Source organism: Spermophilus citellus (assembly GCF_964194105.1).
Source record: "Spermophilus citellus genome assembly, chromosome: 6".
Classification (NCBI taxonomy): Eukaryota; Metazoa; Chordata; class Mammalia; order Rodentia; family Sciuridae; genus Spermophilus; species Spermophilus citellus.
This window is the reverse complement of record NC_138187.1, coordinates 132,140,110-132,714,707: the sequence shown is the minus strand read 5'-3', so window position 1 is coordinate 132,714,707 and position 574,598 is coordinate 132,140,110. Positions and strand designations below refer to the sequence as shown.

General features: G+C 47.1%; 9 protein-coding genes across 51 annotated transcripts; 2 read left to right on the top strand and 7 right to left on the bottom strand.

The window, feature by feature from the left end:
* The first annotated feature begins 159,151 nt into the window (after positions 1–159,151).
* SOX13 (SRY-box transcription factor 13) lies at positions 159,152–204,159 on the top strand. 8 transcript variants are annotated; one of them, XM_081298873.1, is made up of 14 exons: positions 159,152–159,732; positions 193,141–193,339; positions 194,624–194,735; positions 194,814–194,900; positions 195,750–195,925; positions 196,124–196,192; positions 196,527–196,638; positions 198,694–198,779; positions 198,955–199,117; positions 199,481–199,590; positions 199,741–199,837; positions 200,187–200,330; positions 201,496–201,712; positions 202,381–204,158. In XM_081298873.1, the coding sequence occupies exons 2-14, from the start codon at positions 193,142–193,144 to the stop codon at positions 202,655–202,657; spliced, it is 1,848 nt and encodes a 615-aa protein (XP_081154999.1). In that variant the 5' UTR covers positions 159,152–159,732; position 193,141; the 3' UTR covers positions 202,658–204,158. The 8 variants fall into 8 exon arrangements, with proteins under 8 accessions (XP_081154999.1, XP_081154996.1, XP_081155000.1 ...); XM_081298870.1 differs by having other exon boundaries at positions 196,524–196,638; XM_081298874.1 differs by having other exon boundaries at positions 195,753–195,925; positions 202,381–204,157.
* A 3,181-nt stretch (positions 204,160–207,340) lies between these two features.
* On the bottom strand, positions 207,341–225,845 carry ETNK2 (ethanolamine kinase 2). Its single transcript, XM_081300536.1, has 8 exons — positions 225,326–225,845; positions 223,063–223,322; positions 220,020–220,142; positions 215,107–215,249; positions 213,663–213,746; positions 211,733–211,878; positions 209,868–209,941; positions 207,341–208,435 (listed from the first exon to the last, which is right to left on the bottom strand). Exons 1-8 carry the CDS (start codon positions 225,581–225,583, stop codon positions 208,363–208,365), a joined length of 1,161 nt encoding a protein of 386 aa, XP_081156662.1. The 5' UTR covers positions 225,584–225,845; the 3' UTR covers positions 207,341–208,362.
* Positions 225,846–228,920: 3,075 nt separating this feature from the next.
* Positions 228,921–238,760, bottom strand: REN (renin; the record flags this gene model as incomplete). Its single annotated transcript, XM_081299150.1, has 9 exons — positions 228,921–229,082; positions 229,970–230,068; positions 230,337–230,481; positions 230,849–230,968; positions 233,094–233,290; positions 234,227–234,345; positions 235,050–235,173; positions 235,728–235,878; positions 238,663–238,760. 9 exons carry the CDS (start codon positions 238,758–238,760, stop codon positions 228,921–228,923), a joined length of 1,215 nt encoding a protein of 404 aa, XP_081155276.1.
* Positions 238,761–249,647: 10,887 nt separating this feature from the next.
* KISS1 (KiSS-1 metastasis suppressor) lies at positions 249,648–254,708 on the bottom strand (the record flags this gene model as incomplete). The annotated part of the gene is made up of 3 exons (XM_081298222.1): positions 254,666–254,708; positions 251,965–252,105; positions 249,648–249,979 (listed from the first exon to the last, which is right to left on the bottom strand). Exons 2-3 carry the CDS (start codon positions 252,065–252,067, stop codon positions 249,648–249,650), a joined length of 435 nt encoding a protein of 144 aa, XP_081154348.1. The 5' UTR covers positions 252,068–252,105; positions 254,666–254,708.
* A 1,731-nt stretch (positions 254,709–256,439) lies between these two features.
* GOLT1A (golgi transport 1A) lies at positions 256,440–266,976 on the bottom strand (the record flags this gene model as incomplete). Its single annotated transcript, XM_081299113.1, has 5 exons — positions 256,440–256,478; positions 257,025–257,088; positions 257,647–257,825; positions 258,790–258,881; positions 266,952–266,976. The coding sequence occupies 5 exons, from the start codon at positions 266,974–266,976 to the stop codon at positions 256,440–256,442; spliced, it is 399 nt and encodes a 132-aa protein (XP_081155239.1).
* A 5,244-nt stretch (positions 266,977–272,220) lies between these two features.
* Positions 272,221–417,081, bottom strand: PLEKHA6 (pleckstrin homology domain containing A6). Of its 16 annotated transcripts, none has more exons than XM_081298123.1 (28): positions 416,736–416,870; positions 411,086–411,162; positions 407,445–407,502; positions 318,669–318,749; positions 317,946–318,060; positions 312,280–312,384; positions 311,798–311,870; positions 309,015–309,115; positions 305,236–305,378; positions 303,289–303,771; positions 301,648–302,167; positions 301,161–301,247; positions 300,068–300,121; positions 296,579–296,659; positions 295,493–295,561; positions 294,212–294,292; positions 293,791–293,940; positions 292,906–293,001; positions 291,322–291,433; positions 290,624–290,763; positions 288,149–288,278; positions 287,860–287,966; positions 283,807–283,983; positions 282,991–283,158; positions 282,790–282,923; positions 282,168–282,313; positions 276,894–277,017; positions 272,223–275,925 (listed from the first exon to the last, which is right to left on the bottom strand). In XM_081298123.1, exons 1-27 carry the CDS (start codon positions 416,816–416,818, stop codon positions 276,902–276,904), a joined length of 3,687 nt encoding a protein of 1,228 aa, XP_081154249.1. In that variant the 5' UTR covers positions 416,819–416,870; the 3' UTR covers positions 272,223–275,925; positions 276,894–276,901. The 16 variants fall into 16 exon arrangements, 15 of the variants coding, with proteins under 15 accessions (XP_081154251.1, XP_081154249.1, XP_081154250.1 ...); XR_014022516.1 differs by lacking the exon at positions 300,068–300,121 and having other exon boundaries at positions 272,224–274,767; positions 275,286–275,925; positions 305,236–305,438; positions 416,736–416,869; XM_081298125.1 differs by lacking the exon at positions 300,068–300,121 and having other exon boundaries at positions 272,221–275,925; positions 301,648–302,158; positions 305,236–305,438; positions 416,736–417,081.
* Positions 417,082–443,023: 25,942 nt separating this feature from the next.
* On the bottom strand, positions 443,024–450,544 carry PPP1R15B (protein phosphatase 1 regulatory subunit 15B). Its single transcript, XM_081298451.1, is given in 3 exon segments — positions 443,024–443,413; positions 443,415–443,591; positions 447,340–450,544. Coding segments are annotated over 3 exon segments (2,151 nt in total). The 5' UTR covers positions 449,260–450,544; the 3' UTR covers positions 443,024–443,359.
* A 10,185-nt stretch (positions 450,545–460,729) lies between these two features.
* Positions 460,730–525,583, bottom strand: PIK3C2B (phosphatidylinositol-4-phosphate 3-kinase catalytic subunit type 2 beta). Of its 5 annotated transcripts, XM_081297008.1 has the most exons (34): positions 525,140–525,581; positions 502,844–503,863; positions 499,408–499,508; positions 498,668–498,822; positions 498,236–498,356; positions 495,122–495,233; positions 494,908–494,987; positions 494,675–494,738; positions 492,842–492,988; positions 492,150–492,183; positions 491,204–491,236; positions 490,816–491,011; positions 489,592–489,714; positions 485,116–485,283; positions 484,431–484,542; positions 483,216–483,358; positions 481,769–481,957; positions 480,641–480,734; positions 480,407–480,501; positions 479,828–480,008; positions 478,935–479,042; positions 478,243–478,335; positions 476,827–476,956; positions 475,905–476,041; positions 471,663–471,832; positions 471,025–471,181; positions 470,569–470,678; positions 469,652–469,853; positions 469,131–469,255; positions 467,807–467,924; positions 465,907–465,988; positions 465,403–465,509; positions 463,707–463,835; positions 460,730–463,170 (listed from the first exon to the last, which is right to left on the bottom strand). In XM_081297008.1, exons 2-34 carry the CDS (start codon positions 503,774–503,776, stop codon positions 462,982–462,984), a joined length of 4,938 nt encoding a protein of 1,645 aa, XP_081153134.1. In that variant the 5' UTR covers positions 503,777–503,863; positions 525,140–525,581; the 3' UTR covers positions 460,730–462,981. The 5 variants fall into 5 exon arrangements, 4 of the variants coding, with proteins under 4 accessions (XP_081153134.1, XP_081153135.1, XP_081153136.1 ...); XM_081297009.1 differs by lacking the exon at positions 491,204–491,236 and having other exon boundaries at positions 460,731–463,170; XM_081297010.1 differs by lacking the exons at positions 502,844–503,863; positions 525,140–525,581 and adding an exon at positions 501,033–501,481 and having other exon boundaries at positions 460,735–463,170.
* Positions 525,584–540,833: 15,250 nt separating this feature from the next.
* On the top strand, positions 540,834–571,928 carry MDM4 (MDM4 regulator of p53). Of its 17 annotated transcripts, none has more exons than XR_014022595.1 (11): positions 540,834–540,936; positions 549,867–549,977; positions 550,222–550,296; positions 552,608–552,741; positions 554,494–554,549; positions 559,269–559,336; positions 560,246–560,345; positions 562,050–562,207; positions 563,025–563,092; positions 563,965–564,014; positions 564,129–564,263. XR_014022595.1 is itself a non-coding variant. In XM_081298859.1 (11 exons), exons 2-11 carry the CDS (start codon positions 549,900–549,902, stop codon positions 567,539–567,541), a joined length of 1,473 nt encoding a protein of 490 aa, XP_081154985.1. In that variant the 5' UTR covers positions 540,834–540,936; positions 549,867–549,899; the 3' UTR covers positions 567,542–571,928. The 17 variants fall into 17 exon arrangements, 11 of the variants coding, with proteins under 11 accessions (XP_081154985.1, XP_081154992.1, XP_081154986.1 ...); XM_081298859.1 differs by lacking the exons at positions 563,025–563,092; positions 563,965–564,014 and adding exons at positions 566,209–566,289; positions 566,969–571,928 and having other exon boundaries at positions 564,129–564,278; XM_081298863.1 differs by lacking the exons at positions 563,025–563,092; positions 563,965–564,014 and adding exons at positions 566,209–566,289; positions 566,969–571,928 and having other exon boundaries at positions 540,855–540,938; positions 549,829–549,977; positions 564,129–564,278.
* Positions 571,929–574,598: the final 2,670 nt, after the last annotated feature.

Genomic DNA, 574,598 nt, shown 5'->3' with positions numbered 1-574,598 from the left:
TGGTTTTGTGTGTCTTTTCATATGTTTGACATCTATATCTCTTCTTTGGTGAAGTATCCCTTCGAATATTTTTCCTTTTTTTTTTTTTTTTTTTTGAGGTGTTAGAAATCAAACCCAAGACTCAAATATGCTAGGCAAAGTGCTCTGTCACTTAGCTACACCCCTAGCCCTGCCTAATTTTTAATTGGGTTTGTTTTCCTCTTTCTGTAATAGGAGAGCTCTTTATATATTCTGAACGAAAAGTTCCTTATCAGATATGTGTTTTATAAGTATTTTCTTCTAATTTGTGTCTTGTCTTCATTTCCCTACCATGTCTTTAAAGAACACTAATTTTCATTTATTTCAACCTCAAGATTTTATTAGTTTTTAAAAATTTGCCTATGATGTTTGTGTTCTTAGAATTCTGTTCCAAGATCACAAAGATTTTCTCTGATGCTTTCAGTTTTTATATTTTACATTTATCTATGATACATTTTTGAGTTAATGTTTTAATATGGTGTGAATTCTGAATTGAGGTTCATTTTGTTTGCATGTGGATGAACAATTACTAGAGGACCATTTGTTTAAGACTAACATTTTTTTTCCATTAAATTGCCTTACAAGCTTTTTTGAAAATCAGTTGACCACACCTGTGAGTCTTTTACAGAACTGTTTCTTTCTACTGACCCTTAGGTTTACTGTTTCACCTAATACATTATCTTCATTTGTGTCACTTTATAGTAAGCTTTGAACTCAGTGGGAACCCTGCAACTTCATTCTTCCTTTTCAGAGTAGTTTGGCTATTAATCCTAGGGCCTTTACTGTCCCGTTAATATATTAGAATCTGTTTATTAATTTCTGTAACAACAACAAAAACATACTAGGCTTTTGGTTGATATTACTTAACTATGATCATTTTGATAAGAAAAAACATCTCAATATTTCTCTTATCAGAGTTTTATAGTTTTTAGCCCATAATTCTTACACACATTTTATTAGATTTACCCCTTCCAAAGTATTTCATATGTATGTTTTTGTTTGTTTGTTTGTTTGTTTGTTTCCAGTACTGGGGATTGAACTAGTACTGGGGCATTTGCCACTGAGCTACACCCCCTGCCTTTTTTTTTTAAAGATAGGATCTCCCTAAATTTCCCAAGCTGGCCTCAAACTTGTCATCTTCCAAATTTAGTCTCCTGAGTTGCTGGGATTTCAGGTGTACACCACCATGTACCCAGCTAGTATTTAATACTTTTTTTTAGTTGTTAATGGACTTTTTTTTTTCTTAATATGCAGTGCTGAGAATCAAGCCCAGTGCCTCACATGTGCTAGGCAAGTGCTGTGCCACTGAGGCACAACCTCAGCCCAATATTTCATATTTTTGATGCTACTATAAATGGTGTTATTTTTCTAGTTTTGATTTCTATTTGTTTATGCCGCAGTCTGGCTGGGCACAAATCACCGAGCCACCACAAAGCACTTGTATGTTCAAACAGGAAACTTTATTGCCCGAACTCCACCAGCACTCCACGCACACTCCCAGAACTCTCCCTGCTCCCCCCCCCAACCCCACTAGGATGGGAGAACTCCAAAGTAGCAGGTGCCCAAGGCAGCAGGAACCGCCCTATTCCAGGAGCCACCCTATTGCCGGACAGCAGGGGTCTATATACAACTGAATACACAGCTTAACACAACCATCATCATCTCAATGGCTCGCTGGTGTCACCTCTCAAATCAAGTGAATAAAAAAAATATTTGGATCCATTTTTTCATGAGCGCTCCTCATATATGATATATGGACATACACACATACAGACATACCTCACAAAACAGAAGTGTGCACACATAATACAATACATACAACACATAATAGTAAAAGCCTTGTAGCTTTTCACAGGTGAAATCTCCATTGCAATGTTTAAAAACTCCACAGTCAAAAAATAGAACTGATCAGCAAAACATTAACCTAGGTCTGTATGAGCTCAAAAAATAAAATAGAACTTTATGATGTGGGAAAAGGCAATAATAAAATAGATATTGAAAAAAAAAAGCATCCTGGTTACCACCTGGGTTTGACTCTTCTTAGGATATCCCATCCTTTTTTCTGTAACTTGCATATGGGTCTGAAGGTATTCCCACAAGCAAGCCCCAAGGTTTTTTACATTTTAAATAGGCTCTAATGGTGTTCATTATTCATTAGTTTCCAGGTGTGGGAGAATCACTGTTGCAGATGTAAGAATAGCCAAACTGGAGTTCTGAATATCAGCTGTTATGGATTTGAGCCAAATCATCTTCTTTTTGGTCTGTAGAAATAGCTTTAGTTAATCTCTCTGGAATCCAAATCAGCTGCTATTCTCCCTGTGGAAACACACAAACAGACCCCCTGACTCCAGACAATCACTGGGTCAGACCTTTCCATTGTCCTGTTAGAATGTCCTTCCAAAGTACCTTAGGCTTATGTACATTTTTTGGACACATATGCCTTTCCGCAGCACTAAGCCCTGATGAATCCAAATTTAAAAAGTTTAGAGTAAAAAGGGTTATTTTAAGTTTATCTTTGGGGGATATATACCCCTTTCCAATTCCCTCTTTTTGCTTTAATAAGTACATTTTAATAGTTTGATGAGCTCTTTCAACTATGTAAGTAAAACATTAACTGATTATTCTTCAGGGATGATGTTCCAAAATATCCTATATGCATCCTTTTAATTTTTTTGATGTGGTTTTAAACCAATTTCCTTTTAGTTTAATTTATAAAAGTTTTGGAAGTATTCCCTCAGTCTGTTTTCTGAAACATTTTATATAGAGAGTTTATACCACTTTTTTCTTAATTATTTGACCTATTTCACCTGTGAAGCTCTTAGCCTCAAGTTTTCTTTGGTGAAACATTTCTACAGTTTTCCCCCTAAATTAGAAAAGTTTATTATTTGTAAGGAATTTACAAATTTGCTTATTGGGGTACTGTATTGCACAGTATTACATAGAGAATAATGCAAAGCAACATATAAATACTAAAGGATAAGTGACATAAAAAATATGTACTGTGTGGGCTGGGGATGTGGCTCAAGTGGTAGTGTGCTCGCCTGGCATGCGTGCGACCTGGGTTTGATCCTCAGCACCACATACATATAAAGATGTGTCCACCAAAAACGAAAAATAAATAAATAAATAAATATTTAAAAAAATGTACTGTGGGGTTGAGGATGTATCTCAGAGGTAGCATGCACAAGTACCTGGGTTTCATCCCTAGTACCACAAAAGAAAAAAATAAATAAGTTAAAGCAGACTTTAATCTGGAGCACAGTAAAAGAATAACCTCTACACAATAGAACCTTTTCTTATTATTTTTTAATTTAGATTAGTGAGACCCTGTCTCAAAGAATGACAAAAAATAAAAAAAGGTCTGGGGATATGTTTCTGGGTTCAATCTCCCAGTCCCACCAAAAAATAGTAAACAAAAAAGAATATGTGTCATGTTGTTGGGAGAACAATTCTACAAATATCAGTAGGCCAAATTCGTTGTTCAACTTTCCTATATCCTTACTAATTTTGTTTACTTACTCTTTCTTAACATTTTCTAAATTGGCTCTTGTCTATAAGTTTTAACACCCTCACCTGAGACTTCTAATTTCTGCCCCACCAGAAATTAAAGTTGATGGGCTTTTTGAAAAAATTACTAATAATCTCCTTGTTCTTCTATTTTATCCAATATTTGACTTTAAATTTCTCTCTTCTATCATTTTCTACCTTGAATGTCTGTATCTAATAGTTGTCTTAGCTTTTTGCATTTTTTTATCTGAAATATCTTTATTTGACATTTTTAACCATTTTTTATCTTGTTTCTATCTTCTAAGGTTTGTACATTCACCCTTAGTTGCTTTTTTTCCTCCTAGTTTTTTTTTTTTTTTTTGCTTCCTATTTTGTGGGTTTAAAATTCTTGTCTTCCTACGTCTTTTCTATCTTCCTACATCTTCTCTATCTTTTTTTTTTTTTACCTTTCTGTACTTCTGTCTTTAAAGTTTTCCACTTCAAATTTTTAATCTTCTTTATCCAAATGTCTTTTATCCTATCATCTTCCCATTTTCATGGGTTTTTTTTTTTTAAATAATGCTTTTAAGATTAACTAGGCTTCAAATGATGCAATCTTTCCTCCGCCATGAAGGCATCTTAACCACCTTTAATTTAACCTTTTAAAGCCTTTTGCAACTTACTTAGACATTTTACAACTTTTTACTTTATCACACAAAGATTATCTCATCTAGAAACATTTCTTTTTTCTTCAACCTTCCATATTAAAATATATTTCCACATCTTGAATCTTTTTATATCTCTTTTTTAGCTGTTAACCCTTTTTAATAATTCACATTCTGAAACAACCCTTATAAAATTTCTGAATTTAGACAAATTACTCCACTTTAATAAGATGAAATACTTTCATGTTTTTTATGGTACTATAGTACTATTATTGAAACCCAACTGAAACTTCTTATATTCTTTGTATATAAATTACACCTGATAGAATCTTAACTCTTAGTAACCTTGTTTCAGCAAAGACACAGACACAAAGCAATATTAAACTTTTTTTTCCATTTACTAATTTATGAAAACACACATAATATTTAAATATATTACCTTATGGAACTTAATAAGTAAAGAGTAGTTGATTTTATATTTAGTGATTGATGTTTCAACACTTTAGCTTTGTAAATTAATCAGATGTCTGTAAAAACCAAGATCTTAGACTAGTGTGGTAAACAGAACTAGCCATCTCTTTCTTTTTTTTTTTTTTTTGAAAGAGAGAGAGAGAGAGAGAGAGAGAGAGAGAGAGAGAGAGAGAGAATTTTTAATATTTATTTTTCAGTTCTCGGCGGACACAACATCTTTGTTGGTATGTGGTGCTGAGGATCGAACCCGGGCCGCTCACATGCCAGGCGAGCGCACTACCACTTGAGCCACATCCCCAGCCCCGCCATCTCTTTCTTGTTGAAGAAAAATCCTTCTACAGGATACCATGATGGACCCATTGTGATATATTCAACAACTCCTGTTTAAAAAGCCATGGGCTACATTTTTGTATTGTATCAACATATGCCCTAGCTGTTCTTGGTCTTACTGGGGTACCTCCTTCCTCTAACAATTTCTCTTCCTCGGGGGCGAACAACTTCAAACCTTGAGTCAACCTTTTTCCCCAGTTTGCCTGAGAAAGTTCTAGGGACAGGCAACTTGAAATAAAAACAAAATAAATCAAAACAAGAACACATTGTTTTTTGAAATGGTCACCCATTCTTTTGTTCTCCTTCAGGGGCGAGCAATTTTACTTACCTCCAAGCTTCAGGTGTTCCCGTATGGGCCACCAAATGCCACAGTTTGGCTGGGCACAAAATAACCGAGCCGCCACAAAGCCTTGTAGGTTCAAACAGCAACCTTTATTCCCAAACTCTCACCGGCACTCTACACACACTTCCCGGGAACACACTCCCTCCACCAGGCTCCGTGAGCCAATTCTCTCAGAACCCCGCGAGAACTCAAGGGGAACTCCAAAGTAGTGGGCGCCTGAGGCAGCAGGATCCGCCCTAATCCCAGCAGGATCCACCCTAATCCAGGAGCAGGGTCACCTTTCAACCATTCCCTCTGGCAAAAATGCCAGGCGTCATTCTGACTAAACTGTGGCTCTCAACAGTTTATCATGGATAGTGTATGATTTGTATCTAGACTGACAGTCTCTGCTGTTTCATGGTTGTTTTTGTTTTGGGGTTTTTTTTGACAAATTTTTATTTTTTTTTAAATTTTTATTTGTTCTTTTGAGATATGCATGGAGTATAACGTTTCATTTTTGTGGTTTTAGGTGATGTGGAATTATACTGGCCATGTATGGAAATGTAGGAAAGTTATGTCTGATTTATTCTACCTTTCCTATTCCCATCCCCCTTCCTATCCCTTTATTCCTCTTTGTCTAATCTACACTACTTCTATTCTTCCCCTGCCCAGTCTCTGCCCTTTAATTGAGGTGTTTAAATTGTTTACGTTTAGTATAATTATTGATATCAGTTTAAACCTGCCAGCTGGTGGACATAATTTTTCATAGGTTTTTTGCATTTCTGTTTGTCTTGCAAGCAAGGCACTAACTCCCCTTTGTTCCAGACTATCTTTTATTTGACAAGCAGCCTTTGAAGAAAGATAGTGACTGCAGAACAAGCTGCAGACAGACTTACAGCTCACAAAAAAATGTGGTTTCCCTTACTTTTATGACACAACTCATATGTGTCAGTGTCCTGTAGCCTTCATGACATTGCTCTGTGAAAACAGATTTGGGGAACTGGTTCAAAAATTCTGATGCTTGGATACTACACTTGATATAACAAACTATCCTTCTCTGATTCAAATGTCACAGCCCCTGTGAATCTGTGTGATAGGCCAACTTTTTTTGCTTGCAAGTAGAGAAACTTTACAATTCTTTTTTTATTTCACAGTTCTTGACCCCATTTTATTTGTTTCTTGCTTTGTTTTTTAGTTTGTCACATCTCTTATTTTTCTCATTTTTTTCTGCTTTCTTTTGATTATTTTTTTATTTCTACCGTTGGCTTATAAGTTACACTTCATTTATAAAATATGTTACACAATTCCCCCAGGGATTACAACATACATCTTATTATAGTTTACCTTCAATGGTATTTTACCATTTCATTTCTGATATAAGAACCTTACATCTCCAATTCCTCACTCCTATTCTTTGTGCCCCTTTTTGTTAGTCTTTTAGATATAAGTCCCACAATACATTATTATTACATTTGCTTCAGACATTTGAGATTCATATTGTGTACCTACATGTTAGGTTAGAAAGTTTTCTGTCTTCCTTAGAATTTTTTTTTTAATTTAACATAAACGTTTGGATTGGAAATAATTTCTAGGTCATTCTTTAAGAAGAGGTATGAGGTTATTATTTTTGCCAAATTAATCTTTCATTGGCTTCTATTTAACATTTTTCCACACATAGACTTCCCACCCCTTCTTAGAGGAGACCTGAGGGCTGATTCCATTTATGTATAGGCTGCTTCTAAAATGTTGGCTAGAGTTTAGTGTCAGGGAATTAACAGCAGGAAACGCTGGAGGGAAGGTCAGTGAGGGCATTTCCTTTTCTCTCTTATTGTTAATTTCCTTTAGACAGCAAAAGAAGAAAACAGTTCTGCTCTAATCTTTATACCCTGTTTCAACTCTAGGATGTTCCCTTTTCCCACTTTCCATTGTTGAAAGAATTTATTATGACATTCAGGATTTTTAAAATATCACCAATAATTATGAAGCCTATAGTATGCTGTTTTCCTGCTGTCCTCTAGGCTTTGTGCATAATATTCCATTGAGTTCAATAACTTAAGAAACATTGTGTAGTTTGGCTTTTTCAATATTATAAATTATGCTACAGTGAACATCTTTGTGCATATCTTTTTGTACCTCTTTTGTTCTATTATGGAGTTTCTATATTTAAGACTATCTCCATTTTGTAGTTCTTACTCGGTAGTATAAAAGTAAGTTAAAGAAGGAAATTTGGAACATACATACCTGGGGGATTAAGTTCTTAGAGGAAAAAAAAAGGTAAATTGTATTGTTTATAGATTTGTTGGAGAGAGGCTATTGCAAGGAAAATTTCCAAAATTATGGAACTCTGTGCTTTTCAAAAAAAAATGTGAGATTTAAAATACTGCTTGATTGATCTTTAAGAGCAATATGTTGAGTCCATTCTTATGTTGAACTTGTGTCATACTCTTTCCTATTGTGAAATCTGTTTTTAGCAAGGTTTGTCAATGTTTTAATTTGTGTGTGTGTCCATGCATCACCCGTAGGCAAAGAGAGAGTACATTAAATGTATATCTAAAAATGATTCTTGGAGATAGGGTTGTGGCTTAGTGGTAGAGTGCTCGCCTAGCATGCACAAGGCACTGGGTTTGATCCTCAGCACCACATAAATGTGAAATAAAGATATTGTATCCACCAAAACTGAAAAATAAATATTTTTTTAAAAGATTCTTATACCCAACTTGTTCCAAAAATAATTAATTAGAAGTTCTCTAAATTAAAAACTGGTTTAAGCAAAGAATAGGCATGGGCAAGAATTATTCTTAAAAACAACTAGTGTCCCCTTTAAAGTATAGACTGATTATGCAGTTGTTACCACAGGACCAGGCTTTTTTGCCTGCCTAATTGTATAACATTGAAAGTTTTTAAAGGATAAACACAATGATTAAGAAAGCAATAAAAAGAATAAGAGTAATAAAATGATTAAATATGAAAATGAAAAGAAACAAGGGTAGAATTAATTTCTTGAATTAACTCAAGAATATTCAAAAGAGGAGGAGACTGGAATCAATTCCGTGGGGAATTGGGGCTCCGTCGCCGCGGAGGACAGCCGTTCCGCGCGGGACTCTGGGCACCACGGGGTCATGTAAGCAGGATCACTAGGCAATGCAGAGCTGACATGGATCTTGGGCGAACAGTCCGGGCCTCTCAGAACACACACCGAGCCGGAATCAGCTGCATTCAAGCTCTCGTTCGCCTGCTTCTCGCAGCCAAACCGCTATGACTCAGCACTAACGATCCCGCCAAAACAACTGATCAGCCGTTCTGATCCTACAGAAGTAAATGCCAACCAAGCCTTCATAGGCAGTGGCTACAGGATTGAAACGGGGCTTGGGAGAGACAGTCAGGACCCACCGGTTGCATTGGTCACCCGGCAAAGGGAATGAACTGTCACCATTTGCATGGGATACCACCATGGCGGAGAACTGACGTCACCAAAATGCGGTGGAGGAGATAACTTCATTGAAACCAGTGGCCTTCCCTCTCCACACAGCGGGGAAACCTTAAGGGCCCCTCCCCCCTCCCAGCTGTCCCGTGAGCGCGATAGCCAGAACGAGGGAATCAGGAGTGGCGCGGGACTCGTGGCGCAGAACTCCCGGCTACCGCTCCCACCAGTGCTGACAACTGAGGTCCCTTGCACCAGCTACCAGGGGCATGGCTACCAGAGGGCAAGCAAATTCACTGGGGGTTCTCAGCCCCAAGCTCTACAAACTTAGGGTCCGAGGGAATGGCAAACAGGGAGAGTGTGCCCAGTCGTTCATGAAAACAGAGCTCCCAGGAGCAGCAGACCTGGCGTGTAGACAATATTGTGGTGAGCGTCACCAGTGAGCAGGGCCTGGCTTGAGGAAAAGAGGGGAAGTGTCTAGACACAAGAGAAGGCCCTAGGCACCCAGGATTGGAGACCCGCCCAGTCTGGGAGGAAGAGCTGCTGCACAGTGATTGGTTCCCGCCTATTGAGAGGAGAAATTTGGCCCAGTGGGCACAGCTCCACCTACTGGAAGAGAAGTTAATCAAACTCTAAGACTGCATTTATTAATTTTTTCTAATTTGGGTTTTTTTTCATTTTCATTTTTTTGTTGTTTTTTAAATTTTTTTAATTTTTTAAAATTTTTTATTATTTTATTTTTTTTTAATTTTAATTTTTATTTTTTATTATTATTTGTCTTTTCATTTCTTTTCAATTCTCTTATTCCCCCTTCCTCGAATTCTATCTGCTTACTCTCATTCTCTTTAATGACTTCTACCCTTCCCTTCTAATACCTTTTCTCCCAAGCATCAAATAAATTTATAGGAGTAAACAGTAACTCAGCAGTCAAACAGAAGAAGAAGTAACATGAGCAGCATGAAAAAGCAAGGAAGAAAAGGAGTACAAACAATGCAGGACAGCCTAAATATTCAGGAGGACCTAGAGCCATCAGAAAAATGGTTATATAAGGAACTCAAGGAATACCTTAGACAGATGGAATGGAACCTTAAAGAGGATATGAGACAGCAAATTCAAACAGTGAAAAAATACATTGAAAATGAATTACATAAACAGATAAAAGAAGAAGTTAAGCATCTTTATCAGGAGATAGAGATTATAAAAAATAATCAAACAATAATTCTAGAAATGAAAGAAACTATAAACCAAATTAAAAACTCAAATGAGAGTATCACTAACAGAGTGGAGCAAGTAGAAGCCAGAACGTCAGATAATGAAGACAAAATGTTTCATCTTGAAAAGAGTCTAGCCAACTCAGAAAGGCTGGTTAAAAATCACGAGAAAAACATCCAAGAGATATGGGATAACATAAAAAAAAAAACCAAATTTAAGAGTCATTGGGATAGAGGAAGGCACAGAGATTCAAACCAAGGGAATGAATGAAATAATTACAGAAAACTTTCCAGAAATAAAAAAGGAAATGAATATACAAATTGTAGATGCATACAGGACACCGAGCACACAAAATCACAGTAGACCAACACCAAGACACATTGTTATGAAGATACCCAATATACAAAACAAAGAGAAAATATTAAAAGCTACAAGAGAAAGGAGGCAGATTACATTCAGGGGTAAACCAATAAGGTTAACAACGGATATTTCATCACAGACTCTGAAAGCAAGAAGATCCTGGAACAACGTATTTCAAACACTGACAGACAATGGATGCCAACCAAGAATTCTGTATCCAGCAAAATTAAGCTTCAGGTATGACAACGAAATAAAAATCTTTCATGATAAACAAAAGCTAAAAGAATTTGCAGCCAGAAAACCAGCATTGGAAAGCATCTTGAGCAAAACACTACACCAGGAAGAAATGAAAAACAATAACTAAAACCATCAGTGGGAAGTGCCTCGGTAAAGACAGAGGACGGGGGGAAAGCTAATCATGGAGAAACAAACTAAATTAGAAAAAAAAAAGATAAATAATCAAACATGGCAGGAAGTACAAACCATATATCAATAGTAACTCTAAACGTTAATCGCTTAAACTCTCCAATAAAGCGACATAGGCTGGTAACATGGATTAAAAAAACAAATCCAACAATATGCTGCCTCCAGGAGACACATCTGATTGGAAAAGACACACACAGGCTGAAGGTGAAAGGTTGGGAAAAAATATACCACGCACACGGTCCTCGTAAGCAAGCAGGGGTGGCCATCCTCATATCGAATAAAATCGACTTTAAGACTAAGTTAATCAAAAGGGATAAGGAAGGACATTATATACTGTTAAAAGGAACCATTCACCAACAAGACATAACAATTATCAATATTTATACACCAAATAATGGTGCTGCGACGTTCATAAAACAAATTCTCAAGTTCAAGAATCAAATAGACCACAACACAATAATTATGGGTGACTTCAACACACCTCTCTCACCATTGGACAGATCCTCCAAACAAAAGTTGAATAAAGAAATTATAGAACTCAATATCACAATCAATAACCTAGACTTAACTGACATATATAGAATATATCAACCATCATCAAGTGGATATACTTTTTTCTCAGCAGCACATGGATCCTTCTCAAAAATAGACCATATATTATGCCATAGGGCAACCCTCAGTAAATATAAAGGGGTGGAGATAATACCATGCATTTTATCTGATCATAATGGAATGAAACTGGAAATCAATGATAAAAGAAGAAAGGAAAAATCCTACATCACATGGAAAAGGAACAATATGTTACTGAATGATCAATGGGTTACAGAAGACATAAAGGAGGAAATCAAAAAATTCTTAGAGATAAATGAAAATACAGACACAACATATTGGAATCTATGGGACACAATGAAAGCAGTTTTAAGAGGGAAATTCATCGCCTGGAGGTCATTCCTCAAAAAAAGGAAAAAACAACAAATAAATGAGCTCACACTTCATCTCAAAGCCCTAGAAAAGGAAGAGCAAAGCAACAGCAAAAGTAGCAGAAGGCAAGAAATAATTAAAATCAGAGTGGAAATCAACGAAATTGAAACAAAAGAAACTATTGAAAAAATTACAAAACTAAAAGTTGGTTCTTCGAAAAAATAAATAAGATTGACAGACCCTTAGCCATGCTAACGAAGAGAAGAGAGAGAACTCAAATTACTAACATACGGGATGAAAAAGGCAATATCACAACAGATGCTACAGAAATACAGAAGACAATTAGAAATTATTTTGAAAACCTATATTCCAAAAAAATAGAAGATAGTGAAGACATTGATAAATTTCTTAAGTCATATGATTTGCCCAGACTGAGTCAGGAGGATACACATAATTTGAACAGACCAATATCAATGGATGAAATTGAAGAAGCTATCAAAAGACTACCAACCAAGAAAAGCCCAGGACTGGATGGGTATACAGCAGAGTTTTACAAAACCTTTAAAGAAGAATTAATACCAATACTTTTCAAGTTATTTCAGGAAATAGAAAAAGAGGGTGCTCTTCCAAATTCATTCTATGAGGCCAACATCACCCTGATTCCGAAACCAGACAAAGACACCTCAAAGAAAGAAAACTACAGACCAATATCTTTGATAAACCTACATGCAAAAATCCTCAATAAAATTCTGGCGAATCGGATACAAAGCCACATCAAAAAAATTGTGCACCATGATCAAGTAGGATTCATCCCTGGGATGCAAGGCTGGTTCAATATACGGAAATCAATAAATGTTATTCACCACATCAATAGACTCAAAGATAAGAACCATATGATCATCTCGATAGACGCAGAAAAAGCATTCGACAAAGTACAGCATCCCTTTATGTTCAAGACATTAGGAAAACTAGGGATAACAGGAACTTACCTCGACATTGTAAAAGCTATCTATGCTAAGCCTCAGGCTAGCATCATTCTGAATGGAGAAAAATTGAAGGCATTCCCTCTAAAATCTGGAACAAGACAGGGATGCCCTCTGTCACCACTTCTATTTAATATAGTTCTCAAAACACTGGCCAGAGCAATTAGACGAAAGAAATTAAAGGCATAAAAATAGGAAAAGAAGAACTTAAATTATCACTATTTGCGGATGGCATGATTCTATATCTAGAAGACCCAAAAGGGTCAACAAAAAAACTACTAGAACTAATAAATGAATTCAGCAAAGTGGCAGGATATAAAATCAACAGGCATAAATCAAAGGCATTTCTGTATATCAGCGACAATACTTCTGAAACGGAAATGAGGAAAAACACTCCATTCACAATATCCTCAAAAAAAATAAAATACTTGGGAATCAACCTAACAAAATACGTGAAAGATTTATACAATGAAAACTACAGAACCCTAAAGAGAGAAGTAGAAGAAGATCTTAGAAGATGGAAAAATATACCCTGTTCATGGATAGGCAGAACTAACATCATCAAAATGGCGATATTACCAAAAGTTCTCTATAGGTTTAATGCAATGCCAATCAAAATCCCAACAGCATTTCTTATAGAAATAGATAAATCAATCATGAAATTCATATGGAAAAATAAAAGACCCAGAATAGCAAAAGCAATTCTAAGCAGGAAGTGTGAATCAGGCGGTATAGCGATACCAGATTTCAAACTATATTACAGAGCAATAGTAACAAAAACAGCATGGTATTGGTACCAAAACAGGCGGGTGGACCAATGGTACAGAATAGAGGACACAGAGACTAATCCACAAAGTTACAACTATCTTATATTTGATAAAGGGGCTAAAAGCATGCAATGGAGGAAGGATAGCATCTTCAACAAATGGTGTTGTGAAAACTGGAAATCCATATGCAACAAAATGAAACTGAATCCCCTCCTCTCGCCATGCACAAAAGTTAACTCAAAATGGATCAAGGAGCTAGATTTCAAATCAGAGACTCTGCGTCTGGTAGAAGAAAAAGTTGGCTCCGATCTACATATTGTGGGGTTGGGCTCCAAATTCCTTAATAGGACACCCATAGCTCAAGAGTTAATAACAAGAATCAACAAATGGGACTTACTTAAACTAAAAAGTTTTTTTCTCAGCAAGAGAAACAATAAGAGAGGTAAATAGGGAGCCTACATCATGGGAACAAATTTTTACTCCTCACATTTCAGATAGAGCCCTAATTTCCAGAGTATACAAAGAACTCAAAAAATTAAACAATAAGAAAACAAATAACCCAATAAACAAATGGGCCAAGGACCTGAACAGACACTTCTCAGAGGAGGACATACAATCAATCAACAAGTACATGGAAAAATGCTCACCATCTCTAGCAGTCAGAGAAATGAAAATCAAAACCACCCTAAGATACCATCTCACTCCAGTAAGATTGGCAGCCATTACGAAGTCAAACAACAACAAGTGCTGGCGAGGATGTGGGGAAAAGGGTACACTTGTACATTCCTGGTGGGACTGCAAATTGGTGCGGCCAATTTGGAAAGCAGTATGGAGATTCCTGGGAAAGCTGGGAATGGAACCACCATTTGACCCAGCTATTGCCCTTCTCGGACTATTCCCTGAAGACCTTAAAAGAGCATACTACAGGGATACTGCCACATCGATGTTCATAGCAGCACAATTCACAATAGCTAGACTGTGGAACCAACCCAGATGCCCTTCAATAGATGAATGGATAAAAAAAAAAAAAAAAAACGTGGCATTTATACACCATGGAGTATTACGCAGCACTAAAAAATGAAAAAATCATGGAATTTGCAGGGAAATGGATGGCACTAGAGCAGATTATGCTTAGTGATGCTAGCCAATCCCTAAAAAACAAATACCAAATGTCTTCTTTGATATAATGAGAGCAACTAAGAATAGAGCAGGGAGGAAGAGCAGGAAGAAAAGATTAACATTAAACAGAGACATGATAAAAAAAATGTGGCATCTATACACAATGGAGTACTATGCAGCAATAAAAAATGACAAAATCATAGAATTTGCAGGGAAATGGACGGCACTAGAGCAGATTATGCTTAGTGAAGCTAGCCAATCCCTAAAAAACAAATACCAAATGTCTTCTTTGATATAATGAGAGCAAATATGAACAGAGCAGGGAGGAAGAGTAGGAAGAAAAGAGTAACATTAATCAGTGACATGAGATGGGAGGGAAAGGGAGAGAAGAGGAAAATTGCATGGAAATGAAGGGAGACCCTCATAGCTATACAAAATTACATATAAGAGGTTGTGAGGGGAATGGGAAAATAAACAAGGAGAGAAATGAATTACAGTAGATGGGGTAGGGAGAGAAGAAGGGAGGGGAGGGGAGGGGGGATAGTAGGGGATAGGAAAGGTAGCAGAATACAACAATTACTAATAGGGCATTATGTAAAATTGTGGATGTGTAACCGACGTGATTCTGCAATCTGCATTTGGGGTAAAATTGGGGGTTCATAACCCACTTCAATCTAATGTATGAAGTATGATATGTCAAGAGCTTTGTAATGTTGTGAACAACCAATAAAAAAAAAAAACAGAGACATGAGTTGGGAGGGAAAGGGAGAGAAAAGGGAAATTGCATGGAAATGAAGGGAGACCCTCATTGCTATACAAAATTACATATAAGAGGTTGTGAGGGGAATGGGAAAATAAACAAGGAGAGAAATGAATTACAGTAGATGGGGTAGAGAGAGAAGATGGGAGGGGAGGGGAGGGGGGATAGTAGGGGATAGGAAAGGTAGCAGAATACAACAGTCACTAATATGGCATTATGTAAAAATGTGGATGTGTAACCAACGTGATTCTGCAATCTGCATTTGGGGTAAAAATTGGGAGTTCATAACCCACTTGAATCTAATGTATGAAATATGATATGTCAAGAGCTTTGTAATGTTGTGAACAACCAATAAAAAAATAAAATTAAATTTAAAAAAAAAGAATATTCAAAAGAAAAAATAAACCAAGAGTTCTATCTGTTCCATAGACCTTCCATACTGAATATAGGAGCTAATGAACCTACCTGAAATTATATTAAAGATTTGCGGGAACATTCCTTTTTAAGGAAAATATAGTAAATATCTTTCATTAGATTCATAGAGAAGTTTATCGCTCCATCCCCCAACAGGCTCATAATCATAATGGTTAAAAAAAAGTAAACTTCTAGTTGAGAATGAGTAAAAGGATCTAAATTTACCCTCCCAGCATAAATAATAAAAAATCTAGGGGAGATATATGATATAATCAATTGCAGGCTTTGGACAGGGAACATTTTGGGACAATGATGTCTCAAAGTTGGGAAGCATATAAGGCAAGCCATGCTATTGGTTCAACTTACTGTCTGGAGAGATTTTTTTCTCAGGTCTTAGTGTGGTGGGAGAGAGGCAACCAGATGGAACCCAGCAATGTCCCCAAGTTAAGATGGAGATGGAGCCCAGCAAAATGGTGCACGACTGTAATCCCAGCAGCTCAGGAGGATCATGAATTCAAAGGTAGCCTCAGCAATTTAGCAAGGCCCAAAGCAACTCAGTGAGACCTTATCTCTAAGTAAAATATAAAAAGGGCTGGGGATGTGGCTAAGCACCCCTGGGTTCAATCCCTAGTGCAAAAAAAAAAAAAAAAAGGAATCTGGAAATGCCAACGCACATAAATATTTCAAGGCAGAGTACCAGAGAGGAGACAGTGGAAGATACTCAATACTTTTTCCCCATTTTCTGCTGAGTATTGTTCAGCACATGTATGTGAAGTAACAACACAGGTAGGGGAAGTAAACACCAGAAAGGAATATATCCACATCTCATAAAGGGTGAGGAATAGTGTGTGTTCCTACCAGCCACATGGAAAGGCCTCATACTTTATATAGCATCAGACATAATACTTAAAAGCGGATTGTATTAGTAGTAGAACAAAATTAGCCCTCAGTTAAAAAGTTGGTTTGATCTCACCTAACAAAGCCTAAGTGCAACCTTTAAGAGGAAGAAAATCCCCATGGGTTGTGTGTGCCTATAATCCCAGCAACTCAGGAGACTAAGTCAGGAGGATTGCAAGTTTAAGGCCAGCCTCAGCAACTTAGCAAGACCCTGTCTCACAATTTGAAAAGCAGACAGAGTGGGGGTTGTAACTCTGGGGTAAAGCATTCCTGGGTTCTATAACCACTACCACAAAAAATAAAATAAAGGGAAGGGAACAAACTTAATAACTTACCTGGTTTTCAGGACCAAAGTTCAAGAATAAAAGACTACAAAAACATCTAGCATCTGACAAAGCGAAATTCAATGTCACATTCAATTGAAAATTGGCATACAAAGAAGCAGAAAAATGTAACCCAGAAAGAGAAAAATCAATAGAAACACACATGGAAATGACATGTGATACAATTAATTTGCAAGGATATTTATGGCATTTTGTAAGTATATTCTGTGTGTTCAAGGAAGTAGAGAAATACCTCAGCATTGAAAATTTAAAAACCAAGACAGACCTGGGGTTGTTGTAATAGAGCTGTTTCCTAGCAGGTGAGGGGCCTTGGGGTTGAACACTAGCACCAATTAAAAAGTGGGGGGGAACCTGTGTCAAACTTCTGTTAGTGCAAACTCCAGTGTGTGGGTGAAAAAACACACTGGATAGGATTAAAGGATTAATAACTGATTAGATGTTGTAGAAAAAAAGATTAATTAACTTGAAGACAAATCATAGAAACTATTTAAAAGTGAAGTGTGAAGAGGAAAAGACTGAAGAAAGTAACAGCATCAAACTGTTGGACAACTTCTAGTGGTCCAGTATGTACATAATTGGAGTTCTCAAATGAGAAGGAGAGTAGGGAAAAAGTTTAAAGAAATAATGACTGGAAATTTTCCAAATTTCATAGAAACTGTATCCCCCAGGCCCCATTGACCCAAGCACGAGGAACATGAAGAAAACTATCGCAAAACACACAGTACTCAAAAATTGCTCAAGCCAAGGATTAACAGAAAATATTAAGAGCAGGAGAAAATATATTTATTACATATAGAGAAACAAAAATAAGCGTGACAGCATGTTTCTCCGCAGATATAATGCAGGTATGAAAAAATGGAGTAACACCTTCGAAATATAGGAAAACAAAAACAAAAAACCTTGAGTTCTGTACTCAGCAAAAATACCTTTCAAAAGTGAAGGTGAAATAAGGACATTTTTACAAAAGCTGAAGGAATCATTCCCAAGAAGCGTTTACTACAAGAAGTGTTAAAGGAAGTCCTTCAGAGACAAAGAAGATATCAGACAGAAAACTGGTCTACAGAAAGAAATAAAAAGCAAATTCTTTTTTCTAAAAATAATTGCCTCTTAAAGGAAAAAGTACTTAAGTTCATCATAGGGTTTAGGATATGTTTAGAAATAAGATTTATAGATAAGTTTATAAATAAATGTATGGTAGAATTCAATAGTAAAGTAAATTCAATAGGAAAAAAAAACAAGAAAGGAGAAATGGAATCTTAACTGTTATAAGATTCTTACCCTTTACATGAAGAGATAAAGTACTTGAACTGGGGGATTTTTTCGGTGGAAGAGCACTTGTCTAGGATCCATAAGGCCCTGGATTCTATCCCTAGCATACACACACAAACAAACAAACAAACAAAAAAATCAAAAAAGAAAAGAAAAGAAAGAGAGGCCTGGGTTGTGGCTCAGTGGTAGAGTGCTTGCTTAGCATGCACAAGGCACTGGGTTTGATCCTCAGCACCACGTAAATGTAAAATAAAGATATTCTGTCCATCTAAAACTAAAAAATAAATATTTAAAAAAAAGAAAGAAGAAAAAGTTATTTGAATGTAGTATGTAATAAGATGTGGCACAGATGACTTAATCTATAATAAGTTAAAGATGTGATGTAGATGATAAACCCTAAAGAAATCACAAGAAGGAAAAAACTAATAAACCAGCAAAAAAGATTTAATTGAATCATGAAAAATTCTCAATTTAAAAGAAGACAGAAGAAATAATGGTACAAAGAAGAGCTAGAACAAACTGAAAACAAAAGAAAGGTGGTACATTTTAAAAGCAACCTTATCAGTAGTTACACTCAACAAAAATTATCCAGACACCCCCTAAAACATGAGAATGAGTTTTAAAACCAGACCCAACTCTATGCTCCTTACAAGAAAACTACTTGAAATATAGACACAAATATGTTGAGTATAAACATGAAAAAAGATAGACCATTGTAGTGCTCAGAAAACCAAAGGGCTGGGGCTTAGCTCAGTGGTAGAACACTTGCCTAGCAGGTGCAATGTCCTGGGTCTGATTCCCAGGACCACACACACACACAAAAAAAAAAAAAAAAAAAAAAACTGGAGAGGCTGTATGAACATCAAACAAAATAGATTTCAGAGCAAAATTTACTATCAGTGAAAAGTGGATCATTTCATAAAGCTCAGAGGGCCAGTTCAATAAGAGACCATAGCAACCCTGCATGTTTATATTCCAAACAACAGCTTTAAAATACATGAAGCAAGTCAGGTGGGGTGGGGCATGCCTGTAATCCCAGCTACTTGGGAGGCTGAAGCAAGAGGATCACAAGTTGGAGGCCAGCCTCTGCTATTTAGACTCTGTCTCAAAAAGGACTGGAGATGTAGTTCAGTGGTAGAGCACCCCTGGGTTCAATCCCCAGTACAGCCAAAACAAAGTGTCAATAGTCACATAACTTCAAGAATTTACAAACTCCACAGAACTCCACAGACAACACTAGTACTGAATGGCTTTACTATTGAATTCTACCATACATTTAAGAGAGAAAAATAAATACAAATTCCTCACAGTCTTCCAGAGAGTTGAAGAGAACAGAATACTCTCTAACTCACTCTAGGCCAATCAATGTAATTCTTTATATTAATAGACATAGGAGTCATAACTATATGTTATATATATTAAAAGATATTTGAAGCCCTGGGTTCAATTTTCAACACGAAAAAAAAAGACAATAAAGGAATATTATGAACAACTTTATGCCCATAAATTATACTGAGGACTGAATCCAGAGGTACTCTACCTCTGTGATCCATCCCCAGCCCCTCTTGTTTTAAATTTCAAGACAGAGTGTCACTAAGTTGCTGAGACTGGTTTTGAACTTGCAGTCCCCTTGCTACAACCTCCTGAGTCCCTGGAGTTACAGACATGCTGAATATGTTATCTTCTTAATGCCCCAAAACACCAACAAAATCTAATTTATTTTTTTTGGACTAAAGATTGAACCCAGGGCTACTTTACCACTGAGCTACATCCCCATTTCCTTTTTAGCTTTTATTTTGAGATAGGGTCTTGCTGATTTGCTGAAATTGGCCTCAAATTTGCAATCCTCCTGCCTCAGCTTCCCCAGTTGCTACAATTACAGGTGTGTACCACTGCACCTAACCCAACATCCATCCTTAATAAACTTTCAGCAAATTAAGAATAAGCATTTATAGAAAGCCTACATGTAACATCATGGTTAATACTGAAAGATCGAAAACCAGTACAATCAGGAAGAAAACAAAGATACCTACTTCTGCCACGCGACCAGCACGCTAGCTTCATACTAGAGGTTCCAAACATAGAAGTTAACTAGTGAGATCAAAATAAAGACACATAAAACTCAATTTACCTTTTTCTTGCTCAGCTAAGAGACGGCTTCTCCTGGCTCCTGCCTCCAGCCACCTGGCAGTAGCGAGGTTTACACAAGAGACCAGCAGGAGAGAGGAAGAAGCACGCCAGAGAGTGGGCTTTTATTGGGGAACAAAAAATTCAGGGGAAAATTCCATCCAATGAAGGTCGAGGGGGACAGTATTCCAAGGTCAGGGTTAGTGATTGGTTTCCAGGTCAATGGTCAGTCACACCCCCACACGGACAAGCCCACACGGACAAGCCCTCGCACCTGGAAAGGGTGAGGAAAGCTCTGACACAGCTGGTCTGAGAGTCTCACACCCAGTCAGGGAGGTGGCCCAATCACGTGCAAGAACAGCTTCCCACACCTACTCTCATCCTTTCTGTTCAATGTTGTACTGAAAGGTCTAACCAATGAAATGAGGCAAGAAAGAAAGAAAGCGAAATAAGAAGTAAAATGAGTAGTAGGAAATGGATTTAGTAGCTAAATCACTAAATAGGTGAAGCAATGGATCCCAATATATTAGACTTCAACCCACTGAATACAGTGAGCTCTGATTAATGAAAACAAACAGAGCCCTACAAGTGAATTGGCCCAGCGTGCTGCCTGAAAACAGTTACTAGGATGTAGGCAGGGGGACCCCAGTATAACCCCAACATCTCCCTGCATTAAAAGAGAGAGAATGGCAGGGTGTGGTGGCATATGATGATGTAGGAGTATCCCAAGTTTGAGGCCTGCCTGAGCAACTTTGTGAGAATCTGTCATAAAATAAAAAAATAAAATAAAAAGAGCTGGGGATGTAGCTCAGTATTAAAGCATCCCTGGGTTCAATTCCAAGTACCAGAAAGAGAAAGAGAGAGAAAGAAAGAAAAGTGGAACTAGGATACTGCAAAGACAAAGCAGCTGGAGTTCTCGGAGCAGAGTACCAAATAGAAGAGAGTTGTAGAGACAGGACTCGAATCTGCAGTGTTCGAGTTCTCAGATTGATCATATGTGTATCTAAAGACAAAGGAAAACAACCATGAAAATAAAATAAATTATAGTCTATCTTTTCAATGTCTTACTAAAGCATTATTTACCAAGAATTATTGACTTCTTTAAAAGAATGTACTTGTGTTTGACTTTCCTGTTTACCACCTGGAGAGCCAACTCTGATTTCTAGCCAATAGAAAAGATATTCTCCAGAAAAGATATTCTCCAGCATTCACAAGGTTCTGGATTTGATCCCCAACACCACAAAAAGAAGAAAAGATATACCTTAAAGTTACAGTTCTTTTACCCCAAAACTCATTTTACCAGTTTTATATCTAACCTAGCAATCTTTTTTTTTTTTTTTTTGTATTGGGGATTGAACCCAGAGGTGTTTAACCACTGAACCACATCCCCAGTTCATTTTGTTTGTTTGCTTGTTTTCTATTTTGAGACGAGTTCTCGCTAAATTGCTTAGAACCTCACTAAGTTTCTGAGGCTGGCTTTGAACTTGAGGTCCTCCTGCCTCCATCTCCTGAGTCGCTAGAATTACAGGCATGCACCACTGTGCCCGGCCTTAAGAAGTTGATACTTTTTGTCATGAGTTATTCTATTGTTTGTATAAAATCCATATTTTTGACTTTTTGAATATTATACGTTGATTATTATGGATGTTCCATTAAGATGCCCGAATGGACATTTCTACCAGAGCCAATTAGAGATCATTACCAGGGCTCAGGTGTGGCTCAGTGGTAGAGCACTTGCTTAGCATGCATAGGCCCTAGGTTCAATCCCTAGCACCACCAAAAAAGAAAAGAGGATGTTATAAAAAGCATTACCCTTAGTCAAGAAATGTAGCTTCCTGGTCAGTGGCAGAGTGCTTGCTTAGCATATGAAAAGCCTTCATTTAATCACCAATATATATTTTATATATATATATATATATATATATATATATATATATATATATATATATCCCTTGAGTGTACCTTATGAAATATTTCAGTTCAGAAAACTTTGTTTTAGTTTGACCCTGGTATGAATTCCATGTGGAAATATAAATTTACTTAGTTTTCATCTCCTTTATTCATATCTTGAATTTTTGTTTCCAGTTCTTGGCCAAATTCGGTTCTAATTCTGTCTGACACACAGTTGATAAGCTGTTTCCATTTGGTGATAACAATAATCAGGGACCTGATTTTATGGTTTGAACATTTGGTTATTGATATGAGCATGATGAGGGTTTAATCTTCTGACAGCTAAAAGATGGCAGATTATTTTTTTTAAAGAGCGAGAGAGATGGAGGGAGGGAGAGAGAGAGAGAGAGAGAGAGAGAGAGAGAGAGAGAGTTTTTTAATATTTATTTATTTATTTTTTAGTTTTCGGCGGACACAACATCTTTGTTGGTATGTGGTGCTGAGGATCGAACCCCGGGCCGCACGCATGCCAGGCAAGCACGCTACTGCTTGAGCCACATCCCCAGCCCCGATGGCAGATTATTATTTGCTATATTTTTTATTTATTTGAAAGTTTACCTACATGTGAGTTCAGATCAATTAAGAAAACATTTTTTGCTCATGGGAAAGGAAAATATCCCTATGAGATCAGAGGTAATAAGATTTTGTATTTTGTGTTTATTTTGACTCATAAATGAAGTAGAACTGAAGTACAGCTCTCTGTGTGTCTTTGAGTCTGAGAAATCTCTTGCTTCTCAGATGTCTGAATCTGTAATGTTTTCCTATCTGCGCGTGTATTAACTAATTACACTTTTCATTGACACAGCATAAAACCACCGTACCTAATAATTCCTTTGTATCTTGTCACCTCTTTGATGCATTCTAGATCTTACATGTGGATGTGTGTCTATATATTTATACATATTTCTATTGGTATGTGTCTGTCCAGAATTTTTAGTTGTTTTTTAGTGGCAAGGGTTAAGGTTGCCAGATAAAATACAAGACACCAGTTAAATGTGAATTTCAGATAAACAATGAATCATTTTTAGCATATCTGAAATTTAAAATTAATTCTACAACCTGTATTTTTTCCAATTTTTTTCATGGTAAAATACTTGAAACATCAAATTTACCAGCTTAACCTTTTTTTTTATGCAGTATTTGGGATCGAATCCAGGGCCTCATGTCCTCTAGGCAAGCATATATTCCCCAGCCCTTTTTATTTTATTTTGAGACAGGATCTTAAGTTTCCCAGGCTGTCCTTGAACTTGTGATCCTCCTGCTTCAGCCTCCCATAACTACAGGCATGTGCCTTCTTTTTTTTTTAATTAATTTGTTTATTTATTTTACAGTGGAATGCATTTTGACATATTGTACACAAATGGAGCCCAACTTCTCATCCCTCTGGCTGTACACGGTGCAGAGTCACTCCAGAAGTGTAATAGTGTCACACTGTCTCATTCTACAGTCCCTCCCATCACCACACCCCGTCCCTCCTCTCACTCCCTTCTACACAAACCAAAGTCCCTTCATTCTTCCCTTTCACCCTACCCCAATATGAATCAGCATCTGCTTCTCAGAGAAAACATTCGGCTTTTGTTTTTTTGGGGAATGGCTTATTTCACTTAGCATGATATTATTTTTTATTTTTTTTAAAGAGAGAGAGATTTTAATTTTTTAATATTTATTTTTCAGTTTTCAGCGGACACAACATCTTTGTTTGTATGTGGTGCTGAGGATCAAACCCCGGCTGCACGCATGCCAGGCGAGCGCGCTACCGCTTGAGCCACATCCCTAGCCCAGCATGATATTATTTAGTTCTCTACATTTACCTGCAAATGCCATAATTGGATTCTCTTTTAATGCTGAGTAATATTCTATTATGTATATGTACCACATTTTCTTTATCCATTCTTCTACTGAAGGGTATCTAGGTTGGCTCCACAATTTAGCTTTTATGAATTGAGATGCTGCAAACATTGATGTGATTGCATCACTGTAGTATGCTGATTTTAAGTCCTTTGGGTATAAACTGAGGAGTGGGATAGCTGGGTCAACTGGTGAATCCATCTCCAGTTTTCTGAGGAATCTCCATTCTGCTTCCCATAGTAGTTGCACCATTTGCAGCCTCACCAGCAATGTATGAGTGTACCTTTCCCCCCATATCCTCACCAATATTTATTGTCACTCATATTCTTGACACTTCCATTCTGACTGAAGTGAGATGAAATTTTAGAATAGTTTTGATTTGCATTTTTCTAATTTCTATGGATGATGAACATTTTTTCATAAATTCATTGATCAATTTTATTTCTTCTTCTGTGAAGCCTCTGTTCAGTTCCTTAGCCCACTTATTGATTGGGTTATTTGTGTTTTTGGTGTTAAGTATTTTGATTTCTTTATATATCCTGGAGATTAGTGCTCTGTCTGAGGTGTGGTAAAGATTTTTTCCCATTTTGTAGGCTCTCTCTTCACGTCATTGATTATTTCCTTTGCTGAGAAGAAGCTTTTTAGTTTGAATCCATCCCATTTATTGATTCTTGATTTTACTTCTTGCACTTTAGGAGTCTTGTTCAGGAAGTCAGCTCCTAAGCCATGATGAAGATTTGGGCCTATTTATTCTATTAGGCACAGAGTCTCTGTTCAAGTGTCTAAGTCTTTGATCCACTTTGAGTTGATTTTTGTGCAGGGTGAGAAATAGAAGTTCAATTTCATTCTGCTACATATTGATTTCCAGTTTTCTCAGCACCATTTGTTAAAGAGGCTGTCTTTTTTCCAATGTATGCTTTTGGTTCCTTTGTATCTCTGGTGTGAGATAAGTGTACTTATGTGGGTTTGTCTCTGTATCTTCTATTCTGTACCATTGGTCTACATGTCTATTTTGGTACCAATTTCATGCCATTTTTGTTACTATTGCTCCGTAGTTTATAGTTTAAGTTCTGGTGTTGTGATGTCTTTTGCTTCACTCTTCTTGCTGAGGATTGCTTTAGCTATTCTGGGTCTCTTATTTTTCCAAATGAATTTCATGATTGCTTTTCATATTTCTATGAAGAATGTCATTGGGATTTTAAAAGGAATGGCATTAAATCTGTATAGCAGTTTTGATAGTATGGACAGTTTTACTTTATTAATTCTACCTATCCAAGAGCATGGAAGATCTTTCCATTTTCTGGGGTCTTCTTCAATTTCTTTCTTTAGTGTCCTGTCGTTGTAGAGGTCTTTTACCTATTTTGTTACATTGATTCCGAGGTGGGTTTTTTTTTTTTCCATTTCTTTTTTTGAGGCTATTGTGAATGGGTAGTTTTCCTAATTTCTCTTGCAGCAGATTCATCACTTATGTATAGAACTGCATTTGATATATGGGTATTAATTTTATAAAATATTTTGCTGAATTCTTTGCTACTTTGCTGAATTCATTTATTAGTTCTAGAAGTTTTCTGGTGGAGTTTTTTGGATCTTCTAAATATAAAATCTTGTCATCAGCAAATAGTGATAGTTTGAGTTCTTCTTTTCCTATACATATCCCTTTAATTTCTTTCATCTCTCTGATTGCTCTGGCTAGAGTTTCAAGGACTTATCGAATAGAGATGGTGAAAGAGGACACCCCTGTCTTGTTCCAGTTTTTAGAGGGAATGCTTTCAATTATTCTCCATTTAGAATGATGTTGCCCTTAGGGGTTGGGGGTATAGTTCAGTTGGTAGAGTGCTTGCCTCTCGCTTGCATGCACAAGGCCATGAATTCAATCCCCAGCACCACAAAAAAAAAAAAAAAAAGAAAAATGATGTTGCCCTTGATGCCCAGCCTTCTTAGTCTTTTTTCAATCTGGGGATTGAACTCAGGGGCATTTTACCACTGAGCTATGTCTCCAGACCTTTTTATTTTTTGTTTTGAAACACAGTCTCTTTAAAAGGGTTTGGACTTCCCTAAATTGCTGAGGCTGGCCTTGAACTTGCAATCCTCCTGTCTCAAGCCTCCAAAGTCACTGGAATTACAAGTGTGCACTACCACACCCAGCTTCTTAACCATTTTTAAGTGTACTAAATGTTCAAAATGGTGTACATCCATCACCACATCTATCTCCATAATTATTTTTATCTTGTAAAACTAAACTTTGCACCCATTGAATAACTCCCCATTCTCCTCTCCACTGAACCCCATCTACTTTCTGTCTCTACGTGTAAGTACATATGTAATGTGTGGTGCAGCATTGTCTTTTTGTGACTGACTTATTTTATGTAGCACAATGTCCTCAAGTTTCATCCATGTTGTACTTTAGCTCAGAATTTCCTTTCTCTTTAAGACTGCATAATATTCCACTGTAAGTATATACCACATTTGGTTTATCCATTTATACAACAATGGACATCTGCGTTGCTTCCATCTTTTTTCCCTATTGTGAAAAATGCTGTCGTGAACATGGGGGTCCAAATATCTCTTTGAAACCCTGCTTTCAATTTTTTTGAATATATAAGAAGTACAGTTGCTTGATCATATGGTAATTTTGTTATTCATTTTTTGAGAAACCGACATACTGTTTTCTACTGTGGCTGTACCCTCCACGTTCTGTTCATTAGTGCACAAGGGTTACAATTTCTCCACAACACCTATTTCTTTTTTTTCCCTATTATTTGTTTAGTTATAGATGGACACAATACCTTTATTTTATTTTTTGTGGCGACAGGGATCGAACCCAGTGCCTCACGCATGCTAGACAAGCGCTCTACCACTGAGCCACAATCCTGGCCCCACAACACCTATTTCTCCTTATCGACACTTATTTTGTGTGTGTGTGTGTGTGTATACACACATATATATGCATATATATAAATATTAGTCATCCTAATGGGTACAAGGTGATACTCATTATAGTTTGATTTGCATTTCACTAATGATTAATAATGCTAAACATTTTGAGTATGCTTATTGGCCATTTGTATATCTTCTGTGGAGTAATGTCTACTGAAGCCCTTTGCCCATTTTTGAGTTGTTTTTTGTTGTTGTGTGGGTTTTAGGAGTTCTTTATATATTGTAGTTTTATCCCCCATTACGTATCTATTTGCAAAAGTTTTCTACCATTCTCTGGATTGCCTTTCTACTCTTTGTTTTCTTTTATGGCATAAAATGTTTTTATTTTCATGAAATTCAGTTTAGTTTTTCTTTGTTTGGGCATTCTGGTATTTTTGTTTACTAAATCTGGCAACCATACTGGTAGTGGGGGATCAATCCAGATAACCTCAACTACTATTACTAGAAACAGAAACCTTTCTTTTTCTTTCTTTCCTTTTTTTGTTCTCTCTTTTTCTTTTTCTTTATCTCTTTGGTGCTGGGGATTGAACTCAGGGCCTCACATAGGTAAAGCAAATGCTCTATCACTGAGAGACACCATATACACCCCCAGCCCTTATTTATTTTTTCACATTATCAATCTTTGGATAGAATTTTCAAATACATTTAAGTCAATAAGTTAAAGAACTATGGTGCACTTTATTTTTTACATATTTTTATTTGTTCTTTTTAGTTATACATGACAGTAGAGTGCATTTTGACATATCATTCATACATGGAGTATACCTTCCCATTCTTGTGGTTATACATGATATGGAGTTACACTGATCATGTATTCATATGTGAACTTAGGAAAGTTATGTCTGATTCATTTGACTGTTCTTCCCATTCCCATCCTCCCTCACTCCCCCCCCCCAACTTCCCCCTGTCCAATCTGGTGAATTTCTACTCCCCTTCCCCACCTGTTTTGAATCAGCATCCACTTGTCAGAGAGAACATTCAGCATTTATTTTGGGGGGGATTGGCTTATTTCACTTAGCACGATAATCTCCAGTTCCATCCATTTACTGGCAAATGCTATAAATTCATTCTTATTTATGGCCAAGTAATATAATATTCCATTGTGTGTGTGTGTGTGTGTGTGTGTGTGTGTGTGTATATCTCACATTTTCTTTATCCATTCATCTGTTGAAGAGCACTTGGGTTGGATCCATAGCTTAGCTATTGTAAATTGACCTGCTGTGAACACTGATGGGTTTGTGTCACTATAGTATGCTGATTTTATGTCCTTTGGGTATATGCCAAGGAATGGGATAACTGGGTCAAATGGTAGTTCCATTCCAAGTTTTCTGAGGAATCTCCATATTGCTTTCCAGCACCACCAATTTGCAGTCCCACCAGCAATGTGTGAGTGAACCTTTCCCCCCATATTCTCACCAGTATTTATTATCACTTGAATTCTTGATAATTGCCATTCTGACTGGAGTGAGATGAAATTTCAGTGTAATTTTAATTTGCATTCTTCTAATTGCTAATGATGTTGAACATTTTTTATATATTTGTTGACTGATCATATTTCTTCTGTGAAGTGTCTGTTCAGTTCCTTAATCCATTTACTGATTGGCTTATTTGTATTTAAGTTTTTTGAGTTCTTTATATATTCTGGAGATTAATGCTCTACCTGAGGTGAAGGTGGCAAAAATTTTCTCCCATTCTATAGGCTCTCTACTCATAGTGTTGATTGTTTCTCTTGCTGTGAAGAAGCTTTTTAGTTTGATCCTATCCCATGTATTGATTCTTGATTTTACTTCTTGCACTTTAGGAATCTTGTTGAGGAATTCGGTTCCTACGCTGACATGATAAGAGATTTGGGCTACTTTTTCTTCTAGTAGGTGCAGGGTCTCTGGTATAATGCCTAGGTCTTTGATCCACTTTGAGTTGAATTTTGCTATGGTGCACTTTAAATTATGTGTAGTGCATTATGAGTGTATTTCTGACAGGAAGGTCTTGTATTTGTGTGTGTGTGTGAAATACTGGGGATTGAATACAGGGGTACTCCACCACTGAGTCACATTCCCAACTCTTTTAAAATTTTTATTTTGAGACAGATTCTCATTAAGTCGCCCAGCTTGGCCTTGGACTCAGAATTTTCCTGCCTCAGCCTCCAAAGTAGCAGGGATTCAGGTGTGTGCCACCATGCCTAGCTTTGTTTTTAATTAGGTGCTTATTAGTTTGGAATCCTTCATTTATAACATGTGAGAGATTTGACTTGTGCCTTCCTGTGCCCCTGTCAAGTGCATTGACGCTACATGTGTTAGGAATGTTCCTGAAAACCACTCCTTCACTGGGAGGGCCAGTAATGATTTTTGCACAGAAATGATTGCAAAGTACATGTAAAATCTTACCCAACTAATACCAAGTATATTCCCAGTTGAACTTCCTCTTAGTCAAATCCCAAAAATGTCTTTGGCAACTCTAACGCCAGGTCACACGGGGAAGTGTGACAGAGAGGATTTAAAGTAGAAAGAGACAATAGTCTTAACTTATTGCAGTTAAAATATCTTATTTTGCACTTTAAAATATATAGATAAAATATATATATACATATCTCGGCAGGCACAGTTGCACACACCTGTAATCCCAGCTTGGGAGGCTGAGGCAGGAGAATCTCGAGTTCAAAGCCAGCCTCAGCAAAAGTGAGGAGCTAAACAACTCCGTGAGACCCTGTCTCTAAATAAAATTCAAAATAGGGCTGGGGATGTGGCTCAGTGGCCAAGTGCCCCGAGTTCAATCCCCAGTACCAAAAAAAATTGCTGGGGTCTCTCAAAGAGCCTTGAATGGGCCCATGTAAGTGAGAAGTCCTGAAGCTCAAGTCAAGTCTTCAGCCTCTCCTGTCAATGCATCATAAACTTTTTCACTGAGAAAGACGTATGAGTAGAGAATTCAGATATTCATCCTCAAAACTTTGATGACACAATTCTAAATTATAAACTTCAAAGGGAAAGGTTTTTTTGTTTGTTTGTTTTAAGTTTTAGGTTCTTTTAAAATTCATGTGAGCCAGGTGCAGTGGTGTACCCTTGTAATCCCAGTGGCGCAGGAGACTGAGGCAGGAGGAACCTGAGTTCAAAGCCAGCCTTAATAAAGCAAGGAGCTAAGCAATTCAGTGAGACCCTGTCTCTAAATAAAATACAAAATAGGGCTGGAGATTGAGAAAAATAGGGCTCAGTGATTGAGTGCCCGTGAGTTCAATCCCCAGTACCAAAAGAAAAAAAAATTTCATGTGACTTTTACTTATATTTGATTCCATTTATCACCTTTAGTATTTAACACACAACATATGTTTTTAAAAACTTAACTTCCATATTCCCTCTTTAAGGGGAGGCAGGACAGAGTTAAGCCTATGCTTCAATTTATATTAATGCTTCACATATTTTATAACTTCTTGTTTTTCCTTAATTTATTTGTGTTTATCATCTGGGAGAATATCATCTGGAAATTTGTAACTAACAGACTCCAACTACCCAAACCTTTACATGTACATTTTTTTTAGCTCACAGAACAAGAACGCCAAGACAGTTGGTCCAGCTATGTGCCATCTACTGATCTCTAGCACATTCCAGTGCTACCATCAGACACCCAGGCTGCTTCTATTCTTCCTTGCTGTTTTCTCTTATCACTAGGATGCTGGTCTTCTGCCTGTCCCTGTGATCCCAAGACAGATGATGCTTCTTTAGGACAATGGAGGGGGCTTGAAGGAGCATGCTATCTGAGCATGTCTGGTCTTTTCATAAAGGCTTTCTCACAGTTTCTACCCAAAGACTTCCATTGGCCATAACCACATCTTATTTATTGTTCACCAGCAGCTACAAGGAAGTCTGAGAAAGTAAGTGTATTGCTATGCTCAGCCTACCATAACAAAATACCACAGACTGAGAGTTTCAAACAATAGGAACATATTTTCTCATCGTTCTGGAAGCTACGAGTCTCAGATCAAGGTACTGGCAGACTTGATTTCTGGTGAGGCTCTCTTCCTGGTTTGCAGATGGCTGCCTTCTGCCTGTGTCCTCACATGACCTTTCATCTGTATTTGGAGAGAAAGATTTCTATTGTCTCTTCCTCTTCTTATGAGGACACCAGTTCTACTGGATTTGGGTCCCATCCTAAGGCCTTCATTTAACCTTGGTTGCCTCCTCCAAGGCCCTGTCTCCAAATATTATCACATTGGGGATCAGGACTTCAACATATAAACTTGAGGGGGACACAATTCAGTCCACACAGTAAGCACTTGCACACTAAACAAACCTCAGGGTTCTGTTTCTGTAGTCACCTCAGTTGGCGGCCTGCCCATACCCCCTTGGCACTCCCCAAGGGCACTTGCAGACCAGCTGCTGTACACAGTCGCCTCTTGTTTCTGTCTGAGGGCATTTGCTGTCAGGGAGGAGTGCTTGTCCTGCCTGGGCTTGCATGCTCTCCTGTAAGAAGGGACTGAAGGTGAGAAAAATCAGTGGCAGAATCCTAAAGCATATTCTATACAGTCCCTCACAGGGTCCCTGGCAGAAATGAGCCCCATGTGCCCTAGGTGGTTGAGTAGATTATCAAAGCCACCTTTATTAGCTTTTCTGCTTTCCGTATTTCCTCCCCCCATCTCTTATTCTGCCTTCTGAGATCATCTCCCAAATAAATTTCCTGCACCCAAGTCTTCAACCTCAGAGTCAGCTTTCAGAGGAGCACAAACTAGACAACAAATAGAAAGGGGGAGTGAATACTGAGGGACAACTAGGAGTGTTTGTGACACTGAGAAAAGGATCTTTTATTATAATATACTTATGTGTAATGAAAAATCTTTCTTTTTTTTCCCCTGTATTCTTGTGGGTTTTCTGTGTAGTGTTGGGATTGAATCTAGGGTCTTGTTCACACTCCTGGGCACAGGCTGTCCCACTGAGCCACATCCCTACCAAATTCTATTTTAAAACTAGTCTAATAGATGTGAACTAGCTTCTATAATCTGCCACTTCTTACTCTGGTAACATAAGTTTGCTTAAACTTAGATTTCAATTTCCTTATTATAAAATGGTAATAATAAGATTATTTCCTATAGGTTTGTGACAATGAAATTTTAATTCACATAAAGTACTGAGAACAGTGTTTAGCTATCATACTTTTAAAAACATAGTATTTAAATTGTTTCATTAGCTACTACTACTATTATCTTCCCTTTGAATGTGTGTTTGTTTTTTGTTGGTTTGGTACCAGAGATTGAACCCAGGGATGCTTAACCTCTGAGCCACATACCAGCTCTTTTTTATATTTTATTAGAGACAGGGTCTCGCTGAGTTGCTAAGGCTGGGTTTGAACTCACGATCCTCCTGCCTTAGCCTCCCAAGTTGCTGGGATGAGCCACCGCACCCAGGTGTTGTTTTTATCAGAAATATAGATGCCTAATAAATTAAATTTATACCTTTTCATCTTTTTTTAAAGATGAAATTATATAAAATGCAAATTTTAAATTTCTTGGAAGTTTTTGCTTTTGTACCAAAGATTGAACCCAGGGGTGTTTTTAATCACTGAGCCACATCCCCAATCATTTTTATTTTTTATTCTGAGACAGAGTCTCTTTAAGTTCTTAGGGACTTCCTAAATTGCTGAGTCTGGCTTTAAACTTGCAATCCTCCTACCTCAGCCTCCCGAGCTACTGGGATTATAAGTGTGTGCCTTGCTCTTGGAAATTTTAAATAATTCACCTGTGAATCCAATAAGCTTAAGTGATTGCTTTTCAATAAATTTTTAGATTTTGGAATCATTTTAGACTTGCAGAAAAAATTACAGTGATACAGAGAGTACCCATTTATGTTCAGCCAGCCTCTCCTAATGTCAAAACTTCATAATTATGGTAAACTTGCTAAAACTAAAAGATTAACTTTGGAACATTACTATTAACTGAAATCCAGGCTTAATTCATATTTCACTGTTTTTTCCACTGATATCTTTTTTCTGCTCTGGGATCCCACAGAGGAGACTACATCATATTTTATTGCCATCTCTTCTAATAAGATGTCTGTGACAGCTTTTTAATCTTTCCTTGCTTTGCCTGACCTTGACAATTTAAAGAATAGTGGTCAAATGCCGAAGTCTGGCTGGGCACAATTCAGGAGCCACTTGTCAAAAGAAACTAACTTTATTTTTAGAACCACACACGCCAAACAAAACAGCTCCTCAGGAAAAACCCTCAGAGCCCAACTGCCACCACCGGCTTCCCACAAGCTTCTCACCCCAACACAAGCCTCTCTCCACCTCCCACAATCCTCCTGCTCTTGAGGCCAATTGGCTGAGTCACGTGGGCAGAGCCAAAAAAGTCCCCCAATGAGCAGCTCCGTGGTCTGAAAGGGCAGGGAAACAGCCCAATGAGCATCACCACAGAGGAGCCAATCAGCTAGATGTTGCTGGGGCCGCTGTGAGCCAATCATCAGCCGGCAGCTGGAAGTTTGCTGGCAGCTGGAAGTTTGCTGGGGCCCCTTCGGCTGTGGCTCTCAACATCTCCCCCTCTCTGTTTAAACAACAAGCATGTGGCTTAGGGACCATGCCTGCCTTAGGTTGTCCAATACTACATATGGTCCTTACCCGTTATTGGATGTGCTGACCTCAAGGCGTCAGCCTCCTGTCTTAGGTTGGTACCATTGCAATTGGATCTTACCCATCACTGACTACCGGTCCAGTATACAGCCACACCTGTGGAGAGGTCTTTGTACCAGCGGGGGGGGGGGGGGGGGGTGTGAGGTTCTTTGCCTCCCTCTGTTGGCCCCCAAATTTTAGCTGAACGATCATGACAAGCTGCTAGGAGCCACAAGCAGATAAATGATGCATGGCACCTTTGGTTGTAAAGTGACGCCAGCTAGCCACTGAGATGATATGATTATGTTAAGATTTACATTCATATGCAAATTGGGCTCCTGCTGTTCACCTTGGCCTGCTACCGGACTCATGTTACGGGACTCATGGAGAGTTCCCATTGGTTGGGGAAGGATAGTAGAAGGAAATTCCGGGGGAGGTCCAGGCCCCCCGGTTCCGGGGGACTCGCGGTTCCGGCAGACGCCCGCGTGGGAGGACCGGGTTTGGCTTGCCGGCGCCTACGGAGTATTGGCGGCTTTTTCAAAAATAAAGTTTTGTTCCTTCTTGAGTGGCTCGTGATTCTGTGCCCAGCCAAGACTGCGGCAACAAGCAGAAGGGAGGAAGATACACCAAGCCAATTGACGGCTCCTTTTGGAAAAATTGTACCACCGATGACATCATCAGCAAAAATACCCTAACACTACCATAAGTCGCTGCACCAACAGATAGTTCACAATGCATACAGGTGATACATAGTCCAGGCAAGTTCTGCAAGCAGTTCAGTGATGGCTATTGCAGAAGCTGTAGATTGGTTTTATCTTTGTCTTCACCGGCACTGGGATGAAGATAGGAATCTGGCAATAATGGCTAAAGAAAAAATTATGTAGCATTCCAGAAGGCACTAAAAGAAAACAATTTTCTTAACAATTTACATTGTCTTCACTGGCACTGGAATGAAGATAGGAATTCTGGCAATAATGGCTAAAGAAAAAATTATGTAACATTCCAGAAGGCACTAAAAGAAAACAATTTTCTTAACAATTTACATTATCTTGAAGAAAATTATTAAATATAATGAAAAGGAAAGGTGAAAGTAAACAAACAGATCTGTTAACCTCCTTTTTTGTTCACATATTAAAACAATCCTCAACAGTTGTTTACCTAATTTAAATTAAACCATTTAAATCACGTGAATAAAAAAAATATTTGGATCCATTTTTTCATGAGCGCTCATCATATATGATATATGGACATACATACATTCAAACATATAACACAAAACACAAGTGTGCACACATAATATAATACATACAACACATAACATAATAGTAAAGGCCTTATAACTTTTTACAGGTGAAATCTCCATTGCAATGTTTAAAAACTCTATAGTCAAAAAATAGAACTGATCAGCAAAACATTAACCTAGGTCTGTATGAGCTCAAAAAACAAAATAGAACTTCATGATGTGGGAAAGGGCAATAATAAAATAGATATTGAAAAAAGCATCCTGGTTCTGTTGCAGATGTAAGGATAGCCAAACTGGAGTTTTGGATATCAGCTGTTATGGATTTGAGCCAAATCATCTTCTTTTTGGTCTGTAGAAATCGATTTAGTTAATCTCTCTGGAATCCAAATTGGCTGCTGTTCTCCCTGTGGAAACACACAAACAGACCCCCAACTCCAGACAATTACTGGGTCAGGACCTTTCCATTGTCCTGTTAGAATATCCTTCCAAAGTACCTTGGGCTTATGCACATTTTTTGGACACATATGCCTTTCCGCAGCACTAAGTCCTGATGAATCCAAATTTAAAAAGTTTAGAGTAAAAAGGGTTATTTTAAGTTTATCTTTGGGGAATATATACCCCTTCCCAATTCCTTCTTTTTGCTTTAATAAGTACATTTTAATAGTTTGATGAGCTCTTTCAACTATGCCTTGTCCCTGTGGATTGTATGGGATTCCTGTTATATGAGTAATGCCAAATGTTGAGCAAAATTGTTTAAAAGAGGTAGAAGTATAACCAGGGGCATTATCTGTTTTTAACTGTTTTGGAATGCCCACAGTGGCAAAATTTTGTAAGCAATGAGCTATAACATCTTTAGTTTTTTCTCCGGCATGAAGGGAGCCCATCAAAAATCCAGAAGAAGTATTAACTGTAACATGCAAATATTTTAATTTTCTAAATTCTGGCAAGTGTGTGATGCCCATCTGCCAAATATGGTTAGGTATCAATCCTCTAGGATTGACTCCAAGATTAACTTGTGGTAAAAAGGTCACACAATTTTGACATTGTTTTATTATTTGTCTAGCTTGATCCTTAGTTATTTAAAAACGCTTTTGTAAAGTATTAGCATTGACATGGAACCTTTTATGAAAATTTATAGCTTCTTCTAGTGTAGAGAAAATATGTATGTCATGTGTAGTTTTATCTGCTAAATCATTGCCCAAACTAAGGGCTCCAGGCAATCCTGTGTGTGCCCTGATATGTCCTATAAAGAATGGATCTTTTCTGTCCCAGATTAGACTTTGTATAGTGGAAAGCAAAGAGAAAACAGTAGAGGAAGGGGAAATCCTACCAGCATCTTCAAGGGATACTATAGCATTAACTATATACTGACTATCGGAAAATAAATTAAATACAGAATCTTTAAACATCACTAAAGCTTGTAATACTGCATTAAGCTCTACCTTTTGAGCTGATTGTTTGGGTACTAAAAATGTAAACGTTTGATCAGGTGTAACTATTGCTGCTGTACCATTATTTGACCCATCAAGTATTTTGTAGAAGGTTTCTCATGATCAGATTGAGGCTAGAGACTTTTGGAGAGAATACACAGAAGTGAAGCACCCTCCTCATTGCATCAGATCACAGGGTACATGAGGTCAACATGACTTACTGCTGGCCCATTAACCCTGATCACTTGATTAGAATAGCATCATTTAAGTCCCTCCATAGCAAAGTTACCATTTTCCCTTTTTATACTCCATTCTATGAAAACAACTCATTCAAATTGGGGGGGATTTGATTTTACTTCCTGGAAGGGGGAATATCTGTACATATTATTTGGTACATATTATTTGGAATTCTTCTGTAAGGAGAATTCCTTGGTCTTCTCCCTTTATTTTTTTATATCCATGTGGACTTATGAATACATTATGCTTTGGGTTATTATCCAATGTTGTGTTATTTATTTTATTGCTCAGATTGTTCCACCTTTGGTCAGTTGGTTTCTGTGTCCCTTTGACATGGTCTGATCATTTTGACACTTGAACATTCATTACTTCTTGACACTAAAAGATATTCCAGGCCCATTGTTATTTTCCTAACCCTAGAATTAGTATAATAAAAGGAAGCGCTGTTTCCTTATATAAGAGAATGGCATTTAAAAATCAAGATCTGGACACTGGTGTGCTCATTACTATTGTGATCTCACTGCTTCTGGACTCAGAATATAGAGCTAGGAAATTTAAGTGTATATATTAGACCATGTATGACCAGGTCTGAAAGAAGCCTCCACGCAAGACAATTCGCCGGGGAGAGTAACCACTTTATTGCAAAAGGCTGTGTGCTTCTATAGATCTAAGGAGAGATGGCAGGGCTTAGATAAATGGCAGGCCACCCGCTTATTGGCAAGTTCTTCCAGATATCAGTTCTGGAGCCCACGGAATTAGTTCTTATTGGGGCTAAGGTTCCCCGCCAGCAAGATTTGAAATATTGGCGCCGGCGGGAGAGTTCACATCTGCGGGAACTTTTCGTGCCAGTGGAAAAAAGGGGAAAGTAGGAAGAGAAGCTCCTTAGGCGCCATGTTGTTTTTTTTTTTTTCTGGGGTGGGGCTGCCGTTATACTTTTCCCGACAAGGTCCATATCTGCATATAAGATTAAACATGAGTTCACACTGATGTCTCTAATCTAGTTCAACAGAGTTTATTCTAGCCTCTCCCACCACCTCCCCTAGCTTTGTTTTTGAGTGATAGAGCTACTTGCTACTTTCTCAGTTTTCCCCTCTCATTTATAAATCTTTTTTTAAAAAAATAATGTGATTGGATCAACACAAGAAATGTATATTTTTGTGAATAATCATTTCTCTCATCATGGCAGATGATGAGCTTATTTTCTAACACCTATTTATAACCCCTTGAGGGATTAGTAAAGCTGTAGATTTGCTTTCTCAGATTCACTTTCCCCCTTGAAGGTGTAAGTAGATAAATAACTCAATTGCAGACACTAAAAAAAGAAGTGGGCTTTCTGGTGACATTTTGCAGGAAGATTTTTCTTTCTTAATAAAAAGGACAGATTCCACTTTCATTGCTCCCTCCTCTCTACTGCGGCCCTTCCTGTCTGAACTGTGATGAAACTGCTGAAGCAGCAGCAGCCATATTTTGACCTCCTAGGCCACACCAGGACAGGTGGGATAGGACAAAGAAAGCCTGCAGCCCTCACAGATTCAGCACAAACACCTAGATATACATTTCCAATGTCAATTGAAAAGTGCATTCTGTTTAACTTTATTGTTGAGTATTCTTTTATTGAAACACAAATACATTCTTTTTTCTTTATGGTAGCAGGGATTGAACCCAGGGGCGTTTAATCCCTGAACCACATCCCCAGCCCTTTTTATTTATTTTATTTTTAAATTAAAAAAATATTTTTAGTTATGGATGGACATAATACCTTTATTTTATTTTATATATGTGGTGCTGAGGATCAAACCCAGTTCTTCACATGAGCTAGGCAAGCACTCCACCACTGAGCTACAACCCCAGCCTTAAATTTTTTAAAAAATATTTATTTTTTAGTTATAGTTGGACACAATACCTTTTATTTTATTTATTTATTTTCATGTGGTGCTGAGGATCGAACCCAGGGCCTCACACATGCTAAGCAATCACTCATAACCCCAGCCCAATTTTTTTCTTATTTATTTGTTCTACTTAGTTATACATGACAGCAGAAAGCACTTTAATTCATAGTACACAAATGAATCACAATTTTTCACTTCTCTGGTTATACACAACGTAGAGTCACACCACTTGTGAAATCATACATGTACCTAGGGTAATGATGTCCGTCTCATTCTACCGTCTTTCCTTCCCCCAAGCCCCCTCCTTTCCCCTCCCTCTCCTTTTCCCTATACAAAGTTCCTCCATTCATCCCATGACCCACTTCCTTATAGATTAGCGTCCACTTATCAAAGAAAACACTTGGCCTTTGGTTTTTGGGGATTGGCTTACTTCACTTAGCATGATATTCTCCAACTCCATTCATTTACCTGCAAATACCATAATTTTATTCTGTTTTAATGCTGAATAATAGTCCATTGTGTATATGTATGTGTGTGTATGTATGTATATGTACATGTGTGTGTGTGTGTGTGTGTGTGTGTGTGTGTATATATATATCACAGTTTCTATACCCATTTATCTATTGAAGATTGTAAGGCATTTAGGTTGGTTCCACAGTTTGGCTGTTGTGAATTGTTCTGCTATGAACATTGATGTGGCTGCATTAGTATAGTATGCTGATTTTAAGTTCTTTGGGTATAAACCAAGGAGTGGGATAACTGGGTCAAATGGTGGTTCCATTCCAAGTTTTCTAGGGAATCTCCATACTGCTTTCCAACTGCTTTGCAGTCCCACCAGCAATGTGAGAGTGTGCCTTCTTATTTTTTGAGACAGGATCTCCCTAAGTTTCTTGGGACCTCACTAAGTAACTGAGGCTGGCTTTGAACTTGCCAGTGATCTTCCTGCCTTAGTTTCCAGAGTCACTGGGATTAGAGGTATGCACTATCATACCTGATATGAGAACATTCTTATACAAATGTATGATAGTATTCTCTTTATTTGAACAATTTTCACATTCTGATCAATAAAATTTGAACATCAAATATCATACTGGGAGATGTTGTTACAAAACTGAGTAAAATAGAAATCCTATCCTTACGATGTTCACAATGAAATTGTGGAGACAGACGTCTTTTACTATATATACACTGTGCTAATCACTTCATTAGATGTTTAAATCAGAATATCCTGGTAATATTAGAGAAGAAAATAATTATTTTTTCCTAAACAAATATGAAAAATCTTTTTTTAAAAGTGATGTTTTTGTCATTAAGAACACAGTTTAAGCTATAGTCCCAACACTCAGGGAACTGAGGCATGAAAATCACCTGACCCCAGGAGTTCAAGGCGACCCTGGGCAACCTAGCAAGACCCCACAGTCAAATCCTAGCTCTGTAACTGTGTAACTTGGGTGTGTTACTTAAGTGCCCTGTGCCCCAGTTTCCTCATAAGTATGAGTTAATAAAGGTAAAGCATTTAGAAGAGCATCTGACATGTAGTAAACACTGTAGCTAGTAGCTGTCACTGAAGGACAAGTACCGTTTCATCAGGCATATTTGAAACTATGGAAGGGTGTAAACATACTAATGAAAGCAGAGAATGAGGGAAAGAGAAGGCTAAGAATGGAGCACTATGATTGACAGGCAGAAAAACCGGAAATAGAAACAAAAAAAAAGGTGGAAGAGTGAGTAGAGGTTTTATACATACAAAAGAAGCAAAATTAGGGGTTTTGTTTGTTTGTTTTGGTGCCAGGGATTGAATCCAGGGATACTTAACCACTGAGCGACATCCCTAACCCTTTTTATATTTTATTTAAACAGGGTCCGCTGAATTGAGTTACTTAGGGCCTCACTAACTTGCTGTGGCTGGCTTTGAACTCACTATCCTCCTGCCTCAGCCTCCCAAGCAGCTGGGATTATAGGCGTGGGCCACCGTCTGTGACAGCAAAGATTAGTTTTGATGGTATAAATAATGTAGTGTGTTTATGTTACACTATTTATTATGCTTTGCAGTTTGCTGAGAATTGTCACTACATTATACCATTTTATATATTTATATTCTGTGAAATGCCAGTTCATGTTCTTTGATATTCTATGAAATTTATTTTTCTCTATGTTTCATAGAAGCTTTTTACAAATTGTGGTGTAAACTCTTTGGCATAAATTGTGGAAATTCCTGGTTAGATAGTCATCTTTTAATTTTATGTGTGCCACCCTTTACTATACAGTTTTTTTTTCTTATATAGTTAAATTTATCAGTCATTTCTAATAGCTTCTAGAACCTGTGTCATTCTTAAGAAAAAAATTCATGTTTTTTTCTTATAGCATTTTTAATGGCTTTATGTTTTATAATTAGAACTTGAATCCACCAGAAAGGTATTTTAGTGTAAGGTAAGCATGAACTGCTTTTCTTTGGGATATTTCATCTATGTTCGTGAGTGAGATTAATATATAACTTTCCTTTCTCGTACTTCTCCTTTTCTGTTTTGGAATCATAGTTAATGCCAGTTTCATAAGATGAATCATACAGCTTCCTCTTTTCTATATTTTTAAATAGTTTGTGTAAGTTTGGGACTGTTTATTCCTGGGATGATGAGAGCTTGCTCATAAAACTGTCTTAGTGAGTTTACTTTGTCAGAAGATTTCAAACTGCTTATGCTATTCTCCAAGGATTATTAAATAACCAAATTAGTTGGGTGCAGTGGTGTACACCTGTAATCCCGGTGATGTGGGAGACTGAGGCAGGAAGATTGCAAAGTTCCAGGCCAGCCTGAGCAACTTGGTGAGACTCTGTCTTGAAATAAAAATAAAAGTAGGCTAGAGTAGTAGCTCAGTGGTAGAGTGTCCCTGAATGAAATCCACAATAACCACCCACCCCACCAAAAAAACCTGACATTCTACTTCTTTGTGAGTCAGCTTTGGTAAGATATATTTCCTACTTCTTTGTCTATTTCATCCTTTTTGGAGGGAAGGGAGGGGGAGACAAGTTCTTGTCATGTTGTCCATGCTGGCCTTGATCTTGTTGTGATTCTCCTGCTTCAGTCTCCCAAATACAGGTATGTGCCAACATGCCCATCTGCATCTAACTATTTTAATGGGTTGGCATAAAATTCTTTATGTTATATTTTAATGTCTACAGCATTTGTAGTTGCATACCATTTCATTCATAATGTTAATTATTTGTGCCATTGTTCCTTTTTCTTGATCAGTTTCACTCGTAATTTATCAATTTTGTCAGCATTTTAGTTTTGTTGATTCTCTATTTCATGGACTTCCATTCTTTATTTTTTTTTCCTTCTATTCTCTTTGGGTTTATTTTGTTCTTCTTTTTCCAACATTCAAGGACGTATGTTTTTGTCTAAGTACTTCCTTAGCTGTATATCACAAGTTTTGATATGTAGCTTTACGCCATTGTGCTTTTAAATATCATTCTAGTGGGGCAGAGTGGCACATGTCTGTAATTCTAGCAACTAGGGAAGTTGAGTTGGGAGGATCACATGTTCAAGGCCAGACTCAGCAACTTAGTAAGATCCTGTCTTAAAGTAAAAAACAAAAAGGGCCAGGGATGTTGCCCAATGGTAGAGCACCCCTGGGCTTAATCCTCAGTACCACTAAATTAATATTTTAAAATATTGTCCTAATTATGATTCTTTAAACTCATGTGTTATATATTTGTTTGTTTGTGGAGTACAAGGGATTGAACTCAGGCACTCAACCACTGAGCCACATCCCCAGCCCTTTTTTGTATTTTATTTAGAGATAGGGTCTCACTGAGTTGCTTAGCGCCTTACTATTGCTGAGGCTGAATTTGAATTCACGATCTTCTGTCTCAGCCTCCCAAGACGCTGGGATTACATGTGTGTGCCAGCACACCCAGCAAACTCATGTGTTATAGAAAAGTATATTTTAAAAATTCCCATCCTTTTATCTCAAGTTCAAGGTCAGCTTCAGCTACTTAGTAAGGCCGTAAACAACTTAGGAAGATCTTATCTCTAAATAAAAAATAAAAAGGGCTACGAATGTTGCTCATTGGTAAAGCACCTCTGGATTCAATCCCTAATACCAAATATGTGTGTGTGTGTGTGTGTGTGTGTGTGTGTGTGTGTGTGTGTATAAGTGGGCTGCAGTAGTAGCTCAGTGGTAAAGTGCCCCTGGATAAAATCCACAATCCCCAATAGCTACCCACCCCACCAAATATATATATATTTTCATCCTTTTAATTGAAACTTTAGCATTTAGTTTTAGGTATGTCTCTAATAAATAAAATATGGTTAATTTTTTAGCCAGTTTTGAAATCTTTGATTTTTAGTGGTATCTTTTAGTCCACATACATTTTTATTTTTTATTTATTTATTTATTTTATTATTTTTTTATTGTTGGTTGTTCAAAACATTACATAGTTCTTGATATATCATATTTCACACTTTGATTCAAGTGGGTTATGAACTCCCATTTTTACCCCGTATACAGATTGCATAATCACATCAGTTACACTTCCATTGATTTACATATTGACATACTCATGTCTGTTGTATTCTGCTGCCTTTCCTATCCTCTACTATCCCCCTTCCCCTCCCCTCCCCTCCCCTCCCCTCCCCTCTTCTCTCTCTACCCCCTCTACTGTAATTCATTCCTCCCCCTTGTATTATTTTTCCCTTTCCCCTCACTTCCTCTTGCCACATACATTTTTAAAATTTATTTGCTCTAATTGGTTATACATGACAGCAGAATGCTCTTCAATTCATTGTACACAAAGGGAGCACAATTTTTCACATCTCTGGTTGTACACAAACTGGAGTCACACCATTTGTGCAATCATATCTGCATACATTTTTATAGTTTTTATAGTTACTATGGTTATAATTAGGATTTTTTTTTAAAGAGAGAGTGAGAGAGGAGAGAGAGAGAGAGAGAGAGAGAGAGAGAGAGAGAATTTTTTAATATTTTATTTTTTAGTTCTCGGCGGACACAACATCTTTGTTGGTATGTGGTGCTGAGGATCGAACCCGGGCCGCACGCATGCCAGGCGAGCGAGCTACCGCTTGAGCCACATCCCCAGCCCCATATAATTAGGATTTTATTTCTGCCTTTTTGCTTTCTTTTTTCTTGCTTTCTGTTTTTGTCCCCTACATTGTCTTCCTTTGTATTTTTATTTTCTCATTCTATGTTTTACCTCAAAAGGTTTAGATGATTAGCTTTTGCTATATAACAATTACCCTCTCTTCCACAAAAAAATAAACTAAATTTTAAAAAAACTCAATAGCTTAAAAAACAACCATCTTTTTAGTTTATTCTTTGTGTCAGCTCTTTGTGGAGCACCTCCGGGTCAGCTCAGTAGATCCCTAGACTCCTTTATGCATCTGTGGCCCTTTGGCAGACTAGCTAACAGCTGGGTGACTTCAGAATGTCCCACTCTTAAGTCTGGTGTTTGGCAGGCAGTTAGCCATAGAAACAGGAGTAATTAGAGTGACTATTGACTGGGCTGTGTGTGTTTGGATGTGTGTGTGTGTCTTAATTAATTAGTTAATTAATTTATTAATTTTTGGTACTGGGGATTTAACTCGTGCTTTATCACTGAGCTACATAACCAGTCCTTTTTATTTTTTTATTTTTTAAAATATTTTTTTAGTTGTTGATTGACCCTTATTTTATTCATTTATTTATATGTGGTGCTGAGAATTGAAACCTATATTAGAACTAGCTCATGGTTACAGATTCTTACAAGAGATAATATCCTCTCTTCACAACTCAAGGATAAGTTTTAAAATTAGCAATTTTTTGTAATCTGGTGGTGGTGGTTATGGTGGAGCAATGATTGGTTTCTAATTTGCCCTGCCCTGAAAACGTAACTCTTGGAGGAACGAGCTTTATGGGATGAGGATCTCCTAATAGATTTTCTGGGCTTTGATTTTCAACTTGCACTCTTCACAACATTATGAGAATTGAACTTCAGGCAGTCTGATAACTCATACCTAATCCCAGTGACCTGGAGGCTGAGGTACAAGGATCACATGTTCAAGGCCCCCTCCAGTAATTTAGCAAGTCTCTGTTTCAAAAAAAAAGGACTGAGGATGTAGCTCAATGGTAATGTGTCCCTCAGTTTGATTCCCTAGTATTAAAAAAAAAAAAAAAATGAACCTTAAGCTCTTCCAACATTGATAGTTCTCCATATTTCACTTCGTCCAGCTCAATCATATTTCATTATTTGAAACACTCTTTTTTCTCCCCAACATTTTTACATCTCTAGTATTGCTATGTATCTTAAACTGATGGTATCCTATAATCACTGTCAGTCAGGGTCAATTATAATAGATGTCATTTTTTATGCATGTATTAATATCAAAGTGCAGCATCAAAAATTATAGGATGAGTTTGGTACAGTGGCACACACCTGTAATCCCAACAGCTTGGAAGGCTGAAGCAGGAGGATCCCAAGTTGGAGACCACCCTGGGCAATTTAGCAAGACCCTGTCTCAAAAGGGAAAATGAAAATGACTGGGGTGTAGCTCAGTGGTGGAACACTAACCTGGCATGCATGAGGCCCTGGGTTCAATCCCCAGTACTACACACAGAGAAAGGAAGGGAGGGAGGGAGGGATGGAGGGAGGGAGGAAGAGAAATAAAGAAAAAATCTGCCAGCTATGGTTTAAAAGAAAATGATTTAAAAGAAAATCTTGAAGCCAGTAGTAGAATATTCTTTCAGTTCCCAGGAATCAAATGTCTGGGAAAAGCAGCTGTCCTCATGTAAATGAAACTCCTGAAGCAACGTTCCTGAAGCATGAGTCAAAAATAGGTTCGTGCTACAGAATTGGCCAAGTGAGGCTTCAGAGCCTCGCATCAATAGTTTTTCATTCTTTCAAGGATTTTTTTATGAAATAATACATCACTGATGCTTTTGTTACAGAGCATTCTGTAGAAGAGTTCCATTAAATGGGAGGAAGTATTATTAGTCAATATTTTTTTTGTTGTAGATGAACAACATATTTTTTTTAGTTGTAGATGAACACACAGTATCTTTATTTATTTTTAATGTGGTGCTGAGGATTGAACCTAGTGCCTTACACATGCGAAGCAAGCGCTTTCCCACTGAGCTACAGCCCCAGCCCCCTTCAGCATTTTTTTAAATTAATTTTTACTTTTTTATGTGTGCCTAAGTATTATTCGATGAAAACAGAACACTAGTCTGGAAGATCTTTTTCAGTAAACATAAAAGTTCTGGACTGAGGCCGTAGCTCAGGGGTAGAACACTTGCCTGTAGGCCCTAGGGCCCCGCCCCCCAACACAAACAAATTGCAAGGAAAACACTGGGTCAGAGTTTGATAGATTTTTTTCCTTTAGTAATAAGAAAAGTAATGATATTTTTTTCAACCAATAATCCCCTAGAATAGATATAATACATTAAAGAATGTTTACTTTTCCTGTCAGTTTCTGAATAAAGACTTTTTAAAAATCCAGTATTTGGTTCACTTTGACAGCTGGTTCACTTTACTAGTATCTGGTGTACTTCTGGTGTCTAGGAGCAATGTGAATTTTGTATTGCCTTTTTTTCTTTTTTCTTCTTGGTACAGGGGATTTAATCCAGGGGTGCTTTACACTGAGCTATATATCCTGCCCTTTTTTTCTGCTTTATTTGGAGATAGGGTCCAAATTGCCCAGGCTGGCCTGGAATTTGGGATCCTTCTGCCACAGCTTCCTGAGTCACTGGGATTACAGGCATGTGCCACCTTGCCTGGATGCTTTCAAGATTTTATTAACATTTTGCCAAACTAATATTTCTTTCATGGTCCATTTATTTACAAATGGAATATATAATTATAATAAATGCCATTTTTTTCTTAGATTGTTTTAGTTGTATATTAATGTCAAATAGAGAGCTGCTCTAATTTGCATAGAGTCTGCCTTTTTTCTAGTTGGAAGCTTTAGAATTATTTCATTTTTAGGAATATATTTATATATATTATATATTTTTTTTTCTTTCTTCTTCCTTTTTTTTTTTGTACTAGGGATTGAATTCAAGGGCACTTAACCACTGAGCCATATCCCCAGCCCTTTATATTTTAAGACATGGACTTGCTAAATTTCTGAGACTGCCCTTGAATTTGCAATCCTCCTGCCTCAGCCTCCCAAGTTACTGGGATTACAATAATCAATAATCAATAATTTAATATTTTATACAGGGTGTGGTGGTGCACAGAAGGCTTGGGAGGCTGAGGCAGGAGGATCCTGAGTTTAAAGTCAGCCACAACAAAGGCAAAGCACTAAGCAACTCAGTGAGACCCTGTCTCTAAATGAAATACAAAATAGGGCTGGAGATGTGGCTCAGTGGTTGAGTGCCTGAGTTCAATCCTCAGTACAAAAAAAAAAAAAAAAAAGATCTAGTCTGTTGGTGATGCTTTCCACTGAGTTTCTGTATTTGGTTTATTGTTTCCTTCATTTCAAGGATTTCTGTTTGAGTTTTGTTTTGTTTTTTCAAGATCTCTGTCTCTTTCTTGAAGTAATCTTTTGCTACCTGTATTTGCTCTTTTATCTCTTTGTTGCTGTCATCAATAGTTGTCTGAATTTGCTCTCTCAGGTCATTCTTTAATTCGCAGATCATTTTAATCATGTACATTCTGAACTCCTTCTCTGTCATTTCATCTACTGTGCTGTCAGTAGATTCTATTATCATAGTATCTGGGTTTGTTGGGACATTTTCCTCCCTTGTTTTTTCATGTTTTCTACGTGTCTTCCTTTCTTGCAGTGCAGCTCTGAGGTATTGCAGTTTCTACCCTATAATCTTGTAGTGTCCCTGAAGGTTAAGGGGGAGATCAATGATTACAGCACCCAATGCAACTAATATGCAGCCGTAAATCAATTAGCTTCTATTTAGACACTTACAGTTTTGCTGCTATAAGCAGAAATGACAATGATGGTTATCATCTACCATATAGGTTTGAATAAGGGTTTACAGTTTTTAGTGATGGACAGAGAGAGAAGCCGGGGGTAGGATGTGATGATGTTCATGAGGTAGGATGAGAGAATATAGAGGTATTGGATTATAGGTTGAGTCAAAGGGGAATCAAAAGAAGTTCGCTGTTAACAGGAGAAAAAGAGAGAGAAAGAGGCGACTCCATGCAAGGTTCCCTGTTGTCTCTGCAACAGGATGGTGACTGTTAGCACACCTAGTAGGGGGACCTCTGGTGCAATCGGGCAAAGACCTTGGTAATGGTCTTCCAGGTCTGGTTGTTGTCCCTAGATGGAAGCAGTCACATCCCTAGTTGGTTGTTGAGAGCCACAGCCGAAGGGGCCCCAGCAAACTTCCAGCTGCCAGCAAACTTCCAGCTGCCAGCTGATGATTGGCTCACAGCGGCCCCAGCAACATCTAGCTGATTGGCTCCTCTGTGGTGATGCTCATTGGAGATGCTCATTGAGCTGTTTCCCCGCCCTTTCAGACTGCCAGCTGATGATTGGCTCACAGCGGCCCCGGCAACATCTAGCTGATTGGCTCCTCTGCGGTGATGCTCATTGGGCTGTTTCCCTGCCCTTTCAGACTACGGAGCTGCTCATTGGGGGGCTTCTTTGGCTCCGCCCATGCGACCCAGCCAATCGGCCTCAAGAGCAGGAGGATTGTGGGAGTGGGGGAGGCTTGTGTGTTTGTGTGAGAGGCTTGTGGGAAGCCGGTGGTGGCAGTTGGGCTCTGAGGGTTTTTCCTGAGGAGCTGTTTTGTTTGGTGTGTGGTTCTAAAAATGAAGTTAGTTTCTTTTGACAAGTGGCTCCTGAATTGTGCCCAGCCAGACTGTGGCAGTTGGTGGCAGCAGTAGTGCCAAGCCTGTAGGCACCTTGCTGTTGGGCTTCCAGGCCTCAGTCACTGTCCCAAGATGGAATCTGCCTCAACTAAAGGTGGTGAAGGTGGCAGCAGAGATAGCCCAAGATGGAGGCAACCGCTTTCAGAGATGAGGCTGGAAGGATGGGCTGTGTGATGGCGCTGGCCTGTTCACAATGTTCACACTGTGGTATGGGGTGCTGCCACAGGCAGCTGCCTCCTGGCCCTGTCTGTTGTCCCATGGTGGAGATTACCATGTGGGAAGGGCTGTGGTGGTGGCTGCATTGTCCCAAGTTGGAGGTAGTTTGGATGCAGCCACACACTGGTGGATAGGGAACCGCAGCGCAGTGTGGGCGCCGTGTTCCTCTCCACGCAGACACACTTGGAGGACAAAACCTAAGACAATGAAGAGAAAATACACAATCTAGAAAATAGAGTTGACCACAGTGGAGATGTTAGGAAACCATGAACATCCAAGAATTATGGAATAACATCAAAAGACCAAATCTAAGATTTATCAGGATAGAAGAAGGCACAGAGCTTCAAACCAAAGGAATGCACAATCTCTTCAATGAGACAATATGAGAAAATTCCCCAAGCATGAAGAATGAATTGGAAAATCAATTCATTCAAGGGGCTTACAGGACACCAAATGTATAAAATTAAAACAGATCTACACCAAGGCGCATTATAATGAAAGTGACTAACCTATAGAATAAGGACAGAATTTTAAAGACTGATCTCAGCAGATTTTTCAACCCAGACCCTCAAAGCCAGGAGATCCTGGAACAACATATATAAGCTCTAAAAGATAATGGATGCCAACCAAGAATTTTATATCCACAAAATTAAGCTTCAGAATTGATGATGAAATAAAAACCTTCCATGATAAACAAAGGTTAAAAAAAAATGACAGGGACTGGGGTTGTGGCTCACCTTGCATGCATGAGGCACTGGGTTGGATCCTCAGCACCACATAAATGTAAAATAAAGATTGTGTCCACCTAAAACTTAAGAATAAATAAATTTAAAAAAATTAAAACAGCAATAAAGTCAGAACATTATTGGCAAAATATTTCATGAGGAGGAAATGAAAAACATCAATGAAAATCTGTAAAGGGAGGAACTACATAAAGGAAAGGCCAATCAAAGGAAAAACCAAGTCAAGTTAAAAAACAAAAATAAATCAAAATGTCCAGGAATACAAAACATATTTTAATAATAACCTTGAATGTGAATGGCCTAAACTCATCAATTAAAAGACATAGACTGGCAAATTGGATTTTAAAAAAAAAACTAACAATATGTTGCCTTCAAGATACTCATATCACAGGAAAAGACATCCACAGACTGAAGGTGAATGGATGGGAAAAAAGATACCACTCACATGGACCACAATCAATAATTTAGACTTAACAGATGTATATAGAATATTCCATCCATCAATGAGCAAATACACTTTTTTTCCTCAGCAGCACATGGATCCTTCTCCAAAATAGACCATATCTTATGCCACAAAGCAAAGCAAGACTTAGGAAATACAAATAGAGATACTTGGGCTGGGGATGTGGCTCAAGCGGTAGCACGCTCGCCTGGCATGCGTGCGGCCCGGGTTCGATCCTCAGCACCACATACCAACAAAGATGTTGTGTCCGCCGAAAACTAAAAATAAATAAATAAATATTAAAAAAATTCTCTCTCTCTCTCTCTCTCCTCTCTCAGTCTCTCTTTAGAAAAAAAAAGAATTAAAAAAAACAACAAATAGAGATACTACCCTGCATTCTATCTGATCATAAAGGAATGAAATTAGAAATCAATGATAAAGTAAAAAATAGAAGCTACTCCAACATCTGGAAACTAAATAATACTCTATTGGAATGACTCATAGATAGCAGAAGACATCAGGGAGGAGATAAAAAAAATTCCTTGGGGCTGGGGATGTGGCTCAAGTGGTAGTGTGCTCGCCTGGCATGCGCGGGGCCATGGGTTCGATCCTCAGCACCACAAAAAAATAAAGATGTTGTTTCCACTAAAAACTAAAAAATAAATATTTAAAAATTCTCTCTCTCTCTCTCTCTCTCTCTCTCTCTCTCTCTCTCTCTCACACACACACACACACACACACACACAAAAAAAAAAAAATTCCTAGAGGTAAATGAGAACTCCGATACAACATATCAAAATCTCTTGGATACTATGAAGGTAGTGCTAAGGAAAGTTCATTGCATTGAGCTCATTCATTAAAAGAAGGAAAAAGTCAACAAATAAACGACCTGACATTACAAGTCAAAGCCCTAGAAAAAGAACAAACCAACACCAAAAAAGGAGTAGAAGTCAGGAAATAATTAAAATTGGGGCTGCAATCAATGAAATTGAAACAAAAGAAACAATTCAAAAAATTGACAAAACAAAAAGCTGGTTCTTTGAAAAAATAAAGAAAATTGACAAACCCTTAGCCACCCTAACAAAAAGAAGGAGAGAGAAAACTCAAATTACTAAAATTCATAATGAAAAAGGAATATCACAACAGACACTATTGAAATGCAGAAGACTATTAGAAACTATTTTGAAAATTTATACTACAGAAAACCTTGAAGACACTGACCAATTTCTAGAGGCATATTATCTACTCAACTGAACCAGGAGGACATGCACAATTTAAACAGATCAATTTCAAGCAAGGAAGTAGAAGATGCCATTAAAAGCCTACTAACCAAGAAAAGCCCCGGAACCAGACAGATTTTCAGCCGAGTTCTACAAGACCTACAAAGAAGAATTAATACCAATACTCCTCAAATGATTCCATGAAGTAGAAAAAGAGAGAACCCTCCCAAAATCATTCTATGAGGCTAGTATCATTCTGATACCAAAACCAGACAGAGACACATCAAGGAAAGAAAATTTGACGAATGTTCCTGATGAACATAGATGCAAAAATTCTCAATAAAATTTTGGAAAGTCACATGCAAAAGCATATTTAAAAAATTGTGCACCAGGATCAAGTGGGGTTCATTCTAGGGATGCAAGGTTGGTACAACATATGGAAATCAATAAACATAATTCATCACATCAATAGACTTAAAGATAAGAATCATATGATTATGTCAATTGATGCAGAGAAAGCATTTGACAAAATACAGCACCCTTTCATGTTCAAAACACTAGAAAAACTAGGGATAGTAGGAACACATCTCAACATTGTAAAAGCTATCTATGCTAAACCCAAGGCCAACATCATTCTAAACAGAGAAAAAATGAAAGCATTCCTTCTAAAAACTGGAACAAGACAGGGATGCCCTCTTTTACCACTTCTATTCAACATAGTCCTTGAAACTCTAGCCAGAGCAATTAGACAGATGAAAGAAATTAAAGAGATACAAATAGAAAAAGAAGAACTCAAAGTATCATTATTTGTAGACAACATGATTCTATACTTAGAGGATCCAAAAAATTCCACTAGAAAACTTCTATAATTAATAAATTAATTCAGCAAATTAGTAGGACATATAGTCAATACCCATAAATCAAGTGCATTTCTATACATCAGTGATGAATCCTCTGAAAAAGAAATTAGGAAAACTACCCCATTCACAATAGCCTCAAATAAATAAATAAGTAAAATACTTTGGGAAGCATTTAACAAAAGAGGTGAAAGACCTCTACAATGAAAACTACAGAACACTAAAGAAAGAAATGGAAACCTTATTTTTATTTATTTATTTATTTATTTATTTATTTATTTATTTATTTTTATTGGTTGTTCACAACATTACAAAGCTCTTGACATATCATATTTCATACATTAGATTGAAGTGGGTTATGAACCCCCAATTTTACCCCAAATGCAGATTGCAGAATCACGTCGGTTACACATCCACAATTTTACATAATGCCCTATTAGTAATTGTTGTATTCTGCTACCTTTCCTATCCCCTACTATCCCCCCTCTCCTACCCTCCCATCTTCTCTCTCTACCCCATCTACTGTAATTCATTTCTCTCCTTGTTTATTTTCCCATTCCCCTCACAACCTCTTATATGTAATTTTGTATAGCAATGAGGGTCTCCCTTCATTTCCATGCAATTTCCCTTTTCTCTCCCTTTCCCTCCCATCTCATGTCTCTGTTTAATGTTAATCTTTTCTTCCTACTCTTCCTCCCTTCTCTGTTCATAGTTGCTCTCATTATATCAGAGAAGACATTTGGTATTTGTTTTTTAGGGATTGGCTAGCTTCACTAAGAAATGGAAACCTTAGAACGTGGAAAGATCTCCCATGCTCCTGGATAGGCAGAATTAATATTGTCAAAATGGCCATACTACCCAAAGTGCTATGAAATTCAATGTAATTCCAATTAAAATTCCAAAGTCATTCCTTATAGAAGAAGCAATCATGAAATTAATTTGGAAAAAATAAGAGACCCAAAATAGCCAAAGCAATCCTTAGCAAGGGGAGAGAAGCAGGAAGCATCACAATACCAGACCTTAATCTATACTACAAAGCTATTGTAAAAAAACAGCATGGTATTAGCACAAAAATAGACATGTCAATCACTGGTACAGAATAGAAGACACAGAGACAAACCCACATAAATACAGTTATCTCATATTAGACAAAGGTGCCAAAAACACCTTTGGAGAAAAGATAGCCTTTTCAACAAGTGGTGCTGGGAAAACTGGAAATCCAGCAAAATGAAACTAAACCCCTATCTCTCACCATGCACAAAACTTAACTCAAAGTGGGTCAAGAAACTAGGAATTAGACCAGAGACCCTACAGCTAATAGAAGAAAGTAAAATAGAAGAAAGTAAAAAAAGTAGGCCCAAATCTTTATCATGTTGGATTAGGCCCTGACTTCCTTAACAAGATCCTAAAGTGCAAGACATAAAATTAAGTATCAATAAATGAGATGGAGTCAAACTAAAAAGTTTCTTCTTAGCAAAAAAAAAAAAAAAAAAAAATCAATGAAGTAAACAGAGAACCTACATTTTGGGAGCAAATATTTGCCACATGCACATCGGATAGAGCACTAATCTCCAGGATATATAAAAAACTCGAAAAACTTAACACCAAAAAAACAAAACAAAACAAAACAAAAAACCAATCAATAAATGGGCTAAGGAGCTGAACAGACAATTCTCAGAAGAAGAGATACAATCAATCAACAAATATATGAAAAAATGTTCAATATTTCTAGTAATTAGAGAAATGCAAATCAATACTACTCTAAGATTTCATCTCACTCCAGTCAGAATGGCAGTTATGAAGAATACAAACAACAATAAGTGTGTCAAGGATGTGGGGGAAAAGGCACACTCATACATTGCAGGTGGGACTGCAAATTGGTGCAACCAATCTGGAAAGCAGTATGGAGATTCCTTAGAAAACTTGGAATGGAAGCATCATGTGACTCAGCTATCCCACTCCTCGGTCTATACCCAAAGGACTTAAAAACAGCATACTACAGGGACACAGCCACATCAATGTTCATAACAGCACAATTCACAATAGCCAAACTGTGGAACCAACCTAGAATCTCTTCAATAGATGAATGGATAAAGAAACTGTGAGATACACACACACACACACACACACAAAATGGAGTATTACTCAAGAAAAAAAGAGAATAAAATCATAGCATTTGCAGGTAAATGGATAGAGTTAGAAAATATCATGGTAAGCGAAGCAAGCCAATCCCAAAAAACCAAAGCCTGAATGATTTCTCTGATAGGTGGATGCTAATCCATAATGGGAGGGGGCATGGGATGAGTGGGGGAACTTTGGATGAGACAAAGGGGTAGTGGGGAGTGGGCATTCCGGTAGGAAAGATGGTGGAATTAAATATCCATCATTACACCAGGTACATATATGATTGCATGAATGGTGTGACCCTACTTGGGTACAACCAGAAAAATGAAAAATTGTGTTTCATTTGTGTACAATGAATGGAAGAGTATTCTGCTATCGTGTATAACTGATTAGAACAAATTAATTAGTTTTTTAAAATTAGACCTAAAAAAAAAGATAAAAAGAAATGAAGAGGACAGGGATGTCACTCAATGGTAGAGTGCTCACTTGGCTTGTGTGAGGCCCTGGATTCAATCCCTGACACAGTAAACAAACAAAATAAAACTACATGTTTTTTTTTTGTTTGTTTGTTTTCTAGATATATTTTTCTCATTGTTTTCTATTTGTCTTTTTTCCCTGTCGGGTCTATTTTGCTTTTGACTGTTCTACACAATTATCTTACCTGGCAATGTGACAATCTCAGGTGTCATTTGGTGAATACCTACAAGAACTCTCTAGACTAGATGTTCTCTTGCATCTTCAGGAATTAAAAATTTCATCTCCTAATATATTTTTGTGTTTCTTACTGCTCATCCATTTCAATGACTGGATTAATTGCGAACTAATACAGTGTTCTTTGTAAAGTCCCCAGGTTACTTTTATGTGTATTTAAACAGTCTTGAGTTTAATTTTTTGATATGGAAATTTCTTTTAGTCATTTGTAGAAATTTGGAGAGTGTGGAAAGTTAGGAGTCTGGGGCACAGTTACTATATTTTAGAAAGTCCGGAGATAAGTACTTTCAGTTGATTTTGATTTTGTTTGTTTGCTTGCTTTTATTTTTGTAGTCCTTCCTCTGACCCTCCCTACTCTTCCCTTCCTTTATTTCTTCCTTTTTTTTTTTTTTTTTTGTCATGCTGGGGATTGAACCCAGGGCTTTCTGCATGCAAGGCAAGCATTCTAGCAACTGAGCTCTCTGCCCAACCCACATCTTCCTTTTAATATCATGGCACCATGTTTGGAATTGCAGCAGGTCAAGAACTAGAGAATTCTATGTCATTCCTGGCGACTCTCCTAAATAACTTTGGATAGTCTTTATTTCTATGAGTTTTTATTTTCCTATGTGTAGAATTTGGTTGAAATGTCAGGGGAAATAAATGTGTTTATTAGAAATCCAAGAAAATTGATACCTTTCAGCAAATTATAGGCCAAGAGCAGAGGATTAGGAATGGGAATGGAGGGACGGGAAGTTGGAAATGAAGGAGGAAAATCGCTCAGCTGTTCTGCATTGGTTTGTCGGGTGTCTGTATGACAAGCACTGAGTACCCCCCTTTATATAAGCAGTCTCTGGTAAGTTTTACAATCACTCTGTGTGCTGGGTTTACTATTTTCCTATTTTGCAGTTAAGGAAACCAATACCATACCAATTCAAGTAATCCTACTCTGAATCTTTTAAGTTATGTGGTTTGAATAAGCTCACACAACTCAGAATTCAACCCTTTGAAAAACAGGACATTTTCTATCACATTCCTCTGCTGAGGAAAACAGCAGCAAAATCGTGGTATTGAAGAGGCAATAGGCTGCAGAGAGAGAAATTGCTTTCCTTCCCTTCTTTCTCCCTCCCTGTCTTCCTTCTTCCTTTCCTTCCCTCCACTTAAATTACAAATGATTTTAAGCAAATAAGAAAGTAGAGTGACTCATTGAAAAACAATGTGTCCACCTTGTAGTTTTTCAAATCCTAACATTTAGTTATCTGTACTTCAGATGTTTTGTGTGTATGTGTTGGTGTAAGATGCTGAACATTATAGATATAGTCAAATCTACTCTTACAATAAAATTCCTTTCTCTTTCTTCCCAGCAGTGTTTATTACCTTAATATATATTATTTTCTTGCATGTTTTTTTTTTTTTGGATGGGGAGAGGGAGTACTGGGGACTGAACTCAGGGGCACTTGATCGCTGAGCCACATCCCCAGCCCTATTTTGTATTTTTATTCAGACACAGGGTCTCACTGAGTTGCTTAGCACCTCACTTTTGGTCAGGCTGGCTTTGAACTCTCAATCCTCCTGCCTCAGCCTCCCAAGCCGCTGGCATTACAGACATGTGCCCACCACACCCAGCTTCTTGTTTGTTTTTAATGTAGTTAGTATATACTGTAATATAAACCCATCTTCTGCCTGTTTCTAAATGGTGTCATGTTATAAATATTATAAATATTATTCTGCATATTGCTTTTTCCATTCAATATTATTTTTTAAATTTATCTATGTTGGTTAACTAATATTTTTCATTGAATAGCCTCAATTTATGTTTATCTATTTACCTATTGATGGGCATTTAGATTGTTTCCAATTGTCACTGTTACATCAATATTACATTGAATATTCTGGTACATTTCTCATTGTACATATGTATATGAATTCTCTATAGTGTTTATATGTAATTTGCAAACTCACCTTTATTAGTGATTGCCAAATCACTCTCCAAAGTGGTTGTGCTAATCAATTTACCTTCCACAAAGCACTATGTAAGTTCTCAGTTCTTCATATCCTCACCAATATTTGATTTTGTAGACTTTAAAATGATTTTCAGCCTTATGAACGTAAGTGGAATCTAATTGTTGCTTTGATTCACATTTCTCTTACTAGTAATGAGGTTGTGTCTATTGGCCACCTGTGTTTTCTCTTTTGCAAACTGCTTGTTCCTTTTCTGCCCATTTTTCTATTAAGCTGGTTTTCATTTTCTTATTGATCTCTAAGGGCTCGCACACATTCTCACACTCTCTCTTCTCTCTTCCATTATTATTATTATTATTATTATTATTATTATTTTTATTATTTTTTTTTTTTTTTGCAGTACAAGAATCTGAATCCAGGATCTAACAAGCACGAATACTAGGCAAGAACTCTACCACTAAGGAATATTCCCAGCCCCTTTTTAATTTAATTTTTATTTTTTGGTAATTGGGATAAAACCCAGGGGTGCTTTACCACTGAGCTATAATCCAAGTCCTTTTTTTTTTTAAATTTATTTTCAGGCAGGGAGGGTCTCACACTAAGCTATCCTGGCTGGCCTTAAACTTTCAGCCTCCTGAGTAACTAGCATTACAGGCGTGTGCCACCATGCCTGACCTATTGGTGATTTAGCCCCTTACAATTATGTCTGACATAGTATGCATTCAATAAATGTTTGTGAAATGAATTGAAATTGCACTGTCTTGAGAATATTATGAACTTACTTCTGCTAAATGCCATTAGTTAGGCCAAAGAGAAATATTATTGCCCTGTCTTTGAAAAAGATAATGGATAGTAAAGAGATTGTACAATATTCCCCCTCCCTCCCACATGGGGAAATATGGACTGGATAATAGACTCAGGATTTTAGAATAGGAAGTAAGCTTAGTGAAGCCTTCCCACTTTCCAGATGAGTTCAAGAGAAGTGAGTTGATTTGTCCAAGATCAGTGGCAAAATGTCAGAATCATCCATTCATAGGAATGTGTCCTCAGTCCATTGTGCTAATTACTAGACCGTAATCTCTCCCCTGAAAAACAGTTGGCTGAATTTATTAGTGTTGATTGAAAAGTTAAACCTAAGTACTAATAAGGTAAATCTCAAGCCAGGTGTGATGGTGCACACCTGTAATCCCAGAGACTCAGGAGGGTGAGGCAGGAGGATCACAAATTCAAAGACAGTCTCAGCAACTTAGAGAGTTCCTAAGCAACTTAGTGAGACCCTGTCTCTAAACAAAAAATAAAAACGGCTGGGGGGGGATGTAGCTCATATTAAGTGCCCTGAGTTCAATTCCCAGTACTAAAAACAAAATAAAAGATAAATCTCAACTAGTGGAGAGATCTTTAAAGATCAGGCTTCACCTCATGCTATGTTTTCATCAACAATTCATATAAAGATCTATAATAAATTATGACATTTTCATGTGACATAATGTGTGATAATTACAATCTATTTACTTTTTACAATACTTTATAGTAATTTATAATAATGTGATTCTTTTGACAGGTTCATAAATGCGTGTAGCATCATTTGCTCCATTTCCATCCCCAGTACTTCCCCTTTCCCTCCCCTTCTCTCCTCAGTTTCTCTGATCCCCTTCCTCTACTCGACCGGTCTTCCTTCTATTTATTTATTGCTTTTTAAACTGGTGCATTGGTTTGAAGATCTTTGAACTGTTCCATCAAAGCTGAGAACTTGTGAGAATTTTAGATCTTTTAGAGGACATGAGGTGCTGAGCATGGTGGCACAGACCTAGAAACCCAGTGACTCAGGAGGCTGAGACAGGAGGATAAAATTAAAGGCTCGCCTTAGCAACTTCTTGAGATCCTGTCTCAAAATAAAAAGGACTGGGGATGTAGCTGAGTGGTTAAAGTGCCCCTGGATTCAATCCCTAGCACCACAAAAATTAATTATTCATTTAAAAAATTGGTATATTATAGTTTTACATTCAAGTGGAATCCACTGTGGTATATTCATACATACACATAACGGAATTCGGTCAGTTTCATTCTGAAGTTGCTGAACAAATGGAACCAGCTCATCTGGGACTTTGAGGCTCTAAAACTGTGGTAAATAAACTTTCCTTATTTACACATTTCCCAACCTTGGATGTTTTGTTATAACAATAGAAAATGGAGTCGGGCGCAGTGGTGCATGCCTGTAATCTCAGCTGCTCGGGAGGCTGAGGAAGGAGGATCACAAGTACAAAGGCAGCCTCAGCAAAAGTGAGGCTCTAAGCAATTCAGTGAAACTCTGTCTCTAAGTAAAATACAAAATAAGGCTGGGGATGTGGCTCAGTGGTGGAGTGCCCCTGAGTTCAATCCTGGTACAAAAACAAAACAAAAATATAGAAAATGGACTAATACGCTGGGCTAAAAAACAGCTAAAAAACAAAAGAAGTATGAGGGCTCGTACTTGATCCCCAGAACTGGGGGGAAAAATCATACCAAAGAAATCTGACAAAGCCTTTCTTGCTGCTAGTACCAGACAGTGGATAACAGCCTGGCACGGAAACTAGATATTGCTGCGTTAGGATCAACTCTGTGTTTCCCCGCGTCTTCCTTTGCATTGCTGTTTCCTGAATCAACATCCCAGACAGTCATGTCCAGGTGACCAAGCCAGGGTCCCTGTGCTTACTCCCTGGCTGTGCGAGCAGCTGAGACAGTAAGGATCCAGTCCTTCTACTTCTATATTGGGATGCTGGCTCTGACTTTTACTAAAGCTTGAATGGTGGAGAATTCCCCAAATATAGGAAGGAGGTTCAGATGACAGGGAGCCACAGAAACAAGACCACGCTGTGTCAGAGCAGTCACCACGGGAGTGTATTAGGCTGCTGGCGCAGGGAGGACCACGGCGGTTTTAAGAGCTAGAAGTCTCAAAGGAATTTCCAGAAACCAATCTGAAGGTTTGGGGATGGAGCTCAGTGGTAGAGTTAGCATGAGTGAGGCCCTGATCTGATCCCCAGGTCCGCACAAAACCCAAACCCAACCCCCAACCCCCCCCCAAAAAAAAAAACCCTAAAACCAATCTGAGAAAATTTCATTCCTAACTGAGAACATATCAAAATCTTCAACAGGAAGACGAACGGTTGTGTTATCATCCCACAGCGAGGAGCATCGGGGACAGACTTCCTTTTGCTCTGCCCACTTCTCTCACCACAGCCCTGCAAGGCTGGACTCGGAAAAGCGAGGCTTGCTGTCCGGGCAGCAGGGCCCTCTCACCCTGTGTCATTCATCCTTCTTAATCATTGCAGCTTCAGAGGAAAGTGAGCCCAACAACCCTGCAGCCTGCTGGAGAAATCAAATGTACTTGAAATAAAGATGTTGGGGTGGGGGGGTGCTCTAAGAACCTCCACAAAACCCCATGGATCCCTGTGGGATTACTGTTTTGTTCTGTTTTTGTCAATGTTGGGTTTTTTATTGTTGTTGTTGTTTTTATTTCCTCATCTTTTTAATTGGTGCGTGCTGGTTATACATAGTGATGGGATTTGTGGTTACATATTTGTACATGCACACAATATAACAATATAATTTGGCCAATATCACTCCCTGTGGGATTGTTAAAGGCCTTGATAAAGAAAGCTTGAAAACTGCTGGGCATTGGTGCCTGTAATCCCAGCAACTCTAGAGGCTGAGGCAGGAGTATCATGAGTTTGAGGCCAGCCTCAGCAATTTAGCGAGGCCCTGAGCAATTTAGCGAGATCTTGTCTCAAAATAAAAACTAAAAATGACTGGGGATGTGGCCCAGTGGTTGGACATCCCTGGGTTCAATCCCTAGTACCAAAAAAAAAAAAAAAAAAAAAAAAAGCTCAAAAACCATTGAGTAATGCAAAGGACACATGGCAGGATGTCCAAAGATCTGAGTTCTAAGGGTGCTGGTGCCACTGGGGACACATGACTGTATCTCTAACACTTTAATCTCCCTATACTTTAGTTTCTCCTTCTACAGAATGGGACAATGCTCCTATCTCACAGGGTTATTGTGAAGATCAAGTAGGAAAATGTATGTAAAATCTGGCTGAACTTAAAGTGTTCTGGAAGTTAGACATGAATAGCTTTTTTTCTCACATATATGTGAGACCAAAACTTTTAAATGTGGTGCACTTAGGTCCTACATCAGTATGGCCTGGGAGATTTCTGCTCTCATGAAAGATATGGCGACCAGAGTTTCATTGTGCCTTGCCTCAAGAATGTCACAACAACAATAAGAATGGAACACAGCCTTTCCTGTCCCCTCACTTTAAACACGTCATCTGAGCTCTGATTTGCTTTACTGCCTTGATTTGTTGGAGTCAACTGCCCCCAAAGTTCAAGTCCTACCTTCCACACCCCACTGTGGCAGGGAGCGCCCAGCTCAGCTCAGGGATGGCTTGTTTTCTTTCTCTGAATCGGGCTAACCCACTCTCCACATTTTCCCCTGCTTGGTCCCCATCCTCCTCCTCAGAGATTTTTCTCCAAAGCCCTAAGGAAAGCTGACTGGCTAGAAAATTCTCCCTTCTCTCCAGCCTTGTTCCCTCCGGCCTACGTGCTATTCCATGATTCGGGATGGATTCTACTGGGAGATGGCCCTCTGGGCGGCTGCCTTCATTTAAGATGCATGAACTTGAGGCCCATGAAATGCCTCTGTGTGCTGTTTTCTAACGTTGGTAAGTTGGTTCGTGAAATTTCCCCAGGCCTTCATGGTATTTCCTACCTTTGGGAAATAATCTCCTAGGTTTGGCCACGACTAACAGCTGAAACTGACAGGGCATCCGAGTCCTAGCAGGAGAACTGGACAAAGTAAGAGTTACTGGTCGGCAGGAGGCCTCAGAGATGCCCATTCACCAGGAGGAACTAGGAGGGGGGAGTCTGAACTATGAATGTGGGGGGTAAGGTGACGGGATGTGGTATGTGTGTTTTGCATTGAATGTGGGAAAAAATATATATACACATACACATATATTCAATAACTATATGAAATGACTTCTTATTTGTGAATTGTTTGTTCAGGACCCTTATAGTTCTGAGCATATGAACTGGGGAAAAGAGATAAAGATATGTCTTTTGCCATATTCCTTTCAAAAATGGCTATAGGGCCAGGCGGTGGTGCACATCTGTAATCCCAGCAACCGGGGAGACTGAGGCAGGAGGATTGCAAATTCTAGGCTACCCTCAGTAATTTATCAAGGCCCTAAGCAACTTAATGAGACCCTGTTTCAAAATAAAAAAATTAAAAAGGCTGGGGATGTAGCTCAGTGGTAAAATACCACTAGATGAAATCCCCAGAGTCAAGGAAAAAAATTTTTTCTAGGAATTTTTTTGTATGTGTGTGTGTGTGTATGTATGGTGCTGGGGATTAAACCCAGGGCCTTATGCATGCAAGGCAAGCACTCTACCAACTGAGCTAATACCCACAGCCCCCTTTTCTAGGGATTTTTGAAATATTACACTTATATAATTCTTGTTTTTCAATCAAAATGGAACTCTCCTAAGAGACTTATAATCTAATTTGATAGGACTATCTGGAGGCAGGAAAACACTACACATCCACACAAGGAAAGATAAAAGTCTTCCAGACAGTGACTCAGGGACTGAGGCAAGAGTATCACAAGTTCAAAGCCAGCCTCAGCAATTTAGTGAGGCCCTAAGCAACTTATTGAGACCCTGACTCAAGATAAAAAATAAAAAGGGTTGGGAATGTGGCTCAGTGGTTAAGTGGGTTCAATCCCTGGTACCAAAAAATAAATTAAAAATAAAATAAAATGGCTATAGTGCTAGGGATGTAGCCTAGTGGTATAGTATTTGCCTAGTGCGTATGAAGCCCTGGGTTCAATCCCAATACCCAACAAAACCAAATACCCCAAAACCAAACAAAACCCAATACCCATCTTAGAACTAAGATATTTTTGTGAAAAAAAATAAATAAAATTTAGAATTTTTAATGAAGGAAAGCTTGAAAAAAAGAGATGAGTATTTGGCTTCCAGAAGATTTCCTAGCAGAGGGAGCATTATAGGAATAAAATTAATTATTTAGCTAATCTATAGCTTGTTGGAAATGAGACCCTTTTGATGGAGAGAAGTCACAGGCTTTTAGGACCCTGGGAGAATGAAAAGATGGTTAATTAAACAGTTTTCTTCCACTCTAGCCAATCGCAGCATCACCGGATTTGTGGGGTACAGGTGGATAAGCAAGATGCTGACTACCGGAGGTGGTTGCTACTATGTGCCCCATACCTGGGATCAGGCACCCTTGAAGGTTAATTGTCGCACTACCGATCAGTAACTGAGAGGGCCCTTGCAGATCTGGGAGACAAGATACCATCAGTGCTGGTTTCTGCAGAACATAGCCCTGTAGTCAGGCAGGAGAGGAAGGCAAGTGGGGGATGCTGCAGGAAGCATGCCCCCCAAGGCAGGTGGGTGCTGATATACCTTCACCCATCAGAACCTACATCTTTTTATAGAACAGAGAGCAAAAGACTGATACCAGTTATTCAAACTGCAAACCATGCCACAGCTAAAAGCATAACCTAAGTCATGCTAAAGGGACATTAAAGGGTGGCCAATCCTAAACCCTGTCCATAACAAGGAGAAAGGTTCTTGGATCTGAGCCAGCTCTGGAGCTTATACATAACAGGAACTTCTTAGGGATACTTCCCTTAGACTTGAATGCCTTTCTACCCTTTGAACAATTTATTATATTAAGAATATTATAACAAAAATAAATTTTAAAAATTTACCAATACCAGCAACATATCCAATATTATGTGAGGCCTTGTTGGAATGCAAAGAAATTTCTGAAGCCTGTATTTTTTTTTTAAATTTTGAGGACCAGGGATTGAACCCAGGGGCACTTAACCACTGAGTCACATCCCCAGCCCATTTTATTTTTTTATTTTGAGACAGACAGGGTCTCCCTAAGTTGCTTAGGGTCTTGCTGAATTGCTGAGGCTGACTTTGATCTTGCCATCCTCTTGCCTCAGCCTCCCCAGTTGGAATTACAGGCATGCGCAACAGCATCTGGCTGAAGCCTGTACCTTTATAAATCATTATATTTGTCAAAGTACTTTCATAATTCTGTAAATTCTTATCCTTATGACCTCTGATCATCCCTCCAAGAAGGCTTTTCCCATTAATTTTACCTTGTTCTATATGTAATTGTTTTTGAAGTTGCATGCGTTTGTACTCTTATCTATCTCTCTTGTTTTTATTTTTGCAGTGCTGGGGATTGAACCCAGGGCCTCATACATGTTAGGCAAACACCCTACCACTGAGCTACATCCCAAGGCCTTTCTTTTTTATTTTGAGAAATGTAGGCTTGCTGTAAAAGAAAATTCAAGCAACACAGAAAAGTATAAAAGCAAAAGTAAAAAGTCATGCATAATCCCACTATCTACAGATGACCACTGTCATCAAGCTGTTATGTATCCTTCTAGACTTTTTTTTAATTGGCTACATCATCATCATCAATATTACTATTACTCTGCAGTGCTGGGGGTCAAACCCAGGCCTCTTGCATGTAAGGCAAGCCCCTACCACAGAGCTACACCTCAGCCCTCCCATCTTCAATATCTATTTTAATGTGTAAATCTTAGCTTGTTTCTTGGAGGAGAAAGCTTTATTTTACCACCTGGACTAAAAGCTAGCTGAGAACTGGGATTCGCTCATCCAATAGATTGAATCACCGTAAAGCAGAACGCTTTCTAAAAACTGTTTACTTTTAAAGATTTATGCACAGTAAGATTCGGTTTTGTGTATAGAGTTATATGAAGATGCAGCCATGCAAACACCACCACGATCAAGATGTGGAACAGTTCGTCCCCCCTTTTCCTTCTTCTGCCCCTTTGTTGTCAACTCCCATCTGTACCCCAGTCCCTGGCAAATACTGATATGTTCTGTCCCTGTGCTTTTGTATTTTCCAAATCGTCTTGTAAGTGGAATCATAGCTTGTGTGCCTTTTGCATAAGTTTTTACTTGTTTTGGGTAAAATATCTTTTTGAGTGTTTGGGGGGATGGTAGCAAACCTAAGCAAGCATGATGCCACTGGGCTACATTCCAAGCCTGTTTTGGATAAATTTCTTGGGGACATTGCTGGATCATATGGTAATGGCATATTTAACTTTAAAAGAAGCAGTCAGCTGGGCTTGATGGCTCACACCTGTAATCCCAGCGGCTCAGGAGGCTGAGGCAGGAGGATCACGAGTTCAAAGCAGCCTAAACAAAAGCAAGGTGCTAAGCAATTCAGTGAGACCCTGTCTCTAAATAAAATGCAAAATAGGGCTGGGGATGTGGCTCAGTGGTCCAGTGCCCATGAGTTCAATCCCTGGTACTCAAAAAAGAAGCAGTCAAACTGTTTTTCCAAAGTGACTGTTCCATTTAACACTCTACCAACCCTGTGAGTTCCAGTTGCTATACATGTTTGTCAGATTTTAAATTTTAGCTATTCTGATAGAAGTGTAGTAATATCTGATTTTGGTGTTCATTTGCTCTTAAAGACTAATGATGTTGATCATCTTTTCAGGGTGTTTTTGTATTTGGTAATGAAGTCTACTATGTTGCTGAAGCTGGCTTCCAACATGAGATCCTGTCTCAAAATAAGAAATAAAAAGGGCTGAGGATGTAGCTCAGTGGTAAAGTGCCCCTGGGTTCAATCCTCAACACCAAGAAGAAGAAGAAACAGTACTGCCTCAGCCTCCTGAGTAGCTGGGATTACAGGCGTGCACCACCCCATCCAGCATGATCATTTCCTTAGTTTGGGTGTTTGTTGTTTTATTTCTGAGTTTTGAGAGTTGTTTATATGTCCTGGATACATGTCCTTTGTCCGATATGTGCTTTTTAAGACAATCAAATAAACAACCTCAAACTGGCTGCAATGATAAAAGATTTAATGGCTCAGGGCAAGGAGTGTAACTTGATGATAGAGCACTTGCCTAGGATGTGCAAGGCCCTGGGTTCCATCCCCAGAAAGAAAAGAAAAGAAAAGAAAAGAAAAGAAAAGAAAAGAAAAGAAAAGAAAAGAAAAGAAAGAAAGAAAGAAAGAAAGAAAGGAAAGAGAGAGAGAGAGAGAAAGAAAGAAAGATCTATTGGATCACATAACTGGTAAGATCCAGAGGTAAAAAGGGCAGGCTTCAGGACTAGTGAAATTCACTTTCTCTGTCTTTCCTGATTTCTACTCTGTATCTACTGTGCTAACTTTATTTGGGGATGACTTTTCTCATGGTGACAAAATTGCTGCAGTAATGCCTGGTGTTACCCTAAACCATATTATTCAGAAACAGAGAACCAGCTAACTTTCATTAGATCTTAAGAATGGAAACTCTTCTTTTATGACAACCCTGGAGACCCTCCAACAGCTCCTTGTCCTGAATGGGAGTCAGACACCTTTAGTGATACAATCTCCAGGGGAATGCCACCTGCTGACTGGGCTGAGCCATGGGGAAGGGATACTTTTAGGTCACCCAACATCTTTTTGTCATTATGAATCCCCCCCTGCCCAAACCAGAAGCCAGACTCAAGGTCATCTCGTGCCACCGTGGCACAGGAATGGAAGCCAGCTCATAATCAGAGGCCTCTGCTTGAGTTTTTGTCTGGGAAGAGAGTAGGATGAGGAAGCAAGGTCCATTTTTCTTACCAGAATGGTAGCAGAAGTCCAGCTATTGATTTATTGAGATTGGCCCTTATTCAAGTTATCCCACCAGTCAATATTGTCCTTGACAGACATCACTACAGAACCTCTCTAGTTTTTTCTATTTCTACATTGTTTCAAACTCTGATATCTGAGGGTTGGGATGACTTTCTTTTTTTTTTTTCTGCAGTGCTGGGGATCAAACCCAGGACCTCAAGTATATTAAACAAACACTCTACCATTGAGCTACACCCCACAGCCAGGATGACCTTATTTCTGAGAGCCCCATATGGTATCAGAAGACTTAGGGTAGGTAGAGGGAGCCATTGGGTGCAGAGGCTTCCAAAGTCTTCATTCTAAGGAGTCTGCATAAGAATTATGGTTTTGTGGGCTGGGGTTGTAGCTCAGTGGTTGAGTGCTTGCCTCGCATATGTGAGGAACTGGGTTTGATCCTCAGCACCACACAAAATAAATAAATAAAAACAAAAATATTTTTTAAAAAAAGAAAAGTTATGGTTTTGCACAGGAAAGTTCTATGCAGAATGGGTCGTGGAAGAACGCAGAAGGAAGGAGAGATGTTACTTCATTCATTCATTAGTTAGTGTGTTTATTTATTTATTTAGGGGTACCAGGGGTTGAACTCAGGGTCGCTCAACCACTGAGCCACATCCCCAGCCCTATTTGTATTTTATTTGGAGACAGGGTCTCACTGTGTTGCTTAGCACCTCGCTAAATTGCTGAGGCTGGCTTTGAACTTGAGGTCCTCCTACCTCCGCCTCCCAAGCCACTGGGATTACAGGCGTGGGCCACCGCACCAGCTCATTAATTTTATATAAACCAGTGTGTCTGGAGTGTAGAGTGGAGGCAAGGGCGGTATATGGATGAACTAGAGGCACAGGCAGGACAGCCAGGTTTTGTGAGTGGAGCACCCGAGGATGAGCAGTGACACCATTTACTGTGACGGGCAGCCCTGGAGGCAGAGGCTCTGAGGAAGCGCTGTGTTTGAGCTGCCCCTGAGGCCGCCTGCCAGTTAGGCAGTTGGATGTACAGATGCAGGAGCTGGGGGCTCAGAGATGGTGGGTAAATCCTTAACAGGAAAAAGCACAGGTAGGATTCCTGGGGCCTTTTCCTGGCCTGGTTCCTGTGCCACATGAGAAGTCAGGGCGAGTTCTTCTGTGTGGTAGAGAGGCCTCTCGGAAGTGTCTGGAGGGACACTGGGGTACTTCTCCAGGAAGAATTGACAAACCAACCTACAAGGGCAGAAATGCAGGTGGGTTCAAGGAGCGACCTGGAAGACAGACTTTCAGAGCTCTTACTCTTTTTTTCCCTCCTACCGCTTCCACCATGTGGGTGTAAAGGGACGATTATAGAGAACAGCACCATGGTGTGGATGTTGAATGTCCCCCAAAGGTCCGTGTTTTAAAGGCTTTGTCCCTACGGTGGTGTTATTGGGAGGCATTGTGGAGCTTATGGGAGGTTTTATGGGATTGTAGGGCCCCTGCCCATCCAGTCTCTCTGCTTCCTGGCTCAGGACTAAACTGCGCTCTGCTTCCCACTCCTTGCTATGATGTGCACCTCAGCAGAGGCCCGAAGCAATGGGGCCACCCAGTCTTGAACTGGAATCTCCAGACACATGCGGCAAAATAAACCTCTCTTTACTTCATAAGTAGCCTGTGTCAAGTGGGTCATAGTGGTACACGCTTGTAATCCCAGCAATTTAGGGGGCTGAGGCAGGAGGATCGCAAGTTCTAAGACAGTCTCAGCAATTTAGCAAGGCCCTAAGCAACTTAGCAAGACCCTACCCCAAAATAAAAAATAAAAGGGCTGGGGATGTTGCTCAGTGGTTATACCCCTGGGTTCAATCTTCAATTTCCAGTATATAAAAAAAAAAAAAAAATAGCCTGCTTCAGCTTTTTTGTTATAGTGACAGAAAGCTAATACAATTGCCAGCTGATTCTATGCTACACAGTTTGTTTGTTTGTTTGTTTTTGTTGCTGTTGTTTTTTGGTACTGGAAATTGAATTGGGAGGTGCTTTATCACTGAGCTATATCCCCAGCCCTTTTTATTTTGGGACAGGGTCTCACTAAGTTCCTCCCAGCTTTGCTAAGTTGATGAGGCTGGCCTTGAACTTGAAATCCTCCTGCTTCAGTCTTCTAAGTGGCTGAAAATACTGACATGTGCCTCTGTACCTCATTTACGCTACGCACTTTAAAGAGTATGTAACCATCCAGGAGGTTGAGACAGGAGAATCTTAAGTTCAAAGTCAGCCTCAGCAATTTATCAAGGTCCTAAGCAACTTGGTGAGAACCTGTCTCAAAATGAAAAGTTAAAAAGGCTGGGGATGTGGCTCAATGGTTAAGCATCTCTGGGTTCAATCACCAGTACCAAAAAAAAAAAAAAAAAAAAAAATCACAGAGCATATCTCTTATCACCTAGTTTCTCCATTCTTACAGTCATAACTATTCATATCTTGATTGGCAGAAGCCAGCCCTCAAGTAATTTCTTTTAAGAAGGGCGAGGGAGGGGATATTCTATTTATAGAGTTCTTGCATAGCTAAGAATAATTTTCTGTTGTCTCTATGTGGAATATTCTTTTGGTTGGGTATAAAATATTTTTTTGTAAATATGTGTAACACCAGGCCTAACAGAACACAACTGAATTCTCATACGTTTCTGCATTCAACCTGTTGTAATCTGTTATATTGATTGGAATAGATGAAAAAATCTGGCTCGGACTGATGAAGAATTGAGAAAGAATTGTGATGGCACATGCCTGTAATTCCGTCTACTCAGGAGCCTGAGGCAGGAGAATCACAAGTCTGAGGCCAACCTGGGCAACTTAACAAGACCCTGCCTCAAAATATAATATAAAGGGGGTGTAGCTCAGTGCCCAGTGTGTATGAAACCCTGGGTTCCATCCCTAGCACCACAAAAAAAAAATATATATATATATATATACACACACACATACATACATACATACATATACACACACATATATAATAAATATTTTAATAATCTTTTCAGATAATTCTGGATGTTCTTCTTTGATACTACACCAAAATTCAATAATAGATAGTTTCCTAAAACTTAATTGCAATGTGAACTCTAAAACCATACCAATGAATCTTTCATGCTCTGTTAAATTAGAATCCATTGGTACATCTTTCAAATTGAAAGGATCTTTTGCTGAGCTCAGTGTCACACACCTGTAATCTCAGTACCCCAGGAGTCTAAGGCAGGAGGATTGCAAGTTAAAGGCCAGCCTCAGCTTAGCAAGGCCTTAAGCAACTTAGCAAGAACCTGTCTCAAAATTTAAAAAAAAAAAGAGAGAATAAAAAAAGAATTGGGGATTTGGCTCAGAGGCTAAATGCTTCTGGGTTCAATCCTTGATACAAAAAAGAAAAAGAAAATGTATCTTTTACGTGTATGTAATTTCCTAACATCAGACATTTGGTCATTTGGAAAATATTGGTGCACTGTGTTAAGCTTACCTGAAAAATGATAACACATTTTCATTTTACATCACATTCATCAGGAGGCTGAGGCAGGAGGATTGCGAGTTCAAAGCCAGCCTCAGCAAAAATGAGGTGCTAATCAACTCAGTGAGACCCTGTCTCTAAATAAAATACAAAATAGGGCTGGGGATGGAGCTCAGTGATTTGAGTGTCCCTGAGTTCAATTCCCAGTACAAAAACAAAAAGTCATATTCAGCTAGGCATGGTAATACAAGCCTATAATCCCTGCTACTTGGGAGACTAAGGCAAGATTATAAATTGAAGGTCACCCTGAGCAATTTATTGAAACCCCATTTCAAAATAAAAGTGTAAAAGGTCTGGAGAATGGAACTCAATGGAAGAGCACTTGCCCAGCATGTATCCTGGGTTCCATCACCAACACTGCAAAAAAAAAAAAAAAAAAAAAAAAAAAAAAAAAAAAAAAAGTTACATTCATTTTCATTATCACTAACCTCATTAGAAAAGCTTTTTAAGTCCTAGGATCTGAGCCCAGACTAACAGACACAACTTTCCCAAAATTTTAACTTTCACTTGAAATCTCAAACATTTTCATTGACAACCAAAACCTCAATTGTTTTCTTTTAAAAAACAGGATTGCTTTGTTCACCTTCAAGTAAAAATGATGCTACATGAAAAACAGTAGGTTGGGTTAGTTTTCAACTCAGTTTCATAAATACATTTGCTTGAGACCACTGCCTTACTCCAGGAGACAGAGGTATTATTTTATGTATAATTCTTATTTGTTTTTACAAGATATTCCAAAAATGTGTATTTACAATTTAATAAAGTGTTTGTTTTATGGTTTCATCAAGAACTCTTTTGATGACTGAGGGTCAGGTGATGAAGAATAGAATAATTACCCACCTAGTTGGTGCTGTAGCATTGATCTGTGCTAAACTGTCAAAGATATTTCCCATTATTGCTTCTGTATCAGCAGTACAAATATCAATACCATGAAAAACACCAGTGATGTCTCAGCAAATAACTTTGAACCTGCAGAACCCCCCAAAAGACTTTCAAGATCCTGAACAGTCTATAGATTATACTTTGAGAATATCTGCTTTAGTACCTGCCTTTTGCTGATTTATTACCAAACAAAACCACATTATTTTTCCTCAAAAAAAAAAATCTGTATCTACTGTTTCATTGCCTTCTTATATTTAGTATTATAGGAAAAATTAAAGTTAAACATATTTTTCTTTTATATTGACCTTCTTAGGTACTGTTTCCTTAGCATTTTTTTTTTTTTGTAATTAAAAAATTTAGCCAGAGTATGAGTGACTATGTGGGTCTATTTAACTTTTTTTTTTAATATAGGGATCCTCTTTGGTCTTAATACTTGTATTTTTCCCAGCCATCAAAAGTTTCAACTTTGATATCTTTTCCATTTCTCCCTCTACTTAGGCACTGAAGTTTTTTTTTTTTGTTTGTTTGTTTTTAACCAGAGATTGAACCCAGGGGTGCTTAACCACTGAGCCACATCCCCAGTCCTTTTAATTTTTTTATTTAGAGTCAGGGTCTCGCTGAGTTGTTAAGGCCTCACTAAGTTGCTGAGGCTGGCCTCCTGCCTCAGCCTCCCGAGCCCCTAGGATTACAGGTGTGCACCACCACAGCGAGCAGGAACAGCACTAATTCTCACATTGACTCTGTTTTCTATTCTGCACTGCTATCATCTTTTTCTCATTATTTCTTTCTTCCCCCTTTCCTCCATATTTTACACTTGCTGCTATTTGGTCTCTACGCCATTTATCATATTTTCTAATCGGTCAGTTCTGTGCTTTGCTGTTTGCATCTTGTTTGTTGCTGTTTTGATTTCCAGTGCTTTGACCAGTTGCTTGCGTATCTCTGGCCCTGTTCCTTGGGTCTGTTGCGCGTTCTTCTCCAGCAGTTGGCGCGGCACTGTGAGATCTCCAAGACAAGCTCTCTGAGGCTTTGGAGGATGGCAAGCTTGAGGCCAGCTGGGGCAACTTAGACCCTGCCCTCAAATTAAAAAAAAAAAAAAAAAAAAAAAAAAAGGCTGAGGATGTAGCTTAGTGGTAAAATGCCCCTGGGTTCACTCCCCAGTATCACACACACACACACACACACAGAGAATCTTCTAGCCAGACATGGTGCCATATGCCTGTAATTCCAGCAACTGGGGAGGCTGAGGCAAGAGAATCACAAATTTGAAGCCAGCCTCAGTAAATTAGAAAGGCCCTAAGCAACTCAGTGAGACCCTGTCTCTAAATAAAATATAAAAAAAGGGCTGGAGATGTGACTCAGGGGTATACTGTCCCTAGGTTCAATCCCTGGTTAAAAATAAAAAAAAATCTGATTGTTCTCTTACATATTGTAAGCTTTATGGGGACAGCCATTACCTCTATAGTCAGAGGCCTGCATTTCAGACATAGAACATCAAAGACCCCAACATCTGAAATGTTGGGCTGTGAATGTTGGTACATAAATAGGGAGTGAAATTTCAGATGGCAAAATATACACACAAAGAGGCTTTTGGTGAGGTGAAGTGTATGGCTTTGAGCTTTAAACCTTAGAGTGGACCTTTGCATTTTAGAGAAGTTATTTTAAGCCGGGTGAGTTTTTACAGCACACAGGTGGCTTTTAACTTCTGTGAGAGCCTTTCTTGAGAGCCAGCTCGTATTTTGACCTTGGCAGGTGACTATAGCTGATGTCAGACACTTGGTTCAGCAAGACCGTGCATCTCTCAGCAAGGCCACCTCCTGCGCCTCAGGTAGACTCAGGGACACACCACACTGCATCCTCAAACTTCAACCACGACACTCGTCTTACACCACACGTGGGATCTGTGGGAACTTCAGTGGACACTGGAGATCTAGAGGATTTAGCAGGCAGAGCAGAGGCAAGAGTTTAGACTAGAGGAGAAAACAGCTATTTCAACATGTAGTTTTTTTGTTTGTTTTGTCTTGTTTTGTTTGGGTACTGGGGATTGAACCCAAAGGCGCTTAACCGCTGAGCCACATCCCCAGCCCCTTTTATTTTTATTTATTTAGTTTTATTTTGAGACAGGGTCTCCCTACGTTGCTTAGGGCCTCACAAATTGCTCAGATTGGCCTCGAACTTGTGATCCTCCTGCCTCAGCTTCCGAAATCGCTGGGATTACGACATGCACCAGCGTACCCAGCACTCTGTGTGATTTCCGAGGCTAAGTCATATCAAGGTTTCTACTTGTCACTCTGTTGGAAACTGGGTGCCATGTCATGAAGACACTCAGGCTGCCTAGGAAGAGACAGGACCAGAAGCCTTCTCCTAGCAACCAACACTAACATCCCTGGCCTGTGAGTGATCCACCTTGGAAGAGTATCCTCCAACCCCAGTTAAGCCCATAGATGACTGCAGGGCCAGTTAACTTATTTTTTTATTTTTTATTTTTTATTTTTTGCAGTGCTAGGGATAGAACCCAGGGCCTCATTTGTGCTAAACAATTGCTTCACTACTGAGCCACACCCCTAGCCCTTTTTATTTTTTTTATTTTGAGACAGGGTCTTACTAAGTTGCCCAGATTAGCTTCTAACTTGTGATCCTCTTGCCCCAGCCTCTTAGCTGGGATTGTAGGTGTGTGAAACCAACTGACATTTTGAATGCAACCTCATGTGAAATCTGAGCTGGAAACACTCAAACACGCTAATCTCATATTCTACAAAGATTGTAGACTCTTATGAAAAATTGTGTTCTACATGTGTAATAAGAATTGTGATGCATTCTGCTGTCATGTATTTCAAAGTAAAATCGATTAAAAAATAAAAGACTCCATACACTGACTATATTAGTCATAGAATCTAAAATAAAACCTGGACTTGATGGCACACACCTGCAGCCCCAGTGACTTGGGAGGCTGAGGCAGGATTTCGAGTTTGAGACCAACCTGGGTAATTTAGTGAGATCCTGTCTCAAAATAAAAATTAAAAAGGGCTGGGGATGTAGCTCAGTGGTAAAGTGCCCCAGGGTTCAATCCGTACTACATAAGACAAACAAACAAACAAACAACAACAATAAAACCCCCACAAACACAAAATAAACATGTACACATGTAGCTCAGCAGCTCAGTGGTAAAGCACATATTTAGTATGTGTGAAGACCTAGGTTTGATCCTAAGCACCACAAAAAATAAAAATAAATAAAGTGTTTCAAGAAAGAAAATCAGAAAAAAAGAAACTATGAGTAGGAAATAAATTATAGAAAATAACTAAGCAGATGTTTTTAAAAAAAACACAAAGGACTTTTATTATAATTGAAAAATATATGACTTTAAATTAGTTGGTGAATTCACCAAATAACAGATAATACACAGCTGAAAAGAACCAGTGTTTTGAAAAATAGATCCAAAAATTTTTATCCAGAAAGCAGTCCATGGATCCAAAGACGGAAAGTATGATGAAAGCTTAACAGACATGGAAGACAGAATGAAGAGGTCTACCCTACCTCGTGGAGAGCCAGAAGGAGACAATACAAAGAGTGAAGGTGAAGCAATACTTGAAGATAAAATGGCTGAGAATGTCCCAGGTTAAGTGAGAAATACCAATCTTCAGATCAGAAAGCCCACCAAAACACAGGGAAAAGTCTGGGGCTATAGCTCAGTTGGTAGAGTGCTTACCTCCCATGCATAAGGCCCTGGGTTCAATCCCCAGTACCACAGGAAAAAAAAAAGAAAGAAAGAAACAGGGAAAATAGAAGAAATCCAAGGGACCTATGGCGACTTAATAGCATATCAGAAAAGAAAAATACAATATTAAGTAGCAAAGTAAATTCAAGTACAGTATAGTAAATGAATTAATAAAAATGAAAAATTAATGAAATAGATAAGAAATGATATCACAGAGGGATCCATGAAAACAAAGTAGGTTTTAAAATAGGCAAACTTATAGCTAGATTGATAATAAATAATGAATAAATTTATATGTATGTGGGATTGGGGATGTGGCTCAAGCGGTAGCATGCTCGTCTGGCATGCGTGCGGCCTGGGTTCGATCCTCAGCACCACATACCAACAAAGATGTTGTGTCCGCTGAAAAACTAAAAAATAAATATTAAAAAATTTTAAAAAATATATCTTTTTTTTTAAAAAAAATTTATATGTATGTAACATCAGGAAAGAAAAGGGGGTATAACTTCTCTTAAATTAAAGTTTTGAAATATTAATAGGGGACTGTTAAGGACTTTGTAGATCGGTGAAGCAAAAGAAGAAGGAGAAGGAAAGAAGGAGGAGGAGAGGGGAGAAAGGAGGGGGAGGAGAAGGACTTTGTAGCTGGGCACAGGGGCGCATACCTGTAAACTCAGCAGCTCGGAGGCTGAGACAGAAGGATCTCGAGTTCAAAACCACCTTCAGCAACTTAGTGAGACCTTGTTTCAAAATATAAAATAAAAAGGACTGGGGATGTCGCTTAGTGGTTAGGTGCCCCTGGGTTCAGTCCCTGGTGAAGAAGGGAGGGGGGAGGAGGAGAAGGAGGAGGGAAGAGGAGGAGAGGGAGGTGGAGGAAGTTGTTCAGACAACCTCAGAATGAATACTGGAAACTTTAACTTCTAGAACAGCTTGCAACTCATTGAGTGGGAATTTGTAGATTTCTTTTATGCCAACCTGCCATGGCTGGAATGTCCTCTCTAAAACTCATGCTGAAAATTAAATCTCAAATGCATATGCTAATGGTATTTGAAAGTAGACCCTTGGGAGGTATATAGGACCCATTAAGTCATGAGAGTGGGGACCTCATGATGGGAAGAGAGACCCCCTCTGACACACACCCCACTCTGTCTGACATGATGCTTTCTTCCGTACTGCAATGCAGCAGAAGCCCTCACCAGACGGTGCTCACAACGTTCCAGCCTCCAGAGCTGTGAGCCAAGGGAACCTCTATTTTTTAGAATTACCTACTCTGATGTATTCGGTTATAGTAACAGAAATGGACTAGGATACAACCCACTGAAACATTTAAAAATTTTGTTTTGTTTTGTTTTGTTTTAATTTACTCAGAGTTTTAAGAACATTCAGCAGATTTGGTCAAGTAAATTCCTTATCATCTAGACAGAAATAGCTGCTCTGGAGGCTGACGCGGGAGGATCACGAGTTCAAAGTCAGTCTCTGCAAAAAAAGCAAGGTGTTTGGCAACTCAGTGAGACCCTGTCTCTAAATAAAAAACAAAATAGGGCTGGCGGTGTGGCTCGGTGGTAAAGTGCCCCTGAGTTCAATCCCCAGTATAAAAAAAAAAAAAAAAAAAAAAAAAAAAAAAAGATTTCCTTGAATTCACACTATTATTAGATTTGTAACTTTTTGATGGGAATTCTTACCTCTTTACTCCAACCTATCTTCTGCTCTACTATAAACATTTAAGATTACTAATGTTCCTCTTGGCACTCTTTCAGCCCCTTACAAATTTTGAAGTGTAGAATTTTAGTATCATTCAGCTCTAAATATATTCTGATTTACCGTTGTTTTCTTCTTTGCCTCGTGGGCTATTAAAAAGTATGTGTTACAAATAATTTTGAGTTCTTAATTTTTAGTTAGTGAATCTATTCATAGTATTCAAAAATGAAAATTACAACAGGTGCAGTGACACATGCCTGTAATCCCAGCAGTTTAGGAGGCTGAGACAGGAAGATCACAAATTCAAACTCAGCCTTAGCAATTTATGGAGGCCCTAAGTAACTCAGGGAGACCTAGTCTCTAATTACCCAGTACCAAAAGAAAAGAAAGTTCAAGGTCAATTTGGTAATTTAGATCCTGTCTTAGGATAATTGTTTTTCTTTAAAAGATGAGAGGTAACTCAGTGGTGAAGCATTTGCCTAGCATGTACGAAGCCCTGGGTTCCATCCTCAGTAGCACAAAAAAAAAAAAAAAAAAGGGCTAAAAATTTGAGTAGACATTTATCCAAAGATGTGCAAATGACTGATAAGCACAACATTGGGGCTGGGGTTATGGCACAGTGGTAGAGTGCTTGACTCACATATGTGAGGCACTGGGTTTGGATCCTCAGTATCACATCAAAATAAATATATTTAAAAAAGGGTTTTTATTAAAAAAAAAAAAACCAAGATGCTCAACATCATTATAGTCAATTGGTAAATAGAAATCAAAACAATGAGATACCACTACACACTCACTGGGTACTTATAATTAAAAAGAAGGATCATAACAAGTATTGGTAAGGCTTTGGGGAAACTGGCATCTTCATACATTGCTATTAGGAATGTAAAATGGGGCCGTTGCTTTGGAAAACAAGTGTGCAGTTCCTCAAAAAACTAAACAGAGAGTTACCACGTGATACAGACGTTTCACTCCTAGGTAAAATCCCTAGGTATATACCAAGCAAACTGAAAACATGCATCACACAAACAATTGTACAGGAACATTCATAGCACCATTTTTCTGTTCTGTAGGGGAAAAGCACATGACTTTTATTAATACTTTAATGTGTTGGATTTTTCAGAAAACAGATTAGACTCAGGGGCTTTTTATGCTCTAAAGAAATATGAGGGCTTAGTAACCAGCTTAGGGGGGCCACCGGTGGCCTGACCAAAGCAGAATGGAGTTTCTGGATCCAGGTGCCATGTCAAACTTGTAAATGTGCCAGTTTTCCAAAAAATAGGGAGATTCACAGCACCCATTAGAGAAGGTGCCCCATTTGCCAGAGTCAGCATAGAAGAGTCCCATGTGTTAGTTCTTTGGGAAGAAGTTGAAATCATTCTAGAAAAAGCCAAATAGATCTTTAATTTATTGTTAATTAATTAACAGAATAAAAAGAAAAGTAATTTCAGAGTGTGTTTTTCACAAGGTAACCATTTTTCATAAAAGCCAAAAAGTGGGGGGAAAATCAACTTATAAATGGTATTTTCATACAACAAAATTTTTATGTCCTAAAAGGGAATTCTTTTTTTTTCCCCAGAATTGAAGATGGAACCCAGAGCCTTGTGCATGCTACACAAGTGCTCTATCAGTAAATTAGATCATATTCCCCAACCCTTATTAAGTTGAGACAGAATCGCACTAAGTTGCCTAGGCTGTCCCCAAACTCTTGATCCTTTTACCTCAGTTTCCCAGGTGCATTTGATTCACCGGCTGGGAATAAAATCCTGATATGTGTTATTTTCTAGGAGGACTTTGAATACATTACACACACCAGGAGTCACACACAGAAGATCACCTACTATATGATCCCATATATGCAATAGTCAGAAGAAGCCAATCTATAGAGACAGAAGGTAGGGGCTGGGGATGTGGCTTAGTGGTAGAGTGCTTGCTTAAGCATTCATGAGGACTTGGGTTCAGTCCACAGCACTGAAAAAAAAAAAAAAGTTTAGTGATTGCCAGGGATTGGCAGTGGTAATAACATTGGGAGTGACTGATGATATGGAAATTCTATTTTAAGTTAATGAAAATGTTCTGGACACTGGCTAAAGTAGTGGCACACACCTAATCCCAACTACTCAGGAGGCTGGGGAGGACAATCACAAGTTTAAGGCCAGCCTGGGCAATTTAGCCGGATCCTGTCAAAAAAAAAAAAAAAAAAGGAACTTGATAATAGTGATGGATGAACAACTCTGTGAACATACTAATATAATAAAAGCTACTGAATTGTTTACCTTAAAGAGTGGTATGTAAATTACATCTCAATGAAGCTATTATAACAAAAGAAAGGGGCTGGGAGAATGGATCAGCAGTAGAGAGCATGCTTAGCATGCCAGAGGCCCTGGGTTCTCTTCAGCACAAAAAAAGGTAAAAGGAAACCTGGAATTTCTATACTAGTATTAGACAAAGTATATTTCAAATAAAGGATACCACCAGAGGGTCATTTATAATGATAAAGATGTCAATTTATCAAGAGGACATTGATGCTGAGTGCAGTGGCACATGCCAGTAATCCCAGCAGCTCGGGAGGCTAAGGCAGGAGAATCAAAAGTTCAAAGCCAGCCTCAGCAATTAGCAAGGCCCTAAGAAACTTAGTGGTACAGTGCTTGCTTAAGTATTCGTGAGGACTTGGGTTCAGTCCACAGCACTGAAAAAAAAAAGTTTAGTGATTGCCTCTAAATAAAAAAAATAAATAAATAAAAAGGGCTGGGGATGTGTCTTAGTGGTTGAGCACCCCTGAGTTCAATTCCTAGTACCAAAAAAAAAAAAAAAACAAGGATAATATTAATAATTTTAAATGTTTACACCCATTCTGGGCCAAGAATACATAAAGAAAACACTAATAGAACTAAAAGTAGAAATGGACCAAAGCTCTATTTTAGTTGTAGATATTTAAACACCTCTCTGTAGCTCATGTACAATATAAACAGAATATAGGTAAGTATATAAAAGACTTGGTCCCTCTTGTCAAGCAATTTAACCAAATTGACATTTTCAGAACTCTCTACACAATAGCAGAATGGTATAGTAAAGAATTTGACCTTGCCCAAAGAGAGGTGTGTCCTTTGCACTCGGTCCTACCTGATAGGAGTGTCTTTGTTTAGGGCAGGAACTGGACACAGCAGATCTCAGGGTGGAGCTAGCCACACCTAAAGGTCTCAGGGTGGCGGCTCTAGTTACTCAGGATCAGTCAACCTGGAAACTGGATTCAACCATGCGGCCACCCATTAGTCACACTTGTGCAATGAAGTCCCAATAAGAACTCTGTCGCAGAAGCTCAGTTGAGCTTTTGGGATGTCGGTACTTGCTGTATTGTCACACTCCGACGTGGGGATCAGAGAGTGCTCACTCCATAAGGAGGGGCAATCGAGAGCTCTGCTGGGTTTTCTGTTGGATTCTGGCCAATCACTCTCCCGAGTCTGACTGTAATCTGTACTGTTTCCCTATAATAAGCCATAGCTATGAGAATAATATTTTCAGTGAGTTCTTCTAGTAAATATCAAAACTGAGAGTGGTTCTGGGAATACCATGAATTTGCGATTGGTATCAGATTAGTGTGATCTTATGGACTGTGACCACTAGCTTTAGTTGATCCAAACTCTAACAAGGATATTCTTTTTTTTTAAATTTTTTTCATACATACGGCACCATATACTGCAGACCATATTCTACAGAGTAGAAATACCTGAGCCCTTGCCCTGGAGAGACTCACTAGAGAATGCTTTCTATAATATAAAGGACTCTGTCCAAAACATTCCTGTCCTTGAACTGCCCACTACTAATGGATTATAAATTTTTCCGGTGTAAACCAGGTGTCGTGGCACATACTTGTAATCCCAGCAATTTGGAGCCGAAGCAGGAAGATGACAAATTTGAGACCAGTTTTGGCAATTCAGTGAGAGCTTGACACAAAACAACAAAGCCAGGTGTAATGTGCATGCTTTAAAACTAGCGACTCAGGAGGCTGAGGCAAGGGGACAGCAAGTTTGAGGCAAGTCCTAACGACTTAGGCAGACCCTGTTTCGAAATTTTAAAAATAAGGGCTGGGGCTGTAGGTCAGTGGCAGAGAGCTTGCCTAGCATAAGTGAGGCACTGGGTTCTGTCCTTAGCACTGTGTAAAATAAGCAAATAAAATAAAGTCATGCTGTCCATCTACAACTAAGGAAAAGAATTTTTTAATATATTTATTAATATATTTATTAATTAGTGGCTGAGGTTGTGGTTCAGCGGCAGGGCGCTTGCCTTACATGTGTGAGGCACTGGGTTTGATTCTTAGCACTGCATATAAATAAATGAATAAAATAAAAGTCCATCAACAACTAAAAAAGAGGATTTTTTTCAATAAAATAAATAAATAAAATTTAAAATTTTTAAAAATACAGGGGTATAGCTCAGTTGGTAAAGCCCACCTGGGTTCAACCCCCAGTACCCAATAAAATAAAATAAATATATAAATGAGAAGAGCTGAGGATGTACCTCAGGATGTAGGTAGAGCACCCCTAGATTCAACCCCCAATATCAAAGTTTTAAAAAGCATGTATATTTTAAAAAGCATAGAGAAAAGCATGTCGCCGGGTGCAGTAGCTCACACCTCTAATCCTAGTGGCTCAGGAGGCTGAGACAGGAGGATTGAGAGTTCAAAGCCAGCCTCAACAACAGATAGGCACTAAGCAACTCAGTGAGACCCTGTCTCTAAATAAAATACAAAATAGGGCTGAGGATGTGGCTCAGTGATGAGTGCCCCTAAGTTCAATCCCGGGTACCCCCCCAAAAAAGAAAAAAATTTAAAAGCATGTCCTTTTTTTAATATTTATTTTTTTTAGTTTTCGGCGGACACAACATCTTTATTTGTATGTGGTGCTGAGGATCAAACCCAGAGCAGTGCGCATGCCAGGCGAGCATGCTACCTCTTGAGCCACATCCCCAGCCAAAAGAATGTCCTTCTATCTCAATGAAATTAAATCAGATATTAGCTGGGTGTGACACATGCCTGTAATCCCAGCAGTTTGGGCTAAGGCAGGAGGATCTTGAGTTCAAAGCCAGCCTCAGCAACTTAGGGAGGCTGGAAGTAATCTAGTGAGACCCTGTCTCAAAATTTTAAAAAAAGAGCTGGAGATGTGGCTCGGTGGTTAAATGCCCTTCAGTTCATTCCACGGAACACACACAAAAAAAAAAAAAAAAAAAGAAAAAAGAAAGAAAGAAAGAAAAAGAAAAAAGAAATTAAATCAAATCAAGACCAAAGTGAGGCAAGGAATCCTCCCGAATTCATGTGTGACAGTCTTGAGATTCATACTCTCTGAGAGGGGAAGAAAGGTGGAGGTCTAGGGTACTGCAGCAATAGAAATATATGCATTTGAAAGAAGGATTCCACAGGAGGTCAGTCTAGAAGCAGAAAATTTGGGGTTATTTTTGGTCAAGTGTGAGGTGTAAACAGCATGAAGGACCGTGAGTTTAAGTGGAAATTCTAAAAGCATCAAAGGCTTCAGTTAACTTTGCAGCTTCTGCCACTATACACAATAAGGAGGGTGGCTCTTGCTACAGGGTCTAGTGAGAGCTCAAAGTAAGTTATTGGATGGTCTTGTCCATTGAGCTTTTGATTCAGAACGCCCCAAGACTTGTGTTGATCTTTCACATATACATAGAAAAGTTTCTAGAAACTGGGGAGTTCAAGGACAGGAGTGTTTTGAAGAGAGTCCTTTAAGTTACAGAAAACAGGCTCTAGTGAGACAAAAATCCAGGAATGGCTCAGGTATTTCTGCTCTTATCAAAACATAGAAAGGAGTAGCCAAGTTAGAAAACGAGGAATCCAATTCTGAAGCATCCTATCTATGACACTGAGAAATCCCTAACATTGTCTTTTGGCAACTGGAGACAAGCAAGTCCCAAAGAGCTTCCCATCTATGAGGACAAAGAGACTTGAGTAATGACATGGCCTAGATATTGGGCTTGGAGCGTAGGAAATCAGGATGTATTCGTAGAGATTGGGTTTCTCATACATCTTCACACTCTGCAAACGGAAGGAAAGGGTTTTGCAAGGCGCTCCATCTGGAGAGTAGACCAGAAGGTCATCACATTGTATGAGAACAGATTCGGGGAGGGTGGGGGTTGGAGGTCTCGAGGGTCATCATTGAGTATTTGAGAAAAATAAGAGGGTGCTTCTCTAAACCCTTCGGGTATAACTGTCCATATGTATTACTGGTTATCTCAAATGAATACAAATAAATATTTTGCAAGGGTGTTCCAAAGTATGTGAGAAATAGACCTAATACTATAAAGTAGGTACTTGTCTCAGGGATTGGAAATTACAGGGAACTGAGAAGGCACAATTGTATTGCACATGGCCATTGCTGAACCTAGAGGCATTTTGTTTGTTTGTTTGTTTCTGGTTTTTTTGTTTTGGGTTTTTTTTTTTTGTTTGTTTGTTTTTGTTTGTTGTTTGGGGAGGTTGGTTTTTTTTTGTAGGGGATTGAACTAAGGGGAACGTTATCACTGAGCTACATCCCAGCCTTTTTTATTTTTTGTTTTGAGACAGTCTCGCTAAACTGCTGAGAGTCTTGCTAAATTGCTGAGGCTGGCCTCAAACTTGCGATCCCCCTGCCTCAGCCACCCAAATCTCTGAAGGTGTGGGCCACTACGCTTGACAACCTACAGACCCCTTTGAAAGGGCAGGATGGCGCTAGTGCAAGGAATTCATGAGTCTTTTCTGGTAGTAAAGAGGTATAATGGGCTAAGACCTTTAGTTTCTCCTTTTTGTAGACTTTGGACCTGTTCTGGAAGATGATAGTGGGATCAATTGAGACCTTTAAGGGTCCCGCCTCCACGATCTGTCCCACATTTGAACTGTTTGAGGCTATTGGGTCTGGGTTCATGTTCTGAGTTGTTAGCAGCAAAGGCATCGACAGTGGGTAATCTCTGCCATTATCAAATTATTTGCCAAATTATGGCAAATCATTTACAACAAATTCACTCAGGTGAAGCAGGAAAGCCCGAGGCCCTGCTGAGAGGCCCAGGGACAGGAGCCTTGAGACATTCAGTACCAGGTGCACAAGATTTTCACCACTGAGAGGATGTTTTGTTACCCTAAGGAAGAGAACCAAAAAAAGTGGGAGGGTTTTGGGTGGGAATAAAGCATTCTGTTTTTGCAATTGTATGGAAGTATCCTTTTCTATGTCTTAACATGCAATTGTAGGCAGACCACAGCAGCTACTTCTACACAGGGGGGTCATTTTGGCAGCCACACTTTGTCCTTTGTCTCTTTAAATCCTTTTTTTTTTTTTTTGAGTGGGGGGGCGGGTACCAGGGATTGAATCACTGGCACTTAACCACTGAGCCACATCCCCAGCCTATTTTATTTCTTATTTTGAGACAAGGTCTTACTAAGTTGCTCAGGGCCTCACTAAGTTGCTGAGGCTGGCTTTGAATTTTCGATCCTCCTGCCTCAGCCTCCAGAGCCGTTAAGATTACAGGCATGTACCATTGTGCCCAGCCTAAATCCTATCTGTGTGTGTGTGTGTGTGTGTGTGTGTGTGTGTGTGTGTGTGTGTGGTGTTGGGGATTGAACCCAGGCCCTTGTGCACAAGAGACAAGCACTCTACCAACTGAGCTACATCCTCAGCCCCCTAAATCCTCTCTTTTGAACTAATACAGAGCGATTATTATTTCAATGTCACTTTTCTTTTTTTTTTTAATATTCTTTTTTTTTTTTTAAGAGAGAGTGAGGGGAGAGAGAGAGAATTTTAATATTTATTTTTTAGTTTTCGGCGGACACAACATCTTTGTTGGTATGTGGTGCTGAGGATCGAACCCGGGCCGCACGCATGCCAGACAAGCGCGCCACCGCTTGAGCCACATCCCCAGCCCTCAATGTCACTTTTCTTTATAACACTGACAAGTTCCTTTGCCTAGAGGAGACATGGAAGTGTCCTTGTTCCTGTTCTATCTAGTTCCTTCATCAAAAGAACTACTAATATGTTCTGTATATTTCTTTTCTATGTCAAAGTATCTTTCCAGTGTTCTGAAAGATCTTTGAAGATAATTTAGAGAAGAGACCATAGTATCTTCTATTTTTAAACTAAATCTGCTATTTTCGTGTAAAAGCATCAACAAAAAAAATAATTTAAGACTAATGTGATACCTTTGATCTTATGAAGACTAGAGTGCTCCTAAGAATGGTCCTTGAATAGTTTCTGAAATTAGGATGAATTTATTCTGTTTACAAATTTGATTTTTTTTTTTCAGTGCTGGGGATAGAACCCAGGGTCTTGCATAGTGCTCTAGCAGTTACAAAGTTGATTTTTTGACCAAAATCTTACAGGAAATAGTTCATTGAAAACTAAGAGATGTTAGGCTATTTTTATAAGATATTTAAATATTCATTGACACTCAAATGTTCATGCATATGTTTAATATATGGTAAAAAAAAAATCTATCCTGCCTTTTCTAACTAAGTTTTATATGTTTAGGCCCCAGGAAAATATGAATTCTTGGAACAATCCTAAATTCTTTGATGAATTTTTATCTTTCCTTGGGAATCTTAGGAAAGTCTTTAGCTGGATGACATAGCTTTGACTTTGGCCAAGTTTTTAAAGTGATAAATCCATTGATGTAGAAAATGATCTTCATTCCCACCTATTTTATAAGCCTTTGTGAGGGAACATCACCCAGTGAGAGAAGGGTGTTCAGGAAAGAGTGGGGAAGCGACCCAGCAGTGATACAGAAGGGGGAGGAAGAAGAAGTCAAGGTATGGGGAGGAGAACAAGGAGAGAGGCCCATTTTACCCAGGCACAGTCGTGCTCACCTGTAATCCCAGCTACCAGGTGGCCGAGGCAGGAGAGTCACAAGTTCAAGGCCCGCCTGGGCTATTCGTGAGATCTTGTCTTAAAATAAATAGGACTGGGGATGGTAACTCAGTGACACTCAGTGCGCTTAGCACACACAAGACCCTCGATTCAATCCCCAGTATTGGCATCAGATCAATATTGGTACCATTTTAGGTCGGGAGCCATTTTATCTAGAGGTTCCAAAATTTCAGGTCAATTCTGCTGAACTTCCCATAAAAACATGTGCCTGCTTAAAAAAGGACCAACCCCACCCCAGCTGAAACTCCTAAGCAGCTTATGAGATTCCTCTTGCTGGCTATGTAGCAGCTCTGGGAGTGTCACAGGCTGCTGCTGTCCTTGGAGGGACAGCCTGTGGGGATGCCTCCTGTTACCAACAATAAATCTCTTGCGAGATGAGACGTTCCTGTGTGAGGCGTGGTCCTTGGACTTCTCGTGGACTTGCTAGGATCCTTTCACCCAGTACCAAAGAAAACTAAAAAACTGGGGGAAGGGAGATGAAAGCTTAAATTTGGATTTTGGGATTCTCCAGATTTTTTTATTTGCCTTTTCAAAAGTCCTTAAGGGAAGCAATTTTATAATTCTTCTGACTTTTGGAAATCTCCTTATAACAATAAAAAATGTTGACCATCAAATCACGTGGAATCTTTGAATCCTTTGACTTAAGACACTAGGCATGTGAATAATTTTGTTTGTATATCAGTTCCTCAGAGTGGTCGCTGAAATTTTAAACACTCCTTGACAGAGCTTCCTTATTTGGTGCTGTTGGCGCTGTGACGTATGGACATGTAAGAGATTGGACAATGACCTGAGTTCACCAAAGCCCTGGTGATCGATAGTGTAGGACCCAAGACCCAGAGGGAGAGACAGCAGAGTTTCTAGTGTATTTCATTCAGATTGAGCAACAGGATTCAGGATTCAGGTCAGGGTTCCAGAAACTGTGGGAGAAAGGCAACCAGAGGCCCTGAAGGAAACTTTCATTCAGAGTGCTCTGCATGGAACCAGTCCAAAGGGATGCTTTGCCTGGAGGGGAAAAGTGAAGATTTTATAGAGCTTTAGCTCAAGAGATCAGCTTGAAGTTCAACTACTTCTGAAAGTATCTGTTCAAAAATGGTTTGGGGGCTTGGGGCTGTAGCTCAGTAGCAGAGCGCTTGCCTAGCATATGTGAGGCACTGGGTTCAATCCTTAGCACCACATAAAAAAATAAATGAATGAGTAAAATTAAAAAATGGTTTGGGGGCTGGGCATGGTAGCATACACCTGTAATCCCAGTGACTCTGGAGACTGAGGCAGGAGGATTGCAAGTTTAGGGCCAGCTTCAGCGACTTAACAAGGCCCAAGCAACTTAGTGGGACTTGTCTCAAAATAAAAAAAAATATTAAAAGGGTTGGAGATGTGGCTCAATGGTTAAGCACCTGAGTTCAATCCTCAGTAACCCCATTCCCACCCGACACATCAAAAACCAAAAATGGTTTCTGAAGGAACAAGGAATTGTTTTTGCAATTCTGCAGCCATTGATTGGGCATTAATAACCAAATAATAATAACATTCACAGGTATTGACCCTCATGTGCTTGGAAGGGAATGAGATAAGGTATAGCCTCTCTGAGGGCAGAATTTGTGGCAGCTGACCTTTGACCAGGAAACAAATTCATTTTCTGATCACAGAAATAAATATTTGACCTATGTGACACTGAAGTTGTCCAATGACACTGCATCTGTATTAAAGATATAGTAGACAGCCAGGTGCATGCCTATAATCCCAATGGTTCTGGAGGCAGAGGCAGGAGGATCCCAAGTTCAAAGCCAGCCAGTGGTAAAAGCGCCTCTGGGTTCAATCCCCAGTGCCAATAAATAAATAATAATATAAATATACAGCAGACCAATCTCAGCTGAGTTGAACACCCGGGAGAGATGGAATGTTGCATGCCCAGGGCCAAAGCTATCTTGGTCTATCTTCAGTCCTTCAGAAAAACAGCCATTTGCTTTTTTTTTTTTTTTTTTTTTTTTTAAGAGAGAGTGAGGAGAGAGAGAGGGAGGGAGAGAGAGAATTTTTTTAATATTTGTTCTTTATTTGCTTTTAACCTTTGTATCCAGCCTAACATTCTCTTGACTGTTAGGTAAACCTCTCAGAATGGAATGTATTGTTCAGCTTAGTTAAATGTTTGCTATACAGTTTGATGAAAAGCAGACCACTCTCTCCACCAACCCTAAAGCTAAGAATGCTACAAGATAACATCTGAAACCTATAGAAAAGATTTCCCTCTTTTGCCATAGCCCTCCTACTGCATGCATGCCCCAGGTATTTGTTGAATACGAGTTTATGACTTTCTTTGTTCTTTGGCTATAAAAGCTCATGTAACCTCTTCCACTGGGGAGCATAGTCATTCAGGGTAACCTGAATCTGTGGGCCTTGGTCACTAGTGTTTAGCTCAGAACAAGCTATTTCTTATTGCCTTTAAAGTGGAGTTGTTAATCTGTGTTAACACCTAATACCACTGAGATTTGATGGTGGTGTCAGTATCGTCTGGCAGAGCACGGCATGAGGCTGCCTTGGGATCCATGTGGGAGGCCTTATGGAAGTGTCCTCGATTCCCCTTTCCTAAGAGGAAACCTTTACAATAGCTTGATTGGTTTCCTCCATTATTGCGAAATATGGGCTCTTGGAAGTGGCTAACCTGACCACTCTGTCCACTCGGAGCCAGGTTGCCAGGGGTGGAACTCTCTGGCTCTGCCACTCTCCAGCTATGGAACCTGCCTCATTGTTATCCTCGAACCATGATTGAAATTTTAGAACGGAATCTCTAAACTTTCCCTCTCAGTATGTCTGTATGTCTATAATTCTGGAAAGGCCTTTATCTTTCCTTGTATGAATGTAGAGTGTTTTCCTACTTCCAGATAGTCTTACCAAATGAGATTATAAATCTCTTGGGAGCTGAGTTCGGTGGTACATATCTGTAATCCCAGTGGTTTAGGAGGCTGAGGGAGGAGGATTTCAAATTCAAATCTAGCCTCAGCAACTAGGGAGACTCTAAGCAATTTAGCAAGACCTTGTCTCAAAATTTAAAGAAAAAAAAAATCTCATAGGAGAGGTCTGTTTTGATTGGCTTAGAGATAAATAAGAATTTTATAAATGGAATATCCCTAAGATTCCTAGAAAAAAAAATTATTTATTTACTTATTTGGTGGTGCTTGTGAGGCACTCTACCAAATGAGCTATATCCCCAGACCCCTAATTTTTTGTTTTGAGGCAGTCTCTAACTGAGTTACTTAGGGCCTTTCTAAATTGCTGAGGCTGGCCTTGAACTTGCAGTCTTCCTTCCTTACCCTCCTAGGTCACTGGAATTATAGATGGTCACCACACAGGAACTAAAACTTTTAGAAATTAAGGAAATTGAACCTCTAATGCTTTTAATGTGAAAAACAGATATTCTTATAGAAACTAACTCAGAAGCATTTTAAGACGAGTTAACATAAATCTCTGGCAAACTAAATTAGTTTAATAATTTTGGTTCAATAAATAGCTCTTTGGGGCTAGGGAATGTAGCTTAGTGATAAAGTTATGTTTTTTCTTGAGTTATAGGCATTAAACATACTAAAATTAAATTAACAGACATGTAATTAAGTTAATGTACATTAAAGCATAATATACCTTTATTTTTTCCAGTATTGGGAATTGAACCCAAGGCCTTATACATGCTAGGAAAGTGCTTTACCATTAAGCTACATTCCCAGCCCTTCTTATTTTTTATTTCTAGAGAAGGTCTTGCAAAGTTCCCAGGCTGGCCTTGAATTTGTGATCCTCTTGCCTCAGTCTCTTTGAGTTGCTGAGATTACATACATCTGCCACGACCCCCAGCTAAAATGTACATTTTTATTCTATTTAGATATACTCTTTAATTTATACTGGTTGAATAAGTGAATATTACTTCTATTTAATGTTTAAGATTATAAAAATATAAATTCATTTTTAATCTTATATTACCTTATATATTCTGGTAAATTCCATTGATAATTACCTTGTATTTTCCAAGGTCTTTAGTAGTTTAGAACTTCAGATTAATTTAAATTCAGTTAATTAAACTGGGTGTCGTGGCAAACGGTAATCCTGGTTTAATCCTTGGGATTAAACTGAGGCAGGAGGATTGAAGCATTTTGGATATCTCTGATTAAATAAAATATACTTTAAATTAATTTCACTTGTTTCTTTCTACTTTTAAATATGTGGCTACTAGGACATTTAAAATTAATGTGCTTTGCTGGGCGTGGTGGTGCATGCCTGTAATCCCAGCAACTGGGGAGGTTGAGGCAGGAGGATCGAGAGTTCAAAGCCAGTCTCAGCAATTTAGTGAGGCCCTAAACAACTTAGCAAGATTATGTCTCAAAATAAAAAATAAAAAGGGCTGGGGATGTGGCTCAGTGGTAAAACACTGTTGAATTCAATCCCCAGTACTGAAGAATTAATTAATTAATTCAGTTAATTAATGGATATTCATTAGACATGACACCATTTTCAATTTACAATATTGAATCACTGATTACTAAGCATCATTTTATGTCTAAATGCTTATTTTTATATGCTACAGGGATTAACTGTACCTTTGGGCCATTAATAAATAAAGATGTTCATTACTGCCACTTTGAGAAATTTATAAACACTATTTTGTGACAGTGTATACCCACTGCAGGGGAAGAAAAAACACATTCCCTCTACCCTCCTAGGTTCTGGGTCTGTGAACATGGAAATTAAACTGAAGTAAGTCAGATTAACAAGAAAAATTGATCAGAGTTCACTAATGCACGCAACCTACACACAGGAGGAACTCGGTGATCAGTTGCTCAATGGGGTAGTTAGGACTTGAGGCTTATGTAGCCCCTTAGCAAAGAACAACTAATTTGTAGAGAAATAACAAGACATGAGAAAAGGGGTTTAGGCTTTTTGTTGTTGTGTTTTTTTGTTTTGATTTTGCAGTCCTGGAGTTGAACTCAGGATCTTGCATATGCTAGTCAAGTACTCTTCCACCTAGCTGATCCCCCAGCCTGCAGTTTAAGGGGTTTGGGGTTTGTTTGTTTGTTTTTCTATTTTCTTTTCCTTGGTACTGGAGATTGAACCCAGCAGTGCTTACCCAATGAGCCCCATCCCCAGCCCTTTTATATATTTTATAGAGACAGGGTCTCACTGAATTGCTTAGGGCCTCACTAAATTGCTGAGACTGGCTTTAAACTTGTGATCCTTCTGCCTCAGCCTCCCAAACTGCTGGGATTACAAGGGTACGTCATTGCACCCCACCGGGTTTAGGCTTTTAGGGCTGGAAAACTATATATGGCAAGGCAGGGGTGAGGCAGGGGGCCTAATGGTCAGTAAGGGGTATTTTTATTGAGGCTTGCTTTGAAGATTCCTCTACATCACTTGGGGCTTAAAATCTGAAGTTGTCTCTGGTGATTAAAAGTCTAATAAGCGTCCACCTCTTCCTTGGCACAGAGAGGGAGACACCTTTACACATGGAAATTTATGTCCTGCTTTTAGGCAAATGTAGGGGAGGGCAGAGTGCTTTTGGGTGCCTGCTGTTTCTCAGTTATCTTCCATTCATAATAATCCTAATGCCAACGTGGTAAATAAGACTAGCATATTCTTTTCCCTTCCCCATCTCTTGGTTTTCACTGTCAGAAAACATTTTCATTAGTTATCTGGTGCATTCTTTTACATTCTAAAATTTCCAAAATCTCTTGAAATGTTCATGTATTTTTATTTCCAATACAACGACTACCTACCTTGCTCAATCTGTGATTATCTTCCACCTGGACTTTTTTTGGTACTGGGATTGAACCCAAGGGTGCTTAACCACGCCCACTTTCCGGGCCCTTTTTATATTTATTTAGTTAGTTAGTTAGGGGTAGGTAGACACAACACCTTTATTTTCTTTTTATGTAGTGCTGAGGATCGAACCCAGTGCCCCACGCATGCCAGGTGAGCACTGTAACTCTGAGCCACAATCTCAGCCCCCCCTTTTTTTTTTAATATTTATTTTCTAGTTCTCGTCGGACACAACATCTTTGTTGGTATGTGGTGCTGAGGATCGAACCCAGGCTGCACGCATGCCAGGCGAGCGCGCTACCGCTTGAGCCACATCCCCAGCCCTCTCAGCCCCCTTTTTCTTTTTATTTTTTTTTTTTTTTTAATATTTATTTTTTAGTTCTCGGCGGACACAACATCTTTGTTTGTATGTGGTGCTGAGGATCGAACCCGGGCCGCACGCATGCCAGGCAAGCGCGCTACCGCTTGAGCCACATCCCCAGCCCCTTATTTTTCATTTAGGAACAGGGTCTCACTGGGTTGCTTACAGCCTTGTTAAATTGCTGAGGCCAGCTTCGAAGCTGTGATCCTCCTGCCTCCCAAGCCACTGGGATTACAGGCATGTGCCACCGCATCTGGCTTCTCCTGGACTATGGAATTAACTTTATAGTCACCCCAACAACTTAGAGTAATATTTATAAAATTAAAATCAGACTATGAGCTCACTTCTTTGTAAGTGCCATTTGTCTGCCCAGGGCCTGCTATGACTCCATCCCCACTCTCCAATTCTGTCCTCTGTCCCTTTTCTTCTCATTCACCTGCTCTCCTTTCTTGAGTCACATGGGCTTCCTCTGGGATCCATGAGCATCCTTTCCTGCCCGGAACTTTGATGCTTGCTGTTCTTTCTACCTGAATGTCCTTTCCATGGCTGGATATTTTTCATCATCTGATCTATGGGATGACATGAAATAGCCCAGGTTTCTGTCCCCCAGTTCCTGTTACAGAGCGCCTAAAAGTTTTGCAATTTCCCGAATCATAGGAGTGCCTTTGTTATTCGTGGACATGATCTTGCTTAGGTTTATCTAATGACGTAATTAGGGTGTGGCCCCCAGAGAGTTTGGGATAAAGCCAGTCACCAGAAAGACCATGTGACTAGAGAATGAGAGGGGAAGGGAAGGAGGTGAGGAAGGGTGGCTGGACATTATGTTCTTTAAAAACTTGAAGGAGCCGAGCACGGTGGCACATGCCTGTAATCCCAGGGTTTTGGGAGACTGAGGCAGGAGGATTGCAAGTGCAAAGCCAGCCTCAGCAATTTAGTGAGACCCTATCTCAAAATAGAACATAAAAAGGAGGCTGGGGATATCACTCAGTTGGTACAGTGCTTGCCTTGCATGCACAAGGCCCTGAGTTCAATCCCCAGCACCACAAAAAGGGGCTGGGGGGCTAGGAATGTGGCTCAGTGGTTAACCACCGCTACGTTCAATCTTCAGTACCAATTAATTAATTATAACTTGAGGAAGATTTGATAAGCTAGGTTGCTGCCCTCGTGGAGGTGCCAAGGGGTGCACAGAAGCTCTACAGCTCCTCCCCCATACCTTTCCCTGTGCATCTCCTCATCCGGCTTTTCTGTATCTTTTATAATAAATTGGAAAACATGAAGGATTCCCTTGGGTTCTGTGGGTTGTCTTAACACATGAACAAACATGAGGAGGGGGGATTGTGGGCACCTCTATTTAAAGAACACAACCTGGCACATGTGACTGATGTCTGAAGGAGGGGACAGTCTTGTGGGACTGCATCTTTAACCTGCTAAGATAGTTGACAGGATACCCAAATAGATAAAGACAGAATGGAATTGAATCATAGGACACCCGGATGATGTCTGTTAGAGAACTGCTGTTTGTGGGGAGAAATCCCCCACTTTTCACGTCCACAGGTGAAGTGTTGTTTCTGTATTGAGTGCAAGCATGAGCCGCTAGTCCAGGCTGGCACTCTTAGGGACAGGCTGCTATACTCTGGGGGTGAAGTATTGCCCTTTAGAAGAGTGTTCATGTACCTTCCAATTTTTTCCTTATGTTTCCGCCAATGCTTTTTGGAAAAACTTCCAAAGACTAAATTCTATGCTCAGGAATGTGCCCGCTGAACGCAAATAAAAGAGGAAGAAAAAGAAACAGAGACAGACCTCAAAGTATCAGCAATGCTTTATCAAGCAGCGGAGGAGCACATTTTCAAGAGGAAAATGGCAACTGGTGTCAATAAGGATCTGAGTTTTCTAGGGTTCAGTGAGGCTGAGTCATCTTTGTTGGGCAGTCAGGGGAACAGTTGTAGATATGGGAAATTGTGAAAGTCCAGAGCCCATTGTTCTCCTTTTCCCCCTTTTGACCATTTATTTATGACCTTGAAATGTGCATGCTCAGAAATGTCCCTACCTCTTCTTGTGATGATGAGTCTCCCCTACCTGAGCATGTACAAATTTCCAATCAAAGCACCTCTTTGCTGCAAGTCCTGAAACTCTCTCTGCTCATTTATCTCCTGGTTGTGTTTATCGGGTTTGCCCTCACCAAGAGGTCCAGGGCTAGGGTTGGGGCTCAGTGGTGGAATGCTTGCCCAGCATGCATGAGGCACTGGGTTTGATCCTCAGTACCATATAAAAATAAAATAAAGATATCATGTCCACTTAAAACTGAAAAATATTTTTTAAAAAAAGAGGTGAACTGTCGCATTTGATAAAACAGTTATATTTTGCTTGTTTGTTTTTCTATATCCAACAAAACTTCTCAGAGAGGCCTTCCCTGACCACCCCATCCAAAGCAGTCCTCCCCCATCATATTCTCATTTTAATTTTCTTCTTCATGCCTAGGAAGTCCCATGATCCAAAATGATCTTAGTCCATTTGTTTGTTTGTGGGCTGGAGACTGAACCCAGGGCCTCATGCATGCTAGGAGAGCATTCTGCCACTGAGCTAATCAGTCACATTTTACTCAGGTTGTTTTCTGTTCCCAGCCAGAACATAAGCTTCAGGAAAACAAGGTCCTTGTATTAATCATTATTGTTTCCCCAAGGCCAGAAATGCTGCTGACTGTAATAAAAACTTAAAAAATATTTGTTTAGGGATGAAAGAATGTCAGCAGGGTTGCTGGGCCTCCCAGTGCACCCCAGCCCCTACTGAGCAGAAAAGCCAGGTCTGGGCCAGGGTGGCAGGTCTCCCTTTTCTTAGCAACCTCAATTGTTTTCTGCTTTAATGGCCTTAGCCTCCAGGCATACACCTAGGACAAAGGGGTAGAAAGGGGGTCACTAAGAATCTATCTTCTCTAATCTCCCCGGGAATGTTGCCCCTTCCCCCAAACTGCATTCCAGTCTGAGCCTCCAATGGAAGATTCCCTCTTTCTGCAGAGTGAGCAGGACAGAGAGGCTGTTTAAAGGGTCCAAGGTCAGGTTTCTGCAATTCTTAGTGATTTCCCCATGTCCCCCGTGAGATTTTTCAGCATTCCAATCAACTGCATCAACCATTTTCACAAAAAAATAGAAGCAAATCAACATTTCACCCGTAGACTGTATTTGGACCTGGCCGGGTATTGATTTATTGATCTGGATTTCAGGATCCGATCTCTGGATCCGCTTTCCTTTTCTGCTTCCTGTTTGGCAACCTTGAATCGGAATTGTCTCATTGCTCCTTGTCAGAGTCACCAAACTACTTTGATTAGCCTCATGCTCCTCTGGGTGTCTTTCTCTGGTATCAGATGCTGTTGTAAGAGCTTGGAATGCAGCAGGAAGCAGCACAGACACCAGTGCTTTGCCCTGGAGGAGCCTCCATTCTAGAAGCTGGGGGAGGGGTGGAATAACCATACATACACCGTAAATAAGCGAATCCCATAAGATGTTGGTTGGGGGGCGAGTACACACTTTGGAGAAAAGACAAAGTAGATGGGGGTGAAGAGATGGGATGAGTCAGAAGTTGCAACCAAGTTTAGAGTGAAGGAGGCGAGAGTCACCATGGGGATATTTCAAAGCAGAGCATTCCAGGCCAAAAGAGCAAGAAGACTAAGGCCTTAAGGCAGGGGGTGACTGGTGCACAAGGAAAAGCAGTGGATGAGTGACAGCTGCAGGAGACCAGAGGAGAACCAGGGGCCTTGCAGCCCTTGTAAGTTCCCGGATGTTTTCTCTGAGTGGCATGGGACTTATGGTAGGATACAGAACAGAGGAGGGACAGAGCTCATCTAAAGGGATCACTAGGGTGTGTTGAGAACAGACTAGAGGCACAACAGCCAGAGAGGCCTGTTTCTATCCTGGCAATCTGGGCCGAAAGGGTGGTAGCAACAGGGAAAGCAGTGGAAATGGTGAGATGCTGGATGTACTCTGAAGAGAAGCCACAGGAAGAAACGGATATGGCATTTGATTGAAAGAAAGGACTCAGGCTGGGGATGTGGCTCAAGCGGTAGTGTGCTCGCCTGGCGTGCGTGCGGCCCGGGTTCGAGCCTCAGCACCACATACAAACAAAGATGTTGAGTCCGCCGAAAACTAAAAATTAAATAAAAAGTTTTAAAAAAAAAAAAAAGAAAGAAAGGACTCAAAGATGACTCCAAGGTCACTCTCTTCAGCAATGGGAAGGGAAAAGTTTCTATCCATCAAGATGGGGAAGGCAAGGGAAGAGCAGCCTGAGGTATCTACTGGACTTCCAGGTGGAGAAACCCACAGACAGTTGTATACAGAAGTTGCTCAGATATTGCTCAGGCCAGCAGTGCAGCCAGCCCGGTCTCCACTACTTCTGCCCCATGGATTGAACCCACGGTGAATGGAAAATATTCAGGGGAGAAAAAAAGTGTCTGAACAGAGTCTTGATATCGTATCAGGAATTATATAAGTAATCTAGAGAGGGCTGGGGCTGTAGCTCAGCGGTAGAGCACTTGCCTGGCATGTGTGAGGCACTGGGTTCCATCCTCGGCACCACATAAATAAATAAATAAATAAAATAAAGGTACTAAATCCATCTACAATTAAAAATAAAATATTTAGAAAAAAATAAGTAATCTAGAGAGATCTAAATGGAAGAATGTGTGTGGGTTACATGCACATACTATACCATTTTATATAAGGAACTCGAGCTCTGGGGCTTTGGTACCTGCAGATGTCCTGGAACAAATCCCCCATGGATACAGAAGAGGGACAGCTGAACAGATTTGGGAGTTGTTAGCATAAAAAAACTTAAAGCCATAAAAGTGAATGAGAGACTGAAAGGGACAGAGAATCGAGAACCCAAGACAGCCCTAGGGTGCTCTAACACTTAGAACAGTGCCAAATAACGAAAATATATTGCAAGGCATATTAATTTTATTTTGGGGGGGAGGAGAGTACCAGGGATTGAACTCAAGGGCACTTGACCATTGAGCCACATCCCAGCCCTACTTTGTATTTTATTTACAGACAGGGTCTCACTGAGTTGCTTAGCACCTCATTAAATTGCTGAGACTGGCTTTGAACTTACATTTAAATGTAAAAAGAAGCAGGTGAAATTAATTTAAAGTATATTTTATTTAATCAGAAATACCCAAAATGTTATCATTTAATCATACAAACTTTTCTTTGAACCCAGGGGTGCTTTGCCATGGAGCTACATCCCCAGCCCTTTTTATTTTTTATTTTGAGACAGGGTCTCATAAATTGCCCAGGCTGGCCTCGAACTTATGACCCTCCTGCCCTAGCTTCCCCACACTCTGAGATTATAGGCATGCACCACCCTACCTGGCTATCATAAAAATTATTAATGAAATAATTTGCCTTCTTTTTCTCCTAGGAAATCTTGGAAACCTGGTTTGTGTTGAATGCTTACAGCAGTGTGTCAGTTCAGCTGGCCACGTTTCTAGTAGTCTCTAGCCATATGAGGCCAGAGACCAGCCCATGTTGAAGATTACAGGTTTAGGAGAAGAGATCAGGGGAGCCGAGGAGGAGGGCTCAGGCAGAAAGAAAAGGGAGACGTCATGTCACAATGTTCCAAAAGCTGTGTGGTGGGGATGTGGGCGGAGGTGGGGGGGGGGAGGGACGGGAGAGAGGAGAGGCCTGAAATAGGAGAGCAGGGAGGGCAAGCCAGTAGACTAGGGAGGTGAGGACAATGGCTGGCAGCATGATGTCACTGAGATCCACAGTCATGAGCTCAGAGCAAGAACATGCCATTGCCCCAGCCACAGGATCTAGACTGGTTGGGGACTTGGATTTCAACAGGTGAATGGTTTTATGCCTTACATCTTGGCTCCTTTTTGTTTCGGTTAAAGTCATTATGGTTGCAAATAATAGAAAGCAGCTCACATTAGCTAAATCCAAAGAGAAAATTTCCTGGAAGAATTCTGGATGCCCTTGGGAAATAAAAGACTGCCCAGAGAGTCGGTCAGGCAGCCCTCAGGCCTGGGCCTCTTGCTCCCCGCGGCCTCCTCCCCTCTTGGCTCCTCTATCCTCTGCCCCCAACAAGGTGGTCCCACCACTGGCACCTAGCTATGACCTCACTGCCAGCCCCAGGATGCACAGGTGTCTTTACCTGATGCTGTGGCCTGAGTTCTGTCTCTGCCCCCAGATTCCTATGTTGAAACCCTTCACCCCTCCCTCATGGATGCTATGTGGAGATGGGGCCTTCGGAAGGAAGGTAGGGTTAATAAGGTCGTGAGGGTGAGGCCCTCCAGAGGGATTAGTAATGTTATAAAAAGACACACAGAACTCGCTCTCTCCACTGAGGACAGACTGTGTGAGGACACCCGGAGTAAGCGGCCATCTGCAAGCCAATGAGTCTTTCCAGGAAAGAAGTTGACCGGCGTCTCGAACTTGGATTTCGGGTCACTGGAACTGTGAGGAATAGATTTTTATAGTTTAAGCCACTGTTTTAGTCACTTTTTCACTGCTGTGACTAAAAGACCTGACCAGAACAATTGTAGAGGAGAAAGGTTTGTTTTAGGACTCATGGTTTCAGAGGTCTTAGTCCATAGAAGGCCAGCTCCATCCTCGGGGCTCAAAGTGAGGCAGGACATCATGAGGAAGAGTGTGGCAGAGGGAAGCAGCTCACATAGTGATCAAGAAGCAGAGAGAGACTCCACTCTCCAGATACAAAATATGTACCCAAAGCTGCGCCCCAATGCCCACCTCCTCCAGCTACATTGATCACTTTAGTTACCACACAGTTAATCTCTACCAAGGGATTAATTCACTTATTGGGGTCAGACTCTCACAATCCAATCACATCTTCTCTGAACCTTTTTGTATTGTCTCAGATGTGAGCTTTTGGGGGATACCTCATATCCAAACCATAATGGCACCCGTCTATGGCATTCTGTTAGGGCAATTCAAACTGATGAAGCAAATTACTAAGAGAGACCAATGAAACAAATGAAACCAATCAAGGAAAGTCATAAGGAAAAGGCACCTTTTAATAATTCAAAGCATTGTCACATATAGTTGCAAAGTTGTAGCTTCTGAGGCCACCTACTTATAAATGTTCAAATGAAGTCTCAGAGATATTCAGTTTAAAAGGACAAATTATTTTTATTTTTAAAAGTTTGAAAGGTAACACATATATAAAACCATAAACCAGGTGTGGTGGCACATGCCTGTAATCCCATCTGCTTGGGAGGCTAAGGCAGGAGGATCCCAAGTTCAAAGCCAGCTTCTGCAACTTCACAAGGCCCTAAGCAACTTAGTATGACCCTGTCTCTAAATAAAATATAAAAAGTGCTGGAGATGTGGCTCATAACATATTGGCTCAGGAACTGACTTCCTCAACAAGATTCCCCCGGCACAAGAAATAAAATTTAAAAATCAATAAATGGGATGACATCAAACTAAAAAGCTTCCTGATAACAAAGGAAACAATCAAGAACATGAAGAGAGAGCCTACAGAATGGGAGAAACTCTTGGTCACCCACACCTCAGATAGGGCATTAATTTCCAGGATATCCAAAGAATTCAAAAAGCTTAACACCAAAAAAAAAAAAAAAAAAAAAAAAAGCAAGGCACTGAACAGACCTTCCTCAAGAGAAGAAATACTAATGGGCAACAAATATACAAAAAAAATGTTCAACATCTCTAGCAATTAGAGAAATGCAAACTAGAACTACATTGAGATTTTATCCCATCAGAATGGCAACTATCAAGAATACGAGTAACAATAAATGTTGGCAAGGATGTGGGGAAAAGGGAACGCTCTTACATTGTTGTCGGTGGGAATACAAATTGATGCAACCACTCTGAAAAGCAATATGGAGAGTTCTCAAAAAACTAGGAAGGGAACCACCATTTGACCCAGTTATCCCACTCCTCATCATATAAAAGGTCTTAAAATCAGCACGTTGAGGGCCACAGCCGAGTTGGGATGACACATGGCATTTTTGCCAGAAGTAGTGATTGAGAGGTGACGCTAGCGAGCCATTAAGATGATGACTTTTGAGTTCTGGCGGAGTTCCCATTGAGTTCCGCTGGAGCTCTCGCGGGGATTCCCGGAGAGTTCCCATTGGTTGGGGAAGTGCCGGAGGAGGGATATTTTCGGTTGTTGGTTCCTGGAGGAGCCGCTAGGCGTTTGGGAGAATTCCCGGGGAGCGTGTGTGGAGTGTGCTGGTGGAGTTCAGAAATAAAGTTTGTTCCTGCTTCAGTGGCTCGTGATTTGTGCCCAGCCAGACTGCAGCATCAGCATTCTATAGTGACACAGCCACATCGGTTCACAATAGCTCAATTCACAATAGCCAGTTATAGCTAATTTATGGAATCAATCTAGGTAATGTTCAACAGACAAATGGATAAAGAAAATGTGGCATCTATACACAATGAATATTACTCAGCTATAAAGAAGAAAGACTTTATGATCTTTGCCATTAAACAGATGGATCTGGAGATTATCGTGCTAAATGAAATAAGCCAATCCCTAAAAACCAAAAGCAGATGTTTTTGCTGATATGTGGAAGCTAAATTATAATAAGGGGTAGGGTAGAGAAGAGAAGTTCAATAGATTATATAAAGGGGAACAAAGGGAAGGGGGAACAGGAATAGGAAAGACAGTAGAATAAATCTAACATAATTTATGTACACATATGAAAATACCTAAGTGAATCCCACCATCGTGCCCACCCACAAGAAGAGGGTCCTAATTAGAATATGTTTATGTTCCATGCTTCTTTAATTTTATCAAAATGGATTCTACTGTCATGTATAACTAACAAGAAGCAATAAAAAATATTTTTTTAAAGGGCTGGACTGGGTGCAGTGGCGCATGCCTGTAATCCCAGCAGTTTGGGAGGCTGAGGCAGGAGGATTGCGAGTTCAAAGCCAGCCTCAGCAATTTAGCGAGGCTCTAAGCAACTTAGCAAGTCCCTGTCTCTAAATAAAATATAAAAATAAAAGGGCTGGGGTTTTGGCTCAGTGACAGAGCACTTACCTAGCATGTATGAGGCACTGGGTTGGATTCTCAGCATTGCATATTAAAAAAAATAAAAATAAAAAAAGGTCCACTGATAAGTTAAAAGTTATTTTTAAAAATAAAAGGGCTGGGGATTGGCTCAGTAGTTAAGTGCTCCTAGGTTTAATCCCCAATACCCCCAAAATAAAAAATATAAAACCACAACTCTCATACAAATATAAGATGAACACATATCAAAGATTTTTATTTATTTAAGTTACTAAATTAGTGAAGGAATCAGTAAGATGTTGCAACAAATTCAAAAGAGAATTCAAGCCACGTGCAGGTGCACATACCTGCAATCCCAGCTACTCAGGAGTATCACAAATTTGAGGCCAACCTGGGCAACTTAGTGAGAGCCTCAAGTAATAAATAAAAAGGATTAGGGATGTGGCTCTGTGCTAAAGTAACAGACTTCAATCCCCAGTACGAGAATAAAAAAAAAAGGTAGTATGGCACTCAGGATCCTAATCACACAAAATAAGATATCAGACATTCAAATTCCTTGTTAAACACACTTAGTTTCAGCACCAAAATTATATCATCTCATTCATTTTGGCCTTTCTAAATCAAATTAGATCTCTGTCTGTTATAAAAAGGTAAATGGAGAAGATGTGGGCAAATGCTCACAAAACTAATGTTAAACTTCCAAAAATGTGTGTTTTTGTGAATCTAACATTTTTCCTCTCTCCTCTTTTTCTCTCTCCCTCTCTTCGTTTTGAGAACTCTGAAAATGCAGAACATAATTACATATATTTCTCCTCCCCAGAATCAACAGTTGCTAACAGTTGTATTTTTCTGGCCCTTTTGCCTGTCGCAGTAGATTCTTTACTGTTCTAGAATTATGGACGATGTGCGCCCCACCCCCATTGCCTCCTGAGAGCAACCTTACGCCAGCTGCAGCTGAACTGGAGAGAGCAAGACATGCACCTATGGGATTTACTGGCCTTTGGGATTTGGGGGTGCTGCCTGTTCTTGGTGCTGGGGAATCGAACCCATAGCCTCCTGGATGCAGGCAGGTGCTCTAGCCCTGAGCCACTCCCCCAGCCCTAGTACTTCCTTTTTAAAATGACACCTGTGGTATGTGTATGGAAGGATATGGAAAACAACAACCCCCAGGGAGAAAAGGAGGCCAGGGGTCCTAGGGAGAGAAGGAAAACAATGGGCTCTGGACTTTCACCATAACTGCTCCCCGACTCCCAGCTGACACATTCTGCTGAGCCAAGTCTAGTTGAAACCTACATAATTGACCCCTCTTGTAACCAGTTGCCATTCTCCTCCTGAAAATGTGCCCCTCTGGTGCTTGATGGCGGTCTGGTCCCTTTCTGTTTACTTTTGCTTTCATGTATGATCTTCTGTTCGGTTTTGCATCCCACATTTTCTGCTTCGGGATTCACTCTTCTTGTCCAAACAGTTTTGTTTTGTTTTGTTTTTTGGTACCAGGGATTGAACCCAGGGGTGCTTAACCACTGAGCCACATCCCCAGCCCTTTGAAATTTTTATTTAGAGACAGGGTCTCACTGAGTTGCAGAGGGACTCACTAAATTGCTGAGGCTGGCTTTGAACTCTCATCCTCCTGCCCCAGCCTCCCAAGCTACTGGGATCACAGGTGTGCACCACCACGCAGGGCTTCAAACAGTTCTTCCAAGGAGAATCTGTCATCAGTAAAACTTCTGGGCTCTCCTATACATAAGGTCATCTTTATTTACACTGACTCTGGAATAATAGTCTTCCGGGGCATAGAATTTTACATTTAACATTATTTTATTTCAGCATTTGAAAGATCTTATCTTAACATCTACTATTTCATATGACAGAATTTGGTGTTGACTTGATTCTTATGTCTTGGCAAATGATCTGTCTTTCCCTTTTTGATAGCTTTTAAGACTTCCTTTTCTTGGTTTCAAGTGCAGCTATGAGTTTTTTCTGTTTCATTTCACATGTTTGGAGAAGGAGGCAGAGGTTGCCGCATCTTGGTTTCCGCAGTGCCGAATGGGGGAGCCTCATTTTATGACACATACTCGTCATTTTGAATCATTTTTGTGTATTATTGCCAAAGCCTGATGCCCCTCCGGCCCTGATGAGGTTTATGGGACTTTGGGCAAAGTGTCATTAATATGGATAAACTTCTATTTTTTTAAAGTCCCCTCCGCTTCTTTCAGGCTGTCACTACCACTTCACCTATGGTAATCTACCTGTTGTGGCCTCTTCACTGCTCTCCGGCCACTCAGCCTGGCTCCTATTGCTTTATTATAACAAATGATTGTATCCTCTCCAGCTGCTCCTCCAAACTCAAATTGCAACTTTACTTTGAAAACACACAGGATAATTCCCATGCTCCAGTAAGTAATGGGATATCTCACTTCGTAGCTTGTCAATCATCAGGGCCGCATGCACTTTCTATTTTTTTTTGGGGGGGGTGGGCCTATTTAACACAACTTTCAAGTTGTTTTGTGGTCAGAAGATGGCTGCTGGAGCTCCAACCATCAGAGGCACATTCTACAGAGGATAAAGAGGAAGATGAGAAGAACAAAAGTTCTACTTCCTGCATGCAGTCCCCTTTGGGAGAAACTCCCAAACACTCCACCTCTTCTAATTATGTGGCATTGACCACCCTTAGCTATGAGGAAAATGTTTGTTCTCTCAAGTACATTGAATAAATTGTCATTATAGCACCACTTTTCATTGCTCTGGAGTCTACATTAGCTTACTTCCCAGTTCTCAACTTCATTCTAGTTAGATGGGATATGACTCCATATTTATTTATTTATTACTAGGGATTGAACCCAGGGGCACTTTCCAGCCCTTTTTAGTCTTCATATTTATTTATTTATTTATTTAAAAAAATTTTTAGTTGCAGATGAATACAATATCTTTATTTTGTTTATTTTTATGTGGTGTTGAGAATTGAACATGCCAGGCAAGCGTTCTACCACTGAGCCACAACCCCAGCCCTAGTTTTTTAGTTTGAAATAGGGTCTTGCTAAGTTGCTCAGGGCCTCGATAAGTTGCTGAGGTTGGCCTCAGACTTGCCATCCTCCTGCCTCAGCCTCCTGAGCTGCTGGGATTACAGGCATAACGTAAATGTTTTTTTAAGTTGCTGGTTTTTTTTTTAAAAGAGAGAGTGAAAGAGAGAGAATTTTTAATATTTACTTTTTTAGTTCTCGGCGGACACAACATCTTTGTTGGTATGTCGTGCTGAGGATCGAACCCGGGCCGCACGCATGCCAGGCAAGCGCGCTACCACTTGAGCCACATCCCCAGCCCAAATGTTTTGATTTTTATGGCCCTCGCCTATTTTCAGAGCTCAAATAAATTGGATAAAACATTAACCGTCCAAATCATTGACTATACCAAAACTTTAATGTCATTGGGGAAGCACTATAGAAATGGCTAGATGTCAGCTAAGGAGTTCCACATTCACCAAGAGCCTGCCCACTTCCCTGGCACTGTTTATCTGCAATGAGTCCTGGGACCAATCGATGTGGTCACATCTGTATCTCCGAAAGACAGCTCAGTCCATGCAAGGTGAATGGGAAGAGAAAAGAGGCCAGCGGCCATGTCATTCTGTATTGCTGTGACATGGCTGTCACCCACATTCCCATCTGCCCCAGCATCCTCACTAGCCCCAACTTCAGATTTTTTTCACCTCAAACCTTTGGCTCTATGCCCACCCTCCCAGAAGCTCAGGGGTAGTCAGGGTGGCCTTCCAAGCTTCATAATGCTTCTGCTGTCATTCATATACCTACTGAGTGCTCACTCTGGGCTGTGGGATGGGGTTACAAAGGTGGATGAGACTCAGTTCTTGCCATGAAGATGGGGACAACTTATTTTGTTTTTCTTTCTGCTTAGAGTATTATGAGTCTGGATGAACATGGTGGCTCACACCTATAGTCCAAACGGCTGGGGAGCCTGAGGAAGAAGGATTGTTAAGTTGAGGCCAGCCTCTGCAACTTAGCCAGGCCCTAAGCAACTTAGGGAAAGCCTGTCTTTGATATAAAAAACTAAAAAGGGCTGAGGATGTGGCTCAGTGGTAAAGCACCTCTGTGTTCAATCCCGGGTACCAAAATAGAAAAAGAAAGAAGAATCCAGAGCTGATCTTGGCTGGAGAAGGGAAAGCAAGAATCAGAGCACAAATGGGCAGCCTGGGACTGAGGGCAGGGAAGCCGCCTGGGCAAGTCTGTCTTGGGCCTGGGAGTCCCTTCCCCAGCCCAGACTGCCCCGCCCCTTCCCCTTCCCCTTCCCCTTCCTCCTGTCTCCTCACAGCCAAGCTTGGCCTCCATTCAGTCCTTCCGGAAATCCCCTACCCAATTTCCAGCTTTTGAAACAATGACTCTCTGGAGACTATTCCCATTGTCCTTGGAACCAGAACAATGAGAGTGGAGCCTTCTCTCTGGCCTCAGGCTATACCCCTGGCCCTGGCTGCCCCTCAGAGGAGAAGCTTCCAGAGTAGTGGTGGGTTCCCATCTTACCAGGTAGGAAGCTGGGGAGGCAGAAGGAAAAGCTCCAGGTCCCTCTAGGGCCCCCTTCTCCTAACTAGGACCAAGAGGGACTGTCTCCGCAAGACGGGGAGAGGCCACCTGCCCGGGCCCTGGATGGACAAGGCAGCTCAGGGTCCGATCGCTGTATTTTCTGAATCCCTTTCGAGGCCTCAGTTTCCCCATCACCGAGGCCAGGCTTCCCAGGGCCAGGCTAACGGCCCGGGCAGTCTTGTTTTTCTCACTGCCCACTCCTCTTCCACTCCCAGCTCTGACCCTAGGAGACCCCTGTCCCCTCCCTTCGGCGGGTTCAGCCAAAAGGGCTGTGCGCTGGGGGAGGGGGCGGGCGGGGCTCTCCTCGCCCCATCCTGGCGCCGGGCTGGATCGGGTTACTGGAGGCAGTCTGGATTTGAATGTGCAAATAAACAGAAGTAGCTTTGATCCGTGTGGCCGAGAGGGAGGAGGACGACAGCCGAGTGCCCTGGTCAGAGAAGTGCACGCTGGGCACTTGAAAGAGGGTCTGGGGGCTGTGGAGCAGGAGCCCGTCCTTAGTCCTTGGACGGGACCCCAAATGCATTTTGTTAAAAAAAAAAAAAAAGGTGTGGGGGTGGGGATCCACGTCCGAGGGGACCCACGCAGGCATTGGAGACCCTTCTGGAAGTCAGATCCTGGGCCTCCCTCCCCGCCCTCCCCCGAGGTCTCCGGCCTCAGGCCAGCCTGGGTGCCACCGGGAGAGGAGGGCGGGGGAGCGCAGTGCGGCTGGGGTGGGGCCGCAGGTTGGGAGGGGGCCGGGCCTATTGTGTCCCCGGCACCAATCCGCAGCCCCAGGCAGGCTGGAGAGGGAGAGACAAAGGAGGGACTGGGGAGCACAAAGGGAGCAGGAATGAAATGGTAAGTAAAGGCAAACAAAAGTGAACGGGGGGAGACAAAAGCCGGGAACAATATTCCCCAGGCAATAGGCTCGGGAACAATGGGGACACTGACAGCCCCACAAAGACACCAGTGTCTCCAAGTAGACGTTATCTCAGGCAGTGGTTGGCAGCCCCGCTCTGGCTGAAGCTATTTTCAGTGCCGCTTTTGTGCCACGCTGAACAATATTGCTTGCATGGCTGCTGATAGAAAGATGAGGTTTCTGTTTGATTCCCCGCTTCCCTTCCCTCCCCCTCCCGGGTTTCCAGCCCCCACCCGCTCCAGCCATGTGGAGCTCCAGTCACCAGTCTGGCGGTGGCGGCGGTGGTGGTGGTGGTGGTGGTATGGGGGGTGACAGCAGGGGACCCAGGGACCAGAGTAGGAGGGTCTCTTTCAGGGTTTCCAGTTGCCCTCAACCTTATCAGAGCCTCCAAGGAGGGAAGGCATGGAGGTCAGGGCCGGGCAAGTAGGGTCAGGAAAACTGGGGCGTGCCAGGGTTGGTTCAGGGAGTCACAAACCCAGCCTGAGCAGTTCACTGTTAAAAGGCCTTCCCAGTGAGGGATGGCCATTCGTGTTTGGTCCCACTCTGGAGTACTGCCCCCTTCCTCCTTTGTGCCACCAAGTGTCCCCTCCACATAAACACCCGTAGCCATTGCTTCCACCCATCCTTGTTTATGGTTTCACCATTCTTGACTAACTCCCAGCTTCCCCTGCCACCTCTGCCACTTGGAGCTGAACCCGAGGGATCAGAAAACTAGTCCTACCCTTGGAGAAGACCACTTGGTACAGGCTGGCCCTTCCATAGCTCGATGGCCACCCCCAGGGTGCACATGACCCTCAGCCACAGTGTTAGCATCTCCCCACTCTGTGTCTCCTGTCTCCTCTGCCTTCCTCCCTAGAGGAGCCTGGACCCTGGAGTAATGGGTCAGAGATGTCCTTTCCCAGGGCTTCCTTGGCCTTAGGCTGTGGGCTCATAGCTTCCCGGGATTATAGCCCTTCTGGCTGATGCCACGTGTTTAGATAATGCCTCTGTTTCTTTTTCACCTAAGCAAACTTCTTATTATTTTGTTTAGGTTATTTTTTTTAAGTGGTTAAACTATTTTTGGGTCTTTGGCTTCTTAAAAAAAAAATTGAGACCAGACTTCTTGGGGAGGAATTCATATAAGAATTTCAAGGAGAATGTCTTCCTAAGAGTCTAGACGCTCAAAGGTTGACCTGGAAAGTTGACAATAATGTGATTTATGGGACACATTGTGTCTATTTGTCCAGCTTGCTTGCTTTCTTTTTCTTCTTCTGTTTCTTTCTTTCTTTTTTTTTTTTTTTTTTTTTTTTTTGCAGTGTCAAGATAAAACCCAGGGCCTCTTGGTCTACCACTGAGCCACATTCCCCAGCCCTTGTCTGGCTTTATTATTATTATTGGGGTTTTTTGTTGTTTATTTTTTGGCCTTACTGGGGATCTAACCCAGAGGCACTATCACTGAGCCATGTCCCCAGCCCTTTTTTATTTTTATTTTGAGATAGCATCTTGCTAAGTTGCTTATGACCTCGCTAACTTGCTGAGGCTGGCTTTGAACTTGGCGATCCTCCTGCCTCAGCTTCCCAAGGAGCTGGGGTTACAGGTGTGCACCACTCTGCCCAGCTCTTGTCCAGCTTTCTAAATGTAAGTTAGCTCCCTGAAGGCAGGAAACACATTTTAGACCTCTGTTGATCACCCTACAGCATCAGGGTACACGATAAGTTCTCAGTGAACACTTGCTGAACTAGACTGGATTTATAGAGTCAGAAGGGACCTTGAAGCTCACCAAGTTCCTTGCTACTTAAAATGTGGTCTCTGGGCTGGGGATGCAGCTCAGTAGAGTGCTTGCCTTACATGCGTAAGGCCCTGGGTTCAATCCCAGCACCACAAACACACACACACACAAGATGTGGTCTCTGCATCAGCAGCATTAGTAGCATCACCTGGGAACTTGTTAGAAATGCAGAATCTCAGGCTCCTTCTCAGAATCCGCATCTTCGCTAGCTCCCCTAGTAATTCGTATACTCTTTGAGGAGCAGTGATCCAGAACAATGTCTCCCACCTGGCTCCTGCCTGCATCATGTGGCATTGCCATCACCTAGAATCACAGAAGACATGGGCCCACCCACGTCATCCAGCCGCATCTACAGGAAGACCTCCATCCTCTGTGGCAGCAGCCTGTTCCACCACGGCAACTCTTCAGCCATCAGACCAAGTGAATCATGAAGTCACATTCAGATAATCTACTTGGCCTGCACTCCGTCAAATCTTATTGGGGGACAGGTTTAAACGCCTACTGTGGTTTCTCTGCGTGAACCCCATGATGATCAATTTTATGTGTCAACCGGACCAGGAGGCGAAGTGCTCAAACATGTGGTCAACCATAGTCCTGGTTGGGTCTGGGTGGGCATTTCTAGATGAGGTTGACATTTGTATCAGAAGGCTGACCAGAGAGACTGGGCTCAGAGGTAGCTCACTGTAGAGGGTGAGTCCCTGGGTTCCATCCCAGGAGAAGGAGAAGAGGAGGGGGAGGGGGAGGGGAGAGGAACAGGAGACTGAATGAAGCAGGTTGTTCTTCCTAATGTTGAGTGGACCTCGTCCAGCCATTTGAAGACCTGAATAAAATGAAAAGGCTGAGTAAGAGGGAATATTTCCTGCCCAGATACTTCAGCTGGGACCTCTGCCTTCTACTTTTGGACTGACCCCCGCCCTGGTTCTCAGGCCCTTGGACTCAGACTAAAGCTCGTTCATTCTTTCCTGGGTCTACAGCTTGCTGACTACAGATTTTGAAAATTCTCTGTCTCTAAAATCACATGAGCTTTATCATAAATCCCATTCTTTCTGTTTCTCACTGCATGTGTCTCTGTCTACACACACACACACACACACACACACACACACACAAGCCTCTGTTGCCCCTATTTCTCTGGAGAACCCTGGCTAATACTATTCTTGGTACACCTACAAGTGGGGTTCTGTAGTAACAAAGACCTAAACATGTAGAAGCAGCTTTTGAAGTGGGTAACAGGTCAGAGGCTGGAAAAATTTCGAGATGCATGTTAGAAATATGAATGTTCAAGGTGATTCTGCTGAGATCTCGGTGGAAATGAGAAATACGTTACTGAGAAATGAGCAGAGCTATCCTTGTTATAAAGCGACAAAGATCTTGGTTGAATTTTGTGGGAAGTCGAACCTGTGAGCGGAGCGATAAAATCAGAATTTAGCTAAGGAGATTCCTAAGCAAAGTATTGAAGGAGCAGCTTGGTTTCTCCTGACTGCTTGTGGTCAAATGAAAAAGGAGAGACATGAATTGAAGAAGAAATTGTTCTTTGGGCTTTTGACTCAGAGGAGGCCAAGTTGCTATTTTCTTCAGTTGTCCCAAATCTGAATTCATCCGTCACCATGCCACCCAAGTTTGACCCTTGTGAGATCAAAGTCCTGTGGCTGAGGTGCACTAGTGGTAAGGTTGCTATCTCTTCCCTGGCCCCCAAGATTGGCCCCCTGGGTCTGTCTGCAGAAAGTTTGCTGATGATATTGCCAAAGCAACCAGTGACTTGAAGAGTCGGAGGATGACAGAAAGTGACCTTTCAGAACAGCAGGCACAGACTGAGGTGGTGACTTCTGCCTCTTCCCTGATCATCAAAGCCCCTAAGGAATAGCCAAGAGATAAAGAAACTGAAAAATGATAGACACAGTGGATAACACTTTTGACAAGATTGTCCACATTGCCTGACAGGTGTCGCACCAACTTTTGCCAGAGGAACCATTAAAGAGATCCTGGGGCCAGGCGTGGTGGTGCATGCTTGTAACTCCACCTACTTGAGAGGCTGAGGCAGGAGGGTCAAAAGTTGGAGGCCAGCCTCAGCCATTTAGCAAGACCCTCACTGACTCCAAATAAAAGATGAAAGGGCTAAGAATGTAGCTCAATGGTAAAGCACATGCCTCTCATACAAAAAGGCCCAGGGTTCAATCCCCAGCACTGCTGGTGTTGGAAATTGTGGGGAAAAAGAGAGAGAGAGAGATCCTGAGCACTGCCAGTCTCAATGGGCTACAGTGTCCATGGCCTCACGACATCATAGATGACACATCATCATAGATGACATGACAGCCGTGTAGTGGAACACCCAGCTAGTTAAGAAATTCAAAGAAAAACATTTCAACAAAGGATCATCTCACAATCAAAAAGAAGAAGAAAAAGGAGGAGGAGGAAGATAAATTGTTCAGCAAGAAGGAAGCAGAACTTGAAGGTTTGGAAAATGCTCAACCTGTCCGTTTGCCCTGAAGAGGACACTAGGACTGTGACGGAACGAGTATTGGAAAAAGAGACCAGGAGTGAGTCAGGGGCTCCATTGTCTTGGCAGAAGCCAGGAATGGAGATGAGATAATACCAGCATCGACATTGCCAGTTTGGCTTGAACAGAGGGGACAGAGAAACAGGACAAAGTGAAAGAAGGCTTCTAGGACCTCTAAGGTCTGACTGCACCATGGAGCTCTGAAGGCCACTCTGAGATCAGAGGGCTACTTTCCAGATTTTAAGGCATGAGGCTCAAGAGGTCTGATGGCCTCTGACTGAAGCTTTGGGGGTAGCATCATTCTGTGGAGCCTAGTGAATGGGACCCCCCATACACACCCAGCAGGGTCTCTGGAAGGCGGTGAGCCCTTCCTGGCATCACTGTGGTGGTCAGACTCTGTCCCAGGGATTTCTGAAAGTGGGACAGTCCTCCGCACTGAGTCTGAAAGACAGCATTAAGCCAAAGAGAATTCTAAAATAATTCTAATAATAATAATAATAATTATTATTATTCCTCCTCCTCCTCCTCTTCTTCTTCTCTCTTCTCTCTCTCTCTCTCTCTCTCTCTCTCTCTCTCTCTCTCTCTCTCTCTCTCTCTCCTGGCCCCCCTCCGGATAAGCGGTTCCTCTCACGTGTGCTTGGCCCTGCTGTGTGGCCTCAACACAGGCCTAAAGCAGCAGGCCAGCCGGACGTGGACTGAACCCTCCAAGGCTGTGAGCCAAAATAGACCATCCTCCTTAAGAGTTGATTTATTTCAGCGATGCAGAGCTGACTCGAAGACTGACTTGTGTCTGATCTTAGACAAGATCTTGGACTTTAGATTTGATGTTGTGCTGGGTTAAGAGTCTGGGGTCTCTTGCATGGAATAGTGTATTTTGCATGTAGTAAGGACATGAATTTTGGGGAAGTGCAGGGCACAATGCTGTGGACTGATTTGTGTCCCCCACTGCTCCAAATTCATATGATGAAGCCCCGACCCCGGAGTGACTATCCATGGAATAAGGAAGCACTTAAGATTAAATGGGTGGGGCCCTCATAGGATTAGTGTCCTGATTAGAAGAGATAAGAGTTTACTTTCTCTCCCTGCCTGTGAGGACACAGTGAGAAGAAGGTGGCTGTCTATAAGCCAGAAGGTGGCTGTCTAGAAGTCTTTGCCAGAAACTGTGGACATTGGTCTGGACCTTTTTTTTTTTTTTTTTTTGTACCAGAGATTGAACCCAGGGGCACTTAACCATTGAGCCCTGTCCCCAGCCCTTTATTTATTTATTTATTCATTTATTGTGGTGCTGCGGACTGAACCCAGGGCCTTGTGCATGCAAGGCAAGCACTTTACCAACTGAGCTAAATCCCTAGTCCCTTACTTTTTTATTTTGAGACAGAGTCTTGCTGAGTTGCTCAGGGCCTCCCTAAGTTGCTGAGGCTGGCTTTGAACTCATGATCCCGCTGCCTCAGCCTCCCAAACTGCTGGGATTACAGCATGTGCTGCCAAAATTTTAGTCTTAGATTTAAGGATTTTGCTGCTATTGTTTAGACAGTGATGCTACTTTCCCAACTTGTGGTGTTCTACAATTCAAAATAATTTATTCTATCATTGTTAGAAATGAACAAAACACCCTTTTTGGTGCTCACTTACAACACAATTCTTGTGTTTTTTCAACCCTCATGTGTTAAATCTTATCATGTTCTGTAAAGATCATCATGATTCCCATGTACTCAGCCAGTCTAAACAGATTTGTTATCCGCACCTCGGGGTTTACTTGGCTGTCGTCTTCTATCAAACAAGTCATTTCCCTCCAATGAACGCAGCGGTCACTTCGGATCTGTGGACAGGCTGTTGGGGAGAAGGCGGAGTGCTGGCTGGCAACCCATTGGCCAGCCAAACTGGAAAAGCAGCTTTTCACAAGTTTCCTCCTGTCTCCTTCCACCTCACTCCCCTTATCAAGGGAGGGCACAGAAAGGAAAAATTAAAGTTTAGAATGAACCTCCCCAGCCAGGTGCGGTGGCGCACGTCTATAATCCCAGCGGCTCAGGAGACTGAGGCAGGGGGATCGTGGGTTCAAAGCCAACCTCAGCAACTAAACAAGGCCCTCAGCAACTTAGTGAGACCCTGTCTCTAGATTAAAATTACAAAAAAATAGGGCTGGGGTGTGGTTCAGTGGTTAAGCGACCCTGAGTTCAATCTCTGGTTAAAAAAAAAAAAGAATGGATGTCCACAAATCATATTTATAATTCATCCCTCCCAAAGAGGGAACCACAGGGGACAGGGGCAGAGGCTTCCTCCCTCCTATTTTTCAACACTCAGTGAGCAGCAGCCGCAGAAGCGACTGTGTTCTCAGCACTCCTGGTCCATCCTGCCCAGGCACCGGGCAGAACCAGATCACAAAAGGCTGAGGGGCTCCACCAGGCCTTCAGCATGGTCCTGTTTTCCGACACCCCCAGAACACCCCAGACCCGCTGCCTGTGATGCAGGGGGCAGTCCCTTGGCCAGCACGCGCAGGGTGTGGGCTCAGAGGCTGGCAGCATCTTCCAGAGTCTGAGAACAGCCCTGGGATCAAGGCACTAGTGCTGTGCTCTGAGGTCCCCGGAAGTTCAACCAAGTGGAAATGAAGTCACAGCAGGTTTTGGTTTCTTGCGCTCATTCCGGGTCTGATTTTGTCCATTTGAGATCCTCCTCTCTGCTGAGGGAGCTGCATCACATCAACAGGTGATCTTCAATAACGGTGCACACGACAGTCCTAGGATGAGTATGTGAGATGATCGGGGAGGGACAAGGAACTGGCGTCTTCTCCCGCTCTCAAGTGTTTAGAGCTAGATGAAGAGATGGACGTAGTCGTGTGTAAAGTGAACGAACATTAGGAGACTTTTTTTTTTTTTTTTACCAGACATTGAACCCAGGGCTGCTTAACCACTGAGCCACATCCTCAGCCCTTTTTAAAAAATATTTTATTTAGAGACAGGGTCTCACTAAGTTGCTCAGGGCCTCGTTAAGTTGCTGAGGCTGGCTTTGAACTCGAGATCCTCCTGCTTCAGTCTCCTGAGCTGCTGAGATTACAGGTGTGCACCATGAGAATTCCACTTAATAAGAGGATAACAATATAAGTGAGAATAAGTGAAATATAAGTGAGAATATGACTATTGTCCTGTTAGAACAGTTAAAATCCAGAACACTGGCATCATCGATGCTGGTGAAGAGCTTGCGTTCATTACCGGTGGGAAGACCAAATGGCATGGCGACCTTGGGAGATGGTTTGGAGGTTTCTTATAAAACTAAATGTAGTCTTTCCATAGGATCCAGCAAACACACTTTTTGATATTTACTCAAAAGAGTTGATCCTAAAACTTATGTTCACCCAAAAACCTGCACATGGACGTTGATAGCAGCTTTACTTATAATTGTCAAAACTTGGAAGCAGGGCTGGGGCTGGGGCTCAGTGGAAGAATGCTTAAGGAGCACATGCGAGGCACTGGATTCGATCCTCTGCACCATATAAAAATAAATAAATAAAACAAAGGTTTTATTGTGTCCATCTTCTACTAAAAAAAAAAAAAATGGAAGCAGCCAAGATGTTCTCCATTGGATGCATGGATAGACTGTGGTATATCCAGACAACGGAATATTAGTCAGCCCTAAAAAGAAATGAGTTGTCAAGCCATGAAAAGATGTGAGGAAATTTGAATGCTAACTGAAAGAGGTCAGCCGAAAAAGGTTCCATGTTGTTTGATTTCAACTGTATGACCTTCTAGAAAAGGCAGAACCATGGAGATGATAAAAATATTAATGACTATCAGGGAGAGAGAGAGAGAATGAATAGATGGGGACAAAATATTTTTAGGGTAGTGAAATTACTCTGTCTGATTCTATAATGGTGGACACGTGTCATTAGACATTGTTCAAAACCACAAAATGTGCAGCACCAAAGTGAACCCTGATATGGACTATGGTCCTTGGCTGATAATGCAGGTTCATAATTGCAACAAACGGACTGCTCTGGTGGGGGATGTGGATTATGGTGGAGGCTGTGCCCAGGGGGGCAGGGACCTTATGGGAACACTTTGTACTTTCTACTCAATTCTGCTGTGAAAAATAAAATCTGTTTTTCAAAGACGAGAAGAAAGCGTAGAATGTTCAAAGAAGATAAAGTCTACAGAAGGTACTGATGAAGACAATGGAAAATGGACCTTGAGGTAAAGGTGGACTTTGCCAGGCCAAAAGAAAAAAAAAAAAAAAACAGACTATTATAGCCTTGGGCAGTGATATAAACAAAGACAGCCAGTCCTGCTGTTCCTCTTGTTTTGAAAACATGAATTTGTTCCAACTCAACTCATACATTAGGGAGCAATTTGAGCGTAATACAGATTTTGCATTGGCTTGATTTTGCCCTGGGAAACACAGGTGAACGGAGAACTCTGGACCAGCTACACAAAGCAGGGCATGGGGACACTCACAATGGGCACAAGCAGACCCCTCGAATGGTCGGCCACCACCTGTGTCTATGGGGTGACCCACCCAGTCACCATTTCATAGCAACTCCTAGGTGCACCCCTTCCAACACCCACAGCCACACACAAATTCCTTAACCATTTGACATGTGTACACGGGGCTACCATTTTATAAGAATCTTATCTTCCTTTTGTTGTTATTATTAATAACGAGTTTTGAGTACTGTACCTATAACTCCATTTTCCCTCTAAGCCCTGTAGTTTTTTATTGTGTGATTTGCATAGCAGTGATTTTTTCCCCCAATACTGGGGATTGAACTCACTGGCACTTTGTCACTGAGCTATATTCCCAGACCTTTTTATTTTATATTTTTAAGTTGCTGAGGGTCTTACTAAATTGCTGAGGCTGGTCTTAAACTCCTGCTCGAGCCTGCCAAACTGCTGGGATTACAGGTTGGAACTCTATTTAAACTGTTTTGTTTTGTTTTGTTTTGTTTTGTTTTGGTGCCAAAGATTGAACCTAGGGGTGTTAACCACTGAGCCACATCCCTAGCCCTTTTTATTTTATTTTTTTTCTCTTTTTTTTTTTTATTAGTTGTTCAAAAGCCCTTTTTATTTTTTATGTGGAGACAGGGTCTTCCTAAGTTGCTTAGAGCCTCCCTAAGGTGCCCATGCTGACCTTGAACTTGAGACTTTCCTACCTCAGTCTCCTAAAGCTGGGATTACAGGCTGGCACCACCTTACCCAGCTAATTCTGGAAATATTTTGAAGGTAAAACAGACAGGATTTGTTGATGGGTTGAATGTGGAGTGTGAGAAAAAGAGGAGTCAAAGTTAACATCAGGACTTTCTGTCCATGTAACTAGAAGAATCGGGCTACCATTCTCTATGTTGGGGAGACTGAAGAAAGAATGGTGTTAAGGGAATAGCAGGCCGCCTTGGACACTCTAGGCAAGCATGCTGCCACGGAGCTCTGCTCCCAGCCCTGAGAAAACAATTGGATAATTAAGCCTGGGGTACTGGAACGAGATTCAGGTTAGAGATACAAATTTGGGAATCCTAAGATGTAGGTGGTAGTTAAAACTATGAGATTGGTTGGGTATGGTGGTGCACACCCATAATCTCCGTGACTCAGGAGGCTGAGACTGGAGGATCTCAAGTTTGAGGCTAGCCTCTGCAACTTAGTGAGACCCTGTATCAAAAAGAAAAGAAAAGGGGGCCAGGTGGTAGTGGAGCTAGAGATGTATGTAACTCAGTGGTAAAGCGCCCCTAGGCTAGGTTAAATTCCCAGTGCCTCAAAAAATAAAATCACTTAAGGAGTGAGTGTAAAAGAAGTGAGAGATTTAAGGACTGAGCCCTGGGTGCTCCAGCATTTAGAAGTGGGAGATAAAAAAGGAATCAACAAAGCTGGGCATGGTGTTGGTGCGCGGCTATAATCCCAGAGACTTGGGAGGTGAGGCAGGAGGGTCACAAAATCAAGGCTAGCCTCAGTAATTTAGCAAGGCCCTAAGTAATTTAGAGAGATGCTGTTTGCTGTTTCTAAACAAAAATTAAAAAGGACCGGGTTGTAATTTTGTAGTAAAACCCCTCTGGGTTCAATCCCTAGTACCAAAAAAAAAAAAAAAGAAGAATCAACAAAGAAGAATTTTAGTTGCTAAGAGGTGAGGATAGTGTGCTGTAATCCAAGGGAAAATGTCTTTCAAGTAAGACTTAGAGATCACCCCTGCTGGAGAAAGAGAGCCACTGGGGCTGGTTGGTGGAGTTACTACTGACCACAGCAGGAATCATGGTGGTGGCGGGGTGGAGACAGAAACCTTGCTGAAATGGGCTGAAGATACAATAAAAAGAGAGAAACTGGAAAATGAATATTCTTTTAGGCCTGTTTGTGTCTTTGGGCTGGTGATGAAACCCTGGACCTCATATCTACCTACGGGGCAAGTGCTGTGCCACTAAGCCGTACCTCCAGCCCTACAAATTCTTTTAAATAATTTAGTGCAAAGGGAAGTGGGTTCATAACTGAAGAGAAAATGGAATGAAGAGAAGGTTTTTTCGCTGGGCGTGGTGGCGCATGCCTGTAATCCCAGCGGCTTGGGAGGCTGAGGCAGGAGGATTGCAAGTTCAAAGCCAGCCTCAGCAACAGCAAGGTCCTTTGCAAACTCAGTGAGACCCTGTCTCTAAATCAAATACAAAATAGGGCTGGGGATGTGGCTCAGTGGTTGAGTGCCCCTGAGTTCAATCCCTGGTATCAAAAAGAGAGAGAGTTGGGGGGGGGGAGTGTCTTTTATTGATAGGAGCTATAAACCAATCACATTTGTGTATTGAGGAAATGATGAGAGGGGAAAAAAATCAATGCGGCAAGAGATACATGAGAGAATTGCTGGGAGGAAACGTCAGTGGGTGAGAGCCGACAGGAGCTGGCCTCTGTGGACAGTGCCCTCTTCAAGAACACAAGTGCAGGGGAGGAGAGAGCGCCTGCACCCTGGGGCAGCCAGGGGAGATGGGTCAGACCTTCCCCTCCGAATGAGGAGGAAGGAGGAGGGTGGGGAGACCCAGCCAGGGGTGTAAAGCAGACCAGCAGCGGGCCTGGGTATGTTTCCCAGGGAGCAGCTGCAGGAGGAGGTAGGGTGGTGGGAGAGGTGCAGGTAGCACAGTCTGGTAAGAGGTCTGAGGTCTTTTTGCACATGTTTCTGTAACTGGGGGGTCCACTGGCGCTGGTGGGCCCAGGGAGTCCAGTCTATGTTTGTTTTCTCACAGTGATTAACCATGCCCCCTTGGACTCTCAAACTTGTCTTCATTTGGATGATAAATGAAATGACCATTTATTCATCCTACCTGGAGCCAACGGGGTGCTATTGAAATTTTCTGGGAAGAGAATTTATCAGTGTTTGACTTTTTCTTTTTTTTTTTTTCTATTTCTTTTTTCTTTTTCTTTTTCTTTAATGGTACTGGGGATTGAACATCAGGGATGCTCTACCACTGAGCTATATCCAAAATCTTTATTTTGTGTTTTGAGACAAGCCCTCACTAGGTTGCCTAGGCTGACCTTGAACTTGTGATCCTCCTGTCTCAGCCTTCTGAGTAGCTGGGATGATAGACAGGGGTGCACCACCACACCTGGCTGTTTTTGTTTTATTTATTTTATTTATTTATTTTTTTTGTACCAGAGATTGAACTCAGGGGCACTCGACCACTGAGCCATAACCCCAGCCCTATTTTGTATTTGATTTAGAGACAGGGTCTCAATGAGTTGCTAAGGACTTCGCTGTTGCTGAGGCTAGCTTTGAACTTGCGATCCTCCTGCCTCAGGCTCCTGAGCTGCTGGGATTACAGGTGTGCGCCACCGTGCCAGCTCACACCTGGCTTTTTTTTTTTTCATTAACTCTAAATAGATTGTAGTTCCTTGAGACGGTGGTCACGTTTTATACCACTCTGACCCCAGTATTTTACATATAGTCTTATCCCTCAGTTAACCCAGTCAAAGTACAGGTGACCCAGGACAGAAGAGCCATTGAGGATTATCCCAACCAAAGGGGACTGAGGCAGTTATACACTAAGGGGGCCTTTGTGCATGCAGTACTGGGGTTGAAGCCGGCTGTGTGGGTGCTATCCATGCACTCTACACTGAACTATACTCCAAGTCCCCTAAGAGGGCCTTTATACTCAGGAGGATTACAGGGTTGAAATATGAGTAGGTAAGAGTAGAAAGGGGGCCACCAAGAGCAAGGCTCTGGGGTTTCTTGTTTTGTTTCCCTTCCCCCCTGCCCCCCCAGTACTGGGGATTGAACCCAGAGCCTTGCATATGCTAGACGAGTGCTCTGTCACTTACCCACACCCAGCCCTTCCATTTTTTTATTTTGACGCAGGGTCTCACTAGGTAGACCTCAAACTTGAGATCCTCCTTCCTCAGCCTCCTGAGTAGCTGGCATTATAGGCCTATGCCTCCAAGCCCAGGAAGGCCCTGGGTTTGATCTCCAGAACTAAAAATAAAATAAATAAAAACAGTGGAGCCAGGGGATGACAGCTGACCTAAGACCAAGATCAAATGTCCTGGTCATCCGTTGGTTCATGACAAACCACTCTAAAATTTCATGACTTAAAACAACGGCTATTGTTTTACTCTTTCTCTGCTTCTGTGGGTCAGGGATGTGAGAGGGTTTGGCTGGGCGGTTCTGCTGGGAGTTCCCTGGTTCCCAGCAGCTGGCTGGCACCCAACAATGGCGGATCTGCAGAGTTTGGGACTGGCCAGGAGGTGCCCTCTCTTCACGCCATGGGGACCTCTGCTTGGGCTAATTTGGGGTTGCTCAGAGCATAATGGCCTCAGGGTCATCAAACTGCTGTCACAAGCTGCCTGGCTTCAAGGGAAGAGGACAAGGAACTCAGTTGGGGGAGGGTCCAAGCCACTGAATAAGAAGCTTACATGTGACAGGCAGGTTTGTTCTGCTGATTTTTGGAAAATGTAATTGTGACACCAAGTTTGGGTTCTTGTTCTTTACTTCCTTCTTGAGTCTTCTGGTCAAGAGCACAGGTGGTGTATTTATTAACTCTAACCATGTTCATGTCGAGATCCTTCCTCACATGCAACTTTTTAACATAGCTTCTCTTCCTGACGTGTGGGAATGTGGATAATGGGCTCAATCTGTGTTCAGGAGGATAGAGACTGTAGTCTGGGCTCCCTCAGAGAGAAACTCTACAGTGTCATGGAGCAAATAGCTCCATGTTTTATTTATTTATTTATTTTTTATTTTTTGGTACTGGGAATTGAACCTGGGATACTTCACTAGACAGTTACATTCCAAGCCTTTTTAATTTTTTTATTTTGAGACAGGGTCTTGCTAAGTTGCTGGGGCTGGCCTTGAACTTGTGATCCTCCTGCCTCAGCCTCCCAAGACGCTGGGATCGCAGGTGTGCACCACTGTGCCCAGCAAAACAGCTCCATTTTAGCAGTTTAGAAAAAGTTATCAGCATGATGGCCCATCATATATTCATTTTTTATTGCTGTGTAACAAAACGCCACATGAAGCTGCTCCCTCCGTGTCTGTGGTCTGTTTCAGCTGGGTCCTCCACTCAGGGTTCCACCAGGGTGGAGTCAAAGTGTCGTGGGGTTTGTCCCTCTCTGGAGGCTGAACTATGGAAAGGTTCACTCCGAGCTCTCCCGAGGTTTGGTAGAGTTGGCTTCCATGTAGTTGCACGGCGCAGGTCCCTGTGTCCTACCCGCTGTCAGCCAGGGACTGCTCTGGACAACTAGAGGATGGTCTCAGGTCCTTGCCCTGCAGCCTTCTCCTCAGACCTTTGAAACATGGTGGCTACCTCTTCAAGGCCAGTGCAGAATCCCTTTCACGCTTCAAACCTGACTATAAGATGGGCCTTGTCCCCACAGGGATCACCTAATTAGATCAGGTCTCCCTTTTGATTAGCTCAAATGAACTAATTTGGGACCTCAAATCCATCTGCAGAATCCTCTCACCATTGGGCCGGGGGTGTAGTACAATGACAGAGCATAAAGCACACAAAGCCCCAGGTTCAATCCCCAGCACAGACACTAAAAAGACTCTCTTCGTTTTTTTTCTTTTTTGTACTGGGGATTGAACCCAGGAGCGCTTAACCACAGAACCACATCCCCAGCCTGATTTTATCTTTTTATTTAAAGACAGGTTCTCATTAAGTTGCTTAGGGCCTCGCTAAGTTGCTGAGGCTGGCTTTGAACTTGCGATGCTCCTGCCTCAGCCTCCACAGTCACTGGGATTACAGGCATGCCCCACCTGAACCCCTGCTGCACGCCATCATCCTCAGGTCACACCCTCACGCAGGGGTGAGGACTATACAGGGCTTGCTCTCCAGGGCATGGGAAGATCAGGGGCCATTAGAATGCTGCCTATCAAACTTGATCCCAGGGGAACCTCTAGCCAGCGGGTCTCATAACAATCTCATTTAAATTTTGTGAATTCAGAGAGGGAATGTGGTACCCGTTAAAGGAAGCTGGAAGGGTAAAGTAGAGGGGAAGATACCTTCAGCCTTCTGCAAGGTACAGTTGCCTGTAGGAACCGTGCTTGCACTGCCATTTGATAATCGAAGAGAAAACAAGTTATTTTAAAGAAAGCATTTAGGTAGAGTGAGCCTTTCAGTGATCAGAGCACATGCCTAGCATGCATGAGGCCCTAGGTTCAATGCCCAGGACTACCACATATGCATGCACACACACACACACACACACACACACACACACACACAGCATTTAATAAAGTTAAAGCAAAGAAAAAATTTAAATAAGTGGAAAATAAAAACTTCAGTAAAAGACAAAAAGAAGGCAGGGCTGGGGAGGCAGCTCGGTGGTAGGGTCCTTGTTTGCCTAGTACCTGCAGGACACTGGGTTCAGGCCCCAGCACTGCCAAAGGGGGAGAGAGAGAGAGAGAGAGAGAGAGACATGCATAAAATTGAAAATGATAAGGAAAAATTTTAAAAAATGTGGTTGAGAACAAAAAGTTTAAGTGGAATAAAAGGAGGTATCAAATAGTAAGAAAAGACAAAGCACAACAAGAACAATTAAGCACTGCCAGGTCAGTTCAAGTTAGATGGAATAGTTAAAGGAAAAAAAAAAACTTTAAAAGCCAAAATAATAAAAGTAAATAAAAGGGCTGGGGTTGTGGCTCAGCGGTAGAGCGCTCGCCTAGCACGGGCAAGGCCCTGGGTTCAGTCCTCAGCACCACATAAAAATAAAGAAATTAATTAAAGATATTGTAACCAACTACAACTAAAAAATAAATAGAAAAAAAAATAAAAGTAAATAAAATGTAAGAAACTGAGAAGGACTCATGGTAAACGGGTTCAAACCTGGAGCAAGAACAAATTCAAAGGCTGAGCCATGTCTTGCTAAGGCAACTAGAGATACTCAAGATGAAGCAACCGTAAAATCTGACACACCTACCTGAGGTCTTCCTCAACCAGGGTTTCCCGTCTGAACCACAGAACACAGAAAATTATTTGAGTGATTATTTTTTTAATTTTCCCAAGGATGGTACATAACCAGTATCATTTAATTACAAAAGAGATGAGTTAATTCATTGCACAGCGGATGCCTAAATATTAGGGGTATTTGCTTCCCTCACCAGACTGTAAAAAAAAACATGCAACCGAGGAGTCAGGCGTGATGGCACATGGGCCTGTGGATCCTAGCAATTTGGGAGGCTGATGCAGGAGGATTGCAAGTTCAAAGCCAGCCTCAGCAACAATGAGGTGCTAAGCAACTCAGTGAGACCCTGTCTCTAAATAAAATACAAAATAGGGCTGGGAATGTGGCTCAGTGGTCAAGTGCTCCTGGGTTCAATCCCCGGTATCCAAACATAAATAAATAAATAAAAACCAAAACCAAATTAGCAAGGCCCTAAGCAACTCAGCGAGACCCATTTTTTAAAAGGGATGGGATGTGGCTCAGTGGTTAATCTCCTCTGGGTTTAATCCCCAGTACCAAAAAAAAAAAAAAAAAAAAAAAAACTAAGGAAAGATCCTTCTGTTGGGCGTAGAGCGTTCTATGACGCTTTTGAGAGACAAATTTTGGGTGAGGGGTGGAAACAGAAGTCAGATTTCTGGTACATTCTCACTCTCAAAGCTGCTTGACCACTACAGCACAAATCCCTCTGGGTCATTTATGGAAAATCATAAAGCCATGGACACAGGTCTTGACTTCACCAGAGGAATGAGAGAGAGCACAGAGGATGTGCTTGTATTTGGTCATGCTCCTGTAAGCCTCGGGCCAAGGCACTGGGATGACTTGCAGGTCAGTGCCCTTATGTGTATTTTTCCAAACCAGGATCTTCCAAATTCCCTTTGCAGTGGGCAGAGCTAGCTCGTAAGTGAGGACTGACATTCTACAACAGTCCCCAGATGCTCCTTATTTCTTCTCTCCAGAAAAGCAAATGACTGTTAGTTGCACACACTCCTGCTTATCCTGGCCAAGGCCTCCTGCAAAAGCTGCATTAATGTTCCTCAACTCTGGAACAATCCTACAGGACACAGGACCCACCAGAAGCTAACTAAGGGTTAAAAAAAATCAAGCTAAGTTCTAAGACATAGTAGATCCCTCTCCCCTTGAAAAACTTACTTCCTCGTATTTGTTATCGATCACCATGTAAAAAATTGCTCCACAACTTTAGGAGCTTAAAACAACAAATATTTATGATCTCACAGTTTCTGTGGGTCATGAATTCCCGATCAACTTAGCAGGGTGGTTCTGGTTTCAGAATCTCTCATGTGGTTGCAGCCAGGATCCTGGCAACAGCTGTGGTCAGACGGCTGAGCGCTTGACTGGGGCTGGGGACCTACCAAGCTGGCTCGTTCATGTGGCCTCCCATTCCTGCTTGATTGCTGGCCGGAGGCCTCGGTTCCTCATCATGTGGTCATCTCTGTCCATAGCTATTTGTGTGTCCTCATGATAGGATGGCAACTTCCCCAGAAAGACAGAGGAGGAATCTGTCATGCATTTGATGACCTAGTCTCCAAATTCACACACTGTCACTTCCACTTTATTCCGTTCCTTAGAAATGAGTCACCGAGTCCAGCCCCACTTCGGGGAAAGAACATTAGACAACACCTTATGTTTATTTTTTCAGGCCTGGGGATCGAATCCAGGGGCTTACACAAGCTACCAAGAGCTCTACCACTCAGCTATTGCCCCAGCCCAATAGCACCTTTCTTTTTAAAAATTTTATTATTATTATTATTATTATTATTATTATTTTAGTTGTTGGTGGACCTTTACTTTATTCATTTATTTTTATGTGGTGCTGAGAATCAAACCCAGTGCCTCATACATTCTAGGCAAACGCTCTACCACTGAGCCACAACCCCAGCCACTAATAGCACCTTTCAGAGGGCAATTTATCAAAGAATCTGTGGACATATTTTAATAAACGCTGCCTCACTCATCTCCTGCAGCAGAACAGCTCTACTGCCTCTTCCCATCTCTGGCTGCTCTCCCCAGATTCACTTATAATAATTATTATTTTTTATTTTATTATTTTTTTGGTACCAGGGATTGAACCAGGTAACCACTGCGCAACATCCGAAGCCTTTTTGTATTTTACTTAGAGACAGGATCGTGTTGAGTTGCTTAAGGCCTTGCTATGTTGCTGAGGCTGGCTTCAAATTTGAATCCTCCCGCCTCAGCCTCCCCAGCTGCTGGGATTACAGGTGTGTGCCACCCTGCCCGACTTCAGCACCCATTGTGGCTCCTTGTATTGGTCCTTTTCTTTGGATATTGGGTTTCTGGGGCTTCTCTTCTTCTCAGTCCACATATTTGCTGTGGGCTACCCTACAAGCTGATGGGACACCTTTGGACCTTGGGTGCAAACTTTTTCTGTTTTGTGCATGCGTGTGTTGCTGGAGATGGAACACGAGACCTTGAGCAGGCTAAGTATGTCCTCCACTGAGCTACATCCATACTGCAAAAGTGGCCCAAGAGACACAGAAGTCAGTGGCTGGGCTGTGCTCCTAGGATGCCTTATTCGCTATATAGGCTACCAGCCTGCTAGCCATAGTTTGCTGACCCCAAAAGTAGCTTATCCCAGCCTCTTAGATCCTTCTGGACTCTAGACACACACCTGCTGGCCCCTTGGGCATTTCTCCTTGGATGCTTCAGAGATACTTCAATTTCATCTCCTCTGATGTTCTACCCCTCCACTTCATTTTTTAAAATTTTTTATACCTTTATTGTACTTATTTTTAAGTGGTGCTGAGGATCGAACCTAGTACCTTGCACGTCCTAAGCGAGCACTCTGCTGCTGAGCCCCAGCCTCAGGCCTTCATTTTTCCTTACAAGAGGAAAAACCTCTGTCTTCAATGACATCTAATCAGTTGTGATCCCTGCTCCTCCCTCTTCCCCCACCTCCCACATCCAATCAGTCAACAATTAATCTAATTCCAAAAGTTATCTCAGGTCTCTCCCTGGCCTCCATCTCTGCTTCTGACACCAGTTTAAGCAACTGAGATCGCCTCTATTGATACTGGAATAGCACAATGCTCTCCTGGGGTGGCCTGCCAAAGATGTCCTAATCACCAAAACCTGTGTCATGTTGCCTGACATGACAAAGGGACTTTGTAGATGTGACCAAGTGAAGGATCTGGAGATGGGAAGGTTGTCCTGGATTATGGAGGTGAGCCCAATCTAATCGGAAAGGCCCTAGGAAGAGAGGGGCAGAAGGACCCACTATCAGGACAGGATGTGACAGTGGAAGCAGGGATGGCCTGGTGTCTTTTGAAGATGTAGGAAGAGGTCGTGACCCAAGGAAGCTGGAAAAGTAGGAAATGGATTTCCTACTTGAACTTTCCAGGTGAACCAGCCCTGCCTACTCCCTAATATTTAGCCCTGGTGGTGGTGGGGGGGTGACTTTGGACTTCCCATCTCCAGAACTCTAAGATAGTACATTTGTGCTCCACTCCAGCCTATGCCCACGCTACCCCAAATACCGATAGGATCTGTCACTCTCCATCCAGAGCATGTCAGTGACCTCCTCCATCCTGGGCTAAATCCCCAGCTCCTTATAAGAGCACATCCTCTGTGCCCTTCACAGTGACCTTCACACCATGCTCTCTGATTAAGATGTCCCCCCTCCCTCTCCTGCCTGCCTCCTCTAGGTCCCCTTCAGTTCTTAGCTTAGACATCACTTTCACAGGGAGCTGTTCCCTGGCCCCATTCAGACATCAGTTCCTCCGTTGAAGACGACACTATAAGTCCCCCTTCACACCCCTCACCCCACTTCTCTGACTCGTAACGTCGGAGACTGCATATCTGAGTGGTTGACCACTGTGCCCCCCGCGCCTGGCCTTCTGGCTGGCACACACCAGTGTGCAAAGAGTACATTACGTGGACGGGTGACAGGTCCCACGAAGGGATGGGGACGAGGCTTCAATACTGTCTTATCTCCCCTGAGGAAGAAAGACCCACGGGGAGAAGGATCTGGAGCAGCGGAGGGCAGTGGGAGCTGGCCTGCCCTGGTTTCCCTTCCTGCCCAGCCCTGGTGGGGTTGACCTGGGAAGGGGCGCGGGCACCACTGCCCCACTGCTACAATTAGCTGAGCCTTTCATTCTCCCTCTACAAAGAGGAGAGAGCGAATCAAAGGGAGATAAAAGTGAACGTCCCACAAAGGACGCAGAGATGAGGGAGAAGGGAGGGAGCGTGGTGGGAGAGGGAGGCCGAGCGGAGAGAAAGCCCCACGGCCCAAACAAAGGCCTAAAACCAGTGAAGCCGGGATCAGACGGTGGAGACACAGTACAGGAAGAGCCCAGGCCGCGTGGGGACCGTGGGGACCGGGCAGCCATCAGCCAAGGAGGAGCGGGAAGGAAGGAAGATAAAAAGCCCACGTGAATGGCCAGGGAAGAGGGTGGAGAGGGACCCCAAATGGAGTTGGGACAAAAGCATGAAAGGACAAGATTGCCTCCATCCCCTGAGCCACTCCACCAGGGCAAACAAAGAGGAGATGAGACAAAGGCAGAGAGAGGAAGGCAGGAAGGGAGCAAACGGGCCTTGGCCACAGGGCTGTCAGCCAGGGGGCTTGGCAGCCCCATCCAAGGGCAGGAAGAGGGGATCAGGGCGGGTGGTGGCCTATATTTGGTGAAAGAATCCTGCCTGATGAGGTCTCTTTTTTTTTTTTTTAACTTTATTTCAATGAAATTTGAAAAATAAACACACAAAAACAAGGTCTCAAGCCTTCCGACATGAATGTGGGCTTTTGTGTCTGGCTTCTTTCTCTCGATGTTGCTTATAGTGTAGCAGAGTCATTGGCATTGCTGTATAGTATTCCATTGTGTAACCAGGCCACAGTTTGTTTATCCATTCTTCTATCTGGTGAAGATCCACTATCTGTTATCTGAAGCTTTCTTTGGTGGGGGGGCGGTACTGGGGTAGTTAATTGCTGAGCCATATCCCCAGTCCCTTTTTATTTTTTATTTTGAGACAAGGTCTCACTAAGTTGCTTAGGATCTCACTAAGTTGCAGAGGCTGGTCTTGAACTTGCCATCCTCCTGCCGTAGCCTCCTGAGTTGCTGGGATTACAGGTATACATACACCACCTGACCTGGCTCTTCTCTGAATCTTTGAGTCCATGTGTGTTTTGGAGATTTTTTAGAAAGATCAGACCCACTTGATTCATACTACACAACTCTCCACTCGGGGTCTGCCACAGCGCCTGGTAATCATGCACCTTCATGCTTCTACAGGGAAATAAATGGATGCTGACTCTATAAATAGCTTCATCTTAGTTCAGGTCGGGGTTTGCTTACAAATAAGAGGTTGACAGAGTTTTTGATTCTCAGGGCTTTTTGCATTTCAGAATTGAGGATTAGGAACTGTGGACCTATACTTAACAATTTCCCGGTAACAATTGCTTTGGAAAACCCTGGCAGAGAGATGAATCGGACAGCGCCTTTTGGGATATCAGCCAGGAAAAAAAAAAAAAAAAACTGGAGTCAGAAGTAAAATGCAAAGGTTTTAAGCACCAAGATATCGTCTGGAAGGGCCCTGGAGTGGCAAAATAGGGGTGGGAGCCCAACTCTGTGGCAGACGCGGAAGATGACAGGCTGCCGGCTGCGTAGGTCACGCGGTGCCCGGGTCTATCGGAACATTTGTAAATCTTTGTTTTTATAATCTCTGTTCCTAATCTTATCCATGGTTGATGATATTTTTTGTATAATTTCAAAAGCTCATTTCTTTCTTTTATCCTTGTAGCTTTTTCGTCCTCTAGGTTTTTTTTTTTTTTTAATTTATCTTGGTCATTCCTTATCTCTATTTTGTCCTTTATAATTTTATATTACATTCCTTTATCTCATCTCATCTTCTCGGTTTTATTGTTATTGTTTTATTTTTGAGGCCGTGGAGAGCCCCCTGGGGTTCGGAGAGGCAGGCAGTGGGCAGTCTGCCCGGTGCCCCCTCAGAGTCAGACTGCTCTGGGGAGGGCTCTGTGTGACGGGGAGCCCAGGACATGTTAAACTCAAGCCTTGACCAATAATAGGTTTTTGAACTTTTGAAGACCTGGAAGACACTTGGTCTCAGAGCAGGAACTGTGGGGATTTAATTCTAGGCAAATATTTCTCTGTCCCAGGGGACTGGATCCCGACACCAGGAGGGACTAAGTAAGTGGAAAAAGTGGCCCCAGAGTGCCTGGGGCTCAGAGGACCCCCGTGGGAAAGCCAAGGCTCTCTCTCTGAGGGAGGAGGCAGGCCCAGGAAGCACACAGCACGCAGGGACTGGGCTGCCTGTGGCCACAGAAGGGACTCGGTCCTAGCTCATGCACAGTGTCTCCCTGTTCCAATTCCCCCAGAGGGTCCCCAGGCTTCATTCATTCTTTGGTTTGGACAGTCCCCCAGATTCCAGCTTAGCAGTGAGCCGGGAGGGGCAGCTGAGCCTCTGAGGACTGGGTAGGTGGGGAGCCTCCCAGGTGACAGCCGTGTCACAGGGCCCAGGTGTGGTACCTGGTCACCCTGGGAGCTGATTGGCCCCCAAGGCAGGTTATTTTTAGTTAATCTAATCATTCAACGGCACATTCCCTTTTATATTGTCTTACTAATCTTTTTTACTTCTTCTAAGTTACATCATTTTTTAAATTGACTGCTCTATTATCTTTTTTCTCTGCCTGTTTTCTATTTTTTCACCTTAAGAAACTGGAATCTAGGAGTCCAGGCTGCAGGGGAGACCAAGAGACAGCCCTTGCTCTAGACAGTGGAAGCCTGCAGTTCTGTCTTCTCCCACCTGTCCCCAGGCCCCTTTACCAGACACCTCATGCTCCAGGGACCCCTCCAAAGTCTTAAAATCTTCTACCTTTGGAATTCAGGAACCTCCAGGTCAGAGTTCTCTCCCAGGATGTGATAATACATTCACCTAAACTGAGAACCCACCTGAATTCCCAAAATGATTGTTACCTTTTTACTATTTTATCATCAGGATAATACACACTTGGGCTGGGGATGTGGCTCAAGAGGTAGCGCGCTCGCCTGGCATGCGTGCAGCCCGGGTTCGATACTCAGCACCACATACAAAGATGTTGTGTCCGCCGAAAACTAAAAAAATAAATAAATATTAAAAAAAAACTTAAAAAAAAAGGATAATACACACTCATCATCAAAACATGCACCACTCAGGGCGGGGGGGGTGCAGCTCAGTGGTGAAGCGCTTGCTTACCAAGAGCAAGGCCCTGGGTTCCATCCCCAGTGCAGCAAAAGGAAAAGGAAGAGAAATATATTTTTTAAATATATTTTTATTTAAATATATTTTATTTAAACATATTTTTTAGATGTTGATGAACCTTTATTTTATTCATTTATTGGAATGGACCCCAGTGCCTCACACATGCTAGGCAAGTGTGATTTGAGTCAACAAGTATCTCTCTAACTACAGACTGGTATCCCCAACACCCATTCTGAACCTTGCAGGAACTCTTGACAATGTCCTGGTCAAAGAGACATAGCCAGGGACTTGTTTAGTTTGGGGGAAATGCTTTTTCTGTTTTTTTGTTTTTTTTGCGGGGGTGGGGGTGAGGGTTAACCAGGGAATGAACTCAGGGACACTGAGCCACTGAGCCACATCCCAGCCCTGTTTTGTATTTTATTTAGAGACAGGGTCTCACTGAGTTGCTTAGCAGTTCGCTTTTGCCGAGGCTGGCTTTGAACTCACGATCCTCCTGCCTCAGCCTCTTGAGCCACTGGAATTCAGGTGTGTGCCACTGCTCCCAGATTATTATTATTATTATTAATAAATAGGGCAGAGGCTGGGGTTGTGGCTCAGTGGTAGAGTGCTTGCCTAGCATGTGTGAGGCACTGGGTTCCATTCTCAGCACCGCATATCAATAAATGAATAAAATAAAGGTTCATCAACATCTAAAAAAATATGTTTAAATAAAATATATTTAAGTAAAAATATATTTTAAAAATATGTTTAAATAAATAAATATATCCTGGGACAGATATATCTGGGACTTTTCCCCCACCTTCAACACCCCTTTGAGTGGAGATGTGATACCTGGAGCTATAGCATCCATATTGTGACTTGGAGAAAAAGAACAAGAAAAATATAGTATGTAGCTGGTTGTGGTGGCAAACACCTGTAATCCCAGCAGCTCAGGAGGCTGAGGCAGGAGGATCATGAATGCAAAGCCAGCCTCAGCAAAAGCGAGGTGCTAAGCAACTCAGTGAGACCCTGTCTTTAAACAAAATACAAAACAGGGCTGGGATGTGGCTCAGTAGTCAAGTGCCCCTGAGTCCAATCCCTGGTAACAACAACAACAACAACAACAAAACCAACACAGTGTGTTATTCTTAATACTATTATTCCCTATACCTAATGCTAGTGGTTGGCAAACTCTCCTTCTCTTTTTTTTTTTTTTTACTTTTTTTTTTTTTAAAGATAGAGTGAGAGGAGGGAGAGAGAGAGAGAGAGAGAGAGAGAGAGAGAGAGAGAATTTTTAATATTTATTTTTTAGTTCTCGGCGGACACAACATCTTTGTTGGTATGTGGTGCTGAGGATCGAACCCGGGCCGCACGCATGCCAGGCGAGCGCGCTACCGCTTGAGCCACATCCCCAGCCCACTCTCCTTCTCTTTATGTAAGAAAAATAAATTCCAATTTACTTAAGTTCCTGTTAGTTGACTCTCCTGTTTCTCTGTCATTGGAAAGCACTCCTGGACTGGGGGTGTGACTCAGTGGTAGAGCACTGGCCTGGCAGGCACAAGGCCCTGGGTTCCGTCCCTAGCACTCAAATACACTTCTAAATGATAAACTTGCTATGAATATTCCCACAGGGAAGGAGTCTTTATTTACATCGGAACAGGGAGGTGAGTCCCTAAGCCCCTCCACCCAGGCAAAGAAACCTTTGGTGAGGAAATCCTTCCTTCCCCATCAGGGCGGGGACCTCCCAGCTCAGCTCAGGCGCCCCTCCTGGGCCCTGAACCATCTCTCAGTGCAGGATAAGTCTAGGCCCTGGGCTGAGTGCCAAGGAAGTGAAAAAGACAGCTTTGCCCTACAGGTCCCTCTGCCCCTGGGTCCCCTGAGGGCGGGAGGGTGACCTGGGGCCGCAGGCAGGGAGCCCAGCTGGGCCTGCTCCCAGGGAGCTGCACAGGTATGTTTTTCTGCCTCCCCATCCCTCCCCCCTGGGATCCTGGGAACACGTACCCCGCCTCGGGAGGCTTTCCAGACAGACTCCAGGGATCCGGGCAGACTGGAAAATAAAGAGCAGACCCAGGCATCCCCAGGGTCCTCACTAAGCCATCACTCCAGCGCCTGCCTGCCCCGGGGAGGAGGTAGCTAAGTCCCTGTTCTTTCCCCTTCAAGGGCCTCTCTCCGCTCTCCATCTCCCCTCGCCCTCCTGCCACACTCATCTGTATGGTTTCCTTTTCTCCCCAAACCCTGATCCTCCCTGGGTCTCTTTCCCCAGCTAGACTTCCCTCCCGACCTCCACCCCCGAACACCTGCCGGTCTGTCTGACCCTGGGCACCACAACCCAACCAGTCCAAGCATAAGCCTGCCCTGCTGACCTCGATGGCTGGCAGACCTCAATGGCTCCAGGGCAGGAGCCCAGTGTTAGCCCCTGTGCTCATTTCCTAGAACAAACCACCACGAACTTAGTGGTTTATAACAGCACACATATATTGTCTCGCAGTCCGGTGGGTCTGGAATCTGACATGGGTCTCACTGGGCAGCAGGCAAGGGGAGGGCAGGGTGGTGCTCCCTGGAAACTCCAGGGGAAAATCCATTTCCTAGCCCATTCGGTTTCCAGATCTTCCATCTTCAAAGCCCTAGGCTCTGCCTCTGCGGTCACATGTCCTCTGACCCCTGTGCCTTCTCTTGCACTGTGTGTGTGGTACTGAAGACTGAGCCTACCGTGCTCTACCACTGAGCTACATCCTCAGCCTTTTTTCATTTTTTTTATTCTGAGACAGGGGCTAGCTATGTCACCCACGCTGGCCTTGAACTTGTGCTCTTTCTGCCTCAGCCTCCTTTATTTAGGCACCTCAGCAAAGTCCCTTTTGCCATGTAGGAAACATTCATAAATTCCAAGATTCGCATGTGAGCACCTTTGGAAGGGACCATTATTCTGCCTACCATATCCACCCGCCCCAGGCTTTTCCCCATGGTATTAATTGCTACCATTACTGAACACTTTCTGTGGTTTAGGCTACTGAGGCTGGTTTTCTAAAAGCTATTTTTTTTATTTTAAAATTATTTTTATTTTTTTAGCCGGGTCTGACGGTGCAGGCCTGTAATCTTAGCAGTTGGGGAGGCTGAAGCAGGAGGATCTTGAGTTCAAAGCCAGCCTCAGCAACTTAGCGCAAGGCCCTAGCAACTTAGCGAGACTCTGTCTCTAAATAAAATATTTTTTATAAGGGCTGGGGTGGTTAAGCAGGTTCAATTCTCAGTACCAATAAGAAAGAAAGAAAGATAGAGTGGAAGGGGGAGGGAGAAGGAGAGAAAGAAAGGAAGGGAGGGAGGGAGAGGGAGAGATTTTTATATTTTGGTGGTGTTGGGACCCTAACCCAGGGCCTTGGCTAGGCAAGCACTCTACCACTGAGCTACACCCCCAGCCCCTCCGTTTTTTCATATACTACGAAGACAATACCAAATGATGAGACCTTTGGCTGACAATACTTTCACCTCAGTGGCCAAACGAAAAGCCAAGGGCCCCAGAGCATGATTCCCTCTGCCTGGCTGGGTTTCAGAATCGCTGAATTGCTCCAGCTTTTGGAGCAAGAATGTCTGAAGCAGGTATCAGATACAGTGGGTGCAGCAGGGTCACAGAACTTGCCTCTTTATTTAACTGGTCAAGAGAAACAATTCTTTTTTTTTTTTTTTTTTTTTTTTTTTTAGTTGTCAGTGTATCTTTATTTTATTTAGTTAGTTATTTATATGCAATGCTGGGAATCTAAACCAGAGCCTCACACATGCCAGGCAATCGCTTACCTCTGAGCCCCAGCCCCAGCCCATGAGAAGCAGTTTTATTTTGTTTTGTTACTGGGGCTTGAACCCAGGTGTGCTCTACCACTGAGCTACATCCCCAGGGTATTGAGACAGAGTCTCACTAAATTGCTGAGGCTGGCCTTGAACTTGCTATCCTTTTGCCTCCTCTTCCTGAGTCGCTGGGGTTACAGTTGTGCCACTGGGCCTGGCAAGAATCGTTCTTGAGAGGAGCCGAAGAGCCTTGTCTGAACTTGGACGTGATTTAGATGAACCATACAGTTGATGCTATAATGGGGTGAGACTTAAAGGCCCTGAAGAGGGGGTGAGTGGATATTGGGTGCAGCAGGGATGTGAACATTAGGGTCCAGCAAGTGGAAGTCCTCAGCTTCTGAGGGTCCCTGTTTCCCCATGGGCACGCCCTTGTGTGCACCAGATTTTACCAACAGCCCTTAGCGAGAGTTGGCGTGCGTCTTCAGGCTCAGGTTGTCAGAGAGTTTGGGTCTATCATCCCCCTCCCACCACTTCTTTTCCCCTGGATCACCATTCTGGGGAATGCAGGCTGCCATATTAAGCACATCCCTCTGGAGAGGCCCAGAGGCCGAGGAAGAGACACTGGGCCAGAGCCATGCAACCAAGCTGCTCCCAGTCCTGATCTTCAGGATTGTAGGAGAGAACATAATCACTGTTTTACATCACTAAGTTTTGGGATAACTTATTACACAGCAATAACTCCTCAAGGGGGCTAGAGAGGTGTGAGGGCCTCATTGGAAGTAATTCCTATGCCGGGCATGGTGGTGCACACCTGTAATCCCAGCGATTTGGGAGGCTGAGATAGGAGGATCTTGAGTTCAAGGCCAGCCGCAGCAATTTAGCTGAGACCTTCAGCAACTTAGTGAGACCCTGACTCAAAATTGAAAAATAAAAAGGGTTGATGACGTACTCAGAGCTTAAGTGCCCTTAGGTTCAATCCTGGGTACCAAAAAAAAAAAAAAAAGTAATTCCTTACAAAAATTTCCTTAAACAAAATGACTGGTGCTTCTTTGATAGCTGTTTTCTTCTGTTTGGGGTGCCTGATTTGCTCATGACCAACTCATTCATTCTCCTTCCTCTCCTCCTCCTCCTCCTCCTCCTTCTCCTCCTTCTTCTTCATACTGGGGATGGAACCCAGGGGCTCTTTACCGCTGAGCCCCATCCCCAACCCTTTGTACTTTTTCTTTTGAGACAGGGTCTCACTAAATTGCAGAGGGTGTCTTCAAACTTGCAATCCTCCTGCCTCAGCCTCCTAAATTGCCGGGATTACCGGTGAGCAACATGGCATCCAGCTAATGACCAACCCTTCCTCATCATTCAGCTCTCCTAGAAAGATTCTTCTAGCTGCCAGACCCGAAGGAGTGCCCCTGCCCCTGGCTGGCAGCCCTTTCTGCTGTGATTCTCTGCACAGCACCTATTACTCCAACGGTTTGTGAGTTTGGCCTTCACCGTCTTCTGCCACTGGAATGAAGGCTCCAGGAGAGCAAGGAGCTTGTCACTTGCTCCCCATGATATTCTCAGCACCCGGAACAGTGCTTGGCCTAAGTAAACGAGCCTGTGCCTCCTGCCTACCGCAGGGCTTGACGTTCTTTTCAGTCATTCTATTTCACGGGCTGTTACTCCACCCGGGATAGTTTCCCGCCTCTTCCTCATCTGATGAAGACATACCCTTCCTCTGGGTGCAGTGGCACACGCCTGTAATCCCAGCAGCTCAAGAGGCTGAGGCAGGAGGATCATGAATTCAAAGACTCGGCAACAGCTGCACCCCCACCCCATGTCCTTGGCTCTCTGGGCCTTGATCCTTGCTGGCTGGGAAAGGGATCCACTCTACACCTTTGTCTACACCAGTGACTCAGTCTAAGTAAAACTTACTCCTGCTGGAAAATGATCCTTGAGTTGAACTTAGAGGCACCAGAAATACAACCATCCTCCGCATCCTCAGGGGATTGGTTCCAGAGCCCCTGATGGATGCCAAATTCACTAAGGTTGAAGTCCCTTATATAAAAGGTGTAGTATTTGAACATAACTGAGGCACATCTCTCACATATGTTATTTCTATCTATTTATTTATTGGTACCAGGGATGAACCCCAGGAGCGCTTAACCACTGAGCCACATCCCCAGCTCTTTTTATTTTTATATTTTATTTAGAGACAGGGTCTCACTGAGTTGCTCAGGGCCTCACTAAGTTGCTGAGGCTGGCTTTGAACTCACGATCCTCCAGCCTCAGCCTCCTTGGCCCCTGAGATTACAGGTACGTGCCACCATGTATATACTCATATACTTTGAACCCATTTCTAGCTTGCTGCTCATACCTAATATGGTAAAAATGCTATGGTAATAGCTATTACACTGTATTGTTTAAGGAATAATAACAAAGAAAAGAGTCTGTACATGTTCAGTACAGATGAAAAAAATTCTCAAAAAATATTTTTAATCCTTGGTTTGTCGACTCCATGGGTTATTACTTGCAAGTGTGGCATGCTGAAAGTAACCTGGTAGATAGAGGGGCCAGAGACTGACCTCAACCGCCAGGTGCTGGGACCCTAGAAAGCTTTCTATTCATCTTTTTTTCTTTCTTTCTTTCTTTTTTCCAGGAAAAGAATTTTATTTTACTTTTTTTTTTACAGACTGCTAAGATACATATGGGGAAAAAAACAAAAGCTATTATTTGATAATGTAGTCATATTTTCCTCCTTCCTTCCTTCCTTCCTTTCTTTTTTTCTTGTCAAATTGCCCAGGCTGGCCTCCACCTTTCGATCCTCCTGCCTCAGCCTCCTGAGTAGCTGGGATTGTGGGCATGTGCCCCTGCACCCAGCTTTCTATTTACCTTCTTGGGATGGATCAGTGGGTTCCACGGACCTCTGCGCTCCCTTGGTGAACAGACAAACCTGCATTACGGGGCTCTGGGAGGCTCGCCCACCATGGAATGGGGGAAGGTCAAGTGATGGTTGGTAGCATTGGTGACAGGAGCCAGTGTATGAATTAGGGGACAGAAACACAGTGGGGGAGAAGAAGGAGGGAGGAGAAGAAGATGAGAAGGGAGAGGACCACTACTGGCTTACATGACTCAAAACTCTCTGGCTTTGAAACTCCTCACACGGTCCCCTGGATACAGAGCATCTCCCCTCCCCAACATGAAAAGCCCTTTCTCAGAACAAAAGCCCTGTCACTGAAAGCACTTATTTAACAACAATAACAGCAAAACATACAGGGTACAAAAACATTTTTTTCTCAAAAAAAAATTTTCCAATTCAATTCAAAAAATATTTATTTTCCTGAAAAAGCAGAGATAGATATAAAGAAATAGAAACACGTGGATTTTTTTTTCTTGTTTTTTGATTGAAAAGCCCATCGGTACAACCGGGAGAACAGCATTGCCCAGTGAAACACGGCACAATGGAAAAGCATTTTTAAAATAGAAAAGAACACTAATATATAAATACACCAAGGTAATTTTAAAACAGAGCGGAGCTGCGGTGCTCGGGTGGAGGATGGTCTCCTGCTCACAGGCAACTCGTGTGCTTGACTTCCCTGTGGGATCCTTAGGGATGCAGTTTAATTCAGGGCGAGGGTCCATCATCACGTTTAAAAAATGCAATACGGGGACAAATGTAAAACTGCCATCAACAAAGACCTAGCTGACTAGCAAGCTATAATGTGAAAGAAATAATTTAGAAAGCAAATGGAAGGCTGGGCACGGTGGTGCATGCCTGTAATCCCAGCAGCTCAGGAGGTTGAGACAGGAGGATCGCAAGTTCAAAGCCAGCCTCAGCAAGAGTGAGGCACTAAGCAATTCAGCAAGACCCTGTCTCTAAATAAAATACAAAAAATGGGCTGGGGATATGGCTCAGTGATCAATCCAAGAAAAAGAGAGAGCGAGAGTGAGAGAGAGAGAGAGAGAGAGAGAGAGAGAGAGAGAGAAAGCAAATGGAAGTCCAGAGAGCCATCTCTGAGTAAAGAAAGAAACACTGAATAAGTCCATTTTCCTTGCTGGTGCCTCAGTTTCCTTATCTGTAAAATGGATCCATTGACCTCTGCTCTACCTTTAGGCTCTAGTAAGTTGTGATTCCATAGAGGTTGCTTAGGAATCCAGCATCAAGGATGGTGGACCCCGTGGTATTTCTATCAGAAAAGGAGGACCAGGGAAGACACCTATGGAAGTCCTGGGGACTCAGCCTAACCTCGCAGGAGTGCTTAACTTGAGCACCAGATCACTGTGTGAAAGCCACCTTTGATGCTACCATGGATAGTCACGTATTTCAGTGATGTCTGTCACGCCGAATGTGAATCTGGGCAAGTTGAATGACCTGGTACCGTAGGACAGGAGACAATCTGCTGCCAGGCAGAGGCCAGAGGCGAGTGCAGCAGGCGGGCCTTTACCAAGGAGGAGGTCAGACAGAAACAGCCTGCCGCCAGTTGGGACCCATTTGCTGCAGGAGGGACAATGGCCAGTGCTTGTATGGACTCTGGTGATGCAGACTGTGTCCTCACTAGTGGTGGGGACAACAGTCCTGTGACCGCCCAGTGTTGCCTTGAGTTCTTTCAGTCCCTTGAAGGATATGGCCAATGACTGTGATATTTGCAAATGTGCCTGGGGCGCCATAGAGAATTCTGGGTTCTCCCGTGGAGGATCCCCCAGATCGTGGAGTCAGGGTTCAGGAAACGAGTTCTCTCAGGCCTCACTTTGTTTTCTTCCTGGTGCTGAAGCATCTGTCTGCCTCAGCGGCCTCTGTTCTGGTTCTGGGTTCCCACCCCATGCCCAACCCACCCAGATGCACCAAGGGGGGGACCTGCCATATCCTGTACCCTCTGCCCCACGCCCACAGACACTTGTGTCCTGAAGGCCATTCCGTGGCTTAATTATTTGCAGATCTTCTTTCTCTTTTGGGTCTCCCAAAGTCCAAAGGCTCTTCAATAATTAAACCTGGAGGGAGCTGGAAGAGGAGGCCCAGCCCTGGGCCTTTGGAATTGGGCTGGGCGATTAGGTCATAATTGATCTCTATTGTTGCAGCTGAAGATTATTTATCCCTCAGGAGCAGCCGCCTGCCCCACCCCCAGCTTTCTGACTGAGCTGCCTGAGGCCTGGAGCCCCGAGCCTTAGCCTGCCCTGAGAGGGAACCAGGGACAGTGACCAGTCTGTTTATTCATCTTCTCTCTTTGGAAACTTCTGGAAGCTTCTCCTCACTGACAATCCACATGGGTTTTCTCACTCTTCTTGTCCCTGCCACTGGGCACCTCAGCCCCTGGGCCTCTGGGTCCTGCTCAGCCCTCCTGGGAAGCAGGCATGAGGACCCAAGCTTGGGGCAGAAGAGCTGTCCCCTGCAGGAGTCTCCATTCCCGAGTTCCCAAGCGCTTTCCCAAGCAGGCCCTGGAAAGGAAACGGGTGGGAGGAATGGGGTTCCCTAAAAATACATTTAGATTCCCCAGTGGATGGACGAGTGGGTGGTGGAAGTCAGGCCTGAGCTCCGCTGGACAGAAGCCTGCGGGTGCGGGGAGCTCCCTGGAAAAGAACGGGAAAGAGAAGGAATTCTCCGGCTCACAAATAAATCTCCGAGGGCTGCCCCGGGCCATGGAGATTAGTTACGTTATTATTTGTGATGATAATACATTTTATGTTTACAGAGCCCTTTAAAACATTTTCACTGATTTCGTTTTGCTCGTAAGCATGACCTCATTTGTGCTGGGCTACGGGGCAGGGCAGAGATGAATTCCACTTCACAAACAAGAGGAGCAGGAGAGAGTGGCCAAGTGACTTGCCTGAGTCAGAACTAGAAGCCCAGTCCCCTGACTCTCAGCCTCAGAGCAATTACGCAGTTTCATCGTGATGATATCGGGGTCCCCTCTGGGGCGTGGTGACTTTCACTTGCTGGGTTGAAATCCCCTGGTAAGACCACCTGGAGGTACAGAGCCTCCCCTGACAAGACCTCTTTAGCAGCAGGTCCTTCTTGGTTCTGCCATGTCATTTTGTTCTAGGAGCACAGCAGTGCCCCCCCTCGGAGTGGAGTGACCATAGCTACCATCACTGCACACCCCACTTGGTGCCAGGGTCTGTGTCAGGAGTGTACATGAATCAGCTTCCAAGAACCCTGATCACTCATTTATTTATTTATTTTACAGTACTGCCACTGAGCTACAGCCTCAGCTGTTTTTCCTTTTTTTTTTTTTTCGTTTTTAATAGACCTTTATTTTATTTATTTATATGTGATGCTGAGAATCTAACCCAGTGCCTCACACATGCCAGGCAAATGTGCTACTGTGGAGCCACAACCCCAACCCCCATTTTTACTTTTTATTCTAAGTTGCCCAGGCTGGACTCAAACTTGGGATCCTCCTGCCTCAGCCTCCCAAGTAGCTGGGATTACAGGTGTGCTCCACCACACCTAGCTGTTTCTCTTGTTTTTCAAATGAGGCAAGAGGATCAGAGAAGGTAACATGCCCTCCTCCATCACATAGCCAGCAAGAGGCAAGGGCCAACATTTGAGAGCAAGACTGCCTGAACTCTGGAGCAAAGGCCTTTAACTGCAAAAGATGAACACATGCGGCTGCTGGCTTGCTGCAGGCTGCCTCCCTGCCGTCTCTGGGTGCTGGAGGGGGGGGGCCTCTGGTCACTTCCTCTTCTTTTAGGAACACTAATCCCACCATAAGAGCTCCCCCTCATGACCACCTCAAACCTAATTAATTATTTCTCAAATGTGCCACCTCCTCCCTCACATTGGGGGTTAGGATCTAAACCTGTGAATTTTGAGGGGACACAGACATTCAGTTCATAACCTCAAGTTCTTCTGAGCTGTTGTAAGAATAGGGATATTGATGAAAGAAGCCAAAGAACAGATTAGGCGTCATTGACCATGAAGGCTATCGGGGCCTTTAGAGATCACCTAAGGAGACTGCAGAGTACAGCTGAGAAAGGAGGTTCTGCGAGGGACCAGTGTGCCCTGGACCCACGGCAGAGCCAGAGGTAGAACCTGGGGGCCTGGCTTGCAGGCCCAGAGCTCTCCCCTTGACCCATCCCAGGTCACTGACAGCTTTCTCCTTCGCCTCACCATTTCATCTCCCACTTCCTGTCATGTCAAAAACCTTCCGTAGACTCTGTGACAAGCACCCTTTTGCAGCCTGTAAAGAAACTTTTTGGGCCGGGTGCGGTGGTGCACATCTGTAATCCCAGTGGCTCCAGAGGCTGAGGCAGGAGGATTGCAAGTTCAAAGCCAGCCTCAGCAAAAGCAAGGTGCTAAGCGACTCAGTGAGACTCTGTCTCTGAATAAAATACAAAATAGGGCTGGGGATGGGGCTCAGTGATTAATTGCCCCTGAGTTCAATCCCTGGTACCCACTGCCAAAAAGAAACTTCTTGGACTGAAAATAAACCCCTAAAACACAAGCAACCAAACAATTCCTTCAATACTTAGCGAGATCCCTGAGTTATGCTCCTCTAAGAGTGTATTCAGAGATGTCTAATGTGCTCAACCCAGTGTCCCCCTTCCCTCTATCCTCCAGCCAATCCCTCCACTCGATATTGCAATCAAACCAAGGCAAAGAAACCCCCAGAACAGTCTCAGTCCCAACTGAGGCTTGGCTTTGCCTACCTGACCTCCAGAACAGTGTGACACAGAGGAAACAAATTTTCCTCCTCGTAGGACTGGATTCCAGCACCCTCCCCTCTCTAGATTAAATCCTGTCTCATTACTGCCTGGACTGGAGTCATTTACCTGGTCAGCCCTCCAGTCTCCTGGGCTCTGTGTTGGGAGGGCTAGTAAGCCACAGCTGGGTTGAACTTGCTTGGTGCGTCCCGGATGGGGTGGGCCAAGCAGGGGTCAGAGCTATACTACCAGCTCTCTTGTTTCCAGTGCTTTGCTGGAAAACCAGCTCTCAAACAGAACAAAACCAACAACAAAAACCTAGTGTGCACAAGACCCTGGGTTCAATCTCCAGCATTGCGAAACAAACAAAAACCCCAATTCATATTTTGTTGATATCTATGGAAGGAAATTTTCTATAACAGCCAACTGCAGGCTACCAGTGGACTGAATGACAGTCCTGAGCATTAACACTTGGCTCTTGGGTGCTCACCTGGCTGGATCCAGCACACCCATGCCCCTATGTGCCCACCCATGGCTCCCAGAGGTCCTCGATGCAGGGGAAGTTTTTAATTTTATCTCAGCCGTTGGCATGTGTCTGATGAACAGTCTAGGAAAACCAAGTCCCAGACAGTACATCTCTCCTCGCTCCCAGGTTCCAGCCACAGGGGAAAGAAGCAAACAGTGCAAAGCCTTGATGTTTGAAAGGCTTTTCTCTTCCTAGGAGTTCAAAGCAATTGCTGCGTCTGATCTTACCTTATCCTCCCAACGGGGGGGGGGGGGGGGGGGGGGGAGTGGGGAGATGGCAGGGATGATTTTGGTCTCCCTTCCTGAAAGATGGGGACACTGAGGCCCAGAAAGCTCAGACAGCTCATTCAAGGCCACCAGCAGTTGGGAGCTTGGCTGTGTCTCCCAGTCTCAATCTCCTGTCCCTTCCCCCATCCACCTTCTTTTGACCTCCCTGTGGTTTTCCCAGACAGAACCCAGTCTCTACTTCCCAGCTCTCCCAGTCTCAGACCACACACACCCTTAGCACCTCCAGGGGAGCTGGCCCGACAGGCTTCCCTTGGGGCTGAGCCAGCTCTGCCTCTGCTCATTAGCAGGTCTGTTTCCAGGTGGATCTACCACGGGGTCATTAAAGCAATAAACAAGTTCCCAATTGTCGGTGGGCTAGACCTGGCACCCACTGCTCCCTGCATTGTGCTGACTTCCAGTGGCCCACACAGCCCCTGAAACAATGCCTCACTTCCTCCCAGGAAGCGGCAGACCCAAGCCAGCCTCCTGGGCTCGCCCATGTGCTCTGGCCAAGTCATTGTCTCTAAGTCCTACGGGTGCAGCCATTCCCATGACCAGGGTAGTTGCATCCTCTTTGCCGTCCAAAAGTAAGAGGTCAAGGGACCGGGGGCAGAGAGCTACAGCTCTCCTAAGGAGGTCATTGTCCAAATCCCCGCAGCCCATGACCAGAAGTCCTGTGGCTCTGACTGCATATGAAGCCCATGCCTCCGCTTCTCCCTGGAACAGGGGTGCGAAGAAGAATCTAGAGGTAAATGCAGGGAAGGAGCCCTGGCCAAGCCTCCCATCTTCCTGGCACACTTTTTTTCTCTGTGTTCGCCAGAATCGTTCCCTGTGTCTCCAGAAAGTTTGTGCATTTATCCACAGGGAAGGGCTGAGGGGTAGCCAAGAGTAGATGACCAGGACATCCAGCCATGTCTGGTAGAGAAACAGTGACAAGCTCAGGGTTTTGCTTCTCATGGGAGTCTCGGGGGTATTCCATTGGCTCCCTGTCAAAGTTGGTCATCAGGGACCTACTCGGGGGTCCCCACCAACCCAGGTTTCTTTCTTTGCAACAACTGTCCGGATTTCTCAGATGGAATGGTGCTTTAGGGGAGGAGGAGATTGGGGACAAAGGGAGCTATGGGAAAGGTCAAGAACCTGTGCCACATGGAGTCCAGGGAAAGCTGGCCCTGTGGTCCACAAGGAGGGCTGAGTTCTGAAGGCAAAAGGACCAGAGAAGGTGTGCCGTCGCCCGCCCTTGCCAAGATCCTGCAAGCACGGGGAGGCCCATGCAGTTCGTGGAGGGCCAACTCGGCACCAGCTAAACATTATTTGCTGTCTGCTTAGCCTTGGCCCTGCGCCCTGGCCGGAGGAAGCACAGACGGCTCATCCCTAAAGCCAGCCGGTAGGGGCTACTAGAGGCAGATGAAGGTGCCAGATTGGCATATGAACAGAACCATAGAGTATGGACACTTTTGTGTCTGGCTCCACCCAATTGTTACATGTATCAGAAACTAGTTTCCTTTCTATTGCTGAGCGGATCCCACGGTGTGGCTGTACCAAGATTTGTTCATCCATTCACCTGTTGATGGGCATTTGGATTGTTTCCAGTTGGGGGCTATTAGGAAGAATAAAGTTTCCTTCAACATTCATTTTTCCAAGTTTTTGTGGATATATATTTTAATTTTTTCTTGGGTATATATCTAGTAGAAGAATCTTTGGGTCTTATGATAAGTAGATGTTAAGTTTTTATAAGAGATTTCCAAAGTGGTTGTGATATTGTGCACACCCACCGTAAGGAATCCATGATGTCCTGGTTGTTCTTTATTCTTGGCCACACTTGCTATTGTTGTCTTCTTCTTTTAGCCATTCTGATGCAAGTGTAATGAGAGCTCATTGTGGTTGGAATTTGCATTTTCCTTTCTAGCTAGGAAGGTTGTAGTTGCCTCTGGCTATTCAGATTTTGAGGGGGGGCAGGTGAAAACACTTTTGTCCTTTAAAAAAAATCTTTTGTCCTTTAAAAAAAAATTAAATATTTTGTCCTTTAAGAAAAGACCGAGAGAGCTGGCTTCAGGGCTCAGTGGTAGAGCACTTGCCTAGCATGTGTGAAGCACTGGGTTTGATCCTCAGCACCGCATATAAATAAATAAAATAAGTTCATTGACAACTAAAAAAAATTTTAAAAATGAGTCTTCTCATTATTGAATGTTAAGTGTTCTTTATATATTCTGAATATAAGTCTTTTGTCAGATATATGAATTGCAAATATTTTTTTCCAGGCTGTGAACCGTGACTTCCCTTTTCATTTCCTAAAAATGTTCTTTGAAGAGAAGTTTCCAATTTCAGTCTTAGTCAAGTTTAGTTGTTTCTTTGATGGCTGAAGATGTGCTGAGAAACCTCTGCCTACCCTAAGGTCAGAAAGATTTTCTCCTATTTTTTTGTTTTGTTTGTTTTGTTTTGTTTAGAATTTTTTCATTTTATCTCTTATGTTTAGGTCTATGATCCATTTCTACTTTATTTTTTTGTTTTTTATGGGGTCAGTGACAAGGTACATATTCTTTTCCCTTATAACCATAAAGGTGCCAAAAATCAACTGACAAAATGTCTGGGTCTATTTCTATTTTCATTGATCTGCAGATCCATCCTTATGTTAATTAATATCATACTGACTTGATCACCATTGCCGCAGTCTTGCTGGGCACAAATCACGAGCCACTCCAACAGGAACAAACTTTATTTCCGAACTCCACCAGCACACTCCCCGGGAACTCTCCCCCAACGCCATGCAGCTCCTTCAGATACCACCAACCGGAAATCCCTCCTCCGGCACTTCCCCAACCAATGCGAACTCTTCAGGAATCCCTGCCAGAGCTCAACCGGAACTCAACGGGAACTCCAGGAGAACTCAAAAGTCATCATCTTAATGGCTCGCTGGCGTCACCTCTCAACCACTACTTCTGGCAAAAATGCCATGCGTCATCCCGACTCGGCTGTGGCCCTCAACACACCATAGCTTTATAGTGGGTCTTTCTTTTGATTGATTGATTGATTTAGTGGTACTAGGGATCGAAACCAGGGACACTCTATTACTGAGCTACACCCCCCACCACTTTCTTTTTTTTTTTTTTTAAATATCTTTATTTCATTTTTTTTCAATGTGGTGCTAAGGATCGAAACTAGTGCCTCACATGTGCTAGGTGAGCACGCTACCATGGAGCTACAACCCCAACCCTCACCCCCCAACACTTTCTATGTTTCATTTTGAGACAGGGTCTGGCTAAGTTGTCCAGGCTGGTGTGGAACTTGTGATCCTCCTGCCTCAGGCTGCCACTGTGTCCAACTTCATTGTAGATGTTGAAACTAGGGGATATGGCTCCTACTTTGCTATTCTTTTCTTTCTTTCTTTCTTTCTTTCTTTCTTTCTTTCTTTCTCTCTCTCTCTCTCTCTCTCTCTCTCTCTCTCTCTCTCTCTCTCTCTCTCTCTCTTTCTTTCTTTTCATATTTTAATGTATTTATTTATTTATTTAGGTACCAGGTATTGAACTCAGGGGGACTTGGCCACTGAGCCACAACCCCAGTCCTATTTTGTATTTTATTTAGAGACAGGGTCCCACTGAGTTGCTTAGCACCTCGTTTTTGCTGAGGCTGGCTTTGAACTCCATTGTGTCTCAGCCTCCTGAGCCGCTGCATCCGGCTAATGTATTTATTTATAATATTTATTTTTTAGTTGGACACAATATCTTTATTTTATTTATTTTTATGTGGTGCTGAGGATCGAACCCAGAGCCTCACACATGCTAGGCAAGTGCTCTACCTCTGAGCCACAACCCCAGGCCATGTATTTATTTTAATCCTAACTACATTTGGATTGTGAAGAGGTCAAATAACTACCAAGCAAATACACAATAATCCCAATAATTACAATAATTTTTAAAAATGTTTTTATTGTTGCATCACAATTATACATAATAGTGGACTCATTGTGACATTCATACATGCACATATCACAGTTTGTTCCCTTTCTTTCCTCAGTGTCTCCCATTTCTTCCCCACTTCTCCTCCTCCATGCTGTTTTTCAAGATAATTTTGGATATTCTAGGTCTTTTTAGTTTTTACACAAATTTTAGAATTAGCTTGTTGTTCTGCAAAAATTAATGAGTGATTATGATTGGAATTGCTTGAATCTATAAATTTTGGAGAATTAACATTTTAGCAATATTGAATCTTTTCATTCATAAACCTGACATAGCTTTTCATTCACTTAGATCTTTGATTTTTCTCAGGAATATTTCATAATTTGTAGTATAAATGTCTTATAATCTTTCATTAAATTTATCTCTAAATATTTCATGTTTTTGATGCTAATGTAAATGGTGCCCTTATATTTCATGTTCCAATTGTCTGTTACTACTACATAGAAATACAAATACAAATTTTTACCCCCAGTGCTGGGAATTGAACCCATGACCTTACAATGCTGGGCAAACATCTTACCCCAGCCCCTTACAATTGACTTTGTACATTGACCTGGCATTCTGCAACCTTGCTCAATTCATTTATTAGTTCTGGTAGTTGGTAAATTCTTTGGGTTTGGGCTGGGGATACAGCTCAGTTGGTAGAGTGCTTGCCTCAAATGCACAAAGCCCTGGGTTCAATCCCCAGCACCACCGAAACATTTGGTGGTGGTAGTGGGGTTACATGCATATCATATTGGCTGTGAATAAAGATGGTTTTATTTCTTCCTTTACTATTTCAGGATTGGAGGCACAATTTAGCGGTAGAGCACTTGCCTGGCATGCAAGAGGCTCTGGGTTCAACTCCCAATACCAAAACAAAAACAAAAACAGCAACCATTGTATGCCCCAATTCTTGGGATATCATAATTGGTCCTGATGTTCTTTTCTTTCTTTCTTTCTTTCTTTCTTTCTTTCTTTCTTTCTTTCTTTCTTTCTTTCTTTCTTTCTTTCTTTCTTCCTCCCTTCCTTCCTTCCTTCCTTCCTTCCTTCCTTCCTTCCTTCCTTTCTTTCTTTCTTTCTTTCATTGGTCCTGATGTTCTTTTCTTTCTTTCTTCCTTCCTTCCTTCCTTCTTTCCTCCCTCCCTCCCTCCCTCCCTCCCTCCCTCCCTCTCTTTCTTTCTTTCAATCTTTCTTTTTCTTTCTTTCTTTCCTGGGTTCTGTTTGCAAAATGTGAAGACTTTTGTGTCTGCATTTACAAGATATACTAGTTATGGTTTATGTTCCTTACAATATCTTTGATCATGGGTATTGCTGCTACTGTCCAACTTTCATTGTAGAAACTTCCTCCTGTTTTCTAGAACAATTCATGTTTGATTGGGATTATTTCATCCTTAACCGTCTGATAGAATTTTACGAGTTTTCATATAATTATAAATACAAGTTTGTATATAGAGAAGGCTACTCGGATGTTCTGTTTCTTCTTGGGCCAGTTTTGGTGATATGTGTGTTTCAAGTAATTTGTCCATTTCATCTAAGTTGCCAGGTTTATTCTATAAAGTTGTTAATAATTCTCTCTCGTCATCGTTTTGGTGGCTGGAGGATCTGAAGTGGGGGCTGTTTTCCTTCCTGATAGTGGTGACTCGTGTCTTCCCTCTTTTGTTGTTGATCAATCTGGCGAGAGGGTTATCAATTTTATTGATCGTTTGAAGGAACTAGCCTTTACTCTCATTGATTTCCTTTATTTTTGGTCTGTTTCTTATTTCACCAATTTCCATTATTGTCTTTATTAGTTTCTTCCCAGCATTGCTTTCTGAAGGTCATGGAAGGGTATAGGTTTCCATTCCCATCTCCCATCATAAACTACTGAAGGTCAGAGTAAAAAAGGATCTAAGACATTATCTTCTTCCATTTCCTCATTTTATAGGTGAACAGAAATCCAAGGGGGAAGCAATTTTCCTCAGGCCGCTTGGTTTTCTTCCAAGGCCAACACATTCATTCATTTATTCCTTCCTTTCTTCATTAATATATTCTATCCGCCCATGTGAGACATATTTGGTGAGCTGATTCTATGAGCCAGAGGCTGTGTTCTAAGAACAAAGATGAATAAATCTCAGTCTTCGCTTTCAAAAATCTCCTAGCCTATGGAGGGAGACAGCAAGTTCTCAGCCAGTGCAGTGACAAGTGCCAAAGCAGAGATGTCTCAGAGCACATGGGAGCTTCAGGGAGAGAGCAGAACTCTGAGGGCCCATCTGCGTGATGAGGACAGGGCGGGGTATGGCCAAGGAAGACTGCAGAGAAGATCTGCTTAAAATAGATCCACCATGCAAAATAATGCTTTTTCACTCCAGAAAGAGCTTTGTGAATTTAATAAAAATTTGTTTAAATACAGCAAATAGAAAGCGATGTAAATCTCAATAAGCAGCCAACCATTAATCAATTAATTAATTTTGTCGTCTTGTTTTATGAGATGTAGGAGAACATAGATTACACAGATGATTTAATCATGCTTTCTAGAGAGTAGATATTCTCCCAGATTCCCATTAATGGGTGTGTGTTTGTGTGTGTGTGTGTGTAATGACAGATCAAAACTAAGGCCTCCTGCATACTATGCAAGACTATAGGAGGTTTTTTTTAAAAAATTCTATTTATTAAACTAAAAAAAAATTTGTATTGCTTTTTGCATTATTAAGGATCAACCTCCAAACGTAGCATGTGCTATGCAAGTGCTCTACCCCTGAGCTACATCCACAGCCCTTTCTATTTTTATTTTTGAGATAGTAAGCTCCTGCCTCAGCCTCCTACATCTCTGGGATTACAGACATGTAAAAACTAAAATTAGTTTTTAATTGATATATTATAATTACACATAATAGTGGGATACATTGTGACATATGTGTACATGCACAAAACAAAATTTGGTCAGTTTCCTCTTCTAGTACCTTCCCTCCCTTCTACCCTGGTCCCCTTAGTGTACTGTCCCAGTGCGCCTCCCTTCTAATTACACCAGACTCCTCTGACTTTTCCCTTTTGTTCTCTCTAGCTTCCACATATGAGAAAAAACACATGATCCTTGACTTTCTGAATTTGGTTTATTTTGCTTAACATAATACTCTTGAGCTCCATCCATTTTCCTGCAAATGACACAATTTTGTTCTTCTTTATGGCTGAATAAAATGCCATTATGTACACACACCACATTTTCTTTATCCATTCATTCATTGACATTCATGTAGGCAAGTTCCGTAATTTGGTGATTGTAAATTGTGCTGCTATAAACATGGGTATGCATGTGTTGCTATAGTACGCTAACTCTTTAGGATTAATATTGAGAGGTCATATAGATAGGTCATATGGTGGTTCCATTCCTATTCTTTGGAGGGACCACCATACTGATTTCCACAGTGGTGAAGCTTGTCCTCTTTATAGATATCATACTATTATATCCTAAAATAAAAATAATAGAAATCTGTATTGAGAACTCTAATCAGCTCTATACAGGGAAAAATACCTTAGATATTGGGAGACAACTTCAAGGAAACTTCTACAAGGATGCCTCCTTTGGCCGTGGAATCATGCAGGATTATGACTGTTAGCTGACTTCTTCTAAGCACTGGGGATGTAGAAGTGAACAAGAGAGATGAGTGGAGAGGAGCTACTGTCTCCTTACTGAGTGGGGAGACCAAATTCCCAGTGATAGGCTTCCATAGTGTTTTCTGTGGTGGAGAAATCTGCAGGATTTCAGGACTGCTTCTGTCTGCAAAGCTGAAGAAATCCCTGGAACTGTGACTGGGGAAGCGACGTGGGAGTACTGAGCCAAGAGTTGAAGATTTGGAGAAAAATCATTATTGGTGGTGGTGATGGGGTCAGTATGGCGTTGATGTGACGTCTACTGATGAAAGCTTATTTTTAACAGAATACATTGTTCAGCTTGTGTAGATTACTTATTATGAAAAATATGTGCAAAGTGGGGACAATGGCTAAGACTTTTCCAGGACTCAAAAGAACAGGAGACAGTGAGCAGGCTTTTCTGGACTCAGAGGCCCAACCATGAAGTACAGCAGATCACCACCATCATGTACCCTGGTGACAGGGAAGGGCTCTCTTTCTTGCCTATAGGAGTAACCCAGAAGGAACATATCTGATTATTTTCTCAAAGCTCCCAGGAGCATGATTCCAGCCTGGCCATGTATTCCAATCTCTTAAAATAAAGGAAGGTTTGCGGGGAGAATTACATGCTAGCAAGAACAGACATAGCTACTCTAACAGAGGCCTATGTCCCAGCGGCTTATAAAAGAGCAGTTTATTAGCCTCTCATTAGTTGTCTAGGAATAAACACGACCAGACTTTGGGAGGGCTCATGGTATCAGGGACCCAGACTCCTCACTTATTTTCAATGCCCTGCTTTTATCTCATGGCCTGGGAAAATGGTTACAGCTCTTGCCATGGTACCCAAATTCTGGCAGGCAACAAGAGAAAGAGGCAAGGGGAGAATACACCCTTTCTTTGAAGGACAAGACCAGGAAGCGGCATATATCACTTTGCGTTGGTCCTATAGGGCAGAACCAGGAAGTGTGCATCACTCTGCTTTACAGCGCAGAACAGGAAATGATATAGTTCTTCCATTTAGGGTAGAAACTGGGCCCATGGCCATGCTTCGTGGCAAGTGGGCTAGGAAATACAGTCTTCAGCGGGTAGTCATTTTCTTGACTAAAACTTGTGTTACACTAGAAGGGAAAAACAGATACTGCAGGACAACCGGCATAAGAACCTCCTGTAGCCAGGCATACTGATGGATGCCTGTAACCCCAGCTGCTGCTGAGGCTGAGGAGGATCACAAGTTCAAGGCCAGCCTGGGCGACTTGGCGAGACCCTATCTCAAAATAAAACAAAAAGCGCAGGGGATGTAGCTCAGTGATAGAGCACCCACTAGCACATGCTAGGTGTTGGGTTTAATCCCTAATAATGCCAAAAGTAATAAAAAATATTAATAATTTTTTTAAAAATAAGAACCTCCTATAATTTTGCATGGAAGGAGGATAAATCATTGGTAATAGGTAAATAAAGTTTTGTTAGACTAAAAACTTTCCTTCCCTCCCCTTCCCTCCCCTCCCTCTCCCTCTCTCCCCATCCCTCCCTCCCTCCCTCCCTCCCTCCCTTCCTTCCTCAGTTATGGGGATTATACCAGGGTACCTTATGGCTGAGTTACCCCCAGCTCTTTTTATTTTATTTCTTATTTTGAGACAGGGTCTCACTAAGTTGCCTAGGGCTCACTAAACTGCTGAGGTTGCCTTTGACCTTGCAATCCTCTTGACTCAGCCTCCCTAGCCACTGGGATTCCAGTAAACTTTATTTTTTTTTTAAATTTACTTATTTTATGTTTTCATTGTGGCACTGGGGTGGCAGGGCCTCACACATGCTAGACAAGCCCCAGACCCCTTAGCCACACTCCCGTCTACAGACTACAAATTTCATGCCAGGAACCTGGCTCTTTTTGCTCATCATTTTCTCTTCATTGCCTAGCACAGTTTACAGCACATACTAGATTCTCAGCATATATTTGTCAAACAAATGAATGAGAGCAGCTGGATGTGAGAGGGATTCCGGAAGACAGGCACTCACTCCACAGTGCCTCCTAAGGACTTTGGTGGTAAGGATCCGGACCATCTTGTTTTCCTGCTCAGATTAAACCTGAGCAGTACACGCCCGGTGCTTCCTGAAGTGAAATTTCTGACCACTCTGACAAGTAGCGTGGTCCCTTTAGAGACTTGGTCTAATGTCTTGAGATGATGTGGTGTTCACAGAGCAAGTAAAAACAAACAAACAAACAATGAGTGCTGGTGCTGGGGATTGAACCCGGGGCCTTAGCACACATTAGATAAGTGCTCTCTACAATGAGCTACAGCCCAAGCCCCTTACAAGGAGAAATCTGACAGCATATAACATGAGAAAACTTGTCTAGTCCAGCCATTCTAACGTGTTATCACTATAAGACTATAAGCAAATCTAGGGTCTTCCCCGGGGGGACTTTTGCCCCAGTCTTTCCTATTACATAGACTGATTCTTACAGAGAGGAGGGGCCAGCTTTGGAGCAAACATGGCATCCATGAGGGGTTTCTGGGAGCGCCAACTGGAGAAGGCAGAGCATCCAGCCTCCTCGGGCTGGGCCTGGGGCTGGCCTCGGAAGGACTCCCCTGAGGGTGTGTTTCCATCCTCCACATTTAATCAGCTGAGAGAATTGAAAACAGTAAAAAATTGAAGATAATACAGCATTCAATAAAAAGATAAAGTAAACTAAGAAGAAATAAAAAGATGGTTAAAAAAACAGTGGAAAAAAGTGTAGGGGGGAGCAGGCAATAAAGTAATAATATGAGCTAAAAATAAACCAAATAAGCTGAAAAGAAATTAAAAGATAGAACAAAGACACGATAAGGCAAAGGTTAGGAATAAAAGATGGAGAATAAAGAGATAATACAATAACAATAAATCTAGAAGATAAGATGAGATAAAAGGAAATAATATGAAATAGCTAGAAGAAAGACCAAACAGATTAAAAATACCGAGATAAGTAAAATCATTAAAACCAGAAAAATAAACGACTAAAGGGATTAAAACAATAAAATGTGTTAAACCGATACTAAAGAAATAAAAAATCCAAAAGACTCAGCTCTGGGGAAAGAGAATAATAGATTAATTTTGTTTCAAGTTAAAATAACGCATCAATGCAAGTACAAAGGCCTACCCCCTCAGGAGGACTTACTCTTTGAGTCAGCCAGCCTCAAGGTCCTGCAGACCACCCAGGCTCTAGGCATCTGTATCAATCTGCTACTGCAGAGTGAGTGGCTTCAAAAACAGACATTGGGGCTGAGATACACAGCTCAGTGTACCAGGCCATGGGTTCAATCCCCAGCACTGCAACAAAACAAAACAACAACAACAAAACCCAGAAATGAATCTTCTCACAGTCCTGGAGGCTGGAAGTTCATGACCCAGGTGATGGCAGGGTTGGTTCTTTCTGAAGGATATGAAGGGGAATCTGTTCCAGGCTTCTCTCCTTCACTTGTAGTTGCCAATGACTCTTCACATTGTCATCCTTCTGTTTGTGTCTGTGTCCAAGTTTCCTGGACTTAAAGGATACCAGTCATATTGGAGTAGGGCTTATCCAAATGACTGCATTTTAACTATGTTCCATCCAGGAACCTACTCACCTCCCAAAGGTCCTGCCTCATAATCCCATCACATTTTGGATTTCAACATGGATTTGGGAGACCAACAAACATTCGGACTGCAGCACATAAGATCAGAAGCGTATGGAGTGCACAGGTCTGAAAACCCTTCTCTCACCCCGAGTCCCTGCACTTGATTCCAAGCTCTGTTGTCACCAGTAATTCTGGAACAAGGAGCTCTTGCACTGGGCCTTGAAAGTTATGTAGACAACCCTGCCGGCCGCCTCCACTTCCCACATGAAGGGAAACATAAGCAATCCATGGTGCTCTTTTGGACTGTGAGCTGTCTATCCAGGGCCACTTGAGACCTGGGTACAGTTCCTAGTACAAGGTAAGCCCGTCAGAGAAGGAGGAGGAAGGGATCGAATGCCTTTGATTCTGGCCCCAAGGCTTCCTGTCTAGGCTTAATTCCCCAGTGGGCTCTTAGGTAGAGCACAAGCCTTAGGGTCACCCCCTCAAGTCTTCAGTCTTCAGACTTGGCCTGTCCTAGCCCTGTTCCCTTCAGGATCTCCCTGGGCCACCCTGGCAGAAACCCAAAGGAGTGGGAGAGGGGAGAGATGAAAGGAAAGAGAAAGGATCTGTCTCTTTGGATGGCGGCCCTCCTCCTCCTCCTCCTCCTCCTCCTCCTCCTCCTCCTCCTCCTCCTCCTCCTCCTCCTCCTCTTCCCCCCCCCCGTTGCCATGACGACCAGAACAAAGCCTCTCTTTCCACTCTTTTCTGGATTGTTAATTGTCTTTGCTCCATGGTGCCTTTGTTAATTGTTGCCAGTCCCTCCCAGGATGGGGATCTAGGTTTCCTCCAGACAGGAAGAAGGGTTTAAAAGAAAAAAAGTAAGTGGTGGGGGTGGGGCACTCTAAACCAGGTGGTGAGGGTAGAGGTGGGGGAAAGGAGGGGGAGGCAGCACCGGGGTATTCCACTGGGCCCAGGCTTCCGGAGGGGACCACCTCTTCACTGCCCTCTCCACGTTCCTTCAGCTGCCTTTCCAGGTGGGGCCCAAAGGCCCCCTCTATGGGAAGAGATGAAAGATGATGAGAAAAGAAAAGGAAAAAAAACCAGTGTCCTGTGTGTTCATGTGTGTATGTGGGGGTGGGTGTCCTGCTGAGAAAGGGAGGTGGCCCTGTCTTTGTACTGTACCCATTCCAGTGGGCCAGTAGGCCTTGCAGCCTGATTGCTACCCCCACCCCCAGAATTTAGGAGTCCGGATAAATGTGCAGAGAGAGAGAACATTAGCCCTGAAGGTGAGCATGACCACTCCAGTCTGCCTCCCACACTCAATTCCCCAAGTAGCTAAACTTCTGAGGATGGAGTGGAGAATTTTAGAAGCGTGCAGGTGCGCGTGTGTGTGTGTGTGTGTGTGTGTGTGTGTGTGTGTGTGTGTTTAAAGGACACAAGTCTCCAACATTAGCTGAGCCCATGTACTCAGTGAGGTCCCTATACGTGTGTATGCAAGTGTGTTGCCGGAGGGTATGGTTTGGGTTCTCTAGGAGAAAGTCCTCCAGTTGGGGACAGCTGGCTAACTGTTACAGAGAAAGCAGAGAGCTTTTTACCACTGGACCTACTTCCAAGGTCCAGGTTAGAATCTAGTACACGGACTAACATTCAAGGACTGGTGTATATGGTTCAGATTCTAAATGTTAGTGGATAAAGCCTATTTTGCCTACCATGCGTTATGTCAAACACCGAAGCATTGGATTTTGCAAGATAGTTCATTCACGAGGCAGGCAAATGTGAGTGCTCAAGTCTCAAGTCCATCGCCACAAAGGATAGGAGATATGAGATAAAGAAACAGGGTGGTCTAAAGCATGGAGGTGGTGATTGAAGGTAAGAAAAAGTGACATGGGACCAGTGGTATATGCATCATAATCAAAATTCCTAGCTTTTCCTGGGAAGCACATTCAGAAAATGGCACTGTTAGCTTATTCTGAGGGTAGAGTTTTTGACCTCTGACATCAAAAGGTTACCCAAAGAACACCTGTGCAGACCCAAGTGAAGGGCTGATGGTTTTACCAGGTTTGATTTCGGCAAAGCAAGCTTCAGATTCCTGAAAAACAACTCAGACAACGGTTACCATCGTGACAGTACAGCAGAGGGGCTACGTAGGGGAAGACTGATGGGAATGCGCTGCTCAGCTAGGTGACTTCTGAAATTGGTAATAAAAGCAAGTAACTAAGGGCAAGTGAAGCCAGAGGATTTATTCAGTTTCATAAGGATCATAAAACTTCCCGGAAGAGAAGCAGCCTGGGATACTGGACAAAGCAGGGATTTGAGAGCCAGAAAATCTGGGTTCAAATGTCGGCTCTTGCCCCTTCACTATGTGGTCTCGGAACACTTCCTTCACCTGCGTGTCATTTTCCTCATTTGTAAAATGGAACTGTCCCCATCTTCACAGAGCTGTTGAAGATCCTGTGAGTAGAATACCAGGCCTTGGGCAAAACACCCCTCTTCTCTGTGTCTCATTCTCTTCTATTGCTCAAAGAAGGAGCTGAAGGAGATGTTTCTGAAAGGCTGATTCCTTCTAGATCTTGTATTTTCAGATTCTGAAAGGCAAATGCAACATTCAGTGACTCAAACTGTCACTCTCTTCTTCCTCCCCCTCCCTTTTCCCTTCCCTTTCTACCTGGGCTGAGGATTCAACCCAGGGCCTTGAGCAGGCTACGCAAGTGCTCTACCACTGAGCTACATTCCAGCCCTTTTGATTTTTCATTGAGATAGGGTCTTGCTAAGTTGCCTTAGCCCCCCATGTAGCTGGGATTACAGATGTGTGCCACCCTGACTGTCTACCTATTACCTTCTTGATTAGCTCTTTAGCTCTGTCCCTGAGTATGACTCTCTGGAAAACCCAAGTAGAACTGAGTAGAAGCCATTGGAGTTCCACCCAAAGATAGTGACTGAGAAAAGTCACCCCTGTGGGATGAGCCATGGTGAGCGACTCCAAGGCTTGAGAGTATCATCTCACATCTCTGGTGGTCAGTATTTGGAAAAGCACTTGCTTAATCAATAGGGTGAAGGGCTGGTACCAGACATGGAGGGGCAGGCGCTGGCTGTCGGAGGGGCAAACAAGATAGAGCTCAGGCAGAGACTAGAATCCCAGTGCATCCTCCCTTTTCCCCATTCCCCAGCTGTCTTTCTTCCCTTGAGCTTTCTCTCCTCACCTTGCAGAGCTCTTGGGAATGTAATTCACACCATTCTGCAAACTTAAGCCTTTTATGGCTTCTCCTGAGGCATTTGCATGTGGCACCTAGTCTCTAACCTTGGAGGTTAAGGGGACACAGACACCTCAGCCCCACTCATGGCCCACTTGATGGCTGCACCCCTGGAAGCCAATCTGAGTCATTCTTTCAGCAACTATTTCTTGAGCACCTACCACTCTGGAAATGTAATGGAGACCAAGGCAGACAAGGCACCTGTCTCACAAAGCCTATATAGTCCAAAGGGGAGCAGAGAAAGTACAGGAAAACAGGAAAGAGATTAAATAAGTACCAATTGTGGCAAGTGCTATAAAGGAAGCAGACCGGAGCTGGGAAAGAGAATAGAAGTGGGGTGGGGTGGAGGGTGATTTCAGATGGAGGGAAGAGGGAACATGAAAGCAGGGGATGGAAAGGAGCCTGTCTGGGAAGAGCAAGGTTTGGCAAGTACTTTCCAGGTGAAGAGATGTTTATAGGGAGATATGATAGGAATTGAAGTGTTTTTTTTTTTTTCTTTTTTTGTACCAGAGATTGAATCCAGGGATTCTTAACCACTGAGCCACATCCCCGGCTCTTTTTATTTGAGACAGGGTCTCACTAAGTTACTTAGGGCCTCATGAAGTTGCTAAGGCTGGTTTTAAACTTGTGATCCTCCTGCCTTAGCCTCGGAAGCACCTGGGATTACAGGTGTGAGCCACCACGCCCAGCAAGGATTGAAGCCTTAAGGCAGATCTTTCCATAGGGGGATCTGATTGGGACTGGGAAAAGTGTGAGATATAACTGTGAAGGACTGGAGAATGCATTGAAGGGAGGGTCCTGAAAAATAAACCATTGTCGATAAACTGGCAGTTTGGGCTGGGGATGTACCTGAGTGATAGAGCACTTGCCTAGCATGCATGGAGGCCCTGGGTTCAATTTCCAACACTACCAAAACCAAAACCAAAAGAAACAAAGAAAAATTAGAGGTTTTCCCAGTTAAGCAAACTATTGTCCAGAGAAGCGGGTGGTGGTTTGTTCAGATAAATTGATTTCCAGTAAGTTCCTGAAGCAAATAATGAAAGTTATGTACTGGTTTGCAGTATTATCTTCCTGGGCAAGAACTTTCTGGAATGCAAACGGCCTTAGTGTTATGGTGTGGCTAAGTGCAATAAAGGAAGCAGACAGGGGGCTGGGAAAGAGAATAGAAGTGGGATGGGGTGGAGGGTGATTTTAGGTGGTCTCAGCTCTCAAAGGCAGGGAGGCTGTCTGTGGTAGTCTAGCTGAATGATGACGAAGTGACCTTGCTAAGGTGGGAACAGTGAAGACAGAGAAATGGAGGGACTGGGACGTGTTTTTGGAGAAAGACCAATGGCATTCACTAAACAGACTAGATGGGAAAGAGGAATCAAGGGTGACTGTCCGTTTTTTGCCACCGAAGAAGTGTAGTCCTAGTTATTGAGATGGGGGAATGGCAGAGGGTATAAACAGGCTCCAGGATGGTGGTGGTTAAAGGTTCAGTTTTAAACATAAGTCTAGGATGTCTGTGAGACCCCTCAGTAGAAAAGTCAAGTGCATATTTGGGCATGCGAGTCTCAAGTCTTAAGATATTGAAGTGAAAAAGTGGACTGTGGAAGTCTCTTAGGAGAGAAGGCAGATAGGGAGGAAAATGGGGTGTAGGAGAACTTGGTCCACAGGAGCACCCACCTAGAGACCAGGGTGGAGAAGGAGCATAAACAAGGGAAGCTGATCAAGGCAGTCTGAGGGCAAGGCGAACTCAGGAGAGTGCGGAATCATGTAGCCAGTGTTTCAAGGAGGGAGCGGCTGATTGGGTTAAATGGTGTAAATTTGGTAGGTATTCCTGGGAAGTGGTATGATAATATAGAACAAGATCTAGATTTCTCAATCAGGTAATTTCTTTTTTTCCATTTGCAATCTGTGACCTTGAGCTTCCTTTTTCTCCCCTCTAAAAAGGTATAATGACACACCCTCAAAGATTTGGGGCAAGGTGCAAATAGATGTTTTATAGGAAAGTAGTACTGTGCCTAAGGCATAGTAGGCAGACCTTCAATGTCTGAATTTGGTGGTAGTGACTGAAGAGGCCTGATACCAATGAGATAAAGTAGATGGTGGAATATGGGAGTGCACCTCTCGCCTCCCTGTTCTTCCCATCTCAATCTGCTGTGGCCAAGGGAAGTTATGAAGAAGGAAGCACCGTGAAGTTCCCCCACTAGAGCCGAACAGAGGCTAGAGAAAAACACCAGCAGATGGAAATCACAGGAACCTCGTCTGGGAAGAGAAAAGGATACGTGGAACCTGGGGAAACTCTTTCATGGGTTTCTGAGATGATTTCAACCAGTCATCCTCAAAACAGACCCTCAAGAGTCAGAGCTGACTTCTCCCACCCTGCTCCCCTACCTGTTCACTCCTTTGCATCCCTTTATTCCTGGGTTAGCTCAGGCCTGCACCATTTTTTACCCTGGTCATTGCCTCTCTCTCTGTTTCCAACTAGACAGATCTTGTCAGAGACCTTACTTTGAATCCCTTAGCTCACCCCTACCCCTAACTCTGTTCCTTTCCATCAACTAACCGATCAATAAGCTATTTATTAAGGGCCCACTCTTGGCAGAGTCCTGGTTAGGCACACAGATTTCCCTAACAGTGAACCAGAGATCTGTCTCAGTCCTGTGGAGCTTACAGTCTAATAGGGAAGACAGACATAGGTGATCACCATGCTATCTGCCATCAAGGGGTTTCCAGAGCCCATGAATGAGGTGCCTCCCCCAGTTTGGGGCCATCAAGAAAGGCTTCTGGAAGAGTTGATATCCAGGCTGAGACTCAAAAGGTGAATAAAGGGAATGAGCCAGAGAAGGCAGTGGGTGAAGGATGTGGAAAATCACAACCCCCAGAGAGAAAAGGAAGCACAATAAGCCCCAGGGAGAAAAGCAGAACAATGCGCTCCGGACTTTCACAATTTCTCATATCTACAGCTATTCCCCTGACTGCCCAACAGACACATCCCTGCGATGACTCAGCCTCACTGAACCCTGTAAAACTCAGACCCCTAGAGTAACCACTTGCCACTTTCCTCTTGAAAATGTGCCCCTCTGCTGCTGGAGAAACCATCCCTGATCTGTTGAGGTCTGTCTCTGTTTCTTTTTCTTTCTCTTCCATTTGCTTCAGTGGAGGAACGATGAAATCCAAAGCCCTTAGAAGGCCTTGGAAGCCTCACTGGCTATCACCTGACCAAGACCAGTCACCCACACTGGGCACACACAGGGTAATTTGCAGTTTTATAAATTGCTGATCCTTTAGCTTGTCCTCTTCCAATGGTCCCTCCAAGTTCAGATGAGGCCTCCCGCAAAAGACTGATCCCAGTCCTTACATCCTAAGGCCCTCAGTAGGTCCCCGCCCAACCAGGAGTTTGCCCTGTCTGAACACTGACCACTCACTGGAGTTGTGTGCACTCTTTCCTTCAGGAATTCAGTATCTGGTTGGGTGATGCTCACCTGTAATCAAACTTATTGGCCAGGTGGAGGTAGGAGGACTCCAAGTTTGAAGCCATTCTGAGCAACTTAGCCAGACCCTGTCTCAAAAACAAACAAACAAACAAACAAACAAATAAATAAATAAAGGGCTGGGAATGTAGCTCAATGGTAGAGTGAACCCTGTACTAAATAAATAAATAAAATTTAAAAATGGAAATCTAGGAAGGGCGGACAATGTCTCATTCATCCTGCTGTTCCCAGCACCTAATGGGCCAGGCATATGGTAGACATTTAGTAAAAACTTTGAAAGAAGAAAATCCACCCCCCCACTGGGGTGGGGGACAGTACTAAGGAGAGTCCACAGACATTAGGAAGCTGTACAACTGCAGGTGAGATCGGATTTTTAAGGGGGGTTCTCAAATGAGGTTTTTAAAATTCCAAATCCGGCCTGTTGAAGGAATTCGGAGATTGAGTGGATAGATAACTTCTCAGATCTTGCTCCAAGTGAAGATTTTTCTGTAGGAATCCTCATTCCTGGGCAGACGGAGAGAGCAGAATCCACTTTCTTTTTCCTATTCTCTCCACCCTTTCACTTCATCTCCACCCACCCCGCGGTCCAGAACCTTAGTCCTTCTCTTCCCAACAGAGGTTTCCAGCTGTTGATGCCTGGATGGACTCCGCTGCAGGGAGGAGGAGGAGGAAATTCTCTGTCCCTCCCTCCTTCTACATCTCCCCACCCTTCTCCCTCCCCCTCCTCCCCCTGCCGGCTCACGGTCTCCCTCCCTCTTTCTCCTCCGAGGCTGTCGAGTCGCCTCGCAGCTGCGAGCAGCGAGCGCCCTGCTCCAGTCCGGGCTCGGAACTGAACTGTGAGCGCGGGTCCTGCAACCCGGGCTCAAGAGCGATCACTCGGGGTCTGAGGCCGGGGCGCAGCGCCCAGCCTCGGAGGCTAACCGAGGCGCGGAGCCGCAGAGCCCGCAGGGCGGGAGGGCCGGCCAGCGCGCGTCCGGGCGAGTCCGGGAGCAGGACCGAGAAGGCAGCGAGACGGCCGCAAGCCAAGGGCAGAGGGCAGAGTGCAGAAAGCGGCCTGGCTTGGCGAAGGGCGCCGCCCGGCCGGAACCGAGCTCGCCTCCCGGGACGGTGGCCCCTCGTGGGGCGCGGACCCCGGGTGACCGCGGGTCCAGAGCGACTCCTCCGCGGCCGGCGGGGGGCGTACCGCCTCCCAGCCCCGCCGCCCCAGCTCGGCCCGCCCGCCGCGTCGCCGGGGCATGTGAGCGGGAAGCCCAGGCTACCATTCGCGAGGATCGCACCGAGGAGGAGCAGGAGCGCGGAGCCCCGAGCCCCGAGCCCAGCGCCTGGCTGAGTAGTAAGTGCGCCCCGCGCGCCTTCGTGCCCCTCTCCCCGGCCTGAGAAGTTTGACACTCGCGCCCCCACGTTTCTGGGCACACGGCGATCCTCTTCCCTTCGAGTTTCCATCCTTTGCAAAGTTTTTCGAGGAGGACCGGACCCTCGCCGACCCTGAACAACGCCGGCCAGTGGCGGCTCCTCGCCGGCAGAGCCCGGTCCTTGTGGAGAGGAGTGGCAGCCTGAAATGGCCGTGGGTGGCTCTGTGTATGTGTGCGCACCACGCGAGCGAGCTCCGGGCCCCCCACCCTCACCCCCCAGCCCCACGCCGGCTCCTCGCCCAGCCGCCGGGCGCCAGGTCTTTTTCACCAACCGGACTGTGCGCCCAGTTTAAGGATTTCCCAGCGGGAAGCCGGGCGACGTGTGCGTGCCCCGCGTGAGGCTCGGGGGCCAGAGACCAGACGCAGAGCTCCCCCGCCCTGAGTGTGTGGGGTGTCGGGGTGAGGGCGGCCGCGCACCCCTTCCCACCGTTCCAGGTTCGTTCCCGAGAGAACCAGCCGGGCGCCGCCTCCTGTTTGTTTTCTGCTCGCGCTGCTCGCGTTCCACCCCCACCCCATCCCAGCCATTCCCTATCACCCCTATCTCCCACCCTAGGATGCCAGAGGGGGTCCTTTCCCCCGTATTTCACTGCAGAAGCAAATTGTGCCTAGGGATTGGGAGACGCGGAGGCGATGGTCGCTCAGTCCCAGCGGCTCGCCATTGTTTTCCCACCCCGCGCGTTCTGTACGTAAACACACACTCACACGTGTGTGTGTGTGTGTGTGTGTGGTGGTGTGTGCACGCGCGTGTGTGTGCGCGCGCTTGCTCGGGTTGCTTGGAGTTCCCAGACGCGCTGGGATAGCCCGTGGGATCGCCCCGCTGTCCGCCGGGGTGTTCCGGCTGGAGGTGCCCCATTATTTAACTGGAGCTGGGGTTGCCGGAGAGTCCCGGGCGGGGCCGCGAGTCCGGCCTGGGCGGGAAGTGAATTTTGAACTTCAGCCCTGGACCTTTCCGGGAGGACCCCGAACGCTGGAGCGGCGGCTCCCTCCCTGAAGGGCCCACGGCAGCTGCAAAGACTCCGCTGGCGCTCTTGGCAGTCGCCTCCGTGACAGGGGCTTGGAGGAAGCCGGGGAGTTTTCCTGGGAAGTTTGCTTTAACTCTGTGGGAATTTCCGGGCCGAGCGCCTTGCCGCTGGCTCTGGTGAAGGGGTCTGGCCAAAGGCAGCCAGAGAAGATGCTGTTGCTGCTCTGGGCGGGGTTTGCAGAGACCCAGTTTCCACTGTGCTCCCTTTAGGAAGTGCCTCTCTAGATGCTGGGTTTCAGCACAGTTGAGTCCTAGTTCCCCACAGAGGTGCAGCGTGAGTTCGAGCGAGTTCCTCAACTTTTCTGGACTTCTTATGAAAACAGACAGAATTGCGCTCTCACCTTTGAAACTGGTATACAGTGATCCTTTGAAGGATACAGGTTTGGAAGGCATGAACTCCAGGAGGGTAGGGGTCCACCTACTTGGATCACTGACAACCAAGTGTAGCCTAGTGATTAAGCTCCAGGCAGCTGGAATTAGATCCCCAGTGCTGGTATGACTTGGAGCAGTTTAATCAACCCCTATCCTACAGTTTCCTCATCTTTAAAATGGGGCTAATATGAAGAGTACCCACTTCGTGATCCTGAAAAGGAAAAAAACTAATCTGCAGTTCAGTGGTAGGGCACTTGCCTAGCATGCCAGAGGTCCTGGGTTCCATTCCCAGCACGGCAAAAATTAGCTTTTAATGCATTATTTTACTGATGAATTTCTTTGGTGGTGCTGGGAATGGGACCCAATGCTTGGAGCTTGCTCTACCACTGAGCTATACCCCCCAACCTGTGCCATTATTAAGTGAACTTGTGTAGAGCCCAGAAGAGCACTTTGGGGTTGTGCCCACTTAATCAATTTTTTATAACTTATTCACTGAACTCCTGTTCCCCGGTTCTGATTCGGGCTCTTAAGCTCAAACTTGTCCTTCCTATTCCTCATTTAGTTTCATTTTTTTGAGTCTTTTTTTCTTTTGTTTTTTCCTCTCTTGCTTCACAATATTTGTGAACAGCATTTCATCTTTCCTTCTTTTAAAAAATCAGACAGGGTACCACTGTAGTATTCTTTCCATGGAAATTGGGCCCCAGGAAGGAAGTATCTCCAAAAGGGTGTCCCCTGGGCATTCTTGGCCAGGGCTGCTGGCTCAGGATTGGATGTGCATTTGTGTCTCTGGGGCTGTTCGAATTTCCAGAGAGAGGAGCCCAGGTGTCTGGAGCCCAGGGGAAGAGTCAGGTGGGATGGGCCTGGCTGTCCCTGGAGGAGCTCTGCTCCCTGGGCCGTGTCTGCATTTCCTGCTGCTGGGACTCACTTGAGAGCCTGGGAAGGCCCAGCTGCCAGAGTACACTGAGTATGGGTTTCAGGTAAATGAGGGACAAATGTGCCACCTCTACCTTTCCACTAGTAGTTGGAATTTGGCATCCACGTAAGCTCCTTGTTTGATTGTGACCACTGCAGAGTACAAATAAGAGGTGAGGCAGCCAGAGAGAGGGCGACAGGCTGCCTGGGACAGGCTCCTGTCTTGCTTTCTCTTGCCTTCTTAACCTGCCCCAGGGATGGGAGACGATGGCCAGAGATTCAATTCTTGGTGCTTGGAGATTCTGCAGGTGGAGAGCTTTCAGTGATGAGACCCCGCATTGAAGACACCTGTTTCATTCCTCTAACAGAAACATGCTAAAGAAATGTGGCAGTCAAGTACCAGGCCCTGTCCTAGGCAGTGGGCTACAGGTGAACAAGACAGGTAGCATGCCAGCCTTCAGAGAGGCTTCTTTCTTTTTGGGGGTGGGGAGTACTGGGGATTGAACCCAGGGGTACTTTACTATGCTACATCCCCAGCTCTTTTTATTTTCTATTTTGTGACAGGGTCTTGCTAAGTTGCTGAGGCTGACCTTGAACTTGATATCCTCCTGCCTCAGCCTCCAGAGTCACTGGGATTTTAGGCAAGTGCTCCCAAGCCCTGCCAGAGGCTTCTTTCTAAAGGGGCTGTAGGGGACCAAGATAGTAGTGGCTCATCCTGTGTGATATCAAAGAAGTACCACAGGGTGAGGGAAAGAGGGTATAGAGGCCGGTGGCAGGTGGCCCTGGATTGGGAGGGCAGTGAAGGCTGACCCACACAGGTCTGAAGACTGGGGAGAAGCCAGCTGCACAGACAGGAAGAAGAGGATTCCAGGGTGAGGGAATAGCAAAGGAACCCCCCTGTGGACAAGGGGAGCCAACAGCTATGTGGCTCTGGGGAGAGTCCCTGAGGACAGAGGGCTGGACCTGGCCCCTCCTCACCTGGTAAGAATCCTATCTTTTATTGCCAGAGCCATGGGAAACCATTGGAAGCTAGAGAGCAAAATAGTCTTGATTCATGATTTTTAAAGATTATTTGGTGCAAAAGAAGCAGTAATCCTAATTGCCTCAGGGGAGGGAAATGATGGCTGAGGGAGGAAAAATTTTGTTTTTCCTGTAGGCCCCTTTATCAAAAACCCAAAAAGCATAGTTAACAAAGAACAATGTATCACCTGGAAAACGCATACAAAAAGAAGAAAAAAAAAACAGGATCTAAAACTGTATAAGTACCAATTTTGTAAAGATCTAATTATCTGTATACACATGTCCATCATGCGCATATACGGAGAACACCGGACACATGTATCAAATGTTTACAGAGGTTAATTTGGGACACTGGATACATGGATAATTTTTTATTTCCTGTTTTAATCTTCTGTTGGTTTTTCCAATCTTCTACAGTGGTCATAAATTACTTTTATAAGTGGAGAAAAATTGTGAAAAATAGAGATGACTTTAGCCTGAAAAGGACTAAGAATGGAATTTAGGGGGGCAGGCAGGCTGCTTGAGAACTGAGAAGGAGGGTGCTTTGGATTAGGGTGGACAGTGGGAAAGTTAGTTCCCACCTAAGTAGAGCCAACAGGTCTCACAAAATTTTGCTTAATATCTTACGCTCTTACCTAAAGAGGGCTTACCACCCCAACTCTGACTTTGTGATGAGGAGTGTGAGGATCAATAAGAGTGAAGAGTGATTTCCAGGCGAGCGCGCTACCGCTTGAGCCACATCCCCAGCCCTTTTTTTTTCTTTTAAACAGAGAGAGAGAATTTTTTAATATTTATTTTTTAGTTTTCGGCGGAAACAACATCTTTGTTCGTATGTGGTGCTGAGGATCAACCCTGGGCCGCATGCATGCCAGGCGAGCCTGAAGAGTGATTTCCATCCTCGGATTCTGTCTGCCATTCTATCCCCATTGTTCCTCTTGATGGGAAGAGCCTCAATCTGGACATTTTGCTACTTTGATAATTAGCAGAATCAGAGAAACGAGTGTATGTAGTGAGAATGATTTAGAGCCAGGAGATACATTGGTCATTTATCATTTCTAAACCTCTCTTTTCTCATCTGTGAGATGGGACAACAGCAATGAGAATACCTCCCTGGGAGCTGTTGAGAAGCACATGGCAGCGGTTGCTTTGTGGATGGTAAAGGCTTCTGCTGAGCCGGTCTATTCCTCCAAGAGACCTAGGGGAGGACATGCCAGTCTACTAAGGTTTTCTCCTCTCTGGGGGTGCTTCAAGATGGCCTTTAGTTGGGTAGTTCTCTGGGTAAGTCTCCAGGAAACGGACACTACCGGAAAAAGTGGATTCAGAAGCAGCTGGACTAGGATGCCCCCTCCCCCAGCACATTCAGGGGTGAAGCTGTGTTTGAAAAGAGCTCTGTGCTGGGAAGGCCAGCCTGCACAGTAAATCGTGCTTTGAATGGGAGTTATTTTTGTGCGCACTGTTTGCTTAAGAGGACTGCTCCTGTCTGAACTCGCAGCAGCCCTCACCCTTTGCTAGTCCCTTCCCAGAACCCGGATATGTTAGCCAGGGTGGCTGTCACAATGCTTGTCACCAGATGGGGAACCAGAATTCATGGAGGATAGCTTCTGGATCTTCCATTATCTCCCTCCCCCAAGTTGGAGGGCATGCTCCGTATGCTGGTCCTGGCCTGGTGTCTTGACCAGCTCTTCTTTAGCCTTGGGAAGACCTGGTTAGGAGATTTGCTACAGGCCAGCTCAGCAAGGCTGCCTCCAACCTCTGCCAGCTTCTCCGATGGGGTCACTCTTTATTTATTTCCTTTAAAATGCATAATAGTTGGCCTGGCATGGTGGTACACACCTATAATCCTCTAATTCCAGCAACTGGAAGGCTAAGGCAGGAGGATCACAAGTTTGAGTCCAGCCTCTGCAATTTAGTGAGGCCCTAAGTAACCCTGTCTCAAAGAACTAAAAGGGCTCCGGATGTAACTCGGTGGTAGAGCAACCCTGGGTTCAATCCTCATTTTAAAATAAATAAATAAATAAAACTTAAAGATGCATATACTTTCCTGAGCAGCTTGGATGTGGTAGTTTCTCCTGAGAGTGCCTGTTCCATACCCAGGGACCTGACCCAAAGAGGCCACGTGGGCCCCAAAGCCTTCCCAGACCCCTAGAGAAAGGGTTCCATCCATTCCCCATGGTCATGGCACAGGACCTGCCAGACACCTCCTGGGACTCCAGGTGTATTCTTGGGTCTGGTCCATGAGTTGGCAGAGCCCTGGATGTGCCATGTGGGCCTGGTATCTCTGAGCTCCAAGTGTGCACATGGGACAAGTTAGCAAAGGAGCGGAGACTTGTGCCCAAACATGAGGATTCCGGCCTTGGGGATGCACATGCATGGGGTAGTAGGGAGAGGAAGGAAGAAGCAGGGCCCGTATCCTCAGCTGCTACCTTGTTTTCCTCTCAGGCCCTTTTGGTCTCTCTAGAAAGCCTGACACAGGGAAGCCATCAAATCTGGAATTCAGTTCCCTTGATAGGAACAGCATTCAGACTCCTCCCCCACCCCATGCTCCCTGCAGCAATGGCCTTAGCATTTAAATGGCCTTGGCACGAAGCCCCGTAAGCTGTCCATGGGGTTGGGGCAAGGCTGGGGGGAAGGGTATATTAGCGTTACCCCCCACATTGTGCCCCTGTGTCTTCTGGGGACATGTCCAAGGCAGGATTTCAGTGCTTTGGCTCCAGAGGAGAAAGGGGAAGGGACCACCTCTGGGCCACAGTACTCCTGGCGCCCTTCCCCTGTTGGTTTGGTCTGTAATCCCTGCCAGGCCTGGAGCTCCCTGGGGGATCCGCCCCGGAGGAGGCCAGACTGTCTCCTCCCCTCTGCCTTACCTCCCCCAGTCCCCGCCTCCTTCTTGACTCAGAATGGAATGTGCAGCCTGTGGAACAGGATGGGGTGGGAACTAGTTCCAGTGGGCTCCCTCCCTCCTCTTCACATCCCCCTCCAAAGGGGGTGAGGAGTGCCCCCGCTGCCACCCAAGTCCCACACCAAGTTGGGGCAGAGGTGGATGCCACAGGGGTCCAGGTCTGGCCATTTGAAGGAGCAGCCAGTGCAGGGGATTTTCTTTAACCCTGGTGGGGCAGGTGGGGAGTTGAGGGCAGAGCCCCTGCAGGCAGAGCAGCCCCCAGTCCAGTAGCCACGGTGGCCCATCCAGGACCAGCTTCAAAACTGTGGCTCATTTATTTTCTTATTTCTATAGTTTCTAGAAACAATGCCTCATTGTGTGTGACTTTTGTTATCAGAATGAAAAGGTTTTAAAATATATCTAGACTAGCCAGTGAAACAGAAATCTGTTTTCGTGAAAGACCAAGAAGAATCAGGGTTCGGTCAATACTAGGACAGCAGAAAAGGGTCCGAGGTAGGAGGGGTAACAAGAAGACAGTCAGGGGTTCCCTGGAATCCCAGGTTGGCCCTGGTACATGGGAGAGGCTGAGCCAGGAGGGAGGTCTGGGTTGGAGCTGCCTCATAAGGACTCAAAAGAATGAACCCTCCTGGCCTCCCAGGCAGGACCCAGCCCTCTGCAGAGCAGTGGCAGGTTGTCTCTGGGATGTGAAGCTCTCTGCACCCCTTGGGCAGCCAGTGCCCGCCTCAGCCCTGTTGCGGGAATCTGAAGTCATTGGGCCATTCCCTGAGGCTTTGATTCTGGGCCTGCTCCTTGAGGGGTGGGGTAGGGCTGGAGGGAAGGGGAATGAGAGGGTGGTGGGGAGGGTGGGGGAAGCCTGGGAGCAGGTGGGCCAGGGCTGTCTGCACAGGTGCAGTGGGGGGTGTGTGAATAGCAAGTGTTGAAAGCAGAACAGAGGGGCCCCTCCGCCATTTCTCTGGCTTGTAGGACTCACCTTTTCTTGGGTGGGGAGGGTGTGCGTGTGCATGTGCGTGTGCATGTGGAGGAGAGGTGGGGGATGGGGGTCCTGCTCTTCTCACTTCTCCTTGAGCTTCCATCCTCCGACGCTCCAGGTGCCCAAGTGGATAGGGATTTCAATCCCCTACTCACCCTCCCATCCTCCCCTTACCTTCTGTAGGGTCAGGGTACCTGTGCAAGCCTCACCCAGGAGAGCCTGGGGCTGGAGGAAGAGAGGAGGGGTCGAGACAGAGCCAAGGGTGGGGTCAAGTGGGATTCTAGGAGGGGAGGCCTCTCCCCTTAGTTGGGGTGAAGGTTTCAGCCTTCACTCACAGGTGCTCTGGCCAGTGAACTCCCAGTAGTAGATCAGGAAACAGCGTCAGAGAACTGGAAAGGGCCCTGTCAGCCCTTGCCTTGGATAGCCGTAGGTGGCAGGAGGGCTTTCTCTTTGGTATCTGAGGGAGACAAGGGATGAACTTGACTGCCATCTGCTAGAGCCCACTCATGATGGGGCTCTTCCGGTAGTGCAGCGTACGTGCTGCCTGGACAACTGGACATCATGGCCATGTTGGAAGTGGCTCAGAGCAAGCACCAGGGACCTATGGTTTTCATAATGTAAGTTCCCCTTCTCTTCTACTAGGTTAGCTGAGCCTTAGATGCAAATTTCTCCTTATGGTGCCCCCATGGGGGGGGGGGCTGTACTATCTTTTTCTGGGCACTGATTGATTGGGGCTTGGGGGACCAGAATTAGGGGGTGCTTGTGTTTGAGTGTGGGTGTTTGGCAGGTGAGAGATGGTCTGTGGAGCTGGATGGACACTCCCTTTGTTGAGTCAGGGTTGTCTGTGCACAAGTAGAAGTGTGAGCGACCACCGGAGCCATGGCAGATTGGGTGGATTGCTTACTTGGACAGAGTGGACAAGAGAGAGGTTCCTGCAGTACCTGAGAGAAAGCCCTCCCCAGATCCTTTTGCTGTCCCTCAACTCATGGGGTCTTTGTATCCCTGCCTTCCTCTCTCCCTCTCCCATGATCAAAACTCCCCTATCCCTTGACCTGCAGGGGATCCCTGCTGTTTGATCTCTTAGGGGATAACCAGCTAGTCAGATTTGACCAATCTAGGTGCATGGGCTGGTAGCAAGGTAACAGGTAATTCCAGAGCCTTTTAACCAGCTACGCTAACCAGCTAGCTACCTACCAGCTACCTACAGGACCTTATTAATTGAAAAGCTGATTTTAAAATTGGAACTTAGGGATGGGGAAGGGAGGGAGGGCCCCTGCAAGGGCTGTTCCCTTCCTCCTTCTGTCCACTCACCAGATATGCAGGAGTGTTGGCTTTGGGCCTTTGCCCACCACGCTGGGGCCAGAAGACCAAGAGACCTGCACAGCCCTTTCCCAACTTTGAGAAAGGTAGAGAAGTGAGTGACAGGTACAATAATGGCTGCCATAGGTGAGGAAGGAAGGTGCAGGGTACTTCAGGAGCATCCAGAGGGCCACCCAATCCAGATTTGGTCTGTTAGGGAAGGCTCCCTGTTAGACCAGGAGATAGCTTGGCAAGAGAAGGGTATAAGGGCAGATCCCCTGCATCTCTCAAGGGTCCCATCAGGGTCTCCCAGGGCATATCACATGGTCCTGTCCCTTACCAAGGACCTGGGCACATCATAACTGCAGGGCAGAGTGAGTGGTGGGCATTTGAAGACAGGTGGCCAGAGCCTCTGGCATGCAGAGGCCTTGTTTGGCTAGGAGCTGGGTGGTTGGCACCAGAACCTGAGTTTTGGTGTGTGCTCATGTGTGGGGCGCTGAGGTGGGGCTGCCTGTGGTGTGGTGTGGTTCTGTGGGGCTTGGGCTACCAGGGAATTGGAACCCAGGCAAGTGTCTTCAAGGTGTGTGTGCCCACACGCATGCGCACACTCACAGGAACGCTCTGGCCAACTGCAAATTAGCCAGACTGGCGTGAAATGCCTTCGCTGCTTCTCTCCTCTCTTCCGTCCCTCTCCTCCCGTCCCTCCCTACCCTTCTGAAAAATCAACAACTGTGTCAACAGCAGGGTGATTGTGCTTGGCCAGCAGCCTCGGGGGCTGCCAGGGCTGGGCAGGTGCTGGCAGGGGCTGCGGAGCCCCACGCTGGGTGCAGGCGGCCTGGCTGCCAGGGCTACAGGATAAACAAGGCCTCACACAGGCTCGCTGGGAAGCGAGGCCACGGCAGCCAGGAGGGGAGAACAGGTGTCCCAGGAGCTCGCAGACACAAAGGGCCTCTTGTCTCCTCCTCCCCTGCCTGGCCCGGGGAGCAGCCCCCTCTCCTCCCTCCCTCCAGGCTCCGCCCAGAGCCCAGTGACCAGGTCAGCCAGGGTGCTGTCTTGCAGATCCCCGGCCTCTTGGCGTTGGTTTGTTCTTGCTTGAGGCCGAGGTAAGGCCAGTCCATGTGCACTAACTGAGGAGACAAGTCCCCCGGCCCTGAGGCATCCTTGGGTCTCAGTTTCCCCACTGCGAAGATGGCAAGATCACTGTGCCTTGCAGGGGGCACCCAAGAAATGGGAGGAGCACCTGGAGCTTTTGAGAAGGAAGAAGTGCTGTCAGGAGTGATGGAAGTGGGGGTTCCGCGTGGGATTTGGGCCTGGGACGTGGCAACATCTTCCTCCCTCTTGACCTCTTTATAAAACAAACCTTTACCTGCGCTAGGGACTGGGAGGCAGTGGAGAAAGACACAGAATCAGCAGACAGGCGGTTTCTGGAGCCAGGCTGCCTGTGTGGTCTTGGGAATGGTGACTTGACTTCTGTGAGCCTATAAAAGGGAGGTGGAAACGGTGGTACCTGCCTCATGCTCATGGAGCGACGGTCATGCTGGGATCTGTGAAGCTGTAAAGCAATGCGTGGCCCGCACACATACACAGGGGTGTATGTGAGTGCCTGTACTGTCCCTGTCCCTGAGAGAGTATTAGGGATGTAAATCTAGCCAAAGCCCAAGAGGTAGGCCAGGGAACAAATAATTGAAGTCTAGTGAAGTGCTAGGAGCCAGTGTGCCCAAGGTCCCTAGGATTCCCTGAGGAATCATCAACCCTTCTGGGATTGTCAGGGAAGGAGGACCTTGGAGCCGGGTTTTGAGCAGGCGCAGGAGCTGCTCTTCAGGAATGTGGGAAGGACTTCTAGGCAAGGATCCCGAGGTGTGGAAGTGCATGTTTGTGCAGTGCAATTTTGTGCAGGTGACAGTTGGGGTGGCCTGGACTGTGTGAGGGGACCTGTACAGTATGGGAGGTGCCAGTATGGCTGCCACCACTCAGCAACTTTCTCCTCCCCCTACTACATTATGCACACGTCTGTCATCCTCACTCCCTCTAGAATGTTCTTCAGTTCTGAGAGAGTGGAATGAAAACGCCCTGGGGTGTTAGGGTCAGAAAGCTCTAGATATGAAGCTTCTGGATTTTGAGTCTTGGTGCTGCGCTGTTTATCTCTCTTGTTTGAGCTTTACTTTCCTCACCCAAAAATAAAGAGGGCGATGGACTCTCCTCCGTGGCAGGGTTCAGTGAGGATGGGAGGAAAAGGTGCACAGCACCTGGTATGCGTGAGCTGGTGGCCCACGTCGCAAACCTGTCTGGGCCTCAGTCTCCATCTCTATAACAAGGGGACGTGGTCTGCGTCCTTGTTCCCATGGTTTTCCAGCGGTGATAGGCCAGGCTGCCCATCACCTGGGTAGATGAGTCAGGCTGGAGACCCAGGACCCCTGACTTGGACCAAGGGGCCCGTGCTGCACTTAGGGTCCCCAGCCAGGCCCTGCTGGATGAAGCCGAGGGAGTCTGATGCTGAGGTGGAGCAGCATTGGGTGCAGGACCCTCTTTGTGGCTGCCTGGGTGCTGCTCAGGCAGCAGGGCCCCTGTCCTTCCTTTCCCTGTGGGGAGAAGCCCCCACGGCCCTCTGGCCTCTCCCCAGGGCTGGCTGCTGTTGGAGAGCCGGGGAGACTGAGGCCCCTCCCGGTCCCCTCAGGCACCTTGCCTCCTGGAACCTCCCTTTCACCCCTTTGCAACTTGAGAAGGACCATTTTGACCCCTTCTGAGAGACCAGGAGACTGCTGGGTTGGCATGGACAACCACCCTCGCAGTCTTGGCTGCAGTTTTAAAGTCCAGATGTGGAGTTGGACGCTCTGCCACCTTCCTGTCGCGTGCCCTCACCGTGTGCTCCTGTGAGGCTTACTCGGGAACCCAGCAAACTGTCCAAGTTAGGCCGGGTGGTGAGCCTCGGTTCCCCACATTCTGCAGATGAGAAAATCGCTGTTCGGAGAGGTGGCTTTGCTTAGGTGGCAGGGCTTCCCTAAGTCCCTCCTGGCTGTGCATCTGCAGGGAGGAGGTTGGTCCATATGGTGTGTCTGACCCCTGTGCAGAACAACTGAAAACCCGCTCTGACATCTTGCTGTCTCCTGGCCTCCTGCCCTGGCCTCTTGCCATTGGTTTTGAAAAACTGATGATGGGAAGGGCCCTGAGCGGCGTCGGGGAATGTCTGGAACCCAGTGGATCCCCTGACAGCCCCAGGGAGCCCAGCCCGAGGCAAGATCCAGAAGGATGTGGCACCTGGCAGAGGCCGCCATTCTCCTCCTTTCCTCTATTACTTGATGTGGCTGTACCTGGTGTGGACAGAGCCCTGCTCCCCCTTCCTCCCTGCGGCCATGTTTCTCAGGTGGTCACGAGGTGAACTGAGGCCAAGGAGAGGAGCTGGTGTGAAGAGGAACACTGAGAGGCAGGGCTGGGGACACTACTCTAGGGTCACCTGGCCAGGTGGTCAGAAGGCTTCGCAGGTACCCTGGAAACTTCACAAGTCAGAGAGAGAGGAGGAAAGAGCAGCAGGGACACTTAGATTTTTCCAGGGGTCTTGTCCCTATTTACATGCGATTTGCATATAACCTACACACTGAACACCGTTTTGTAATCTGTCTCTGCACACATTCAGATTGGCCCTGTCCTGTTGCTCTTTCCAGAGATGGCTGCTTCCATTTTTTGCTCTTACAGGGAGGGCAGGGCACTGGGAACACAGAGTCTGCTTGGGGTTGTCCTTGTCATCTGTCTGATGCCATCTCCCTGGGGTTAGCACAGAGGGCTGGCCCTCCACTGCTGTTCCTTAGCAGGAAGACATCATCCCAGCAGCTGTCCCTTTACCTGCATTAGGGAACAGGTGTCCACCTGCTTGGCACTCAGCAGGTGCTCCATAAATGTGAGGATAAAGCAAAATTAGAGATTGAAGGCAGAGGTGGCAGGATGGGAAGACACACCAGACAGGTTGGGCCAGGTTTGTGCCTGTGAAAGGGGGCTCGGGCACAGGAGTGGGCCTGGGGGGTCCTGAGGGTGGAAGGAGTTGACGGTGGTGGCCAGAGAAGGCATTTCTTTGTCTTCACAACCTTGTAGGATCGAGGGTTGAGGATGAGAGGAACAGAAAGGAAGAGGCCGATTATTTTGTTTTCCAGATTGAGAGTCTGTTATTAGCAATTTATTACATCCGGGTCTCCAGCCAAGCACATTCTGTTCTCCAGTGTCGGGGGAAAATGCTTGGGGGACATGGCAAGAGGCTGGACAGGAAGGAGGAATGGATCAACAGTTTTATGATTGACGATGTGGTGTCTTGGCCTGTGCTAGGGGACAGTTTTAATATGGGGCCAGTGTGAGCCCAGTCCTGTGTGAGGAGGCGCCTCTGGATGGCCTGAGAGGCGGTGGGGGGCGGGGAGCAGGCTCTGCTCCCACACTCATGTCCCCCACCCCCGGCCTTGGGTTTCTCATTTCTCTGTGAAACAGGTCCGGAGCAGTGACTCTCAGAGCAGAGTCTTTAAGGAACAGGGGAGCTGTTCGAACCCAGGAAGAGAGGGAGCAGGCAAGATTGTCACCCCTGTGGAAAGAATGGTGCACAAACAACCCCCTTTTTGCAAATGCGCTGAGCTGGCGGAATTTCACTTGGTGGCTGCGAGATTGGGGCGGTAGATAGAGCTCTGCGGGCTGTGCGCGCAGGTTGTTATGTGGGGGTCCCGGAAGAGAATGGAGAGGGCCAGGCCAGTGCGCCTTCCTTTGAGCTGGCCTCCATGCTACCCAGGGCTCATCACTGGTCCCCGTTCCTGGAGGCAAGTCCCCTACCTCCATCCATCCCTCAAGTAAGTTGGCCTCCTTCTTCCCTTGTTCCCCCTCATTCTCCTCCTAGATGTTTGTCTTTGACTACAAGTGGCTACTCCCCTCTTCAAGAGCCTTCCCCAGGATGCATGGTAGGGAAAGCTCGTGGACAGAACCTTCTCAGGGTCATGGGTGGTGGTGCCTGGTCCCCCAGGCCTCTGGAGGGAGCAGAGGCTGGGAATATTTATGTATTTATTTTTAATTTTTTGGTACTGGGGCTTGAGCCCAGTGGTGCTCTACCGCTGTGCCACTTCCCCAACCCTTTTTAAAAAAATTCTTTTACTTTGAGACACGGTCTCACTAAGTTGCTTAGGTCCTTGCTAAGTTGTTGAGGCTGGCCTTGAATTTGGGATTCTCCTGTCTCAGCCTCCCGAATCTCTGGAATTATAAACATGAGCCACCATGACCAGCCAGAGACTGCTTTTTGAGTGAGTCGCCCAAATGGTGGTTTCTTGCATTCCCGCCACTTCTCCAAGCTTGGTTCCTTTGGATGGTGGTTGATGGGCAGGTTCACTGTAAGATAAGAAGCTCTGGTGGGACTCTGGGCAGGTCGCCTTGGAGGATGTGTTGGGTGGTCCAGAAGAAGGGTATTAGGCCGAGAGAGCCTGGGCCTGATTTCCAGCTGGGAGGCAGGTCCCCCACTTGGGCACATCTCCCTGAGGTGGGTTGGTGGTTGGCTACTTGCTTCTATTCTCTGGGTTCTCAAGGCTAGCCAGGGCTTCGTGAAGGGATGGATGCTGAGATTCAATTCAGTGCATGTGTATTGTTTTTTTTTGGGGGGGGTGGTGCCGAGGATTGAACCCAGGGCCTGGTGCATTCGAGGCAAGCACTCTCCCAGCTGAGCTCTATCCTCAGCCCCAGTGCGTGTGTATTGAACGGGACTCAGAACTCCACCAGCAGCCCCTATGTCTGCTAAGATGACCGTGTTTGAGGGACACCTTGGACCAGGTGTACTAAGGAGCAACAGTGGCTGAGCTCCCAGCCTAGAGGCTGAGGAGGGAGCCCTGCGCGGAGGGGAAGGCATCCTGTTAGTTTAGACCGCAGTTAGGCGCAGACCACCCAGCCTAGCAGGAACCTTGGACACAGGCCACCGAGCTGGGACTTTGTTGACAATGGGGAACCAGAGGTTTCTGAGAACTTTCAGAATGGGTGGCTCATTCATTCAGGCTGAAGCATCTCTCATTGTCCTTGAAAAATTCCCGCAGTACCCAGTTCTTTTCCATTCAAAGGCAAGTCTTTGAATTGCCTGCAAGTCTTGCTGAACTGCCTGGTGACTGACTCCCCTTCCCTGCCAGGCCTGGGGGCTCCAGGGTGTGGGGCTGAGGTTGGTGGCCGCTTTTTCCTGTCTGCCCTGACCTACGCTGCCCACCACTTTGGTCCCACTGGGGCTCAGTGAATGTGGCCACTTTTCCTGGGAAATCCAGCTTGTCAGTTTCCTGATGAATGGGCAAACTTGCATTGTTCAGGATTGATCTCAGGATGTCATTTTAAAAGGCAGCAGTTGAGTGTATTTTTAAACAAATGAGAACCTGGCAGAGATTTACCAAGCCCTCAGTGTATGGAAGGCCCTGGGTGAGGAGTTAAGGTCCTGCCCTCAGGGAGTCCCTACTCTGTCTAGGGGAGAACAAAGCCCCTTTCCCTCCTAGGTTTAGGTAGCCTTGGGTGGGGAGACAGGGGTGAGGTTTAGGTCCTGACTCTGCTGCTTCTGAGCTGTGTGATTTCTGGCAAATACCAGACCGTGTGTGTGTGTGTGTGTGTGTGTGTGTGTGTGTGTGTGTGTGTGTATGTGTGTGTGTAGGGGGACTGAACCCAGAGACACTCCGTGTGTGTGTGTGTGAGTGTGTGTGTGTGTGTGTGTGTGTAGGGGGACTGAACCCAGAGACACTGTACCACTAAGCCATAACCCCAACCCTTTTAATTTATTTTTTTATTTTGAGACGGAGTGTTGCCAAGTTGCTGAAGCTGGTTGTGATCCTTCACTCTCGGCCTCCCAAATGACTGGGATTACAGGTGTGTGCTACCATGCCTGGCCCAGAACTTTCTTTCTTTCTTTCTTTTTTTTTGGTATCAGGAATTGAACCTAGATGCGCTTACCCACTGAGCCACATACCCAGCACTTTTTTTTGAGACAGGGTCTTGCTGAGTTGCTTAGGGTCTTGCTAAGTTGCTGAGGCTGGCTTTGAACTCACAATCCTCCTGCCTCAGCCTCCTGAGCCGCTAGGATTACAGGTATGCGCTATCATACTTGGCTCCAGAACTTTCTTATGGCCTCGTTTTTTTCACCTACAAGTGGTGCCATACGAGGATGAAGAGATTTCATGAAGTGATGTAATATTACAGCACTTAGTCCACGGCCATTCCACACTGAGGCTTGTCCTGTGATGGGCATGCTGTGTAGCGGGCAGTGACTTCCTGGTGTCAGGAGCATGGCCTTTGTAGGATTCTGAGAAGAAGGGCTTCTCAAGACCATGCTGGGGATGGGCATCGTCATCGAGGACCCTTCCCTCATCCTCCCAATGTCCATTCCGTTGCAACAAGCAGATGCCCTGTGCCACCCTGGCTAAGTTACTAAGCTTCTTGGTGCTTCAGCTTCCTCAGTGTCACATGCCATCGATAACAGTGCCCTTGTGTGAGTGCATGAAAAGGCTTATGTGAAGACTGCCTAGAGCCGGGCGCAGTGGTGCACACCTGTAATCCCAGCGACTCGGGAGGCTAAGGCAGGAGGATTGCAAGGTCAAGGCCAGCCTCAGCAATTTAGCGAGACTCAAGCAACTTATGTCTCAAAATAAAAAGGGCTAGGGATGTGGTTCAGTGGTTAAGCACGCCCCTGGGTTCAATTTCTGTAGCCAAAAAAGTAAATAAATAAAATAAAAAGGACTGGGGACGTAGTTTGGTGGTTAAACGCCCCTGGGTTCAATCCCCCTATACCCCCCCCCAATGTGCCTAAAACCATGCAGAACACATAGGGGGCTTCACCTGGGGTTTGTAACTGGCTCTACTCTGCTATTGGAGTGATCGCTTAACCAGGGTAAGAGCTTCTGTCCCAAGTGGTTCAGGGTGTTGGAGCAGGGCAGAGGTGCTGAGTGGAGATGGGCTGGGGTGGGGACCCTGCAAGATGGTCCCGGATGCAGCGCAGAAAAGAGAAGTGACTGTCATACGGCAACTACAGGCAGGGCGTTGCCAGGTGTGAGGGAAACGATATTCTGGCTCAGAGCACACTGCGGGTTCTGTCCACCCTGAGCTAAGGGGACCGTCCTGGCTGAGGAGAGCCCATTTTTATAACACCAATGGTATTTACTTGAGTTGGGGTTGCCTTAAGGCGGGAAACCACCGCATTCACAAAACCCACTGCTGGGTTATGAATTTCAATAATTCGTAATAATAAACAGCCCTTAACTAACCTTTGGACTCCAAGCTGGGGTGGCCGCCGGCAAGAGCCTGGCAGGAAGTGAAGGCAGCGAGGGTGTGTGGGGCTGCCCTCCCTGGTGACCATGGTAACAGGGCAGCTGGAGGCAGGGAGAGGCCCGGCCTGCTGGCCATCCCTGTGGCACGCAGCCGGGGGAAGTAGCCTCTTTCCGAGATCCTTGAGCTGTGGTGTTGGGCTTGGAGTCAGGTGGACCTTCAGTGGCAGTCCACCCCCAACCGTTGGCTTCCGTTTCCTCATCTGTGAAGTAGCTTTTGCCACTGCAGAAGATACCTGTGAAGCACTCAGCCTGCCATCACTCAGTAGATGGCGGGAGCTGTCATTATCTTGCTGCTAAGGGGCTTTATCCAAGGCTTGCCCTGGGCTACACCCTGAAGGTGGAAGTCGGGGGCTTAGGAACACTTTAATCTCCACGGCATCAAAGGCCTGGGAGTCTCTGCCACCTATAATTTTGTCTGTGGAAGAAGTTATAATTCACGTCCTGTACAAATGGAAAAACAGCCCTGGGAGGCCGAGTGATTTGTCCCAGGCTTCCCAGTGTGTTCAAGGTGTCCAAATCCCTTACACGTGTATGGGGCTTTGCAAACCATCTAGTGTGTCAAGTGCTAGAAAACAACCAAGGCCTCTAGTGAGCTGCTGGTGTGCCCGTTGACTTCCGTTTTGCAGATGGTAAAGCTGAGGCTCCAAGACTTTTGGAGACTTGCCCGGGATCACACCCTAAGTTTGTGGCAGAGATCAGGCCCGTACTCTGGCCTTCCGCTCTCTCCACCACACTCAGAACTATGACCGGATCCTTCTGGATTTTTTGCAGCTATTTTTCCTCCATACAGGCAGGTCTGTTAGAGTGGGTGGTCATGAGCTGGGAGGGAGAGGGTTAAATTCTTCCTCAGTGCTGAGCTGATTTTGAGCTGGGCGCCTCCAGTGACCCCAACGCCCGACCCCCTTCCCCTGGGTCAGGTCTGCAGGCTGTGGGGGAAGGGAGGCAGCACAGTGAGCTCCAGTGGCCCAGTGGTGGCAGAGGGAGGGCCTGGGGAGGGACAGCCCTGAGGGCCACTCATCCCTCTCCCTCCTTGGACAAAGATGAACAAAGTCTCCTTAGGAAATCCCTCGGGTCCTGTGGGGTGGGCTGCCATCGCTGTGGCCTGTCCTCTTAATGAAGCCGCAGAGCACAGGCCGCTCTCGGAGACACAGGAAGCCCTGTGATCTCTGCTTGGAGTGGGACCGGGAGAGTTCACCAGTAAAGCACCCAGTGGAAAATCAGAAAATGGGAACATCAAATAAACCTTAGGGCTAGCGGGCCTTTGGGGAGCCTGTCCTTCATTGAGAAGGACAAGGATGTTTTGGTTGGGCCACAGAAGCCAGTGTATGTGACCTCAAGTGCAGTTCCGCCCTGCCCTCTGGGAGGGCTGCCCTGCTCCCCTTCCTGGTAGCACAGATGGGCTGGGGTAGCGGGGGAGCTTCGGTCTGGACCGTTGTCCTGTGTCCTCTGCAGGCAGCCCAGGCACCTGCCGCAAACCTTATTCTGCCTTATTCAGCACATCGGGGCAGATCTGTTCTGGAAGCCAGGCGTCTGCCCAGTGCTTGCTTCGAAACCACCTCTAGAATAGGAACATTCCGGAAAGCCGAAGGACTGACCTCAAGGGAAGACCAAACTTCTTCCTCTGTCCCCAGCTTCCTGCCCCCGCAGGTCCCTTGGCTCTGCTGAGGAATCCTAAACACACCTTGCCTTTAATTGTTCCTAGAGGTAGTGAGGAAAGACCTGGCTGGCCCGGCAGGTCTGGCATTGTCTGGCTCTGGCCAACTCTAGACACTTCAATTAGTGACTTTAATTATGGCCTTGTGAGTAGGGGCTCTCCCCAGGCAGCTGGCCTCCGGCACTGCTGCCCTCTCCGATGCCCATCTAGGGTAGTCACCAGTCTTTGATTAAAAATGCCATGAAAGAAAATTACTAGTAGTTTCTTGTTCTTCATTAAAGAAAAAAAAAAAATTGTGATAAGGCCGGGCACGGTGGCGCACACTATAATGCCAGCAGCTTGGGCGGCTGAGGCAGGAGGATCACAAGTTCAAAGCCAGCCTCAGCAAAGGTGAGGCACTAAGCAACTCAGTGAGACCCTGTCTCAATAAAATACAAACTAGGGCTGGGGATGTGGCTCAGTGGGCCGAGTGCCCTTGAGTTCAATTCCCAGTACAAAAAAAAAAGTGTTAAAATATATGTAGCATTATTTTCCCATTTCAATCATTTTTAAAGTGTGTAGGTCTGCTGGGCACAGTGGTGTACACCTTCATCCCAGCGATTTAGGAGGCTGAGGCAGAAAGATTGCAATTGTCATGCCAATCTAAGGCAACTCAGCAAGACTCAACATAAAAAATAAAAAGGGCTGGGGATGTGGCTCAGTGGTAGAGCCCCCCCCACCCTGCAGCTTCAATCCCTAGTACCTCCAGATAAATAAATAAATACAATAAAGCTCAAGGGCATTAGGTACATTGGCATAGCTGTGCAAGCGCCATCCAGCCACAGAACTTATTCTCCCAAACCGAAACTCAGTACCCATTCAACAACTCTGTTCCTCCCTCTGCCCAGCGCCTGGTAACCTCTGTTCTCTTTTCTGTTCCTAAGAATTTAACTATTTTTAAGTACCTCCTAAGTGAAATCACTTTTCAAGTTCCATCCATCTTGTAACATGTGTCAAGATTTCCTTCCTTTTTAAGGCTGATCATCCAGTGTATGGGTGTATCCCATTTTGTTGATCTCTTCATCCTCCTGCCTCTTCATCTGTTGATGGACACTTGGGTTGTTCCTTTCTTTGGCTATCAAGAATACTGCTGTGGGGGTGGGGGTGACTAGGATATAGCTCAGTTGGTAGAGTGCTTGCGTCCCATGCACAAGGCCCTGGGTTCAATCCCCAGCACCACCAAAAAAAGAAAGAAAGAAAAAAGAATATTGTTACCATGAACATGGATATATAAATATCTCCTCAAGACTTCTTTTAGTGCTTTGGGTAAATGCCCAGGAGAGGGATTGCTGGGTCATAGAGTTTTGTTTTGTTTTTTGGTACCAGGAATTGAACCCAGGGGCGCTTAACCCCTGAGCCATATCCCTAGCCCTTTTAAATATTTATTTAGAGATAGGGTATCTCTGAATTGCTTAGGGCCTGGCTAAATTGCTGAGGCTGGCTTGATCCTCCTGCCTCAGCCTCCAGAGCCTCTGGGATTACAGGCATGTGCAAGATTCATGGGGCAATTTTATGTTAAATGTTTGAGGACCTGTCATACTCTTTTCCACAATAGTAGCAACCTTTTATTCCTACAGCTTAGTCAATACTTATCCTTTCTCCTCCTCCTCCTCCTCCTCCTCCTCTGCCTTCTTTCTTTGTGTGTGTGTGTTGGGGGTAATGGTCATTCTGGGAGGTGTGGAGTCTCATTGTAGGTTTTTTTTTTTTTTTGCTTTGTTTTGTTCGCAGTACTGGGGATTGAACCCAAGGTGCTCTCCTCTGAGCTATATCCTCAGCTTTTTTAGTTTTTATTTTGAGACAGGGTCTCACTAAGTTGCCCCGGGAACTTGTTATCCTCTGACCTCAGCCTCCCTAATAACTGGGAGTAGTTAGGATTACAGGTGTGTGCCACCATGTGTGGTTGTTCTTTGTTTTTTCAAGGGAAAATTAAGGTCCCAGGAACACAATGGTTTGGCTCTCCTATCCTAGAAGCAGTCAGGCTTTGGGCCCAAGCTTTCATGCCCTGCTCATGGCTTTAATCCTGGGTCATGGCTTCCATCCTCCAAGTGAAACCTCTTTGCTATTTTTGTCCCTGGCTCAACAGAGATGGCAGGTGAGGTCCCCTAGCTGTCAGGGACCCTGCTTTCCTACCTGTCAAAGTGGCAGAATGACTGAAACCCTGTAGAGGTGATGGGAGGGTAGATGACCTTGGGGGTGAGGAGGATGGTTCAAGTCATGTGAGATCTGAAGAGCGGGATTATCCCACCATGGGGCCTGGAGTAAAGTAAATTGTGGTGGAAGACAGACAGCCATTAAAAATGGCTTTCCAGAGTGAGGGAAACTCGCTTTCCAACGAATTTTTAATAATATCTAATTTGTAGTAGCATGAAAAGCCCCCGGATATACAATTAAGTGAGGGTGAAGAAACAAGATAAAAAAAAACCTTGCGTGTGAGCTCAATGGTGAAAAAGAAAACTACGTTTAGAGAAAAGTTTGATGGAAATATGTCAGTGATCAGTGCCACCTCCAGATTGATGAGAAATGGGTGACTTTAAATTTTTCTTTGTTACTTTAAATTTTGTAGATTTTCTATAGTGTAGTGAACACATACTCCTTTTATAGTCAGAAAAAAAATGAAAAGAAAATTAGAGTGACTGCACCCGTTCATTAGGCACATGTGTTGTAAGCACACAGCTCTGATGGATGTACTGACAGTCCGGCATTAGATGTGATGCGGTGGGAGAGGAGCGGCTTGGAGAAGTGATAAGTGTGAGGGAGGTTGGGCCGGTCAGCCCTGTGCCCTCTAGAATGCTTGCTGCATTTCATTTGTGTTTGCTGGGGAAGGTGCTGGTAGAACCCTGGCTTTGAATCTCTTTGTTTTTGCAAGGGGTGTGGGCAGGTCTCGCTGAGCCCCCTACCTGCACTTACCTGGTCCAGGACCGAGGGCCTAGTTCTCTTGAACCATCAGGAGAGCACCAGTGGCCAACAGGTGGGGATTAGAACAGGTAATGGAGCCTCAGGGAGATGATTTTCCTTGGCCCTTAGGACCTCTGACAGGTGTGAGAGAAGCTACCCACTATATTCCACTGCTTAAAAAAAGAGTCTGAGGCTGGGGATGTAGCTCAGTGGCCTAGCATATTCGAGGCCCTGGTGTTCTATCAGGCACCACAAAAATAAAAGAAAAATTAAGAGACTCATTAGCCAGTTTCTGGGTTCTGTTTCTTGGTTACCACTCCCTGGCTATGATCTTGGGGCCCTCTGATTGGCTCTGATTGGCTGGTGCCCATTAGTCATTAAATACTTTGCAAGTCATCGTTATCACTTCCATTCTTATCAGTGTCATGAGCTTCCCACATCATGATTCCTCCCTGGATCCCCGCCTTTGCCAAGCATGGGTTGGCATCGGTGGTCTTGCCTCAGTTTCCAAAGGGTGCTAGTGATAGAAGGTGGGGTCCCAGGCAGACCTGGGGGCGGCTGGCTGCCCTGGATTGTTTGTTGAGAATTGTAGATGAAATCTGAGGATTCGAGATGATGATACTGCTCGCCTCCCCTTGCTTCTCTGCCTTTTTGAAAAGGAGCCAAAAGCAAGGGGGAAAAAAAAAACACCCATAAATAAAGGGGGCCATGAAAATAACAAAAAGAAAGAAGAAATCTTGCCTTTGCGGCTGCCGATGGGGTAGATAATGGGAGAGGAAATGTGGCCCTTGCGGAGCAGAAGAACGGAACACTTTGTTCACTGGAGGAGCGAATGCTGCGCCAGCAAGGGCTGCCCAAGTGGGGTTCCTGGTGAGCGAGCTTGGTTTGTGGGAGATGGTGGTGATTAGGCCTCCACAAGGACTTTGGGGCTGGAGGAGGGGAGGCGAGCGGGAAGCAGACTTGGAATGGCCCACGCATCCGGGTCCAGCCCCAGGGCTTGGCCACCTGAGTGAGGTGCTCAAGCCAGGGAGCCAAATGCTCGAATCTCTCTGGAGTGTACTTTCCAGGTGGGTCTTTTTTGGGGGGAGGGGGTGAGGTACTGGGCACTGGACCACTGAGCCACATCCCAGCCCTATTTTGTATTTTATTTAGAGATGGGGTCTCGCTGAGTGGCTTAGCCCCTTGCTCTTGCTGAGGCTGGCTTTCAACTCAGAGATCCTCTTGTCTCAGCCTGCTGAGCTGCTGGGATTACAGGCATACACCACCACACTACCAGCTCCCAGGTGGGTCATGGAGCCTTGGGAAGTCATCCCAGGGAGGAGAGGATGAGGCTGAAGTGTACTTGCCGATGATCTGTGTGCTCACCTTTGGGCTCTTGCCAGTGCTGCCTGGTGGCTTTCTTGGTGACCAGCATCTACTGACTTCTCATTCTTTTTGGCTTCATTTGCTCCTCTCGAAGGCTGGCCCATTTCCTCACCCCTGCCTATCTGTGGAGGGTGTCTGAGGCAGGAACTGGAAAAAAAGTGAGATCCCTTTTCTAAGTCCTTGGGGACCCCAGGGTGCTGCATGGGAGTGAACTGTAGGCTCGTGGGGTACAGAAGTGGTTATTTTAAATAACTCTAAGCATGGCCTTGGGAGCCTGGTGTGGTGGTGCCTGTCTGTAATCCCAGTCACTTGGGAGAGCCTGGGGTAGCTAAGGCTCTAGAGTTCAAAGCCAGCCTCAGCAATTTAGCAAGGCCCTGAGCAATTTAGTGAGACCCTGTCCCTAAATTAAATATAAAAAGGCCTGGGGATGTGGCTCAGTGGTTAAGTGTCCCTAGGTTCAATCCCCATATCAAAAAAAAAAAAAAAAAAAAAAAGGCCTTGGGAACATTCACTGCTTGAGGACTGAGTGCTTGGTTTGGCAGAGGGTCCTTGGAAGTGGGTTTTTTTCAACCACCACAATACTAAGTGCCAATCCATATTGTACCCGACACTGCCTTAAGCATTTTGGATATATTAACATCAATTCTCCAGCAACCCCGAGAGGTGGGTAGTGTTGGCCCCACACGCCACAGATGGAGACTTAGGTGTGAAGAGATACAACGGAAAGTATCCATCCGCCTGCTTAGAGCAGTGTTGAACCAGACTCCCCACTTACCACCCCGACCCTCTCAGTCTAGATTACGGCGATAATGGCCATCACAGCTGTTGAGCTGTGTGCCAGGCGGCAGGCTTTGCCTGTATTATCTCATTTACTTCTGGAAACCACATTAGGGGTATGAGTGACTTGTCCCCTTTATAGAAAAAGGAAGTAGCCGGCTTAGAGGGTTAAACGTGTCACCTGGTAAGAAAGGTGCTGTGTGCCAGCCAGCTCTGCAGATCCCCAGAGCCTCCATTTCACCCTGTACCATTAGAGCTCGGTCTCCATGGCCTAGCCTCATCACCGAGCAGAAGCCAAATGCTGCCCGACTTACCCTGGTACCATCTAGGAAAGATGAGATTTGGTGGCTGAACGTGGATGTTTGTGGACCGTTTTGGCTTCCCTTGTCCTTTTCCCAGTCTCTGGTCACCCCTCTGTCCCCACTTTTCCCTGTGCTTCTCGGATTGGCAGGGCACCGCAGGGGTTAGGATTGAACCTCTCTTAATCCTCGAGGGCTCCGGGAGGAGCTTGGAGGGGGCTGATGAGTGCTGCAGAGCTTTGGGGTCATCAGGCCTGGAAGGGAGGGGAAGGCACGGGAAGGCACGGGGCTCCGGAAGCCGCCATGCTGAGCACACCGGGTAGCCTCTGCACACTTGTATCCTCTCTGCACTGCGGAGGCCTGGGACCCAGTGTCTGTCCTTGCCAGGAGAGAATCCAGGTTGTTGGGGACACCAAAAGGACATTTGGACAACAGGTATCTTAAGTAGGGGGTGTAATAGACAAAGACATGCCAAGTGGTCCTTCAGGTGTGGGTCTCCCTCTTCTGTGCCTGTGTGCGAGGTGGGGGGCAGGCTCAGGGAGCCGGCATTTTTTGCTGTTTATAGACACAATCACATTCAGTCTTCTTGATAAATCTATGATGTAGGTATGTTTATTCCATCTTATTTAATGATTTTATTTTTATTTTATTTTTTTGCCGTCCTGGGGGTGGATCCTAGGGCTTGGTGTATACTAGGCTCTGCGGGGAGCTTCTCCCCTAGGGCCTGTCCATTCCACTTTAGAGATGGTGGTGGTGGAGCCAGGCTGGAAGCACAAGGCCACGGGACACAGGGCCCACTTTCTGGTAGCTGGGCCAGCCTTGTGATGATCACACCCACCCACCCACCTCCTGAGGAACTTGGGCAAGTTGGGAGGAGGGTGGAGCCGCTGTCCTTCTGCTGGTGCTCTGGTGGGGGAGGGGCAGGACAGGACTCCGTTTCTGTTGCTGTCACCTCTCAGCAGGATTCTCTCACCAGATCACCAAGCAAGCAGCAAGGCCTGCAGTGGACTCTGGCCACTGAGCATCCTCTAATCAATTTCCTCTGTCACTCCCTAGAGGTAGCCTCCGATGGCACAGGTTGAGGATGGCTCAGGTTGAGGGCTGGGCTCCATGCTCTCTACATGCCCTTCTGTGGCCAATTGCAAGCTGATTGTTTTTCCGATGCTTCCACGACCCCCTCCTCGGGTTTGATAAGTAACCTAGAGAGGCTCCCAGAGCTCCCAGAGAGACTTTACTTCCATTTACTGATTTATTATAAAGGACCTAACAGAGGACACAGATGGAGAGATGCGTGGAGAGATGGTCGTGAGGTGTGTGGAACTTCCACCATTCCTCCAGGTGTGCTGACCTCCAAGGCCCTCCGAGACCCTCCATGAGTTCAGCTCTCCAGAAACTCCCCAAACCTGCCCTTTAGGGGTTTTATGGAGGCTTCCAAGACATAGGCATCCTGTCTGGGAGAGGATCAGTTTAACCTTCAGTCCCCTCTCCTCCCCAGTCCTAGGGGGTGGGGCTGGAAGTCCCAAGCTCTAATCCTGTTTTGGTCTTTCTGGTGACCAGCCGCTAGGTGGGGGCTGCCAGCTTCAGCCAGCTCATTAGCATACAAAAAGACATTTATCACTTTGGAGATTCCAAGGATTTTAGGAGCTATAAGCTAGTAGACCCGGATGAAGATCAAACATAATATATATCTCACAAAACCTATGGAGGACAAGAAATCCCTTCCTGCTTTAGGTCTGTCTTGCCATCCCCACCTCCCTGAACATATGTATTCTATACCAGATTCTTTTTTTTTTTTTTTTTTTTTTTTTTTGGTACTGGGGGTTGAACCACTGAGCCACATTCCCAGCCCTTTTTATTTTTTATTTTGAGATAGGGTTTCACCAAGTTACTGAAGCTGGCCTTGAACTTGTGATCCTCCTGCCACTGCAGTTGGGATCACAGGCATGCACCACCGTGCCTGCGCCTGGCCCCAGATTGTTGAATTGTGTGCATTATCTTTTAATTGCAAAGCAGTGGTTGGAACTCCATTTTACACCTAAAAGAAAATAAGGTTTTTGAGGGGTAGAATCTTTCCTCCAAGTTCCCAACGCTGCCTTGGCTTCTTTTGACTAATTTTCCTCGGCCATGATTCAGGTCAGAAACACCTGGTGTCCTGCAGGTGGTGAGAACTGGCCAGTCTGTCTTGCTGGGCCAGAGCCTATTATCTGGAAGTGCTGTGGTGGGGGGAGTGGCCGCACCTTAGCTGGTGGATGAAAAGGTGTGGGTTTGGGCATCAGTGAGCCCTGAGTTCAGATGCCCCTGCTGTCTTTGTGCCTCCTCTTCCTTTGGTGAATGTTCACGGCTGTCCCCACAGGGTCTTTGACAAGGACCTTTTGCTGCACAATTTGGTGCTGGCCCTGGGTGGGCACTGCCCCTGTAGGAAGCCACACACATGCCGCTGTTCAGGACACAGGTGTGGCCCTGGCCCCTGGAGACAGCAAGGATGGGCCCGCAGCTGCCTCCTTAGAGTATTGGGGTTCAGGAGAGCCTGGAGACAGCTCAGTTCCTGAAGGCAGGGAGGTAGGACTCCAGGGGGGACTCCAGAGCCTCTGCCCTCAGGCCCTCCATCGCGTTCGTTATTCCTGGAGCCTCAACAACAGTTTAAACTATCCTCTCGCTGTCCTTGACCTTCCCCCTGGGTTCGGGCAGGACCCAAATACTGCAGATGTCCCAAGGTCCGCAGGTGCCTGAAGACCAGGTGGGAGGCAGGTGGAAACCCACAGGCACCTTCTCCCTGGCTGCTTCTTTCTTTTGCACTCTCTCCCAGGTCAGCCAAGCTGCAGCTGTGGAAGCTCGGTCGGTCAGAAGCTGCCCTTCTGTGGCATTGGTGCTGCTAGTGGGGAGGACACCTTGTCTGTCCAGGTGAATGGCACCTGGACCAGCCTGGAAACATCCTGGAGCCTGGGAGTGTTGCCAGTGGCCCCTGAGCTGGGTGGACCAGGCCAGACGTGGGTTTGGTACCCCACAGGTCCGCAGAGGCTGGAGAGGGAGAGGGGACTCTCAGGAAAGCTTTGTCCCAAGCCTGCAGCCAGCCCAGCTCCTAGTTCTGAGTAAACACAGAGATAGGATCGGGCGTAGCCAGGAAGGGTGGCAGGGTGCGGCCTGTGAGAAGAATGGCAGGATGTGGCACTAGGGCACTGCTCTGGGCACCCACGCCTCGGACTATTGTTCAGGGCAGCCTGCGGCTCTCAACTCTCTGGGGCTTTGAGAGGAAGTGACATTCCCCTGGGACCTGGGCTCTGCCCCACCCCTGCTGTGTGGATCTGCAGATCTCCTTCCCTTCCTTCCCTGCCGTGCCCCTTGGCACCGCGGCCTGGGCTGGCTGGGAGTTTGCTGTGAGTTTTCTTGAAGGGTCTGCCTGTCCGTGCAGTCTGTCTTCCTGTACGCCGGGTCTGAGTCACGGTCATGCTGTGATAACTGGAATCTATCTCTTTCTGCATCTAGATGTTTTTTGGGGGAGGGGTGCGGTGATGGAGGGAGGAAGGGCTGAGAGTGAAGACTCCTTTGATTCCAATCCAGCAGGGTCTGTCGCTGACTGATTAGAGGAGGAAGTGGCTGAGGACTTGTTTGGGGTGGAAAAGGGGCTCAGTGTGTGCACCTGTGTGGGGGGCGGGGTGTCGGAGGGGCCCAGAGAGTTGGTTGGGGGTGGGGTTTGGCACCTGGCATCTGCTCTGTCACATAGAGGCTGCACTCTGAGCCAGGGGCCCTCCTTGGAAGTACCTCTCTATACTTGACCCAGGCACTGGGTTTGGAGGCCCCAGTGTCGGGCAGACACCAGCTCAGAGAGACTCAAGGCTTTGAGCATCAAGGATGAAGATGGTCAGAGAGAGCCCTTTCCTCTTAGGGATGCTCAGGTAAGATAAGGCCAAGGAAAAAGGAGGACAGAAGGCCTGAGGTGGGTTCCCAAGAAGGGAAGGGAAGGGAGGGCAGAGCCAGGCACATTCCACGTCCCGGCTGGTGGAAGGTCCTCTGATGATAGAGTCCTAAAGCAGCGCTGCCCCATCAAGCCACATGAACATGACACCTCTAGACCTCAGTTTCTCTGTTTATGAAATACGTGTAATGTTGGGCAAGAGGAAGGAGCACTTCCATCCCGCAGGGAGCTGACGGGGTGTCCTGTGGGTTTATGCCTCTGACCAGGACTTGGGGCATCAGATTAGGGTGGGACCTGGGGAGTTCAGTAACTCCTGTCTCCTGTGGGTTGAGAGGCCTTTATGAGCATTTGGGGAGTAGGGGAGGTTGTGGTCAGTGACCTTAAAACCTCCTTAGAAACCACCACGTGGAGAACTGAGGCACGGAACATGCTTTGTAAGGGAGGGGTAAAGGAAATTGAGGGTTTTTTTTTTTTTTTTTTTTTAGTTAAATCCCCGGGAAAGAAGAGATTTAAGGGAGGACTCCAACAGGGTCTTTAAATCTAAAAAGTATGGAAAATGTTTCTTATGTGACCCAAGGTGAAAACAAAAGGAAATGGATTTGCTTTGCTGCTGACAGGGATTTAGGTCAAACTCAGAGGAAGGGCTTGGATCCAAGGAAGAGGTGGCAGAGGATAACCGGGCGTAGGCGGACAGAGCATCATCTACCTAATGATGGTCATAATAGTGTCTGTCACCTGTTAGACAGCCAGGTCTTCTCTGTGCTGTGCTGCTGTATTGGATGCTACTCACTTTATCACTGCTGTGTATTTATTGAACACCCTACTATACTCCAGGCACTATACTAGGCTCTGGGGCTGCATTGATGGGCAGAAACAGGTTTATTTCCACAATGTTCTGTGTGGGGTTGGTTCTCTGGCTACTGGGAAAATCCAAAATAAACAAATCAGGTACGTGAAGGTACCATTACCATCTGTGATCGGACCTTTGAAGGCCAAGTGCAAAGTGCCAGGAGAATGAAACACAGGCATATTTGATAGGATCTGGATTGTTAACAGAAGGCTCACCTCTTCGTATTGGGTTTTCATATTCCCATTTTACTAAGGAGGAAACAGGCTGAGAGGTTAAGTTACATGCCCAAGACAGACCAGCGAGTAATGGCCAGGCCGAGGTACTGGGAGCCCAGGAGGCAGCTCCCTGATATAAAAATAATCCACAGTGCTGGTTGCAGGTAGCTGGGCACTGTGGGCTATGTGTATATGGGGGGTAGAGTGTGGGTAGAAAAGGCCATTGAAGCTCAAAGCCAGGATGTGTCTTAGAGCCCCCCTTTGCCCAACAGATGTAATGGGACCCATATGAATAAATTAAGAATTTCTAGTATTTGCATTTAAAAAAGGGGCTACAGCCCCTGTAAGCGCGTGGCTCCAGAGCCTGAGGCAGGAGGATTGCAAGTTCAAAGCCAGCCTCAGCAACTTAGCGAGATCCTCAAAAAATAAAAAGAGCTGGGGATGTGGCTCAGTGGCCCAGTACCCCCCTCCAAATAACACAGAAAGAGGGCGAGGGGGTAGCTCAGTGACAGAGCCCTTGCCTAGCCTGTGAGAGGCCCTGGATTCCCCTCCAGCACCATAATGAATGAATGAACGAACGAACAAAAGAAAGAGGCGAAATGGATTTCAAGAGTTGTAGTGTATCTAGCCTAATCCATCCAAAATATAATTTCACTTCGTAATTGATAACCAGTTACAGCGGGCTAGTTTGCACTCTGTCTCTTGTGTTCAACCTGCAGGACTTGGGTGTGTTGGCCACTCAGCAGCACGTTTCCCCTGGGACTGGCCCATTACAGGTACTCGGTGGCCACATGTGGCCTGTGGCACCTGCCTTGGGCAGTTCGGTCCTAGAGTTATCAGGACAGAGGATCTCCTCCTCTTCCTCGCTCAGCTCACGGGATGAACAGGCTGAACAGGCTGTCACGGGCTCCGGCGAGGCGTCCTTAGGCCTCTGCGCCCGGTGCTCATCTGACTGTGCACCGGCAGCGGCCACTGCTGCGGCTGCTTCTAGGGTCTCTGGGCTGCAGTGGGAAGAAAGGCTTAGAGGTAGGAGCTGGAAGGCCAGGAAGAAGGAGAAAAACCCTGAGCACCCAAGTCTGGAAGGAGGAGGCGACCCGGTGGCCCGCTTGGTGGCAGTGGGTGTGGGATGAGGTGGCGCAGAGCCGGCGGGGATCAGAAGCCCACAGGGCCGCATTGTGCGCCTGTCACACTTCCTTTGGCTTTATTGCTTTTGTCCAACACCCTATTGTCTGGTTTCCTTTTGTCCCCCTTTCAGCGCCGCTGCCTTTTATTTTCCAGCCAGCCTGGTTGTTTTCATTTCTTTTGTCTGAAGTTCCTGAGAGGAAGGTTTTATTTTCAGCGGTTTGATTAATTCACAGCTTGAGCCCGGGGTTTGTTTGTTATGTAATTGCTGCCCTCAGCTTCAGGATAATACCCCTCCCGCCCCACCCCCACGCCTGCCCCCTGCGCAGGGCCCGGCTCCCAGCCCCTCCCGGTGCCCGGATGGGCTGCTGCCTGTTTCCTGGAGTCTCTCCAGGTCCCCCGAGGTAGGAGGGCTGGGGTCTCTTGTTTTCTCTTGGTCTAGGTGAGATGGGGGCCAACACTCATAGGGAGGCCCCTCTCTTCTCACCCTGCAGTTCCCTGCTCTGGGTCTGGCACCAGCCCTCAGACCACCGTGCACTTGGAAAGTGGGTGAGCAGAGAGTCTGCTGGGGTCTGATCAGTAGGGTGGATCAAATCAGATATATATCTTATGCATATCTTAGTTGATTATAATGCCCTTTAATCATTTTATTTAACATATGGTACATGTATACCGTTGTACATGGCAGAAGTAAACTATTCGTAGGTTTTAAGTTGTGCACCGTTCTGAGGAGCAGGATGAAATTTCAAACTGTCCAGGATGTGAGTCATCCCTTTGTCCAGAGTATCCACACTGTATATTCTACCTGCCCATTAGTCACTCAGTTGTCAGATTGACTGTTGAGGTATTGCAGCAGCAGTTATTATTATTATTTACTTGAACAAAATGGCCCCAAATGCAAGGGCAGTGATTCTGGAATTGGGATATGCCAGAGAGCAGCCATGAAGTACTTCCTTTCATTGAAACGATGAAAATTCCCACTAGAGAAAGAAAGAAAAATTTTTGGTTAAGTTGCTAGAAATATATAGTAGGAACAAGTCTTCAATCTATGAAATTATGAAGACAGAAAGAGAAGTTTGTGCTAATTTTGCTATGGTAACTCAGACTATACAAGTTACAGTCCTAATGTGTGATGATAAATGCTTAATTAGGTGGGAAAAGGCATTGGATTTGTTTATGTGTGTATAGGAACTTCAGTATAAATAGGGTTGGCACTACCCACAGCCTCAGGCATCCACAGGGGTGTCTGGGAACATAGCCTCTGAGGATAGAGGGCTACTCCACTACCATACTGCACCTGCGGTTGCAGGGATATTTTACTGTTCTGATTTATCCTTATGCCTCCCCTAAGAATTTAATCCACATGTGTATTAGTATATTTGTGCTGCTATAACAGTACTACAGACTGTAATTTATGATGAACAGATATTTATTTTTCTCGGTTCTGGGGACTGGGAAGTTCAAGAGGCTGGAATCTGGTGAGGGCCTTCTTTTCTTTTTTTGGTACCTGGGATTGAACCCAGAGACACTGAACCCCTGAGCTACATCCCCAGCCCTTCTATATTTTATTTTGAAACAGGATCTTCCTAAATTGTTTAGGGCCTTGCTGGACCTGGCTTTGAACTTGCGATCCTCCTGCCTCATCTTCCCAAGCAGCTGAGATGACAAGTGTGCGCCACCATGTCTGACTGGTGAGGGCCAGAAGGGTTCAAAGGACCAAAAAGGGCCAAACTCAGTTTACAACAAAACTGCTCTCCCCATAACTCCCACTCCTTGATTATGACATGGATGATATTAACCCATCCATGAAGGCAGGACCCTCGGGACCTTATTTAAAATGCTTATCAGAATCACCTGGCCCTGGCCCGCACCTTTAATCCTGGTTACTTGGGAGGCTGAGGCAAGAAGGATCCCAAGTTTAAGACCAGCCTCTGAAACTTAGAAGACCCTGTCTTAAAATAAAACATTAAAAGGGCCAGGGATGTAGCCCAGTGGTAGAGCACCCCTGTGTTCAATAAAATAATTAATTTGAAAGCCCTGGCCAGTCCCCAAAGATACTGATTTGTGAATGACAGGAAACTGCAGAGACTAGGCAACTTGCCCAGGATCACATAGCTTGGCAAGTAGCAGAGGCAGGACCTATAACTAGTAGGAACCTGCTTTACATGCCCACTGGACTTCAGAGTGCGTCCTTGGATGCGTGACTTGGGAGGCTGGGTACCTGCTTCTCTGGCCCCAACCCTGGCATGACCATGCAAACAACTTCACAAGATCCTGCAATTGCCTGGCTCCTCTAGATATGTCCAGCAGTGGCGTGGCAGGCGGGGAGGCACACAGGGGCACTGCAGAGCAGCGAGGCAGGGCTATCAGGTGTGTTGGCTGCTTCCCTGTTGCCAGGGAGTACAAATTCAAATGTCTGTCTGTGGGGCCATTTCCTAAACCAGAGACTAGCCACATATCAGCAAATATTTTTCTTAAAACCATTCATGTCATGGCCTGTATTTTATTTTCCCACTTTTGATAGATACAGGAATTGAAGAAATATTTAATTTTTACTTTGTTTCTACAAAGGACTGGGGGTGTGGCTCAGTGCTAGCCTAGCTTGTAGGAGATCCCGAGTTAGGTTCCCTGCCCTGCAAAAGAGAATCCTCTTACTCAGGGTAGTTGATACTTGGTTTCCTTTTAGGGTGTAAGGTAGGGAGCAGGGCATCTAAGGCAACCCGGCCTGTACAGGAGGAGTACTTACTTACTGCTCATTTCTAGCCAGCTTTCGTCATTCAGCTGAAAGTTCAAATCCAGATTTTTATATGCTATTTCTTGATTTTTAAGTTTTGGTAACCAATTACAAATATGTACACACACACACACACACACACACACACACACACACACACTTTCAGTTCTGTTGGCTGGGAAGCAGCCAGTTAACAATTTCTATCCTCCTTAAATAAGCACATTGGCCCACCAGTTCCTACAAGTGGGGAGTGATGAGGTCTTCTCTAGAATTTTCTATATAAAAAGCAAAAAATAAAAAATAAAAAAATAAGAGGGACAGAAGAGGCTAAACTAATTTTTCTCTGGGTTCCAAAAATAGGCTTCCATTTTGTGTGTCTCCCTGTTTGAGAGGTTCCAGGGGAGTACCGGGGCTGGGTGAGCAAAGAGTGGAGTCACTGCCTCTGGGACTCCAAGGACAAGTTCACTGGACCATGGGAGCTGGGCATGGTAGCACACACCCATAATGCCAGCTACTCAGGAGGCTGAGGCAGGAGGACACCAAGTTTGAGGTTAGCCTCCAACTTATCGAGACCCTGTCTCAATATTAAAAATTAAAAGGGAAGAGGGCATAGCTCAGTGGTAGAGCACTTGCCTGAGCACTTGGGACTCACCTTGGCTCCCTCTCTCTCTTCCCACAGGATGTCCATGAGGAGCCCCATCTCTGCCCAGCTGGCCCTGGATGGCGCTGGCACCATGGTGAACTGCACCATCAAGTCAGAGGAGAAGAAGGAGTCTTGCCATGAGGCCCCCCAGAGTTCGGCCACTACAGCTGAACCCCAGCCCACCGACCCATCCCGGGCCCCCCAGGATGCTGCTGACCCCCACGCTTCAGCTCAGGTGCGCAGCACTTTCCCCAGGGGCTCCTGGGTCCGCGTTCCCGCCCCACCCCTGTAGCTTCACCTGCTATTCCCAGCCTGTCTGTGAGGCTGGGCAAGCATGGACACATCCCCTGGCTGGGCAGCACAGCAGGCAGAAGTGGGCATCCTAGGGCAAGCTGTTGCTCCGGTGGGCAGGGAGGGGCTGCTAAGTTCAGTGTGAGACCGGAAGCCAGAGCAGGGCGTAGACTCTCCTCCCTATCCTACGGTGACTGCTCACTCACGGGTGGCCCAGTCATTGCTCCTGAGAACCAGCTGCAGAGGTGGGATATGCACACTGAACACTGGGCTCAGGAGTGTCCAGTATCTTTTTCTTTTCTTTTCTTTTTTTTTTTTTGAGAGAGAATTTTAATATTTATTTTTTAGTTCTCGGCGGACACAACATCTTTGTTGGTATGTGGTGCTGAGGATCGAACCCGGGCCGCACACATGCCAGGCGAGCGCGCTACCGCTTGAGCCACATCCCCAGCCCCAGTATCTTTTTCATATGGTTTCAGATAATTGGCCTGATTACCCAAGTACAGAGCTCAAATCACGGTTAAAATGCCATATAATTCCTCATCCTTAAAATGAGGGAACGGAACGACACATTCAGTATGGATTCTTACACTTCTTAAGACTTCGGTGACAGTGGTTAAGAGCCCCTGGGTTCAATCCCTGGCATCCCCCCCAAAAAAAAGACATCTGTGAGTCCACACAGGAGACATAAAAAGGGAATAAATAAAAGCTGAACGAATGAGTGAAATTTAGGAGGTATTTGATTTGGGGGTGGTGACCCGAGAAGACCTCCTGGGCCTTCGAATATGGGGAAGACCTCAGTGGGAAGAGGAGGGGCTGGGGCCCTGGCTGGAAGGAGCCCGCTAGGTGGGAACAGCAGGTGTGCACAGGGGGCAGTAATTAAGAGGGGGCACGGGTCCTTGGCTGTGGTGGCGACCCTCATTCACATGCTTTGACACCCTCGATCCCCAGACAGTCCCTTGCCAGGGGAGGTGTTAGTATTTCCGCTTTCAGGAGAGGGAAGTTCAGGACTTTGTGGGATCACTTGTGAGTCACCAAGCCTGGACCGAAACCCAGGTCCTTCCTTTGTCCCTCTCAGGTGAAGTGTGAGCAGCGGTGCGAGGTCCCGTCCCGTAGAGCTGCAGGGCTCAGGTTCCCTCCTAGTAGACACTGTGGGACGCTCAGCCCTCCCCAGACTTTGTCCCCTCTTCTCTTGGGGGCAGCAGTGACAATTCAGGGTGTCTTACAGGACTGTAGTTCTCCAGAGCGTGACGGGTCCCCAGAGCCCAAGAGACCCGGAGCCTCTGAGGCTGCTTCCGGAAGCCAGGAGAAGCTGGACTTCAACCGCAATTTACAGGAGGGTAAGACGCCTGCCCCAGGTGGAGGGGGCTCTGGGTCAGGGCGCTGGGAAGACGCTGCTCATCCCAGGTGTCTTCCAGTGGTGCCCGCCATCGAGAAACTGCTGTCCAGTGACTGGAAGGAGAGGTTTCTGGGAAGGAGCTCGGTAGAAACCAAAGATGTCAAAGGTGAGGGCCTGTGGGGGCGGCAGGGCCGGCAGGCTGAGCCCTTTTTGCTCTTGTGGGCTGGCCGTGGTGTGGAGGGCAGTTCTTGTGGTTCTTGGTCCCCTCATACCTGGCCCATGCCACATGGCTCCTGCCCGTTCTTCAGGTCATCACCATCCCTCCCTGGGAGCCCCCAAGCAACGGGTCTGGCTGATCCCCATGTAGCAAAGGCCTGGCTGGAGCTGGTATGGGTTCAGGCTCTTGTCAGAGATGCTGGTGACTTTAGGTCCTGTCACTCCATTTCCCCAGGTCTACCTCCACAAGGAGCAGAAAGGTCCCTTTCACTGCCAACCTCCCTGAGGAAATGAGTGATATTAAAGGGCAGCTGTTGGGGTTTCTTTGAGTATCCATTTTTCCAGTGTGGTCGATCACACCTACAGAAGGAGCTTAAAACCAATGCAGATGCCCAGATACTGAAAGAGAACCCTAACAGGCGGGGGCGGGGGCATCTGAATTTTGCCGTGGTACCCCGAGTGATTCTGGTGCAAGCAGTCTGCAGCTTGGCACTTTGGAACAAACTGCCATACCCAACATTAGCTAAATAGGAGGGCCGGAAGCAAGCTAAATGGGAGGACCACGTACCAAATCCTAGACCGAGAGGTTTCCACGCATGAGCTCATTCAAATCTCACAGTTCTTGTGCCCATTTATAGATTTTAAAACTGCCCTAACGTGCCTAGAAGTTAGTAACTCCACTGATCACATCCTGGGATGTAGTAATGGCTCAGTAAATGTCAGATGGCTGAGTGGACGGGTGGATGGGTTGACGGATGAACTAACAAAAACTCTGCACGGTGGTTGTTTCACTGAGGAGCAGGGACCCAAGAGAGCCTGGCAGAGAAGGAGCTGCAGCTTCTGGTCATGATCCACCAGCTGTCCACCTTGCGGGACCAGCTCCTGACAGCCCACTCAGAGCAAAAGAACATGGCAGCCATGCTCTTTGAGAAGCAGCAGCAGCAGATGGAGCTGGCCCGGCAGCAGCAGGAGCAGGTGCGGCCGAGACCCGGGGCAGATGGAGAGGCGCTGGGTGCAGGCCTGCTGCGGGGGCTGTGCTCCTGCTCCATCTCTGTGCTCTGCGGGAAGGCCAGGCTACTCTGCTCCGTCTTGACCTCTAGTGCAGGGCAGGCTCGGGGTTGGGTGCCCAGGGCTGGTGTTCATGGCCCTCTTGCCTGCTCTTCCCCTCCACAGATCGCCAAGCAGCAGCAGCAGCTGATTCAACAGCAGCATAAGATCAACCTCCTCCAGCAGCAGATCCAGGTAAGGGCGAGGGGCTGGGGCTGGGGACGGGGGATATAGGCCAGGCAAGAGTTGCACGGAGCAGGGGGGCCCTTGTTTCCCCTCAAGCCTCCTCCCTGGTTGCATTCCCTGTTTGAAGGAGGGGGGTGCCCAGGGTATCCTCTTCCTCCCCAGCCGAGACTCAAGAGCAGAGAGATAGGAACATGGTGTCAGATGGGTTCTTGTGAAGACTGTCCCTGTCCTATGCCTTATGCCTCTCTCATGCATTGCTCCATCCTCTGTGTCCCAGGCTGACTACAGCTGAGTAGCTCTTTGAGCCCCAGGGGCTCACACAAGGTTTCTTTGCCTTCAGCAGGTCAACATGCCTTACGTCATGATCCCAGCTTTCCCTCCAAGCCACCAGCCTCTACCTGTCACCCCTGACTCCCAGCTGGCTTTGCCCATTCAGCCCATCCCCTGCAAACCAGGTGAGTGTGGGAAGGGGGGTCTGCCACTGTGACCGGCTTGTCCTAAGGTCGGGGAAGGAGCCTTGGAACCTCTGTCTTCTATTAATTTATTCTGTGGACTTTCTGGGCCTCAGTTTGGGATCTGTGCAGTGGAAGAGTAATTGCTCCTTTCTGAACATTGTTGGGAGAATGAAAAGGAAATTGTGCATTGAAAACGGTCGAGGGCTTTCCAGATGTTAGGTGAGGCAGCTCTCTGTGTCTGCCTGCCCACTCTGGTACATTTATCATGCCTGAATATTAATATCTTTTTAGGGGGTGAGGATTGAACTCAGGGGTGCTTAACCACTGAGCAATATCCCCAGCCCTATTTTGTATTTTATTTAGAGACAGAGTCTCACTGAGTTGCTTAGTGCCTCCCTGTTGCTGAGGTGGCTTTGAATCCTCCTGCCTCAGCCTCCCAAGCTGCTGGGATTACAGGCGTGCACCACCGTGCCAGCAATATCTTGAATTTTAACTGAGGTTTAGTTCAGCATCTGCCGGGTTCTAGTGGCCATGGCCACCATTTCTGCCTTCACACTCTGATCCCTGTCTTTACCCTGTCACTCCTGCACTGAAATTCAGTACATTGACCATGTATCCAGTACTGTGCTGTTGGTGGTGGTGACATATGAACTTTGAGCTCAAGGAATTCAGTCTGGGGAGAGACAGAGGATGCCAATCAATCATCAGGGGCTTGGGGAGGTTGGCTGAGGAAGTGGTATTTGGGTAAAGGGTGGATGGGCAAGGGTGAAGTTGGGAGCTGCGGGGAGAGAGTCCAGGAGGAGGGCAGCCAGAGGCCCAGGGTGCAGGGGTGGAGCTAAGGGAGTGCCTGATGGGGGTGGGGCATGCCTAGGGAGGGCAGTGAGGGGGGGCTTGGGGCCTGGGGTTATTTTGCTGGAGCGAGAGTAGACTTGAACATTTGAGTGGTGAATGTGTTGGCACTGGCTATGGGTGGTAAGGGCGTGGAGGGCACTGACCAGGTGAGCTATGGGGGCTGGGCAGACGTGCTGCCCATGGCTGCTTCAGGAGTGTGAACAGCTGCCCCGCCAGCCCCCGCTGCTGCCCCCTCCCTGTTCCACAAGCCTCGGGCGGTGCCCTGTGGTCTGCAGCACAGAGTTCAAATACCCAAGGCTTGACACTCACAGGCTTTGGACCTGATCTCACCTTGTGTCTGGTTTCACTCCCCACGAGTCCCCACCGCCCCATATCTACCTCCCTGAACCCTGCCCATCCTGAAGGTCCCAGCTCACATCCAACTGCCCTGGGAAGCCTGCTCTAGTCACACTAGCTGGAACAAAGTCCCCTGATATGCCACCTGGGGGTCTTATCTCTCACCACCTGCCATGTGGTTAGTGATTTGTACACAGGGCTTATCTCTCCACCTCCTTGACACGGGCCTGGCAGGGCCTGATTGATGGAGAATGAGGGAGGGTGGGTAGGTAGAAAAGAGCACTATGGAGAGGGAAGAGGTGGGGCTATAGAGTCTACAGGGCCTGGGTTCAAATCCTGGTGCTGCTGTATAATAGCTCTGTGGGCAAGTCATGGAAGGTCTTAGAAGACCTCAGTTTCTTTTTCTTTCTTTTTTTTTTTTTTCCTCTTGGTGCTGAGGATTGAACCCAAGGGTGCTTAACCACTGAGCCACATCCCCAGCCCTATTTTGTATTTTGTTTAGAGACAGGGTCTCACTGAGTTGCTTAGGACCTCGCTAAGTTGCTGAGGCTGACTTTGAACTCGTGCTCCTTCTTCAACCTCCCGAGCTGCTGGGATGACAGGCATGAGCCATCACACCTAGCCAGTGGAAACTCTTTGGAGTGGGTTGGGAAGGGCAGGCCCAGGATGAATGCCAATTAGTGTGTGAGGGCAGTGGGGCAGGAGGGGATAGGTGGTCCCCAGCAGTGCTTTGGAGCTAGGGGCAGTGGTTGGGACCAACTGGGCCAGCTCCAAGCCTTGCCTGCCTGTGGTGCGGGGGCCTCGTCAAGCAGGTGTCCGCTGTTCTGTGCTCATCCAGGACTTTTCTCCCTGCCGCCTTTTCCACAGTGGAGTACCCGCTGCAGCTGCTGCACAGCCCCCCTGCCCCGGTGGTGAAGAGGCCGGGGCCCGTGGCCGCCCACCACCCCCTGCAGGTACCGCCCTCCTCCTCTTTTTGCTCTGGCTCACCCTGCACTTCTCTCTCTTCTTGGTCCCTCTCCTTGTCTGCCTGGGTATGCTCGTCTCACTTTCCCTCTGTGTCTCTGTCCCTTGGTGTCCCCAAGGGGTCTCCTTTGGTGTCTCTCACCTGACCATCTGGATCTCCCCCAGGAGCCCTCTCAGCCCTTGAACCTCACAGCGAAGCCCAAGGCTCCTGAGCTGCCCAGCGCCTCCAGCTCCCCCAGCCTGAAGATGGGCAACTGCGGGCCCCGTCCCCCCAGCCACGGGGCCCCCACAAGGGACCTGCAGTCCAGCCCCCCGAGTCTGCCTCTGGGTGAGCTCTGCCATCTACTCTCTCAGGGGAGACCCAGAGGGCCGGATGTGACCTTGGCCATGTCTCTTTCCGCTCTGATTCCAATTTTTTAAAACAAGTTGTTTAGAAAACCCCTTTCCTCCTGTCCACCTCCCCATCCCGTCTGTCCGGGCACTCCAGCCCTGGACTCAGGCTGCTGAGCCACACAATCCGAGCGTCCTAGTCTTGTGTCCAGTCTGTTGACGCCGCCCGGCAGCCAGTGTAGGTGCATGGAGCAGCCCCACAGAGGGCAGGGGAACACTCACCGAGTAGCTCCCAGGAGCCGGACCTCAAACTGGACGACTCCCCAGCTTCTCCTCCTCCTCCTCCTCTCCGTCCCTATAGGCTTCCTTGGTGAAGGGGATGCTGTCACCAAAGCCATCCAGGATGCTCGACAGCTGTTGCACAGCCACAGTGGGGCCTTGGAAAGCTCCCCCAGCACCCCCTTTCTCAAGGTATGGGCCCCACTCGCCTGTCCCTGAGGGCTGGAGCGGACAGGGTCCCAGGTAAAAGATGCAGAATCCGAGGCCACCAAAGGACGGGCAGGGGGAGGAGAGGCGGGACATCAAGAGGACTGAGGTACAAGTTGTTCCTGTCCACCTCAGGACCTCCTCAGCCTGGACTCCTCTCCAGCCAAGGAGCGGCTGGAGGAGAGCTGTGTGCACCCGCTGGAAGAAGCCATGCTGAGCTGCGACGTGGACGGTGAGGGCTCCGGCACTGGGCAGGGGGGCAGGAGGGCCCACGGCTGCGTCCCGCCGGGCTTATATCTGTCTCTGATCCCTTCTCTCCCTTGCTGTGCCTTCTTGGGTCCTTCCAGGTGAGTGTACCTCTTTTGTCCCCTGGTGTCTCTATCTCTGGGTCTGCTTCCCTGCGTCTTGGGACCACAGGAGCTCTGGTTTCCTCCTGACTCTGTCCTTGGGCTCAGGTCTGAGGTGCATCTCTGCTCCTGCATTGCTGGGAGCCTCCTCAGCGCCTTCTGGTGGTCACATAGGGCACATCACTTTGCCAGCCCCAGACGGGTTGCCCTGCTGACTGTCCCCCTGTTCCCCAGGCTCTCGCCACTTCCCTGAGTCTCGGAATAGCAGTCACATCAAGAGACCCATGAATGCCTTCATGGTGTGGGCCAAGGATGAGAGGAGAAAGATCCTCCAAGCCTTCCCGGATATGCACAACTCCAGCATCAGCAAGATCCTTGGTAAGGGCCAGGGAGTGGGCCTCGTGGGGAGCGCGGGGCTCCAGGGAACATAGTGCAGCAGGGCTGGTTGCTGGAGTCAGCTGGGTCTACTCGAGGCTTGCTCGGTGACATTCCACCCCACGATGAACCCCAGTGGGCTATGATTGGAGGTGTGGGGGTCTAGATATGGGGGCAACTGGGTCCTGTGGTCTTGAACCATTGTAGGGCTCTTCTGGTAGTGCTTCCCGCTAAGAACTCAAGCAGTGTGTGTGTGTTTGTGTGTGAGTGGGAGAGAGAATGAGTGTGTATGTGTGTGTGTGTGTATTGTACACACACGTGTATATGTATTCTTTAGCCCCCCCACGTCTGTCCCTAACCTATTCTACTATTTACCCACATTCCTGAAACTGGCGGTGGCAGAAGACAGGAGAGATCAGTATTCTTGGGCTATGCATAGAAAGATTTTTTGAATTACACATTCTGTTTGGAGGCCAAGGAGGGATGTAGGGCAGGGCAGATGGGACTGGAAGAAGACAGTTGCTTTTAAGACTGAGTCCCCTCTAATGTCAACGTAGGTATCTTGTCTGAGACAACAGGTTTTTTGGGTTTCTTTTTAAGAACACTAGGGAATGAACCCAGGGGTATTCAAAGACCGACTTACATCTCCAGCTCTTTTTATTTTTATGAGACAAGGTCTTGCTGAGTTGCTCAGGCTGGCCTCAAACTTGTTATCCTCCTGCCTCAGCCTCCCTAGTAGTTGAAGTTACAGATGTGTGCCACCACATCCTGCCAGGGTGTGTGTGTGTGTGTGTGTGTGTGTGTGTTGCTGAGGATTGAAGCCAGGCCCTTGCACATGCTAGGCAAGTGCTACCCCTGAGCTGCACCCTTGACTTAATACCAGGTGTTTGTCCTGAGCTGGGCACTCATCTGAATTGTTGATAGCCCGGGGTGGCTGCTCCCTAATTAATGCGTGTGAGGCATTACCGACTTCCTCCTGGAAGTTTCTGGGTTATGTGGCGTGTGGGTGGGTGCTGAGTCTTAATCTGGCTGTTGGAACCCCCCTACACATCATCTTCATTGATTCATCTGTTCAACGTCCAAAGAGCATCCACGTTGGGCTGGGTTCTTGCTAAGTGCAGGGCCCAGCTCTGACCGTCTCCCCCCCCAACCCCGGGGTCTGGGCCAGGCTCCCGCTGGAAGTCCATGACCAACCAGGAGAAGCAGCCCTATTATGAGGAGCAGGCGCGGCTGAGCCGGCAGCACCTGGAGAAATACCCCGACTACAAGTACAAGCCTCGGCCCAAGCGCACCTGCATCGTGGAGGGCAAGCGGCTGCGCGTGGGCGAGTACAAGGCCCTGATGAGGACCCGGCGCCAGGATGCCCGTCAGAGCTACGTGATCCCGTGAGCAGGCCCACCCCGGGCAGCCAGTGACGGTGTGTGCGTGACTGTGAGAGGCAGGTCGTGGGTGTGTGGCTGGCTTTTGTGAGCGGTCGGGGCGCCGCGTGTCTGTCCAGTGTGCGTGTGCACCTGGAGTCATCCGTGTGTGGTTGGGTCTGTGTGCGTGACTTTAGGGGAAATGGAGAGTGACCATGTGCAATGTGGTAGGCACTTCATGGCTGACGCTACAGGTGTGTGGCTGTGCGTGACTGTGGAGGACCGGCCACACGCCCCTGGAGGGAGGTGCCTGTAGTTCTGTGGAGGTGTCAAAAGTATTCATCCCACAGAAAGATTCCTGACTGAGCCAAGACCACCCGGATGGATTTAAATCCCCCTCGGGCATTTAGAATATAGTTTCCCAAAACTGGATCCACAGAGAGTTCCCCAAGAAATGTACCTATTGAGCACCCCGTGGCTCTGAATCTGTGCAGGTCTTGGTTGACAGTGAATGTGGCCATTGGAAAGCAGACCAGGGGCCAGGGTACATGAGTCACAGAGCCAAGAGGGGGTGGAGTGGGAGTGTGCAAGTCCTACCCCTGAGCTGCACCCTTGACTTAATACCAGGTGTTGGGGAGCTGGGTTTGGAGTGGAAAGGAGGGTGCACCTGTAACCACGCCTCTCCTTCATCTCAGCCCACAGGCCGGCCAGGTGCAGATGAGCTCCTCAGACGTCCTATACCCTCGGGCAGCAGGCATGCCCCTGGCACAGCCCCTGGTGGAGCACTGTGTCCCCCACAGCCTGGACCCCAACATGCCTGTCATCGTCAATACCTGCAGCCTCAGGGAGGAGGGTGAGAGCACAGATGACAGGCACTCGGTGGCCGATGGCGAGATGTACCGGTACAGCGAGGACGAGGACTCGGAGGCTGAAGAGAAGAGTGATGGGGAGTTGGTGGTGCTCACAGACTGATCCCAGCTGGCTGGGCCTGGCCCCTTCCTCACCGGGGAAGACCTTGGCCCCAACCCAATGGGCACAGCCCGCCGGCCTGAACTCTGTTGGTACTTGGACTTGGGTATGTCTGGAGATGGGCAAAGCCGTGCACTTGTAGATACGTTCCTCCTCCCACCACACCTTCGGCACACCTGAGGAGCTGTCGGCCTCAGGGGTGGGGCTTGCATGGCGGTGATGAGCCGAGCCGGCTGAGCTCCTTGGCTCTTGGGGCTGATGGCCAGGGACACTGGATGACCCTTTTCTCTTGCAGGTCTACCCACCTGGGGGTTTGGCAGCTATACACCTGTCTCCCTGGGTCACATGCTTTGTTCCCATTCTTGTCCTGGCTGGACCAGCCACCATGGGACCAACACCCCCTCCCACACTCCCCTAGATCACTCCTCTGTCACCAGGATCACTTTGTACTTTGTGCAAACAGGTCTGACTGTCCCTTGGCGTCTTTATCTCTGCTAAGCCTATTGTGCCTCTGGCTGCTGTGTGTGAGCGCGTGCGCAGACCCGTGCATTTTCTCTGTTCAGTCATTGCACAAGATATTTATTGAGTGCCCGCTAGGTGCCAGGCACTGCTGCTGAGTCCCTGCAGATGTCTCTTCCATGCCACTCTTGCTTCTCTGGGGGCCTCCTCTGTGCTTCTCTTCGTCCTCAAAATGCTACCTCTTTGTCTGGGTGTCTCAGGTTCCGTGTGTCCTGTGTGCATTTCTCTGTCCTTGTCTTGCTGCAAGGCCCTCTTTCTCTCCCTTTCTCTATCCCTGAACCCCACCCCACCCCCAGGCCCCCCTGGATTCTCTGGGTCTCTGTAGGCCCCTGGACTGCCCTGGGCCGGCGGCCTCCCTGACTTCCTGCCTGCGTCTTCTCTCCCTCCGACTCTGCCAGTCAATTCCCACGGAGCCATTTTTAGCTCCCAGCAGCATGAGAATGTGCCTCCTCCTCCAAAGGCTTTGTCCTGATGCCCCAGCCCCGGGGCCCAGCCTGTGTTCCAAGAGTAGGGCCAGGAGGACTGATGGTCAGTGGCAGAGGCCCTGGAGGGGGGCCCCAGAGCAGATGGTCCCCATCCTCCCTCATGAGCACTGGGTGGGTGGTGGGTGGGTGGCATCCAGGCCTGCCACTCCCCGTCTGATCCTCTCCCTGATCCTCGGTTCTAGGGAACAGGTCTCAGCCCCTGTTCAGCTTCACAAGTTATTTCCCTAAGAAAATCAAATCCCATTGGCACCTAACTCCAAAGAGCTGGAACAGCCCTAGGATCAGGGTGGTGACTGTAATCCCACAGGACCAGAGGTGGAGTCCGGTGCCTGCCTCCCGTTTTCTGCCCTCCCCATCACCCCCACGTCTCTCCAGGCTGTTTCTTTTTTATGACTGTAAACATAGATAGTGCTTTATTTTGTTAATAAGATAACGATGAGTAACTTAACCAGCACATTTGTTTTCTGATGGCATAATAAAGACAGACCATTTCAGAATCTAGTCCTTGCATCCGGGTAGAGGGAGGTTGGCCTAAGTCCAGAATTCCTAAGTGTGCAGCCAGCCCTGGACGCTGCTGCCCCCTGGTGGTCACACCAGGGCACTCCAGGCCCAGGGCTGGGAGATACTGTACACGAGGAAGCAGGGCCCCTGCTCCAGGAGGGTGCTTGCCCAGGTCCCCAGGAGGAAGGCACTTGGTAGGAACTCTGTAATCACAGTCATGAGACGGGGGTCTCCCCAGAACTAGCCACAGGAGGGGTGGTGGGGGAGTCACTTAGGCCTCATCGACCTCATCTGAAAACAGTAGGATTAAACTTCTTGGTTCTTACCCACTCTTGGAGAATGGGCTCTTTGAGAATCTAAAGCAAGTTGCGGATTCTTGTCCTAGAAAGGGCTCACTCATAGACATCTGGAAGCCCATCAATGAGCCCTCTCCATACTGATGAAAGAAGCAGGGTCTCTAACAACATGCTTCAGGACTCTTAACTATGACTTTATGCTTCAAAGGAGAAATACGGAGGCCTGAAAGGGCCATGACTGAAACTCTTCAAAATGCTTATTGATGAGGATCTATTGAAAAGATAACTCTTGCAGTTAAAAGGTTAGGGCTGGCGGTGGAGCAGACCTGTAATCCCAGTGGCTTGGGAGGCCTGAAGCAGGAGGATCAATCACAAGTTCAAAGCCAGCCTAAGCAACAGGGAGGCACTAAGCAATTCAGTGAGACCCTGTCTCTAAATAAAATGCAAAAGAGGGCTGGGGATGTGGCTCATTGGTTGAGTGCCCCTGAGTTCAATCCTCAGTACAAAAAAAAAAAAAAAAAAAAAATTAGGGCTGGAACTTAGAAATGTTTGCCTAGTGTGTCTGAGGCCCCAAGTTTGAAAAATTCAATCCCATCCATAAAGAATGGAAGCAGCAAAACTCAATGGCCATTCTTGTGTGAGAGACTTGGGCTGGATTAACAAGAGAAGAGGTGAGGCCACACAGTCCTGGACTCTCACTAGAAAAGGCCACTGTCATCTGGAGGGGCCTGGAAGCAGGCACTTGGCATGGAGGAAGACTGGAGGGATCTTGGTGGACATGCCCTTCGAGAGTGGTCAAAAGGACAAGGCAGAAAGAACAAGATGGCCTCTTTAAAGCTGCTGGCTGTGCGAGAGTGTAATATTCTCTGTAGCTCACAGGACTGGAGTTGGGCCCCGATTCAAGGATCACTATTTTAGTTTTACAAAATAACTTTCCAACAAAGATGTTCAAAAGTGGAATGGACTTCCAAACACAGGAAGCATTGAAGCAGAGAGGCTTGAATACTGGAAGAGGGGTTTCCAAATTGGGGAGTGGGGTGGGGGAGGTGTGGTGGGTTCAAGGGCCACAAACCTGGGAAGGTGTGGGCATGAAGATTCCCCGAGAACTAAGGTCCTGGTCATTGGATCTGGGGGCATCCCACTGCCCGCCGACAGGCCTCTCCTAGCCCCATCCCTCAGAGCTTTGCCCACCAGCCTTACCCTGGGGCAAGCCCAGCCTCCAAGCTCCTGGTAGAAACAGCAGGGGACAAGTGGGAAGAGGGGGCCCCCTAGGGGTCACCAGGGAGAGCTCAACTCCATTTCCAGTAGCCATCTCCACCCTCCCTCTCTTCCAAACCCGACCCCAGAAGTCTCCTGGGGACTGTCCCTCACAGTCCCGAGTTCCTCTTGCTTCCCTACTGGGTCCTCTGTGGCCTCGCGAGGTTCACAGGAATCCCTGCCAAAGGTACTCTGGGTACCTCTGTCCTCCCTCCAGCTGCTGAGACCGTCACAGGCCAGGCCCTGTGTGTACTCTTAGGCTGACTGGAGCCCCACCCCCGTCCCATGAGAGGACGGGGTCAGGTGGGTTGCAGAGGCTGGGAACAGTGTGTCCTGGTCCTCACCAGGAAGTGTGGGCCACGAGCATGCTTTCTGTTCCTTGGAGGCCAGGTTCCGAAGTCCTTTCCCTGGAGCTCTGGGAGAGGGTCTAGGAAGGGGCCCGGGGTAGAGACCAGAACTTGGTGCTGATCCAGGAGGGCAGATGCCAGTTAGCCTGGAGTGGCAGTGACAGGAGAGGAGGAGGGGCTCGGCTCTGTCAGGGAGCAGGGCTGTGCCTGCATAGCCCCCCCAGTCCACCCTCGTCCCTCCTGGAACCCTGGAGGAACAGGAATGTTTTATCAGCACAGGCAGCGGGAGGGTGCTCCATCCGTGCACACGGTGACCAGAGCCTGCAGGACAAAGAGTATACCTGGGGACCTTCTCCCAGTCACTCCCTGCTCATCACTGCAATACCAGCCAACATGCTGTGACATCAAGGCCCCAGGAGGCTAGGAAAAAAATGGACTTCAGTGGTCAATTCTGCCCTCAGCTTTAGAGGTACCTTGGAGAGGACAAGGAGGGGGGGCACTGCCATCTAACACACTGGCGGGTCATGTCCACGAGCACCTGCCCCTGCAGATGACACTCAGGACCTCCTACTGGCCAGCTCTGACCACCCTGTGTCTAGGTGTGCGTTTTCCCCATGTCCTCCATTAGCACCCTCCGTGGAGGGCCTGGCCACCTGGAATCACTGTGACCTTGAAGGCCTCTGCGGCCGGCCTGCTCCAGTGGTTGCCATGGCACCCTGCTACATTTGCAGGCAAAAGCCAAACAACCAGAGTCCACCTGGCAGGTGGCTGTTGCTGTGGTCACTGCTGCCCTTAAGGACTCCGGGACTCTTCTCGTCTCTGAGTTTCTGCTCTCCCCTCCTGGCCTTCCGAGAAACGGACAGACTGGGTCCCCAAATCTCTCTTGCCTTCTGTCAGCCGGAACAGCCCCCCTTGCCACTCGGAAAGCTGGAAGCCAGTGAGGACCAAGGAGGGAGTCCTGGCTCATCACCTTGGCTGGCCAAAATTCTCAGGATCCACAGCCCAGCTCCCTCTAAGTGGCACTGTACCAGGTCGCTTAGTTCCAGCAAGAAGACAGGCAGACAAGCCCTGAAGCACCAGTCCTGCACCGTCTACAGGGACCTGGGACCCTTGGAAGCCAGGGGACTGGACGTGGGAGGTGTGTGGGCTCCTACCACTTTGACTTGAGCATGGAGCAAAGCCCAAGGAGCGCACCTCAGATTCCCCACCTCTGAAGTCCTAATCACATCCCCAACTCTAGCCCTCGCCATTGTCCCTCAGACATGGAGCAGTCCAGAAATGAGCATTTTAATGCAGAAAAACCACGATAATTTACAAATGAATCACTATATGAGCCCAGAGCCTGGAGGGTCCCCAGAGCTGTGAGGACAGAGGGAGGTGGGAGCTGTTGAGTGTCAAGGACACCCAGTTCAGTCAGCACCTTTCAAGATCTGGTCTGGGCAGGCTCCGAAATGCCCAGCCGGGAGGTCCCTGGCCCTCCGCTCCTTGATTCCCACCTGTCACTCCCAGGTGGGAAGACCTGGAGCCGACTTTAGGACAGAAAGTAGAGATGGAGAGACAGATCCTTGGAAGGGAGGCCTGGAGGGTACGGGAGGGAGCAAGGCAGGAGGCTGCTTCTGGTTCATGCCACCCCACCCTTGGCTTGATCCCCTTGGGCCAGGCCACAGTACAAAGCAGAGCCAGGCTTTGAGACCCAGGGCTGATGACCGGCTCCCTTTCCTCTCCCAGCAGGCTGCAGAGGGACAGACAGTTGAGGCTCAGGAGGGTGATCGGAGGGAATCAGTGTGGAGAAAGGGAGGGGGTTCAGGAGGCAGCTGCTGGCGGACCACCCCTCCATCCTCAAGACAGGTACATCCTTCTGCCAGATTGGCATGCTGCCGGTTTGGGGCTCAGCACCTCCCATGTGGGGCATGTGGGGGACCGGCCAGGGCGCTGGAGGTAGAAAGGAGCCCTCCCTTTCCCCCACCAGGAAGGGTCAAAGAACATCTAAGGCAGCCCCAATACCAGCAGGCCTAGGGCTGGGAACAGTGTGCTTCCCAGGGGTGGTTCCGGTCCAGGCCCTGGCTGTGTACAGGCACTTCCTCCCCAGCCTGGCGAGGTGAAGGGGACCCCCACAGTTGGGTCCTATCAGCCCCTCCAAACAGGAGAATGGGGTCTTCAGTGGCATCCACTGGTGGCCTTCTCCCTGGACACCCACCTGGCCCCTCTCCCACCTTGTCCAAGGGTGCAGACCCCAGAGCAGAACCAAGCCCTGGAGAACAGGTCTGGCCAGGCAGATGGGCAGGGGAGGAATAGGGAGACTGTCACTTTGGCATCTCCAAGGCCGACACTTGAGGCTTCACCTTGAAGTACTGGTTGAATCGGATCACTGCGTACCTGTCAACAGATAGGGAAGGGAGTCAGGTGTGACCCCCTGGGGCGTCCCTGCCGGGGGCTCTCCTTCTCACCAGCTCCAGGCGTCTAGGCTGGGGCAGGATTTTATATATATATTTTGGTTGGAGATGGACACAATATCTTTATTTTTGTGGTGCTGAGTATCAAACCCTGTGCCTCACACATGCGAGACAAGCGCTCTACCACTGAACTACAACCCCACAGGATTGATTTAAAAAAAATTTTTCAACTTATTATTTTTTTCTAGATAAGACTGGAGCAACTTTTATACAAATACATTAGATTGGAGTTTTGTTTTCCTAGTTCTGAGTGTCAAGGATATGTATGTGGTCATTCGATGCATCTCCAGAACTTCTCTGCCTCGCAAAACTGAAATCTGCACCCGTGAAACACCGCTCTCCATTTTCTGCTCCGCCAACCCCTGATAACCATCAATTACCTGTGTCTACAAATGGAATCATCATATATTGTCTTTGTGACTGGCTTATTTCACTGAGGATAATGTCCTCTAGGCTCCTCCGTGTTACAGCATATGACAATATCCCCTTCCTTTTTAAGACTGAACAATATTCTGTTGTATGTTTTCCATTCATCTGTTGATGGACACTTGGGTTGCTTCCATCTCTTGGCCGCTGTGAATAATGTTGCTATGAACATTATTTCTTTGAGAGCCTGGGGTTTTGTTTTGTTTTTGAAGCAGGGATTGACCCAAGAGGCACTTTGCCACTGAGCTACATCCCCAGCCCTTTTTTAAATTTTGAGATGGCATCTGGCTAAGGTGCCAAGACTGGCCTAGAACTTTTGCAATCATCCTGCCTCGACTTCCAGATTCTGTGAGATGACAGATGTGCGTCACTGCATCCAGCTCCTGCTGTCGGTTCCCCTAGCTCTATCCCGGGATCGCTGGGTCACAGGCACTTCATTTTTTTTTTTTTAAGTCGTTGATGGACCTTTATTTTACTTATTTGTATGTGGTGCTGAGAATCGAACCCAGGGCCTCACGCATGCTAGGCAAGCGTGTTACCTCTGAGCCACAGCCTCAGTCCTGGCACTTCATTTTTTAGTGTTTTGGGACTTTTGTGCTGTTTTCCAAAGTGGCTGCACCATTTCATGTCCCCAACAACGGTGCACGAGTTTCCAATTTCTCCACATTCCTGCCAATACCAATTCTGTGGTCTTGTTGGTGTTTGGAGCAGATACTCCGACTGGTGGGAGGCAACAACTCTTTGTGCTTTCGACCTGCATTTCTCTACCAATGACACCATCACTTGTCCAGACAGGGGTCCTCCACCCTCACAGCTCTTCTACCCCCATCTCTAATGGCTCTGGACACCTTCAGTCCGGGGTAGCCATTCCTCAGGGCTCTTCTCCTCCACCCCTGTGCCCACCTTCCTCCACTTACCCCTGCACTCACCTGAGGAAATCAAAGTTGATGGTGGAGTACTGGTTCTGGATGAGGGCCCAGAGAGCCCACAAGAAGTGAGATGCCTGGAAACAGATCAGAGACAATCAGCCTGGCCATGCCCAGGCTTGTTAGGGGCCTCACAGGGCAGGGAGGACATGGTCACTCTGGAAGACAAAGAGCTAGCACTCTGGCAGAAACTTGGTGGATCTCCCCAGCACAGGCTGAGGAGACTGCTGTGGCCAAGTCACTGGGCAGCACCTGGGGGGACTTCACTGTCCTACTAGAGAAAGACAGACAGGGGCTAGAGGTGTGGGGCTCAGTTGCAGGGCACTTCCCTGGCATGCACAAGGTCCTGGGTTCCATCCCCAGCACTGCAAAAACAAAACCAAAGACAAGCAGAACTAGTGCACCCAGGTCCTGGCGTCCCCTGTCCCCGCCCAGGGCCACACCAGCAGGATGGTGCTTCTAGGAATTTCAGTGATTGCCTGTGCAGGACACACCTTTACCCACAGCCTCTTTTCTCAACTCCCAGGACTCTCTGGGCATCAAGGCCAAGGTATCCAGGTTGAGGTGAATCCCTGAGCCAGAACGCAGGCCAACTGGGGCTGGAGGGATCACAAGAGTGGTGACAGCAGTGTCCTGGCTGGGCGGGCACCAGGGTCTGTGCTGCTGGAAGGCCCTCTACACTGACCTCTCCTCTGCCCCCTCTTCTTTTTGTTTAAATATTTTTTAGTTGTAAAAAGATCTTTTAAATTTTATTTATTTATTTATTTATGTATGTATGTATGTATGTATGTATATGTGGTGCTGAGGATGGAACCCAGTGCCTCACACATGCCAGGCAAGTGCTCTACCACTGAGCCACAACCCCAGCCCCTCTCTGCCCCCTCTTCTACTGGGGTTCTGCTGGCAAGGCAGGGCAGGCGGAGCCCAGAGCTGGGAATACAAAGCCTCCAGGTTGGTAATTCACTAAGCATTAACCTCTCCCTGTAGGAAAGGAGCCCAGGGGCACCCCAGGCTCATGAAGCCAGAGAACCAGGGTCCCAACAGTGACACCACCACTTGCCCAGACAGGGGTCCTCCACCCTCACAGCTCTTCCACCCCATCCCAAAGTCCAGCTCGCTTGGGTTGACCCCAGAGAACCTCCCTTCACCCTCCTTTTCCTGACTTCAAAGGGGCACAAACCATCTTAGCAGAAGGAGGGTCAGCCCTAAAGGTGACCCAAGAGGGACAGCCCACCAAGAGGGACAGCCCTCAGCAGAATCAGTTTTGTGCCAAAAAAAGAGAAGAGAAGGGATGGTCTGAAATCCCAGAAAAGGACAGATTTCATGATGCTCTAGCATGAAATGTGGGCTGCGGGCCACTGACTCGTCTTTTGCTTCTGTGTGGCTGACATTAATAAGCGTGGTTAGTAATTCCCCAGGGACACACCAGTGGAGACCTGGCATGGACCTTGTCCTGGAATAAGCAACACTTGGAATTGAGATCTGACTGCACGGTGGTGGGAGACGAAGAGCCTGATGGAAAGGCTGCCATGAAGCTGAGCCCATGGAGGGGGTTACAAGGAGATTAGAGCCTGACAGTCTTCATCTCCTTCAAAGGCTAAAAACAGTGAAGAGAATGGGTTTCACTATAGCATGAAAGGCAGAGGTTAGACAACGGAAGGAACTACTCCTCCAAATGACAGAATTGCTAAGATAGGAAGATGAGATTTGGAAGTATTTCTCTAGAAAGGAGGGAACCTCGACTGGATGGAGATAGCTCTTCCTAGACCACCTCTAGGGTGGAGGTCAGAGCTCCCTGCGGGTCCTGGGCTCTGAGTGAAGGGCTGGGGCTCTCCTTCCCCTGCCCCCTCCCAGCTACAAGCACTTACCAGGGCAAATTTGTTGACTTGCACATAGAGCCGCTCCACCTCTCTGGGGGTCACAGCTGTCCCCTTCTGTGCCTGCAGGTAGTAGAGCAGCCACTGCAGCTGGGTCTCCCGAGACGGGTACCTGCTGTAGTCGACCTCATTCACACCTGATGGGAAAGCAGGCCAGACAGAAGGTGCTGGGAGGGCCACCTGGGCAGGTGTCCCTTCTCCTCTAACACTGCCATCTCCCCCGACCTGCAGGCTGGGCCCAAGGGGGGCCCAGGGAGGGGTGGGGGTCTTCCCCATCCCAGCTGGGGACACTGCTTCTCTGGGCTGAGAAAGTAAAGAGGAGCACTGTCCTCAGAGTGACAGCAACCCTCCAGGGTGGCATCACGTGAGCACTGTGCAAAACCAGGGCTCGAGAAGCCCTGGGCCAAAGCGCAAATGAACCCCAGGAGCCTCAGGTCTCCGCCAGGCCCCGCTAACCCCAGACAAGCCCTTCCTCTCCCAGCCCCCTTTATTTTCATTCTCAGGTGAGGGAGCTGCACTTGGTGGTTTTCAAACACTGCTTAGATCTATTTGCACCCACCGGTGTCAAGAGGCTCCTTAAAAACACCCCTCAGAGAGCACCCCCCACACCGTCCAGTTCTCCGGATGATTCTGACAGGTGGCCAGGCTGGGCACCCGTGGACTAACACCACCTTTCTAGAAGTCCTCAAGCTGCCAGCCCAGTCGTGCAAGGCATGGTGGCAGAGACCTTGGCATGAGAGCCAGGATGAACAGAGGTGGTTTAGGACAGGGGCAGGCCTGGGACACCTTCCCCGAGGCCTCTTCCTCCCTCTCCTTCTCTGGACTCTGCTCTGGGCTGTGGGTAAGGGGAACTTAAAATGCTTAGGAATCATCCGTTCTGCCAGGGCCACCTCTGCTCCAGGCCACACCTAGAAGCTCAGCTGCTCTGTCCAGGGGGTGGCTCTATAGGTGGCCCAGGCATACCTCACCTATCCTGAGCTCCAGGGCCTGGCCATGTCATGCTGAGCACCCCACACTGCCAGCCAGGGGACACCCCTCCGGCCCCAGGGCCGGCTCCATCTATGGACCTTGATTGTCTACCTCAAGCCCTAGAGCTGGAAAAGCCCACCCTGCTTCTTTACACGAACGGTGGTCCTGCTGTACAAATAATGCCTCTAGGGAACAGTCGCCAACCCTCGGAATCTGTCCTACCTCATTTAGACGCTTCCATTCCCGTTCCAGTCTCCCTGGCAGCTGCAGGAAGGCCGCCCTACCTGATAGCAGCAGCCAACACCAACCATTTGCTTAGTCTTTGCTGAGGGGTGTATGTGACTCAGGTCACTACTATGAAGCAGATATTATTACCATCTCCATTTTACAGGTGCACAGAGAGGGTCAGTAATCTGCCGGATGGTCATACAGCAGCAAAGCTGTGTGTGTAACTTCTAAGTAGCCCCATCTAGTTATGCTCTCCAGGTCACCAGGCCAACAGCTCGGCCCGGCCTTGTCTGCATGCAGGGCCCTCATGTATAACCGTGCAGAATAAGGGACCCGGGACAGGGGCAAGTAGAGACAAACCATCCTGTGTGGTGCTGGCCATGCTGGCATGGGCTATGTCTGCCCAGAGGGGGGGACTTTTTCTAATTTACATGCAGGACAAGTATCCCCTGGGTCCCCACAGAGGAATTATTTTCCTGATTTATACCAAACTGCCACAAAGGCTAACAAAGGTGGGCTGTGTGTGTGGGGTGGTCCTGTCTCCCCTGTGAGACCTGAAGCTCGCTACAGCCAGGCTGTGCCTCCCACCTGGAGCTGTGACAGTCACAGGACAGGGACTATCTAGTTGCCACCCTCCATGGAACCACCTTGGGTCCTGCCTGTGGACCTAATCCCATCACAAGGATGGGGACTTGGGTACAGGCCCAGCAGAAATGCCCCTCACCTGCAAACTCGTTGAAGTGGTTGCCAATGTCAAAGGCCTGGTAGTTGTAGCCCGTGTACTCGTAGTCAATGAACCGCACGTGACCTGGGAGGCAGAGGGGAGACCATGAAGGTTGGCCCAGACCTGGCAACAGGGCCCAGTCTCCGGAATGCGGCCCCTGGCTCTTGCCGGCTTTTGCAGCTTCTATCTGTCCACCTGTCCATCTGTGCCACCCCAGCTCCCACCTCCAGCTCTCCCCAGCAGAAAATATTTGTTCTCAGCATGACTAGGGGTCTGAGCTAGAGCTGTGCACAGGCAGCCCTCCGTATCCACAGGCGCCACCTCCGTACACCAACCAACTTCCGTAGCAAACATGTGCAGACATTTCCTTGTCATTTCCTAAATAACATGGTATAGGAACAATTTACAGAACATCCACACTGTATTAAGTACTATGGGTAACCCAGAGATGGTTTACAGTATACAGGAGCCAGGCACGGTGGTGCACACCTGTAACCCCAGCAGCTCAGGAGGCTGAGGCAGGAGGATTTTGAGTCCAAAGCCAGCCTCAGCAACTCAGCGAGACACTGAGCAACTCAGTGAGACCCTGTCTCTAAATAAAATATTAAAAGGGCTGGGGATGTGGCTCCGTGGCTAAGTGCCCCTGAGTTCAATCCTGAGTACCAATAAATAAAAAGTATACAGGAGAATGTGAGTAGGTTATTTAAAAATACTATACCATTTTATTTTTATTTTTGCAGTATTGGGGAGGGAACCTGGAGCCAGCTGCATGCTAGGCAAGGGCTCTACCATACAGCTCTACCACCAGGCCAGCACCATTTTATATAAGGGATTTAAGCATCCTTGAGGGGTCCTGGGGTCAATTCCCCATGCACGCCAAGGGACAAGTGTACTTTCTGGGGGCAATGCCCTCATCAGAGAAACCAGGCGGCTCACTCCCTCTGGAGGCTTGGGCAAGTCCTGTCAAGAGGAATGGCTAACGTGGAGGACCTCCCCAGACCATGATTCGGAATTCCTTCCTGGGATAGCTTTTTCTCAAGGAGAATTTCTTGTCTCCTTTTCTATAAATTAACTGCAGGGGCTGGGGTTGTGGCTCAGTGGTAGAGCGCTCACCTAGCATGCGTGAGGCCTGGGGTTCAAACTTAGCACCACATTGAAAAAAAAAATTGGGGGTTGGAGCTGTAGCTCAGTGGCAGAGTGCTTGCCTAGCATGCATGAGGCAGTGAGTTCGATCCTCAGCACAACATAAAAAATTAAAAAAATAAAAATACAAAAATAAAGACATTCTGTGTATCTACAACTACAAAAAATAAATTTATGAAAAAAATAAATAAATTAACTGCAGACTGAAACCCAGATCTGTTTTGGCTTGTCCAAGGGCCAGCCCGAGGAGCAGATGCCCAACCCACCTCCCCCACCCCTGGCCAGGCCAGGGGAGCTGTACCTTTGGCACTATCATAGATGATGTTCTTGCAGAGCAGGTCATTGTGACAGAACACCACCGGGGAATCCAGCTGGGACAAGTGCTCCTTCAGCCAGGCCAGCTCCCATTCCAACACCTCCAACTTAGGGACATCTGCAGAGAGGCTGGACAGTGGCAGAAAGGTAACGGTGGAGGGAGGGCCAGTCCAGATGGGCAGGCACCGGCCTCCAGGCCCCCGGGATCCAGGCTCATCTCTCCCCTGACTGCAGAGGCCTCGGACAATGGCCAGCCTCTGAGACCCTCACTTTTGCCATCACTTTTGTCAGCTGGCCCTAGGCTTCCTGTCCTCCTAATTTCTGTGCTTACAATAAGTAGTGGATTCAAACCTGGGCAGGAAAGCGACTGGCCCAGATAAAAGTCGCTGACCAAATGGCATCCCTGCTACTTGATGAAAAGGAAAAGAAGGTAGAGAAGAGGGACAGTGAGAGCCAGGGTCTAGATGGAATGATTCCAGACTACGGGAGGAGGCGGCCCACAGAGGAGTGGGGGGAGAGGCAGAGTAGATCTGGGTCCAGGAGCGTGGGGAAAATCCCCAGGGAGAACCTGCAGCTTCTCCAGTGAAGGAGTAACCATGCCCTGCAACTGCTGGAGCAAAGGCATCCTCTTGAAGCGGCAGAGGCATGTCCTGTTGTGTCCCACTCCCACTCCAGCAGCTGACAAAGTCACAGGTGGAAGGCACTGGGACCATCTGGCCTAACCTCGTGTTGTACAGAAGCACCTCTCTGGCCCAGCAAGAAGGCAAAGTGCTGCTGGGCTCACTCCTTCCATGCCAAGGGCACGGAAAGGTCTTCCAGAGGAAAAGTACTGCTCTGACGCTCCCCAGGGATGGGTCCCTTCCACCTTGAATTGTGTTTCCTTGTCCTGGACCCCTGCCAGATGGTACCTTAACTTAAGGGGATGAAAACAAACATGCCTCACCCACCCCCATTTCAGCGGCCATTTCTGATTCAACCAATATGCATTGAGAAATAAATGAATTGGTCAATCGGTGGAGTCCACGCAAGGTCTAGTGAGGACACAACATGTTCAGATGCTCTGAACTTTGGCCTCTCAGAGGCACACAGGTCTGTGTGTGCTCAAAAACCCAGGACCGTGGGTTTTATCATCTCCACTCAGGAATCTAGGCCTCGTCTCTCTGTGCCCAGGGTGCAGAGGCCCGAGAAGGGGAATGAGGTAAGCATGGGCAGGACATTCAGTGGCCAAAGCGTTCCCACGGCCCCTCTGGAAAAGGAAGAGCCTGCAGGCTCCTCCCCGGCTTTGAGAAGGTCAAAGCTGAAGGGGATCCCAGATCCTGTGGTCCAACCCCACAGGGAAACTGAGGCTCCAGGAAGGACAGAGCTGCCTCCGGCCTCCACGCAGCTCTGGACTCGGAGCTTCCCAATCCAGGTGAGGCTGTGCATCTCCCCGGAGGCCCGGCGCCTCGGCGCCTCGGGCCTGGGGTGCTAAGAGGCTCTGGGAGCCAGGAAGGCCGCGGAGGGGAGGGGGCTCCCCTCACCCGCACTGGACTTATCTCCGTCCACAGCTCTGCATGCGACAGATTTCAATCTTGACGCTCCTTAAGGAGCCACTTCCTTTGAAGACTCCTCTTTTCTTGGACTGAGACCATCGAAAGATAAGGAGGAGGAGGCTTCCTCTGGCTTGCCCAGGTCCCAGTCTGAAAAACATGGCTTTGACATCCACACGCCTGCTGCCTGGTCCCTGACCTCTGCCTGACTCCTCCCCACCTCCCTCCCCAAGGCCATGAAGATGGTTACTGTGGGAACCATCCTCCTTCCTATCTCCCTGGCGCCTCTGCAAGACCAAGAGTCCCTCCCCTGAGCACTTGAGCTCCCACCAGCTCTGCCACCTTCAGTCCTGATGCCACCAGATTCTCTCAAGGCTGTGGGGTTGGCAGTAGAGTGACCACTGTCACCTTCCAGAAACCCCATTCCAGGCACCTCAGGGACAAGAGAAGATGGAGGGGCAAGGGTGCCCCAGGGATGCATTAGGAGCTCCTGCTGATGAAGGGACTCTTGCCTGGCTCTCGGTCACTCAGGTCTCGGATCACACAGGACAAAAGTACTTTCTCCCTTCGGGGGACCTTCTAAGCACTCCAGCTTCCTGGATTTTGACCTTTGCTCTCCCACCAGCCCACCTATAAGTCTCTATTTTTTTTTCCCCCTCTCAGTACTGGGATTGAACCCAGGGGTGCTCTACCACTGAGCTATAGCCCAGCTTTTGTTTGTTTGTTTGTTTTGAGGCAGGGTCTCTCCAAGTTGCTGAGGCTGCCCTCAAACTTGCGACCCTCCTGCCTCAGCCTCCTCAGTCACTGGGATCACAGGCATGCGCCTGGCCAGTATTTCCTTTTGATGTCCCTGAAGTGCTTATTAGTCCCACATTCCCCAAACCACCCTGGACACCTGCAGGGCCAAACAGACACGGTGGCTATCAGCTCTAGGTGCACATCTCTAGGTCTCCTCTGCTCTCCACCTGCCTCCCCCCCACCAATTGTTCTAGAGCAATTTTCTCTCAAAGTGTAGTTCCCAGGGCAGAATCCCTTGGGGAGCCTACCAAATGGCAGATTCCTGGGGTCCAGCAAGACCTCCCCATCAGACTCCAGTGTTGGGCTGGGAATCTGGGTTCAGAAAGCACTCCTGGGGCACCTTCTGCTCCAAACTTGGGAACCTTAGTCCTAGAACTTGCTCATTTAATGACAACACTCCTCCACCCGTCTCCCTACCTCTAGTCCCCACCCTGCCTTAATTGTCACCCAAATCTGTCCCTTATGGTACTTTATATCTTCCTTCCTAAGCCACATCCTTGCTCAGACACCTGCAGGACTTTCCACAGCCCGCTCACTTTAGTCCTGGTTCCTTAGCTGGGCATTTAAGTCCCCACCTCTAGATCCAAAGTGCCCTGTCTCCCTCCCCGCTCTGGACCCTCCTGAAGACCTCATGGCCTTGGCCTCCTTGGGCAAACCCTGCTCAGTCACCTTCTCCTCCAGCTAGAGTGGCCCCTGCTCACCTCAACCAGCACCTCTGCTGAGCCTTCCCTTCATTCCCCCTCTCAAACCCTCCACATGCATGAAATACCTCGCCTTCTTTTGTAGTCGAGCTTGGGCAGGTCCTGTTTACCTAGATGACTCCTAAGCTCCTTGAGGACAGGGCCAATGACACGATCATTTTAAAATTTTTATTATCTTAAATCCCAGTCACTCGATGTTTGTGAAATGAAGAACTGGATAAACCAGGGTTAGGAGTTCAACGTGCTTTGTCTAGTTGGTGTCCAGGATTGCTCAGCACAGGGCAGGGGGTCATCTCCTAAAAAGGCTCTAAGAAGTTAAACCTTAATTTGTCCAATGTCAAAGGCATGACAAGAGCAAAGGGAGTTGGCCAGCTCTTCTCCAGGGATCTCTCTCCTCCCAACAAGGACACCTCTCCAAGGTTACACAGGGACAACAGCCAAAGGACACTGCAGAATCAAAGATCATGCCTGAGCACCAGGAGGCACCCCAGTCCCTGAGCTGCCACTGACCGGCCATGACCTTGGGCAAGTCCCATCCCCTCTCTGGGCCTCAGTTTTTCCTGTCTGTCGAACCAAGTGGTGGATGGAGGGCCCTGTTCTCCATGTGTCTTTCCAGTCCCCAGGGAGAAGGGTGTCCTTGTTCCAGAGATAACATGTGACACAGGTCTGAACATGGTCAAATAGAGGGCAGGCTGGGGCCAGCCTGGACAAACAGTCCCAAAGCAGCGCTTGATAATCGTTAAGCAGGAGGGTCCAGATAAAGTCACGTGTGTGTTCAAGAGACACACAATGGTGACAGGGTTAATGAATGTCATCTTAGAGGAGGAAGGAGACACCTTCTCCCAGATTTCCCATGAACCTCTAGAAGGAAAATGATGTTCAAGTTAATTACATATTTCAGAATGGCTAGTAGAGAGGACTTTGAACATTCCCAACACAAAGAAACGACCCACGAGGTGATGGATACACCAACGCGCCTGATTTGATCATTACGCATTTTATACAGGTATCCAAATAGCACACTGTACTCCATAAATACGTACAATTCTGTTAACTTAAAACTTTTTAAAATGTATATATTTTTTAAAGTGATGTTGAACCTAGCAAGGTGCATGGAGAGATTCAATGCTGACTTTGACTTTTGGAGGGGAGGGGTAAACAGGCCTCTGTCCTTCCTGGGTACCCCCGGGGTGTGCTGGGAGTCAGGTCTGTCTGGCCAAAGAGCTGAAGGAAAAACTTGGGGCGCCCTGTCTTGCCTGGGGAAAGGCAGTGTCAGTCCCTGGAAGGAGTGGTGCAGGAAATAGCAAGTGTCAGCCATGTGCGCATGAGAGGAGGCCAGGCAGGCAGCAGGAGCCGGCATGACCCGAGGGTTTGCTGGCTGTTGAGCTGTTCTGTTGAGTGACTCTGAGCTCAGTCCCTCCCTGTTCTCAGAGCACCCTGCCCTCCCACTGTCCAGAGGGCAGCTCAGGCAGAAAGAACCCCGGGCTGGAAAACAGAAGCCCTGCCTGGCAGCCTGCGCTGGGGAAAGCTCTGTCTCTGAGCCTCAGTTTCCTTTAAGTAACACGGAGAGAAGTTCCCCTGACCCTAGTCCCTGCCACCATCGAAGACTCAAGGAGAAATAAGCTCATGTGTATACAACTGCTGATCCATATTTTTAAGATGCAATCAACCGGCCTAATCAGCCTGGAGACCGAGGCCCAGCAACTGGGACCAAAGGAGCTGCCAGGGAAGCTCTTGGCCCCATCCCAGGCCCTGTCCCCTTAAACCTCTTGTAGTGGGAGCAGGGGGCTAGAACCAAAAGAACAGGGACAAGGGAGCAGATTACAGCAGCAGAGACAGTGGCAGCCTTGCACCCTCCCAGACCTTTGTACCTGGGGTGGATCTCATTCTTCACCAGCGTGAAATAATTGTGCATCTTGTGCCACAGGGTCGGCTTGGGCACGCTGCCATTGGCGTGGATGGTGTGAATCTTTGCCATTTCTAAGGCAATTAACCTACAGTAGCAGAAAACAGGAGGGGGGGAGAGTGTCAGTGCTGGGCATGCCCTCCCCTCTTGGTTTCTCCTGACCAGACTGGGCTGGGAGATTCATGGGGACGCTAGCTAGAGGGCCTAGTGTGGGATGGTTACAACTCTTTCAGGACCAAAGGTTCCCCAGGAAGAGAGTCTCAACAGAAAGCATGAAAATGTAGTAAGACCTTCAGCCCAGCAGCTCAGTCTCCGGTCTCCCAGAGCTGGGCTGCTTCAGAGAGCAGGCCAGAGCAAAGGGCTCTTGGCCCCACGTCAATCTCGCCCCACCCCAGTGTTTCTGAAGTAGCCATGAAAGCAGGGGTACCTGGGACTAGGGGTAGTGTCCTTTCTCCCCCCTGGGCCCTGCCGCATCCTCTCAGGGGAGGTGATAGTAGGTCCCTTTCCATCAAAAGATCAGGGGTGATGGTGGCAGGCGGGGAAGAAACTCAGGCCTCTTATCAGGCTGGCCAAGGTGGGGAGGGAAACCAGGGGCTGGGGCAGCCCTTCCTTGGCTGCAGGGAGTTGATGCTGGTGGCAGGGTGCCAAGGACGCGAAACAAACCAACGTTCTATTTTCAAGTCCTCCTGTGGACATTATCCAAGGTCCCGGGAGAGAAGGAGTGGGCGGCGGAGAAGGTTGCTGGGAGAGGGTGGGGATGGCTGGAGGCTGACCAGTCAGAGAGGGAGGGCCTCGATAAGGGTCCCAGCGCTGAGGCCTGTGTCCCAGTGGGACTCCCACCCCTCTGCCAAGCCCTCCCTCTGCAGCCCCACCCCCACCCGTCTGCCAAGCCTCCGACAGTCAACCTTCCAAGCTTTTTTGCCTCTTCCTGTTGCCCAAATGATAATCACTAGGAAAGACAACAAAGGCATGGGCTGTTTACAGAGCTATCCCAGGGATACCCCTTCTCTCCTTGCCCCATGTGGGAAGGGGCAGGCCATGCCCCATGGTGATACAGGGCAGCTTCAGGCCTCCTCCAGAAGCCCCCAAGGATCCCACCTCCTCAAGGGTAGAGGAGCAGGGGGTGTGGCAGCAGCTCCAAGGGCGAGAAAGGAAGGCTGGGTGTTTGGAGGCCGGAGGTCCTGGGGCAGGAGGGGTCCACAGAGCTGTGGGCAAGGCAAGGAAACAGACCTGAGACCCAGGCCTGGCCTTCCTTCCCAAAGGAAGATTCCGAACAGAGCATGAACAGAGCGTTTCCTTGAATATCAATAGGACTGTTGTCTGAATAGCAATGAAAGTAACCTCGACACTCAGCATTTTTTTTTTTTTTTTTTTTTTTTTGCTGCGGAGCCTCAGCAGAGGGGCTGGGCTGTGGGCTCAGGGGAACTCGGGAGGGTGAGGCCTTCCCCTCAGACATCCACCCTCACCCGGAGGAAAATAGTCTGTCCTGGGAAAAAAAAAATCAAGGAAGGGCCTACCTCCTTCACCTCTCCGGATGTCTGGCTCTCCCCCAAATGCCAAGTTCTTATTATGGAACCTAAATCCCTCTTCAATCTTCCTGACAGTGGCAATTGTTTCCACCGAGAGGATGAGTGACAGCATGAGGTTCGCAGAGGCGGAGGGAGACTGGGAGTGGTGGGGACCTGCCAATGTTTGAGCCTCTTTGCACAAGACCAAGGGGGAGCTGGGAGGAGCTCAGTGGGAGAAGCAGGGCCTGGTGCCCACACCCTCCTCTGACCTCACATCTCCAGGCTGGGTGCATTTGGAGCTGTTCGCTGGAGGCTGAAGTGACCCTTGCACAGGTGTGCACGCCTCGCACTCCAAGCACAGCTACAAGGCACAACTCATGGGGTCCTAGCAGCCTGAGGCAGTGCTCAGGAGCATGGAGGTGGAGGGGCTCTCAGACTCCCCGAGTCCCTGGAGAGCCGGGTATACTTACTTGGGCTAACTGGGTGGCAGGTGAGGAAGCAAAGATGTCCTTGGCCTACCCCCAGGTGGACCTCATTGTTTGCCCTCAGTATGCAGAGGTTTCCTTTCCCTTGCTTTGCACAGAAGAGAAGCCAAGGATCTAAGGCAGACCCTGTACGGCTGTCCCCAATAACCTCAGCCTGTCTCAGGACTCACTCACGGATGCCCTCGGCAGGGCTCATAGCATTGTGGGGAACAGGAAGGACATGGCTTGGTACCCTTGTTGTGGCATATCCAGAGAAGTACACTAGGGACACTTTGATTAGTCCCTTTATGGGCCCCACAGCAGCATCCACAGGGTTTAAAGGTTAAGTACAATTTCTAGGCACTACACATCCAGGTATTTATGGGGAGGGGCCCCCCAAGGGTCATGGGTTCTTTGAAGCCCTTGCAAGGAGGCCTCAGCAGCTCCCCAAACCTGGATTCCCACACTGTCAGGGAGCCCCAAAAGAGCTCAGACCAGCAGGAGGGAGGGTTCTCTCTGTTCCATAAAGCCATGCACACCCTAGATACAGCCCATTTTCCTCGCACACCTAAGGTCTTGCAGAAGGTGAGGAGAGTCAGGAAAACCTGAGTGTGTTCCTGTGGATTTGGCTCGGATTTCATTTCCAAAGTTCTGAGATGTTTCCAGGTCAGACCAGCAGTGGGCAGAGATTTGAGGCATGGGATCAGGAAGCAGATTTCTGCTGCATTTCAGGAACCAGAAACTTGGGTCCAATGTTCATTAAAATTCTCACTTTCCTCCCCCAGAGCTCATCCTTCTAGCAAACTCCAATGAAAACCCACAGAAAGCCATCGCCTCTCTGCAAAGCAATGCACAACACACACACACACACACACACACACACACACACACACACACACTTGTTCATGTAATCTCAGGGAGCTCACAGATCTCCTTCTCCTCCATAGAGACCACTCTACAGCAATGAAGGGAGCCAAGGATTTCAAAACTCAAGGCCAGAGGAACAGAGATGAATAGAACCCTGCACCCTCCTTACCTGAAGAGCCGGGGATCTTGGATGTGCTCAGGCCCCAGGGCCACGCCCTGGATGTACTCGTAGCACAGCCCATTCTGAAAGGTACAGTAGAGTTTGGGAGCACAGCCATGTGCTCGAAGCAGCTGGAAGTTCCTGACCTCATTCTCCCGGTCTACCAGCAGCTCTGTGCGCTCCCCGTACACCCGGACCAGCACGCAGTCCTGCATGTCCTCCTCCACGTAGCAGGCCACCAGCTTGTTGGTGATGCCATCAGTGAAGCGCTAGCACAGGGAGAGGACAGCTGTGGGTGGGTGGGGCAGGATGTCTCTGGTCTCTCCCCCAGTGCCTCAGCAGGAGAGGCTCATTTGAATGCTGGCCACAGCAACATATAACCCAGTCCTGTCCCTAACCTTAGGATAGACTAGAGAGCCCAAAGGGGGGAAAAAATGGCAGCTTGGGCTCAGCACAGGCACACTTTTTCCCCTGGGTCTGACCCTAGTAGATGTGATTTGGCAGTAGAGGAAAGTCCACACTGGGTGGTGGGTAGAAGTCCCCTCCCCTCCCTATTCCTCCATCCCTGTCCTGAAAGACACCCTATGGACCAGAATGTGGCAGGGGAAGACTGGGAGTCACCGGGACAGAATGTCCTGACCAGCTGCCTCTCACTGTTGCCAGGCAGAGGGCTCTTTGCTGTACCTCTGGCTCTATCCAGCAGCAGAGGTACAAGGAAGGTACTGAGGTTGGCACCCATCCCAGGACTTTGGAGGCCAGAGGTCCTTGGAGCCTCTGAGTTCCATACCAGTAGAGATAGGAGACAACTGGGCTGGGGCACAGGCTCTACGGATAGAGTTATAAGGAGGAAGAAACCATGGGTTTGAGGGGAGGGCACATTATGACAGAGCTTTATGGGATCTTAGAGGACATTTGGACCAATTCTAGGTGGGGAAACTGAGACCAGGAGAGGGAGAGGCTGGCAGCTGAAATGTTAGGCTGGTTAGTGCTGGAAATGACCTCAGATCCCTTGATGTCTTTTTTCCTTTTCCATATTGGGAATTGAACCCAGGGGTGCTTTACCACTGAGCTACATCTCTAGCCCCTTTTTATTTTTTATTTCCAGACAGGGTCTCACAAAGTTGCTTAGGGCCTTGCTAAGTTACTGAGGCTGGCCTTGAACTTGCCAACCTCCTGCCTCAGTCTCATGAGTGGCTGGGATTACAAGCATGGGCCAACACCACAGGCTGCTTGATGTCTTTTTTTTTTTTTTTTTTAAATTATTTGCAAGTGGACACAATACTTTATTTTATTTATTTAGTTTCATGTGGTGCTGGGGATGGAACCCAGGGCCTCACACATGCCAGGCAAGCACTCCACCACTGAGCTAACCCCAGCCCCCTGCTTGACGTCTTAACACACCAAACTGGGCCTTCTGAAAATGCTGCCCACTCCCTGGAGGGTTCTGTCAGCCTCCACATTCAAGTCCAGAATCTCCCCAGAACTTTGCCTTTCTCTACCCAGAAAGCCCTTCAGCATGAAGCCCTAACGGCTCAGCTCTTGCCTTCATAGGCAGCCCGGAGGGGGCGTGGGGGTGGTGGGCAGGTGGAGGCCTCCTTTCCGAGAATGCAGGTCAGCTGGGGAGTCAGCCTGGCACTGCTCGGTGGGAAGCTCTGCCCACAGGTGTATCAGGGAGAGTGTGTCCAGCTAGGGTGGGCAAGGCGCCTATTGGAGGTTAGTGTGTGTGCCGTGCTGAGTCCCAGCCTGCAGTCATGGTGAGGGGCTCCACGCTGGCTGGATTCCACGAGGTGGCTCCAGGGACTCTAGGGGCTGCTCACAACCTGGAGGTTTTGCTCCCACCATGGAGGTGGAGAAGGGGTAGCAACACGTGTATGGTGATGGTAATGGGGTTCCCTTAAAAGTTCTTGCCTCCTCAGGTTTCACAGCTGGCTGGGTAAACGCTTCTGGGCAGCTAGGGGCACCAGCAAGCAGGGACAGGGGGTGGGGCCCGCACGCGCAGCATGCTGACAGTGGGCAGGTGGACCTCCCTCGAGCAGAAGAACCCCGAGAGGAGGCGTGTGTGGAAGGTCCAAGGAGGCGTGCGCCTGGCTTCGCTTCGGGACCAAAATAGACAGTGGGATAAACAGGCATACAAACCACGACCCAAAGCTCTCCTGCGAAAGCGGTCGCCACCCCTGGGACCGGCACCCGGAAGGATGCATGGACAGGCGTCCACGCAGCCCAGCTGCAGCCTCGGCAGGGCCCCATCCCGGCCCCACGCCCGCTCGGCTACCTTGGTCTGAACTTGCTCCGGCTTCCAAAGCGGCCGCAGCTCCTGGATGAGGCGCAGGGCGCCCGGGAGGATGTCGTCCTGGTCCACCCAGACGCTGAAGCACGGGACAGCGGCGGCCCTCGGGGGGCCCGGCGGCTCCCGGCAACCCGCGCTGGCCGCTGCCTTCTCCTCCATGCCCCATGAGCACTGTGGGCAAGGCGCCTGCCTCCGCAGGTAAAAGGGCGAGCACGGCAGAGGAGCCGAAGGGGGCACAGCCATTCCCAGCAGCCCCACCCCCTCGGAGCCGCCGCGCGAGCGCTAGCCCCTGCGGGGGGGCCCGGCGAGGGAGTGGGAGTGGTAGAGGAGGGGCCAGGGGAAGTCCATGACTCAGGAGCCAGCTGCCCGCTTCGATCGCCGGCTCTCGGCCCGGCGCCCGAAGCCGACCCCGGAACGCCGGGGCCCGCCGCGATTGTGACATCACGGGCGGCGGGCCACGGGAACGCCCCCTGCCCGCGCCGCCCCGGCCCGCGGGCCGCCGTGGAGCGCCGCCTGCCATCGCGGGCAGCTGTGGTCTCAGCTACCTGGAGCGCGGGTTGGGGGGTGACGCCCCCCCCCGGGGGGGCGGTGACGCCGGGGGCGGAGCCTCTGCAGGATCCGCCCGCGGGTCCCAGCTGGGGCTGCTCTGGGCGCTCTCTGCGGCTTTCCCAGCAGCTGGGCAGGGGCGGGAAGGGCTCCTCGGCGCCCCTCCTCATCCTGGGTTATGGAAATCCGGGTGCTCCCAAGACATCAGCTTGAATCCCCCCCACCCATCCTGGTCCCTGCTTCCTGAGCTCAATCCCTGGGCCCCCGGAAAAGGATCTGCAGGAGTGGCCCGTACTGCATCTGAAAGGCCCTTCCTTCCGTGCGGGGAGTCCCGGGTACTCCCCACCGCCACCACCACCTCACACACACATATTTAATGGAGAGGGATGTTGGGAGATGGTTTTGGAGGTGGGCATGCTAAGCCTGCAGACTTTGTCTTCTGACAGGTCACTGAACCTTCCAGGGCATTGGAGTATTGGGGCACATTCTAGGCCAAGACTTTGAGCAGGACTGAGTTTTGGTCAGTAATAAATTATTATAGCCTCCCTCCTGACCCAAGAGTTTGACTGGGGGCAGGTAGTAGCCCAGCAGGTGTCCCTTATCCCCGTGCTTTGTTGGGCAAAGGGGTGTGGAGGTGGATAGACTCTGGACTGGCCTTTTGGGAGAAGAGGTAGAAGCCTGGCATAGGGCCAAAGCAGGATAAGCAATATCTGGGGAGTGGGACACAAAGAGGCGAGCTGACAAGGTGTGCCAGGGCAGTTGCTATGAGGAAGAGGAGATGTGGAGAGGCTAGACCAGCCTATGGGGAAGCCACTGTTAGTTGTAGTCTTCACTACTCATTCTGTCACCTCCTGTTGGTTGCCATCACTCACTGTCCTGCCTCATGGACCTCACTAGTCACCATCTTACATTGTCTCACTCAGTGCCTACAGAAAAGGGACCTGTTTCTGTGTCCCCAAGTTATCCCTTTGGCCTACCCAGGAACCTCTCAACCACAAGACCCTATGATTATTTCTGTCCATAACCCAGCTCTGCCCTACTGAAGTATCTGTGCTGTCTAATGCAGTGACCACTAGCCACAGGTGGCTATCGGCACTTGAAATGTAGCTAGTGCGACATTGTATTTAACTTAAATGTAAACAACCTCATGTGGCCACTGTATTGGACAACATAGCAGATCATGGGGGCCTGCCTACTTCAGGTCATGGATTCTTAGGATTCAGGGCTGGAAAGAACTCTGCCTCCAGCGTTTCCTGTTTTTGGTACCAGGGGTTGAACTCAGGGGTATTCAACCACTGAGCCACACCCCCAGCCCTATTTTGTATATTATTTAGAGAGAGGGTCTCACTGAGTTGCTTAGCACCTTGCCATTGCTGAGGCTGGCTTTGAACTTGAGATCCTCCCACCTCAGCCTCCTGAGCCACTGGGATTACAGGCATGCACCCCCATGCCCTGCTCAGTTTTTCCTTTTGCGCTGAGAAAATAAAGCCATCCCTGGGGTCCCATCTAGTCCCAGGATGCTGCATTCCTAGAGGTACCAAGAGCCTGATTGGAACATTCGGAGACTTATATTTTTCAGGCAAAAGAGGTTTGAGTAGCTACATTAAGGGACAGCATTAGTGGCTTCAGGTGGCTGCTGCTTTCTCATTTCCCAACCTACACGCCTGGACAGTCCTTGGGGTAACAGTGTGAGAAGAGACTCTGCCTAAGGAGTCTCAAGTCCATGAGATGGAGGATTGTTGGGAGCTGCCACATAGGAACCCAGCATCCCTTAGCCTTGAGCAATGAGAATGTGGAGATGTGGCAAGCCAGCCATGGGCTGTGTGTGTGTGTGTGTGTGTGTGAACTATGAGCATTGAGTGGGCAACTTATGCATCTTTTTGCTGGCTCTGCCTATGATCCCCACACAGCACAGGAGATGGGCGCGGTCTTCCTAGATGTCAGTCAACCTTCTGACAGCAAGACATCAGGAAGCTAGACTCAACCCCCTGAAACCTGACCTCTTGCCTCATTTGAATGGCTTCTCCCCAATAAAAGGGTTCAGCATGTGCTGTGCTATTCTCCCCTTTCTTGCCTGCGGCTGAGGAGTGGTCACTGAATCAAAAAAAAAAAAGGTACTTTCTGTGTCTGTGTCTTTATTTATTCCCCAAGTTCACTTGGAATGACCTTGACCCGTTTAGTTGTGTGACGCAACGGAGGATAGCAGTGTAAGCATCTATGCGCCTACACGTGACCCTACACGTGAGCTCCTCCTACCTGCGACAGTTCCAGCTGTGCAGGATCAGGTGGAAAACCTTCAGGACCTGAGCCTGACAAACTGGGTTCCAGGCTTAATTCTTCATTACCTGATTCTTTCCTGAGTGATCTTGGGCAAATGCTTTCCATTCAGTGCACCTGTTTCCCCACATATGAAGAGGGGGTACTGGCTGGATCTTTGCTGGTCTGCATTGTTGGAGGATGGTGCCTTAGACTGCCTGTGTAAATGGCCACACTGGGTGGGGCAGGGTCTGCAGAGGAGCAGAAGCAGGTGAAGGGAGTTTCCCAGCGTGTGGAGCACAGAGTCTGGGCTTGGAGAGGGCTCCGTGCCCTAGGGGCATCTTTCTGGCCCACAGCTTCTGCGGCAGCATTAGCCTTGATCCCTGAGGGACTGGAAGGGACTAGGGTTGACTCTCCTAAATACTTCCACCCAAGGTTGTGTAAACAAACTCCACCAAGCCCTGTTGACAACAAACAGATGGCATCATCTCTGCATGCAGGGACCTGTGCAACGGGGTGAATTGGAATTTGTTTGGTCTTTGTCACATTCCTATTCACACACGACCATGCAACTTCCCCTCTCTGTTCCAAAAGCAAGTAAATCCAGATGCTATGGATCATGAACATGAAGTCTTTATTCTCAGAGCAGGGAAGGGCTGGTGCAGGGGGCAGGGCAAGCATCTAGCAGGAGCTCCACATCCAGTGTCCCCACATGAGCGTAGAGGCCAAGGCAGAGGGACTCCGGCTGAAGTCGGGGTTTCCCCAGGCAGCGGAGGGCTCAGCGGGCCAATGCAAAGCCAATACGATTATTATGCCGATCAAACTCTGTGTAGAACTTTCGGATGAAGCTGGCACCTAAGGCCCAGATGGGCCCAGTGGGCGGTGGGATGTCCAGGCCATGGAGGGCCAATGTGCACAGGTCCTCACTACTGTAGGGGTCCTGGCAGGAAGCAGGAGGGTTGTTGTACTGCTCAGCAAAAACCAGACTCCCTTGGCCCTTCATCTGTCTCAGTAACATTCTACCTTCCCTCCCCCATTCACCTTGGGCCTTCATCACATCTTGGCCATCTGAACTCTGCATGGATTGCACCAGGGCCCTGTGCTAGAGCCAGGCAGGCAACCCACCAGGCACTGAGCTGCATTCAAGCACTCACGGTCTGGCTTTAGCTTCTGACCCTAGATGTGTGATTTCTCTAAGCATAAGAAGCACACATCTATAATCCCAGCGGCTTAGGAGGCTGAGGCAGAAGGATCGCAAGTTCAAAGCCAGCCTCAGCAAAAGTGAGGCCCTAAGCAACTCAGTGAGACCCTGTCTCTAAATAAAATACAAAATAGGGCTGGGGATGTGGCTAGTGGTCAAGTACCTCTGAGTTCAATCACCAGTACCAAAACAACAACAACAACAACAACAAAAAACCCAGACTCATCAAGACTATCTCTAAATAGAGTTGGGGGTGTTCTTCGGTGTTTAAGTGCCCCAGGTTCAATCCCTGCAAATATAAATATAAATATAAATATATATATGATTATCAGGAACATTTGATGAGAAAATGGATGGTGCTAGAGGGACAAACCAAAGACAGTGATTCACAAATGTGGCTCCACCCTGGAATTCCCTGGAGAGCTTTGAAACCACACTGCCCAGGTGCCACTCCTAGATGTTCTGGGTTCACAGGTGTGGGGTGGGGCCTGGGTACTGGGATTTTTAAAGGCTCTGCAGGTGACATGAGCAGCCAATTTTGGAAACCATGACCTAGCATGTAATCTATGCATTGCGACTTATCCCCCTGCAAGGGTCCCTGCCCACCCTTCCTCCCTGCGCCTCACCTGTAACACATAGTCGGCACTAGTGAGCGTGTAGGCCCTGCCTCCCAGGTGGAAGGAGATGTCAGGGAGGGTGGGCACCTGGTTGCAGTTCACGACATACTGGGGAGGAAAGGGGTCAAGGGAGCCCTTTTGAGCGTGGGAACTCTCAGCAAACCACGAGCCCCACTTGTGACCTGACCCCTCTGTTGGAGAGTATTATGCTGGCCCTGCCTCCAGGAGGGACTAGCCTCATGTAGAGAGAGTGAGAGGTGACAAGGAGAAGGCCTGAAATGGCCTCATTTGGGACCTAATGTTGCCTGGGGTAATTTGGGGACTTGGTCCAAGAGGGTGCTCCCCCACCCTGGGACCCCACTCCTTAGCGTCTTACTTCATCTGTGCTCTGCTCCTTGGCCCCCAGGGCCTCCATGACCAGCCGCAGGGAGCTGGTGGGACCCGAGATGTAGGATGCACCGGTGTCCACCACTGCCATGCAGCCCTCCTCACACAGCAAGGTGACAGACCCTATAGACACCCTGCAGGGAGGCCACAGTCAGACAAGCAGAAGGCTGAAGGGCACCCCCAGGCCGCTTATCTTTTCTGAGTGAGGATGGTAACAGGAGGCCATGCTGTTGGTCTGGTGATGCACTGGAGGAGGGGTGAGGCCTGAGTGGACGAGGGAAGGTGCCCCCCGCCCCAGCACAGGGCCTAGTGACTCCTCAGCCCTGCCTAGGCGCCTCCCCCACCCTACTCCTCAAATCTGTCTTCTTCATCCTGCACAAAGCAGGCAGAGAGCAGTGGGTGGCCATCCCTTATTTGCAGAGAGGGCAGGATGGTAACCCTGCCCTGTCCCCACCCAGCCCAACCCCATTTTGTAGAGTGGAGAAGGGAAGGACTCCTGACCCCTTCATCGTGATCTGCCAGGAGCCAGTCTTGCTGATGCTCACGTAGTGGAAGTTCCCTTGGTAATACTGGGGGTCACTGCCCCCCAGCACGAGCTCTCCCCCTAGCAGGTGGGAGTCCCTAAAGGAGAGACCAGCAGATCTGAGATTCAGCGACAAGGGGGAGTTGGGCGAGGGAACAAGGAGGGGCAGATGGCAGGGCTGGAGCTGTCTCTAAGAAGCATGAAGAACGGGGTGCTTCCCCCTTTCTGGCCCCTTCCCAAACCCAACCAGAGGTTTTTCAAGGGTAGTCCAGTTGTACACCCCCCTCCAAGAAAAAAATCCCCAGAGAAGTCATAGAAAAGAAACAGGCACAAGGCAACCCCTTCCCTTAGGTGAAGCAGAAATGTGGGTGGGCTCTGGGGAGGCCCCGGGGGCGGGGCGGGCAGGGGTGTGGAGAGAGTGGGATGGAGGGGCAGAGACTGGCACCTGGTGGGTCCAGGCTTGCTGAGGAGAGCTTTGGTGCAGAGCTCATGTGGGATTGGGGGTGCTCAGGGAGTACAGGGCCATGTGGGAGTTTCATCTCCTTACTTGGAATTTCTGCAGGGGAGGTGGGGGAGGTGGGGGAGGGGGAGGGAAGGGGGAGCTTCATTATTTCAGGGGAACCTCACCAGTCCTGCAGTTTGGCAAGGTGGATTAGGCATGTTCTTTTTTACCCTTCAGGCAATGGAGTCACCCCAACAAAGTCACTTGCCTGAAGTCACCTGGGCCTTAAGTAGACAGGGCAGGAGCCAGGGCTCCTGATTCCTGGTGGGGAGCTGACTTCCCTTGCCTTCCTCTCCTCCATGCTGCGCAAGGCCTCCAAGGGCTCAAGGAGCTGGTTTCCAGAGCGTGCGTGTGTATGTGGTGTGCTTTTCTAGAATTTGTAGATGTGTGCACGTTTTCTTTCGTGTGAGTGTCGATTTCTGTGTTTTTCCTCCTTCTGGATGTGTGTGCATGCAGCAGTGGCAAGTTCCCTCCTGCCCTCGCCTCGCGCCTCAGCTTCTCTCTGCATGTCCCCTTCTTCCCAGCCCCAGGTAAGGGAAAGACCTCTGCTCAGCAAAGTCGGCCTTCTTCCCGACCGTCGGACCCTTATCCCTTCCGCAGCCCTGGCTTGTGTACCCACATTTATCGCCTTTTCACATTTTCAATCTCTTGCTTTCCATTGGCTTCTTCCTCCTCCCACAAGCATTGCTGGAGGATCCTCTAGCATTTAAAAACACCCACCTCCCGTCCCTGCTTCTCTCTGGATCTCATCCCACACCCCCTTCCTTGCTGAATTTCCCAGAGCAACCTACGTTCTGTGACCTCCACTTCCTGACACCCACCTCCACCCCTTAACTCTTGCCCTCAGGCCTTTCCCCCTTCTTCCTCTAAAAGGGCTCTTCCCAAGATTGCCCCTGACTGCAGAGCCACCAATCGTGGCCTTTTCTCAATACCTCCCTTCCTGTCACCAACCAGAGAATCCTCTTACCTCTGAGATCAGTCTGGACTCTGCTCCTCCCCTCCAATTCATGCTCTTACCCATACGACCTTTCTGTTTCCAGCTCAGACCATCTTTCTAAACCCAGCAGCTTGAAGCAAATCACAGCCCTACTCGGGAGCTGAGCACAACATGTCGCTCAGCCTAGAATTGAGAAGCACCGTGGTTTTCAGCAGCATAGCCCTGGGTGCCCATCACACTGTGGCCTTTCTTCTTCCCTGTTAAACCACAAGCTCGTCTGCCATGTTCACTGTCCTGGCTGAGCCCACCACAGTGTGTGGTGCATAGCATTGATTGGATCAATGAGTGAGCAAATGAATTCAGAAGCTGATACAGGACTGAAGTTGGCTGTCTGTGTGGGAGGAGCCATCATCCTCAGAGGCAGCATCTCCAGCCTGCAGTAATCCCTACCCGATATCCTCTTGTTCCAAAGCAGCACTATCCATTAGAACATTCTGCCACGATGGAACTGTTCTACACTGCACTATCCAATATGGTAGCCACCATCCACTGTGGCTGCTGAGCACTGGAAAGGTGGCTAGTTCAACCAAGGAACTTCATGCTGTTGTTTACTTAATTTTAATTCATTTATATTTCAGTAGTGGCCTCCATACTAGCTAGTGCAGCGCTGGGTACTGATTGACCATCTAACCACCAGCACAAAAATCCTGGCCCAGACTCTCCTACTCCCCAGCTCCTTCTGCTCCTCCCTCCTCTGCCCTTGGTCCTGGAGTCAGGAGCCCACCTGCTGTAGTAGACAGAGAAGACGTCTTCTTTCAGAACCCTCTGGGAGAGGATGTGGTCAAAGACAGGGGTGATACCCCCGACAGCCTGTGCAGGGAAGCCCATGCCCAGAACCCCATCAAACTTGGCCAGCATGAAGGGTATCAAGGGCAGCTCTGTGACCTCTCCAAATGTCTGTGTCACTGTGATTCCGCCCACCTGTGGGAAGAAGAACCAGAGGAGACCAAGCCCACCGCTCACGCCAACTGGGGTGTGATCTGAGCTTCCACACTGGGAGCCCCAGGGACACACCTTCTCCGGGGTACAGCCATTTGGGGTAAAATTGTTTCATCAATACCCCCATACACACACACACACTTGGCCTCTCCTTCAACAAACTTGTGCTGTGGGGTTCAGAGAGAGCTGAGGTGGCCTGTGGCTGCTAGGGCATGGGCTGTGAAGGTGATCCTTCCAGGCAATGATAGAAGAGAGACCAAGAATGTCACAACCCCTCCCCATGCCCTGCTTTCAGGCCCACAGGCCTGGGCCTCAGTCCCCACTGCCATCGCAGGCTAAGGATGTCTTCAGCACAGGATTTCTTTCACCCCAATTTCACAGACAAGGAGAGGAAAAAGGGGCTCACAGATTTCCTCTGAGGTTCCATGGGTACCCCTCCCCACAGTAGGGGCTAAGAAACTCCAGAATGGGAAGGGGTCAGACACCAGCCCAATGTAAAAGGAATCCTGCCCTGACACCAAACCCCAGACTCTAACCTCAGCTGTGGTGGACCCTAGATCTAAGCCTGACCCCAATGTCAACAATATCCTGGTTTTTAATCCAGGGCCTGGTTCAGAGTCCAGTCAGAGCTGGTGACCTCAGGCAGGTTCCTTGGCTGGAGGCTTTGGAGCTAGGACAAGCCCTACATGCAAATTAGATGCAAATGCCCCCATCCATCACCCAAGGGTGGCAGGTAGCCTGGGTTGCTCCACCACGCTTGTGCTTCTTTGCAGCTCCAGCTAGAAGCAACAGGGATCATCAGCTCCCCAGGCTCTGAGGTGGGCTGAGTGTAGCTGCCCCCAGTGTAGCCTAGAGGGGCAGCAGGGGCCTGGGGACAGGAGGGTAGGTGGTCAGATGGCCAGGGGCAGCCTCACTTACAGTCACTACGTCCTGGCTTAGGAAGCCTTTGACCTTCCCTGATCCATAGTGGATGGTGAATTCCGTCCCATTCTCCAAGTAGCTGGAGGATTCTGAGGCATCATAGAGGCTGTGAATCTCTGGTGGAGGGACACAGACTCAGGCCTGCGCAAGAGCCGCCCAGGCAAAGGGCTTGGAGGCAGGGCGGGTTATGGGCACAGCTCATGTGGCTGAGGAGTTAGGTGTGGGGATGGGGTGGCCCTGAGGCTGGGCCTCGGAATGTGTGCTTCATGCATCAAGGGCTGTTCCTTGGGCCTGGTTCCACGCTCACATCTTTGAGACTTTTGTCTCCAATGAAGCATTGTAAAGGAATTGCCCACTCTGATAATGCCAGAGAAAATTCTGGGCCTGGAGTAAGTAAAACTTAGTGGAGGACCCCACGGGCCTGGGACAGGTTTGAGAATTTGGTCCTGTCACCTAGTGTGTGTGAGGCCCTGGGTTCAATCTCCTACACTCACAGGTTCGTGTGCACACACATCCAGGTGAGAAGAAAGGAAGGGAGGGAGGGAGGGAGGGAACGAACTTGGCCCTGTCTCAGTCTCAGGGAGACTGGAGAATGAATGGCCTTCTGGGTAGTCAGGTGGCTCCCGGAGCTGGCTATTTGAACTCGGTGGTCATATCAGGGAAGTGGGAGTCACCTTCCTTCCTGTCAGGGTCACTAGGCTCAGGGGCAGAGAGGAAGGAGCTGATTGGTAGCAGGATGGACTTGGCTGGGGTGGGGTAGGACTACCCGAGGGTGGCAGGGAGGGAGGTTGGGGGCAAGCGCCGTGGGGCCATGTCTCACCACAGGCAGTGTAGAGGGGGCTGCACTTGGTGGAGGGTACCCAGAGGTTGGCTGAACCCGTGTCAAAGATGACTTTGAAGGTCTGTGGTGGTGTGCCGATGCCGATCTCACCGTAGTACTGGGTCTGTGGGGGTAAAAGGAAAGAGGGTGCTGGAGGGGCCCAGGGACCCCTGGGGCTTGGGGTCTTGCCTGTTTCCATTCTTGGCTCTCAGGGGAAGATGATGCAGATCCTACAGCCTCTCTGGGTTTCCATTGTCCTGCAGGCACTGTGGGGGTGCTTGGCACTGTCCCCTGACATCTCAGGAGATGGAGGTTTCAACAAGACAAGGAAGCATAATAAGAACAGTGAAAAAGAATCAAACCCCAAGAAGGCACCAGAGCCGGAGCCATCGGGCTGCATGGAGACAGGCCGTGAGGCCCAGCTGCACACTCCTCCCACATCCCCCTAACAGGGGTGCCTGGCTTGAGACCTGGATTGATTCCAACCTAACACTGCCTCTGGGTTCTTTCCTGCTCTCTGCACCTCAGGCTTTCTAGATATAAAATGGGGTTTTTCTGGAGTGTTCTGTGGTTCTCAAGCAGAGCCTGGGGAGAACGGTGCTGGCAACAACCAAAATGCAGTAAGTCCAAGAAAGAAAGGAGACGGGCAGACAGCGAGCCGCAGGGCCAGGCACTCACGTCCAGGTAGTTGGTGAGGACCACTGGTGAGGTGCTGTTGCTGAAGGAGAGCCTCCTGGTGAACTGGCCCCACTCGGCACTGAGCCTGGCCATATCCACGCCTCGGTCCTTCAGGCTGTCCCGAACGGAGGGCATTTTCTTGAGGAAGATCCTGAGTGGAAGAAGGAAATAGAAGAGCCCTGTACTCCGCCACAGTGATGGGAGAGTCCTGGGCACCGACTTTTAGTACCTGTATGCTGACCATAGCCCAAGCACCCAAAACTCATTTTTGGGCCTAGGGCTTCTGAAGGAGGATGTACAGGCCTCTGAGTCACCTGAATTGGTATTAAGTCACCTTCAACTAACTTCCTCTTGATGTTTGATTTTTATTAGACAAGGCTGTTTTTCCTCCATCCATCCATCCATCCATCCTGTGTTGAACACCTACTCTGTGCCTCACTGCACTGGGTGGATGTAAAGACCATCACTGCCTTTAAGGAACTCCAGCAGGCGGAGAAATAGGAAACACACTGAGGTCCCCTCTAGTGGATGGAGGCTGGGGGCCACACTCCCACAGCCCTATGCTGGATGGGAGATGCAGTGCCATGTGTGGCCTGTAGGTGGCAGCAGATGCACATAGCCGACTGAAGGGTCAGGGTGGGGGGATGAGGAGTGGGGAGGGGACTCCAAGACCCCTGGGGACAGGCATGAAGCCTGGGCTGTGATGGAGTGGACCCATTGAACTGGGTTGGGCAAGGACCGGCCAGTATCTCCAGATGGCAGTGTACCTTGCCCTTGGCAAGATGTGTCTTGGGCCTAAGTTCCAGACCCTGGACTTCTTGTACAGATACCTTCCAATCACCTTTGGCAGGTGGAATTAAGAAGAGAATTCTAAGCACCCTGAATTGCTTGGGGCAGTGCCAGCCATAGCGCACACATGCCCAAGCAAACCTCTCAACAACTTGGCAAACTGGCCCTACTGTTTGACAGACAGGGAAGGTTCTGGGGGTGGTAGTAGCTCCCAAATGGTAGAGTAGGGATTCCAAGCTTGTGTCTGGCCCTCTTTCCCATACAGGGTCCCCTGGGCTCCCACGGGAAGGCTTTCTGCTGGAACCTGAGGAAGATGTCTCTAGCTGGTGGCCAAGGAGTCCCAGAATTGAAGCCCAACTTAAGTGGCTTTCCCAGACAGATGGAGAGGCCCTTTTTCTTCTGGGCTGTGAGTCCCTCTGTACTTGCCCTCTCCATCCCTCCCCACACTCCAAGCCCACTATTGACCCTCCCCTCATTTTGCCCATGAATGTGAACACTTTCATGCCTATCTAGGTAATACTGTAGCTGAAATGAGCTACATGCCTATCACATTTGATTTTACTTGATCCTTAGCCCTCTCAGGTGATGGGTGTTTTTCTTGGTCCCATTTTACAGATGGGAAAATGGAAGTTTGACTCCAAAGAAGGTGCATTTCCCGTGTTAGCTGCAGAGAGTCTCTAAGTTGGACCTTTACTTTGTTGCCATTTCTCTTTCAGAAAATCCCTTCCTTCTCCAGGCTCCCAACTCAACTTCTGTAATCCTTAGAGGCCCCATGTGCATCCCCACCTGGCAGCTTGCCCCAAGGACTCCAACCCACACAGGCTCCTGCTCCATTTCCCTGGGTCCTTCCAGCCAGCACACCACAGGGCCCATGGGGGTGGTGCTCATGGTGGTGAAGACACTGTGGTTGTGGGGACATTCTTGGATCCCCTTGCTAGCTGTGTGACTCTGAGCATTATCTAACCTCTCTGGGCGTCTTCTGAATCCCCATTAGCTCCTCCACATAAATGGGCCTAATGGCTCCAGCTAACTCAGGGACTTGCATGGGGCTGTGCATGGAACAGGTGGCAAAGTAATCTTATGGCTGTCCCCAGATTTGCCTCCCTCTCACCCCTTGCCTGATTCCCTTCTTCTTGTTCCATGCTTTTACATCCCTCTACCTGTATCCTGGGGTGGGGCTGCTGGGACACATCCATCCTCTTACCCCACACCCCAACCCAGCAGCTGAGAGCCCTAGAGAAGTTTGAGAGAGGCTTTGGAAGCAAAGATGGAGTGTGTGCTGAGCCTGAGCCTCAGAGTCTTCATCTGTAAAATGGAAATGGTGAGCTGTGGGGACATCATTTGGGAGGGGACACGTGAAGAGCTCCTGTTAAATACTAGGCCTTGTATAGGCTGAGCAACGACTGCTGCTCTTAAGCCCTGCCTGCGCCCTTCAAGACCCCCCTGTAGGCCTCATCTGCCGCCTGCTTCTCTATGAGGCCTCTGGCTCTGCCTCCCACTTCTCCAGTCTTAGGGACTTGTGGGGCCTGGCACCAAATGGATGTCAGGGCTTTCTCTGCGTGCTCGGGGCTGCAGGAAGCCGTTCTCTTAAGGTTGGTGATAATCCGCCGTGTGTTATTAACAGCATCTGGGTTCTTACCGTGGGCACAGCAAGACGCTCATAGCCTTACATGCATTATCTCATTAAATCTTCAAAGCAGCCCTAGGAAGCAGGTTCTGTTTTCATCCTTGTTTTTAAAAACAGTATACTGAGACTCGGAGAGGTTAACCTGCCCATGGTTTCAGAGCTAAGATGTTCTTCTAGGGGAGCAGAATTAAAACCAACTCTACTCGATAGACTTAACTACCCACACACTTCTTAATAATTAGACTGTGAGCTACTTGGGGGGAAGGACATGTCTTAATCATCTCGAGTTCCCCACAGTGCCAAGCAAGGAGCTCTGGGCAGGAATCAAAAGCTCTAGGAAGAGATTAAGAGAGATGATCTCCAGGCCTGAGCAGTGTCGCTTATTGGCTGTGTGACTTTTGGCAAGTCACTTCACCTCTCTGAACAGTACCATACCTCCCTGACTGGCTGGTCATGAACACTGGGTGACCCCATGTATCTGAGAGCTCACCCCTGCCACCCCCTCTCTTCCCAGGTTACCGTCGGAAGGAGGATGTGTCTGCAGGGAGACCAAAGGTGCAGGAGCCCCAGAGTACCAGCAAGAGTCCCCAGCGGGGCATTCTGCTCCGTCCGTCCATGCTTCCGCTCAGTCTTGGGCTCTCTCTGGGATCCACAGAAGCCTGTGGCTCCTGAGCCCTTCTTTTATACACTGTGCACTTGAGAGGGTTTTGCTCCTGCTCTGCCCTGATTTATTACCTAGGGACAGACGGCAGGGCAGCCAGTCATAAATCCCACCCGTGGGACCAAGCTAGGTGGGTGAAAGGTGACCAGGTCTCAGAGGCAGAGCAGAGGGGCTGGAGGAAGGGGCTGTGGGAAAGCAGCTCTGTCCCAGTGACGCCAGCAGCCTTCTGTCTGGCGTGGCCTTGAGACCCCAGAGTGGACAGAGACTGATGAGGGGCTGCAGCAGTCATCAAGGACAAAGTCCGGGCCTGGACCGCCATGGAGCCTGGGTTTCTGGCCCCCACCTGACCCCAGCTACGTCCTATGTATTAGCCTTGGCTTTGCCCCTGGCTCCTCCCAGGCTACCTCCCAGGTTCCCATGTGGAACGCGGGGAACCTTCCTGACTTGTTCCTGAGTGGAAGAAGCAGAGCGTGGTCTCACATGGCGGCAGGGAGCTGGGTGTGCATTCTCCATGGACCCGGTGATGGAGGGAGAGAAGGGCGGCTCTCAAGGCCTGGGGAGGCTTCTACAGAAGACTGTGGGGCGCGCTGGTCTTTCAGCTCCTCCTGCTCCTCCTGCTGGGCTCTGCCTTCCTTTTGGCCCTCACTCTGTCTCCCTGCTTTGTCCCTGTGGCTTTGCCAGTAGTCTGGGAGCTCCCCAACACACCCCTGCCGGAGTCCCAGGGTGAGTGCTACCGCGTCCTCTCCTGACTTCTCCGTGATCATTTCTCAAGGCCTGTTTCAAACATCACCACCTCTTCCACCAAGCAGGCCCCGACTCCACCTGGAGTGACGCTTCCTGCTGGGGCTCTGAGGCACCATCAGGCCCTTCTCTGGAGCAAAACCTCCTCTGTCCTGTAGCTATTTTTTGTTTGTTTCTTTCTTTCTTGTTTTACATATGTATCCTCTCAGCCAGGCACCGTGGCGCACACCTATAATCCCAATAGCTCAGGAGGCTGAGGCAAGAGGATCGCAAGTTCAAAACCAGCCTCAGCAACAGTGAGGCACCAAGCAACTCAGCGAGACTGCAAAATAGGGCTGGAGATGTGGCTCAGTGGTCGAGCACCCTAGTCCAATCCCTGTTAACTCGCACCCCCCAAAATACATAGTATCCTCTCCCTCTTGCCCGTAGTGTGGCTTAATATTCATTAAACAAGTGAATTGCCAGAGGCAGCAAAGAATCCTGAGCTAGTTCTCAGGGACCTGGGTTCTAGACTTCACTCTATCATGAGCTCGCTGGGTGACCTCAGGACCCTGCCTTCCTCTCTCTGGTCTTTGTTTCCACATATGTGCCATGCAGAGGATGCTGGTGGGCCCCAGGCATTTCAAATCCTGAGCCTTTGGGGGACAGTTCTTTACACTGTCTGGGGGCAGAAAAGAGTTGAACTAATTTCTGTTGCTCAGAGATAACAGCCTCCTGAATGATAGGCCCTGGCGGTAAATTTTCAACCTTGATTGGCAGTGGGGGAATTATTTGGGGATGGGGAAGACATTTTGAGAATCCCCCAAAGGCGGGAACACTTGTCAGATTGAATGAACATTGATGAAGCAGCTCTTGGGGCCTCGAGTGCACTTTTAATCCTGTTTCATTCATTAGCAAATATTCAGTAAGCCTGATAATAGAGCCTGGAGTGACAAAAGGTGACAGAAAGAGGAGGAAAACAGTGCAGGCAAAGCAGAACAAAACAGCTATTTTTATTTATTTACTTATTTTCTGTATCGGGATTGAAACCAGGGGCGCTTAACCCAGCCCTACTTTGTATATTATTCAGAGACAGGGTCTCACTGAGTTGCTTAGGGCCTCCCTAAATTGCTGAGGCTCGCTTTGAACTCATGATCCTTCTGCCTCAGCCTCCAGAGCTGCTGGGATCACAGGCGTGGGCTGCCACACTGTTTTGAGAAGTTGGGTTGTAAGGAAAGGACAGGGGGTGACAGCTAGAGGGGAATGAGGACCAAATGAGGGGCTTCTCTCTCTCATGATAGGAGGGAGGCGGACTCCGTGGAGAGGAAGGGCTGATCTGCACAGGGAGATCACTGTCCGGAGGTTCCCAGGGTGGGGAAGCCGGGGTGGGCACCCCCTCCAGCGGAATGGGGTGGGGGGGGGAGTTTATCTGGGAGCTAAGGGACTTCCTGCCTGATGGCTGGTAGCTTCTTGGACAAGCAAAGCCCTCTACTGAGAGCCGGGGGTGGGAGTGGGTTTGTAGGCGTGAAGAAGGTTGGAAGTTATCACAGAAAATGGGAAGAAGTGACCTCGGGAACCCGGAGGTTCTGCAGGAGACCAAGACGTGTGGAGACCAGGATTCCACAGGAAGCCAGTCTGCCCTATTCTGATTCCTGTGCCACCACCCTAGCGCTCGGTGGCTTGGAACAGATTCAGAGAAAGGGCATGGCTGGCATCCCCCAGGGTTGCGTGGTCAGAGATGAGGGTCAGAGGGATCTAGGGTCTGAGCAAAATGTCATGGAGAGGCTGTGGGTATGGGGTGGCTACAGAAGGACGGGAAGCTGGGCTGGGAGGAAGCCAAGGACCATGGCGGGAGAGAAGAGAGGGTGGGTGGTGACCAGAGCGGACCCACAAAGCTGGGCTGTGAGGAGGAGGTGGGGAGGTGGGGGTGGGGCACCCGAGGAGCTGAGAGGCCAGGGTACAGCTGGGTCACCGTCTGCGTGGTTGGTGATGTCATCGGGAGGATCGCAGAGGGCACCGGCTGCGGAGGTCTGTAAATCAGGAGCCAAAGTCTTTGGTAGATGACGGGGCAGGACCTGCAGATCCAGGAAGGACCCGGCCAAACAGCCTGTGATGGAAGGAGGAGGGTCACCTCCCAGCGTCCACGTCGGCCTGGGAAGCGGGTGCATGATACCCAGCAACAGGGGGAAACAGGAGCCCGGACAAGTCACAGTCAGTGGCAGGGTGGGGCCCGCAGCTCCCGCACCATATCCTCATGGGTGCCGCGATCCATGATGCCTGTGTCCTGCTCCTGGCTCTCCCCGGTCCCACCGTGAGACTCCCTGCTGGTGGAGGGTCTGTCACGAAGCTCAGGAGACTGGCTTAAGATAGAGGCTCCCCCATCCCCTCCCCCCAAAAAAGACTGAGGCCATCTTTCCATCGTGGTTGTGACCAGTGAGGGTGACTGACTACCCACCCTCCCTCTTTCTTTCTCTCCTCTCCCAAGCCCTAGAGGACAGGGAATAGGGGCAAGGAGGGAACAAATAAGAGGGAAGTGCCCTGGGGAGCTGGGGGTCAGCCCCAGGACTGCTCAGGACACCAGTCCCACCAGCCTCCTTTATTGAGCACCTACAATGTGCTGTGCACTTTGAATATTGATGCCTATTGGTCCCTTAGCAACCCCATGAAGTGGCCAGGGCTAGTCCCCAATTTAAGATGAGAACGCTGAGGCTACAGAAGGATTGGGGAAGAACCAGCTGATGGCTTCACCTTGAAACCCTCTCTCTGTGGCTGTGAGCATCAGGGGTGGCTGGAAGAGTGTAGGATTCCAAAGAGAGGGGCGCTGAGCTGGGGCCAGAACAGGGGAAGGGATGTGGACCCGACAGATTCACACCTTCATCATCCCCTTCCTCCAGACAGATTCACACCTTCATCATCCCCTTCCTCCACCAGGATCACACTTACCCCCGACCCCCAGAAGTGCACATAGGTGTGAATGAGAAGCGTGAGTGACCTTGCCAGGAGACAGAGGTGAGAAACAGTAACTCTGCCCCCTCACATAGAGGCTGGGTGGATGGTGGAGCTGCAGGGAGCAGGACAGGCTAGGAATCCATGTCTAAGAAGCAAGAGGCCCACAGCTTCTCCTGGGCTCAACCCCAGCTCAGCACCTGACGGAGGGGACCCCACTGACATGGGCACCCCCATCAAGAAGCACTGCCCGGGGTCTGGAGGCAGTGAGCAGGGAGGGGGAGAACTGAAGGTGAGTGGAGGACTCTGGAGGAGAGAAGGCCCAGGGTGACCGGAAGCCCTTGAAGGACTTTCTAAGAGGAGCTGAGCCAGACTGATGCAGAACTGCGTCCTTGGGCTGTGGCGGGAGGAGCACTTGGCTTCAGTTCCCTTCTAAGGAAGTGCTGTCAGCTGCCCAGCATGTGTGTGCCCGAGACCCTGGACAGTCACGCTGAGGCTGGCATTCAGCTGCCAGGGAACTCCCGGTGGCAGGGAAGAGGGCCGGCTGCCCCAGGGCCCCCCAGCTCTGGGGGTTCCCTCTCTGCCCGGCCGCCCACCCTGTTCCTCTGCCATTTCTGCTGGGGTGGGGTGAGATAGTCCAGAAGGTTCTCCTTCCCTCTGACTTCCGCCTTCCGGTGTCCTGCATCGTGGGACAGAAAGGAAAGTGTGCAGGTCCCTTATCAGGTCATCTCCCAGGCTCTCTTGGCCCAGGGGTCCGGTTATTCTCACAGAATTGTCCCCAGGATGCCCTCTCTGGGCCCAGGCTGCGTCACCTGGAGGTCAGGGTCAGGGATTGGAGCGAGTAGGGGCAGAGGAGACGGTTTTATGGCTCCTGCCCTCTGCCAGGGGGGCAGAGCAGTTCATGAGAACCAGTCAGAGGAAGCATAAATCCAGTCTGAGCCAGATCCTCACATCTTGCTTGGATTTCACAGCCAGCGCAAAGAGTGGAATCGGGAATCTCAGGAGATGAGTGGTGCTGAGGGGTGCTCTATCCGGGGCCCCAACTCCCACCCTCCTCTGCGATAAATGACTCCAAGGGAGTTGGGATGTTGGGGGTAACCTTGGGAGGTCAAGAGTAGAGGGAGGAAAGGTTAGGTAACATAAAGTCCAATTTATGTCCAATTTGAAACAGGCCTGGATTTATTTATTTATTTATTTGGGTACCAGGGATTGAACTCAGGGGCACTCAACCACTGAGCCACATCCCCAGCCCTATTTTGTATTTTATTTAGAGACAGGGTCTCACTGAGTTGCTTAGCACCTCGCTTTTGCTGAGGCTGGCTTTGAACTCATGTTCCTTCTGCCTCAACTTCCTGAGCTGCTGGGATTACAGGTGGGTGTCACCAAGCCTGGCCCAGGCCTGGATTTCTTCCTGGCCATCGGTATTTAGTGGGAAACTCTTACCATGGCCTCTGCTCAGAGAAAGGTAGGAAGAGTTAGAGATTGATGCCGGGTTCACTGGCTCATGCCTGTAATTCCAGCGATTCTGGAGGCTGAGGCAGGAGGACCACAAGTTCAAGGCTAGCCTCAGCAGTTTAGCAAACCCCTCAGCAACTTAATGAGACCTGGTCCCCAAATAAAAAATAGAAAGGGCTAGGGATGTGCCCCAGTGGTAAAGCGCTGCTGGATTTAATCTCCAGTACAACTCCTTCACCAACAAAAAAATAGAGCGATATAGAAATTGGATTCCGTGTGTTCAGTGTTGGGAGCTGGGCATCTCTGGGCTCATCATGCTTCTGTTTCTAAAAAAGAAAATGGAGAAGCAGGAGAGGAGAGAAGAAGAATGCCCGTGACGCGTCTGTGTGCTACCTGTCCTCCTCATATCACGCTTTGCTCCACGTCTGTCCCTGGAGGACCCCAGCTGGCTCCTCGGAGGAATTTTTCAATCAGTGGGGAGCCCCGAGCTCAGCAGAGCTGAGCAGCTGGGACCTTAATGAGCAGTGGGGCTTAATGAGCATCCAGGGCGGCCTGGTGTGGGAGGACGGATGGACGGAAGGGTGACTCAGAGCTCCCAGGAAGGCAGGCGTTGGAGCTGGGCAGGAGAACCTTGGAGCCGGGCTGGAGTTGGGAGGAGAGGACCAGACGTCCTTAGCTGTTTATTGTGGGGACCTTGGATGGGCGGGAATTCAGCCATAGGGTTGGGGTGATCCTAACCTGAGGCCTGTTCAAGCAGTGACCCAGGGAAACCAAAGAAGGTCATCTGGGTCTTGGGAGCTGCAGAGGCCTGGATGGAGGAGAAGTTTGGCAAGAGGAGTCGGGGCTTGGGGGGAGAGCCTGGTCACAGGGCAGCCCTGGGGACACAAGGTGCATCCAGGACCCGGCTAGCGACAGGAGAAACTGCTTTTTCCCAACTGGCCCTGGAGATCTGGTGTCAAAAAACCTGGAGGGTGTCTTTGCCAGAGAAGGGTGTGGCAGAGAGCAGCTCATGGAGTGTGGGTGAGGGTTGGGCTGAGTGCAGGGGGGGAGTGGTTCTTTTGGAGGGATGGGGGACACTGTGAGCTGAGTGTCCCAGCAAAAGCATAGCTGGGGGGGTGTAGGGGACAGCCGGGGAAAGTCTGGGTCTTTCCTATTCATGACCTGGATGCTCCATGAGCTCCCCCTTCAACCTGAAAACCCATGCCCTCTGTTCCGTGCAATTCCGTGTCCTGCATGAATTCTTGGGTCACTTTTACCCTTTCCTTCTTCTTTTCTCTCTTCTAGAACTCATGGTAGTAGGATGTGCCAACATTCTTTTTGTTTTCCCAAGTTTTTAATATTTCACCTCCTGATTTCTTTTTGTCCTACCTCGTAGATTTCCTTAAGTATACATTCCAACCCTTTTATTTCTTTTTTTTTTAAATTTGTTCTCCTGTTCTTAACTTTCAAAGGTCCTTTCTGATCTGCTTCTTCCTGTTTTTATTGCTTCTACTGCTTTTTTATGGAAACAAAATTTTCTCTCCTCTTCCCCCAGAGGATAATAATCACAGACTAATTTTTTAAAAATGTTATCTCTGAGATGAAAAGTTTCTGGAGATCCATTACACAACAGTGTGAATATAATTAACACTAATGAACTGTACACTGAAAAATGTTAAAATGGGCTGGCAATGGGTGGGGCGCAGTGACACCCACCTGTAATCCCAGCGGTTTGGGGGGCTGAGGCAGGAGGATCCCAAGTTCAAAGTCAGCCTCAGCCACTTAGTGAGGTCCTAAGTAATTTAGTGAGACCCTGTCTCTAATATATATATATATATATATATATATATTAGAAAGGGCTGGGATGTGGCTCAGTGTTTAAGCACCCCAGGTTCAATTTCCAGTACAAAAAAAAAAAGTTAAGATGGTGAATTTTATGAATTTTTTTTAACTACACACAGAAAATGATCAATCTGCTTTCTGCATTGTCTGTCTGCCCTGTGTTTGTTGGTTTTGATCTCCACTTCCTGGAAACTCAGCATACCCAGGCAAGCCTCAAAGGCTGGAGCACCCCACCGTAGTTGAAACTCTGAGCTGGCTTTTTCCTGGGGCTCCTTCCTCTATCTTTGGACTTTTATCTGTCATCTCCTGTCAGGAGGCACATAGCTGCTGCCTGCAGTCCTGGAGCAGAGAGTGAAGGGGCTGGGGACTCACCAAGCAAGCATGCACAGTCCCTCTCTTCAAGGGTCTCTGTCTTGGTCCTCACTAAATAGGAGTATCTCCACTGTAGTCCTCCCTAGAGCAGCCCCCTGCCTCTTCCCAGTGGGGGAGTGGGAGACTGTGGCTGTGTTGGGCTCAGAAAGTCTAACCCCACATGTAGATTTTCAGCCAGTCCCCCAGTTTTCAGTTCAGGCTTCATTCCTACCAGACACCTCCATGTCCAGAGGGGAGGTCCTGGGTGACAGTCAGCAGTGTCCCTCAGGGGCCCCTCGCAGGTTCCATCACTCGGCCAGACCCTCTGTGGAATTACCATCTTCAACCTCTTGCTTCATTTCCCACCTGCTATGGTTTCCTCTCCCTTCTCTGTCCTGGAGGGTCTATATTGCTCTTATTTCTTATTTCAGGGATTGGGGAGAAGGCACAAATGTGTCAAGAATGGGACTTTTTACCATCTTGTGAGGTTACAAGTTGAAGGAATATTTGTAAAGACTAAAATGGACGGATATGAGGGAAATGACTGGAAATCAAATCCTGAGGTGACAAATAGGCTCTTTATTATGTCCTGGTCCCCCCAACAACCAAAAGCAAGTCCTGCCCCAGACTCCCCACTCTGAACCACACAAGCGCAAGCAACCACATTGGCCTGGGTGTCTTGAACACAGAGATGGAAAATGGAAGCAGGTTCAGAAAGTGAGGAAGGCACGCTAGCTCTCTTTGGACTTAATGTCCTTCACCCCTCGTGACCTAGTTTGAGCCTGGGGAAGTTACTAGAAAAAACCAGAGGCCTGGCTCCTGGCCTCAGGGAGAAGGCCTGGGGCTAGACTTGCTTTGGTTGTCCACTGCTTCCCAGGACTATCCCTCGAGGAAGGGGCAGAGGGTTGGGTCAGCCACCCAGCCATACTTGAAAGGGAAGGAGAGCCTGCAGCATAGAGTTTGCAGTTAGAATGTGGGAATGCGTCCGACTCTGGGCACTAGAACTTTCTAGCTATGTGATGGGGGCATAACCTCTCTGAACCTCAGTTCTTTCTTCTATAAGATGGGAATCTTACTTCCCACCTCTAGGGGTTGTTGAAGCTGGAGTGAGGTGATCCTGCAGTCCTAAGAAATCACCTGTGGGATTTTTAAGAGTGATACTAAAGACAGAAATCTCCCTGCACCCCTCACCTCTGTCCTCCATATTTCTTTCCACAGGATGGGAGAACAGCCCACTACTATTATGAAAGACTTACCAAAAGGGGTAAAGCCAGGGAAGAGACCTTTTAGCTTCCCTTAACAAAAGATGCCCTTGCCTACCTGATTTCTCACCCCTTGGGCTCTGTTCAGAGATCTCAAAAAGAAGTAGATTTGAGTGCCCCTACCAAGCTCTGCTTCCAGGTCTTTGGGTTCCAGTGTTCCAGCTCTGAGCCTATCTGGCAGCTCAGAGGGTAGCTGGAAACCCCTGTGGGTCAAGTCATGTGCCTTTTGGAGCCCCCCAATCTTCTCTCCACTTTCCCTCCAATCTGAAGAGCAGGTTCAGGGTTAGACTGGAGCCACATAAAACCAAAGATCCCTTTTGGGGGGGATAAATCCCACAGAGATCGCCACCAAGATATGGGGTCAAGAACTGTAAAGTCAGAGTCTCACAAGTAGCAGTTCTGGGGCAGGAAGCACAGGACAGGCCACCAGCTCCCTGCTAGCTGTCTGTGGAAGTAGGGCCTCTGGGTCAGCCAGAACAGAGACCTGGGCTGTGGTGAGAGCTGACAGGCTTGGAATGTGTTTGGAGGGGCCCACACCACACGCAAGGACACGCAGGCGCACGCATGGAAACATGCACAGTGTCTGATGTTTACCCCTCTCACACACAGACAGGCTGCCTGAGGACTCACTTGCCTGTCCTACCTTCAAGGCCGCCATCTTCCTAAGTTGAAGGCTATGAGGAAGGAGTAGAAGGGGGTCATAGAGACTTTTGTAAAACAGACTAAGAGCAAATTGTGGAGACCCATCAGCCTCCACCTACCCAAGGCTCGGTTCCAGGGGCTAGGAGACCTCCCCTATAGGTGCTGAGTTTATGATTTTTCTTCAGAAGGTACAGAGAGACACACCCCCGGCTGCTGGGGTAGAAATATCCTTCTGAATATCAACAGTGACACACTGTCACGACATGCTCTGACGTGAGCTCGCAGCAGTATGGGTAGTTTGAGAGATCCTGGAGGGCGGTTTCAAGGGTAAAGATGGGGGTGGGGCAGGCTGTCACGTTCCCTTGGCAGCCTATCTTGTTGCCATAGCAACACAGCTCTGCCTCCATCCTGTGGAGTCCTGGTTTCTGTAATGGGTAGAAAACTGTGGTGCTTCACCGTATGGGGGGCGGGGCCCATAATCCCTCTGGGAAAGAACATTTCCATCTCAGACCAAGCAGGATAGGGGGACCCTAGGAGCTGTCTTGTGGGTGTGAGGGCAGATTTCCTGGGGTTTTCCTAGTGACAAGGTCTACTCTTTCCTACTGAAATTTCTCCTCCCTAGCTATTGGGCCCCCAGGATGTCCCAGGGGGTTGAATACCGTTTCTGGATCTGGACCACCATCTCAGAGAGGCACAGCAGTGCACAGAGCAGAGTCTGGCGTCAGGAGAGCTATTAGGCTTGCCACTTGCTGGCTGTGTGCCTTGAGTGCGTGACTTATTTTTATGGATTTTAGGGTTCTGCATGTAAGGATGGGGCTAATACATGCCTCTCTCCCTGGGTGGTTTACGAGGATGAAGAGAAGTGACAGTGTGACATGGGATCCAGTCTGGCTTTCCTGGGGGAGGGTGGATGGCTGTGTCCACTGGTGGTACTCCTTGCGTGGCCAAGCACCCCCTCAGAGAGCTGACGGTGGGGCTCAAGTGATATTTAACCCTTGGGGAACAGGTACAGATCAAGCTGTCCAACTGGCTGAGGAAAGAGAAAGGTACTTAACTGGTCTATGCCTCCTACTCAAAGTATGAGTCTTGGCCCATGTCCCTCTGCAAAATGCTACCCAGTGCTACCCATCTGCAGGGGGGTGAGCCTAGGAATTACGAGAATGGCTTTAGAATGCTGGGTAGAAATTGGATATTGCTGAAACATGCACGCAGCATTCAATTTGGGCTTCTCTTTAGTTGTTTAAAAATTGTTCAGGTTCCCAGTGGTTCTTTTTATTTATTTATTTATTTATTTATTTATTCATTCATTCATTCATTCATTCATTCATTCATTCATTCATTCATGAGTTGTCTGAAAAGGACCGGGGAACCAGCAAAGGGGTACTTCATCACATCTAGTTTGAGAAGCACTGACCTTGAGGACACCAGAGACATCTTAAAACCAGCCCAAGATGCTATTAAGGAGAACAACCTCATCAGCGCTGCCTGCACAAATCAGTGGCTAATCACAGCTCCTGAGTTGGCAGCATTACTTTTATTGCCTCAAGCAGAAGCTCAAGTCCCCCCTCCCCGCCCCGCTTTGTCTAGCGCACCCCCACCCCCACCCCCACCCTCTGCATGCTCGGCCTTTAGTCGGGGTTTGAAGTTCACTGCCTGCACCTGCGCCCTGGGCCAGGTTCAGCGCCTCCCCGGCGGCTTCCAGGCGCTGCCTGCCGCTTGCCATAGCGCAGACCGAAAGAGTTCCAGTTGTAGGAGGACAGGTCCTTCTCCCGCTGCACCAGCACCGCGCCCCGGGGCGCGGGGATCAGGCGACTGCGCGGGGAGCATGGACCCATCACCTGGGACCCCACAGGGCTCTCGCCAGGGGGACACAGCGAGGCCCCCCGAGGGCTCGGCCCGGCTGGGACAGGCTTCCTCTCCGTGCACCGCAGGTCCTGCTCCCAGGGGTCCAGGGCCGTCAGAGGTCCCAGTCTCTGGCCTAGGACAGATAGTACAGGGGAGACAGGGAGGTAAGGCCAGGGACCAGGAAATATGGCTTTGGAACGTCCCCTTAAATCTCCATCTCATGCTTACTCTTGGTCCCTTCACCTCCAGGAAGCTCAGTGCTAATCGCAGTGCAGAACCGCACACCAACCTCTCAGCTAGGGTGGTTAGACCATTTGCCCTTCTCTCCTTCAACATGGCTTTGATTTCCAGTGTTTCCTAGATTATCTTAAATAACTTTTGTATGAATTTACTTTCTTTTAGGAAATTGGGTTGCGTTTGGAAATTAAGAAAACCAAAGTATTTGGGGACATTCAGCTCTGCCCCTCTTCTGGCTCTGCCTGACATCTGGGTGTTTCCATATCTGGCTCCCCATTGGACTGGGACTCCTTGGGGTGGGTGGCAGCCAAGTTCATCCACCTATCCCCCCACCTTCTGAAAATGCTCAAAACAGCCTCACACATAATAGGTCCTCAATAAATCCTTGTTAAATATATAAAAGCTGCTGGGCACATGCCTGTAATCCTAGCTGCTCCGGAGGCTGAGGCTGGAGGATCACCAGTTCAAAGCCAGCCTCAGCAATAGCAAGGTGCTAAGCAACTCAGTGAGACCCTGTCTCTAAATAAAATTCAAAATAGGGCTGGGGAATGTGGCTCAGTGGGCGAGTGCCCTTGAGTTCAATCCCCATTCCTCAGCCCTATTTTGTATTTTATTTAGTTTTCTAATGAAAAACTTGTAACAAATTAAGAAAGTGAAACCAAGGCCATTGTGCCTCCACACACCTGTGATCCAACCCTGATCTCTGATAAAAGTATTTGTGACCCTCTATTAAGCTATATCAGGACCGATGAAGGCCAGGAATGACCTAGGTCACCTTAACTGGCTCACCTCCCCCACCCAGCAGTCATTTCTCCCCTTCACACTGAGGGTTAAAAAGGCTCATTTGGAGGGCACTTCACATGCAAGGCTCATTAAGTTCACTATACTTTTTGGCAGTAAAATAGGGCGGCCAGCTCTGAATAGACAATAAGTCAGCCAATTCTGCTAAGAGATTAGTGGAAAGGAGGCCTCCTCTGCCATCGAGTGTGTGTTGGGGTGGGGGTTGGCTTTGTGCCTGGCTCCTCAATGCCCTGGCACACTTTGGAGGAGTCTGGACATGGTCCAGAGTTAATAACCATCTGTCTAGGAGGTCCCTCCCTCCTTGCTGAGGGTCAGACAAAGATGGGAGAGGGGATCTCAGTTATAGTCACTAAGCCAGCAGGAGGACCACTGCTTCGGCCACTGTGTGTGTGGCCTCCCCTAAAGCCCTCTGCCAGAAACAGCCAAAGCCCATTATCCGTAGGCAGTGGTGGGGTTATGATATCAAATGTGCAGTCTGCCCCGAGTTCCATAGCTGGGAACTGGAGAGGCTAAGTGGCAAGTTTGCCCAGAAAACTGACAACCAAGAAGTGTTCAATCTCATGTACCTGCCTTCGGGACTAGCACCTTTATAGCTCACGCCACTTAGCAGACACGCTCTTGGGGTGTGCTGGCACCTAGTGCTTCTGCAGGTGGGGAAGTCTCTTCCCTCTTTAGGCCTCAGTTTCCCCAACGCATCAGTTCCCTGGTGATCTCACAAGATTGACAGGTATTAAGGGTCTGTCTTGGGTTTAGACTCTTTTTTTTCAAATCCCCTTATAAAGGATCTGGATTCACTGATAAGAGAAGCTTGAATATTAAGTTCTTTCCTAACATCCACCCAGAGAACACTTTGAGAAAACCATGAAGGAGCTTGGTGTCTAATGAGCACCTGAGCCTAGGTGAGCCTCCTGATGCTGGTTACGGTGATAAACTGTCCCTCTTCTCCATGCAATGCACACGTGGCCATCTTAGAGGTCCATCAAATGCAGTGTTAAACTCCTATCAGTCGACTGGCTAAAATTGGAAAAATACAGCCAACCTAATTTCTCCATGACCTGCCTTTCCCCAGACGATGCATACCTATGGGTCTAGGATCATCCACAGGTGCCACCTTTGCCAGTGGGTCCCCGAAGGAGGTGGCACAGAGGAAAAGCAGTAGTGGCCAAGAAATCAGTGCGTTCATCCTGATGAGAAGAGACAGGTCCTGGAAGCGCGCTGAGGCTGAGACAGAGAGAGGGAACAAGGACTAGGTCAGGTGCAGAATCTGGGCTAGTGCTGGGAGCAGAGGGGGCGCTTCCTGAAGGAGGATGGGTAGGGAGGAAGGAAGGATTTCGTTTGGTGGAAGGGGCAGGATTTCTCGGGTTGGAGAATGGCTAGGATTCTGAAGGTCAGGTTTGCTTGAGAGGAATGCTGGAGAGGGGAGGGGAGAGACGCAGCGTGGGAGCTGGCAGGGAAAGGAAGTGGGGCAAAGTCTTTAAAGCATTCTCTCTGGAACCAGGAGCATGTCGGCTCTGCACAAATCCAGCCTCGCCTGAGTTCCACTCTCCCCTTAGCATGTGTCTTCTTGAGCCTGGCCCTGTTCCGTCCTGCTTTAATAGAAACCCAATTCTTTATCATTTCTAGGAAAAAAAGGAAGGAAGAGGCGAAAGAAGGGGGGGGTCATCTTGCTCTCTCTCAGAGCCCTTCACAGTCTGGAAGACCATCATTAAATTCTTATTGCCTGTAATTCGGGGATGAGAAAAGCCTTCCTCTGATTTATCAGGTCAATTGTCTCCACAGTCTATTCTCTGTGGGCTCTGAGAGGATATGGATTGAATTGGCCTCATCATTTTGGCTGCTGAGAAGGGAGATGTGCATCCTGACCCTCCGCCACCCCTCTTCCCTCCCCCGCCATCTTGCTCTGCCTGCTGCCCCCCCACCCCACTACTCCAGCCCCAAGTCCGGTTCCTCTTTGAAAAAGTCATCAGGCACTTTGATAGTATTCAATAAACAGGATTAAAGACAAACCTCTGAGGAGGCAGGGGGCACTGTGTACAGACCTAAAGACTAGCGCCTCTGTCCGTGGGGAAGGCGGGGGATCATTTGTGATCATCATTTCCTGATGTCTACCCAGCTCATGCCTCCCTTGCAATTGCCACTCCCTGATGCAGGACTCAGACATGTTGTGCAGGGTAAGAATCCTGCGATGGGAACACTACTCCAACCTGGCCTCAGCTCTGCCCTTGCTTCACAAGCCCTGAGCAAGTCACCCCCTACCAGGCCTCATCAGTCAATCTGTAAAATGGGGGCATTTGATCAGACTGCTCACTGCTGCCTACAGATATGGTTATTTGTCCTTGCAGGCTTTGATTCTGTGACACCTTGAAACTCAGACTGGAGCTTTCTGCGCCTGCCTTAAGGCCTGGGGTGGGATGTGGAATAGAAGCAGGTTTAACCCACTAGAGAGAATGCTGTAGAAGCGGCTCAGACCTTGGACATGCAGGGTCCTGGTTGGTTTGGAAGGCTTCCTTGAGCACCACTGAGGAGCTGGTGCTGTGCTAGGTGCTGGGGGTGCACAGACGGGCTGACGCAGGGTTGCTGCCTGCCCCCAAGATCTCAAGTCCAGCACGGGAAATTGACTCCTGAGCAGATCATTTCAAAATAACACTGTGAATGACACACTGGGCCCATGTGAGTACCCGGGGGGCTACGGGAGCTGGGGAAGCCTAACTTGGAGGGTCCAGACAGGCTTTAATGATGATGCCTAGTCAACCAGAAGAAAGGAGGTCTGCAGAAGGCAATCCCTGCAGGGCGCTGCGGGGGCGATGGTGTCGGGGGCACAGGAGTGATAGGCGGGTCTGGGTGCGGAGCGCACTGTGGGTTCTCCGGGAGGACAGGAGGAAGAGCTCCCAGGGAGAAAGAACCCTGCAGGTTTCATTTTGGAGGGTCGGAGTCAGGCAGGAGTGTGTGCTGATGTGCGCTGCAGATGGAACATTTGACCACTGTGCAGAAGCAGGATGGTGAACGACGGAGGGCAGGTGGGCAGGCTGGGTGGTTGGAGGGTGGTGACCTGCTTTGTCCCCTCCCACTGGAGTGCCCCATTCATTGTGGACAGCATTTACCATGTGCACCAAGGAGGAACTCTGCCCGCACCAACACACACAGACACACGCACACCACACAAACATACACACAGCACTACCCTACATATGCACACCTATGCATATTCCACTCTCCCCCATACCACGGTATGTGTATGCTATTCATCACATACACACACGTACCGCACACATCACATATGCTCCCCACACACCGTGCACACACGTCCCACAACACATACACAAACCCACATATCACGAACACCTCACACACACACATATATATATATATATATATATATATATATATATATATATACACCAGTTTGTATTGGGAGGAACTGCTCTGAGGAGCCCCATTGAGCCCATGAGCCCTAAAGGGTTCCCCCAGCTCCCTCTAGAAGCTACTGCAACCTCAAATCCCAGCCACAGATAGTTTTTTCATTATATCTCATGTGCAGGAAGAAAGAACTCTTGGGATCCCCAGGGTCCTGGCTTCAGGATCAAAATACAAGTCAATGTATTCACCCAGGCATTTCAGAATACTCTGGCCAAGTTGGCCATCGGGAAAGATCAGTATTCCCCATCCTTTCGTCTACCTGTCTGAGGGCAGAGACACACACACCAGCCCCTGTCCTACCGTCTGGGAACTAACCTCCTGCCCCCTCCGGAGCCTCCCCTAGTGTGATGCACAGGGCACCTACCTTGGCTCTTCCTGGCCCAGGTGAGATCCACAGGGTCTCTGAGGAGAGGAGAGGAGAGGAGAGGAGAGGAGAGGAGAGGAGAGGAGAGGAGAGGAGAGGAGAGGAGAGGAGGCTACCTGGGTGGGCGAGCACTGGCGGGAGGGGAGCTGGGCTCCTTAGCTGCCTCTCACCAGCTCCTCAGTCGGTCCCCTTTTATAAAGCCCAGGTGACGTCTTCAGACATCAGCCCACCTCTGCCTCCTCACCCCCTCCCCAGACCCTCTTCAGAGAGCTCAGCTCCCTGCTGGCGGCCTCCCCCTGGGCTCTCAGGCCTGGAGTCAACCTCTTCCGCCCCCTCAGAAGCCCTCCAAGGTTGGACTCCAATTCTCACTAGTTCTTCTTGTCCTCCACCTCTTCCTGCCCTGGCCCACTCAGCTGGGGACCCATTCCGTTCCAAACAATGAGGAGAGGACTGTTGGAGGAGTGTGTGTGTGTGTGTGTGCATGTGAAATGTCTTGTTCCCTCTCCCATGAGAGGCACAGACACACCCAGTCTGAAGTGAATGCAGCGCAGGAGGAGGAAGAGGGGAGGGCACAGCCTGACCCAGGAGCTGCCCGCTGCCCACATGCTGCCAGGTCTCAGGAAGCCAGGTCAGCTTGGACCCCGCCAGAGGCAAACCCTCCTGGGCTACTCTCTGCACCTGGGGGATGGGGGAGCGTCTCTTCTTTTTTCTTCTTACCTTCCTGCTCTCAATTACTGTGCCCAGTGCTCAGCATGGGCAGACCGGGGAGGCAGTGAAGTCGGCAGCTGGCTATAAGAAAGGCCAATAAAATGATGGCCTAGATGGTGGATGAACCTGGGAAATGGTACGGGAGGCAGAGAAGGGACTTCCAGACTGCACCACACCCACAGAGACCCTGCCTCTCCTCCGGTGGCACCCACCGTCGCGACATTTTTGTAATTGCTTATGACATTTACGTACTGCGAGGACCCTTAACAAATAAAAATTCATACTTTCCAAGGGACCCTTTTCTTTTTCCGGAGGCTGCAAGAACTCTCTTTACCTTGGACAAAGGGCCTCCCAGGACAGGGACTGTTCCTTTGTCAGACTGGGCCCTCTGAAGGCAGGGGCTGGTATGCATGTCTCTGCCCTCAGACAGGAAGCTGTCCCAGCACAAGCTTTACCTGGTAGGTGTGCTGTGCAGAACAGTGAGGTCATGGTGGAGAAGCACTTTCTGACAGTACCTAGGGTTAGTACCCATGGCTTGTCGAAGGCTTACTGCTGGCAGGAACTTATAAACATGCTATTTGACTCGTTAGGATTATTAAACACCAGGATGGAAATTAGAGTGAGCAGAGCAGACCTGACCCACTGAAGCCGAATCCGCCCAACGAGGAATGGGGTGTGTGTGTGGTTTCAGCCCCGACCCCCGACCCCTGCCAGCCCCCAAGAACCCAGGATGGACTGACAGGGCTGGACGCACGCACTCTGAATCTCAGACTCACTCAGAGCTAGAGGATTTAATCTTCACTTTTAAATACAGGGTGAGGCTGGGATGCCAGCCCCAGTCCAGTCTCCATGGGGCCGAGATCTCTGCTCCCAAGAGTCTGGCAGCCTCTTGAGTCTGCTTGGGGATTGAGGTCAGTCACTCAGTTCCGTCCTTCCTTGTGGATGTGAAGAGGCCCCGTATGACAGGGAGTGAGTCAGTGCTGGGTGGGGGCCTGAGAGGCGGCCCCCGTCTCCCTTCCAGCCCCCTCAATGAGTGATCCAATTGCAAAGAGCTCATCTCTGTGGTTCAGACCATTGAGCTGGTCCCTTGAAGCCTCCGGAACAGCTGTGGGAGCCAAGAATCATTACTCCAGACAAAGAGTGGGCAGCAGACTCCATACGCAGCCTATTACAGAGCTGGCCTTGGGGGCCGGGAGCACTGTCACGCACAGAGCGGGAGAAGGGCTTCGGGGGATGTGTCCAGGGTGCTGGCCGTGGGGCTTCCCTGGACCTCTCAGGGGTTCATGAGAGACAGGGGTGGTGGTGCAGGGGCTGGGGACCGGGACAGGATCCGCCACCTGCTCTCACTGGCTGTCACACAGCTTCTCCATGTCTGGGCCCTGACCTAATCAGCTCTGCAGAAGTGCCAGGCACTTTCTGGCTAAGCTAGACTGTCTGAGTCTGCATTTCTTCTACTTAAGTGGGGAGTGGCTGATAGCTGTCACCTCCTTCACTTTTGTCAAATGGAGAGGGAGCGGGAGGGAGGGGACGAGGACTGGAGACTGGAGAATCCGGGGTGGGGTCTGATGGGGGCGAATCCGCTGCACCTGGGGCCATGGTTTGACCAACTCTACCAGCTTGGTGTGCCAAGCCCCAGGGACAATCCACTTACCGCACTCAGGAAGGGGATGTCGAAGGTGGTGCCCAGAAAGCCAAACGCCATGGGGAAAAAGCCCCTAGAAGTGGGGGGGAGGGGCAGTCAGTAATGGCCCAGGAGGGGGCCGGGGAGGTAGTGAGGCTGAGGTCCACCCACTAGGAAGGCTCTAGCTCTGGCTCCCAGGAAAGCAGGCCCCTGGGCCCTGGGGGCAGGCTTGGTTCATTCGGCACCCCCTTTTTTGAGAGAGCAAAGTGTTAAGAACGAGGTCCCTGGGGCCAGACTCCTCGTGTTCTAATCTTGGCCCTTCTGCCTACACTTGGGCAACTCCTTCGCCTCTCCGTACCTGTTTCCATCTGTTACATGGGGTTAGAACTGCGAACAAAGCCCTATTCATGTTATTTACTCTCCTTATTATTACTCTAGCCTGATGCCTTCCCCTCTTCCCTGGATCGGGTGTGGGGCACCTGCACCAGGTTTGCTGGCACCTGGACACTGAGTCATTGGAGGCCATGCTCCCATTGCCACTGCCTTGGGCCTCCACATCCCCCTGCACAGTGCCACCTTTACCCTTGGTGTCCCAGGTCTGACCTGGGATGTACAATATACGTGTGACCCTTCCCAGAGGATCTGCACTCACTTGAAGAGGCTAAAGAAGCCATAGGATTCCAGGAACATGCCCAGCAGGGGCCAGCGCAGGAGCACAATGACCACACCCCCCAGGAAGAAGCTGGTCCCCTTGAGCTTGTGCCGCTGGAAGAAGAAGGAAAACGTCCTCCTCAGCCCGATGATGAAGGAGAGGCCGCTCAGGAACAGCAGCTGTGGGGCAGGAAGAGGGAGGAGCCTGAGGACAAGCACGTGGCCCAGGAGGATTCAGGGCTGGAACCTGGAGCCACTCAGGCAGAACAGGACTTGCTAACTCTCAGGACCATATGGCAGCAGTGTGGCAGAATCCCAGACCCTGGAGTAACTCCAGCCAGTTAGGAATAGAACTGCCCAGAGAAGCAAGGGATGGACAAGGAGGACCCCGGAGATCTCCAGTTCCCAGCCACGTCCTCGGGTTCCAAATACCTCCTCATATGTGACATCACTTCTCGTTGTGTCTCCCAGGGAAGATGGGATGCTTAGTGGGATCCTCTTTACAGAGCTGAAGACTGAGTCCTAAATAGGTTAGGAAATCCTACCCAAAGTCACCTGGAACCTTCTGGAGTCCAGTGTCTACAAAATATGTGCCAGGTCCAGACACTGTCTACAGGTCCCTTGTGGGTGCTGAGGCCCCCACCAGATTTAACCCTATGGCTTTCTTCTATATATTCTGTGCCTTCCCTCCCCTTCGCCACCTTTTCTCTTGCTGTTGTTCCATCCACCGGCAAGTGCTTCATCCACCCCCACACCCATTTCCTCTCCCAAGTCCCTTCCTCTTCCTCTTTCTGCAAGCCTCTTGCTTCACAGTAAATGTGTTCATCTTCAGGTGGCTTCTTCTCTGCCATGGCTGTCCTCCCCAGCCACAAAGGTACACATTATAATCCCTATTCCTAGATGCTGGGGTTCATTGTAGAACCCCTAAGACCTCACCCAGAGCTTGGCATAAGAATCCAGGTCCTCAGTTTCTCTGGGCCTGGCAAGCCCTGCTATCCATCCCCAGGGACCTTCATCTGTCCCAGTTGGATGATATCTGAACCCTGTATGGGGCGTGACATGAATGAACTTAGGGTTGACCTTCCTGATGACAGAGACCTCAGGGGGCTGGGGAAGGAGAGGTACAGAGGACCGGGGGACTCACGTTTCCAAAAGCCAGGAGCACCGAATCAAAGTACAGGAGTATTCCAAAGAGGATGAAGAAGATGCCGAAGCCGGTGATGCCCACACCAATCTCTGCAATGGGCAAGGAGGTGGTGGAGGATTGGACTTTGGGGATCAGGTGAGACCCTAACACTTTCCCATCACCACGGAACAGGTGCCCGCGAGGGGCGGCTCCATTTCCACCCAGGAATCTCAGCTTCGGTGGGGTCTGGGGAGGGAAGGGTGGGCAGGGGAAGGAAGATGGGCATGAACTGTGTTTCATGGGAACTGTGCCAGTCACCTCCTCACACCGTGGTCATGAGGAAGCCCGTGCCACCTGCACTACTTTGAAGTTTCAGCTTCCTCCTGTCCTCCAGTGCTAACATAAGCAGATCATTTTCAGGATCAGGTACCTGGCTGAACACAAACATCTGCCTACTGTTCCTGTGCCCAAGCAGCCAAGACCTGGAGCCACCCCTAGGGGGCAGGAGTGTGCCACAGTAAGCTCATGACCACCAGCCCCAGAGCCTCCAAACTGTCCAGCTGGGTTTCCTCAAGAGGCTGACACCATCTCTCCCAACAACACACAGTCTCCTTTCTCCTCAAAACACCCCAGACCCTGCTCTCAGGTGTTGGCCTCTCACCCAGCTGGGCAAACGGAAGTCATCAGCCAGGAATGGGCTGATTTTCCTACCTGGGAACCTATGTTCAAGCCCCTGCTTTGCTTCTCCTCGGGCTGCCGCAGTAGCACTGGGCGAGCCCACCTTGGATTTCAGTCTAGTGGAGTGGGGCAGCTCTGGCCAGCAGGGTCCCCCACCCCCACGCCCACCTGTTGGCAGTGTGCCTCCGGGCAGCCTCTGAAGCTCAGGAGTTTGCTCAGAGCCAGAGAGCAGACACCCTGTTTGATTGCTCTGGACATTGACACAGATTTTAGATCACTCCCTTCCAGAAGAGATGTGCCAGTCACAGGATCTCGGGTTCCTTTTGCCTTAAACTCTCTCCATCACACAAACTTGTGCTCATCTTTGCCACTATGATAGTCAACAAGTGACCATTCGCTGTGTTGTTTCATTTTTAAAATTAAATTAAAAGTTTAAATTCTAAATTGTGGGAAAGCACACGTAATATAAAATCTACCATCTTAACCATTTTTCGGTGCACAGTTTTGTGGTATTGAGTACCCCATCGCCACCATCCACCTCCGGGACTCTTTATCTTGCAAAACTGAATCTCTGTACTCATTAAATCTACCAACTCCCTGTTCTTCCTCACTTCCAACTACAGTTCTATTTGGTCTCTATGAATCTCTCTCTCTCTCTCTCTCTCTCTCTCTCTCTCTCTCTCTCTCTCTGTACCAGGGATTGAACCCAGGGACACTTAACTACTGAGCCATATCCCTAGCCCCCCATTTTTTCTATTTTCTTTAGAGACAGGATCTTGCTAAGTTGCTGAGGCTGGATTTGAACTCGTGAGCCTCCTGCCTCAGTCTCCTGAGCTGCCGGTGTCTCTATGAATTTGACTGCCCTAGCAGCCTCAGCGAGGTGGACTCATTCAACATTTGTCCTCTTGGGACTAGTTATTGCATTTATTATAATATTCTCAAGCCTCCTTCCTGTTGTGCCATGTGTCAGAATTTCCTTCCTTTTTAAGGTTGAATAATATTCCATGTGTGAAAATACCACATTTTATTGATCCATTCATCTGTTGATGAACATCTGGGTTATTTCCACCTTTTGGCCTTCGTGAATCATGCTGCCACAAATACAGGCATAAAAAATAACTCTTCAAGACCCTGCTTTAATACTCAGCAGTATTACCCACAAGTAGAATTGCTGGATCATTTTTTAAAAAACTGCCATGCTATTTTCCAAAAGTGGCTGCCCATTTTACATTCCCATCAGCAGTGCACAAGGGTTCCAGTTTCCTCCACATCCTCACCAACACTTCATTTCCTGTTTTTTTTTCTTTCTTTTTTTTGGTTTAGTTTTAGTTTTTTATTGGTAGCAGCCATGCTAATGGATATGAGGTGACCTCACATTGTGGCTTTGATTTGCATTTTCCTCCTGTTTGGCCGTGTGGAGCATCTTTGCATGGACTCATTGGCCATTTGTATATCTTCCTTGGAGAAGGGTCTATTCAGGTCCTTTGCTTGTTTTTTAATCAGGTTGTTCTAGTTGGGTTTTCCAGGAGTTCTTTATATACTCTGGATATTGACCCCCCATCATGCATACCATATACAAATATTTTCTCTCTTTCTTTAAGTTGCCTTTTCACTCTGTTGATTGTATCTTTGATTCACAGAAGTTCTCGTTTCAATGTAGTTGGATTGATCTATTTTTTCTTTTGTTGTCTGTGCTTTTGATGTCACATCCAAGAAATCATTGCCAAAGCCTGTGTCACGAAGCTTTCCCTTATGCTTTCTTCTAAGAATTTTATAGTTGTGGCTCTCATGTTTAGGTCTTTGATCCATTTTGAATTAATTTTTGCATATGGTATAAAATAAGGGCCCAACTTCGTTCTTTTGTATGTGGATATCCAGTTTTCCCAGAAGCATTTGTTGAAGACTGTTCCTTCTCCCATTGAATGGTCTTGATACCCCTGTAGAACATGTCCCTGGACTTGTTAACTAACAGCTTAGAGTTGGTCCCCACAACCTCTATGAAACTGGTAGCATTACCATTTTACATACAGCTGTTAAGTGAGAATTATTATTCTGGTTGTTTAGAGACAGGACTGCAAAAACAAAATAAGACTAGATTTACTGGCTAAATTATAGTTACAACTGAAAGATTATCTTTCTTGAGTTAATCTTTTAAAATCTATTGCCAATTTTTTTTTTTTTTTTTTTTTTTTGGCACTGGGGATTGAACCCAGAGGTGCTTGACCATTGAGCCGCATCCCTAGTCCTTTTTATTTGGAGACAGAGTCTTCCTAATTTGCTCAGGGCTTCACTAAGTTGCTAAGGCTGGCTTTGGATTGTGCTCCTCCTGACTTGGCCTCCCCAGTGCCTGGGATTACAGGCATGCACCATCATGCCCAGCCCGACCGCAGCTTTTAAACACACTGGAAAGACACCTGTGGAAATCAGAGGTAGCAGATTCACTCAATTACAATTACTCTAGCCAGCCACAAGAGAAACCCCTGGTGAAGATGTGCACTGATGTGACCATCTCAGATTCCTACCCAGATTCTGAGAGTCACTCTGAGAAAGACTCCTGGTGGTGGAAGTTCTAAGACTCACCAGAATCCAGGATGCATCCCCACAAGAATGCAGATGGGACTTCGCAAGCGGCTCCCTGACTCACACAGTGAGACTGATGAGCAGATTATCCCTCTGGGTACCAGGCCAGATGTGGAGGTTGAAGTCACCATGACACATGTCTAAGTCAGCTATTTTAATAAACTGTTTATCAGTTGTTTAAAAAATCCACATACTATATCTTCTTCTCTATATTATACTTTCTTCTTTGCAACAGTGGCTTGCTTACTTATCACTCTCCCAACTTGTTCTACACTATTCTTCAAGGGCTGGTGCAATTCCAGAATTTTCCTTCATGGAGCCAGTCCCCTTTGAGGGCCATACTACCGTTTCCAGTGTTCAGTGAGCCCAAAACTCAGTGAAGAAAAGGTCAAGCTTCAGACCTTCCTCCCAACTCTTGCCTCTGGATTAGCTTGGCGATTTTAGCTGGGGGGTGCTCCTGAACTATGGCAGCAACTATGGCAGAGAGAGCAGTGGATGGGGCAGATGCTCCCTGGAGAGACAGGAGCAGCAATCTACCGTCCCATGGTTGGACAGTGGGGGAAGCCCGCCCCCTTCTGGAGGCGACTGGGGTAGTCATAGGGAGCAGAAAGTGCAGAGGCTAAGCTGTCTTCTGGGCCGCCTCCCCACACTTGGGAGGCTGGCCAGCTTTAGTCTACCTGTTTTGATTAGACCCCTGCTCCCCAGCTCCCAACCGACTGCCAAGGAGAGCCTGCAGCCCGCAGCCAGAACCCCACTTCGTAGCTTGCATTAGCAGAAGCCGGGTTCAATGTCTGTCTTCCTCCAGAAAGCAGCGATCGCTCCCAGGAAAGTAATATCTCCTGCAGCAGGTCCGTGGGTCCCTCAGGTCCAAGCCTCAGCCAGGAGCCCTTTACCTTTTCTCTTTTCCTCTTTTTAATAATCACAAAATGCACAGAAAAGTTGCATGTGCATTATAAAAAACACTATTTTCCTAACACATTGGAGAGTAGTAGTTGCCACCTGGATCTCGTCTGTTCCCAAATGCTTTGGTGAAGTTTCCCTTCATTCTCCTGGATAGCCAAGGTACCGCCGGGAAATTGGGAAATGAACAAGTCCTCAGACCCCTCTCAAGTGGTCCCAAGAATATTACTTCCAGGAAATGAGTGTTCCCATCACATGGGGCATTTGGTTGTCATCTCCCTTAGTCTCATGTTGGGAACAGTTTCTCAGTTTTTCCTTGATGTGAGCTCCCCCTTTTGAAGATGCAGGCAAACTATTTTGGAGCCGTCTATACATATAGGTTCATCGGATTCTTCCTGGTGACTAGGTTCTGGCAGAAACAGCCTGTATGTGAAGCTGTGTTCCTCCTAGGTGACACATGCTTCCAACCTGACCCACTACTGAAGGCGGGTCCTTAATCGTAAGGCAGTGTCTGCCGGCCTCTGCACCATGAAGACACTTTCACCCACCTTGCGGGATGCCCTCCCCACCATGCCTTGGCTGTGACTCCTCGCAAGGCCACCCCAGTGAGCCCTCTTCTCACACACTGGGGCTTGGACACCCCAACTCTGGGGACCCCCCCCCCTTTGTGTTCCACTGAGGGGTTTTAAGATTGAATTGTTCTGGAAGCAAAGGAGAGAAGGGAAAGGAGAGCAGGCTTCATTCATTCTCACAGTTAACAGAAGTGATTGACAGCAATGCTTCCTCTGCGCCCCCTCAGTCTAAGCACTTTGGACACTTATTTATTTCCGCAGCCACCTATGAGGTAGGTGCTGCTGTGAGTCCCGATTCACAAACAAAACTAAAACTGAGAGGCTACCCCACTTGCCCAGGGGTGCACAGCCAGCAGCTGGCAGAACCCGCCTTCGAATCCAGGTGTCTGGCTCTGAAAAGTGTCCTTGACTAAGGTGGTCCAGTCCCCTTCTGCAGGAATTGCTCTTGCTTTGGGCACAAATGACCTCCATGTCACCAAATCCAATGGACGGGTCCATCCTTGGTGGCGAGGGGGTGACTGGAGAGGGGGTGACCACTCACGGGTTGAAACGTCCTTTCTCTTGGCTTCCCTGACACCACGTTGTGATTTTCCTCCTGACGTCTAACCCTTCTTTGTCTCCTCTGCGGTTCCCACTTCTCCCTCCCTCTTGGAATCTGACTTGCCCAGGGCTTGGGCCTGAGCTCCCTTCTCTTCCCGTTCTGTCTCCACACAGCTTCCTGTGTTCTTAGACACCGCCTGTGTGCTGATGACACATCCTTCTAGCCCAAGCCCCCTTCAAGCCCGGGACACATTCTACTGTTGGTCAGGCACATGGACATGGCCTTCTCTCAGGCAGTCTGAACCCCCGGTCCCACACTGAGCGAATCATCTTCCCTCCTTCAGCTTGCACCTCCCTTGGGTTTTCACAAAAGTGTAAAAGGGTCTCTACCACCCAGCCAGCCCTAGTGGCAGAACCCAAGAGCCAACCTTGCCGTGCACACCACCCTTCCCTGCTCAAGCCCAGCTAAGTTTTGGTTTTTTATTTTTGTGTTTTTGATACCAGGGATTGAACTCAGGGACACTCCACCACTGAGCCCCATCCCCAGCCCTATTTTGTACTTTATTTAGAGACAGGGTCTCACTGAGTTGCTTAGGGCCTCACTTTTGCTGAGGCTGGCTTTGAACTTGTGATCCTCCTGCCTCAGCCTCTTGAGCCGCTGGGATTGCAGGTGTGTGCCACCGCACCCAGCCACAGCCAAGTTTCTTGGATGTGTCCTCCAGTACGTATCCTGGAAGCTGCCCTCTTCTCTCCATCACTTAACTCCCAGCCTCCCTCATCTCTTTCCTGGACTCTTGCAGTAGCCCTTGTTTAGTCTCCTGTTTCATTCCTGCCACACTCCTGGTCCTTCTCCACACCATGCTCAAGGATGCATATCACCAATATCACCAATCACATTAAGGCACAGTTCATCCATATCATGGCCTGCAGGCCCAGCCCCCTCATCTTCATTGTTTCCTGGATGAGCTTCTGCCTCAGGGCCTTTGTATGTGTGGTTTCCTTGCCCAGAACAACCCTCCTCACCCTTTCTGTCTCAACTCATGTCATTTCCTCAGAGAAACCTGGTCCACTTTGTTCCTTGACCTGAATCTGGTGCCTCCACTCCTCCTTCTCATAGGGCTCATACATTCTTCTTAGGACTTGTGGCATTTGGTAAGGGTGCATTTACTCATAGGCTAATTGGCTTACTAGGACATTGGCACGCTGCCCCTGGGTGGGCTCTGCGCTCCTCTCTGTATGTTTATTCTGTAGGTTGTTGATTCTCAACTGGGCAAGGTAGAAATACACGGGGAGGCAATTTTGTTCTCTGGAGAGCATCTGGCAGTGTTTGGGGCCATTCTGATTGCTGCCATGGGCAGGGAGGGTTTGCTAATGGCAGCTGGAGGGTAGAGGCCCAGGGTACTGCTAAAATCTCACAATGCATGAGACAGCCCCACAACAAAGGCTCCTGACTCCAAGGGCCAGTAGTGGGGAGGCTGGGAAATTGTGCTCTCGGTGAGCTCATGGACTGTTATGATTTTAAAGAGAATCTGTCTAGATGGTGGCAACTCCCAGATTTCTCCCTCTCGAGCTCCGGGCTCACACACCCAACTGCCCACTAGACATCTCATCTGGATGTCTAACAGCACAAAGAAACTCATTGCACCTGGAGCCCACCTCCAGCTCTCTCTCCCACTCAGTCCTGCCAACTGCCCAGGTTAAAAAAAAAAAAAAAAAAAAAAAAAAAACAAAAAACTCGGATGCACTCCCAACCCTTCTTTCTCTCACACACCACATCAATCCACCAGCAAATTTCTCAAAACAGATCCAGCGTGGACCACTTTCTACCACTTCATTGCCAACTCCCCGGGCCCCTCCACCTTCTCTCACCACCTTCTCTCACCCTCTGCAGTCTATTCTTGGCCCGGTACCCAGAGCCATCTTTTAGAAATATAAATGGATCAGATCACTTCTCTGCACCACCCCTCCAACGCTTTCCCATCTTATGTAGACAGAAGCAAGATCCTCACCCTGGTCTGCAAGTCCTCCTGGTCTGGCCTCTAAGTGACCTCCCTGACCTCAACTCTCCCCGGTATTCTTTTGCTCCAATCATACCAGCCTCCTTGTTGGTCTTCAAACACATCAAGCACGACCAGGCCTCAGGACCTTGGCACTGGCTGTCCCTTCCTCTTGGAACATTTTCCTTCCAGGTAGCTGATGGTTGCTCCCTCACTTCCTACTAGGCTCTGGGTGAAGGCTCCCTTCTCATCACAGCCTTCCCTGACGGCTCTATAATATAGCAACTCTTCCTACTTCAAACCGCCCCAGCCTCCTTACCCTGTTCTGGATTTGTCTGGAGACTCACTGCCCTCTACATACTGCCTTTCCCCTCTGGAAGTCTGTCTCATTCTCAGTTCTCTGCTGTCCGTCCAGCACCTTGGGTGGCACACAGTAGAGACAGATGCACTCATCACTTCACAGTGAAAGCGAGGCTGAGGAGGCTCTAAGTAACTCACCCACAAAACCCACTGGGCCACAACCTGCCCCCCCCCCGCCCCGCCCTCTCTGCAGACTCCCTGGCCCCTCTCTGGTAGGCCATCTCCCTGCCCCCTCCCCCAAAGGCAAGGGAGGGGTGTTTGGGAGGGACCACACAATGGTGTGGGTGGTTTATTTTCTGACAAGGCCCACGGGGGACCTGAGGGTTTGTGGGTCCTGAACACCCCCCCATCTCCCGCGAGGCCCAAGGAGGGCCATGCCTGCCTTGAACCTGCGGTCCCAGGGTGCCAACACAGCGGCTCCCAGCCACCGGCTCCAGAGGTCACATTTGGTAAGTTCCTCAGACAGAGCTAGGCCGGGAGGGGCCCCTCTCCAGCCCACCCTAGCCAAGACCCCCATTCCAGCCCGCCCCCTCCCCCTGATTACTGCACTCACTCTGCCACTCAGTGATGGAGATCATGCTGCGGTCCACCTGGGGGGCTTCTGGTCACTGGCTAGTGGTGAGAGCCAAAGGGCTGAGCTCGTGCATGCTCACAGAGTTGACCCTTGGTAATTGTAAAGAGGCCTCTGGTGAATCATTAACTCCCGCCACCGCCCACTACACACACCCACACACACACACACACCCACACCTACAGACAAGCAGCTGCCAAAAGACTCAGGCTTCCAGAGAAGACAACACCTACCTCACCCTTTCTACCTCCACTCCATGCCCCGAGGCTGAATTCAGCATTCCCATCTCTATCTCCTTAAGGAAATTTGGATTGTATATGGAAGAACTGGGGCCTGAAGGGATCCCTGACGGGTTTGGTGGAGGGTGTGGGAAGAATTGAAATCGGCAGGTCTCTGGGAACTGTGATTCTGCACTCTGTATTTGGGGTAAAATTGGGAGTTCATAACCCACTTGAATCTAATGTATGAAATATGATATGTCAAGAGCTTTGTAATGTTTTGAACAACCAATAAAAAAAAAATTAATCTTGAACGTTGTTTTGTGCTATTCACATGAGAGACGCTAGGGGGCGACAAGCACCAGAGTAAAACGCTGCAGGCCCCATGGCAAGGCCAGACCTGGGTCAATCAGGACAAACGTGCTACAAGGCAGCCAGATCTCAAGGGCTGTGACCTCCTTTCCCCCAGCAGTGTTCAGCTTTGGAATGAGAGGTTGAGCTATGGAAGACAAAGCCCTGCATTTGGCTTAGGGTAGGGCTGTGCCATTAATTCAGGAGGCCTGGTTCTAGTCTGCTTACCAGCTGTGCAGACAGGGGTACATCCACTCCTGCTCTGTGGGCCTGAGAAAGGAGGGCACAGAAGGTTCCTCATATCCTTTCTCCCAATTTAGAGCAGCAGTTCTCAACATCTTCTTTGAAATGTGCCCTTTACCCAGAAATGAAGTTCATGGGTGATACAACTCATCTCCATACATCATTTAAAAGTCAAAATAAAGCTAATTATACTTAAAGATGGAACATACAGATAATGAAATATAATATAATGAAATATAATATATTATAATGAAATATAATATCTCTTAATATATAAATGCTCAGGCAAGACTTATCAGAAGACACAAATGAAATAGGCACATTGCTTGTACCTACACATAATAAATAAATAAGTTAGAACTTAAAGGAAACCGAAGGGGTGGAGGTGCTCAGTGGTAGATGTATTTTGACATACGTGCACGAAGAATAACTTATTCTAATGAGGATCCCATTCTTGAGGTTGTACATGGTGTGGGGTTACACTGGTCGTGAATTCATATATGAACACAGGAAAGTTATGTCCTATTCATTCCACAGTCTTTCCTATCATCCCCCCTTCCATTCATTCCCCTTTGTCTAATACAATGAATTTCTATTCCTCCCCCATATTATTATTATTATTATTATTATTATTATTATTATTATGTGTTATCCATATATCAGAGAGAACATTCAGTTATTTTTTAAATTTTTTTTAGTTGTAGATGGACACAATATCTTTATTTTATCTATTTATTTTTATGTGGTGCTGAGGATTGAACCCAGGGCCTCATGCATGCGAGGCAAGCTCTCTACCACACAACCCCAGCTCAGAGGTCTTGGGTTTGATTAATAAAAATAGAAGACTCAAGCCATTCTATGCAAAAACAAAATAAAATCACACACATAAAATGAAGCAGTAGTTTGTAAACACTAGAATATAAATGTTATTACCCTGTGAGGAGGGTGATAACAGACCAAATGTGCTGCCTGTAATGAGAAAAACGGAGGTCACCTTAAGTGAAGTAGGTGTGGCAAAGCAAGGCAAGACAGAGATGGCAAAGTGGAGATGAGGGAGAAGTACTAGGCATGTGCAGAGGAGCCGGTGTGTTGTCAGAATAGCTTCCTGTGCTGTGACCTTAAGTCGGGTCCTGACAGATGATCACAGATGCACACATCTGTCTTGAAATGCCATCACGTGCAGAGGTGTAATTCAATCTCCAGGACCTTGGCAATCATATATTTCCAAAGGACGATCAGGAATAGAGGACAGACCGGAAGGGCAGGGTGATAAGGTAGCTTAGACCACCCTCGAGACAGTGTCGGAGAAAGAGGAAAACAACAGACAACTCCTCCCCCAGACATTTCCACATGTGATTGTTACAACATAGGTGTTTGTCCTCAGGCAACAGAAACTTTCACCGTATAAAGGATGGTGAGAATATGAAATAATTTCTAAAAACTTTTATTAAGGAGATCCAGTGAGATCTCCCACATTTCAAGTACTTCTGATTCTGTGACTTTTTCTCTCCACTCTTAAGTATTTCAGCCAGTCCCTGCCCCTCCCCTTCTGCAACGCCCTACTGCACAGGAATAATGTTCAACCAAACATATAACAGTCGAAAGTGTGGCCAATGCATGGGGAAGATTATTTAATAATTTTAAGATGAAGTCTTTATTTCTCCTAATTTCTTTTTTTCTCTTTTTCCCTAATTTCCTGAGTCATTCATGAACTACTATTGGTGGAAGGGTACTGGGGATTGAACCCAGGGATGTTCTACCATTGAGCTACATTCCAACCCTTTTTGTTCTATTTATTTATGGTCCCAGGGATTGGACCCAGGGGCACTCGACCACTGAGCCCCAGCCCCAGCCCTATTTTGTATTTTATTTAGAGACAGGGTCTCACTGAATTGTTTAGCATCTTGCTTTTGCTGAAGCTAATTTTGAACTCAAGATCCTCCTGAGCCACTGCGATTACAGGCCTGCACCGCTGTATTCGGCTGTATTTTATTTTGGGGGTCTCACCAAGTTGCTGAGGCTGGCTTTGAACTTGTGATTCTCCTGCCTCAGCCTTCTGAGCCACTGGGATTATAGGCACATACTAAAATACCTACCTCACAAACTACTTTTAAAATCTCAAAAGCTTCTAAAAATGTTTTAGTAGTATTATAAAGTAGGACTGACTTCTCCAGTTGTCCAGGTATACATGATTCCAGTTGTACATTCTAAAGCTGTGCAGGATGTGGGATGATTCTTTTGGAAATCTGTGTGTTGCTGTCACCAAAGGCCCGGAAGAGTTTTGCCCTCTTAGTTGTTGAGATACCTAAGACTCTCTTGCAAATGGCCAAAATGCCCCCTAGGTGGTGGTCTGACTCCTGGTAAGTGGAGAGGTTGGGCTCTAAGGTCGAAGCACCTGGGCTCCGTCCCAACTCCATGAGGCCTGGGGCATTCTATTTACCCTTTCCAAGCCTCAGTCCCTGGGGCAAGAATAGCACCAATTACATAGAGAAATGGAAGGATTGGTGGGTACCTACATGTGAGGCACACAGAACTGATACCTGGCAAGTGGGAGACACTTAATAAGCCATTGTTATTACTATTATAGTATAATTACTATTGCTGCTTATTAATTCACCATTAATACACTGTGCCATGAAAGACCTCTCTCTTCTCAAATTAGGGTTCTCGGTGTTCCCACAGAGGTATAGAGCAGCGGCTAGGAACCCTCCAACCTCTACTCCCAGCCATGGGCCCACCTATGAACCCAGGAGAACTGGACCTTTCGGTTCTCTGGGCACTGGAGCTGAGCCCAGAGGGCCTTACCCACAGCCCACCTCTTCAGGAAGGAGTATACCAGTCCTGGGGAGGGCTGGGGTAGCTCCCTGGGGCTCGGGGTACAGGACCAAGCAGGGAAAGGACACTTCAGAGGACTCTCAGCCAGCTCTGATGAAGTCTTCTTCCCGTGAAGGTGGACTTGGAAAACATTTGCCCCTGAAGGTGGCTTGGGGCCTTCCCACACCACCACCACTGCTCCCTCACGATCGTAAGTGAATTTGAGCTTTCAAAGTGTTTTCCAACTGTTTCCTCATTTGACATTCTTGAGGGCTCTTCAAGATGGTGGCTGATATCTTTCTCTTCCAGGAAACTGAAGAGCAGCAGGATCAGGAGCAGAACACCACACGCCTTCTCAGGTCACCTCACACGGCAGCGCGCCCATTCCACAGGGTAGCTGGCAAGGAGGGGCGGGGCGGGGCTGCCCCTGGTGGCCTGCTTGACCCTCAGGGTCATGGTCATAGTGTTCTGGACACCACTCCTTAAAGGGCCTGTTGGTAGATGCTCTTTCATTTGCATTTCCTGACTGTTGACCCCTATTAGAAACCTCAGTCTGGCTTATGGGGATCGGGGACAGAAGGTGGAACTGGCAGGACCTGCTGCTGGCACAATCTCATCTGATCCAGGAGAAGAGAGCTGCTGGCTGGGGACACAGTGATGTTCATGGGGCTCAGTGACCTCCTGTGCAAGCCCCTGCTGTTGGCTCTACCAGGTGGGGACTTGCAGATAGAGGCCTGGACCCCCGTAAAGTGCCAAGTTCTCCAAGGTGTCTATCTTGAGTTTACACCTGGTCCCTGATTCACAAAGGAATCATCAGGGTTTACAGCTCCCCTGGGGATGCTGAGAAACCCACAATATGAACGCCCACTCTGCTGGGGCTTTAGGGTGACAACAGGTGTCCAGAACTCAGCGTCAGCCATCAAAGTCAAACCAACCAAAATCAGGAATCAGGGGAAGTTTGCCTTGCAACTCTATTTTTAGACATCTGGCCTAGGCCTACCACTACCTGGGGCTCCTTCTCCTCTCCACTGTCCACCACATAGAATTTACCAGGCTTCTTGACTCATTCTGTAGAGTTCACACTGAGAAACCACTAAACATCTGCAAGGAATGGAGGCCTGGTAAAAACCGGGGTGATCTTCTGGTATTCCCCCAAATTGTACACCACCCCCACCCCCAAAGCAGCTGTTTGAGGCACCATGTAGACTGAGGAAGGCTAGCAATTCACTTTCTTCTCCGACCTTCCTACCTTGACTCAGAGACAAATCAAGGAAGGCACCTGAGCCCGAAGCATCTGATACTTCTGTTACACAGCACCTCAGCACAAGCCCCGATCTAGAGTCACCTGATTTGAAACGATGACACTGATGTCAGTACAGACAGACCATTATTCCCCCGCTTGAGGGGAGAGGGCACTGTTCCAGAACTCTGGGATTCTGCCTGTGAGGTAGGTTGAGGAGCGCAGACGGAAGCCTGGGGAGGAGGGTGGACAACAGGCTTCCAGTCCATCCCAGCCCCTCAGCTCTGCCCCCCCTTTCCTAGACACTCAAGCCGGCACTGATAGGGAGTGGACACACACACCATGTGTACAAACCATTCATTTTATTTCCTGTTGTTTATACAAACTTGCAAGATACAAATGCAAAACTCACAGGTATTCTCCAGTGCCTAAATCTATTAAGAATTCTGCTGAAAAGAGGGAACAAGCTCTCACCTATTTCAGTCAGGGCGAAATAGACAGATGCTATTTCAGCTAGCCAGACACTAAGGGGGTACTACAGCTGTTTGGTCCCGACAGAGATGCCCTCTGCTTATCTAACCTTAACTCTTCATCTAAGGTCACTTTAATACTAAATAAAGACACTGAGATCATAAATTTCCTTGCATGGTTTATTGTCTAGTACTAGGCAAATCAAATTGGCCCCAATATGTGCATAAATAGATATGTGTATGTATATATATTTATATATTATATTTTTCCTTAGTTTTAAGAGCTGCCAGGTGGAGGGTGCCTAAGGGGTAAGGAAGTCGTTCCATCTTGCTGTAGTCAGCCCTGCCCCAAGAACATGCCTCTTGCAAAGGCAGAAGAGCTCGTGCACAGCTTTGCAACCTCAGAAAATTCTTTAAAGTGACAGTAGCAGTATTCGAGTGCAGCCTCTTGGTTATTGATCAGGGAGGTAATGTGCTAATTGGGAAGGCCCTAGATGCGTAACCAGAGCTTCCCCAGGATGGTCACTTAACCCTGGGTCTCCATCTGGGCTCTGTTCGTTCATAGCAAGATGCTCTGAGCTGGGCACAGAGTGCCATGCCAGCAAGTGCCACAGTTGGAGGTTGGGCTTCAATGCTGGCCAAGAGCTCTGTGCAAAATTCCAAAACTCTTGTTTTTAGATCTGGACAAAAACTCCCATCCTGCCCAAATCCTTCCAAGGCAAAAGCCTCCTTGCTCATTTTGACAGTCACCAAGCAGTTTGGAAGGCTGAGCTGGCAGAGTTCGGGGTCTCAGCAGCAGCCTGCTAGAGCCCAGGGGGTTTCTTGGGTAAGGCTGAGATGTCCCATGGTCCGCTGGACCCTCCCCAGCAAGGAAGGTGATTTCACAGCCTGGATGCCAGACTGAGGTGTCACCCCTAAGAACAGCCTCCAGGGAAAAAGATCACAGAGGGAGACAGATGCCACAGACATGACCCAGGACAGGGAGGGACCAAAGTGTAGGAGGTTCAAGGAACTTGAATGTGTCTGCAATAAAGAGCCAGGAATGGCACAGAGCCACCTCCTCTGGGCTTTGCACATAGCATGGGTCCATCGATGACCTCCTTAGTGCCATTTAGCACAGGCTGCCACAAAACTGCTTGCCCTTTCCAGCAGAGCATGGAGGGGAGGGAGATGGTCCAGGAGCCCAGCTGAGGAGGGTGCGCCTGCGTGGGAGTCCATTTGTGCATACAACTGTAAACATTTCCTTCAAGAGGATTCACACACCCGACGACCCTTGGTGCGCCATGGAGAGTTGACAGTGTCATCCTTGAGACAGGACATCCAAAGGGAATGCCCTGCTCTGGCAAGGTGCTCTCCAGGGAGCTTTGGGGGCCAGCCCTTTGCCGACTGGGGGATGGGAAAGAAGGGAGCTGTCAGGGGAAGAGGGAAGGGCATTCGATTGGGACCTAGGGCAGTCCCCTCACATCACCGGCAAACCCATTCAGACATTGCACATTTTGAAAATAGATTGGCTTTTTAAACAAAAGCATAAAATAGATCTGTCTTAAAATAAGTCTTTTCTCTCCCCTTCTTTGGATCAAAAAGGCAAGGGGGGTTAGCCCTGACATGCTAGGAAATGGTGCGGAGAGAAAATGGGCCTAGGCGGGAGCCAAGGAAAGGACTGACATCTAAACAAACATGTCACATAGATACCTCCAACATGTATCATCTCCATCAAACATATATTAAGGCATGTAAAGCAACATAAAGAGCCAGCTTTGTGAAATAATGGGAAAAGAGGTGGCAGAGTTGCGATGTCATTTCTTGGTATCTTCCTTGTATTTCTTTAAAAAAAATATAGGAGACAGAGGGGAAGGCATGGAGGGAAGGCCTGAAAAATCTGTTTCTTACAGAAGGAAGAGAATGTGGGCCAAGAGGGTGATCTGGAAGCTAATCCCACCTGCCAGACTGTAAGAGAGAAAGGACAGATCTGGAGTGCTTGATCTGCAAAGATAGGAACGTAGCCAAGGAGCCTATTCAAAAAGCCTGCTAGAAGTAAAGCTAGGGGAGATCCTCCCAATCTGTCGACCCTCAGAAGCCCAAGAATTTTCTAAGCACCTAGAACAGTGCCTAAACAGTACATAAAAGGTGCTCGATCAATATTTGTTGAATGAATGGTCATCTTTACTTGCATATGAACCAGTAACTGTCCCAGCCATGAAGGAGTGGAGAGGAATTGGTGGAGATGAAGGAGTTGTTCGTGGGGTTGCTGCAGGTCAGGCTGAAGTCTCTGGGCAGCAGCTCTGGCAGAGAAGGCTCAAGGGCAGGTGACTTCCGCTTGCCCTCTCTCCCTCCTCCCTGGCTACATTCATCTCAAGGTGGGTGGAGCAGAAGAAGAATGCTTTGCCTCTGCCAATCCCCAACCGCCTCACTGGTAGGTGGATTGTAAGAGTCCAGCCTCCGCTGACCCTCCTCTGGGACACCTGGGACGAGAAGTAGGGTCCCCTCATTCCTTCTCCCTGGGGAAAACACTCAGCTGGGCCATAGAACTTTCTAGGCGGGATGGGACAACAAACTAGCTAGCTAAGGCCCCCAAGGCTGACCACACCCTACACAGGACAGGTTCTTCCCTCTGCCCAATCCCAGGAGGGAGAGGCAGACAGCAGATCCTGACCCAGGAAGAATCATCTCTCAGGCTGCCACTCCCCGACTCCCCTTCACCACAAGCCCTGATCCCACACGAGCACCCCAGCTGAGGCACCAGACGTGTCCTGTTGGTGGGTCCTCCTGGGGATGAGGTGGAGGTGCAGAGATGACCGTCTGGCCCTACACTCAGCACTAAGAGGAGCTTCTCCTGGCTGTGGAGAAGCCAATCCTGACTCACCTTCCCATTTTCCTCTGTCCCCCTGTGAATACATCCTCCTCCCCTTCCCCGTTCTCTTGAGGATCTCTCCCTTCCTCGCTGCCCTCCTTCCCAACCTGCTCTCAGACATGCGCACACCTGCTGTTCTCTCTCACAGCCAGCACTGTCCCCTCTGGGAGCCCAGGAGCCTCTCCCCATCTCTCCTCCTCTCGTCTTTGGCTCAAGCAGGGTGACTGGTCTCCACCAAACCCCAAGAAGTCCCATCAGCGGAGATGTGTCAAAGCCTTGTGCACAGTTGGGGCAGGCGGGGAGGGGGATGATGACAGCTGCGGTCCTTGGTGCTCAGCGGGGCTCCAGGAGGCAGAGGGTCCACCTCCTCTTCACCTCTGGTCTTCACCTAAGATGGCTAAGGGTCCACTCTCCACCGGGGTGCACTCTCCATCAGGGAATGTGCCAGGAGGGCCACCATGATGTCAGCCAGGGCCAGGCTGGGGCTCCCTGCAATTCGGGTATCAGAGAGGATGCACTTCCACGGCGCTGTCCAGGCCCCGCATGACCTCGGCATGAGTGGCTAGGGTCTCAGGGCGAGGCGCCGCAGGTGCGAGACCAAGGCATCCGCGCTCCTCGCGGCAGCAGCCCTGACCCCGTTCTGGCTCCCAGTGGCATTCCCATGGGGGCCCGGGGACCAGAGTGGGGAGCCAGGGCCTCCATGGGCAGAGGATGCTTCAGAAGGTGGCCCTGTGGAGCTTCACAGCATTGGCCTCGGCCAGGGCTTGCACTAGAGAAGAGAGAAACGGGGTGAGAAGAGAAACGCAGAGTGGCGGCGCCTCCAGCCAACCTCCTTGGGCAGAAAGAAGCCCTGGCACAAACACTGCTGGAGCCTGCCCACCCGCAGCCCCGGGGAGGGCGCTCTGGAGAGGAGGTCTCTTGCACTTGCCTGATGTGAGTGGCCATGCTAGGGGCAGGGAAGTGTACCAGCCCTGGGCTGTGGCTACCAGCGGCATTTTCATTCACAGTAAGACTGGGACATGGAGACATGGGACAGTTTCTGGGGGCTTGTGAGGGTTCTGTGGCAGGACTGCCATGGATCTCAACAGATGGAAGGCTGGCTGGCTGGTGGGAGGAGGGTGGTGGGATAGGAGAGGGGCACGGGGTGGGGGCATAGGGCCGGGGTATGGAGTAGGGACACAGGAATGGGGGTGTAAGGGCAGGGAGAGAAGAGGTGAGGGAGCAGGGAAGAGGAATCAGGGGTGGGAGATACAAGGTGGGACACGGCAGGGGGCAGAAATAGAGGTGAGAGGTGTGGGGTGGGGAATAGAGGTGGGAGGTTAGGGGCAGGAGGATAGAGGTGAGGGTGATGGGTTGGGGGAACATGGGTGGGGATATAAGGTGGGGGCATAGGGTCAGGGAAACGGAGATGGAGGTACAGGGATGGGGTGCCAGGGAAGTGCCTTCCCCCACAGCAGATGGGCGAGGTCTCAGCGCCACCCCTTCTGCTTCTGGAGAAGCGAAGCCCACGGGCATCACCACCTCCAAGAAGCAGCCTCGCCAGCAGCCTGCAGCCAGCACTGCCCGGGTCGCCACGCAGGTGGCTCAAGCAGATGGAGGGAGGGATGATGCACACGGGGCTCTGGAATGGGGAGAAGCAATGCGGGGTGGGATGGGAGGGGGGGGCTCTGTGGGGTGATGGGAGGGGCCTACCCATTCCCTGGGGGTGGGGGTGAAGGACAGTAGAAAAGTGCTTACGTCAGAGCTCAGACCCGCATGGTAAGGCTGCTGTCGGCGCCCCGTGGGCATTCAGACGACAGGGGGTTGGCTGGTGGAGTCGGGGAGGCAGGGGAGGTGGGAGGGCTTGGGGTGGCACATTGCACTGGAAACAGAAATGAACAGGGGAGTGAATAGGGGCGATGGGGTGGGGGCGAGGCTGGGGACCCAGAGCAAGCGAGGCCCTTCCTCGGGCAGGGAGCAAGGCGGGCTGCAAGCAGAGAAGAGCCGAGCTTGGGAGCTTGCTCAAGCTGAGGCAAAGCTGTCCTTGTTCCCAGGGTGCCAAGGAGCAGAGTGAGGCCCTAGAGGAGACCTGGCCAAATCCAGGCTCTGCTAAGAACCAGTGTGACTGTGGGTGAGGCTGGGCCCTCTCTGGGCCAAAGGCTCCCTTCCCAACCACACAGTGGGAGGGTCACATACCTCTCCACCATTGTGCAGTGAGAAAGAGGATGTGGAGCTTTATATATCGTGGCATCACTAAAGATAATGATTCATAGTGCAGTAAAATCACAATAATCCAAACACTCAGAGCAGATATAGAAGAGAAAGGACCACCATGGCAATCAGTTCCATGAACCTGACATTTTCTGATTGATAGGCTGAAAGCAAGGTCTGCCTAGACATGGTGGGAGGCTCAGAAATGCACTCCCCGCAACCACCTGAGACCCTCACTGCTGCATCAACAGGTGAAGGCGAACTGCAGTCCACCCTTGAATAAGTCGTAAACTTGGAAATGGTGACGTTTGGATTAATGAGATTCTACTCTATTATCATTATCACTCCATGTTGAGAACAGCAAAGTGGAAAGACAATGAAAAGGAGACTCATATCCCTGGGGACAAGCTCTATGCAGTCACCGGAACCTCACGCATCCTCAGTGTAGGAGGATGGCAGAGAACATGTCCCCGCTTGGGCTCAAAGAAGAACCAGACCTCAGCCAGGGTCACACTGCATTTCCACCAAGAGGGATGCAATGCTGAATGGAACCCAGTCCCTTGCTCCCCCACCCCGGCCTGGACCTCATCAGCTTCCTGACCTTTGGGCAAAGGAAAGGGCCATTGTAGCTCTCGCTACTGCAGAGCTGCCCTTAGCCACGTGTGTACATGACCCAAGGTAGCTCTCACAGGGAGTTTGTGCCTACACGCCATCCACAGCTTGGGTCTGGGACTTGGCAACACCATACAGTTACACTCCTTACACACAACTCAGATATGGGAATGTCTATGCACGTCCAAGCCCGTGTCCTTCCATGTGACCCAACACACAGTTGTAACGCCATGTACAAATGCATTCACAAATGCTTCCAAACATCCATTTGCGCACATATTCACATCACTGAGATAACTTGGTAAGTTATCTCAACTCTGACAGCCAAAACCTAAACAACTAAGCAAGGAATCTCTTTTTGTTTTTTAAATTTTATTTTTTAGTTGTAGTTGGACACAATACCTTTATTTCACTTATTTATTTTTACGTGGTGCTGAGGATCGAACCCAGGGTCTCGCACATGCGAGGTGAGCCCTCTACCGCTGAGCCACAACCCCAGCCCAGGAATCTTTTTCTTTTTTTTTTTTTTTTTTAACTTTTTTTTGTTGTTGTTACTGGGGATTGAACCCAGGAGTGCTTTACCACTGAGCTATATTCCCAGCCCTTTCTGTTTTTTCTTTTGAGACAGGGTCTTGTTAAGTTGTTGAGGGTCTTACTAAATTGCAGACGCTGACCTCAAATTTGCAATCCTCCTGTCTCAGCCTCCTGAGTTGCTGGGATTATAGGTGTGCACCACCACACCCAGCCGGCAAGGAGTATCTCAAGGGAACCAAGTAGATGTTACCATGTACATGCAAATAGGGTTCTTATAATTGACTCCTGGGAGAGCCTGACAGAATCCAGGGTTTGTTTTTTTTTTTGATGGAGTTGGGGGTGGCTACCAGGGATTGAATCCAGGGGCACCAGACCACTGAGCCACATCCCCAGCCTTATTCTGTATTTCATTTATAGACAGGGTCTCACTGAGTTGCTTAGCATCTCGCTTTTGCTGAGGCTGGCTTTGAACTTGTAATCCTCCTGCCTCAGCCTCCCGAGCTCCTGGGATTCCAACCATGTGCCACCACACTGGACCAGTTAGTCTTATTTATACACAATTCCAGTAGGTGTTGTCTTGCTGGGGTTTTGGCTTGAAGATTAGAACCAGAAAATTGGAAGAGAGAGAGAGAGAGAGAGAGAGAGGGAGGGAGGGAACAGTTGAGAGCCTCATGGAATCTGCAAGAAGGTACAACTGAAGAGTGAAACTCTTTTGTAAAAAGTAGACATAATAACTTTAAAAATGTAACAGGAGAACACTTTGCATGGCTACAAATAGATTTAGAGCAGCCCCTAAGAGCATCCCTTTAATAGAGGAATAAGGAAAATAAGGATATTTACAATGATATGAAATGAAGAAGAAAAGTTAATGGTGTAAATATAACCTTTTTAAGAAGGCAGAAAAATGCTAAATCTGTACTAGAAATACATATATATCAAAATAGTTAAAATTCCTCTGTGTGGCCAATATGTACTGGACAGATGGAATAGTACAATGTGTGTAGTCCTAAGTTCCATATCCAAGAAGAGAAGACTAGTTGCATCACATCCAGGAGACTGGCTGGCTCTCATCTTGCATAGACACACGATCACAATCTTGTACAGTACACAGCGTATACACCAACAGGCTTCATCACTGTGCTGCACAAAAAGCCAATCACACATAAATACATGCACTCGCAAACTATGACCTCCACCTGTATATGGTACACTCATGTGCAACCACCACTTGTAAAAAACAATCCTCCACCCAACACATAGGGACGTTTTGCACACACATATTCACACACATACATACTTCTCTATTCACTCAAACCTTCTCCCCACCCACACGCTGCACATTCTGAATACACACAAATACACACGTCCATAAACATTCCAGACACAGACGCTGCACATGATGGGCCATACGTACAAACTCTGAAATACCACACCTTCTCACGTAGCACACACCTGACTCTGCGTACTGGGAGGAGCTGCAAACATGACCACACTCATCACCGAAGACACTACCTGTGCTGCACACCCACAATCAGGCACAGGTGTCTGCTGCTCACTGTCCTAGCGACCTGTACCCAGTTCTCCACTCCTGCCACTGTGTCCTGGTCATGAACCTAATGCCCACGCTGCATGTGCCCAGGACCAGCCCTTGCTCTGGGGGATCTGGGCCTCAGGCCAGGATTGGTGGGGACAGTGAGCTAGGTCTGAGGTCTGGCCCTACCACAGCCATTTTTCACATAGTTGGGGTTTTGGCAAAAGCAAGTTGACCGTTTGCTTTAGCACACAGACCCTGAAATGTAAGCCCGAGTGTGTGGAGGGGGAAATTGGATAGGCTGGGCGGGTTTGTTTTCACGGAACCCTGGGCTGGGGAGCTGCAGCAGAGAGAGCCGGGGCTGAGACAGGGCAGAGTGGGGTTTTCAACAGCATTGTGTGCTCTGCCCTCTGGAAACAGGAAGTTGCCTTTTGCCCAGAGCATGTGGAATTTGATCTTGGGTCAAGTTCATTTTGCAGCTAAACTACAGGAAGGTTCAACAGAGGCCTCCCTGCTTGCAGACAAACTGGTTCTGCTGCCTTTTGGCTGCAGGAAGGCACTCCAAAGCCATCCTTCTCCTCCCCTCAGCTCTAGCCCAGCAGACAGCCTGTCCCTGAAGTACCTGGGGGCCTTCCCTGGCTACCCAGACTAAACTTCTCTCTTTTTTGGGGGGTGGAGTACTGGGGATTGAACCCAAGGGCACTTAATCACTGAGCCATATCCCCAGCGTCCCCCCCCCCACCCCCAGCCTTTTAAAAAAATTTTAGATATAGGTTCTCACTAGATTGCTTACAGCCTTGCTAAATTGCTGAGGTTGACTTTGAACTTGTGACCCTCCTGCCTCAGCCTCCTGAGCTGCTGGGATTACGGGCATGTGCCACCACACCTGGCTCATCCAAACCTGACAGGCAGATTCTTCCTTAAGGCTTACTTAAATACCTTTTGTTGTGGCCTGAAACCCTCTGATTTCTGAAAATAGCCATATTTAAAATAATTAGAAAACCAACAAGTGGTTCCCATTTTGACGCCGGTGATTGCTATTTTCAACTACTCCCACCAGTGTCACTAACACCACTACCACTATCACGGCTACGACCGCTGGCTGGCATTTATTGAGTGCTAGGAGCCTGGCACACCTCGCTTCTGACCCTCATGCTGCCTGAACTGAGGTAGGCATTTTGATTTGGGTTTCACAGATGAGGAAACAGCCTCGGAGCACCAGAATTGGAGCCCTTCTTAATCACCAACCGGAACCTCCCTCCTTGCCTCCGTGTCCCTTGCCACGATTCTCATCCGCTTATTTCCTGTGTCCTGCCCAGACTCCTGTAACGGTGGCCTGCACTGCAGTCCCACTCTCCTATACCAGTCACCTCAAGCCACAGCTCCCTCCTGACTGGGGCCTTCAAGGTTCGCTTTGTCTGGAAGGGGACAATCTCCAGTCTACGTGACTTGCTACTCTCTGTCCTCCACCTATACCCTCCCATTCATACAGAACTGACTTCCTTCTTCAAAGCCTGATCACACCCTCATCTGTTCTGGGACACTGTCTGCAGCTAACCAAAAGCTAATCCTGGTGACTTCGCCCCTATCACGTCTAGCTGGGACCTTTGTAAGGGTGTGAAGTCACTTCCTCATCCTCACCTTTTCTTGGCAGGAAACTGGGTTTGGTCAGCAGCCAAGGAGGTGATTATATGACTTTCCACTCCTTGACTGCTTCTCTGTGTAGAAATTCTTCTGTTTTATTCTTCCTATTTGCATTTAGCAAGAACAGGCAGGGAAAGGATATGTTGGAATAGCTGATGCTTTTTTCCCCAACTGGCAAACACCTCTCCCATCAAGCTGCATTATCACTCCTCTCTGTGCCTTGACCTGACCTGCTCAGGCAGAATGGCCCCTGTGCTCCTGCTGGCCTCTGACCACTCCTCCATGAACTGGCTCAGAGGATCATCAGCATCGCCAGCCCCTTTCCACTCCCCTGGGCCTAGCACAGTACCTGGTGCTCAATAAATGCTCACCCTGACCTTGGGGAACATCTCCTTAGCCTCCTACCTCTGTCCCTGCCCCGCTTGCAGCTCAGCACTTCCTCCCCTACACCTGGTCAGCTGGTATCCCTGGTGGAGCGAGCGAGGCCCAGCCCCTCTCACCAGACAGCATGCGGCCCCTGCGGGAGGCCTCGGTCGCCAGGGCACAGGAGATTTCAATCCGCTTCTCCTGCTCCTGCAGCTGGCTCTCTGAGTCCTGGGGCACGTCCACAGAGTCCCCCTCGCCGACGGGCACCACGTTCTGCATACTGAAGAGGCACAGACACACAGACATGGAGGGAGGGACAGCATGGTCCAGTTGGCTTGGGGTGGCCTGCAGGCTGAGGTTGGCGGGCAGGGCCAGGGACCTTCCAGGATATATCCGGTGCCCAGCAAGGCTGTCCCTAGGAGTGAGTGGGACCCTGGCAAAACAGTTGGGACCCCTGCCTCGATGTTTTCAACTGAATTCAAAGGTTCAAGTGAACACTTAGGGCAGCCTTGAAGGGGAAAAGAGGTCAGCAGAGGGCAACCCTTCATGGTATGTGTGTGAGCCCCATGGGCCTTTCGAGGGCCCCACAGCAGCATCCTGGCCCCTGCGAGATTCCTGAGTCCGGCCCGCTGCCTCGAGCCACGCTTCCATTTGCTCTACCCTGGGAGGCTCAGTGCCCCCATGACATCTAGTGCCCCAGGTGTTCTTGGTGCCAGGGAGGGCAGAGGCAGTGGAGCTCCACCCAGACCTGCTTACCTGGATTTGGCAATGAGCGTCTTGATCCTTTCCACCTTCTTCTGCTTCTCCTTCAACTCCTCGGGGCTCAGGGGAGTGTCGGGTTCCAGGTCAATGTACCGTTCGGGGATGAGGACTTTGTCTGGGGTGGAGAGCTGTGGAGACGCTGGGGTCACCCCTTTGATCTGCTCCCAGGGTCTCCCCGCTGGGGGCTCCACCCACCTCCTTATTGATGTCCACATCGTAGTGCTGGGGCTCCAGCTCCATTTTCCGAAGCCGGGCAATTTCCTCCCGGGGCGTCTCATAGGCCTGGCCACCAGGCTCCTCTGCCCGCAGGGCTGCCTCCAGGTTGGAGATGTCCACCTCGTGGATGCTGCGGTGACGGCGCACCTAGGGGACAGCCCTGTGGTGACCACCACTGCTACTTATGCCTCCAGGCAGCTCTAACCACACCTAGATCCTCACTGTCCTTGACCAGTGCACATTTGATCTGCCACCCCATCTCCCACCGTCCTCCACTGCAGAGCCCTCTCCCTTCCCTTCTGTTTTCCCAAAGCCTGCCCACCTGCAAGGTCTCATCCATATCTCTTGTCAATACTAGCCACTCCCAACCCTGCTGTCTCCTGTCTTCACATGCTGCACCCAATGTGTTAAAAGGCTTTGAATGAAACGACTTGATCTGTGAACTGCATTGCTACGGTGCCTGTCTTCAGGATGCCCAGCTCCATGCTAAGCACATAGAGGAGTCTCCAGAAATGTGCCCTAGTGGTGCCCTAGTGGTGGATTCTCCACTAGCTGAACTTTGCATAATTTATTTCAACAAAAATAATCATTTTTGTGCATTATTTTTCTTTAAAGGTAAACAGGAAACATTCTGCCCTGTGGTGAGAAGCCTCCCCCAGTTATCCCAGGAGCCTGGCTTGGGTTCTCCCAGCTTCCCTTCTCCCCAACCTTCCTGGCACAGGCTGGCCGTGGCCTGAGAGCTGGCAGTGTGGGTAGCTGCCAGGCTTGGGCCTGTGGGGGCAGGGAGCACAGTACCACTTTGTAGGCAGGTCGGGTGCTGGGCTCAGGGGCAGGGCTGGCTGGGAGCTGCAGGCTTCTCCGCTTCTCCTTCATGGAGCCACTCTGGTGCCTCCGCATGCGGTCGATCTGCTCCTCCACGCTCATCTTGACCTTGCCCTCACCTGGGAACACGGCACTCTTGGGGCGCTCCTGCTGCAGTGGGGAAATAAGGCTCGGACAGGTGCTTCACCTCCTGCCCGGGTCTCCCTTCTATGGGAAGCCTGACTACAGTGGGTTAAACAGTGGTCCCCAAAAGATAGGCCAAGCTGGGCACGGTGGCACACACCTGTAATTCCAATGGCTTGGGAGACTGGTAAGTTCAAAGCTAGCCTCAGCCACTTATCAGGGCACTCAGAGACTCAGTGAGACCCTGTCTCTAAATAAAATACAAAATAGGGCTGGGGATGTGGCTCAGTGGTGGAGTGCCCCTGAGTTCAATTCCTAGTACCGAAAAAAAAAAAAAAAAAAGACAGGAAAAAGTCCTAACCCCTGATACGTGAATATAACTTTACTTGAAGTATAAATCATTGTGAATCAGAGCAGCCCCATGTCCAGTAACAGGTATCCTCATAAGAGACAGGAAAGAAGATGATGCAGAGGAGAAGATGGGAAGATGGAGGCAGAGATCAGAGTGACGCACCTACCTGAGAAGAAATGCCAGGCACTGTCAGCAATACCCACAGGCCAGAAGAGAGGCCCAGAGCAGATTCTCTCTCGGAGCCTCCAGAAGGAACCAGTCCTAACCAGTCCTGCCAACACTTGATGTTGGACTTCACATAAATGAGAGAATAAATTTCTATTTTTTTAAAGTTTGTAAAATATTTTATATTTTTTCATGTGTTCTAATTAGTTGTACATGACAGACTGCATTCTGACACATCATACATAAACGGAGTATAACTTCTCATTCGTCTGGTTGTTCATGATGTAGAGTTAAATTTCTATGGTTTTTCTCTCTCTTTTTTAAATGTTTTTATTTGTAGATGAACCCAATACCTTTATTTATTTATTTTTTATGTGGTGCTGAGGATCGAACCCAGTGCCTCACACGTGCTGGGCAAGTGCTCTGCCGCTGAGCCCCAGCCCCAGCCCCTCCATGGTTTTAAGTCACCCAGTAAGTGGTAGTTTGCTCCTGGAGCCCTAGCAAATTAGCACAGATTTTAGGTGCTAGGAAATGGATGCTATTGTAAAAACAAAACAAAAACAACAACAAAATAATAAAAATGTGGAAGAAACTTAGAAACGGGATAATGGGTAGCGGCTGAACAAATTTTGAGGTGAATGATAGAAAAAGCCTAGTTTCCTTAAAGAGATGACTGGTGCAAATAGGGACTTTGATGAAGATTCTGGTGAGGGTGTAGAAGAAACAAAGAGAAGTGAAAGCTTCTGTTGTCTTTAGAGAATACAAGTTTCATCGTGAACAGAAAGTTGATAGAAAATGGAGGTTGAAGGTGCTTCTGGAGAAGTCTAGCAAGGAAATGAGGAACAAATTACTGGAAAGTAGAGGAAAGGACATCTTTGTTACAAAGTGGCAGGAACTCCGCTGATTTGTGTCCTGTTGTTGAGTGGAGAGCAGAACTTAGAATCGATCCCCAGTAAAGTGGTGAGGGTGTGGCCTGATTCTCTTTGCACTTGTGATAAAATGAGAGAAGAAAGAGATTAATTGAAGGAGGAGAGGTTAGGCCAAAATAAACCTGCACTTTATTATTTGGGAGGTTCTCACTTAAATTGGGGAAATTCCCTTTTGGAAAAGTATTGCCAAGGCAATCAGGGGCTGGGGTTGTGGCTCAGTGGCAAAATGCCTGCCTTGCACATGTGAGGCACTGGGTTCGATCCTCAGCACCACATAAAAATAAAGATATTGTGTCCAGGTGTAATAAAAAATATTTTAAAAAAAGGAAGGAAGGAAGGAAGGAAGGAAGGAAGGAAGGAAGACTGTCAATCAAAGATGTGGTTGGACAAGACTTAGCTGAATAGATTAGGTGTGGGACTCATGAATCCAATCCACCATCTCAGAAACCAGAATCAGAGATGGGATTATCCAGAAAGGATCTGTAGAGTCTTCTAGCGGCATGGATCCCCTTGAAATACCCAGGAACCTACCTGTGCTTTTGAGAATGTTGTATCAGCAAACATACTTGCTAGTGTGTAATAAAAGAGAGAGAAAAGATGTGGGGGGATGTCAGATCTCTGGGATCCTACAGGTAGGAAATAGGCTAATAGAGTTCCTTGGCCACAAACTTGTGCCAAGAAAAAGGAAGAAGGAGTCAGGTGCGGCCCAGGCCCTGTGATCCCAGCACCTTGGGAGGCTAAGGCAGGAGGATTGCAATGTTTGAGCCAGACTAGGCAATTTAGCAAAATACTGTCTCAAAATAAAAATAAGTAGGGCTAGGATGCAGATAGTGGTAGAGCACTCTGGGTTTAATCCCTAGATCTATCTATCTCTCTCTCTCTCTCTCTCTCTCTCTCTCTCTCTCTCTCTCTCTCACACACACACACACACACACACACACACACACACGCGCGCGCACACACACACATACACACACACAGGAAGACTGACTCTAAAAGCAAACCAGAGGGGCAGGCCTAGCAGCAAGGGTGGACAGAACCCTCATCAATACAGAGGGGAGGCTAGCGAGCCACAGATCATTCTCAGGCCTTAAAACCTAACAGGGGCAGGGAGTGTAGCTTGATGACAGAGGGGGGGCCTAGCATGCACAAGGCCCTGACTTTGATCCCTAGCACTGAAAAATACATGCACACTTACATACATACCTACTGGAATTTTCCTTGTTGGATTTCAGACTTCCTTGGGACTAGTAATTCCTTTATTCCTTTTAATTTCTCCTTTTGGGGACAGGAATGACTACCTTTTACCTGTCCCATTATTTATTGTGTTTTGGAAGCTGATTAGCTTATTTCTAGTTTCACAAGAAGACAGGAATTTTGCCCCGAGATTGATCATATTATTGTGTTTCACACATACTTGATAATCAAGATGACTTAGATGATGAAATTGGGACTTCTGAGCTAATGATATTTAGATGAGATTCTAGACTTAGAGTTGATGCCATGAGTAGATATTTTTGGGGATATAGGAATGGAATGGATGGATTTTGCAAGTGGAATGGCATAAAACTTGGGAGTACAGTTGTTGAATAGTAGCCTTCCTAAAACATGCCTAAGCATTAACCCTCATTACGTGACTACGATCTTATTTGTTTGTTGTTGTTGTGGTACCGGGGGATTGAACTCGGAGGGGCTTAACCACTGAGTCCACATCCTCATCCTTTTTTAAACTATTTTATTTAGAGCCAGGGTCTCACTGAGTTGCTTAGGCTCTCGCTAAGTTGCTGAGGCTGGCTTTGAACTCACGATCCTCCTACAACCTTATTTGGAAATAGGTCTCTGCAGACATAATTAAGAATCTGAAGATGAGATCATTATAAATTAGGGTGAACCTTAAATCCAGTGGTAGGTGTCCTTCTAAGATATAGAAAAAGAGATACCCAGAGGAGAAAGTGACATGGAGACAGAGGCTGGACTAATGTGTCCACAAGAGAAGGAAACGAAGGATTGCCAGGAGCTACCACAAACTAAAGGAAGGGTGTGGAATGGACTTTTCCTTAGAGTGTCCAAGGTACTGACACCTTGACTGGAGACTCTGGCCTCCAAACTGAGAGAATACACTTGTCTTACACCACCTCATGTGCGGTTTTCAAATTCCCCGCAGCCCCAGGGAACAAATGCCCTTGGGTCAGCACATTTGACTGTGACCTCTGGTTTTTGCCACTTTTCCTCTGTTTTATTTCACCAATGGCATGTTATAATTTCATTAGGAATTATATTTATTATGTCCATCTTCCCTGTCCTTTGACATGAATTCCTAAAGGGAATCTTGCTCTACACCTTTCTCCCCTAGCCCTAGATTTTTGGAACAGTAATGGAAGATGGTGGACGCTTACAGCCCTGGGCTCATAGACCAGCACAGACCCACACCAGCTCAGAGTCAGGTCATGGACTCACCCTGGAGGACAGTCCATTGGCAAGTCCATTGGCTGTTCTCCTCACCACCGCTGATGGGGCCACCTCTTCATCTGCAGGTGACTTTGTCCGTGGGGGTACAATGCCAACTACAGGGAGGCAAGAGCAGCCCGTGGGCCTCGTGCCGAGTGGGAACGCAGGGAGGCTCAGTCTCACTCGAAACAGGCTACAGGCCCAGCTGGGTAAGCACTCTCTTCAGGTCTAAATGAGCCTCCAGGGCTCCTCTCCCACCCTTAGCCTTACCTCTGGGGGAAGATGTCCCAGAAAGTACCTTTGTTGAGAGCTGCCTGCTTCTCTGCCTCCACCTCTTGTCTGGTGGGCACAAGGCTGATATCTCTGGGGGTGGCCAGGGGTGACGTTTGGTGAGGGTCTTTCTTGCTCTGCTCATAGCCTGCCTTGGGCTGGGGAGGAAGAACAAGAAGGTGGTTGATAACAGAGTGGCTGCTGGGAATTTGGCCCCCAGTGACGCTTCTTTATTTTGCAATGACTGGAGCTCAAACTCTTAAAGACACAGGGAACAGGGAGATATGTGTGCCAGTTGGGGAGTGGCCATGACACACCGGAGATTCCTCCCCATGCATTTCAGGCTGATAAACCTGGGGCCATCTTGAGGAATAAGCACTTAGGGCCTCCAAAAGGGCTTATTAGGGTACATAGAGAGGCCCTCAAACTGACCAGTTGTCATGACAAGTTCTAAGCAGCACAGACTTGCTGTGAGCCAGGGTCAAGGAATGGCCAGAGGAGGGGGCTGCAAAGCCTAGGGTCTCTGAGGAATCTGAAGATTCCACTTAAGACTGTGGCAAACAGAACCCAGTGGGCCTGGGTACTGGGATTCTGGGGGAAGGAAAGGGGCATTAGTTATGGGCTCACAGAATCATGAGGCTAGAAGGGACCTCGGATATCATCTGAGCCACCTCCTCCCATTGTTCAGTGAATAATCCAAGTCTCAGTGAGTAGAATTTGTAAAGACCAGGCTAAGGGTCAGAGACCTCAGCTCTAGCCCAACTGGAGAGCATGGGTAAGATCCATCCCCTTTCTTTACCCGTCAAATACAGGTAACATTACCTGCTTTGTGCACCTCACTGTGAACTCTCAAGAGTTACACAAATTACACAGAGTTGAGCTTAGATGAGCACATGGATTTCCAATTTTAGGCACAGATGTCTTACCACATGACCTCTTCCAAGCCTAATGCCCATCTCCTGGATCTTGGCTAGGAATCCAGGTGAGAGAAGAGGCCCAATCAGGGGAGAAGAGGGCCCGTCTAGGAGCTCAGACCCAAAGAAGACAAGACATGACAGAGGCAGAAAGGAAACACAAAAGGCTGGTTCTGAGTGGACAGGGACTGAGATGGCACTGGGGGTGAGTGTTGCTCAATTTCCTTTGGTGGGTCGTGTTGGTAGGGAGTGGGGCATGATGACATCCTTTGTTGCCTGTGAGCCTGGGGTCAGAGTGGGGCAGCACCTCATTTCCCCACCGTCCACAGAGAACAAAAAGGGGAAAGGTGACCTGTGACTCTCAAGATCTTTTCTTTATCCCAGAGTCCAATGGAGTAGGGCCTAGTGGTAATTGAGCTTTGGAAAAATGAGTGAGGAAAACAACCCCAGGGCCTTGCATTGACCCCCTGGCCTTGGCCCTTTGCCCTGTTCTCCCCTGTCCCCACCCTCCAGAACCCAAGGGTGCTGGGTACCTGACCCCTGGCTGTCTCGCCACTGCGGTGCCAGGAAGGGGAGTTGGGGTATGGCCAGAAGCGGCTTTCGCTAGGGAGTGGAGGGACGGTGGGAGGAGACTCCAGGGGAACGTAGGCTTTGGGGAGGGGAGGCCGAGGTGGGCCAGGTTCCTGTGTCAGAGAAGCCAGAGCATTAGGAGGAGCAAGAGCAGCCACTGTGAGAGCAGGAGAGAAGAGCATTAGCAAGAGCCAGACATTAATCATTACAGGAAATGCAGGATGGACCCAGGACATGGGGATCCCTCCCCGGGGCCTAGAGAGAGCGCCAGCTCCACAGCGGAAGCTCCACCTGGCCTTCTAGGCCCTCCTCAACCGAGCCCCCACCCGCCCGCCACTCCCCTGACTCCCACTTTTTCTCCAGAGCTCTCCCCTCACTCCCCTCCCTTTGCTTCCGCCATCTCTCCTGCCACAACACCTCTTCCTTGTCCCTCTACCTTTCCAAATACTCACTGGCCCAGTGAAGTTCCACCTGCCTTTGGTTCCCTCCCTTCCTTTGGAGTATTCAGGGCATTTACGGTCTGAACCCCAGGGCTCAATACCAAGACCACACCGCCATGTTTGCTAACTGAGTGTCTGTCCCTGCTGGATGCTGGGCTCCCCGAGTGAAGTGAGGGAACCTGGATCATCATGAGTGTCTTCCCGAGAGGGCCTGATCCCACCCCTGCTTCCCAGAGCTCTCATGAGCACTTGCTGACTGACCAGGAAACCACTTCCCACACCGAACCTGCACCCGGCCACCCCCAGAACACTCCTAGGTTTGCCTGCTGGTCAAGTGCAGGGGATGGTTGCTAACTATCCTGGTGCTCAGGAGGCCGAAAGGGGGCTGAGGAGGAAATGAGAGCAGATGCAGAGGAAGGCCACATGACCAGCTGTGAGAGTGACCCCCTTAGAGAAGGGCCAAAGCACTGGGACTGGAGCCTCTGCGGAAGAGATGGGCACCGACTTCGGGCAACTTTGGGGAAATGAGGATGTGCCCCTCCCTCCCCTGCCTACCTGTGCTCCGTCTCTTCAGCTTACCTCATTGGACCCCGGCTTGGTGGGGGACCCCTGAGAGCCAGACACCAGTGAAAAGGGGCTCAGGGGGCTGGTGAGGCTGGCGGAACTGAGAGGGCTGGCTGGGCTGTTGGAGCTGTAGGTGGCTGAAGGGCCGAGTCCTCCTGGGGGGGAAACGGAAGGGGAGAGAGGTGAGGCATGGAGCAGAGGCGAGGCCTGCTGTGTACATGGGGGATGCGGGAGGAGGAGGGAGACCTGAGGCTGAGATGTGAGAGGGAGGACCATCCAGCTCTGCTGCAAGAGACTTATTAGAGGTGGCTGGGGTCACAGGCTGGCTGTCAAGAGGGGCCCTAATCAAGGGGGTGGTAGATGGAGCTGTCACTGTGGCCTACAAGGTGTCAAAAAAGCCAGCCTGAGGGCCCAGGGCTCAAAGAAAGCACTAGGGGAGAGGTCACCAGTGGGCCCAGGTGTGGTCAGGAGGCTCAGGGGTGCTTTGACCTTTCCTGGGGAGGATTGTAGGGCATCTGGGTCAGCAGGGTCTCTGAGTGGTCTACCTGGGGGATAAGGGAGCCCAGCCTACCACCCTAGGATTCAGGGGAAGATTCTGGAACCCTGAGAAGGTCCCCTCTGGCTCTGAGCACAGAGTGAGCTGTCAGGTGTGAGATGGAGGCCAGAATCGCTGGAGCACTTCTAGAGAAGCACGAGGCCCAGGAGGCTCCCACCTCTGTGTTTGGCGGTATCCGTGCCCCGGGAAGGGTTATTCTTCCGCAGCCCCTCCATCACATCCTGGATCCTCCAGATCTCCTTCTGGATTTGCCGATTGAGCACCTCATTCTGAAACAATTGCAGAGTGGGTCAAAGGACATAGCTCTAAGGGGTGTCTGTCCCTGCCCTCATCCCCAGCCCAGAGCCCTGGACCAGCACCTCTCTGGATTCACAGGAGGCAGCAGCCCTGCCTGCACGGGCATGTACACACAGCCTCTCCCACGTGGGCCTCCTTCTCATGGGGAGCCTTTGATTCTTCGGCTTGCATAAAACTGTGTCCCCAGAATTGCTAGAGCCTCAGAACCAAGAGTGACAATCGACCCTTCTGAGCTCCCCCATGGCACATCAGGTGGTCTGAGAGCGATGCCCCCGTATGTGGTAGCCTGTTTTCTGTGTGTTTTTCTTCACCTCCGAACAGTCCTTTTGTAACACCCTCACCTAACGCACCCTACAGCCGTGGAGCACCCTCAGTGCAGGTTGTACTGCAGAAGACGACAGCACCCCTCACGCTGCATCACCTAGTACCAGGCGCCACGCCCAGGGCTTTGCACGTACCAGCTCATTCTGGTGGCACAACAGCTCTACATGGTAAGGGTGGCATTGCCCCATATCAGAGATGAGGGGACTCGCGCCCAGGACCATGTGGAGTGTAAGTGACATGCCCACCATTTGCATGTGGATCCACTTGATCAGAAGCTGACCGCAACCCTGCTCCATTTCCTAAAACATGCGTGTTCAGAGTGTGGCTTGCCCACAGGATGTGGGAGGACCTGGCTCTTCCCATCACCCTGCCCAGTCAGTGGGAGGGCAGGAGAGGTGAGTTTTGTTACCAGAAGGAAAATGGGGAAACCAGAGTGTTATCTACATCAGGGGAACAGGGCTGGTAAAACTAGCTGGAGAAGAGGCAGGGCCTGGACAGAAAAAAGACAGGAAGCAGAGAACAAGAACTCCTCAAGGTCACTTGTCTATCCTTCTGCCTGCAGGTTGGCTGTTTCCAACCAGGCCAGGCAGGAAAGCCTCATTCCTACGTAAACTCCTGCATAAGTCACTCCTGTTCTGCCCACTCTTCTTCTTCTTCTCTCTCTCTCTTTTTACATTTTATTTTAAAACAGTCTCTCACAAAGTTGCTGAGGCTGGCTTTGATCTCACGATCCTTCTTCCTTAGCCTCCCAAATCGCTGGGATTACAGGTGTGCGCCACTGAGCCTGGCTTCTGGCCACTCTTCCGACAGCTTGGGAGACATTTCTATGTCTATGTTTTAAATCCTTTGTCACAGAACACTCTAGATCTGACCTAAGTCTCCATGCTTTGGCATTAGCTCCTTTCCCTATGAGTTGGTGGGAATAAAGAAGAAACCCACATTATGTTCACCCCGAAACTCAAGAGTCTGTTACAAGTGGTCTTTAGTTTCAGGACCAGCTCCTTAAGTCTCTGAAGTCACTGAAGAGAGAAAGGAGACAGCTTTGGTCTCTTCTGCCCAAAAGGACCACGGAAGACCTAGCGCGCATCCCAGCCCTGTCTGCTCGGGGGCCCTTCTTCACCTGGATGTCCAGGTTGAGCTGCTCCCAGAGGTCATCGTGCAGGGCGGAGACCTCGGACTCGAGGTTCTCGTACTCCACGGTGCTGTTAGCCAGCGCCTGTAAGAAGGGGGTGGGCTGAAAAACGGCCTCCGTCAAGGCTTCCCTCCTTGCCCTGTGACGGGACCAGGGTACCTGAAGTCTGAGGCCTGGATAGGGGGACACAGAGGAACAGAAGGCGAGGGGCACAAGGCAGAGACATTTTGATGACAGCCAACACTAGCCTTACAAGAGGGACTGGGGCACATCCCATTGTGGAAAGAAACAAAGCTGATCCTTCTAGGCATGTGGCCAGGCAGAGAGGGGCTGATCACTTCTGCACTCTCCTCTTCTTCCCCCATTGGGGAACCAGGAGTGGTGGGCAAAGAGGAAAGGGCCTGGGAGAGGGTGTCAGTTCCCTGGAACTTAGACACACTCCTCTTTTCTGGGCCACGTTTGCCTGGGGCCTTTGCTGCTGCTTCTCAAAGTCATCATTATCCAAACAGCCTGTGCTGGAGGCTCTACCCTGTACACATGGGAGAGGACAGGACCACAGCTAATCCTCCGGTGCTGCTTCTCCAAGCCAGAAAAAAGAAGTAGGCAGCAGAGGCATTGGAGCAACCAAGGAAATGATCAACCCTCCACTTGAGGTTGTCCTGAAGGAATTCGGGTATGGCTACGGCTGATGGGAAATAAATTCCTTTTCTAGGTGGAAACTATGGAATGAATGGACTGGTATACTTGTTGCAAGGCAGAGTCAGGGTCTTTGCTAATGCCCCTCTTGGGTGAGAGCAATTGAATTTTGCCCTCCAAGGATTAGGGTAGCACAGATGGATGGTGAGGGGCACCCAGACTCCACTCCCAGGTTACCGTGGTCGCCTGAGACAGATCCACCCGGATGTTGATCAGCTGGTTCTGCAGCGATTCCTTCTTGTGCAGTAGCTTCTCGGGATAGGCGGGCTGGCTCCCAAACATCTCCAGCTCCTGGTGGGTCCCCATCAAGGCACTTTCCAGGCTCTCCTGAAGAAGGTGGGAGAGTGACATCAGCTACCCCGATAGCTCCTTTCTTGGGTTTGAACAGCAGAGGCCTAAGCCCTGGCCACTCAACCAGGCAGCTTAGCAGAGGTTGCCTTCCCCCTGGGTATGGTCCCTAGGAGGAGACCCTCAGTGGTTCTGGGAATGAGTGGGACAGGAGTGTAAAGAAGGACAAAGCTTCACCAGCTCAGTAAGGATGGAGACAGCAAACCAAAGTTCCTGCCCGCCGTCCCCTCCAGGCCACCCGGGCTCTTACCTTTTCTGCTCGGAGCTGCTGCACCAGCCGGTCCTGCTCCCTCACCACCTTGTTCTGCTCACACAACTTGCCCAGCAGCTTCTGGGGGCCCAGAGTAGGGGGAGGGGAGGGAGAAAGAAGGGGATGAAGGACACGATTTGATGGGGACCTGGGAACTGGGCTGGCAGGGCCTGGCCTCTGGATACCGCCTCCTTTCCCCTGCTGAGGAACCCTGAGCCTTTGCCTCAACCTCGAAGGCTTCCAGGAAGAGGGTCTCCACGTTGGAAGGGGAGATGTACTTATTCTCTGAGGAAGAGGGTCAGGTTGCAGGGGGCCGGGAGGCCTGAGAGCCCCATTTTAGATGCCCACACCCCCATTTTCCTGCAGGAGAGCAATTCAGAGAAGACTGTGGCTTCACCTCCCCAGCAGGATGGGAAGGGTAGGCAGGTGTGGGCGTAAGCAGTCTGAGAGAAAGCAGTGCAGTGTCAACTGGCCCCTCAGTCCCACGGGAAGCCCCTGCTCTCTCATCCTGAGACCCTGGGGCCCCTGTGAGCTCTGACCCTTGCCTGGCTGGAACCTCTCCTGGGTCCGCTGCTCAGATCCCCTGCCTGAGCAGGGCCAGCAGCTTAGAGACAAGTTGGGCCAAATCCCTCTTCTGGAAAGACTTGTGCTCTCCACATCCACTTAGGCCACTCATCGGATCCCTTCCTCTGAGCCAAATCTTGCCCTCTGGGCCTTTGAACTTCAAGGCCCAGCTCCCAGCTACCTGTCGTGCCCCTGACCTACCACCTCAGATGGCCTCACATCCCCCATGTCTGAGGAAACTCTTATTGGTCCTTTCAGTCACTGAATCCCTATTGCCACCTCCTGCAGCCTGGTGTCTCCAACCGCCTGAAGCCCCCTGAGGGCCAGAGCAGGTGTATTCTTTCTAGTTACCTGTCGGGGCTAGCACCTTGCTGGGCCCAGAGCAGACTGACTGACATAACTCTCAACAAGGCCTGCTGGCCTGCTCCCAGCAGGTCCCACTGCTGCAGACCAGCGGGCCTGGAGCTCAGCAGGGAAATGCATGGCGCCCGCATGGGAGGGAAGGGGAAGTCAGTGGTAAAATCTAGAAAAGAAGGGGGATGAGGAGGCAGGTCGAACGCTGTGTTTGTAGCGAGGGAGGACATGAGTCAAATGTATGAAGAGCCACCAGGAGGAGCAAGAGATGGACGGAGAAAAAGCCCCAGAGAGGAAGGAGGATGAGGACGAGAGCAGGAGGTGGCTGCAGTGGACAGAGAGAGCAGGGAGAGCTGCCCTTACATCCGTGTCTTGCTCGTTTAACTTGAAGGTGTGGAGGCCGTCCCGGAACACTTCTGGGTACGGAGGGACCTGCAGGAACACGAGGTGGTTACTGCAGTAGGGTTGGCTGAAGGCGCGTAGGCTGACACCACAATCCTGCTCCGTTCCTGCCACACACTGTGGTCCGTCACCTCGGGTGGCTTCCGTTCTGGGGCTCTGAGCTAATTCTCTGTCCCCTGGCTGGGGAGCCTGTGATGGCGCAGTCTAGACTCATCCCAGTTGTCCTTGGCTGACTCTGGAGAGACCAGACATCTGCTGGACTCAGACTCTGCGACTCCTCTGTCCTCAGCTCTGGGATTCGCTGCTGTGGGTGCGACAGGGCTCCCAGTAGCTGGCTAGTAACAACCCTCTGCTGTGTGTGGCGACAGGACAGGCAGCATGGTGGGAATGAACACTGGGAACACTTTAGAATGGTTACCCCAGGGCTGGGGATAGAGCTCAGTTGGTAGAGTGCGTGCCTCGCATGCACAAGGCCCTGGGTTTGATCCCCAGCACCACACACACAAAAAAAATAATAATAATAAAATAAAATAAAAAAAGAATTGTTACCCTAGTACTGAACACTAATCACAGGCCTTGACTGGCAAGAATCTAGAAGCCTTTCTGGATTCAGCTAATACTGCTCAGCCTTGATGACATGGCAGGTGACTACAGCACAGTCCATGCACCTCTGGTATTGGATGGTCCCACGTTATGCCCCTCACACCCTGAACCCCAACAACGTCTGTCAGGAAGACAGTAAACACGAATCGGGAGTCATGGATACTGAAAAGCAGGCTTGCAGTCCCCAGCATGGCATGGGATGTCAGTGCTGGCTAATCAGATGGTTTGGGAAATGGGCTTGGGTTCACCCATGAATGTGAAGAATGGAGGTGACACAGTGCAGCTAAGGAGGAAGAGCAGGCTGAGCCTGTCTCCGGGGGGGATGAGGCCCGGCAGATGAGCAGTCTGGGCAGAGTGAGCCTCATCCCAGGTGGGGCGACCCGACCATGCACAAGCAGCTGAGATGGCATTGACAGGGACCATGCTGCCAGGCAGAGGTCTTACTTGCATGAAGAGTTGGGCCCTGGGGGAGGAGTTCTCCACCATGCGGTTCACCATACTGATGAGAGTCTCGCTCTCACTCATCTGCAGCAGAGGAAGGAATGGACGGACGGTTCACACTCAGACCCGCGGAGGTAGCTCCCCACGTCCCCTGCACGTGTTCCAGGAAACAGGGAAGGAAAGCTGCTCTCGGGCCTCCAGCACCTGCGCTTGGCCTCGGCACCGGCACCGCTCGACCCTGCGAACTCCATGTCAGAGCCAGCACCAAGGCTGCCCCGGAGGAGAGGCCGGGGGCGGGGGGGGGGGGGGGGGAGGCAGGCTGGGAAACCGCTGGGCCTTCGCTTGCAGCACAGAATACACCCGGGCCCAGAGACTCTGCCCTGAGATGCCTGACTGCTGTGGGTCCCATCCACACTGGCCAAGGCTATCGTCTCCTTCCCAATTCTCACACTGCTTTGCACAAACATCACACAGTTGGAAAGGCTGACCTCCCCAGGTCTGCACTAAACCACACAAACTAAGACAGACACACGGTGGAACGCACCCTGCTGAGTGGCCTTTGCCAACGCACTGGCCAGGGTCCCCTGCCCCCTCCCCTCCCGGGCTCTAGCATGGAAGGACTGCTCAACATGGTTTCCAGAGCTGGGCTGGCAGCATCCAAGAGGAGCTGGGATGGCATTGGGAGCAACTAAGGAGGCCGAGACAAGCGAGCCATGTTAAAGGGACACCAGGAACCAGAACGCTGCTTTCCACCACATCATCTTTAACAGTTCAAGGATCATAAGGAACTTTGGGGTGGGGCATTGATTGCCAAATGAAAAAGAGACAGAGTGGGGAGGAGGAAGGAAGGGAAGGAGAAGGGAGGGAAGAAGGGAGGTCGGGCCAACCACATCAATCAGAGATGCCATCATTTCCCCACTGGTTCCAGCGTGAGAAGATCAAAAATTAGCCGGTCAGGGAATGCCCTTGGCTGTGTCCCTTTAACTCTGCTGTTCTGCAGCAGAGATGGGAGGAGACAAAGGGAAATGAGCAAGAAAAGCTTTTGGGGAGAGAAAGTGAATGAGGAGGACAGCCACAGTAGGAAAGATCTTCTGGGGTCCCAGGTTTTCTCTACGGCCTCCCCAATCTTGTGAGACCCACCGTCTTCTCTTCCTCTTACCCTTTTGAGCGAGAGCTGAAACACAGCCTCTCCTCTGCACCCTACAGGTGGAAGGCACCCGCTGCTCAACTGCAGGAGCTGTAGTCACTTCAGCCCTTTTCTAGGATCTAGTTTTTCTGCCCCTTTAGCCCAGTTGGAAATTTTCTCTGTGGCATCAAGTGTGACTTAAAAGACTTGGAATATGAGGTTGAGTCCTTGCAAGAGTTAAAAGTCGACAGGAGGTCAACCACATCTTCTCTAAAAAGATCCAAACTCTAGTCTATCCCTCTCTTCCTGAAGACCCAGAGGTGTGCACACAGTGGATCTACCAATGTGTCAGGCTCAGAGGCCAAGGGAGGCCAAAGCTCTTCCTGGGGCACTCACTGACCTCAGTCCTTCCCCAAAAGTGGGTCTAAAGCATTGGTGGCAAGAAGCAGAAGGTCCTCCTGCTGGCCTGCTCCCCCTGGTGCTGTGGCTTTGGGAATCTTTGAGCTCACGAGGGCCTCTCCTCTAGGAGGATCCCATGGGCTAACTCTGTGTACAATGTTGGAGAGATTTTATGAGAAAGCAACAGACCCTGTGCCCAATGCAGAGTTAGTGCTGCATTTTGGTAGAACATGAAATAATAGCAGCATTTAATGATTAAGAGAATAAGAACCCAGAGAGACTAAGTGACATTTCTAAGGTTTAAAGAAAAAAACCTTGTAAATGGCAGACCTGGGACTAGAGTGGCAGCATTTGGTTACATGTGGACTCTCCTTATCCCACAAGATGCCTCTCGGGAATATTACCCTCTATCCAGGAAGGGGTCCTCTTCGAAGGTTATTTATAGCCCAATAGTCCAGACCCTCTTTTCAAGGGCTAAAACCTCCAGGAGGGGACCCTGATTCTGCACTGAGTGTGTGGACAGCCAGGCCTGTGGATGGGCTAGGGAGCCAACCAGATGGACACTTTCCACTGGGAGGATTCCATGCTTCCCAGCCCTGCTCTTAGGGACAACATGAGACCAGTTCCCACATGGACAGGAATGCTCATGGTGCAAGCACTGCATACCGCTTATTGAACAAGAACTCAAGGTCCTTGAGGGCCAGGATCAGGTCCTGCTGACCAAATTATGGCTATCAGTGCTTCCCAGTGAAAAGCTCTTCTAGGATAGAAGATCACCACATCATGACGTGGAGGCCCTGTGAGATGGTGGGTGACAGGGCTTGTGACCAGAAGAACATACAGCTCTGATTTCAAGTTTATTGTTCTTTCTGCAACTCTAAGAGCTTAAAATTCTTCTGATGAGATATGTCTCCAGCTTTTTTTTTTTTTTAAGTTAGATGTTACCTCAGCTATAAACTGGGTTAAAACCTCAGAGCCATATTCAAGCTCTGATGTGTGTCTTTGGCACATTATTTAACCTCTCTGTGCCTCATCGCCCTGGCTGCAAATGGGGATAAATAACAGTACTCATCTTGTAGGATTATCATAAAGAGTAAATGGGTCGGGATCTATTTTGCTTAGAACAGTAAGACACGGAGGAGGCCTTCCATTATGGTGACTGCTGCCATCATTATTATCATTCCACCCCAGGTTGCCTCCACAGGACAATGGTATGCAGTTCCCGTGGTTGGTAGCACAGATCTGAACATAGAGGATGTGCTCACAGGAACGCCAGCGTGTTCACCTGGAGTCTACTTGCCCTGAGGGAACATCAGCCCTCTTGGCCTCAATGGGCAATGCAGCCAAGGGTGAGAGCCAGGAGCTGGGAGCCCAGGCAGTCAACTGCCTGGGTCTCGTGGGGACACTTATTAGCTGTTCAGCTTGCTCACTTGTCAAACTGAGTTGATTATATTGCCTCAGTGTCTACAGCCTAAATTCTCACAACCGTGGGCTGTGTATGCAAAAGAGCGATGCCGAAAAAAATTGCAGATGTACTGAATGGATATGATTTTCTAAGTTATTCTAAGGCAGGTCTATAGGCCTCGGTTTAAATTATTAGCATCTCAGGCCCATACCCAGAGCGGCATCCTATCTCTGTGACTCCCTCTTCTCTCCAGCAGAAATGCAAATTCCCAACCTGCCTCCTGGGAGGCAGTTCCATCTGGGCTGGTTGGAGAAATATGAGGTGGCATTAATTATTCATGTGCCCATTTATTATTATGCTTCTTTCCACCAGAAACCCCCAGGTGTCCTACGGGGCTTTGAGGAGGAGGGGTGTGAAGGAACAAACTAAAATATAAGCCACTTTGTTGTGTCCTGGTTGCACCAACAAAGGTTGTCAAATGGCGGGAGGGTGAGGAGGGGGGAGGAGCGGGGCGACAGGACAAGAGGACAGTGGAATGGTGAGGGGCACCAGCTCTGCCTACCTGCTGGTCCAAATACTCTAGGTTTCTTTGCAACTGAAGGTCTAAAAGTTCATCCTACCCGGAGCCCGAGGCCAAAGGGCCAGTCAGCAACACAAACAAACAGGAACACACGAAAGAAAACGATAAAAAAAGAAGCAAAGCTGTTAAGAGTTAGCTGGGCAAGGACAAGGGAAATCCTCTCTCTCTTGGCCCTGGAGGAGTTCTGGGGAGGAGCTGAGGTTGCAGGCGGGCACAGGAGGGACACGCTCCTGGCCCAGGCTCCACCATCTCTCCTGGGTCTGTCTTGCCTTCCCTGGGAAGTGAAGCACCACTAAAGCCACCTAATCAGCACTTCTTAGCAACAGCTTCTGGGTTTTCTGGAAAAACTGGTTGTTTCTGGAGGGCGATGCCTGCGGTGGGTCAAGGCTATAGAGTTTGGATAGTGGAGTAAGAACGGCCAAGCTCCACCACCCGGCCTCCTGGTACAGGAGGTCATGCCTATTGGACCCTGTGGTTCTCCCCAACCCGCCCAAGTAGATCAACTGCATCTAGTCCTCCAGGTGGAGGCAGAAATTCTCAAAGGAACACATTTTTCTATGCAAGTAGAAAAAAGGAGAGAAAAGGAAGTAGGCACAATATGGAACATTTTTTTTTGTCTTCCTCTGTCACCTTTTGACTCTTTCCCATAGGTGGCATTTCAGGCAAAAAGCAAACTTGAAGCAAACACGTGTAGGGAGAAAAAGTCTAGATGCTCTTGCCTGTTGCTAGGAGGCCTAGCCTGACCTTCTGTCCCAGCTCATAATACGAGCCCCCTGCCCTGGCCTCCTCTGCATGCTGGAGAGGAGGGCTGCGCTGGGCTCTAGGGGATCCGGATAGTACATGCTCTCTGATCTTGTCCTACTCCTCTGCCCTGTGTCACAGAGAAAGGGTAACTGGCACTAAACTCTGTTGGAGCTAGAGTCCTAGCCAGGAGGGAGGAGGCATCCAGAGGCGCTAAAAACACATAGGCCAGGCACTAGGCACACAGCACCCCTGGCGCCTGCCCCAGTTTGACTCCACCTTGGGTGGAGGCAGGGAAGTCCAGAGGTGGAGTGGAGGGGAGAAGAGGACGTACCATCTTATCGTGGACCGTGGGGGATGGTGGGTAGTTGTAGGGGAACAGTCCTGCAGGGACTGGCCGCCTGTCTCCCAGGTAATCATACTGGAAGAGAAAGGGGATTGTAGAGGTGAGAGAGTCTGGTTGGACATGGACTTCCCCACCAACTGAAATTCAAGGTTAGGGATGTCTGCATCAAACTAAAAAGGACAACAGCTCCCCTGGCAATAATCTGTCCAAGTCCTCAAGAGTAGAAAAGACGCACTCTGCCATCTTACACAGAACGATTCCTGGGACAACCTGGGGACCGACCGGCATAGAGAGTACTGTTTCCATTTAGGGAGCAAAGCAGTCCCCCAAGGCGGCACTCCTAGGGATAGAACCATAGGCCAGCATCTCCCCAGGCAGGTGCCTGGTCCTGTGACACAGCCCCAGGGGTCCACCGTCTACCTCTTCTCAGAAGATGGTCTTAGGAAAGAGGAGAGAGGGGCAGGCTGGGGCTCACCTTGGGGGAGCTGATGGATCGTCTCATCACATAGGCGGCAGGGTCGGCATAGATGTCCTCGCTGCGAGGTGGAAGCCGCTCAAAGCGGGCACTGGGTGAGCGGACAGGGGAATAAATGCGGGCGCGGCTGTAGGAGCCCTGGCTGGGCGAGCGGGGAACGGAGTGGGAACGGGGTTGCAAGGACAGTCGGCGCAGGGAGCCGGAGGTGGCATCCAGCTCGTCATAATAGACTGGCTGTCGAGAAGGGCTGGGGACCCAGACGGTACCATCCTGTCTGCCATAGCCAGCCGGCTCCTTCCACTCGCGCAGCTGGTAGGCGGGTGGTCCACCCCCATTGCGGAAGGAATGGCGCTTGTCCTCCAGGGCCCAGGGTGGGCTGATCCGATCGTAGGCGGGCATGGAGCAGATGCTGTCTGGCCGCACCCCGGGCGGGTAGTACTGGTAATCGTCTGGGTACTGGGACGAGTAGGGGCCATAATACTCAGGGACTCGGCGAGACACAGGGTAGAACCTAGAGGGACTAGGACACAGAGGACACTGTATGGAAAGCAGACAAAATAGGCAGGTCTCCACCCCGTTCACTTCCAGCCCCACTGTCCTCCAGCCCCGAGGAGCTGCCTGGACAGGTGAAAGGTGCCCATGGAGAGGTGCCCTGGCCTTATGGACACAAAGAGGAGGTCACTGCTGAGGCAGAGGCTGGGATTTACTCCTGAGGCGAGGGAAAGCGCTTTCTCAACCAGCTCGTGGGGACTGCAGACTGCAGCGTTCAGAGCTTCTGTTTTTGTCTCTTTAAAATGAAATGCCCCTTCTTCGCCATCCCCATCTGTGCGAACCAATTTATCAGATCCTTTCCAAGGGAGGCGGGAGAAGAGAGAACCCGGGTGTACCAGGCACTGAAGGAGGGAGCAGAGCCGGGAGGAAAGGGCAGCTTCCTGTTAGATCGCATCAACACAGAACCAGCAGGTTCCCGGGAGTGGGTGGACCAGGTGCAGGACCACCAGCAGTGAGCTGCAGCTCACAGCTACAGGGCGAGTTTCTCAAGGGCCCAGAAGCCCTCGGAGGCCACCACCTGCAGTCCCTGGAGTTGTCCCTATCCGCAGGGAAGAAGTTAGCCAGCTCACTTGCTTTGACGAACATTGAGTTCCAATTGATGTTCCCAAATATCTGAAAGCCCGTCTTTGGTCACTGAGGATGGTATTAGGATCATTGGCATCTTTTTTTTTTTCTTTCAAAGAGTAAACTTCCTATAATGAACTTTCAAACACAGCTATTTGAGACAGTGAGTTGGTTTGGTGGCTAGACTGGGGTTGCACTGGGGTTGAAGATGTAGGATCCACAGCAGGGACGGGTGTCTGACCAGAACACTTCAAGTCCCCTGCCTGGGCCTCCCTGACTCTTGGGCCACCCAGTACCATGTGAAGCAGCACTGGGGTGCTCTGTCCTTCTTCCTGAAGGAAGCTGACAGAGAAAGCAGGAACGAGGGATGGCAATCCCGGTGGCACAGGAGAGGAGGTGGTTGAGCTGGGAAGCAGACCCTGGTCTTAGCATCCCAGGTTAGCCTGGCTTCCAGAAGCGGGTGTCTACCCAGCCATACCACCACGTTCCACCACGCCAGCCCGCCCCAGCCCTGCAGAGCCTCACCTCCGAAGGTCTTCGGGGGGCTGCACACCCCGGCGCAGGTTCACCCACTGCTGAAGCTGATTCATGGAGCTCTTGCGCTGGGCGATTTTGTCAGGGTTGGTGCGTGGAGGAAAGCTCCGCCGGTGCCCCCCACTCTCCCCGTCCTGAGGTGGGAAAGCTGTGCTCCCTGGCCGGCTGGGGGAGCTGTACTGCCAGCCATTGGGCTGGGCAGGCTGCTCCCCACCCCCTGGCACCCTCGGGCCCTCGGGGTAAGGGCTGCCGGGCTCTGAGGCCTGCTCTGGTCCAGCTGGGAGGCCATTGGCTTTCACCAGAGACTCTTTCTTGACTTCGGGTCTCTCGGGCCTCCGCTCTGGCTTCTCACAGCCTCGGCCGTCGCCCTCCCCTCGAGTCTTGGCCTCAGGCTCAGGCCTGGGCAGGCTGTTGTGGGCTGGCTGCTGGTGGTGTTTGCTGGGAGGGATGTTCTCTGAGTCTGGCTTCTCGTGGCTGCAGGAGGCCAAGGGAGATGATGCAGTAAGAGACTCCAGTCATGACTGGGGGGGGAGAAAAGGTGTGGAGAGGAACAGGCAGGAAGGCAGCAAGGGAGCCAGTGCAGTGACCTCCGATCTGCTTCCTAAACCCCAGGCCTCATCTTCTTGCTCCAGCCCGGGCAACTATTAGGCAATGTATAACAATTCCTGCCAAAGCGTGCCAGGCTGGTCCTGCCCTCTGGGTCTTCTTCCCAGGTCACTGTCCACTCCCATCTGCTGCCTGTGTTGAGCCCAGCCTTCAGCTATGGCCAAAACCAAACCAACAGTCTTGGTCTCCTCTGTCACCTGTCCCTGATCCAGCCCCTCAAACTTCATGGGCCCGATACTGAAGTTTCACAGCAGTAACTGTGACCTTTGCAACAGAGGCTTGCTACAGGTCCACTCTCTCCTCTCCAGAAAGCTACTTGACTTCCATGAGTCTTGGGCTCCCCACTGGCAGAACGAGCATAACCCCCTCTCTCCTCAGAGGACTGCTATGAGATAAAATATGGCAGAGATAAGAGCTGCTGCCTCCAAATTCATGGGCATGCAGACATGCTCGTTCCCTTCTCCAAATCACGCTCCTCCCAGGACTGACTTCCCATGAGAAGGTAGGCTCCACCAGGGCAGGAACATGGCAGACTTTCCTCCCGGGTGCTCCTAGCACCTGGCATAAGGCCTATCACATTTATGTTCACAGTAAATATTTGTGAAATGAATAAATGAACTTCTGGAAAGAAGTTTCCTCCAAGGCTGGCAGAGTCAAGCCGCCTTGCTGAAACGTCGCTGGGTAAACATTTCTAAGACACACGACTAGACTTGGAGTCAACACTGTGAGCCCCCTTCTCTGGATCCCTATTAACACCTAACTCAAGGCTCCACACCCAGTTAGAGAAGAGACAGGCACCAAGACCGCGGGTGATGACGGCAGCTGAAAGCAGCCATCTGCTGAGTGTCTGCTACATGTCAAGCATTTTACACACACCATGTCGTCTTCACAACCACCCCAGGTGGGGTGATTATAACTGCTAGTTTTAAGGGGAGGAAACTCAAATTCTCAGAGGTCAAGTCACTTACACTAAGGTCACGCTGTGACCAGGCGGCCGAGCTGTGATCTGTCTTCCTCCAAAGGCTGCGTGTTTAATACACAGCCAAGAAAAAGAAGCAAATACCCTCACCTTTGGCTTCTGGGCAGGTCATGATGGAACCTGGCTTCAATGTGGCTTTCCCCAGCTTAGAGAGAAGAGGAGAAGTGGGACCAGGGAAGGATTTGGGGTTCTGTAATCATTTAGCCAGACCTGCATGGACGCCAGGAGATGGCTCACACGTCCTCCAGGGGCCCAACCGGTGTGCTGGGCTCCACAGCGGCACAGGGCTGGGCACGTCTTTTCTGCTGCTTCTCCCCCTTCCTCACTCCCACGCCAGGTACCCTGGCACTCACCTGTGGCGCACAGGTTGGGGCGCCGACTTCTGGGCTGGAGGGATCTGTACCCGGGCAGCCTCCCCCATGGCCTGGATCCAGGCCTCCTGCTCCTCGGGGCTCTCAGCACTGAAGAAGTAGGTGCGGACGCCAGCATGCTCGGCCTGTGGGGAGAGGCAGTGCGTGGAACTGGCCCCGGCCTCATCCACCCAGCACACAGTCACCTGTAGGGAGAGGACACCAACACCCCCAGGAGAGACAGTCAGTCAGCTATTCCTGGGCCTGCGGCTCCTCCCCCAGGTACAGCTCAGGAGCCAGGTGAGGTCGCTGGCCCCTGGCTGGCCCACGTGCTCCAACTGGCAACCAGATATCTGCCTGGGCCAGGTCTCCAAGCGCTACCAGGCAGCCCCGTAGGCAGGTAAGCCCACCTGTCCCACCTGAGGTGATTTGTCAGCAGGAGGGACAATCACCACACCCACTGCCCTCCAATTACCCAAGGGCTGGGGGAGTTGAAAGTCAATTACCCAAGAGCTGGGGGAGGTGGGCCCCTGAACACATGCTAATTTCAGCCCCAGCTTCCTAGGGAGAAGCTCGCCCTGCCTCTTCCTCGAGGGGAGACAGCCAGGCCCCTATCCATAGGCATGCAAGGGCACGCTCTGGCATACAGACGGAGCACACTACCTAGTTGGCGGCTGTGAGCAGGCACAGTGGGCGGGAACCCAGAAGAGAGCTCCTGTCGAGAAGGGGTCCTCAGGCATCAGAAGGAGAAGCAGAGAGCAGGTCAACCAACACCAGAGGGAGAGACAGACGAGGAGGCAAGAGACGGTGAGGAGGCGGGGGGGGGGGGGGGGGTGGTCAGACTGTCCCTTTTTACTCAGTGTCACTACTGGGAAGGACAGCACCCAGCAGTGCCTGCTTCAGGTCATCAGGGGCAGGGCGTGGAGAGTGTGCACTCTGGGAATCAGGCTGGGTTTGGAATGAGGAGCCAGGAACCCTGAGGCTAACCCCGCTCTGCACCTCACCAGCCCTGCCAAGGCAGACCAGCTGCTGTCCTGCTCAGGTCAACCTCATGGGGAAGGGTCTGCCTGGTGAAACTCAAGGCCACAAAGAGAGGGGCCACAGGACTAGAACTTTCGGGGACCTTAATATACTTGCTGGGTGACCCTCAATCTCTCCAAAAAGCAGGGAGCAGTCTATCTTACTTAATTGGGGGGGAGGTGTCCAATTGTGACTGAATCTTAGAGGTGAGCCTCCTGGCACCCTGACTCTTTGGATGCTCCTTCCTGGGTTGCTGGGGTTTAGGGGAGGAGAAAGGAACCACTGACTGAGCCTCTGGGCTCTGCTGAGCAGCAGCATCAAGCCCAACTCGTGTGATACCTTTTGGACCAAGCTTCCCCAGGCTTTCTTGACTGTAGCTGGTCCCACCCCGCTCTACCTCTCCCTAACATCGGAACTCTTTATTGAAGGGGGTAACCAGGGATTCAACCCAGGGTGCTTAACAACTGAGTCACATCTCCATACCTGTTTTGTTTTGTTTTGTTTTAGAGACAGGGTCTTGCTAAGTTGCTGAGGTCCTCGCTAAGTAGTTGAGGTTGGCTTTGAACTTGTGATCCTCCTGCCCCAGCTTCCTGAGCCACTGGCATTATAGGTGTGAGCCACCGTGCCAGGCTCAGCCCTGGAATTCTTTCTAATAGGTGCCATTACCTAGCAAGGGGCATGGATGGGGCTCCTTCCTCTGCATCCCCTACCCTCTAGGAGACAGCCCGGTGTAGAGAGGGCAGGAGAGGCTGACGGACAGCCTATGGGGCTGGAAGGAGGCCTCTGGGACTTGAAACTGCACAGGAGTTGAGAGCTGAGGACCAAGCGAGCCCTCTGGGTGGAGAACACAGGTGGCTGTAGAGGAGAGGGGACACAGGACTGGTGGTGTGTCCTGGGGTGGGTGGGAGTGCAAGCACCTAGTGAGCAGCCTGTGAGTTCAGCTCGTGCAGGGCACCAGTCACAAGGAAGGCAGGGGCTTGCTCTTGCACTTGAGCTCACAGTCATATTGGCAACCAAACATGCCACAGGAGACAGGGAGCAAACACAGGCCCAGGAGCAAGTGCTGGAGACAGGGGAAGGCAGAGGGCCTGGGAAAGGACGGGGCTATTGATGGGGAGTGGGGAGGGGCCTGGGCTGGGACTATGAAAGGGGCCAGAGAAGTGAGGGAGGTGTCCCAGCAGGCGAAACCCTCCGAGGGGCCGGGTGAGGAAGAGGTAAAGCATTCAGTGGCAGCCGGGGCAGGCGCAGTTCCTGGCTTCTCATTATTTGCCATCCAAGAGTTTGGCTGGGTGGCCACAGCAGGATAAGCCTCCTGTCTGTCTCAGCTCCCCTCCCTTCCCTGGGGAAGGGCCACTGAATAGCCACAATTGGAACCCTTTGTGGGCCACTAAGCACAGCCCTCAGAGCCAGGTCTTAAAGAGGCAGTGCACTCCTAGGGAAGGTGGAGTGGGCAAGGGGCTGGTGGGCCCAGGCGTGATCTTGGGGCTTTGTGGTTGGGGTTCGTGCTAGCCATTCTGGGGTGTTATCTGATGCCTGCAGGTGGGCAGGCTGGCTGATGGTCATGGGTCTGTGTGTGTGTGTGTGTGTGTATGTGTGTGTGAGAGAGAGAGAGCCATCCAGGGCTGTGTATTGTTGGTTAGACAGCCTACTTCTATTTCCCCAGCTAGGACCCGGCTCTCTAGAGTCACAGTTTCATTAATTGTTTATTCCGCCCATACCTCTGGCACCCAGGACCCTGGGAGGCTGGAAACTAATTATGTTCCAAATAAGTCCCTCCTTGTTCCTCAGGGCAGAACCTACACGTGCTGCCCACCTCTATCCTATCACCAGGTGACCAAAATCCACGGGACAGAAAGGGCCCTAGGAGCTCAGACAGTGGCCTGGTGAGACCCATAGGTCCTATCATCTAACACCTCAGTTTGGGGTTTTCAGGGTTTGAGATGGCAATTCTCTACTGGGGGACAGAGGGCTTTGTCCTATGGAAATGCACAGTTTAGCTTATAATTTTACATTTGGAAAATGAAAAGAAACCTAAGGGTTTTTTTTTTTTTTGCATCACAAAGTACAAAAAGGGCATGAGATTTTTATAGTTTTTAATGGGTCATGAATTTTTAAATGTGGAAAAACACTGGCCTAGGAAGAGCCAGCTGTGAGCGAGCAGTGTCTTTGATGGGTGGATCCCTGGGGGGTTCTGAGGGAGTGACACGGAGAGGCAGCCGAGTCCCATTTTCCTGGCCCTTGTTCTCTCAAAACTGTTGTCTACAGAAGTTTGCAGTTCTGGATTGCAGCAGAACTCAACTCCTCATTTCCTCTAAAGATTGCAATTTCAGTTAATTTGGCTGGAGGAGGGATCCCCTTCCCTGGACCCAAGGTGGAGCGGGAGGCTTTCCAGAAAAGATCTCAAGAATTCCACCAGGCACAGCTCTGCCTCTGTCCAGAGGGATTTCCCAGGAGCAGAAAGTCCAAGGGCCCAGGACATAACTTTCTCTCCCAGTAAAAACTGTGGTACCACTGAGGCACACCCCTATTGGTCCACCTAAGGGGAATTACCCACGTGACCCCTGTGAAGAAGAGGGGTGTCCCAGCACAGCCTCACCTTGGCCTCCCAGTAACCCCTGAGTCCAGAGGCCACTGCCTGCTTCCTTCCTCCTCCATCACCACCTGGATTCCTCAGGGAGATACCCTTGACCCTTCTCTATCTCCATATGCTCTAGAAGAACAGGCCTCCCTCCCCCAGACCTGGGAGAGGAAAGCCAACCGACCTTAAAGGTGTGCTTCCGGCTGATGTTGTCCGAGGGCTGCACTGCTGCAACCCGGAAGCTCAACAGGGGAATGCTGCCCAGGATGCTCTCCTCCTTTTCATCTGCCAGAGAAACAGGGGCACAAGGGTGTGTGTGCTCACGTGCGCACCTGGGCAGGGGGAGCCAGGAGCACGCTGGCCCTGCTCTGTGAACACCTGATGCCCACCTACTACTTGCCAGACACTCGGGGGGGCCACCACACACACTCCAAGAGGCACTCCCTGGAGCTGGGGGTGGGGGGGCAGAGGGGCTGGCGGACGCTGTTCAGACACTGGACTACAGAAGAGAATAAGAGAAAAGTAGTGCCCACCCTCGGGGCGTTCACATTCTAATGCCCAAACCAGTTATTAAAGAAGAGCTGATGTTTCTGGAGTGTTCGCCTCATTATTAGGAGCGTTCCAAGTTAAATGCCTTACTGGATTGAACCCTTCAAACTATCCCGCAAAGAGGTACCCGTATCACCCCCCCCCCATTTGATGGGAAGCTGAGACCCAGAGGCCGAGGAGTTTGTCTAAGTTTCCTTAAAAAGTAAGTAGTGGGCTTGGTCTTTCCACCCAAGAAGCCTGACGCCAAAGCTGGCCTTGCCGACCCCTATCCCATCTATCTTGCCTCTCTGAACAGGACAATTCCAGTAGCGGTGCATATAGCAGGGGACAGGACGGAGCAGGGTCGTGTGCCCCACTTCTCCTCCTGCTCTCCGGAGCTCTGGGTAGCTCTCTCCAGGGTGCTCCCAGCCCCTAGCAGCCTGCTTTGCCTTTTTCCTGCTGCAGACCCCCTTTATAGCTCCTGCGTGCAGCCCCGGGGCCCTGTCCTCTCAGGATCAGGCTAACAATCACTAACAATGGGGCTGTTACATAATTCATCCCGGATCTGGAGGAGCCTGATGGATTAGCTAGTCAGGCGCCCAGCTGTCAGCAGGAGGCCAGAAAGGGCAGGAGCCCTCTGTGGGACGGTGGGGGACAACTATGCGGCCATGGCAAGACCCTCTCCTCTACTGGGTCTGCTGTGTATTCCTGGGGTTGGGGACTCTGAAAAAACCTTCAGTCAGAGTCCAGAAGAAACCTCTGCAGGGCTACAACTCCCGGAGCTCTACCTCCCCTCTTGTCACATCCACAGACCCACAAGATACTTGGTCTGTGATTCTGTTTAGCCCACAGCCTGGTGCCAGAGGGAGGGGTCAAATGAAGGAGCAGGAAGGACTTGAGGCTGGACTCCAAAGCTGTCTTTGGGAAAACGGAGGCTGCCCACCTGCCGAGGAGACGGGCCCTGCCTGGCAGAGGGCAGGCCAGCGTTTAGGGGCTGCTCTGGTTTGGATGAGCTAAAGCTCACGTGGGAATCTGATTCTAATGCAAAGGTGCTGAGAGGTGGTGGGGTCTCAGAGGGGGGGTGCTCTTCCCACACAGAGCTCCCCCTCCCCAGCGGGGCCTTGGGGGCGAGGCGGCCCTCCTGGTTTGTGTCATCTGCGCGTCCCCTCTCTACCTTCCCGCCGTGAGTTGAAGCAGCACGAGGCCCTCCCCAGAAACCACTGTGCTCTCGCACCTTCCAGCCTCCAGAACTGTGGGCCACAATAAACCTCCCCTCACAGTGAATGACCCAGCCACGGAAAACAGGCTAAGCCCAGGGCTGTCCTGAGACTACCCCTCTGTGGCTGTGACCCCTTTTCAGGACCTTAGCCCCTCCTCTGCACAGACACTGGCTCTCTGTCCAGGCCAGTCCTTCTCTGCTCCAGGGCTCAGCACCCAGGGGCCAGGCCTGGGCACAGTCTTCTGCAAGTTTGGGCCTTTCTCTGCGCCTGGCCCCAGAATCCGCAGCCCCTCTGATCCCTCTTCCTTAAGAGTTCAATTGGCTTTAGCTCAGTGCGCAGGGACAGTGGCACCCTGGGGCGAAAGGGTCACTGGGTACAACCTTTGTTTGCCCAAGTTAATGATTCATCAGATTGCTCCCAGGAGGCCTTGGGAAACCAGGGCTCAGCCATCCTGAGGCAAGGAGGCCAGGCAAGCACCAAGAAAAGCTCCTCCGAGCTCACATCACTGTCTTATCCCCTGGGCCTGCTTCCTCCTGCCACCACAGCAGCCTGATGATGCCACCATTGCTGTCATCAGCCAGCCCTTGTGCCCTCTGTGCCCATGGTGACACATGTGGCTCTGAATATTTTTAAATAACTTCCTAGAGAAGGTTGCATCAAAGTTACCAGAGCTTTGCTCTCCTTTATTTTGTTTATTTATTTATTTTTGATCAGGGAGCAGGCTAGGGGTGAATGCGGGGGGTGACAGAGGGTAGAAGCTGGGGGCCACTCATTTAAGCACTATCCACTAAATACCAACTGTGTGCAGTGCAATGTTTAGATGCTGTGGACTCAGGAGTGAACAAAATTGGCAGAAATTCCTGCCCTCACTGACTAGACTGTCCATTCCGGTGGAACACAAAGAAGACCAAGGCGTAAGCCTCCAGGACGTGGTGACCTACAGGTGCTCACTAGGAATCTCTTCATCTTCTTCCTCTCTCCTACCCCTTCCAGACTTCACCATCCATATAACTACCTTGTCACCCACTGGGTCACCAACCAGGACCCAGAACACTGCCTGAAACCTAGCAGGCAGTCCAGAAATGTTGCTGAATTGAATGAACATGGGTAAGCTGACACAAGCCACCGTCCCATGTCACACCCCTCTGGCGCCAAGCACTCAAGGGGGGAGACCTGTCCTGTCAAGGCTCTGCCAATCACACCCCAGGGGCAGGCTCACCTTTGTAGTAGAAGAGGCAACGGTCCACCAGGACGAACCAGCGCTTGTTCCACTGCTTCACCCCAGAGCTGGCCTGCGGGACACGGGGAGAGACGGATGTGAGGGGCTGTGGGCTGGGCACCGAGGGGACAGGGCACCGCACAGCTTACAAGGACTCCGGGCTCAGATCTCACGTGTGGCAGCAACACCCCGGAGGTCACAGGGGCAGGGAAGGGACATTAGATTACTGCCTGTGACATTCCAGCTCTGTCATTCTGAGGCTCCGTGCCACCTCGTCAGGGGGAAGATAAAAAGGGCAAGAAATGAGCCAGAATGAGTGAGCGGAAGGAAAGGCAGGGATGAGGCCAGGCCAGTCAGTGGACACCTGTCCCCCCCAACCATGGCAAGAGGGACTTCAAAAAAATACACAGACTGCCATCAGCACAGAGGAGTCCCGGCGCTATCAGAGGTGGCTATGGTGGGCAGAGCACAGGGCGCCTCACCTGCTTGAAGAGCCAGCCTGCCTTGGTGACTGGCGCAGTGGGGTTCCGCTTCATGGAGTGTGAACGCTTGCCAAAGGCGATGGCTTTGCGGGATGTACGCGTCGCCTGGGGAAACAGGGAAAGACGGTGGAGCTGCTTCCTCTCCTTCCCTCTGCTCCATCTGCAAGGGCGCTGCCCCCTGAGGAGCAAGCTCTCTCCAGCTCACTCCTGGGTGCTCTCCTGCTGAGACCCAGATGAGACTCTGGGATCTGGTACTAACTCCAGGACAGGACCCTCTTTAGCTTGTTTTTTCAATCTCTAAAATGGGTTTCAAAAGAGGAGTCCTAGCTGTCTCATAGCTTTGTTTTTTTTCCTTTGGAGGAAAAAAAAAAAAAAAAAACAAGATTTCTCCTTTCACTCCTGGCCTGACCCTCTTCCCCTGCCCTCCTGACTCCCCATCTCTTTGCAGTGCTTTCTGGAATCCACTCAACTCTAAGTTAGTGTCCCATGTCAACTCCTGCTCAACGTCTCAACCACAGCACCCCACAGAGCTGGGGAGACCAAGGGGTGCTCTCCTAGCTCCTCACCGTGTGGACACTGTCATTCTCCCACATTTTGGCAACAGTCTGTCTTCCTGAAGCCCCACTTTCTGGCCTCCCACGACTTAACCCTTCACCATCAGCTTCTAGATCCTTCTTTTGGACTCTATAAAGGGTTTTTATTTTTATTTTTTTTATTTTTGTTTTGGTACTTGGGATTGAACCCAAGGGTGTTCAATCACTGTGCTTCCTCCCCAGCCCTTTTTAATTTTTATTTTGAGATGGGGGTCTTGCTAAGTTGCCTAGGCTGGCCTTGAACTTGTGGTCCTCCTGCCTCAGCCTCCCCAGGAGCTACGATTACGAGCGTGCACCACTATGCCTGGCTTGAGTCTAAGGATTCTGATATGAGACATCCCCTTACCCATCCAATGCCCTTGACCTCCTCAACTCCAAAACTCCCCATCCTCTGTTCCAGGTGCTGATGCCCAGGCTACACCTCACCTTAGACTGTCAGCACCCCAAGCCACCGTCCATTAACACCTTCAATTCTAGAATTCCCACTTGCTGGTCACTATATTCCACCCTTTGGCCTTCTCCCCCCATTACTTAACTACCCCCAGCTTTTCTATTCCCCCGAGATCCCCATTTCCTTTTCTCTGGATTCATCTGCTGCTTCCTGGTTTTCATTATGTCCTTCCAAAGCTGGACTCAAAAAACCCATCCATTATTTTTCTGCTTCATCTTCTCTGAAACTCAATATTCCAAATTAATCAAATTATCCTCCCTCCCTGTACTCACAGCCAGATTATGGTGCTGCTAGAGGAAGAAAAAATTTAAAATCATACTGCAGAGCAGATGAGGTCACTGCAGACCCAGGGTTCCCAGCCCCAGCTGGGCAGAGCCCCACAGAGCCCTACAGCAAGAGCCCCACACTGTCCTCCCAAGTCCCCCAACCTCCCACCTCTGCCGTCCCCACCCTGGACCTGGCCCCTCCTCCACAACCATACATGCACTTCCTCAATTCCATACCCTTTTTCCTAGAAAATTACTGCCCTCTTCACTGTCTTTTTTCCTCCAATGTCAACAGGAGAAGTATCACCTGCCCTTCCACAGCTGACCCTTCTAGCCCGCCATCTCCTCTGAGACTTTGCCCTGTTGACATCTCCTCTCAAGCCTGACTTCAACGTGCCCTTCTCTGCTGGCTGCTTCTCCTGGCCAGCAAGCCCCAGTCTCTCCATCTGATGGCACCTCTCTCTCTCATCCTCTCACACACCCCCAAACTTCCCCTCCACCCCTCATCCCCTATTATGGTTTAGATGAGAGGTGTCCCCTCCTAAAAGCTCAAGTGTGAGACAATGCAAGAAGATTTAGAGGAGAAATGACTGGGTTCTGAGAGCCCTAACTCAATCAGTGGATTAATCCCCTGATGGGATTAACTGGGTGGTGGCTGAAGTGGGTAGGGTGCGGCTGGAGGAGGTGGGCACTGGGGGTGTGCTTTTGGGGTATATATTTTGTATCTTGCAAGTGGAGTCTCTCTCGGCTTCCTGATCATCATGTGAGCAACTTCCCTCCACCACTCTCTTCCACCATGATGTTCTGCCTCATCTCAAGCCCCGAGGAATGGAGCCAGATGCTTATGGAGTGAGACCTCTGAAGCTGTGAGCTCAGCCTCCAAATAAAATTTTCCTCCTCTAAAATGGTTCTGGTCAGGTCTTTCAGTGACAGTAGCAAAAAAAAAAAAAAAAAAAAAAAACTAACTAAAACAACCCCTGCCCACTGTAAGGCAGAATCCATTCTCCCTTTCTCTTCAGGGCTGGGCTACTGGGAAGAGTCCACTTTCCTCTCCTCCCAAGATCCCCAACCTTCCTCCACCTCATTTGGAAATGGCTCTCTTAATGCTATTGAGTTAGGGCCATTCGGTCCTCGATCATTCCAAAGCCCCATTAACTTTCTGTCCTTCCTGGGATCTTTCAGTTCTTTCAATACCTCCCCTTCCTCTATTCCAAGTGTTGCTGAACCACAACCAAACTTTTATTATTTTATTTGAGGGTTTTGTTTTTGTTTTTGTTTTGGTGGTGCTGGGGTTGAGCTCCATGCCTTTCCTGTGCTAGGTAAGCACTCTACACCCGGCCACGCCCCAGCCCTGGAGCTTTACTGGAGCTTGTGCAAGCTCATCTCTACCCACTGCTTCAAGTACCAGCAACAGGATCAGGGTTCCCTGAGCTGTATCTCCTAGCGCCAGTCCATTTTATAACTCGTTGTCTGACCAGGATTAAGTAAGAGCGAAGCCAGATTCATTCTTTCTACCCAAACCTGCTGTATTCCTCATTTGGTGGACAACGCTGCAACCCACCCAGCCACCCACATCAGAACTCGGAGTCCCTGCTTTCCTGCTTCCTCTACTCCTTCCTACCACCTTGATGCGGGTTGAAAGATCTGCTTTGATGTTGTGTGTTATCAGTGCCGGGAAGGAGCCCAGAGCGTGGTGTGACTAGGCATGCCCTCTATCCCCAAGCCACACCCTCAGCCTGAGTCTGTCTCCTTAACAGAGCCTCAAATCTCTTTTCCCTCTGAAATTCTGCTGCTGTCATCTTGCAGGTCCTCATTTCTTCTTGCTATCCATCCTGGGCAAATGAATTGAGGTGATTTTTTCTAAAACACAGAGAATCGTGTGATTCTCTTGCTTCAAATTTCTTACTAGTCCTCATCGCTTAGGAGAGAGCTCAGATACCTGAGCACAGCACAGAAGCGGGAATCCATGAGATCCGATCGGGTCTACAACCCAGCTGATGCCCCTCTGGCACCCAAGCCCCACCTCTGCTATCTCTTCCTCCTGAGCCTGTACTCACCTGGGCTCCCTCACAAAGGGAGGACATCCTCCCTCAGCACCCACGATTCCCAGCCCACTCTTTAAAATCCAGCATAGACTCTCCATGAGACCTCTCTAACCACCCACCCCCACAACAGTTAGCAACTCTGGACATCTGTAGAGTGTAAAACTTGTCACATTGCTCAGCAATGGAACTGCTGGCTTTCTGTCTCCTCTACCACGCGACTGAGCTTTTTGCAAAAAGGACTTTGGTTTTGTTCATTCCTATATCACCAGAGCCAGCAAGGTGCCAGCCATAACAAACACTTAGAATATACTTGCAGAGAAAGAAGGAAAGAAGAGATTGGGCTTTATTATAAAGTACCTCCACAAGTAGGAAACAAAGTTATTTTCTGGACATTACTAGTGAAAATTCACAGATAAGGGCCAAGAAACGTCATTTGAAGAAGTTGTATGCCTCCTTAAGGATATGCAAATCCCTAAATCCTTCCCCCTTCTCTCTGCCACCAGAGCAGTGGCTTCCCATAGTTTGCCTTTCTAGACATTCCCGGGGCCACCCCTCAACACATTAACCACCCGGTGCCTGTGCCCAGCTTCCCAGCAGCCAGGGGTCAATCCAACACTCTGCCTGCCTCACCCTCACAACTGGGCTCTGAGCACTGCTGAAGGAAAACCACACCAGCCTGTGGATCAGGCACACAGATTCTTAGTCTTCAACCTCAGGTGATCCTTCAGTTCCCCAGCAGCATGTTCTGTGTGTCCCTGGCTGAGCACCATTCCTGTCACCCAAACGTGCGCTGCATGTTCTCACACACCTGACCTGACACATTCCCATGCGCTTCTCCTCCCTACAAAGCACCCTGCTTCCTTCCTTCCTGCAAAAGTGGAGGCAGTCAGGCATCTTTAATTTCCTAGACACCCACTCTCAGCTTCACATACCTTTATTTTTATGCATCTCAGGAAGATGTGCACTTCCCTAACCCAGGCTAACATGCAGGCACCCCGACACCATGAAAACACGACTTGCCAACCATCCTCTTCTGAACCTGTCTACGAAGACTAATCCTTCCCCTCAGGCCTCTGCCTAACCAACAAATCCCCTTCGCCTCCTTCCCTCTGGTTTCCAATTCCCCACTCCACATTTTCCTTCCATCTGACTATAGTTCACAACCACCTGTTATATATTTTATGAAGCTCTGGAAGAAAGAGCACAAAGCCTCCAAACATAAAGAAATGGTAAGGACAGGGAAATGCTCATGAGCCTGATTGGATCAGGGCATGCTGCATGTGTGAGCTCAACCACCACATGGAACCTCATTCATATGCACGACGAATATATGCTCATCGAAAAGTAAAAATAAAAAGTTCTTTTTAAAAATACCTTTTTGAAATATCCCAAGCATTTCAGGGAAGTAAGAACAATATGCAATCGTCCCTTTGTGTTGTCAGAGCTAACTCTCTCTGGGAAGCACCGGGCCAATCCCATTACCTTTTTTCTTCCCCGGAGGTAACCACTGACCCAAAACAAGCCTTCCTATTCATGGTTATATACTTGGACTGCAGCTGTTCCTATAAATATGTAGTGCCGCTTTTCATATTTGTGCATTTTACATAAGTGTTATATTTTCCATATTCTGCAATTTGCAGAATCATGTTTTCAAGAAGAATCCCTGTTAGTACACACAGAGCAACTTCATTTTAAGTTTTGGAGAATACTCCATTGTGTGAATTTATCATCATCTTAGAACTGTTACCCTTCCACATGTCTACCTCTCCTCTCCCATCTCCTCTTTAACCCTCTCCGCCTTGTCTTTTGCCCTCATCACACCTCTCAGACCGCCCTCTCCTCTAGTTACCACCCTGTCACCAAACAAGGACACAAGTCAGCAGCCCTGATCTGGCAGGGCCCCTTTGCAACGTTCTTCCCTGAGACACTTCTTCTTCCTGGGGGTCCCTTACTTTCATCTCACTCTGATTCACACCACCCATAATTGGAGGGAGGTCCTACTGGCATCAACGGGGTAGGGGCCAGAGATGCAGGTCAACATCCTTCAGTGCACAAGGCACTCCCACACCAATGAGAACTGTCAAGCCCGGAGGCTAACAGGCCTGAGGCTGAGACTCCCAGGTCTAGATGTTGGTCCTCTGCGAGATTCTGGTCTGAGCCCTCTTCCCTTCCCACTGACTGTCTCCCTGGGCCACCTCACCTGTCCGGCATACAGAATGAGCTGGGTAGGTGAGACTTTCCTAGGATCCCTGAGATCCCAATAAACATGCACTGAAGACATCTCCTGCCTGCTTTGAGGGACTGAACTCACCCGAATGTTGGGCCGCTCTGGAGGGACCTCGGACACCATGTTGTGGTTGGATATGTCACTGTTGGTGGTAGCAGGGCGTTTCCCACCTGTTTTATTGGACATGTCCAAGGCCGATCTGATTTCAAATGGAACAAAAGAAATAGACTAGTCAGAGCCAAGAAGCAATGGGGGAAAAACTTCCCCACCCATCAAGAGATCATTCAGAGTTTCTCCTCAGTTCTTCTGGGATTATATGCTGGTCATCCCACATATTCTCTCTCTTCTCTCTTTTTTTTATTTTAAAAATCTAGATTCTCAGACTCCAGAACTCCTTCCCTTCTAATCTTAAAGGTACAATGGCTTGGTGGCCTAGGAGTCAATTAATTATCCTTTCCTTTTTTTCCCTTTCATTCAGAGATGCAGAATCCAGCATAGGCCAAATTCATGTTCAGCCCTCAAGGTTATATCAGATTCTCTCTCTGCCTCCTGCCAAGGCCCCTGGGTGCTATGCCAACCTCAGACCTGGCTTTGACTCTTTCGGTTCAACCTGTGAGGTACACCAGGGAAAGGGATGGGGATGTCAGGAGATGGGTCCCAGAAGCTTCCAGTCTCAGAACTGAGGGATCCCAAATCCCTTCTTTTCCTTCCCTCCCCATCATCCTCCCCATCCCAGTGCAAGGTGGCCATGGGATGGTGGTGACACAAGATAAAAAGGCCACACAGTAAATAGAAGGCAAAACTTACGTTTTCAAGTCGAACTTCTTGTTCTCCTCTGGGACTTGGCCAGTCACTGGGTGACGAAATGTGTTCCGTCTGTCATTGTGGCTGTAGAGGCAACAGTGGGAGAAACTGTGATAAAAATGCGGAGGACAGAGACACCAGCCAAAGGGAGAACAGACCCTGGGCAGTGACGGGGCAGGTGACCATGAAAGCAGCTCTACCTCTGCACCCCCAAAGGGGGCCAGAGGGAGAACAAGGCTTGAGTGGCAGAAGCTGCTGCTGGGGTGGGGAGGGGTGGGGTGAGGGAAGAGAAAAGAAGCCTCGTCACCAATCACTAGTCACTGTCAGCCACTTACTAGAGCTCCCCAGGCAGGACACCAGCCACACTGAACTATCTCAGGCATGCGTCGCAGGTGCGGTGTTTGAACTGTCTGTCCAACACAGTCAAGATTTCATGCGTGGCAGGTTCCCAAGCAGGGAAGCTGCCTGCCAGTGTTCTGCATAAAACACGCTCCCTCATTATTTGCTGAAAGAACTCTCCTGTGACCTTGGACTAGTTCTCTCCTGCTTTAAGCTCCATCTCTTTCTTGAAAGGAAACAGGAGACTCAGAAACTCCATTCTTGAGCTTGGGCCGGGACTCGCTCATGCTCTGAGCCCAGGGTCCTCCATCTAAGGGCTACTGGATGTCACCGAGACATCGCGAGCTGTCAGGCATCAAGGTCAGTGCTGGCTGAACAGTCAGATCTAATTAAGGGACACTGTGGCTGGGAGTGGAGTGGTGTGTTATGAGGACAGCCTGCCAGGAAGCATGAACCAGGGGCGGGGTGCAGGCGAGGCAGATGGGGAACGGTACACAGAGGCAGCCTGTGTCTCTGCTGGCTAGCTGGATGTCAGGCCAGCTTCCCGGTGGCCTCTCAGGGGGCATAAGGAGGAAGACAGCAGACAGACTTCAAGAGGGGCTGGGGCAGTGGCCTATCTGGGTTGTATTCCATTAGCAGTGACCACCTGGCAGGAAGGTAGTAGCAGACATTTGAGCACCCAGCCTGTGGGGGCTAAGGGAGCTTTAAGGAGCACTTCTCCCACCCCTCGAAAAATACTGTGAGAGTCCAGAGAGCGCAGGCTCTAGCAGACTCTAAGAGAAAGCATAGGGACTAAGGTGGGGCCACTTCAGACCTCATGGCAAAGACCCAGTGTTCTGTTCAGCCCCCCGCAGGTCAGCGGTGGGGAAAGAGAGCTCAGTCGCTTCAGCTGCTTCAGGGAAGGAAAATAACCTTGTTGGCACCTCTTTTAGCCCAGGACACATCTCACCCTTGCGCTGCCTGCTGAAGCTAAAGATAATATCAAAGTGTGTTTTTTCCAGCTTCCAAACTGGTCATGTTCAGATGTAAGCCAAAGGCACACAGGAGACAGCAGCACAGCAGGTAGTGGCTACAGCCAATGGGAAAGTCTGACTGTGCAGCCAGGACCCCAAACCTGACCAGTGTCCTCCTGGCTTCTGACTCTAGAACACTGGGAATCCACTCCCCACTTCCCAAATGGCGGTTCCAAGGTTCCAAAGACGATGCTCTCAACTTAATCACAGGGGGTCTTTGCAAGGAAAGGTACCTGCCTGCAGTTAACCTTGTCCCTGGCTCTGCCCCTTTAGAAGTCTGGTGCAAAGGCAGTGGTGACAGTGACGCTCCTTGAGGTAACAACTTCTCTGCTTTCACCCAGTGGCGTGGGGCACTTGTTCCCTCCCACCCTGTGCCCCTCCAGGCCCCTGATGCTCTGTGTGTTCCCGATGATAGCTCCAGGGAGCTTCCTGCAGGCTCTGGTACAGACAGACACACAGAAGCAGGCAGGCAGTCAGCTGTCAGCTGTCTGGAGTCTCCCAGGGTACGGCACATTTCTCCCTGCCCCAGAGTCTCCTACCCAGCAACCCCTACAGATGACGTGCTCTCTCCATCCCCACACTACCAATTTCAAAATAGCTTCCCCTTCACGGGCACTGCAATGCAGCAACCATTGACCTAACTGCGCTCTCCTCCCAGGTCATCGCCAGCAGACCCCTCACTGCCAAGCCCCCAGACGGGAACAGGGTGAGTGCCAGCGCCGCCGGCTCCGAGTTCACCAGGCTCGCGGTCTGTGGACGAGATCCCTACCTGGCTCGTCGGTCAGCCCGAAACTTCAGCATCTTTTTGGCAGCTCAGTCCCCAGTTGGGCAGCGTCGGAGGACCCGCCAGCCACCCTGCTGCTATCATCCCTCTGAGAAGTAAGTCCTCGGGTCCAACCCCGTAATGCCGTGGCAGAGGAACAGCGCAAGTGGTGGCAGGCTGTCTGCTGGTTGCCCCTCTTCCCGGCTCTGGCATTAGAGAACAGGGAGGGGGCTCTCCCTGTGTGATGGTAGGGGTCACCCAGGTGCCCCAGCGGGCCTGCAGCTTCCTAGTATCCGGCTGGACTACCACCGGTCAGAGGACTGGAGACTGGATAAGCGAGGAGGGGATGGCATCCTCCTCGTTCAGGTTCCCAAGGAGAAAATGCAGCCACGGAGAGTTGGGGCGTGCACGGAGCAGGTGAACCACCTCCAGGTAGTGCGACCTCACTGAGCTAAGGACACAGAGTGGCTGGGCGGGCGGAGGAGCATGGGGCTGCATTCCCATCTGCACGGCAGAAACTCATGCCAGCTCGACCTGCAGGGAGACGGTGCTCCTTGCTTCCCAGCTCCCAGCCCAGACACAGGCTCTGGAGCTGAAAATCAGCTTGCTTCTCAGACACCCTTCAGAGCCTGAGGGTACAGGGTTAAGGGAAGCTCCAGGTTCATTCCCTGTTACTGCTGCTGCTGCTGAGAGGCTGAGATTAATTGAGAAAGTCTCCTTTCTCTTCTCCTCTGCCTACCCAGCCTGCTGTACAGACAGAAGCCACTGGCCTCTGCCCAGCTGCCCTCAGACCCAGCAGCTCTTCTGCCCTCTGGGAGCCGTAGTCCAGCTGGGAGGGACGGGACTTGTGGATCCAGAGTGTGGATGGGCGTGGATGTCGGGGAGCCAGAGCTGATGGCAAGGAACTGGGCTTCTCTGCTCTGGCGAAATGAAAGGAAAGCTTCCTCCCAAGGCTTGTGAGGAAGAGGGCAGCAAATGGGGCTTGAGAAGGGGTCACTGTGTGTTTACTGCTGCAAATCTTCCCAGATGCAAGATGATAAATTCCAGCTGGTGCCTGTCAGATCAACTCACGAGCAAGGAGGTTTTGCACTGATGTTAATTCCCCTGAATTCCCCAGAAGCCAAAGCTGGTCAAATCTCCCCCTTTCTTAATGTCTTCCTTGTCTTGGGATCCTTGGTCTTCGAGGACTTCTTGAAGGTCACCTCCTCCCACCCCTGTCTTCAGGCAAGCAGGCTCACTAATCAATGCTCATCTCAATGAAAGCACCTTGGTGGTTTGCAAAGGGTTCTAGCAAAGGACACCCAGGCCCACCCAGTTACCTTACCCTGCCAAGATGTTCTTTTTGATATCAAATTCCAGTTCCTCTGGTTTTCTATATTATTCCATTTTGTTTTCACATGACAGGTTCCTTTTAAACCAATACGGCTCGTTTTTAGAAAGACCAGGCATTGTGTTGACATCATAGTCTGTTGCTATGGTAATTCTGTGATATCACAACAGACACTGAAAAGGAGGGGCTAATCTAATTTTGATGGAGGATAGAACTTGGTCAGGGAACAATGTCATCAGCGAATGGAAAAGCAAATGGACAACATTATTATTTAACCCATGAAGAGTCAAGCTGGTTGGGATATAACTGGGGTCAACAGCTGCTGATGTTTAAACAGCTAATCCTAAATCCAAAAGATCAATATATTCAGCCATTTAGTGGGACTTTTGCAAATGATTCATCCTGGTGACAGGAGGCCTAAGTTTTCAGAACATGCCCTCTTCCTGCCGCTGATCCATTTAATGGAGCCCTGCTGTGGTTGTGCTGTGCTGAGCTCTCTTCTGAGGCCTGTTTTGAGGACCCTGCCTGTGCATAGTAGGTGCTCCATAAACATTTGTTGAATGAGTAAATGAATGAATGAAAGAAACTCTCTGGGCTCTGATTCAGTTTTCAGTCACTTGCATTTGGAGTCTGACATTATATTACCAAGGGCTTCCCTATCTTAGCTCTCTCTTAAAATTAATTACTTCCTCTCTGAAGAGAAGCTCTGTTTCTGCCCCCTCGCCCCCTCACTCGGCTTCCCTGCCTGGCTCCCCCCAGAATATATAGTTTGGCTTGGATCCATCTTCATTAGGAAGGAAAGAAAATTAAGCTCATCTGCACAGGAGGAGGAGGGGGTGGGGTGCATTGGGAAAATGAGTTTTCTTCCTCTAGAGGAGGCAAAAATAGCCCCTTTCTCCTCAAGCTGAACTCGGGGGCCTCCCACAGCCTGTGCTTAAGTGGCAAGTTAAATTAACTTCTCTCCTGCCCAGTGACGAGCCAGGGAAAGAGGAAGGAGGGGAGGCTCCAGGGCTTCCCTGCTTGCTGAGAGCTCCGAAATCCTCCTCGGGGTGGAGCCGGCACATGGAGGGCCCAGCTGGGGCTCTTTCCCTTTATCACTAAACTTATCACTAAACTGCATGGTGCGACAGATTTTCATTTTAGGTTAAACGGCAAGAACTTCCCAAGAGAACATTAAAGGGGGAAACAAGAATAGGTAATCAGTTTCCTCACTCCTCTCTCCTTCCTTTTGGGATGTCAAGAGGCTTCCATGGCTCAAGGGCAAATGGTTATGAATACAGACCTGAGTGGTCCTCTCAAACTGCACCCAAGAAAAGCGGGGGAAACCCAGTAAAGGACATCTGATGTCAGAGGCCGAAGCACTCTACACTCCGGGTTGCCAGTCAGTGGTCACTGATTCACTGGTCCCAAGAGGTGACCCCAACAGCATTGCCACCGGTGAAAAGAGTACTTGGCAGGACAGGGCTTCCACTCGGGATCTAGCATGAATTAGCAGTGTGACGTCACTTCTTGGGCCCTTAGTTTTCTCATGTGCAAATGAAATACCTTCTAATTCTCTGGAAGAATAGCTGCAAACTTTCAAAATGTGAAATGTTTTATGCATAAGACATTAATAGCTAGGACCATTCTGCAGAAGAACAAATCCAGGGGCAAGCATTCCGAAGTGCCAAGACCAGTCAATTACAAAGACAAGACAAGAGTCTTCTCCACTCTTAAGGCCGCCGTCTCTCCTCCTTGTTAGGACTTCTCTATGCTTTAAGACCTCCTCAGCATCTGCGTGGCGTGGCCCTGGCCCTTCATATTTATAAGCCACAACATTAACCTGTCTTCCTGTCCCTTTGCTGGCATGCACATGAGCACATACACACACTCAGGCACCCAGGCTGGATGCCCAGGGCCCCCACTGTGAGATAAATATTGAACAACTAGAGAAACACACTCCACTCTTTCCACCCTGGGGGCCCCTCTTGGTGATCTGCCTGTACCAAGTTGCTTCATTCCATAGCTCCTGAAAATTTGCTGACAGAGAATTAGTCCTGGCCCAGCTTCCCCATCCCAAGGATGCCCTGGCTTCTGGCAATAGAGCTCATGAGGCAGGAGAGAGGACTGTGGCGTGAGTGGGAAGCGGGGCTACTGGGGCCCATCCCTCCCACTTCCTTCTTTCTCCCAGCTTTCTCTGAGCCAAGGCTGTCCACACTCAGGGAAGGTGGGGAGAGCTCAGCTCCTGCTCTCTGCCTCCCCTTCTGGATCTCATCTTCATTGTCTGGGAGCCTTATCTGCCCCAGCATTCAGTCCCAATTAAAAACCAACTCTGTTTAAATTTCTAACCATCTTGATGCGCCAGATTCCGGAAGCTTCTCCAGTCATTTGCGGGAGAAAAATACACTTTCCTAGCTACCTTCTTCCCACCATGGTCCCCCTGTTTTCCTTCCACTTGCTGCAGCATAAAGATGAGGTCAAAAGGGGGTGGGGCCTGGCAGCACCTCAAGGTGTCTGCGGGCAGGAGGAGACCACTCAACAACACTGTCTGGTTTCCACACGCACCTGCAGATCAAAATGCCAGCTCCACAGGTGCCGGGGACCAGCTGCCAGTGGCTCTCACCTGGCAAAGTACTTGTCCTCTCTTTTCTTCTCTGCCCTTGCCCTGGCCCTCCCTTGAATGCCACAATTATTTAGAAAATGGCAATACGGTGCCCTCTCCCAAGTTGAGACCACTGGGCTGAGGATTCAGGAGATGAGATCCAGGCTGCTTAGCTCTGTCCATCCTCAGGGATCCTCCTCCCAACCCAAAGGGACAAACACATCATCCTTACCTGCTATGGCCAGGTATGGAATGCCAGGGGAATTCCACCTGAGCTCAGCCCTACCTCAGACAGAAAAAAAGAGCTGGCTCAATGGACAAGATGGGGCACCACAGATCAGGGGGGCCCCCTTCCAGCTCAGGCATCACCGCTTTCCTGTCTCTTACTGGATTGCCTCTGAGCCTCTGCCTGAGACCTCCAAAGTCTCTTTAAAAATATATGTATTTTCTTAGTTGTCAACGAACTTTATTTATTTATACGTGGTGCTGAGAATCAAACTCAGTGCCTCACGCATGCTAGGCAAATGCTCCACCACTGAGCCCCAGCCCCAGTTCTCTTTATTCTTACACTACGAGCCAGGAAAGTCTAAGGCAGTGTGTGTGTGTGTGTGTGTGTGTGTGTGAGAGAGAGAGAGAGAGAGAGAGAGAGAGAGAGAGAGAGAGAGAGAAGGAAAAGAAAGAATAGATACCATGCTGGAGAACTTCAAGCGATCTTCTACCCTAGTTGAACTATTTTATCTTTAAACTGATTATTTTACTTTATGGAATTCCATTTGCCTTCTGAAAAACAACGATAACCAGGGTGGAGTGTCTGCAAAGCCATGCCAGTTACTGACACCCTGAAACTCCTCCAGGTTGGCTGCTGAAGAGCCTTCCCAGTGCCCCTGCCCCACCTCCCTGACCAGTGCCTGGGACCTTGTTGCCTCTCTGTGACCCAGAGACTAAGGCGTTAAACCTGGGCCACAGGGCCTGCCAGGACACCAGGCCAGTGTCCTTTCTGGCTGAAAAAAATGACTGAAGACCCTTCCAGTGGGTGGCCTTCCCTTAACTGCCTGCACACTGACATCCTTTCCAGTGGGTCAGAACTCTGGTTCTAAGACCCAGAAGCTGTCAGAGCAGAATGGAAGGCATTTCCCGCTTGCGATGGCCCCACTTAGAGAACTGGGGCAAGCCACCTGCCCAAGCTCCCCACAATCTGTTTGCTGGGTGCTCTTGTTCTGCTCCTGCCAAGGGAAAAGGAGACGATGCTCACTACAGCCGGGCTCCACCGCTTCCTTCCTCCAACCTCCCCAGGTGGCTAACCCAGATAGGCAGGCAAACCAAGGCTCCCTGGCCCGGCCTCCACAGTACCTTCTCCTGCCAGTCAGCAGTATGGAAAAGATCCCCAGGGGTGACAGGGCAGGCTAAGAATTAATTACGCCTCTTCCCCAGCTGAGTCCAGTTCCAAACCCCTGCCCTTCAGAGGCTGAGGCGGCCCCACGATCCACTTCAGGGTCTACAGAAGGTCACTGGAACCATCTCTCTTCATTCCTAACTCAGCAGATCTGGTCCTGGAGTCCCACAGAGAGCAGTGACCCCACCCACCCCACCCCATGGAAAAGAATTTTACAGAGTGCGTGCGAGGAGAGTGATGGAGCTGGGCTCTCCCTCCCGCTCCACACCCTCCACAGCCACCAAGGCTTCTGGGTTCCTGATCCAGCAATCTGAGACAGTCAAGCTGTTTTCTCATTTTAACAATAAAACAATGGTACTAAGGGATGCTGTCTTCAGCACACAATACCAACTGGCCACCAGGCTAGACAGCCGAGGATGAAAGGTTACCAAGCTCTGAAGGGATATGGAACAAAGGGAAATAAAACTCATGTAGTCTCTGGTTCTCACGCTGGGAGGGGAAGAAGGAAGGCCCACTGCGGAGTCAGGGAGGCTGAGGTTTACTGCCCTGGCCACAGTGATGGGAGTGATAAGGCAGAGTTCACATCTCCCAGGGTCCCTCCATCCCTGCTGATCACCAATCTCAGTTCCTCATCTCCAGGAAGGAGAGAAGGCTTCATGAGTCACTGGGAGACACTGGCTTCCCAGCACCGCTCCAAGAACATAGCAACAAAAGCCACAAACCCTTTCACTGGTAATGCCTGTGGGCGACAGATCAGGGGACTATGTGTGATGTGGGCGAGAGTCTGGCAAGAGGTGCGTGGGTGTGGAGGTCTGAGAGGGCGGCCACATACAGACTGCCCACTGCCCGGGCCTTCTTCCTGGCTATGCCCACCCCCCAGCTCCCACGCTGAGCTGACGAGGAGCTAGGGGAGCAGGGCCGTGCTGCTCTGAGGGGGATGTTGCGTGATGACTGGAGGAGACAGGAGAGTCAGCCTCAAACCCTCACCCTGCCCTGGGGATCGGATGGCTGGGTGACTTCCATCTGTCTCCCGACCCCTCCCCTTACTGGCCAGCTGGACTGATGAGAGTCTCCACAGCGGGGGGGGGGGGGGGGGGGGGGGGGGCTTTGTCTGGGGAACAGGAAAGCAATAAATCACCCAGAGAAGGCAAGCAGGAGCCTGGACACTGCTTCTGCAGGAAGAGCTTCCCAACTGGGGGGCTGCCCGGGAAGAGAGTGGCCAGGCAGGTGGGATGGTAGCATTGCTCCTCACTAGCCCAGGGAGTGCCAGTCTGCGCTGGCCCCGGGAGGGCTTGGGCTGGCCTTCTGTCTGAGACCAGGAATAACGCAGCAAGCTGGCTCACAGATGCACGGTGGGAAATCTGAACACCTCTTTTTGCCAGGAGTGAGGAGCCCGGAACTTCCCATGTACTTGGGGAGCTTGCCAAGGGCTCCAAGAGCAGAGGACTCTCCCTGGATCACGGTCTGCCATAGGGAGGCTCCAAAGGGAGCTTGGGAACAAGGGTCGCCCATGGAACGAGCCAGAAAATAACTGTGTCCAGGACAGTTGCTGCTGTCTTTCCCCTATGTGACAATCCTTCATCCATTCCCCTGACATCCTGGAGAGGAAAAGTGAGATCTGGAAGAGACTTGGAGAACTTTGACAGCAAAGGGTCATGGACACTTTGGATTCTTCTTAAGGAACAGGGTAAGATCAGCAATCTTGAGTCACTTTACCTCTCTTGGGGGTTCAGCTTCCCCGTCTGTAATGGGGAACAGCACCCAGGGTGGCTTGGAGGATAAAACGAGATCACATATTTAAAGCTTGGCACATAATTGTTGCTCGGTAAGTGGCTGATGTTACAGTGATTAATAAAATAAGCAATGCTACCCCAAATCCATATCATCTAATTTGATAGTCATTAGTGATGTGTGGCTATTCAAATTTTAATTAAAATTAAATAAAATTAAGGTTTCAGTTCTTCAATTATACTAACCACCTTTCACAGAGGCTCAGTCCCCATTCTGGCTGGCGTCAATCACACTGAACAGAACAGCCACAGAACATTCCATCATTGTAGAGCATTCTATTGGACAGTGGCTTAAGCTAGATTTTTCTCTAAACCAACTTCCAGCTGTAACACTTTTGGATTCTATGAGACACTTAATTCCAAACAAGTTTATCCTTCCAGCAGCCGATATGTGCCCAGAGCCCTCAGGAAATACAAAGTCCCTCATGGTCCGACGCAATTCCAAAAAAGAAAGGAAAATCTGCTGCCAACCACAACAAAAAGTTAAAAATTAAAAACCAAGTGACATGTTCCAAAGTCCAATCAAAACAAATCTAGATACTACATTGGTTTTTTAAATCTTATGCATTAAGACTCCTTTTGGGGAGTCTGAAAGCACTGTCATCCTATTGGGCACAAACTGGAAAAGGTCCCTAACGCAGCCTAAGGGAAGAGAACTGGACAGAGAAAAGAGCTGCAGTGGAGGACAGGGACAGTGGGGACTTGTTCCTCCTTCCAGTCTCATTTTCCTTCTGGAACTGGCCAACCTCTGGTCTAGGCTGGAGGGAAGACCAGGAAGGAGGAAGGGAGGCCTCCTTTAGGGCCTTTACTCCAGAGCAGGAGGAGCTGGCCTGCAGGGAGATCAGACAGGCTAGCTGCCACCACAACTGGCTGGCTTAGGATTCCTCCTTCCCTGCACCCACCCAGATCTGGAGCCTGCGGACACCAGGTAATCCCAGGAAGCAACCTGTTCTGGAACCGACGGCGCAGGAAGCACGTGCCATGGATAACCACAGCTTACTGCAGGGAGGAAAGGAAAGCTGAGAGGAATGGAAGAATTGCTCCCAGGCCTATATCAGGCCCAGAGCCGTCACCAGTCACATCCACATAAGGGAAAGAGGGGGCCTGAGGGAGGGAAGGAGGGAGGGAATGAGATAAGGGACTGCTGCCTCCTCCCTGTCCCCTGCCACACAGTAGCCTTTAAGGAAGACTTAAAGCACCTTGGGGTGGGGGAGGGGGAGTGAAGAGAGAGAAGCAAAGGGGATAGGACACTGTGCAGGCCCCAGCCAGGACAGAAGCCAGCTTTGGTAAGTGACACCTGAGTAACAGGTGAGTCTGCCTACACCTGTTGGACCAACTATCCAGCTGTTGCAACTTCTGCTGGGCCTGGGAACAGGAATGGCTGCACAAGTTACAGGGCCCAGTGCAAAAGAAAATCCCAGGGTTCCTTGTGCACAACTTAAGAATTTCAGGATGACAACAGTAGAGTGTTAAACCAACCGAGGGGCCTCTGAGCAAGGGAGCCGGTGCACAGATGGCCCCCATGAAGCCCACCCACCTGGGGACAGTCAGTCCTCTCTACTTCTGCAAGTGCCTTGGAGGCGGCTAGTCACATTTATGGCTGACTCTTAATACCAGGCCTATGGGACAGTGTGCCCGTTCCTCTCCTGTACTCTACTTCCCTCTCTTTCTTGGCCTCAGATGCCCAGAAACTTGGCTGCTCCTGCTCCTGCCTTGCCCTGCCGAGCCTAGGGGCTGGCACCTCCCCCTGATTGCGCCTAGTTTCTGTTTGCCTATGGGGCAGCCCAACCAGAAGAAGCACCAAGTGACAGCCACCAGCAGGGTTAGGATGACTCTCTCTCTCAAATGTGTCTTCAAGACTGGCCCAGGGAGCAGAGCGTTCCTGTCCAACAGGCCCCTTAGGGCCAGAGTCCCTGTTGAGGTCCAGCCTAACATCACCATGATGTCATCCAATCTTTCTCCTCCCAAGAAGGACAACAAAAGGGCCCCCAGCAAAGGAGGGGATAAGGTCAACATTTCTCCTTTGATGACAAACAGGGTCTCATTCTTGTTCTCATTTGAGCACATGTTGAGTAGAGACCCGCGCAATCCCATCAGCTGAGGAAAGCCAGTGTGTCCCCCTCCTCGCTCCTCCCGCAGAGCCGAGGGACCCCTGCCCACACTCCTTACCCAAGCCTGACACGACACGGGAAGGTGCCCGGGTCACAGACCACAACTACTGTGGAAAGTGAGGAGATAAGGGTCGCTCAGGGAAGTGGAGGGAATGGGGACGACAGAAATCTAAACTCCAAAGATCGCTTCTCTATCTTCCCGGGTTTCAATCCGGCTCCCCAATGACAACTTTGTCTTGTCTTCCTAATGACTGAAGAGTTCACCCCCTGTTCTCTGCAGTCACCCCGTTCTGTCCCACCATGCCCCTCTCCACAGTGGACTATGGCCTTGGCAATAGCACACTGTCCTAGCCGGCCGTGGCAGGGTCCCAGGAAATCAGCCCAGAGAGAGGCCGACGCTGCCTCTGCCCAGAGCTCCCAAGCCCCTCTCTGGAGACAATGGCTCAGAGGCGAGGGAAGAGCCGGGCTCCAGCTTTGTGTGCAGGGTGGCCATAGGAAACCATTGTCTCTGTCGCAGGACAATGCCCGATTGCATCTCCAGCTTCAGGACTGAGGAGTTCAACCCTTGGACAAGACATGATTCTGAAAATTTTCTTCAAATAAATAAGAGTGATTCTAAAATCCCACCCCGCACTGAGACTCTGCATCAGGAAGTGACAAAGGCCAGCTCTTGCTGGTGGAATGGGTCTGTCTAGTGCTTCCTCACCTGCTTCAGAGTAACCCGGACAGACAGACAGCAGACAGATAACCACTTACTCACCGGCTCTTCTTTGCGTCCCCTCTGCTGTCCCTAGCCCTGCCTCCTTCCACGCTCAGGAACAGGGGAAAGGTTTTCCTTTAATGCTCACCAGGTCCCTGGTGGGGAGCAATCATTAACAGCCACACATGCCGCCCGGCCTTAACCCCTTCAGTGCCAGGTTGCGTCACATTGGCTGGTGGACCACCCTGTCCCCTTTGCCCAGCCCCGAAAAAAAAAGTAGCAACTCCCACCTTGATGCCATTCACCTGAGTAATGCCGCTGCCTCCCATGTGAGGAAGGAGCACCCTTTAGTCCCACCCAGGCCGCCCTGCCTGATTGGAGCACACTCCCAACCTGAGGCGCTGGGCTTTGGCATAATGCCCAATTGGATGAGCCCACATTATGAAATATTTCCTGGCAGGCCAATAGAGAAACCAGGATCTGGGGGAGGGATGATATTTTTATTTATTCCTGGAGGAGGAAGAGCAGACAAAGGTAGTCATGGCATCCCCAGTCCCGGGACAGGAAGCCGTGGCAGGACCATCTTCAGATCCACGGGACTGCCTTCCATTTCTCTATCCTGATGCAGAATCCTGGAAGGCTTCTAAGCAATTTGAGCTCCTGGCTGTTCAGCTAGAGGGCTTCTGTGCCTTAATATCTCCCTGCCCCATTCTTGAGTTTTGAGAGTGGAACAGGGAGTCTCAAGAGAAAGGAAGAGAAGAAATGGATTGACAGGGAAGGAATTGCTTGCATCTGCATCAACTGCAACCACAGGTATTCTTTACAGTTCTGAAGTTGCAGAGATCACTTTTGTATCTTTGGACACATTTGAGGAAAGGTAGGCAGGGATGAGTAGAGACAAATTCTTTCCTGATCCCTTTAAAAATAGGAAAACGATTTGGGGAAATCTAAATCCAGCACGAAAAGTATCTCGGTGTAGGATGCATGCAAATCTATGCAGATATGTGCAAATGAGCAGCTCCAGGCTTGTCAGAGTAAGTCCCTGCCAGGATTTTCCTAGTTTGAGGAAAATCTCCAATCCCCATATCAGAGCATCTCACTAGAGGAAAAAGAATTCAATAAGCATGTATTTATTGAACATTTACTATAAAGGAAGCTGAGGGCATTTAAGTATAGCCTAGTTGAGTTTATTTTTTAAACCATGATCATAAATATGATAGGATGTGCACAAAAATACAAGGGCCCCCCCCTCTAAACACCCACATCAATACCCTCTTCCCCCTCCAGCCCCAGATGCATGATTAGGCTGCTTCGCCTCTTGCCAGCCTGTCTTTAGTAGCTGGCATCTTCCTTATCGCCCCTGGTTCCTGTCTGCCTATCAGTAGGCCAGCCACTGTGGCTCAGGACCCTAGTTTAAACCAGCCAGGGGGCCTTATCTTATCTCTTTGGCTGCATTCCCAATGGCCTGATGGCTGCTGGCCACGGTTTCTTAAAGAGGCTGCATCGCATTCACATTCCTAACCTACTCCGTTTGCCCTCGAGAATACCCCCAAGGTCTGGGGGTGTTCTACCTGTGCAGGTCACAGTTCACCACGCCATCCTCTTCTCCACCCTTTACTACAGGGCTGCTACCCAGAAGAACTAAGACTTGAAAGATGCCAACATTTGCACACAAACACCCTGCACCTCAGTATTTCCAGGTTCCTGCTCAGTTGAGTTTTGAAGTAGGGGAGGAAGAGGTTCAGGATACAAGGTCAATGTAGAAAAATCACCTGTATTCCTATGTACTGAAAAATTAAAATTTTAATGAAAAATCAAAATTTTTAAAACCCTAATTTGTGTAACAAATATTAAACACTTAGGAATAAATTTGGCAAAAAAATGTATAAGATGAACACTATAAAACACTGCTGAAATTAAATAAAATCTAAATAAAGGGAAAATGATACTATTTCAATAGAAGACTCAATATTGGTGAGTTATCTAATTTACCCATATTTTTCTATAGATGCAATACAATCCCAATCAATACCTCAACAGGATCTCTGCAAACAAAAAAAAAAAAAAAAAAAAAAAAAAGACAAGCTAATTCTAATCAAAAAACATTTTAAAAGAGGAATAAAGTTGGAAGATGTAGACTCCCTGACTTTGAGACTTACTATAAAGCCTCAATAGTCAAGACAGTGTGGTGTTGGTATAAAGATATATGTATAAATAAACAGAAAAAAATAGAGCCTAGGAATAAACCTACATACATATGGTCAACAAGTTCTTTTTTTTTTTTTTTTTTGATACTGAGGATTAAACCCAGGGGTACTTAACCACTGAGCCTCTTTTTATGATTTAATTTATATTTTATTTTATATCCCCAGTCTTTTTTATATTTTATTTTAAGACAGAATCTCATTAAGTTGCTGAGACTGGCTTTGAACTCATGATCCTCCTGCCTCAGTCTCTAAAGCCACTGAGATTACAGGCATGCACCACCATGCACGACAGACAACAAGTTTTCAACAAAAGTATAAGGCCAATTTCAATGGGGGTGGGGTAAGGGGTTGGTAAATGACAGCCTTTTCACTACATGGTGCTGGAAAAACTGGAGATCCATATGCCAAACAAACAGCAAAAACCAAATAGACCTTGACTCTACCATTTAAAAAGTAACTCAAAATGGATCACACACCTGAATGTTAAGAGCCCAAACTGTAAGATTTCTAGAGGAAAAGATGGGAGAAACACCTTAGTGACTTCAAGTTTGGCAAAGATGACACAAAATGTACCAACTATAAAGAAAACTCAATAAAATGAATATCAAGACATTGTTAATGAAAACGAAAAACCATAAAGACATTCTACAAGGTAACTGACACAGGACTTATATGTACAACAAATGAAGAACTCTCGTGACTTGAGATTAAGATAGCAAACAACACCAAGAAAAAGACAGAAGTGTAAATTAAAGTCTATGAAAGATGCTCCATGTCATTCAGGGAATGCAAATTGAAACTCCAGTGAGCCACCATTACGCACATACCATAGAACAGCCAAAATTCAAGGCCACCATATGGCCAAGAACGTGGAGGAACTGGAACTCTCATGGACTGCTGGCGAGATATGGTGCAGCCACTTTGCAAAACAGACACTAGTTTCCTCAAAAGATCCACATACATCCCTACAACCCAGTGAGTCTTCTCTTGGGTATTCACCTGAAAGAAATCCCAGCATATGTCCACACACACACAGACTTGTACACCGATATTCCTGTAATAGCCCCAAACTGCAAACCACCCAAATGTCCATGACATGGGGCACATCTACACAAAAGTTCACCCCTCAACAAGAAAGAAAACAAATTATTAATTACCAAAAACACAATCAATCTCAAAATAATTATGCAGAGTGAAAGAAGACAGGTCCTTTCTCCTCTTGGAAAGTATGTACCGAATGACTCTATTATAAAAAAACTCTAAAAAATGCAAACTAATTTATAGTGACACAAAGCAGATCAGTGGTTGCCTGGGGACAGGGTAGAGGGAGGGATTACAAAAACGCAGGAAGAAACTCGGGGGAGTTATATTCATTATGTTAATTGTGGTTATGGTTTCACAAAACATATCAAGTTTTTACTCTTTAAATACATGCCGTCTGCCATGTATCAATTATACTTCAATAAAGTTATAATAAGCAAAAGCTTCAGATGAGCCTTGTATTAAAAAAAAAGACCACTACTGTTTCTGGGGAGCCCACTGTGTTAGGTGGTGATGGAACATAGGACAGGGAGGAGCGGGCAGGACTCCAGGCTTCCCAGGCACCTGCTTCCCTGCTATATGAAGGCAGATGAGCAGGAGTCTGAGCAGCCTGTGTTCCTTCCTCTCATGAGTTTGGATCAATGAATGAGGCAGATCTGAACATGGACTTTATAAAAATAAAGGACGTTATTTGTTTACAAAAGGGGAATGTCAAGTCAAACCCTTTACCCGTTCACAGAACTCTCTCATTATCTCATTTGATTCTTTCAGATCTTGAGGCAGGTAGAAAAGTACTACCACTTGCATCTCACAAAACTACACACCTCTGAAGCTCAGAGAAGTTAAGGGGCTTTGCTAAGACAGCCCACCCTAGGGCCTTCCTCCTTGACAGGTGAGCACCCTGACGCTGCTCCACCATCCACTAGACTCGGAGCCAGGTGAGGGTGGAGGGACTTAGCTGGCATGATAGCCTTGCTGGGGGACAGATCCTGTGAAAGGCCCCCCTGCGGTTCAAGGGGCATGCTAGGGACAGAGCCTCAGGGCTCCTCGGATGCATAAGAACAGTAGCAGACTTGGGTTCAGAACAGGATCAATTAAGGGAACCACCGTGATGTTAGGACAGGGAGCACTGGTAGGGTGAGGGTCCCGGGATCTAATTAGATCACACATCTGATGGGAAGAGAGGAAAAAACCAACCAACCACCACTCCCCCAGCAGAAGTCTACTGGGTGTGGAAGCAGCTGGAAGCCGTTAGCTCCCAGCCAGAGGCCCTTGTACCATTCCTCTCCCTCCTCTTCTCCCTGTCTCCACCCTCCCTCCTTCTCCCTCCTCCTCCCTTCTGGCCCAGGACAAGGACAGCAGCTGGCTGGGCCCCACCTCTCTTTCTCCCTTGTTCTGAGAATGGGATGATGGGCAGGAGAGAACCCACCCTGCAGACCACAGGGGCACGAAGCACAAGGGCACCCAAAAATTCAGCAAGCATGATTTATACTATTCTCCAGGAGGGGTGGTGCACCCCTGTAATTCCAGCTACTCAGGAGGTTGAGGCAAGAGAATCCCAAGTTTGAGGCCAACCTAGGCAATAGACTCTGTCTCAAAATAAAAAAAAAGAAGGGTGGGATGGCCTGGGGATATATGTCTCAGTGGTACAAAGCTTGCTTATTATACGTTAGTTCCTGAGTTCAATCCCTAGAACTGGGGGGTGGGAGAGTGGGGGGAATAATTTATACTATTTTTGATGCGATCTTTTGGTTTGTTTTTGCAGTAATAGAGATCAAACCCAGGGCCTCATGCATGCTAGGCAAGTGCTCTATAGTGAGCCACATTCCCTGAACGGGTACTTTGAAAAAGTAATACTTAATCAATTTTGCCTTTAAAAGGGTAAATAAATATGCCCATGCAGTAATAAAAATGTCAGTCATAACATGCTCAGGAGCCTGAGGCAGGAGGAGCTCAAGTTTGAGGCCAGCCTGGGCAACTTAGCAAGGCCCTGTCTCAAAATCAAAAATTAAAAAGGGCTGGGGTATAGTTAGTGCTTGCCTGGCATGTTCAAAGCCCTGGGTTCAATCCCCAGTATGGGAGGGGAAAAAAATGAATGAAATGCTTGCATTAGGTTGATATTTTAAAATATGCACTTAAGTATTATTAATCTTAATTACCCAGCTTTTTGGCAAACTCTGTCTTAAATTTCGTGTCCACAGAGAGTGCCCTAAGCCTCTCACCCTAGTAGTCAGGCCTGCTCAAGGATGGGGGAGGGAGAGAGGGAAAAGAAAGACTGGACAAGACCAGGAAGGCCCAGATAAGATGTGTGCTCTTAAAGAAAGGTCCATCCACGAACAACGAAGAAAAGCCGAGGGACTCATCCAGATTAACCTGAGAGAGCAAAGAGACTCGACCCTGAATTAGACTCTAAAATGACAATATTAGGACACTTGGAAAAATTTAAACATGAACTGTATGCTAGAATGGTATCAGTATTAGATTTCCAGAATTTGCTAATTGCACTGTGATTATGCAAGAGGCTGTCCTTGTTTTTAAAAGAAAAAAAAAAAAAAGGATGATGATGAAGGAAGAGAGACCAAAAGGGTGACAGCTGTCTGACAGCTGCCTGAAGCCAAACACTCTGCCCTGTGCAGCCTGCAACTCCTCCAACTGCAGGCAAGCCTGGAGGAGAAGTAGGAGGAGATGGTGGCGGCAACAAGTCTCTTGGAGGCAGGGGATTGGAGGGCTGGTTGGACATTTTCCTCCAGAAACAATTGGATTAGTCTTGAATTCCCAAATTACTCCTCACCCCCCCAAGGAAAACTTGACAACTTGCACAGAAAGGAAAGGAAATCAACACCTCACCAAGCCAGGATGCTAGCAAATTCTCTGCTAACCTCCAGAGATAGGTACCGCTGTCTTGTTCTTTGAGGAGGAACCGGAGGCCAGGTAACCAGCCTTAGGCTACATGGTTAGGAAGTGAGAGAGGACAGGGATTAGAGCCCAGGACACAGTCCAAAGCAGGCTCTCTTCCCACTTGATGTTAGTTGTGCAACTTGAAATTCCCTTCTCATGCATCATCCTACCAACTAATCCTTCCGTTTATTTTCACTGCACTGAATTCTGCATTCGTCTTGAGATTTTTGGCTGTGGAGTCAGACTGTCCCTGTTCCAATCGCAGCTCCGGCAGTTACTACCTAAGGGACTTCTGGTGAATGACTTACCTCTCTCTGTGCTCCATTCCTCCAGCTGTCAAAAGAAGTCAATAGAAGGACCCACCTCATGGGTTCATTATAGGATTAAATGAGATTATACCAGTGGAGAATTCAAGGGAGTTGCTGGCACTTAATAAATGTTCAATAAATGCCAGTAATCATTATCGTCTGCCTGCATCTGCCTTGAACTGTTCACCTCTAGGAGACAATGACCTAATTTTGACCATAAAGCCCTCAGATTATAAAACCCTTCACCACACTGTCACATAAAGATGGATGTTTAGTAATTGTTCCTAAGGAAATCATCCATCAAGATGGCACAGAGATTCCTAAATCTAGTTTGTGAAGCCTTTAAAACCCCAGGTCAAGTGATGGAAAGAGGTAGTCTAGGAACAGAATAATCGGCACCTGGGAATCTCAAACAGGAGGGAGGTCTGCCTCTAGTCCCTTTTTTCTTTCTTTCTTTTTTTGGTACTAGGTTTTGAACCCAGAGCAATTAACCACTGAGCCACATCCCCAACCCTTTTTTACTATTTTGAGACAGGGTCTCGCTGAGTTGCTTAGGGCCTCGCTAAATTGCTGAGGCTGGCCTTGAACTTACAATCCTCTTGCCTCTGGCCTTCACATCAACTTACAGCTTGCCCTGTGTGCATGTGTGACTGCTGGCCCACGCTCGCAGCTGGGATTTCAGGAGTGTGCATGCGTGCCTGCCCTGATGCCTTTGGAACTGGGACAGTAGACTTTTCTTCTGTCATGTCTTACTTGGAAATTAAAAAGCAAGTGAATTCTAGGAGCATCATCACTGGGCACGAAGAATCTCAAGTTCTAGTGCTCTTGCTGTTACCTATGCAGCTCTATCATGTGGACAAGTTCTTGTTCCCTGGGGGCCCACTAGACACAAGGGAGGGAATTGAGTGGCCCCTAGAGTACGTGAGAGCACAAAAGAAGCCACCCAAAGCCTGGGAGCTTTGGGTTCTTCTGGAAAAGCCTCTCTCTAAAGGCCAACTGCTCACCTGAAACCCTCTCCCTATCTGAGAGGGTTATTGGGCTGGGAGGTCCCACAGCCTGAGAGTAAATTCGGGGATCGTGTGCCTAGAGGGTGGAAGGGGATGGGCAGGGTGGCCAGAGGTCACGCAGCCGTCAGACTTCCCTCCAATGTTCCCTCTGTGACAGAGGCAGAGGAGGAGCAGGGCGATTTTCTAACTATAAACAGACACTCAAGAAGCCCCAACCCACATGCGTGCACATGTGGGGACATGAGGGAAGCGTAGTCACTCCAGGACGAATGTGAGCAGGGGACAGGGCTATGAGGAGGCAGCGTGAGGCTGGGAGGGGTGGTTGCGTGTCTGTTGGAGCCCAAGGATGCAGGAGCAGAGCCAGGCGTTGTGAGGCCTAACCCTTACACAATGTGGGGTCCTTATTAAGAAAGAGACTACAAATACGAATTTATGTGTCAGAACCGTGGAAAGGGCCAGTGCCAGTGAGGGGCCTCAATGAGAAGCCACGTTACTTCACGTCAACTTACAGCCTGCCCCGCATGCATGAGTGACCACTGGCCCACGCGCGCACATGTGTGTCTCCGTGAGCCTCCCTGTCTCTTTCCAAAGCTATTTCTCTCTCCTCTCACTCAGTGCTCTGCCTGACCTGATTATTATTTTTTTTTTTAAATGGCACAGAGCATGAGCTGGAACTCCCACACCTTGGAATTCAGTTCCTGTGCCCCTCGGTGCCGTGGGTGTCCCATCCCACCCTCTCCAGTATACTGCATCCTGGCCATCTCCCTGGTCCACATGTTTGGCTACAATCAGCCCCACCTTCCCCAAAGGGCACACACAGCAAAGCCCTCCAGGCTGCCAGAAAGGGGAAACCACAGCTCTCCCCACTGCCCGGCCCGTGCATTCCAGCCCTGCGCCCAGAGATTGACCTTCTCTGTGACTGGCTGCAGATGTGTCTGTGTTACAGAAATAGTCTAGCTCCTGGGCCTCTCCAGGCCCTCCTGCTGCTCCGCTCAGAGACTCCCCCACCTCACTGGCTCCAGGAAGTCAGGCGAGATGGGAGGAAGGTAGTTCTGCGGCACCCTCCCACACAGCCCTAGGAGCACAGCCAAGCAGGGCCTGGGGCCTGCCTTCTGCCTGCTCCTCCAGCCCCGGGAATGCTGTTCCACATCTGCACACGTGGAAGATGGAGGTGAGAGATTTAGGGAGTGAATATAGAAGAGGACAGGAAGCAAGAGAAGCAGAGCATCATGGGAGCTTCTCCTATGTGACCCCAGGAAGGTGGGGTCGGGTAGGCATATGGTTCTCACCACCCACAGAGACACCTTCACATCCCTCCCTCCTAGCCATCAGCTCCACTGAGAGAGAAATTAAAAGAATCGGCAGGGTAGAGATATAGATAGATTCCGATGGAGGAAGTCACCGACTGACTAATGCATCCTTCTTCCTAAAAAAAAAAAAAATCTCCTGGCTCTAACAACATTTGTCTGTGATGTGCCATTTAAACTTCTGGTAGCAGAAAACATGCTTCATCTAAATGTGAATTGTTTTTCTCTTGTTGAAAAAATCTCAGGGACGGGGTTGTGGCTCAGTGACAGAGCGCTTGCCTAGTCTGCATGAGGCACTGGGTGTGATCCCCCGCAACACATAAAAATAAACAAATAAAATAAAGGTATTGTGTCCATCTATAACTAAAAAAAAAAAATTAAAAAAAAGAAAGACAAAAATCTCAGAATAAAGATTAGTCCTTGTCCCCTCTAACTTTCCTCTTTGGGTCAAGAAATTTTACTACGGCCATTTGAGCTCAGCACAGCTACAGAGGACAAGAGCCCTCCCCTGGAGAAGCTCCATCCACTAGGGCCTCCTCCCAGCTCACCTGGGATAGAACTGTTTGACTTCCTCATCAGAAGGGAGAGGAGGAAGAATCTGCATCCTAAATTTGCATCCTGCTCAGCTCCTTGGGAGCACTGGGGGTTTGGACAACTTACTCAAACTCTCTATGCCTCAGTTTCTTAGCTGTAACCTTGTACCTCTTGGGATTTGTTGTGAGAATTCAATGACTTCGTACACACAGAAACAATGCTGTGACAGTTAATGGTCATCATCATCTCAGTCTCCCAAGCTGTGGGACACCAGAAACATAGGAAGTGAAATCCATCCCCCTCTACATTGCTAATCGTGAGCTGTTCATTGTCAAAGATCAAAAAGGACTTGGGGCTCTTTGCCTATCTGGGTTACCCAGCCCCCCCCAAGCTCCATTAGTGTAGGTAAGGGAGGGACGATGGCACCTTGGCCCTGTCTTCTTCTTCCTATACCTCGTATCTCCCCAGCCCCCTGACCTCCCTGAACCTCCACACCTTTCTTATGGTCCAAACTTGATTGGGTTTGTGGAGCATGGGAAAGAGAAATCTAGAAGAGAGCTCTCTGCCATTTCTGTATGCAGTCAGAGGCTTGTCTTTTCTCTTCTCTGGGGTTTCTTTGGATGAAAGGTAGCGGCCATCCAGAAAGATGCCAAATTCCATATCCCCTACAACTAAACTCTTGTCTTCTCATGCAGAAATAATATATTTTTTTGGGGGGGGTAGTTACCGGGGATTTAACCCAGGGCCGCTTTGCCACTGAGCTACATCCCCAGCCTTTTTTTTTTTTTTTTTTTGGAAACAGGGTCTTACTAAGTGGCTGAGAGTCTCACTAAGTATCAAGGCTTAGTGAGATGCTCCTGCCTCAGCCTCCCGTCATGCAGAAATAATTCTATCTTCATTAATTTGGTCCATCTAAAAGATGGGGGCCTCAATCCTCCTCTAAGCCCAAGATGGAATGAGAGACCATAGATGGATTCAATTACATTATGAAGGACTGAATTTAGAATCAGTGATGAGCTTTCCAAATGTGAAGTGATTGGACATTGACTCCCTGGTGTCTGCATCTGCTACGAAGGACTTAAATAAAACAATAGCATTTTACCAGTGGATAGGGTAACAGGTGGAACGGCCACTGGTCCAGGCTCTGCCCATGGGGAATGGCAGTGACATAACCATATCTTGGCTCCTTCAGTCACACTGCCATGCTATCTACTAGACCTTGTCAGTGGTCATCATCAGACAGCAAAAGAGCTGAGCATGAGAGGCCAGGGGTGTAAACTCTCCAAGCCAAACTCATGTATGCCCCTTTCTAGAAACTGCCCCCACCCCAACATCCACAGTCACCATGGAAATAGCCACATTCCCAAAACTCGGGACTGTCTTGGTTACCACTTGTGCCATTCTCTTGGTTATCCGGTACACCCTGTGATCTCAGCTCAGCCAAAATCTCTCCCCCAAGATGAGAACCAGGATTGAGAGAGAAGAGAGATCAGTTCTTTTCCAGGTGACCCCACTGGTCAACCTGGACACAAGGGAAACAGCCTCCCGTCTCTCCCACCCTGTGGGCCGACCAGGAAGCTGAAAGTCCTCTCTGCAACCTGCAAAAGGAGGGAGCCAGCCCACGAAGAGGAACCAAGGTCATGCCTTGGCATTCGGCTTCTTGGTTCCAATTCGTTCCTGTGGTCCAGCCATGTCTCCGACCTTGAGCTCTGAGAAACACGCCAGTACCCTCATATTAAATCTCCACTGGGACTTTAGCTGTTTTGAGTGGTTTTTTTTAACTTGGACCCAGAAGACTCCCCACTAATACCAGGGAAGGGATCAGGTGACTTCTAGAGGACCCAGCATCTCACCTCAACTTGCCATCCACGGTTGGTAGGAGGGAGAAACGAGGCAAATGGGAGGAAGAAGGGACAGGACTAGGAGTTCTGGGAGGTCTTGGTTTCCCTATGGGCCAAGCCATCTGGGAGGACAAGGACGGGGGCAAGGGTTGAGAGAAAGCAGGCAAGCTCACTACCACAGCAATGAGAAGCTCCAGGTGTGCACGAGTGAGAGGGAGCTGGCAACAGGAGACTCGGGTTGGCCCCAAGATCCCCAGGTGTGTGTAGTAAGTCATTGATACTGCTGCCGGCTGAAGGACTCAGGGAAGGCCGAGCTGGTGGCTAGCAAGTGGACACAGCTTTGAAGCATATTCCCAACAATGGACAGCCATCACTGAGAAGAAAGTCGTACATTCTTTCCAGTACTTTCTAAAGTACCTGGGTCCTCTGCTGTTTTAGAACCCCACAATTCTCACAGGCCAATGGGTCCAGTCTGCCTCTCAAGTGTTCTTTAAGAAAGTCTATTTCCCTGGCACCCATGGTCCCTTTAAGAAGATTTCCGCCCCAACCCCCCATCTTTTCTCTAATTGGCTGGAGCAGATGTTCCTTGTTCCTATGGCAACTAAGCTACCATCCCTCCTAGTGGGTATCTTCCTAATGAAGGATACAGCACAGGCCACTCTCCTCCAGACCAGCTGGCACTTCTGCTGCTTAGAGTTCACTGACAACAGGCTCCTCTCTGCAGAGAAGCATGTGGACACGTGTGCCTGCCTAGGGAGGGTCTAAATCTGACCTGACCTAGGCATGAGCCAGAGATGGCGGTGGCTATCCGACAGCATCCAGAAGGTAGGAGAGGGAGGTCATCTATACCATTGCCCACGCAGCAGGCCCATGTCCATCTTTCCAATGAAGTGTTATGTTCGGCAGATTGAATTAGCACTTCCTCTGACGTCTTTTCACATCACTAATGAAGACCAGTGAGACCCCCTAATTGAATTCTCCCTGTCCCAAGCTGCACATCACTCTCATCCTTATCTGGGGATTATGGTCCTAGCACTTGGGCCCTCTCTCCAGATGCTCTGTACTCTGAATGAGACTTGTGCAGCCAGGAGCCGGTGGGGAGGCAGGAAGCACGGAGCATTCCATTAGCTCTGCACAGGGGCCCCCTCCACTGTGGATGATGATTCCCTCACTCAACCCAACTTGACCCCATTTGTTCTTGGCTCTCTCAGCCCCCACAAAGCCAGCTGGATTCTTCTTGTAAAGCCACAAAGTTGACTGAACTTTAGCTTCCTCTCTTCGGAGCTTTTTAGCCTACTGAGGTCCCAGCAGTCAATGTATAAATAAGAATGAGTCAATAAATGATCCCTTCCAAATGTGCAGAAAGTGCCTCCCGCCAGAGAAGACGCCAGATTTGGAGCTCCCCGGCCCCACCCTGGATGTTTCTTCGCTCCTTCCAAAGTGGGCAAGATCCCTACCCTGAGGAAAAAGTCTATAGACAGACCTGGAATCACAGCTTGGCCACTTGCCAGCTGAAGGGCATTAGGCAAGTCCCTGATCCCCTGAGCCCCAGCTTCCTCATCTGTAAAATGGGAAGATAATTCCAACCTTTTAAGATTATAGGAGGCAACACGGAACCACAGTGCTTTCATAGCATTCCAAAATCCACAGACAGCTAAAAACAAAGTGTTTTTTTGTTTTGTTTTGTTCTGTTTTTCCTAACTCAACGGGTAGCAAAACCCAACCAGACTTGAACCTATCTGGCAGCAGAACATGACCCGACCTGGTATGAGACTCTTTATGTATCCCACTTACATGACTCTTTAGATAAGTCTTGCTGCAGCATTATTAAAATGTCTGATGGTGGAGCTGCTCAGTGCTTGCTGGAGGCTTTATGTAATACACAGTATGTACCATGTACTGAGCTAAGCTCCACAGGCCCTGCAAGTTTCCAATAATGAAGTGTAGGGCTCTATAACCACGGCTTAGTCCCCAAAGACAGGGATTTCAGGACAGTCGCCAGAGTGATTTAAGCTAAAGATCCTGACACTCATGACAGCCATTCAAAGCCCTTTGCCTCACCTCCAACCTGGAGAGGATTCTCTGGGTTCCTGCAGCCCGGAGCTGGCTCCCTGGAACGCAAGTTGGTATGGGGCAGGGGAGACGATGCAAAGACCGGCCCATAAAACCCTGCTGCTTTTCTACGCCGAGCAGACTGGTAGAGGCAGTGTGTTGTTATTATTTGGTTGGACTTCAGGTATAGACATGCCTCGGGATTCCAAACATGCCTCCCGACTCCCCACCTCACTGGGCTTCCAGCCCTCTCTGCCCTACCACCCCACAGCTCATCCACATCACCTATTCCCTAGAGGCACCCCAGGGGCATACGTGACCCAGCCAAGGACACACCATGAGAAGGGGGATCTGGGTTTGCAGGCACCTGGACAAAAGGAAGGAAAAGCTTCTGAGTGTGAGGGTGACGATGAAGATGGGACTCTGAAGGTGAGGGGGGGACAGACACATGCAACATACAGTGGAACAGGTTTGGCATGTTTCTCCTGATGCCATCTCATGGCCCCGGGAGGCTTTTAAAATGAGAAACCAGTCCTGGTCAATAACAGTGAACAACCTTGGGCAATTCCATTCCTCAGATCTCTTGGCTCTAGCCAGACGTGGTAGGAACTGTATGACTCAACCTTCTCTGAGGCACAGTCACCTAAGTGGGCTTCTCAGTTCTGACCCTGGATCTGCCAGATACCCAGCCAGGCTCCATCCTGCCACCTTAAGCCACCTTCCAACAGACAAGCAATCGAACTGCGGGAGACTTGCAGTGCTGGCTGAGGTAGGGGATGCTCTTCTCTTGGAATGGCCAAGTCTACCTGATATTCTTAGAGAGTCCCCACTGTCAAGTGAAGCACTGAAGCAGGCAGAGTTAAACATCAGACTGGTGGCAATTCAATTCGATTCCCTCATCTCACAGATGAAGCATCTGAGACCAGAAGATATGGACGAAGTTGCCCAAGACCGCAAAGCAAGTTAGAGACAAAGGTGGCCCAGGAGTGGCGATATTGATTTCTATGGCCTACCCATGATAAACCCAGGATGTCTTTAAAGGTCCCAGTCATGCCAGGCGTGGTGGCACACGCCTGTAATCCCAGCAGCTCGGGAGGCTGAGGCAGGACGATCCTGAGTTCAAAGCCAGCTGCAGTAACTTAAAAAGACCCTCTCAAAAAAAAAAAAAAAAAAAACACACAAATGGCTGGGGATATGGCTCAGTGGCTAAGTGCCCCCAGGTTCAATCACCAGTACCCAAACAAACCAAACCAAATAAAAGGTCCATGTCATGTCCTTGACCTTTGCATTCAGAAGAAGCCATGCTGGACGGTTAATACCTTCTACCCTCCTGGCTTGAGCATCTCAGAAAAGATGCTTTTTTTTTCTTTCAGTAATTGAGATTGAACCCAGGGGCTGGCACACATTAGGCGAGTGCTCTACCACTGAGCTACATCCCCAATAGTGGTAGGATTCCAGCATGCCTGGAAAGTGCAGAGAACTTCAACATGCACTTCCTGGATCCATTTTCATTTGGGTCCCCCTCCGTTCATACGCACAGGTCTGTGGCTTCCATCATCTGTCAGAGGTTCAGTCTGTGCTATGGTTCTAAGCGCCAGGCCCCTGGGTTGACCCAGCAACAACCAGAAACCTTGTGGCAGGGAGAAATCTCAGGCACCTTGGCTTGGTCTCCCAGATTAGAACCTGATGTTCCCCCTACTAGCTTATCCTACTTCTCTCTGCCCCGCCCCGTCCCCCAAATTTAACAGCCTTCCTAATTTAGGAAATCGACTGCTTTCATGTTTCAGAACATGAAAATGGGGTGGGAAAATTAGAAAATTCTCTCCCACAATGAAGTTCCTGTGTTTTCTAAAAAAGGGCCTTGGGATGAATCTCAAAAAAAAAAAAAGAGCCTCTAGTTCAGTTTCCAGGGTGGTTTGAAACTAGTTTTTCTCTGAGAGCTTTCACTCATACAAGTCTGCACACATATGCACACCAAGTCCGTGTCTCAGGTCCTGGCAGCTGGGGATCTGCCTGAGGAATCCCACGTGTTTGTTACAATTCCAGGCCTGACTCCTCAAAGGTAGACCACTCAGACACTCCAATGCCTCCAAGAGTACAGAGTTGGAAAAGCTCCAGTCTAGACTCAAGAGCTCAAGTAGACCCACCACTTCAAAACCTGACACTGAGATTTTTTTTTTAATGGCCTTGTCTCTTGACCACCTTGTTTCTGAATGATTGACACTAGGCACAAAGGACCCAAATAAATGTAAAATACATCTTGTGCTGTTCCCAAAACACAGCCCACGCATCCCCTTCCATCTTTTCCAAGGACGGAAGGAAGATGACTTCCAACAATTCCAGAAGATAAGTGTGGGAATAGGAACTGGCAAGGCCCAGTCCACAGCCCCTCGGAGAAAGGAAGGTCTGCTCCCTGTCATTCAGAACACAGGGGAAGAGGAAGCAAGGGCACATCCCTTTGCTGGTGGCCTTGTGCCAGAGACAAGAACTTCTTACAGATTCAGAATGTAGGAGCCAAGACTCATCATGTTCAAAGGACCCACAGAGAAAGAGTGATGGTAGCAAGATCAGATTTCAAATTTTCAGGAATCTGCTCCAAAGAGGCCTTATCGGGGAGTCTGTTTGGAGAAGATCCTGGAGGCAAAAATTTTTGGATTTCATGGACCAGTAAAATTTCAAAAAAAAAAATGAAATTTGAGGAACCAATAGAAGGTTGCCAACTTTTTATTTTGCCAAATAAGGACATTTTAAAAGCCCAGCTACCATCTATTCTCACCATCGGTTCATGAAAAGAATCAGAACACTGTAACCTCAAAATATTTTAGCTCATCTCCTATCCGCACAGAAATACATTTTAACTGAATACATATTGCTTTCTGGAAAAATAAATAAATAAAAAATCGAGTACATTTCCCCTGCTTTTCTCACAATGCCTCAGACTGGGGTAAACTCTGCCATGGACCAAAATTTGGGAATCAGTAGGCTAGACAAACTCTATGTCAGTTTTGGCTCGAGCCTAAGAACTAAAAGAAAACTCCTAATCCTTGGAGACTTAGACCTTCCCAATTGGACATGCGTGGAAGAGAGGGGACAGGCATACTATCTTTGCTTATGTGAAGACACTCTGCCAATTATAAAGCACGAACGCATGCTGATTATTGTATAAATCAAGTGTTCGTGTTTGGCAAGCATCTTCCTCCCTAATGGACCTCCCAAGTTTCTGAGAGCCCCTGAATTTTACCGTCCCCTTGGCCTGTTCAGGAAGGCATGCATAATTCAAAGAGAAGAAGGCAATTTGCCTCAAGCCAAGAATTATTGGAGGACTAGGGATGTAGCTCAGGGGTAGAGGCCTGCCTAGTACACATGAGGCCCTGGGTTCTATCCCCAGCACTGGGGGGAAAAATCCAAGAAATAAAGTCAATTTATGGTGAGTGGCACAGACCATCAAACCAGCAATATAACATTAGCATGAAACCACTGATGTTATTTAATTGCACAATTCACAGCCCAGAGAAGACAGAATCCATCCCAGGGAGCAGTTTTTCCATTCTGCCTTTCACAGATTATGGCTTCCTTCTCATTACCCTGCTGTGGAAAGTATGGTGGATGAACAGGTACAGGGACATACATATAAGAAGGACTCTGTCATGGGGCAAGGGGAAGTACGCCAGGTACACAGTGTGGCACACTGGGTTAAGATTGGATCTTAATTCTAACCCTTGACCTTCTGCTGACTAACCTCTGGCAAGAGTTAGAATTAAGATCCAACCTCTAATCCCAGCAGCATCTTTTGATTTCTGTTTCCTTTTCTGTACTGTAGGGATAAACTTCTCTCTGACTTCCTTACAGGACTGCAGCTAGTCTGGGCGATCCTAGGGGGCAGAAGCAGCTCCAAATGCTCCCTGGGACCTCGCAGGGGCACCTGCTGATTTATATTTGACTGATAGTGGAAATACAAAACTGCTCTGCTTCTGAGCAAAAAAGAACAATGCAATCAAACAAGATGGTTATGACTATCTGTTGTTCAAAATCACGCACAGCACCATCTACCAAACATACAATAATGCTGCAAATTCTATTTGGAAGTAGTTAACGATATAAATCTAAAAATTTTCTTAAATACCCAAAGTTTCAACTGTACAAACTATTAATTATGTTGTCTAACAAACAGCAATGTGATTGCCTCCCAAATTCAACTGCACCGTCTGATTTCGTGTGTTCAAAATATGTTTTTACTGCATGGTGCCCAGCTCACATCATCTCATTAGATTCAGAAGTGAGTAGGCGAACCCTGGTTTTCTCATCTATCCCAGATTATCTCTCTGCAGAGTTGAGATCTCTGGATGGGCTGCAAGTCTGGAATGCATCAGAGTTTAGGGCTCCCCAGCCCCCACTTCTTATTTCCTTTATAACCACCCTAGGTTTCTGCCTCCAGCTCTCTCCTCTACCAAAGCATATCTCCCCACCCCAATCTGCTTTACAAAAACCACCTCCAGCCTCTAGCTGAGTCCCATTCATCCCGGCCCACCCACCTCTCTTGCTGGATCCAGCCCCACAGCATGTGCTGCTCCAGGGCCAGCCACTGCTCAAATGGGTCTTGGCAGCTAGGCCAGGCTGCCCGCCCACCAACCCCCAGTATAAGGTAGTTCTCTGATCTCTGCTCCTTGCAACTGATAACACAGGAAATGAACAAAGAAGACAGAGCCGCATTCAGCCAGCCTCACCCACCACCCACCAATCACCTCCCCACCCAAATTTGTTTTCAGGCTGAATGCCAGCCCCACCCATCCAAGGCATTGGCCTCCTTCCTGTCCCATTCTGAGGCAGAAGAAAGTGCTCCTGGCGCTGGTCTGGGAGCTCAGAATTCTTAGGCTGGTTTATTCTAACTGCACATGGAGCCCAGGCTGGAATCACACCAGTCACAGTTAGCATGGTGGTGCACACCTGTGATCCCAGCAGCTCGGGAGGCTGAGGCAGGAGGATTGCAAGTTCAAAGCCAGCCTCAGCAACAGTGAGGCACTAAGCAACTCAGTGAGACCCTGTCTCTAAATAAAGTACAAAATAGGGCTGGGGATGTGGCTCAGTGGTCGATCGCCCCTGAGTTCAATCCCAGGTACTTAAATAAATAAATAAAATAAAAACCCAGGGCTAGCTCTAGGTTATGCATCTCCAGTGTGAACAACGTCTCTAAATTCTCTCTGCAACCCCTGACGCCAAGTGAGGAAATATTCACATTCTATTCCAAAAATTAAAAATGTTCACTAACTTATTGTTGGAAACCCCAGGAATATGGACATTTATGGGATATTCTTATTTGTAAGGAGAGAAAGAGGAATGAAAGGAAAGAGTAAAAGGTGATTTGCATCCCAACTACGAAAGGGCATGCCCCAGACCTGCACACGCATGCAACACACACACACACACACACACACACACACACACACGCACACACAGAGTCTCACTCTTTCTCTGTCTCATCCCTTGCTAGGACATACTCCTCTGTGTCCAGCACATGCATCTTTCTCCCTGGTCCTCCCCACAGGTTTGGGTAGCCCCAGTTCTTTCCAGCCGAGATTCCCAGGAACCCTGATTTTACCTTTCATGCTGAAAGTCGGAACCCAACTAGGAGATGGCAGATGCTGACCAGGAAGCAAAGAAGCAAAACTCCTGGTTGCAAGAACACTGCCCAGGGTGGCCGATGCAGCCCTTGTGCGTGAGAAGGGAGGAGACAGGGAGAGAGCCCCAGGAGGGAGAATTTCCCCAGCTCCCCAGCAAGACTCTGGTGTGGGCTCTCTCCCTGCTCCAGCACTGACTGAAAACCGAGGGCAAGTCTCCCCGGCAAGCTGGCTCTGAAATCTGAAACTGCAGGTTGGCCGGGTCCTACATAAACACACTCTCACCCCCGGCTCCTGGAGCCTGATGGCTCACGCCCTCGCCTTCCCCTGGCTCCCACCCTGCCGCTCCTCGGTAACATCAGACAGCCCCCTAGCTGCAGCTCCTCGGAAAGCGAGCCACAGCGCAGGCACCCAGAGACCTGCCCAGCGCTGTCCACTGCTCTCCAGCCCCAACGCCTCCTGCAGTTCAAGTGCAGGTACTTAATTAAGCAGAGCTCGGGACTGTGGAATGAGGGTGATAGGCAAGATCCCAGCCTAGACACAGGGATTGCAGAATCTTTCTCCAGATCAAGGAATAATATTCTCCTCTAATGGGGCTGGGGATGTGGCTCAAGCGGTAGCGCGCTCGCCTGGCATGCGTGTGGCCCCGGTTCGATCCTCAGCACCACATACAAACAAAGATGTTGTGTCCGCCGAGAACTAAAAAATAAATATTAAAAAATTCTCTCTCTCTCTTTAAAAAAAAATAAAAATATTCTCCTCTAAGGATCTGCCAGAGAGCTGGGTCTGATACATACAAAGGGCTAAACTTACCTTCCTCTCCTCTTCCAGTTTTCTGCATTTCACTCTTAGAGGACTATCTCTTTCCCTTATGTTTTCACCCATAATAGATTCAGGCTAGGTGAGAACCGGCACGGTGACAAATGCCTCTTTTGCATATGAGAGAGCTGGGACCAGAAATGGGTTGGCAAAGCCCAGGAGGGCTCCCTGCCCAAGGTGGTACTTTAGTTGACACAAGGGAAAGAAGAGGCCTTATTGCAAATAGATACTCACTTGAATCACTCACTGATGTGAGAAAAAGGTCCCTTAACCTCCCTGAGCCTCAATCTCCTCATTTGTAAAATGAGTTAATGATACAACCTCAGAGAGTAACAGTTAAATAAGGGACCGTGTGCTGGGCACGGTGGTGAGTGCCTGTAATCCCAGCAACTCGGGAGGCTGAGGCAGGAGGATCACAAGTTTAAAGTCAGCCTCAGCAACTTAGTGAGGCCCTCAGCAACTTGACAAGACCCTGTCTCAAAATAAAAAACAAAAATGGCTGGGGAGGGCTGGGGTTGTGGCTCAGCAGTAGAATGCAAAGCCCTGGGTTCGATCCTCACCAACACACAAAAATAAACAAATTAAATAAAACTATTGTGTCCAACTAAAAAATATTTTTAAAAAGCGGGTGGGGGGGGACGGGGGGGGGGCTGGGGATGTGGCTTAGTGGTTAAGCAACCCTGGGCTCAATCCCTAGTACAAAAGAAAAAAAAAAATAGAGGTGAGGACCATGTGTACGGCAGGAGACACACAGTAGGCACTCTACAAATATCCATGGCTCTCCTCTGCTCACAATTCAACACTTCCTCTTATTGGCTTATTTCTGAATCAAGAAGAGAACTATCAATTGTCTTTAGTATTTACTGTTCCTTCAGGGTTAGTTTAATGCTCCTCATTCACTGTCTTTCTGTCAACCTATTAACCTTCACAGTTTACTATGAACAGCACTTCATTTCTGTCCAGGGACATCTTTGATCTGCAGTGTCACAGGCATATCCACACTGAAGACCTCCCCACAATTGTTCCTCAGAGCTCCACCCCTAGGCTCCAAGCCTCAACCCATCCACCTACTGAGCATTTATTTCCAGGGGTCTACCGAGGCTCTGGGTAACTGGTCTTTGCCTTAAACCCAGCATGTCCAAAATCAAATTGACTCTAAGTCAGGGGCGGTGGTGCATAGCTATTGGGGAGACTGAGGCCAGAGGATTGCAAGTCTGGGCAACTTAGTGAGACCCTAACTCAAAATAAATCAAAAGGACTGAAGTAGAGTACCCCTGGGTTCAATCCCCAGTACCAGAAAAAAAAATAAAAATAAAAAAGATTTTATTTTATTACAGTGTTGGTATGGTACTGGCTCCAAGGCAAAGTGAATGAAGGTAGAATTCATTAAATATGCTACCATTTATGTCAAAAATAATTTATAACTACCTGTATTTTATTTGCTTTATTTCTAGAGTCAACAAACCTAGGTAAAGGATGAGATGATACATTTCCAGCTTCATGGGCCACAGACTCTTGCAACTACTCAATTCTGCCTTTGTAAAACAAAAACAGCCAGAGACAATGAGTATAAATGCACAAGCGTGACTGTCACCAAAACGCCACCTATGAAAGCCGAAGTCCAAATGTCATATTAATTTTCACATATCACGAAACCATCTTCTTTTGATTTTTTTTTCCAACTGTTTAAAATGTAAACACCATTCTTAGTGCATGGATTATACAAAATTAGGTGGTGGGCCCAATTTGGGCTGTGGGTCATAGTTGGCTGACCCTTGGCTTAAAGCATCTCAGGGGAAGGACACAGTGGACACCGGTGACATCCACCATCTCCAAGTAGAGGGTTGGGGTAGATCAGAGATGGGCAGGAAGGAGACCTTTGCAGAGGACTTTTCTGTACCATTTGAATAATATAACCTATGCAGTTTAAAACAATCATTAGTAGGCGGGCAGGTGGTGCACACCTGTAATCCCAGCAGCTCAGGAGGCTGAGGCAGGAGGATCACGAGTTCAAAGCCAGCCTCAGAAAGTTAGTGAGGCCCCAAGCAACTCAGCAAGACCTGCCTCTAAATAAAATACAAAATAAAATTTGGGCACTGGGTTCAATCCCTAGTGCCAAAATCAAACCAAAATAAATAAAGAAAAACACCACAATTATCAGTGGCTTCCCCACCTCAGTGGTCTTATTTCCATCAGTATTAATATTAAGTCAGATGGATTCATATCTGCTAGGTTAGCTCTCACTCTCTCCCTTCACAGCCTCTCACGCCAACAGGAATCAGATCCACAGTCCACTGGCCCAGTTCACCAAGATGCATTAGCCCACTCCTGGGCATCTACCACCACCCACTCTACTCCTGCTGTCCTTGCCACTCAGTGGTTGTTGACACCCAGCCTCACACCCTCAGCTGTGTAAGTAAAGCTAAATTCCAAGGAACAGGTTGGAGCTCTACAAGGACTGGGCTTTTTGTGGCAACTCCCTGCTTTCCCTCTCGGCTGGCTCCCACATGTGTGCCTAGCAGGAATGCAGTATACCCTGCGCAATTCTACCCTCCCAGCCTCCAGGAGCTGGTCAGGAATACAGGAAAAGATCCACCTGGAAGAGAAGCTGGTTCTGCACCATGCAGCAGATTGAGAATGCACAAAAGCTCAAAGCCTTTGGAAGAGGTAGAAGTAAAGCACATTTAGGGAGAAGAAAGGTATCAGAGTGGAGCCGGGTACAGTGGCGCACACCTGTAATCCAGCAGCTCCGAGGCTGAGGAAGGAGTGTCACAAGTTCGAGGCCAGCCTCAGCAATTTAGCGAGTCCCTGTCTCAAAAAAGAAAACAAACAAACAAAAAAAAGCATGGGGGGTGTGTGTTCTGGGGATATGGTTTAGTGATTAAGCACCCCTGAGTTTGATCCCCAGTACCTAAAAAAAAAAAAAAAAAAAAAAAAGATGCCGGTGGGAATTGGATCCCAAGAAAAGGAGCCTGGTTGGAAAGGGAAGTCAGGAAACCCCAGGGGAATTTCCCCCTAATTCCAATCCCTGGTGCTTTAACCTGCAGAGTAGGGAACCTCCCCCTCCTGTATCAGCTGGGGGTTTGTTGATCCCCAAACAGAGGCTCATACATTTGGGAGGGACCCCAGCAGTAAGCAGTAAGCAGTAAGCAGTAAGCAGCCTGCTGGAAACCCTCCATGGAAACTATGGAAGATAAAGACGACTGTCCATGTGCTCCTTGGACTGTTGTGGGGACAGCAGGCTCAGGTTTTGGAAGGCACCCTTGCCATTGTTGGAAAGCTTTTCTGCTTCCACCCATTGTTTCTACTTTTGGAACCAAACAGATGAGACTTCCTGAGTGCATAACTGAAAACTGCCAAATATAATAGAGTTTTCAAATATTTCTTCCTTCCAAGATGTTCAAAGACACAAAATCATTGACTCTTGGGAAGAACTGAAAATACCTTTGCTCAAAAATGTTTATTGAATGAAACTGAATATAGTTCCTTTTCCAGCTTCCCAACATGAGAGCACTCAGGTTACACTCTGTAAAGGGAAATCATTTTATTTCTTTATGGGAGGAAACTTCATGATCCTCCATGGCTGCACAGATCTCTAAAATGCATCCTGAGATCTAAACTGAACCCCTAAAAAGCCAAAGTGCTTCCTCTGGTCCCAGTCCATTCCCCACTCTCACTTCTTAAAATAGGCATTAAGATGGTACCATCTGGTCCTTTATGCATATGGTCTTATTTAAATCTCACAGAAACTCTAGGTAGGTGGAAAGAGGCCCACTTTCTTTTCTTTTTTTTTTATATTTATTTTTTAGTTGTAGTTGGATACAGTACCTTTATTTTACTGATTTATTTTTATATGGTGCTGAGGATTAAACCCAGGGCCTCGCATGTGCTAGGCGAGCACTCTACTGCTGAGCCACAACCCCAGTCCTTTTCTTTTTTTTAATTGAACTCAGAGGCACTTTATCACTGAACCACATCCCCAGCCCCTTTTGAAACAGGGTCTCTAAGGTGATGAAGCTGGCTTCAAACTTAGGATCCTCCTGCCTCAGCCTCCTGAGTCTCTGGAACAGAGTGTGCACCCCCACACCCAGCAAGAGCTCCACTTACAGCACAAGAAACTCCAAATCAAAGGAGTTTGCTAACTTGTCCTAAATCCCATGATACTAAGTGGCAAAGCCAAAATTCAAAGCCAACTTCAAAAACTCAGTCTTTTTTTGCCACAATCCAGTGCTTCTATGACAGTTGATCATTTCCACCGACCTTATCCTGTCCCTGGCATGGGCAGAAATGACTATTCTGTCAGAAACACAGGAGAGAGAGAGAGACAGCAGACAGCAGCCCTACAGGGCCTCACCAGATTCCACCCTCCTGAGCCATTCACACCTTCCTGGAATGGAGGAGTAAGACCAGAAACCATCCAAAGTCAGGATGCCAGCGTCCCAGAGACACCCAGGGGCAGCGTGGCCTCTCCCTAGCTCATGCGTGGTGCTCACCCTGAGTCTTCCCACAGCCTGCCTTTGCAGGGCCTGCTCTGGGCCTCACAGTGGGGCTGTAGCCCATGAAGCACGGCATTATTTGAGCAGCACAAACACAAGATTTACCTGGGTTCTGGCACCCTTTCTGGGCAGCCCTGCTTTGGGTAAATATTTGGCTGGGAGAAGCCAGGAGAAGCCCAGGGAGGCATGATGGGGGACACTTTGCCCCACATCCCAAGAGCCCAAAGCTGAGGATGATGGGCTAGAAAGTGCTGGGGGTTGGCACAAAGAATCACCAACTCAAGTTCCCCTGCCAACAGCAGAGTATGCCCGGCATCCATGTGCCTCTGGGAAACTCTGGGACATTTGCAGCAGGGCCTTCAGTCTATTTTTCAAAACTCAGAATGGTTCCTAACTGTCATCTGTTGGAGTTCTGAATTTTTTAAAAAATATTTTTTTAGTTTTTGATGGGCCTTTATTTTATTTATTTATATGTGATGCTGAGAATTGAAGCCAGTGCCTCACACATGCCAGGCAAGTGCGCCATGGCTGAACCCCAGCCCCAGCCCTGGGGTTCTGAATGTCAGGGACACATTCCACACAACTACCCGAGCTTGCCGCCTCCCTCTCCTTCCAACCTCACTTGCAGGGAGCTGGACAAACTCCTGGTTGCCTTCCATCCAGGCCTGCCCATATCCAGAAGCACACGCATTGCCGGGCTCCTGGCTCAGTGAATCCCTGGGCTCAGGAGATGACGTCCCCATTTCTCTAAAGGACAAACCACAGCCAGGGGTTTGGAGCTCACAAAGCAAGTTAAATGCTGGAGACAGAAATAGGACCTGGGCCCACTGCTTCTCTTCTGGGTCACTGGGGTGAATGACCCTCTCACCCTCCTTAATGGTCCACAGTCTGCATGGCCCGAGGAAATCACACCATGCTTCACCTCCATGCCCCTCATGCTCAAGTGGCCTGTCCTGGAGACCTCCGTCTGGCACTCTGAAGCTATCTACCCTTTTATCTGTCATCTCCCTGGGAGACGTGGTCATTAGCACAGAATACCATGTAGGTGTCTAATTAAGCAATTGGCAGCAAATGCAGAAACCTGTTCAAGCCACCCCACTGAGCGTCCACCCAGGGGATCCTCTTACAGGCAACTCCCTCCCCCAAGCTTCCTGGAAAGGTCCCTTTTGTTTGTCTAGAACACAGAGAAGTGTACCATTCTGCCCTCCTACTCATCTGGTAGCTCAGACTTTCTGGCTTCTACAATCCCAGAGGGTGCTATTCCCGTAGAGCACATTGTAAATGGTGCCCCCGAGAATTACGGGACACAGCAGCCCTGGTGGGTGAGCAAGGGAAGGTCCCTAGACTTTCAGAAGAACAGTCTTCTGAGAGGATGTCCTCTTACCTGGCCGCCTTAGGTGTCTCCGAGCCCTATCTCACCACCCTGGCATTTGGAGGAGGCCAGGGCACTGGAATGGAGGTGCCCTCAAGCATACTGGCAAGACGGCAGAGGGGGAGGTGGCACTCTCCCCACCTGTGTGGCCCAACCCTCTGTCTGCACCGGAGCTCACCTGTTCAAGCTTCACCCTTTAAATGGAATGTTCCACTTGCCATGGGAGCCGGGGGGGTGGGGGAGATTCCCTGCTCAAGGGAAGCTTTCTGTTTTATTAGAGACCAAGGTCTCTGGAATTCCAACCAACCCTCCTGCAAGAGACAAGTGAGGGAAGGGTCCAGGGAAACCACAGAGGAGGCCCCTGGGAGGACAAGATGCTCTCTACCTGGTCACCACTCCCCCTAGCCTGGGACAGTCGAACCCAGCAGACTGGAAGGGAAAAGACAGCTGCTACCGCTGCCGTAGCTCCAGGGAGATCCCACTCTCCAGAGTCATCGGAGCAGACTGTGGCAAGACACAGGAAAACCTCTGCACCCCTGCTCTGCGCCCCTTTCCTTGTCTTTCCCCCCTGAGTCCTATCTTGGGGGCTTCCCCCATTTCATCTCCACCTCACAGTGGAGCAGGGGAGGCTGAGATGGCTGGCTGTCCTGATGCCCGCCAACTTTTCAAAGAGACAGCACATGTGCCAGAACCCGGGATGGGGGTGAGGGTGGGGGGGGTGGAGCAGCGCCTCAGGAACAAGTCCAGGACTTCGCATTCCACAGGGGCTCCCATCACCCCAACCCACCCCCTAGAGGTCTCAGCACAGAACTCAGGAGCCCCGGAGCTCTGCCAGCTTGGCCCAGAACCTGTCACTCACTCTTGTTCCACCACGATGTGTGGGTTCTTTCTAGCAGAAGTGGGAGAATGACTTCTCTTGATCATCACCAGGCCATACCCGCTACTTCCCAACTCCTATGAGGCAAACTGGGACTGGTAACTGCAGGAAAGAGTTAGGCTAGACACCAAGAGGCAAGTGAAATGGGTGACACAGCAAGTTTAGGACACTGCCCTTGAGCTTTGAAAAGAAAGTAGCCAAGCATAATGACACACAATCCTGTAATCCCAGCGGCCCAGGAGGCTAAAGCAGGAGGATCTCGAGTTCAAGGCCAGCCTCAGCAACAGCAAGGTCCTAAGCAACTCAGTGAGAGCCTGTCTCTAAATAAAATACAAACAAGGGCTGGGGGTGTAACTCAGTGGTCAAGTGCCCCTGAGTTCAATCCCCAGCAACCCCCCCAAAATAAATAAATAAATAAAGCAGATTTCTCTTCTGGAGGGAGTGGTCTTTCATCACGTTGCCCCTTGCTCCTCCCCCTGGCCTGCCACATAAGCACCTACTTCCGGGCTTGGCATCTGAGACCCACGACTCCCCCCCCATATCTTTCAAAATGCATACTCCACTGTTCTGGGTGAGTTTTCTGATCCAGCTGAACTGAACATCTTATTTACCCCAAAGACCTCAGGCCTTCCTGCTCCTGGCCGCCCTGCTCCCCCATTCCTTTTCCCCAGGTGGCTTACTCCTCACCAGTCCCCAGAGCAAGCCGTCTTTCAAGGTCACACACCTAAGTCACAATGATGATCGTAGAACCTGGGAAGCTTTGCCAGAAAAGAGATCCCCAGACTCCATCCCAGACGCCTGTTTGAATCAAATCTGCTGGGGTGGATACCACTTTGAGGCTGAGCTCAAACGTCACTTTCCCCAGAAAGCCCCTCTTAAAACACCTTGGCCGACAGAAAGCCCCGCCCCGGTGAACTGATAGATGGGCATGCGCCAGTCATCCATCCATTCCAAGGAAGTATCCCAAGCCTCCATGGTGAGGAACTTCCAACCTAGAGACCGATTCAGACAAACCAACCAACAAAACCTCCTCCCATCAGAGGCAGCCCAGTGAGGGATGGAGAGCTGGGGAGGTGCTTGGAGGAGGGCACGGCACAGCATCAGAGAGGAGGATGCAGGAGGCAGGCACTCTAGAAAGAGGCCCCAGGGAAGGAAGGAGAGTAATACCCACAACAACAAAGTCACACTTCTTGTGCGTTTACTGTGTGCACTGTTGGAAAAGCTCCTATTTATGGTCTCCTTTACTCCTCAGGATGAAATGCGGCTGGAAGAGTACTAGGGGCCCCCTGATGGAGTCCCACAATCCACACAACGCCTGGCGCACGGCACAGAGTGGCTCCTGCTCGGTAAATATTTTCTCATGGATCAGTAGATAAAGTGATCTTGGAAGGCTCACTCCCTGGGGCGGGGCGGGGGGGCAGTGGTTAGGATGCTGCGATCCTTCAGGAGCAACTGCAGCTCTGAAAAATATTTTCCTAACTTTTTAAACTAGGAAAAGAAACAGCAGGACTGGCGAGAGGGGGCGAGGCCCTGGATGGGGAAGAGCTGGCTTTCCTGACACAGGATGCAGCGGGTGGGTGTGGGAGCGCTCCCCGGACCCACGGGAAACCCAAGCTGGCCGCAGGGAGACAGCTGCGTGAAAGGCAGCTGCAGGTCACTCAGAACAGGGACGCCTGTGGGTCCGTTAAATGCCAGTGCAGGGCTCCCTCCCACGACCTAGAGTTGGCAGAACCTCCTGAACCGATCCTTTCCTTCCTCCCCATTCTAGAAGGGGCAGCAACGTGGCTAACTCATTCCACACGGATGCAGACCCCTCCTGGTGGGTCACAGCTTCCTTTGGTGTCCATCTTTTCTAGCCTCCCAATCCTTTATCGGGTTGACTGGGATTTAAACCCATTTCCCACTGGAGAAGTCAATACAGACACCAGAGAAGTCAACATGGCCATCAGACTTACAGAAGGACAGCACCACCGGGTGGACAGAAGTGGCCACGCATTCCTCATTCCTTCACCCAGGTGTCCCAGGAGGGAACCTCTACTATGTCTCACCAGGGCTCACCCGGGGCGAGAGCACAGAGGCACCAAGTGATGACCCAGACAGGGCAAGCGCCTTTGTCCCCTCTCCTAAGCACCTCCTGGAATGTCATCGTCAGCCATGGGATCTGCAGCAGACACAGCCATGAACCAGGAGTCACAAGACCTGTGCCTCCCTCTCCCCCAAGCCGTGTCCACATCCTTGAACACGGCTGCCTCCCTTCCTTAAAACCTTTTCAGATTAAAAAAAAAAAAAGTTAAAATCTAAAAGCAAAACTTAGGGTGCTGTGTTGGAACACCCATCAGACCATTAAGAAGCCCCAGGAACTTGTTGCCCGGGTCCTCAGCTCCAGGCAGGGGACCCCAATGGGATGAGTAAAATGAGGGCCAGCAATGTCCCCTCTCAGCCAGGCTTCTTGGGAAAGAGCCCTGCAGCCTTCACCTCCTCAGGCAGCGCTAAGGAGCTGGTCATCTCCTCAGAATCCTCTACTCAGGGGCCACAAGGCTCCTTCCCACCCACCTCTGAGCCCCCCAACACTCTCGGCTAGATCTCTGCTTGTTGCCAAAAACAGGTCATGCTGAAACTCATCATTTCTGTCTCCTTGGGGGCTCTCCCAACTCTCCCCTCTCACCTTCTGAGTGGCTTCTGCAGGACAGTGCCTTTCAAGCTGTGGTTTTTGACTTATCTGTGGGCTGGGAAATCCGTTTAGCAGATCATAACTGGCATATTTTTTAGTTTAATGAACAGAACAGAAAATCCTAGCTGGGCACTGTGGCGCACACCTGTAAGCCCAGCAACTCAGGAGGCTGAGGAAGGAAGATTGTGAGTTCAAACCAGCCTCAGCAACTTACCAAGGCTCTAAGCAAATTAGAGAAAGCCTGAAAGAAAGAAAGAAGGAAGGAAGGAAGGAAGGAAGGAAGGAAGGAAGGAAGGGCGGGCTAGGGATGTGGCTCAGTAGTTAAGTACCCCTGGGTTCAATCTCTAATACCAAAAAGAAAATACCAGTGTATACTGTACTCGATAAGAATAAATATTATTTTGTGATTCTTTTTTTTTTTCCCGTTTTTTAAACCTGATTGAGACAGGGTCTTGCTAAGTTGCCCATTAAGTTGCTGGCCTCAAACTTACAGTAGTAGCTGGAATTACAAGTGTGCAGCACTGTGCCTGGCTATTTTGTGATGCTTCTAAAACACCCACACAGCACATTAGAACCGTGACCCAGCCACTTATACTCTCTTTGCCTCGGTTTCTTCACCTTTAAAGCAGGGACAGCCAGCTGTAATGGTGCATGCCTGTAATTCCAGCTACTCAGGAGGCTGAGACAGGAGGATGCCAAATTCAAGGCCAGCCTCAGCAAGTTAGGGAGACCCTGTTTCAAAATAAAAAGGGCTAGGGATGTAGCTCAGTGGTAGAGTTCCCCTGGGTTCAAACTGGTCATGAGGATCCTATCAGTTAATAGACTCGGAGCATTTGGGAAAGTTCTTGATTCGAGTGCCATATAAAAGTGTGATTTCCGATGTCTGTACACACAGAGTGCATGTTTGGACCTGTGCACACTCAGGTACACATATCAGTACTTACAAGGCAATATCTATAGAGTGGAGAGAAAAATGGAAAGCTATTGCGTGGGAGAAGCTAAGGTCTCCATATGTATCCAGTCAATTTCCAATACTCAGAAGGCTTCACAGCTGTCTGTCCACCTGGCTTTAGAAAAAGCGGCGGAGGTGATTCGAGGAACAGCGTCTGGATGAAGTGGGTGGAGCCCGGGAGCAGAGCTGATCCCTTCTCAAATCCACTCACTTCCTTCCTACCCAGCCAGTGGGGTAGGTATCATCCCTGTTTCACAAGGGAGGGAACCATAACACAGAGAGGTTAGTTACTGCACAGCTAAGGAGCAGCAGGGCCAAGATTTGAACTTGCCATCATCGCACTGCTCCGTCCGTCTCTGTTTCTCTTGCTGCCACCTTTCCTCTGAACCCCAAAGGGGGTGGCCTTGTCAGTGAGGGGGACAGCTACTTATGCCCTCGCCTCAAAAGCAAGGAATGTGATCTTCTAATTGCTCCAATTTGGGAAACACACCTCCAGGGTCCCATGGTAAAGTCTGGAGAGCCGGGCTCAATGGCTGGAGACAATGAACTTGGTCATGGGCGCTCAAGCCCACAGCGCACATTAAGAGCTCTATTCATCTGAGCAGCATACACAGACCAGAGGGCACGCGTTTCTCCCACACCCTTCATTATAGGAGACCCAGGGCCTTGCTGATCATGTCCGTTTTTCTTCTTCATGGTCCAGAGATGTCACAGAGCGCGAGAATCTCCTGTTTTACAGCCTGGGAGGCCCAGACCTTGCCAGAGGCCACTCTGAGTGTGGGTTCCAAGAAGAGGCCAGGAGCGTGCAACTTGGGGCCTCTCCTGGCTCCTGGGGAGTCCCTGACTCCCCCAGTCTGCTGTGGCTTCCTTCCTTCCTGCCTTGACATCCGTGCAAAGTCCCCCCAGTACCAGGTGCTCCATTCACCCTCCATCAGAGCACTGGGAACAAGAGGAGGAGCAGGCATTCCATCCCATCGCCTTCCTGGGCCATTTCCCCCCAATCCCGGGGTCCTCATTGACCTGCTCTCAACCCGGAGCTGCCAACACCCCCTCTTGCTGGGCAAACCCAGGACGGCTGTGGACATGTGTCATTCTGTAGCAAGACTCACGCATGTGTTTTTAAACAGATGGGGAAACTGAGATCAGGGGAAGTCAAGGGACCTGCTCCTGTTGTCACCCACTGATGTAGGCGTGGCAGCGGGGGGGGGGGGTCCCAGTAAGACCAGGCTCCTCTGGAGTTGGGAGGCCCTGCCTATCCCCTGAGGGGTCCCCCCCACCCCACCCCCCGCTGTTCCCTCCTCTTGACTTCCTGTCACTGTGACATGGATTTCTGGCTCACGGGCGTTTCTGGAGCAAGTCTGTCACCTGTATTGCAACCGTTTGTTTACCTACTGTCACCCGAGGCTCTCCTCCGAGTGCCCACAGGACATGTCTTAGTCGTCTTTGCTTCCCTGGTGTCTGGCGGGTAAGTGTTCCCAGTGAATGTCTGGGGAGGAAAGGCGGGAAGGCAGAGGAGGAGGAAGGGAGGAGGAGGGAGGCGGAGGGAGGAGGTGGGTGCTCAGGCCCCGGGAAGACAAAGCGAACCTCAAACCGAAGGCCTCCTGCCAACCTAACTGGGATGAGTGGAAACAGGCTGCCCTTCTCCAGCCCTGTGACAGAGCCCCTTCCAGCCACCAAGGGGCCAGACAGCCCGCCACAGGCAAGTCCCATCCTCCTGGCTTCTGTCTCCCACCTCAGGCAACAAAGAGGGAGCTGCCAGCACACCTGTAATCCCAGTAGCTCTGGAGGCTGAGGCAGGAGGATTGCATGTTCAAAGTCGGCCTCAGCAACTTAGCGAGACCCTTATAAATTAAAAAGGGCTGAGGCTGTATCTCAGGGGTGGAGTGCCCCAGCTTCCATCCCCAGAACCAAAACCAAACCAAAACAACAGTTGCCTCCCCACTGGGGGTCCTGCCTCGCCCCTCTGCCCCTCTGCCCCACCCCACCCCGAAAGCTACCTGTTCAGTGGAGGCTCCATCCTGCTCCATTGTGGATGATGGAAACGAACTTAAGAAAACGGTGGGCCAGGAGCCCCCTCCACTTGACTTCCACCTAGGTGGGGGGGGCTTTGGGGGGCACTTCTAGGGTGAGGAGCTGGTGCCAGCAGGAGCCACACTCCTGCACCTGGAGCCACCACAACATGAGCTCAGCCTCCCTGAGGACACAGGGAGGCCGGAGGGAGGACCAGCTATAGGAAGGGGCTCCAGCTGCTCAGCCCCAGCAGGGCTCAGGGAAGCATCCAGAAGCATAAGGCCACAGGAGCCTTTCCATCGGCCTGTGGTTCTGAACCCCGTGAGGCCCCGCTCCTCTTTTCTGGACAGTATCAGACCCTCGCCTCTCCCCCACGCAGCCCATTACACATACCAGGTCTTTTTGCAGTAAAGGGGGCTGAATTCAGGATGCCTAACCTAGGCTACATCCCCAGTCCTTTTTATTTTTCATTTTGAGACAGGGTCTAAGTTGCTGAAGGTCTTGTTAAGTTGCCGAGGCTGGCCTCAAAATTGCAATCCTCCAGCCTCAGCCTCCTGAGTTGCTGGGATTACAGCACATGCCACCACACCCAGCCCCATGGCACTTGAGTCATGGCTCCGCGTGGGTCAGTGGTGACCTACCTCACACAGGGCATGCCAGGCTGGCCCTGGGTACTCTCTGGGAGTTAGATGTGGGGATGGGAGATGAAGGGGCCTGCTGCTCCTAAAATCCACAAAAATGCCACTACCTCCTGCAAATCCTGCCTGATCTCTTATGAAAAACAAGTCCTCAAGCCAAATCTGGCACATGCCAAGCATCCAGGCACACCTGGAAATGAAGAAGGAACCTATTCCAGGGGATCTCGTGGCTTCTCCCTGGTGCCAAAGAACTGGTGAGGGGGAGGAGGAGGCTCGGCTCAATCACGCTGTACTCTAAACGGACAGGGCTGCTGCAAGACAGAATGTGGGGCAGTGTCAGCCAGAGGCCATGACTGCCCCCGAGGACAGCAGAGACAGGCAACACTGACAGACAGTCTGCTCTCCAAGCACCACTCACTGGGAGCCAAGGGCTCTGAACTCTCACTCTGACCCAACAGCTAATGTGCTGTGTGCCCTTAGGCAGGCCATGAGCCTCTCTGGTCCTCGCGTAACTCTGCACACGACCACAAGGAAGGGGGCAAGGAAAGGAGGGAAGCAAATTGCCATAACCTTCCAAGGGTTAAACCCAAACTCCTGGGGAAGGCTGTCAAGCTCTCCAAGGCTGGTCCACCTTCCAGCCTCCTCCGCAGCCCCCATATGAGTTTTCTGCCTCCAACCCCTGCTGATCTGGTTACAGCTCCCAGGCTGCCCCGGGCATCTGGGCCTCTGCAAGCCAAGCCCCACCCCCCAATCTGAACTGCACGGCCCCACCCCACCCTCAGGGATAGACCACAGGCAGCCACTGCTGCATCCACCCCCACCTTCCCTCCCAGACTCTGCAAAGCGCTTAGTGTGTCTACTTGCTTTTGCCTTCTTTGGTACAGAGGAGAAAGGGCAGACTCACAGGCACACAGGCTCAAGCAGACCCAACCCAGAGCATTCAGGAAAAGCAGGTGCCCTGGGGGGCTCTGCAGGGCATGATCTGCCCCCTCTCCTTTAGCAGAAAGCTAAAGAGTATAGGGAAGAAGAAACTAAAAACATAAACCACCCACTCACTGGGCACTTTACCATATGCTAGGTAGGCACTGTTCTCAGTACTTTAGTTAGTCCTCAAACTAACTTCTTGGCAAAAGCCTTTGTTACTCTGATTTCATAGATTTTTTAAAAAGGGAGTGCCCACAGAGGTTAGGAAACTTGCTCAAAGTCACAGCCCGTGGTGGATCTTATACAGGACTTCAGGTCTGTCTAGACACCCTTACCGTTACGTTGTCCAGTTTAAATACACTACCAGTCACGAGTGCCCGGACTTCTTACTTAAAAGGAGGGAATAATTTGATGATCTGTGGACTTCAAGGCTCTAACTTGCACAGCCTCAGTCCCAGCTGCCCAGGATTCTTCTGGAAGTTCTCCAGTCCCTTCCTGTCTGACTCCCAGAGAGTTCCCGGCACTCCATTGAGCGAGGACAGCTCCCCACCCTGCCTTGGGGGGCCAGGAGGATGACACATCGTACAGCCACCATCCAGCTTTTGTGACTTCAAATGCCATTAGTGCCTGACAGAGGCAAGTGACTGCAGCCGGTCACTCCAGGGCAGAGCCACCCACTACTGGGCTTCTTCCCTTCACGGCAGTCTCCAGGCTTCCTCCTCTGCGACCACAGCCACACTCCTCAACAGGTCTTCCATGTCCCCCATTGAGCACCTTTCGCCCTCAAACCCAACCGTGGCTACTGCCCATGTGAACCCCGACCTTACTTTCTTCTTTCCTACTTTCACCCCAAACAAGCCAGCAGACCCCAGGGTCTCTGTACATGCTCTTCTGGCCCAGGGACTATTGCTTCAGGGACTCAAGTTTTTCCCACCCCAAATCCAAGTCACCTCCTCCAGGAAGCCCTCCCTCATGGACCACACCCAACCCCAACCTTGATTTTGCTTCGCATTTGCCTGGGGCTTAATCTTCTCCTTGCATTTGTTTTGGATGGAGCCACTTAGGACCCTTTCCTTCACTGAAAAAAGTTGACTAAGGGCACACACCTAGGTGCCAGGCATTTTCTGGGCATCTACTATGCACCAAGCACAGTGTTAGCCACTGGAAGCTCAGGCCCTCAAGGAGTTTGTGCTCATGTGAATGACCTTCAGAGCTGGCTTGGGGGAGGCCCAGCTCTGCCCTTAGACCTGGGCATTCCCCTGGGAACCCTGTCTTCTTGGCTCCCTCCAGTCCTGACATTTACCTGAAGTTTACTGTGGTGAGGCGCTTTGGCATGGTTCTCTCTTTTACCTGATAGCCCCCTAGAAAGCAAGGTGGAGGGAGGTGATCCCATTTGGAGGATGGGAACACTGAGGCCCAGGAAAATGAAGCCACCTGTGTAAGGGCACCCACCTTGTAGCCATAGGATTCAGGTCCCCTGACTCCCAAAGCCCGTGGCTGGTGCCCCTTGCCATGCACATTAGGACCACAGGGAGACAGACAGGACAATGTGACGTCCCGCTTGTCACCCGCCATCTCTGCCAAGACGGCCCTGAGGAGGAAGCCAGCTGACGTGAACACAGAAGGCAGGGGCGCCGAGTGCTTGGCATCCAGAAGGCTCCCACGCGGCTCTCGGGCATCCCTAGCACCTAACAGGCCGGGCCCGTGTTTGTCCAAGGATGAAGGACTCCTTAGAGGGACCAATGGCCGAGGGTGGACGCTGCCCAGAAATGACGGCGATTGGTTGAGGACGTGCTTGCGCGGCTCGCTTCACCCTAACAACAGGACAGCTGTCATCTTGGCCTCTGAGTGACGAAACTGAGACAAAACAGGACTAGACATTCTGGAGACGGAGGGGCAAGACGCCGGGGGGACGCTGGGCAGCCTGCCTCCAGAGCGGTGCTCCGATGGCAGCAGCCAAGGACAGTCCACAGGACGCTGCAGTTGGGGACATGGCTGGATTTTAATTCCAAGCACTGAGTAGGCCCCAGGCTCCGTTGAGTCACCTCCAGCTGCATGAGTGGAATCAAAATCCAGCCCCTGGGGACGCATTTCAGTTGCACAGACTTCCGAGTCCTTCAGGGTCCACTGTCCAGAGCCCCGTGCCACCCCTGGGCCAGTCCCCCCCCCAGGCACAGTCCCTCTCTCTGCCTGTGGTTGCCAGGCAGGCCCAGGAAGAGTCAGGGCTGTGGACTTTCTGTTCTCGCAGTGCCAGACATGGAACCCAGGGCCTCGCGCAGGCAGGAGAGCAGGGCTGGACCCTGAGCCTCACCCCCAGCCCTAGGGCTGCAGATCTTGAAGGCAAGGGCAGGAGGTGGAAGGAAATGGTGAGTATCTTAAAAGCCAAAGGAGGAGACAGGATAGAGGAGGGTAGAAGAGTGTTGGTCACAGGGACAAGGACACACTGAAGAGATTTATAAATAGGATGAAGTAAGGGCCTCGTGAATGGCCCCTTTATGGGGTGGGATAGGAAGGGCAGAGCTGAGCGGTGGAAATTCACTCAGGCCTGGCCCTGGGGGGATCTGATGCTGAGGCAGCCAGTGTAAGGAGCCACACAGAAAGAACTTGGGAACCTTCTCTGAGCCTGAGTTTTTCTGGCAAAACCTTCACTGGGAAGGGAAGGTTTAGAAGAGACCATCCGGAGTGGGGACACTACCCCAGAAACCCCAAAAGCTGAGAGTCTGTGTCTCCAAGTGCTGATTGGAGGTCGATTCCAATACTGGTGTTTCCCGCGGCCAACAGTGGGTTAACTTTCCACAGACTTCAGTTTCTCCATTGACTAGAAAGATACTATATTACAATATGTGTCTTCATCCTTTAGCATTAGGACTCTTTTAGGGTAAAAGAGACTGCAGAGTCTAGGGTGGCCTTCATTTTCCTGGGACTTGAAGGGATCCCAGAAAGTATGACATTCAACCAAGCGTGGTGGCGCACACCCGTAATCCCAGCAGCTCGGGAGGCTGAGACAGGAGGATCTCTAGCTACTTTTGGGCCCTGTCAGAGTTCAAAGCAAGTTCAAGGCCAGCCTCAGCAAAAGTGAGGCCCTAAGCAACTCAGGGAAACCCTGTCTCTAAATAAAATACCAAACAGGGCTGGGGATGGGGCTCAGTGGCGGGGTGTCCCTGAGTTCAGTAGCCGGTACCAGAAAAGAAAGAAAACATGACATTTAGTGCCAAAAAAACAAGAAAGTCCTGGGCTCAGTGGGACAAATGAGTCACCCTACCAAGGAACTCACACAAAAATCAGTCTCGAGTTTGAAAAAGAATCAATGGACACCACGTGACATCCTCATGCTCAGAGCTATCGGGAGCTCAGGTCCCAGGACTGGGAGGCCGAGCACCCAGCTGCCTGTCCCTGTGAGCCCTGGGCACATGCAGCACCATGCACAAGTCCCTTCCCGGTGGGGACGGATGGGGTGGCCTTCCAACTGTAGGACAAATGTTTTCTGAAACTATTGAGTTCCTTTTTGGGGATTGTGAGGAGTGACAAGAGAGAACCCAGAAGGAAGCTGGGGAGCAGGACTCTGCCCTGGCTATCCCCATGGTCATCAAGTCCTGCAGGGCTCTCAGTGGCCTGGCTGAGCAGGACTTGATGGACAGGCTTGGAGGAAAGCAGTACCAGCTATTTCTAGGCTGCCAATCAACACCAAGCAGAGCCGAGCTGCAGTGACCACACAGACAGACCCGCTGCCCACAGTGAACCTGCCCGTGCCCTGCCCAGCACCCTCCCTGAGGAGCCCAGCACAGAGAGCCAGGCTCCCCCTGGCTGGAGTCCACTTGATTTTCTCCTAAGCTTCTTTGTGAGGAGGGCTCTGAGCACTCAACGTGTCCAGTCCTGCTGTGGCCGACTTTCTCCGAGGCCGAGGGCAGCTCCAGTTCCATGCCCACTTCTGCCAGCTGAAACAGAGCCCAGCTCCAACTGTGCCCTTGAGTTTGTGCAAACAAGAGGGCATGCGTGGGTTCTCACCTCCTCTGTCCCTTAGAGGAGGTTCCACCCATTCTAGGACCCGGGAGGAGAAACAAGGCCTGAAAGATCAGATGAATGAAGAAAGCTTTGCCTCTTAATCCGCCACGGCCAACCGAGCGACTTCTCTCTCATGGAAGATCTCAAGGAAGTGTCCATGATGTGCAGAGCACGGGGAAAGAAACAGAAGACTGAGACCCAGACTCAGAACCCAAAGAGGGGCAGGCGAGCCCAGAGTACTGAAACCCACAGGGCTCCCAACTCACGTTCTCGTGGTTCTGTGCGTGGCTGCCACACTCTGTCCCCAACCACCCACTGCCATAGAAATGTGGAGACCAAAAGGAAAGAAGAGGAGCCAAAGCCTCACTGAATTCATAAGGCAGCGCTCCGTGTAGTAGTGAGGTTTAATTCAACTTTGAACACATTTCTCACAAACAACTTTTGCAGCCTAAACCCTCAGGGTCAAGCTAGAGAATTAAAAGGGTTAAAGGAGAAATGTAGCCATATGTGGTGGTGCATGCCTGTGATCCCAGTGACCTTGACTGATTTTTTCGTTCGTTTGTTTGTTGGTTCGTTCGTTTGTTCATTCGTTCGTTCGTTCGTTCATTCGTTCATTCATTCATTCATTCGATACACCTGTCATAAGGTCCTCTGGGTGCCCATGCTGAGCTAGGTACGGTGCTTAGACAAGTTCACTCTGTCCTCACTCAGTGTCCATGCCCCTCGACACCCCCTGTTCTGGCTCCCTCCTTGTCATATGATCGAATGGGCCACAAATCTGCTCATCGCTCAACTCCTGGCAGCTACTTAGGTTCCTGCAGCTCCCTGTCTCTCCCTCCGCCCTCCTCCGCCTGGGATGGAAACCCTGCCACCCTCTGCTCACATGCTTGAGTCACAAGGCAGAGCTTGCAGCAAAAGAAGCAGCTCAAGGATGTACCAGGCAAGAGCCCAGTGAAACCGAAATACAGTGTTTTGTTCAGTGCAAACGCTTTTCCTCCTGAGATGCCCAGAAAGCAGCGCTCCTGCTTCCTGGTTGCCCAACCACCCCCCAGGGCCCCTTCTCGGCCTGGAGTCTCTAGCCCATGTAGAGAGCGCAGGGAGCTCGTGGTTGATTGGCACCTCATAGGTAGGCTTCCTTCCATGTCCAGGCTGCTGTGTTAATTGTCTCACTGCAGATCCCCATCTCTGCTCTGCATGAGCAGATGGGTAAGCAGCTGAGCCAGGGCCCAGGGGACCACAAGCTCCCTGGGAGGAGCCACATCCACCTGGCTCTCTAGTCCCAAGGCCTCAGGGGAACCTCCTCAAGGACAGGAGACAGCCCAGGCCTCCAAAAGGGAAAAATACAAGAGCAGGTGGAAGCCAAAGCCCAGGTCCTCTTGGCTCCCTCCCTGCTTGCTCTCATTCCTAGGAGAGTCAGCTAGGAGAGTCAGGTGCCTGGGTTTCCTTTTCCATTTTAGGCACATCCTCGGATTCACTGTGTTCCGAGAGCAAGTTCCCTGACTTCTCTAGCACAAGTTCATCATCCTCAAAATTAGGGTGGGGGCCCTGGCTACGTTCTAATGGCCCTGGCCAGGGTCACTGATATTCAATGACCTCCTTATTGGTGGATACTGGAACAAGTAACATGTGGCCCTCCGGCTGTCACATATAGGCAACTTTCGACGGTCGGTCATTACCCTGTCCTTGACGTACACACCTGTAGACTCTTGCAGCTGGACACTGGGTTACTAGGAGTGGATCATTCAAAATAGCTAATGTGTGTCAAGGACCTAAGACACATTCCAGGCGCTGTGCCGAGCTCTTTATTTACATAATCTCATTTCATATTCATAATAACCCTATATAAAGTAGATAGAGAAACTGAAGCAAAGAGAAGGTACCCAACTTGTTGAAGGCCTAACAACCAGAAAGTGGTAGAAGATAATCCATCCCCAAGCAAGCTGACCTCAAAGCTTCACCCTCAGCCTCTCTACTAGGCTGTTTCTCGTGTGTGTCTGATCTGTCACCTGGAACTATCACGCACATATAGAGAGTTATTACCAGGAGGAAAGGGCCAGGAGGTGGAGATATGGGGAAGCTTTGTATCAGAGCACTAATCTGATCAAGTATGGCTGAACTGTATTGCAGAGCTAATTGCAAAAGTTATTTAGAGTATCTCAGGCTCTGGCTCCCTCCATCGGCACCAAGATTTGAAATATGGCTAAATGGCAAAGCAAAGCACTCCCTTAGGACTCCCAAACTGGCACTTATGTAGCCTCTGCCACCCAGAGAGGCCAGAGTGGGTGGGAATGGGCCACCCGGATGCCATGTGGTCTTGGCCTCCACAGTGACACCTCCCAGAGAAGGAGGCCTCTTCTCACAGCGAGAGCACTTACCATGAGATCAAAGAAGCAACGTCTAATTAGAGAGTAATTAATAGGCAATTAGCCTGTAATGAATTAATGGATCTGGGCCGTGATCATTGAGGCAGCTAACACCATAACAAGAATGAAAACCAGATACCAGGTGTCTCCGGATGGTTGTCACCCGAGATCCTTGCCCTACTCCCCCAGTAGATAAATTAAAGGGACCTAAATTTGATCAAGCCTTAAATCTAAAGACATGTGCAGGAGACACGGGGACTGCAGAACACGCTAAATGGCACGATGAGGGAGCAGTCAAACAGACCCAAAATCTGAAAACTATGGGACAAGTGACCCTATTTCTTTAGCAACACGTTGCAAAAGAAAGAGAGAAACCACCCATAGATTAGGAAGGACCAAGGAGCTACAACAGCTAATCACAATGCCTGGGCTTTACCTGAATCCAAATTAAAGAGAAAATGAGGAGGAAATTTACATGATCATTAAGGAAACAGAAACACTTAACAGAATGTTGGATTCTATATAGAGGGACTGTCAATTTTGTTATGGTGTGACAAGGACATTTTGGTATTTTTCTCGGGAGACCTTATCTTTCAAGATGAAATGATAAGCTCTCTAGGATTTCATTTAAAACAATCAGAGGGTAGAAAGAACCAAAAATATTCCTAAAATAAGGTTGGCCATAAGACCTCTTCAAAATGATGGAGCCTTGGGCATATGAGGGTTGTTACATTATTCTCTCTAGTCTCGTATATGCTTGAAATTTTCTATGATAAACTTTTAAAAAATATCAATCAGACCCTCTGAGCTCTTCAGTGTGGTCAGAGGTCAATAATCTCCTCAGAGCCACCCAGGCCAGTGCTTCTGGCCCCCCAGGACTCCCACTCTTGATAAGGCTGCTTTTCCCTTTATAGCAGAGTCACTGCCACAAGTCACACTTGGCTGTCACAACTCCATCCACTTGGACCTTTGACAGAGGTCAGTGGTGCCACATGAAAGAAAAGACCCTCCCAGGTCCTAGACTGTGTTGAAGTCACACTGTCTTCAGAGGTAATCCAACACTGCTACTCCACTGGACCACCCTGGCTCTGAGAGCAGCCCTAACCCCGGATGGAGTCCAGTGCTCCATACCTAGGGTCTGGAAAAGAATTAGCATCCCAGCACAGTGGCTTTTGCAGAAGTTGGATCATAGGCTTTGTGCCCTCTCTGTCTCCATCAGGGGCCAGAAGTAGGAAATGCGGGGGAGGGGAAAAGACAGAAGGTGTGGGACAACAGGAGAGCCAAGCGCCCAAGTCCATGCTCCAGCCCGGCCCAGACAGCCAGACTGAGCCAACCCCACCTTGCGCAAACAGCTGGCCCTGCCTGGGCTGCTCCCACCCTTAGCACTTCCTGGAGCTGCTGATCACAGAGCTTACCCTAAAGGAGGGAAGAGCCTTCTGGGGCAGAGAACTGAGAGAGAGGGTGACGGAAAACTAAAAAGGAAGGGTGTGGGGTATCTGGAGGGGTCCTTTGGAAAGGAGGACGCAGGACAGAGTACCTTACCTGGAACATCCCGGAGCTCAAATTTGCTGAGTAAAAGGTGGAGAAAAGATAAATGAGAGGGGCTGGGGTTGTGGCTCAGTGGCAGAGTGCCTGCCTAGCACATGTGGGACACTAGGCTCGATCCTCAGCAACCCATATCAATAAAATAAAAGTATCGTACCTGTCTACAACTAAAAATATAGAATCAAGAGAGGGAGAGAGAGAAAGGGACAATAAAAGCAACAGAAAAGAGGGAGGGGAGAAAGATGCAGGGGAGGGTTAGAGAGGCACCTGGAACATGAACTGAGTCCACAGTCAGGTTGGGGACTGCCCACCCTGTCCCCATGCCCCACACCTCCATTCCCAGCCCAGCTTGCTCTGAGGGAGCTTGTCCTTACCAGCCCAGAAGAGTGTGCAGGAGCCAGGGCGCAGACACCTGGTGCCCCCAGCGGCCCCTCTCCTACCTCTTAGCAGCCTGTTCTGTCCAGGAAGAGAGACTAGTGTACAATCCACCTGCTTCCTAAGGGGTGGAGCCTCTCCCACACCAGCAGAGGCTCCCCCCCCAGACCAAGTAGCCAATCAAAGCAGCAGCCAGGAGCCCGCCCTTGTGGGACATGGTGCTGTAGGGGACAAAGGGTTAACTGAGCATTCAAACAAGGTGTCTGTTCCATATTCATGCCCATGCTGGGCAAGTCACAAGATGACCAGGGCACAGCTGCCCCTGAGCCACGTCTCCCTCCCACCTCCTCAGTGACCCTTAGGAACCACAAGGCCCTGTGTTCCATCTGAATCCACCTCCAATGAAGCCGGGGCGAGCAGGCTTGGTCCCCACTCCTCAGGCACTGAGGAAGTGGGCCAGCAAGTCCAAGGACCTCGCGACGAGTTCCAGGGGCAGTTCTGACTCTGAAACTCAAACCTGGGCTCTGCCACTTGCTGGCTCCATGACCTCAGGGGAGGCACTGGAACAGGAACTGAGTCCATGGACACAGCCTCCATCTCAAAGCCATGTGACCCTCTCCCTCTGCCCACACCTCCCAAATCCTGGGAGCGCACACCACAGGACAAGCGCTCTGTGCTCTAAGCAGCAGGGACGCTGTGTAAACCCGAGGTATCATTATCATGAGTGCTCCTGCCCTGCCTAGGGAGGTTTCCTTCAGGCTCAGTAATGTCCCCACTGAATAAGGTGAAGGCAAATGGCAGGCCCAGCCAGAGAACACCCAGGCCCCCAGGCCTCGGGCACCCCACCCAGGACAGCCAGGGCCTCCCAGCTCTGTGGGGAGGTGACTGAAAACTGGCCATGTGAAGAGAATAAGGAGGGGGAATGGGAAGGTCTGGCCTGGGGTTTCTATTTGTGTGGGCTGATTGCAGAGTCTCTAACCCCCCAGGGCTTGGCCCCAGCAGGTGGCCAGGAGGAGCAAAGCTCACACCCAGCAGCTCCTCCTCCACTCCCCAGGGAGGAAGCAAGGGCTGCAGGAACTTCCCTTAAGAATCAGAGCTCAAATCCAGGACTCCAGGAGTCTCGGCCTCTCCTAAGAACAACAGCCATATTCACAGGAACCTCTCCCACTTTTTAGACACACTATTTTTCGCTGCAACTTCCCATAACCCTCCGAGGAGGCAGGCCTACGTTATCATCCCTGTTTCTCAGTAGAGAGGAATTGTTGGGGCTCAGAGGGGACAGTGAGTTATTTGAAGTTACACATCCTTAAGGAAGAGTCAAAGTCACAATGGGAAACCAGGTCACTCCTCACCGGGAACCTGGCTCAGCCTGCAGAGGATGGGGTAGACCTGAGCCCTGGCTTGCCCTCTGGAGGGGCCTCCTATGTCCCTGCTCTCCAGCTGCTCTGGGGACAGCCTCATCACAGGGGCTACACAGAGTTGGCAATCCACCCGGGACTGGGCATGTTTGGAGCCTCAGGGTTTCGCGGGCAATAAACTCCCTTAAAACTAAGAAATATTGCGCTGGGGATGTAGCTCTGTGGTAGAACACTTGCCTAGCATGCACCAGACCCTGGGTGGGATTCCAGGCACTGCAGGAAGAAAAAACAAAACAAATCTAGGAATGTCCAATCATTTTCCTCCTGATCATTCACAAGCCTTATTAAAAAGCCCATTTTAAACAGCACATCCCTCTGAGGTTGACAGTTCTGAAGAGAACCAATCATGGGCCATGTCTTGAATACAAAGACCCAAAGCAATACAGTAGCAGGGTGGCAAGGAGGAGAATCCCCCTCAGAAGCCTCCTAGGTAGTGGATCTGGGATGGGGTGGAGCAAACTTGCAGCCTGAACTAGTCACATGTCAGCCCAGCTGCCTAAGAAAGTTCTCCTGAGCCAGGCATGGTGGTGCACACCTGTAATCCCAGCAGCTGGGGAGGCTAAGGCAGGAAGCCAGCCTCAGCAAGACCTGTCTCTAAATAAAATACAAAAAAGGGCTGAGGATGGGACTCAATGGTTAAGTACCCCTGGGTTCAATCCCTAGTACCAAACAACAACAACAAAAAAAGTTCTGGTACTGGGGATTTAACTCAGGGACTCTCAACCACTGAGCAACATCCTGAAGCTAATATGGTTCTGGGCAAAAGAACTAGACAGACAGCACAGCTAACCCTCCATCTCAGAGGGGCAGGTGGGAGGCAAGAAAACGAGGTGGAAGCAAAGCCCTCTTTGCATCCTGCTCAGCTAAATCTTAAATCTTTATGCTAAGAAAGAATCCTGACCCTCCAAATTTTCTAATTACCTACAGAATACACTTGAGCACCCCATGAGACCTCTATTGAGGCAGGTCCTGGGCCGACCATTTGAAACTTGCTTAGTGTTTTTTAAAACTGAGGAACACTAGCCAGGGACGGTGGCTCATGTCTGTAATCCCAGCAGCTCAGGAGGCTGAGGCAGAAGGATCGCGAGTTCAAAGCCAGCGTCTGCAACTTAGTGAGGACTTAAGCCAACTCAGTGAGACCCTGTCTCCAACTAAAATACAAAGTAGAGCTGGGGATGTCGCTCAGTAGTTTAGGGTCCCTGAGTTCAATCCCTAGTACCATAAATAAATAAATAAATAAAACTGACAAAATGCTAATTGTCAGTTTTATGTATGTATGTATGTATGTATTATGTATTTATTTATTATATATGTATGGGGTACAAGGTGATGTTTTGATACATGTATGTGCTGAAAAATGAGCAAATCAGGCTAATCACCATACCCACCATCTCTCATTCTTATCATTTTTTTGTAGCAAGAACTTTTTTTTTTTTTTTTTTAAAGAGTGAGAGAGAGTGAGAAAGAGGGAGAGAGAGAGAGAGAACTTTAATATTTATTTTTCAGTATTTGGCGGACACAGCATCTTTGTCTGTATGTGGTGCTGAGGATCGAACCCAGGCCGCACGCATGCCAGGCGAGCGCACTACCACTTGAGCCACATCCCCAGCCCTGTAGCAAGAACTTTTAAATCCACTATTCTTGTGCTAGGCGAGAGCCATGGAGTCATGGAGCCCGTACCAGTTTGAAGGACAAAAAAACAAAGTGCCCTTGGGAGAAAGTGGGCAGGCTATAATCCCAGCAGCTCAGGAGGCTGAAGTAGGAGGATTGAGAGTTCAAGGTCAGTCTCAGCAATTTAGCAAGGCCTTAAGCAATTTAGCAAGACCCTGTCTCAAAATAAAAAGGGCTGGGTTTAGGGCTTAGGGATAAAACCCCTCTGGGTTGAATCCCCAGTAACAAAAAACTAAAATTCCCTCTTCTCGTCCTCAGTTTTGAAATACACAGTACCTCACTATTAACTGTCGTCTCTGTGCTGTGCAAGGCCCAGAACTTGCTCAGCCTGACTGCCGTCTCCTCTCTCCCCATCCAACTTTCCCAAGGACTTGGTCCTGATGAGATCTGCCCTCTAGGAAATGGGCAAAGGCACTTGCCGCGGGAGGGTCCCTCCCCCTTGGCCTTCCAAGCGCTCACCACCAGTGACATCCTCCATGACACCGGTGCCCCCATTCCAAGTCAGGCCAGGGAAGCAGGACGCATGGGCATCGGGCAAGCGGATGTTTAGCCTGGTCTGAGCCCAGCACTGCGGACAGCTCCACTCACCCTACAGACCCCGCTGGGCCCACCGGCCCAAGCTCCTCCCTTCCTTCCCCAGTGCAGACAGGTTCTGGAGGAGGCCCCTCTGGGAGGCAGGGCAGGGAAGGAGGAAGGAGGCTGTATTTCGGGGCTAGAATGCGAAGGCAAATCCCATCTCTCAGAGGCATCTTGAAGTTGCAGTCGGCAGCTGTCTCCTTCTCTGCTCTTTGACTCGGTTAAAGCAAGAAGACATTACGGGACACCGCACAGGCCCCAGCTCCAGAGCTGGCAGTGCGAGGGACAGGGCACACGCTATTGCTATTGTCTGTCTGTCTGCAGTATGGGGGACTGAGCCCAGGCTGCTCTGCCACTGAGCGACATCCCCAGACCTTTTTTTATTTTATTTTTATTTTAAAACAGGGTCTCACTAAGCTGCCCAGGCTGGCCTCAAACTCGAGATCTTCCTGCCTCAGCCTCCCAAGTCACTAGGGTTTACAGGCATGAGCCATGGAGCCGGTACCAGTTTTGAGGTCCAAAAAACAAACTGCCCTTGGGAGAAAGTGAGCAGGCAAGTGTCCTCTTCCTCCTTCCCTTTCCTGTCTGGGCAGGAAGTGCAGAGCCCTGGGGGAACACAAGGGTTGGCTTTTTTGAGCTTGGCAGTAGGGACAGTGAGACGTCTGATGTGGGGACAGGGCCCAACTGCACCTTCTGTTCACCCCCACCCCACACACGCATTGTCTGCTCTGTCCATCCCCTGTCATCTCACCTCCACTATTCTGATGACCATCAAACAACTCTGTGGGTCACCTTCGAGAGGTGCTCTGAGGTGTTCCAGGGCAAAAGTTCCTCATTGTGGAGGTGGCCGATGTGAAGGTCCTTCTAAGGAATCCTGTACCTAATGCTCACCCTCCTGTCCCCAGTCACCATCTCACTTTACCCTTATATTTGGATTGCCAGCCCATCCTGAGCCCCCCAAATAGCTCTTAGAGTCATTGTAAACCCCCATTTCCAATCAACCTCCCTTCCACAGAACTGCCATTAGACCACAGGTCAACACAACCCAACACCCCGCCTGGACCCTGCCCTCCCCAGCCCCGTCACCCTGAAGGTGACAGAGTGCCTCCCTTCTGGTCTCCCTGCTCTCTCAAGTGACAATCGGTTACACACTGGCTCACCAATCTGAACAGAGTACTAACTTGAAATTCGAGGCCTTTTATAATCCAGCCCCAGATTATGTATCCAATAGGGTCCTCCACTACCAATTTACAGAGCAAATCAGAAAGCACAGTGCTGCACGTGGTATGTCTCTGGTGCCAAAGGAATTCAGTAAAAGGAGAGGTCACTCCCGGTGGAGGCCCTCAGGGCAGAGATGTGTGTGCTTGGGTGTTGGAGAGGCAATTCAGAACCACGTACTGGGCCGGCCTGCAAGGTCCCTTCCTCTTCCCTCCTCCCCCTCATGCAGGTTTGTAAGCATAAAGGATGCTTATTTGCAAATCCCCCTGGTTGCAGGAACTGCTTTTCTGTTCTTGAAGATTTGTGGGACTCCAGGCATCCAGGTCAATGACTGAAACAAAATCACAAAAGCCAGTAACTGCCTGTCACAAGCCTCCTGCCAGGCTGGACCAGAGTGATAAAGAGAACTGGGCTGCAGGGGCCTCCCCCAGGGCTCTTGCAGCCAGTCTGCAGCTGGCAGGGGATGGCTCCCGCTGTTTTGTCCCAGCCCTGCTCCATCTCCTGGAAGAAAGCAGCGCTCCAGCAAGGGGGGGTGTGGGGGAGGGATTTTAAGAAACTCTCCTCTTTCCAGAATCCCACTTTTCAGTTGGGACCTTTAGAGAGAAAGGTGTAAAGGAGTGAAGAAAATAACTCCGACCTCCTCTGCCTTCAGTGATCTGGCCCTTCAGTGATCTGGCCCGAGGATGCTTATCCACCAGTGTCGAGTCGGGAGTGGGAAGTGACACTGGACCTGGGAATAGAGGGACAGATGACCAGGTCAGATTAGCGGGCGCCTAAACTAGCCAGCTCCTCCCTTCCCAGGTGGTGTCTAGAATCAGAGTGTTGAGGCCAGAGCCCGAGGAATAAAGAGGGAAGGGCCTCAGGAAGCGAAGGGCATAAAAAGCGGCTCTCCTCACTCTGCCAAGGAAGCCCCAGCCAGCTGGGTCCTTGCTGACCCAGCAAGAGCTGCGCTGCACCGACATCTTGAGTCGGGGTCCTGCACGCTTCGGAGCAGAGAGAGACCACAAAAGGGAGACAGAATAAGAGTCTGATGACGAGAAGAAAAAGAGAACTTTCTTTCCCCCCTCGGGGTTGATTTTAAAAGAGGCAACAAAAGCCATGGATGAGGAGGGTGGAGTCCCCAGCTGAGCTGCTCTAGGGGACTCGACCTGGTGACAGGAGACCTGGCTGTCTGCACTGTGATCACAAAGAAGACGTGAGTTCTGTCCCTAGGGGTACCCAGGGCAAAGGACCCCAACTCCAACTCCACTGCTCAGGGCTCCGGGGAGAGGGGGAGCCCCTGGGAACAAGTGCCAGAGTAGTTAGGTGGGTGTTGGGAGTAACTCACACCCAGGACCTCAACAGGGCAAGTCCCTCCACCGCATCTCCAGCTGTGAAGGCTGCCAGATGTGCAGAGTGTGTGTCAAACCCTGGAGAACCAGAAGTCACATGAGGAGGGGCTCTGTGGAGTGAACGCCCGCCCCATGCCAAGCCCTGCTCTGGATGGCTGGCACGTCTGTCTCTTCACCCACACAACACTACAAGGTAAGGATTATCCCCCCCATTTTACAGATGAGGAAACTGAGGGTCCAGGAGGTTCCATGTACAGGAGAAAAGGTGTGGCCTATATTCCCAAACACCTAGGCGTGAATCATGGTTCTATGACTTTCTACCCATGTAATCCAACCCGTGTCCCTTACCGTGTTAGTTAACTTCTGAGTCTCAGCTTCATGATCCATAAAATAAGGATACTGTTACTTATATCCTAACTTGTAGTAAATAATAATAACAACAATAACAACAACAACTTGTAAAGCTTCCAGACACTGCCACTAAGTGCACACACTAAATGTTTAGTAAATATATGCCCTCTTCCTGCAGTGGTAGAGTGCGTGCCTAGCATGTACAAGGCCCTGAGATCCATCCCCAGCACTGAAAAAAAAAAAAAAAAAAAAAAGAAGATGATTTGCCAGACAGGCTCAGGGGTGATCACACCTGTAATCTCAGTGGCTTGGAGGCAGAAGCAGGAGGATCATGAGTTCAAAGACAGCCTCAGCAATTTAGCGAGGCCTTAAATAATTTAGGGAGCCCCTGTCTCAAAGTAAAATATAAAAAAGGACTGGGGATGTGGGTCAGTGGTTATGCACCCCTGGATTCAATTCCTGGTCAAAAAAAAAGGATTATTTAATGATTCACTAGATAACAGAGTATCAGATGTTTGAAAAGAAGGGAAGGGAATACAATTTATGGAAGCCCTTTATATACCAGGCACTTTACTAGGCCTTTAGGGTGGGGTGTGGACAGTAACAAGACCGTGACAGCCCTTGTCTTCTGGAGTTACAACCTGGCATGCCAACCCCAGAATGACTGAGAGCTGGGGGGCGGGGGGAGGGTGTGATAAGAGCCATCGTAGAGGGCAGCAAAGGCAGGGAGCCTGGGGATTTAGAGAGGGTGGGAAGGGCTCTGGCCCTGTGGGCAGCCAGGGAAAGCTGAGTGGAGATCACGTGACTTCCAAGAATGGGCAGGATTATGAGAAAGGGTTGGGGATAGGAGAGGAGGGAGCCAGCGAAATCCCAATCCCGGGGGCTGTGCACTCCTGTGGCTTCTCCTAGATGGCCTCTGAAGGATTCATGGGATGTTAATCAACACTCACTTTCCATCTCCAAAGGTGGAGCAGGGAAGATGGCTGCAAATTCTTAGCTGCTGCTCCTATGGAAAGGTGGAGTTTGGTCCCCTGCTCCTTGCATCTGAGAGGTTCTCAATTTGACCCACAAAATAGAACAGAGAGAACACTGTGCAACTCTGAGGCAAAGGCAGAGAAGTCTTGAAGTTTCCACTTGAATGCTTTTCTTTGTGTGTGTGTGTGTGTGTGTGTGTGTGTGTGTGTGATCTGGGGTGGAACCCTGGGCCCCACCCGCCAGGTAAGCACTGTGCCACTGAGCTACATCCCCAGCAGGAAGCTCAAACCCTGTGGGAAGGCCACATGCAGGAGCGCAGCCCAGCTCCCAGATGACAATCAGCAGCACTTATTGGTGTGTGAGGAGCTGCCAGGGCTGTCCAGCCCGTGGAGCCTTCAGGTGACTGCAGGGCAGGAGTGACCCAAGGAAGAACCAGCCCTCCGAGTCCCGCTGAGCCGCAGAGCTCTGAGAAGTAATAATGCATGGTCCTTCTGAGCCGCCATATTTTGGGTGAAATATACAGCAATAGTTAACCAGATCTAAGTCTCTACTTCATTAACCTGGGGAATCAGAGGCAAGAGTCACACTAAAAATGGATCAGAACAGAGGGCAGAGGGAAGGAGTTGGGTGTTGGGAGAAGTCCGGGAGGGGATCAGTTAAAGTCTCCCAGCCACCCCCAGCCCTCCACTGCTCTCAATCTTCCCGACATGATGGCAGATCAATACAACTCATAATTCAATTTTCCCCCAGGGAAATAACTGGGGGGAAATCAGTATATATATAAAGATGTTTAGAACAGAGCTATTCATAACAGCAACAATTTGGAAACAACCCAAATTCTTGGTAATAAGAAAAAAGCACTGCAGTAATGTAGTAACATGACAGAATTATTTATAGCTATTGAAGATGACAAATTTAGAGGCCACTGTCATACCTGGGAGTGTGTGTAGGAAAGAACATTAGGCGAAGAAAGGAAGGCACAGCAGACAATAGCTACACACTAATTACACTAATATAAAAACATTAACAAAGGGGCTGGGACATAGCTCAGTGGGAGGTCCCGGATTCCATCCCCAGCATTGCAAAAAAAAATCAGAACACACAGAATAGGCATATAGTTTAATATTTACCCTTTTTTTTTTTTTTAAGGCAAAGTCGACTAAGTACCACTTTTTAAAAAGTACTAACAGTTCCAGGGAAGCAGCTCAGTAGTAGAGCAATGGCCTACATGCGTGAGGCCCTGGGTTCCATCTCCAGCATCACAAGGAAGAAAAAAAAAAAAAAGAAAGGAAATCTTTCAGCAAGGCTTGGTGGCACCTGAAGTCTCCAGCCACTTGGGAAGATCACTTGAGCCCACGAGCTGGTGACCAGCCTAGGGAACATAGGGAATTCCCATCTCATAAAATAAGTAAATAAACCAACCAACCAGTTCAACCTCACAAATCCTAAAAGTCGGGTATGACTGCATGGGAATTAGAAGGAGAGAATATTCTAGAAGATTGGAACCTGCTCTCTGTCACTCAGGGAATTGGGATACAATCCTAGGCCCGAGGCAAGGAAAGGGACAGGATGGGCAGGGTGACAGGGATGGAGTGATCAGGGAGGGGGGCCCCCACATCTCCTCAGCAGGGGAAATGAATGTTAGAAAACAAACCCACCATGTTTGCTGACACAGAGCAAAGAGAAGGACTCACACAAAAGCCACCCATTATCCCATAATTATTGTCTCTCTCGTGCCTGCAATTAACGGCTGTCTGAGAGGCGGCTGCTGGGGTAAATAAATGTTCACCCGCATTACAGTCAATCAGCCAGCTGAAGCGCCAATTAACAGGCCCACTGCAGACACTCCTGGCACCCAGCAGCCAGAGGGAGAGGGGATGAGAGGAGGTGACACATCCTGTGCACGCTCCTGTCCCACAAGCAGGAAAGGGATGCTTAAAGGGACATCCTGAGCCCCAAGGTCAAAGCCAGTCTTGCCCCCAGTGAGCTGAGCTGGACAAGCAGGCGCTTTGACACTCGCACCTCCCGGGCCAAGTCAGGGGTCTGTATGTGTTCGTGTCCCTGGGAGCATTGGGAAAGAGAGGCAAGAGGAGCTCTCAAAACCACTGTCACCTCTGAGTCACAGTGGGAAAGAGACAGAGGGCAGAGACAGAGCCATCTTGACTGACTGAAAGGCCTTTACGCTGGCCTTTGTCTGTTTTTCTTAATCTGCAAGCTCAGAAACACAGAGAGGAGCTCATGCCAGGGAAGTCAAAGATGATTCTTTTGTCTGAAGAAGGGCAGGAGGAGCCAGCCGCTGATAGGAGGCATTCCAACTCCTCTCCTGGGGATTTGGGGAAGCTGGGGGTGCCCTACAGTCCCGCCTGGCTCACGCAGTGCCTGGCCATGATGCTGCACTGGCCAGCCAGGGCCTGTCTCCTGCCACAGCCTGCAGCCTTGAGGGCTCAGCCTGCAGGCCAAGAGGCCCCAGAAGATGTGTACCAGGCTCCAGGATGCCTCTGAGATCAGAGCGGCACATCATGCCTGTTGCAGAATGTCTGCTCCGGTGGGTGTCAGTCCTGGTCCCACATGAGAATTACCCAGAGAGATTTTAAAAACACTGATGCCCGAGTACCCACCACAGTCCAGCTGAATCAGGTTTCTCTGCGGCGGGGAACCCCAGGAACAGGCATTTTTTTCAAGCATCCCAGGGGATAAGGATGACTACTCCAATTTCCTAGGTTATGGATGAAGAGCCAGCAGTCAGGGGTGGCAATGCTCTGCTGAAGGTGACCAAGCCAGCAGGGAGCAAAGCTGGAGCTAGAACCAGCTCACAGGTGACCACAGGGGTGAGGGGTGGAGCTCCGGAATCCAATACTGCAGCTGAAGGAAGGAAGGAACCTGCTGGTGCCCACCGGGGGCTGTCCTTGCTCTGGGGTCTGTGTCTTTGCTCTGTGTCAGCAAACAAGGTGGGTTTGTTACTCACACTCAAGTCTCCTGCCGAAGAGATGCAGCCCCTCCCAGCTCACTCCAGTTCTGCCCTCCTGCCCATCTGCCCTGGGCCTGGTGCTTTACCCAACAAACCAGATGAGACAGGTAAAACCATCAGTGAAAAGCCCAAAGATTCCAGTTATATATCTAATTCAGAGGTTTAGAATAGGCTCAAAAACATATTACTGGGCTGGGGCTGGGGCTTGGAGGAAAAGGCTGGCCTAGCATGCGGGAGACACTGGGTTGGATCCTCAGCACCACATGAAAATAAAATAAAGGTATTGTGTCCAACAACAACAAAATGTTTAAAAAACATATTACTAACAAAATGAGGGACAACACAAATACAATCTCTCTCTATATATATACATATATATAATATATATATATATATATATACATATTTTATATATATATACACTTTTTATGTATGCATATTTGATAAAAACTTTATTATGGGCATTTCAAGAAGCAAATAATAGAAAAAGCAGTCATGAAATTCATTTGGAAAAATAAGAGGCCAAGAACAGCCAAAGCAATCCTTAGTGAGAAAAATGAAGCAAACATCATCAAAATACCAGACCTTAATTATACTAAAGAGCTATAGTAACAAAAATGACATAGTATTGGCACCAAAACAGACACGAAGACCAATGGGACAGAATAGAAGACACACAGACAAACCCACATAAATACAGTTACCTCATACTGATAAAAGGCACCGTAAACATACACTGGAGAAAAGATAGCCTCTTCACAAATGGTGCTGGGAGAATTAGAAATCCATATGGAGCAAAATGAAATCAAACCTCTCACTCTGCATAAAACTCAACTCAAAGTGGATCAAGGACCAAGGCATTAGACCACAGGCCCTGCGCCAACTAGAAGAAAATGTAGGCCCAACTCTCCATCATGTGGGAGTTCATAATCAAATATTCTGGAAACAGTCCTGTGTGTTCCCAGGAAGCCAGGCAGCAGGACTGAGTTCAAGGCCTTGGAAGAGGGTTAGGGATGTGATGGGTGGTAGAGCACTTGCCTAGAAAGGCCCAGAGAGTTCCTTTCCCAACACCACACACACATGAAAGACCTTGGAAGACCCCCACCCTTACATTCCTACCCCTAGTTGAATGCTTCTTAAGTTTTGGTTTTTTGTTTGTTTTTGCTTCTTAAATTTTAATGTGCAAATTAATCACCTGGGGGAATCCTATAAAATGAAGATTTTTCTTTTTTATATTGGGAATTGAACCCAGGGGTCCTTAACCACTGAACCACATTCCCAGCCTATATATATATATATATATATATATATATATATATATATATATATATATATATATTTTTTTTTTTTTTTTTTTTTTTTTTTTTAATTTAGAGGCAACCTTGCTGAGTTGCTAAGTGCCTCGCCAAGTTGCTGAGGCTGGCTTTGAACTCACAATCCTCCTGCCTTGGGCTTCCTATGACAGGTGTGCACCACAACACTCAGCTTAAAAACAAAGGTTCTGATTCAGTAGTTCTGGTGAGGCCTGAGATTCTGCATTTCTAGTAAGCTCCTAGGCAATGTAGATGCTGTGGAGCCATGAAGAGCAAGGATTTAGAGAGCCTCAGAGGTCTGCCTGTGAGACTTGGCCCTCCCAATATGCTTGAGGCTCCTGCATCCCTTCCCCTGCAACCTGGAAACTTTGAGAAGTGGAGGAGCTAGACCTAGAGGTAAAGAAGACACCAACAGTACATGGTCGGTTCACTTGATGAACAAATGCATTGCATGAGCAAAGAAGAGTGCAAGCGACCCACCAAAAGAAAGAAAAGACCCATGGGAAGTAGAATTTTATTTCAGCTCAGTGTGGGTCAAGAGATTTTCCGAACAGAACACCAGATCACAGAGTGGTGTTATAAAAAAGACTCGACTCCATCAATGAGAGTTCATGTGTGTTTGGGACCAATGTGAAGGGAGGCCTTGGGTTCCCCTCGACAGTGACCTTTACTCTAACTCAGATCACATCTTTTATGTAGGAAGGGGAGAGGGATCTGAGCCTAACAGCTGAAATAACCTGGGGGTTCAGCACTGGTGTCTGAATTGCATGAACTCAATTCAAACACCAGTGATTTGCAAACTCGGTCTGATGTAATAGAAATACACTGTCACGCTGGAAGGCATCAGAGTCCCACAGAAGAGACCACATCTGGACAACTAGGTTCAATTCTAGACTGCTCATTTTAAGAGAAACGTTAAAGCTGCCATGTACCAAGTTGCATGTAGTTACCAGGCACTGTTCTAAGTTTTTTATGTGTACCAATTCATGTTTTACGTATACCAATTCATTCTTTTACAATTCATGTGCCAATTCATTCACCTACCCTATGGGTAAGTACCATCATCATCATCATCCACATTTTACAGAGGTTCAGAGAGGGTGAAGATTATAAATAGGGTCCACACAGCTGGCAAGTATGAGGCAAACCCCGGGCAGACAGACCAGCCTGCATTTTCCCCACTATAACTTATGGTCTCTCGATAATTACGTGACTCTTTAAATGATGACAAACAAGTCCAGAAAAGAGTATCCAGGACGCTGAACTGTAGAAGTTAGAAGAAAAGTCAAGTTCAAGGCTAAGAAGGGAGAGAAGGTGAAACTGTCCAACAGTGGAAAAGCTGCTTCTTGGGAAAGTGTTCGAGGGGTGGCTGACTGCACAAGTGCTTGGGACATGGAAAGGGGACTACTGTTTGGGAGGGAGTTTGACCCAAATGAAAGATGACTTCCAAGGCCGACACTCTAAATCCCCCTCCCGTCTGGGTCTATCTTGGAGCACAGGGCTTAGAAGGAGCCCCACGGAGTGCAGATCTACCCACTGATTTGAAGCAATCAAAGTAATAGAAATGGCCAGACCAGGATGCCGTAGATGGAGCCAAGAGGAGGATTGTGGGAAATATGCAAATGAGTGATTGATGACACCTCCCCATTCCCCTGACCTGTGATCTCAGGAGGTTCTTGTGGGAGTGACAAACTCCTCTAAGCTGGCTGAAAATAGCTCAGTCCTTCTCAAGGAAATATTAAAAACAGTCAATCACAAGAGGTTTGGAAGAGACTATGTTTCCTAACCCAAATTATCCTGTGGACCAGAGCCTTATCTACATTATCCAAGTCCCCCAAAAGTGACCGAGCAAGGCCTCCAGGGAGGAAGAGGGAGAGGATGATCCAACTCGATTCAGCAAGCCCTTCAGCCACGGATGGGGAAATAGCGACCTTGGCTCTGAGCCAGGACAGGGAGAACTATCTGAAATTCTAGTACAGGAAAAGATTTGGGTTGAGGCCAGAGGCATTTCCAGAGAATTCTCTCCCCATCCCTGGCATGTGAACCCATCCCCAAGCCTAGGGAAGGAGGGGGAAGGTATCAACCAAGAACCACTTATTTCAAGGCGTTATGCCAATAGGTGTGGGAAGACACAAATTTATCAGATAGACATATGTAGATGGAAGACTGTAGGACAACTTCTATTTCCAACCAGCTATTTCAGTCAATTAAAAGTCACTTTTAAAAATAGAACTTAATAAGCCAGGTGTGGTGGTGCACGCCTGTAATCCCAGTGGCTCGGGAGGCTGAGGCAGAAGGATCCTGAGTTCAAAGCCAGCCTCAGCAACTCAGCGAGACCCTGTCTCATAAAAAAGGACTGTGATGTGGCTCAGTGGTTAGGCACCCCTGGGTTCAATCCCCAGGACCAAAAAAGAAATATATATATATATATAAATGTAGATGACTTTGGCCTTAGTTCTGACAATATAAAATTTGGAAGGTGCTGGGCCCAATCTAGACACTTCTCATTTAGATTCAAGAAAGTCCTTTCTAGGGTCTAGACTCTCTGTGTCTCACTATTCTACCTCCTGCCGGCCTTGACTTTCTTAATAAGTAAGTCAGATCAGCTTGATCACATGTAGCCATCAAAAGGCCCTGCTATCCACCAGACACTTGGCCTACTCCCTTAGAGGTCTCTCCACACTTAGAGCCCCTGTCACACTCCCCATCTCCGTGTGCCACTTCCAGAGCCCTCAATGTCTTGCTCCTCTTCCTGCTTTCTTCTGATCTGGAATCTGCTGCCATGTGATAGATCTTGAAGTATCTCGATCTCTCCACCCTTCAGAACCCACGCGCACAGTGCCTCGGGCTCAGCCCCACTGGCAGCCCCAGTCCTTGAGAACTCACCTTGAACAGGGCGTCAGGGTCAACCGTGGCTCTTCTGCCCTGTGTTCTGCTCCCTCCCCCAGAGGCCGATTCCCCAGCAAAAGTTACTGGAGCCAACCCTCCTTTCTTTACGGAGTCACATGACCCTGATGGTGAGGACCAGAGGCACTGGGGAAAGTCCCCAGACACTATCTACACTCACATCTAAACACATGCCTTAACACACACAGGGCAAGTGACCATGACACTGGGAAGAGCCGGAAGATGGGAGTGGAGCACAGGGAAGAGACCAAGCGAGGCCCTCCCTGCCAGCTGCCAGCGGATGACTAAGATGAGTGTCAATGAGGACCCTGGGCTTCTGGATTCTGAGGAGGTCTGGCTGCTAAAGGAGAAGCCACCCGGTATACACCAGCTCCCCAGAGACCATGTGGGCAGAAGGGCTGTAGGACCGGCTCTGGGTATGGTCTCTGAGTCTCCGGCCACCCCAGCTGCATCTCCAAGCTTTGCCTCTGCTGTGACTTCCTGCATGAGCTTAAGGGCCCCTAGATGAAAGAGGAGGCCAGATGGGCAGCGCTGAGCAACCACACATGAGCCATGACTGTTGGGGACACCTTTGGTCAAAGGAGGGGCAATAAGAGGACCTGGGGAAGAATCAAGGAACTATCTGTAGCTTCTAATCCTGACTCCTCCTGTTCCTCCCAAAGTGACCTCAAGTAATGGCCCATGATCTCAGAAGTAGTATTTTCATAGGTAAAAAGGGCTCATCCAAAAGTCTCTCTGGGCAGAGCGTGGTAGCGCGTGCGTGTAACCCCAGTGATTCGGAGGCTGAGGCAAGAGAATGGCAAGTTCGAGACCAGCCTCAGCAATTTAAAGAAGCCCTGTCTCAAAATTTTTAAACAATTAAAAGGGATGTGATAGAGCTCAGTGGTAAAGCACCCTGGGGTTCAATCCCTAGTACCCCACCCAAAAAAATGTCCCTCTAAGCAAGATGTTGGGTGAGTACATGGCAGTCTAAGGCTGCTATGAGGAAGACACGCAGCCAACTTCAGTGTAAACCGACTCATCTCTACGCATCAAGCAACTTCCTTGGCCTCCACGTGATCCTCATCATGGAACCCCACCATCTCTTCAGCCTCCATTCACCCAGCCCGAGACAGCAATGTACCCCCAACCACGCCTGCCGGACAAAGTCCAAAGGCATCGCAAACTTGGGCCACACAGGTACCTCGGCCAACTCTCATTTTTACAGTTCAAATTAATTCCATCCAAATCCGTGGGTGCTTGAGAATACCAACAGGAAGCCTAGGGGAACCAGACACAGCAGGGTCTAATCTCCCCACCCCTTCCCACCTCCTCCCAGAGCCACAAGCCTGTCACCATGTAGAGTCCAAGGGAATACACCCAGGCGACAAGGAAATGTCCCTCGGCTATAAATGCCTGGCCCATTCTGTTTGCAAAGGGCAAAGTCCCCATGGGAAGGGAGGATGGCAGCATCCACTGTGTACCCCCCCGCTCCCCAAATGGGAAAGCCAAGCCCCGAGAGACCGAGAAACGGGGCAAGTTCACACAGCACCCGGGAAAATGGAACCATGCAGAACCACCTCCTCCCGTGCTCCTGGTTCTTACTCCAGGCCTTATCTTTGTCACACAAAGAATCCGCGGGGTCAGCATCCTGCCTGGGTATTCCGCACACGCACCTGTCCCTCTCCCTCCAGCCACTGCGGCCCTCGGCTTCCAGGCACCGAGACCCCCTCCCACCCCCAGGGAGTCCTGCCAAGGTGGAGTCAGCCTCCTGCTGACGGGCATCTTAGAGAAAATGAAAAGCTGGCTTCTCTGGGGACCGGTTTAAGGTTTTCCTGTCAGAAACAGCTTCCAATCTGCTCATCAGGAGACTCCCTCCTCCCTGAACACTGAGGGACACCTCCTCCTCCACATCCCCCCCCAGCACCCAGCCTTGAGTCTCTGGGACAGACAAGAGGCACCTGAGCTCCAGGCATAGCTCCATGTCCTTAATTAAAAAAAAAAATCTTTATTTTGTTTATTAATTTTTATGTGGTGCTGAGGATCGAACCCAGTGCCTCACATGTGCAAGGCCAGCACTCTGCCACTGAGCCACAACCCCAGTCCCAGGTCCTTAATTTTAAGGTGACTGGGACAGTCTTTTTTTTTTTTTTTTTTTTTTTTTTTGGCACCAGGGATTGAACTCAAGGGCACTCGACCACTGAGCCACATCCCCAGCCCTATTTTGTATCTTACTTAGAGACAGGGTTTCACTGAGTTGCTTAGCGCCTTGCCTTTGCTGAAGTTGACTCGCAATCCTCCTGTCTCAGCCTCCCGAGATGCTGGGATTACAAGCGTGCGCCACCACGCCTGGCTTCCTTTTGAGTCTTTAGGTCTCTGTTTGGATGTGAGGAGAATCCTTCGGTTCTTCTCAAAGCAAGAATAAGACTGGGCGATAGACTGAGCAAAAGAAGGGGCAGATCATGAGCCCGAGCAGGGGAGACCTGTTCTGGCCTTGCCCATGACTTGCTGCCTCTGTGACTCTGGGCAAGCCACGTGACCTCAGAACCTTTTATCTCGCAGATTCGAGCTATGAGAGTCAACAGGTGTGGGTGAGAGGAAGCCTGAGTTGGTGTTTTTACCCTCTCTCTGTGTTTCTCAAACTGAACATAGTGACTCACCTCTGAGTGTGAAATCAAGCTGAAGGGTCAAGACCATCTCTTGAGGGGCAGAGCAGCCAAGACTAGAATACACCAGAAAGCTAATGCATTCCTGTTTCTGGATCATAAGGACAAATGTATTTCTACTAGTGCAGTCAAAAACTGGGATAAGCTGGGCATGGTGGCGCACACCTGTAATCCCAGCAGCTTGGGAGGCTGAGGCAGGAGGATCACAAATTCAAAGTTAGTCTCAGCAAAAATGAGGCACTAAGCAACTCAGTGAGACATTGTCTCTAAATGAAATACAAAATAGGGCTGGGGATGTGGCTCAGTGGTGAGTGCCCCTGAGTTCAATCCTTGGTACTAAAAAAAAAAAAAAAATTTTTTTTTTTAGATGAAGTCTTTTAAAACTTTCTTGCAAAGTTCTCACCTGTCACTCACTTTCTGCACTCAGTACACACTGGGATGGTAAACTCCTCAGGATAAAAGCAGGGTCTCAAGTTCTCAGAATTCCAACCCCACTCCTAGCCCGGGCCTCTGGTCAAGCTGTTTATGGGCCGGAACATACGCACCGAAAAAAAAAAAAGCAAATCGGAAGGAGAGGAGAGCCCACCCTAGACAGTGCCGGCCACTGTCCCAAACAGTGGCCCTGAAGGTCCATGTCAGCTCCTCCATTTTACAGATAAGGAAACTAAAGCTCAAGGAGATGATGTTCACCAGGGGCAGAGGGGAGCCAGGACTGACCTGGGTTTGGATGGTCCATGGCTTCCCCACTGGACTGGACCACCTCTCCTTTCTTATTGTCAGGGAGAGCTCTTGCACACCTCATCGAATCTTCCACACACCCTGCACTGGCCAAGTCAACTCAGCCGTCACACACACACACACACACACACACACACACAGGGCAGAAACAACACGGCATCCTTTCCTACCTGCCTTTCTCTGGCTGTCCCAAGCCCAGGAGAGCGAGAGGAGAAGGCTGTACGGGGGGCATCTGCAATTTGCTTTCCTTCTTGTCCTGCCCTTGTCCTTCTCCATCTCTTTTGAGGCTGATTACCCCTAGCTCACCACCCCCTCCCCCAAATACCAGCTAACTGGTTACCAGGGCAACCCAGCTGGGAGGCTGCCAGTTGCCATGGCAACCCAGCATGGCTGCTAGGCTGCCTTGCTTAGGAAGGTCAGGGGACCAGCCCGGCTGCAGAGCAGCTGGGATACTGCTAGCAGAACTGGCCCCGACCAAGAGGCCTACATGCCTGAGGGAATTAAGTTCCTGCTGCTGTCAGGGGACCTCTTAGTTTCTCAGGAAGCAGGCCCCTCCAGCTTGGAGCACGAACCACAAGCTGACCTGCCTGGATCTGTTGCCCAAGTCTGATCCTTTTAACCTTTTCAACAGAGTTCTGGTCACCTCTCCCTGGTTATTCTCAGGGAGCAGCCACTGGCTGTCACTCAACTTAACCCGTGCTCCCTCCCCCTCCTCCCTTTCTGAGCACATCCAGGAATCCACATGAATGTAATATGTGTGTCTCTGCATGCAGATGTAGTCTCTCCATGAAATCTGTTGGAAATAATAATAAAGAAGAGCTAATGTTTTCTAGTACTTACTAAGCTCGGCATATTCTGGGCCATATGTGAAGCTTCTTGGTTCAGCCATAGAACAAATATATGCTCTCACTGTACCGATCCAGCAACTGAGACTTAGAGAAGTTAAGAGATGTGTTCAAGGTCACAGAGCTAAGATGAAGGGTACGGACCAGCCTCCTGAAACTTCGTGAGCTGCAGGCGCCCGCCCTCTCCCTGCCAAGCCACCCCCTGACCTGGCTTCAAGGAGACATTTTGAACATTTATTAAATAATTAGTTAGTCCCAATTTTTTATTCATATTATTTTACTGCATTTCATCCTTCACCTCTGCAAAGGGACTTTAGTTTCCTCATGTGATAGCTTAGGAAACTGAGACCCTGAGAAGTTAAGTAACTTTCCCACGCTCATGAGACCCAGCTTAAGGTCTCTGCCTCCAGAATCCTTTCCTGAACCTTCCAGGGCAGTCTCTCTCTTTCTTGGCCACCAACAGTTGTAGCATATGTCTCATATTCAGGACAACCGTTTGCTCACCTGTCTACTTCCTTATACGACTGTGAATTTAAAAACTCGTTTTTGCAATCTAGGGCCTGCCTGGTACATAACGCACATACCTAAATATTTGCCAAAAGGAAGTGTGGGGCTGGGATTCCAAGCCCTATTCATCGACTCTCAATTCCATGCTCTGTCTACCACATTATCCTGTCTCATTCATTCAGTCAATCAAAAAAATAAAGGAGAAAGAAAGAAAGTTATCAAACCACTACTTCATGCCTGGCTCTGTGCCAAACATCTCCAATACAAATAAGACAAATCAGACCCGCTTTTGCCCTGAAGGACCGCAGCGGGGTGAGGGGCAAGGAGCATAGATAATAAATGTCCCATTCCCACAGCCACCAGAGATTTTCCCAGGCTTGTTTCCCTGGGCCTGTTTTGGGGGGCCAGACTCCCTCCCATCCAAAGCATCACAGCCAGCCAACATTCGCTGAGCACCTACCATGTGCTAGTGCTGCCCTCAACTCACCCATGGTTTGGGGGCTTGAAGGACAGAAGGTAGGATGAGAAAAGAGTAGAATCAGGAATCACTGGAGAGTTGAAGTTGTGGCTCAATGGTAGAGCACTTGGCTAGCATGCATGAGGCACTGGGTTCGATCCTCAGCACCACATACAAATAAAATAAAGATATTGTGTCCATCATATATATATATATATATATATATATATATATATATATATATAGAGAGAGAGAGAGAGAGAGAGAGAGAGAGAGAGAGAGGGGAGAGAGGAGAGAGGGAGAGAGGGGGGGAGAGAGAGAGAGAGAGAGAAGAATCACTGGATAGCATAGGAGTAACTGATAAGAGACAGGGCCCAGGAACTAGTGGCCAGTGACATTGAGCGCACACATGTAACCCTGAAGAGCTTTTCGGAGTTGATCAAGGAACCTCATATGGCAATGCTGATACTCGCTCCCACTTCTGAAATGAACTCACTCGAACTCTGTGAGGAAGGCACAGCGGGAATTATTCCCATTTTAGAAGGGGAAGGAGGTTGCATTAGAAGAAGGGAACCTGGGTCCTATACCCACCTGTGATTCTGACAAGGCATCAAGCACTGAACCTCCTTTACCGCATCACCCCCCACCCAAAGCAGGTTTCCTTTCCCCACCGCAATCCTCCCCAATTCCCAATCAAAGCAGCCCTGGTTTTGGGCAAAGTAAGCTAAGCAGGTTTGCGTGCAGTCTCTGGACGACCTCTGATGCTCTTGAGGTCAGAAAAAATGATCTCGCCCCCCCCCCCAAGGCCAGGTTGGATTTAACAGTCTAATTGCAAGCATTTGGCTAATTAAAAGCAAATTGGCGTCTGCAATTATAGACCCATGTTCTTCTCAGGTAATGATGAGCCCAACTGGATGGACGTGGTGATGTCAGAGCTATAGAGGGGCCTCACCTCCTCCAAGGTCTCCAGACCATCTCCCTGAAGGAGTGAGGGTCCTGACCAATTCCAGGAGGACACAACTGGAGCCAGGCCAGATGAGCAACCCTGAGAAGCTTGGGGGTCACACAAGGTTATTAAATCAGCACAAGTGCCTCCCTCGGTTTCCTGAATTCACATAAGAACAACCCTCTACAGAGATTATGGGGTGACCTGGGAGGACTTGACAGTCACCCTCAATACCACCTGCCCTAAACACATTTCTTACCAGTCCATCTTGTCACCTGTCTGGCCTCTGAGAGAAAGCATAGCCTGCTGGTATACATTGTTCAACAGTAACCGACATCAGTATGAGGACTTTCAGCTGACAAAGCACTTGCACCTGCGCTACCCATCTAGCTATGACTAGCCAGGTGCAGTGGCACACACCTGTAATCCCAGCAGCTCTGGAGGCTGAGGCAGGAGGATAGCAAGTTCAAAGCCAGCCTCAGCAAAAGTGAGGTGCTAAGCAACTCGGTGAAACCCTGTCTCTAAATAAAATACAAAATAGGGCTGGGGATGTGGCTCAGTGGCCAAGTGCCCCTGAGTTCAATCCCTGGTACCCACCGCAGGCAAACAAAGCATAACTAGGTGGGTAGTCATGCTAACTCCAGTTGGCAGACTAGGAAACCATGGCTCAGAGAGATGAGTGGCTTGCTACAAGTCACAAAGCTACTAACTTAGACCAGGACTTGAATTCATTTTTTCAAATTCCAAGTAAGCGTCTTTCCTCCAACCCTTATTAACACGGCCCAGATTTAATTTATTAGCTCAGTTTGTGCGACTTTGGGAAGGTGCAATGAGGGCTCTGGGGAATAAGAAAGACTGCTCATAGATTTGACAAGGGAAGACCCTCACGGCAGTGTGTGAGGCCAGGAGGGCAGAGGCAGGGGCTGCAGGAGGGAAGTGCCCACCAGCCAGAAGACACCACAGGACTCAGATTCCCTTTATCCATCTACCCGCGAGAGGAAGCACCAAGTGCAGTCCAGGGGGCCATCCCGGAGGAAGTGGATGTCCTGAGAACAAGTGTGGCCACCTCACCACATTCTGCTGGAGGGGGCATACCTGGTGTAGAGGCGCCAGGAAAGCTCGAGAGGGGAACGAAGGTCCTTGGAGGAACAGGGTATTTAGCCAAGGAGACTTGAGGGGTTTGGAGGAGGAAGATCATTGTACCTGTCTTCAGAGATCTGTTTCTCATATGAACCAACAAGATGACAATAACAAGCCCACATTTCACTTGCTCCTCTCAGCATAATTCTACCTGCTTCACATAGGTGACCTCATCCGTCTCCACAAGAAACCAATGATAGGGAACATGGCTTCCCCCTTCCAGATGGAGAAACTGAGAGATTAAGTCACTGTCAAGGTCATACCATGTAAGTGGCAGAGCCCAGATTCAACCCAAATTTACTCCCACAGCCATGATCTTGTACAAACTGCCTTTTTTTTTCTTCCTTTTTTGGTACTAGTATTGAACCCAGGAGTGCTTTACCACTGAGCTACATCTCCAGATTGCTGAGGCTGACCTCGAACCTGTGATCCTCCTGCCTCAGGCTCCTGAGTCACCCAGCTACCAAACTACCTTTGAAGAAATGACAGACTTGAACAAATACACTTGTTAAATGAACCTATTACATATTGTTGAGAGAGAGAGAGAATTTTTTTTTAAATTTTTTTTTTTTACTTTTGGGTGGACACAACATCTTTATTTTTATGTGGTGCTGAGGATCGAACCCAGCGCCCCGCACATGCCAGGCGAGCGCGTTACCGCTTGAGTCACCTCCCCAGCCCACCCAATCTCTTTTTAATTTTTAAAAAATCTTACTAGTAATTAAACAAAGAGGTGGAAACGATGAAGAGCAATGAGTTAAAACCACAAAAACGGTTACTCAATACTGGAGTTCTCATACACAACTGCTGGACATATAAGCACATGCTTTAGAACAAGGAATTTGGCCAAATACAGCCAAATATTTAAAAATATGTAGCAATGCCGCTTTTACCTAAGAGGGAAAAATCATTGATATGTGTAACAGTTCAGATATTTATATGTTAATAGTAACATTATTTTAAAAAGTGAAAAATTAGGGCTGGGGATGTGGCTCAAGCGGTAGCGCGCTCACCTGGCATGCGTGCGGCCCCGGTTCGATTCTCAGCACCACATACCAACAAAGATGTTGTGTCCGCCGAGAACTAAAAAATAAATATTAAAAAATTCTCTCTCTCTCTCTCTCTCTCTCTCTCTCTCTCCTCTCTCACTCTCTCTTTAGAAAAAAAAAAGTGAAAAATTAGCTGGGCTCAGTGGTGCACATCTGTAATCCCAGTGGCCCTAGAGGCTGAGACAGGAGGATCACAAGTTCAAGAACAATCTCAGCAACTTAGTGAGGTCCTAAACAACTTAGTGAGACCCTATCTTTTTTTAAAATAATATTTATTCCTAAGTTTTAGGTGGACACAGTATCTTTACGCTTATGTGGTCCTGAGGATCAAACCCAGTGCCTCGTTATGTTAAGTGAGCACTCTACCATTGAGCCACATCACCACCCCTTTTTCTTTTTTATTTTAAAGATAGGGCTGGGGTTGAGCACTCCTTGGTTAAGCACTCCTTGGTTAAATCTCCAGTACAAAAACAAAATGGAAAATTGGAAATAACTAATTTAACATAAAGGTCAAAAATCAAATAAACAAGGCTGGTGTATAGCTCAATGGCAGAGCATTTGCCTCACATGAGCGAGGTCCGGGGTTTGGTCCCTAACAAACAGACAAACAAAAAACCTACAAATAAACAGTGCTGGAGATATGGCTCAGTGATGAGGGTTTGCCTAGCATGTGCAAAGGCCTGGGTTCAATCCCCAGCACCAAATAAGTATAATAGGTATACAATGAGATCTAGGCAACTACTTTAAAATGATAATTATAATACTCTATTCAATGACATAGAAAAATACATAAGTGACAAAAATATACATTTGGTTCAAAATTTTAAAGGGGTATGTGTGTATTATGAAACCTGCTCATAATGTCCGTGAATGAATTTATAAAAAGACATATGCACCAAAAATATTAGAATTACTTAGCAAATATCTGGGAATTATGAGTAGCTTTCAACTTTACATGTCTTTCTACATTTCTAATAACTACATATTACTTTTATATTCACAAAATAGTAATTTTTAAAAAGGTATTCCCTTTATCACATTAATTCTATGTCTTGGGATTTATCCTAAGGAAGTAATCCAAAATTCAGAAAAGAGGCAGAGCATGGTGAGACACGCCTGAGATCCCAGCTACTTGGGAGGCTGAGGCTGCAGGATTGCAAGTTTGAGGCCAGCTTTGGCAATTTAGGGAGAACTTGACTCCACATAAAAAATGAAAAGGGCTGGAGATGTAACAGATGTAGTATTTAGCTCAGTGGTGGAGTGCCACTGGGTTTAATCCCCAGTGCCAACACTAAAACAAAACAAAACAAAATGTTCATATTGAGTAATTTGTAAAAGGAAATGAAGCTAACAACCTAAATGTCTAATACTTAGAAACAGCCATGTAAAATACATTAATTCCATACTTGCTGACTATGACATGCTATTTAATAAGAAAGCAATTTTTTTATCATCATGTAAAAGAGGGCTGGCTTGATCTGTGTGGCTTCAAAGAATCAGAACCAAAGGGTGGAACCAAGGCAAGGGTAGGTTTTGATTCAGTGCAGAAGAATGTTCCCACCATGCAGGAAGCTGCTTGCAAGGGTATAAGCTCCCTGCCACTGGGATTTCCCAAGTGAGGCTGGCATAGGCTCAACTGGGCTTGAGAAAAACATTTTCCCAGGGGCATCTGGAAGTGGTGATGCTAACCAGGACCCTTCCGGAACTAAGAAATTGCAAGGGAATACACTTCCTTCTTTCTGCTCTTCACTTTAAATGTTCCCCCAAAATAAAGTTCGCTCCTCCCTGGGAGTTTTCTAATTGGCCAGAGACTGGCCTGCAGAAGCCATCTCACAGAGCCTGGCTTCCAGAGCTCCTAAGCCTCCGCCTGAGCTTTGCAGATTGTGAGCACTGCAAGTGCTTAGCAGCAAGCTAAGCTGTCCCCATGTTTAGCTCTGACCTCCTCCTGATGCACTGCCGGGGACCCAGGGCAGCAGAGCAGTATTAGTGCCCATGACCCCAGTGGATGCCCAACAGGCTCAGAGAGCCTCAGCCTGTCCAGCATTGGATGACACCACCCCTATTTGGGGCGCCTTCCAGGCCGATCCCTGGGCCACCCTCTGCTGAGCCCGCGGCTGCGGATGGGCCTGGGCGAGGCGGGGCTGTGATGTCAGCCCGGGAGCCAGGGCGGGCTGCCTGGCTCTCCGCCTTCCCCAGTAATTACTTCATTTACACGGAGCAGGAAGGATCCAACTCAATAATCCAGGCAGACACACTAAAGCAATTATCTATGTAATACGTCCTGCACCATCGCCTCCCTGTGAAAAAGCCGAACCCAGGGAGGAAAAAAAAAGTCCCCTTTGTCTCCCAGCCCGTGCAGCAGCCCCCAGGATTAATCCCACACCCCGCTAACACATTCATCACCTCGCCGGCGATCTGGGAGCCCAGGACTTTTAATAATTCATATCGGCAGCCCGGCACTCTGTGCCCTTGTGCGGAGACACAGAACCCCGCTTGTTTCCGTAAGGAAAGCCCCGTGGCTGTGCCAGGCAGGGCGCCCCAGCCCCTCCTGCCACCGCCTCCTGGAGACAGGCCGAGCCGCAGGCTGCTGTCGGAGCGGAGCCGAGCCTCGGTGGCACCTCCCTCCTACCCCCTCCTCTCCACCAACAGGATCTGCCCGTCTCCTGCCCAGGCTAAAATGCAGCAGCTCAGAGGCTGGAGCTGAAGATTGGACAGTCAGTGCCTGCAGAAACCTCCCCAGCGCAAGGAAGAGGGGATTTGGGGGATTTAGGGCAGGCACCTGCAATGCCCCCCGCCGCCATCTGGACGGGGGATTTGGGCAGAGGCTGCCACTCAGGGCTCCCCCTGCATGCAGGAGATCCTCCGTGGCGTGCACCAGCTGCCAGATAGAGAGCAAGGGGTCTAAAGGGATTTGGGGAGAACTGTCCAGCCCTGAAGGCCACACCTCCTCCAACACTGAATCTGCGCCCAGTCCTCCTCCCCACCAGCCCCAGGGCTCCCCAGGGCTGCTCACCCGGCATCCTGGCTCTCCCCTCCTCCCCCCTGCCATGGCTGGCCTGAGGTCTCAAAGGGCATCTGCCAGTTGCTTCTTCTCCTTTTTCCCTTCCCCTCCACCCCCTAGCTCTCCTTGCCCCTCACTGGCCAGTTCCCCAACCTTCCTCCCTCTCTAAGTGCCTCACACAATAACCCTGGGGCTCTCAGCTGGCGACATCCTGGTCCATCATTATGTCCGCTGGCCCCTCATTCCCACCATCCCCTGCCCACGTACCAGATCAGCTCCTTCGGGAGCTTCCCACTGAATCTGAGACGCCAGCCCTTGGCCCCAACCTCTGAGCCCTGAGAAGGAGGCACTCGGACCCCTCCCACTGAGGAGGCTGAGTCTTGGGGCTGACCTGAACCCGACCCTGGGAACCCCCCTCCACAGCTCCTCCCTGCTGGACTTCCACTTGTTCCATGGGAAGACGCAGGGTGGGGCTGGTGGCCTCTGCGCTCCAGCCAGGCTGGGGGCCCAGCTGGACCCTTGGAGACAGCAGCCCCAAAGCTGCTCTAGCCCAGGGGAGGAACTCAAATGTAATCAATTCAAACAGCATCAGTCCTTACTGGGGATTCTGGAGGGAACTGGGGGCACCAAGAGGTCTATAATTAGCATTCTCAGCATCCATGATCCCCAAGTAATGCTGCCAAGGATGAGGGATGGGGAAGGCAAGGGAACCGCAGTGCACACAGCCGGGGCTCACACGCCAGGCAGGTGGCTGCCAGCCCTGACCGGAGCCCAACCTTCCTCCTCCCACCTCATCCATCTGATGCCTCCAAACAGACTCACCGACTTGCTTCAGAGGTGTGATCCGTGCTGAGAGCACTAACTCTGCCAGCCCCAAGGCACCCCTCCCCCAGCTCAAGCCAGCTGGGGTCCTCCTCCCCTGCCCCTGGGGGCCCCCTTCTGAAGAGCGGGGCTCTGGATCTAATCTGATCTAATCAGTCATCTCTCCGGCTGGCAGGTCCCTGGCGCAGGGAGAGGATGCTGTTGTGGTTACTGCAGGACCCAGCATCTTTCCCAGGCAGAAGCAGCTGGGCATGCTCTATCGGCTCCCGCGGGGATTTCAGGGCCACGTGACTCTCCCTCCCCAAGCTGTCACTTAGGATCAGAAGTAAATAGTCCTGGAAAAGGTTTAACTCCATCCACACCAGTGACAAGCTGCTAACCACCCTTGCAGCCAACCCGCCGGGGAGAGGATGGGGTGGTTCTGCCCACCCTCCCTGGCCTCCCACCACAGGGACAAGACTGCCCCCCAAAGGGCAGCTGGGCCAGCTGCATTCCTAGCGCCTGCCCACAGGGGACTGCAGGGAGCCAGAAACTGCCTGGGGGAGCCTCAGCCTGCAGCCTCTTGCACCCAGCCTGCCAGTGGTCACCTTTCAGCACTGTGGCTGCCCACCCCAGAGAGGAGCATGTTTCTGGGGTCAGGAGGGCTCAGTTGGGGCCCTGCTGCCTCCACAGCCCCAGCCCAATGGATTTAAAGAACTAATATGTAGAGGTGGCTGGAGACCTTTGTAAGACACCAGGGTCTCCTAGTCCTCAGCCCAAATTGGTCTCCAATGACCTTGAACGAGAATGCTAGCCAACCCAGGGGGCACCTGGGTTCTGCATTATGGATGGTCAAAGGCAGAAGCGCTTGGACAAGAGCACTGTGGCCCTGCTTCTGCGGTAGACAAAGATGTTCCCCTTCTCTTGTATTCTCTCATTCTTGCTCTGCCTCAGTTTCCCTCTCTGCAAACCTCTGTGGATGCTGGAAAAATAAGATTCTCGGTGCCAATGGGCAAGCGCCCTGGAAACACTGACTTCATAACCAGGCCAGAAAGATGGGGAGAAAAGGGAGGGTTCTCAATTCAACCCACAGGCAGGCTCACTGGCCTCAGTCCCCCCCCTGCCCTTACACCCCAAGTTGGAGACAGAACCAATGAGCTCCTGCGGTCACTTCTGAAAACAGAACTATTCCCAGAAGCAGGCTTAGACAAAGGGTGCCCACCAGGCCCCACCCATGTGGTAATTTGTCTTTATTTGTTATCAAAGTTGATACAAAAAAAAATTAAGCCTCTCTTCACTTTGAATATGATTGAGTCTCTTATTTTTTTTAATTTTTTTTTAATATTTATTTTTTAGTTTTCGGCGGACACCACATCTTTGTTGGTATGTGGTGCTGAGGATCGAACCCGTGCCGCACGCATGCCAGGCGAGCGCGCTACCGCTTGAGCCACATCCCCAGCCCAATTGAGTCTCTTATTGTGATCATTTGTTTTTAAGCCTGCCGAAGCCTTTCTTTAAAAAGAATCTGCTTTGAAAGGAGTAGAAGATGACCTCCCTCCCAGAGCCCAGGAGGAGCCTGGTTAGTTGGGATGGGGGACATTGAGGAGATTTGGGCCACACACCGGAGTGAGTGCAGTCAGGGGAGGTACTGGGGGACTTCCAGCCTAGAGCAGGCCACACGGAACTGGGACTCTCAGGCCAGAGAAGCATGCACAGCCTAGCGGTCCTGGTGGAGAGGGTCCCTTGGCCATCTTTTCCCCTTCCCACAGCCTGGCCGACATGTCAGGCTGGGACTCTGGAAAGCCGCTCATTGAAGGTGCAGGGAAGCTGGGAGCGAGGGCCCAGCGCCAGGCAGGATGGATTCAGCCCATCTCACCTGCCGGCTCTGCAGGACTTGGCAAGGCTGCCTGGCCCAGGCAGGGGGAGAGTCTGCTTCCAGGTAGCCAAAGATGAGGGGTCCCGGAGGTCTCTGGCCTTGAACTTATGAAGCAAAGTGGGGCTGGAGCGAGAGATTACAGCCCCTGGGACGAGTGTGGGAAGGGAACAAGGACCCTAGCCCCCCAGCCCCCAGAATCCTCAGGCAGCTGGAGAAGTGGCTGATAGACGGGCCTGCTGGGAGGGTTTCCTCTCTGGCAGACAGAGGGCAAGGGCGGCAGTGGAGGCCCTGGATCTTCCAAGAAGCCGGAGAGAGACTGTCACACTTCTGGGTACCCATGGGCTCAGGGGGATGAGAGGCCCAGGGGAGGATGGGCGGGTACTGTGGCTTCACCGTGGGGAGCCACATGGTGAAGGCAGCATCAGGGCCGGCACCAGGGTTCCAGCAAAGACCAGTGGAGTGCAGCAGAGAGGACAGAGTCCTTCGTCTCAATCTAAATTCTCTCCCTGTCAGCCCAGTAGAGAAGTCAGACGGGTCTGGAGAAGGTTGGGAGGAGGGATGAGGGGGACAGGATTCCAAAGAAGGCTTCTCTGAGGTCCCGCCTCTGCTCTAGACTCGCCCCTGTGGCTCAGGATCAAGTTCAACTTCTCAGTCGCGATTCAGTCTCTGAACACTTGAAGTGTCATGGATGCCCCACGCCACATGGGTGGCCACTAGAAGGATGGATTCACTGTCCCTCAGCACCCACTCCTCACCCTGGACCTTATCCACGCGGGCCTCCCTCCCTCCGCGTGGGGAGCAGGAAGGGGAGCCAGCTTGGGTCTCTGATGACCAACCACAGCTCCATCCTGAACTCAGCGCCTGGGAACCAGCTTCTTCTCAGCCAAACCTGTTTTCCTCACCTGCAAATGGAGCTCAGACTACCTTCCTTCTCCCCACCTCCTCCTTCCCTGTATCTTCCTTTCTGAGGACAGAGCTGCTAGGGCCAGAATTGCTACCTGTGACTTTCCACCTGCCTGCCTTCTGGAGACAACAGAACAGTCTTAGTGCACCTCACTTCCTGGGCCTCCTCTGGGGTCCCACAGGTGGGGTCTGTATGGACTCTCGGCTATCCAGCACAGCCTTTTAGGGGTCACCTGAGTGTCACCACCCAGCCCTTCGGCACATGGGAGAGAGCGCTGGCTCCAATACCTCCATTCTGAGCAGCCCCTGGAGCTGGTGCTGCCCAGCTCACCGTGTGCCACCTGAGGATTCTGGCACCTTCTTGGACACAAGGAAGAAGTGACAGGGCTGGGTGGGGCTCCCTGGGTGGAGCAGCAGCTGGGGTTTATCAGGGATGTGTCTCTGCAGGACACGTCCCTGTCACATCTCCTCCCCTGCTGACTCTGGAGAGAGAGGAAAAGCTGCCCTTGGAGACAGTACTGATTCTGTCCTACAGCGGGGTACTTGAGCAGGGAGCCAGGGAAGGACACGAGGCCCCAGAAGAGAATTCTTATTGGTCAGGAACAGGTGGCACCTAGCCAGATCTTTAGGATTCAGAAAGAAGTCCACCAGACCTACGGTGGTTGAATAGTGGCAGGGGAGGGTCAAGATGGCCCTGTCAGCTCCTGGAAGGCAGCACCATCAGCCTGGAGAGAATCTGTGGGTCACCATGGAGCGAACCCCTAAAGGCCGGATGTGGCTGATCATGCGTGCTCTGGCACCCTCTTGTGGATAAGATGGAAAGTGCATATGTGCTGGTAATGGGCTTTACCCATCTCTCTCTCCCTCTCTCCTTTCCCCAGGTACTGCAGATTGAACCCGGGGAGCTTTACCAGTGAATTCTCAGCCCCGCCCCTTTAAAAAAATTTTCAGACAGGATCTCACTAAGTTGCCCAGACTAGCAAACTGGAACTTGCCATCCTGCCTTAGCCGTCCGGAGTAGCTGGACTTACAGGTGTGCACCACCACACCCACACACACTCTGGTGTGTGGCCCAAATCTCCTTATCCACCTTTTCACCTTTTGCTTTTCTTTTCTCCCCACACCCTCCTTCCTGTCAAATGACACCTTCAAACTACAGGTACACTGGAGTAACACATCACTTGTGGGTACCATATGAATCCCCCCTCCCAGACACCATGAAGGAAAGAGCTTACTGAAATACAATTATCATGCTTGTTAGATCCTGGGAAAATATCAGTATTTGCTTATTGAAATTGATCCATCCATATTGGAAGAATATGTCTGGATATCTCAGTTTTATTATTACCTCTTGGGATCCATGTCTTGGGTCCTCAGAGTTTCTAATTCATCTACCAACACAATGTCATATATCTGGGTAGGGAAAAGACTTAAAATCAGCATACTTTAGTGATGGGGGCCACATCAATGTTTATAGTGGCTCCATTCACAATGGCTAAGCTATGAAACCAATCTAGGTGCCCTTCAACAGATGAATGGATAAAGGGAATTCGGTATGGATCACACGATAGAATATTACTCAGTCATAAAGAAGAATGGAATTATGGCATTTTCCAGTAAATGGATGGAACTGGAGACTATCATACTAAGTGAAAGAAGTCAGTCCCAAAAAACAAAGGCCAAATGTTCTCTGATATGCGGATGCTGACTCACAATATGGATGGGACAGGGAAGAAGAGAAGCTCATTGGATTAGACAAAGGGGAATGGAGGGAAGGGAGGGAGGATGGGAATGGGAAAGACAGTAGAATGAATGGGACATCACTTTCCTCTTTTCACTATGAACACACAACCAGTGTAACTCCATATCACGTATAACCACAAGAACGGGAAGTGATGCTCCATGTGTGTGGATGATCTGTCAAAATACATTCTACTGTCATGTACAACTAAAAAAAGAACAAATAAAAAGTTAAAAAAAAAAACAGAGTGGGAATGGATTATAGAGGCGAATGTGAAAATAAGGAGCGTGGACCAGAGTCTTCCACTCACTTTTTACTAAGGGTTCTTGGGCACGTTCCTCGTCCGGGCCTGGGGGGAACAGCTGTGGCATTACGTTACTGTCACAGCCTGGGAAATCCTGCAGCACCGGCTGCCTCCCAGCCTGACTTCCTCCCAGCTCTTCGACCTTGAACAATTTATTTACGGTCTGGGTTTCCTAGTTGTTTGCAAAAATAGTTGGGAGTTGAGAGAACACGCTAAAGCGCTCAGCTCTGAGCCGCTCCTGCTGCTACTGATGCAGTACAGCCACCGCGTTGCACACAGGGACAGGCGATGAATGGCAGCCGACACTTCATTACAATATGTGATAGGACAATGTCATCTATGTCCCAGACTTTCTGGCCACGCTGTGTCGCCCCTGCCCTTGAAGAGTTTCCCATCTAGACCAGCGCTTCCCCATTGCATGGTCCCCAGAACAGCAGCATCAGGGTCACCCAGAAACCTACAGAAGATGCAAAGTCCGGACTCCTTGAATCAGAAACGCTAGGGTAGAGCCCAGCAATGGTTTTCAATAAACCCTCCAGTGACCTGGATGCACACTCGGGCTGGAAGATTACAGATGGAGGTAAAAGGATACACATAGAAACAATTAAATGCAGAGGGCATCCCTGAAGGAGGGAGGTCCTGGGCAGGGTTTGAAGGAAGAGAAGTTGTCCTCAGTGGACCCAAGCCATGTTGGAAGAGGGAGCAGCGCTCACAAGGGCTCAGATGCTGGGAGTCAGGCGTGTGTGGAGGGACCCACAAGGGCTTGGTGTGGCTACAGGAGAGGGTTAACGAGCAGACTGGTAGTGTGGGAGGTGAGGCTGGGAAGGGAGGCAGGAGCCAGATCATGATGCCTTTTAAGTGCCTAGAGAAGGAAATGGAGAATGATAGGAACAAATTTGTACCCCACCCCAAAAAAAGAAAAAGAAATACTCTTGCAGCACCACGGCCCAGAGGCAGGCAGAGTCACAGAGCAGCTGCAGGAATGACCAGGTGAGCTCCAGGTGCCCTTGACAGTGGCTGCAGGATATGGACAAGGGGGTGGGGGCCAGAGGGGGAGGGGTAAGGACCCCTGGGGGGAGCAGGAGGGGGATCTCTGGGGTCCTGCCTTGTGGGGAAGGAAGAGTGCAGAGAAAGAGGAGGGGGGTCACATCTACACAATCAAGGGGCTTGGGAGCTAGCTCCCAGTGGGCGGTTGGAGGAGGAATTAATTATGCTTCTGCAGTTTACTCCCTGTGCTTTCTCATTCTTTCTTTCATTTCAGCAAATATTAGGTTCCCAACACGTACCAGAAACCACCACCACCAGAATGTGCTCTTAAGGGTCACGTGACAGCGGGGAACATTAGCAATAAATAAGTAAACACATGCACTTTCTAATGTTTGAGTAGTGGTAAGTGCAATGAAAAAAAAAAGAGTGATCGAGGAGAGGCAGGGACCTCAGAGGGACTCATCAGGAAGGGCCTCCCCAGATGGGCAGAAACAGGAGAGAAGTGCTCCCAGGTAGAGGGGTCAACACGTGCAAAGGTCCTGAGGTAGGGATGAGTTTGACATGGAAGGAAGGAAACAAGAAAGTCTGTATAGCAGGCCAGTTATACGAGGAGACCAGGGAGGTGAGCAGAACCAGAGAACACTAGATAAGTTTTTTGTGTTTTTTGGTACCTGGGATTGAACCCAGGGATACTTTACCACCGAGCCACATCCCCAGCCCCTTTTATTTTTTATTTTGAGAGAAGGTCTCACTAAGTTGCTGCAGTTGGTCTCAAACTTGTGATCCTCCTGCCTCAGCCTCTGGAGCTGCTGAGGTTATAGGCATGCGCCACCACTCCTGGCTCAAAGGTAAGTTTTTTAAGAATAGGTGGAAAGAGGTAACATCATAAAAGTGCTTAATAAACTGTCTAAAGAACCAAATGTATATTCTGTACATCAGGAATATTAGGATAGTTTCTAGAAGAAAGAAAAAAATATATATATATATAGTGTGTGTGTGTGTGTGTGAGAGAGAGAGAGAGAGAGAGAGATCTTTTTTACCACCCCCAGACCTTTTTATTTTTTATTTTGAGACAGGGTCTCATTAAATTGCCTAGGCTGACCTCAGACTTGCAATTCTCCTGCCTCAGCCTCCTGAGTAGCTGGTGTGTGTTCCTGTTCCTGTGTCCAGCAAAGGAACAGTTCTCTTAACTGAATCAGGAAGGATTTAGATTTAATTTTAGGGAAATTCAGGCTGTAAGAGCCATGCGTTAGCAGAACAGTTTCCAAAAGAGATTATTCATAAGAGCTTTTTGCTTTTAAAAATACGGCCAGTCTTGAGCTGTGGGATGGAAAAGGGACCTCTCAGGGTGTTGGTGGATGAGAATTTCAGAGAGGAGAGGGAGGGAAAGGGTCCGCTGTCCTGGGTGGACTGTGGCTCCCTTGGTGGAGCCAGGCCCCATCCACCAGGCAGCAGCGCCCTGCCATCTGCAGATTCAGGGGGCAGAGCAGGCGGGGAGTCCGCAGGCCTGAGCATGCTGGGCCTCACCCATGGGAAGGAAGCCAGGACCCAGCCTGGCTGGGAGGCGGGGAGACTGAGGCCAAGTGGAGGGAAATGAGTCCAAGCGAGTGGTGTGGACCAAGCAGCCCACAGAGCTGTGTCCTCTGCGTCCCTGAGAAGTCCAGGGTGGCTCCCCGAGGAGCAGCTTCAACTGGGAAAAGTCAGGGCTGCCCCACCCCCAGGGGCCTGGACACACACACCTCCACCCAGAATCACAGGTACCCCTGTCCAGAAGCAAGAAAGCTGGGCCTGGCCCGGCCACCACAGCCTGTCTTCTCAGTGAACACCACACACCTGCCCCTTGAGCTCCACCTTCCTCCCCTGTGCCCCACTGCCCCAGCTCCTGCCTCTCCACCACTGTCTGGTTTGTCCAGAACGCTCTCCTCCGCTTGGTTGAGCCATCTCCTTCCACCTGTGCAGCCCAGCCCAGTGCCCCACCCACCCCACCCCAGAGAACTTTCCGTGATTGACACCAGCCATGCCCAGGTCAACGTCAACACAGACAGACAGACAGACAGGCCTCTCTCTCTGCAGCACTCTGAGGCCTAGGGTGCCTTCCTGGCCACTCACAGATCCCACGATGACTTTGACGAAAAACCAGACCTTTTTAATCACCTCCCCCTCCAGAGGTGACATCGGTGACAAGGACAAAAGTAAGACCAATGGCGATATCAGAAAGGAAACTCCATCTTACTCACTTGATGAAATACACGGCTCCTTCCTTCGTGGAATCCATCTCCCAGCCCTTGGGCAAACCTGCCAGGAAGCAGAATCACAGGATGAGAAGGAAGGCTCGAGAAGGCTCGGACTCCACTTGTCCCCGTCGGCCCCACCAAGCAACCTCGCGCAGGAGGCCTGGGCCTGGAGAGGCAGGGAGGTCCCCAGAGCAGCTGCGGGGGTCCAAGCAACCATTTCACCTTATTTTGCCTATTACTTCTAGCACCTAAATTTCTAGCAAATAATGAGACAGGTGGCAGGGATGGGACATGTCTGACAATGAGCAAAGCCACTGAAAAAAACATTGGGGCTCACCCACTCATTCCACAAAGCTCTTCTGAGCAGCCACACTGGGCCATGCCCCGGGCCAGCCCCAAAGGCTTAGCAGTGAGCCACCAAGGTTGTCCTGAAAATGTCCTCAGGATCATGTGACCAGCCCCCTTATATCACAGAAGTGGAAGCTGGGACCAAGGGCTGTCACTTGCCCCAAGACTCGGATAAATAGCACCTAAGATTTGACTCTAAAAGTCTCCAAATCCCAGGCCAGCCATGTGACCTCTAGAGACCCACAGAACCTAGATGCCCACGTGCTGAGGGCCATTGCCAAGTAGGAATGACGCATCGAAATTTCCTTGCCAGCGTACCCCATGTTAAATGGACTTGTCTTGGAATTTCGCTGTTGACATTGCATGTGTGTTTGAGAAAGGTGACCCTGCTCAAGGATGAGGGTGGATCCAGGATTAGGGTGTATCCTGCAGGTTTGAGGAAGTATCCTGCTCCTTGGGTTTAGGGCTTCCCGGTTTAAGACAAGTTTAAGGCGTTCCCAGTTTAAGACAATATGGGTTTTAGGGAAGTTCGAGGTTGAAGATTATTGCTGCTGGGAATAGGGCGTTCCTGCTGCCTGAGTTCCCGTTGAGTTCTCGTGAGGTTCAGAAAGTATTTGGAAAAAAAAAGCCTCCTGGAGTAGGTGAATTGGGCGGCAGCAGAACTGGGATTTCCCCAGAACGTGTGTGTAGAGGCCGGTGTGAGTTCGGGAATAAAGAATTGCTGTTTGAATCGACAAAGCTGTGAGTGGCTCGTGATCTTGTGCCCAGCCAAGACTGAGGCACCCACGGAAGTGCTCAGAGAGGAGAACCACAGGATCTCGGTCCCAAGGCCTAAATCATGAAGGAAGCTGACCTTGGCAGGGGGCAGGAGGGGTCCCGGGCAAACCCCACAGGTGGGTACGACAACTCTACCTCTTAAAGGGAACTCTGTCAGGCACTAACTCATCCGTGTCCTGTGCACTGTCCTCAAACAGCCGCCCGGCCCTGTCCCACAGACTCCCTCCTCCCACGGCAGAGGAGGAGGTTCCTGAGAGCCCTAGAGAATCCAGTGTCCCCTGGCTGAGGCTGGGAAACAGGTGGGAATTCTTGTGACAGAGATTCCCAGCCACCTTTCTGGTGAGCCCAAGCATCTGCCTTGGGTAGGAGATCTTACAAGACATGGCCCTTCTCTGTTCATCTGACCATCTCCTGGTCATCTCAGCTGTTTGGGGCACACCCTGCACAGAGCACAGCCTGGGTCCTGTGGTGTGGCAGGTCTGGCTTCTGGTCGCCCATTTTATTCACTTGTGTTTATCAAGGGGTCTGTAGTCTCCTAGTTGCTGCTTCAGCAAAACAGAACCGCTAAGGAGCCCAGCTTCTGCCCAGGACTTGCCCCGGGGAAACACCTGCTACCACCTGAGGAGATCTTCCTTCCCCTAAGCCATGCCTGTCACCTCTGTTAGTGCTTCTAATCTGCACAGCAATATTATACAATAGGTGTCAGCCCCATCTATCTGCTGACAGATAAGGAAACTGAGACCCAGACAGGTTCATCAACTTGCTTGAAGCCACACAGGAAATGTCTGGGCCGGGATGTGAGCACTGGTCTGCTGTCTTTAAAGCCCACACTCCTTCCTCTGTGCAACTCCATAAATGCTACTTGTTCCCCTCTGTCCCTGTGGGAGGATGCTCCCATTCAGAAGGGCGTGGGTTGGCAGCCTCCCCAAGTAGAGGGATCCCCCATTGGGTCAGAATCATAAATAATCCTGCCACTGTGATGTCCCCGGGCAGGAGGCCAGCGTGGATTATGTCCCTTGCCTTTTTCTAGCAACTTCCCTCCACACTGCCCTCTCTGCCTGGGCAACACCAAGAGCGCTTATGTTCCTGTCCAGGCCGAGTGCCCGCCGAGGCAGCTGCCCTCCCGGCGAGCTTCGGGGGCATCTTAACCCCTTCCCAGCTGCGGAAGGCCAGTTGGCTGGCCAAAAGAGATGGGCCCAGGCTCCTAGTCATCTCCCATACTGATGGTGGACTTGACTCTGAATGGCCGGGACCCTGGGGCAGCAATAGCACCAGCCCCCTAGAAGAAAAGAGTCCTGGCCCCGGGTGGTAGGAGGCCTCCCTTCAGCAGTTACCTCCCAGTGCTCCTGTGTGCTCCCAGCCACCTCCTAGTGAGGTTCCCAACCCTCTCCCAGTTGTTCAGATACGGAATCAAGCACCTGCAAGTAGAGCCAGGACCTGAGCTGAGTCTCTCCACCTCCAGAACTTAATGCACCCCCAAGGGCAGCGGTGCACACCTGTAATCCCAGGAGCTCGGGAGGCTGAGGCAGGAGGATCGCCAGTTCAAAGCCAGCCTCAGCAACTTAGTGAGGCCCTCAGCAACTCATCAAGATCCTTTCTCTGAATAATATACAAAAAAAGGGGGGGGGGCTAGGATGTGGCTCCGTGGTTGAGTGCAGGTACCAAAAATAGAAATAGGCTCTGGGCAAGTCGAAACCCTAAGCCAATATGTCCAGCACTGCCAGCTGAGCCCCATGAGTGACCACATCTCTTGGAAGCGGATGCCTGGTGTCCAGTCAGGTGAAGGCTGGGCTGGTGGGAGATCCTGCCAGGATGCTGCCCACAACTCCTCCTCCTACTGGACTCAGAACAGAAGGGGTCCATCTGTGGTCACTTGAAGGACCCCAGTCCTTCTCAAGCCTGGCCTCCCTCCCGCTGTAACTCAGACGGATCCCTTTCTCTTTGACTGTTCCGTGTGCATTGTTGGCCTGTCTGTGTCCCACCTTTCCCAGCGGGCTGAGAGGTCACCAAGGGCAAGGGAGCAGTCAGTGATGACCTTGGCCCCTCGTCTTTCCTGTTTCTCGCCAGCTTGAAGGAGTTCCTATCAGCCAAGAGGGGTTATTTACATTTCAATTGATTAAAATAAAAAATTCAGGTCCTTGGTAGCACTAACCACATTTCCATGGCCCACATGTGGCCAATGGGCAGCAGAGATGGAGAACATCACCAACCAGGCTAAGAGCACTGAGGGCTGGGTTCTGCCCAGTCCAGGAACCTCAAGATAGAAGGACTTGACTGGGCAGGGGATGAGAGAGGAGTGAGATCTGTGTCCTCCAGTGTCTGTCCCAGATACCGAAGGTCAAGGTAGAAGTTAGGAGAGACCCGGAGGTGAGCATGGCCCCTGGCAAAATGGCAGCCCACAGGCTAAGTAGAGGCCACCCACGGAGAAGGGGAGCAGAGCTGGGGCCCAGGGCTCCTGTAGCCACCTCAAGATTGTGCTTCCTCCATGATTGTGAAGGCAGGGGCAGCGGGCTCCTTACCTGGGCCGGAGGAGTGTCCACTCTGGATGGGTGCTTCTGTACCAGGGTGCACCCAGCTGGTTGACTTTTCCTCGTCACTATGGAAGGATCAATGAGAAAGGGTCAGGTTCAAGAAAGGCTTCCCTGAACAAGGCTTCCCTGAACAATCCAGATGCCTGACGTGGGAGCCCCCGACGCTGCCACGTGAAGGTCTGGTGCCTGGTCTTCAAGAATTTGTGACCCTTACCCACTTGAATCAAACTGTGAAATATGATATATTAAGAACTATGTAATGTTTTGAACGACCAACAATAAAAAAATAAATAAACCAATACATAAAAAAAAAGAATTTGTGACCCACTGGGGACCGGTGCATGGAAGGATGCTTACAACACAACACAGCAGCAACTACTCTCCCCCCCCTCTAGCAAGGCACAGGAAGTGGAACGCTAGCAAAGAAGGGATCGCTCCCTGGGAAGATGTTAAAATTGGGAGCCTTCCCTCAAGGGGCCACACTGGAGGGGACTGCAGAAGTCAGGTGGGGGGTCCTCCCAGCAAGTCCCCAACCCACAACTTCTCTGATGCATGAGAAAGGGAAGAGGCTGTGTGAGTGGAGCTGGGTGTCTGCAAGGCTGTATATTTTCACTCATGACATTTCCTCCCAAACAGATTATGAATCTGAGGTCTAGAATGGGGAAAGGACACCCCCAAGGTCACAACCAGTAAGTGATGAAGCCAGTTTCAGACCTAGACCTGTCCTCCACAAATGCCCAGCTCTAACATCTCACACCCTCCAAGGCTGGCTCCAGGACAGTGCAGACACTCTGGGCTCTAGGTCTGAGGGCACAGGAACCCATCAATGTTTCTCTGCCCCCAAGATCCAAGTGACACAGATTTTTCCAGAGTCACATGTGACCTAGCATGAAGCACCTATCTTGGTCAATTCAGGCATGCGAAGGAAAGGACTCACAGATGCCCTGGATCATTCAGGCTTTAGGGGGAGGTGGTCTTGGGGTCTAGGACAAGACTTCATTCTGTGTCTTTAAGGTATGACTGATGTACAATAAACTCCACTGTTGGGCTGGGGTTGTGGCTCAGCGTTAGAGCGCTCACCTAGCAGGTGAGGCCCCGTGTTCAATCCTCAGCACCACATAAAAGTAAATTAATTAATTAAAGATAGTGTATTCAACTACAACAAAAATAAATAAATAAACTCCACTGTACACCTCTTCCTCCCCCTAGCTCTTATCCACCGTCCCCTATAACACTGATCTGCTCTGTCGCTCTAGGTTAGTGTGTATTTTTTAGAGTTTCTAGAATTTTACATAAATGGAATCATATAAGCTGGACTTCTTTGTCTGATCCTTCCTTCCTTCCTTCCCTCTTTCCCTCCTTCCCTCCTTCCTTCTTTTGTTCCTTGCTGTAGAATTTATTTCACTCCACCTTAGTGCTGAGTAGTGTTCAGGACGCACCAGCATAAGCATCCATTCTGTTGACGGACATATGGGTTGATCTCAATTTGGGACCACAATAAATAAAGCTGCCGTGACTATTCATGCACATTGTGCGGACACGGGCCCTCTTTTTCTCGACTCCATTCATTTTTCTCTGAGGTTGGACACCTGCTACAGGAAGAGTTTTCCCAACTGACCAAAGAAGAAACAAAGTCACAGTTCTATGACCCCTGAACCCTGGAGCCACTTGGGAGCCATTGGACAAAGTGCCTTATTCCTGGGCTCTGGTCTGGGCTTTGATCCTGGGAGGCAATGGGAGGGGAAGGGTTTGAGGGAAATGCAGCCCCTCACCCCTCCTCTTGAGCTCCCCTGAGACTTCCCAGCCCCCCACCCCACCCGGGGCCTGACCTCTGCTCACACTCACGCTGCTGGCTCCCTCGGACTTCCCAGCTGCCTCCCGCCACCTGGATGGTGTGGACCACCGCATCACACCCTCAGCTTCCCACCACAACCCTCGGCTTCCTCTTCTTGTCCTTCCACTGTCCTCCTTCGTTAGTCCCTGGGCTGGCACAATGCAGCCACCCAGCACTGGACTGATGGGAAATTGGACCTGGGAGGACCCAAGTCCACAGACCCCAAGCTCTGTTGGGCCCTGAGCACCACTAGAATCTGCTTTAGGGTCCCTAGTCATTTGCTGGATGTTCCCAGGCCTTAGCACCATCCTGCCCCCCTGCCATCCCCCACCTACCCCGACTGATCCTGTATCTTAAGAGAAGGAAAAAATAAAACCATCAGGCCTCCCAACATGCCCAAACACCCTACCCCCAAGTTCACCACATTCTCACCCATCCTTTAATTCGTCTCTGCACTGGAGAACAGGCAGCCTTCTCCCATTCAAAGCTAATCCCCTGCCTGGGCTACAGACCATCCTTTCCCTTCTTTGATAGAAATGTCACTCCACTGAGCATTCCAGGCGTGCACTGTCACTTTCTCCCCCCACCCCCACCCCCGTGGGGTCCATCACTTTCTGGTCCGCTCCCCTTCCTGTCTTCCACCGCTGAGCACTCTGTCCTGGCACCATCTCCCTGCAGCTTCTGGTCACATCCCTCTCCCTCCTGACCCAACATCCCCCTTAGAGACGAGTCTCTCCCACCTCCAGTCCCTGCCTCCAGCCACCCCGGGCATCAGCCCACTGCAAGCTGGTTTCTGTCCCCAGCCCCACCCTGAAACCACTTTCCATTAAAGACGCCCTCACCCCCAGTGTTCCTAAATCCAACAGACACTCCAGTCTCGGGCCGTTGGCTTCTCTGCCGAGTTCCACATTGTTGGCCACTCCTTCCTTCCCCCTTCTCAGTATCCCTCTTCCTTCCCTTCGGGGGCAACACTCAACAGGTCCTGGTGCTGCTCACCCCATGACCCCTTGACCCCGTTCTCCTTGTTGGCCTCTTTTCCTCTTTCCTGTCCCTAAACACAGTAATGCCCTTCTCACCCCACCCCTCCCACACTCTGGGCAGTCCTGCCTCTTCATAATGACCCCTAGGACTCTCCTTTCATCAAGATGACTCTCTGGACCCCTGTCTGTCTATCCAGCTGTCTGTCAACACCTCAAACTCAGTATGTCCCCTGAACCTGCACTCCCCCTAAAATGAGTTTCTCTTCCTATTTGCTGATCTCTGGCAAACTCAAACTGGAAATTCTGAGATTTATCTTTGCCCTCCACAATATCCAGGCGGTAGATCCTATTCCTAAAATCCTGTCCCTACAGAAGTCTTTCTTCGCCAGACATAGTGGCGCACACTTGAAATCCCAGTGGCTCAGAAGGCTGAGGCAAGAGGGCCGCAAGTTCTAGGCCAGCCTCAGCAACTTGGCCAGCAACTCGGAGAGACCCTGACTCTAAATGAAATATAAAAAGGGCTGGAGAGTGGCTCAAGGGTTAAGTACCCCTGAGTGTGATTAATATATATATATATATATATATATATATATATATATATATATATATATATATATATATCTCCCTTCTCTCCCTCCCCTTCACCTCTGTGCTCCCCACTTGAATTCAGGTCCCCCATCAGCTTTCTCCCAATTTTCCATTTTCACCATTGCTTCCTGAGTTTCTCCCCCGCCTCCTGCCCAGCCTCAAATCATCTCCCCTTTAGCTGCCAGAAGATCGTTCTGAATGCAGATCTGACTCTGTCAAGACCTTTGGCTTCCCACCTCCTACAGGATGGAGTCCAAACATGTAAGGCCTCTCTCAAGCTGTCCCTTTGTGACTTTTTGTCCTTGTCCTCTGCAGCACCCCTGCATCCTCCACTCCACTTTACTGAGCCCCATAGAGGATTCTAGTGACCCATGTCCCACCGTCAGTGCCGTCCGTCCTTCCATGGGCCCCAGCGGCCAAGCCCCCTTTGGCTCCCACCCTTCAACAAGCTCAGCCCAAATGCTTCCTCCTCCTGGGGAGGCCCCTGAACTCCCTGCACAGTGCTGGCTCTTCCTTCCCCCTTCTCCTAGAGCCCCATGCAAAATAGATGCTTCCAGAATGTATCCGATGATTTCCTAAGGACTTATTTGTGTTTTCTTCCTATGACTTTAAACAACAACATCAACAACAACAACAACAAAAAACCCTGTCGTTTATTTATTTATTTTTATCTCCAGTGCCTAGTGAGCAGTAAAGAGTAAATGCTTCAGATGTGTTTGTGGAATACAAGACAAAAAGAAGCTGGAAGGCCAGCAGGAGACTGGGAAGAAAGAGCAGGATGAACCCCTTCTCTAGAGTACCTGGGAACTGGGAGAATTCAGATCCGCAGGAACAGGAATCTCTGACAGAGCGCTCAAGAAGCTTTTTTAACAAAGCCTTTTTTTTTTCAGTCAGGGTGTCCCCATGTTGCCCTCAAACTTCTGGGCTCAAGCCATCCTCCCACCTCAGCCTCCTGAGTAGCTGGGACTGCAGGCACGTGCCACCATAGCTCCTGGCCCCGATGATCCTTATGGACTCTGAAGTCTCAAGCCCCTGAGGGAGGGCACTCTGGTTTTAATCCTGGAGAAGTTCTGTTATTCAGGAACCTGACCTAGGGTCAAGAACTTTCGTGGAGTTGATTTCTAAGATAATATAATGACAGCATCAATTAGGATAATGGTGGCAATAATTACAAAAGAAAGGCCCTAAGCAAGTGTGGAAACTGACAAACACCCAAGAGAACACTCTGCCGCTTGGGCTCCTGCAAAGGCAGGCTGGTTAGAGAAAAGCGGGCAGGACAGCCTGCAGATGCCAGGCTTAGACCAAGATCTGACTGACAATGATTTTATCTTCGACAAGCAGTTCCAATCTCTCTGGACCTGGGTCCCCCACCTAGACAACACAGGGACTGCTTCTGGGTTCCTTTTCACTCTCATGCCCGGTGAGTGACTATCTTGAAGAAGAGAAAGCATGTCAAGTGTGGGTAACAGTCCAGAATGCTGTGCTTCTAGACTTGCTATCTCATTGGAAGATTTCTATCCTGGCAAAAAAAATGACTATAGGAGAAGCGGGCCAAAAGAGGGCCACTTTGTTATAATGAGATTATGCCACAGCCATTTTGGTTTATGAAATTATTATAACAGTGCTAATAAATTACTGAGAGTAGCAAAGACTCTCTCTCCCTAAAGATTGCTACACATGCAGTGGGTGGCTAGCTTCTCCTGTCCCTTGACAACATTCCAGCAGGAGGGGAGAAGAGCTGCTGGCTTTGGAACACTGAACCCATGGGTGAGGGGACGCAGGAACCGGGTGGCAGACTCAGTCCCCTCCTGGACTGCATGTATCTTGTCACTTAGCTGAAGTCTTCAGGTAGCAAGTAGGGGAGGGGGATTGGAGATCCACCTTTGGATCTTTCTGCCCAAGGAGGTGAAAGGATCCCAGGCTGGGCACAGGTATGGCTGTCCTCCTGGGGACCTCTGTGGTCAGGGGAGACGGGAAAGGCGGCACCTCCCTGTCCTGCCCTGCCTTTCTAGCTAGGGAATACAGAGCCTTTGCTGGACTTTGACCCATTGAGGAAAAGGCGGGAGACACATTCAAACAGGCATCCCGATAAACTTATTAGTCATGCCCACCGTCCCAGTCCCTCCTCCCTCCGGCTTGTTCCCAGCCCTGCCACCTTTCAAGTTGGAAAACTTTAAAGAAAAATAATGAAAAAAAAAAAAAAAGGAGAGGAGAGGAGAGAGAGAGACCTACGTACTTGATGAAGAAGATTCTCCCACCGCGGTCCACTCCGTAGGTCCACCGGCCCGGCAAGTCCAGCCAGTCAATCTCATCGGCCATCTCCGTGTCCCCGCAGCCCCTCTAGCTCTCTGCCCTCCTCCCCCGGGCGCCAGGCTGGCGCCCCCACTTTCGGCCGCCTCCTAGAGGCGGCGATGGGGGAGGGGGTCCGACGTGGGTCCGCCCTGGCTCACGGCGTACCTCCTGGGTCCCTGGCAGTGACTCTGGCCTCTCGGAGACGGCGAGCTGGCCGCAAGCCGGGCGGCAGGGAACCAGCGAGCACTTAACCCTGCCCGGGCCGGGAGCCCCAGCCCGACCCCACCTGCCTCCTCCTCCTCCTCCTCGCCGCGGAGCTCCTCTTCGACCGTCTCCTGAACTTTAATGATGGGCAATTAGCGCGGAGAGTAATTATGACGCTCCTCCGCCTGGACTGTTAGCGGGCAGCGCCGAGGTGTCGGTCCCTCCCGGCTCGCGCTGCCCGTCAGCCTGGCGGAGCCTGGGAGCAGCGGCTACGCGGGGAGGATCCTCCCGGAGGGAGCAGGTTGCAGCGAGCGAGCGGGGTGTTGCCTCTCGCTCCAGCTCAGCCCCGATCCTGCACTTGAACCTCCGGCGGCGGCGCGAGGGGGGCGGGGCCAGCGCCGCGGAAGGTAATTCACAGCCCCAGGAGCACCCGCAGCCCAGCGCACGGCCGCGACCGAGAGCTTTGAGTCACAAACCTGAGCGACGTGTCCAGCCACCCAACGGAAAGGGGGAAGTGACCAAACCTGGCTCTACTCGGTGGGAGGTTAGGACGGGAACAAAGGTCAAATGCACGGAAGGGTGGCGCGCTGGGAGCAGTGAGGGGCCCTAGGAGTCCCTTTCAGCTAAGACGTCAACCTAACCAGTCAAGCTAGTCTTCACCTTTCCTTCCTTGAGCACTTCCTCCAAGAAGCCTACTATGGTTACGTAGAATCATAGGGAAGCCTTAGGAATACTCAGAAACCCAACAGCTTTTAAGTCCCTCCATATATGGCAAAAGAAATAGAAAATTATCAAAGAGCTAATGAATGTGCTCTTTGTACAGAAGGCAAGCATTTCATATTGGTATCATCGGAGCCTACAATTCTACTATCTCAGGGTCTACATCAAAGATGGGGTGCACTCAAGCTTTCCCTGTCTATACAGCGCCTGCTCCTGGGGATCCAGTTTGGTGTCCACTGTTCCTACTCCTGTGCCAAATCCAAGGGAATAATTAATTAAACCATAAAAGATATGTCTCTTGGTTTTTTAAAGTATGCATTTTTTTTCTTTTCTTTCTTTCTTTCTTTTTATTTATTTATTTATTTATTTCTAGTACTGAGGATTGAACCCAGGGGCTCTTAACCACTAAGCCACATTCCCAGCCCTTTTTAATATTTTATTTAGGGACGGGACCTCACTAAGTTGCTTAGGGCCCCACTAAGTTGCTGAGGCTGGCTTTAAACTCATGATCCTCCTGCCTCAGCCTCCTGAGCCACTGAGATTATAGATGTGGGTCACCGCACCCTGCTAGGTGTGCATTCTTATTGAAAGAGATGCCTGTCTTTAAAGAAAACAATGTGTCACATGACAGTTGGCAAGGATCTGTTGAGTGAACATACTTTTTGTGAGCATCCGAAGAGATTTAATCCCCTTTCCACTTGGGTAACTCCTATTCATCCCTCAGTGTCTGTCCATGTGCTCCCTCCTCCAGGAAGTCACTTTGACTCCACCCCAGATTGATATGTCCATCTTCTGTGCGTCATGCTGCCTTCTATATGACTCTAGCAGTATTTATCACACTAAAATGCAATGACTGCTTTACTCATCTTTCTCCTTCACCGGACTGTGTGTTCCTCCAGGTAGGGGCTCTGTCTTATTCATTTTTACAGCCCCAGCACCTGCGAGCTCAAACAATTAATGTTTGATAAATGCCTGATATAGTCATACCTGGGAACTACTCTTAACTCCAACCGTAATCCTGTACTTTTGACCTTATTCAGGGGCACACTGAATATCACCCTTGGCAACAACAAGGGGTGTGTAGGAAGATCTTTCTGGAAAAGGAAACATCCAGGGAGCCTTCCTTCCCAGGTCTGCCAACTGTAGGGTGTAACATTTATACATCTGATGGATGGTGAACCTAAAAGATGCCTCAGAGGTCTTTAGTCCAATCCTCTGTTTGAAACATAGGAAACTGAGAAGCAGAGAAGGCAAGGGGCTGCTCAGGGTCACTGAACAAGGTGGTGGCTGAGAAGGACCTGCTCACTAGTGTCCCAGGCCAGAGCTCTTTCCATTACATCACTCTGCCTCCACAACACTGGAAGTGAACTCTGCCAACACACACGGGTTGATTCATGGCCAGGTCTAATTGAGTCCATTCTCCAGATGCAGAGGAGAAGAAGAAACCCGTAATACTCAACTCTCTTCTCCCTTCTCAGATCCTATACATTTCTAGTAGACAAAGTTGCATTTGTTGGTAAATTGGGCCACACTTGAGAAGCATAGATGAGGATCTTGGTGCTCTTTAGCTCCCAGACTGGGAAGACAAGAGAGCAGGCCTAGACCCCAGCCTGGTGAACCATCTGTGAGAATCACCCTGCTGGGCTGGGGCTGGAGCTCAATGGTAGAGCGATCACCTAGCACTCTGGAGGCCCTGGGTTCGATCCTCAGCACCACATAACAATAAATAAAATAAAGGTATTGTGTCCAACTACAACTAAAAAAAAAAAAAAAAGAATCGCCCTGCTGATATAGCCCAGCCACCTGCCCAGCCCCTGTGATATCAAGGATCTAAACTACCAGCACTGTTGCCAAGACGCCTCAAGGGCAAATACCAGCAACCAGTGTAATCCCAGTCCAACCTGAGCAACCAGAAGGGCAGCTGCATGTGGGTGGAAATTGGGGACAAAATGATACATATTCGAAAATGTTTACAAGCCCACTGTTTTCTTGGAGGAGTTGGGGGCTCCTGTTGACCTCCTTACAAAATTGTTGTTTTGTTTAATCTTTAATCTAGCCCTGGACTCCTAGGAACATTCACTTAAGCAAGAAAAGGCCAGTGTTTGATATTCTGGGTTTTTGTTGTTTTTTTTTTTTTTTTTTTTTTGGTGGGTGTGTGTGTGGGGGGGGGGGGGGTTCTGGGGATTGACCCAGGGCCATGTGCATGCAAGGCAAGCACTCTACCAACTGAACTATGTCTGAGCCCTGATATTCTGAATAGCTGGATTTTTATTGTTGTTTTTGTTGTTGCTGTTGTTGCTTTCTGTTCTCATTTGAAATAAGAAATCAGGTTAGGAAATCTTTTTCTAATTGTGGTGGATCCTCACTAGTAACTTTTTACATTCTAGTTCTTGTTTACCAATCGCCATTAACATTGGTATAACTAGTAATGACATTTTAGCAAAAGAGCTATGGGTATGCAGGAAAAGAGTAGAAAACCCAGATAAAAACAGCTCTTGGGGCTGGGCGTGAGCATACATGCCTGTAATCCCAGAGATTTTGGAGGCTGAGACAGGAGGATTGCAAATTTGAGGCCAGCTTCAGCAATTTAGCAAACCCTAAGCAACTGAGTGAGACCCAGTCTCAAAAAAAAAAAAAAAAAAAAAAAGCTATGTTCCCAGCCTTTTTTTATTTTTTAATTTTGAGACAGGTTCACTCAGTGGCTGAGGATGACCTTGAATCTGTGAACCTCCTGCCTCAGCCTCCCAAATCACTGGGATTTTAGGCATGTGTCATCATGCCTGGATGGCAAGGTGTCATTTTGATACTGCTGGGTTTCACATGCTGGGGACTGCCAGCCTGCATGTGAAACCAACACAGCAGAAATGGAGCCTGAAGAAGAAGAGAGACTGGGTCCTCCTGCCATCCCATCACCCCTGGGGCCCAACTTGCCAGCAGAGGTTCTACCCCTGGAATTTCCATTTATGGGTGCCAATAAACACCCTTATTTGCTTTAGTCAGTTTTAGTTGTGTTTCTCTCCCTAACAACTGAAAAAGTACTAATACAAAAGTCACAGAAAAAAACACACCTGTCTCTTTTATGTGCTAGGAAAGCCAAATAAGAAAATCACGTGAGTTTTTGGTGACTCATGAATAGGAGCCCAAGTCTTTCAAGAAAACCACAATTTTAGATCCAGAAAGGGTCTGAGTGATCATCCAGTCCAAGGTTCACATTTTCCCCTGGTAGAATACTAGAGAACTCACGGGAAGCGCTGGAATTGTAGCAATTCCCTGGTGGAGTAGAAACCAGAAACACTCTGCAGAGCAAAGCTCTGCATTGTGACCTTTGCTCTATCTTTTCAACATTTTTGGCCTAGAGACTCACATGGTTACAAGAAGACTACAACATATTCCTCTGATGCATAAAAGAATGACCCCATCCGTGATCTTTGTGGAGTGCTAGTGTTTAATAGTTATGCTCACCTACCGGCTAGGTCCCCAGTCCTGCTGATTGTCTTACAGGAAGTAGGAAGCAAAGGAAAGAGAGGCAAGGGCCACCTCTGCTGGCCCCAGGGATTTGGTTACATAAATATTCAAGGGCCCAGGCAGATACTTGCTTAAAGTCGTGCCTCTGTGAGGACTTAGAAGAGGAGGACCTTGTTATAAAAACTGTTGTTCTCGTGCTGGCATCCTGAGGATTGTCGGACTCTGAGGTTCCCCTACAGCCAGCTGAATTGATTACGTGTGTTCCACGATATTTACTGAGTCCTTCTCTAGGTCGGGTACTGTTCTAAGGAAAAGAGACTTGACAGTGAGTAAAACAGAATATCCCTGCTCTCGCAAAGTCCACATCTAATATGTGGATAGTCTTAGAAGACGGTAAATCTATGGAGAAAAGGAGAAGAAGGACAGCCCTGGCTGCCGCTATCTTAAATGGCAGTATTTTGCAGGGGGTGGTCAGGGAAGGCCTCACTGAGAAGAATGACATTTGAACCAAGGTTTGGAGAGAGAGAACCAACCCTGTGGACGCCGGGGAAGCAGGTTCTAGGTCGAGGAAATAGTAGGTGGGAACATTCTAGAAGCATTTGAAGAAGGAGGCCGGTAGGGCTGCAGGAGGGAGAGCAAGGGAGGGAACAGGGGGAGGTGAAGACGGAGGAGCAGAGCAGGCCCGCTCAGGGCAGGCCACTCTGGGAGCTTTGCTTGGGTTGCACATGAGTAGGAAGGAATGTAGGTGTGTGTGCCATGATCTCCAGGACACTGTCTTGGAATACAGTAGAAGCAGACAGCAACAAAGAGGTTATTGCAAAAATTCAAGCAAGACATGAGCATGGCTCGGTTCAGGATGTGGGGGGCGAAGGAGTAAGAATGGTCAGATTCTGGTTATCTTTTGAAGGTAGGACTGACAGGTTTGGCTGATAGACTGTAAGTGGGCTGTGAGCAGCAGAGGAAAGCCCGTCTTTGGCCTGAGCAACTGGAAGGAGAATTGCCACAGACCGGAATGGGGGTGGGCTGCAGGGAGAACAGACATGGCTGGGTGACAGGAGAGAGAGCTTCAATTCTGAGCCCGTTAAGGTGATGCCTTAAGATGTCCACGCAGAGGTGCCACAGAGGCGACTGGCTGGGGAGTGGAGATGTGCCATGGGTGCCTGTCAGTGATTAGCTGGTATGACAGCCACAGGCCGGTTGAGATCACAAAGGAAACGAGTGCAGGTAGGGAGGGGGCGGAGATCAAGGGCTGAGAACTGGGGCGCTCCAACTTCTAGATGTCAAGTTAATGAGAAGGAACCTGCAAAGGAGACTGAATAACAAGCAGCTAATGAAGGAGAAGGAGAAAGACAGCAGTGTCCGGGAAGTGCGCCTTGCGTGGATCACGTCACCCGCGAGAAGCAGCATTGTGCAGGTGCTGCTGACGTTCTAGAAGGGCTGAGGTCAGGGTCGGTTCTGTCTGAGCAGGAAGCGACTTGTCCTCTGGTGTACAAGGGTGGAGGCACCGCTCAGGTGATTTTTAAGTGGGTCTGAGAATGGGCCTGGGAAGCTGTTCGTTTTGGCTAATAAGCCCTTGCTGGCCGGGGAGAAGCACACCCGAAATGTGCTTCCTTCAGCTCCATCGCGCAAAGCTTCTGCTCCGGCTCCTCCTGGGAATGATGCCAGACCAAGATGGCTGGCTGAGGTTTTTTTTTTTTTTTTTTATTCCCTGCCAGGACTGTGTCCTGGAGCAGAGAGCCGACACTGGCAGCCCCCCAAAGGGGGAAGGGAGAATTGACAACCTCAGGGCAAGAGATGCGGGCTGGGTGGAGCCCCAGGAAAGGCCCTATTGTCAACCTACTGATGTTTCTTCTCAGAGTCTCTCCTTGACTCTGAGGCTCAGGTAGGGGATGCTCCTTCTCTGCTGATTTTAATGTCTGTCCTGAGGTTATTCTAGAAAATGGCAGCTGGTGCTGACTTTGGCATTTCCTGGAACTAACACAGCACCCGCGGTTCAGTTTAGTTCAAGAAACTTATAAGGCAGCATTATGCCTCCATCACTGTGTGAGAACAGTTCCAGCTTCTTCCCCTCTGTCTCTGCCAACGCAGGCCGGCTGCTCAGTCCTCTACATTCATCAGAGGGCTTGGCTCAGCTTCTCTCCTCCTTCCCATGGCTCCCTCTTAGTCGGGGTGATTTGAGGGCTGATGTGAATGAACTATCCACTGTCCCCAAATCACAATACCTTGGCATCCTCAACTCCAGGGACATTCACCTCCACTCCAATGAGTCACTCACACCTGAGGGCATCCATACCCTGGAGTTTCACCACTCAGGTGTGCTCCAACCTGGAAACACCAACTCTACATCCCACTTTCTGACCATAATTTGGATCCATTCATCACCCTCCTTCCTTTCTCCCTGCTTCTTGGGGTCCTTTTGTACCTTTGGTCCCTTGAGTTTTGTCCTTATCCACCCAAGCCCTGTTCCACATCCTGCATTATTCAGCTCAGATGCATCGCCTGTCGCTTCCTCCCCTCGCTGGCCAATATCCTTGTCCTCAGCTGTGTCCACACTGCAAAGCTCCACCCTAGATTCATCTGCCCACTCTTCTGCTCCTATGCCCAGAAAAATGTCACACCAAGCTATTGGAGGAATTAAACAAATTGATGCCCCTATAAATTTGCACTCTGCAGCCTTCTGCGTTTGTCCACAGTCACTCCCAGCAGCAGACCTCATCATTATTCCAAGAGGAAATAAAGGCCATCTGAAAGGAACAGCCTTAACCCACAACACCTTCAGCTGTGTCCCCCTCACACTGTGACAGTCCTATCTGGGTTTCTACCCATCTGCCTCGCCCCACCCTGCCAAAGCTGAGCTCTGGGCATGTCCCCATCCCTGCATGCCCTCCCAGAATTGTCTCCTCCCCCCATATTTTCAAGCTCTCCCTTAATTCTTTTCCTCAAGCCTTTAACTAAGCTCAAGTTATCTAGCAGAGGCTGGGGACATAGCTCAGTGATAGAGCATTTGCTCTGGAGTTGATCCCCAGCACCACACACAAAAATTTTAAAACCTACCATAAAAAAAATACATACCACAAAATCCTACCCCATCCTACTCCCAGCCCCAACTGCCAATCTCCTGCTCTCCTTCCTTTCTCTTCAAGTCCCCCTTTCCCAACCCCATATTAGATTTTGAACCCAGCGGCACTCTGAGCAACATCTCCAGCCCTTTTTATTTTGAGATAGAATCTTGTTAAAATGCCCAAGCTGACTTCAAACTTGTAACCCTCCGTCTTCATCTTCCCAAATCACTTGGATTACAGGTGTGCATTTGGTATCAGGGATTGAACCCAGGGGTGCTTAACCAGCTCTTTTTTATATTTTACTTAGAGACAGGGTTTTGCTGAGTTGCTTAGGGCCTTGCTGAGTTGCTGAGGCTGGCTTTGAACTTGCGATCCTCCTGCCTCAGCCTCCCGAGCAGCTAGGATTCTAGGCATGTGCCACTGAGCCCAGCCCAGCTGTCTTAAATAGCCATTTTTGTCTCCATGCTCCTCAGGAGCATTTAGCACAGTTGGACACTCCCTTCTTCATGAGACTCATTTTTCTCTAGCCATCCATGACATCTTGTTCTCCTGGTTCACCTCCCACATCACTTACTATTCCTTCTAGATCCCTTGGGTAACTGCTTCTCCTCCACTTACCCTCACAACGTCAGGTACCTCCACCCTTGGCCCCTTCCTGTCCTCCATTTACTTACTCTTCCTAGGCAGTCTTCCTCATTATTTTAAATACCATCCGGATATTGCTGGATTCCAAATTCTTTCCTGAATCTGATCTCTTTCCTTGTCCAGTGCCCACTCCATCTGCATGGGGATGTCTGATAAGCATCTCAAACCTTATGTGGCCAAAACAGAATGCTTGAGTCACACCTCTAAATCTGTTCTCCCTAAGTCCTCTCTATCTCTCTGTGTGGCACCAACAAACTCCCACTCATTGCTTGGCCCCAAATACTAGGAGCAGCATGATAAGCTGTCCTGGTTGCCGGGACTTAGGCAGGACTACGTTGTCCTGATTTTAGCTTTGTAAGTCCATGTCCCAGCCAGACGTGGTGGCACACACCTGTAATCCCAGTGGCTCAGGAGGCTGAGACAGAAGGATCACGAGTTCTAAACCAGCCTCAGCTATTTAGCAAAACCCTAAGCAACTCAGTGAGACCCTGTCTCTAAATAAAATACAAAATAGGGCTGGGGATGCGGCTCAGTGGTTGAACGTCCCTGGGTTCAATCCCTGGTACAAAAAAAAAAAAAAAAAAGAAAAAAAAAAGAAAATCCATGTCCCAGGAAACCTTTCAGTCTCAGGCAACTAGGAGGCCTGGTCATCTGACCTGCAGATCTGTCTAGCTCCCTTGCTGCTCCTCACTTTCCACATCTAGCCAACTGGATCTCCCTCCAAGGAGACCCGAAATCCACCCTCTTTGCACCTCCACTGCAACTGGGTCCGAGACTCTCCAGGTCCACACACACCATCCACATCTGCTCTCCCGCCTCCTTGCTTGGCCCACTGTATTTTTTACACAATACCCAAAGGAGTTTTTCAGAGAGAAAATAGCATTGTAGCACCTCACACCTCTTCGGGCTAAAACCCTCCAATCACACTCAGGATAAATCTCCATTTCCTTCCTGTAGGCCCCACATGACCTGGCCCATTGCCAAAGACTCATCTCCTTGCTCTTGCCCTCTTGTTTATTATGGTTTAGCCATCGCTTTCTTCCCCATGACTCTGCTTTCCCCCTGGTCTCATTGTAATCCACCCCTTCCTACCATTTGGGGAGCCTTCCCCCATCATAGTATCCAAAGTTTCTCCCCATGGTATATTGTCTTCCTGGTATATATCACCACTTGAAGTCCTCTTGATTTTCCTTTTTTTTTTTTTTTTTTTGGTCTTTTTGACTGGTCCATTTAAATGGAAACCCCTTGAGAGCAGACACCCTGCCAGTCTTGTTCAAGTGTGTTCCAGGCACTTGGCCCAGATCCTGGCATGCCGTAAGTGCTCAGTAAATACTTGCTGAGCAAATGAATATTCAGCACATGAAACAGGGCTCATAAATGATATTGAATGAACAAATTAATGAGAGTCAACCAAGCTCTGCACTAGGCATTAGGTCCACCGTAAACACTAAGATCTGGTTCTTTGGGCGTTTGTGGTCACTGGGAAACAGATACATAAATCAATCTCTTGAACTAAAGATGCATAACAGTGATAAATATGTGGAGGATTACAAAGTGCCATATTATTTTATTTTCTTAAATAATGTGATATGCTCTGGGTCCCCATCCCAGTGGGTGGCGGGAATTTGATCTTAATTGTTATTGAGCCTCTCTCTGCAACCTCTGGAGTCAAAAGGAAGTCCCAGAAGTCCCAAAGTCCAGGAAGAACCCTTTAATCTTTAGTCCCATATGATTCTGGCTCTAGCCTTTATAATTCCTTGAGAGATTGACTACTTCTCAGCCACACTTGGACTTGAGGGGGAAAGGATAGGTAAAATTGGTTAGTGGGAAATTCTGTGGGAGCAAGTGTTAATCCCAGATCTTGGGGGGACACCCCCAAGTCCCTTTGCCATTTTTAGATCATATAGATGGCCTCTGGCCTGTGAATTCCACCTCTCTTCACTTCGACTCTCCCTCCCTTGCCTCCTCCTTTGAGACTATCCTACAAACTCTCCCCAGGTAGCCCCCTCACTGCCTCCCACAAACAGGAAAGAGGGAATCAACTCTAAAATGGTCAGTTGCCCATATAAAACAGGTTCCTTACATCTACCTTCACTAACTTACTCCTTTCAGACTTCCTTATCTCCATTATTCATATCATGTCCTTCCTTGTCACCAAACATATCATCTATGACTTCATTTTTGAGTGAGCCACTGAATCCTGCTAACTCTCACATCTCTGTGCTTTGCTTTCTAGTCTGACCATCATTTTGAATGAGCTCATCACTGCCTACCTATGCTTGTGCAAGACATTCTACTTGATCCCTTCATTCCAGCTGTTCCTCACTTCAGTCCAACCACAAAATCATCCAAGAACTATTCTGAAAGAACCATCTGACAGCTGGGTGCGGTGGCACTGTAATCTCAGTGTCTCGGGAGGCTGAGGGAGGAGGATCACAAATTCAAAGCCAGTCTCAGCAATTTATTGAGGCCCTAAGCAACTTTGTGAGACCCTGTCTCTAAATAAAAAATAACAAAGGGCTGGGGATGTGGCTCAGTAGTTGTGCACCCCTGGCTTCAATCCCCAGTACAAAAAATAAAAATAAAAAAGGGCTGGGGATGTGGCTCAGTGGTTGAGTGCACCTAGGTTCAATCCTTTGTACCCCAAACAGGAAAGAACCACCTGACCATGTCAGTCCCCTGTTGGCTTGTCATTTTATGCAAAATGAAACAGAACAATTTTGTTAGCGGCATCAAAGCAAGCTGTCATTTAGACTCTACATAACAAAACTTGTCCTCCACTACATTTCTGCCTTTCCTACTTGAAATGTCCTGTGCCTCACTACCTTTCACTGCCTCAAGACCCCAACATCTACCCGGTCAACAGTACTCACTTTTCAAAGTCCAACTCTAATCCAACGAGAAGGAATTAGCATATACTGAGAAAGAGTGAAGCACTATAGCTAAAGGGCTTGGCTCTGCAGCCAGACTGGGTTCAATTCCCAGTTCTCTACCATTCTCTCATGGTGTAACTTGGATAGGTTACCATGCTTTAGGTCCCTCACCTGTAAACTGGAAGATTGTTTATGTCTCATAATATACACTATGTGAGTATTTGATATTTAGTGTCAATATGGTAGTAAAATTTTTTTAATCTATTATCTAATTTAATCCTTATTACTCTGGGGATACTATTCAAATTTACAGATTGCCTCCTAAGACTCAAGTAATTTACTCAGGGCACACAGCTGTGGAAAACTAGATCCAAGTTCAAATTTTGGTTCATAGCACTAGAAAGAGCCCAGGATGGAAACCAGAGAGGACTGATCTTTCAAACTTACTCTTAGAAAAGGAGTAGGCAAAGCGAACGTGTGTTCTGCTAAAGACAACAGAGAAACACAGTCATGAGGAAGTAGTCTTAGGGTAAGGGTTAAAGACAGATGACACACCAGACAGAGCGGTGCACGCCTATAATCCCAGCAACTCGGGAGGCTGAGATAGGAGGATGGCAAGTTCAAACCAGCCTCAGTAACTTAGTGAGGCTCTGTCTCAAAAAATAAAAAGGAGGGCTGGAGTTGTGGTTCAGGGGTAAAGCAGTTGCCTAGCACGTGTGAGGCCCTGGGTTCGACCCTCAGCACCACATATAAATAAATAAATAAAGGTCCATTGACAACTAAAAAAATTTTTTTAAATAAATAAATAGGACTGTGGATGTAGCTCAGTGGTAAAGTGCCTCTGGGTTCAATCCCCACTCAAAAAAAAAAAAAAAAAAAAAAAAAGACAGATAGGCCAGTGTGTGACTTCACAAGGAAAAAACCAAACAATATGCATGCATATAATCCCAATCCCAATAGCCCTATTAGAATCCCTTACAGGGAAAAGTAAGTGTGTTCCTGAAACAGTTAATTTGAGGAGAGAGGTGCTACACTAACATTTTAACTCCACAAGATCTACCACAGAATTAGGGTCTCCAAAAGTTTAAGAACTGTATGAGACAATGGAGTGACTTCTTTAAAGTACTGAAAGAAGAAGAAGAAAACCCAGAAACCTGAGTATATCTTAGCTGGGTTCACAGGTGTGCGTCACCATGCCCAGCTAAAATATGAGTGACTCTTGAAAGTAAAAATAATAGCAATATATTATAGGATTATAACTTTTGTATACATGAAAGATACACAATAGTATCTTTTGTAAGATATTATATATGAAGGTCTACTATCACTCAAAAGTATACCGTGACTGTGATGAGTTAAAACTATCTATCTAAACCTATGCCAAGCTTGGTGGTGCATGCCTGTGATCCCAGTGATTCAGGAGCTAAGGCAGGAGAATGCCAAGTTTAAGGCCAGCCTCAGCAACTTAGTGAGGCTCTGTCTCAAAATAAAAAAATTAAAAGAGCTGAGGGTGGTGGTGCATGCCTGTAATCCCAGTGTCTCAGGAGGCTGAGGCAGGAGGATCATGAGTTCAGAGCCAGCTTTAGCAAAAGCAAGGTGTTAAGCAACTCAGTGAGACCCTGTCTCTAAATCAAATACAAAATAAGGCTGGGGATGTGGCTCAGTGGTAGAGTGCCCCTGAGTTCAATCCCCGGTACCAAAATAAATAAATAAATAGAGCTGAGAATATAGCTCAGAGGTAGAATATACCTAGGTTCAATTCCCAGTACGGGGGGGGGGGGGGGGGAGTAAATCTACCTTAGTCACTAAAATCACAATAAAGAGATATAGGTGATAAGCCAATAAGACAAAATTAAATCTCAAAGAGATTCAACCAAATGGAAGAAAAGAGGCAAAAAGGAATGAAATCTAATGGGATATACACAAAACAAAAAGTACGGTAGTTGGGTCTGGAGTTGTAGCTCACTGGAAGAGCGCTTGCCTGGCATGTGTGAGGCACTGGGTTCAATTCTCAGCACCATATATAAATAAATAGATAAGGTCCATCAATAACTAAAAAATACTTTTTAAAAAAGGTAATGGAGTAGATTTAAACTCAACTCTATCAATACTGACCTAAAGGTATGTGGTCTAAATATTCCCAGTTAAAAAGCAGACATTTGGGCTGGGATTGTAGCTCAGTAGTAGAGCGCCCGCCTAGCATGTGTGGGGCCCTGAGTTTGATCCTCAGCACCACATAAAAATAAATGAATGGAATAAAGGTATTGTGTCCAACTACAACTAAAAAAATAAATATATTTTTTTAGAAAAGCTGATATTATCAGAATGGATTTTAAAAATACACAACTATGGGCTGGGATTGTGGCTCAGTGGGAGAGCGCTGGGTTCTGTTCTCAGCACCACATAAAAAATAAATAAAGATATTGTGTCCATCTATTACTAATAAAAAATATTTTTTAAAAATATGGGCTGGGGATGTGGCTCAAGCGGCAGCGCGCTCGCCTCGAATGCGTGCGGCCCGGGTTCGATTCTCAGCACCACATACCAACAAAGATGTTGTGTCCGCCGAGAACTAAAAAATAAATATTAAGAAAAAAAAATTCTAAAAAAAAAAATATATATATATATATATATATATTTTTTAAAAATACACAACTAGGGCCGGGGTTGTGGCCCAGTGGTAGAGTACTTGCCTGGCATGTGTGAGGCCCTGGGCTCGATCCTCAGCACCACATCTAAGTAAATGAAATAAAAAAGATCCATTGGAAACTAAAAAATTTTTTTTTTAAATACATAACTATATGCTGTCTAAACCTGCTTTAAATATAAAGGTAAGTTAAAGGTTAAAGGATGGACAGACTTCTGACTATGTGACATGAAAAGATCAGCAAATCATCCTCATGAAAAACAAATATGATATAATCTTAGCAAATTAGGAGGAAGAAGCAGGAGAATTTCAAGTTCAAGGCCAGCCTGAATAAAATAAAAAGGGTTAAAGATATAAGTCACTGATCTTTCAAACTTACTCTTAGAAAAGGAATGAGTTCCAGCTCCAATACTGTAAAAAAAAGAAGAAGAAGAAGAAGAAGAAGAAGAAGAAGAAGAAGAAGAAGAAGAAGAAGAAGAAGAAGTAGTAGTAGTAGTAGTAGTAGTAGTAGTAGTTTGGGAAATTCCCAAATATCTGGAAACTAAACATACTTCTAAATAGTCATGAGTCATGGGTCACAGAAAAAAGCACAAAGTAAATTAGAAAATATCTTGAACTGAATGAAAACAGAACTTAAAAGCACAAATGAGAAGCAGCTAACAGTGTTTAAAGGGAAATTCATAGTGTTAGATTTTTATTTTAAAAGAAAGTCTTGAATCAGTGGTCTATGCTTCACTTCAAGAAATAATTTTTTAAAAAGACAGAAAGAAAGAAGAAAAAGAAGATCAAATTCAACTCAAAGAAAGTAGAAGGAAGGAAAGGGAATACAAATCAGAAAGCAATGGACCGGTACACAAAGCAAAACAAAAACGATAAAAATCAATGAAACCAAAAACTGGATCTTTGAAAAGAAGAACAAAATAGATAAACCTCTAGCCAGAATGATAAAAGAAAAAACATAAATTACCAATATCAAATAGGAAAGAAAAGACCCCTCTGGTCCTACAAAGAAAGTCTGTTCTTACCACTTCTATTTAACTTTGTGCTCGGTATCCTAGTTAAGCAATAAAGCAAGGAAAAAGAAACAAAAGGCACACTGACTAGAAAGAAAGAAGCAAAACTGCTTTTATTCTAAGACATTATCTATGGAAAAAAATGCTAAAGTCATAAGCACAAGATTAATGTACAAAAATAAATTATACTTTTCCATTAGCATCAAAGAATTGGAAATTTAAAGGGGGAAAAAAGTACAATTTATAACAAGATCAGAAAATAGGAGCTGGGTGTGAAGTCACATCCCAGCAACTCAGGAAGCAGGAGAATCACAAGGTCAAGGCCAGCCTGGGCAACCTAGCCAGACCCTGTCTCAAAATAAAAAATGAAAAAGGACTGGGGTGCAGTTCAGTGGTAGAGCACCCCTGAGTTCAATCCCCAGTACCAGAGGGTGTGGAAGGGGAAATATTCAAAGACAGTAGTAACAAAGTATGTACAACATGCATACCAAAAACCCTAAAATATTTACAGGAGAAATTAAGGACCAAATAAATGGAGAAATGTTTATGAATCAAAAGACTCAAATACTGACTCGATATTATTTTGATGCCAACCCTCCCTAAATTGATGTATTAGAGTCAATGCAAACCACTCAATGTCTCACTAGACTTCTTTTTTTTTTTTTTTTTGTAAGAATTAGTAAACTGAGGGCTGGGGATGTAGCTCAGTGACAGTGCTTGCCCAATCTGCATGAGGCCCTGGATTTGATCCACAGCGCGCGCGCGCGCACACACACACACACACAAATTTAAAAACAGGTTCTAAAATTCAAATAGAAATGCAAAGGGCCTAGAATAATACAATTTTGATTTCCAGACTTACTCTAAACTTACAATAATCAAGAGAGTGCTATATAGTATATAAGAACAGATACATAGTTCCCTGAAACAGAACCAAGAATCCAGAAACCCCCTCATATGTGGCAAACTGATTTTTGACAAATAAGCCAAGGTTATTCCGTGAAGAAAGAATGGTCTCTTCAACTACTGAATATTCCTGCGAAAAATATGAATCTCAACCCTTAACTCATACCATTGATAGCGATTGGTCCAAAATGAATCAGAGACTTAACAGAGCAAAACCACACAACTTATAGAAGAAACCATGAGCCCCTGGGTCAGGAAAAGATATCAGAAATCTTTAGAAAAGCATGTACCATAGAAGAAAATAGTTGTTAACCTGGTGTTATTGTTTGGATGTGAGGTGTCCCCCAAAAGCTCAGGCGTGGGACAATGCAGGAAGGCTTGTAGGAGAAATGATCAGGGTGTGAGAGCCTCCACTCAGTCAGTAAATTAATCCCCTGATGGGATTAACTGAGTGGGAACTGAAGGTGGGTAGGCTGTGGCTGGAGGAGGTGGGTCCCTGGAGGTGTGCCTTGGGTGTATATTTTGTATCTGGCAGGTACAGTCTCTCTCTCCTTCCTGAACAGGTGAGCAGCTTCCCTTGGCCACACCCTTCTGCCAGGATGTTCTGCTTCTCCTTGAACCCCAAGGAATGGAGCCGGCTGTCTATAGGTCGAGACCTCTCAAACTGTGAGCCCCCAAATAAACTTTTCCTCCTCTACAATTCTTCAGGTTAGATTTTTTAGTTGCAGCAGCAAAGAAGCTAACTAAAACACCTGGACGTCTACAACATTTTAAAAAACTTTTGCTCTTCAAATGAAATCATTCAAAACATGAAAAGGTAAGCCACAGGGGCTGGGGTTGTGGCCAAGAAGTAGAGTGCTCACCTAGCATGTATGAGGCACTGGGTTCGATTCTCAGCACCACATAAATGTAAAAATAAAAATATTGTGTCCACCTAAAACTAAAAAAGAAATATTAAAAAAAAAAGAAAAGGTAAGCCACACGTTGGGAGTAAAATATCTGTAAAACATGTTACCTCATAAGGGACTTGTATCTGGAATATATTTTTTAAATGATATATATATTTAAAAATCATATATATATATATATATATATATATATATATATATATCTCCCTCAAAGGACACACACAATCTCACAAAAATACAAATAACTTGGCTAAAAAATATGGACAAAAGATATGAACAGATACTTCACCAAAGAGACTTGGCATTACAAATACACATATGAAAAGATGATCTATCATTAAATATCAAGGAAATGCAAATTTACACGGAAATAAGCTACCAGTACAAATTCACTAGGATAAGTTAATTTAAGACGACTGACAACATCAAGGGTCAGCAAGGATGTGGAGCAACTGACTCTCTCTCGCATTGCTGCCGAGTGTTCTAACCACTCTGGAAAACTGAAAGTTAATCATAATTTCTTTTTTTGCGGGCGTGAGGGTGTACCAGGGACTGAACTCAGGGGTGCTTAACCACTGAGCCACATCCCCAGCCCTTTTTTTATGTTTTATTTAGAGACAGGGTCTCACTGAGTTGCTTAGGGCCTTGCTAAGTTGCTAGGGCTGGCTTTGGACTTTTGATCCTCCTGCCTCAGCCTCTTGAGCCACTGGGATTACACGGCTGCACGAGCTCAAATTAACTTTTAAACTGGGTGTAGCTCAGTGGTAAAATATGCGTTACATGTTTATAGCCTTGGGTTTAATCACCGGGACTGCAAAAAAAAAAAAAAAAAAAGTTCATCTAATCACATATGATCTAGCAATCTCACTCGTAGATTTATCAAAAAACAATGAAAATATATATCCGCACCAATACTTGTACACAATTTCTTAGCAGCTTTATTCATAATCACCACAAATTACAAACAAAACAACTGTCCATTACCTAAAGAATGAATAAATAAAATGAATGTTCTTGCAGTTTATTTCTCAGGTTGTTTCCAGTGGGACGAGATTTTATGTTAAGCCAATGTCCCTTCTCAGCACTCCCATAGACCCCATCAGGGTCCTTTGGGAATAATTTATCTCCCTTGATCAGGTTTCATCTCCCCTCTAAGGGCTTCTGTGATGATGAGTCCACCATCATTGTTGTGTGGTATGATCACACAACAGAATATTACTAAACAACGAAAAGGAATAGAAGCTGATATATTCAATAGAATATGTGCATCCTAAAAGTATTACACTACCTTAAAGAAACCAGACACAAAAGGGCTCGTCCATGTTATATGTAGGATGCCATTTTAATGAAATTCTAGAAAAGGTAAAATAGAGCTAAAAAGCAGATCAATGGCTGACAAAAGCTGGAGATGATTGGGAAGGGGATTAAATACAAAATCATGGGAGAAATTTTGAGGGTAAAGTTTACCTGACTCCATGTTTATCAAAACGCTGAATTTTTAGCCAGGCGCAGTGGCACACCCCTGTAATCTCAGCAGCTCAGGAGGCTAAACCAGGAGGATTGTGAGTTCAAAGCCAGCCTCAGCATAAACAAGGTACTAAGCAATTCCGTGAGACTCTGTTTCTAAATAAAATACAAAGTTGGGCTGGGGATGTGGCTCAGTGGTTGAATGACCCTGAGTTCAATCCCCGGTACCCCTCCCTCCAAAAAAAAACATTCAATTTTATACTTAAAATTGGTGAAATGTATTGTATGCAAATCATGGCACATGGGGAGGGGCCTATCTGTTGGAAGAAGGAGGTTGTGGAAATTGTCACTTGAATTAGAGAGAAGTGAACTGTGCACTTAAGATGTTCTGGTCATTGTGCTGAGGACCCTTCACCACGGGACACAGTCGGCAGGAGGAAATGGAAACCATAATTACAATTCAATGTGACATGAACAGTGATACAAAGATGCACAGGGGGCTGTGATAATGAAACCAAGATGAAAAACTCTTCAGATGGATGGACTTATCATCACAGAAGCCTTTAGAGAGGAGATGAAACCTGATCAAGGGAGATAAATTATTCCCAAAGGACCCTGATGGGGTCTATGGGAGTGTTGAGAAGAGACATTGGCTTAACATAAAATCTCGTCCCACTGGAAACAACTAGGAAATTAACTGCAAGAACATGCACCTGCTTCCACCCTTTGACTCCCCAGAAGGACATTTCTGCTGTAATTCAATACAGTACTCCTCTAGACAGAGCGTTCCCTCAGGTGATACTGGGTTCCACCTGTCCAACTGAGCTGGGACTTTTGTGCAAGTTGTCCTTGGGAGAGAATCCATCAGAGATAGATGTCCAGGAAAGGCATCAACCAGAAGTACAAAAACAAAACCAAAAAACCTATATCAATTCCAAGAGGTAGAAAAAAGAAGCCTCTATCCTCCCTATTTCGTCCAATCAAGCAGAAACAAAAACAAAGAAAAGCACCACAATAGCACAATTAAAAGTTGCCCCAGCCTCAGCAGGTACAGGGAAATCACATGCAAACACATACTAATGGCCTTCCAGTCTGCACACCTGGAAGTGGCTTGGGGAAGCCCTCACCTAGGTTTGATTTCAGTTCTTGTGGAGCCCCTAGCAATCTCCCAAAGAGTCCTAGGTATCTACTTGACCTGGGCTATTAACTCTCAGAGGGAAAAACAGCCCGACTGATCTTGAGGTTTCCTCCTCTTTCTAGGCCAATCAGAGTGATTCTCCATTCAGGAAACAATGTGGCACCCTCTCCTTCCCCCCAAGGGAAATGACTGCCCCAATGTACAGGAATGTGTCAGAAAATGGAATGCTGAGCAAACAGGTGAGATAAAGTGCTCACCGGAAAAACTCCAAACACAAAACCCATAAAATACTCTATCAGCCTCTTAGATCTCACCTCCAGTCTCCTGAATCACCTTATCCATGTCCTTCTCCTCCTGGGTACATCAGGAAAGAATCAGTTATTTGTTATCAAATACAAGTCTTGGATCTCCAATGAAAAAACAGCCTCCACTTTTGGGTAGTCACTACAAAAAGGTAGAGTCACAATGGCCAGCAGACCTGAAATGGGCAGGACAGGGCAGAATGTTGATGCACAGAGAAGAGGACTTCCAAGGAGCAAGAGCCATCAGATGTGACTAGCCAGGGCCATCGGGAGCCATGGTAAGTAGTGCCATCTGGTGGGCTAAATGGAGCATTGCAGAACCCAAAGCCCATCTGCCAAAAAGGTGACCGTGAAGCCCTGGAGTGGTGAGAATACTCTGCTACTCTAATACTTAAAATTAATTCTGGAAAAGAAAGGCCTCAGCTGATTTGTTCACATATTAAATTCATAAATTAACATGTAGCTTATTAATGACACTCAAATTAATGGATGTGGTATTCCCAGCCACTGTGGAATTTGTAATTACATTCTATGAATTTAGTTAGAGCTTTCTGTAGCTTTTCTCTAAGGACCTTTAGGTTCTGTGAATCTACATCATCTAGGATCATGGCACATTTCTTTCTGATCTGTCATGGTTGTGTTGATGAAACTTCAGTAAAAAAATTATGTGATTATGCGAAAGATGACTTTAAGAAAGTGATTAAGTCATTTAACATTTATTGAATATAATAGGCACAGTTCGAGGCTCTGGCCCATAACAAGATCCTTAGTTTTGTGGATTTTATAGGCCACTGAGGGTTGGAGTAGACAAGAACAACTAAAAATGTTAACCGGATGAGATGAGAGTGAATGTAATTCTTTTTTCTTTTTTTGTCCAGAGGACTGCTCACAGGGGTGCTTTACCACTAAGCTACATTCTCAATTCTTTTTCTTTTTCATATCAGGGATTGAATTCAGGAACACTGGACCACTGAGCCACATCCCCAGCCCTATTTTGTATTTTATTTAGAGACAAAGTCACAATGAGTTGCTTAGCCCCTAGCTTTTGCTGAGGCTGGCTTTGCACTCAAGATTCTCCTACCCCAGCCTCCCAAGATGCTGGAATTACAGGTGTGCACCACTGCACCCAGCCCCAGTTCTTTTTATTTTTAATTTTGAAACAGCATCTCACTAAGTTGCTTAGGTGCTGACTAAACCGGGTCTTACTAAATTGTTGAGGCTGGCCTTGAACTTGAGACCCTCTTGCTTCAGTCTCCCAGGTAGCAGGGATTACAGGCATGTAATTGCCTGAATGTAATTTTAAACAGTAATATGAGAAGGAAAGGACAGTTGAGGAATAGGATTGATAGGTCTCTTGGAGGTGATATCTGAGATCCAAAGAGGGGCTAGTCTTTTCATGATGAAATTTGTTTTTAAAAACAACCATTTCAGTACATATATCCCCATGAGTCTTCTTCAAAATTCTTTTAGGATTCTTTGGTTTTTGCCTTCAGAGCCAAATTAAAACAGGCTTCAAAGGCCAGGTGCAATGGCGTATGCCTGTAATTCCAGGTAATTCCAGCAGCGCAGAAGGATGGAAGGTTCAAAGCCAGCCTCAGCAACTTAGTGAGACCCTGTTTCTAAACAAAATATAAAAAGGGCTGGGGATGTTGCTCAGTGGTTAAGCACCCCTGGGTTCAATCCTGGTACCAAATTAAAAAAAAAAAAAGGCTTAACTCAAAGCAGCATTATCATTTCATTACCACCTCTTTCTTTGATCCTGAACAGCTTTGGGATGTTTCTGAAAGTTAATCAGGTCTCAAGTCTCAAAGTGCTAACATTTTGGTGGGTAAAGCATAGAAGAGTCAAGAACTCCGCAAGTTCCTTTCTTCTTATTAGACAGTTCCTCTGTTCTTTTTGTGTCCTCTAGGTAAGGAAGTCTCTAAGTAGAGGTCCTTCTAGGTAAGGACATATACAACAGTAGTGAAAATAAAATATTCAACAATACAGTCAGGAGGAAACTTGAAGGATAGTAATGAAACAAAAAGGAAGGCAACAGAATAAAACCTGGAAAGTTGCTTCAAAGCTTCTTCCTGAATAGGGCTCTAGATCTTACAGCAAATAGCCTGCTGTCTCATTAGATCTCTATCTAGGGTATCCTCCCCATGGGTCAAGCAACCCACTTTACACAAACCATTTCCCCTCTCTGCCTGGTGAATCCACCAGTGGTCACATAGTAATACATAATCCCTACCTTCAACTGCATGCCCCTTCCACATGTGTACAAGGACTTCTCTTTAAATTTGCTGACGTCAAACTTGCCACTGAAACTTATTAGTTGAAAGCACCATAGGTGCTGCTTGGTGAATTCTCAAAGTGAGCAGGATTGAGAAAGAAATGTCTTATTGTGCCTATTATTATAGATCTCAATACCATGATACTTCTTTAAAAAAATATTTAATTAGTTGTTGATGGACCTTTATTTATTTATATGTGGTGGTGAGAATTGAACCCAGTGCTTCACACGTGCTAGGCAAGCACTCTACCACTGAGCCACAACACCAGCCCCCCATGATGCTTTTTGTATTTTTTTTTTTTTTTGAGGCGGGGGAGGCGCAGGTACCAGGAATTGAACTCAGGAGCACTCTACCACTGAGCCACATCCCTATACCTATTTTGTATTTTATTTGGAAACGGTCTCACTTTTGCTTAGTGCCTCATAGTTGCTGAGGCTGGCTTTGAATTCATGATCCTCCTGCCCCCCAAGCTGCTGGGATTACAGGCGTGTGCCATGCGCCCAGCTGTGTCTATTTTTTTTAGCACTGGGGATTGAACTCAGGGCCTCATGCATGCTATGCAAGTGCTCTACCACTGAGCTACATCTCCAGCCCTGCTTTTGTAAAGTTTTAACTGATGGGCTGGGGATATAGCTCAGTTAGAGTGCTTGACTTATATGCACAAGGCCCTGGGTTCAATCCCCAGCGCGCGCGCGCGCACACACACACACACATACACACACGCACACACACACAAAGTCTTAATTGACATATGCAGACCTAAGTCTCACTGGAGCAAATTTAGGTTAGGAAAATCCTAATTACTGATGTACACAATTAGCTAACATTTATGTCCTCATGAGTTAAATGAAAAAATATCAACTCTTATATACATATATTTTTTTGGTTGTCAATGGACCTTTATTTATTTATATGTGGTGCTGAGAATGGAACCCAGTGCCTCACACATACCAGGCAAGTGCTCTACCACTAAACTATAACTCCAGCCCTCAAACATCTTTTTAATACATAAAAGAAAATTCTCAGCTCAAAAAGCACCTGGGCAGCATTTTTTTAAAATGTAGGAATGCCTATGTATATCTCTGTATTATTTTATAAATACTATGCATTTTATGAGAAAAATGAAGATAGTTCCATTTTTATTTTGAAAAGATATATAGAAGAGCCCAAAGGAAATGTCTCCCTCCAAAGGAGAATATGACAGAGACCACCAAATTCCCAAATCCAGGGCTGGGAACATAGCTCAGTTGGTAGAGTGTTTGCCCTGCATGTACAAGGCCCTGGGTTCAATCCCCAGTAACTAACACACACACACACACACACACACTTCCCAAATCCATGTCTGAGATCAACAATTAAATATTTGCTTTAAACTTTCTGCAAAGGAAAAACTGTACCATTTCTATAAGATACCAGGATAGAAAGAGCAATAAATCTGGCTTGATGTGAATGTGGCTATTTTATTATGCTGGGAAAAAGAGCAAAATATGCTTAATTCTATTTCTAAAATGGAAATTAAAATATAACCTAGGACTGTCAGTTCAATTTGTGCTAACCATGTTGGATGCAGTGGCACACATCTGTAATCCTAGCAATTCAGGAGGCTGAAGCAGGATCACAAATTCAAAGTTAGCCTTAGAAACTTGGTAAAGCCTTAAGTAACTGTTTCAAAATAAAAAGTAAGGGCTGGGGTTGTGGCTCAGTGGTTAAGCACTTGCCTCACATGTGTGAGGCACTGGTTTGATTCTCAGCACTGCATATGAATAAATGAATAAAATAAAGGTCCATCAACAACTAAAAAACTTTTTTAAAAAAAATAAATAAATAAAAAAGGACTGGGGATGTAGCTCAGTGATAAAAGTCTCCTAAGTTCAAGCTCCAGTATCAACAAACAAAACATCTTGTACTAACCACTCACTTTTTGAAATTGTTTTCTTTCCTCCCAATTCAGAAATATAGCTAACTTTTCTTCATTACCTAGGAAGATCCAAAGTCTTGAATTAAGAATGCTATTATTCCTTAATCCGTTAGTAGGCTTGATGTAATGTGAATGTTTGTATTTTTTTCTGGGTAAAAGTTTAGGTTTTTCTAATGTTACATCACATTCATTTAATTTCATAAATGGGAAAACCCTGTGATTTACCAACTATAAATAACAATATACAAAACTAAGAAGTAGATGATTTCCCTGTAACTTAGGAGAAATGCTATGCTCCGCCCATCATGTGACTTTCACTGCTCTGTGAATACTCCATTTATCTGACAGTTTTCTTTGCGGTGGAACTCAAAGCTGGGGTCATTTTAGAATTAAATATTTTCTCTTTGAAAGGACATTCATACTCTCAGAACTAAATTCTCCCTTTTCATTATTAAAATGGGATCTGCAGTTATGATACTCATCTGTCCACACTTGCCTTCAATGAGCTGAGGTGCAATTTACATATCACAGAAACTGTCCAACTCTTTTAAGTCCACAGTGTGCCTACAAAAGGATTCAACCCTGAAAATCCTGCTCAGAAATTCCAAAACCAATATACAACATAAAATTGAACCAAAATATCATTTAACATTTTAATAATTGCAAATATATTTATTACAATTTACAGGTTAGTTAAGTTATATACACAAATATAATTTTAGCTATAAAATCCCAACTGGTTACATTTAAATCATATTACATTTAAATTGAAGAAGCCAATTTAGAAGTCTTCTAGTCCCTTAATTTCACCTTCCTTAAATTATATAAAAATAAAATCTGATAGTTTTGATTTCAAGTTACAGAGAAGGAGGTGTCATTATCACATTTTGTCACTCAGAAATGGAAATTTTACCTGTCTGTACAAAGTCTTTCACATGCTACATTGACACGTAAAGCACCATTACAAGACTTTAATGTATAAAACATTGAGTTAAAACCTCCTAGGATTTTAAGATTGGGGGAAGGGCTTATTTACTTTACCATCTAGGAACGGGATGAAATTGACTTGAATTTTTTCTCCTCCAGGTCAATATTAAAATGGTCCCTTCTGTCCTACTTGTCACCATCCGTTCCTTCCTGAAGGAGGATAGTAAATGGGAGAATTCTTAACCAAGCTCTTACTCTTTGACAGTAAGGGCACAATCCCAAGGAAACAATTTTCCAAAGTCCAATGAATGTAAAGATGTCCCATCAAATATGCAGAGTACTAGATTTCGGAAACACAAAACACAACCCAGTGGCTGAACAACAGCATGGTTTAGTCAAAAGAATGTCTAGGCATTGTCACCAAGTCTAGGCAAATGGTGCCTGCTTCCCGACAGACAGCTGGTGTCTGAAACCAGCCTGTTCTCATGGTATTTATTATACTGGACTCTGTAAATGCATCTCCCAGGATCACAACTAAAACGGACGTCCACAGAACACACAGAATAAGGGCTCTGCAAAAATGGGACCAACTTTTATGGTGATGCGCTCTCAGTGCGTGTATGAATGAAGATATATATATCAACACTGGAGACAATTCTTAGAGCAAACCAGATAGAAATAAATTAATGACCAGGTAGATTATAAACTGAGGTAGTAACCCTGCAAGCACTTCTGTTGAAAAATTCATCCTCACACTGAAGTTCAAAATTAAGCAATCTTCTGTTCTACTTACATTACATTTTGCCTTTACCTGCGGTGAGAGGCACGTGGCAGAAAAATAGACCATTCAAGAGTAGGTTCATATTCCTTCAGCCTAACAGATGCACACCATGTAAAGCCAATCAATCAACATCAAGACTTCAAAAGTAAACTTTGGGCTAAAGAGATTAAGACTTTCTAGATGTTAAATCTATAGTTATGCTTTTGGGAAAGTATAGGCTAACCATTGCTTCTCTCATTATTAAAATAGTAGAAAATAATAAACCTGGATATAAACTGAAGTTTATATATTTTTTACTTCAAACTTGAAAATTCAGAACTGCCCAGTTCCAAGTTTTTACAGTGTCACCCTGACAGGTTTTTAAAGTGACAGTGCTGAGGCATTATATTAACACTGGATTTCTGTTGACAGTATAATATACAACAAAACCAAATTAGAGATGTCTTTTATCTTCCTCCTAGGAAAATTCTTGGCTTTTAAGTTTAAAAAATAAATTCTTATAATGTGATTACTTTCTAGAACATTTAACAGTCTATACCTGTTGAAAGATACAAAGGACCACATTCAACTGGGACCTACAATAACATATTCAGATCCCTCTCCAAAGAGCATTTTATGCAGAAATCAAATATATTAGATGTTAAAATTTGGCAGAAAGATGTAGCTTTCCAAAGTAGCAGAGAGTACCGCATGCACACATTCTGTGGCAGTCTTTGGAAATATCTCAAGAACTTGGAAAAAAAAAACAAAAAACAAAACACCACATGTTTTCTACCAGTCATTTGAAAGGGTGGAAACAAAATAATGTACTTTCTGAAAAAAGATAATGTAGTTTTAAGTTGATAACATACACAAGATTATTATTTTTAGCCATAAGGCAGGCAGGCCAAATCACTGAAATAAAAAAGTACAGAAAAACATCAAAGCCCATTAATTTCAGATGTTGGGGGGGGGGGGGAGACAAGAAAAAGCCCAAAGTGTTTTGACAAGCATACATAATTTAAAATAGAACTGAAAATGAGCTCTAAGCCCTATAAATATTGTTTCCCAAGAAAATAAGTTTTGAAAGTGCAAAATTATAATTCAAAGGTCCCCTTTTCACCTCAAGCAAAGAATGTTAAAAACACATTCAACAAAATCAAAAAAGTAAGATTAAAAATCACACATCCTTCATTATCAGGGCTGACTTAAACCTGCACATTTCTAAGTGGGATATGTTGGGAAAAATTTTTAAAAAGTCAAAAGACAGCTGCCAGTATTTGTGTTAAACAGAAACCTCTCAAGTAAGAGGTAGTGTATGCTAGGGCTACGGGCTGTCAGCTCATCTTAACGTTGCTCAGAAACATTAAATCTTTTGAAGCATGTTTCCTGGAGTCTATGAAACATTCTTTCTCTGTGCTCAAATGTCAAGCAATATCCAATAGCATCTTCTGTTTCTTGAATTCGTTTCTGGAACCTGCATCCATCCCTTGCAAGTTCTTCCCATGGTCCTTTGCGATCCTCATCACCACTTATATAATACTCCGTAACTTCTTCAAGGAAGGTTACCTATAAAGACAAAGACTAATTTTAACAACTCTTCAGGATCTTAAAATCAGCACTGAGAGGAATAACCCTTTATGCTACTACTTCTTTGTTAAAAAAAAAAAAAATTTAAGTTGTTGATAGACCTTTATTTTTTTAAATTTATGTGGTGCTGAGAATCGAACCTAGTGCCTCGAACATGCTAGACAAGTGTGCTACTGCTAAGCCCCAGCCCCAGCCCCTACTACTTCTTTCTTAAGTCCAAGTATCTTAAATCACCTGAAATTAAAAAAAAAGGACACTGTTTTGTTTGGACAAAACAGTGACCAAATGCCCTGAAATTTTCAACTGTCTTTCATATAACTATAGACATCACACAGTCTCCTCAACCTCAGTCCTTGGCTTTTAGTGCCAAGACAATAAATCCAGATGGTGAACTGAAACTTTTCTGCTATTATTAATTCCTGCTATTCTCTAATTCTTAGGGAAATACATACAGTTCTATAATATTCTTCCCCCACAATGTCAATGTATTTTAGAAAACAACCACTATATCCCTGGAAGGCAATGGCTTTATCATAGCAAAGGCTTTAACAAGATTTGTTTATTTCTACTTCATTTTTCCTTATTTAAAAGAAAATCACTTTCCAATTTTTGAATCATCAGTATTTTTATTACTTTTGTATTCAGAATACTGAAAATTATTTAGTAAACAAAATATAGCAAAATTAGTACTTTTACTAGTACTAATTAGTACTTTAAGTTTGAATTACTATGAAAGACTTTGTAGTTAAGATTTTAAAATACTCTCTTTGTATTCAGTATACTATATCACTATATTTTCAGGTAAGTGTCCCTTATCTGAACTATTGGGGACCAGAGATGTTTCAGATTTCAGAATTTTTTTGGATTTTGGAATATTTACATAAAGTTTACTTGGTTGAGTGTCCTAATCCAAAAATCTGAAATCTAAAATACTCCAAAATCCAAAAGTTCCCGAGTATGATGTTGCCACTTCAAAGTTTTAGATTTTGAGTTTTCAAATTAGGGAGGCACAACCTGTACATGAAACTGTGACTATTATAATATACATAATGACATGTAATAAGTAACAGTCCCTACTCATTATTAGTAATTTCTACTTAATCTCCACTTACTTTTTATAAAGAAGTTTCTTTTGGGGCTGGGGTGCAACACAGTGGTACGTAGCACTTGCCTATCATGCATGAGGCCCTAGCTTCGCTCCCCAGTACCACAAAATAAATAAATAAATAAAAAGTCAAATGGCATTCTAATACCTGATCCTTTGTGGTGTATGACATGATTTAAAAAGGAAAAAAAAGTTTCTTTTTAAGATAGCTGTGGTTGTGGCTCAGTGGTAGAGTGCTCACCTAGCACGAGTAAGGCACTGGATTGGATCCTCAGCACCACATAAAAATGAAATACAGATACTGTGTCCAATAATAAAAATAATTATTTTTTTTAAAAGATAGCAAACTCCAAAGATAAATACTTGCTTTAAAGTATGTTTAACAATTACATCAGCTAGTCCCACTGAGGACTACTACTTTCGTTCCCTTTACATCAGGCCGAGAAATGCCCCCGAGGACAATTAGTTGTGTGTAACATCTTACTAGTTATTGCATTCTAATCGTTACTCATTCATTGTGTCACTAAGATAAATAACAACAAGCACTTTATACTGTTTAGCTCTTTTCTAAGATCTTTACAATTTTTATCTTATTTAACTCTCACATCAACCCTACAGATATATGGACTAATATCATCCCCATTGTACAAACAGAAAAAGAGGTTAACTAACATGTCCAAATCACACAGCATTTAGGTGGTATAATCAGAATTCAAACACTGTCTGGCTCCACAATCTGCACTATTTTGCCAGGCATGAGGTATTTATTTTAAACTTCTAGATCTGAAGGACATCTTTGAAGAATCAGGCACTATCCATTATTCCCATATACTAAAGAATGGCAGGTAGTCAAAGACTGCCAAATAATTTTATCATACTTAGACATGATCTTTTATAAGTTTTGCATCTAGTTCATAATCAACAGTCTTACATCCGTTTACTCATTTAATTTTACTGAAGCTAAAATGAGATTGACTGGAGCCATTCAAAGGCAAGGCAATGAATTCTGAGTTTTCTTTATTCATCTCATTGAAATTTTGCAAAAACTTGGGCTGGGGACATACAGCTGGTTCTTGGGCTGCAGGAGACCTTGGGTTGGGTTCCCAGCACCACAAAACAATAAATCTTGCAATATTTGTAAACATTTATTATTATTATTACCATCAAGATAAGTAAGTAGGTCAAGGCCTTTGAGTCAAGTAACTTCCCAGGTCTGCCTGTCTCCCCAAATCTCTTGGCCCTAAACCAGATAGGAGTGGAGCACACACAGGTCTCCAGATGCAAAGTTCTCATCCCACTGCCCCACTCTGCTTCTTTCTTTATGTTGCAGTGCTGGGGACCCAACCCAGAGCCTCATGCATGCCAAGCAAATTGCTCTCCCACTGAGTCACATGCCCAGCCACCCCGCGACCACTTTCTTTCTTGCCTGTTCACTCTAAATTGCTCATTTTTGCCAGAGAGGCCTTGGAAGAATAAAGAAAAAGCCCTGTTATCAAGTCACAAAGTATGAACTCAAATTTTATTTTAGAGGTACTAAGGATTGAACCCAGGGTTACTCTACCACTGAGCTAAATCCCCAGCCCTTTATACTTACTTGCAATCCTCCTGCCTCAGTCTCCCAAGTAACTGGGTTACAGTGCCACTGTGCCTAGATAAAATTTAACTTTTAATATGACTTACTCTGCTTCTACAAATTAAGACTACTAGGGCTGGGATTGTGGCTTAGCGGTAGAGCACTCCCCTAGCATGTGTGCAGCACTGGGTTTGATCCTCAGCACCACATATAAATAAATAAATAAATAAATAAATAAATAAATATATTGTGTCCAACTACAACTAAAAAAAATTTTAAAAAAATTAAGACTACTACCATTTAAAGATATTTTCAGCTGGGCACAATAGCACATGCCTGTAATCCCAGTGGCTCTGAAGGCTGAGGCAGGAGGATTGCAAGGTCAAGACCAGCCTCAACAATTTAGCAAGGCCCTAAGCAACTTAGCAAGACCCCGTCTCAAAAGCCAGGGCTAACTAGTATTTCATTCTTAAGGAAAAAGACAGTATCACTTCCTGTATTGTTTTTAAACCATCAAAAAGTTTGATACTAAAATTAGTGTTTTCTTTACTGGCAAACAACCAGATACATCTGACTTGCTATATGTTATCATCCCTCCAGACTCTAAGGGACAGGAATGAAAACACTGTTGTCATGCAAATAAATTAAGCATCTGCAAACAAAATACCACAAATAAATCCATTTTAAACCTCTATGGCTATATTAGGACCTTCTCAATTTCTAGAAATTTAATCATATATACACAAGGTTTAATATTTCTGTTCCCTAAGAGAGTAAAAAGTTGGAAGAGTCCAGAGCCACAAATCCAAATGAAAATAATGTTTGCCTAACTGCTAACATTTATATACTGGCATCTTCCTTTTAAACAGGAACAGTTCTCTACACAGGAGGGGAAGTGGGGTCATTTGAAAATTTCTCACTCCAAGGCTATGAGCTTAGAGGCCTTCCTCAAAAATATGTACAACTATGCCTAAAAAAAGTAAATTGTGCTGCTACATTGAACTATATCCAAACCAGACAAATTATCAGACATGTTAAAAATAACAAACCTTTTTTCTTTTGATATGCATGTGTCTCTCTCCAGAAGGAACCGCACACTGTCCCAGGTCTGGACAATCATTTTCTTGGCCCCCCAACAGTTGCACCTTACAAGAAAGTAAGGTGTGACACTCAGAAATGGCCACCATGGACTTGGATGAGCTCTGGGGACCCTGACAGCCTTTCCATTTTTTCCCTGATGTTCGAAAAGGAGCCTTAAAATTCAAAAGATTGTAGGGATCATCAGAATTACAGAAAGAGTTCCACAGTTGCAGGTTTTCTGCCTCATCTGCACTAGACTCCCAATCATCTTCTTCCTCAGAATTAAGGTCAGATGTCTCAGGAAGGATTTCAGACTGGGGACAATTCCCAACATCAGACTTGTCAGACAAATCCCTCCTTGAATCAGAATGGTCTCCAGGAACAACTCTGGCAGCAGTCTGAAGTGTTGCTGTAAAGTTTTGGGGATTATAAGGATCTACACTGTAGAAAGAGTTCCAAAGGTGAAGCCCTTCAGAGTCTTGTTCAAAGTCTGATTCTGACAGTGAGCCATCACTATCAAAACCATCATCCTCAGCTTCCTCCTCCCAATCCTCACCTTCTGAATCAGAACTTGTTTCCGCATCACTGGATGCACCTCCCAAAATGTAATCTATCAATTTGTTATTACAAGCTGGTCTGGCAGAAATGGGAAGATCATCTTCTATGTCTGAGGAATCAACCACACTGACTTGGTCCTCTTCAGGCTCTCTTTCCTCAGGTACCTCACAAGATGGACAGCTTCCAGAAGGGTTTTGCTTTTCCAAGCCAAGTGGGACCTCTTTAGTCAACAATTCTATTTTTTCCTCCCTGGGCTCCTGGGTGGTTCCAGGAATGGCTTGCTCAAGGGGAACAGGCTGTGTAGGATTATCCGTGCGGTGGTTCAGATCCAATAGGAGAAGGTTGTGTTCCTCCTCCAGGCTGTGGTAGCCATTATCTTGGTCAGGGGAGGGTAATTCTTGGCCCTTGCTAGCTTGCTGAAGGAACTCCAGCCGTTTCATACGAAGGTGCTGGATTTCAGGCAAGCCTTCTCTAGAAAGAGGTGGACAGGCCTGCCAGGAAGCTGCGGAGATCTCTGCACGCAGTGGCTGGGGATGACAATGATCCTCAAAAAGGCAGCTGCTCTCTGGGGTTAATGCCTGGAAATCAACCAGCTCGCCACTTCCAGCGCTGTTCTGACAGCCGAGCTCTAGTCGGGGAAGACAGTCATGGTAGGTGGGGTTCAGCACATAGGAGACGACGTTAAAATTGCCTAAGCGCTGAACGCTTAGAGACCCGGAGGGCGCAGAGCCAGGTTCTCGGACAGGGAACAGACGGGCTTGAAGGCTACCTGGCAACAGCTCCACTCCCCACAGCTGCTGCTCCAGGAGAAATGCGTGTGCTGCAGGGTCCAAAGTCTTTCCCTGGGCTTTAAGCTCCAATTCTAAGTCTGAGGACGAGCACTGCCAGAGGATCCCCTCCTCTAGCCAATCAAGGGAACTGGCAACCGTGCTGTCCGACGGGTCCAGCCGGAGCGAACTCAAAGTTTTCTGCCCTGCGGGGGCAGCTGTTGCCTCTCGTCCCCTCAAGGCTCTCAGGGCGCTGTAGCCTCCGGCGAAATCTAGCCATCTGGTCGGAATTATGCCACTGAAAAGCTGGATCCAAATCAGCAACTTCTGAAGCAAGCTGGGGAGCGGTGACAGGAGCGGGGAAAACAGCTTCGCCCAGTAGCTGGTCCGAGCCTCGGGCTGGGAAGAGGAAGGTAGTGTGGGCTCCCCGGAGTTTTCAGGAGCAGGACGTACCGGGAACTTGGAAAAGCCTGCTTGCGATCGCCGAGGAAAGAAGGGCAGCCGGAACCAGGAGCCGGCCGGAGGGGCCGACTGTTTCCGCCATCCAGGTGTCGCCGGCTCCATCTTCTTTTTCTTGGCAGTCTCTCGGGCAGATGGCGGAGCTCAGCGGCTACGGGTCGGACGGGACTCGGGAGGAGGCCTAGACAGCCTTGGCCGCGCCCAGCGGCGGAGTCGGGGCTCCAGGCCGATCCCAGCGCCAGCAGAAGAGCCACAGAGGGCAGCGGCTCCGGCAGCAGGCGACAGACCACCGAGCGGGGCGGCTCACGCAGGAGGCGACGACTGAGGCGACATCCATCCTGGCGGGGAAGGAGGCGCCCTAGTCCGCGCGAGGCCTCTCCACCATAGATAGGAGCCCTCCCGTGGCGGCGACTTCCTCGGAGACGCGGACCTCTGCAAAGCCCAGAGACCGCGAGACACCGGAAGGGCTGGGTAGGCTGGCCGGCGCGAGTACAAGCGAAGCCCAAGATGGCCGCAGGGCCGGCGCCAAAGCAGTACAGCCAGAAACCACCGAATAAGACGAAGGACGGCCGGCGTCTACGCCACCAGCCCCACGCCTCCCGACGACATTTGCAGAGCCCTGGGGGTGGGGGCGGGTCTTTCCTCACACTTCCGCGTGGCAGAAGATTGGTCTCGCCAGAGGTCCCTGTCGGCTTCCTTACTCTGGGTAAAGCAGCTCGCACGCGGGAGGTTGCATCAGCCTGGCGCAGGCCGTGCGCATGCGCGGCGAATCGCCGCGGTCTCCTAGGAGACCGCGCCCTCCGCCCTCTGGGTTAAAGGCTAGGCTCGCAAAGGTCGGAGGGTTAGAGATAACCGAGGAATCCACGGAGCCCTTTTACGTGCTCTGCACACGGAGGGGGAAGTGTAGACACTCAATTTAGGCTTACTGCGTATTGGGATTCAGGGCTGTCAGAACGTTTTAGCCGCGGGGCACATGCCTATAATCCCAGCAAGATGAGGAGGCTGAAGCAGGAGGATCACAAATTCAAGGGCAGCCTCAGCAATTTAGGGAGACCCTGTATCAAAATAGAATTTTAAAAGAGCTGGGGATGTGACTCAATGATTAAGCACCCCTGGGTTCAGTTGTTGAGTGCTAAATACCATCACCCTGAGATCTGACTGAGTTGGGGAATGCTGTATTGGACAAACACAGGTTTGGTGGGTGCTGACACACAAAACATCTGAAGTGAATAATAGGAGTGAAAAACCACTCATTCTTATGCATTTCTGTCCCCAAAGGGCTTCTAAGTTCTACTTGATGTTGCCTGGTATCTAGGTTTGAGACCTTTCAACATCCAACTGGCATCATAACCCACCCCAAAAGAAAACTCAGGTGCACAACCAAAAAAAAAAAAAAGACCAGACATGGAAAAAAAAAAAAAAAAAACTCAGGTGCCTCCCTGTTGGACTATTGTTACAGTGCAAACCGAATTCACAGTGGTGGGAAGAGACTTAGTCCCCCAAACTGTTTACTTTTTTTTTTTTTTTTTTTTTTTTTGCTTCCCAGCAGGCAACATATTCAATTTATATTACTTCCTGAACAACCAGAACCGCAGGGTACAACACCAAAGTAGGGAACACAGGTGACCACAATTCTTAGGAAAAAAAAAAAAAAGTCTGGTAATTTTAGATGTTGTATTTGATTCTCTCTTGTGAGTTCATTTCCTTATTTCTGCTAAAACTTTTTTTTTCTTTTTTACTGAGGATTGAACTCATTGAGTCACATCCCCAGCTCTTTTTAAATTCTATTTTGATACAGAGTCTTCCTAAATTGCTGAGGCTGGCGATGAACTTGTGCTCCTCCTCTTCAGCCTCCTCAGCTGCTGGGATTATAGGAGTGCCCGGTGGCAGCCCTGAAGGGTTGAAGTCCAGGGCCTATTATAGAGGGACTAGTAATTATGAGAACTAGGGCCTGCAGCAAGATCTTTTGTGGGCCAAGGGCAGGCCCACGGCTGCTCTTGCAGAAACCGGCTTCCGCAATTTCCTCTGGGGTCAGGTCTCCCAAGCGGACTATCATGGAAAGGAAGAGTAAATGAAGCAGGATTTATTTAAGCCAGAAGAGATAGAACTGCCACCATGAGGGAGAGGGGGCCAGATAGCCAAATAACCCATATTGGTGTGCAAGTTTAGGAGTTTATGTATGTTTCTAGGTAGAGCATGGAGCGAAATGTATGTAAAATAGGCATTGAAAAAGTATCAAGGGTGTATCTCCTCCTTTCCATCTTCACCTGTGGGACAAAGGAGTTGGCTGGAAGTATTTCCGCAGGTGAGCCTCCACAGGTGCATCTCAAGGTCTTTTACATTGGAAATAGGCCTTGCTGCTGCTCATTAACATAGCTATAGGTTAACCTCCAGGTGTGGTTCCTGTGTTCCAGTAAGAATGACCATTGAGGCCTGGGGCTATAGTTCTGTGGTAGAGCGCTTGTTCGATCCTCAGCACTACATAAAAATAAATAAATGAATAAAGATATTGTGTCCATCCACAACTTAAAAAAAAAGGCCATTGATATTCTTGTTCATTTTATTTTATTTTGTGGGGGGCGTACCGGGAATTGAACTCAGGGGGACTCGACCACTGAGCCACATCCCAGCCCTATTTTGTATTTTATTTAGAGACAGGATCTCACCAAGTTGCTTACTGCCTCACTGGCTTTGAACTCTGGATCCTTGTACCTCAGCAGCCAAAGACGCTGGGATTACTGGCAAGTGCCACCGCGCCCGGCCGACCAGTGACATTCTGATTCATTGCTTTATTGGGCTTTTTGAAGGAAGAGCTACTTCTTTCTACGAAGCAAAAAGGCCCTCAATTTCTATTGTTTATCCTTGTTATTATCCATATCTGAAAATAGATAGTTTCTCAATCCTAAGAACTTTAGAAAAATGTATCAATAATAGGAGTCAGTTTACATAATAGAAAAACAATCCAAGTATGTGAATTAATTGCTGGAAACCTCTGTGCCTTTTGTTGTAAACTGAGGCTAATGCAGTAAGTAATTCAGGAATTGGTAAGAGAACTGCATTCCTAATCCAGTGCCTAGCCCAGATAGAGTAGCAGCACAAACATTAGCTAATGTTCTGGTGGTGTTCTACTTGACAATCTTCAATTGTTTCCCATTGCCTGAAGAAGAAAGACTCTATTCAGCTTGTCCCTCCAGGGTACTCCTCCGGCCTCCTCTTCCCTTTCTTTTCTTCCTGCATGTTATGCTCTAGAACACTGGACTTATCAGTGCTCTTGATTTCATGTCTTTCCTGGAACTGTTTCTAAGCCAGGAATGCCCTCACCTTGTTTTCTTATACCTACTCCTGCTTCAAGGTCCAACTCATATGTCAACATCTGCTTGAAGCCTTTGCTGACCTTCCAGACGGAATTAATTGATCCCTCCCAGCACTTATACTATTACATTTTTAGAGAATTTAACACATTGCAGTCTATATCCCTATAAATGTTCACTCCTGCAGGTTCCTGAGCAACTTGAGGGCTGTATCCTAATACCTTTGGTTCCTAAAGTATGGTTTATGTGTTAGGTAGCAGCTAGCCATGAGCAATGAAACACATGCCAAGGTCAAGAGCGTTCTTTAAATTATTTGAGGGTCTTCTTTAAACTACTTCCAAAGTAGATGAGAAAGCAAAGGGTTAGAGTTAATTTGTAGAAAATAAACAGAAGCAAAGGAGCTAATTGGAAATCACATCAAGAGAAAAAGATTAATGGGACTGACTCTTGACAGGGTCCACTGAGGTGGATGTGAAGTTAGGAATATGGCCATAAGTGTCTCTGATTGTCTGGGAAGGAAGATTCCTTTAGTAGCACTGGTGCACTAAGGTAACTCCTGACCAGTTACTGACCCCAGTGACCACATTACCATGTAGATTAAGCCCCCCCTAAATAGGAAGGCCATCATGACAATTCTGGAGAGTGGACCAACTAAGGTCCACCACCCCATGTGAAGTAAGAGTTGAACACCTGATTGGCAAAGAGTACAGAAGGTGGTCCCCAGCTCTCCTGGTAATCAGCAAACAGTAATAAAATCGGAGACAGGCTGTTCTCTGCTCTGAGACAGCCCACCCTCTCTGTCTTGAGAGTGCTCTCTGCTTGAGCCTCACTTTGCTTTTACTTTCCGTTCACTCACTTTTACTTATAATAAAGTTCTCTTGCATGACTTTTGGTATCTGACTGTAAATTTTCTTTCATCAGAACACAAGACCTGAGGTTTGGAGTTTCACTTCCCTGATTTCCAGTGATATAGGTTCCCTTGAGGCTGTCATCTTGAAATCCTTTCAGAGGATCCTTACTAGGAAAAAAAAATATTTTCATAATAATTCTAAGCTTTTATTTTCCTCTCTCATTCTCATAAACTTATAATGAAGTCTGCAGGATACACGGGATACATGGTGTGTGATCTGGCAACAGATTAAAGTAAAAGCAGCTAAGTATCAAATTCCTGCTGTTTTCTATTAAGCCAGATGGTAAAGGCATTTGGAAAAAATGTACAACAATACCACTGTTCCTGATACACATTTTTGTTTTGAAAAATAATTTTTAATTAGGGGCTGGGGTTGTGGCTCAGCAGTAGAGCACTTGCCTTGCATGTGCGAGAACCTGGGTTTGATCCTCAGCACCACATAAAAATAAATAAATAAAAGAATTGTGACCAAACTACAACTAAAAAATAAATATTAAAAAAATAATAATTTTTAATTAAAAATGTTACTTACATTAACATGAAATGGGGTTTTTCATTTTTGATTTACTTATTTAATGTGGTAGTGGGGATTGAGCACAGGAGTGCTCTACCATTGAGCAACACTCCCAGCTCTTTTTAATTTTTTAAAATTTTGAGACTGGGACTTGCTAAATTGCTGAGGCTGGCCTTAAACTTGATCCTCCTGCCTCAACCTCCTAAGTAGCTAGGATTACAAGTACATTCCACTGTGACTGGCTGGCTTATTATTTTTAAATTCCTCGGTTTCAAGTTTAAAATTAACAAATATAGATAGATATAATCCACACAAAGAAGTTTCCTTGGGGTCTTCAGTATTTAAGAGTATAACATTATCCAGGCACAGTGGTGCATGCCTGTAATCCCAGCAGTTGTTTGGGAGGCTAAGGCAGGAGGATCTTGAATTCAAAGCCAGTCTCAGCAATTTAGTGAGGCCCTAAGCAACTCAGCAAGACCCTGTCTCTAAATAAAATATAAAAGAAAAGGGTCAGGGATATGGCTTAGTGGTTAAGCACTTCTGGGTTCAATCCCTGGCAGCAGAATGAATAAATAAATAAAAACAAATAAAAATGACTGGTCTAATGTGCTTACTAGCACAAAATAGGTTCCCAGTAATATTTAATAAATGGAAGAGAAATAGTTTTTTTTTTTTTTTTTAATTTACTGATTTGGTATTGGGGATTCAACCCAGGGGTACTTTACCACTGAGCCATATCCCCATCCCTTTTTAAAGTTTTATCTTGCTACAGGGTCCCATTAAATTGCCCAGGCTGGCCTTAAACTTGCAATCCTCCTGCCTCAGCCTCCTGGGTAGGTAGGATACAGGAGTGCACTACCATGCCTGGTAAGAAATACTTTCAAATAGTAGTAGCTGGGCACAGTAGTACAAACCTGTAATCCCAGCAGCTTGGAGGCTGAGGCAGGAGGATTTTGAGTTCAAATCTAGCCTCAGCAAAAGTGAGGTGCTAAGCAACTCAGAGACTGTCTCTGAATCAAATAAAAAATAGGACTGGGGATGTGGCTCAGGGGTCGAGTGCCCCTGAGTTCAATCCCCAGTACTAACATAAATAAATAAATACATAAATACATAAATGCAATAGTAGTAATCTTCCTTATAACAAAGATTCTTAAGTCCCCTCTCAACATTTTCATTGAATGATACCCCAGGGTCCTAAATTTTTTTCTTAAAACTTTATGGAATGGGCTTCCTCTTCCTCATTTAGTTACTGTCTTCCTTACCTTGGAAGCTGTTCTAGAGGGAAAAAAAGCAATCATAAAGCTTTGGCCCTGAGTCTCCCTGGAAGATGAAGAGTGAGTGAGTCACCTTCCCTGCCTGCTGTCAGCTGGGGGCTCTGTGCAGAGATAACAGCATGTTGCCCTGGCAGTGTACAAGCCGGGGAAGCGGGGAAGACAAGAAGTCCTCGCACTGGCAAGCTGGCTGGCTCTTTGGCAGAAGGTCCTTACAACCTCGGTTCATTGTGTTTATTTGAAAAGATTTTGCCAAGCCTGAGGTAAAAGATATGTAGCTTTTGAGTATTTCTTCAGAGTTGGCACCGCCTCCAAAATCTGATTTCCGAGGATCCCACACTCTGGCTGCCACTTCCTCTTTCTGACTCATTTGTTCTGATCCCTGTTCAGCTACTTAACCCCTCAGAGACCACAGGCCATTCCCATTGCCACTCTTTTGGTGACTCATTGCCTTCTTTGCTCTCTTCTTTGACCCACTAACTCCCTACAGAATCCTTCCTATCTCTTGCCCCTCTCCTCCTCCAACATTCTTCTCAGGAAAAGATTCCAACCCAGCTGGCCAGCATGGTGGTGCATACCTGTAATCTCAGTGGCTCTGGAGGCTGAGGCAAGAGGATCACAAGGTCAAAGTCAGCCTCAGCAACTTATAGAGGCCCTAAGTGAGACCTTGTCTCTAAATAAAATATAAAAAAGGTCTAGGGATGTGGCTTAGTGGTTAAGTGCCCCTGGGTTCAATCCTGGGTTCCAAAAAAAAAAAAAAAAAAAAAAATCCAACCCAGCTACCTACTCATCCTGCACTTACATTCATACAGTGAGTCATTGCTGGAGAAAATCACTCAAGCATGCCGACCAAGGCACCTCCCACTGTGATCACTACTCCTGGGAATGCCAGCCCCTCCCACAATAGTTCCTATAAGCTCTGCTTTGCCCACACTGGGAGACTGTTTCTTCAAATTTCCAGCATGCCCATAAACACATATTTGATTCCTCAAAAACACATTCTCAGTTTACAATTCCTGTCTCATTCTTTGTTGAGAAAATAGACCCAAATATAACCACTTCATCATTCCCTGACAAATCCACCTGCATCTGGACCCCACACGCTGCCTTCAATTTCATCACGAGCCAAGAAGCTTCCTGGATCTTAGCCCTTCATTTCTGCTCAAGGAATCCTGGCCTCTGTCATCCCTTCTCTCTTGTAAAGTTTCTCTTTCACTAGTATCTCGTTTATATTAGCGTAGCTTAATATCACCTATCTTCAAAAACCCTCCCAGATATATGCCCCTCCAAGTATCTGCACCACTTCCGCTAAATTTCTCTAGAGTTGTCTAGGCTCAGTCTCCACTTTCTCCTCACCTGGTCTCTCTTCAACCTACTCATCCAAGCAGCTGTTGTCAAGGCCACCAAAAATATTTTGCTATATCTAGTCTCTTGATTGTTAGGCAATGAATTGTTCTCCCCCAAAAGATATTGAAACCCTAGCCAGGACTTCCCAATGTGGCCTTATTTGAAAATAAGTTCTTTGCACATAATCAAGTGAAGTGGAAGTAGTTAGGGTGGGGGCCTAATCCAATACCAGGGTATCTTGGTTAAAAGGGGAAGCTGGACACAGTCACTTGCATGCACATGGGGAGAATGCCACGTGGACATGAAGGCCAAGATCAGGGTGGTGTGTATCTCTAAGCCCAGAAATACCAAAGATTGCCAGCAAGTAACCATAAACTAGGAGAGAGGCCTGGACCAGATTCTTCCTCTGGTGAAACAAACCCTGCTGACTCCTTAACCTTGGGACTTCAGCCTCTAGAGCTATGAGACAAGTTTCTGTTTGAAAGCCAGTCAGTGTGGGGTGCTTGGTAAGGCAGTCCTGGGAAACTGACCATATCTCTTTAGTTTTCCCCCAATACCATCGTCTGGTTTTCCTATCATTTCAGTGCCTGCTTCTTCCTCTGAATGTTGGCCTCAGTCCCTCCTGTTTTCCTGGCTTCTCAAACCTGAGTGATCTCGTCCAGTTCCATGGAATTAAAGGCAGCCTACATTCTGAAGAGTTCCCTATCTAAACTCCAGACAACTCTCCCTTGGACTTCAGATTCCATTCTACTCCTTCTCCAACTGGGTGTCTATTGGGTGTCTTAAACTTACCATAATTAAGTCAAAGGTCTTGACTGGGCTTTTCCACGTTAACTCTAAGCACCTACCTGCTTTACCATCGAACTAAACTCCCAGTCCCAGGTTCATCTGTGACTCCTCTTTCCCTTTCCGAAATTGAACCCAGGGCAGCAGAATCCAGGGCCTCATGCTTAGGCGAGCACTCTACCATTGAGCTACACCCTCAGTCCCACAATGATCTCTTGTAAATTGGGCCTGGCGGTGGCCATACCTGTAATCCCTGGTACTCAGGAGGCTGAGGCAGGATTGCAAGTTCAAGGCCAGCCTTGGGCAATTTAGGAAGACCCTGCCTCAAAATAAGACAAAAAGGGTTGGGGATATAAGTCAGTAGTAGAAATAACTTACCTAGCATGCCCCCTGGATCCAACCCCCAGTACTACAAAAAGAAAATAGCAACACTGCCACCTTTTCTCAAAACCCACCAATGGCATCCCCTTTACTCTATTAATAAAGTCCAGAGTGCTGACTTTAAAAAAAAAAATTGTTCTTTTTAGATACACATGACAGTAGTGTGTATTTTGACATATTTTCCATACATGGAGTATAACTTATTCTAATTAGGATCCCATTTTTATGGTTGTACATGATATGGAGTTTCAATGGTTGTGTATTCATATGTGAACGTAGGAAAGTTATGTCCAACTCATTCTACTGTCTTTCCTATCCCCCCTTCCCTTCATTCCCCTTTGTCTAATCCACAGAACTTCTATTCTCCCCCCCCCCCACCTTGTTGTGAATTATCATCCACATATCAGAGAAAACATTTGGCCTTTGGTTTGGGGGGATTGGCTTATTTCACTGAGCATGATAATCTCTAGTTCCATCCATTTACCAGTAAATGCCATAATTTCATTTTTCTTTGTGGATGCATAATATTCCATCGTGTATTATATTTATCACATTTTCTTTATCCATTCTTCTATTGAAGGGCACCTAGGTTGGCTCCATAGTTTAGCTATTGTGAATTGAGCTGCTTTAAGCATCAATGTGGCCATGTCACTAGAGTATGCTGATTTTAAGCCCTTTGGGTATATACTGAGGAGTGGGATAACTGGGTCAAACGGTGGTTCCATTCCAAGTTTTCTGAGGAATCTCCGTACTGCTTTCCAGAGTGGTTGCACCAATTTGCAGTCTCATCAGCAATGTCGGAGGGGACCTTTCCCCGACATCCTTGCCAATGTTTGTTACTTGTATTCTTGATAATTGCCATTCTGACTGGAGTGAGACGGAATCTCAAGTGTTTGTGTGTGTGTTTAATATTTTTTAGTTGTCAATGGACCTTTATTTTATTTATTTATGTGGTGCTTAGGATCGAACCCAGTACTTCACTGAACCAAGCACTCTGCCACTGAGCTATAACCCCGCCCTTCAGCGTGATTTTAGTTTGCATTTCTCTAATTGCTAGAGATGTTGAACATTTTTCATGTATTTGTTAACCAATCATATTTCTTCTATGAAGTGCCTGTTCAGTTCTTTGCCCATTTATTGATTGGGTTATTTGGACTTTTTGTTGTTGTTAAGTTTTTTTGAGTTATTTATAAATCCTAGAGATTAATGCTGTATCTAACATGAGACTTTAAGGGCTGGGGTTGTGGCTCAGCAGTAGAGCGCTCACCTAATATCATTAATTAATTAATTAATTAATTATATTGTATCCAACTACAACGAAAAAATAAATATTAAAAAGAAAAGGAAAAAAAAATGAGACTTTAAAACTCAGTTCAAATATCTCCTCTGTGAAGCCCCCTCTGCCCATACCACCCCTCCTCTTTCCCTTTGTCACTATACTATAATTGCAGTTGTCCCTGTGCATGGAGGTGGGTTTTTGTTTCAGGACCTCCTGCAATTACCAATATCCCCGAATCTCAAGTCTCTTATTATATAAAATGGCCTAGTATTTGCACATAACCTATCCAATCTTCCACATATTTAACTCATGTCCAGATTACTTATATTGCCTAACATAGTGTAAATGTTATGTAAACAATTGTTAGACTGCATAGTTTAGGGAATGCTGACCAAAATTAAAAAAAAAAAAATCTGCACTTGTTCAATTTAGATGCAATTCTTTTTTTTTTAAATATAAATATTTTTCATCTTTGGTTGAAATACAGACCCACCAATACAGAGGGGTGACTGCCTCCCTTGCTATACTAAGTTCCTTGAGGACAGGATCCACACCTGGGTCATCTGAGTAGCCACAGTGCACCTGACACCTCACCTGCCTGAGGGCCCTCAGTGTTGTCTACCTGATCAGATACCTCAGACAAGTCCCAGCCAGAGAATTACCCATCCACTTAAAAATGCTACTTGTTGTTGTTGTTAACCTTTGAAATCCAATCTAATCTTTCCCCTCCAAATCCCAGCAAGTTGGGTAACTTGGTTTTCATCACCTCTTTGAAGTGGGAAAACCTGGCCTCCTGGGCCTCTGTTGTTCCCTGCTCTCCTGCAACCCCTGTCCCCCACCCCCAGCTCTCATTCCCACTCCTCCCTCAGGAGGTTCAGGTTTCTACTCCATTTGGCCAAGAAATATCCTTAACTAAGACTCTTGCCAGACTCAAGTTTTAACTTTTAAAAGATCCATAGGGACTTGTCCAGAACAGCCATAACCCCTCAAAGGCACTTAGAAACATAACAGGTAACATTTCTACTGTTTACTGCGGCAAAATCCCCTGGAAACGCCACAAAATTCCCCAGCATGAAATAAGACTCCTCACAGGAGAGTTTTTAACAACTTCTGGGTAAAATGTTTGAACAAGGGTCACACCCCCTGCATCCTCCATTTGGGGGTTCACTTCTGGGCTATAATTCTGCTCTAACAGCTTGATAGTACCAGGCGCCCCAAGAGGTTCAGTTTCTTTTATAAAATGGAGTTGGTTAAACAGCACTAGATAGTAAACTCCCCCGCCCCCAGTACAGGGGTACTCAGCCACTGAGCCACACCCCCAGCCCTATTTTGTATTTTATTTAGAAACAGGATCTCACTGAGTTGCTTAGGGCCTGGCTTTTGCTGGCTTTGAACTTGCAATCCTCTGACCTCAGCCTCCCTAGCTGCTGGGATTACAGGCGTGTGCCACCACGCCCTATTTTAAATTTTCTGAGATAGTATTCTGCTAATTTGTCCAGGCTGGCCTCCAACTTGGAATCTTCCTGTCTCAGCCTCCAGAGTTGCTGGGATTAACAGGCACTTGATACCATGCCCAACTTAAACTTCTTAAATGCAATTAATTGTTTTAATTTATTTCTATAACCTTCAGCTGCAGATCTGGTACAGGAAACAGTGTATAATTCCAGATGCACCCTCACACTGTGGGTGAAGACATGCCACTAGGTAGCACCAATACATTCAGTATTGACAGAATTAATGAGCCATAGCTACTTCCCGAAGTGACTGTATTTAAAAACGAAAACAAGACATAATATATATTAAAACACTCTGGAAACTATCAAATAGTACATCAGCTCCAGTGGTTGCATAATACATTTGTCTTCAGAATCAAACAAACCTGGGTTCAAATTCTAGTTCCAAGATTGACTGGCTGTGTGCCCTCAGGCAAGTTACTTAATCTCTCAGACCTTTAGTTTCCTCATCTGAAAAATGGGGATAATCATGTCTATCTGGTGAAATTCTTCTGAGGCTAGATTCATCTGACAAAAGTGAAATGGCCTTCAGCAGTGAGCCAGGAGGGCACATACATGTTACCATTTGTAAAACGCCTATCCTTATTCTTCATTTTGTGCATCATAGGCTGTCATCTAAACCTTTACACATCCATGTTTAAAATGGTAGTTTCGTTTTTCTCAAATGTCATTTATTAGAAAATACAATTCCAGAGAAAGTAGAAGATACAAGGGGTTTGGGAAGTGGGTACAGTACACAGACCTCTTTACATCAGGAGCGTAGAGTCAAAATGTGCTACAGGCAAAAAGCCAGTAACATTTATGGTCCATACATCTGGAATAGTTTTGCCGTTTCCCTCTCCCCCAGCCCGTCTCCTCTGCAGCCAGTTTATCCCTGGCTTTTAAAATGTAAGACAAAGATTGAAACTTCCTTGCTGTTCTGTGGTTTCAATGAATGGAGTTTCTTTCTTGGCAATGGAAAGAGTCAGAAAAAAAGGGAATTTTTGACCCTTGGAGTTGGGGAGGAGGCTGGTGGGGGACAGTTTGCAGAATGTCCTCTTCACTCCTTTCCCCACTCAAGGGACACATCCAGCCAAGTGGGGTTTAAAAATTTAATATCAAATCCAGAGTCTCTCCCTCTTTTCTCTTTCTGAAGGAAGACAACCCTTGGGGGAGAAACGCAACAGTGAATTTTAAATCCATCTGTTAGGGAATAAAGAGTATAGAGAGGTGAGAGCCCCAGGTCCCTCCCTCCCAGCCCCTGAGCTCAGCTCCAGTGTGACAACCACGGTTCCCATGAAGCCTCCTGACCAATCGCTGGGAATAATAAGGGGGTGGGCGGAACCCCTCGCCCCATGATGCTTTGCTTCAGATGGGCATCCCTTTGGCTCCAGACTATGTAGGTTGATGGCCCCACAGAGGGAGGGAAATTCTTAGAAAATGTGACAGAAATGAATTTGGGAAGAGAAGCAGCTCGGCTGGAAGAAGTGGGGGGAGACGGGGATGCCCTCAGAAACTAAGCAGCAGGCAGCAACCCTGGCACCTGCCACCTAGAGGCCTCCGCCTGGGGCCAGGGCACCCTTGGGTATCCCACCATTCTGCCCCACTAGGAAAAAGGGGGAAACCTATGGGGAAGTGCCCCCAGCGTATTCACAGGGACTACAGGGCCCACTGCAGGGCCAAGAGGGCTAGAGGGGCGGGGGGAGGGACAGTATTCAGGCTGAGTCCTAACAGAGAAGGGGAGATGGGAAAGCCCCCTCCCCCTACAGAGCATGGGTCCCTGAATACAGGTCCTTGGCAGGACCCCGACATGGAAGGCCCTTCCTTACACATGTAGGTATCGCGTCGCTCTCCTTTGGAGGCAAAATCAGAACAGCCCAGTGGTGCAGGCCTCGGTCCAGCACAGGCCACCCTCCCTGTCCCTCTCCAACCTGCCCTCAGACAGGGGGGGCATTGACCGAGATCCACTAGGCCCCTCCTCAAATAATCCCTATAGCTAGAAAAAAACAAAAACAAAAACAAAAATCCTAGGGAAAAGTCCAATAAGAACCTTAACCATACAAAAGTCCAAAGAGTCTTGCCCTCTTGCCTTCTGAGGCATATGTACGTCCCTTCTCGCAAAAAGCTTCCTGTCCCAGTTAGGACAACAATACTATTTCATTTTTTAAAAATAAAAATAAAGATATCCACCCACCCTCCCCTCAAATGCTACCTCGTCCAGCCCACCCCACACACACCCCAAACCAGGCATTGCTCCCTTGACACAAGGTAAACTTAAAACTCTGCTGCAGCCTCTCAGCTTCCAAGGGGCTGCTCAGCACAAACCAGCAACTCAAGCTCAGTCCGCAGAGGAAGGGCTGGCAGAGAGCACCCGACTCTCCCTGCCTCTTCTCATGGAGGCCAGGTCCACCTGGACGGAGGAGGAGGCCCACTAAGAACGCCGCCCCTTCCTGAGTTAAACGGCAGAGCAAGGGAGAGTCCACTGCCCCAGGTCCAGTGACCAGCTGGAGGTCCCGGGCTGTGGCTCCCATGGGCTCACAAGGTCCCATGACCCCGAGACCCCAGCGCGAACCAGCCAGTCTTCTCCTGGGCCAGGTCCAGCTCCCGCAGGCGGATGTGCACCTCCCCGAGGAGGACGTTCTCCCAGAATCCTTGCTCACTTAGCACGCTCAGCTGGAGCTCCCGCTGCTGCAGGTCTCCCTTGGGAATCCCATCATACACCAACTGCAAACACAGGGGACAGGGCCGTGGTGAGAGAGGGAAGGAGCACAGGCCACAGGGGACAGGGAGGTACTCAGGTCCCTGTTGGTGGGATCTGGCTGTGACTGAGACCACTTTTATTTCTGCAGACCAGCAGAGCCCAAGGGAATACAGGAAACACACAGAATCCAAGGGAGGCATTTAAGAACTTTGTTCTCTGCTTAGAGTTCAAACAGGTGAGGGCATTTTATTGGGGGTACTGGTCATTTCCAGCACAGGACTCGCTTGCTCCTGCTCCCCGCAGGACAGGGCTCAGGCCTCAGTTCTGGACTCCCAACCCGGAGGGTCAGAGGCTTTTTATGTAAAGGAACACATGGCAAATATTTCTAGGCTTTCGAAGTAGAGTCTGTGCCAAAACTACTCAAGCCTGCCATTGCTACATGAAAGCCGTCACAGACGATGCCTAAATCACAAGTGTGGCATGTCCCAATGCAACTTTCTTTTTAGGAACAGGCATAGTTTGCCAAACCCTGCCCAGCCCCGCCACGTCCCCTACACACCATCTCATTGTAGGTAGGGTTGCAGGTTTTCCGGGCCACTTTGGTTTTCCTTTTAGTGGTTTTCTGGGGGTCTGGAAGGAGGTAAATCTTCACATAGGGGTCAGGGTCGTTCCCATCCTGAAGCTGTTGCTAAAATTAAATTAAAAAAAAAAAAGATGAAGATTCTTACAGCATCTGTCTCTTCCTCACAATGCCTGTGATGACACCCTGAGCCAGACTTCCTCTCCACATCTGGCTTCCTGCAGCGCACACCTAATTTGTTTGTCGGCTTCCAGCTCACACCATTCTGATAAAAATATCTACCGTGATCCTGTTAGGTATCCTACATCAATCAGATCCAAATGCTCAGGTCATCCCATAATGTGGTCTGTATTGAATGAGCCATCCCCCCACCCCCACATCCCACCCCAGCCCCAAGGCATCTTCTTATGATGCTATTTTGTCATTTGGTTTATTTAACTCCTAAGAGGTGGAGCTATGAGTCAGAGCGATTAAGTCCCCTTGTTCAAGGTCAGCCAACTAGTGATTCACTATATTAACATATTAATCCTTTTTTGGTTGGATCCAACCTGTAGCACGTTAAGCTATATATTCCAGCAATGAGAAATGACCCATCTGCCAAACTTGATCTTTTTACAGCTTATGGCCCAGGACTAGTCCACCACACCCTCTCCAACCTCCAGCTCCGCTCCTCTGCCCTTTGCTCCATCACTTCAGCCACTGGGCTCTTGCCATTACTGAAACATTCTGCGGGTTCCCACTCGGGGCTCTTGAAGGTCATTGCTCCCTCTTTCTGAAACACTCCTCCCTCAGATGGGATCTCTTCTCACCTTTGCTACGATCCTTCCTCATCCATGAGGCCACTCAGTATAAACTGCCATTCCCCTCGTTCTGCCCTGGATTCCTTCTCTATTTCTTTCCTAGCTCTTACCTCCATCTTATATGCTGACTATTTTACTGGTCTTTTTATCTGTCTACCTTTTCCAGTGAGAATGTAAATGCCCTGAAAGCAGGGTTTTGTCTGGTTTTCTCCTGGGTCTGGAACTAATGTCTGAGGGCCTGGTGTACAGCAGGCGCTAGATGATCATTGGTTGAGCCAATGAATGAATGACGGCATGAAAGCGGAAGCAAGGTTCCTGACTCCAAAGCTCATGCTCCTGGCTCTATGTCCCACTGCTCCAACCTACACAGAATACCTAACTTGGGGGGCAGCACATGGCAAGTATTCAATAAAGTTCTCCTTCTCTTCCATCATGATGCTCTTAGAACCTGTACCAAAAATTTAGTGATTATACACTGCCTTGACTCTGCTCCAAGGATGTCAAGGGGCTGCTTTATTGCTACAGTCAGGTAACGCGCCCCTGGGGCCTCCCTCTTTATAATAATGATTATAAAGTAAGTGCTCTCCCTGCATTATTTCATTTAATCCCCATAGCAACACTGTGAGGTAGATCCTAATATTATCCTTCCTATAATGAGGCTGAGTACTTAGGATATTGCCAAAGAATACAGCTAGCAAGCTGCTGGGTCTTGAATTGCCTGGTCATGCTACAGGCTAGCACGGGCAGGCCCCTGGAGGAAGCTCAGTAAACTTTTGTGGTTACTCTCAGACATGGGGGCAGAGGAGGTCTGACTACTCTAAAAAAAATACCTGAAGAAAGATAAAGAACCAAATGAGGGTTGTGTGTGCACTTACCAAGCCTCGAATATGCATCACCATGATGAAGAGCTTGTTGTTTTTGTAGGAGATGGACAGCTTCACCTCCCCTCCCACCTTCCCGACAGTCCGGGCCCATGTGCCATCTGCAGGGACAAAGGAAACTTTTGTCAACAGGCCAGCCGTGTTCCTGACTGGTGCCAGGGAGGTATTTCTACTTTCTTTATGAACCCCCTGTGCTGGTCCTTCCATAACTAGGAAGGGGATCAACATGTGTGACTGGTATCTAACATGAGTTAGAGGGTGGGATCACTCTACCAAGCCCAAGAGTGTATTTACTAATTGAATATCCAACCTCTGGGGAACCCCACCAAGGAGTTGTGGACCCACAGTGTGAGTGGGAAAACAGATTTCCTAACCAGTAAGAAGAGGAACGGGGACAAGCCAAAGGAAAAAAAAAAAACCTGAAGAGATAGGGGCAGGAGAAGTGACCCTTTGTGGTTCCGAGGGGTTGGCAGGAGCGTCTCAGGGCAGGTACTGTACCTGAGGACTTAGGGGCTGGGCTGGTGCCTGCAGCCTTCTCATCCCGGGGTAGGGGGTGGAAGAAGGTGTACACCAGATCACACTGGAATGGAATCAGAAAACATGGCCATTCTTCAGTAAGATAATGGTCCAGTTAAAAAAAAAAAAAAAAGAGGAAAGACCGTTCTAGATTAAAAGAGACTATGAAACCTAACAACCAAATGCAATACACAGTTCTTGTCTGGGCGATGGCTCTAACAAACCAAATGTAAAAAGAGTGGGGAGTGATAGGGAAGTTTTGAACATGGGCTATGTATTGGATGATGTAATGACACTATAGTTATGTAAGAATATATTTTTACTTTTTAGAGATGCACACTAAGTATCATGATGCCTGTAAATTGCTTTAAATAAGTCATAAAAATAGATGGAGCAAATATGGCAAAATACTGTTTAGGAATGGGTCTATAGGCACTAACTATATTGTTTCTCTACTTTTCTGTATGTTTGAAAGCTTTCATACTAAAATGTTCTTGAAAAGGAAAAAAGAAGCCAAGCACAATGTAATCCCAGCTACTCAGGAGGCTGAGGCAGGAGGAGGATTGCAAATTCAAGGCCAGCTTTAGCAAGTCAGTGAGACCTGGTCTTGAATTTTAAAAAAAAGAAAAAGAAAAAAAGAAATTAAAAAGGGTTGGGAAATGTGACTCTGTGGTAGAGCAACCCTGGGTTCAATCCCCAGTAGTACAGGGGTGGGGGGAGAAAGAGAGAGGGAAAGAAAGAAAAAAGGAAAACTAGGTCGCCTCAGGTTAGAATCAGAGTGTTCTCTTCTACACTGCTTCCTAGATCAACACACGTATCACTCCAGCACAAATGCTTGAGTCAGCCTGGGATAAGAGCACAGATCTTGTTCTGGAGAATGTTCTCTAATGAGGGGAAACAAAAACAAAATAAAAATCTTAAATATGTGCAAATGACCACTTGAGCTTTAATAGTGGGAAAAAAATGGAAATACTCTACTCTTTCAAAAGGCAAAAGGTTGAGATATGATACCGCCAGTCCGTGTACTAATTTGGTTCAGATATTTAAAGCTGTGGCATATGCTTACCACAAATGCTAAGGGAAGAAAGTCTAAGAATATAGGTTTATATTTAAGCCATGGCCATCATCAAACTGTAAAAATCATGCCTGCATACAGATACATAGAAGAAAACACAGAAAATAAAGTCAGATGACTTGTTGGAGAAATGGGATTCCCAGGTGACCATAATAGGGCAATTATAATATCATTTGTTTAAAAAAAATGTGTGTGTGTGTGTGTGTGTGTGTGTATAAATAAAATCAACCTGCTCAAAATTGTCTTTTTCCTTAAGAGGCACCCCTTTCTCTGCCTTCACAGGTTCTGATCAGTGCAGTCACTCCAAGATCTCAAATGCTGTTTTGTCTCTGGGACCGGTTGTAGTAATGGGTTTTTTTTTTTTTTTGGGGGGGGGAGTGCCAGGGATTGAACTCAGGGGCACTCAGCCACTGAGCCACACCCCCAGCCCTATTTTGTATTTTATTTAGAGACAGAGCTCAATGAGTTGCTTAGCACCTTGCTTTTGCTGAGGCTGGCTTTGAACTCATGATCCTCCTGCCTCAGTCCTGAGCTGCTGGGATTACAGGTGTGCACCACGGTGCTAGCTACAGTAACATTTTTATTTACTTATTTATGTGCATGACACTGGAAGGCTGAAGGGCCCCCTTTCCTGCCCCCCATGGGCCCATGCTGTCCTCTGCAGATCCAGGCCACTGGTTATTCCTCCAGCAGACCCAGAAGCGCCAAGTCCCCTGCGTGACTCCCCAGGATGGAGTCCTCCTGCCCCCTTCCCACACCTAGCCTCATGGAGGTGACAGCTGGGATGCAGAAGGCAGGCAGACCCACCTCGGCCACCTCGGGGGCTGCATGGATCAAGTGCCAGATGTAGCCATTTAACTCTTCCCTCCTTCGCTCTGCCACCGCCTCTCCGCGGGACCGGCCAATCACGAAGCGACTCGGGAAGCTGGTGAGGCAGGGTGGGCAGCGGGGAAGATGGGGAAGGAAAATGAGGCAGCAGGCGTTTTCCATTTCATCTTATTTCCCAGCAGCTTCCCTCCCCGGGAATCCTCACTCCACTTGACTCCACCCTGGCTCCCAGGTCTGTGCCCAGGTCTAACACGGCACACTCACAAGGACCCCAAACCATACTAAATTGTTGGGCAGAGTCCCGTGCTCCTCAAAAATGCCCCTGAGGCTTTGGAGCCTCCAGTTTCTCTCTTTGGTGTAAAAATTTATTTGAAAAGTGAAGTGAAATAATTTTTTTTAAATTATGGGGAAATATACATGACATAAAATTGACCTATCTAGGGCTGGGGTTGTGGCTCAAGTAGTAGAGCGCTTGCCTAGCAAGTGTGAGGCACTGGGCTTGATCCTCAGCACCACATAAAAATAAAATAAATATATTGTATCCACCTAAAAAAACTAAAAAATAAATATTAAAAAATTGACCTATCAGTCTTTACAGTTCATGGTACAATGTTGTACCACCACCATCTCCAGGAGTTTTTCATCTTGCAAAACTGAAAACACACCCATTAAACAATACTGCCTCAACTACCGTTCTATGTTATGTCCCTGTGAATCTGATTAATCTAGGTAACTCAGATGAGCAGAAGCACAGTTTTTAATCTAGGACTGGCTTATTTCATTTAGCTTCATGTCCTCAAAGTTCACTCAGGTTGAGTTGCCTGTTGGAATGTCCTCCCCAACTGCCTTTTTTAAAAAATATTTTTTTTAGTTGTCAATGGACTTTATTTATTTATATGTAGTGCTGAGAATTGAACCCAGTGCCTCATATATGTAAGTGCTCTACCACTGGAGTCACGACCCCAGCCCCTGTCCTTCCCTTTTAATGCCCAATAATAATATTTCATTGCATGTATATAACATGCTTTGTCCAACTGAAAAATGATCTAATTCTTTAACAGGTTGGAAACTCTGAAACATCTTCAGATTCAAACAAGTCCCCCTGCCTTTGCAGATGGGCCCAAGCTTACTTTCAAGGTTAGAGCAAGTGCACTGGCATGTCAGGAGAGCTTGGCCAGCAGGGGGAGCACTTTCACCAAACTCAATACTAGGCCAAGTAATGCAGAGAGATGGGTAAAATCCTGCCAATCCCATCCCTTCCCTTCTCAGCCTCTCTCTGTGCAGGAAGTAAAGGGGAAGCTACCTGGGCAAGAGGGAAGAAGGGAAGAGCAGCCGAAGCTTATTGTGTAGTTCCTGGAACTCCTCAAACGTCCGCTGGATGTAAGTGGCTTCGTGCGCATTTTCCCGCATCACCTTTACCAGGTATATCTGCAAAGTTCCAAATCGTAGTGTCTACTGTCAGACCCTCTGCACCCAATGAACTCGTGGGTAGGTGAGGGAACTAAAGGGTGTACGTGTTGGGGAGCAGAAGGAAGAGGTCAAGAGAGTCTCCAATGAAGACAAAGCACATACACAGGAACGTGAAAGCAAAGATTTCCTGCGCCTGTTTCTCTGGACCCTTTACTTAGAGGGAATTACCATCCAATTCAGTTCTCTGATTCTAGCAGTTCACTTGAATAAGGAAAAAGGACGTGATCTGGGGCTGTTCCCAGCATAGGAGCTCAGTGAAGTCCAGTGCCCGCTGAATGGGTGTGAAGATTCAGAATCCCAAGGAGCCTGGGTCAGTGGGGAACAGGACAGGGTCAGAGAGGAGGAAGTACTTACATAGCCCTTGTTGGGGTGGAAGATCTTCTCATGCCGGCAGAGAAAAACATCACTGATGCGACCAGAGCTCTTTAGAGTGTGCGTTCGGGGGGCAAAGGAAAGGGTCAGCCGGTCATCTGAGCCTGTGAACTTCATCTGAGCCAGGTTATGGATGAAAAAATTGAGCTTTGTGGCTACACTTCCCAAACTGGACTCAATCAACCTGTGGGTGTGTGAGGACAGGAAGAAAAAGGCATAATCTTGGACCCAAGTCCTCTCTGCCATGACAGCTAACAAAGGAATATTTCCTAACTCCTGAGATTAACGCCAAATAAACTCTTTCCCTGTGTAGCATCCTCATGGAGGACATGACTAACACACAATCACCTCGTGTTGTATATTCATGTGACCCCTGGGGTCTTATTTTCCCTTCGGGTTGATCTGAGCTAAAGACATTCAAACTAAGGCAGAAAAAAATTAGAGAAGAGCACTGTAGGGTCACCTCATAAATGTCTAGATAGTGTCATCAAACTGAATTCAAGGTTTAATACAAAGGGATCTCACCAAGGAAATCCAAAGATTTCAGTTTAAAAGCAAGGTCCCATCAAGAGGAAAGGGTCTGACTCAGAGAACTAAAATCTATTACAAAATCCCTGTCCCCTATGCCCCATGAAGTCTTTGGCTGAGACCTGGTGAGAGTGCAGGAAAGAGCGGTGACAATATTCCTAAATACAAGGTTGGCATCAAAATGCAGACAGACACCCAAAGCTGGAGAGAAGTGATTCGCCAAAGTCAGAGGCCAACTTGGGACAACAGATCCAACACTAGGCTCTGCCACCTGAGCTAAGAAGCCTTTCCCATTTCTCTAGCCTGCTCCTGCCAATCAGGCAACCTGGGGTTGACGCAGGGTGGGCAGCACTGGTGTGAGCAGGAGTTACCTAGTGAAGTAGGTGGTAGCATTGGCTTCTGTGTCCTGAGGCCTCAGGGCATCATACACATACTTGAGGTCCTCCAGGTCTGAGAGCTCGGGGATCCCACAGGACAGCATCTAGGAGAGAAGGAGGGAGGGTGTCTGTAACCACAGAGAGGTCTTGCTTCTTCCCAACCCTAAGGCAAGATTTTCTATAGCTAGGCTCTCTGATCCTTCTAGATGGCGGCAGACAGATGCTGTGGGCAGTGGCTTGAGGACCCCAGAAACTGAGGGACCGCAATGGGTCAGATAGCATTGCCCCCAGGTAGTGTAGGTCTCTGCCCTTATCTAAGGCAGACAGGAACTCAACTGGGGCTCAGAGAAGTGGATCTCCAGGAATTCTTCGAAACAAGCCAGGGCAGTCTTTAAAGCTGGCACCAGGTCACAAGAAGAGGGTTTTCAGATGGGTTGGGGAGCTCCTCACCAGGCCCAGAAGGTTGAGGAAGAGGTGGGTATGCTTGCGAATGAGGTTGTAGGCTTGGCAGCAAAGGTCAACAAAATCATGGAAGCGGCTGGAAGGCTTGTCACCCCCGTTGATGACATACGCCATGTCCGAGGTGAAGACAAAAGGGGCACGGTCCCTGGGCCAAGGGGAACATACAGGCAGAAGGTCAACGTGGAGGAGGGAGCCCACCTGGTGGGCTGCGTGGGGCGGGGGTCCCTCATCCCAAGTATGAACCTGGATAGATGGGCTCTCTCTTTCTCTGCCCCTACCTTAATCTTAAAAGATCCCCAGGACAGATGTCCCACATCCTCCAGTAGCTCCTTATCTGTGAGCTAGCAATATTTTCTCCCAGTTTCTTATGATGTTCCCCTTTTCTGAGTTTGGGCTCATTCCCTTTGCTCACTCGTCAGGAAGGGAGAGATCAACAGCTCCCCATGTTCTTCCACAAGGCGCTGTCAGGACCTGATCTCCTTATGAGTCTTCTCTTCTCCAAAGCTGCTCAGCCCAGGGACAATGCTCTGAAGCCCTAACCCTTCCATAACAGGCTTGTGTCCAGCCCTAAACCATCCCTGCCCTTCATACATGACATAGACATCTGGCTTCAGGAGACCACTTACCGCTTGATGTTGCCAAACATCTGGGCGTGGCCCAGGAAGCGGCCAAAATCTATGTGGAACATGTGACCGGTGGTCTTCAGCATGATGTTGTCATTATGTCGGTCACAGATGCCCAAGACATATGTGGCCACACAGCAGCCAGCACAGGAGTAGATGAAGTTCTCTACAGCCTGGAACAGTGAAGGCAGGTGAGAGGAGAGGACATGAAGCTGGCTTCAAGGGACTCTGGGGTCACAGCCAGACTGAATTCAGCAGCCCTGGCCTCAGTCTCTTATGAACCCCAACAGCACCTCATATCCGCCTGTTCACCCTTTACTGAATGTTAACACATACAGTGCACGTGTGCCCCCACAGGACCCTCTCCCATGGATGCTGGAGGAGGAGATGCAAGGTCTTTATGTCTGAACTTCATCTTCTTCTGGGAGACGGGCTGGAACAACAGTGACTGGTCCAAAAGCCCTGACATGAGCAGCCCAGACTGGGCTGAATTTAATGGACAGAAAGTGTTTACAACACTCCCAGTGGATCACAACGACCCTAACTCAAGCATGGCTACCAAGACAGCAGATTTAACCTGACCCTGCACAGATTTCTTCCATCCTTCCTGCTCCAAATAAAACCCCCTTCACAGAACTCTTGGTAACAGCTCCACGCCTATCTAATTAAAGTCACTGCACTCCAAGGAAGAGCTGAGGCAGCTTCGCACTTCTAAGGAGTGTTTTGCACTTGGAAATCAGATCTCTCTACTTTGCAAAATGTGTTGGAGATATTTTTGAATTTAAAGAAGGAGAATTGGTAGTGAGGGGTTGGGTCTAGTTGACATTTGTCCCCTTATCTTTTGTGCGTGTGTGTGTATGTGTGTGTGTGTGTGTGTGTGTGTGCACGCATGTGTGCACTGGGGATTGAACCCAGAACCTCACACATGCTAGTCAAGCACACTACCACTGAGCTACATTCCCAGCCCTTTTTTTTTTTTTTTTTAGAGAGAGAGAGAGAGGGAGAGAGAGAGAGAAATTTTTTTAATATTTATTTTTTAGTTTTCGGCGGACACAACATCTTTGTTTGCATGTGGTGCTGAGGATCGAACCCGGGCCGCACGCATGCGAGGCGAGCGCGCTACCGCTTGAGCCACATCCCCAGCCCCCAATCCCAGCCCTTTACAAAAAAATTTTATTTTGAGACAGAGTCTTGCTAAGTTGTAGACACCAGCCTTGAACTTGGGATCCTTCTACCTCAGCCTCCCTAGTACCTGAGACCCATATCTGTCTTTTGAGAAAGAAAATAAAAGGAATCCTTTTTGTGAGATTTGAAGAATTCCCAAGAGCTCACGAAAGATGCAGAACACGATAGCCAGCTAGGAATGGACCAAATTGAGAATGAGAGAAAAAACTGTCATAACAACTAGAAATGTATGGAACTGGGAACAAGAGAGCTTGCCAGACACAGCAGACCTGCCATCCCTGCCTCCCTCTGTCCTTCAAGGACCCACATCTTCCAGAACTCCCCAGCTCACACTGGCTCTGCCCGCTTTGAGCCCCTCCAGACTCACAACCACCACCATTCACTCATTGCCTATCTAACCTCTTCCTAAGTTTAGGGATCTGATTTCCCAACAGCTTCTAGGCTGTTCCACAAGACCCGCTCTTCAGCCAGCTACTCTCCAACCCACCCCTTTCCAGCTACTTGTCCAATCACAACCAGATGACTAATCCACTGGAGACTAAGAATAGAAGTTTGTAAAGACATCACAGAACTCATCTTCTAGAAGAAAAAGACAATTTCTAAGAAAGGGAAATCTATGAATGAAAATAAGCCATCCAAGAAGGAGCATAATCCATCCTCTCCCAATCTTAACCTTCATCTCCATCTATCCTCTCCTGTCACAGTTTTTTTTTTTTGAGGGGGGGGGGCGGGGGGTACTGAGGATTGAACTCAGGGGCACTTGACCACTGAGCCACATCCCCAGCCCTATTCTGTATTTTATTTAGAGACAGGGTCTCACTGAGTTGCTTAGGGCCTCGCTTTTACTGAGGCTGGCTTTGAACCTGCAAACCTCCTGCCTCAGCCTCCTGAGCCACTGGAATTACAGGCGTGTACCACCACACCTGGCACAGGTGTCCTTTTTATCTTAAATGAGTCCTATGTTGGCTCACAAAAGAGCTGTGTGCCCGGGGGTTAATGATTAAACTTGACTCCCCGAGTTAGGTAGAGCATAGTGGGTCCCTGGCAAAAAAAAATCTTACTCTAGAAATGGGCACCCTCCTGCTCTCAAGAGATTCTCTTGTAGGATATGGGGTGCTACCTGGCTGAATACATAGTCAAGAGAAAAAAACATCTCTAGTTCTTTTCTTCTGGAAGTTACCATCAGAAACTACTAGCATTGTCCTACCAAAAAGGCTTCCTTTGAAAGGCTGAGATTAAACATTAACATGCAAAGTTAGTTCTGTGTGAGTGTACACCTGTTGCACACATTTCCGTCACATTTATCGCAACTCTTTAGTACACTAGCACGGAGTCATTACAATTCTAGCACCTTGCACGGTGCCGCTTTGTGGTGGGTGTTCAACACCTGAAAATACATGTTAACATAAACAGCATGTGGGATTGGAGAAGGGAGGAGGAGGATGAGGCTGCAGAGTAGGGAGGGCCAGGACACAAAGAGCTTCGTGTGCAGGGCTGGGCAGGTTGGATATGCCACACAGCAGCCTTTGAAGAACTTAGAGCAAAGGAGTGGGGTGAACAGGTTTGCACTTCAGAACCCCTCAGGAATCAAGCAGAGGATGATGATAGAAGGAGAAGAGGCATTTTAGGGGTTCTGGGGACAGATAGCAAATTGCTGGACAAAAGTGATAGTAAGGAAATAGAAAGAAGAGGACACATTGGTGAGAGAAGAGAAGGGAGAATCAGCAGGGCTGGGTCCTGCAGAAGTGAGGCAAACGGAAATTTCTGGAAGTCCATGGCTCTGGCTTGGATGACTGCACAGAGTCCTACTGTTTACTGATGAGAAACCCACACAAAAAAAGCAGGCTTCAGGAGGTGAAAGAGAGGAAGAAAGTTCGATTTTGCCTTCACTGCTTTGAGGTGTGTGAGAATGGAAAAGTTCAATAAGCCGGTTCCTACAGAGTATAAAGCTGGAGGAGGGAAGAGGGTTAGAGAAGGGCTTTGGAAGTCATCAGTACATGGGTGGGAGGAGAAGAGAGGATGAGCTGGCATAAGGAGCCAGCAAAGAGAGCTAGCAAGCCAAGGATTAAACCCCGGGGATGCAAACACTCAGGGCCATTTAAGATCATCTAATTACACATCCACTAAACAACAGTCTGGTTATAATTTGGCTGCCCACGTGGGTCTAAAACGTCTAAAACACACTGATCAATGTAAATTAGTATTTGGAACCTTCAAGGTAAAATGCAGTAGAGCGTTGGCCCTGGGTTTGATCCTCAGTACCACATAAAAGTAAATAAAATAAATGTTTAAAAAAAAAAGAAAGAAAGAAATTTATATAAATTAGCATTCAGGAATTATTATTATTATTATTATTATTATTATTATTACTATTATTATTTGGTACCAGCAGGGATTGAACCCAGGGACGCTGTTTAGCCACTGTGCCACATCCCCAGCCCTTTTTTAAATTCTAAGATAGGATCTCAATATGTAGCTGAGGCTGGCCTCAAACTTGGGATTCTCCTGTCTTAGCTTCCTGAGTAGATGGAATTACAGGCATGACCAGCCCAAAGTTCCCCTTCTAATCTAATCTTTCATCTCTCAGGACTTAGGCAAGTCTCTTTTCTAGCCTCTGATCTCCTGCCTAACCTCAGACCTGGTTTCATGTTACAGCCTGCACAAACCAGCTCCACAACTGGAAGAAGAGAGTCTTAATTTGCATCCCTGAAAAAGTGGTGTTGGATTAAAGTGATGTCTAACTTGTCTTCAACCAACTCTTATCCTCATCCAGTATCACAGAAGCCCTCTGAGAGCGCAAGAGGAACCAACCCAGGACACATGAGTAGGAGGCACAGCAGGTCTTCCAAAGCTGGCTCGGCTCATCTGAGATAGCTCACTGCTGGGGGAACTCATGTCCTGGTTTCCCAGGACAATACCAGGCTACTTCCTCAGACTGCCCACAACAGTCACTCTGACCTATCCCTGCATATACAGAGGGTGCAGGTCTTGCAATAATAGAGCCACGTGCCAATCATGCACACCCACCCCAGCTTTGGACCGCAAGGCTCCCGATCCTACCTTCTCATACTCATCCTCTCCAGGGTTGTGTTTCTGCAGCCAGTCTGCCAAGGGCCGGTCCTTAAAGGAGCCGGTCACCCCATGTTCCACCTGGATCTTGCGTAGAGTCTCTGCATTAGGAATCATCTCTACCATGCCTATGAGAGAAGGGATTGGGATCACGCTCAGAGCACAGTGAAGGGGACTGTAGGGAGAGGCTGTGCTGGGTGCCTCCCTCCAAGGCCTTTGGACAAGTCTGCTTAGGAGGCAAGAGTAATGGAAGAAAGGAAGGTTGCACCCCAAAGCTCCTCCTCCAGACCATGAGCCCTTGGTCTCCTTAGTTCATGGCTGCTGCACCTTTTACTGTGGAAATCTTCAAATATAAAAATAAAATGAGTGGTTTCATCAATTCATAGGTAATCATCACCCAGCTTCAAAACTTATATAGACGTTTTGCTAATCCTGTTTGTCTATTTCACCTACACAACTAGTTTCCCCACTTCCCACCACCTGGGCTGGGGTACTTTAAAAAGCAAGACCCAGGCCTATCATTTCACTCACAAAGATTTCAAGTATAATTTACAAGGACATTATCACCATGCTATTGTCACATCCAAAAAATGAATGACTATTTTTTAATCTAATCTAAACCAGTCTGAACTCAAATTAAAAAAAAAAAAAAAAGCCTTCTTTATAGTTGGTTTGTTTGAATCAGGATCCAAAGTCTACATGACACATTAAGTTGTTACGTCCCCAAGTCTATTTTATTTTATAAAGTCTCTCTCCCTCGCCTTCTGTTTCCATGCCACTCCACAGCTTTTACTGAGATAACCTTGACCTTTTCATTTTTCTGGAGAAGTACACGGTTCATGTTGGGGAGCGAGCAGAAGAAAAGGGGTCCCTTCCACACCATCTGTCTCCCTCCACTTCCCTCCCAGCTCACCTCTCCCTCGGCCAGTGGAGAAGCAACGGAAGATGACCATGCGCATGTCCAGCCCCTCCTGGACCCAGATTTTGCTCATGATGCGAATCATCTGCAGGGTGAGCATGTCCTGGCGAAGGTCATCCCCGCACTGGAGAGAGGAAGAAAATGACCCAAACCCATCTCGGCCATGTGTCCCCAACCCCTGACCTCCAGCTTCCAGATCTCCCAGGAGCCCAAACTACAGAAACAGAGAGAAATTGTCCACTTCTCCCAGCTTGCACCTCTGACCTGCCCACTCAGCTCACACTAGGTCAAAGAAGCAGAGAGGGCCAGTAGCCGTCACAGTTTATCCAAATAGTACCCCCACCTGAATTGAATTCAGGTTCCTCTTCCACAAGTATCCCTCCTGATCATCAGGGCTTTGTAAAACTTGAAAGCTTATCCCAGATTTGGAACATATACAAAATAAATAGGTACTATAATCTACAAAAATACATGCACATTTTTTTGTGTGTGTGCGTGTGGTGCTAGGGACTAATCTAGGGCCTTGCACATACTGAGCACTTGTTCTACTACAGAGAAATTTCCCCAGCCCCACTCTCATGTTTTGCCAGGAAGCCCACTAGCCTATACACTCTGAGATCACTATTTACTTCTCAGAATCTCACAGGTACCATTTAGAAGGAAACATAGAGTTTGTCTAGCCTGATCTGTGCCAGATATGTTATTTCTTCTTTTGGTATGAGGGGAACCCAGGGGTTCTTTACCACTGAGCTACATCCCCAGCCCTTTTCATTTTTTATTTCAAGACAGGGTCTCGTTAAGTTGCTGAGGCTGGCCTTGAACTTCCAATTCTCTTGCCTCAGCTTCCCAAGTCACTGGGATTATGGGTGTGTACCACCCTGCCTGGCTATTAATTTCTTCTTTAATATCCTTGCCACATGGTCATTCATTCTCTGTTGGAATACCCCCAGGGGACAAGCAGATCATCACCTGACCCATTCCATTGTCAGGGCAGCTGAGCTTCCTAGAAAGTCCTCTATAAAGTGAGCTGTCATTCATTTCCCTCTCCAATGCCTAACGTTTTATTCTTAGCCCCTCTGGGGTTATGTGGAATACATCTAAATCATTTTAGAGCTGACAGTCTTTCCTATATTAAAAAGGCAGCATGGTGGGCTGGGGATGTGGTTCAGTGGTAGAGCACTTTGCCTAGCATGCTCAAGGCCTGGGGTCCATCCCCAGCAACACACACACACACACACACACACACACACACACACTCACACACACACACACACACACACTCACACACACACACACAGCATGGAACTGAGGAACAGAGGGAAGAAACCATCCTGGGGTCACTCCTGCCACCACTGGGCTCCCTCCTTCTCTCTCACCTCACCCCACCAGGCCTGAGTGAAGTAGCCTCACCTTGAAGATGACCCGGATGTTCTCTCCCAGTGGATCCACATTTTGGAAGGCAAGCTTGAGGGGGACTGCATTGGAGTTGAAGTAGGAACAGTCCTGCATGGTAGAGAGGGCAGTGACCAGGCTCAGGTGATCTATGCCCAGGAAGGAAGATGGCCTCTCCCACTGGATCAAGATGCTGCCCACCCTCCTGCTGTCAGCGCTCCCCACAAGACCTGCTCATGCCCTCTCCTTGCTGCACTTGTGTCTTCGGCTTGTTAGGACCTCCCCTCCAGCGCCCCATCTCTCCCCTTCCAGTCATTCCTTCTAGTTTCCTGACTTCGCGTGAGTCCCACATCTCATCAACCTCAGTTTACTCTCTGTCAAACGAGGCTCACAATAGGACGACTTCTCGAGAGTCTTAAGGATGAAATGCAGAACAGCACCAGGCAACGGGTGTGGGGAAATGACAGCCAACAGCTACCACCATCATCACCTTCCCCAAGTCATCCCCAACACTCTTGGGGAGAGACACTGACCCAGGCTCACCCAGCACAGCTGCCATGTCCACACACATTAGGGTTAAGAATAGAAGTGGCCACTAATACACTTCCCCCCCTCCTCCCTCTCTCTCTCAAGAACCAGGTCAGCAAGGACCTCATCTCCACTGAGCCCTCCCCACTCTGAAAGCCCCCAACCCACCACCAGTCACTCACCCTGGGCACGATTCCCTTCACCAGCAGACTGGGGCTGAGTGGCAGGCGGCATGAGCCATTGAGGGCAAAGTACTGCTTCACCTCCTCCAGGCCGGTGCGGAGGATTCCCTGGCAGGGAGTGGGGGAGAGGTGGGGTGAGGTGAGGGGCCCACAGGCTCCACACAGAGCCAGGCCTCTACCAGGGTAGGTGCCTAGTGGTACTCCTGAGAAGTATGGATAACATCCAGGAGACCCATGGGAAGCAAAACCACCCCCACTATGTTCTGGCTTGGCTCAGTGCATGAGCAGCAAGTCCAAATACCTACCCAGGCAAGGCAGACAGAGAGACAGTGGGGAGCAGGCCACAAAACTGAGAGAGCAGGTGAAATCACCAAGGGAAAGTGCTGCCCAGGCTTTACCAAGGGAAGCTAACAATGTAGACTTTAATATAAACATCTCTCAATTTTTAGATGTCAGCCACCAGGAATGCTGCTGCTGCCCTAATATGGTGCCTCATGTAGACGGATGAATGAGCCTCTGGCATCCTTTCCAGCCTTGAGCATGGCTCACAGCACAGTGAACAAAATACGACTGGATGTCAGCCCTCACTTGCCCCTCTGGCTGCTTTGTGCAGAGAGCCACTTACATACTGTGCTTAGCCTCGGAGGCAAAAGGCTAAATAAAAATTTCAATATTTTACAAGGAAAAAAGAAAAACGTACTGGTAGACTGTATCCAGCTTGTAGACTATCTGTTTGTGGTCTGTGGGTTATAGACACGGTCACCTCCTTCTAGCTTCTAAATCAGAGATGGTCAAGTGCCATCCTGCTGCTCAGAAGGCTTAGAGGTAAACTACTGGCCACAGCAGCACCAGACTAGAAATGGAGACAGGTAGAGGCAGCCCTGCCCACTCACCTGCCTAGCAGATGGGGCGGCCTCCCGGACCTGCTGGGCCAGCTTGGCCAGGGCATTGACAAGCCAGCACTGGCGGTTAAACTCCTCCCTCAGTCCCTTGCCACAGCAGCACAACAGTGCTGCCAGCAGATACTGGTAGCGGATGCTGAACTGAGAGTCCTTGAGGCCGTCCTTCAGCAACCTGCAAGGAAGGGAGTGAGGGGGTCGGGCTGCTCAAGGGATCACAGGCAGCAGGTAGGGGAGGACAGGTCACACCCTGCTCCAGCTCCCCAGAAGACCCACCCTATGGCCAGGAGGGGAAATATACTCTGAATGCTCTGCTAACACCCAGAGGTGCTCATCCAAGCCACCCTGCCTGAGTAGAGCTCAAAGCCCCGCTGTAGCTCTCTGCCGTGGGTGGGAGTTACACAGGGGTGAATTGAGATCACCCTGAGAAAAGATGCTAGTCCAAGGCCACATGGCAGCTCAGCCTCATCCTGGAACCCAGATCACTCAGCTCCCCACCCCTACACACCTAGGGGTAAAATACTCATGTATGAAAAGCATTTCTACCTCCCACCTTTCTATACTCGATTTTACCAGAAGAAGTAGTGAGTCACTCTCAGGTCAGAGACAGCTCGTTTCAGAAGGAAGCGCACCAGAGGGCTGTCCAGGTAGCACTCATACTTCAGGGCCTGCTCAGGAGAAAGCAAAGCAAGGCTTTATTAACTGCCTGAAATCTGGAGACCCTGGGTTCTAAGGGACAGGCTGCAGACTGACTTGGGGTCTTGGGGACCAGACTATCAGAACCAGAGGGAAGATCAGCCCACCCACCTGCACCAGCTGTGGCAGATAGTCAAGCAGCTCAGCATCTGAGAGTGAGCCAATCCACTGGACGGCCATCCGGCGTACCTCCTGATCTGGGAAGCTGCAAAACAGAGCCCAGTACCTTCAGGACTCAGCTGCAGGCTCTGTGGCAAAAGAGCCACAGAGCACCTTCACACCAAATGCAATGTCTCCCGGGATCTGCCAAAGCCACTGGAACAACTAGCACCTTCTCTGGAAAGCAACCTTTGGGAATGACACTCCCCATGATCAGAGTCTACTGCGGGCCATGGAGGGGCCATGCTCATTCTTTAGGTGATTTAAAGAAAATGGGACAAAGCCCTCCACCTTACTCCCAAAGATCTCTTCCACAAATTCTCATCACTGAAGAGCCCTCATGTGGGTTAAGGCATTATTTGTCTTGGTAACATCCTTTCATGCAAAGCCTGCCAGACAAATAATAGAGCTGCAGAATTTTAAGAAAGCTAATACTTGGTATTGTGTAGAATTCATTTAAAAGAGATTAACAAAACCATTGCCTCAGACAATCCTAAAGGCAGGTCAGAGAACAGGTACATTTTGATCACTGAGAATAGCAAGAAATAAACTGAGAATCCTAGGTTCCATCTAGAAAAAATAGTCCAGGGTTCTGAGAATTGGATCCTTTTGTCCCTAGAGAACCCTAGGGAAAGGGAAAAGAAGGAAGACTGTTGACACAGAAGTAAGCAACACAGGTTGAGCCTCAGGGCCTATGCATTTTCCAAAACTCTGCCAATGTACAGGTAAAGTTCAAGCATTGCCTTATATGTAAATATTGACTCAGTAGAAAAAACAGAACATTGAGCTCTAGTTGTGCTAAAGTATTTAGAAGGAAATTTACTGATGTCTGAAATTTGCTTCAAAATGCATTAAAAAATAGGATGGACTGACAGATAGAAGGATGAACAGATATACCATAAAGCACACAAAGCAAATGCCAATGGAAGAATCCAGGTGGTAGGCATATGGAAGTTCACAGTGCAATTTTCAATTTTGTTAAGGAGAAACACAAAAGCCCTGACTGTCCATGGGCATTTCATCATCTCCCCAGGGCTGGCCAGATCTGCCTGGGGTCAGGATGGGGGTGCTTCAACTCACGTGGCATGCAGGAGCCCCAGGGCATCCTGGTGGTTCATGTGGGTCCACTGTTTCAGGAGCGCATAGATGTCCGGCAGGCAAGCCCACTCCCAGCTGGGGGCACTGGCGAGCACCAGGGGCAGTGAGCTCACCTCCGAGTGGCAGTAATATCGCTTCTCCCACAGGCGCTTCTTGTCAGCATCAGTGAGCCTGAGTTGTGGGGAGGTTGGGGAGGGAAAAGGAGGGAAGGGGGCAGAGTCAGCCAGAAGGTGAGGAACTTCTACACACTGACATTCTGGAGTTTCCCAACTTTGCTGCACAATATAGTCACCTGAGGCGCTTGGTGACTTTTCTGTGCCCAGGTCATACCCAAAGCCAATGAAGTCAAAATGTCTGAGCAAGCCAGGTACCAGATATTTTTAAAAGATGACCAGGTGATTCCAAAGAGAAGCAAAGTTTGGGAAGCAGGGTCCAAATCTCACCTTTGATGCTGACTCAGGGTCATCTCAGGTGTAGACCCAAAGAATGGGCCGAGGGCATCAAACCTGCTTCCTCTCCTGGAGATGTGGTGAGGGCACCACTCCCAAGCAGAGCCACCAGAGGGCAGTGGACCCCACGCGTCAGGGTTTGGGCAGCTGAGGCCTCTTGGGGCTCCGGGGCCAGCTGTCTGATTTACAGGCCTTGCAACTAATTGGGTCTTGCCTGAGATCAGGTGTCTAATGGGAGAAGGGAGCTGAGGGGTTAATGAAGTGAGGGGTCAGCAGAGGGATAGAAGCAGAAGAGGTCTGCATCACTCAGCTACTTTGGCACCCTGGGTGGACTTGAGCGAGAGAAGAAAGAAACAAGCCCACCTCTCTCATCCCTAGCCCAGCAGGTGCACAGGGCTATGCAGGAGCCAGAGAGGTAGGTGGGGAGCAGGTAGGGGAGGAGCCTGGCCCCACCAGCTCCTCCGGTGTGACCCCTCCTTCTTCCATCCTGATGAATGCACAGCCCTAAGAATGAGATCAGCCTGGACTCATTTACCCTGAGAGCTACCAGCCTGCCTTGACACCTGATCCCTTTTGGAAAGTGACAGGGCCAGAAAATTGCAAAGGCTGTTGGTGTGGAAGGGGCAGGAGGGAGGCAGGGAGGTGAGACCAGCAGCCCCTTAGACCATTTGGCAGTTTATGAGGTGCGGGGTGCAAAGCTCTGGTCCTCTTGGCAGGTATGGCCCGGCCACACCCCAGTGTGGGCGTGGGCATTCTCAGCCCTCATTTCCTAACCTCTCCCCTTTTCCAAGTGTCAGCTCAAGAGGAAGGTCTGGAGGCTGCCACCACTTTCTGTCTCGGTGGCAACGCCTATCCTGTCCCACCTCCACTCCCAGAGCAGGACAGGGACCAAGTGCTGAGAGATAAGTAAGAGAGGGTCAGATAAAACATGAGAGACTTGGGGAAGTCTGAGCCACATATGGGGGTGTCCTGGCCCTCACCAGTGCAGGGACTCCTTCTGCATGATGTCCTTAAGCCTGCGTTGGTCTTCTTCTCGGAGACTGCCAAACTCATAGCGGGGGCTGAACTTGTCTCCAGTGGGGCTGGTGAACTTGATGTCAAAGGCTGAGGTGGGGAAGTCAATCTGGAGGATAAGCCCAGAAAAGTGAAGACAGGGGAGGCAGCCACCTCCTTGGGTCCCCACCTTCCCTCTCACAGTCCAGCGTTCCCGCCTTGCTCCATCCTTCCCTGTCTTTGTAAAATAACCCAGCTGGACTTGTGATCACCAAGTCCCTTAGAGTGATAACTTTCAACAAAACACAAAGGAAACAGAGGGAGGGAAAGTGAGCAAGGGAGGAAGAAGTTGGGTTGAGAGGTTCCTGGGTGAGGCGTCGAACCCCAGAATTTTGAACAGGTGCCACTGAGAGCATCCTAGCAGAGGCTGGGGAGTCCTGAGGCCTGCTGGCAGCGGAGACCATATGCTGAGTGGGAGTCCTACCAGTTCTAGGCCCTGCAACACTAGGTCCTCGTGCTCTCTGCCACCAGGTGTCCTCCTGAAGTGGATATCAGAGTTCACTGAGTCAGTTCTCCAAAAGGGTTCTACTTTCCTCCACTTGACAAATGTTTACTGAGCCCTGATTTGGTGCATTATTCTAAGCCTCGGGTACAGAGCAATGACAGAGATCAAAACACTTGGAACATCCACTCTGTATCATTCTATTCCATTCTCTGTCAACTGTGATTTTTCCCTATTCCATACCAAAGCATCTCACGGTCACAACAAAGGGGAGCTGGGAACTAGTAACTGGACCTAGGATCTAACAAGCTCCCCTCACCAGAAGAGGTCCACCCTGCAAATGCACTGAGTGAGCAGGAGGGTCAGGCTTCCCCTCAGGCCCCAAGAGGCGAAGCTTTGATTTGATGATATTTAGAAGCACGAGATTTCAACATGGGGACTCTGATAAGCTGAGCCCTGGATGGGGAAGGTCTCAGACTCCACCTTCAGGCTCCCTGAAATCAAAGGCGACCTTCAGGAGATGGGAGGCAGCAACCACAGCGCTCAGCCTCTAACCACATTCACCCAGTAGCTTCCGTTATGCCATCACCCTGTGCCAAGTTCTAGCACTTTCTATTATCCCAAACCAAACTTCAAGGGGGAAAACTTGGATCTGACTCTGAGGGTGTCCGATGTGGGGAGAGAAGGACTGGGGTCTCACCTGGAGGATGACACTGTCTGGCTGGTGGAAATTAGGTGCACTCCAACGGGCACTGGGGTTTTCCTGTGTTGCTGGCCACAAGCCCAGAAGCTTCCGGCCACAGGTCAGGACTCTAGGCGGGAAGGAAGGAGGGTGAGATGAGCCAACAAACCCACAGGCTAAGTAGACGGCTTCCCTCCTGCTCCCCAATTCAAAAATCTGTCTTCACTATTGGAAGCCACCACCCTTCCCCACTTCTACTCCATAGACTGAGGCCTCTTCCTTCCTCCAAGCTCCCCCTCCAGGAGGCCCCCTGAGCTGACTTCTCCCTGGCCTGAGTGACCTGGTGGTAGAGATACCTTCGTAAGGTAGAGAGGCTGGGCTAAATGACCTCTGAGGTCCTTCTAGTGACCAGACCAGGTGACATGTTACTGAAGCATTGCTTTCCCATGCTCCCCTCCCCACTACCTGCCAGTCTGTGCCACCAGTCCTGTCTAGTGCCTCTTGGTTACATCAGCAGTCCTGGTCACTATTTCTGTCTTTTGGCCCTTCATCCAGGATGGGACCAAAGGGACTCCGGACTTCACCAGTGTGCTCCACATAGCTACTCTCTTGAGGGACACTGACTAGTCCAGCACTCAGCCCCCTGTCTCCCTCCCCCTTCTCCCTCCCAAACCAAGAAGCTGCTATCCTGGGGTTCACATACTGCCTGAAATTGAAGAGCGGGGTAGTGACCCAGCCCAGGGCCTCAGGTACCCGTCGCTGCTTATTGGCCTCAGAGGAGCTCCCAGGTGGGGGGATGGGCAGAGCATAGAGAGTGGCACACAGTAGGGTCTCCCGAGGCAGCCGGTTCACCTGCACTGGGAAGCAGATCCTAGGGAGGACAGAAGACCAAATCAGGAGGCTTCAAGGGGCAGGCAGCCTGGGAAGTCAAGTAGAGGCAGAGAATTCTGCCTCCCTCTTAGGGAGTCAGAGGTGTGTTCCTGGATGTTGCGGGGTGGGGGGAGGAACCTTCTTGATGAACCAGGATGGTCCGAAACTATGCAAAACCTCTATTAGAAGCTCCTGGAAGCACACAGTATATCTGGGGCCAGTAGACACAGCCAGCAACAGGAACTTCCCTTATTTCAAGACTATGCCTGGTACCTGACAGGACTCAGCTGGAGCCACCTCAAAATCCAGCCTCCTTCCCTCGAGGGCAGGACTGGTGTGGAGGGTCAGCAGGGCTGCTCCTGTTTCCTCTCTTTCCATTTGACAGTCCCCTCCCCACCCCACCCCCCCGCGCCACCCCGGATAAGAGACACCAGGAAGAAGCACCATGTTCTCTGCCCTCAGTTCGCCCTCCCCCACAGCCCTCCCCCCATCCGTGTCCCTTCTCCTAGCCCCAGGGACACATGGTGGTTTTTTCTCACCCCCAACAAACTCAAAGCTAAAGGGACAAAGCGAAGGGGCTTCTTGAAGTCCCCAAATGGTCAGAAAGCCAACTGGCAGGGACAAAAGGAAAGGACTGAGAGAGGCAGGCCACTGGCTCCACGCACCCAGATGTCCCCTCCTGGGCAGCTCTGCCTGGATCACACCCCGCCACTCCCTGCGCTCAGGATGAAGAGCTGCAGCTGGGGGAGCTGTGGAAAGAGGGAGGACCCGCCATACCTTTCCCGGAAGTTATCCCTGGGCCAAACTCCACACTGCCACACCCTCCTGTTGCCCAGGCCCAGCAACTTTCACACCCAGAGGGCACAGAGGCAGGAGGCCACCCCCAAGGTCAGCAGTTTCAGATAAAACAGCTCCCCTGCACCCGCAGTCCCTTGCCAGTCTCCTCCAGGGGACTCTCTACCTAGGTGAGGTACTGCTCCTGCTTGTCGCCACAGACTGGCACAGCCCGCTGCGTCCCAGCTGCCGCTACCCTGGGGGCCCCACAGCTATAATTAGGGCCCCTCCAGCAGCCAGAGAACATGCCAGCCAGGGTTTGGCTGGAAGTGACAGAGCATGGGCCTATTTTGAGAGTTAGCTGATCCCTTACTGCAGCAACAAGAGACAGAACCAGCTGACCCTGCTGCCCAAGGAGAGGGAGCTGGTCCCCAGCCCTTTCTTGCCGCCCAGGAAGGGAGAAGCTTCCAGCAGTGTCTTAAGGAAAAGGAGAATGAAGAGACTTTCTTGCTGAGACCATAGCACTAGATGCAACAAAGGTACCCAGTTCCTCAGGCCCTGAGTATATCTGGTATGCCTGTCCCTAGGACATTCGCCCAGGGTGGCTCAGGAAAACCACCAAGTTGCTGAAGACCTGAACTTCCTGCCTGCCACCATTCCTCAACATCACATCAGCAGGACTGCCTCCTCCAGGGAGGACTCCCAGAATGTGCTGGCAGGTCGAGTCCTGGACTGGCCACTCACGGTCTGAGCCCACTTAATTTATACCTCTGGCCCCACAGTGTCCTCATCAGAGAAGAGGAGAAACAGCTTCAGTAGTGTGACATGAGCACATACTCTGTACTTCTTGCTATGTGACGCTGTGGTCACTGCTCTGAAACTAGGCTACACAGATACTGTTTCCATGCACAAATACTTCCATGTGTCAATCACTTTATCAGTCACCTGGAACAGAGAAACTGGAACTGAGAGGGCCCCCCAGCTAAGAAGACCACAATGAAGAAGAAAGCATTAGCTATGCACTGGGCGCTGAGCCAGGTATTTTACTTACAGTTTCCTCCTAACTGCTCCTCCAACAACCTTGTAGGGGGGGCCCTATTATTGTCCCCATCCTAGAGTGAATGGCTGCCCAGGATGGCATCTATAGTAAGAAGGAGAGGACGGTAGGCCAAGCTTGTGCTCCAAACCCCCTAGTTTGGTGCCTTCTCCTGATGCCATGGTCTTGACTAAGAAGGGCCCACATGTATCAGGTGGAGCATCTGGATTGCAGGGCTGAGATCATGCCCTCCACAGGGCCAGCGCCCCAGGAGACTGGCCCTTTAGATTCAAGGTGGAGATCTCAGACCTGGAACAGAATGAGACCCACTGGGCAGGCTGGGCTGCTTCTGTATTTCTGATTCTGTCTGAGAAAAGTATCTAAAGTCAATTTCTTGTGGTTCTCCTGAGCCAGAACACTGTATAGCCCCGCTCTCCTGGATATCAGCAGTAACTAAGGCCAAAGAAATCCCAAGGGGATAGTGAAACTCAAGGGCCATTTAATGGAATGATCCTGTGTCTCCAAGGAGTATCTCCAGCCCTGATAGTTGTTGGATTTACCAGCAACTGCAGTTATTGCTCTAAGAATTACTTAAGTGTGAGGCTGGGGTTGGAGCTCAGTGGTAGAGCACGTGCCTTACACATACCTAGCATGTGTGAAGCCCTGGGGTTCGAGCCTTAGCCCCACATAAAAATAAATAAATAAAATATCGCATTATGTCCATCTACAACTAAAAAATAAAAAAAAAAAGAATTACTTAAATGTGAAGGACAGTTGTCCATCTGTAAAATGTCAGATTCCACCCCTCCCGACATTTGCAGACTCTGTCTACCAGTTTGGTCGTCTTTGGCCTCCTCAAAGACCCTCCTTGGTCTCTTTAATCTGCACTCCAAATACCTGAGTAGCATCTGCAAATGAGGACCCTGACAGTCAGTCTGGGGAAGTGAAGCTGGGAGCCGCAAACAAGAGGTGGTCTGACCATCTGGAGGCGGGAGAATTGGAGACAGCACAGACAAGGCACAGGCAGGCCACACCTGCCGTGCCACCTCACCTCAATTCAAGGCCACCTCACCTCCATTTTCTTCCTGCTTTGCTTGGCTGACCCCCACCTTCCTGACATCAAATTGCCATTATTATTAAATGGTAATCAATATTTAAAAAAATATATTTTTTAGTTGTAGTTGGACATTTTTTTTTTAAAGAGAGAGTGAGAGAGGAGAGAGAGTGAGAGAGAGAGAATTTTTAATATTTATTTTTTAGTTCTCGGCGGACACAACATCTTTGTTGGTATGTGGTGCTGAGGATCGAACCCGGGCCGCACGCATGCCAGGAGAGCGCGCTACCGCTTGAGCCACATCCCCAGCCCCAGTTGGACATTTATTTATTCATTTTTATGTGGTGCTGAGGATCGAACCCAGAGCCTCACACATGGTAGACAAGCGCTCTTCCACTCGGCCACAACCCCAGCCCCTATCAATACTATCTTGTATTTGTGGTTTCATATTTACAACCTGCCTACATATTTACTTCAGTGCTGCAACTGCCTCCGAATTAAGCAAATGTCCCCATTTCTCATTTTGAGAAACTGAGGCACAGATGAGCTGGAGAAAACGTAGGATTAGAGTCAGAACTAGAACCAGAGCCTTATTCCATGGCTCCATCTCATTTCTCTAGAAAACCTCCCTTCTCTATCTATGGGGGACAAAGCTCAAGATCCTTGGCCTTTTCTTTGTTTTTGGCCCATCCCCACCTCCCAATACTAAGGATTGAACCTGGGGCACTCTACCGCTGAGCCACATTCCCAGCTCTTTTTATTTTTCTTTATTTATTTTGGTGCCAGGGATTGAACTCAGGGGCATTCCACCACCGAGCCACATCCCCAGTCCTATTTTGTATTTTATTTAGGGACGGGGGTCTCACTGAGTTGCTTAGTGCCTCACTAAATTGCTGAGGCTGGCTCTGAACTCACGATCCTCCTGCCTCAGCCTCCCAAGCCGCTGGGATTCAGGAGTGTGCCACCGTACCCAGCTCACTTGTGACCCTTTGTCTCAGCCTCCCAAGGACCTGGGATTACAGGTGTGTACCACCACCCCCAGCCACCATTTGCCTATTCTAAGGGAACTCTGGGAAGAAGGGAGAGGATGAGAGTCCCCCAGACTAGTTAAACTCTTTAAGAGAGACAAGATCAAAGCAACAAGATTATTTAAATTAACAACTAACAGTTACATGGCCCTTTATAGATTGCAAAGAGCTTTTATGGACACGATTCATTGGATCTTCCTAACGACTTGAGAGGTAGAAATTTTACATGTCCCCATTGAAGAGTTAAAGAAATGGAGACTTCAGGGTTGATGAGTGACTTGTCTGGTTAGGGTAGTGAGGGAGCCTGGTTTAACCCAGGCATTCGTCCCCAGTCTGTGTCTGTTCATCTGCCCAGGAACATTCCGAGGGATGAGCAGATCCACAGGCGCCGGGGTGGGGGGATGGGGGGACACTTACTGCTGGTCCCAGATGATTAGGTGGAAGAGATACTTGGAGAAGTGGGCTCTTCGGGTCTGCAGCGGGCTGCACAGCTCCTTGCCGCCATGGCTGAGGGAGCAGGAGAGGTAGAAATCTTCATAGCTACGGAAGACAGAAGGAAGTCAACCCCCAAAACCCGTCTCAGTCACCCAAACCTTTGCTTCCCCTTCCTGCCAAACCCCACTTCCCCCCAGTAGAAGTGCTCTGTTTCTGGAAACTGAAACATGGGTCAAGGACAGGCCAACCAAACATTACGGGAGGAAGCATGCTCAGAGAGAAGTCTGAATCCCTCTGCTGATAGCAGACTCCCGGCTGAGCATTGAGATTTTGCTTCCCGTTATAGGGAATGGCCATCCAGCCCACTCTCCAAGGTCAGCTTCAGTCCGGCGTGTGCCCGAACACATATGCATGTGTGTGTTTGTGTGGGTGCACGCACGCGTGTGCATACATATGCACACAAGAAAGCGGGTGGGGGAGGAAAACGACATATGCGGCCATGAATGCCAACACATGGGGGTCCCTGTGGCTCATGACAGGTGCCTGACAGAAGAGGTCAGAGAAGGCCCTGGTTTCCCAGGCTGCCTCCTTTGTTCTCTGCCAATCGCCCAGAGGAATACATTAAGTGAGGAACAAAGAGAGAAGGGGAAGGGAAGAGAGGGGGAAGGGGCCCCGGTAAGAGTGGGGTGGGACCAAATGCCTATTCCCCCAGGCCTTGGATGCTGGGGACCCAGTGGAGGAGCTAAGGATTACCAAATGAACGTCTCCTCCACCCACCCACCCCTGCAGGCCTAAGGAACCCCAGACAAAGGGTTATCCCCCACCTCCCCGCCCCTCCCATTGTGCTGTCTGCAGGGGAGTGCAGTCATTGGCCTGGGGCACGCACTCTATCTGGGAACTGGCCATCTGTCGCATGTCTCCCTCAGCCGGCCTTGGATCTGGAGGGGGCAGGGATGCTGAGGCAGACAGCGCTGAGAAGGAATGGCGGGTGCTTCTCCATCTCCTAGAGGACCTTCACTCTCAGCAATGTCCCAGCCTGGATTCCCCTCGGGCACTTGGCTCACCCCCTCAGCCCTGTTGTACCACAACGCCACACATCCTAGCACTGAGGTGTCCTGTGAGGTCACTCGTAGGTAGACACACGGGAGAAGCCAACAGGAAGTTAAGCTCAGGTGACTCTCTAGAGGGTACTGAGCATCACCTCACCTGGTAGCCCAGGTGATGGGGATACGGTGGGTGGCATAGACAGTGAAGGCTAGGGCCCCAGAGAAATGGCAGGCCTCCTGGACTAGATCATGCTTGCGGCTCCCAGGCACTGCGGTCTGGAAGTCTGCGTTGAAGGTATTGCAATACAGCTCCACAAGGTCCAAGATGGCCGCAGTCAGGGCCTCCACGACCTTCTCTATGAAAGAAAGGGGTCAAGAAGGAACTATGAGGCCTCTTGTCATCGTGGCACTGGCCAGAATGGGCAAGTCTAGGATAGGGGTCCCCAAATGCCCGTCCGTTTCTAACTGCCGTGACAAAGCTCACTCATCTATGGTGAAATGGGAAGAGGGGAATGTGGTTATGGCTCAGTGGTACAGCACTTGCCTACCCTGTGTGAGGCACCTGGGTTCCATCCTTAGCACTACAGAAAAAATAAATAAAGTTATAAAAAATACAATGACATTATTTTAAAACGGAAAAAAAGAAATGGGAAAAGAGAAGGAGGGTCTCCTGAGCTTTGCATAAAGAAATAAGCTACTTGGTTTCAAACATGGTCCTTGTTTTTACATATTACTGCTTATATTATTGTGTTCAAATATTCTTCCTTTTAGCAAATGATAGTACTGAGAAACTGTCAGTTGTTTCAAAAAGTCATTTCTTGGCAAAGTCAAAAGCTAGCAGGGCTAGGGGAGCAGCTCAGCAGTAGAGCACTTGCCTAGCATGTGCAAGACTCTGAGTTTGGCATGTGGAGAGAAAAAAAATGCTGGTGATTCTGTGTTGGTCCCCCAAATACTTTTTGGGGGCATTTTATTGGTCCATGAAACCTAAAAGACTGGGAATCACGGTACGATTTCCAGCAACAAAGGCTTTTAAGGCAAAGTTCTGCATTAAAGTCTCAACGGGGAAGTCCTAGAGAAATCCTAGTGAAAAATCCTTTCTCACTCTCCCAAGATCTGTTCTAAATTGGAAACGTAGGGGCTATGAGCAGCCTGGAGAAGAAGCACAGCCTACGTACGTACGTGGGAGCTTTCCCATCCGGGTGGGAGGGCTGGCTGCACCTCACTCTCCCTGCCCCCCAACACACACTTATCCCACCTCATCACCCCTTCCAGGGACACCACAGGAATGACTAGCAACAATAATGAGAAAATGATTTGTGGAAAGCAATGTGGGCTCCAGCTGTGTCCACACCTCGCAGGGAAACACACACACACACACACACACACACACACACACACACAGAGCAGGCCAAGCTCGGCCACATAAATCAAAGAGGCAGAGCTGGCAGTTTCTAGCTGCTCCTAAGGGACAAAGAGGGACAGCAGTCCCCTTACCTCGGTTTTCCCTCACTGCCAAGATGCTGGGATCCTGTTGGGTAAAAAGAAGAGGGAGGGAGCTTCAGGACCGTGGCCTTTTTCATCACAGCTGGAAAAAGGGCTTTGTACAGCTGCACTCATCTGGGCCAGGCTGGGCTGAAATGTGAGGAGCAGAGACTCCCCAGGGAGGATGGAGTAATGGTTTCTACCAGAGCCGCATGATGGACAGAGGGAGCTGATGGGGATAAAAATCGTCATTGCATCCACCCTAATGAAAAGCCCAACCCCAGGCCACTCAGCTGAGAGGATCACAGTGTCTGTGTCGCCAGCCCCATCTGCACGGCACATAGCCCCCACTGTGGCGTCACAGAGCCCCTGGCTCTTGGGACGTTCTCTTCCGGGTTTGGTTTTGTACCCTGATGGATAAGCAAACCGCGAGGCAACGCCTGGGTGGCTGTGAATACGCCTTCACTGGCCAGGGCTTGCACAATCCGTCCCAGGGGCAGGCCCTGGCCCACCCTCATCCTTTCGAAGAGGGGATGCACTTGGCATCCATTTTCCAAGAATTCTTGTGTTTGTACTGCTTAAAAGATAGAAGTAGCAAGAAGAGTCTTTTTAGCAAAGGGTCACCTAGTCACCCCAGCAACGCAGTAACCTATGAACGTTCCTCTCCCACTTCCCCACGTTTACAAATGCCCAGGCCTCTTTACCTTCTGGATTTTGGGCTGCATGCGGGAGGCACAGGGGGGCAGCTGGTTGAGAGCGCTGGTGATCTCAGGGGTTTCCACAGCAGCCAGGGCATTGCAGATGGCCTTGACAGACTGGACCACCCTGTCGGCCTTCAGCGGGAAGTCCCCCTGTGGGAGGCCACACCGTGAGGCTTGGCAGCTCTGCTCTCACACTGGTGGCCCCCAATCCACCCCCTCCCCACTTAAATGAGTGAGTCGGGAAGTGTAGGGGATAATGACTCTAAGGAAGAACTAGTGGAATCCATGCTTCGTGTTCAAACATCCTGCATCCGCAGCAAACAATCTGGTGTTAAATGAGCCAGGCCCAGGACCCCAGCCCATTCCCCCAACCACCTCTCATTCCCAGCCTCATCCGTCTGCCCCTGGCCACTTCTACTATTCAGATATACACTGGTCTCCCTCAGGGGCTGCAGTTGGAAGAAAATCGATCTGTAGGGAAGACTAATGAGGCCAAAGAGACCGTGCAGGCCTCCTTGCCCACTTTCTGATTTCTCCTAACTCAGTACACAACCTCCAGGCCAACCCATCCCACTTCCATAGACAGCCCACTCTACCCTCCCCCTGCAGTTGGTTCCTGTGTTTCCTCATGTGGAATCCCCTCTCCTGTCTGGCCCTGATTAATTACATCCATTTAAATTAAGGGCCAGACAAAATTCTACCAGCTCCTTGACAAGGGCTTCCCCACCAGTGGCCCTCTCCAGCACCCTCCAGGGGCTCCTCATTAACTCCTTGCTGTCCTTTTCTCTCGACTCACTATCGCTTTTGTCTAATCACATGAGCTGCCCAAAGGCTAAGAAATTTCTTATACTTTTCTAGCCCTAGCACCTGCCAGCACAGGGAGGGCCACAATTCGCAGAATGGTCAGAGAACTCTCGTCATTGCAAATATTTAAGTAGAGGCTACTGGTGAAGGGATTCTGGCAGTGGGGAGAGGATGAGCTAGATACAGAGTCCAGCTCCCCAGAAGGAAGGATCCACGATGCTAACTAGATCAATGAAGCGAGAGTTTTTTATTTTTTTATTTGATTTTGGGGATTGAACCCAAGGGCAATTGACCACTAAGCTACATCCCCAGCTCCTCCCCCACACACTTTTTTTCCTTTCTAATTTTGAGACAGGGTCTCACTGAGTTGCTTAGGGCCTCTCTAAATTGCAGAGGCTGGCTTTGAACCTGTGATCCTGCCTCCCACTGGGATTACAGGTGTGCACCACTACGCCCAGCAGGAAAGGTTGTTTTTGAAGGTCACTTCAAAGCAGATTTGCTTTTAGCTTCCTGACATTTGGGCAAATGTTTATTCTCATAATTCTGAGGTGTGAGGTTTCTCACCAGTCTAGGTGGAAAGGGCGCTGGCCCCTCTGTGCATTTGGGACCCTCCACCTCCTGAGGGTTTTCTACCTGTGACACCAGCTCAATGAAACCTTTCAAGCCCGAGGTTCCTGAACATTGCTGGTGGGATGCACACGCCAATGCACATTCAAGTGTGGCACTGGGAAGACAACTCTAGTTCCCTTTGCTTGGAGATGTCCTACTCCAGAGACAGGGATCAGCACACACTTCCTGACCTACTTCTTCTATTTGAGAGAGGAACCCCTTTCTACACGCTTGCCAGCTGCTCTACAGCCAGTAGTGATCTTGGCTGGCCGGTGAGCGAGGGGGATGGAAAGAAGGACTCTGCCAGCAAGGTTTCAGCTCTACCCAGATGCCTGGTGGTACTGGCTGGTCCCAGGAAGCCCGGGTAAGAGGCAGAGGAGCTTCCAGCAGCTCCCCTGGGCCAGCTCCAAGTCATGTACTCACATCAGCCAGCAGGAAGGCATCCACCTCATTGTGGTAAGTGTCAAACAGAAGACTCAGGGCCTGCCTGGGAGTTGGGGGCAGAGAAAAATCACAGGAGAGGTTACAAAAGACCCAGCTCTGGCAGACCCATTCCTTCCCTCCCTGTCCTCTGCTCAGGAATTGGGCTCTGATGTCAAGGGTTCCCATTCTTTCCAGGTCCCCTGAAGATGGGTGAGTATGGGTCCCCTACTCACCTGCTGATGGTCTGCTTGACTGGCCTCTCTTGCAGATGGATGAGGTAGTTCAAGGTGGAGGGGCTCTGGTCATCATTCACCTGTGTACAGAGCGCTCTGCTCAGCAGGGGTGATGCCCTTATCTCAGCACTCCCACTCCACTCCCCTAACGTGCCCCATATCACTTCTCCACCTCCCCGGCGCTGGGCACCCAACAACCACTCCCCACACGGACCGTCCTGGCCAGGTCACTGCGCACAGCCTTCCGTTCCATGAGTTGTAGCCGGATGTCAACATCAAACTTGCGGCAGTACTGGATATACTCGTGGCTGCCCAAAGCATGTTTGCTGGCGGGGTAGGGGGACAAGGCCATTAGCATCCTAGAGAGTCCTTGGGAAGAGATACATACCCTTGCCTTGAGGAGACAGAACCAGGAAGAAACCAGAGGAGTCCGAGTGGGGCTAGGACCTGTGTTGCAGGCCCTACCCTGGGCTCCTGGAAAATGTCATGGTGGAGACGGGGGAAGGCATAAGGACCTATCCAAACAACCCTGGGCTGAACACATATTGGCTGTCTCGGGTATTTCGTACCTGTGTTGTTATCACTGGTTCATTTCCAGGCTGGGAACTGCTTGAGTGAGTGGGGAGGAGAGGGGGTTTCTCAGGGGACAGCTCTTTACACCCCATCTCTTAGCTTCAGTGTAGAGGACAACCAAGAGAGATCCACTGTGCCCAGGCTCTGGCGTTCCCACCCTCTTTCTATATTAACGACTAAGATGCTGGTCCCAAACAAAGCAAATCCATCATGATTATTCTCACCCAAGTTCATTCTCCCTTCCTCTGAGGGTCCCGCCTGATTTGGGCTTCCTAAAAAGTGCATCCAGACAGGAGACTCTCCTCCCGACCCCAATTTAGAGGAGGAGGCCTAGGGAGCCCCTCTGGGACCCAGCCCCTTCCTCACTTCCAAATCACACCTTAATCAGAAAGGAAACCCACAAGAAAGGGCAGAGGGAGTCCCACCTCCAGGCCAACACTGCAGCCTGGGCCAGGTCTCAGCAGCTGGGTAACAGAAGCCGGAAATGGACTTCCTTCCTCAGCAGAGCTGGGAATCTAGGCCAAAAATGGAGGGGAGGGGAGGATTGTGAAAGGGAGGGGAATGTGCAGAAGCCAGTGGAGGTGCAGGACTGGAGGCCAGTCCAAATCCAGTCAGGATTTAGGGGATTCTCCACATCCTGAGGGACCTGGCCTCTAATCTGGAGCCCAAACTGCTAAGACTGAAGAGCAGCCAAAGCCTGGGGGTAGGGAGGCGGGGCAGAGGGGCAGGCCCAGGCCGGAGTGTCTAGGAGGAAGGAAGAGTGTGGTGGGGGTGGGGGAGGTGACAGGAAACCCAACCCTCCCCTAGGAGTGTCTCAAGGTTCTTATCTGAGAGCAGCCTGCATCCTGGACCAGCACTCCCCACCACCACCACCAATATCAGCCCCTCCTGCCAGGCATGGAATAGGAATCCCGAGGGGTTCCTCGGGAACTAGCGATTTTCTAAAACTTCCAGAGGGTCCTTGCCACCCCTACTGCAGGGCAGTTGTCCTATGTCAGGAGCCTGTGGCTAGGTCAAGAACTTTCAGGAGGTGAGAGGGCTGCTGGGCCAGGTCTCCAGGGGCCTGCTTGACTTTCTCCGCGGAAGGCTTTCTTTAGGTGCATTTAAGACAGAGTGGAAGGGGTGTCACCCTAGGACCATTGACCCTGTCCCACTACTTTGGTGATATTCTACCTGGGTCTTGGCAGAGAGGCAGAACCTGACAGCTCCTACTACTCCTGGACTTAGGGGCTTCAGGACTAGGGGTACTGCAAGGGAAATGGTGGGACATGTCTAATCCAGAGCCCCATTAAGACCTCTCTTTGGGCTGATCTTTTCCTGCTGGTATTCACTGACTGCTCATTGGGTCCCTATCACATTTAATCCTCACCAATTTTTTTTTGGGGGGGAGGGTGCTGTGGATGGAACCCAAGGTCTCATGCATGCGAGGTAAGTGCTCTACCACTGAGCTACACTCCCAACCCAAACCCTCATCATTCTTTTCTGAGGATACTGCAAGTCAGACTTCACAACAAGTTCATGGCAAGCCAAAATTCAAGCCGGCGTAATGGTGTTCCCAGCACCCAACTGACCCACGACGGCCCTTGTTTCCTCCAAAAGTGGAGGCTGCCTAGGGCTTCCCTGTCACAACATCATGACCTAGGACCCCCTATTATTACCTCTAGGGGAAGTAAGGACATAAGTAAGAACCACATGGGGCATGTTTGAATGTGTCCCCGGAGTTGTGGGGCTTGTCCCTTTCCTTTCCCTCTGTCTCCAGATGAGGATGCTGAGACCAGAAAAGATCCCACAATATCCCTAAGGTTGAAATCGATCAAAAAAGACAGCAACTGTATTTTCTCCCCTAGGTTCCGCCAGGGCGCCTCTGCCTAGTCCTGCTACCCTCAGCTGTGAATCTTCATTCCTGACTACCAATCCTGTGGTCTAGTCATGGGTGACCATCTTGGTATCTAGACCTGCCTGCAAGAAGGAGTGAGTAGCGGTACCCAGCAGGCTCTCTGATGGAAGGAGTGTGGCTTTCACCTTTCTCTACTCCCAGGGCCTGCTTCTTCCAAGTGGCTGGAAATGCTGGGCAGTGGCCAACCTGATCTGTCTGCTGCCACACAACTGTACCAGCCAGGGGTGGGAACCTTGCCTCTGCCTCCCCTGCAGCCCAGCCCTCCAGAGCTCTGGGGTAGCAGAAAGGGGGCTGCTTCAGCTGGTCCACATCACACTTTCCAGGGACGCTGCCTTCTGCAGAGGGCACTGGCTGAAGAGGAGCTGGAAGCCAGCCTTTGGGAGGAGGACAACCGGCTGCATGGGCCAGCGGGACAAAGGAGTGTTGGCAGGGGAAGGGGAAGACAGCAACTGTATTTTCTCCTCTAGGTTCCGTGAGGGCACCTCTGCCTAGTCCTGTTACCTCAGCTGTGAAGACACCACACATCCTGAGGAGAGGAGAAACCACCCTCCCCCAGTATGCACATCTCTGCGAGCAGAAGTCTGCAAGCAGATAGGACCTCATCAACTTTGCCTAATCCCAGCTCCAAGCACTTTCCCCAGCAGATTTGGCTTAGGATCCAGCCAACTCTGCTGGAAAACGGAGCTCCTGGGGAAAGTGCAACGTGGCCGGGAGTGTGCCCAGAAAGCAGGAGTCCTGACTGCAGGGAGGGGGTGGAGCTGCCAGTGCAGGAGCCTAGCCCCCTCCCAAGCCCTACACCCCAGGCCTCCAGAAGGCAGGTGCTGCCCCACCCACAAGTCTCTGCCCCCTTTCACTCACTTCTGAAGGAACTCCTCCAGTCCACAGGGCTTTAGTACAAAGTCCCCCACATCCACTTCCCTCAGTTCATCGTGGGTGTAACACAAGGTCTGGTAGATGAGCAAGTCTACTGTGGAGGAGCCTGTAAAGAGCAGGGTGGGGAAAGCAACAATGGTGGGCAAGGGGTAAGCAGGGCTCGGCCCCTATTGATCTCCTGTCCCCAGCTAAGCCCTCTCCCGCATCACTGCCAACCACATGATGCAGGCAAACAAACAGCTTGGGGTTTAAGAAAGTGGCTGTGGACACAGAAAGATGGCCCCGGAGCCAGTCTCTTCCCTACTGCTCTCCATCCCCATGGACCACAAGGTGAGGTGGGATGGAGACCAAAGGTTCGTAACTACAGTCCAAAACATAGCTACCCCTCCCCCAGTTCACATGCCCTCCCTAACTTACAGTTGCAGGTGAAAGTGAGTGGCTCCCGGAGGCTGTCACACAACACTGTCACCTTCAGGTTGACCTCATCCCCAAGGTGTTCTGGGCTCGGGGTTACAGCGCTCCAGACATATCCGGTGAGGGAGTAGTCTTGGATGTCAGAGCCAGATCGAAGGCTGTGCAGGAAGAGGGAGAAAGGCCCTTGCTGTGCCGTCAAAGAGTAGTTGACAAGAGATTTGTGGGAACCCTCCTGGCCAAGGGTCCCTCTGTCCCCACTCAGCTTAGCCCTCTGGGTCTGCAGGCCAGACTGGGAGCTGTGGGGAGGCAGCTTGTGGGAAACTGGCCTCTTCATTCTCGGCTACAGTTGCAAAATATTTCCCACAGTGGAAGAGCAGAGAGAGTTCCAAATGACAAAGATTTCCATATTAAGTTTAACAGAAAACTTTGATGCATCCATTTCCTTTTTTTTTTTTCAGTTCAAGAGAACACTCTGATCTTTACCTGGGGTGCATCTGCTCCTAAGGGCCACTGAGGGTCAGGGCCTAAAGTGGTGAGGTCGACTGGACTGTTAGATGAATTTTATGAATTTTAATAAAAATATGAGGCTTCTAAGATTTCAAAAACCCTGCAGACACCTGATCTGAGAGGCATCCCATAGCTCTGAATTGAGGCTCTTCTTCCTTCTAAAGTAAGGTCAGAAATGGGTGACCCTCCTCCCCCACCCCAATCCTCCAAGCCCCCACCCATTCTTGAACTCTTACATATCCAACATGTGGCAAAATGCGGCAACTTCCTCGTCTCTCTCCTCTGAGACTTCAAACAACTCGTGGCCGTTGGCAACAGTGTGGTGCCGGGAGACCACCTTGAAGGGAAGAGCAGCCCACTCAGTGCCTTTCCCCTATAGCACCCCCTTCGTGAAGGGACTCCCACATCTAAACCAGACTCTAGGGGTGAAGACTTTCCAGCTCTTCGATACAGAGAAAGGGGAGCATGACAATATAGAAAATCCAGAAATACACTTGTGTGCCATCCTGGGAGACCAACAGCCACATTAAAAAAGAAGAGTTGATGGGCTGGGGATGTGGCTCAAGCGGTAGCGCGCTGGCCTGGCATGTGTGCGGCCCGGGTTCGATCCTCAGCACCACATACCAACAAAGATGTTGTGTCTGCCGAGAACTAAAAAATAATAAATATTTAAAAATTCTCTTTCTCTCTCTCTCTCTCTCTCTCTCTTTAAAAAAAAAAAAGAAGAGTTGATACTTGGGCTGAGTATAGAAGTGGGGTGCCGTAGACAAGTCTCTGACCAGCTCGGGGCAGCCAGGTGGGCTGTGTGCGGCCAAGCGGGGCGAGAGTTTTCCTGGGGAGGCTCCCAGAGGTGCAGTGGGAGCTGATCTGGTGGCCATTTATCCTAGCCCTTCCACTGAGGCCAGGGCAGATAGGGGTTCCAGATGGTCCCAGGAGGGGCTTGGCCCTCTGACACCCCAGAGGTGCAAAGGGAGCTAGATCTAGAGCCCTTTGGTAGACGGTGACTCAGACACATGTGCCTTCTCCGTAAGTGCTATTTGAGGAAGAAAGTGTCAAAGCAGAGGTCTGGGCAGGAGAGAACCTGGGAGAAGGCTTGGCTCCTTCCTGCTGGCTCCAGAGCTTGCTGGTTCTGAAGGGCTGAAACTTGGACAGCCTGCCCTGGTTGGCCTACCTCCTCTCCCAGAGCATGGTGTGGTGCTGGGGTTGTCAGACAACACCCACAACTGTTTCCCATCCATAGTTGCTCTCAATCACCCAGGAGGGGCCTAAAGAAGTCCTCAAATGAGCCTCAAGGAGGAGAAAGGAGGTGGCAAGTTGGTGCTGACAGGTTGCTGCCTGACAACCTGCCCAGGTCGGCCATCCCAGAGAAGGAGGCCTGCTGTGGGAGAGGCAGCCGGTTCTCACAGCTGCTTCCAGGGCGGAGCCTGATACTGGGTCTGCGCACACCACACCACCAGCACCTCTCATCTCTCACCCTCCCCACTGGCTGTTCTCAGGTCCTCCCTGCCCCTCAGGGTAGATGGCAGCAACGGAGCTCCTCATTTGAATATGTGACTGTTTTCTCTGGGTGACCCTCTCAGCAGCCTTGCTCCCCTGGCTGTGTGGGGTGGGGGACACAGAAGGGAGGGCAGTCGTAGGGGCAGTTGGCATGTGAGGCCCTGGCTCTGCCAAGTGCATGCCTGTGTCCGGACAAAACAATAGAACCACTGTCAGCAATTAACCCACAAAAGACAGAGACAGAGAGGAGCGGGGAGGCCAAGGCAGGAGAGGGAGAGGGGCAGAACAGAATGGCTACTGAAGGCCATTTTCATGCCCTTTCCGTACCACTCACTGGCACTGGAGGAAAACAAAAGCCACTTACGTTTGCCCGGCTGGCAGGCCCTGGTGCCATCTCCCGATGCTGGCTGGGAGAGTCTGCCAGGCAGAGGCTGGCAGCGGGGGTACCAGGCTGGCATTTGGAGCCAGCCATTTCCAGAGATGGCTCAGCAGGCCTGGGATGAGGGTCCCTCCGGCTGGAAGCCCGGCGAAGGCGGGGTGGGGGTACAGGCCGAGGGCCCAAGGGATCCCCCCTCCCGGAGGGCTGAGCCCCTGCCCCCAGCTGAGGTGGGGAGGACCAAGGCCACATTTCCCCTCCAAATTGGCAAGAGACGCTTGCTCTGCCCGTGCTTCTTCAAGGAGCCTCCAGCCAGGGCTCCCTCTTAGAACTCTGATGACACTCAGGATGGGGGCAGGGTGAAGGAGTGGAGGAGGCAGGAGAGAGGACAGAGCTGACCACCTCCCAGGGTGGCCTGAGCAAGGCCCAGCTCTGAGCAAGGAACAGGAATCTCCTAGTCCCTATAAATAGCGGGAGCAGCCCCACCTCTCAGAGCAGGGCCTTTAAAAAGCCCTGAGCTCTGGAGCGGTGGCTTATCCCAGGAGCTGATTCTGCTTTTGGGGGGACTCTCTCAGCAGAGGAAGGAAGGACTGAGTAGCTCTTCAGAACTGGGATGGATCCCAAAGGCTGGGTGTGAGGTGGGAAAGCCCCAGTGCCCCTTGGACAATGGATAAGGAGGAAACGGGGATGGAATGAGGTGGAAAGATAAGCCACAGAAGTCATCAGCCCTGGGGGAGACGCCTGACACCTTGAGGCCACGGTTGGCAGGGGCCAAGGGTGACACACAAGGCAGACTTTAGGTCCCACCCATGGAGATGCTGTGGATACTTCTCTCAGCCAGAAAAAGACCAAAGCTGCCCTGGAGCCCACCTGGGGCGAAACGGAGAGACTTTGCTACTTTATACTACATAGTGATGCAAGTCAAATTACTCTCATGGTTCTATTTTTTCCTAAATATTTTCACTAGGAAAAGAGTGGGTGGGGATGGATAGCAGTGAAGCTGCACACAATATGCAACTGTACTTGATACAATGAACTTAAAAATGGTTAAGATGGTTAAGTCTTATGTTCTGTAGTTCTTACCACCACAAAAGGGACAGACAGGGGAGGTTGGGCACAGAGGGAGAGAGGGAAGAAAAGAGAAAGGAGAGGGAGGAAGAGGGGGGTTTTGGGACAAGGAGACCAGGGTTGGATGCCAGCTCTGCCATGTCTTGACGTGGGGCTTTGGACCATCAGGCAGGGTTGTTGTGGAGACCTGGATCGGGGTCTGGTATTCAGTGAGCACTAAACAAGTGGCTGATATTATGAATGAGCCTGAAGGTGGCACAGCGCTTTGTCAGAGCAGGGCCTCAGGCACCGGAAACGACTTGCTTAAGTCCACAGGGCCATTCACCCAGAGTTAGTGACAAATCCCCTAACTCCTGGTATAGTCCTTACATGATGAGGTCAGCACATGCTAGGAACCAGGATTCCAAAGCTCCTAACCCCAGAAAGGGCTCTTTTGGCTAAGAGACATTAAGAGAGATTCATCAATAATCTGATGTAGGTGACATAATCTGGGCTCGTGCCCATTTCTTCTTTACTGGTGTCCCTCTCCTGCCCCCCCACACACACAATCAAGCCCACCTTGGACCTTTTCCCACCAGGGCCCAGATTCCCGATGGCAGAAGAGGGGAGGAGAGGACTAAAGGGTGAGTACTTGGCAGATTTGAACTTGGAACAGCAAAGAAGAGGGCCTGGTCCTTGTTTCTGAATGACATGGGAAAAGGGGAAGAGAAGAAATACAGTGAGGTCCTCACCGGAGCAGCAGAAATCCGGCGGTTCTTGCCTGGTGTCGCATTCTTCCGGTTGGCATAGCGGGAGGCATAGGTTCGGGGAGGCACCTGAGGGGGCATGGTCTTGCTCCGGGCCACAGGTTTTCCAGGGGTGTCCTTGCTGAAATCCAGGGGCCCTCGGCCTTCCTTCCAGTCCCGAGTGGCATCCCGCAACATCTCCGCATCATAGGTTGACTTCAAGTTGAGCCTTGTAATTGCGTCATTGATACCATCATAATCCACAGACCCCAGCAGGCGCTCCTGCCCCCCATTTCCTGGCAACTCTTCCTCTTCCAGGATCCGATGCCCCAACAATTTGTTAGAGGATTGTTCCACCAAAGAAAAAGTGTTGATGTCATTGGGCTGAGAGATTTTGGAGGATGAGGGGGACCCCTTTCTGGGAGGCAGGGGAGGGGTATCCCAGATAGAGACTCGGGGAGGCAAAGGAGGTGGGGACAGTTTCTTGCAAGAGTCATCTACATTCCCTGGTCCTGGGGACAAAGAGAGGTCCCTATCGGAACCATCAAAAATGTAGAGATAGTCTCCAGACAGTGAGCCTTTGGGCCAGGGATCTGGGCCAGGCTGGGGGCCCGGGGAGGTAGAGTGGTTGGGCGGCTCTTCCTGTGGGGACAGCGAGTTGTAATTGAGGGTAGGATCAGAGCCAGAGAGACCGCGTAACAGCTTGAGGTCACCCCGCCTTGCTGCGGGCTTGTGGTAGAGGTCTGAGACAGGCTCATCCCAGCTGATGAGAGAGGGCTCCAGGTTCTGCTTAGCCCTGCTCTCCTCCTTATCATGCCGGAGACGGGACAGAGCATCATACTCCATCTGCAGGGCTTCAGCCATGGCCAGTTCTTTGCGGCTGATCCCCACTGACTCCAGGGACTTCCAGTGCTCCCCATTGCCCTGAGTCGAAGACATGGTGAGGACGGGGGCACGCGACAGAAGGAAGCTTTCTACTTCCTGCCAATGTCAGGACTGGAGGGCTGAAGCATGGTGTCTGGAGACCTGCAGAGGAGGAGTAAAAATATCATTCAGCCACAAAGAGAGACTCATCAATCAGCTGATGTAGGTGACATAGTCTGGGCTCGTGCCCATCTCTTCAGTGCCTACCACAGATGGGAAACAGAGAGATGGAGGAAAAATGAGATACCAGGTCAACTTCATCTATTATATCCATCCCCCCACCCACTCATCTATACATGTCTCCATCTCTGGTCACTAACTCCTATCTTCATCTCTCTCCTGTATGCCCCAAGGACAAAAAGGGGTGCCTTTCATCAGACAAGAAGAAAAATTTAGAGGAGCCAACTCTCCAGTTTAAAGGGGATGAACATGGTGGCTTATGCCCATAATCCCAGGGACTCAGGAGGCTGAAACAGGAGGATTGCCAGTTTGAGGCCAGCCCGAGCAACTCAGTGAGACCCTGTCCCAAAATAAAAAATAAAAAGGGCTGGGGATATAGCTCAGTGGTAGACCATCCCTGCTGAGGGCCATTGCCAAGTAGGAATGACGCATCGAAATTTCCTTGCCAGCGTACCCCATGTTGCTTAGAGGACACTCGCTGGGACATTGCATGTATGCTTTAGTAAGGTGACCTTGCTCAAGGACCAGGGCGATCCGGGTTTAGAGCTGATCAGGTTTTAGGGAGTATCCCGTCCTTGGGTTTAGGGAAGTTCCAGGTTTAAGGTGTACCCTGCGGGGGAATAGGGCGTATCCTGCTGCCTCAGGCACCCCCAATCCTTGAGTTCCCGTTGAGTTCTCGTGAGATTCAGAAAGTATTGGAAAAAAAAAGCCTCGTGGAGTAGGTGAATTGGGCAGCGGCAGAACTGGGATTTCCTCAGAAAGTGTGTAGAGGCCGGTGTGAGTTCGGGAATAAAGAATTGCTGTGTGAATCTACAAGGTGTGTGGTGGCTCGTGATTCTGTGCCCAGCCAAGACTGCGGCACATCCCTGGGTTTGATCCCCAGAATTGCAAAAATAAAACATTAAAAAAAAAAAAAAAGAGCACAACTGTCTAGGGATGTAGGAGGGCACAATGGCAGAACACTTGCTAGCATGCAGGAGGCCCTGGGTTCAATTCCCACACTGCAAACGACTGGTACCTACCCAAGAAAATTGAAAGCATATATCCACACAGATTTAGAAATATTCACAAATATTCACAGAAGCCTTATTTGCAATACTTCCAAACTGGAAATGACCCAAATGTCCATCATCAGGCAAACAACTTTTTTAAAAATGTGGTATATCTATGTGTTTACAATTGAATACTTCTCAGCAAGGAAAAGGAATGAATTATTGATTAATGCATGCACATGGATGAAAAACAAATTAGCTATGCTGAGGGCTGGAGATATAGCTCAGTTGGTAGAGTGCTTGCCTTGCATGCAGCAAGGCCCTGGGTTCAATCCCCAGCACCTGACAAAAACAGATAAAATACAATAAGGGCTGGGGATATAGCTCAGTTGGTAGAGTGCTTGCCTTGTATGCATCAAGGCCCTGGGTTCAATGCCCAGGAACACACATACTCACACACATCAAATAAGATAATATTCTATCCATCTAGAACTACAAAAAAAAATTTTTTTTTTAATAATAAAATGCGGGGCTGGGGATGTGGCTCAAGCGGTAGCGCACTCGCCTGGCATGCATGCGGCCCGGATTCGATCCTCAGCACCACATACCAACAAAGATGTTGTGTCCGCCAAGTACTGAAAAATAAATATTAAAAAATTATCTCTCTCTCTCTTTAAAAAAAAAATAATAATAAAATGTGGCTCAGTGGTAGAGTACTTGCTTCTCTTCCAACCCCATGTATCGGCACAACCCTCTTCTGCTCATGTGCCAACCACTGATCTCCTCCAGGGTGATGTTACTGGATTTCCCTTCACTTTCCTGTACTTCAACCTCTTGTCCTTATGTGGTTTCTCTCTTCAGCCCATCAATTGGCCTCTTCCAGCCTCAGAAACAAAACGGGATCTGTCACCCCCACTACTTACAACCTAAACACCTTCCCTCGCTGCTTGGTCCTCTGCTCTCTTCCCTTCTCGCCATCCTTCACAAGAGAGCAGCAATACCTGATGTTCCCCAACTCTCCCTTCCCATGCACTCTTTTTTTTTTTTTAAAGTATGTTGACACCCAATTCGAGTCTTCATACATGTACTTTTTTTTTTTAAACAGAGAGAGAGAATTTTTTTTTAATATTTATTTTTTAGTTTTTCGGCGGACACAACATCTTTGTTTGTACGTGGTGCTGAGGATCGAACCCGGGCCGCACGCATGCCAGGCGAGCGCGCTACCGCTTGAGCCACATCCCCAGCCCCCCATGCACTCTTTAACTGACTGTCATCTGGCGTTTCCAGCAACAATGCCCAGGCTGCCCGGCTCAGCAGGCACTTCCCTCTGCCCAGAAGTCCCTGCAGCACTTGGCTCTGCGGACCATCCCCTTCCTTCCTAAGTCTCTGGCTTTTGATGCAGTTTTCTTTCTTGCTTTTTGCCTCCATCTTTGTCCTCCTTTCCCTCTGCCCAGTTCTGACATGCTGATGTTGGCTCAGGTTGCCGTTCTTGGCCCTTGTCACCACACGACCCCCCTGCTCAGGCAGTCTCATCTATCCCACCACCCACAGGTGCTGGTTCTCCTTCAAGTTCATCTGCCCACCTGAATCTCAAAATCCAGATGGCCCAAATTGAACTGTCACGTTCTTTCCTCCCTACGCCTGCTCCTCCTTCCTGACTCCTGAGTGGCATATTCTATCCCCAAGCTAGAAACTCAACAGACACCCTAGTGTCCTCCCTCCTTTGGGCCCCACATCCAATCACCAAGAACTGCCAAGTCTCTTCCCCTTCAGGACTTCCCCGGACTAGGGCTCCCTTCCATCCTAACCGGGCTGTCCTAATTCAAGCTCTTATCTCCTCTCTGTACAATAGCCTCCTAATAGTCCTTCCTCCTCCTAATCTTCCCATCTCCAAGGCTTTCTCTACAGAGCAGCCTGAGGGCTTTCTGAAGTGTAAATTGGATCATCTCACTCCCCTGCTAACAACCAATCCTTCAATGGCTCTCTATTTGACTCCTCCGCAAAGCCTTTATCATCTGCCCCCATCTCCCACTCACCTGCAGCTCATCCCCAACCCGTTCATCATTGTGTATTTGATCCCTCTGTGATGTGGCTCAAGCTGCCCTTCCTGGTCCCCTTTGCCTGTGTGACTAACTCACCTCTTGCTAAGAGATCAGGCTAAGAAGTCTTCTCTGAACCCCCAGATTGGATCCCTTCTTCCTGCTCCACACAGCTACCTGTACATATTCCAAATATGGGCTTAAATTATTTTATTCAAAATCACACATTTCGGGCTGGGATTATGGCTCAGCGGTAGAGCGCTCGCCTAGCACGGGCGGGACCTGGGTTCGATCCTCAGCACCACCTAAAAATAAAGGCATGGTGTTGTGTCCATCTACACCTAAAAAAATAAATATTAAAAAAAAAATCACACGTTTCGGGATCTGTCACCCCCACTAAGCTCCTCAAGATCCCAATTCGCCTTACTTCCACGGAGAAAGAGGGTACCTGAACATTCTTTGTGAATATTGAATATAAGGGCAGAGGTTTGGTGTCTGGTGCTGCTTAGACCCTGGCACCGACCGGTTTTTCCTGGCACCTCTCTATGTTTTTCCACATGGAGAGGCTGACCAGGATACAGGTGATGTCTTTCCTTAGAGTCCTTCAAACACAGGACTGGGTTTCAAAAGTAACTGGGCTGGGTGTGGCACCTATAAGCAGGTATACAGATAGGCAGGAAAACCCCATGCAGTGCCTTCCAGCTCTGAGATTCTTTGACTCAGACCTATGGATTCCCCAATGTGAAATTCCTCAGAGGACTCCAAAGTCATAGAAAATACAAGGAAAAACCCCAGGGGTGAGCCAAGCAGGCCCTGCTCCTGAGGCTTTCCCAAGACACAGGAAAGGCCAGCTACCCTCTGTAACTACCATCCCCCCCACCCCACTCCCCCATCACGCAGGGAAGGAAGCCCAGCCTGTGCTGACACATGTCACACCAGGGGCCAAGCTGGCAGCTGCTCCTTCCTAAAGGCTCACACGGATGCTGAGAGAGTGATGGTGACGGGACAGGACAAACAGCATCCCCTGCAGGTCCACGAGAGCCACCTCCAAAATGAAGTGAGCATTCAGAAACCAGCAGCCAGGCACAGGGAAAACCAGAGAGGGAAACAGGAAAGGAGGCAGCCACCAGTCCCAATGACCTTGAGACAGAGCGAGCTGGCTTGCTCTAAGCCCCAAATTTCATTTTCGGGGAGTGGGAGCCAAGTATTTTAGGAATCAGGTCTCCTATTTCCTGCCTCCTCCCTACCCCAATTCAGTTTCTCTGAAGCAGCCTCGACTGGGTTGACACATTGGAAACTGCTCTAGTCCCTTAGTCCTTAAGGGCTACGAGGGATTCCATTAAAAAAATACATATACATAGAGTCACATAGGTCTCAGGAGAGAGGGCAGGTAAGTGAGGGCCTCTGTCCTTCTCTTCCACAGCCCATCCAGGAAGAGGTATCTGAGGCCAGCACCGCTACCACACAACCCCAAGAGCATGCCACACTTTGTATTCTATATCAGTGGCATCCCGACAAAGAAACCAAGTGAATGGCGCCCCCTGGAGTTGTGCACATTGGCAGTCCTGTGTTCTCTCCTAGTTTCCATCTCTCAAGAGAACAGATGGAAATGAGTGGAAAGGTCAGTTTCCTATCCCCACCTGCATGTGCTGCTTTGTGCTCACTCGTGCTCGCTCTCTCTCTCTCTCTCTCTCTCTCTGCTTCACCACTTTGCCTCTAGTCATTCTCCTCTGTAAACACGATGCCCTTAGCACACCTACAAAATTTCACATTGACACAACATGATCCAGCGTACAGCCCACACCTGAATGACTGCAATCATCATCTGGGAAATGTTTCAAACACATAAATTCCTGGCCCCTCCCGCTGGAGGCTCTGATTCAGTGGGACGAATCCCTGGACTCCGTATATTTCCAGAGCACCCCCCAACCCCCACCAGGTGATTCAGAAGTGCAGCCAGATTTCAACCCCCAGACAAGGGTTTCAGAACCCGTAGGAAGATAAGAAGAAACCGAACAGAAGGGGACATGTTTAGGCCGAGCAGGTCGGTGCCAGGGTCTAAGCAGCAACAGATACCAACCTCAGTCTACACAGCTGCCCACAGATGGCTGGGGGCTGGGAGGGAGGAAATGGGGTCAGGGCAGAGCCACACAATGGTTCAGAGTCAATGGGGGAGAGAAAGGGAGAAAGCCCTCCCTCCCGAGGAGCTGGCTCTGTTTGGAACCCCTGCCAAGGAGGGAGGGGCCGAGGGCACCACTGAAGCCGTGGCAGAGAAGCTTCCTGCTCTCTTGTGGGAGTGCGCCGTGCCAGCGTTGCTCTGGCTCAGGACTGGGAGAACCTAAAGGGCCTGGGTCATCTCCCCACATCCTGAGCCATAGAACTGGATCCCAAAGGGTGTTGAGAATCAGGATTCAGGTGACTGTGGCACAATTCCAAGGAGCTTAGAATCTAGCAAAGGTGATAGACGCATGTGTTAAATAATTCAGTCCCCTCTTGGGGTATAAAACTGGGCGGCCCTGCATGTCTCGGCCCATCTCCACTGGGCAGGGGAAATGGGGAACTCTCAAGCAAGATGGCGAAGAGTGGAGTCTCAAGCACCTGGGGCCTTGGGCATCCCACCATTTCAGTAGTTTTTAGGCAGGGAAGAGAACTCGGTTCTAGGACTTCCCTAGGAAGGGCCCCTCAGTACTTCCCCTCAGGACAGACAGGATCCAGGGGACTGGAGGGCATAAGGACTTAACCCCTTTGGCTTCTACGTTTTTCTCTTCAGAGAGGACCTCTGTCTCTATCCATCCCCCAACACCTACAATTACCACCCCCCAATCCTGCAGGCTTTGCCAGCCCCAGACCTCATGCCACACACTGGCTGCCCTGCTCCAGCTGTCCCTCCCCAGCTCTAGCTCTGACAGTGATATCAATATGTCCTGTACCAGGAACCACACTCCTCCAGCAGGAAGTGATTCAATGAGGTCAAGCAGGCCAATTCCCTGCCTCCAACAGATGTACATCTGACCTCTGCTTCCTTATTGAAAACCCACAGTCTCCGCGGGGCACGTGGTGCACACGCCTGTAACCCCAGCGGTTCAGGAAGCTAAGGCAGGAGGATCACAAATTCAAAGCCAGACTCAGCAACTTAGCAAGACCCTGTCTCAAAATAAAAAAATAAAAAGGGCTGCGGATGTGGCTCAGTGGTTAAGTGCCCCTGAGTTCAATCCCTGGTACCAAAAACACAACAAAACAAAAACCCACCGTCTCATACACCTCTCTATACGCGTCTTGATTCAGTCCCTTACTGAAGCATGTGTATACCAAGAAGGCAATAAGGTCTATTTTCTAGCCTATGTTCCCTCTGAGCAGTTCTCCTTTAGCCCCAAATGTGAGGACACAGAAAATAGCTGTTGTGTTTTTTTCCTACTCATTTATTTCCTCTCTAGCATCTTCTTAGTCAAATTTTAGCAACCTCGAGTCATTCACCATTTCCTACCAGGACTCACTCTCCATCTCTCATTGCCTGGGTGTATCCTGGACTCTCCACTAATGTGAAGCTAAACTAGACACAAGAGTTTAAGAAGAAGCCAGGCACAGTGGTGCACGCCTATAATCCCAGTAGCTTGGGAGGCTGAGGCAGGAGGATTGCCAGTTCAAAGCCAGCCTCAGCAATTTAGTGAGGCCCTAAGCAACTCAGAGAGATCCTGTCTCTAAATAAAAAATGAAAAGGGCTGGGGATGTGGCTCAGTGGTTAAGCACCCCTGGGTTCAATCCCTAGTGTGTGTGTGTGTGTGTGTGTGTGTGTGTGTGTATACACACACAAAGAGTTTTAAGAAGAGGCTTTCGTGTACAACAAGAGATATGAAAAATTGTGCTCTATTGTGTAATATGAAAAGTAATGCATTCTGCTATCATATAGAACAAATTAAAATTTTTAAAAAATGAAAAAAAGATATAGATGAGCAAAGGAACAGGGGCTAGGAGCCTGCTGGACGTGGTTAGAGACAGTCCAGTCTGCATGCTCTGCTAGCTTCCATCCGACCCCAGCTCAGAAACTCCCAGCACACTCCTGCAGACGCTGGGCTCTGTGTATAAAGAAACAGACAGGGGTGGAAGACGTGAGCAGCTCGTGGCTCCTCTCAGAATATTCCTTCCTCTAGAGCCGACAATTGAACCACAGGGCCAGGACCTGGAGCTGGCAGTCAGCTGAATGGAACGTTTGGCAAAGGGGAAGAAAAGCCTTGGCAGCTGTGGATTCCTAACCCAGGAACCATCCCAGGAGCCGGAACAGCCACATCCCCTTTGTCTGGTCCCTGCCTCCTTCTTTCCCGGGAAAGAAGCCACAGCCCCACGAACCTGCCCTTCTCCTTCAGTGAGCCCCAGGTCCCTGTAGGGCCATAGGCGTTTCAAAGGACTCCTCCACTACCTCTACCAACCAGAGAAAGGTGATGGGGCAGGATGTTGGTGAGGACAAGCAAAGACCCCAGGAAGAGCTCCCCTTACCAACCTTGACCTCTAGCAGGGGGGCCTCCTGAGTATCATCACATGCAACCTTCACATCATCCCAAATCCAAAAAGCCACACCTGGGAACAGCAACACCTTGGAATCCTGGTCTCTCTGAAAGTACTGTGGGTGCTGTGTGGTAAGAGGCTGAGGCCCCTCCTCAGGAAGGGGACACAGAAAATGGGTTGTATGGGGTTCAGGACATAGTCACTGCCTTCAGCTCCTCCCTCCCCCCATCTGCTATCCTCCTCCTCCCTAGCTTGGCTTCAGCACACCTTTTTCTTCCTGCAAATCCAGGCCTCCTGCAAAGCCCAGATTATCACCTGTCACCTTCAGCCTAGGTTCAGTTTCTTAGGCTGATGCCCCGTGGAATCCAGTTCTCCAGGATTCCTGCCTGAGTCGGGAAAACTCCCCAGAAGAGGCCAGCCCATGAAAGACTCCATAAAGCAGGTCACAGCTGTTCCCTTCCAGACAGGGCAGCAAAATGAGGACAAAACAGACCAACAAGGCCCTGATCCACCCGGAGGGCATCGGTGAGATCTGCTCCATCATAGCTGGGGACCCCTGGAGTCCTTGTGCCCTGGCTGGGCTGACCCACCAGTGTCTGCCTGGAGCACAGAGGCAGCACTGAAGCCTGCGTCGATTAGGGGCAAACCCCTGGGCAAGCAGATGAGGATGGAGGGCAGGGTAACTGCAGAGGCAGAGGACTCACCAGAGGACACCAAATGATGCCACTGAGATCATACCTGGAAGAAAGGCATCTTTGCTAGGAGCCACCTTGGTTTTTTTATAGAGGGTCTCCAATTCATTCAATTATAATTCCTTGAGTGTTTTCTTTTTGGTAGCAACTTTCTCAGAAAGCTCTCACTTCTGGATGATAAATCCTCCTTTCTGTTACAGATGAAGAGAAATGAGGCCCACCCGGAGGAAGTGCCTTTGCTGTGGGCCTCACACTGAGATCACTGCAGAGTTGGGAAGGACCCACAGACCTGGTATGGCGAGGCTACCATGGGGCTGATACCCAGAAACAACCTCAGCCCCAGCCCTGGGCTCTCCCTCCATGACTGCCAGATTGCCAGAGCCATGGGACCAAGAGGACCCAAGAGATGGCAACCAGAATGATCAAGCACACAGAGTAGGGAAGGTGGCCAGCAGCTCCCTTGGGGAGGTACTCTCTGGGGTGCCTTTGGAGGCCTGGGTGTGGGAGCCAGTGGGCAGGGACAGGCTGTGTGGGCGGTGGGCTGCCGGCAGCTGACTACCACCTGCTCTGCTCTGAGGAGGGCCAAAGGAAGTCAAGCAGAACAAGGCCGAGAGGGCCGAGCCAGCCAGCCATGGCAACCGGCGGAGGTGCCAACCAGCCCCCACACCATGCTAGAAGCAAGCTCTTTCCCTCCCTCTGGGCACAGAAGCTCTGAACCACATGCTCCGCCCCTCCCCAAGCCCTGCCTACTGTGCCTCTGCTACCAGGGCATTCCTGGACCAGCAGTGTAGACATGTGGGCTAATCATAGAGCAGAATGTCTTCAATTAATGCTAACTCCCCACATGGATGCAATCTCTGATGGACTACAGTCATTCGCAGGGACCCAGAGCCACGAGCATGAGCATGAGCATGCTCATGCCAAGCTAGCATGCTCCCCAGCACCACAACCACTCCCCTCCCCTCGCATCCACACCTTTCTCCCATGCCCTCCAGCCACTCCTCAGAATTCCCATTCCATACTTACCCACACTTTTCAGACCTTCCCCCATACACATCTTGTACCCCACACACCACCCACAATCCCTATACCTCCCATCTTCCCAACCCCACCCCACACCCTTCCCACATACCCTCCTCGCCTCCCATCTTGCTGCAGACTCTCCACCCATCACCCTACACACACATCCTCCAAATTCCTCCCTCCCTCCCAGGCTCCCTGAGGAGAGAGAGGAGGAAAAGCTGGCTTGGACCCCATGAGGTCATGTTCCTAGTGTCACTGGCAGAGAAGTCTGAGAAAAGTAGAGGGAAGGTTGAACCCGGAAGAAAAAGAAAAACAGGACCTCTGGGTTCCAGGGACAGTTCTGGCCCTTCCCCAGGCGGGCTCTTCCTTGTTTGCATTCCAGCACGCCCAGGGCAGGCCCTGCAGCCAGGACAGCACCCTGGGAGACACAGCCCCCCAGGAAGGGAGATTCAGACAGCTTCCCCAGGGCTGCTTCCCATTTCCCAAAAGCCTCCAGGTCTCTGACAGGCCCCGGGATGGCCGGTGATTTCCTAAGTCAGAAAGGTGTGGAAAAGCCCCACAGACTAGGGTGGGAACGGAAAGGGGAACCAGCTTGCAAGCAGGCCCCAGCTTTTACAGACTGGCACCAGTCAGCCGATACTAATTTACACAGGGGTGCTGGAGGCCAAGGTGTGAGTCCTTCCCACCAACATCTGCCTCTGTCACCGGAAGGCAGGGAGCTGAAACTCCAAACCTCAGGTCATATGTTCCCACCAAAGAAAATTTAAAGTCAGACACCAAAAAGTCACACAAGAGAACTTTATTGTAAATGAAAGTGAGGTGAAAGGAAAGTAAAAGCAAAGTGAGGCACAAGCAGAGAACACTCTCAAGACAGAGAGGGTGGGCCATCTCTGAGCAGAGAACACAGAGAACAGCCTGTCTCCGATTTTATTACTGTTTGCTGATTACCAGGAGAGCTGGGGACTACCTTCTGTACTCTTTGCCAAACAGGTGTTCAACTCCTCCTTCACGTCAGGGCGGTGCAACTTTTGACCTGAGTGGGTCCTCTCTGGAATTGTCATGGTGGCCCTCCTATGTAGGGGGGCTTCATCTACAAGTCAATCCCATGGTAATGTGGGCACTGGGGTTAGTAACTGGTCAGGAGTTACCTTATTATTTTATTATTATTATTTATTTATTATTACTTAATAAATAAGGTTTATATATTATTACTAAATAAATTAGGTAACTTAAAAGTTACCTTAGTGCACCAGCGCTACTAAAGGAATCTTCCTTCCCAGACAATCGGAGACACCTATAGCCATATTCCTAACTTCACATCAACCGTAGTGACTCTGTCAAGAGTCAGGCCCATTAGTCCTTTCCTCTTGACGTGTAAAACAAACAAACAAAAAAATAGCTCCCTTGCTTTTGTCTGTTTTCTACAGATTATGTACCACCATTTGATTTCTTAAGATAGTTTAAAGAAAGACCCTAAAGTAATTGAAAGAACACTTGTGACCTTGCCATGCATTTCACTGTTCAGTACTAGTTACCACCTAACACCTTTAAGAAGCGAAGTCTGAGGAGGGGAGTGTCCACCCAGGCAGACCCTGGGAGGAGTGTTCTACTAAGAGGTAGGAGAACTGATCTCTAGTGTAAGCCTCTCTATTCCTTGCTCCTGAGCGCAGGAATCTCTTGCCCTTCTCTAGAACAGCTCCCCCAACACTGCCCACCAGGCAATCTGTCCCTTTGAGTCAGTGATCCCTTCGATCGTGGCCTTGGCTATTATTAGCCTAGCCCGATCCAAGTGGCCACCAGCCTTCCCCAGTGGCCACGCAGTTCCAAGCTGGAAGCCTGCAGCCCAGAAAGATACCCTGCTCAAGGGTCAGCCAAGGACACTGAACTCAGAGGGCTGACCAAGGATGCTCAACAGAGAAACACCATATGGGGTGCAGGACTCTGAGAGACTGAGAAGTGAGATCCTCTATTGACAGCCTCTCGGTGTCCCAGAACTCCCAAACCACAGCAAGGGGACATCTAGAGGGGGAACTGGGGAGTAGGGGCAGCAGTCAGGGTCCTGATGGTACCAGCCCCTGGGTTTCCAGTTAGGGATCCCCAGCACTGCCTGGCTAAGCCCTGAACATGTGGCAGTGGTAGGTTTCAGTCTGTCCTCAGCCCCTCATCTGCATGCACAGCAGGGTGTGGTCTGCCCTGTCCTATTTTTCATTCACTAGGGACCCTTAGGCCTCCCCGGCCTGGCAGTCGCACACCCCTTCCCCTTCCTCCTGCTTGCTCTGGGACTTCTCTTTCCATCCCAACCCAACATCCTCAGAAGCCTCCCCAGTTAGCCCTTGCAATCTCTCCTCACTGTCTTATTTTCAGTGTCTCCTTAATGCTCTGCTGTTCCCAGCTATGCTGACTTATCTGGTGGCCCTGGTGTCTGCTGGACAAGAGCAACACCTTGCCCCAGAGCATATTAAACTGCTTTGCATCTCTATGCATGGAGAAGTCGCAAAGATTTTCAAAGAAGAAAGTGACTTTGGTGGGAAGGGCAGGGTAGAGCAAGGAATCACACCTAGGGCCTGATGCCTTCCTTTGATCTCCTATCCCCCAATTTGCCCAGGAAGTTCCCAAAGGAGACCAGCCCAGGTCTACACTAGGCAAAGAGAATACTCAGCAGGGGGGATGACCACCCAACAGAGCACAGCACACTCATATTCCACATAAGACCCTCCCCCAGGGCCTCCCAGGAGAGCTACAGTCAGAGGCCTTTCTCAGCACAGAGTAGGTGACAGTGCTTGCAGCTGATGAGTGTAGTGGCATGTGACTGTATGGGTAAGCACACAGGAGCCAATGACCCATAGAAACTGGGTTGAAAGACCTCTACAACACATGTAAATGCCATTTGCAAAGTCTATACTTTGAACATTGCAAATTAGTATCTCCAGGGACGCGCTCACCATCATAACTGGACTGAGGACATAACACTTTGGGTGGGAGAACAGAGGCTAAATGGCTATGACCATCACAGAAATGGAAGGAAGCAAACAGGCCTTTTATTTCCTCTGGCATTTTGTGCCAGGTATTGTCTTATTCAATCCCCACAACAGTCCTTAAATGTGGATATTATTATCCTTATTTTACGGATGAGGAAACTAGAAAACAGGAAAGGGATTGAGTAATTTGCACAAGGTCACGCAACCTGGAAATGATAGAATCAAGAGTTACACGGAAGCTTGTGTGAGTACAAAATCCAGAATCTTCTTCCTGCCCTGCCACAGAAACCCAGGCACATCACATCTGACCGAGAGTTCTCCATGATGCTGGTGATGACTCTGGGGCACCCTTATCCTCCCCCTCCATATCCTAAGAGCACTTCCCTCCCCCAGGCCACTCCAAAAAAGAAACCAAGCACCAAAAGCCAACAAGCCCCAACAAAACAAAACAAGACAGAACACGGTTTTGCAGATAAGAGAACCAACTGCCAGAGGGGAAAAATGACTTTTCTGAATTCACACAGCTGGTCAGCGGTGGAGGTGGGACCTGATGGGGTGCAGGCATTCCAGGGCTCTTCCCTTGTGACATCTCAAGTCTCTTGCTCCCTTTCTTAAAATCCTTCGGGGAAGGTAATCCCCACCCTTCGTCTTCTAACCTCTCTTAAATTGGTCTGTTCCTTTCCAAGCTTTGGCTACTTTTATTAAATGAAACTATTTATATAAAGCACATACTGGTCAGGCGTGGTGGCACACACCTGTAATTCCAGTGACTCAGGAAGCTGAAGCAGCAGGATCCAAGTTCAAGGTCAGGCTTGGCAGTTTATTAAGACTTTGCCTTCAAATAAAATATACAAAGGGCTGGGGCCTGGCACAGTGGCATACACCTGTAATCTCACTGGCTCATGAGCTTGAGGCAAGAGGACTGCAAGTTCCAAACTAGCTTCAACAATTTAGTGAGGCCCTAAGCAACTTAGTGAGACCTTGCCTCAAAATATAAAGGACTGGGATGTAGCTCAGTGGTAAAGCACCCTGGGTTCAATCCCCAGTACCACATACACACACACACACACACACACACACACACACACACACACCACACACAAAGGCACATATTGGATACCAAAGAATTATTATGCCTCTGTTTCCAAACAATTATTCTCTGATTTGAAAATTATTTTCTGGGGCACAAAAAGAAAAAAAGAAATTACAATTCCTCTCTCATACCTAAATGATTGAGATGCCCCTTAACTAGTCTGTCTACCCTGCCCACCCCAAGAAGGTATATGCTCTCTGTTGCCAAGAGTCTCCCTCTGATGAGAACACTTGCTTCTCCCTTTCCTTATCCGATATTCAAAATGCTCCAGTAGAGTCCTAGCCCGGTTCCCTGAATGTCACCCTAGATGCCAATAAGCATTATCCATCCTCCAGAGCCCCAAGTTTTCCTACAAACTTCTATTCATGCTGGTGCACCAATGCTCTGCCCTCTACAAAGTCCCACTCTGAGACCACAGCCTGCGCTCATCTGTGTTGTCCCTTTGAAACATCTCCAAAATATTAAATGTGTCCTACCACAGTTGGATGCTATTTCATATTATCCCTATGAGTGATCAGAATATAAATAATAACTTTTATTTGTAATTATGAAGCACTTTCACAGACATTAGCCCACTATTATTAAGAATAAAGATTACCTCTCATTTATCTTGGATTCCCATTCTGCCTAGTACACTTTTGTTTTTTTTAATCTGCCTAAGTTATACTAACTCTCAGAGCACCAGATCACTCATTACCCACTGTCATGAGGGATTCATCCATTCACCTGCATTCTGCAGGAACACAAGGTGGTAAGGACCACACTGGACTCAAAGTTGTATCCCTAAATTTTCTCACTCTCTCTTAAAAAAAAAAAATTTAGCATGAACCTACTAAAGAGGGATGATTAAAAAAATAAAATAAAATAAAATAAAACAGTAACAAGCTGGCCCAGTGGTTCATGCCTATAATCCCAGAGGCTCCAGAGGCTGAGACAGGAGGATGGAAGGTTCAAAGCCAGCCTCAGTAACTCAGTGAGACCCTGTCCCTAAATAAAATACAAAATAGGGCTAGGGATGTGGCTCAGTGGTTGAGTCCCCCTGAGTCCAATCCCCAGTACCCAAATAAAAAGAAATTAAAAAGGCTAGAGTTGTAGCTAACCCTGGGTTCAGTTCCCAGGACTATTTTTTTTTTTAAGAGAGAGTGATAGAGGGAGAGAGAGAGAGAATTTTTTTTTAATATTTATTTTTTTTTAGTTATTGGTGGACACAACATCGTTGTTTGTATGTGGTGCTGAGGATCGAACCCGGGCCGCACACACGCCAGAGCGCGCTATTGCTTGAGCCACATCCCCAGCCCCCTAGGACTATTTAAAAAAAAAAAAAAAAAAAACACTAGCCATTGATTAACTTTTGTCTCCATCCCATATTATCCATGGGTATACTGCAAGTGTCCTTCTCAAACCTTGAGATCAGCCAAAGTTTATCTCTAATTCCCTGATCTATCAGGGTAAGATCTCTGTCAGTAAGTAAAGAAACCTGGTTTTAAGTCATTCTTTTTTATTTTACATTTTATTTTATTTATTTCTTTTCACGTGGTGCTGAGGATCAAACCTAGGGCCTTAGCACATGCTAGGCAAGCACTCTACCGCTGAGCCACCACCCCAGCCCAGCTTAAGCCATTCTTATTCTTAGTGAACTAAGTTTTCTCAGAACATAAACTCCAAGAAGACAGGGATTTTATCTAACTCCTTTGCTGCTGCATACTTAGAATGTCAGTGTGCATTCACATCCAAATGCCGAATGGTTGAATGAATGAATACAAATAAATTGCAGACTCCCTCAATGGCTCTGGCCAGATTCAAACTACACTGGGCTCACCTCTTTCACCACATGCTTCCATTCATTCCCCATCTTGCCCCCATTCATTCCCCATCCTGCCCCAGTTCCTACTCATTGTTCAGATCTCAGCTAACATTTCATTTCCTCCCCAAAGTCTGACCACCACCGAGATGCCCCACTCATGAGTTCACAGGCATCCCACGTTTCCCCCACCACAGCCTATTGACTTGCTGGACTCCCCACTCAGAGGTAAGTTCTGGGCTGTCACTGGAAATACCAAGTCAGGAGCTTGGGTGCAGCTCAGTGCTACAGCACGTGCCTACCAAGCATAAGACCCTCCATTTGATTTCTAGCAGAGCAAAAACAAAAACAAAAAATTAAAAACAACCAGTTGGGCGTGGTGGTGCACACCTGCAACCCCAGTGGCTCCGTGGGCTGAGGTAGGAGGATCACAAGTTCAAAGTCAGCCTCAGCAACTCAGTGGGGCTGTAAGCAACTTAGAAAGACACTTTCTCAAAATAAATAAATAAATAAATAAAAAGAACTGGGTAATGTAGCTCAGTGGTTAAACACCCCTGGGCCAATCCCCAGTACCAAATCTCAATTCTCTCATCTGTGAAGGGGAAGAGACAATTTCATCATTATCCATTTCCTCTGAAGCTGGGGGCAGAGATATAAAATTAAGAAAATGCTCAAGATACTACAGGTAGACAGATGCTCAGTGTGACTATTCTCCATCGTGTGCTCTTAATTTTTACTGTGGACCTGAACTTTACCCAAGGGCCTCCTTTTTTGCTTTCTTGGTTGGGATCATCTGCAACAGCATAGTCAAAAGCTCATTTATTCTAAGATTTTCTCAACTCTTTGAAAAAAAACAATTTGTAGTCCAGGAACTGTATTTCTTTTCTTCATCCCTGTCCCCACTTCACAGCCCCTCTCTAGAGAGTGTGTCTGTGTGTGTGTGTCTGTCTATCTATCTGTCTGTCTCTCTCTCTCTCTCTAAATGAATTAATCATTATACAATTTTTTAAAAATATATTTATTTTTTAATTACAGGTGGACACAATATCTTTATTTTTATTTTATGTGGTGCTGAAGATCGAACCCAGGGCCTCATACATGTGAGGCAAGAGCTCTACCACTGAGCTACAGCCCCAGCCCCTCATTATTCAATTTTTTATTCATATTATTATTGTTGAGGAACCTGGGGACTGTACTCAGGAGCACTTTACCACGGAACCCTTTTTACTTTGAGACACAGTCTGGCTAAGTTGCTGGGGCTGGCCTCTAAATTCTGATCCTTCTGCTTCAGTCTTCCAAGCAGCTGAGATGATAGTTTTGAACCACCCCCACTTGGCTTATTAATATTATTTGTAGCCAGGCGCAGTGGTACACGCCTATAAACCTGGTGGATCAGGAGGCTGAGGCAGGAGGATCACAAGTTCAAAGCTAGCCTCAGCAACTTAGGGAGATCCTGTCTCAAAATAAAATATAAAAAAGGGGCTGTGATGTGGCTCAGTGGTTAAAACCCCCTGGGTTCAGTCTGCAGAACACACACACACATACACACACATACACACACACACACACACACACACACATATATAATTTGTAATTGATATATCATAATCATTTACATTCATGGGGTATCTAATATTGTCTCTTTATTTAAAACCTGCCTTCTTAGGATCTACAGTGGAAATCTGACATCCCTGGCTACAATGTTCTTGGGAACATATTGTCTTCTAATTTGCAGGCAATCTCTCCTTTCTTGGTCAAGATTAAATCTACTCTCTTGGCACTCCGACTTCCTTTCCAGTCTGGAAGACACACAGCATAGCAAGTCAGGAATGTGACAGATGCTCTGCCTTCAGAGAGTAGGGCTCTTGGGAGATGTCAAAAGTTGGGGACTCCAACATTACATTATCTGGGCTCTAGATAAGTTTGTGAAGCGACAAGAAGAGCTCCTGCAAATAGGAGCTTCTACCTGGCAAGGCCAACTAGTGTTTCAAATGTTAATTCGTGGCCCTCTATTTCTTTTCCCTCACCCTTATGCCTTCTGGTGTGTTGCAGAGGATACCATGTAATCAGAGAGAGACAGGCAGACAGACAGCTTGGCTGGAGAGAAGGCTTCCACTCAAGCTTGTTCCTGGTGGGCCTGCCTGGCTTAGCAGGTATGGGGTATGGAGAAGAACCACATGTGGGCAGCAGCTCTCAATTCTGACACCCACCCCCACAGTGGGCAGGTTGCAGGGAGAGGAGGAGATGGCTCCCCTTGCCTCAGCACAGAGACCATAGACAGAGGTGCAAAGCATAGCAAGAAGAACTGTCAAAAAGAAAACAAGCCAATGCCCTGGAGAAATCTGTGGGGAGGACAACTCGCAGTCCTTGGTTGCTTACGGTGGGCTAGTGTTCACAGAGGAGGCTGGGGCTGGGGTTGTAGCTCAGTGGTAGGATGCTTGCCTAGCATACAGGGGGCCCTGGGTTCCATCCCCAGCTCTGGGGAAGAAAATGGAAAGGAAGGCCCAGGAAGAAAGGAGGTAAAGCAAGGTTCCGAGGAAGGTTATGGTGCAGGGGTGACAGAATTAAGGTGGAAGGATAGTGGCTTCCAAAAAGGTACAAGATCTTTGGCTCCTTTGAAATATGAATCTTCAAGGTCTTTTCCAGTTTTAATGCTTTATATCAATAGGAACTGCAAGAATCATCCCTAAAATTCCACTGTATAGAACAGAGACAAAATGAAGCAGATATGAAACTACCAAAATAAGAACCCTGCCTTAATTTCCCCAGGGCCATCTCAAACCTCCTACCAGAGTTGTCCACACAGCTCTGAAGTCAGTCACACCAGGCAGCAAAATTATTTGATCTGATTATCCCAAGTCTTCTCCCAGGAAAGGTGGGGATGGAAACAACAACAACAAAAAAAAGGTGGTGGTGGTGGGGCAGCAGGTAAGGATTCTCATACATGTGCCTCGACCCCAAACAATCAGGAATTAAAAAGGTACTCAGCTGGGCAGGAGCTGGGTAGAGAAAAATCATCCTCCCAAGTCCCTGTCCTAGAGAAGTATACTATCTAAGGTAGGTCCCAGGCTGGTGGCATCTTAGGGACATTCAAGGAGTCCACTACAAATGAATTCCGCAACTCTGCTGCCTCTGTCCATTCTAAGACCCAATATCTCTGCTAGTGGCATTGAGGCTACAAGCACAGTGTTTTGCAGTGAGATTGCCTGCATCAAATCTCACCTCTGTCATTTCCTAGTTGGCTGACATCAGTGTTAACCGTCATATTATTTGCCAGCTCAGCATTACCCTGTCCATAGGAAGTAGCAGCCTTTGGAAGGTATTTGTCTCTACCCAGTTCCCTATTAACATTAAGCAGCTTCCCCCCCCCCCCCTAGTTCCCATCCTATCTCTATTTAAAGAGAAATGCCCAAGGTATAATGCCTTCATATTATCACATCACTCTTCCTTTAACCAAAAAGGAAAGGTTCTGGAACATTCCCTACTCCATATTCTCCTCATCCCACCCCATCCACACCCATGACTGCTCTTCCTCCCTTATAATGAATGCTAGACCCAGGATGAGTAACAGACACTTATTATACAGGACTCTGCAGTTTTCAGAGTGGTTTTTTTTTTTTTTTTGGCAGGGCGGGGGAGTGCTGGGGCTTGAACCCATGGCCTTGTGCATGCAAAGCAAACCCTCTACTAACCGAGCTACATCGCCAAATTTTCCCCCACATTTTTTATTGATGCATTATAGTTGTATATACTGATGTGTACATAGTTATACACAATACACAATATAACAATATAGTCAAAGAGTTTGCACACATACTTTCATTTGGTTCATGGTAAGCAGTGTATTTTATCCTTAAAACAATCCCAGGAGCCTAGGTACCCCCATTTTATAAATATTGCAAACTAAATCTAAGGTTCACAAATTGCCTATGCTCACACAACTATAAAGTCAGTCACACCAAGACTCAAAACTGGGCTTCCTAACACTGTTTTCTCTACTACTCCACATCCACACTATGATATCCAAATTCATATTCTGTTCTCCAAAAGGAACAGAGACCCTCCCTCAGTTCTCTCCCTGCTGGCACAGGCAAGCCTTCAAGGCTGAAAGCCTACAGACCTGAGATACCTACAAACACAGGCCTATCTGGGGTGGGGATACCCCAGAGGGGACCAAAGGCTCAGGAAGGTTTGGAGCACAACTTTATTAAAGTGCAACTAAGGGGCTGAAGTTGTGGCTCAGGGGTAGAGCACTTGCCTACCATGTACGAGGCCCAGGGTTCAATCCTCAGCACCACATAAATAAATAAAAGAAAGATATTAAAAAAATAAATAAATAAATAAAGTGCAACTAAGTCAAGGCAATGACCACAGGCATTTCAGATGACTGGGAAAGCCCAAAGAAGCACCCCCAAAATGCTTAGGGCCTTAGATAAACTGATCCCAACACATCTCCCTTCCTCACCCATGCTTCTAGTGGAGAGGAAAATGGACAAGTGGCTTTCCTGCCAGACCCGAGAGCTTCATGGGATTCAGACATACACACCCATGCACACTCAGCAGTAAGCTCAGAGCCATGGAAATCAAACCTTAAGCTCACCCAAAAGCCAAAGGAGAAGCAGCCACAGCCTGGGTCCAGGGCTCCGGCTCAGAGCCACTGTCTCCTCAGGTGCTGGCTGCCAGGAAGAGCTATAAAATGTGCCTCGACTTAATTTTTCCATGGACACAACCCCAGATGGGACTGCCAGGCTCTGGAGGAGCTGAGATTCTAAAGGCTCACTGCCCCAGGATCCACAGCTGTAGCTGGGGAGAGGGAGAGTATTCTGGGGTCAGGGTTGCCACCCTCTGGGCCATTTTTCTTCCTAATATCTTTCTAAGGCCTAGTGCAGCCATAAAGTAAGTTTTCATTCAAGACTGATTCTGGGTTGGAATTCAGTGCAAATTGCTTACATCTGCTTGGCTGTGTCCCAGACAGTCAGGTAGTTTAGAGAAAGGAGGGGCAGTGTTGGCCCACTTCTGGGAGCAGGAATAACTGTGTGCTGAAGAATCTCTGGTGTTGTGCTAGACCAGCTGGCATAACTCCCCACCCAGGTTGACGAAAAATATCATCAGGACAATGGAGATTTCATCCCAAGCTTGACTGGGACTGGGGCAGGGAAGCCACAAAGACCTCAAAAGATGGAGATGGAGATTGAGGTAGAGGTTGGCTTGAAGGAGTAAGTGCCATGACTGATTCCTCTGGTACACACACACACACACACACACACACACACCACACTCCAACCTCAGCCAACTAGGGTGTGTGCACTAACTAACCTCATATATTTGGTAACCTTTTTTCATAACTCAGGATCCTGCCAAGCCCCTGGGCTCCCCACCCCACCCCACCCCACCCCGGCTTGGCAGCCTTGCCTGGGCTTCCTGCTGTGATTGCACCCCAACATCAAAGCAACCTCTGTCGGAAGCTGAGGAGGATCGAGAGACAAGTACAGGCCAGGAGAGCAGTGCTTTCCCAGAGGGCCGGGAACTCAGGCCTGAGGGTCCCTTTCCCTTTTCCAAGCTTTCTGTCTCCTTTGCTGCAATATCCTTATAAGGGAGAAGGCAATTCTCTTCGCCGGGTTAAAAAATGTATACAGTGCCCTGGCTAGAATCTGACTTTTCACCCACCGTATGGAAAGGCACAAGCCGCATCACCCCCACTCCGGGACAGGTTTTTCTTTTCTCATCTTAAACAAACAAACAAACCCCCAAACCATTGGCTGGTTCGGATCGCCCTGCAGCCAGGAGCCAGGAGCCAGGAAGTGTCTTCAGAGAGCAGGGGTGGGCCGGGGACCTGGGCCGCGAGGCCGAAAAGCCGCAGGCGCGCGGTGGGTTTGGGGTGAGCAACCTGCGAGGCGCCCGCGGGGGAGCTGGGGCTGCAGGGCGTCCCCGGCGCAGCCGGCCGCCGGGCAGCCTCGGCGCTCCTATTGTTGCACCTCGGCTGTTGCCATGTTGGAGGGGAGCTCCTTGACCTCAGCTGCCTTGGCTCGAGGGGCGCTCTGCAGACCCCGGAGTGGTGCTCCCGCTGGATGCGATCGTACCTGTGCTCGCTGCCGGCTTTGCTGCAACACCCGACGGGTCCTGGGCTTGGCGACGTGGGCTGCCGGGGCTCGGCGCCTCCCGGGCTCGCTCTGCAGCTCCGGGCGTCCTTTGCACCAGCGCGATGTGGGGTGGCCGGCCGCACGCCGCCTCTTCCCGTTCGGCTCGCCTCTCCCGCCTCGCGCCGGCTCTGGGGTCCCCGGCAGCGAAGGGCGCAAGGACCAACCTGGAGCGGGGAGTGCTCTCGGCCGAGAGCGTGCGCGAGCTGGCAGTCAGGCAACCCCGGGCGAGACAAAAGCCGGAGCAGCGGGCGAGAGGGGAGAAGCCATCTCCCGGACAGCCGGCGCACTGCACGGCGACGCGAGACTCGGCCAGACCCTGCCTGGACAGGCAGCCGCCGGCCGCCAGCTCCAGCCGCAGCGCCGAATCGCCGCGAGCTGGAGGGCGGGGCGGCGGCGGGAACCCCGGCCGCCCCCTGCTCCCTCCCTCTCCTCCCGCCCTCAGTGCCAGTGCGTGGGGGAAGAGAAACGCGCTGGCGTCAAGTTGGGCTCTGAAAACCCGAGAGCGCAGATTTCCACTTCTCGCTTGGATGAGGGTTTTTGCAGATGGTCGTTACTTTTTCCTGCTGGAACCCGTTGGCTTTGGGTCAGACGAAAGCCAGCCAGATCAATCATGGGGCTGGAAGTGCCACAGTGTGGAGGTTCAGTTGTCGATTTGAGGAATTTCCCCCATACATTTGCTAGCGATTCCCGAGAGAACCCCTTACCTTGTGGGTGGAGGTGCAGGGGCAGGGAGCTGTCTCCCCACTTTAAACAACCTCATTCCTTTTTCCATTCGCTCAAGTGGGTTTTCCAACCTGAGGGCGGAGGAAAGGCAGGAGACCCTCCAACTCAACTAGGGCAGGGGAGAAAACTTCCATAAAATGTGTCCTAAATTTTGACCCTGGGTACTTTTCTTTGAGCGGTGGTCTCCAGAGCATTTTCCTAAAGGCTCGACCCCATGATAGGTTTGCTCCTCCTGCGTTTGGTTGGGATGATAACTGCTCTCTAGTCTCCAAGTACCTTTTATTGTTCTCTCCTCTGCTTTCCTTCCTTCTTTCTTGTCTTATTAGGAAGACCAACAGCTGGTTCTCAGCCTCCCTCCTCTGCGTCCCATCAGGTGTCCGAGGTCTCAAGCCATCAGCCTCCCTCAGATGCCCACAGCTCCCCAGCCAAGGCTCCCATGGAAACAGCTGCCAAGCTTCCCCTTTGTCAAGATGCTACTACCATTGCAGTCTGTCTTTGGGTTCACTAGAGGGTTTTTGTTAAAACTTTTTTTTTTTCCAGAAAAGTCTTTTTTAAAAGATGTGGGGCATTTAAAAGTTTTCTCATTAATATGAAACTTTGCAACAAACCCAAACAGGATTCTCCAAGAGACAATTGTTAAAGGTCATCCTAAAATCATAAGAGTTCTAGCCTGGGATGAGAGTCTATATCCCCAAAAGTGGATAACTATCTGAAAAGCAAATGAAAGAGAATACAAAAAAAAAAAAAAAAAAGAAAGAAAGAAAGAAAGAAAGACCTCATCAGATCAGCGATGCTTTTTTAACAACGGAGGGTCACATATCAAGGGGGAAATGGCCATGGGCTACAAACAAGGATCTGAGTTTTATAGGGTTTAGCAGGGCCAGGTCATGGAAGGAGTTGGTCAGTTACTTTTGGTGGGCTGACTTTCAGCAGGCAGGGGGATTCTGTTAAGGGAGATTGCAATGGGTCATTTTCCTGAGGTTTCTTTTTCCCTGAGAGTTTTATAAGTCTCCATTTATTTCACTATCTATAGGGAAGAGAATTTGAATAATTAGAGGAAGACCTACATAAGGTAGGATAAAGCAATATAAAAGGTGAGTTCCTGTTTCTGAAGGACTTTTTGGTATTATTTGATATTTGTTCTCATGAAATCTGGGGATGGAATGCAAAGGAATTAAATGCAGGCAGTCCTGGATAAGGCAATAGGAAGAGAAACCCCCAAAAGAAAAAAGAAAGAAAACCTGGAGTTATTATTGATGTTAAAGGGTGAGGTGAACTACTCAAGGTCACACAGCTGTAGAGATACACAAGTCTAGATCTTTTCTTTTGAGAGTTTCTCTGGTTGTTTGTTTGTTTTAAAGATAAGAATTAAACATATTCATATGTTGAGGGAGAAGACCAAGGAGAGAGAGAGAGAGAGAAGGAAAGAAGGAGAGGTGATAAATTAAAATGTCCTAGTACCAGGGATTGAATCCATGGGAGCTTAACCACTGAGCCACATCCCCAGCCCTTTTTGTGTTTTATTTAGAGACAGGGGCTTGATAAATTGCATCAAGCATTGCTAAATTGCCGAGTCTTGGTTTGAACTTGTGAACCTCCTGCCTTCAGCCTCCTGAATCTCTGGAATTATGGTCATGCTCCACTGTGCCTAGCTAAAGTTCAGATTTTGTAGATGACAGAGAATCTGGATGTAGACAAATGATGTAACAAGTGATGTAACCAGAAAAAAACCCTCCTGGCATAGCAGAGAGGAGGATTTGGAAGATGCACCACATGCCTTCCCTTTGTCCCTGCAGATCCTTCTCTCCTCTGTCTTCCTGGTGGAGGCTGGCCAATAGGCACAGCCGTGAGTGAAGGAGGCTGGATGGGGAAAGGTCAGGGAGGTCTGGACATTTATTCTTCAGGATCTCTGTTTCTGGGGTCACTTCAGCCAAAGATGATAGCCCCCATCATATGGCTGTCTCACCCCTTTTCACTCCCTTCCTTTGACTTTTCAGGATTGGATATGGAAATGTTGCTTGGCTACTGGCCCAGTGTATTACATGTTATTCTTTGGGGCTTTCCTATATACTACCCACTTTTTAAAAAAAATATTTACTCTTAAGCTTTAGGTGGACACAATATCTTTATTTTACATGTATGTGGTGCTGAGGATCAAACCTGGTACCTTGTGCATGCTAGGTGAGCACTCTACCACTGAGCCACCACCCCAGCCCCAAGCCACAACCCGAGCCCCCTGCCCACGTTTTATAAATTGTCTTTCTTTCCCCCTCTGTCCCTCCCTCCCTTCCTTCTTCCTGCAGAGCATGGGGTGAACCCAGAACCTCTCACATGCCAGGGGAGTATTCTACCACTGAGTTACACCCCCAACCCTCTTTATTTTTTTAACTACCCCCCAGATTCCCCCTCAAATTGGAGTGTGCCATTTGCTTCTGACCAGGAATGTTGGCCAGGAATACAGACTAGGAGCTCAACAAAGAGACCATGGCTATATTTATACTGCAAGATCAGGGAATCAGAACTGTGACAGAGAGATGAAAAGGAACAGACAGATAAAAGACACAGGATGTCAAATCAACGATATTTAACAGTGTATTGAATGTAGGGAATGAGGGAGGGGGAGGAATCTTGAATCACCCCCCTCTGCATGCCTAGGAATTGATGGCAGGAGGTACCATTCCCTAGATTAGGGACAGTAAGATGGGGCCTAAGTGTTGGGAAAGCAATCATGAGTTGAATTTTGAACAGCTTGTGTTCGAAGTATCTGTCAAGTGCCTAGTTAGCAATGTCTAGCAGACCAGGGACTTATGACAATAAAAATAAAGGTGTGGAAAGTGATATCAATATTGGGCTCTAGGTTACGGGCGGTCAGTGAAATGGGACTATATTATATAAAAACTGGTGTATGGAAGAAGGAAGAGGCCTACAAAAGAAATCTAGAAGAAATAACTGAAGAGGGTAGGAGAAAAACTGGAGACCAGAGTGTCAGAAGAAGATCAGATGGAAAAGCTTGTCAGGAGAGAGTGAAAGGTTAGCACAGGACAGCAGGGACATCTAGGAGGACAGGGCTGGAAGATGCCCTTAGGAATGGCAGGAAAGTTACTGGTACCCATGGAGTGGGACTCGTCCGTTAAACCAGGTTCCAGTGACTTAAAGAGTAAGAGAGACACACTCTTTCTAGAAGCTTGGCAACAAAAGTGAAGAAATATAAGACAGTGGATAGAGAGGAATACAGGATTAGGGGGAGACTCTTTATCTCTCTTTCTTTCTTTGTAGCAGGGATTTGAACTCAGGGGCACTTAACCACCGAGCTACATCCCCAACCCTTTTTTGTATATTTTATTTAGGGGCCTCTCTAAGTTGCTGAGTCTGGCTTTGAACTCATGATCCTCCTGACTCAGCCTCCTGAGCCTCTGGTTGTTTGTTTGTTTCTTTTAAAGATAAGAAGTAAACATGTTCATGTGTTGAAAGAGAAAACCAAGGAGAGGGAGAGAGAGAAAGAGAAAATGATGAATGAAAATGTCCTAGAGAAAATAGATGGAAGATTGGAAGATGCCTGGGGTATCTTTGAAAAGAAGGGTATAAACAGATGCCTTTGTAGATTGGTAAACAAAGAAACTAGATGTTTAGAACATTGGTTGCTCCTTGATAAGTCTTTGAGCAATCTGCTGAGAGTGAGGGATTCAAGATGGTTGAGGGCTTAAGAAAAGTGGTTAAAGGCTAAAACGGCTATAGAAAGGAATGAGTGGGCTGGGATATAGTTTAGTGGCACAGCACACAAGACTCTGGGTTCAGTCCCCAGTGCATATATATATATATATATATATATATATATATATATATATATATACATACACACACACACACACAAAAAAAAAAAAAAAAGTCAACTAATGAGAGCAGTATCTCCTTTGACTGGGATTAGCAGAACTGAAGAAAGCCAGCATTGTATATTCTAGTATGTCATTGCTTCATTCTGAATGTTTTCTTCATTTTCTTCTTCAGTGTGTTCTATACCTGGAGCTTGGTGTAGCATGTTAGGTAGGAGTCAGGGTTTGCAAGATAGCTACAATGGAGGGATAAGGAAAGGGGCAGGGCGTGGTGGCACATGCCTGTAATCCCAGTGACTCAGAGAGACTGAGGTAGGAAGATCACATGCTCAAGGCCACCCTTAGCAATATAGTGTGGCCCTATGCAACTCAGCAAGACCCTGTCTCTAAATAAAATATAAAAAGGGTGGGGGATGTGGTTCAGGGGTTAAGTGCCCCTGGGTTCAAAAAAAAAGTGGCTCCTGACAAAAGAGGAGATGCCCAAGAGGGAAGTATAATTAAGGAAAAACTGAATCTTGATGAAGGACTAGTAAGGGATTTGACTACAGTCTTATTCCTTCTCCATTTTTTTTCCTCCAGCACAAACTTCTTCCCTTGTTTAAAATCAATTAGCATAAAGGGATTCGTTTTTTTTTTTTTACTTTAGGTTTTACTCTTCTGTATTCACAGAACCTATAACAGTGCCCAGCACATAGCATGTTCTCAATAAAATTGTGTCACATGAATGAGTGCATTGTTTCTTGGAACTCTAAAAGTTCAAACTCCTGAAGAAAGTCTTGAAGCCTTTCAGGACTTGTCCTGGCTTTTCATTCTTGTTTCAGAGGACAAGGACTTTGTCTTTTTCATCTCTGAATTCCCAGAACAGGACCAGCCACATAGTATTCAATAGATGTGTTTTGAATAAATAACCTCTCAGTCCAGTACAAACTTATACTTTGGCCTTACCAAACTTGCAGTTCCTAGAACACACAATATTCTCACCGAAGCTTTTCCCCCTGTGTGGGAAGGGTCTCCTATCCCCAGTCCCCACCTCTAGCCTCTTCTTTTAGGGGCTGCCTCTGTACATGGTAGGTGGAATAATGGCCCTCCTGAAGGAAGAAGCGTCCACTTCCCAATCCCTGGAAGCTGTGAGTGTGTTATTTACAAAGTGAAAAGGCTTTTGCAGATGGGATTAAGCGAAGGATCCAGAGATCCAAAGATTATCCTGGATTTTGTAGGTGAGCACTATTTAATCACTTCTGTCCTTAAAAGTGGAGAATTTCTCCCAGCTGAAGTCAGAGGGAGCTGTGATATGGCGGAATTGCTGGGAAAATGCAATACAGCTGGCTTTTGAGTTGTGGGATGGAGTTCCTGAGCTGAGGGATGGGACTAGATGAAGAAGGCAAGGAAGAGGAGGAACAAGTTCTCCCCTGGAGTCGACAGAAGCAACACAGCTCTCCTGCCTGTGTTTAAGCCCAGTGAGATCCATGGTGGGCTTCTGACCTACAGAATGTAAGGTAATAAATTTTTGTGTTTGAATCCACTAAATTTGTGGTAATTTGTTACAGCAGCAATAACAAACTAATACATTCTCCAACTGGTTCTCTAGGAAACTTCCCTACTGTGACTCTGAAGACTGTCTACACATACCTGAGAGCTGCTTGGGCTGTATCACTAATCACAGGGTGTTGTGTTTTAGGAACAGAAGAAAAGAGCAACTACACTAGAAGCAGCTTTTAAAGGGCAAGAAAATATCTACTGTGAATCTCAGGGCCTAATTCATTGCCTGATTCAAAGCGGTCTCAGTAAATATTTGGTATTTGAAGACCTAGAGCTAGGTCACAGGAAGAAACACAGTGACTCATACATCATCTAAGTCACATGATACACAGCGTGAAAGTTTTAAGATTTCAGTGATGCCAGGCATTCTGACACATGCCTATAATTCCAGCTACTCAGGAGGCTGAGGCAGGAGGGTCACAATTTAAAGGCTAGCCTGGACAATTTAGCAAGATCCTGTCTCAAAATAAAAAGGGTTTGGAATTTAGCTCATTGGTAGAGGCCCTCTGGGTTCAATCTCCAGTACCAACAAAACAAAACAAAACAATCAAACAAACAAACAAAAATCCCACAAAGCCAACCCCCCCAAAAAAGTAGAATTTGTGGGTTTAGCCTGCCCTCTAGTGGAGAAAATTAGGTTCAACATCTATGTAAAGTGAGAAGCTTGAAGTACAAGGGGAAGATTTGATTCTAAATAAGGTACAAGATGGTACTTAATGGTGGTGTTTTTAATATATCATAGATGAAACACATTCATTTCATGCTACCTCAGGGGGACTTTTCAATGTTAACAAGTTCAATAGCTCACAACTGCTATAGTTAAAATTATTTTTCATAGCCTGTTAAAAGTCTGGTCACTGGTGTCTAGTTTGGCCTTACCTCTCTCTACCTCCCTGCGCTCTGGCCAGATTGTCATTTCCTAAGTGTACCTTGCATTCTCCATGTTCCCTTCAGATTTTACTGTTTTCCTCTCCACTAAGCCTGGCTGTAACTCTCAGCTATGGAAATAGTAGGTAGCCAATAAGCAACGTATTGATTAGTCAATCCCATTTAGTCTATTTAACTTTTTCCTTTTTCCTTTTGATTGGTGCATTATAATTATTAGTCTATTTAATTTTTAACACATGTCTTTATTATCTTGAAGTAAAAAGAATATGATGGAACAAGGCTTTTGAGTATGACAGAATTTTGAAGTCCCCTTTATCTATTCCTGCCCCTCTAAGGAAGCCTGAACAGACACCATTTCACTTCCTTGAGAATGTGGATGTCTGATATCCTGGCACATGCCTGGAATCTCAGCTACTCAGGAGGCTGAGGGCAGGAGAAACCAGCCTGGGCAATTTAGCAATACCCTGTCCCCTCAAAACAAAATAAAATAAAACAAACAAACACCTGAGGATATAGCTCAGGGGTGGAGTGCTTACCCAGCATGTGTAAGGCCCTGGGTTCATCCTCAGAACCAATCCCATCCAAAAAAAAAAATGGAGATTTAATTCATTCCCACATCATTTGCAGAAACAGCCAGAAGAGTTCCCTTATCTAACACAGCAGATGATTATTTAGTTCACTCTAATTTCTTCTCTAAGACTCTTGACAGATGCTGATCATGTAGTTTCCTTACATTTTATAAGCCCTAACCTCTGTTCGTCTTCATCTCCGGCCATTTCAAATCTTGAATTTTTACTGCATTTATTACTTTATGTTAAAAATTGTTCAGTTTTGTGTCTGCTTTTCTTTCTAGACTGTTAGCAGGGTCCATGACCTATTCATATCCCACTCCAGAGCTATAACAGAGCTTAAGACATAATAAATGATCAATAAAAATATTTCTTGCATTAAATCTCTACTTTCTGGTACCTGAGCTTGCTCCTTGTGATCTTATTCACAGCAGGAAAAAAAAAAATAACAGAAAGGTAAAACTTTAGACTTAAAAGGTTTCTTAGAGGTCATCTAATCAATTTCCCTGATTTTATACACGTGGAAACCAGAAGACCTATTCAGAAGAACACAATTTGTTGGTCTTTGTTCCAAAAGAACCAGACAATTCTAGGAAAGAAAAATTCCTTCCACTGAGGCTGGGCTATTTTGTTGTCCATTGTGTTCAGAAGCCTCAAGTTCCCAGAAACAAAAATGAATTCCCTTATCAGTCTTTGAAACTCCACAATTTTGTGTTCCACACCCTATGCGTCAGTGCTGATGAACTGATTTTAGGAAAAACTAGGCTGATCCAGAGAGTTTTATCCTTAATACTTCATGTTGCTCCCCCTGGTACACACGAAGAAATACTACTTTGGAATGATTCACACAGTGAGCCTGTCTTAAAACCTGCAACTTGCCTGAAAGGGAGGAAAGAAAAGCTCAATCAAAATTCACAATAAAATTCTAAACTCCCTTTCCTACAACCTAAGTTTGGACTCACCTTTCTGCAGTCACGTCTATTTTTCTACGATACTAACTCCTCTGCTCATGGATTGAACGTGGTTTTCCTTCTTTTCTACTGAGGAATGCTCATTTAACAGCTGCATCGTGGGGTGAATGAAAGCGTTATTTTTCATCAATCGGAAAAATGCTGTAATCTAGCTCCATAAGTAAAATTAAGAGGTTCTAACAGGGGAGTAATAGAAGAGAGAGAAAGTGTAATAAAAAGAGGTCTCAATCCTGTCTTTGAAGTTTGAACGTTCACTTTATTTGCTGTTTTCTTGTAATTGACTACCATTAATTTCCTTTTAGAGAATTTATTAGATGTTGGAAATTTATCAAACATGAAATATGAGAAAAGTCTTGAAGACACATGCCTTAAATGAAACAAAAAAAAAATTTTATTATACATTTTAATCCACTGGAAATAATCTGTTACCTGTGTATCAAGTAAACTGAAGAGCAAGCGATGCGGAGAGCGCCCGGATAGCTCAGTCGGTAGAGCATCAGACTTTTAATCTGAGGGTCCAGGGTTCAAGTCCCTGTTCGGGCGGCTTTGGTTTTTTTGGTTTTTGTTCCCAACTGCGTAATTGTGTTAAGCCGACGCGAACGTGCCTCCATTTTAAATTGAATTCGATTCATTGATTTCCGAATGTGCTTGGAAAAAGTGTTCTTAGGGCGGATAGAGAGAAAGGTGACTGAGAACAGGATATGGAGGTTTCATATGTCGATGTTGTGAGCAGAGAGACATTTTTTCGGATTGCAAATTGAGGAAGGGAAAAAAAGGGTTAAAACGAAATCCCCCGTGCTCTCACCACAAAAGAATAAGAAGCATGCGAAGTAATGAACGCATTAATAAATTCAGATGTAATTTTTATTGGTCAGTTTTCAAGCCAAAAACTGAAGCGCCCGAACAGGGACTTGAACCCTGGACCCTCAGATTAAAAGTCTGATGCTCTACCGACTGAGCTATCCGGGCTCTTGCACGAAGAGGACGCCTCTACACCATCTTACATAAAAATAAGAAGTCTTTTGTAACTAATCCTGTTCCGGCTTTTCACTAAACGGTTTCAACTTTAAAATTCGAGCTTTATGAGCAGAAGAAAAACAAGAGGGCCAAATTCTGCACCTTTCGCCAGCAACACCAGCTAATCCCGAATTGCAACTGTGTGCGTGCCTAACACCCAGACATCGATCTAACGAAAATGAGCTCCTACTTCTGAAGGGCTGTGGGACAGGGGTCCTACTTCACGGTTGACAACAGGGTGGATCGGCGCTAACTCCGCAGCAACAAGAAAAAAGTCTGAGAAAGAATATAAACCTGCCGTTCTGAAACCATTGGGTTGGAGGGATGGTGAGGTGGCCCTATAGGGCGCCTGAAGGCGTCCAAGTTATTTTCGGGGCGCAAACCCCAGGAGAGAGCACCAGCTGTAACATTGTGGGTAGAAGCCCCACGGAGTCGGAAACAGAAATGCTGAATACGCGGTGGAGGACTTACCCTGATCTTGGTGTTGGAAACTTACCTCTCGCAACCGTCTGTAATTTGAGCACAGCTCTCTCTCTGCTAAGGAGCTGGTTGACAATTACTCAAAGAGGAGTTGAGTATGGGACACTAAAGGATCTTTGTTAACTGACGTTGCTTCCTCTCAATTCAGTCTTTAATTGGGGAGTGACTGCTTTGGTCTAGCAAAGCCACTTTTAGGAATTTGTCCCAAAGAAATAATCAGGGACATAAAAAACATCTGACTACAGGAGAGATATCTGATCATAGCATTTTTATTGGAAATGATATAAATAACTATATCAATATCAATTATGGTATAGCCTTAATATGGAGTGTTGTGATGCAGTCATTAATATAAAATATAGACAAAAACAACTTGGGAAATTGAAAATATTGTTTAGAATAGTTCAAATTGCTTGCTTTTGTTTTTCTCTTTTTTCAAGAAAGGAGTGCATATATATACACACACACTCAAAAACTAAAAGGATAAATGCTTCTACAAAGTTTGAGTTTTGAAGGTAGGGGGTGTCTGTTTGAATCCTGACTGCCATTGTGTAATCTTGAATTAACTGCTTCTCTGTGTCTGGGGACAATAGGATGATCATGAGAATAAATAAGATAGTTTTATAAATTGTTTATAACTGGTCTGACATTTAATAAGTATGGGGGGGGCTGGGGTTGTAGCTCAGTGGTAGAGCGGTTGCCTCACATGTGTGAGGCACTGGGTTCCATCCTCAGCACCACATGAAAATTAAAAAAAAAGTTATTGTGTCCATGAAAACTTAAAAATATATATTAAAAAGGTATATATGAGGTCACATCAAGATTTAATGGCCCTTGGGCTGGGGTTATGGCTCAGTGGTTGAGTGCTTACCTAGCACTCCAGAGGCCCTGGGTTCAATCCTCAGCACCACATAAAAATACATAAGTAAAATAAAGATGATATTGTGTCCAACTAAAAAATAAATATTAAAAAAAAAAAGATTTAATGGCCCTTTAAGAAAAAAAGACTTAATGGCAAAGATGTCACAATAACAAAGCTGTATGGGTTCTGCTCTTTTACCAGTCCTTGAAGCTGTCCACCTTCAACAAAGGATTAACATATTTGATTAGAGTGGAGGCAGATGTAATCATAAAAGCTGACAAAATTAATTCCCGGCAAAAGGAAGAACTTTATACCTTAATTAGTGAGGTGCTATTAAAACTCTGTCACATTAATATTTAAGTTTCCCACTCAAAGGGGAACACATCAGATTTGTTCCATTCATGTTATATTAAAAACAATCACAATGATTACCATATTAAATACTATTTATTATAAAAATCATATGCAAATTCTACTCAAAACTAATGCAGAATGGTTTCTAAAGCTGGCTGTGTTTAGATGGGACACTGAGCTATGAAATTAGGACTATTATAAGACTGGCTTTTCTTTGCTCAGAACCTTTTATTCTTCCTTACTACATATGAATAACACATTAAATTTTTATGGCAGTCCTTACAGTAACTTTTTAAAAATTTTTATTTATTCCTTAGAGTAACTTTTGAATATTCAGGCATCCAAAGTTCTCCATAAAATAGGCCCAGCCTATTTTGCTAACATTCTATACCAGCACCATCTACTAGAACTGTATAACACAACTGTAGTTAGAAATGTTCTAGCAGTAACCTTTTAAAATGTAAAAAGAAACAGCTGAAATTAATTTTATTAATGTTTTATTCAACACATGTAATCAATATAAAATATTATCAACAAGATAATAATTTTCTTCCTTTCTAAGTTTTTGAAGTCTGGTGTTTATTTATTTTTAATTATTTATTTTTTACTTATAGGTGGACACAATGTCTTTATTTTACTTTATGTGGTGCTGAAGATCGAACCCAGTGCCTCATATATGCTAAGGCAAGTACTCTACCTCTGAGCCACAACCCCAGCCCCCTCGAACATATCTTATGGTATATATTTTATATTTACAGCACACCCCACTCACCACATTTTAAGCCACCTGTGGCCAGTGGCTACTATATTAGTGTGATTCAATATTATCACAATCTTATACACAACAACTAACAATTTGTCAAAGTGGACTCTTCTCAGTCTGTGTCTTCTGAACCCTCCTTCTTTCTCTCCCCATTTTTTAATGCCATGTCTCTTCTTCAAATGCCTTCTCCCACCTCTGCCTCTTGAAATCCTAATTGTTTTTATGTATTTAAATTTTTACCACAAATTGAACCCAGGGGTGTTTAACTACTGAGCCACACCCCATACCCCTTTTTATTTTTATTTATTTATTTTTGGGGTTGGGTACCAGGAATTGAACTTAGGGTACTGTTGAACTCCTGATCTTCCTGTCTCAGCCTCCCAAGCTGCTGGGATTACAGACATGCACCACTGCATCCAGCTCTTACTAGTTTTGTTAAGGCTCCACTTGAATTATAGTTCTTTTACAAAATCTTCAATAATAATGTTAAATAAGAAGAAATGATTATTTCAAGAGCTACAGACTTATGTTTAGTTTATAGATTCAGTAATAGAGCCATAATATTATTATTCAAATTGAAAAATAAAATTGGAATCCTATGTTACAACATGCACAAAAATCAATTCTACATAAGTTAATGACTTAAATGGGAAAAGCATATCTTTGGAACTTTTAGAACAAAATACATGACCCAGACAGGGAAGAATCACTTTAAAAATATATCTAAAATTTACAAAACAAAGAAAATTACTAATACATTTTACTTCATTAGAAATTTCTGTTCATCAAAAGACAACCTTAAATAGTAAAAACAAGCTACAGATGTGAAGATGTTATTTGTAATACCTATCACCAAGAAGGACTAGTATCCAGATTATATAATAAGAAAAAGACAGTCTGATAGAGAAATGGACAAAATATTTAGGTAATTCATAGATGAGGAAACTTAAATCAATAATTATGGCAAAAATACTCATTATATTAATCATGAACATATAAAATAAACCACTATGGGAAATTATTTCATAGGAGAAACCATTTCATATCTATCATGATTTTTTAAAAAATAATCTGAAAATGCTGATGTGAAAATGCAAAGATGTGGAGCAACAGAATTCTTAACACTTCTGCTAGGAGTGTATACTTTTATAATTACTTTGGAGAAGACATTGGCATAATAGAGTGAACAATATATATATACAGTCAATAATTCTCTGTATTGTGCGCATGGAGACAAGTTAGAGTGTCAACAGCAGGATTGTTTGTAACAGAAAATTGAAAACAAATAATTCTTCTTGTTCTCCTCCTTCTCCTCTTCTTCCTCCTTCTCTTCTTTTTCTTCAGTGCTGGGGATCACATCTAGGGGATATGATCACACCATATGCAAGGTCAGCACTCCACCACTAAATATATCCCCAGCCCTTAAATATCATAAAAAGAGGACATGAGTAAAAAAATGTGATGTAACCAGGCTATAATGGCACATGCCTGTAGTCATAGCAACTGAGGCTGAGGCAGAAGGATCACTTGAGGCTAAAAGTTCATGACAGCCTGGACAACATACACAATTTAATATCACCGAACTTCACAATAATGAGCAAAAATATAATTTGCAAGCTGGGTGTGATGGTGCACACTTGTAATCCCAGACTAGGGAGACAAAACAGGAGGATTACAAATTGAAGGCCAGCCTCAGGAACTTAGCAAGATTCTCAGCAATTAAGTGAGAACTTCTCAAATTAAAAAAAATATAAAGGACTGGGGGAAAAATGGTTTGGACTGTAGCTCAGTAGTAAAGCTTCCTGGGATCAATTTTCGGTGTCAAAGGAGGGAAAAAACCCCCAATACTACTGGAAGATTAATGATTAATCAAAAATCAGTGTCAATCATGATGGAAAAATTTCTATTCTTTTTTGGGGGTGGGGTGGGGAAGAGACAAGACAACCAGGGATTGAACTCAGGGGCACTCGACCACTGAGCCACATCCCCAGTCCTTTTTTTTTTTTGTATTTTATTTAGAGACAGGGTCTCACTGAGTTGCTCAGGGCCTCTCAATGGCTTTGAACCCTTGGATCACAGGCCTGCGATGCCACGCTCAGCTAAAAGTTCTACTCTTTGATTCCATAAATATTTAACATATTTATCAAGCCTTTATTATTTTTATATTTATATTCTTTTTACTGTCTCTGGGAGACAGTAGGAAGGGACCTAAGCTAACCAAATGCTATTTGAAAGATACAAAACAAATTCCTGTTTGGAAGTTAAACAAAGGGGATGGGGGGGTGAGATTGACAGTGGTTAACCCCAAAAAGCACTCCCCTCCTTTTTTTGAGAGGTTGCTCCCTTTGAGTTAGCTGTAAACAACCATGAGAAAGGAATTGTTTCTTCAGCTTCTAGATCTTCCAGCCACGCGGGAAGTTATGCTAGAAGTAGAGCAAGGGGCAACTTGCAAATTAAGGAAGGTTATTGCCTAATTTTCTTTTGCATGGGTATCTAAGGAGCCATGTTTAAACAGAAGAGAGCGATCAGTGAGACTCCAAGCAAAGTTAAAAAAAAAAAAAAATTAAAAACCAAGGGGGCTTTATCCTGCAGAGAAATCAGGGAGAGGGTTGGAGATGAGAATTGGTAGCTGTCTTCAAATAACTGACCAGTATTCATACTGGGAAGCAATGAAGCCTTAATCTAGTCTCCAAAGGACTGCGTTAAAACCAAAAGAAATTGCCAGGCAAAATATTACAGTTCAGAATATCCTGCAAATCTCAGGATCATCCTGAAATAAGTAAAATGAGAGCCGGGCCCACACCTGTAATCCTAGCAATTCCAACTCCGGAGGCTGAGGAGGAAGGATCACAAATTCGAGGACAGCCTTCTCAATTTAGCAAGACCCTGTCTCAAAAAATAAAAAAGGGCTAAGGATGTGGTCCTGCTGTAAAGCACCCTTAGGTTCAATCCCCAGTACAAAGAACGGGGGCGGGGGAGAAAAAAAAGGAAGGAAAAGAAAATAAACGAAATTAGATAGTGAGGAGTAAAGCCCTCTTCCTGGACGCGACAGAAGTTGGAGACGCCTTGCTGAAGACGCTTTTGTGGCTTTGGGAGAGATCAGACCAGATGGCCTGGCTGTGTGATCCAAGCAAGCTCCCTCTCACTATTCTTGGCACCTCTCTTTTAGTATTTGTCACATAATTAGCAGTTATTTGTGAATATACCAATCTAATCTCTCCCGATTAGTGACAACGCTTGATGCTCCGTTTTCGCTTTCCGGCCACCCCAGGGGCATAACGACGAATAAATTACATTAAGGAACAGTGGCAAGGAAGCATACGTAATTTTTCCGACGAGCTGAAGGCCTCTGATTTTGTTCTAAACTTTCTCCCTTCCCTGTTTCGTGATCTCCTAGGCTACTTCTGTGACTATCACAAGACCCTACGACTTCCCTCAAACGTTTTCTCTCGAAACCTCAACTTCCAGTCGCCCAGGTGCGTGACTCTCTCCCCGGACCAGGATCTACTCTATGCTAGAGAGCCCAGCCTTTCTAGCTCTCGTCGTCCTCCAGTTGCCCCATCTATGGTTTCCGGAGGCCTCGCCGGAAGTTCTCGTAGGAGATGGGGGGGGGGTTCAGGAGGCCGGAAGTTGCGCCCTCATTCCTCGCCATTTCAAAAATGCTGCCGAGGGCTTAGGACCTGCGGCTGCCACTCCTCCCCCCGGGCTCCGAGGGGGAGCGACTCATGGAGCGACCATAAGGTGTGGATCTTGGGTTTTGTATGCGGGGTGTCGGGAGGACCGGAGCGGGAGGTGGAGAGGGGGGAGCTGGCCTCGGTGCGGGCCGCAGTTGTGCGGGCCTCGGAGTGCGGGAGCGGGCTGGAGGAACTTGAGGCGTGGGTGGCGGCGCTGAACGGTCGCGCCGGGCGGAAGGAAGGCTGGTGGGGGAAGGGCTGTGAAACGCGCGCCCGCGGAAGAGAAAATGGAGGCGGAGGGAGGCCAGCTGAAACTTAAAATCGAAGTAGTCTAGTTGAAGATGCTTAACTCGGCGCAGGATCTGAGGAGTACCGAGGCACTTTGGAGGAGAGCCGGGGGGAGAGAGTGAGACGGGAAGGATGATATTGGCGTGACCTGAGCTTTAATCATTTTAGACTGCGAATTGTCTGCCTCATTTGAATGCTTATTTGAAAAATGCCCGTTTGGGGGCCACACCCAGACTTACGGAAACTTTATCCTGGGATGGGGCTCCAGGGTATGTATTTTAATCAGTGCACCTCGATGGTGGTCGTACTTGCTGAAGTTTGGAAATGGGCTGCACTTGGTCTTAGGACGTTGGCACGCGGAACAATTATGAGTCAAAGATATTTGGAGTCTTCAGGTATTAAGTATTAAGACACATCAGTTCAGATGTATTCCCCTCCCCGTACATTTCCTAATATGAAAACGTATTTTAGTTTAAAAGTATTTATTTCACAATATTTTGCTTCACGGTACTGGTCGGGATCACAAGTCTTAAAAGTGCAAAATACACAAGTGTGTAAAGGTAGCGGTCCAGCATTCCTAACCCAGCTCTTCCGGCTAGCTAATGTTAACTGCTTGATGTTTATGCTTTCTGATTGTAACTCAAGTCACATTTTTAAATCATAAGGGCACCCCTTTGTATGTATTTTTCCACTCAGTTTTTCAGATTATATCATGGGCTGCTTTCTATAAATACATACAATTCTTTCTTTTAAAGACTTGTATAGTATTGTGCTATAGTGTTGTACAACAAATATCTGTAACCAGATCCCTGTGGATGTATTTTTACGTTATTTCCTGGCGGCTTGTTTGTTTTGCAAATTGTGCTGGAGTATACTGTAGGGACACATTTCACGTTTTAAACGTCTGGTAGTAGTTTCTTTTTTAAAAGAAAAAAAATTTAAAGGAAAAAATTGTTTTCATTCTCATGTGCCAGTTGAAAAGGTTGAAAACTGGTGTTTAATATAGGCCCCACAGGCGCGCCCCCCCCCCCCCATTGGGGATTGAACTCGGGGGCACTGAACCACTGAGCCACATGGATAACCCTGTTTTGAATTTTATTTAGAGATTGGGTCTAACTAAGTTGCTTAGTGCCTTGCTTTTTCTGAGGCTGGTTTTGAACACGCAATCCTTCTGCCTCAGCCTCCTGATCTGCTGGGATTACATTGGAGCACCTGGCTCCCACAGCTTTAAGGAAGTTATAGAACAGTTAGTTCTGCTACTGATAAGTTTTTATTTTACTCTTAAAATCATAGTTGTCTTTAAAGGTAGAGATTTGAAGATGAGGTATATAGGAGTCTCTTGGACTGAGTATAGGGTGGAAACCACCCTTTTATCATCTCTGAGATGAATAAAACTAACTGTTCAGCTTTCTGGGATTTCAGTCTAGTAGGGACACAGATGAAAAGATAAAAATATGTGGGGTTCTTTTTTTGTGTGTGTGCGCTCCTGTTGAACACAAGGTTTTGCACATGCTCTCCCACTGAGCTACACCCTCACCCGAAGTAAGTATTTTAATAGAGGTGCTTTGACATCATTAGTTTCCCTTGGGATTCAGAAAAACTGTTGACTAAGGAAGTGACTTTTGACCTAGGTAGAAGAATGAATAAAAATTTTTGAGTCTTGGAGAAAAGAAAAGACAAGTACTAAGGCTTTCAAATTTTAATCATGACCCCCCCAGTGAAAAATAAATTTTGTATTGTGTGCTATTACACATGGGGGGAGTAAATAGGAATAGTTGTGGGCTTCTGCAGCCATAGTACTTGTACTCCATGATTTGGGCATGTTTTCTTTCTCTTTGCTTCAGTTCTCTTTGTGCAATTGAGGCAATACTGTCTACCTTTTGGGTTCTCCCTAAGGATTAAATGCGTTATTATATGAAAAGTGCTTTAAAGAATGCATGATCCAAAAGTGCTTAATATAGAATGTGGTAGTACTGTGAATTGAACCCAGGGATGCTTTATCATTAGTTACACCTCCACCCCTTTTTATATTCATTTTTCAGGCAGTCATGGTGGTGCATGCTTGTACTCTTAGCTACTTGGGTGTCTGAGGCAGGAGCACCACAAGTTTGAGGGCAGCCTGAACAACTTAGCAAGACCATGTCTCAAAAAAAAAAAAAAAAAAAAAGCCAAAAATGACTGGGGATGTAATTCAGCATTAAAGTGCTCCTGGTAGCACAAAAACAAAACAAAAACCAACTATTTTATTTATTAATTTTTGGATACTGGGGATGGAGGAGCACTTGACCATGGAGCCACAACACCAGCCCTTTTAATTTTTTTTTGTTTTGAGATGGGATCTTGCTAAGTTGCAGGGACCTTGCTAAATTGCTGAAGTTGGCCTCAAATTTGTAATTCTCCTGCCTCAGCCTCTTGAGTTGCTTGGATTATAGGTGTGTGCTACTGGGCCCTGCATGCTTTCTTTCTTTTTTGGTATTGGGGCTTGAACCCAAGGGTCCTTAACCACTTAGCTACATCTCTAGTCCACATTTTATGCTGCTGTTATTTGTTTGTTTCTTTTCTTAATTTTTATTTTGAGACAGGTCTTATTACTTTGCCCAGGCTAGCCTGGAACTTGGATCTTCCTGCCTCAGATTCCCAAGCATGTTCAGTAAGTGTTAGTTACTTGGAGTAACAGAAATGGTTTCCATGGTATAAAATATAATTTTGTTAAGCATTGTTTTATATTCTATTCATTAATTCTGAGGGAGTGTTTAGGCCTATTGGGGTACAACTTAACAGTTTGAAAACTCAATGCTAAAAACTCTTTTGAGAGGTGAGTGGTGAAGGAGGCAAATTGAGTTTGCCATTCATAATGGTGGGTGTTGAGTGGTGGAAGTGGAGACTTGGAGAATACCAAGATGGAATGGAAAATTAGTCGAAAACCTGTAAAGAAAGCTTGTAGCCAGGTACAGTAATGCAAACTTGTATATCCAGCAGCTTTGGAGGCTGAGGCAGGAGGATCTTGAGTTCAAAGTCAGCCTCAGAAATTTAGTGAGACCCTGTCTCTAAATAAAATTTAAAAAAGAGAGCTAGGCTCAGTGGTAAGTGTCCCTGGCTTCAATCCCTGGTACCAAAAAAAAAAAAAAAAAAAGAGAAAGCTTGTGTATACATACCCTGTGAGGGGACCGAGTTTCTGTATATGGGAGTACCTCCTATAAGTTGTGAAAAATGGTTTACCTTTCTAGATTCGTTGGGCTGTGAGTTAACATAAGACATTAATAAGGAAAAAAAAACATAGTCATGTACCTACAGATTCTCACAAAATAAAGACTGGAAAAAAGGTCAAATATTGAAACTTGTATAACCTCCTGAGCTACAGAAGGCATTGGGTTTGGGGGGTTCTAGGGTTGATGGCCACATGGGAGAATGAGGGAAGGAATTGTATGGTGAATAAAGGTTGTCTTGTTATGCAGATAAAGTCTCTTGGGTAATAAAAGTCTCATCTGCCCTTTTCCTGATACAGATTCTTTACTGATTGTAGATTTCCTTTCTAGACGTTTCTTTTACAAAAGGACAGTTTTTAAGAGCTACTCTTATTTTTGCATTTTCTCAGAAACACTTCCTTAAAAAGGTTCTTATATTCATTATCTTTTTAATGGGACAACACTTTCTACCAGGTGTTAATGTAAGAAACCCTCATTGTGGTTTAAATTCTTCAAAACTGCCAAGAAGTCATTTTCTGTTCCCATCTCTATGTTGAACTAGCATGACTGCTGGCTCCCTTCCCCAGAGTCGTACCTGGAAGAACTATAAAAGGAAAATACTATGAGAAGTAATGGGTGATGGGGATCTTTTTGAACTGATGGGAGAAGAGAGGACTGTCTTGAAATAAGTGTCAGGCATGGCTGTGTAAGAATACAACTGTAGGGAAAAGGAACTGTTGGAAAACTGCTCCTATTTCTTTCCTGCATTGTTACCTTGGAGTTAACCTTTTTCCACACCTGTGGCAGAGATTCCTAGTTCACTTCCCCTCAAGTACCATGCTTGGTACCCATGCTTGTGAGGAGTTGAGAAAAACAAACTGGGAGTCAGGTGGTGACAAAGACTTTAGGCAGTCTCTGTCCCTTATCCTTAGGTCTTGGTAAATCTCTATCATGTTTCTGTCCTTGGGGAACAAAGAATGAAACCCTGATCTGAGGAGTGATTTTGTAGATTCTGGTTTGGAGTGGAGCTTTCTACTGGAGCCTTCATTTCTTTCTCCAGCTTACAGGGGCTGATGGGCTGGAGTCTGGATTTCCCCCATATGCTTCACTTGTTAGAGTACCTGATCAGATCTCCCCAGAAAAATACAGTTGAAGGACACAAATACTTTAATCGAAACTATATAGGCTTAATTGGAACAGAAACGTGAAGACAGATTGACCAACAATTTAAAGTTAGCTACTGATAATCATCCTAGAAGAAATGAAGGGAGATGTTAACAATTTGAAATAAGAATTCGCAGGGGCTGGGAGAACCAAATAGTAGGCATGAAGAATACAATGGTTATATTATACATGGGGAGCATAACAGAATGGATACAACTGAGACATTAAGAAAATCTTTTACAATAAGGAAAAAGACACAGAAAAAGCAAGGAGAAAAGTAGAGTAAATGTAGAGATGCATCTGATTTAATAGAAGTTTTAGAGAAATAAAAGGGAGGAAATGCTTGAAGAAATAATGGAGTAATTCTCCTTCACAGTTACAAAGACCTCTGCTTGAGATTCTCTAGAATGCTAAAGGTGAGAAATTGGGAAAACTCATTCCTAGGTGAGTCAAATTAAGTCCTAGCTTAATAGTCAAATTAAGATCAAAGCAAAAGAAAAATACTAGGATCTCAGAACAGATCACTTACAGGGGAGCAAATAAAAATTTCCTGCAATATCACTAGATGCAAGGAAGAGTTTTCAGAGTATTGAAGCCACCTAGAATTTTATAGCCAAGCACATTTATTTAAATAGGACATGAAGTATGATCATGTGCCAGGCATGATGGCACATTATGCCTGTAAAATCCCAGCAACTCTGGAGACTGAGGCAGGAAGATCCTGAGTTAAGTAAGAGTCAGCCTCAACAACTCAGCAAGGCCCTGCCTCAAAAAGGGCTGTGAATGTTGCTCAGTGGTTAAGTGCCCTTGGGTGCAAAATCCCATTTAAAAAAAAAAAAAAAAAAACTCAGGCTATGAGGTCTTGTAAACTCTGCCAGCTAGCTGTATTAAAGAATCCAGTACAGGGCTGGGGATTTGGCTCAAGCGGTAGCGCGCTCGCCTGGCATGCATGCGGCCCGGGTTTAATCCTTAGCACCACATACAAAGATGTTATGTCCGCCAAAAACTGAAAAATAAATATTGAAATTCTCTCTCTCTCTCTCAAAAAAAAAAAAAAAGAATCCAGTACATATATTAATGAGCAAATAGATATAAATTTCTGCCCACTTAGAGTTTATGTTCTATATAATATATTAATATGTATAGTATATAGTTTGTAATAAGGATGGTGGAGAAAAATAAAGCAGGAAAGGAGACAGTAATACAGGGGGTTGGGAGTTGGACTTATTAAAAATGGTTGGTCACTGGGAGACCTCAGGGACAGACTGATGGACAGACTGACGCTTAAGTGAAGACAAAAGGATAGGAACTAAAGGACAGGGGAAGCCAGAAAACTTTAAAGAGGAGTGATATTATGCGCATGTGCATGTGTTGTATGTGTGTGTACATTTTTTAAAAAATTAACCTGAGTTTCCTGGCATGCAGTTTCAGGAGTACTTGGAATCTCTAAAGTGATAAATGCCTTTTGTATGCTAATAAGTTGACTGGTGGCTGGCAGCCCCTAGGTAGCTATGAGATGGGGGCTGGTCACCAGAAAATCCTAGGTAGGATTACTGTTGGGACTTTCAGCCTTACCCTCCTGTCTTTGGGGGAGGGGAGAAAGGCTGAAGGTTAAATTGATCTTCAGTGGCCCTTGATGCCTATGATATGCAAATCAGTCTATGTAATGAAACCTACATAAAAGCCCAAAAGGACAGAATTTTGATAGCTGAGGTTTTTGGAGGGTTGTTTGCCCAGAAAAGGTCTTGGAATTTTCTTACTCCTTCCCACATACCTTGCCCTGTGCTTCCCATTTGGTGCTCATTGATATCCTTTATAATAAATTAGATGTGGTTTCCATAACAAATTAATTGGTTCTGAGGAGGGGGTTGCGGGAATCCTGATTTGTAGCCATTCAGTTGGAAGCACAGGTAAAACAAGCTGCAGCTTTCAATTAGCATTGGCATTGGGGCGCAGTCTGGGATTGAGCATTCAATCTGTAGCATTGAAGCCGATTTAAAATTAGGTAGTCAGTGTAGTTAGGTAAATCGAGTCTAATATCGAGTGAAATCTAAATGGAGGCCATGTTGAGAATGAATTCCAGAAAAGTTGAGCAACTCTCCTGGAATGTTAATGAAGTCCAGGAAAAAGCCCAAGGCCAAAGTCCATCCCAAAGAAATGTTAATGAACAGCAAACTTGAAGATGCTGACTCTGAAGTGCCCACCTGTGTCCCACTCCTCGGGCCTTCCCACCTACATTCCATCACTGAAAGAAACTATAAAATGGAGAGACAACCGAACTTCCATCTTTTGGGTCCCCTTCTTCCTCTGGGAGAAGTCTTTTCTGCTGTCCTTTAATTTCTACTCTGACCTTGCCTCGGCATGCTTCTCTGGTGTTATTCTTCAACATTGGGGAAGCAAGGACTCTTCACCAGTCAACAGCGGTAACAGCATCTGACACTATCTTCAGGTAAAATTAGAGGATACCCAGCTGGGTCTGCTGCAGAATTGGTTGGTTACTGATGGGCCCAAATGCTCTTAATTTGTGACCATAGGTCACAAAAGTCTGTGTGGATTGTTGAGTGAGAGTATATGAGAAACTTGAGTTTGTTATTCATGTATTCTCTCCTGATGCAATTGAGAGTTGGGTTATTTATTTTTTTTAAAGAATTTTTAATATTTATTTTTTAGTTCTCGGCGGACACAACATCTTTGTTTGTATGTGGTGCTGAGGATCGAACCCGGGCCACACGCATGCCAGGCGAGCGCGCTACCACTTGAGCCACATCCCCAGCCCGAGAGTTGGGTTATATTAATGTAGTAATAACAAGTAGTGAGAAGTGATTAGATTTTGGACATAATCTGAAGACGCAGCTTAAGAATTTATTTATGGACTGGGTGTGGAGTGAAAGAGGAGTCAAGGGTGGCTTCATGAGTTATTGACCTGAACAACTGGAAGGCTGGAATAGCCATTTACTGAGAGGGGGAAGACTGCAGAACTGGTAGGTTTGAGGAGATCAAGTGATTTTTATATTGTAGGGTTTGAAGTACAAATTAAAAGCCAGTTTTAAAAGATTTAAGGATTTAAGTTGTGTTTATATCCTGTTTGACTCCCTCTTATAATGGGGCAGAGAGGAATTACTTTGTTATAATTTAGCTTTCTCTGAAGAATAAGGGATTTTGTTAGCTTCAGCCAGTGCATTTGTTTGTTTTTCTAAGTTCCTTTCACCCTTTTCCCCATGTGACTTGTAAGTCACAAATTTCACTAATTGAGTTCCATCTATTTTTAAAAACCTGAAGGTAAACTCAAGCAGTTAATTTAAATATTTATTTTCCTTCTGTATAGTTTTTTTTTAAAGAAGTAGAGAGTGAACAATTTTAAATTTCAGTTCATGCTGCATTTTTCTCTGATATATGTCTATCTTGGTTTAACTCATTTTTATTTTTTTTTTAGTTGCCAGTGAACTTTTTTTATAACGGTGCTGAGAATCGAACCCAGTGCCTCACACGTGGTAGGCAAGTTCCCTACCACTGAGCCACAACCCCAGCCCAGTTTAACCCATTTTTAAGTGTCTAGTGGCTATGCTCCTTTTAGGTTTGGTGCATTCAGAAGCTTTTTTTTTTTTTTTTTTTTTTTTTTTTTTTTTTGTAGTGCTGGGGATCAAACCCAGGGTTTTGTGCATGGAGGCAAGCACAACACTAACTGAGCTATATCTTCAGCCCTCAGAAGCTGATACTGAAAATGTTGACTCTCACTTTATTCAATGAGACATGTTCCAACATGTTGCTGAGATTTTCCTTGAAATGCTTGGAATCTTATCTTGGCAATTCTCCAGCTTTACATCTGTCTTCCAGAGAGGGTCTTCACATCACCAGGAGAAAGGAACTTGATATCCTTCGAGGAAGTAATAATTGTAAATGACTTTCAGCTAAAACAATTTACTTATTTACATCAGTATGGAGGTTGGAGCATGCCCAAACCTGTTTCTTTTTCATGCTTCACCTGAAGACATAGATGGTTTTTAGTCTCAGTTAAACTTTTTAAGTTTTTGCAGGATCTGAACTAGAAAATGATTGGAAGATACAGAGAACCTCAGCATGAGTAAATTACATTCATTTAGAATGCTCTGATAGATATCTGCGTTACATGTGTCTTTTTAAAAAAATATTTTTTAGTTATAGGTGGACACAATATTTTATTATTATTATTTTTTTAATTTTTTATGTCGTGCTGAGTATCGAACACAGTGCCTCAGGCATGCTAGGCAAGTGCTCTACCTCTGAGCCACAACCCCAGCCCTACATGTGTCTTTTTATTTACTTTCTTTGACTTTTTTTTTTAGTGCTGAAGACAGTTTTCTATATATACATTTCCTTTTAGTTTTATCAACAGACTGCAGTTTCTTCAGTCAAAATGACATCATATTCCACCTCTGCCCAGTGTTCAACATCTGATAGTGCTTGCAGGATCTCTCCAGAACGAGTCAGTAAGGTGAGTCGTTATTGGGCATTCCTGTTTTTCTTTAAATTTTTAGGAAATTGAATTGAAGAACATAAACATAGCTGCATTCACTGATTAGGATTTATACAGAGCAGATTGTACATTATTAAGTGATAAGTGTCTTCCAGAGTTTGTTTAAAAAAAGAAAGTATTTAAAGAAATTTGCTTGTTCCATAGGATTTCAGACCAATATAATTGAAATGTAAATAGCAAATTTATTTCATGTTTACATCAGGTGCGACCAAAATTGCCACTTTTGAAGATTTTGCAGGCAGCAGGTGCAGAAGGTGAAATGTTCACTGTTAAAGAGGTAAGACATCAATGAAAATTCTCAGTTTTTAAGAACAGTTGAATAGGAACATCCAGTAAATAGTTCTGAAATCAGAGATAAGAGAGTTCTACTCTGGGGTACCAGAGGGAGGTAATTTTTGCTGTTTTGTCTTTAAAACTGTTAAGTTGAACTTCATATTTTCTTTAGAATTCATTTTGAAGTATCTTTTAAATAGATTAACCATGAATTCATTGATCTCAGAGTTAATAAGCAAAACATGTACAGATTTAAGAAAATGACATATGATTTACAAGATATGCTGCTAAGCAGGAATTTATAGTAGTGTTTCATTATAAATGTGTCAGATACTCTTCTGAGAACTGAGTTATTTTAAACATTTATGCATTTAAATAACTTATTTAGCTTCTGAAGTTGTTTTTTTTTTTTTTTAAAGAAACAAAGACAAATTCAATTCCTTAAGTGGAAAAGACCCAATATTAAAATGTTAATCTGTTGGAACTGTTTGCATTTAGAAGGGTAGATATCTGACTTTTCCTAAAGAGAGGAAATAAAATTATGAAGTGTGGTTTTTTTTTTTCCTTGAAAAACTCCATATATGTTAGTAATGCTGTGCTCCTGAGCTATAATATGCCTCTCAAAGAAATGAATCTGGAGGCATTTCAGATCTTTATATAATATGTGAATTTGTATGTTTAGAATCCTTATATATAAGACTCCTGTTACTAAAGTCTGAATTTTTTTTATATCATTAAAGTTGTTCTGCTGAATTATGCCATCTTCTTTATTTGTGAAGCAGATTTGCCTATGTTTATATGATAAGCTTTTATGAACCATGACCCTATCTTGATCCTAAAGGGGAATTCTCTGATTTTTTATTATTAAATCATGTTTCTCAATTTGTATGTTGAGGCAGATGATTTAATGAGAGTATTATATATAAATTCAGAGTAGTGTTTTAGGAGATCCTGTTTATATACTTAGGTTAGTTTATTTTTTCGGGAAAGTTGGATGGATATAAAGAACTTCCTCCTGTTTCTTTAAGTAGGTGCTTTTCTCCATCTTATTTTCCCATAATAGATTAGATATGAGATTTCAGTTAATCCATTAATATGTATTTGGGGATGTTATTAGGAGCATCATTGCTTCAATATAGTAAGGATTATGTTAGAAAAGTTCTATACAGATATTTAATAATTTCTAAGAAGTTGGAATCTAAAGATAGCTGGGCTGGGGATATAGTTCAGTTGGTAGAGTGCTTGCCTCGCATGCACAAGGCCCTGGGTTCAATCCCCAACACCACATAAAAAAATAAAAAATAAGAAATAAAAGATTTTTTTAGTTTGTGATCTATGACAACCAATTATTAAGTTAAAAAATTTTTTTTTTCTTGTCTGCTACCTTTAGAAAACATTTATTTTCAATAAGCTTCATTAGTTTTATCCTAAAATGCAGACAGGTCCATTGACAAAATGTTCCAACCTAGATGACATAATAAAAGTTAGAGGAAATGCTTCATCTGCATTTTAAAATATAATGTTCAGGTTTTGAATCATGAACTTGTTCTTTTCCATTTTGTGAATTCTGTGGGGGGAAAAGAAACTCAGATAGACATAAGTATTTATTTGTTAAATACCTAGATTCTATTTTGTGCAGATACATTGCTTATTAGCTTCTTAAACACTGTTACATGTGCCAGAAAGAAAAAAGTGAACTTAGCAGAAGCCTAGTTGTTTATATGCCCCTGAGATTTAGGAAATATTTTTATGGTCCAGGCAGATTTAAAGCTTATTGCTTTTAATAATAGAACAGACATTTTCATTTGAACTAGTGAGAACATTTTTGAGGGGATATTAAGTAGATTCATCACTTTTCTCACTGTTGGATGAGCACTTTTTTTTTTTAAAGAATACAAATCCTAGTGTATTCTTTTTTTTTTTTTTTTTTTAAGAGAGAGAATTTAATATTTATTTTTTAGTTGTCGGCAGACACAACATCTTTATTTGTATGTGGTGCTGAGGATCAAACCCAGCACCGCTTGCATGCCAGGCGAGCGCGCTCTGCTTGAGCAACATCCCCAGCCCTGGATGAGCACATTTCTGTGCTAAAAAGTCTGAGTCTGTTGATGGCCAGAAAGATAATGAGTGGATGTACTTAGTACTTGGGAACAACTATCCTGTTGTAGGACCCCTTTTATATTGCCAGTGTACAAGCACTGACAATCTTATAAATATGTTCTCTTTCTTTAGCATACTTCCTTATCTACTTTTTATAATTTTTGTTTTAGGTAGTAGTCCAGCAGATTCTTTCATGTTATTTTATTCCCACGCAGGTAATGCACTATCTAGGCCAGTATATAATGGTGAAGCAGCTTTATGATCAACAGGAGCAGCATATGGTTTATTGTGGTGGAGATCTTTTGGGAGAACTACTGGGACGTCAGAGCTTCTCCGTGAAAGATCCAAGGTAGAAAGAGTTAGGGATTGTGTATCTTTTTGAGTGCTTATTCTTCTTGGGTTATCGATGATTAATTCGTTTACTCAACAGATATTTAGGGGTTGGCATACGTTTGCTAGGCACTGGGAATATAGTAGTGAGCAACACAGTCTTGATTTTTAGAGCTTTAAGAATAAATGGTCTTTCCCATTTTAATCAAATAATCACACTAATATGTGGTAAAATTGCATTATAGATACGATACAGAAAAGAAGTACATAAAGTTAGGAGTGGGTGGAATTTTAGAATATTAGTGTTTCCCTGAGGAAGTGAAATTTAAGCTGAGAACTAAACAACACAGTCAGAGGGGATAGTTGAAGGAGAGCTTCAGATTGGATATCATGCAGGTAGGAGATAGTTTGATGTAGCTAGTTTAGGATTTTATGAAGTAATTATTAGAAATAGGAGGAAAGATCAAAGATGAAAAATAGGAGCCAGATCAAAAAAATGTAGAATTGCAGGACAATTTGAGGTTGATGGTGAGCCTAGGCAGAATCATAGTAGAGATAAGATGATCTTTGTGTGACTTTCTCCTCTTGCATGGGGAGTATTGCATTAGGTCAAGCTGGTCAGTCATTGAGAAACCATTGTTCACTTTTCTTTGTGGCTTAGTAAAGACTACTTTCTTCTAGCTCATTTTCTTAAGTTCGTAAGACTTTTTTCCACCTTCACCCCTCAATTAAAATGAAGGAAATGTCCCAACTTGGGTAACTGTGAGCTAATGACATAAAATGTAAGTAAGTGTTTTTTGTTTGTGTTTTGTTTTTGTCTTTTAAGCCAGGGTCACTTTACCACTAAGCTACATCCCCAGTCTTTATAATTTTTGATTTCGAGACAGGGTCTTGCTTAGGGCTTTGCTAAGTTGCTGAGGCTGGCCTTAGTCTTGTAATCCTCCTGCCTCGGCCTCAGGTATGCGCCACTGTAACTGGAAACTAATCATTTTTTTTTAAACCAAAAACTAATCAGTTTTTTTGGTACTGGGGTGGGGATTGAATCCAGGGGCACTTAACCACTGAGCCACATCCCCAGCCCCCCCCCCCTTTTTTTTTTCAAATTTAGAGAACAGGGTCTTACTGAATTGCTTACATTCTTGCCAAAATTGCCGAGGCAGGCTTTGAACTTGGAATCTTCCTGCCTCAGCCTCCTGAGTAGCTGGGATTACAGGTGTGGGCCAGAGTGCCCAGCCCTAATCAGTTTTTTAATGGGGGGGCAAAGTAGTCACAAGAACCTGGACATTTATATCTTAACATTTAATATAGCTTATTTATTTAAAATATTTTTAGTTGTAGATGAACACAATACCTTTATTTTTATGTGATGCTGAGGCTCAAACCCAGTGCCTGACACATGCTAGGCAAGTGCTCTAACCATAGCTGCAACCCCAGACCTTAAAAGTGATTTTTTTTTTTTTTTTTAAATTAAGCAGTTCTGGGAAAAGGATTCTCTTTCTCTATACTTAATAGGGAAAGTTGGGGGGTGACATCAGAGATACATGTGTTATATAATGGAAAACCACTGAAATGGTTTTTTTTTTTTTTAGTTTTAGATGGACACAATACCTTTACTTATTTATTTATTTTTAATGTGGTGCTGAGGATTGAACCCATTGCCTCATATATTCAAGGCAAGCACTCTGCCACTGAGCCACAGTCCCAGCCCATGACCAGTATCTTAAAAGTGGCATTTAGAGTTATTAATTTTTTTATTTTATCTCTTTTACAGCCCTCTCTATGATATGCTAAGAAAGAATCTTGTCACTTTAACCACTGCTACTACAGGTATGTCACATATTTCTTCAGTCTATATTACAGCTTTGAGTTCAAAGGGGCAAATTATGGGAAAGCAAGAGGATGGAAATAGAAATGGAATGCAGTCTTTTGTATGACTGGGGATACTGTCTGTTTTACAGAATGTTATTACTATATTATTTAACTTTTCACTGTGAAAAATTTCAAACATACTGAGAATTAGGCAGATGCCTACATAGACTTGGCAGTTATTAACATTTTGTCATGCGTGCTACATTTAGACATAACTTAAAAATCTCTAACAGATAAGGACATTTTTCCTTCAAACATATATCCATCATTATTATACCCAACAAAATTAATAATTATTCCATAATCCTATTTCATATGCTAGTTATTGTTTTATTTCACCATTATCTCAAAATTTTACAGTTTTAAAAATTTAATTTTATTTTCACTAGGGATCAAACCTCACAACCCTGCTAGGCAAACACTCTACCTACCATTGAGCTATATCCCTAGCACTTATCTTTTATTTTTGGCTTGTTCAAATCAGGATTCAAACAAAGTCCACACATTGCATTTGGTTGATACATCTCATATTTCTTTAATCCATAAAACTTAATCCTCCTTTTTTGTGTGTTTGGTTTGATTTTGATTTTACCTTTATTTAATGACAACTTTTTAAAAAACTTACATTTTCATGAGATACAATTATACATAATTGTATTTGTGGTGTATAATATATTTTGACACATGTATACAATATGCAATGATCAAATCAGTACATATCACCTCAAACATTTATCATTTCTTTGTGTTGGAAGTATTAAAAAATCCTCTCTTCTATTTTTGAAATACATAATAAATTATTAACTATAGACACCCTACTGTGGTACAGAACACTTGTTTTGTTTCCATGTCATTGATTTATTAAAGAAATGGATCATTTATCCTGTAGAATTTCCTATACTCAGGAGTTGGAGATTGTATCCTTGTGATTGTTTAACTTGTTTCTTCAGCCTTTCTATTTTTCCTATGCTAGTAGTGCTTGAATACATTCAAGTTTAAGTTTTTTGTCAAGAGTTCTTCCTAGGTGGTGCTTTGTACTGTCGTCTGATTACATCAGTCATGTAAGGTCTGTGGGCTTACGTGTTGTCAATCTGATCCATTTATTATAAAGGTCCCCTGAAACCATTCACCTAATGATTTGAGTAATCTGTTTTCTGAATGCCAGTTTGTCTAAGCCTTTGCTTGATTCTAGACCTTTTTTTTTTTTTTTTAAGAGAGAGTGAGAGAGGAGAGAGAGAGAGAGAGAAAGAGAGAATTTTTAATATTTATTTTTTAGTTCTTGGCGGACACAACATCTTTGTTGGTATGTGGTGCTGAGGATCGAACCCGGGCCGCACGCATGCCAGGCGAGCGCGCTACCACTTGAGCCACATCCCCAGCCCCTATTCTAGACCTTTTAAATACAGTCCTTTGAATTTATTAGGTATGTTCAGGAAACTGGCCTTGGAATCTGAAGACTCCAAAGTAGTGGTATGATAGACATGGGTGAATAAACTGGATACAGCTGAAATGTAACACTGTCATTTCCAAATAATGACAATTCCTCCCCTCCACTCCTATATGAAGCCATTTTGTGAGTTTCAAATTAGATTGTAGGTAGCTTTGTTCTTTGAAGAAAGCTCAAAATAATCTCTTTAAATTGGCTATGTTTGCTAAAGTAAATAGATCGGAAAGAATCAATTTCCAATATTGATTTATGCTTTAAAGTTAGGAAAAGAGGTTTTGCTCTCATTGCAACATGATTTTGAACTTATTGACTTTTGAAGCCTGTTTATTTCATTGAGCCATTTGCTCACTTCACCCATTTAGAGATGTAGCTCTAAGTTTCTGAGAAGTCTTGCAAGTGATGGCGACTTTATTGAATATCAGCGATTTGTGAAATCATACGGCTTTCTTGTCATAGTCATTAATGGCTGGAAGTATATAGAAAAATTTTTTAAGTTGCTGATCTACTTTTTAGTGTTTTTTCCTCATTGATCTAAGTCTGAAATATTGAGTGAGTATAATTTCACCTTTTCTCCCCTCATTTTTTTTGGTACTTTCTCTGAAGAATTTAATATGTCATCATAAAGAACATTTCTATAACAAACACTTCAATTTATGTAACAACCCTGTGAGGAGGGTCTAGAATTAAAGAAACAGGCTTTGTTTTTTTGTGTGTCTGTGTAGAATGAGTGATTTGCTCAATATTAGACATTACTGGTAATGATAGAGCAGAGATTTCTGACAAGCAAGTTCTTTCTCTGCCCATTATGCCACATATTGATGTCTCTTTAACCCTTGTTTCTAACAATTTGACCCTCCACCCATTTTTTTGGACACATTTTTTTTTCTCCCTGAACATTAATTTAAAACACTTTTATTCGTTATTTAACTTGTCATTTTGAAAAAATTTCAGACTTTAACATTTGCAAAAGTATGATACAGAGTTGTCATATACTCCCAGATTGTCTAACATTGTCTATAAAACCATCATGCAATAATAAAAACCTGGAAATTGCACATAATTTTTTTTTTTTAAGTTGTAGATGGACACAATACCTTTATTTTTTTTAATGTGGTGCTGAGGATCAAACCCAGTGCCTCACATGTGGGAGGCAAGAACTACCACTGAGCTACAACCTCAGGCCCCCCCCCATTATTTTGATTATCTTCTCTGATTAGCTCTTGCATTCGTGCTCGTCATTGGCCATCTCCATTAATTTTCATAAATTGAATTGCGTGTGTTTTACTTGAAAAGACACATCAGAATGCTTGTCATATAACTATTTTACACCTTTGCAATTGGGTTGGGTTAGACCTTTATTTTTTTTTAAGTTATTATTATTTTGGGGGTTGTCAATGGACTTTATTTATTTATATGCAGTACTGAGACTCGAACCAATGTCTCACACATGCTAGGCAAGTGCTCTACTACTGAGCCACAACCCCAGCCCTAGACCTTTATTTTGAAAATGCCACTTTTTAAAGCAATTTTTTTTTTTTTTTTTTTTTTTACTTCTTGGTGGACCTTTATTTTGTTTATTTGTGTATGTGAATCTAACCTAGTGCCTCTCACATGCTAGGCAAGTGCTCTGTCACTGAACTACAACCCCAACCCTGTGAGGGTGGTTCTTTTTAAATCATTTAAGTTTCCCCGAGTATTCTAACATAATGAAATAGATATGACAAACTGTGTGTATGTATGATTTATTTTTGTAATACTGGGGATTGAAAACTTTATTTATTTTAAAATTTCTTTTTACACGTGACTTTCCCAGATTTTTTTTTGTTTGGTTTTTTGCTTCTAGTTGTTTCAGCCTAAGTGACAGTAATATAATTGCTTTGTAGGAACTGTTTCGCTTGCATTGTATATGTTAGTCAAACTGCTTGGAGGGCCACTGTAGTCAGAACTTTAGTATCATCACTTAGCTTATATAAAAACACTTCTAGGAATAAAGTTCTTTATATTACAGTTTTGAAGATGTTTGCATTGCACGAAACAACTGAATTGTCAGACCAGTTGTAGAATCTGGATTTTTTTTCCCCTCTGGCAGTCTTGATTAGATGAGGATGATATTTTCTGTAAATATCTTGTCTCTGGACCTGGTAGTGGCTGGTAAAATCTATTGATTTATTTGGATGCATTTCCATTAGCTACAGCTTCATATAATGAATGAATCGGGTTACTAAATTTTCTTTTCTGTAGCCAAGGTTTTATCATCTGTTCTGCTTGAAAAATATTTAAGTCTTTGGAATATATTTCTCTCTTAGGCTAATGCAATATCTAAGAATTTCAGAATTTCTCTCATCTAGGATAATCTTTTATTTTTCTTTTCTTTTTCTTTTTTTTTTTTTTTTTTTTTTTTTAGTAGCCTTGAAAAACTTGTCTCTTTCATCTCCTTTCTTAGGAAATGTTTGTAATAATTTGGGAAAATTAAGTTTTTGTTTAAAAAAATCCAATATATATTCAGGTAATAGAAACTTAAATTATAAATCATCACTGACACTTAGATCAGTTTGCTTGAAGATGCTATTGTTTTAAAAGCAAGTGGGAGAAAGTCTACGTTTTTCAGATTTTATAATCTGACTCTTAAAAAAACCAAATTTAAAAAACATTTTTTGTTGCTGTTTGAAGTTAGGCAAATTAGGTAGTAAAGGAAGAGATGATAAAAATACTCTTATTTCTTGATTGGGGCTACTTTTCATATAAAAATTGAAAGCTTGTCATTTTTAGTAATTTTTCACTTATCCCCAGATATATTTTGGTATTATTTTGAATGTGGCCTATCTTGGTCTTTGTTATTTTTATTTTTCAGTACTGGGGATTAAACCCAGGGCCTCATGCATGCTAGGCCAGTACTGTATCACTGAACTATAGTTTATTATTTTACACATTTTATTTTGAAGTGAGGTCTCAGGAAGTTGCCTAAGCTGGCCTCAAACTTGCAATTCTCTTGCCTCAGCCTTGCAAGTAGCTGGGATTATAGACCTGTACCACCATGCCAGGCTGGTCTTTGTCATTTTTTTTATCAGTGCTGGTTATTTCTTTCAATTGAGAGCCTTGTCCAGCCAGAACAGTGAAGTATATCTGTAGGGCTCAAACCTGGCTTTAGGGTTGTTTGCTGAGGTCCTTTTTGTGTGGAAAGAATGGTTATTACCAGGGAAGGTTTTCCTTTTGTTTTACTTGCTATCCAGATGCTGCTCAGACTCTCGCTCTCGCACAGGATCACAGTTTGGATATTCCAAGTCAAGACCAACCGAAGGTAAAATCACCACACGGTGACTTCTTTTGTTGTACAGAGTGGCCCCTTCTCTGTACCTGTGGATCTTGGACTCCCAAGGCCTTTCCCCAAATGTGGTAAGAATTTAATAAGAAAGGTCCTTGGGAATTCACAGACCAGGGACAGAGTGAACCTTCTCTGTTCTGCCCATAACAGAGTTCCAGTCTCTGAATCTTTCTTTGGGATGTAGCACTTCTGATCTTCAGTTCTTCCAGTTGCGTTGTCTTTGGGTTTGTGTGTGCCTGTGCGTTTGTGAAGGATTGTATATGTATTTGTGTATATAGGTGTTTGAGAAAACTGCTTTATTAAAAATTTTAACAGGGTTGTTGCAATTAAGTTCATGTTAGGCCATTTCCTAAAGTTTCCTCAAACCTGGGGAAGTTTTAAAATCATTGGTAAATGGTGAGAGTTTCATATACTGTCTGAAATATGCCTAATTTTGTGGTAGGCCTAGTGGCTTTTTTTTTTAGTTGTAGTTGGACACAGTACCTTTATTTATTTATTTTTATGTGTTGCTGAGGATCGAACCCAGGGCCTCGCATGTGCTAGGCGAGCACTCTATCTCTGAGCCACAACCCCAGCCCCTAGGCTAGCAGCTTTATACAGATCATATACTCTTAGATAGTGTACAGGTAAATACTCTTAAAAAACAGTTTTGACCTTTTTGCAGAGGTCATTGTCCCCCACTCCCAGGTTTGGGATTCTCGTATCTTTGCTCATAATGGGTTGAAGAGAGGTGTTGTGTTGCTTTACTGGATGACTGTTGTGACTTGTAGAGATCTTGTGCATAACCCATTGTGTTGCACACACTGGTGAGCCAGAATGGAACTGCTACATCCCCTGGTCTCAGTCATTTCTACTATACTGATAGACATCTTTCCCTTCTTTCAGCAAAGTGCAGAGGAAAGTTCTAATTCCAGGAAAAGAATTGAAGAGGGTGATATTCCCGCACTGCCTACCTCAGAGCATAAATGCAGAAATTCTAGAGAAGGTAAGTTTTGGATTAAGACTTCCTTCTCCTGCTCGCACCCCCCCGCACACACACATTTTTTTTTTGTGGAGGGGTAATTATTTTTTAGAAAAGGTATCTGGATATCTTAAGCACTAGCTGTAATTAGGACCATCATAGAAACTTGAAGATAAGAGAACTCAAAAAAGTAATTCATGTGAACTAGGAGGGGCATATGTCATATTTTTCATTTTTTTCTAAAAATCCTTTTCAACCATTGTTAACTTTAAAGGTGATCTAGTGCTCTTTTAGTAACCTGGGATTACTGCAGTAGTGTAAGATCTTCTGTTAGCTAGGATGCCTTGGAGAAGATTAGAAAATAGTTGCTTATTGATTGGTTTGCTACTGATGAATATTTTGCATACATCAATTCATCTGCCTTGGTAGCTCCTATATATAAAACAGTAAGTAAACTAAAAGAATAACAAAATAAAAGAACCATTAATTCAAGTCACAATATGAAGTTTGTGATGGAAATTTGGGAATAAATAGTTTAGGATTTTAAGAGAGATCTATAGATAGGGTGAGGGTTTTTTTTTTTTTTTTTTTTTAATGGTATTAGGAATCAAGCCCTGGTCTTCTTCATACATGAAAGGCAAGCATTCTTACCACTGGAGCTAAACCCCAACCCATGGACGGAATTTTTAATGGGAAAATTTCCATTTCCTTAACAGTAATAGAGCTTGAATAAATAAGGATACTTATGACTTCATCAGAAATTTGACTTCTGATCATTTAATCAGCGAATAAATAGAAAGATGCCACCCATATGCCTATGATAAGCAGGGTTGACTTATTTTGTAAGTAGATAAAGGATCAAGAGACTAATTTTTTGCAGAAATTCTTACACCCCTATAGAGCTCAGCACATTTAAGGACCTCTGATTGCCTTTGGCAGGCCTAGTGTATGAGGTAGGTTGAAAAGAGTCAGAAAGTAGGCAAAGAATGAATTAGAACAAAATCCTAGAGGATGGGAAAGAATTTCATGTGATAACAGCAGATTTACAGTAATAATTGCCTTGAGTGTAGTTCACATGTACAATACAAGATCTTTTATGTGAAATACATGGGCCTTAATACTTGTGGTGTTTCTGAATGCTTAATTCCAGTAAGAGTCTACCAATCCAGAAAGGACTTAATGTATGTGTATATTTGACAACTAGAGTTCACTGTTAATAAATGGTTGTTATCTACAAAAGCATATGAATTTTTGAGAACTGCCTCAAAGTGTGTGATAACAGTATGACTGCTTTAACTACCCTGTGATTGCCCATTTTGATCTCATGGGTTAGGCCACTGTGTTGTCAACGATTTTGCAGTCCTGTAGATTGAGCCATTACCAGGCACCGTGGACTAGAGCAAGTCTATTACAGTGATGTGAATGTTTAAAATGCCAGTATGTGGTGGTTTAGAAATCTTTTTAGAATGATACCACTGTTCAAATAGTTTTTGAGATTTAGATTCCTTCATAAATGATCATCTACTTCTATTATCATTACTAGCTAATAAAGCCTAAACAGGAAGCAATTTGGGTTCTGCCACTAAGACAAATAATTGATTTCTGGTTCTAATTAAGAATAGGAATTTCTTTTTACCTATCTTATAAAGAGATTGTTAGTATTCTGAGGAGACTGTGAGTTCTTAAAATGTTGTATACATAGTTATTCTTTCTATTTAATTTCTATAGATGAAGACTTGATAAATTTAAGCCAAGATGAGACATCTAGGTTGGACCTTGGGTTTGAGGAGTGGGATGTAGCTGGCCTGCCTTGGTGGTTTTTAGGAAACTTGAGAAACAACTATACACCTAGAAGTAATGGCTCAACTGATTTACAGACAAATCAGGTAAATTTCATGTTTGAAAGGGAACTTTTTTTTTTTTAAGAGTAACATTCTTGGTTACTCTTGACCATAAGTTGCATTGTCTTGAGAATTATTTTTTTTCCTTTGACTTTAAATACTGTCTATATGTATATGATGCCCACATTTATATCTCTAGCCCTGACCTCTCCCCTAAATGCCCAACTTTCATATTGCACTCTTTATTTAACATCTCCCCCTTTGGATCTGATATGTAAATGAACTCTTGATTTTTTAGTTTTATTAAACTTTCCTGAGCTTTCCCTTTTTCATAAATCTACTACTACCCAATTATTCCTGCCAAACACAAGGACATACTGATTTTCTCTGTCATAGACCACATTCATAGTTATTAACTCTTTATCCAAAACATATACAGAACCTCACTAACCACTTTTTACTGTCCCACTGTCATAAATTAATTCAAGTCATCATTCTTTCTCACACAGATATGGTAGCCACCTCACACCACAAATGTTGTTGTTCTTGTTTGTCTAATAGATAATTTTTTCTCAAGAGTAAATTTTTGTGCCAGTGATTGAACCCAGGGGGTACTCTACCACTGAACTACATTTCCAGTCCTTTTTTTTTTAATTAAAATTTTGTTGTTGTTGTAGATGGACACAATACCTTTATTTTATTTTTATGTGGTGCTGGGAATCAAATGCAGTGCCTCACATATGCTAGGCAAGTGCTCTACCACTGAGCCACAACCTTGGCCCCCAGACCTTTTTATTTTATGTTGAGACAGGATCTTGCTAAGTTGTGGAGGCTGACCTTGAACTTCTTATCCCTGTCTCAGCCTCCTAAGTCACTGGGATTACAGGTGTGAACCACTGCACCCCACTCAAAGAGTAAATTTTTTAAAGGATAAGTTACACATATAATTGCATGTATAATTCTTCAGCGGCTTCAGGAAGCAAGTAGAATAAATTCTAGGATCCTTTCCATAGCCGTAACTGAACTGTCTGGTTTTCCTCATCTGTCATTCTTTGTGTACATTCCAGATATACCAGGCTTATTTTTTTCCTCTTTCTGAACTGTCTTCCCCCAAATTCTTTCATTGCCTTCTCATGATTTAGGACTTACCGCAAATGGAATTTCCTTATAATTATCCCTGGTCACCAAGGCTGTCATGTTGAACATTTCCACTGGGATACATTTACCTTTTTTTTTTTTTTTTTTTGTAGTTGTGCAGTTTTAAGTGGTAGCCCTGCCAAACCATCCCTAATTGTCTCCTTCTCAAGATACTCTGGTTCCTCACCTTAGTTTATATTCTCCATTGCATCTTATATATGCAATTATTATCCAATTCAGTATCTTATATATGTATTTAATTATCTGTTTACTCTCACTGAGATGTAATATTCACCGCTCTGTTCCCTTACTTAGCACATAGAACAGTGTCTGGTACGTAACAGGCGTTTATTGAGTAGTTTTTGAATAAATGAATGGACATGTAGCAAGGGCAATGTAATAGGTTTTAGGTTACCATTAGTATTTCTTCAGGAAGCATTGTCCATTAAAGGAAAGAATATGTCAGAATTAATGGAATGATTTTACAAATCCCAGAGGGCCACTTGTAGAAACAAGTGTCAATGAATTCTATTAAGTTAAGTAACTTTGGGTCCTTAATCCTTAAACTCTTTGGTACTATTTATTGAATATTATACCTGATTTACTATTAAAGTAGAAAATTCCTTGCCATATACACTTATATCCATGAATTTGTTTATCCACAGTAGGTGTCAGCTAGATATGTGTTGAATGTATACACTTCTGTTGAGGAAAGGTGAGATGTTCTCTGGAGATGTAATGTGAAGATACTAAGTTTTTGGTTCATTTCTATTCAACATTTTCTGATAAACACTGATTATAGAAGTTCATGTTTGTTTTTCTCTATTAGGATATAGGTACTGCCATTGTTTCAGATACTACAGATGATTTGTGGTTTTTAAATGAGTCAGTTTCAGAGCAGTTAGGTGTTGGAATAAAAGTTGAAGCTGCTGATACTGAACAAGCAAGTGAAGAAGTAGGGAAAGTGAGTGACAAAAAGGTACGTTCTGGAAAAATTTAATGTTGATTGTTTTTATGTGTTCATAGCATGATCTCTTTAGGTCGCTGTTATCTGTTCGTACAACAAATTTCTCACACACTTGTCCCTTTTTAGTTTTTAATGTTTCCCTATATCCAATTTTAAGGTTCATAATAAGTTATTCCAGAAGTTAAGATAAAGTTTCATGGTGAAGCCCCTACCTAATTAAAAGCAATAAGCTATTCTTTATCCTGTTGCTTATCTAGTTTCTCATTATGAAGTTTTCTCCTAGAAATTCTCCTTTGTCCATCTTTAAGTATATCTATAAAGCACCAATTTAGAAAAAAATTAATGAAAGGAAGATAAGTAGAGTAGAAAAAGAATAGGGGGAGGGGGCGATCAAGAGAAGGGGCAGGCATTGGGGATTAAAATGAAGTAAATTAAATTCCATGCATGTATGATTTTATCAATGAACCCAACTATTACGTATAGCCGTAATGCACTAAAGGAAAAGAAATCCTGCTGTGCTAACAAGACAAGCTTCTAAATTGTCTCAGTATTTGCTCCTGTATGAGAAGAAATACTGGTATCTTAGAAATATTCATAGCTTTCATGATCATTTTATAACTAAATGGTAAGATAGAGAATTTTTCATACCTATTTTAGAGTTAAAATGGGAGAAGAGAGGAGTGTTATAAATGGTGTGAACACATTAAAATGAAGTGACACTGGCAGCATAAGTCTCAAAAGAAATTGGGCAGCAGATCTAGTGTTCACCCTACAGAAGATTTTCATTAAACATTCATTAAATAAATATGTGGGAGGAGAGGCACAACCCATGCCTGAATTCCATGTCACCATTCATTTCTGAGATTTTTATTGGACTTGGTTGTTCACTATAGATAGATGCTTGGGTTCTCTTAGACTAGTTATAGATAGCATTAAAAGGAATGTCAGTGGCTAGCATGAAAAGAAAACATTTGACATAGAGAGTTGGGCTTGAATTTTTTTGAGAAAGTTATGTAGAGGTTCCTAGTTGTTTTCCTAATTGTTTTTGTTCTATTTACTGGACCACAAAACTAAGGTTTTAAGTAGATATTCCCCACATTTCTTAACTTTTTTTTCCTTTTTTTTTTTTTTTGGCAAGGCAACCAGAAGATTTTTTTTTTTTTTGGCAAGGCAACCAGAAGATCGCATAGCTTTATTTTGGTTCTGTTTTGGTACTGGGAATTGAACCAGGGTTGCTTTACCACTGAACTATGTTCCCAATCCTTCCTTCCTATCAATGTATCTACTTACTTAGAGGCAGGGTCTTCCTAAGTGGCTGAGGCTGGCATGAGATTGTGATCTTCCTGCCTCTGCCTCCCTTGTTGCTAGGATTAACAGGCGTGTACCACCATGCTCAGCTTAATTTTATTCTTCACTGTGAAGAATAAAATTTTAAATGGCTTTGTTTTCATTCTTTGAGTCTACCTAGATTCCCAAGATCGATTTCTATTTTTAGTATTTTGTAACTGTTTTACTCTTGATGTTATTTATTTTCTGTAGTTATAAATTTGGACACTTCCCTTATAAATGTAGAAGATATTTGGTAACTCTTCTGAGGGCCTTTTCAATCATTTGCTACTAAAATGTCAGCTGGGTGTGTGCTGAACCATGTTTTTGGTCTCATTCAAGCTAGCTCCCTTTTAATATTTATTTTTTAGTTCTCGGCGGACACAACATCTTTGTTTGTATGTGGTGCTGAGGATCAAACCCGGGCCGCGCTGCATGCCAGGCGAGCGCGCTACCGCTTGAGCCACATCCTCAGCCCTAGCTAGCTCCCTTTTAAAAGTGCTAGTGATGGAGGCAGAATGTAGTTTTAAATTGAAGCTATTTTGTCTTGCTTTCAGGTAATAGCCTTACCTATAACAGATAAACCTTATTAATGAGATGTTTTTTGCCTTCACAGGTGATTGAAGTGGGGAAAAATGATGACCTTGAGGACTCTAAGTCCTTAAGTGATGATACTGATGTAGAAGTTACCTCTGAGGTATGAATGTCCAGTAAAAGCTGTTTTGTACTGGCCACATCTTTAATCCCAGCAGTACACTTTGTTGAAGAAACACCTCCCTCTGCCCTTTACTAGCCACCCTTCCGAAGTACCAGGGATTGAATCCAGGATTGCTTTATCTCTGAACTATATCCTCAGCTGTTTTTATTTGGTGACAGGGTCTCACTTAGTTGCCCTGGCTAATGAAGTACCACATACAAATAGAATAAAGTTGTTGTGTCCACCGAAAACTGAAAAATAAATATTAAAAAAAATAGCTATATCAAATTTTGACTTGAAAATGGCAGGGTTTTTTTTTTGGTTGTTGTTTTGTTGCTGTTGTTTTGTTGGTTTTTTTTTTGTTTGTTTTTGGGGGGGTGGGGTTTGGTGCTAGGGATTGAACCCAGGGCCTTGTGCATGTGAGGCAAGCACTCTACCAACTGAACTAAACCCCCAGCTCCTGAAAATGGCAGCTTTGAGTATCCTAAGTGTAAAATTTCCAAAGACTTTCTTTCATGTGGCTGTAGAATTTATTCAAATTCTAGGCTGGACCACTGGTGTGTCTTGACTTCTTCATCTATCATTAACTTAGTGAGATGTCAAGAATTTAGCTTTCCTTCCCTTTTCCTCAGCCTCACGTTCACTACTGAGTATTAATTGGCTGTATTTGTCTTTATAGGATGAGTGGCAGTGTACTGAATGCAAGAAATTTAATTCTCCAAGCAAGAGGTACTGTTTCCGCTGCTGGGCCTTGAGGAAGGATTGGTATTCAGATTGTTCTAAATTAACACATTCTCTCTCCACATCTGACATCACTGCCGTGCCCGAAAAGAAGGAAAGTGAAGGAATTGATGTCCCTGATTGCCGAAGAACTGTTTCAGCTCCAGTTGTTAGACCTAAAGATGTATCTATAAAGGAAGGAAATTCTAAACTTTTAAATCCCTGCGGCTCAGTGGAATTCTTGGATTTGGCTCACAGTTCTGAAAGCCAAGAGACCATCTCAAGTATGGGAGAACAATCAGATAACGTCTCTGAGCAGAGAACAGATGTAGAAAATATGGAGGATTGCCAGAATATCTTGAAGCCATGTAGCTTGTGTGAGAAAAGACCACGAGACGGGAATATTATTCATGGAAGGACAAGCCATCTTACGACTTGTTTTCCCTGTGCCAGAAGACTAAAGAAGGCTGGGGCTTCATGTCCTATTTGCAAGAAAGAGATTCAATTAGTTATTAAGGTTTTTATAGCATAATTGAATCAATTGCAAAGAAATATTAATTAGGAGCACCAGGTCACGTATGGAAACATCAGTATTGACTGTCTCTGCTAATTGTAATCCATTTTATGTGTTCATTTGTACATGTAAACATCTGTGTTTTGGATTGTTTTTGCTTTGAAGCTTATATGGAACTTAAGAATGAGTATTTTAGAGCTAGATGATCAGTTTGGGGGCTTCATTAATGTGAATAGATACATAAAAGTCACTTAATTCTCCCTCCAAAGGTGAAGATCTGGGAGGGAACAGTTACCAGTATAAACATAGATATTCATTCATTCACGTATCAGATTATTTGAAGATTAACCCTTTTTAAAATTTTATTCCCTAGCCTTCTATTTAATGTTGTTCTGGAGTCAAAATTCAAGGTAGTTATTAGAAAAATACTAGGATTAACGATGAAAAAACAAATAATCTGATTAGGTAAATTATGAAGTGCCGTGAATCACTTTATAGTCAGGCTGTCTAGTTCAGAAAAATTAGAAGAAAGTGTTTTTGTTTTGTTTTGCAGTGCTATGGTTTGAACCCAGGGCCTCAAGCATGTGCTCTGCCACTCAGTTTTAAACACAAGTACAATGATCTTGACAGCATACATTTGAACCAAATGGAATCTAATTTCTCATTTTTCTGAGTGTACAGGTTGCAGAATTACATTGGTTATGCAATCACGTATATTCCCACAGCAATAATAATGTCTATTTTATTCTGCTGTCCTTCCATTCTCCCCTTTCCCTCCCCTTTAGTTCTAAAAGAGACAAGATCTCATTGTGTTGCCCAGGCTGGCCTCCAGCTCATGATCCTCCTGCCTTAAGTTTTCTAAGTAGTTAGGTTTATAGGCATGTGCCACTGCACATCACTTAAACTAGGTGCAGTGGTTATTAAATATTTGGCTAACACACCCTTAAAATAATTTTGAGAAAGAGTAGATAAATTTTTGCACATTAAAAAAATCTAGATATAATTACATAATGAAATGTTCCCTTTGGATGAGTTTTAAAAATCAGTAATTGCACAAAGCCTTGTGTTCAGTCCCCAGCATCACACACACACACACACACACACACAAAATGGTCATCACCACTCTAAACATGTTGTAGGATACTCCTCTCACTGCAAAATATTTACTTTTGAGACAGTCCTTTAACCATTTCATTGTTCTCTCCCAGAATAGTTTTCCTTTTGCACATTTTTAATATGAGATCTCAATTTTTAAAATTTAAAATTACAAAGGGTATACCTACCATCTTAGTATATTGTATATTATATGTACACTTTAGAAATATTTTTGTCAAAGTTTTGGAGCTATAAATTTAGCAGATTAAATTTATAGGAAAGTACTGTCACATGAACTGGCAAATTCTATCATCATTTTAAGATAGATGAGCCAAATCACATGAAACTTTGAGTCAGAAAATGTTGTAGTTCAGATAAATATATGAGCGTATATCTGGCACAGCCTTCTCAGTGATAAATTGTGTCTTTTTTTGTTTCCCTGTGGTGCTGGGGATTGAACCAGGGCTTTGTGCATCCAAGACAAGCACTCTACCAACTGAGCTATATCCCTAGCCCTCGGTGATTAGTTTTTAAAAAGAAAAGGCACAAAATTTTTTAACCAAAGCTCCCCTTGCTTTGCTTTCTTGTATTCATTTTCTCTTAGGAGCCTTCCAGGGTTTTTTTAGTCTCTTTGTACCTCTGGAGTTGTTCATACCTCAGGGCAAAGACCTAAAGTAAGATTGGCGTGAGAGAATTAGGGAGTATGACAATTGTAAAAAGGGAAGTAGTTCAAGAAAAATGAATATCTATAATTCTCTTTAGTCACCTTAAGTCACATCAGGTTTAGGACAATACATGTAGACACTGAAGATTTTCAAGTTGATTTCCTTATTACCATACATACATCATCATACACAGTAAAATCTTGATGTATCCTCAGGGATAGGAATACATCATTTTGTAAATGAACTTGGGGACCAAAAAAATCACCTGGTTACTTATTAAAGTGCCCAAATTCCCAGAGATGGGAGCTCTGAGGTCTGGGCCATTTAAACAAATATTCTTGGAGACTTGAAATGATTCAAGTTTTCTAGAGTACTCTGTGGAGGCCCTGCCCCAGGAGGGCTTTTATTTCCTGTTCTTGTAGGTCCAAAACAGGAAGTAGGCAGCACAAGATCCCTTTATCATATTAGTTTCTAGAAGGGAAGTTTTCTTAAAATTTTTTAAGAAATTAAAATTGTGGGCACAATTTTTTTTATTTTTATGTGGTGCTGAAGATTAAACCCAGTGCCTCACACATGCTAGGTGAGCACTGTATCACTTTAGCCACAGTTTCTGAATTTTAAGACTGATGTATTCAGTCCCTCTTACTTTGCACATGAAGCCAAATGATAAAGCTGGTGATTGGGGGTTACTAGAGTCCAAGTCTCACGACTAGCAAATCTTAAAAGTTAACTTTTGGTAAATATTTTAAAGAGTGGTACTTGTTGAATTTGGGACAAGTAATAACCTTAAAATATATATCTTCTAATGTTTTTAGAGACTCTGATTTACAGCCAAAATGAGACTTTAGAATAAAGATTTTTAACATTTCTCCCAAAAGAAAGACCTGGTAAATGTCGGGCTTAGCGAAATCAGAAAACTGCTCCCTCTGTGAGAAAAGTAAGGTAACAGAGGGACTCTGAACCATTTTCTCTAGGTATTGCTTTTTCCTGGGAACTGAAGCTCAAGTGTGGTGCGGTCTCTGCATTTAGGGATGTTAGTTTTCCCCCTAATAAGTAAAGCTTACTTACTAAATGTTTTGTTAGAACATCGTGAATGTTGTAAAATTTTAGAAAATTTCATCTCTGTCCCTCCCTCTATACTTTGAAGTAGTTTGATAGCTCTCCATTTTTTAAGACTTAAATGAGAGAAGAACTACACATTTATTTATGTTTGTATATTTATTATGCTAATTTTGGTACATTCATACTCAAGACTTACTCCTGAGTCCACTCACTCAGTTTCCTTCCTTTTCCTCAGCTGGGGTTTTCACTGCCTTCTCCACTCCCCCAAACCCCAGCACCAAATACTTTGCTTACAGAATCCAAGGTGTGTTTTCATTTTCTTTAGTTTTTGTTTTGCAGTGTTAGGGGTCTGTGTTTGAGCCAAACTTCCTGTTTACCTGCAGAAAACTAAACTATCTTAATTTATTTATGATTTTGTTTTTTCATTGCCTCTAAAGCAAGGGTATAGTTTGTGAAATCTTTTAGAGTTAACTAAAAGGTAGACCCTTCATCTTTTAGTTGTGTCTGTGGGGACGTAGCCTCTGTTTTTCTGGAGGTAGCACCAGTTTTCCCTTATCTTTCAGCATCCTACTTCTGGTTTGTCACCATCTCTCCCCTTTCACTTTTCAAATGTCGTCTTGGGCATTCAATTACAAAATCACTAATCTTGATTATTAGGAAGGAGCTTTTAAAATAAATATCAGTGGAGTTTAGTGTTTTCTGCTGCACAATGCCATAAGACATTAATGAAATCACAGCATCTGATTTTTTCTTTGAGTGCTTAATCAGACTCTGATAATCTATGCCAAGTTTTTAAGCTGGTATTACTATTTCTTTATAGTCCATCTGAAGATATCATATCATGTCTGATCGTAGGCTGAAACAGTAGAGGTCATCCATCCTTCAAACTGCCATAGACTTGTGTAATTTAAGATTGAATCACTGCCAAGTTTTTGAGATAATGTTGGGGTCTAGTTATAATTTGTGTATATTTAGATGTATGTAATATGTAGAATGTTCCTTAGTTTGGATGAGTTCTTTATTTTTATTTTTTTTTTTTAGTTATACATGGACATAATTGCACAATTGTTTATTTTTTATTGTGGTGCTGAGGATCAAACCCAGTGCCTCACATGTGCGAGACAAGCGCTCTGCCACTGAGCCACAACCCAACTCCTGGATGAGTTTATATTTAAAGGTAAAGATCCTTGTGACAGCTTTTTGAGTATGTCAATTCAATGCCACGTTGGCTCCTTTGAAAAGTAATTAATAAGAAGTTGATGAATGTTTTTGGGTTCTATAAAGCTGTTGTAATGACACCTCTTGGTATACTTCAGAAAAGAGGAAACTTGCTGACCACCTGTTTGGATTTTGTTTCCACAGAGCTATGTGAACCTCTGAAAGTATGTGGCTTTATATACTGTGAATTTTTTGTTTTCTGTTTAACCCATTTTGTGCCTAAATTGTTAAGACTTATAAAGAACATTTTTGATGATCCTTCCCATGCTGAGTGTATAGGTACATGCACACATACCATGTCAAAACTGATGCTGCCTTTGCTACAAGTGGTTGTAGATAAAGAACTAGCTGTATTTAAAAATCTACACTTAAAAGAACCTGCACGCTCTCCCTGTGCCAAAATTAAAATGTACAGTGTTTACAAATGTTTGGAATTTTGCACTGCCATAGAGAATGGTGAGTTTACTTTGCTGGATTTTCTGATTTGTGAGTAAATGAGCTATAGTTTAGCATAGGAGGGGAAATATTGAGCATCCTAAGGCCAAACTGGAAATGAGTATCTGAGACAGTTGTGAAAGTGGTTTCCTAGACCGAATTTGGGGACAATTTTTCCTTACTGTTTTGAGATGTCATTTGTGTTGGCAAAGCTCTCCTTATTGTCTTTGCTATATTCATTTATAGACAACACCAAATCTCCCCTCCTGTGGGAGGATGTGAAATAAGCATTTTGAAGTCTTTTGATGTAATGAATGTGCAATTTCATGTAATGCTATTATTGGCGTATGGGGCTTTGTTAAAATTATTGCAGTAAACCTACCTTTTAGATTTACTGAACCTCCAGTAGCCTTTTGAATGATTGAAAATGTTAGAAATAGTCATATCTGTATAAAGGAGTGATTTATGTTTCTTGGTAGCCTATCTGAAATCATGAAGCCACCTCACTTGCAGGTAGTCGTTACTCCCACTTAGGGTCTTCATTAAGTGCTCTCTGGTTGCACAGCACAGCTAGTAGAACTTCCCCCATTTCTTCAGGTAGAAAGGTCAAGGCCCTTAAAAGGGCCAAATAGTGTTGTCAAAGCAATTCTTTTCTCAGAGCAGTTCTGTAATTGGGCAAATGCTTTATTGAAAATTGGCATTGTCATTATAACACATGAGAGTTAGCAGCACATTTAATTTCTTACCCAAAGGCATTTTTGTGTTTTAACAGTAAGTACTTTTTTGTCAACAGACATTTCCACTTCCTTCCACCCTCACACTGTTGCTCTTATGTCCTCTTAAAGTTATCTGTTTTGGGATGTTGCTTTTATACCAGAGGCCTTGTGTGTCACTCTTGGACAGTTACAACTATAATGTCTTAAGTTAAGATTCCCCTTTCATCCAGTCCTGAGCAATACTGTGTTGCAGAGTGAGATTGTGGGTTCCAGCCATGAGGGAGGGAAGCCATGACACTAGAACTCCTGTCTAACATTGTAACAGTGGTAGTTGAGGCTTCCTTTGTGTGTGTGATGTGATAGCAGTTGGCTCCCATACTCTCAGCATTGTCTCCGCTTCGTGCAGGGGAGAATTATTCCTTTTCCCTGTTGTTTGTCTTGTTTTTCACCAAGAATCAAAATGTTCCCTTTGCCCCCCCCCCACCTTACACCATTTTAAAACCAATAGAAAATTAAATGTCTTTTGGCCTCCTCAGCACAGAAGTCATAATCAGCCTCTTAGTAGGACCCTCTGTAGTCCATAGCGATGCACTAATTAATTAATGCCTCTTGGATAGAGAAAGATTATCCCCCTTACTTGAGTTTCAGCCTTGAACTACTTTAAGCTTCAGTTTTGTCATTTGTAAAATGAGCACACACACTCTTACCCTTTCTACCTCATGGTTTGTTATGGGAATTTAGTATGGGGGAGAACCTTTAAAACCTATTATTGCCTTGAAGAAGGTGTAAGGAGTTATATTCTTGGTTGATCAGGCTTTGGGGTATACAGAATACCTCATGTCCTGGAAGCTGAGTTTTTCATGCCTGCCTAGCAAAGCCGGTGTTGCTTAACAAAATCCACGCTCTGGCTCCTGTCCTGTCTTTGACATGACACTCTTGATTAGAAGAGTTCTGTCACCCGGTGTCTGAGAGAATTGTGTACATTTGGATTGAAGATTGTACCCTGATAGACCTGTCTTGCTGTGGCCTTGATGTGCAAAAATTCTTTCTACCTACACTTGAGTAGGTGGCGTGAACTGTACTGCCACTATACAGAAGCCGTGGCTTTCTTCATATTTCTAATCAGGTGGTCATTGTCAGCAGGAATAGCAAATGAGGTTTCACAAAGGAGGAGAAAAAGGCAATTAAAGTAACTCAGAAGTGACCAGCTCACTAAATGAGGACTGAGGGGTCTATTTTCATATATTCTGCCTGGTTCTTATAAGTACCGCTAGGTTAATAACTCTTTATTTTTTTGGTGTTTGCACTATGTAATGCTTTCAATGCCTTTTGATTTTATTGTGTTTTTGGTTTTTTTTCGTATGTATATATTAAAATATTTTCACTTTCATATTACGTTGTCATTATTGGGGAAATAACTTTCCCAAATCATAGCTCTATATAAAATTATTGGACTGAAAATCAATAGTAACTTTCCTTCATGTTACCTATTAGAGTAATTGCTGTATTTCATTTTCAGGTCCCCAGTACTGAAGGAAAGCCTCAAATTTTGCAGAGTATTTTTAGAAATTATGAGGTTATTATGTCTTTGAATTGGGATTAGTGCAAGAGATACAGAGAATTCGTCACAAAATATAAGCATATATGTGCCTACTAGCAGTGGTTCTTAAACTTTTGGAGATAATAGTCCTTGAAAAGCTAATGAGATTTATGAAACCAGTTATAAATAGCTTAGCATTTTATGTTCAATTTCAGGGGCTTCCTTAAAGCCACTGGTCTGTGGCCGTTGGGTTCTGCATATGGTCTAAACTTGATAGCGAGCTCGATGGCTCGGTAACTTAGGCGTTTTAATAAAGTCATTCACTTAGGTTTAAGGCGAGTGAA

Coding starts and splice junctions, on each gene's coding strand:
- SOX13 (XM_081298871.1), top strand. CDS start 193,142: ATGTCCATGAGGAGCCCCATCTCTGCCCAGCTGGCCCTGGATGGCGCT. Junction 196,193..196,523: donor TCCTCCAGCAGCAGATCCAG/GTAAGGGCGAGG, acceptor CTTTGCCTTCAG/CAGGTCAACATGCCTTACGT. Junction 199,838..200,186: donor GCTGAGCTGCGACGTGGACG/GTGAGGGCTCCG, acceptor CCTGTTCCCCAG/GCTCTCGCCACTTCCCTGAG.
- ETNK2 (XM_081300536.1), bottom strand. CDS start 225,583: ATGGCTGTGCCCCCTTCGGCTCCTCTGCCGTGCTCGCCCTTTTACCTG. Junction 220,143..223,062: donor CAAGATCCCCGGCTCTTCAG/GTAAGGAGGGTG, acceptor CTGCTACTGTAG/GTTAATTGCCTTAGAAATGG. Junction 215,250..220,019: donor AAGAATGAGATCCACCCCAG/GTACAAAGGTCT, acceptor GCCACTGTCCAG/CCTCTCTGCAGATGTCCCTA.
- PLEKHA6 (XM_081298116.1), bottom strand. CDS start 416,818: ATGGCCGATGAGATTGACTGGCTGGACTTGCCGGGCCGGTGGACCTAC. Junction 318,061..318,668: donor AAGAAGTTCGACTTGAAAAC/GTAAGTTTTGCC, acceptor ATTTGAAATCAG/ATCGGCCTTGGACATGTCCA. Junction 312,385..317,945: donor CAGAGCGGCCCAACATTCGG/GTGAGTTCAGTC, acceptor CTGTTTCCCCAG/GCGACGCGTACATCCCGCAA.
- PIK3C2B (XM_081297008.1), bottom strand. CDS start 503,776: ATGTCTTCGACTCAGGGCAATGGGGAGCACTGGAAGTCCCTGGAGTCA. Junction 491,012..491,203: donor ACCCAGGTGCCTCACACAGG/GTAGGCAAGTGC, acceptor TTTCTTTCATAG/AGAAGGTCGTGGAGGCCCTG. Junction 489,715..490,815: donor CCCATCACCTGGGCTACCAG/GTGAGGTGATGC, acceptor TGTCTTCCGTAG/CTATGAAGATTTCTACCTCT.
- MDM4 (XM_081298859.1), top strand. CDS start 549,900: ATGACATCATATTCCACCTCTGCCCAGTGTTCAACATCTGATAGTGCT. Junction 562,208..564,128: donor CTGATTTACAGACAAATCAG/GTAAATTTCATG, acceptor TTTCTCTATTAG/GATATAGGTACTGCCATTGT. Junction 566,290..566,968: donor ATGTAGAAGTTACCTCTGAG/GTATGAATGTCC, acceptor TTGTCTTTATAG/GATGAGTGGCAGTGTACTGA.